Below are 437,864 nucleotides of genomic sequence, written 5' to 3' on the forward strand. Positions count from 1 at the left end.
TCTGGCTCTGACTGCAGCCCAGCTTGGTCATTGTAGGCATTTGGGTAGTGAACCTGCAGAGAAAATTTATCTCTCTTTCTCTCTGTCACTCTGCCTTTCAAATACATAAATAAGTAATTTAAAAAAATACAGATGGACCTAGTGTTGTAGTATAAAAGTTAAGCCACCACCTGCAGTGCCGGCATCCTATATGGGAGCCAATTTGTATCCCCACTGCTTCATTTCTGATCCAGCTCCTTGCTAATGACCGGAAAAGCAGCAGGAGATGGCTCGAGTGTTTGGGTCCCTGTCACCCATGTGGGAGACCTGGTGGCCATCTGGGGGAGTGAATCAGTTGATGAGAGATCCTACTATCAGTATCTGTTTTCCCTCTGTGTAATCCTGCCTTTTAGATAAGTCTCTTAAAATTGTACAGATTAGGTGCTTAGAAAGAGTTACTGGGTCTCAAATCAAACTTGTTAAAATTCTGGGGTAAGGCCCAGCGCCGTGGCCTAGCAGCTAAAGTTCTCACTTTGAAGGCATAGGGATCCCATATGGGTGCCAGTTCTAATCCTGGCAGCCCCACCTCCCATCCAGCTCCCTGCTTGTGGCCTGGGAAAGCAGTCGAGGATAGTTCAAAGTCTTGCGACCCTGCATTTGTGTGGGAGACCTGGAGGAAGTTCCTGGCTCCTGGCTTCGGATCGGCACAGCATCAGTCATTGCGGTCATTTGGGGAGTGGGTCATAGGACGGAAGATCTTCTGCTCTGTCTCTCCTCCTCTATATATATATCTGACTTTGCAATAAAAATAAATAAATATTTTTAAAAATTTTGGGGTAGGCACTAGATAAAGAGAAGCCTATGGTCCCTTCTGCCTCTGAGCATGGGACTCCCTGTAGGTGATCCCTGAGGCAAAGGGTTGTCCCTGACACTGACCCTGTGCCTAGCTCTCCCCACCCTTGGGCCTGGAGCCACAAGGCAGAGCCTTTGGCTCTCTTCAGGCCACACAAGTATGGAAAGTTCCCTATACTCCTTGGGTTCTCGAGGGGAACAACCCTTGTTTCTCTCCAACAGAGTCATCAGCAGGATGTGTGTGTGTGTGTGTGTGTGTGTGCACATACGCATCTACACCTGCACACGGTGGGTTTATACTCACTTATCCTGAAGGCACACAAGATAGAATAGCGACATGCTTCCTGTGAATCAGTTCACAGTAACTAACAGGTACCTGGGACCCCTCACCCTAGACCTCACCCTAAAGATGATGTGATGAAGGCCAAGTGGAGAAAGTCTCACATGGTAGAACACAATGAGTATGTTCCTTTTATACACAGGACACAGGCAGTCACCCGCCTCCCCACTTTCAAATGAAAAGGAAAGGAAAAAAACAACTTTGCTTCTTTGAAAACTAACAGCAGTAACTTTGACTTCTTATCCTAATACTCTGCAATGTAACTACCCAGGGAGACCACTCTATAGCCTCCTGGCACCATGGGGGCTCTTCTCCTAGGTTTTTAGTCCTGGCTGTATCCCTTTGGTCCTCTAAGGGATAAAAGAAAGCTTTTTCTTTTAAATCTTTTCTTGGTGTTGCTTTTAAATTGCAGTAATACATACACAACACGCAACTTGCTATCCTACCTACTGTAAGTGTACAGCTCAGTTGTCTTAAACACACACACACACTGTTGTACAATCGTCACCCATCATCCAACTCCAAAGTCCTTTCTTTCTTGCAAAACTGAAACTCAGGGGCCATTAAGCGGCAACTGCCCATTCCTCCTTGCAACACCCAGCCCTGGGCCAGCACCACCCAGCCCTGGGCCAGCACCGCTCCATCTTCCAGTCTTATGAACTTGTGTTATCCGTGCCTCATTGTGAGTGGAACCAGACACCATTTGCCATGATGTGCCCTGCTGATATCACTCAGCATAATGTCTCCAAGGCTCATTGACATGGTAGCACTCTGGGATTCCCTTCCTTTTCAGGGCTGAATCACATTTTGTTGAATGGCTGGTAATTTTGAGCATTCCATCTGCCCATCACTGGACATTTGGGTCCCACCTTTTGGCTACTCTGACAGTGCTGCTATGAACATGGATTCCTCTGAGGCTACAAGAATGTCCTGGAGTGGAACTGCTGGGCATGTTGCATTATCCTTTGGGAACAGACCATGACCAACAGCTATACCTCCAATGCACATGGGTGTGAAGGGTGAAACTGCCTTTAGGGGAAGTGAAGGCAAATCTCCCATCTCTATGTCATATGCATTTCCATGTCTCATGGTCTCAGGAGGTTTGACTGCTTACAGGAGCATGAGAAATCCAAGGAGGCTATATTCTGCATGGTACACACTTGCTCAAGAAGCGTGTTGGCTGCAAGCTGCTAACAGTGGCTGGCTATCAGTGAGCACCACTGGCCCCATTGCAGGTAGCCCCCTCCAAAGAAGCAGAGTCTCCTCCTCTCTGCCTGCCTGTGACACCAGCAGCCCCTCTGATCATGTACTCTTCATCAGTCAAGGGTTTTTCCAAGTCCAGCAAGTCAACTCAAGCTCCATCACCCATCTGACAGATGACACGAAGTCAATGCTTCCTTGCTTCAGCTCCAAACCCTGCTCACAACTCAAAAGCCTCTCACCATGGTCACCTCTGGCCTCACTTCCTAACTCAACCTCCGCAGATGGACTGGGGAGGGTTCTGAAATCCCAGTAGTTGGATCCCTGTTTGCAGAGGGAGTCCAGAATTGTTATCAGAGTCTCAGAAACACTGAGGCCCTAGTGGAGGTTAAATCATGCTCATAAAAGGGTGATGACTGAAAAAAAAAAAAAGAAAGAGAGAGAGAGAGAGAGCGAGAGAGAGAGAGAGAACCTTACTAATTAGGTATGAGAAACTTCTGGAAGACAAATAGTGAACTCTCTGGATACAGCTCGTGGATCCCCCACTTTATCCAGCATTTAACCAGGTACCCCAGCACACAGCAATTACCCAAAAACAAATGCATCACTCAATGCTTGAAGAATAATCTGTCAGAAACAAAGGGACAGATATTTGATCCAGTGCTTAACAGGGGTAGGGATGCCACAACACATCAGGGTGCCTGGTTCTAGTCCTGGCTCCACTCCCAACTCCAGCTTCCTGCTAATGCACACCCAGGTAGGCAGTGGCACAGGCTTAAGTGTTTGGGTCCCTGTTCCCCTTGTGGGAAACCTGGAGTGAGTTCTGTACCTCTGGCCTCAGACTGGCTCCATGCTGGCTATTGTGAACCTTTGAGAAATGAACTAATAGATGGAAACTGTCTGTCTTTCTCTTTCTGACTCTCCAATTAAAACAAAAAACAGACAAGAAATGCATCCCCATTGATTTAAGTCAGTGAGAAAGAAGAATCTAATTTATAGACTTCAATTTGTCTCTTAGTTGCATAAGCACAAAGCAATTATGTCCAAGGGTAAGCTTGATATCTGATTGTCATTAATTTATTCTCCACTCATTTGTCCATCTGGTAAATATTATTTAATTCTGCCAGACCAACTCTATAGAAAGAGCTCCCAACCCAGTGGGAAGGACAGATCTGTAAGTGAATTATCACAAAACTGGATGATACAAGGTGATGACAAAGACCTTATGCAGTGCTGGGGGACCCAGGACAGGAACCTTAAAGTTAGCCCAGTTTGGAGGAGGAAGATGGAAGGCTCCACTGAGAAAAGACTTATGAGCCTGTGTGGGGTTGAAAACTGAGAAGCAGGCTGAGAGACGCTGAGAGGAACTGAGAGGACCATGTCCAGCAGTACAGCCTTTGGGAAGCGCTGCCTTTAGCTTCCATTGCCCATTGTTGGGCCACAGCTACTTTCTAAACAGATGGAAGAGGCCAGCAGGGGCAGAATCCATGTAGGGACTCCCTAGCTGGGAATCCTGGAGCAGAAGGATTCTCACGTCCTAGTGAGATTCAGGAGCACATTTACTGTACATGGGAGGTCTTATCCCAGCTTGCCCACCTTGATACTTCCCCAACCAAGCAATCTTTACCTTTTTTACCTGAATATTGGGCCTGCCCTTATAACCACATTTCCCTGGGGCTCCAGTCGCCTACCTCTCCAAACCCAGTGAATTTTTCTTTTTTTGGGGGGTGGGTGGAGGGAAGGATGGATGTTCATTAAATGTATCCTTACCTCATTTCCCCAGATCCAGCCTGATGTGGTTTCCAGCCTCATCCAGTGTACCTCACTTTGCCTGGCCTCCTGTGGATAGAACAACACTTCATAGGGTTACAGAGGGACCCAAGAGGCACGTAGCAGGTGCCCATGATTGACCATTACTGTCCGCCTCACTTAAAGACCAGAGCACCCCTTGGTTGAGCCAGGGAGGTGCTTTCCTCCAATTAAGGCAGTAAGTAGCACCATCCACCCACTCCTTCCAGCCAAGGCCTGATCTTTGGGCCCAACAAAGGGCTGATCTCTGGGCCCAAAGAGGGGCTAAACTGAGCTCCCCAGCTCTGATGAGACAATGGGATTCCTCTCTCTGAGTCACTGACCTGGCTCTTTCTAACCAAACCCAGACCTTGTCCTGTGGTTAAATAAGGATTCGCCCAAGGACACACAGGACAGGGATAAAACAGTATTGAATACATTCACCTATTTGAATTTTTAATAGAGTTTGGCTAAAAATAGGTCTGACTTCAGATGAGGCATGGTCTCCCTAGAGCAGGTGCACACCAGGTGGGGGCCACAAGTCTGTCTCCACAGCTCCAGTTGCTCAGCCCCACTCTCCCACCCTTCAAGAGTTTACTTGTTCCAGTGAAAAGCTCTTTACCTGACCAAGCCCCAAGGGAGAGATTTGCCACCCTTCTGGTACACAGACTCATGGTGTTAGTGCATTTACATGTTGCATCATTCACACACCACGTTTTCACCAGGGAAAGAGTGAATGAGGCATTTCCAGCTGTTGTAAGAACAACAATCACAAATTAGGTGGCTTGGAACCAGATGCTAGCAGTTCCAGGGGCTGATCCATCTCTGAGAGAAGGATCTCAGAGATGCTATCTTCTCCCTGTACCCACATGGAGTGTCCTGGACCCCCACATAGAAAATGGCAGACAACCTTCTCCAAGGACCTCTTCTCCAAGGCTCTAAGTCTATTCCTGAGGCTCGACCCCCAGGACCTAATCATCTCCCTAAATCAAACCTTCCTAATGCCGTTCCTCCCTCTGCTGCCACTGAGGGATTAAGATTGTGAGAAGACATAAACATTCAGTCCATTGCAATCAGGAAGTCAGCCGTTTATGCCACATCCAGGAACAAGCTCAGCCAGCCCAGTCTATACAGGAGCACAGGCTCGCTCTCCCAGCCACTGCTACCACCCCAGTCCCCTATCCCATGTAAACCCCATCTGTTCCTCAGACAGATGACCCCAGTGGAAGCTGGTCTCCACCACCTGCTTTGCTGGGTGGCCTTGGACAACCAAGTGTTCCCCTCTGACTTCCTCCCACTGTGGAACAACGGTTGCAATGCTTGTCTTGAAAAGAGTCGGTGCCCAAGCCAGACGACATCATGGCTCTGGGAATGGGTTGGAGCTCTGTCAGTTGCTTCAGAATCAGTGAACATCTTGGGTTTACAGGCAAGAAGCTATTCGCACAGTGGGAAAGCCCAACTATAGTGCCGACTGTATGCCTCATACACAAATCTGCAAGGGAGGGATCAGTCCTATCCCACAGCAGAGGCTCAGGAAGGCTGACTTGTTCTAGGTCATGAAGTCAGTAAAGGATTAATCCAGGATTCTGAACTGCCCAAGTAGAAAAGATACGGGTCCAGGTAGGCTCTTAGGAACCTTGGGGAAGAGATGGGGGGGGGGAGTAGGAAGGCAGGTGAGTGAGCAGTGCCTCACCTGGCCTCACTCCAGCTCCTCTATACTCAGAGAGCTGATCCTGACAAAAGCACAATCAAGGGCCATTATCAACAGAAGGACCCCTTTTGCCATGACCACTGACATAGGCAGTCAGCCAAACAGATATACAATCACTAACACCTGACCTAAAACAGAACTTGGAAGCATTTTTATGTCCTTACTATGTGTCAGCCCTTTCTTGTCCCCACATCTGGAGCCATATTCACCCTGCTCTTTTAAGAATGAGAATCCAGGGGAATCAAGATGGCAGAATAGGCTAAAGACAGGTTTAAACAGACAGAGAAACATTAGCCAGTGTGAACCAGAGAAGGCACATTCCAGAAAATAGGAGAGTACAGAACAACAGCAGAGGGGTACCTGGAGACTGACAGACACAAGAAAGCAACAGACGCAATGTTGTGTTGTTGCAGTGACTGATACCATAGCGGCATTCAGCTAGTGGTGATCTGATTGCAGTGGCAGCCAGAACTCCACCAACAACAAGGTGGGAAGGGATGTTCACCAGGAACTCAGGAGGTGAACCCAAAGAACTGCTTGTCCTGCTGGTCTGTTTGATTTGACCAGCAGCAGAGACAGTGCAGGTCCCAGAGGGGCATTGTGGGAACAGGGTGAATTTTACAGCCCAGTCCACCCTTTAGAGCCACATCAGGTGCCATTTTGTTTAAGGAGGCAAAGGTTAAGGGACAGGACAGCACATGCACTGATCTGAGAGTAAAAACATTTCATACTCAGTAAACTGCAACAACTTGGCATCCCTCACATCTGATGGCCAGCAAATCAAGAACTTTAATAGTGGCACATCAGGTGCCACTTTGTACAGTGTAGCAAAGGTGTTAAGACAGCAGGGACAACAGTGAGCTGTGCATGCACTGAGCTGGGAATAAACTCACTGAGCTCAGTGCATAGCACTGGTTCTACAGGGAAAATAATGCAGACTTTGGCATCACACAGGTACAAATAGATCTGTGTAGCCCTCAGACCATCAGGTTACAGTACCAGGTTATGGTATCAGGTTACGGCCATCAGGTTAAGACAAGATCAGCACTACCAACATCCTAGCTCTATAGGACACCTGGTGTCTCTCTAATCCTGGGACCTGCTCCAACCGGAAGTGGGAGAAAGGTTGTACAGACAATGGTGCAGCCTTAGCATGGTATCACAGGAGGTGGACACTGGTGAGCCAGGAGCTGGGGCTACAAAGACCATGGTAGAAATCTAACATAAGAACCCAGACCTGGGACTCACTGGAGTAAGTGACACATGTGACTGAAAACCGAAAACCACAATAAGTAAAATCGAACTGTAGACATGCAAGTGACAGAGCTTAGAAACCTGCCCCAAGGAGAAGAATCCAATAACCAGAAGTACAATGATCAAAAGCAAAAGAAGAGACAAAGGCACAATGAATATTACCGAAGACTCCCCGGCATAAAAGCAAAACCCTTTGCCAATCAGAGTTAACTGAGGAAGACATCGAGAAAATGGGGGATACAGAATTCAAAACACTTCTTGTAAAACTTCTTATCAACAATGAGAAGCACATAAAGCAGGAGTTCAAGAAATTTAAGGAATATGTCACATAAGAAATGAGTCAAATGAAAGCTGATATATCAGAAATGAAGAATACAGTGGAGCAAATCATAAGTACAGTGGAGAGTCTCCAAAATAGAATGAAGGAGGCAGAAGAAAGAATCTCAGGATTGGAAGATATTTTCTGTCACCAGGAAGAAACAAACAAAAAGCTGGATGCAGAGCTGGGTCAAGCTAAAAAAGATGTCCCAGAATTGAAAGACACTATTAAAAAACCAAATATAAAAGTTATGGGAGTCCCAGAAGATGCAGAAAGAGAAGCTTGGTTTACAACTGTATTTAATGAAATAATAAGGGAAAATTTCCCTAATCTAGAGAAAGAATTGGGAAACAAGTTCCAGGAGGGGCACAGAACTCCCAACAGGGTTGACCAAAAGCAATCTTCACCAAGACACATGATCATCAAGCTCTCTTCAATTGAACATAAGGAAAAGATCCTTAAATGTGAACATGAAAAAAATCAACTGACATATAAAGGAATCCCAATTAAACTCTCAGGAGATCTTTCACAGGAAACTCTACAGGCCGGAAGTGAATGGAACTACATATTCCAGATTCTAAAAGAAAAAAAGTTGCTGGCCCAGGATAGTACACCTAACAAAGTTTTCCTTTTTATTTGTAAAGGAAATAAAAATTTTCCACAGTAAAGAATAGTTCAGAGAATATGCCTCTTCCAAATCTGCCCTACAAATGTTACTTAAAGATGTTCTCTTGACAGAGAAGAGGAATAGCATCCACCAAAACCAAATGCACTTGTGAAGAACATCCCAGTAAAATAGCAACAGAAGACTAAATCAATGAACAACCCATTCCTAAAATGACAGGACCAAATTACCACCCATTCATATTAACCCTGAATGTAAATGGCTTCAACTCATCAATCAAATGTCAGATTAGTAGACTGGGTTTAAAAAAAAAAACATTATTTGTTGCCTGCAGAAGACATATTTCACCAACAAAGAATAGTAAAAACTATAACTCGTGGATTTCGATTTTTTTGTTAGTTTCATATCTTCAAAACACTTTCTTCTGATCAAATTCTTCAATGACTCATAGATTGTAGAGTACCATTATTTTCTTCAAGAATGTTCTTGATTTTCTTATTCATTTCTTCAGCAACACATTAGTCATTCAGTAGCATGTTATTTAACTTCATGGTCTTATTAATTTCTTTTTTCTTCATCTTCTTGATTTTGTTTTGTGTCTTTTCATTTAACTGGATGTATAGTAACTGTGTAATAGAAACTATCATATCTAGTAGCATAATATTTAACTTCGTGACATTATAAATTTCTCTTTTTCTTCCTGTTGTTGATTTTGTCTTGTGGCTTTTCATTTAAGGTGATGTGTAGTAACTGTGTAATGCAGACTATCATATCCAGATGTGAGGATACAATGTAGTATTCATTTCTACTTCCAGACAAAGATGGACTTACAATGAAACTGTTTACTATATCTTGACAATAGGATGCTTGACTCTTTGCCATTGTCCATGCCCGCTATGTTGGACCTATGACTGTGTATGAAGAACTATACTATAGTAATAATATAGGGGAACTCAGCGAGAGGGGAAGGGACTGGGGAGTGGGTAAGTGAAATCGCAGGGCCTATGTAATTGTATCATAAATTGATAATGATAATAACAATACCAATAATAATAATAAGAAGAAGAAATAAAAATTTTTTTAAAAAGGGAATGAGAATCCAGTTCTCTAAATCCAGTCCAGGATTTATATTTTGCAAGGAGAAGGACGAAGAATTCTCCAAGGGAGGGAGGGTTCCACTTTGTTATAGCAGGCTTCATATAGTGTGTGGGCTTCTTCCAGCCTCTTTTGCAAGGGAAGCAGAAGACATCCTGGAGCGGGGAAGCCCCCCAGAGACCCAGTGCTTACCCAGAGTCTCAGGTATCCCAGCCTTGAGCTGTTTCCTATACTACCGGCTGTCCCCACCCCGCCCCCACAGTATCCTGTTGTATGGACAGGTCACTGCTTTGTTTGAGCTTTGTTTGTTTTCCCTAAGGCCCATACAGATGAGCACTTGATCTTGAGATTACAACCCAGGCTGTAGACAAGGTCATTTCTGATCTCCATGTGCACCTGACTCTACGCTGGTTTTTTTCAGAGTAGCTCTCGGACCGTGAGGCTGTGGGCAGTGGTGCATCATTCCCTCACTGTAGGATGCAGGGCAGGTGGAATTTTCCCACAACCGCACAGCAGGCTTGTGCCTTGTTCGGCAATCACAGGCCCGAAGACAACAGACCTAGCACTCTCTTTGGCTGAGGTGACATGTCCTCCTTTATGCTTAAGTCCAGCTCAAACTGGTCCATATCTTTGTTTATATTAAGTGTCCCAGGAAGGGCAGGTGTGTAATCTAGCTGTTCAGATCACCCACACTGAAGTGCTTGGGTTCGGTTTCCAGCTCCACTCCTGACCCCAGCTTCCCACTAAGGAAAGGTAGTGGTGATGGCTAGAGCAGTCTGGTTCCTGCCACTCACGAGGAAGGGGAGACCTGCAATGCACCTGGGCTCTGGCTGAGCTCCAGCTGCTGCAGGCATCTGGGAAATGAGCCAATGAATAGAAACTCCCACACACTCTATTTACCTCTCAGAAGAAGTTGTGTCAGGTCCTGTGCGATGAAAGAACCCTCTTGACTGGTGGCCTACTGCGTGCACCCATGCAGGGGACAAAGTGCCATGGACCACCTCCCTAGCTTACAAGGCACAGGGACAGCCATGACATCACTGTAGTCCATGTTGTCATTTTTGCATGGATGAAACAAGGAGACAGAAGTACAGACTGATGAGTTGTCCAAAATGACACAATGGGCAGTGGAGGACCAGAATGAGGCCTGCTATTCTTGATAAACAAACCCAGCATGACAGCCACGTATCACTTCCTGGCAAGAAAGCGTCCTGAGGGACGTGCTATCACTGTGTGAGCACCATCGGAGAGACTGATAAAAACTGTGATGGCTGTTCCATCACCAGAAGGCACAGCCCTACAGGCCAGCACCAGATCTGTGGGCCATCAGTGGCCAGATGTTCTTGTCTACGATGCTACTACCAAGACAGCACAGAGGAAAATGTGAAAATATAACTTGTCACCACAAAAACAAATGTCATCACAGAAGGCATGAGAAAACTTAGAAAAACTTAGAAAAACAAAAATCTTGTTAGGTGACCATGGGCACAGTATCAAATCTCTGAATCTTGGTAATCTATTTAAAATATATGCATTTTTATTTGAACGGCAGAATTACAGATAGAGAAGGAGAGACACAAACAGAGAAAGAGATTTTCCATCTGTTGGTTCACTCCCCAAATGGCCACAACAGCCAGAGCTAGGCCAGTCTGAAGCCAGGAGCCAAGAGCTTCTTCTGAGTCTCCCACACAGGTGCAGGGGGCCAAGGACTTGGACCATCTTCTGCTGCTTTCCCAGACCATTAGCAGAGTGGGATCAGAAGTGGAGCAGCCAGGACTTGAAACAACACCCACATAGGATACCAGTGCCACAAGGTGCAGCTTAACCTGTTATGCCAAGACATCAGCCCCAGTTATCTAATTTTTCTTTATTATTTTTAAAATTAATTTTATTTTTAATAATGATGACATGGTTGATCAGGGTGGGATGAATAGACGTTTAGGGAAAATTGGGTTAAGTCATTGTTTCCAAATTTGCTATTTCTTCTTGTTGTTTCTGAAGGAAGAGGAGAGACAAAGGGGGAAACCACTCCTGACTTTCTGCGCATCCAGTACCCAGTACCTGGGGATGAGGTACCACTGCCTCATATCAACCAGAGTCTCAATGTGGACATATTCCGAGAGTTCTGTCCCAGTGGTTTGGATGGTTCTGGAATGCTGCCGATTTCACCGATCGTAGGATGATGTCACCCTCTCATTGTCCGTTGGCTCCATTCACTGAGATTTTCTGCTGTCATCGTTTTTTTTTGTATGGCACCAAATGAGCTGCCATATTCTCCTTTTACAACGGGGCCTGTGTCCACTGCTCCACCTTTTCCATTAAGTGGGACATGTTCTTGCAGCCGAGTCCAAGAACCTGGGCCAAGCGTCCCAAGCATCGCAGGACCCCCCAACCCTGGAGCTCACAAACCTGGCACTCACCTAGTATGCAGGCCCTGAGATCTGAATCAGGTGACCCAAGCCCTGCTGGATTTTCCCTGCAAGCCATTCACACTTGTTTTGGACCACAGTCTCATAGGAATTGCTCAAGGTGGTATTGCTAGGCATAATAATATCACCCTTGGAACTTCTCTGTAGCCTCAACCCTTGACACGGTCAGTATTCCAGCCCCTAATTTCTGGTAGATCCCTTTCTACAGTGCCTCTTTTTCCAGAGCTCAGAGTTGGCACCCTCTTGCCTGCTAACCCTCTTGCCTGCCAATGGCTGGACAGGGGCAATGTCCAGAAGCAGGAAAGAAGATGGAGCGGCTGGGAGGAGCTTGGACTCAAGCTTATACTGCTTGCCCCACCAGCCGGCAGTGAGACCTTGGGGCAGTCATGTTACCTGCCTGAACTCGGCTTTCCTCACCAGGTAAAAAACAAAAACAAAATACCTTTTAAAAAACAAAACAAAACTGTACTTGGCAGGAGTGCTTCGAAATTCCGGATGTAAAAGGATACTTTGGATACTTTGTCACGCACTTAGGAGCCCACTGCCGCCTGGGACTGCTTTTGAGAATTTCCAACCCCGGTCCTCCGTGTCACCTAAATTTTTCACCACTTTTCTCATCCATCTGTAGTAGAGACTTGCGGGACCCGGAAACCCCACGACATCAAGCATGCCATGCTCCGGCGAGTTCACACTTGTACCTCAAACCTACACTCTCAGGGTCCCTGCGCACTCTCCTCTGGTCAACGGCCACTTCCCCACCCTCCCACCAGACCCAGCATCCCGGTCCCAGTCCTACGTCTGTCACCAGCGCACGCGCGCAGCGGGGCACTCCCGAAGAGACCCCCGCACATCTGCACGCGCGGGCGGCCGCTGGAACGCGGGTCGGGCCCTGCGGGGCTGGTCCGGCTCCGCGCCGCCCCCTGGGCCCCGCAGGTGGCGGGCCGGCGCGGGGAGGGTGCCGGCGGGCGGGGCCCGCGGCGGGGGCGGGGGCCTGGCGGCCGACTCGGGCAGCGGAGCTGCGAGGGACAGCGGCGCGCGAGGCGCACGGAACCAGCCGCAGCCCAGCCCGCCGCCATGCCCCTGGCCTTCTGCGGCAGCGAGAATCATTCCGCTGCCTATCGGGTGGACCAGGGCGTCCTCAACAACGGCTGCTTCGTGGACGCTCTCAACGTGGTGCCGCACGTCTTCCTGCTCTTCATCACCTTCCCCATCCTCTTCATCGGTGGGTGAGCGCGCCGCGGGCTGCCGGCCAGGGAGGGCAGCTGCGAGCCGGGCGGGGGAGGAGGCGGTGCGTGCCGCACCGCTCCGCGGCCCTTCCGGCCCGCCACCGCAACACACCGCCCTACCGGGTCCCCTTGCCTCCAGTCTGCATGTCGGGCCCCCGCACTACCATGCCGGATCATCCTTGCGCTCCCTGTGGTGCCCCTGGAGTGGTTTGGCAACCACAACGGACCTTCCTGACCTAAGTAAGCCATCTCCAAGTTTTGCCTCCACACGACCGTGACCAGGATGGACAAAAGGGAGAGCAAGGTCCCCACACGCGCCAGAGGGTCGGAGGTGGTCGCGCCACACCCTCAGTGGTGGAGCGAGGTCACCCCTCCCCTAGGATACCCTCTCCACCACCCGGGACAGGCTGCGCTCCCGGGCCGGGATGGAGGCCACGCGAATCCTTGCGCTTCCTCTGTATTGGACCGTCCTTCCTCCCCACCCCCTCCCGGCACACCCTGGAGCAAAGGAGGTGGGAGCTGGAGACCTGGAGCCGGTCCATTGTTACCCATCCCGGCGCTCATCTCCCTAGCACACGCAACTTCGCTGCTCTGCCGCGGAGCAACCCTGACTTGTAAACACAGCGCCCCTGGCAGGTCCTCCAGCACCCCTCTTTGAAGCATTCTGCAAAGTTGGGCGACCTTGTGGAGACAATTATGTGGGCTTCTTTGTTCGGGGCTCTTTGGGAAATGCAAGGGGGCTTCCCCAAAACGTGCTCATTCGCTTTAGCAAAGAAAGCAAATTCAGGTGCGGAACTTTGGCATAGCTATTGAGGCGCAGTTTGGGAAGCCCACTTCCATCAATGGAATGCTTGGGTTCAAATTCCTCTTGCAGCTTCCAACTCACGTGCACCTTGGGACACAGTGGTGAGTGACTCAAGTAGTTGGGTCGCTGCCCTGCATGTGGGAAACTTGATTTCATTACTTGCTCCTGGTTGATGCCTGGCCCAGCCCTGGCTGTTGCAAGGTTTTTTTTTTTGTTTTTTTTTTTTTGTTTGTTTTGTTTTGTTTTGTTTTTTTAGGGGAGGGGGCAGTATTCCAATGAATGGGAGCACTCTTCTTCACCTCTAAAAATAAAATAAATAAAAATGTAGAAAAGCAAATCATAAATTTCATGTCAGGCTTTGAGGAGGAAAGATGGTGATCCAAATAAATTTGCAAGAGGCCACTGTAGAATTAGAGTTACTAGTTATTGCCAAGGACGAAAGCAATCTCAATGAAGTTCATATATGTATTAGCAATAGGAGAAAAAAAGGCTAACATTTACCCTATTTTCAGACATTTACTGGATGACTTGTTATATAAGAGGTCAGCACACGGAAGGCCAGCCAACTGTGTCAGCCTTGGGGGTTCTCCAGGACAGGTGTGCACAGGCACAGGCCCCTTGCCTGCTTGGGCACCACCCTCCAGGTGGGCTGTGCATCCCACCTCTTCCACTCCTTCCCGCCACAGGATGGGGCAGTCAGAGCTCTAAGGTGCACATCCACCACAGCACATGGCTTCATTTCCCTGGGCACAACCTGCGCTGGATCCTGACCTTCATGCTGCTTTTCGTCCTGGTGTGTGAGATCGCGGAGGGCATCCTGTCTGATGGGTAAGTCACTCTCTGAGGGTGCCAGAGTGTGTGTCTGCCCTGAGCAACCTCCTGGCAGGTCCAGGACACCTCATCTCATGTGCATTCCAGAAGTCATATCATTTGCTAACAAATCCAGCCATTGCTCAGTGTCTTCTGTGGGGTCAGGCTCTCTGAACTGGGCACTGCCCACAGGGATATCCAGACCCAACTCTGGGACCATGCTGGAGAAGGGGACATGGATTTGCATGTCAAACTGTGTGACAGGATGTGATGAAGCAAAGCTGGTGTATGTTAGTACACCTCTGCCACAAGCTGCTAGCATTTACCTTCTTGAAAAAACCTAACAGATCACTGTTGCCTAAGACCTTTGTTTGGCTCTCCTTTGCTGACCAGGTGCAGTCCCTGGGTCCCTGGGCACCTGCTGATTGCCTGTTTCTCAAAGCTTGTTTCTATCTGCTTGCCTTTCCCCTGGGCCACTCAACACATTCCCTTCCACACCCCTACAGCCACTACCACTCTCATGCACACAAATACACACAGATCTCTGTTATAGCATAGATCTCACTGTGTGTTACCTTCATTTGCAAAACTGTCTCCTGAGTCAGCAAAGCCCATGGGTTAGAATGCAGAAATTGTTCACAGTATAAGGCACATGCCAAAGCTTTGGGAGTACAACTGGAGTCCCTAGAAGAATAGAGGACATGCTGGGAGGAGAGGGAGAAGCTGCCGGGGCCAGCTCTCTGGCTGAGTGAGCCAGGCCTGCAAGTCTGAGGGGGGGTTCTATTGGGCAGAGGAGCTCACACGATGAAAGGTTGGGGGGTAGAAGAATTAAGGTGCCAGACAAGCCGCAGGGACAGCTGGGGAGCAACACAGCCAGGTCAGAACATTAACCATACCAGGGGAGGTCCAGGGACAGAGGCTTGGGAGCCAGGCCATGGCATCTCGTGGAGGGCTTCATACTGCAGACTGAATGTGTATTGAGTCCTGCCATTAGTTTGGAACAGATAACATGACAGTGGTGCAGCCTTGTTAGGTAAGAACATGACAGGTTTCCAGGTGGCTGGAGGCTGGGAAGGCTGAAGGTGGATGCAGTACTTGGAGGGGAATGCAGTCAGATGTGAGCCATGGTGGCTGGGAATGACGTGTCAGCAGAGGGGCAGAGGGGAGAAGGGGTAGCCATCTCCTGCAGGAACAGCAACAAGGCTTAGGTTGGAGTGTCTGAGGTGTGGTCCCTCTGATCTGGAATCTGATTGAGCCCAGATTCTCCTTCTGCTAGCACAGCCAGGTTCCTCCCACTGGCATGCGGGGGGTGGTATCCTTGCACTCCCTCACCCTGCCATCCCACAGTGTCCCCACATCCTGGCTGCAGCGGTGACCCCTGTGATACCCACTGGCTCTGAGGCAGTGGCTCCCTCCAGAGGATCAGGGGCCGGCCCTTGGGCCAGCAGGAAGGCCGTAGGGTATGGACCATCTCTCCAGCTAACGGTGACAAATTGGCCTCCCACCCTATCCTCCAGCACCCTTTCCAAAGCAGCAGAAGTTCAGGGAAGGTGTGTGGTGAATCCTCTGACCAGCAACACTCACAGCCTGTCCTGTGCCCCTATGCTCTCCAGCTCAGCACAGTAGGTCATCAGCCAGGGTGTGGGCATTTGTCACCAGGTCGTCATGAACCCAGACCCAGGCACATGTGGGAGATGAGTGTGGGGAAGAGACAGGCTTTGCCTTGAGGTACTCCAGTGCATCCCATCCTGGGTTTTTTGTCCAGAGAGCCAAGAGAGCAAGTGGGAGTGGGACTGGCTTTGGCAGTGGCCTGCAATTTTGTGTGTGGTGTGGATAAACCTTTGTAGGTGGCTAATTGAGGCATCTTGAACCCATAGGACTTCCTCTTTTTCTTGGAGTGCTATTTTTGTGTGAGATGCTTTGGACTCAGTACAATTAAAAATGTATAGGTTAGTGAGGTAGGTTTAAATGTCACATGTACATGAACAAAAAATGTGCTAGCTTACTTCCTGAACGCCTCCAACAGCCAGGACTAGGACAGGCCAAAGCCAGTTACCCAGAACTAAATCCGGGTCTTCTGCATGTGCGGTAGATCTCCGAGTGCTTGAGTCATTGTCTGCTGCCTCTCGGGGTGCACATTAACAGACAGCTGGACTGGAGGAGGAATACCTGGGCTTCAAACCAGGCACCACAATATAGGTACAGGCATCCCAAGCAAAGACCTATAACAAACACCTACCCCTAATTTCTTACATAATTCAGTGTCTAATATCCAGTAAAGTAGCTAAAACCTATTTTAATAATTCGTACCATGAAATATTTATTCCAGTTATGGTTAATCCTCATATTATAAAATTTTTAACATTTGTACTTCCTTTTGCAAAAAAAGATTTTACTTTAATGTATAATGTAACATTTTAGATGTCATCTTAAAAATATGTGAGAGAGGGACCAACACAGTGGCACAGCAGGGTATCCTCTGGCCTGTGGCACTGGCATCCAAGATGGCTGCTCCGTTCTGATCCAGCTTCCTGCCCATGGCCTAGGAAAACAGTGGAGGATGGCCCAAGTCATTGGGACCCTGCACCGATGTGGGAGACCAGAAGAAGCTCCTGGCTCCCAGCTTCAGGTCAGCATCAGCTCCTGTGATCGCAATAGAGGGAAAATGTTCTCTCCCTACCTCTCCTCTCTCTCTGTAAAATATGCCTTTCAAGTAAGAAAAATAATGAATCTTAAAAAAATGTGAGAGAGGTCACCGTGCTGTGGTGGGTTAAGCCTCTGCCTACAGCACCAGCATTCCATATAGGTGTGGGTTTGAGTCCCACTTCGAAAAGCTTCTCCATTTCAATCCAACTTCCCACAAATGCACCATGGGCCCTAGTGCTTGGGCCCATGTACCCATGTGAAAGACCTCAGTCCCCACCTCCCTTGTTGAAGCCCAACAAGCCTCAAGATCTAGGCTAGCACCACCTCTTCTGTGAAGCTTTCCTGGGTTGCCAAACCAGACTTTGTGTCCACTTTGTATCCTTCCGCTTCCTGTCCACTTCTAGCACCACTTCCCTGGGCTACTGAATTAGACAGTTAGCTCGGGCATCTCTTCCCAGCTGTCAGCTTCCCAAGGACAAGGATCTTGTGTTACGCAAGGTGTAGTACCAGCAAGAGCATCACCAGGATAGAATGCTCTCACAGGGTCCCAACATGGCTAGAACAGTAAGGGCATGTAGGAGAGGATTGCAAGAGTGCCTTGGAGGCTACATGGCCCAGGTTCGAGTGCCAGCCAGGCTGAGCAGTGTGGAGCTTGCAATTTGCAGAGGGAGCTGGGATAGGGCACTGTGGAGCCCATGAGGTCACCGTCCTCTTCAGCCCTGGAGTGTGGAGAACCATAACTCCACTCAGCTCTGCACCCATGCCCAAGTGCTCTCAGCACAAAGGCGTCTATGAGTGAGCATCAGGGTGGGGATGGGCTGTCCATGAACCTCATCCCAAGAGAGAAGATAGAGTGGTGACCTTGGCCATGTTTCTTAGAGTCAATTTGCCTTTGCTTCTTCAGCTGTAAGATGGAGAGATGGAGAGAACCTTGTGGAGTTTATGGAGATCTGAATGAGTTAATGTCCACTGAGTACCTAGGGCAAGGTCTGGCACACGGCAAATGATCCATAAATATTGACTCTAGTCACTGTGTTATTACAACATCTGGGGAGATGTGCTGATGCTGATGGATGCTGTGATTGTTAAATGGGGCTATCGCTGAGTGACATGTGGTGTGCAAGCCCTTGTTCAGGCAGGGATGGGGCCCAGCTGTGTTCTCTTGCCCCAAGAGTAGGTTCCAGTTTTGCAACTACCACCACCAAAGCTTACTCCCCTGTGCTGGGTTCTGCTAGCCAGCGCCAAGAGAGGAAATGGCAGGGTTGAACTGAGTTCTGGAAGCCTTGTCAGCTGGACTCTTGGGCCACTTGGCTAACAGGTGCACTCAGGCTAGGCATAGCTGTTGATTTCTGGCAGGGAGCTGTGGATTTGTTCTTGAAGCCCTGCTATGTGCTGGGCTCTCAGGTCAAGGCATGTGCTGCTATGTTGGGGTACTTAACATATCCACATTCTCTCTTTTTCTCTCACTGCCTTCCCCAAATCAGGGTGACTGAATCCCGCCATCTCCACCTATACATGCCAGCTGGGATGGCGTTCATGGCTGCTGTCACCTCTGTGATCTACTATCACAACATCGAGACCTCCAACTTCCCCAAGCTGCTGATCGGTAAGCCAGGGGGAGGAGGAGGAGGGAGGAAGGAGACGCCTTCATTGACTCTTTGAGACAGTGCCTACTGGGCGCTGCCTGTGTGCCGACACTGTCCTAGGTGCTAGAGATTCAGAAGCAAAGGAGAGAGATCTCTGTGGAGCTTGCTGTTGGGTGATGCAGACAGGCAAGCAGACATGTGAGTGTAGTGGTGGTGATGGTGGTGCTGTGAAGAGAATCAAGCTGAGAAAGGATGAACGAGAGTGAAGGTGATGCTGCTACACAGGGAAGGAAGGAGAGGTCTTTGATAAAAGCGAGTCACAAAGATTGGGTTAATGAGTCTTTTATTTAAGAAGGATTGACTAGCAAAGGCCTCATTTTAGGAGAACACTGGTGAGAGAAGCAAGTGGGCAAAGCCAAGTCAGCAAGGGTAAGTGGTAGGGGCTGAAGTCAGAGGCCAAGGGAAAGGCAAGGGAGACTGCCAGACTTTGATCTGAGCACCTGGGTGAATGGTGGTACTAGCACCTGGCATGGCAGAGGAACAGGAGTTGGTGTGGAAGTGGGTGTTTGGGTCCTGTTGAGTTCGAAATGGCACCAAGATGGCCACCTCAAGTGCTAAAGGGACAGTTAGATGAGGGAATTGGGCACTCATGAAGAGGTTAGGGCAGGGGATAAACATTTGAGCAGCCGTGGACATACAGATGAAACAGAGTCCATGGAAGCTGCATATGATGAAATAATTGAGCATCCTGTATTTTTCCATGAAATGGTTTTTTAAAGATTCATTTACTTGAAAGTCTGAATGATGGAGGACAGAGAGAGCGAGAAACTGAGATTCTGTCTAACAGTTCACACCCATCGCAAATGGCCACAATGACCAAGGTAGGCCAAGCTGAAGTCAGAAGCCTGGAATTCTATCCAGGTCTCTCACATGGGTGGCAGGAACTTAAGTCCTTAAGCTGTCTTCTTTGCTTTCCCAGGCCCTTTAGCAGGGAGCCGAACTAGAAATAGAGCAGCTGGAACTTGAACCAGTGCTCACCAGGTGATGCCAGCATTGCCACAGTGCCGGCCCCTCCTTGAGCTGTTTAAAGTCCACTGATAATGCTAGAGCTTGGGCATGGTCCCCTGGAGGGAGAAGAGCAAGCTTCCAGAATCAGAGCCCAAGGTTTCCCTGTTGACCTTGACTGGCTCAGCACACAGGTCTTCACATGTTAACCTCACTTAATTCTCACAACTACACAACTAATACTATGTATCCTCCCTCCCCATGTGCAATGCAGGATTCAAGGAAGTTGAAACCCACAGACACTCAAGAGTGTTTGTCACAGGCCAGGTTTTGTCCAGAGCACTGGGCATGTATCAACTTACCTGAGCCTTTTCAACCTCGCTCTAACTATACCTGTTAGTTTGGCTTTACAAATCAGTCAGAAAACTAAGGCTCAGGACTCAATGACTTACAATTGGCTTCTGAGTTCAACTGGCCCAGGGACAGAGTCTAGAGTCTCCTGATTGCTTCCAAGGCTGCATGTCTATGGGGGAGGGATATTCTTGGACCCTGTCCTTGGGGCAGAGGTGTCCATCTTTGGGTGGTACTTATGTTTGGGCTCTGTGCGCATGGGAAGGCCGGGCTGTACCTCTGACAGGTAACCATGTGGTCAGACTGAGAGTGGGAGGCACAGCAGATAATAGGCACCCAGGATTTGGAAGGCTCTGTGTTGAGCCAGTGCCACTGCGGCCGCTCCTGAACTTCATACAGACCTGCCTTCCGTTGTGAGGTATGGTCTATGCTCCATCTGGATTATCCAGCGGGCCTCAATGTGAGTGGGTTTGGGCCCCAGGGGCAGCAGATGCACAGGACAGCTGCTAATTACAGCCTCATTTCCATCCACCCCCACACAGGAAACATGGCACTGGCATCTGACTTCATTTCCTCTTCTAGAGAGTGAATTACCACCCACGGAGACATTGGTTGGAGTTGTGTTCCCCAGAGAGAAGGCTCCCTCCACACAGCCAGAAAGTCTGGGACAGGGATAAGTAGAGGGACTGTACCCTAGGGGCTAAAGGCATGAAGGGCATTAGGGAGGTGGTCAGTGCCCTCCGGAGCCTGATGGCACAGGTCTGGTGCCCACAGAAAGGCAAACTGCAATGCAGAGTGCATGGCCCACAAAAGACCCACAATCCTAGGGCCCTGGGCAGAGTCCCAGAAAAGTTCTATCAGAAATGCATGCTGCAACTGAGAACTGCAGGTGGGGACTGACTGAGAGGAGGGAGAGGAATGCTTCAGGCAAGGGGAGCGTGGTGTTCAAAGGCTTGGGGACAAAGCACACTGAGCAATCCTGAAGCAAGGGATGACTGGAGTGTCGAGAGCAGAAGGGAAGCTAGACTTCGAAGGCTGAGCTTCAGGGAGGCCTATACTGGGCAGGGTCTCAAGGGCCACATCACGGACATTGGTCTTTAAAATCACAGGTAATGGGAGCCCATGAGGAATTGACTTGGCAACTTTGTATGGACTCTGTGTTTGTATGTGTGGTAGCATGTACATAACACACAATTTACCATTTGACCATTCTTTTTTTTTCCAAGATTTTATTTATTTGTTAGAAAGGCAGAGAGTGAGCGAGCAAGAGAGAGAGATCCATCTTCTATCCACTGGTTCCCTCTGCAAATAACCACAAAAGTCAGGACTAGGCTACTCTGAAACTGAACGAGGAATTTCTTCTGGATCTTCCATGTGGATGCAAGGACCCAAGAATTTGGACCATCCTCCACTACTTTCTTAGATGCATTAGCAGGGAGCTGGTTCAGAAATGGAGCAGCTGGGACTTGAACCACCACCCACATGGGATGCCAGTGTTATAGGTGGCGGCTTTACTTGCTACACCACAGTGCTGGCCCCACAGCTTCTTTACCCATGTGTCAGCAGTGGACATTTGAGCTACTCCCACTTTGGGGTGGTTGTGTCTAGTACTGCTGGGAACACAATGCATTGAGAGGTTATAAACATGATCGTGAGGTCAGACTGGAGCAAGGCAAGAGGGGGCACGGGGAACCCCTGATCAGGCTCTGGAGTGCAGCAGTGCAGGCATCCTGGCCAGGGCTCTGGTGTGTGGCCACACTGGAGGGACGCTGGTGGGCTCTAGGGTGGGAAAGAACTGGGAATACTGCAGGGGGAGAAGACAGCATCTTCTCTCTGTGAATTCTGACCCCAGCACTCCCTCCCAGCAGCCCTGTGATTGCCGACTCCTTGTTTGTTTCTGTGCAAGACAGCAAGTTTCTGTGGGTTTCCACTTCTCCAGACAGGCAGCCATTACAACCCCTGCCCAAGTCATGAGGTTGTAGTGAAGATATACTTAGGGCCACCCTTGGGGGTGGCAAGGGCATGGCCAGAATGAGATGTATTGTTGTGTTGCAGCCCTGCAAGGCTGCCCTCCCCAAGGTTGCAGAGATTCTAGTGCCTGGGCTAGTCTCCCCGGGAGAGTGTATACATGGGGATTCAGGGGTTGGGGGAGTGGTCCCTGGCTGCTCCATGAGGCCAGATACAGCTGGGGCCGTCACCCCAATCTTGACAACTGGGGCCAAAAAGTAGACCCTCTATCCCTCAGTCATGGTGACCTCCTCGGACTAGGGCTGGATGGCACCGACTCCCCCACCCCTGTCCCCAGCAAAGTGTGCTCCTCCCTGAGCATATGATGGGGCCCAACCTCTCCATCTGCTTTCCAGCCCTGAGCTAGACCAATGGACCCCAGCTTTTGTTCCCCAGGAGGCAGCCTGGCATCGTGACCTGGTCCACCTTGGAGTGGAGGGAAGGATGAAGGGCTCCTTCTCTTACTGTGGCCCTCCAAGGAGGTGCTGTGGGAGGTGGGGAATATGAGGCCCATCGCAGCTGCCCACAGCTCTCAGAATGAGGAGGCATCAGGCAGACTGCGCCCCAAGGGAGTGGCTTCACTTGCCACTACTGGTTTGCTGGGGCACACTGATGGGGCTTATCATGGAAGGCGGGGTGTGGGAGAAGGTGGGACTTCCAGATAGAATCTACTTTGAGTTTCTGATGTTTATGCTCAGTCTGCCGTCTAGACATGAAAATGATATCAGATATCCAAAGGGCATCTGCTGGGTGTCTGACCCACTGGACCAAAGCTTTCTGTGCATTGTTCACAACATTTGAGCCTGTGTTTTCATGATGCCCATTTAATGCATGAGGAAGCTAAGGTCTAGCTGGCTCAGGTGCTGTGTTATAGGAGCTGAGCCTGGACGTATCTGGCTACAGTTCCCTCCCTAACCACCATCCAACACTGCCTCACAGGGCAGTGACTCACTTTTTCCATACCGCACTCCCCGCTAAATCTCTTAGGCCTCTGGAAACACCATCCTGCTGGGGTGGGACAGGGCTCTGCATCCTCTTGCTTGTCAGGAGCTGGCAGAGAGCCTGGGCAGGTCACACCCTCTCTCTGAGCCAGAGTTGTCTATGTGTAAAACGAATGGCTGGATAGGTAGGCATTTAAGATCTCTCCGGTTGGAGACCAATTTGGAGACAAGGATGTCAGTATAAGTGGCATTTATCCATAGGCTCTGGCCTTGGCTCACCCAGCTCTGCCATTCACAGCTTCTTCAGTTGGATCAGTTACATCACCTCAGCCTTTGTCTGATGGCAGCAATACCTCCCTCGTGAGACTATTGTAAGGAACCCATAAGATAATGTGTTTAAAGTACTTACTGGCACGGTGCTCAATCCAAGAGATATTTGTCCTATGTTTCTCATTACAATGAAGGGACATTTCTCTGGCCAGTCTGAGGCATTGACTGCATGTTCTGGAACTTGCCTGTCAAGAACATGGGCCCTGGGGCTTATTCCTGTTAAATTCTGTTTACAAAATAGATATTGAGTAGCATTTGGCTCAGGTCCATGATCTTCCCACCCTTGATTAGTCTGCACTGCAGATCTTTCTAGAACCCTCTAGAAAGGAGAAATTGTTGCCAAGTCACCTGCAGTTTAGGTGGGATGTTTTAGTGTATGTGCATCAGTAAACAGGGATGAGCTCTGATAGAGCCACCCATGAATGGCCCCTTACACAGAAATGTCCCTCCACGCCACCACCACATCCCTGCCTCCCTGCCACAGTTCTCTCTCCTCTCCCATGCACCTGTATCCACTGCGCATACCCGCATGAGCATGCACACACACCTCCCTCCTGTCTCTTCTCTGCAGCCCTGCTTATTTACTGGACCTTGGCCTTCATCACCAAGACCATCAAGTTTGTCAAGTTCTATGAACACGCCATCAGCTTCTCGCAGCTGCGTTTCTGCCTCACCGGGCTGCTGGTGATCCTCTATGGCATGCTGCTTCTCGTGGAGATCAACGTCATCAGGGTGAGGGTAAGCAAATGTCTGGCTACACACGTGTCAGGGCAGGCCTGGGGGTGGGAGGTCCGATCCCCCGATAGACCCATGTGTGCAGGCCTCCCCACCCAGCTGTCCAACTAGGCCCAGGCAGGTGCCAGCTCGTCCTGCCTTCCCCCAAAGGGAAGTTGAGGCTGGTGGTTAAAGTCTCAGCAGAGAGGTTCCATCAGGGCCTGTTGCCTTGTGCTCCTCCTCCTGGAGGGGCTGGAGAGGATGCAAGGTGCCAGCGGAGCGGGGCAGGGGTCACTCACAGAGAGAGAACAAATTCCTTGAGGGACTGGCTTCTCCTGGTCTCACTATGGAGGTTAGAGGAACTTACGGCTGTTGAATGCACGCATGTGATCCCATACCACACAAATGAGTAAACGTAACTAAATACGTCTTCCACTGTTTCATTTCCCCCCCCCCCTTTTTTGGGAAAAGGATTTATTCTATTAACTTCAAAGGCAGAGTTACTCAATGGGATAGGGAGAGAGAGAAAGAGAGAGAGCTTTCATTTGCTGGCTCACTCCTCAAAAGATTGCAAAGACCAGAGCTAGACCAAGACAAAGCCAGGAGCCTGAAACTCCATCTAAGTCTCCCATGTAGGTGCAGGTGCTCAAGCACTTGAGTCATCTTCTGCTGCTCCCCCAAGCCATTAGCAGAGAGCTGGATCAGAAGTGGAGCAGTCAGGAATTGATTTGGTACCCACAAGGGATGCTAGTGTTACAGGAAACAGCTTTACCTACTATACCGTGATGCCAGCCCCTGCTTTCCTTTTCCCTGGCTCCCTTCCCTTTCTCTTCTCCTCCCTAGTCTGAGTCTTCCCTTCTCCTGCCCTTGTTCCTACCTCCCCAGATAACCAGATGAACAACCTTATTAGTCACTCCCTGCTTTGCTTTTATGAACATAACACACCTCCCTATTTAAACACGTGACTCCACGGATACTTTTTATTTTCTCAACACATGTAACCGAATAGATTTCCTCCCCTCCACCTAGCATCTGTTTCACTGTCACTGAAATGGGATCCTACTATGCTCTGTGTACAGTTGCACAATCAGGAGACCTTAGCATGGGTGACTAGGGGAGCTGGGGATCCTTTTCTAGGGAATCCTTACAGGCAAGAAATGGCTCATATACTAGAGGTCAAGGATCTGTCTCAGCCCCAGATCCTGCTGGGATGGCATGACCGTGGCGACGAGTCACAGGTCCCCATGCTATGGCCCCTGTGCCCCACAGAGATACATCTTCTTCAAGACGCCACGGGAGGTGAAGCCCCCTGAGGACCTGCAGGACCTGGGGGTGCGCTTCCTACAGCCCTTCGTGAATCTGCTGTCCAAAGGCACCTACTGGTGGATGAACGCCTTCATCAAGACTGCCCACAAGAAGCCCATCGACCTGCGGGCCATCGGGAAGCTACCCATTGCCATGCGGGCCCTCACCAACTACCGGAGACTCTGTGAGGCGTTTGATGCGCAGGCGGTCAGTTGGGGCAAAACCACACCCGGCCCATCCCCTTATTTGCAGTGCAGGAGGGGTCACAGACAGGAACCTCAAAAGGTGTCAGGTCAAATCCCTTAGGGGGGAATATATTGGGAAACTGAGGCCCACTGATGGACATAAGTCACATAGGTGAACTAGGGACAATTCCAGGACTCAGGTCACAAAGCAGTCATGGTTAGAGTGGGCATTACCACTTAGGACATTTGGTTTACCATCCAGATGGGGCACCTGCAGACTTAATGTGAAGGTCCTAAGTCTGTGAGTTGGGCCAGGCAGGGCTTACTCCATAGCACTACACACTGTGGAGTCAACTGAGGCTCTAAGAGAAGCTGTGCGTGCTCAGTGCTGACCCATAACAGCCAGTGTTGAGAGCTGTGAGTGAGCCCAGTGCATGCTCCTGCCCTGTGTCTGCCTTAGAACCCCAGGAGACACCAAGGCAGACCTGGTGGCAAGTGGTCGTGACTCAGTGTGACACGCATTCCCTTGAGTGTGCACAGTCACTTCCCAGCCAAGTCACCTGGATCAGTCACAAGCCTCAGTTCCCTCCCCCACTATAGCCCATGTCAGTGTTGATCTGGTTGTTACACGACTTCTTCCTGGAGTCCACATGCTTATAGAGGACATACATGACCACGGGGTTTCCCCAGGCAGAAGGCGCCAGGAGCATCCCGGGAGGCCAGGACCTGTCTGTCGTGAATGAGCCCTCTGATCTGGCCCTCGGTCTCTCTGGGCAGCGGAAGGATATCCAGAGTCCACAGGGTGCCCGAGCTATCTGGCAAGCTCTGTGCCACGCCTTTGGGAAACGCTTGGTCCTCAGCAGCACCTTCCGCATCCTGGCAGACCTGCTGGGCTTTGCCGGGCCACTGTGCATCTTTGGGATCGTGGACCACCTCGGGAAGGAGAACCACGTCTTCCAGCCCAAGGTAGGCCTCCCTTACCCTCGGGAAGATTCTCAACCATGGTGTGAGAGTGATCAAGGCCAGGGTGTGCGAGCTGTGGCCATGCTGTGGTGGCCCTCCTGCATGGACAGACCCTTGCAGAAATGCCACCCACCACACCCCAACCCCTGGCACTACCTCCACCGGTGGTTAAGTCATTTGAAATGTGGCAGGAAGTTCGTTTGTTGCCCCAGCGTCTGGAGTTTCTATGATGGCTGCTTTTGTTGGCTTTCAGCTGATGTTATCTGCGTAGACTCTGAGCAGCTTTCCAGGGCTCTGTCGCCCTCAACTCTGTTGCTCTCAAAATTCTGCAAGGGCTAGCTTGGGCTGCCTGGACAGGAGAAAGAGACCCCTTCACCGATGGCTTTTCCTCCCACTCTGACGCTCCTTCACAGCTGTCCCAGGACAATGAATGTGTTGAGCTTTCTCATTAAGATTTCTTCTTTAAAATAGGGTCCCATGGCTGAAAATGACTGGATACCTGCTAAGCCAGGTGTTGTAGTCCAGGGGTCTTTTCACCTGTTGAGATGGTATGAACTGCACTGAACATCCAGCACACTTGCTCCTACTCATGGCCATCATGGCCACCCTAGGCCCAGGGAGTCTTTTATGCTTTTGTCTGTCCCCTGGCAGGCTCTTGGGATGATGTCGCCACACAATGGAAAACACTTCATCTCTAATGAGGCTTGTAGTTTTATTTGCCTGATGAGGATGCCATTGTAACATCTCCACCACAGACAGCCTGAAACAATGTGGAGGAGTCGTCATCAGGGCTCTTAATAATTTACAGTGCCTCTCGCATAATGTGAACTTATCTTGCAGTTCTGGAGTCGCAAGCAGCAGCTAACCTTCAGAAGGTTTATGTGAGTTCTGGAAATGAAATGTGTCAGCCGAGTGGCCTGGACATGTAAGGGATATGAGATTGGCCACATCTGTCTGTGTGTGTAATTTTGTGCAGCCAGTGTTTATTGAGCCCTACCTACTGTGTGCCAGACCTGGATTAGTTTGTGGGAAAATGTAGGCCCTGGCTACAGTGACAGTCAGTTAGCAACAGCTTGATACATATGTGACTATGTACATAAGTCATCCACCTGCCACTGAATCCCAAAGGTGATCTTTGGCAGTGTTTTTTTGTTTTTGTTTCTGGTTTTTGTTTTTTGGGGCTTTTGTTTGTTTGTTTTGACAATTCGTGAGATGTAAATGCTTGTCCCCATTTACTAGATGAGAAACATAAGACTCAAAGAAATGGACCCACTTTTGCCAGGGTCTTCCGGTTAGTAACAGTCAGGTTACACAGTCCAAACCTTTTTCACTCTGTGGTCTAAGCTGTAACAACCATGATGCTAAATGGACTGTTGCAATCAAGCCCTCGCTTCTAGCTGCAAGAATTACAAAATCCAATGGGGGAAATGTTACCTGTAACTGTTAGGAGAGAGTGACCAATCAACCAGAGGTCATGAACATCTTCTTAGATGAGGGAGTTTTTGAAAGTTAATTTTATTTAGTTGAAAAGCAGAATTACAGAGAGAACTCTTCTATCCTCTGGGTCATTCCCTAAGTGACCACAACAGTCAGGACTGGGCTAAACCAAGAGCTGGAGCTTCATCCAGGTCTCCCACGTGTGCACAGATGCTCAAGCTTTTGGGCCATCCTCCATTGTTCTCCCAGGTGCATTAACAGGGAGCTGGATCAGAAGTGGAGCAGCAGTGAACAGGTGCCTGTAAGGGATGCCAGTACTGCAAGTAGCAGCTTAACACACTACAGCACCACGCTGTCTCTAAGGAGGGAGTATTTGAATGGGGCCTTGATGGATAAGTGGGAGTTAGCCGTGCTGAGATGTACAGATTTCTTTTTCAATCAAGCGAAGGTGTTTTTTGCTTATTTAGATGTTCCCTGGCTTTTTGAGCTCTGAACAAGGCCCACACAGCAGAGAGGGTGATTGCCTCAGTTGTCCACAGGAGTGTCACGGACTGCCGGTGATGCTGAAGTGCTTGGCATCTACAATCCGCAGCATGGTGGAACGTGATGTCAGTACTGGGGGAAATGACATCGGCCAGTGCTTTTAATGGCTTCTCCACGCCATCCTCTTCTCGTCATGTTTTCCAACCCGTCAGGCCATTCTGCTATGCAGAGAGCTCTGTGGCAGTCAGTGGCAAAGATTCGGGGCAAGCATCACTTTAGAACTTCAGTTGCCTGCCCGTCACCTCATCGCCTGGGCGTGCTGTTCCTCGTTTCTTATACACAGACCCTGAGGTTTATTGCTGTCTCATTGGAATGTTCTTGTCCCAGTTACTTATCAGCACACAAATCCCAGAGACAGATGGTCCTGCCTCAGTGGCAATGGCCCTTATCAGATTTAATATTTGTTCCCTGCTGCCCAGATATAATCAGCAAATTTCAAACATAGAAACAAGAGGTGGAAGTAAATAAAGCCTCCGGCTTCCACAGCAAAGCCCCGGAGAGTGGTTGCCCGGGATGGGGCTCCATCCTCACTTGGACTTCTGAACCCAGAAAATGTGGAGAAAGAGGAGTTCACTGATGGGGGTCATTTCATACATGCTCCTGCCTCCCAGCAGTTCTAACCTTGAGAGTGGGGTGATATGCCAGTCGCCAGTACAAGTCGTGGAGGTTAACCCCAGCAGGACGACAGAGCCCTTCCTTCTGCTGGCCTGGATTCGTCCAGCTGCAGCCTGGCAGCTGGGCATCCAGCACTTTCTCGCTGTCTCTGAGTCTGCTGCACACCCTTCAGGGCTGGCAGCAACCACATCACCCTTTGGCATCCTCCAGGGTCAACGCTGTTGATGACATCTTGAGTTACTGAGAGGGTCTGTGTCCCACCTGTGCTGCCCCTGTCTGTCCTACCACTCACCAGGGGAACCTGGACACCAGGCTTGGCTCCATTCGCCCGCAAGCTCTTTGCAGCCCCCTCTCCTGCCCAACCCCCATCCCAATATGTCGCCTGCCTGCCAGCCATGGAAGCTACTGATCTGGGTGCAGGGTGAGGGAATTGGATTCCTCCTCAGAGGCCTGCCAGCACTGCTCCAGGCCATTGGTCAGGCCAAAGAAAGGAAGAACTGGGTTGGATCTCAAGCCTCTGATGTTCAATGGGAAAGTGTGTGTGTGTGTGTGTGGGCGCACATGCATAAATGTGTGAGCACTTGTTTTTGAATGGCTTCTGCTATGGACTGCATACAGTTCTATCGCTCTCTACCTCTCTTCCTCTGTGTGTATGTGTACCCTACTTGGCCGGCCATGTTTGGTGGCTTAATGAAGTTACATGCATTTGTGTTTCTGTGACTTTGTGGATTGGCCTCTTTATAATACTTTATGACAAGCTGCCCTGGCACGCTTGTTGTACTTCACCCACCCATTTTTAGCCACCAAGACTCTGCTCAAATGTTGCCACCTAGGGGCCCGGCACAGTAGCCTAGTGGTTAAACTCAGCTCAGTGACTCCACAGGTTAATCCTCTGCCAGCGCCGGCATCCCCTGTGGGCACCCATTTGTGTTCCAGCTGCTCCACTTCTGATCCAACTTCTTGCTTATGGCCTGGGAAAGCAGCAGAGAATGGCCCAAAGTCTTGGTGCCCTGTACCCACATGGAAGGTCAGCTCCCAGCTTCAGATTAGCTCAGCTCTGGCCTCTGTGGCCATTTGGGGAGTGAACCAGTGGATGGAAAGTCTCTCCTTCCTCTATAAATCTGCCTTCCAAATTAAATGAATAAATCTCAAAGATTCGAGCCAGCTTCCATATGGAAGCTGTGCCACAGCACTGGCTCCCTGGTACTTACTTCTCCATCAAAAGCCAGCTATAAATTTATGTTTGAAGAGAGATCTGGTGATGACTTCATAATTTTACTTGCTAGAAGGTTTTCGTTTTGACAGGAGCACAGAATTCTTGAGCCACAGGGATGTGGCTTTGTGACCCAGGGTACATATGGGTTGTGGAAGGGGTTGGGGAGTGCAGGGGTTAAGTTGCTGCCTTTGGAGCTGCAAAAAGATACTGTACTGCTTTGTCTAAAATGTACAGATAGTTAGCAAATACGCCCCGTGGTCTGTCTATGAGCACATGTAATCAGCTGACTTTGTAGCCCTTAATGCCTAGCGTCGTGTTTGGTGTCACTGCGATGCAGTACACGTGCAGTGCTCCACACTGTTGGAGACGTGTGTTCATCAGTGTTCTTGGGTACACAGTGTTCTCACATGCACCGTAACCAACCTGGCCTTTCCCTTCAGCAGAACACTTCCATGGTTTTTGTAGTCTCCTCTGCTCCACCCCAGAAATAATGTGGCCTTGCAGCCCACCCAACTCCTACCTCTACCTTGTTCTTCCTCCTTCTGCCTCCCTTGGCACAGAGCACCAGGGGCTCCAGGGCTCGGAGGGCCCTTCTTTCCTGTATCCCTTGATTATCTCCCTATGTTGTCCCTAACAGGGAAAGATTATTGTAACCAGGAGCAGGGTGCGTGAGGAGTGCTTGGAGGACCTCTACTAAACCAGGAGGTGAAGGAATCCCTGCAGCCAAGATGCAGGAATTTCTAACCAAGGCAAAGACCCCCTCACTCTTATGCCTGGTGCAGGTGGAGGACACGCCCTTAAGCTCCTTCTTGGCACATGGTTCCCATTGCAACCTGCCCCACAGCAACTCCCTTGCCAGTGGCACAAAAGCATTCAGGGCAGAGACAGGGTAACGCTCCGCGTTCCCAGAAGCAGCAGCTCCACGGGCTTGGCAGTATCACGGAGGCCGAATTTGGAAACAGGGACACTGCCATTCCCCTGGGGCATCTTCAGCAACAAAGTCCAAGTGTATGTTTTCTTTCACAAGTTATCGCCTGAGATCATGCTGAATGTGCAGCAGGGGGGCCTGGAATCCCACAAGAGAGACTGGGGGCACGGGGGCTGGGAGCCGGAAATCTGCACAGTCCCCACCACTCCCTGGGGAGCACTGCATGGCCATGGTTGCCATTGGTGCCGGCTGCCATGAGCACAATCTCAGGTCTCAGCTGCCTGTGCTTGCATGATGAGAACACACAGCAGACGTGTGACTCCAACGGTTGTGCATGGGCCTGCTCTTTGGTTTGCTCTGTTGATACTTGTGCCATTCAAAAACCACTCGCTGGGACTTGAGGACCACAGTGCTGAGAGCCCCCAGGTGGAAAAAGGAAGGGAATACAGGCATGCCCCTGTAGTTAGAGGAGTACTGTGTTGGCGCTGTCAGCCCCGTTGTTCACAGGTGAACTGTTGCACAGGCTGTGTTTGTCATGGCCCCAGGGTCCAGGGAGGCTTACTGAGGAAAGGTGAGTGGCTACTGGTGACCGCTGCCCTCGAATTTCTGTTTGCGACAGACGCAGTTTCTCGGAGTTTACTTTGTCTCCTCCCAAGAGTTCCTGGCTAATGCCTATGTCTTAGCCGTGCTCCTATTCCTCGCCCTGCTGCTACAAAGGACCTTCCTGCAAGCATCCTACTACGTCGCCATTGAAACTGGAATCAACTTGCGAGGTGCCATACAGGTACTCGGATAAGCTGTTCACTTCACAGGAAGGCTAACACTATTCCTCTTCATGGACACTCAAGAATAATTCTGCTTCAAGTTTTGCTGTTGTTGTTGTTGTCCTTTAATGGTGTTTTGGCACAACAACTGTAGACAAAGCAGGGTGGATGGTGGCAGGAGTCTTGGGCTGAACTGGGGGACATGCACAAGTTCTAGTTCTGATTCTGCTGTGGACCAAGGATGTCTTCTGCTCGGCCCTTGGGTCTCTCCATCCTTGGACATGGCAGACATCACCAATCCATCACAGCACTCCTTTCTGTGAATGCAGATGCCAACTCAGAATCCATCTGCAGTTATTGTTCCAAAATTCTGCTACCAGCCAGTCTTTCTTTGAAGCCAGAGGGATTTGCAGACATCCCAGGTCTGCCTAATCTGAGCATCTGTTGGAGCACTTAAACCTGAGGTCCACCCGGATAGAGTCCTCAGGACTTCTCCCTTATAGAATCATAATATAGAAGTTATACATTCCCCCTCTCATCCCATGGGTGAGAAATTGACCAAATGGCCATCCTCAGAGAGACTAGAAAGTGTGATTTCTGTTACCGATAATCATGTGTATCATACAAGAAATTATCTTTGTACAAAAGAGAGAATGGGCATTGAAGAGAATAGCTAGGGAATGCTGCTGTATCCAAAAATTGCCATAAAATTGTAGCAAGAGCCCCAAACTACCTCATTCTTAAAAATATTCCTCCCAACTGTTAACACTGGTCCTATGGGAGCCAAGATCAGAGGCTTCACAGAAAGGGGACTTGCAGGAGAAGGAGATAGCTGGCCTAGAGACAGTGCCAGGAGCCCACTCGGGCCATCTTGGTATGTAGTCCACGTAAATGGTGCTTCCTGCAGTTGTTCAGTGTCCAACCTGTTCTACTCTACTTGACCATATTGCCTGCCACCAGTGACTTTTCACTGGAAAAACAGAGCTTTTCCTTGGAGAATGTCATCCTGTGAGGATAGAAAGAGCCCAGCAAAATCTGTGACATTGTAAGACCCATGGGTGCTCGTAGGCAGTAGGAACACAACTGTTTCTCAATTCAGAAATACTCCCTAAAAATTCTAGCCTCTACTCAGACCTCTCCAGCAAGGGCTGGCTCACACAGCGCAAGTATCAGCCAAGTTGGTAGTTGGGCAGTTTTATGATTAAACCTACTTCCTACTTGTAGATCATCAGTCATGCACCAACCCAAGTATTTTCCAATTACATTGAGAGAGCCAAAAATGGCTTTTTAATGCGTTAGCATATAATTGCTTTTATCAAACTGTTTAAATCTTTTGCATTAATAAGAGAGACTAATTCATATGCCACAAAAAGGAAATACCAGCATTAATTACAAAAACAAATTAGATGAGAAAACAACCTTCTTCCTGATTTCAGAGATTTACAGAAAGTTAATTTTTTTTGAAAGATTTTATTATTATTGGAAAGCCGGATATACAGAGAGGAGAAGAGACAGAGAGGAAGATCTTCCATCCAATGTTTCACTCCCCAAGTGAGCCGCAACGGGCCGGTGCGTGCCGATCCGATGCCGGGAACCAGGAACCTCTTCCGGGTCTCCCACGTGGGTGCAGGGTCCCAAAGCTTTGGGCCGTCCTCAACTGCTTTCCCAGGCCACAAGCAGGGAGCTGGATGGGAAGTGGAGCTGCCGGGATTAGAACCGGCGCCCATATGGGATCCCGGGGCGTTTAAGGCGAGGACTTTAGCCGCTAGGCCGCGCCGCCGGGCCCCTACAAAAAGTTATTTACAGAAATCCTACCTCAATCAAGGAGAATTTGCTTCTTCATGAGTTGGAGAATCATCATGGTTTTTGCATTTAAAGCAATTAAGCAAAATTACTGAATTATAGATAATAGTTTTTGAAAAACATACCAGCTACCATTTGGGTGTGCAGATCTGTGTAGCCTTTTCTGGACTTCGTAGGGCTCCATTGGATGCATGTCTCCATGCCTACTTCGCTGAATAAGGTGACAAGCTTTGGAAGCCTGATCTCACATGACCTAGGAAGAACATAGATTTGTCAAAAAAAAAAAAAATCATTGCCATTATCTGAAAACTCGCCCCTGTTGCATCTCAACTCATATAAATGTAGACTAGCTTAATGCCTTAAGGAAATCTGCTGCACACAAAAGCCCAGGCTCACACAAAAGATGAATCCAGCACAATCCATTTTACAACAGAATGCACAGGAGAATTTCTCTCCAAGCAGGCACTGCTCAGACATTGAAGACAGGAATGCATTTGCCCTTGTTCCTGTGCATACAGCCTGGCAATCTCTCTGGGAGGTACAGTCGGTCTGCGCAGTAAGCTTTGAGGTTCCATACTCAGGCCAAGCCACTACTGTGGTTGCTTCCCAGTCTGCCCCCATGGTGGCCTTGGGTGTGCTGGGACACTGGGATGGCATTGAGGCTGATCCACACTCATGGTCACATCTCACATCAGCCAGGCGCAGGCCTTGCTTTGCTGCAAGGTCTGACTATGACAGGAGCTTGGCCCAGAAATGGACCCCTTCCCCGGCGGGGAGGTGATGGACATAGTAAGTCAAACAGCCGTACCACTTCATCATTTTTATGGCTTTGAAGTGTGTGCTCCACGGCCCCTCGTAAATCAAGACGGCAACTAGATGTGAAGATCTGCTATGAAGATTTAAGGGCAAATTAAATCCTCTCCCCGTGAGGAGAGACCTCACTGGCTGAGGAAGTAGCTCGCCCTACCAGCATTGATCTTCACCCAGATGCTGCCTCCAGGGCCTCCTGGATCTCTACCAAAGCCTCCTTGAGCCTGTCTGCCTTTCTTCCTTCTGTAGCATAGCAATGCAGTGCCCATCCCCTCATCGCCCCTAGAGCATCTGAGAAACCCCAACAGATAGTCTTGGGGGCACCCAGGAGGGTGGTGATGCTGACAAATAAGAAATTCTCTGCTGTTATTTCTAGACCAAGATTTACAATAAAATTATGCACCTGTCTACCTCCAACCTGTCCATGGGGGAGATGACCGCCAGCCAGATCTGTAACCTGGTTGCCATCGACACCAACCAACTCATGTGGTTTTTCTTCTTGTGCCCAAACCTCTGGGCCATGCCAGTACAGGTACCAGATGTGGGATTGTGGCTGGGGGAGGGAGAGGAGTGGGGGGACAGGTGGGCAGCCAGTACAGCTATGCCTCCTCCATTCCTTCTTTGCCTGTACCTTCCATACCCTGGGAATCTCTGTGGGGTGCACTCCCAGGGGGTCCTTATATGATGCCTTGCTCTGCAGGCAGAGTATATTGTCTTTCTTGGTGGTCAGAGAAGACCATCTTATTAAGACTTATAAAATGCAACCAATCTTAACTGAATCATAAAGTAACCACACGTGGTATACTTCCTCAGACATTAAAAGCAAGATTAAAGCACAAGAGAGCTTGTGCAATGTGCATCCTCCTGAATTGGAGTTCGCATTTGCATACTTTGCACAGCTTCATGCAGCAAAAAGAGCTAGAAGGCTGTCTGGCGGAGGTGCAGATCATTTTTTTCCTCTGTGTCTTTCCAAAGTCTTCAGCGAACGTGGAATATCTGGGGGGATGCAGATGTGACAAGCTTTGGGAATGGCTCAGAAGGAGGCGCATTCTCTGCTGAGGGGAATCCTCTGGACTTGCCCCAGCCTCACCTGCTGTCCCCTTGCCATTCTTAGTTCTTCCACACTGGAGTTGGATGATGTACCAGGCCTGAGAATGAGTCTTCCCTTTGGTGCTTGGGTGGCAGCATGCAGGTGTAATAGAGAGTGGCAGGACCCGGATGGCACAGGCAGCTTCCCATATGTCACCTCCCTGAGCCTCAGTTTTCTCAGTTTTGAAATGGGGCTGGTTCCTGCACCCTGGCCTTTGTTACGCTGACTCAGTTAGACAGTGTTAGTAAAGCATCAGGTGGAGTGCCTAGCAGAGTGGCCCCCTAGGAAACCCACTTGCCTCTCACTTGCACGTGTCTGATCTGAGTGAAGCTATGCTAACCCATTGCTTCTTGGTTCTTGTGGCTTGTATTAGTCATCTTTACTTGTAAAGCTTAAAAGTAGACAATATTAAATCAAAGTAGGTGAGGCTTGTACAGGCAGAAAACTAGGCAAGATGGGGAGGAAAGCTGATGTCTTTTTTTTTCTTTTTCACAAGATCGGAGTCAATCAGACATCCATGTTAGCACTTACCCATGCCCAACCTGACCCTTCCCAAGCTGCCATTTAGACAGAGATGCCCAAAGCTGTCCAAAGGCTGAAAGCTCATCTGATAGTCACAACCTTTCATCCCCAAGACTCTCGAGTATGCCTCTGAATAACCTGTCTCATCTAATCTCATCCACTAAGCCTGCAGCTCTGTGATCATGGCCCTTGTTTGTTGTACGTGCATCACTGCTGGTAGGACTGACACATGGCCCCTGCCCTGTGCTGGCCCTGGCCCAGCCCTTCTCACCTGTGTCACCTCACCTCCCAACCAGGCACTGGGGTATGAGGGGAGGTTTTGACCTTGCTTATTCATCATGAAGTATCAGTTGCTTTTTGGCATTTTTCATTCATCAACGACTATACCTTTGGGACTTAGAAATTTAACCAGCATGGAAGAGCTGGTTGCTACTGTGAACTGACACATCTCAGTCCAAATGCAGAGACTGCATCTGGCTAGAATTCTGCCCGCAGGCTGGCCGGCCACAGGCACACACAGCTCTTCCTCACTGCAGTTAGTTCCAGAGCCCTATTCCAAGGCAAACCCCAAACTCTACCTGAGGCCTTGTTTTTTTTTTTTTTTCTCTTGTCATATACACTTAAAACAACAATAGCCATACTGAGATAGAATGCATTCATTTGGACAATTCAGTGGTTTCACAATATTCACAGAGTTTTGCTGCCATCACCACACTTCTAGAACATTTTCATTCTCCACACTTTCAGCAGCCACCGCTCCTCTTCACCCCCAGTTCCTAGCAACCAATTATCTACAGACACTTTTGAAGATCTTAGCCACTTTCTCAGAAAAGGAAGTTCACACACTAGCCTACAATTTCAGGAACTTCATGGGCCCTTCTGAAGTTGATCAAGGACACCAGGTTAAGGCACTTGGCCATGGTTGACACCTCTGTGTTTCCTTGTTCCCGGGGCATCTGGGGCCCAGGAAGGGCAGGAATCTTACCTGGGCCACACAGTGACCCAACAGCAGCACCACACCCAGGTGGCTTCAGTCTGTGGATGCCCCCCCGAGAAGGATTGGTTTTTCCTTTTAACTGGGGTCAGCTGCCTTGTGTTTCTCCAGCTATCTGGCAGGCACTGCTCTGGGCACTCAGCACAGACCTTTATTTAACCTTCACTGTAAGTGGGCCTTATTATCACTGCTTTAAAGATGAAGAAGCTGAGATTCCTGTGAGATAGTACAGCTTGCCCAAGATGATGCTGCTAAGTACTGAGGCCACAGTCAAGGGCTGCAGACTTGAGGAACACCAAGCTCTTCCTGACCCATGACTAAGCAACAGAACAGCTCCCTAGCCTTCATCCCTGCTTTGCACATAAAGAACCTCTGATTTCTGGCATTCACCCTGTTACAGGTGTTCAGACCCCTGCAGAAGGGACCCAAGAGTCTGGGGAGCAGGAAGGCAATCTCCTGTCCCAGCTGTGCCAGACCCTTGGAGGTGACATGGGCACGAGCACTGACCCCTTCCTGCAGGTGGCCCTGTGTTGCTCTGGGAGCCTCCTTTTTGTCTGGCACAGCCCCAGCTGGCTGAAGCACCCCATTGTTGCCTCCACATGAACAAAGCTAGTGACAGGATTGCATGCCAGGGAGAACTTTCCAGAAGGAAGGTGGGGCTGGCCAGCAGGACTAGGAGATTCCTTTGTCTCCTAGCTTGCTTTGCCTATCCAGGCTAGTATTTAATGTTGGAGGCAGGTGGCGAAGGAGTCTCTTCCCAGCCTCCCAGATACCTGTCAGGCAAGATTCAGTCATGAATGGCAAGCCCAGAGCCTCATACCCACACCACCACCATTTGAAATGGTGCAAGGAGAGCAATGTGCAGCTGGTGCAGGTCCCAGAGCAGCAGTGCCAAGCCCAGTGGCATTTCCCCCTTCATCTTCTACCCTAGAAGCTCAGCTCAGCTTGTGTATCCTAGGAGAAGCCCCATCTTTAGAGGCATGTGTCTTTGAAGGCAGCATGAGACTTCATCATCTTAGTGCCGTGGGCACTCGTGCGAGTCACTTGCACTTCCCATAAATATTCCAAAGTAGGCAGTCATTTACATAGAGCTAGAAGCAGAAAGAGTTTGCTTTTCAGAGAATACTAGTAGATGCACCAAAAAATGAGACACCAAAAAAATGAGAGACACCAGTACCATGACAGGGAAGAGCAGTCTCCCCAACAGCTGTCTCTCTACTGGGGTCTGGCCTGGGCGCTGAGATTTCGTCCCTTTGTGTGTCATGTGTGTCCCAGGGAGAGTTGATATGTCAGCTTTGCCAGCTGTCACACTCATCATGTAGACTTCTGTCTTTGTTTTAAACTAGGAGAGGGTGAGCGCTGATCCAGCATCACAGAAAGAGGAGGTCACCAGGCTTGCATGAGATGCAATGTGGTACCAGCCCAGAAACTTGACTGCGGCCAGTGCCCATCACGACAATCCCTCCTTCTGGAGACAGTTGGGAAAACCTGGGCTCCCAGGCACATCCTAATCTAGGGAGCTGGGGATGTGGGGGTTGGTGCTAGCCAAAACCCACCCTCTACTGAAGGAGACGCTCCCTATGGCCCCTTTTGTAGATCATTGTGGGTGTGATCCTCCTCTATTACATCCTCGGAGTCAGTGCCCTGATTGGAGCAGCGGTCATCATCCTGTTGGCCCCTGTCCAGTACTTCGTGGCCACCAAGCTCTCCCAAGCCCAGCGGAGCACCCTGGTAAGTGTGCTAGGGGGTGCATGGGTCCTTTTGCCCCAACCACCCACCCCCGTGTCTGCCTGTTCCCCTGCCACTCACAACAGCAGGTCTACTCAGACACTCATGCCATTGGATCTGTAGTAAGTCACTTTCTGAGAGAAGAGGCCTCAGCTGTTTTGTCTGGGAAATGGGGCTCTTGGAGGTGGCAGGGTGCATCCCTGCAGGGCTGAGAGTGGGACAGGGCGGTGAGGGTGCTGACAGGGGGCCTTGCTCTCAGGTGGGGTGGGAGCAGAGGATGCTCCCCTCAGACTCAACAATGCCCACAGGAGTATTCCAATGAGAGGTTGAAGCAGACCAACGAGATGCTTCGCGGCATCAAGCTGCTCAAGCTGTACGCGTGGGAGAACATCTTCTGCGCACGTGTGGAGATGACCCGTAGGAAGGAGATGACTAGCCTCAAGGCCTTTGCTGTCTACACTTCCATCTCCAGTGAGTCACAACCCAGCAGCACTGGCTGCTGCTGCTGCTGCCCATACGCTGGGTAGGAGAGTCAGGGTTTGGGGGAACAGCATTAGAATGGCTTTGGAGACCCAACCCTAGGAGGTAGCTGAAGCCCCTCACTCATTTATCCAGCAAACAGGTACTGTAATAAACTGGGTACTGTGCACTGTGCTGGCCATCAGGATACAGTGGTGAGGGGAGCACACAAGATCCCATTGCTCCAGGGGTTTATATGCTCTAACCAGGCAGCAGGCAGCAACCAAATAAGCAGTTTTTGAATTCTAAGAGTGAGAGACTTCTCAATAAGTCAAATAGAGCTACCCCTGTCCTAAGTAGCTACAAGGAAGCTTTACAAGGAAGCTTTCATTTCCTTGGACCCTGTGAAAAAAGAAATTCGTTATCCTTGAAGATCAGAAGCCAAGCTTGGTGTCTCATTAGTGTAGGCTTTGAATTTATATTAGCCCGGTGGTTTGGAAGCCCTAAGACAAGAGAAACACTGGGAAAATTCCTAAGGTCCTAGCAGACACATTAAAACCATGTGACAAACGCAATGGGACTCCCCTAGCAATGTCTCCTGTTGAGCATTAAGCTAATAATAAAGTCAAAAGCCATGAGAAAAAAAAGTGCTCCCCAGAGAAATAGTCCCTGAATACCTGCAGACAATAGCGTTGTCTAAAAGAGATGTGAAATAGTGTATTTAAAGAAAACAGGGCCTGGTACGGTGGCCTAGTGGTTAAAGTCTTTGCCTTGAATGCGCTGGGATCCCATATGGGCGCCGGTTCTAGTCCCAGCGGCTCCACTTCCCATCCAGCTCCCTGCTTGTGGCCTGGGAAGGCAATCAAGGACAGCCCGAAGCCTTAAGCCTTAGGACCCTGCACCCATGTAGGAGACCTGGAGGAAGTTCCTGGCTCCTGGCTTTGGATTGGCACAGCACCGGCTGTTGAGCTCACTTGGGGAGTGAATCATCGAACGAAAGATCTTCCTCTCTGTCTCTCCTCCTCTCTGTATATCTGACTCTGTAATAAAAATAAATGAATCTTTAAAAAAAAGAGTGAAAACAAAGCAAAAAATACTTAAGATCACAGAGGAAAGCATGGGGGTTAAAGAACCAGAAGAGCTTCCGGAAGTTAAAACCTCAGTGACTGAAATCCATTAAGGAAATAATGCTCCCTTGGCCAGAGGGAGAGCTTACAGTGGTCGGACAATTGGCAGTCATCACAGTTGGACCTGAGGCCCGTCCTATTGTGGCTACCTCTTCAGTGCAGAGGTTTAGCTGCTGAAAGAGCCCCTGCTTGTTCCTTCACTGTCCAGTTGATGGTCAGGAAGCCCAGTGGAAGCTCCCAAAGAGAGGAAATTAAACCAAGAAAGTGTGCAGATGAAGTGAGAAAAACATCACTAAAGAGTTTTTTTATTTGCAAGACAGGTCTGTGGAAATTATACAGACTGTGGTGAGAAGGGAAAGTGGAAAAGGCTTTCTGTCATTCCGGAGGACAATTTACCCCATGGGAAATCAGGGCCATAGAGGAGTGTGCCCCTGAGGTCAGCAGCCTGGCTCAGGCTGGATCCTCTGACACTTGCTGGTTCCCAGCTTAGTGCACTGTTTCCACAGAAAGCTGGACACCCATGTGCAGTAAAGAAGACTCGTCGCACATTGGGGATGCTGCTGTCTCTTAGCCTGGGCTCTGGCAAAACGAAAAATAGGGTAGAAGATTAAGAAAGACTGCTGGTCAAAAAAGCTGTTCTGGGAAAGAGGCTTACCTGTGAGGTGGCAAGGGGAAGGGCAGCAGTTGAGCCAGTGCAGGCTTGAAGCCTCATGAACAAGATAGTGCCTCAGGTCATCTATGTGTTCTGGAGTCTGTGCTTCCTGGATGGGTCCAGGAGCCACCCTCCAACATAGGGCTTCATAGCCTAGTCATTCCAGCCAGATCACAGTGTGCCATGATTCAGGCAAGGACCCAGTCCAGCCATTGTCAGTGGTGAGGCCATCTACCAGTCATAGCTCAAGCCATGGAGTCTTTCTGCAGAAAGTCTTGCCACAGTTGATTTTCTGAGACTGGAGCTGTGGGCATGGCCAGCAGCCATGGCTCCCCAAGCTCCTCTCCACCAAGAGCCTCCGAGTTCTGGATCTCTCTTCTGACGCTGTGCTGCAGTGAACGCCATCAGCCTGAGTACTCTCTAAGTTGAGAAATGCATTAAGAACATAGGCAGAGCTCATAAAAGCCAGTGTCCTCAGCCCCAGACCCACCAGGGGGTGGTGCTGCTAGCTGTCACCCCATTATTTATCACCTCTCCCTTCCCTTACCCCCGAGATTCAGACACGTGACTTGTGGGCAGCCCCCCCCCCCCAGCAGTGAGAATAACTGTGGAAGTGAGGGAAGGCTTCTCCAGGTAGTCAAGGCACTTCCTGTCTAGACGCCAGCATAACAGGCTGAGGACGGCAGGCTCACTGCTGTTGAACTGTAGAGAGGGAAGGGACGCAGCAAGAAAATGAGAAGGGCTCTGGCTCCCCAAGATTCCTGGGGACAGGTGGAGTTCAGCACTCACTTCCTGCCTTCCCACCAGCAAACTGGGGCAAGCTTTCCCACATAAACAGGAACTTAGTATGCCTTGGTGCCCAGGCTGACTCCCTGGAGCCTATGTTCTAGGTGCTGTTTGTCCCACAGGGCCCTTAGCACTCAGGCCATGGCTCTGTGACTGGCCTGGGGCCAGCAGGACTTGGGGACAGGAAGCTTCATGTTATTCAGAGCTGGGTGATTCTGGAAGAGGCAAGGGGTTTCTGAAAGCAAGCAGGCAACACCCCGTGCCTGTCACCTATGCAGGAGCTCTGGTGGTTCCAGCTTGGCCCCTGAAAGAGGGGAGAAGGGAAGGCAAGGGGTGGGGCAAGGACTGTCCGGGGGATCTGTGCAGCCCAGTGCTATTTGCTCAGTGTATTTGCTCTTTCTGGGATGTGTTCCTTTCCGCTAGCTGGCAGTGGAAAGTTAGAGGGCTGGGCTCTGGGACACCTCCCAGCCATGTCTGCTATAAATGTGTTTTCTTTCCCCTCCTTCGGGACTTCCGTTCTTGTGCTACCAGGGCTCAGGACCCAGGTAGTTAGACTAAAGTAATGATTATCTCTTGTCTCCCACTGGCGCCAGGTTCAGGATGTAAACTGCAGAGGAGCTGCGGGGTTACATTTCCTGATAGGCTCATCGCGGGGGAGTATGTGGGGCTCTCCATCTGCTTGTCTGTGCACCTTGCAGGCAGACTGGCAGGCCAGCTTGCCTCTGGCCTTCTCCTGCCCTCAGTAGGCCCAAGAGCTCCTGGGTATGGAGCTCTGAGCCTCATTGGGCAGGACAAGGGGGGCAGAGTGTCTCCCAGAATGAGCCCATCAGGATGCCCTGCTCTATTCCAAGCTCCAGGAAGAATGCAGAGGATAATAAGGCATGCCCCACCACCCTCAGGAACTAGCATGCAGTGAGCACTGAACTTTACAGCCAGTTGCCTAGCAAGTTTGATAGCCTGTGATCCTCCCTCATCACAATGCCGTGAGATGTGATGCTCGGTTGTCCCATTTTACAGCAGACAGGAGTGAGGCTCAGTCAGGTGAAATGCCTCACCAAGGTCTCAGCCAATAAATGGCAGAGCACTGAGAGAGAAGCCCACGTGGGCTCGGAGTTCACACAGAGACTCCATAGTTGACCATCAGACTGCACCTGGCACAGAGGAAATTGGTGAGTGCAAGGTAACGTGGGGGAACAAGCTGGAGATGAGGGCTGTGGCCCTTTGCTCTAGGAGTCTGTTTAACCCTGAATCCTGCAGAAGCAGTGACTCTAAGTGCTTCTTCTGTGAGGACAAAAAGCTCCTGGATCTACCAGTCAACCAGCTGAGATGCTGTCAGTTCGTTCTGTCTGTGTGTAGCTCATGCCCCAGAGCCAGGCTTTGCAGAGGGTGGGGCCACTAAAGAGCAAGTGAGCGTGGCCATGATCCCAGAGCTCACAGTCTTACAGGTGACCAATCATGCCTGGGAACAGTGGCTGTGCCTGTGGTCAGAGCCATGGGGTCTGTTGTAAATACCTCTGTCCTGTGTGTTACTTGCCAGGCCCCGAGTCTCTTACTTCTTCCCATCTGCCACTTACTTAACTGAACACTACTGTGTGCGGCCTTGGGGATGTGGTAGTGAGAAGAAATAGTGGTCCCAGCCTGCAGGTTGCTTAGTCTACTTTACTCGGGAAGGTTGGAGCAGACATGCAGAAGTGTTGTGAAGACACAAGCCAAAAGGGGTTCCCTGGGCAGCCATAGGGTTATGAGCTGTTAGGGACAGGAGTCTCAGGAAAGGCTCATCAGATGTGACATCCATGACAGGGTGCCAAAGGATAACCAGGTGAGGCCAGCCAGGTGAGAGGAGTGCCCCAGCCACAAAGGCTGCAGGTGTGGAAAAGCCCAGCATATTCAAGACTCCAGCACAATCCAGGGAGGAGTGGAGACCCAGACCACCTCAGACAGCACCTTGTGTGCTGGGCTCAGCTCTCAGGTTTTCTGTTGTGGTAAGCAGCAGTCATGTGAGGAGGAGAGAACAGGCCAGAGAAATGTGTGCTGGCTACCATCTTCAGTGCTCTGGGCTCAGGGGTCTGTACCACTCAACAGGACCTCCAGGGATGATTGTAACTGGCCTGATTGTGTGTCCTAAAACACAAGCAAATAATCCAGAACCAAATAAAGCTCCCCAGCTCAGCCACCCTTCAGGGTGGCGAGGCAGGGGCCCGAGGTGGTAGTAGGAAGTGGGCAGGATGGTGCTAGCGAACCCATAACCAAGACAGCCAACATGGTCCCTGTCCACAAACACCAGGGACCTTACCTGTCTGCACACCCTTGCTCTCCTCTGTCCTGCTCAACTAGGGTCCGTGACACTGAAGAGCCAGTGTACAGAGTATAGGTGCTTCCCAAGCTCCTTCAACACCTGCTCTTCCTTCTGCTTGCTAGTGTGGCTGCTGTGGGTTGCTGATGCATCTCCTGGCCTGGTTGGAGCCAAGGGACTCTTCAGTCAGTCAGAGAAAAAGGTAGAAATTAATGTGACTGTAGGGCCGCTGGCTGCACTGCCTCTACTGCTGGCAGCCAACACACTGACACACACTGGGAACCTGCCTTCCTTCCTCCCCCCTGCTGACGTCCCTGGTTGTCAGATTGAATGGGAAAAGATGGTGTGCCCCTCAAAATCCACTCCCCCTCACTCCTTGTAGAGAGGTAAGTTACCGTCAGGGCCAAGTTGGGAGCCCACAGCCTCTCCCTACTCGCTCCTTGGGGACAAAGCTGGCAGGGCCTCCTGGACACACAACTTCTGAAATATTTATCCGTGCTTTGTCAAGGAGAAGTGCCAGGAGCTGCTGGTGCCAAGTCGGACAGTATTCTCTGGACACAGCCGGGAGAGTGGGTGGTCTGAGCCCTGCTTGAGTTGGGGTTGCAATTCTGCTTAATTGGTAGAGGGAGACAAGGAAAACATACAGGCTTACTCCTGTGCTCTGAGATCAGGAAGAGGAGACATTTGGGAAATAACCTATGAATGAATAGCTCTGAAAGAACATTACTGGAGGAGATGACACACAAGGGCCTGCTTCTCTGCATGGTGGCAGAAGTGCTTTGTGGCTGGTGTCTTCTGGGCCCACCTACCTGCCATCAAACCTCTCCATATCACCACCTCCCCCACACACCATTTTTGTAACCTCTGTTTAACTTCACACAGCTTAACCTGTGATTCTTGCTCCCTCACATTCACAATTTGAGTGCTATCATGCCTGCCATTTTGTGCATTCTGTTTTTGTTTTTCTAAATCAGATCAAGGTGTGTCACCTGCCCTGTGGCTAGGCTCCAACTCCTGCCACCACCTGCAAATCTTGGAGAGTTTTGTGGGGGGATCAGGAAAATGGGGGCAAGGCCTCAGATCTGCAAGCAACCACAACTAGAAGCCAGCTCCCTGGCTCCATCACCCTCCACATGAGTACAGGGCTGGCTGCTGTACCCAGAGAGGAGTCAGAGCCCCCATGGTCCCAAGCCCCCAACACCCCCATCCCCAGCTGTACCCACCCTGATAGGCAACTAGGATCCCACTCCTCGCTTGCCCACCTGCAGGGAACCCCCATTCACCGTCACAGAGCAACCAGAATAGGGTAGAAAGCAATTATCTCATAAGCCTGCTCTGTGTTGCTGCCTCCGCTTTGAAATGTTCATTTTTAAATGTGTTTAAAGCTTGACTCATTCCTCAAAGGAATCCAGGCAGCTCCAAGAAACAAGACAATAAAATAAAAAACATAAAGAAAGCCATGCTGGGGAGAAGGTGCCGTGCGATGTCAATTATTGCACATTTTCCAGGCCTCCCAGAGCAAGGAGGTGCGGTCATTTGCGAGAACGTCCTCTCCTTCCCACTCCCGTTGGACTCTCAGTTTATTTCATTCGGGGCTGATTTGTTGCCGTGGTTGCGGTTTCGTGCGGCTGTAACAGACCGCGTGGAACAAACACCATCTTGCTGCTCGTTTTGTGCTCCCCTGGAATGATTATTTATGAGAAGTTCCCAGGAGATGGAGCGCGGGATCAGAAGGTTTGAACTTCTGTGGCATGCTAGCTACCAGGCACCAGATTGCTTTCCATGCGGGTTGTGCAATGGGACGAGCCAACTCCCAGCCCACTCTTCAGCTGGAAGATGGGCCTGAGAGTGGGGCAGAGGGCCAAGGGTGGTGCATGAGGCATCTCCTCAGTTGGGATCTGTGGTGTTGGGCAGGGGAGGAGTGGAAAAGAGGCTCCTGCCCCCATGGGCCCCTTTGGAACAGTTGCTGGTGGTGGTGGTGGTCAGATGTGGGCATGGACAGGGCTGTTTGTGCTGAGAGCTCCGTATTACTTACGAGCAAGGGCCCAAGCCTGATAGCCATGATCCTCCCCCTTCTCCCCGTGCAGTGATGGCCACACCATGTCTTGTGTCCAAGACTGGGTTCCTGAACTGTGGGCAGAACCCACAGCTGGGGACTGGAACGGGGGCTGTGGCACTGCAGGTGGGCACCTCGTGGGGCAGGGCAGTGTGAACACAGAGGTGAATGACCTGTGCTCCTATTAAGAAGCTTAGTGGTCTGAGAAATTAGCTATACCTCCAGGGCTCCAACCTCCATCCCTTTACCACAGTAGGAACTCTCCAATGACAGGGGCCTCACCTCTGCTTTCAGATTAGGGCTTCCCCAAAGGTAGTATCCATGTCCTTTCTGTCTGCTTGGGAACTTCCTTGGGCAGCGTCTTGTGTCTCCCCCATCCCATCAGGATCTTCTGGGAGCACAGCTCTTGCCTCTTTCCTCAGCGTGGGAAATCCCCTGAGGTAGGGCCATGGTCTGTCGTCTTAGGGTGCCTTGAAAGTTGGGGGCCGCATTCCCAGTGTGTACTTTTGCACAGTGCAGGATTCTTGGGGTAAGTGGACAGTCAGCCTCTCAGAACTGGGCTGGCTGGACTTCACCCATTTGACAGCAGCCATATGGGCAGGCTGTCCTTGACCTTGGTCTTTGGGTTCTCACTCCTGCTCCTGCTGCTTTAACTTGGCTCATAACAGTACCACACTTTTATGTGGGCTGGCCTGGAAGATACTGGAAGCAGGGAGATAAGATAGGCAGGCAGCAGCTTAGATGGTCAGCTGTCACTCCAGGCAGCTTCTCTCTCTTCTCTCTCGCTCTGAAAACTCAAGCCTGGGCTTAGGGCTGCCTGGGCACCTCTCCTTAGATCAGAGCAAGGAGATCTAGGGAGCAGGGCTAAGCTAGGAGCCCCTGCTGTGTGACTGATAGGCAGCACTTAGGGCTCACAGATCCCATTACCTATGTGATGTCCCTGAGCCTCAGAAACGGGGGGCATATGTAATTAGGTGTAAGGTTATAAATAGTAAGTGGGGAAACTGAGGTACAAGGAGGGTAAATGGCAAGCCCAGGGTTACATAGCTTGTGAACAACAGGGACTGCACCCATTGCTGCCAGCCCTCTTCACTCTGCATTTCATAAAGGACCTCAGCGTCTCCTGAGCATGGATGTAGAGCCTTAGCTCTCAGGAAGGCATGTTCTCGCCAGCTGAGGTCCTTGTGTACCTGTGCAGCGTGAAGCAGCATAAACTGTCCCCAGACCAGGGGGACATCAGCAAGTCCCAAAGCTTCAAAGAAAGCCTGGCTTTGCAGGCACTGGGGCAGAGAAAGGAGAAAGGAGAAAGGAGTAGCACCCTGGAGCCCTCCGAAACACCTGCAGTTCTCCAGCCCTACCCCTTCCCAGGTTCCCCAGGCACTTTCACCCCCATCCCCACAGAGCTGAGTTCCAGTATTTTCTCCTTTACTGTTGGGGGGAATTGGGGATTGGGGTATGGCATGTGCAACAGGAGTCCCTGAGGAACAGGGGAAGGAGCCGGAAATGCCCACCCTGCGCCTTGGGGCCACTGCTCCTGGGCCGTGCTGGGCATCTGCCTCCTGCCTCCTGCCTCCCACTGAACAGGCCCATATGCTTCCTCTGCAGTTTTCATGAACACGGCCATTCCCATCGCAGCTGTCCTCATCGTGAGTACACACATCCCCACCTCTCCCAGCGATGATGGGCGGGAGGTGGAGTGGGGGAGGCTTAAAGAGGTTGGACAGGTCGCCTCTCTGCTTTGGGAGGCAGGCCCAACAGCAGGACTGAAACAGGGAGGAAACAGCAAAGTCCCTCCTTTCCCGTGGACACACAGGGGCCTCGGGCTCCAGCCTGGGAGACTCGAGACTGAGAACCCAGACATGAAGCTCCTTGTACCAGAGTAGCTATCCAGTGTGTTCATGATGATAATTTGTACTGATTATGATAAAAACCATGGGAGACCAAGAGAGCTGAAATCGCCCACAAGGCTGTGGCAGCACCTTCAGTGTGTTTCTCCCCAGTCTTTTTTTAAGGCACAGGATATGTTATCCTGACTGAAATAGGGCTGTGCCACACGTACCGTTTTGTAACCAGTTCTGTTTTTTATTCATTTAAAGTTGAGCCCATGCCATGCCCATTTCTCCAAGTCATGAACTATCAAGATATGTTTTTTTACTAAGTGATTTTGACCCAAAACTGTGGGTGAGCTCAGGAGTGGGGCTGGCCACAGATCCCCTCCAGAAAAGCCAAGCCTCCCCCCACCCCAGCCGCCTCCTCCCCGCTTCTGACTCTGATGCAGTTCTTTAAAAAGAAGCATTCTTTTTCCCGCCGGGGCTCGGTATCCCTGAACTGTGGCAGGTTCACAGCCTGTCAAAGCACTCCTGGGAATTCTCTTTTGACCTGATTTATTGGGCTGTTTGGCGGCCTGGCACTGTGGGGCATTGTGGGTAACTGGGGCCTCCGGGACTGCCAGGTAGCCGGGTCAGGCATGGCAGGGAGCTGACCTTGCATCTCCTGTGTCTACTCTGGTTCCCACTGGTGCTAAGCTGCTGTGGGAAGAGGGGGCAGCACTGGCCCGGGAGGGGCTGTATCATCCTGCTCTGCAGTTTGCTGTCCTGTACTTGCTGGAGATAATTCAACAGGAGGACTATGAGAAGGATGAGGGTGTCTAACAGGGGCGGAGGGGCTGAATGTTTCCCAGATGGAAGGGGCCCACATGCTGAGCCATGCTTCTCTTCCCAGACCTTCGTGGGCCATGTCAGTTTCTTCAAAGGGGCTGACTTCTCACCATCAGTGGCCTTCGCCTCTCTGTCCCTCTTCCACATCCTGGTCACTCCACTGTTTCTGCTCTCCAGTGTGGTCCGCTCAACAGTCAAAGCTCTGGTGAGGTGAGAGGAGGGGCTAGGCTGGGGCCCTGTGCGGATAGCTCACACACCAGCCCCAGAACTTGCCCTAACGACTCCTGGAGTCATGGCCGCTTGTTCCCAGGACCCCCACCCCCACCCCACCCCGCTGATCCAGGTCTCCAGAAAGCTGGCTTTGGCTGGGCAGACGACACCAGCCTTGGGGGCTTCCTGGCACACCGTCCTGGCAGAGAACCTGTTGTGGTCCACCCCTTGTCACTACCAAGACAACTCTGAAAAATTCTGTGTTGTGCCAGCTTGGCATCTTCATAAATTCTACTGACTGATCTTAGTTTTGCTTCCAGAATGAGTGCCCTTATGTGGCAGCCCGTTGGATGGCAGAAGGCACCCCCTGAATGCCTCTCTTCACCAGCTAGCATCCTCTGGGGTTTCCAGGCTCCCAGAGCCTTGTCAGCCCTTGTCAGGGAAGCAGTGTCCCCAAGTACCTGCTGGTCATGGTGTGTTGGCCTGCAACCCTGAGAGGCTCCTACTCCCAGGGCCCGTGGTGATGCAGCCACTCTCCCGGAGGCATCATCCTCTGGGAGTGAGATCTGGAGGTGGAGGGCTGTGTCACTGGCTGTGGAATACCACGCCTGGTTCGTGCAGACCTCCTCGGTCCTCTGAAATAGCTCCTGTCAGCCAGGGCCTAACACGCCTCGGGGGGAGCTGGCTGTCCTTATCCTGTGCTAGTGGGGGCAGTTGATAACAAATGTGCCTTCTTCAGCCTAGATGCAAGTGGCACCCTTGAATCATGGCAGTGGCGGGGCAGGGGGAGGGGTGTTTTGGGGCAGCTGGTAGCAAAGGAGTAGCTGTTAAAATGGAGTAGCTGGTGGAGGAGTAACTTGCATGAGGAAGCTCTGCCAGGGGCCCCAAGATGGAAGGGAGCACATCTCAGTGAGATGATGGGGGGATCTGACCTGAACAACTGGCCTGACAGTGTGATTAGCTCAGCTTTCTTCACTCTATTTATAGACCAAGGCATTATGACTTCGGGTTATTGCCCCGCTCCCTGCCACTTCTGCTCCAGCCCTGTGGTTCTGTGTAGAAAACAAAGATTCCAGGATCTTACACTTGCTAAAACTCTGCTGGGCCTGTCCCAATGTTCTCTTGTTTCAATCTGTGACTTCTAAGAACAGAGCACCAGGGGAGCCAAGGCCTTTTTAAGGAGGAAGTTCAGGCTCCAAGCTTAGAGTGGAGGTGAGACACAGTCTGACCTTCCACTTCAAGAGCTGAAGATCAGCTCCGCACTTCCCACTCACCAAAACTGCAGGGAGAGTTCCAGAGAGGGAGGATGGAGGTGAGCAGGCAGGGGCCTGGTGCCTGCTCCTCCCAGGGTCAGGTGCACTGAACCACAGCCTGGTTGCAGCCCGGGCTGTTTTTCCCTTAGGATTGGAACGGTCTTGTTCCAAGCTGTCATAAGTTTAGGGAAAGGGAGAAAATGGGGACACAGACTAGTTTCAAGCCTCCCCAGATGGTTCCCAGCTCCGCGGGATGAGAGAGAAGCAACTGAAAGAGAAAAGTCCAGGGCCTCAGCAGAATCCACAGGGCAATTGGGCAGAAGGGAGGGGGGGGGAAGGGTCCTAGGAGGCGGGGGAAGGGTCCCACCCACCCCCACAGCAGGTTGCAAAGGGACTTAGATTTTTTCCTACTTATAAAGCAATTAACATGGTGGTGTGTGGGAGCTGCCTATACGTTTTTTACTGTGGTTTAATAACCAATGCTAAGCTAACGACTCTTCCCACAGGTCAACTTTAGCTCTGACAGTAACTAATAAAGCCCAGTACTGATCATCTTTCAGTTTAGTCATCCCAGCTAACCCATCCCACCTCCAACTCTAAAACAAACCAACCCCACCTTTCATCCAGACCCTGATCTGCTCCAGCCCCAGGCTAACACACCTTGACCATGCCCATGACCTGTCTCTTAGAGGTGCCCGCTGGTCCAGCCCCTGCAGCATGGGCATTGCAAGAGCCACACCTCAGGACAGGAATCTTCTGGGAGCTGAGCTCTTGGGCCATGCATGTCCTGCTCCCTGCCCCTCCCCTCTGTCCCTGGCAGGGGTGAGGGGCATCTCTGTGCTTCCTCTGCAGTGTACAGAAGCTGAGCGAGTTCCTGTCCAGCGCAGAGATCCGCGAGGAACAGTGTGCCCCCCGGGAGCCAACCCCTCAGAGCCAAGCCAGCAAGTACCAGGCGGTGGTGAGTGCCCAGGCTCCCTGGCTGCTCCCAGGCTTATTCTGTACAGTCTGCCAATCGTGCCTGGCTACATCCAACCTCAACCTTTCCTCCCATGGACCCTCATCTCTTGACCATCCCCAGCCCCTCAAGGTGGTGAACCGCAAGCGTCCGGCCCGAGAGGATTGTCGGGAACTCATGGGTCCCCTGCAGAGGCTGGCCCCCAGCGCAGAAGGGGACACCGACAACTGTTGTGTCCAGGTGAGCCCTGGACTCAACCTGTACAGGCCCAGTGGTCAGAGACCAAGCTGCTGGGTCTACCTTCCAGAGGCCTCCCTGCCTGCCTCCCTGGAGGGTCCCTTTGAGTCCTGAAACCAGAGACTCCACAGAGTTATCTTCTTGGGAGGGTGCCCTGGGCAGGGATCAGCAAGACAGGGCAAGTTCCCTCACCTGGCTCAGAAGTAAGTTGGGAGCTGGAATCAATCAGTCAGTGTCTTTTGACTTTCATGGGAGTGAGGAAGCAAGAGACACCTGAGACCTCCAGCTGCCTGTCTGTTTTCTTCCACGCGATGGGGTGTGGCCTACAAAGATCATCGGAGGCTTCTTTACCTGGACCCCTGATGGACTCCCCACACTGTCCAACATCACCATCCGTATCCCCCGAGGTACAGCTTGACTCTCCCCTAACAGGCCTGTCACCGCATCTCTCTGACATGTAGAGAAGGAGACAAATCCATAGATAGGGAGTGGCTGCTCCCTACTCACTCTTGGGGGGGCACAGAAGAGGACAAGGGCTACATTCTTGTGTGTCCACGTGCCACGGACAAGTTCAGCTGCACAGACAGGGCAGGCCAGATTGGGGGCGGGGGCAGAGACTTCAGTTCTCAAAGGAGCCCAGGGAAGTAGCCAAGAGAGGCATGGGGAGGAAGGGGGTTTCTGAGAATGAGTGAGGTCCCTGCCAGCATGTCCCATCATGAGCAGTGTCATGATCCCACTGCAGGGCTGAGAACCAGGATGGTCCTGGGGGGAACACAAGGGGCTGGGCTCATACTGGGAAGCATTAGAAGGGAGAAGGGTATGCGGAGGAAGGAAGGGAGCAGGCAGCAGATTGGAGGGGACCCCGTGCAGCCAGAGGAGGGCATGGATGTGGGGGAGGAAAGGCTCAGAGTGGAGGGATGATGTCACAGGGATTTGGGGGAGGAGGGTCGAGGGTGTCTGCCTGGTTGTCTTTCTGGATGATGGTTGTGCACACGCTTCTGTCTCTCCCTGCAGGCCAATTGACCATGATTGTGGGGCAGGTGGGCTGTGGCAAGTCCTCGCTGCTGCTTGCCACACTGGGGGAGATGCAGAAGGTCTCAGGGGTCGTCTTCTGGAACAGGTAAGGAATGCATCCTCTTTGGCAGGCGGTCCTCTTTCCTGCTCACCATGCATGTATCATGCACCCTCTGTCTACTCAATAAATGCTGCTCATTGTTCTTCTCTATCCAAACCTCACTATGTGCTGGGTTCTTTGCTAGATCTTCAACTTGCCTTACTTCATTTAATCCCTCTGATAATCAGCAATGCGAAGGTTATCATCAATTCTCACCTTATGGATAAGGAGCAGACCCTTTGGCCTAATTCCTGCAGCTAACAGGTGGCAGAGCCAGAATTAGAACTCAGTTCTGGGTGACTCCAATTCCCATGTATGCTCAGCAACTGTGCCTCCCAAGGTAGAAAGTTGCAGTGCCGCCATGAGCCACAGCAGAAATGACACTGACCATTCAGCGGGTGCCTGAAGGAGCGTGAGACAGCCCAGACAAATGTTGGTTTCTGGAAAAAGATTGTAATCTTAATTAAAGAGCCAGAAGCTTGAGCTGAATCGATCATAAATCAATTATTTATGCTCATCTATGTCCAAAAAGCACTTGAATCTCTTTGATAAAGGATGCAAATAAAATAGAACCTTTCAAAAAAAGGCAAGAATAGAGCTGAGGTATGAGGAGGGTTTCAGGGTGTTTGGAAAGCTGGGCAGAGGATAGCACCAAGCCTGGCACTGGAGCTAAGGAAAAAGAGCATCCGGTAGGGGCTGGCAGCTGTTCCAGAATAAAGATCATGGCTAATTCTGCAGAAGGATAGGTCTTCCCTCTAATCATTTCCGGGAAAGATGATCATTTGGAATCCCATGTTTTCATAAGCATGATGCAGAATGGAACATCCTGAGCCCCACTTCTGGATACCAGCAGGATCCCCCATTTCCTGTCTCTATAATGTCCTGAGTGTTGCCCCTGACCAACAGAAAGCAAGGGTCCCTCCTTGGCAGGGCTGGCAGGTGAGCCCCTGGGGTTTCCTGCAGTCTCGGTGCGTCTGCGTCTCTTGACCTTAATCACATTGTGGACTGTGGTATCTTATAGGACAACAGTGTCCCTACCCCCATTCTCCATCTTATGGGGAGAATTTCAGCACAGCCTGACAGGAAGACTCAGGTGTTGGCTTTATGGCCACTTTTCCAGTCCCTCCACCAAGCACACTATAAGCATGAGCCCCCTAGCCCTGGAGGTGTGTGTTCTCAGGGACTATGGCTTAGATAGGTTGGGTGCCCGGCAGGCCATTGTGTGGAACAGGGACCCTACACTTAGGTTCTTTCCCTCAATCCTGGCCACTGCCTTGAGCTGGAGTCCTGGGAACCCCAGACCCAGGAGTTAATCTCAGAGAGCAGACTGGATCTGTGCCCTCCTCCCAGGATGCATTTTCATTTTATCTTTTCTCTCCTTTTTTTAAAAATGTATTTGAAAGGTAGAGTTACAAAGAGAGAAAGGGAGAGCTAGAGAGTGATTTGCACCTTCACTCCCCAGGTGGCTGCAACAGTCAGGGCCCCAACAAAGCTAGGCACCAGGCGCTTCTTCCAAGTCTCACATGTGGGTACAGGGCCTCATACACGTGGACCATTTTTCACGCCTTTCCCACGCACAGTAGCAGGGAGCTGGAAATGAAGTGGAGCAGCCGGGACTTGAACCGGCACCTATATGGGAGCTGTCATTGCAAGTGGTGGCTTAACTCACTACACCACAATGTCAGCCATGGGGGCAGTCTTTTTTCTAGATGGGAATACAGAGTTCAGAGATTGTAGCTGCCTCTGGGCTCCCCTGCCAGTGTCCAGCTCAGCACGAAAATTAAAACTGCTTCCCCTGGTCCCTTTACCCTCTTTCTTCTCTTATGTTAATTTTTGTTTATTTGTCTTCACTTTAGTTGCAACTCAGAGAGACAGAAATTTCCAATCCAGTGGTTCACGCCCAGATACCCACAGCAGCCAGGACTGGGTCAGACTGAAGCCAGCATGTTGGAACTCAATCTGGGCCTCCCACGTGGGTGGCAAAGACCCAAGTCTTGAGCTATCACTGGCTCCCTCGGAGTGCACATTAGCAGGGAGTTGGATGTGCAGCAGAGGAACCAGGGTTCAAACCAGCACTCCGGTATGAGATGTTGGCATCCCAAGAAACAACACTGCCCTAAATACCAGCCCCATCCATTGCCTTCTTTCTTTGCCCCCTCCTCCACTCCTGGCCCACCTCTGGAGCCCTTACACCTGCATCAGCACCTCTCCTTATGCTCTGCCGATGTGGCAGTCATATGTGACTGGGGCTCAGCCAGGCCTCTACCTCTTCTACAAGCTGTACCAGCCCTCAAGTTCCCACTCAGAGACACAAGGAACTCCTCCAGGGCAGCACACACTGAGCCCCTCAGGGTGTGCCAGGTACTGTGCCAGGTACTTCCTTGCCTTAGTCTTCACTAAACGCTGTAAGACAGCTGTGATTATGAGCCCCTTTTGCAGATGCAGAAGCTGAGGTGGAACAAGTCATCCAAGGCTGCCCAGTGCTTTTGGTAGCAAAAGTAGAATCTGGTACCCGAACACAGGGGCTTTCCCCTAGTGCCCCAAGAGCAGGGGCACAGAGCATCACTAACCCTGTAACACACACACACACCTGCCTCCTCAGCAGAGCCGTATGCTCAGGTCTCTCAGCTCTGTCCTCATCGTCAACACCTGTTGTCCTCCACGGTGTCCCAGGCCCCAGCCCCTGGCTCTGTCCGATCCTTGGGAAGGGGAGGTGGTAAGAAAATTCTTCTTTATGCAGGATCCACTGTACTCTCCCCGAGCTAGGGAGGGGCATCAGGTTAGTTCACAGCCAGCCCCAGGAAGCTGAGTGTGTGTTCCTGCTCTAGTTTCTCCCCGTGCGTTTATTGAGCACCTGCTGTGCCCCAGACCCTGTGTCCAGCATCAGGAATGCAGGGACAGTTAAGATACAGCTCCTGCTTAAAGGGACAAGCAAGCAGCACTGTGCTAGCAGCCTGGAGCAGCAGTGTGAGCCCTGCGGTAGGGGAAAGAGGCTGCCTGCAGACCCGGCCTGTGAACTTGGAAGAGGCCCGTGCGGTGTTGGGAGACGAAGGCATCACAGGCAGAGGTGGCAGTGTGAGCAGTGGATTGCTGGTAGTAACGATTCTACTAGCCAGAACGCAAGATGTATGGTGTGTGGGGGTGGGAGATGGAACTGAGATGGTAAGCTTGACAAAGATCAGACTTTTCAGACCCAGGAAATAAGATTCTACTGAAAGGCTATAGAAGAAGTGTGCTGGTGATGCAGGAAGAAGAGAAGGAGAGAATGAGGGGAGGGAGAGAAGGGACACACAGTTAAGAATGCATCCCAGTAGCTAAGAGGAGGGAGACTCTAGGTAGACACGATCTAGTTGGATTCATCAGCTGTTTGCCCCCTCCCCCAACCCTGGCTCTGCTAGGCCACTTGTCTTGAACAGTGAACAAAGCACAGGGGAATTGCACATGGGGGTTTCCCCTTGGTGACCACCTAGAACTGTCACTGAGCCGGGTCCACAGAGAGCTGATAACGCTGGCTAAGGGGACCAACCTGGCCACTGTTCCCAAGCTCCACCTTCTGCAGCCAGAGGCAAGGGGCTGCTCCCATGGTTTTCACCCACAGCAGGGCCAAGTCCAGGGAGCCAGGCAGCCAGAAAGAGTTCCGAGAGGCAGCAGGCAGATGTGGAGGGGCTTGGAAATCCAGCACAGAGAAGGTGCTTGGTTGATTGGCACAAGGCATCATTTATTCCAGCACTGACCAAGGGAGCAGTGGCTGGGCAGGGAGCATCTGGGGCCTTAGAGCCAGGCTGTCGAGCTCAGATCTGGGCTGTCTGCTTTAGAACAGACAATGACCTCCATGTCAGCCCCAGCTTCCCCCTCTGTGACCCACAAGGTTGATGGGAGGATGCACCAAGCAGGGAAGGAATACCCTGCAAATATCATTACTCGGCAGCATCCTTCTTTGCCAGAAACAAATCCCACTGAGGCTCTAATTGTACTCCAGGCTGTCTCCCGGGAGAGATGGCAGTGAGCTCCCTGGAGACGTGGATCACGTCCTATCTCTCTGTAGCCCTGGTGCCTTGCTAACTGAGTCATTCGCAGAAAGGTTGAACCAGGAACAGCTTACAGCCTTCAAGGTGCTGTCTGACATTATAAAGACCTCTTGAGCTCTCTCCCTCCCACAGGGCTTCCCTAACCCAGAAATCCCTCTGCCTGGCTCACGTTGTGATGCTGTGCTGGTACATCATCTTCCTCCTCCCGGGATCCTGGGGGTTGAGTCCACATGCAGCTGCCTTATGAAGGCTACAGAGGCAGAGAGCTGATCACTGCCCTTGCTCACAAGACTTAGAGGGAGAGGGACGTAGAGACAGTCCCAGGGGGAGCATGCAGGATCCATGGGCTGTGATCCTGCTGGTCTGGAGCCTGAATCCAGGGCCTCAGGGCCACGGGGCTCACAAACATTTCCTTTAAGAGTCCCCTGTCCCTGTTTGGCTCTGTGTGAACTGTCAGCTTGGGAATTTGCAAACACCCCACCATCACCACCACCCTGAATCCCTAAAGGAGAACATTTGTTTTGTTTATATTTATTTGGAAGGCAGCCTGACAGAGAGAGGTTTTCACCCATTGGTTCACTCCGTAAATGTAACTGGGCCAGGTCCAAGTCAAGAGCCCAGAACTCCATCTGGGTTTCCTACATGTGTGTCAGGGGCCCCAGCACTTGGGCCAGCTTAAGAGGAAAACATTTTAATGGAAAGTCAATATTAGTGCATACATTCAGGTGAAATTCTTTTACTAGGAATAAAGACCAAGGCCATTACTCTGCACGGTGGAGTGCCCTTTAATGCTGCTACAGAGCCAACAGGAAGCAGAGCCCTGAGGAACTGGCTCAAGATCGCTGCCCGAAGTGGGGCTGCAACTGCTGTGTCAGGGCGCTCCCTAATGAAACCTCCCATGTGGACTGTTTGTCCCATCTCTCTGTGCCCACTCTTGAGGCCCAGGGTCTGTTGCCTGCTGAGACCCTGGTTGGTCTGATCTGCCCATGAGGTTCCTGGAGCCTTGGAGGAGCTGGTGCCAGATGCTCAGATGCACCTGTGTTTCCTGGCAGGTGCAGCAAGTGAGTGAGTTGGTGGACAGGAGGAGGGATGTGTGCAGAAGCAACGCCTGGAGGCAGGCCTGCCTGGGGACCAGAGGGTGTCAGATGCAGTCCTGATTCTGCCTCTGCCAGTTTTGTAGCCGTAGGCAGGTCATGTCACCTCTCTCGGATGCTGTCTCCTCCTCCAGACATGAGGAAGACCCTGGATTTCTTCCCCAGGAGATTTGGCCTTGGGACCCAGTGACAGCTGTGTCATTGTGAGGTTTTACCTTCACTGCCATTTTACAGATAAGTTCCTCTAAGTACAGGAGCTTCGGATTTCACAGTGAGCAGAGCAGCCTGAAGCACACATGCTTGGAACCCATACTCCTCCCCGGCCTCCCCGTTACCTGTCTCCCCATACTGTCCCCTTTCCCCCTTCCACCTCCACCATCCCACTCTTTCCCATCCATTAGAGTTCTTCCTAGCTGTCAATTTCTTTATATACTTCCCCTATTTTCTTAGACTTCCTTGTCCTCCAAACTGCTTTGTTAAAATCATGTTTTTCTCAGATTGCCCACCCTTAAAAAATGTCCATTCAATTAGGGGAAAAAAAGGCATAGAGAGGATAAAAGCCACCCAATACCGCATCACCCAGAAGCCTTTGGTCTTTTCTCTGAGCATCCGTGTGTGCCTCAGAAAGTTCTCCAGTACTCTGCCGTTCCTGCTCATCTCCCAGTTCTTACAACTTTCTGACTTCTTTATCTGTCCAATCTGCCCTGCCAGGTTGTAAGTCCTGGCAGGACAGGCTCTATGCCCTGGTTCAGGTTGGTGCAACACCTACCTAGCTTCCAGTTGACTCACCTACCTAGCTTCCAGTTGACTGGAAGGAAGGTCGTGAGGTTAGAGAACTGAGAGAAACATCCCTTCAATCCAGGGCTTGGTCCCCAAAGTGTAGACAGAGGGCGAGTAGAATATTCTCCCCCTCATTGAGAGATCTCAGCACTCACTAGAAGGAAGTGTCTGACAGTTGGTTACTCCATGCCATGCTTCCCTGCTCAAGTAGGTACACCACAGCTTTACAGAAACTCATGCTAGGAGACTGGGGGACGTGCTGAGAAGAGAATCTGACCCTGGCCTCACGCCCCAGCTTCCCTTCCTGCTGGTACTGCATCAGTTTGGGCAGGTGTGCCAGCTTTGAGCCTCCATTTCCCCACCTGTAAAGTGAGGATGAAGAGATAGGGTTGCCAGAAGCTGCTGAGTGTGGTCAGCCTTGCACAGTGTTCATCCGTTCCTTTCCTTCCTTCTAGTGATCACTGTGAGAGTCAGCCGCCTCTGTTTGTTACAGATTTGAATGCTATGGGGGCTGACAGGCCCTGCCAGCTCTGATATGCACTCGGGGTGACAGGCCCACCCCGGAGCTGATCAGGGAACAAGGTTGTCCATTAGGAGGGTAATTGATCCAGACCATGATACCCACCGAGTTAGGGCTGGAGCCTGGTCTTATGAGAGCCACTGCCACAAAGGCTTGAATAAGAACTCTGGGACCCAGAAGCAGTCAAGCAGGGAGGACTCCAGGGATCTGTTCATGGGGGCTGTGGCTGCAGAGCTGGAATTCATCAGCTTAATGGCTTTATCTGTCTCACATTACCAACTTATCTGTAAATTGTAAATTACAGCAATCTGGTGAGATGGATGCAAGCTTAAGAGAGTGAAATGAGACTGCAGAGATCAAGAACAGGATGGAGAGGCCTGGCGACCACATAACCCTGGGGTCTCTGCCTCCGGTCCTGTGCCCTCAGCCTAACAGGGATTGGCTCCTCCCTCTCCCTGGTGTTGGCCATCCTAGAGTTCCTGCAGGGAGGAACATCTTAGAGCTATGGTGCGGGAAAGCATGGGGAAATCATGTGCCGTGGACAACAGGACTAGAAAGCGTTGGAGTCAGACCTGCTGGCTCTGCTACTTGCTGGCAGTGGGGCTGGGCAAATGACTTGGCTCTGTGCCTTGACTGCTTTGTCTGTAAAGTTAGAAACCTTTATCTAAACATCTAAAGAGATCAACCGATTGCAGTCTTGCCCCAGGGCTTAGGAAGTTCAGTATCTGCTGGCTGTTTTCGCTGTAATGAGAGTGAAATCTGCATGGCCCTGAGCGGATTGTCACCCCTGTGCATAACAGGAGCACGCACTTCTCTGGTTCCTAGAAGGCCGTGGCCTAGAGCAGGAGAAGGAGCATTGGCCAAATTGGCTCACAATTCAGGTCACCCCACCTGGTGTTTTCCAAAAATGTCCCCTGGGTTGACCCATGATGCTGAATGCAGTTTATAGCATGGTCCTCTCAGGTCATGCATGGGTTGGTAAGAAGGAAGATTTGATCCACATAAGAAAGAAGATCTTACCCACATGAGTACACATGGGTGTTTGCCCCACCTCTGGTTCAGAGCTGCAGTAGTCTACCTACCTGGGTTCCTTTGCACAGTTTGAGAAGCACTATGAGAAATGATTGTGACCTTGGGAGAATCCCCTTGCCTCTCTGAGCCTTAGTTTTTCCAACAATCTTGGCACCTCAGAAGCCTCATGGCCCCTCTGTGTCAATGCCAAGTACACTGATGTCGTGTGCAGGCTGCTTGGAAGGTGCCTGTCCAGGGGCTATTGGGAGGGTTGGGGGTTGGGAAGAGCAGTTCCTGACCCCCAAAAGTTATTTGGTATGCAAATGTGGGTGAGAGGGTAGGAGGGTGGAGGGTGGAGATTGCTTCTTTCTGAAGATCAGATTTCATGCAAAGGCAACAACATACCAAATGAGTTGTGACCTCTCTCTTCTGTGTCTCAACAGCCTTCCTGACAGTGAGACGGGTGACGACCACAGGTACAGCCACGGAACTGGGTGAGAAGCGGGTCCCAGTGAAGGGAAGGGACCAGGTGGTGATGGGAGGCTTGTGGGAGGGGTTAGCAGTCTGCTTTCAGAGCTGGAGAACTAAGGCGATGCATCTCAGTAAGGGCATGGTGGGGGACGGGAACGTGGGCATTGCAATGCTTTGTGCCCATGTAAAGGGCCCCATAATATGTGAGCAAAGGTCAGCATATCTGTGGGGTTAGTATTTCACAGTGGATACCACCAGAAAGTAGATTATTAGTTGTCAGGCACTGGAGAGAGAGAAAGAGAGGAAGGGGTTGCTAATGCTTGTGGAGATTTTTGGGGGTGACTGGTTGATGACTGTGATGGATGAAACTAGCTAGTGGTGATGGCCACACAGCCTTGTGAATATGTTAAAAACAAACAAACAAACAAACAAACAAACAAACAACAACAAAACTGCTGAGCTATAGAGAGAGTGCTTCCGGGAAGAGATAGTTAGGAAATACATGACAATACCACTGGGAAGAAGCTGAAATACCGTCAAGAGGAGCTAGACAGAGTGGCCTAGCTGATTTGTTCGGTGCAAAAGCCTCAAGGCACAGAGCAAGACTGCTGAGGCTCCAAACACCCTCCTGCCCCTGCATGTCATAAGTTCAGTGGAGAGAAACAGGGCAGCAAGCAGGCACACCGCCCTTGTCAATAAGACCAAGCCTGCCACCTTCCTCCCCAGTATCACATGGGCCCCACTTCCTGATGTGGCCTCCACCCTTTCTCCCACTTTGTTCCAAAGTGCCGGGGCGTGATGACAGCCCTGCCCATCCAGCCAAAGGTCAGGTGTGGCACGTGACAAGTATAAGCCTGCATGACAAGAACACAGTAACACCACCATTGACACTGGGGGCAGCTTGGGCTGTGCTGCAGCTATGGGCCCTGTGACTCACGAGGCTTCCCTGGCAGAGTCCCTATATGCCATGGTTGTCTTCTACAGGGCCACATGTGACTACTACCTTACCCAGTGCCCTTATCAGCTCTGTCAGCTTTGGGTTCCCGGCCACAAAGTGCAGATGCCACTGTCAGCCGGCCCAGCTCCCTACCCTTGCCATGGTGCAGCTGTCTGCCCGAGACCTCAGCCTGCTCATCTGAACCCAGTACAGAGGCTGGGCCTGATGGGACCACGCAGAGGGCCGCATCCTCCTCTGACCCAGCAGGATCACGTGTCCCATTCTTCCTCTGTCCTTCTTAACCAGGACCCTGGGCCTCCTTCCACACCCAAGTCCACAGTCAGGCTGGGAGGCTCTCCCAGGATGGCCACACGCACTTACCCACCCCACCCCACCCCTGCTACACCTCTTTGTGCAACCCTTGGGGCTGTGGACTTGGCTTCAGGGGTGATGGCTCAGGTGGGGACGGAGGGAGTTCCAGATTGTATCGCAGAACAAACCCAGAGGGGTTTGTTGACATGGAGGGAGGATTCTGACAGGTGTCTTTCCTCCCTACTGCAGCCCAGAGCAGGAGACAGCAGCCGACTCAGACATCAGGTACCAGGTGCTGGGAGCACTGTCCACAGAGGGAGAAACGTGGCCCTGGAGAGTGGCCTCAAGACCCATCTCCTGCTGCTGGGGTACCGGGGTTGGTCTGGAGGAGCTGTGTCCTGCAACTAGTGGCTTGAGAGCTACCACTACGTCCATCTTGCTGTTTACTCCCTGCCACTGTTGGGAACCGGGGGCCCTAAAAGCACATCACACTGATAGCCTTGGCTCCACTTTGTAAAAGCACATGTGGGATGGAGTGGTTCCAGGCAACTCTGCTGGGAGGAAATCAGAGGTCAAATGAGTCCCTGGCTGGCTGGGAATTGAGCAGGAACAGATGAGGTCTCCCCCAGTCAGCTGGAACTCAGGACTCCCAAAGCTGGTCAGGCCTTGGAGGTGGTACGGGAGAGACCACTTAGAAGCCAACAGCAGATTCCAGCCAACAGGCCAAGAGTACCTTCCATGTGGGCGCTACCCCCTTACGCTGGTCTAAGCCCTTTGCTAGATTCGCCCCTCTGAGGATGAGCGCCCAGGGAGGTCCCAATTCCAACCCTACCCTGTTGCTTCCAGGAAAAGAGGCCCCGTGGCTTATGCTTCTCAGAAGCCGTGGCTGCTGAACGCCACTGTGGAAGAGAACATCACCTTTGAGAGCCCCTTCAACAAGCAGCGGTAAAACCTGCAGAAGACACGCGGGCAGCGGGGAGGGGAGGCTCTGAGCCCCAGCACAGAGCCCTGCCCCTCTCCCATCACCCACACCCTGCTCTCCAGGCTGCTGCCCTGGAGCCCGGCCAGCTCCATATGGTCCATCTGGAAGGGCCACAGCGCTGGGGGAGGGGAGGGAGAGTGCTGCTGACCTCACTTGAGGCTGGCATGCAGGCAGATCCTCTCTCCCCAGGGTTGCCTGCTTTTGCGATTCCCACCCCAGCTCTGAGACTGGGGTCCTGCTTCCCTCCAATGATCACAAGAGCCAGCATCAACTGAGCTCTTAGCAGGTGCCAGACACCAGGCTCAGCTCTATGGACACACAATTTCCTCTAAGGTTCACAACCACCTCAGTGGACCGGTACTGTTGTTATCTCCATTTTATAGGTGAGGAAGCCAAGGCTCAGAAAGCTTAGATAAGGATGGGCGTTTGGTACAATGGTTAAGATGCTACTTGGACCACCTTGCAATTCTTATTGGGATACCTGGGTTTGCATCCCAGCTGTACTCCCATTCCAGCCTCCTACACTCTGAGAGACAGCAGGTGATGGCTCAAATAGTTAAATTCTTGCCACCCACATGAGACCCCTAGACTGAGTTCTCAGCTGTTGCAGAGATCTGGGGAGATGGGAGATCTGTATCAGTCTCTATGCGACTTAGGCTAATTAAATATGTAAGTTTTTTTTTAAAAAGGTTATGTTCTTGCCCAAGCCAACTGAGCCAGGAAGTGACTGCAATGGGTCTCATATCCAAAAATGAGCAACAGACACCTAGGTGCAAGCTTGTCGCCAAGTCACTCTGAGGCTTTCATGGCCCCGAGCTGGCACCTACCCAGGTGACAGGCTGACCGGGAGGAGGCTGAAAGGAGTAGGCTGGGCAAATATTTGCCCAGCCATCATCATTACTGTCAAAACCAGCCAGCAGTGATTTTCCCAGGCGGCAGCCCAAGCACGGGCTCTAGCTATGGCTTTTCAAACTTCCCCACGGCCGCGTGCCTGCTTTGGACACTTACTTAGCATATTTGCTCCCATCCAATTTCGCCCTTCAAATATTTAATCTTCCCCATGCCTGTGTGGGGTGCTGACCTCAGCTCTTTCTGAGCTCACGTATTGTTTGCTTGCACCCACACGGGAGGCCCATTGAAGACAACATGCACCAGGTTGCAGCTCCCCAGGCACTCACCCGTGAAAGCACAGGCCAAGCTGATGGGCTGCACCCCCACCCCTGCCCGCTCCAGGTACAAGGCGGTCATCGAAGCCTGCTCCCTGCAGCCGGACATCGACATCTTGCCCCACGGAGACCAGACCCAGATTGGGGAGCGGGTTAGTACAGCCATCTAGGCAGTCTCTCGGAGCCAGGCCTGGTCTCATCTCCTGCACACCCACATCCTACCAGGTTTTAAGGTCCTTCACAGAGAGACTGGGTAACTGGAAACCAGGAATGAGGGGAAAACTTGCAGTGGAGTCAACCATCATTTATTGAGGCTGAATTCCCTAGATGGGTTTTCAGGCTTGTTTAGGGGGTAAGGTCATCATCCTAGGCCAGAGGGTGGATGACAAGGTCGCCTTCCTCCATGTGCTCTGAGGGCCAACTCTACTCTGCCCTGGGTCGGAGGTTGTGTTGTTCCTATTTATTCTCCTTTCCATAAACATAGACAAATAATATTTTCCCGTGGCTTCCCCCCTTCATGTATAAGTTCAAGCCCACTTCCTCTGCCTTGTTGGACAGTGGACAGTTGGTTCCTGCCATCTGCATATTGAGTCTTCATGACTCAGGAGTCATGCTGTCCCCTTCTCAACGAAATAAGGAGACAGGTTCAAGTTCCTTCTGTATGCACATTGAGAAGCTGGGCCATGTGGTGGTGAGAACTGGGCTTCTGTCCCATGGATTCACCCTCTGGAGGAGCCAGTCTCCCCTGAGTGGCCAAGGGCATGACCATTTCCTCCTCCTTGATGACAGGGCATCAACCTGTCTGGTGGTCAGCGCCAGCGGATCAGCGTGGCCCGTGCACTCTACCAGCACACCCACATTGTCTTCTTGGTGAGTCTACCAGCAGGCACACACCTGAGGGCCCTTGTGTGTGGTACTGGTCCCCCTTGTGCAGAGGGATCCAAGAGGGACCACCTCGCCAACCTAACACACACCCACACCCACATGGCATCATGTAACAACTGCCTCCAGGAGCAAACCACTCCCACCAGAGACATTCACTGCCCTTTCGATAGGAAAAGAACAGACAGACAAGAACACTACTGCCGACTTCTCTCTCAGCTCTACAGTAGCCAGCAAGGAAGACAAGTAGCTCAGGCTGCCTCTGTATGGGCAGCTCCAGGCTGTCAACACTTAACCGCCTGGAGAGCAAATACTTGGAACACACGCTGTTGCTGCTGCTTCCCACTGTGTGCCCAAAGCAAACATCACTAATTGATCACTGTATTATTTCCCATGAAACTCAGAACCCTTCTCTAGAGAACCAACAGCTATCAATCATGAGATGAAACTTACTAGCTATCCCTGCCCTATTTGACACCACGTTCTGCATCAGCATCTTGGCTAAGATGCATCTTGGCTAATGCTAAGCCCCACCTAGCCTTTGATCTCAAACAGTAAGAGTTTTGTTAGAGAGACAACACTCACCCACATTCAAGATGTACAACCAACTTGTAGCACAGATTATGAGGGCCCTTGTCCAGAAAGATGACTGTGAGGGCTGAAACCACCGAAGGCTTCCTGAGGACGGCCTTGAAGAATCAGTTGGACAGGAGGGGAGAGGGAGGCGATTTGGACAGGGAGTTGGGAGAAAGAACCTCAGGTTTCTGACCTCAGCTTCGTTCTCTCCTCCCTCCCCACAACATGTGCTCCCAAATGCGCGCGCGCGCGCACACACACACACACACACACACACACACAAGCAATTCTTGCCTACAACACTATCTAATGTAAAAATTCACAGTCTCAGTTACCATCTGGCACACCCACAACACTGTGCAAAGTGATGGCTTGTGCATGCTTGCACTTGAGATTTAAGCAATCCTGTTAACGTAATGTGAGTGGTGGCATTTCCACAAACTTCTAAGCCCCTGCTCTTTGCCACGTGTAGGCACAAGGGGGTGTCTGTGCTCAGGGACCACATGGTTAGGACAGCCAACTCTGATCTAGCTTTGTGCAGGGTACCTCTGTCACAGAGAGGGAGGGGATGGGAGGCTGAGGGCCAGGACAGGACACAGGCAGCAGTGGTGCTTGTAAAGTAAAGGATGAGAGATCACTGGGCAGACCAAAGGCAGACAGCACTGCAGGCAGAAGGAGCTGTTAGGGCAGAGGCCTGAGGAGGCAGTTCCTCTAAAACCTATCCTCTGTCGGGAGCCTGGGGAAGATGGATGAGAAGCAAGGCAAGACAGGAAGAGTGAGCTTGTGAAGGATTGAGTACTATGGACTTTATAGATGATGAGAAGCCATTGATGGTGTAGGAGTCAGGGACCAAATGATCACATCAGTTTGAGAGTGATAACTCTGGCTCAGAGAGGTTAAGTGAGGCACCCGAGGCCACACAGCTAGCTAGGATCAGTCCCCAGCCCAAGAAAAACTGCTAGAACTCTTGACAGGTTTTACACTACTGTTAGCTCCTTCCTCACACCTGCCCTCATCCTCTCCCCTCCATGTAGGATGACCCGTTCTCAGCTCTGGACGTCCATCTGAGTGACCACTTGATGCAGGTGGGGATCCTGGAGATGCTTCGGGACGACAAGAGGACCGTGGTTCTAGTGACCCACAAGCTGCAGTACCTGCCCCATGCAGACTGGGTGAGGGGCCAGAAGGGGGCCAGGCTAAGGAGGGGCTGAGACATGCAGCTGGGCAGCTTTGAGGGAGTCAGTCAGGGGTCTCTGCTGTAATGATTTCCTGCAGCCTGTGAGGTTCAGAGACATCCAAGGAAGGCCAGGGGATGGCGACACCCAGATGTGCTGTCTGGGCCCCTGGCTGCACAGCATCCCAGGCTGGCAGCCCGAGGTTTCCGCAAGAAGCAGACTCGCAAATCCCACCTGCTGATTCTTTCCCAGAGCAAAGCCTCCAGCCAGGGTAGGGAAGGAGGTACCCACTTGAATGCAGGCTCTATTTTCCCACCTGCTGGCCTTTCCCAGAAGCAAGGGCAGATTCAAGTTGGGGTCAGAGGGTAAATACAGGGCATGGGCATAGAGGGGTCAGTGTAATGTGAGCCACACACCGTCTCAGTTCCCATGCTCTGCAGAAGCTAGAAAAATGTTTCTTTTTTCTTTTAAATATTCATGTATTTTTATTGGAAAGGCAGATTTACAGAGAGATAAAGAAATATTTTTCATCATTTGGCTCACTGCCCAAATGGCTACAACGGCAGCAGCTGAACCCATCTGAAGTTAGGAGCGTCTTTGGTTCTCCATGCAGGTGCAGGGTCCCAAGGCTTTGGGCCTTCCTCCACTGCTTTCCCAAGCCATAAGCAGGGAGCTGGACAAGAAGTAGGGCAGCCAAGATATGAACTGGTGTCTTTATGGGATGCTGCACTTGCAGGCAGAGAATTAGCCAATTGAACCATCTTGCCAGCCCCCTGAAAATCATCATTTTTTGGTTAATCATGCCATTTCCATTCATTTTTAAGATAGGTGATTGTGTGACTTTCCAAATGTAGGTGCTTCCCTTTCCTGTACGAGTTTTGCTGAAAGCAGCAGCCAGAGTTGAGGCCCTCTCTGAGCTGCAGGCCCACCCCCCAATAAGTCTTCCTTCCATGTGTGATGAATGAGACCTTCCTCTACTGTGAAAGCAAATAAATTCTCAGATTTGTTTCCCCAAAGCTCCTGGAGAAGGTGCAGAATGTGTTTCTGTTCTGCAGCAACCTCAGCAAGGTTGTTCAGTGTAGTCCCAGGTCCCGAGAAGGCAAACACAGAGGATCTGTGAAGTGTCAGGGAGCAGGATTCCCTAGCATTCTCCTGAAACCCCAGTGTGGGGTGGGTGGGGTGAGGGGAGCTGGGGTAGGTGTCCGCCCCTGTTGATTCTACTGTGTGGTGTCCCTGCATGTTTCCAGTGGAAAGTTTTGCTGGGTTTAAAGAGGCATGGTCACATGGACAGACCAACCAATGTCTTGCCAAGCACTGGCAGGACCTTAGAAAGTCATCGTAGGAGGAACCAGGATTAGCTTGCTGGCAACCCTGGGGATGTGCACACACACAGCACACAGGTAGCCTGCTGGTGGCCACAGCAGTGTGTGCACACACAGCACACAGGGTAGCCTGCTGGTGGCCATGGGGGGTGTGCACACACAGCACACAGGGTAGCCTGCTGTGTGACTGGTGGCTCCAGGGTTGTGTGTATATAGCAGCTGCTGCTGGCGTCCTGATGAGTGAACTTTGGGCTTGCCCAAGATGCACCAAATTACTGTGCAACTCGACTGTTGAAGTGTGCCCAGCTCCAAGTCCTGGAAGTATGAAGGGGTAGGGTGGATATCCTGATGGTCCCACTATCCTAAATAAGCCAAAGGCCACTCCTGGTTGCGATGGGGCTGTGTGCCTCCCTCTCACACTGTGGCATGCTTCTGCCCCTCTAGATCATTGCTATGAAGGACGGCACCATCCAGAGGGAGGGAACCCTCAAGGACTTCCAGAGATGTGAGAGCCAGCTCTTTGAGCACTGGAAGACCCTCATGAACCGGCAGGACCAAGAGCTGGAGAAGGTGAGATTGCCCCAGGGGTCTAGGTGGCCAGCTCTGACAGGGACGGCTCTGCTAGCAGATATATTCAGGCAGGCCTTCCTGGCCTCACTACTCCCAAGGACAGACTGGCAGCTGGGCAGGCATGAACATGCTCCTGCCGCAGGGGAGCCAAGATCTGTGCCAAGCATCCAGGGCAAAAGAACCTGGGCACCTTTCCCTCATTCTCACACCAGGAGATATCATTTCATTGCAAAGTTCCAGAAAACAAATTCAACTGGTGGGGAAAAAATGGTGGGAAGTTAAGGATGGTTATCTCCTAAAACTAAGGAGAGAGGAGCAGCAACAGTAATGGGCTCACATTCCTCCCAGCTCAAGACATGGCCAGAGAGAGGATGCCTCTGTCACAGTGGCTCAGCCAGAGCCCCAGGACAGGTTCTCCTGGAAACAGGGCCTGTGCCCCTTGCTGGGTGCATCCTGGTAGCCAGGGCTGCAGAATGTGAGGACTGGCCAGTCCTGGGTTATGTGCCCCACCCCTGGGGAGGGGAACCAGCCCCACCTGTCACAGAGACTACAGGCAGGGAGGGATAGTTCCCCACAGGGTCACTGGGGTGCTTTCACACCATCAGGGCATGGGGTAAACTTTGGCTGTCTGGAACCTCTCCCAGGCAGGAGCCAACTGGCTGCTCGACTCAGGGAAGCATCAAGGGTGGTTGCCCCGCTAGCCTCCCTTCTCTCCTCTGCACAGCCGGGGAACATGGGCCTGGCCCCATCTGTCTTTCAGGAGACTGTTGTGGAGAGAAAAGCCACAGAGCCCTCCCAGGGCCTGCCCCGGGCCATGTCCTCCAGAGATGGCCTCCTGCAGGATGAAGAAGAGGAGGAAGGTACAAATAGCAGGGACTCAGGCAAGGGGTTCCAGCTGAGCTTGGGTGCCTCTGATGAAAGCCCGTGCTATGGTGTGCCTCAGTTTCCCCATCTGTAAGTTTGGTGTAAAATGCCCCATGGGGCGGGTTTTGGGGCTTGCAGAGGAGGTGGCTGAGAGCGAGGAGGACGACAGCCTGTCTTCAGTGCTACACCAGCGTGCCAAGATCCCATGGCGAGCCTGCGCCAAGTACCTGTCCTCAGCCGGTGTCCTACTTCTGTCACTGCTTGTCTTCTCCCAGCTACTCAAGCACATGGTCTTGGTGGCCATCGACTACTGGCTGGCCAAGTGGACTGACAGTGCTCTGACCCTGAACCCCACTGCCAGGAACTGCTCCCTTAGCCAGGTGTGGATGGTTGCCCCATGGAGGGGAAACTGGGGTCGTGATGGAAGAGGGAGCTGAGCCACACCTACACCTGGGACCCTCTCCCCACCTAGGAGTGCACCCTGGACCAGACAGTCTACGCCACGGTGTTCACGGTCCTCTGCAGCCTAGGCATCGTGCTGTGCCTTGTCACCTCTGTCACTGTGGAGTGGACGGGGCTGAAGGTGGCCAAGAGGCTGCACCGCAGTCTGCTCAACCAGATCATCCTGGCGCCCATGAGGTACCCCCAGCCCCTGGCCTTGGCTCCTGCTTGCCTCCTCAGCTCTCACTGCTCTAAAATAGCCAGTGAGACTAGACTTTGACCTAGCTTTGTGGGAGTGAGGCAGTGGGACAGTGTGTGTAAACCTGTGTCGCTTTCCTGCAAGAAGCAAGGAGAAGCTGGCATTTACTCAGCCAGACACCGGGCTAGGCACTTGACATAGTTAGTGCATGGAGTTGCCACAACAGTCCTTCCAAGTAAGCACTGCAGATCTGGGGAAAAACTACTTCCCTTCCTGAGGCACTGCCCCCCTGCCTGTCCTCCCATTTACAAATTCAGCTCTCATTTCCCCCTCCCTCCTCCCTCAGCCAGCTTGCAGGAGCTGATCTAATCCCCAATAATGGGGTGGATGAAAATCCTACAGGCCATGGGGTGTGGAAGGGGTGTCACGTTGCCACTGCCCAACTGGTTCCAACTCAGTGTAAAATCTCAACAGGCGCACAGGTTAACTGACCCCTCATCCATGGCTACACTCTGCAGCTTCATGAGCTCTCCTGTGGCCTCCAAGCTTCCTTTCCTTTCTGTTGCCCCCAGTCTGTGGTTCTGAACTGCTCTGCCTGCGTTTGGACTGACTTCAGGTCCCAGCTGGAGCACTGACAGCCAGAGTAGCCTGCCAGGCTTGATCAGCTGATGGGCTGTCTGTCTGGAGGGCAGCTGCTGAGTGAGTCAAGCCCAGCCAACAGCCAGGAAGGTGACAGTGGCCACATATGGACTTGATTCACCGAGCCAGAGAGAGGCCAGCCCCGCTTTGGACAGGCACAGGAATGCTCAGGGACACGAGCCAGATGTCTGCTGGCCCACAAAGCCAACAGCTCCCAGGAAGCTATCCCTGTGGGTGGCCTCAAAGACACTGCAGTGAAAGGTGACTCACTCCATTCAATAGGAGTAGATCAATGAATGGCTAAGGAACTGTTCTTCTGATTACATCTTAGGTTTTTTGAGACCACACCCCTTGGGAGCATCCTGAACAGATTTTCATCTGACTGTAACACCATCGACCAGGTATGGAACGCTGTGCCACATCTACACGGGGTTGGGGAGATCAGACCAGGGGGCTTCTCCTTGTGGAGGGTGGGTTCCCCGTGTTAGAGGAGCTGGGGGGTTCCCCATCAGTTTCTAATGCTGTCTAAAGGTCTGGGGCCACCCTAAGACCTTCATATTAAAGTCAAGACAAGCAAGATCCATGACCCCGCTGGCTCATTCTGCACCTACCTGGCTGACTGTGTGGTGGAGGAGGTTCTTCCAGGTGCAGTCTGTGGTCTTGCCACTGTACTAGATGATGCAAAAGCAGAGGCCTGAGTCCTGCCTGCCCTGAGCTAATGGCCGAGTGAGCCAGATGAGACGAGGGCTGCAGTGAGAAGGGAGAGAGAAGTGTGCAGAGCAGGTGACCTCCAACAGCAGCCTCACCAGGCTCTCTGCCCCCTGACTTCCTGCAGCACATCCCCTCCACACTGGAGTGCCTGAGCCGCTCCACCCTGCTCTGTGTCTCAGCCTTGGCTGTCATCTCCTACGTCACACCTGTGTTCCTCGTGGCCCTCCTGCCCCTGGCCATCGTGTGCTACTTCATCCAGAAGTACTTCCGGGTGGCATCCAGGTGACATTTGACAGCCTCAGGAGTGGGGGGAGGGGTGCTCGGCAGTGGACAGCTTGGTTCATCTCCTAGAATTGTGATCGTAACTGCAGTGGAGTCCTGCTCCCCAGTGCCTGTGTTTCATTGTCCCGAGGGAAGCACATGTCAGCATGCATGCCACACCATCATGTCTGAATCAGCTGCTTTGGAGTGTGGTCAAGTCTGTGCCCATCATTCGTGTTTTCTAGGAAGGCTGTATGGCTTCACTGGCCAGGCTGCTGGGTAATATGTGACACCAGGGGCCCCTGAGGTATGGAGTGTTACAGAAAGCCCAGTGCGCAGCTCCTGTGCCTGCACCGCAGCAAGCCCCTCCCAGCCATCTATCTGCTCTGGGTACATTTGCCCTCATGAGCCCTGGGACCATGCACACATGCACCCTGCTTTCCCACTCTGAGTTTCCTCCTGAGAACTTTGTCTGCCACATCCTCTGGGCAGTGACTCTGTTAAGCTAATAGCTTTGAAAATCAGAGGGAAAGTTTGGGGCCAGTATTTCTCAAACACCCAACAACTGCCCATCAGTGAGTTGTGAAATAAATATTATGAATCACAACCAGCATCTTGTTTATTTAAAAGGCAGGGCAACAGAAAGAAATAATCCTTCCATTTGCTGGCTCGCTCCCTAAATGACTGCAATGGTCAGGGCAGGATGGAAGCCAGGATCCTAGAACTCCAGCCTGGTCTCCCACATGGGTGGCAGGGGTCTGGGCACTTGGGCCATCTTCCACTGCTTTTCCAGGAACATTGGCAAAGGGCTGATCAGAAGCGGGGCAGCTAGGAAATGATCCTGCAGTCTGATAACGGATGTTGGAATCGCAAGCAGTAGCTTAACCTACTATGCCTCAATGCTAGCCCCACAGCCAGGTTTTTAGAAAATAAATAGGACAGAAAATATCAGACTGTACTCAGGGAGTGCTCATAAGCTTTGCTTCATGAAACCTTTATTCGGGTCATGGAAGTTATGTGTGCACTGAGTTTGTGAGGTAAAACACACTTCTTACTGTAGGCTGTCATCAGGAAGGCTAACTACCTTTCCCTGGTACACAGAATTGGCAAGGAACCAGTCCCAGTACTGATTAGCAATAATGATGATTCAATTTAGATGCTTTTTGGCCACAATTACTTGCCCCCTGGGATCTAGCTTTGTCTACACAGAGGTTGGCCTGGATTGGCCCTAATCACTCCGCCTGTGCTCGGAGCAGAAAGCATTGCTGTCAGCACAGCACAGGCGCCTCCTGAACATGGCACAAGCTGTTGCCCACAGTTCATGCCTTCTGCCAGAGATGTTCTCCCTGCTCCTCAGGTCCTGAGATGGTTTGCACAAAAAACCACTACCTGCATCCTAGCTCTACCCCCCAGGTCCACCTGACAGCATGGACCTATAGGGAAAGTGGGGAGTGGGTCTGTTACCATGGAAATCTCTGGTCATTCCTCCCTCTTTAGGTTCTGCCCTATGAGGTGCCAAAACCTGCTGTGGTTACTGGGGAGGGAGTCTTTAGCAGGCCTGAGTGTCAGGTTCAAGCTGTTCTCCTGTAGGGTGGGACTGTCACTGTCGGCCCAGCCTCACTGGGTCAGGAGGCTGTGCAGCAGATGCGCATGCAGAGGTCCACATATGCCCCCAGTCATGCGCAGGATGGCAGGCCCTGCACCTATGGGCAATGTTAAAACTGTTTGCAGACAAAATCTGGCCCAGTGTCCCCAACAGCCTGACAGGTGATCTCTCTGAGGCCCAGACAGTAGCCATGGGTCAAGCTGAGTTTGGACCCAGGCTGGGCTCTGTGCCTACACCTTTAACCACTGCTCTCTGTCCCCGGCACAGGGACTTGCAACAGCTGGATGACACCACCCAACTCCCACTGCTGTCTCACTTTGCTGAGACTGTGGAAGGCCTCACCACCATCCGGGCGTTCAGGTATGAGTCAAATTCCCCCCAGGGTAGCAGTGGCATGGGGGTGGGACCAGGTCTCAGATCATGAGATTTGATTCTCAGGGTCCCTCCTTAGGCCCCAAGACCTGGGTATGTGTAGCAGCTGGGAAATGCCAGGTGCGCATCAGCTATTTGATCCAGAGAGGAAAACTCGAGCCTTGCAGACAGGCCCTGGATGCCTGTGAACCCTGGCACATGGAAAGAAACAGGCTGTGGTAAAGCCTTGAGTACCAATGCTAGAAAAGTTCTAGACTGTGTTGACCAGGCTTGAGGCCTTCTTTAGTCAACTGTGTCATGCCAAGCACTCTGTGTGCTATTCTTCATGCACGATTGTTCCATTGCACAAACAAGGAGACGCCTACAGAGAGATTGTAGAACTTTCTACAAAAGACCCCACGAAGCTCGAACATGAACCTACCAGCTCATTCACTAGTTATTTGCTGAGTGCTCACTGTGTGTTCCATGTCAGGCACTAAAAACGGAGTCAGGTGAACCTGCAGGCATTTATAGGCTAAGCTCTGAGCAGGCCAAGTCATACCCTATTGTGACAGACACTCTGAAAGACGAGGGCTGTGGGGGAACACAGAAGGGAGGCAGTCACAGAAGGCTTCATGTAGGAGGTGTCATCAGACCCAGGACTCAAAGGATGGATAGAAGTTCACCAGGTTGGAAGACTTTCCCAAAAAAGTAGGTGTCCTGCCCTCTACTCGCCACCCTGCAGAGTGACGCTTGGCTGGATGGGAGTGTTGAGGCTGCCGGGGAGTGAGGAAGCAATAGCTGCCCCAGGGTCGGGTCTTTTGGGCGCCACTCCTCCAGCTGGACAGGTCAGAGACCCCAGAGAATTGAGCCCCGGGCTCTGAGTCTCAGCCAGTGAGTGATAGTGGGCTATTTTTAGGATGGCACAGCTGCTGTGGATGTGACAATTACATGTGATACAAAGCCCTGTGGCCAGGAGTAACCTTAGGGTTGTTCTCAGTACATAACCTAGGGCTACACCAGTGGGGCTGGTGTCTCCTCCCTAACCCATGAAGTCCAGCACCAGTGTCAGGGGGTGTCCAGGCCCCTGGGGCAGCACTGTGTTCAGCATGCAAGCCCAGGTTCCACAGGGTGATGTCCTCTTATGGGTCGTGTGTGAGTGAAGCTAAATGAAATAGGCCGTGCTCGCCCTGGCTGTGGCCTAGCCCCTTGGACTTCCCCTGACCCCAAGTAAGCCCATTATTATTCTCCCAGCCTACACTTCTCCGGCCTGCACTTCCCCAGTGCCTTTAGCCTGCCGGTCCTGGACCCTCTGCTGGACCTCACTTCTCCTCTAGGTCTTGCTCATGTTCCCTCTCACCACTGACGTCCCAGGGGCCTCCGGGCTGACACAGGGGGAGGACACTAGACACCTCTCATAAGTAGTGACTTCCAGCATCCTGTCCCCAGCGCCAGGAAAGCCTGTGGTTGGCCCGAGGAGGTGTTGCCCAACAAAGCCTCACATGCTACACTATACTGGCATGGTAAACGACTCTTAAATTTGACAAAAGGCTTTTTAACCATCCATGAATGTGTTTCGCTTCCTGGCTTTAGCCCAGCAGGTGGCCCTATTGAGAGCTAAGTGGCATTTCCTGCCTGCACACACATCACGCATCAGGAACCCTGCTAAGTGCTGTGTGTGCATCATTGCAGTTAGTGTCCCAAGAGCCCCATGGCACAGGTACAGCTCTGCAGCTGCAAAATCGAGACCCTCACAGACTGGCTGGGCACCCAGGCGAGGTCACACAGGCGCTGAGTTCCAGGACTTGTCTGACCTCCTGAACTTTCCTTACTGCTTCCCCCAAAGAGCTCCAGGAGAACCCAGCACTGGGCTCAGAAGTCATCTCCTGTTGGGCTAGTAATAGTTCAACTTTGCTGATGAGGAAACCGGAGGCTTGGTCCTAACACACAGGTTTTGATGGTCGGCATGCAATCTGACTGTGCACTGTTCCACAGCTGGGACCCTCTCCACACCTGTGCATGCAGACACACACACACACACACATACACACACACACCTCTTCAGCACACACTGTTCAAACACTTCAAGCTCACACTTCCCTCTGACACATCACACACCTGCCCCAACCACCCTGCAGCTGTGCAATCACACACTCTCTCACTGCCCAGAGATTCACTCCTGTCTCCCCAGACACACATCATCCACCCAGCAACAAGCAAATGCCAACAAGCACTTCCTGGGAGGGAGTGGCCAATGTAAGGTACTTTCTGGGGCCCCTCTGTGTCCCTGGAGTTTGGTCCTCTCCAGAAACTGCTTTTCATTTGTCCCTTCAGCCATCAACCAGTATCCATTCTGTGAATTCAGACTTCAGCAAGCACTCCCTCCACTTCCTGCCACCTTCTCCCAGCAAACACCAGCAAGCCCTGAGGGGGGTGGCTGAGGAGCCCAGACCTGTCTGAGAGAGGAGGCAGGTCCGAGCACAGTCATGCAGGGGAACACATTGAGGACATGGGGGTGGGATAGAACCCTTTAGAGTTCTCTGTATAAAGAGATCTCATCTGCCTTAGATGGTCAGGGAGCTTCTGTTTGCTTATTCAACAAATAGTTACAGATAGTGCCAGGTGCTAGGATACAGCAATGTCCAATCAGGCCTGTCCTCCATTCTCATGGATTTTCCAGGGGAAGAAATGAAGCCAAAGCAGCTAGAGAAATGAACACACAAGGTTGCAAAGAGAGGATGATGAGGGAGTCCAGCACAGCAAATGATTCTTAAATTTGACAAAAGGCTTTGGATAAGTTAGTGGCTGGGAAAGGCCTTTCTCAGAAGGTACCGCTCCAGAGCTGAAGGTGGAGAAGGAGCCTTGGGAAGAGCAGAGAAAGAAAATGGCACAGGGGCCAGCATGTGCAAAGGTCCTGGGATGCAGAAGAGCTCAGTGTTGTCACAAAGTTTCTAAAAGGCTGGGACAGCTGCAGCATAGTGAGCAAGGGCATTTACGGCAAGGAATAAGGTTGCAGGAGCGACTCACCCAGGCCCCTGCCAAGGGGACAGTTCTTTATCCCAAAAGCAATGGGAGGCTGTTTGTTCTCTGAGCAGCACAGAAATGGTACATGGTTTGTGATGTAGAAAGATGATGCTAGGTGGAGTACACCTTAGGGAGTCAGCAGGTGCACCCCTTAGGGAGCTGAGGTGGCAGTCCAGTGGGGGGAGTTTGTGCTGGGTAGGAAGCAGCAGGGAGGTGGGCAGAGGCAAGGACTATTTGGAGCAGACATTAGGGAACTTTCTGAGAAGGCTAGAGTGAGGCAGGTGACGCCTTGGTTTCTGGCCTAAGCAGCTGGGTAGAGGGATGGAAGTGTCCTTTATTCTAACAGGAAAGACATGGGGAAAAGAACAGGTCCTGGAGGGAAGGCAGGAATGTAAAGCAGACAGGATCCTCATCAGGCTTGGATCAGTCAAGACGAGCCAGGGGTCTCCAGAGGGGAATGGCACAGGTGGGATAGAGATGGCACATCTGGGGTCTGTGGATGCTCAGGTGGCCCCTCCATAGGGATGGAGAGTCCACATGCTCCTTGGACCTTCTTGGACCCTTATTTCCCTCCCAGGTATGAGGCCCGGTTCCAGCAGAAGCTCCTTGAATACACAGACTCCAACAACATCGCCTCCCTCTTCCTCACAGCTGCCAACAGGTGGCTAGAAGTTCGCATGGCAAGTGCCACTCCAGGCTGCAGGTCCAGGGTTCTGATAGGGCTGTGGAGCCAAACATGGACCAGAGGGTGGGGAGCTGGATTGCGAGGCCACTGAGCCACTGCCCAGCTCAGGCCTGGTGTCCTCCCAGCAACTTCACCCCCAGTTACTACCTGAAGGCTTGGCTCTCTCGGAACTGTGCCAGGAGTCAGGACAACTGTGTGTGTAACTGTGATGAGCTTGCAGCTGCTGGGGGACACATGAGGCATGTGTATTGTGTGCATGACAGGCCAACTAATGAGGCTTAGCTGGGCGGGAACACCTGTTCAGGTGTGTGCAGGTAGCTGGGATGTGGGCAAAGTCTGGGACCCCAGGCTTCAAGCCTCCTGCAGCTGATGCCGTGTGCATGTGTGGCAAAGCTGGGGCCAGGCTCAGTAGGGCTGCTGTCCATCCTGGAGGAGGGCGAGGCAGATGGGAGCCTGTGGCTCCAGCCCCCAAGGGCCCAGGCGGCTGTTCTCTCTGCAGGAGTACATTGGTGCGTGTGTAGTGCTCATCGCAGCAGCAACCTCCATTTCCAACTCCCTGCACAGAGAGCTCTCTGCTGGCCTGGTGGGCCTGGGCCTCACCTATGCCCTTATGGTGAGTGAGCTTGGATTGGGAGGGGTGGGGTCACATTCCAGCCCCAGGGCTGTGCCTTCCCCAGCTGACACATGAGTCACCCCAGTTGAAGATAAGCAGAGTCTCATCCCAGAGGGACCAGCGCACTGAACAGGGAGGCAGCCTGCAGGAGCCAGGGCCCAGGTCCCAGACAGGTGGTAGGTGAGAAGCCACCTTGGTTGTGACCCTCCAACATGGGCCACTGGTGGCAGCTGTTAGGCAGCAAGGACATCAGGGGATAGGGGGCTGTGAGCCTCTTCCACCATCCTGACAGCTGGGGACAGAGCTGTGACGGCTGAGCACCAGTGACAGCCATGATCCCCACAGGTCTCCAACTACCTCAACTGGATGGTGAGAAACCTGGCAGACATGGAGCTGCAGCTAGGGGCTGTGAAACGGATCCACGGGCTCCTGAATACGGAAGCAGAGAGCTACGAGGGGCTGCTGGGTGAGGGATGCAGCAATAGCAGGGATGGGTGGGAGTCTAGGTCCTGGCTGTGACCTACGCCTGCTGGCTGACCCCGAGTCCGGCCCCCAGCTCCTTCACTGATCCCTAAGAACTGGCCAGACCAAGGCAAGATCCAGATCCAGAACCTGAGTGTGCGCTACGACAGCTCCCTGAAGCCCGTGCTGAAGCACGTCAACGCTCTCATCTCCCCGGGGCAGAAGGTCAGATCTCCATCCCCAGCTGCCAGCCGGGCTCAGGCCGCCTTCCCTGTCCTCGCTTCTCCTGCTGCTGCTCCCCGCGCGCACACACACACACACACACACACACACACACACACACCTGTCTCCTGACTTGTCCACAAAGGAGGCGTTGACCCGATTCCTCCTGATGGGAGGGGGGCAGTGCGGTCAGGATTTTCTTCCTTGCAAATGGTCTAGGGATTTCCCTACAGCACAACCCCGTGAGCCCCAGGGCCACAGGGTAAGGCTGCCCTTGTCAGGGAGCCAGCTTGGCCGGCATTCCCACCCAACCATCCTCCTGACGTCCCCTGCTCCAGTTCTCTAACACTGCTTCTCCTTCCCTCTCTGTCTCTGTCTCTCTGTCGTTGTCTGTGACTGACCTCCTCACTGTGGCCTTTAAATACAATCTCCATCCCCGTCCCATCCCCTCCCGTCCATCCATGTCTCTGGCCTGGCCTCTTATTGAGTATAATTGATTCTGGTTTTTATGGCTTGTTTTCATTGATTAGGAAGGTAGACAGTCATCTGCTGTTTGCTAGTACACTCCCCAGATGCCCCCAACAGCCCATAACTGGACCAGGCCAAAGTCAGGAGCAGAAACTCCAGCAGCGTCTCCTGCAGGGATGACAGGGACCCAGTTACTTGAGCTCTCACTGCTGCTTCCCAGGGTGCATATGAGCAGCAAGCTGGAATTGAAAGCAGAGCCAAGATCCAAAGCCAGGCTCTCTCATTCAGCATACAGGTGTCCCAAGCAGCATGTGCACCGCCATGCCCAAGACCCAGCCCCTCACTAATTTCTGCCACTAACCGAGAACCAGGAGGCAGTACAGAGATGGCTGCAGTTTAAGCTGGGCATGCAGGCACATCCCTGCATGCTTTAGTCAGCCACTCTCACGAGTTCGTGCACATAGAGACACAACATGGCACATGCAGCAGCCTCACACGGAGCACCTGCAGACCCACACGAGCGCCCCGGCCAGGGGACATCTGCACCCTGTGCTTCGCTCTCGGGCTCCTCCATGGGCCCCTGCTGCACTCGGTGCAAGAAACAAACCCCATCCTGAACCCACCCCTGGCCCAAAGAAAGCTGGCTAGGCACAAGACCTGAACAGCAGGGGACCCTGTTACCTCCCTCCTGTGCATGGCATCCACAGTGCAGAGCCGTTTCCCAGCAACCCCAAGGCCTCCGATGCCCACCTGCTTCTCTCATTCTAGATTGGCATCTGTGGCCGCACAGGCAGTGGAAAGTCTTCTTTCTCTCTTGCCTTCTTCCGCATGGTGGACATGTTCGAAGGTGAGCAGCGGTGGGTCACACACATCCCTACTACGCACACACATTCCCATTAACCAGCCTCAGTACAATCAGGTGTTGCTACCTTCCTGGACATTCTTACCAGGTGGCCCCATCCCAGGCTAACCCTGGCCCAGGCCCAGGCCGTACCTATGCCTTCGTCTCTGTACAGGGCGCATCATCATAGATGGCATTGACATTGCCAAGCTGCCACTGCACACCCTGCGCTCACGCCTCTCCATCATCCTGCAGGACCCCGTCCTCTTCAGCGGCACCATCCGGTGAGTACCCATTACTGCCCTGCCAGGCCCCCCTATCCTAAGGGCGAGGGCTCCCACAGAGGGAGTGGATATGAGGCAGACAGCTCACAGGAGGGCCTGTCTGTGGTGATCACCACCCAGGCAGGTGCTGGTAACAACTCCCACAGCCACTGCCACACCACCTTCAGTGCTCCCTCAGGGCCATCAGTTCTCACTCTGCTCCCTCCTGCCCTCTCCACGGGGGCTTTGTGTGCCCCTCCAGATTTAACCTGGACCCCGAGAAGAAGTGTTCCGACAGCACACTGTGGGAGGCCCTGGAGATTGCCCAACTGAAGCTGGTGGTGAAGGCACTGCCGGGAGGCCTCGGTAACCACTCCTGGCCACGCCCCTGGGGTGCTGGGCACTAAAGGAACCATCAGGGACAGAGAGGGAAGCCATGTGCCCATGGCTTAGGTGTGCCCTGATTGGCAGCATGGGATCTGGCAGGACTCCCTCGTCCCTGCCACCATGAGACCATTTAGTTCTTTCTCTCCCCGTGCTGGTGATCAGAGAGCTCAGGGGACTTGCCCCAGTCACACAACCTGTCAGTCCCGGGTGTGGTTCTTCTTGCAGGACACAGGGGGACTTTGGGAGTGGGTCCCATGAGACAGAGATGGCAGGTTCCCCAGTGCCGCGGCAGTGTCCTTGGCCCTGCCCTGCCCCATCTACCTGCCTGCCCAGGAGAGGAGAGGACAGCCTCACTCATGGCCCTGTCCCCATCCCAAAGCCCACACAGAAGCACCCAGGACAGTTCAGGGTCATGTTAGTGTACTCAGTGCCCTTCTTACCACTGCCTGTGTTGCTGGATCAGCTGCAGCCACACTGCACACACCTGAGCTCATGGACCCACATCACCTATTTGTACCCAATCTACATTTCCCCTAAGCCGCCCCGTCTGGCTCATGTGTGGCGTGGGGTTAATGTGATCCTACTCCCTGTCTGGGGGCTCTTTGCAGATGCCATTATCACAGAAGGTGGGGAGAACTTCAGCCAGGGCCAAAGGCAGCTGTTCTGCCTGGCTCGGGCCTTTGTGCGGAAGACAAGCATCTTCATCATGGATGAGGCCACAGCTTCTATCGACATGGCCACGGTCGGTGCTGCGAGGCAAACCTTCGAGAGGGTTGTGGAGGAGTGTTAGAGAGAAGTGTGCACACACTGGTGCTGAGGTTAAAGGCTGTGTATAATCCAAAAGGCAAAGAATTTGCGGGCCTGACTCCCTCTAGTCTTAGGGACATTTTATACACACACAAAAAAAAACCACACATGTGCAAAACTGCAGACACACACACATACATGCACAACCACAATTACACACACCCGCAGATAGTACACAACCACACACACATACATAACCACAAGCAGCCACACAGAATTACACACATGCCACACACACACAAACACACACACACAGCCACACAGAACTACACACATGCCACACACACACAAACACACACATACAACCACACACATACAAAACAAATCACACACATAAAATCACACACTAACCACACATATAGTCACGCACATACCGCCACATACAACCACATATGTACTACCACACACATGAGATCACACATAAAACCACCATACATATCACACACATAGACTTTACACCTGTCATCCACCTCCAGCCCATGCAGACACTGACTGTCTGAGCCTAACTCTCAAATTCTTGACTTACAGGGATTAGGGTCAGATAAGAGGCGGCTGAGGCAGGGCTGGGGTCAAATGGGACCTGGGTACTACATCCATGGGACATGTGAGCCAACAGCTGCTGCCTCCACCCGGCAGGAGAACATCCTCCAAAAGGTGGTGATGACAGCCTTCGCAGACCGCACTGTGGTCACCATCGCGGTAAGTGGCCCTTCAAAGGGGTGTAGGGGGACCCCCGAGAAAGGACTGACCTCCTGAGGGACTGTCATCTATGGGCAGCCCCAGGGCTGGTGTGGTCCTTGTAATCAAGAAAGGACCCTGGAGCAGTTCAGGGCCAGCAGTCTGGAGGACTGGCAGGGAGCCTGGGTTGCAGGGTAGGGAGCTGGAGGTGTGTGCACCTGCTTCCCTCAGCCCTCCCCTCTCTTTTTCCAGGTTCCAAGGTTAATTCCATCCCAAGGCCCTGTGAGCTAGGCCGGGGTTACTAATCCATAGAAAGTAAGCGTCGGGTGGGGGGAGCTATGGGGACCTCTGGGTGCTGCAGTCAGGTCAGGTGAGGGGAGAACAGAGAAGTGGTGAGGGGAGAGGGCAATATTTAAGGATGGCAGGCTTGGATCAGAGCCAAACAGGACGAAGCAGTTACCACAGATGAGACATTCCAACCCCCCCCCCCCGCCCGGCCTGCCACCCTGACCAGTCCCTCCTGCCTTCCCAGCATCGTGTACATACCATCCTGAGTGCAGACCTGGTGATTGTCCTGAAGCGAGGTGCCATCTTGGAGTTTGACAAACCTGAGAAGCTGCTCAGCCGCAAGGACAGCGTCTTCGCCTCCTTCGTGCGTGCAGACAAGTGACCTGCCAGAGCTGGGCTTGTGCGTGCCCTGTCCCCTGGCCACCCGGCCTGGGTTTTCTACCTGCCAATCACTTGTAAATAAAGAAATTCTGTCTTTGCTACCGGAAGCCATATGTCTAATGGGCAGGGGTGGTCAGTGGACTGTGGGTGTCAGGAGTCAGCCTGTCTTTGGCATGGGCAGAACTGAAGGATCCACGTGGGCATGGGCAAAAGCAGGTTTCCTGTCTGTGAACCAAGGACTGTATTTGTCAGGCTGTCGTGACAAAATACCGCACACTGGGGGACCTTAGCAAGAGAAACTCACGTCACCATTGCAGAGGCTCATATCCAAGATCAAGGTGTTGGCAGGTTTGCTTTCTCCTGAGGCCTCGGTCCTTGGCTTCCAGACAGACCCTGCATCCTCACGTGGCCCTTCCTCTGTGCACCTGCCTCTGGGCTGTGTGTGTGTGTGTGTATCCTTATAAGGACATCAGTCATACTGGATTGGGGACCCACCCCTCTGGCCTCCCTGAAACTGATAACCACACTTCACAGTTCCACTGTCACTTAAGGCTGAGAGCTATGAGCTAGGGGACAGCGGCTGCCTTCTGGTCCATTGTAAAGGTGACTGATGGCATTGCTGTGGTTCACTTAAGGTATCTCCATCCAGCTTGATCCCCTTCCTTGCCCTTGTCATTCTTGGGTTGAAATCACATGAGCTGGATATCCTGAATTGTTAACGTCTCCACTGTGAATAACAGGAACCCACCTCAAATGAAAACATGAGGTTGTTATAGAGTATGGCTGGCTGTACCACTTTGAGGACCTTCTGACATTGGTCTCCATGTTTGAGCTCCATTTTCCTCTCCCTTGCAGTTGATGGATGGCCACACCATTTACACCTTGTCCCCTGGGTAACTCAAGAAGAAAGAGCTATGTTCCTCCCCCAAACTCACGACAAAGGCCTCAATGTACCAACTTGAAACTCCTCCCTACCGTGCCCAATACCTGGAGTCAGAGAGTTGGAATACACCCTGGATCAGATGTCTCCATCTCTCTGCCCCAATCCCCATCCCTGTCTGATTCTACAGACAGAACACATAGTGCCTGTAGCACAAGTCAGCCAGGGGGTGGTTGGGAGAGGTTAGAGACCAGATACCAGGGAGGCCAAAACAAAAGCTGTCCTGACTCCCTCTCCATCACCCCACAGAAGTGCTTATCTGAACTTGGCCAGGAAATGGCAGGTGCTTGTTTGCACATCATTTTGCTTTAACTTACATGTTGACTACAATTCTGGCTTATCAGAATGGGGGCACAAGCCTAGGGATCTTGGGCTTGCATCCAGGGGATCAGACTCCACAACATAAGGGACTCCATCCCTCCCCAGTCACTGGAGGGAGGCTCAGGGCAGACCCTCCTGGAGGTTCCAGAAGCCAGAGGGACTCAGAAAGGGAGAGTCTGCCTGGGAAAGGCAGGATTTATTATTATTTATATTTTTTCATGATACAGTTTTATAGGCTCAGAGATTTCCCCTTACACACTTCCTATTCCCCCAACCCCCTACTATTTTCCTCTATATTATTATAATAGTATAGTCCTTTAGCAACAGTTATAAGTCCATATTTAAGTGTATCATGACATTGAAGGTATAGAAAATGGTTGACAATGCAGTATCTATTGTCAAGATATATTTAACAGTTTCATTGGGAGTCCATCTTTTATCCAGGAATAGAGATGCATGTTGCATTGTATCTTCACTTCTCGGTATGCTAGTGTTCATTACACAGCTCCTCTAGATGAATACATGTATATACATGTTTACCTATATATCTGTTGATGGTATGTTTTGCATGAAGAACAGGAAAGGAGTTTGCATTGGGTGGACAACAGGTTAGAAGAGACCATGAGGGCAAAAGGGGAAGCAGGAGCCAGGGCCTAGGGTGAGTTAGGAGTGCTGGTTGACCAGGGAGGCGAGGCAGCAAGGGAGGGAGCAGAGCAGAGCGCCTTGGATGTCAGCGCGGAGTGTGAGGTGACACGGAGTGCAAATGGAGGCACAAAGGACTGGAACAAGAAAGGGCCCCAGCAGCACAGTGGGAGGGAGGGAGGGAGCAGCTGGAGGAAACAGAGAGGAACTTCCACCTTCTTGGATGGCACAGCAGGAAACAGGGAAGGCTCCAGGCTGAGCCCTTCTGAGATGTCTCCATCCTGGGACTCTGCGCTCCCCTGCACCGTGGGATCTCTCAGGAACAGAGCAGAGGGAAGCAGGCCTTCAGGACTTCAGCCACCCACCAAAGCCCCAGGGCCTGGAGGGAAGCAGTGGGACACATAAGGACCCGCGTTGAAGCCTTGCTGCACACCCAAGGCCCAAATCCCCATCCAGTCCCAAATCCCCAATAAAGCACCAGAGTGTTCACCAGCCTTGGCTCACACACCCTCCAGCCAGGGACATCCCCTCTAAGAGAAACCACTTTAATCCAACCAGTGTCCTCAGCCCAGCCCCAGCCTTCCCACGGCGCAGACCCACCCTCCTTCTGCCCCCACTCCCATGGCGGGAGGGAGCAGGTGGTCCAACACCCTTCCCCCACAACCAGCTGGGGTGGGGACTCACCCAGGCCCCTCTTCACGAGGCTTAGCGACAGAAGCAACCTCAGAAGTTCCTCCCTGCGAGCCAGTCCTCTGGGACTTTCATCCTGTCGGCCCCTCCCCACTTTCCAGGTTAAAACGAGGGAATTTCAGAAAGGTGATGGAAAATGGGATTAAAGGGAGTCATCAAAGCATTCATGAAACACTTGTGCAGGGCATGGGTGGTCCAGGGCACCTCTGCTACCCTGTACTAGGTCGGAGGCAAACTGCCTAGGAAGGCTTTTTTTTTTTTCTTTTCTTTCTTTCTTTTTTCTTTTCTTTTCTTTTTTTTTTTTTTTTTAAGCGGGGAGGGAGTCCGAGTTTTCCTAGTCTTCTCAGAAGGTCCAGGATGGAGAGATCAGGAGCACATCCAAAAGGACTGCAAGTAGTCCTCGGGTCACCTAACCCCGAGAACTACTCCTCGCCCTGGGAGCCCAAGAGTTGGGCGAGAGGCCGACGCCGACCCGACTGCGGATGGGAGAGATGAAGAGGGGAAGCCAGTGCCACCGGGGCAGCCATCCCAGGCCGGGAGGGCGGGCACCAAGACCCTCTTTGCCAGCTGGTAGTGCAGTCCCAGGCGCCAGGAGGTGTTGGGGGGCGGTGAGATCGGCGATGGGCGGAGCGTGCGCCCGGTGCCCGCCCCACTCCTTCTCCGGCACAGGTCGGACTCCTTCTCCGGCACAGGTCGGGCTCCCCCTGGCGGGCCCCGCGGCCCCTCTGGGCTCCCCGGACGCCCCCCTCTCGCGCGGGCTTCCACCCCAGCCTAGCACGGGTCGTCCAGCCCGGACGGACAGACCCACTGCGACAGGAAATCTGCCGGCCGCGCGCAGCAGGGCGACGGGAGGGGGAGCGGCGGCCGCGGCTTGAGCAGCAGGAGCAGGTGCCGCGGCGACGCGCGGGCGGGGCGGGCACCGGGCGCCGGGCGGGGGCCGCGGCGCGGACGGGCGTGCGGGCAGGCGTGCGACTGGACCAGCCCGGGAGGCCGCGACCGGGACAAAGCGAGATCGGCGGGGTCGCGCGTGGGGCGCAAGCTGGGAAGGGTGGTGACTCCGAAGGGCGCGGGATCCCAAGGAGACAGAGAGGGCGAGAGCTGGAGGGGGATCCAAAGGGCGAGCCGCAGAATGGGTGGGGTAGGAGGCTGGGGCTTACGTGGAGCGGATGAGGTGGCCCGGACGTGAAGCTGGATCCCGGAGGGGAAGAGGACTGAGATGGGTGAGGCGGGAGACTCGTGGGGGAGGTGTGCAACCTAGTTAGTTGGTAAGATCTGAAGTGCCAAGTTCAGAGGTGGTGAGAAGGCTGGCTGGGTGGGGCCTAGGAGTCTGGGGAGCGTGGCAGGCTCAGGGTAGCCAGCAGGTAGGAGAGTTGGGCGGGAATCTGGGCCAGGTGGGGCATCCGCAGGGCCAGGGAGCTGAGTAGGCAATGGGCAAGTGAGCCGAAGTGTGAGGCAGAGAGGAAAAAAGGGAAGCCGGATCCAGGTGGAGGTGGGGCTTCCTTTAGAACCAGTCAGTGCAGGGAACCCCATAGGGAAGATCCCAGGCCTCTGGTGAGCCTCATGGGAGAAGCCCCTGCCTGGGGTCGCCGGAACCATGCTGTCCCGCAAGGGCATCATCCCGGAGGAGTACGTGCTGACCCGTCTGGCCGAAGACCCTGCCGAGCCCAGGTACCGGGCCCGGGAGCGCAGGGCCCGCTTTGTATCCAAAAAAGGCAACTGCAATGTGGCCCACAAGAACATCCGTGAGCAGGGCCGCTTCCTGCAGGACGTGTTTACCACATTGGTGGACCTCAAGTGGCCGCACACGCTGCTCATCTTCACCATGTCCTTCCTGTGCAGCTGGCTACTCTTTGCCATGGTCTGGTGGCTCATCGCCTTCGCCCATGGTGACCTGGCGCCCTCCGGCGAGGACACCACCGTACCTTGCGTCACCAGCATCCAGTCCTTTTCGTCGGCCTTCCTCTTCTCCATCGAGGTCCAGGTGACCATCGGTTTCGGCGGGCGCATGGTGACCGAGGAGTGCCCCCTGGCCATCCTGATCCTCATCCTGCAGAACATCGTGGGACTCATGATCAACGCCATCATGCTGGGCTGCATCTTCATGAAGACCGCCCAGGCCCACCGGCGGGCGGAGACACTTATCTTCAGCAAGCACGCGGTCATCGCCCTGCGCCACGGGCGCCTCTGCTTCATGCTGCGCGTGGGTGACCTACGCAAGAGCATGATCATCAGCGCGACCATACACATGCAGGTGGTGCGCAAGACCACCAGCCCTGAGGGCGAGGTGGTGCCCCTGCACCAGGTGGACATCCCCATGGAGAACGGTGTGGGCGGTAACAGCATCTTCCTGGTGGCTCCGCTCATCATCTACCATGTCATTGACGCCAATAGCCCGCTCTATGACCTGGCACCCAGCGACCTGCACCACCACCAGGACCTGGAGGTCATCGTCATCCTGGAGGGTGTGGTGGAAACTACGGGTATTACCACCCAGGCCCGCACCTCCTACCTGGCTGACGAGATCCTGTGGGGCCAGCGCTTTGTCCCCATCGTGGCTGAGGAAGACGGCCGCTACTCTGTAGACTACTCCAAGTTTGGCAACACCGTCAAGGTGCCCACCCCGCTCTGCACCGCCCGCCAGCTTGATGAGGACCGCAGCTTGCTGGACGCCCTGACCCTTGCCTCCACCCGCGGGCCCCTGCGCAAGCGCAGTGTGGCTGTTGCCAAAGCTAAGCCCAGGTTTAGCATCTCCCCGGAGTCCCTATCCTGAGTCGTGGTCCCTCCAGGGTCCCCTCACACGTGGGAGTGCGCATGCGGATGGTGTGACATGGTATGTAGGAGTAGATTCATGGTGCCAGCCTCTTGGCCAGGCCAAGACCGGGCGTGAGGCTGGAACCCTTTAGGTAGCCTTACTCGGCTCGCTGCGTACCCAGGGTGTTACAAGGCACTAGTCACCATACTATTTCTGGCTTCAGAGGAGCCTGTGCTGGGATATTTTTATCCCTGTTCCTCCCAGTTGTGGCTCAGGACTGGCTCACCCCCACAGCCCTTTACCCAAGGCTGGGGCGTCTATGGGAGGTGCTGGGCCCTGAAGCTGGGTTTCAGGCCAGCCTAGACCCTGACAATCACCCTTCCTGAAGCTGCACAGTTGGCTGGGTAAACACAGACACGGCGTGGTGTCTCTGTGACCCCAGAAATGGACTCTGGTTCGTCTCCAGCACCATTGGTTCTTGGAAGAAAGGATGAGGAGTGGGGCCAGCCGCTGCAGGAGGTTAGTGGATGAGAGGTCACATATCTGCTGGAGAATTGGCCCTGTGCAGCTTGCACAGGCTGACAAGGCTCCTGTCTGTGGGACAGGCTCACGGTGGGGAGAGTGACGCGGGGCTGCTCGGCTTGGCTGGGCCCTGTTCAGGCACAGAGAGCAGGGGATGGGCCTGGCACCCTTTCCCTGTGCCCGCTCCCTTCACCCTTAACATGCCAGCCTTCTGCTGAGAAAGTCCCTTGGAGGGAAGCTGCTGCATCTGTCTGCTCCCCCATTTCGTCCCCATCCTGTGAGTCTGGAGTGGGTAGGGCAGACAACTGGCATGTGAGGCAGAGACAGGCCTTTCCCGTACAATGAACTCCCACCCCAACTGTTGCTGGCTTCCCCATGATGACTGTGACTTGTGTTATCTGAAGGGTGACCAAGGGTGGGGTGTGTGTGTCTGGGTTGCTGGAAAAGTTGTTGGAAAGTGCAGAAGGGTGTTGGTGAGTGGGGGCCGTAAGGTGCACCAAGTTTTGATCCTGATTGGCTAGGCTGGAAGCTGGACTCGCAGGGCCAGTGCTGCCCAGAATTCTGCCTTCTCCATGGTCAATAAAGCTTCCCCTTCCGGATCTGCACACTGGACTTTTCTTGCCAGGGTGGCAGCAAGCATGCTGATAGAAAGGGAGGGCAGGGGCTGGCAGGAGGAGCTGTGGGCCCCAGCAGCGAGCCAGGAAAGGGATCCGGTGGCTCAGCCAGCCTGCCTAGCCAGCTCAGCCTTTGGGCCCTGACTAGGTTTTGTAGCTGTGAGCCCTGCTTCCATTCTGGGGAATCTGTTGTTGGGAGGGGATGGGGACAGTGATGGCCACTACAAGCAAGCAGTGATTGTAGCAGGAGCATTGCCTGGGGCCAGGACTGGGCTGGAGCTGCTCAGCTTTCGCTGGGGACTTACCCTCTGACTCAGTTGTTTTAACCTACTGATAGTGGCTGAATCACCTGCTATTGTGACAGCAGGTGCCAAAAATGGAAATACCTAAATGTGCACTGTGTAATCAGTACGCAATGAGTGCTAGCACTTATCATGGATGCTGAGCTGAGAAAACAGACCAAGCAAGGGTTCAGGAAAAGAGCATATTTCTCTGTCTCTGCAGTGATGTAGACGTTTGCTGGGTCTTATTTTCCACCAGTGCCCCCTCCCAACCCAGTCTGTGATAACAGGTGCCACGTCAATGGCCATCATCTGGTCAACCTTGTCTTGGTCTGTCCTACAGCTGGTACATGTTGTCTCCCGGAGACAATGATCACCCCCTCCTATGTGAGGCACCCTCACTGGTGTCCCCAAAGCATGCTGGGCCACAGCTAGCACTTGTGGGCTCTGACTGCCTCTCCAACTTTAGAGCTTGCTGCCGTATTGCCAGGACCCTGGGCACCCAGTCTTCACTTCTGTGGCTTCCTGTCCATCCCCTCCATGCTCACAGCTTCCAGTTTCCAGCTCCAGGCCTCTGAGCCTATGCCTATGTTATTCCATTTGTGTGGGTTATTCAGACCTCATCTACTGTCAACAAAAATCCATGAAAGTTCAGAACAAATGATGTCACCTGAACCCTACCCAGCTTTCTCTGAAAAGAGATGGCTGCCTCTCTCTCCTCTGGGCCCTTGGCACTCTCCTTTGTCCTGTGTTTGTGGACCTGTCCCTAGTCCGCAAGTTTGTGGATCCCTGAGGTCAGCGACTTTGTCTGACTTAGCACTGAGCCTGGAACCGAATAGGTGCTGAGTAAAGGAAGGAATAAGTGATGCCCAAGATAAGGAACCATGTTGGCTCATGTTGTGGTACAGCTGGTAAATCCACTGCCTGCAACACCAGCATCCCATAAGCAGGTGGATTCGAGATCCAGTTGCTCTGCTACCTGTCTGGCTCCTTGATAATCACCTGTAGAAGCAGCAGAGGATGGTCCAAGTACCCTGGCCCTTGCCAGCCATGTGGAATACCTGGAAGAAGCTCTGGTTCCCAGCACTGGATGTTTTGTCTAATTGGGAAGGTCCTTCCTAAAATGCCCAGAGGCAGGGTCCTAGGGACCAGGAAGTTGCTGCTGGTTGACCTGAGCTCCAAGCTGCTCTCTTGCACAGGCCCTCTCAGGCAGGGCTGAACCATTAATGGCTTGGAGCCACACTGTCAGCTCGGGGCTGTGGCATCTGGCTCTCAGGACTCAGCTTGGCTGTCCTGAAGGATGATGGGAGGCACCAGGGTCACAAATGAGGAACCCTGGGCAACAACAGCATCCTGGAATACCAGCCCAGATTACCTTCCAGCAAACCAGCCGAGATCTGAAACTGCTGCCAGAGCCCACAGCTGCAGACTTGAGGGCCTAGCACCACCTGCTGGCTACAGGGTAGACCTGCTTGATCCCAGAAAAGTTGGGGTCACTGTTTCCAGGCTTTTTTATCTACCTCCAAAGGAAATCCCAGGCTTAAGCATTAGCAAGGAAAATTCTAGGCATGAGAAGGTTGGATAGCTGCACAAAGCCCAAGAACAATAAGCCAAATGTACTTAGAACCCCCTGGGTTGCGGGGCGTGGGTGTGGAGGGAGGCCCGAACCCATCAGCTTGCCAGCTGCTCAGAGCCAGACCAACCGGCTAGCCCTGGCTCTGAGCTCCCAGGACTTTGGCACCTGGGCCACCCAGTGGTGGGATCTTGAGGGGGGAATACATGGACCTTTAAGCTTCAGAGCAACACAGCAGCCCTAGAGAGATAGCAGAACTGGGGTAGTCAGTAATAACCAATGCTGAATACCACTCACCGGGGCACACTGAAGCTAGGGCAGGGGGTGGATCACAGTACTCACCAAGGAGAGTTGAAACAAGGGGTGGGAAATGCTAGGCTGCACCATGTGACTAACCAGCATGCAAGAGAACTCGGTCTGGAGGCAGATTCTATAGGGAATGTGTAGGCCCACCTCTTAGATCTGCAATTTCAACTGGTTTGCTTGGAGTTGGGAGTGGTGGTAGACTGACCATGGAACTACTGACACTCATGGGTACTGGGGTTGGGTACAGACTAGGTTGGTCCAAGCTGCAGCACCCGCAGACACACCTAAGAATATGGTGTGGGGTGGGCCGGCCACAACATCCACTGCTCATACATATGTAGGTCGAAGGGGTAACCTATGACTGCTAAGAGCCTAGCACCACTGGCACAGTTGGACTATGGGTCTGGGAGTGGGTCTGGTGGGGGTCAACTCCCTGATGGGCCATTACACCTGCTAGTGAACATACGACTCAAGCCTGGGTGTTGGTCAGACCAGACATGGTAGCTCCTACAGTCAACATGCATGAGGGGTGGTTTTAGGAGGGGGTAGACTGGGCAGTGCTGGACCACCACTCATGCTGGCAAGTGTGAGAGCTGGAACTGGGGACAGACCAGCCTGGGCAAGGCTACAACACCTGCTGACCTACATGTGAAGCTGCTTATGAGGAGAGCCAGGCTGGGGAAGCCAATTGTATCCACTGGTACAGGCATGAGCCAGAATAAGGGCAAGCAGGTTAGGCTTTGACATAGCATCAGCTGGCAAGTACTAGGACAGAGGACAGATCCTATCTAGCTAGACCACAGAACCACCTGGAGAGTGCAAGATCTGGGGCAAAGAGTGGGTCCAGTGCAGGGGTTGTAGCCTCCTCTCTGATGGGCTGCAATTCCCACTGGTGAGCATGAGAACCAGGACTGGGGCTGGCCTGGCTGGACAGGTGTTGGCACCCACTGGCATGAGCGTGTGCTGGAGGGTGAAGTTGGTTGTGTTGAGTTAGGCTTTTATGTCCAATGATGCATTCAAGATCTCAGTGGCATGTGAGGCAGACCAGACCAGTCCACTGCACATGTTGGCAGGCACAGGAACCAGAGCTGGGGGAGTCGAACCAGTGGAGGTTATTGGGCTGCAGCTCCCCCTGCAGTAGGTGAGGATCAAGCATGTGTTGGGCAGGGACCACAGCACTCATTGTTATGCTGAGGATGGATCAACTACCCCAGTGAAGTTTGACAGCAAATTTCTGGGCCAAAGGAGACTCAGAGGCAGACTATGACAGCCAATCGACCTCAGAAAGATTCCCTCATCCATGGAGCAGTGATATCAGCTGCATCTCAGAGCTATCGAGAACACATGAACAAACCCCCCAGAAAATGCTCTACAAAAGAAAACTTGGGTTGACGTCAAGTGGCAGTTGCTCAATCCCCAGGATAATGAGGCAGTTGGGAAGCTCAGTGGACTTAATTCAAAAGTAGTAAATTATGTGTTGCTCTTCTGAAATAACATTTTACCTTATATCCAAAATTTCTTGTACCTCTTCTCCCCTATATATGGGAAGAAGAAGAAAATGTATAAACAAGGATCTCACTACCCCAGATCCTCGACCCTTCCCACACTGATCAACTAGACAAACACTATTGCCAATAAAATTAACAAAAACAAAAACAACAGCAACTAACATGAATCCCCTGGGTTGCCCTGTGAGCCCTGCCTTGGGATGGAACTTTGGTTCAGCATATTGTGACAGTCCCAATGTCAGGTCTAGAACCTGAAGAGTTAGAGCACCTCTGGAACTCTGGCTCTGGTCTAGGGCCTGGGGAAGTCTTACAGGAGGACTGTGCCCCGCCTACTAGGGCACTGTTCCCCAGCCAGTCCCAGGGGCGGGGCAGCCTGAGGAGACACCTGCTATACCTGGTCACAGCTCACCTGAATGCTGGAATGCAGGTTCTGGGCTTCAGTCTGCAGCTCTGCAACGGAGGGAAGCCAGGTCACTCTCCTCCGGCAATGGAACTGCTGGTCTGCAAAAACAACCAGTGGGCTCACTGCAAAACTGCCAATACCTAATACCTGCCTGAGGATTCAGATCTGCCTTCAATTTCACCTTGAGGCCCACATGGAGTCCACCACATGCACCCCTCACTTGTCTGAGCATGACTCACCCAACTTCTCCTAGGCCCACTCTCTCTCTTTCTCTACATTGCCATTCTGCCAGCTCAGGCTTCCAAACTGACATACAGATGCCAATCATCCATGTCCACCTGGCATGGCTGGATCAACAGACAACTTGGCATGCATATTTCAGGAGATGCCCAATCTCCCCCATGAACACCATCTGGGACACTATCTATCTTCACAGAGAGGGAAGCAGGTGCTCCCTACACACCCCCTAGTGCCACTCTAGCCATGCCCAGTGACCACTTACGTGCAGGGTTGTGAGCAACTGCACTTCCCTTTGCCACAAATCTCTCCCTTGTGGGAACTGATGCCAATAGGACAAGGAGAGAGCACCTGCAGTGCTCTGGTCTGTCCCACCAGTGTTTGAGGCACCGCATACATCAGTGCAACCATCAGCTTCCATCAGCTACAGGTCCTGATGAGCCTGTATCCAGCAGTCACCTGCCTCCTAACCAGGAAATGTGGTTCTCTGCTGCACAAAGTGGCCCCAGGTTCCTCCCCCCAGACCACCGGCTCCCCACCAAGGACACCAGACTTGATTCAAAATTAGTATGTTCTTTATTGCTGGTCTAAAATAACATTGCACCTTACACTCTAAGTTTTATTGGATCTACAAATGACAGAGTTCAGTAACTTAAATAAGTTAGTCCAGCAAGATAAAAGGTCAATGGAATAAATAATAATTGAGAGTAGACTGGTTCATCTTCAATCACTGACAGCTTAAAATATTCACAGTATCATTAAAACTACAACCCTACAGCACTATGTCATTCTCTCAATCTGGCAAGCAAGGCGTGGAGATTAGGTCCACCTCTCTTGATACTTCATTTCATTTCATCAATTCCAATTGTTCTTCAACAGTTATTGAAGTGACTTAAAAGGCAGATTAACAGATGAAGAATGGCAGAAAGAGAGAATTCTGCCATCTGTTGGTTTAATCCCCAAATAGCAACTAAGGCCAGAGATGATCTGAGCTGAAACCAGGAACCAGGAATTTCTTCCATGGCTCCCTATGGGTACAGCAGCCCAAGCATTGGGCCACCATCTGCTACTTTCTCAAACATTTATAAGGCAACTGGTTCAGAAAAGGATCAGGAAGGACTTAAACAGACACCATTAAGTGATGCCACAGTTAACCTGCAGCATTTCCAGCTAAGCAACAATGAAGATTCCAACATTGTTCTTTTTTTATTATTATTCATCAATTACATTGTGTTGTAATTACATAGAATCTGGGATTCTTCCCCCCACCTTCCCCCCATGGTGGGTTCCTCCACCTTGTTGCATAACCATAGTTCAAGTTCAGTTGAAATTCCCTCTTTGCAAGTATATGCCAAGCATAGAGTCCAACATCTTATAGTCCAGTCAAGTCCAACTACTTATTGGGTAGACCCTCTCTGGTCTGAAGACAGAGCCAGCAGAGTATCATCCCGGTCAAATAAAAGCACTAACATACCATCTGCAACAATTAACATCGTTATGGAATTAACTGACATGGTATTGAGCAGTCAACATGTTAAAAATAAATGCGATTTCTTAACCACTTTCTGTGACCCCCCCATTCACAGTTCAATTTTAGTTTATATACGACATATGACATAACATCCATAACATAACATGTTATGCTTAACATCATTTCATCTTAAATTAAGGCAAAAATGTGGAATCTAACCTTTTGGGATTGGCTCATTTCCCTTAGCATTATGGTTTCCAGTTTGGCCCATTTGGCCACAAAGAACTGCATTTTGTTTTTTTTAATAGCTGAGTAGTATTCCATGGAGTAGATGAACCATAGCTTTCTTATCCGATCCTATGCTGATGGGCATTTTGGTTGTTTCCATGTTTTTGCAATTGCTGATTGTGCTGCTATGAACATAGGAGTGCATGTTGGTTTCTTGTAAAACAAGTTTTTTGGATATATTCCTAGGAGTGTTATAGCTGGGTCATACGGTATGTCGATTTTGAGTTGTTTGAATAGTTTCCATACTGATTTCCATAGAGGCTGTACCAATATGCAGCCCCACCAGCAGTGGAGTAGAGTTCCCTTTTCCCCGCAACCTTACCAGCAAGTGTTGTTGGTGTTTTTCATGTGGGCCACTCTTACTGGCATTAGGTGGTATCTCATTGATGTTTTAATTTGAATTTCCCTTATTGCCAGGGAGCTTGAGCCATTGTTCTTAATTATAACACTATCATTATAAAACCACATAATTCAGAGAAATGCAATACAGTACTGACATTCTCAGGGTATTTTCTTCAATTCCTACTGCGTCTTTGTTTCCTCATCCATCTTGGAGGTAGTTGAAGGAAATCATTCCGTAATTCTGTTTCATAGCAAGCAGCACATGCAGCCTTGCAGGGGCAGGCTGTCTGGGGACTGGAAGCAGCCATTTGTGTTAAATGCATTCTCTCAAATCTTGCGGTCTCTGGTAGTGAAGGAGAAGTAGGAGGAGGTAGAGAGGACTGAGCAGGCAGCAGCTCAGGCACCAGAACAAATCAGGGAAGGCCAGGGCCGCACCAACAGGGAGTTCCTGCCTTGCTCAGTCACTGGCTGGTGCAGTCCATGTAGAAGGTGGCTCTGGCTCAGGTCCTGAAGCAGATCTCGAGGGGCTGCACCTGGGGCAGGTGGCCTGACTATAATCCTCAGTGCTAGATCGCTCTGAAATGAGGCCTCAGCCACCCAGCTCCCTGTCTGCCAACCTTCTTTGGTCACTTGGTGCTTCCAGAGGAGCTCTGTTAGTTCTGCTGCCTAACAAACAAAGTGTTAACATTGGCTTTTTGAGATAAATATTCCTGCTGCAGTGGAGAGAAGTGGCTCTGTAGGCCACTCAGACCTCAACTAGGTTGTTCAGGTGCTGTTACAGAGCTTCCAGTGATCCAGGCTGATGTCCCTGAGAGCAAGTAGGATGATGTGACTCTGCTTCTCCTCTCTCCCTTTTCCACCACAGTCAGGCATGGACAAGGCACTTGCTCAAGGTCAGAAGCACCATGGAAGTCAAAGGATGAATGCACATGGCCTCCGGAGGCCTAGGCTTGGACTGACACACATCCACTACTGTTTCATTGCATAGGCTGAAGCAGGTCATGGGACTGAGCCCACAGTCAAGGCTGCAGTCCATGATGGAAGGCACCATGAGGTGACACAGCTAGAGTCAGAGGTCTGGTCTGAATCAAAGCCCCGATGTAGGAACTCCATCCAGATTGATTGGATAAGTGACAGGGACCCAGGCATTAGTCATCATTCACTGCTTTCTCTGGGGCATGAGTAGGAAGCTGGATAGAGAACACAGCAAACGGAATTTGAAGGAGAAGCACACAGATGTGGATGGCTGGCTTTCCAAGCAACAAACCCCCGTGCCTCAGATCTGGTTCACGGCTTCATAAACTTCTGTCATCCTGGTGGATGTCTGCTTTTTCTGTTTGTACCTGGATATCAGGACCAGGGAAAGACAGAAATATGTATCAATTATAAATATCACAAGAGATATGTGAAAACAACTTTACATCCTGCTGTCTCATTGACTTCGTTCCAACCAGGAGGACTAGTCCCTGGAATCAGTCTACTGACTTTAGATAAGCAGCTTTATCCCTGTAGAAACACATCATTCCACTTTCCCTGAAGCATTTCCAATGAGCTGGTCAGCTCCTGTTCACATTTCAGCATGAGAGAACCATGCATTGTTGGGAGCAATTTCACTATCTAGAACCATTTCATCAACACTTGGAATCATGTAGCATCAGTCAAACAAAGGTGAAAGATTGCGGGTCAGTGAAAGACTACAATAAGTAGGCCAACTGAGACATTGACGTAATACAAGCAATTGTAGGAAGGAAAACCTCTCTCCAATTAAGGTACCCAGTGTGTGACAACAGCAGACACAGGTCTACACATATTGGTCTACACATACAGGTACAAGGTCTGGCTGGAAAAGGCCTGCTCAGACTCAATTCACAGGAAGCCTGTGCACCACACAGAGGGCAGCTCCCACTGCGTCCTCCCAGAGCCCCAACCATCACTTGGAATCACATGGGAAACTTCTTCCCCAGCACAAGAAAAACAACCCACAGGTATAACAGCCTCGTATCAATTCTGAGGACTCGTCAACAGCAGTCAAGACTGGGACCCTGATCTCCTGGTGCAAATTCAAGACTGGACTAAACTCTGCTCAGCAGTCCCTTACCGTTTCCAAATGCAGCAAACCAGCATAATAATTACACCTGAAATCAGCACTGAAATAATAACATGTAAAAAAATCATGTAGGTATTGTCATTCACAGAGTCTGCAAAAGAAAGAGAATAATGTTAAGAAGAAGCTACTTGCAAAGGCCAAAAAGATGACACAACCACTGCCAGGTCCCACATGGTTTGTATTCCCTTTCCCCTACCAGGTGTCTCAGCTATTCCATTCCTATCACCTACAACTTGACATGTCAGTGTGTCCAACCCTTGTCAGAAATGCACAACAAGATGCAACACCACATACGCAGGCTACACAGAGCTTCAAAGCTTCTACAGCCTGTGTCAGCACACATGCCTAGTCATGCAGACATACACACACAGGACATTTCCACTCCATGTGCCTCCCCGACACACTGCATCCACTTCCTTGCAACAACCCACCACAAATACCCGTAGGCCCAAGAACAATTCCTTCTACCCTCTGGGAACGTCCAAGGTGTCATCTGGCACAACCAGACCACATCCCCCTGGAACTCTGCCTTCCTTACTCCTCTGGAACCAGGAAGATGCATTTCAGCACCAGAGTCATTCCCAACAACACCACAGTCATGACCAGGACAATCACGATGAGCTCAATGTCTACCCTCCCACTACCAACAACAGCTGCAGGGATTCTGCAGAAGCTGAACTGTGTTGCACTAAGCATCTGACCTGCCTGGCACAGGCTCTGGACAGAACATAGGACTACTATTTTGGCCTCTACCAGGAAACCATTTACAATAGATCTAGTCCTGCTGGGAGGGATGTGGCAAGGCTGCTTCTTGACCCAGACCCGCCCCTTCTCTCCAGGGCATTGGGATACAATCCTGTCCCTATCCCCACATAGGCAGGCAAGCTTACCACTCCAAGCCACAAAGACCATTGAGAACCAACTTCCAGGAGAAATAAGCTGATGAGTAGCCCTGTTTCCACTGGACCACTCTCTCTACTCGAGCTGACCATACCTTCTGACCTTGTGCAGGGACTTAGTCTAGGCTGCTGACTCTGGTTTAGCTGGGCCTTGCTCCAGCTTGCTCCCTCCAGCCCGTGTTTTACCTCCTTCCCCATCAATTCCCAGTGCAGCACCTGGCATGCCTGCGAGCCAAAGTGTAAGTTGCACTGCCTCAAGTCATGGAGTAGGGAACACGTCCAGAAAGAGGCTTACCTGTCCCACTCAGCGTGAGGTTGAGTCTCTGGGTGGTGCATAGGGAAACGTGACTCACCACACACTGGTACATGGCCCCAGCATCTTCCAGAGGAGACTTCAGTGTCAGATAGCTAGTGACATTAAAGGTCCCATCCCCATTCTGGACATGAGGACCAGTGAAGATGCCTTCAGATATTGGCAGAGGCTGGGCTGCCTTCTGGAGACAAATCTCCCATGTTATGTTCACAGAGTCTGGGTAAAAACCACTGCACTTGCACACAATGCGTGCACATTGCCTTGAGTTCTCCGGGGCTTGGTCCAGAAATATTTTGCTGGTTGGAGTAGCTGCCAGAGAGAGGATACACACAGAGTTGGTATGAGCCCTCAACTCTCTCTTTCTGCCCTCACTCACTGACTCCTACCACACATACACATATGGATCTCACTGCTACTGCAGAAAGACAAGACCCAGTCCCTGATAGCCACACTCACTGTACAGATGGACTTTGGGGCGTAGGTAGCTCAGCAGCCATGCCCAGCTTACCTGACTGAGAAACACCCACTAGCCACAGCAGACTCTAGGGAAGGGAGGACAAGTTTATTACCCATCTGATATCTGACACAGAGGAACACCTCAGGAAGAGCAAGTGAACTGAATCAGACTCTGCTTTGACTAAATGTCAAACCAATGCCAGAAGCATGCCACCATGCTAGAGCCAATGCTCATAGTATGTGTGCAGCTGAGCCTCCTCAGACACCTTGCTTCCTACACATCTGGGAGAATCTGCAGAAAGTCTTGGAGCACTGTTGTGGGACACAATACTCATTGATTCCTCATTTCTGCTACATAGTTTTAGTTAGACACAACACATCCAGATGAAGCCTATATCATCCAACCTTCATGGGAGGTTGGTCTGGCCATGTGAACTGAGGGTCTGGTCATTCCAGATTCACTGAAATGTGGTGAGAGCAACTCCCTGGAAGCCACGTCCATCAAAGTGTGTCCTGAGGATGACAAGTGTGCCCTGCCCTTGCAGAATGGCTGGACTCCCCTGTGATGGCTGGAGATACAAAGGCCACTTCCAATGGTCAGGTGGCAGCTCCACTTAGAGATGGCAGAATCACTGTTTGGCAGGAGCAATATCCATCCATATGACAAAAACAAAACAAAACAAAGAACAATGAGGAATAGCAGAGAAATTCCTCAAGCTGATAAAGAACTTTTACCTAAAATCTATAGCCAACATCCTGAGGAAGAAAGTAAAAAATTCAGGAGTAAGCAGGGTGCTCCCTCTAAACTCCATTCCTAGTCCATTGCAATGAAGTCCAGACCAGCAAAATAGGATAGGAACATAAAAGTACACAGGCTTGAAAACATAATGAAACTATATTAGTTCACAGATAATGTGATTTACAGATAACAATCGCAAAGATTCAACCAAAAAACAAAAACAAAAAGGCTTTGAGAACTAGTAAGGATAGCAGCAACCTCAATGATACGAAGCCCATGTACAAAAATCAATCACTTGTCTACAGAACAACAGTGATCAACTGAACTTTGAAATTAAAATAATGATGTACATTACCTGTACACACGGCCCAAGGGGACATTCTGCCTCCTGGTTCAGATGCAAGTTAAGATGCCTGTGCCCCACACGGGGGTACTCAGGCTCAGTCCCTGCATCAGGCCCTGATTCCAGTTATCTGCTTTTGCAGGCTCCTGGGAGCAGTGGTGATGGTTCAAGTGCGGGATCCATTCAACACAATAGGGGTTGAGGATTGAGTCAACTCCCAGCTTGGCCTGCTGCCTGCAGCATACATTTCAAAGTCAACTAATAAGTAGGATATCATTCTCTCTCTTTTTCTCTCTGCCTCACAAATAAATGAATGAAAATTTAAACACACGTGCAAATATAAATATAGAGAGAAATGTATAGACACACATATAGCTATGTAGGCTTATACAAACACACACAAACACATGCATATATATATTAGACACACACAGACTCTATAAAAGAAACACACCATAGTCTGCTAAGAAGACACAGAGAGAAGAAGGCCAGAGGAAAGAGGATTCAAAAGAACCAACAACACACCAACACACCATGCCTCAGAGGCAGTCTTCAAATGGGAGGAAACCACCTGTGCTCTTCAAGCCAAATGGTCCTCGTACACCTCACGCTGCCCCAGCCACTTACCACTAAGTGCCGCCAGGGAGCATCAGGTCTGTTTTCCAAGTGCAGAGCTTTTAACTTCACATATGAGAGAAACAAGCAGGAAGTCTGAGTGGATGGCTCATTTTACTTACCATCACTTCTTAGTCTCTCCATATTAACGCTTATGAAAGTAATTCATTCTACATGTCTAAAGATTTATGTATATATGCATATGAAAGGTGAGGCAAAAGAAGAGAGAGAGAGAATGCATGCTTCCACACATTGCTCTGTCCCCAGATTAACACACAAACCAGGGCTAAGCCAGGCTGAAGCTGCAAGCCAGGACCTCCATCCTGGTTCTCTCACACAGATGGCAGGAGCCCCAGCACTCGGCCCATACCAGGCTGCTTTACCAGGAACAAGAGCAGGGAACTACTTTGAGAGAGGTACGTCTGCACTAAGGCAGGAACCTTATGGGATGTCAGGGGCACAACACACCATGACACAACATGGACCCCACATGCAGCACCTTCACTGCTCGGCCCAACCCTGGCCTCCTATTTCAGTTGATCTGAAGACGTTTCCTACTGTTCCCCACAAGGGCTCAAACACTTTTCATGTCACTGTCTGCAAGAGTTTCCTTTTCTCCCCTCTCACCAGCATCTATTTACCAGACTGCTGGGTAACAGAGCACGTAAGAACTCAAGAGGGAATTTGGGGATGTGTCTGTCTTGTAAGTCTACACCATACTTCACTCCACTGCACATCTTGCATAACATCTTCCTAAGAATCCCTTTTTGGACATGGGAAATCCAGGTGCAAGGATGCTAAATGTTTATCTCACTCACTTGGGAGCACAAAAATTGGAAGGGGACCGCAGTCCAGCAACCCTCTCCTTCCCCGGCTGCCTCCCTGAGGAACCTGCTCAGTTAAAATGACAGCCCACACCCAGTGGGAATAATGCAACAACTGCTATGGCTGTCTTCCACTGACTGTGTGTCATGGACAGGGGCACATCCAACATTTCACCTGCATCTTCCCAACACGCCATCTCCCCCCACTCCTCTGGGCAGATGCCATCACATTTGTTTCCAGCAAGGGCACCGAGATTCAAAGGATTCACACCTTGCCCAGAGTCATCTCACCACCCCCCAAAGCCCAGCTCTCTAGCCCACGGTGGGTCCCCAGCCAGCCTCTAACATCCACCCCACTCTGCACCTGCAGCCCCAGGGGATCACAGGCATTGCCCTCAGGCACTCACCCACAACTTCCAGCTGGACACTCTTCTCATCCTTCTCAGGGGTGACCACCACCTTACAGAAGTACTCTCCAGCATCACTCAGCTGAACGGCTGGCAGGTAGAGTGAGGCATCCCCATTCTTCAGCTTCTCTTGAGAGATGTTGGCTCCAGGTCGGTATGCCTTCTTGTGATCTCCATAATATTCAAACAGAAGAACTTTCTCTTCTGATCCTTTTCTCTTCACAGACCAAACAACGCCCACAGTGCTGATGTCCAGAGCAGGAGAACCAGGGATCTTGCAGATGATGGTGGTGTTGTCATTGAGAAACACGGTCTGAGTCCTATCTGCCATCTCCACCCGAAATCCTGTGGAAACAGGAGAACTCAGTTACACAGAGACCCTTGACACAAACATGCCTGCAACTCCAAATAGGACCATGTAATCATAAACACGCACCTTCATGAAGTGGACAGGGAAGAAATCAAGACACAGGTTCTTTGTCCATGGCCCTGTCACAGCTCAAATGTGGAGAACTTCAAATCCAGGCCCATGCAACCTATAGGATCCCGGAATCTTTAGCTGCACACTGTGAAGCATGAGGCCGATCAACACAGCAAGAGGGCAGTTTCTAGCACAGAGGCGTATGGGGAAGAGCAGAGGATGACAGGCGAAAGGGAAAGCTCCCAGGACAGCAGCCAGGCAGGGCTCCTTCAGCAGGAAACAGCCCCTGCAGAGCAGGGAGCTGGGAGGGTGACGTGGGCACAATTGGTGGCTATGTCTCATGAGAAGTTTTAACGAGGGAATTTGAAAACATTGTCTTGGGTTGTGGGGTGAACACATGCTGCATTCTTGGCCTCCTCTCGTCCACTGGGTGCAATTATTATGAAAATGAGAAGCTTCTTTGTGTGTGTGTGTGAAGGGAAGAGATGATATTTGTCTTGAGAGTACTCCCAAGAGTGGGCACAGACAACTCCAGCCACCTGGTCTCTCTGTGGCCTTGCAACACAGCCTGCTTTTCCTCTGAGGAATCAACACGTTTTGGTTTTTATTGCTTTTTGAGCAGCAAGCATGCTAGCAGCAAAGGTTAATCTACAGATCTAAAAGATTATCTACACCTGACAACCCTGTAGGTGTCAGTCAAGAACTCCATGCAATGCCTTCTGTCTCTTTCCTTACCACTCTTGCTTTCTAGCTCAGCACAACTTCTCAGCTGGGCTAAGCAAGAGCTGTGCATCACAGGAGGGCCCCCTTGTTCTCTCTGCCTCCTGGCCACTCCTGCTCTGACACCTTCTGCTACTCCCTAACACACAGGAAAGCCTCTGCAGCTTTGTCCTTCTCTTGCAAGGTGGTCTGCTTGGCTTTGTCTGAATTCTTTGGGTTCTGGAATCAGCCCAGCAATGTCTCTAAAGAAGGCAGCTGAGATCCTTTTTCTATTACAGAAAATGTGAAACACAAACAACCTCATTTTCATTCTCTTGTTTCGACAGCTTGTGCTTTTCAAAACCCATTGATTCCCTCTCCAAAAGGAATTGGGACAAACTAGGCAGCACTACTCTGTCATCGAATAGCAGCCCAATCTTGTGAGATACACATGATAGTTATGCTGCTACAAACCTTTAGGCCCTAGGACATTGTGCCACTCATTTTAGCCAGGTCAGGCTGCACCGTAATGTCACAGAGGCAATATCCATATGTGATTACTTCTCATATTGCAAAAGTGATGAATTCCAAGACTTTTGTACACCTTAGTTCCCGTACACCTGCGGTCTTACCCATCTCAGCCAACACCCTAACACAGGACAGACTAAGATTAAAACGTGTCCAACAAACCCCTTCAGGTAGATTTGTCGAGCCTGTGTGGAAAGTCATTTGATGAAGACACAGAAGGGATTAAAAGCAAATTTTTTTGTCATTTGTTTTATTTTTTATTGGAAAGGCATACATACAGAGAGAAGGAGAGACAGTGAGAAAGCTCTTCCATGTGCTAGGTCATTCCTTAAGTGCTCACAACAGTTGAGCCAATCCAAAGGCAGGAACCAGGAGTCTCCTCTGGGTCACCCATGCAGGTGCACAGTCCTAAGTTCTTGGGCCATCCTTTACTGTTTTCCCAGGCCACACTAGGGAGCCAGATGGGAAGTGAATCAGTCGGGACATGAACCATTTACCAAATGGGATACAGGCAAATGCTAGGTGAAGATTTAGCCAATGGGCTATCACGCCGAGACCAAAATCAAATTTTAATAGTAACTTTTTCCTTCTGACTTGTTTTCTGCCTTCCCATTCAATGCCCAGTGTCTGGCTTTTGATCTCAGAACTTCTCTGCCATAGACTCATCCCAGCATAAGGAGATGATAAGCAGCCCACACATCCCATATGGCAGCTATCAGTGCTAGCACACACAGCTTCATGGGAGCATAGATAAAAGTGTTCAGCAGCAAAACCAGTGCCAAACAGTGTCAGGGTACCACGGGTGCTCAGAAGAAGCCAGGAAACCCATGAAAGCAAAGGTGCATCACTGGTACACAGTTCTTGCCAACTGAACCCACTCTCAAACCATCCTGGGGGATTGTATCTCAGCTGGCATAAGGAACATGAAGGGCTAATATGGAAAAGTTATCAGATCTGTGTTGCTTCATTTTGAATGGAAACCCTCTATTTTGGTGCTGAGTTATCATGCTAAACTTATGCAGCATCAAGTACAGGTGTGCACAGGTGTTTGTAAAATTATTTAACATTGTACAACATTTCAGAACAACAAAGTAGCAAAGAGTACCTTTCTCTACAAAGCAAATTTAAAACATTAAGCCAACAAACTCTCCTGAAAATGTGTCTTTATCAATTGTTACTGGAAGAGGGATATTTTTTTAAATACAACAATTATATCCATACTATATTTAACTGAAAACAGTATCATAAATTTCACAACATCGCATCTTTCACAATATTTTTATTTTTTCTGCGTAAGTATGACTTCCAGATCAGGGAAAATCACATTTCTGTGCAAGCCATCCAATCTGTGCCATCTGTTACGCTGACTTCATCAGTCTAAGATGGGCAGGCAATTCCAGTTCATTTTCTAGGACATTCTGAAGTTTCTGCTGACAACGCCTTCCCAATTTCTGGATGCAAGCATGGATCTCTGAAGAAAAGGGGGCTACATTCTGACAACTGGTTGTTGTGCATTTAATCACTTGGGCAACAACATGGAGCACACTTGCACAGACCTACCCGGTCTAAGACAGCCGCCCAATGTGGCCGTTGGTGTCCTCAAGAGACAGCGCTAAACATGAGATGCATGAGGGTGGCATATAAAGCCACAGAAAACATTTCTGAAAAGCAAGCAGAGGGAGCAGCGCTGTGACCTACCGAGTAAACCCATACAGACACCAGTTCATGTCCTGGCTGCACCAAGCCTGATTCAGCTCCCTGTGGATGTGCCTGTGAAGGCAGCAGAAAATGACCCCTGTGTTTGACCCAGGCACCCACATGGAACTCCTAGAGGAAGCCACAGGCTCCTGGCTTCACACTGGCCTAGCTCTGGCCATTGCGGCTTTTGTGGACTGAACCACTGGATAGGAGATCTCTCTGTTTCTCCCTGTCTCTGCAACTCTACTTTCAAATCAGAAATCTTAGAAAGAAACAAAAAGAAAAGAGCACAGTTCCATCTTTAACAACTAAACAGACATTTTGAATAACATATCCTTGGCACGGATCTGGACAACATTTATCAAACATGGAAGAGAACAATCTCACTCCCCATTCCAAAGAGGACAGTCAGATATCAACAGTTACAGAAATGAAGTCAGATGCACAATTAAAGCAAACTCTTTATGTTCTTGTCTTACAAGATTAAGTTTATTTATTTATTTATTGGAAGTAGAGTTCCGGGCCCCAACGAGATAGCATAGAGGTTAAAGTCCTAACCTTGTGCGCGCTGGGATCCCATAGGGGTACCATTTCTAATCCCGGCAGCCTGCTTCCATCCAGCTCCCTCCTGTGGCCTAGGAGAGCAGTTGGGAGAGGCCAAACTTTGGGACTTGCACCCACGTGGGAGACCCAAAAGAACTCCTGGTCCTGGCTTTGGATTGGCTCAGCTCCAGCCCTTGCGGCCACTTGGGAGTGAACCATCGCAGGGAAGATCTTCTCTGTCTCTCCTCCTCTGTATATCTGCCTTTCCAATAAAAATAAATCTTTAAAAAAAAAAGAAAGAAAGAACATAGAGATCCACATAGAGAAGGACAAAGACAGAGAGAGGTCTTCCACTTGCTGGTTCACTCCCCCTGGGTCAGACTTGAGTCAGGAGGAAGCCAGCAGCTAGGAACTTTCAGGGTCTCCTATGTGGATGCAGGGGCCCAAGGCTTTGGGCCATTCTCTGCTGCTTTCCCAGGCAGGACATGAACCAGGGCCTAAGCCTGCCACAGCACCACACTGGTCCCTACACTGTTTTCTTACAGAGCTTCCCTCCACCCCCAGGGCAGATTCTTCCCATTGTTGAGGAACTTGGCCTCCATTTTCTGGCATTCTGGGTTTAATGCCTGGTAATCATGGGGGTCCTTTGTGTGCCTCCGGATTGTTGTTTTGTTTTAAGGATTCTTTATGTTTTTGTCTCTCCTATTGTGGCGTGAGTTTGTGCTCTTTTAGGAGGTTTATCTCTTTTTTTTTTTTTTTAGATTTGTTTATTATTATTATTGGAAAGCCGGATATACAGAGAGGAGGAGAGACAGACAGGAAGATCTTCCATCCGATGTTTCACTCCCCAAGGGAGCCGCAACGGGCCGATGCGCGCCGATCCAAAGCCAGGAACCAGGAACCTCTTCCGGGTCTCCCACGCAGGTGCAGGGTCCCAAAGCTCTGGGCCGTCCTCAACTGCCTTCCCAGGCCACAAGCAGGGAGCTGGATGGGAAGTGGAGCAGCCGGGATTAGAACCGGCGCTCATATGGGATCCCGGGGCTTTCAAGGCGAGGACTTTAGCTGCTAGGCCACGCCGCCGGGCCCAGGAGGTTTATCTCTTACAGATTTCTTCACTGAAGCTTTTGTTCCCTCCTCATCTTCCTCGCGGTTATGGTCTTCCTCACCATCAGCAGCACCAAGTTTCACCTTCCTCGGTCCTAACCTGCTTTTTCACATTAGGGGCCCGCGGCTTGGCACACCCCACGTCTCCCGCTGGAGGCGCTGTTGCCCAAGACGAACGCTGCGTGCAGTCTGAACAATTCATTCATGTCTCCGCTTGGTCCGGATCGCTCACCGGGGCCGTAATTCACCAGCCCCGGGCCCCACTCGCGTCCTTGTTCACAATACCGCGATTATCTGTCTGCTTAATACGCGACCACGATCAGAAAGTGCTGAAGCCCATGGGCAGCCCGTGGCCGCCTTAAAGAAGATGGTCCCTACAGATAAACTCTTCCGACAGTCCCGCACTCCCCGTTTGGAGAAGTGCCGCCCTGAATACAGTAGGCCTTCGGGAATTCCCTCGGTCGCCCTGCGACCGCTGCCCCACACTGCACCCCCGCCCCGTACCCCACCGCGCCACCGGGCCCCCCACAGTTCCCTCCGCGCGCACCGCCCTACCTGCGGCCTCCAGTACACCCCACAGCACCAGGAGAAGACACCAGAACCGCCAGGGCGCCAAGCCCCCACTCCTCCTGGCCATTTCGTTTTCCCTCAAGTTCATCTCCGAGGCGTGGAGCCGGCGAGGAGGGAATCTTGTGACGGCGGGGAGGAGCAAAGGAATGCGGCGATATCAAAGTTGGCAAATCGCTGGAGCAGCACCCCTGGGGCGGGCGGAGCTACAGGGTCGTCAAGGCGGCGAGGCCACAATAGATGGCATGATCAGCTGCTCACTAACTGATGATTTAGGGCTGGCTTAGTTAAAAATAGTTCCTGCACTCTGTGTAAAAGACAAACTCAGAACTGAGTTGCTCTCTGCTGATTTTGCTGCTGTAGGTGTCCCCAAATCACTGGGAACCCTCAGAGCAGGGAGTTGAGATGCAAAGCTGTGGTGAGACCACAACCGGATGTGGGAGTATTTGGAGGAAACACCAGCCTCTCCTGAGTGGTTCTAAGACCCTGAAGGCGGGCCCGGCGGCGTGGCCTAGCAGCTAAAGTCCTCGCCTTGAAAACCCCGGGATCCCATATGGGCACCGGTTCTAATCCCAGCGGCTCCACTTCCCATCCAGCTCCCTGCTTGTGGCCTGGGAAGGCAGTTGAGGACGGCCCAATGCATTGGGACCCTGCACCCGCGTGGGAGACCCGGAAGAGGTTCCTGGTTCCTGGCTTTGGATCGGCTCGCATCGGCCAGTTGTGGCTCACTTGGGGAGTGAAACATCGGATGGAAGATCTTCCTCTCTGTCTCTCTTCCTCCTCTGTGTATATCTGACTGTAATAAGATGAATAAATCTTTAAAAAAAAAAAAAAAAGACCCTGAAGGCTCCCCAGAAGTCAGAGAGTGGCCCAGGTTGGGTCACCTACAGCTAGGCAGCAGTGCTGGCCTGTTGTGTAAGGGCCAGGTCTGTGGCAGGCTGGAATGGGCTAGGCTAGACCACAACACCAGCAGGTTTGCATTGGACATGGGGCTTGGGATGGAACTGACCAGGCAGCTACAATCACCAGTGTGAGCATGAGCTGATGCAAGTGACCAACTGAACCGCACCCTGGACTGGCTGGCACATGTAAGCATTGGGTCTGGGGACATCCCACAGGAGGTTTCTTGGTTCTTGGAGGACTAACTAGTTAACTAGATCATTGCACTCAACACTCCCACCACAGGGAGGATCATATCATTTGTGGTCCCACCTTGGTGTGCGTGTGCTGGTGGGACTGGGCCTCCAAGATGGCTCATGCCTGTGCAGTGGACAGCATGCCCAGGTGCATGTGGGCAACAAGATGGCCAGTTCATTTGATCCTGACAAGCAAAGCATCCAGACACGAGTCCCACCTGCCCTGAGAATAACCTATTCTTGTCACCTGTCACATGCCTTTTCATCCACAAAAATCACAATATTAGTAATTCTTCCAGATTCTCCGTTTATTAGCACTGAAAAAATAAATTCATTCAAGTAATAACTCAAATGATATTTCTCAACAAATATTGCACTGGGAAGATTTATACAAATATCTTCATATAACCAACTCAAATATGACATAGTGGCTGAACGTCTGCCTTGCTGCTTCTCTATCAAATGAAAATCCAATTTCGTAAAGATTTTATTTCTATTGAAAAGGCAGATTTACAGAGAAAGGGACAGACAGATAGACAGGATGATCTTCCGTCTGCTGTTTCACTCTCCAAGCAGTCACAATGGCCTGAGCTGAGCAGATCCAAAACCTGAAGTCAGGAGCTTCTTCCAGTTCTCCCATACAGGGTGCAGGGTCCCAAGCCTTTGGGCCATCCTCCGCTACAGGAAGCAGGGAGTTACAAGAGAAGTGGAGCAACCAGGATATGAACTGGACCATATGGGATCCTGGCACAGGCAAGCCAAGGACTTTAACTGCTAGGCTGCCACAGTGAATCCTAAAATTCAATTGTTTATATGTAGGTTGAACAGAGCCTGCAGTGGGTTGTCGTGCAGGCTCAATGAGCTAATCCTCCACCTGTGGCATCAGCATTCCATATGGGCACCAGTTCTAGTCCTCGCTTCTCCACCAACAATCCAGCTCCCTGCTATTGGTCTGGGAAAGCAACCAAGGATGGCCTGAATCCCAGAGTGCTGGCAACCAAGACTTGGAACTGCTGGAGACAGAGTCCACCACCTGCAGACTTCAGGGCCTAGTGCAACCTGCTGTATGCAGAAAAGATCGACTTGATCCCCAAAAAAACTATACCGCTGCTTCTAGATTTTTCCTGGCTCACAAGAGGTCTTCATGTTTAAGGCTTAGTACAAGGCTGAACCAGGGAAGTTTCAGACACAGAAAGAGAGGGTAGCTGGGACGACCATCACCAAAGCTGACACCATTGACAAATTCTTTGCTGAGAGCTCACCTGGGTGCTATCTAGCTTCAGAGAAAGGCAAGTAAGTGCTCCTATGCCCCTTCTAGGTGTGCATCAGCCAGGACACAGCTGAAGTGTTGGGCTGTGTAGTACTGCATTATCTTTATCCCAGACCTCACTCCATTCTGGGCACTGATACCAAGGCAGCAAGAACCACAGTGCTCCTCAGGCAGCCTCCCTGGCTTGTGCAAAACCAGCATGTCACAAGGCACTTGTCACTAAGTTTCTTATTTTGGTCTCAGGAGCAGCAGGAGTCTCCAATTGAGGGTTGTTTTTTTTTAATCCCTGCCCCTCCCATATCACAGGCCCATACCCACATCATCCTGCTTAAGGCTGTGAAGTCTGTGGGAAGTACCTGAGCCCTGAAAATAGGTCACAGGCCGGCTCCCCAAAGCTGCACAGTTGGCTGGGAAAACACAGTCCATTCAATGAAGCCTGTTGCTCTGTCTCTACAGTCCCAGAAATGGTGTATGTTGGTTCTTACTTTGCACCAATGGCCTCTACCACCTCAGTCTGCACCAAATCATCCTTGTCTCTACAAGAAAAATAGGGACAGTGTACTTAGAACCACCTGGGTTGCTCTGAAATCCCTGCCTGAGACTTAACATTGAATCAGGCATGTTGTGACAGTCCCAATGTGAGGCCTAGAAATTGCAGAGTCAGAGGGCCTCCCGGGACCAACCAGCCCTGTCCGCGTGCATGGGGAATCTTACAGGAGGCCTGGACCACACCTCCTAAGGTACTGTTCACCCAGCTAGCCCTAGGGGCAGTGAGTCTGAGGAGGGACCTGTTATACTGTGCCACAAATCACCTGAATGCTGGGATGCAGGTTCTGGGCCTCAATCTGGAGCTCTGCAGGCAAGGGAAGTCAGGTCACTCTCCTGCCGCAGTGAAATTGTTTGCAAAAACAACCAGCATGCTCTCTGCAAAACTGCCAGTGACTAACGCCTGTGAATTTGGATCAGCATTTGGTCTCACCTCGAGTCCCACATGGGGTGCACCACATGCACCACTGAAACTCTGGAGATGACATGTCCAGCTTCTCCTAAAACCACTCTCTCTACATTGCCATTCTGCCAGCTCAGGGTCCCAGACTGGGACACAGCTGCAGAATGGCTCTGCTCTACCGGGACAGTTGAATCAGCAGACATGTGGCCACACCAGATTTCAGGAGATTCCCAACTTCTCCCACAAGACCACCACCTAGGGTGCTATCTACCTTTCACAGAAAGGGAAGCAGCTGCACCCTACTCAACCCTAGTGCCATTCAGCTTACCACCCTGAGTGTAGGGCTGGGAGCCGCTGCCCTTCCTTTGCCACAAATCACTACCTCATGGACACTGATGCCAACATCACAAAGAGGAAGCAACTGCAGCCACCAGGGTGGCACATTCAGCAGGGGAAGCACCAGGGCTTGGGGCACGGCACATGTCAGTGTCATCGGCACCTGCCTTCAGCTACAGGCCCTGGTGAGCCCGTGTCCTGCAGTCACCTGCCTCCTCGCCAGGAAATGTCTTTCTCTGTTCTACCAAAAGGCCTCAGGGTCCTCCTGCCAGACCACCAGCTCCCCCGCCAAGACAGACAAGATATAGAAAGATTCACACTTAGTATTTTCTGTATTGCTGTTCTGAAATAACATTCTACCTTGCAGACAAAGTGTTATTTGCTCTACAAAGGACAGCGTTCAGTAACTTAAATAAGTTAGTACAGCAAGAAAAAAGCTCAATGGAATAAATAGTAATTGAAAGAAGACTGGCTCATCTTCAATCACTGAGAGTTTAAAATAGTCACAGTATCATTAAAACTAAAGCGCTTTGTCATTCTCTTGATCTGGCAAGCAAGGCGTGGAGATTAGGTCCACCTCCCTTGATACTTTACTTCATTTCATAAATTTCAGAGTCTCTTCTTTAACACCTATTGAAGTGACTGGAAAGGCAGAGTAACGAATAAGGAATGGTGGAAAGAGAGAACTCTGCCATCTGTTGGTTCAATCCCCAAATAGCAACTAAGGCCAGAGATGATCTGAGCTGAAATCAGGAACCAGGAATTTCTTCCATGGCTCCCCTTTGGGTACAGGAGCCCAAGCATTGGGCCATCTTCTGCTGCTTTCCCAGACATTAACTAGGGAGCTGGTTCAGAAGTGGGGACTGGACAAGGTACCCATATGGGATACCAGACTCAACCTGCAGCATTTCCTGCTGTTTCACAATTTAAACCCTTAATGTGTTCTTACTTATAATACCATCATTATTGAGGTAGAGGACTAGCTGACAAATAACCCTATGAAATGCAATAGAGTACTGAGATTCAGTGTATCTCTTCCATTTGTGCTGTGTCTTTCATTCCTCCTCCAGCAACGAGGCAGAAGGAAAGCATTCTAGAACTCTGTTCTGTGGCATGCAGCACATGTAGTCTCCCCAGGGGCAGGCTGTCTGGGATTGGAAGCAGCCATTTTCATTATACATGCATTTTCTCAAGCCTTGTACTCTCTGCCACCTGCCTCTTTGTGACCTGCCAGCAGCCTCCAGGTGGTTCCTCCCAAAGAGTAGGTGCACATCATTTCCCTCAGGGTGGTCGTCAGACCACACTTTCTCATTTTGGAATATCTTGGAAATAGTTTTCAAGACACAAGAGAATAATTGGGGTATTCCAGAGAAAGACCCAGCATAGGGGGAGCAGCAGAACAAAGCCTTGAGAGTACCATGGCAGTGAAGGAGAGGCAAGAGGGGAGAAAGAGGGCTTAGCAGGCAGGGACTCAGGCACCAGAACAAGTCAGGGAAGGCCTGGACCACACCAACATGGAATTCCTGCTTGCCAGGTCACTGGCTGGTACTGTCCATGTAGAAGGTGGCTCTAACTCAGGTCCTGCACAGACCTGGAGGGGCTGCACCTAGATCTTGTGGTCTGACTATAATCCTCGGTGCTGACTTGCTCTGAAATGGAGCCTCAGCAGCCCACCTTCCTGGCTGCCAACCTTCTTGGGCACTTGGTGCTTCTGGAGGAGCTGTATCAGTGAGTTCTGCTGCCTAACAAACAAACTGTAAACATTGGCTTTTTGAGATAAATATTCCTGCTGCAGTGGAGAGAAGTGGCTCTGAGGCTCCTCTGACCTCAGCTAGGTTGTTCAGGTGCTGTTACAGAGCTTCCAGTGATCCAGGCTGGTGTCCCTGAGAGCAAGTAGGATGATGTGACTCTGCTTCTCTTCTCTCCCTTTTCCACCACAGTCAGGCATGGACAAGGCACTTGCTCAAGGTCAGAAGCATCACAGAAGTCAAAGGATGAATGCATATGGCCTCCAGAGGCCTAGGCTGGGACTGACACACATCCACTACTGTTTCATTGCATAGGCTGAAGCAGGTCATGGGACTGAGCACACAGTCAAGGCTGCAGTCCATGATGGAAGGCACTATGAGGTGACACAGCTAGAGTCAGAGGTCTGGATCGAATCAAAGCCCTGATGTAGCAAGTCCATCCAGATTGGTTGAAATGCATTGGTCGTCATTCACTGCTTTCTCTGGGGCATGAGTAGGTAGCTGGATGGAGACAGAAAAAAATGAAATTTGAAGCAGCACACAGATGTGGTTGGCTTGCTTTCCAAGCAACAAACTCGCTTGTCTCCGTTGTGGTCCACGACTTTCTAAACTGATGTCATATCAGTTGATACATGCTTTTTCCAATTCTAGCTGGATATCAGGACTGGAAAAAGACAGAAATACATATCAATTACAAATATTTGAAAACAGCTTTACATCCTGCTGTCTTATTGGCTTCGTTCCAACCAGGAGAACTTGTCCCTGGAATCAGTCCACTGACTAGATAAACAGCTTTATCCCTGTAGGAACACATCATTCCCCTTTCCCTGAAGCATTTTCAATGAGCTGGTCAGCTTCTGTTCACATTCTACCTTGCCAGAACCATGCATGTTTGGTTTTTGTTATCTAGAACCATTTTCACCAACACTTGGAATCATGTAGGCATCAGTCTAATAAAGGTGAAAGATTGTAGGCCAGCGAAAGACTGTAGTAAGTTGGCCAATGAAGGTATTAATGTAATACAACCAATTGTAGGAAGGAAAACCTCTCTCCAAGCCAAGGTCCCCAATGTGTGACAACAGCAGTCACAGGTCTACATGTAGGTACAAGGGTCTGGCCAGAACAGGCCCGCTCAGGTTCAATGCACAAGGAGCCTGTGCAGCACACAGACAGGGGGGCAGTTGCCACTGCATCCTCCCAGAGCACCATACCCTACCTGGGGATCACAGGGAACGCTTTTTGACCAGCACAAGGAGAACCACCCACATGTACAAAATCCCAGCAGCCATCCTGAGGACTTGTGAACATCACTCAATGCCTGGGACCCAGATTTCCTGATGTGACTCCAAGATACAGGGCTAAACTTTGCATAGAGGTTCCTTACCATTTGCAAATCAGCAAGCCAGCACAGAAACTAGAGCAAGCTGCACTGTAATAATAGGCAAAACAATCCTGTAGTTATTGTTCTTCACAGAATCTGCAGAGAGAAAGAGAAAAATCCTGAGCAGAAACTACTTGCAAGGGCCAAAAAGACTAAACAACCTTGCAGACATACACACAGCGTATTTCCACCCCATGTGCTTCCTCCACACATTGCATGCACACCCTTGAAACAACCCACCGTAAACACCCATATGCCAAAGAACGATTCTTTCTTCCCTCTGGGAACACCCAAGGAGGTCTCATCTGGAACTCCCAGAACGCATCCTCCTGGAACTCTGCCTTCCTTACTCTCCTGGATCCAGGAAAATGCATTTCAGCAGCAGAGTCATTCCCAACAACACCACGGCCATGACCAGGGCAATCAGGATGAGTTCAGTGGCCACCCTCTCACCAACATCAACAGCCGGAGCACTTCTGCAGGAGCTGTGTTGCACTAAGCATCTGACCTGCCTGGCACAGGCTCTGGGCATAAAGATAAGATTACTATTTGGCCTCTACCAGCCAACAGTTTATGGCAGATCTCGTCCTGCTGGAAGGGATATAACAAGGCTGCTTCCTGACCCAGGCCAGCCCATTCTCTTCAGGTATTTGGACACAATCCTGTCCCCATTCCTCCATAGGCACACAAGTTTACCACTCCAACCCTCAAAGGCCATTGAGAACCAACCCCACAGAGACACGAGCTGATGAGTAGCCATGTTTCCACAGGACCACTCTCACTAGTTGAGCTGACTACACCTGCTGCCCTTGGGGAGAGGGACTTAGTCTTGGTTGCTGACTCTGGGGTGAGCTGGGCCTTACCCAGCTTGCTTCCTCCACCCATGCTTTACCTCCTTCCCCATCAAACCCCAGCACAATACCTGGCATGCCTGGGAGCCAAAGGTGTAAGTAAGTTGCACTGCCTCAAGTTAAGCAATAGGCGACATGTATAGAAGAGGCTTACCTGTCCCACTCAGTGTGAGGTTGAGTCTCTGGGTGCTGTTCATAGACAGGTGACTCACCACACATGGGTAGGTAGCCCCTTCATCTTCCAGAGGAGACTTTAGTGACAGGTAGCTAGTGACATTAAAGGTCCCATCCTCATTCTGGACATGAGGACCAGTGAAAATGCCTTTGGATATCGCCTGGTGCTGGGCTGCTTTCTGGAGACACATCTCCCACATTATGTTCATGGAGTCTGGATAGAAGCCACATGACATGCACACAATTCGTGTATATTGCCTTAAGTTCTCTGAGGCCTGGTACAGAAATATTTTTCTGGTTACAATAGCTGCCAAGGGGAAGGATTTACACAGTGTTGACCCAAGTCCTCAACTCTCTCTTCCTCCCCTCAATGACTGATTCCTACCACATATACACAGCTGCACCTCACTGCTTCTGTAGAAAGACAAGACCCAGTACCTGACAGCCGCACTCACTGTACAGATGGAGGTTGTGGCATATGTAATTCAGCAGACATGCCCAACTTATCATTCTGAGAAACACGCACTTACTAAAGCAGGCAAAAGAGGCAAAGACTGGGCCCAGCGCCGTGGCCTAGCGGCTAAAGTCCTCGCCTTGAAAGCGCATGGATCCCATATAGGCACCGGTTCTAATCCTGGCAGCCCTGCTTTCCATCCAGCTCCCTGCTTGTGGCCTGGGAAAGCAGTGAGGACTGCCCAAAGCCTAGGGACTCTGCCCCCGCATGGGAGACCGGGAAGAGGGTTTGGGCTCTGGGCTTTGGATCAGAGCAGCAATGGCCGTTGTGGTCACTAGGGGAGTGAATCGTCGGAAGAAAGATATTTCTCTCTGTCTCTTCCCCTCTCTGTATATATATATAACTTTGCAATAAAAATAAATAAATCTTAAAGAAAGAAAGAAAGAAAGAAAGAAAGAAAGAAAGAAAGAAAGAAAGAAAGAAAGAAAGAAAGAAAGAAAGAAAAACCAGCAACTGGTCATGTTTAACCAGAAGGCAGAGCTGCTCCTCTCCTCTGGCCTGAAAAATTAAAAAAAAAAAAAAAAAAGAAGAGGCAAGAACAAGTTTATTACCCATCTGATATCTGACACAGAGGAACACCTCAGGAAGAGCAAGTGAACTGAATCAGACTCTGCTTTGACTAAATGTCAAACCAATGCCAGAAGCATGCCACCATGCTAGAGCCAATGCTCATAGTATGTGTGCAGCTGAGCCTCCTCAGACACCTTGCTTCCTACACATCTGGGAGAATCTGCAGAAAGTCTTGGAGCACTGTTGTGGGACACAATGCTCACTGATTCCTCATTTCTGCTACATAGTTTTAATTAGACACAACACATCCAGATGAAACCTATATCATCCGCATTCATGGAAGATTGGTCTGGCCATGTGAACTGAGGGTCTGGTCATTCCAGATTCACTGAAATGTGGTGAGAGCAACTCCCTGGAAGCACACGTCCATCAAAGTGTGTCCTGAGGATGACAAGTGTGCCCTGCCCTTGCAGAATGGCTGGACTCCCCTGTGATGGCTGGAGATACAAAGGCCACTTCCAATGATCAGGTGGCAGCTCCACTTAGAGATGGCAGAATCACTGTTTGGCAGGAGCAATATCCATCCATATGACAAAAACAAAACAAAACAAAGAACAATGAGGAATAGCAGAGAAATTCCTCAAGCTGATAAAGAACTTTTACCTAAAATCTATAGCCAACATCCTGAGGAAGAAAGTAAAAAAATCAGGAGTAAGCAGGGTGCTCCCTCTAATTCCTAGTCCATTCCCAGTTCCTCCATTCCTAGTCCATTGCAATGAAGTCCAGACCAGCAAAATAGGACAGGGACATCAAAGACTTGGAAGGTGTAATGAAGCTATATTAATTCACAGATAATGTGATTTATAGATAACAATCGCAAAGATTCAACCAAAAAAACAAAACAAAACAAAAACAAAAAGGCTTTGAGAACTAGTAAGGATAGCAGCAACCTCAATGATTCGAAGCCCATGTACAAAAATCAATCACTTTTCTACAGAACAACAGTGATCAACTGAACTTTGAAATTAAAATAATGACGTACATTGCTTTTACATATGTCCAAGGTGGGCATTTTGCCTAGTGGCTCAAATGCAAGTTAGGATGCCTGTGCCCCACACGGGGGTACTCAGGCTCAGTCCCTGCACCAGGCCCTGATTCCAGTTATCTGCTTTTGCTGCCCTAGGAGGCAGTGGTGATGGCTCAAATAGTTGGGATCCTTTAAACTCAAAAGGGGATGAGGACTGAGTTATCTCCCAATTTGGTCTACTGCCTGCAGCATGCATTTCAGAATGAACCAGAAAGTAGGATATCTTTCTCTTACTTTATCTCTCTGCCTCACAAATTAATGTATGAAAACGTGAATATATAGGAATATAAATATATATAGAGAGACACATATAAATAGTCATACATACATATATACACAGACAGAGAGAGAGACACACACAGGATCTATGTGAGGAACACTGCAAATTGTCAAACAAAAACACTAAGAACTAAATAAATGAAGAGATACTCTGGCAGGAATGAGGGACCTCAGGGCTGACCCTCATGCAGCATTGGACAACACACACAGATGACACACATAAAAAGGGAAACCATCTGTGTGAAGTCAACACGAGCCTCTGAGGACCTCACAAAAAGAAGGAAGGGGTACAGCTTGAGCACCAAGCAGGCCAGGTTCTACAATAGGCAGTTAGGCCTGTGAACACTGTGAGGCAGACAGGGACAGCCAATAGTCCCAGGAAAGATTTGGCACCTCTGGTGTAGCAAAGCCCCACAACCTCTCAGAGCCATCAAGACCACTCAAATAACAGCCTTGGAACACTCCTCACCACATCAGGGCCTCAAAGGACCCGCTCAGGAAGACACGGAGAGGAGAAGGCCAAAGCAAGAGAACTCAAAAGAAAGCAACACCATTGACACATTTCCTCAAATACAGCTTCCTAAGTGTGAGAAAACCATCTGTGCTATTCAAAAATCCAGTCCTAGTACTCCCTTACGCAGCCCCAGCAACCTACCACTAAGTGCAGCCAGGCAGCATTAGGGAACTAATGAGGAGGAAGTCAACAAACTGGAAGTCTTCAGTGGCTGCTTCACTTTAGTTACCATCACTTCTTAGTCTCTCATTTTAATGCTTCTAGAAGTATTACAATGCACATTTCTAAAGATTTATGTATATATGCATATGAAAGGCGAGGCAAAAGAAGAGAGAGAGAGAATGCATGCTTCCACACATTGCTCCGTCCCCAGATAAACACACAAACCAGGGCTAAGCCAGGCTGAAGCTGCAAGCCAGGACCTCCATCCTGGTTCTCTCACACAGATGGCAGGAGCCCCAGCACTCGGCCCATACCAGGCTGCTTTACCAGGAACAAGAGCAGGGAACTACTTTGAGAGAGGTACGTCTGCACTAAGGCAGGAACCTTATGGGATGTCAGGGGCACAACACACCATGACACAACATGGACCCCACATGCAGCACCTTCACTGCTCGGCCCAACCCTGGCCTCCTATTTCAGTTGATCTGAAGACGTTTCCTACTGTTCCCCACAAGGGCTCAAACACTTTTCATGTCACTGTCTGCAAGAGTTTCCTTTTCTCCCCTCTCACCAGCATCTATTTACCAGACTGCTGGGTAACAGAGCACGTAAGAACTCAAGAGGGAATTTGGGGATGTGTCTGTCTTGTGAGTCTACACCATACTTCACTCCACTGCACATCTTGCATAACATCTTCCTAAGAATCCCTTTTTGGACATGGGAAATCCAGGTGCAAGGATGCTAAATGTTTATCTCACTCACTTGGGAGCACAAAAATTGGAAGGGGACCGCAGTCCAGCAACCCTCTCCTTCCCCGGCTGCCTCCCTGAGGAACCTGCTCAGTTAAAATGACAGCCCACACCCAGTGGGAATAATGCAACAACTGCTATGGCTGTCTTCCACTGACTGTGTGTCATGGACAGGGGCACATCCAACATTTCACCTGCATCTTCCCAACACGCCATCTCCCCCCACTCCTCTGGGCAGATGCCATCACATTTGTTTCCAGCAAGGGCACCGAGATTCAGAGGATTCACACCTTGCCCAGAGTCATCTCACCACCCCCCAAAGCCCAGCTCTCTAGCCCACGGTGGGTCCCCAGCCAGCCTCTAACATCCACCCCACGCTGCACCTGCAGCCCCAGGGGATCACAGGCATTGCCCTCAGGCACTCACCCACAACTTCCAGCTGGACACTCTTCTCATCCTTCTCAGGGATGACCACCACCTTACAGAAGTACTCTCCAGCATCACTGAGCTGAATGGCTAGCAGGTAGAGTGAGGCCTCTCCCCTCATCATTCCCTGAGATAGTAACCCCAGTTCGGTATGCCTTCTTGTGATCTCAAAAATACTGAAATGGAGAAAGTTTCTCCTCTGATCCTTTTCTCTTCACAGACCAAACAACGCCCACAGTGCTGATGTCCAGAGTGGGAGAACCAGGGATCTTGCAAGGGATGATATTGTTGCCGTTGAGCAACATGGACTGAGTCCTCCCTGCCATCTCTACCTGTAACCCTGTGAAACAATAAAACTTTTATGTGTACACTTGACACAAACATGCCTGGAACTCCAAACAGAACCACATAACTACAAACGCACAACTTCATGGGGTGGACAGGGAAGGATTCAGGACACAGGTTCTTTGTCCATTGCCCTGTTATAACTCAAAAGCAGAGGGCTTCAATTCCGGGCCCATACAGCGGGGTCTTTGCACGCAATGAAGCATGAGGTTGATGAACACACCAGGAGGGTGAGTCCTAACCAAACGGTGTATGAGGAAGAGCAGGGGATGACAAGTGAAAGTGAAATGTCCCTGAACATCAGCCAGGTGAGGCTTCTTCAGCAGGAAATAGCCCCATAGGAAATTTGAATAAAGGATTTTTAGAAAGATGTTTTGGGGTGTGGAGTGAGCACATGCTGATTCCTGGACCTTTTATGCTCCCATTAAGTTGCGACTGTTACAGGAATGAGAAGTTCTAGTGCCTGTCTATCTGTCTCTCTCTCTCTCTCTCTCTCTCTCTCTCTCTCTCTCTCTGTGTGTGAAGGGAAAGAGATGATATTTGTCTTGAGAGTACTCCCAGGAGTGGGCACAGACAACTCCAGCCACCTGGTCTCTCTGTGGCCTTGCAACACAGCCTGCTTTTCCTCTGAGGAATCAACATGTTTTGGTTGGTTACTTTTTGCTTTTTGAGCAGTAAGCATGCTAGCTAGGAAAAATTAATGAAAAGATTATCTACACCTGACAACCCTGTAGGTATCTCAGTCAAGAACTCTATGCAATGCTTTCTGTCTCTTTCCTTACCACTCTTGCTTTCTAGCTCAGCACAACTTCTCAGCTGGGCTAAGCAAGAGCTATGCATCACAGGAGGGCCCCCTTGTTCTCTCTGCCTCCTGGCCATTCCTGCTCTGACACCTTCAGCCCCTCCCTAACACACAGGAAAGCCTCTGCAGCTTTGTCCTTCTCTTGCAAGGTGGTCTGCTTGGCTTTGTCTGAATTCCTTGGGTTGTGGAATCAGCCCAGCAATGTCTCTAAAGAAGGCAGCTGAGATCCTTTTTCTATTACAGAAAATGTGAAACACAAACAACCTCATTTTCATTCTCTTGTTTCGACAGCTTGTGCTTTTCAAAACCCATTGATTCCCTCTCCAAAAGGAATTGAGGCAAACTAGGCAGCACTACTCTGTCATCGAATAGCAGCCCAATCTTGTGAGATACACATGATAGTTTATATTCAACTCACATGTGACATCATCCTGTACAAACATGAAGGCCATTCATTTTAGCCAGGTCAGGGGGCTCTGAAATGTAACCAAGCACTACGCAAGTGTGTTTGCTCTAAATCTTGCTAAGGGATGAATCTCATCATTTTTTGGAGACTATTAAAAATGTACACATCCAGTCTTGCCCATCTCAGCTTAACACAGGGCAGGCTAAGGTTAAAACATGAGCAACAAACCCCTTTACATAGATTTGTTGATCAAGTGTGCAAGGTCATTTTGGGAAGAGACAGAAGAAATTAAAAGCAAATTTTTATAGTAGCTTTTTTTTTTTGACTTCTTATCAGTTTCAGAGTGCAAGCATGCATCAATGAACTTGGGGGCTACATTCTGCCAAATGATTATTTGACAAATTAATCACCTGAGCAACAACATGGAGCACACTTGCACAAACCTACCAGGTCTAAGACAGTCGCTCAATGTGGCCTCTTGGTGTTCTCAAAAGACAGTGCTAAACATGAGATGTATGAGGGTGGCATACAAAGCTGCAGAAAACCTTTTTGAAAAATAAGCAGAGGTGCCAATGCTATCCTGTAGTGAGTAAAAAGCACCATGGGTATCCCATATTGATGCCTATTCATGTCCTGGCTGCACCAATTGTAATTCAGCTCCCTGTGGATGTGCCTGTGAAGGCAGCAGAAGATTGCCCCTCCCTGTGTTTGGGCCTGGCACCCATGTAGAACTCCTAGAGGAAGCCACAGGCTCCTGGCTTCACAATAGCCCGGCTCTGGCCATTGTGGCTTGTTGTAGACTGAACCAGTGGATGGGAGATACTTCTGTTTCTCCTTCTCTCTATAACTCTGCTTTTCAAATCAAAAATCTTAGAAACAAACAAGCCAAAAGCCAGAGTTCCACCTTTAACAACTAAACAGACATTTTGAATAACATATCCTTGGCACGGATCTGGACAACATTTATCAAACATGCAGGGAACGGTCTCACCCCCCATTCCAAAGAGGACAGTCAGATATCAACAGTTACAGAAATGAAGTCAGATGCACAGTTTTAACAAACTCTTTCTGCTCTTTTCTTACAACATCCATTTTATTTGTATTTGAAAGCTAGAATTCCACACAGAGGAGACACAGAGAGAGGTCTTCCATTTGCTGATTCACTCCCCACACAGTCCCCTGGGCCAGGCTTGAGTCAGGAGGAAGCCAGCAGCTAGGAGCTTTCAGGGTCTCCTATTTGGGTGCAGGGGCCCAAGGCTTTGGGTCATCCTCTGCTGCTTACCCAGGCCTTACCCAGGCGGGACATGAGCCTGGCCCCAAGCCTGCCACAGCACCACACTGGTCCCTACACTATTGTCTTACAGAGCTTCCCTCCACCCTCAGGGTCGATTCTTCCCATAACTGAGGAATTGGCCTCTACTTTCTGGCCTCTAGGCTTTAATACCTGCTACAGTTGGGGGTCCTTTCGGTGCTTCCATAAAGCTTTTCTGATTTGTGAAGGGTTCTTTATGGTTTTGTCTCTGGTGTTGTGCTCTGACTTGTGTGCTCTTTGGTCTGGGGTGTCTCTTACTAATTTCTTCACTGAAAGCTTCAATTTCTCCTCCTCTTGTGGTTTTCTTCACAGTCAACAGGGGAAGTTTCACCCTCCTCTGTCCTATCCTGCTTCCACATTCGGGGCCCACGGTTTGGCACACCCAAGTCTCCCATCATCAGCTTCAACACCCTGCTTAGTCCAGGAACAGGACTGAAGCTCCCAGGCCCTAATGGGCGCTTCATTCCAACCTCGCGCTGGCACTGTGGCACTGTGGCCTCCAAAATAATGCTGCAAAGTTTTCTAAATGGCTCCAGTGACTTTCCTGACACTGTCTCCACAATTCATTCATCGCCTCTGTTTCATCCTGAGCACCGAAGGGGTCATTATTCACGACCCCTGGTGCCCACTCGCGTTGTCGTCCACAATACCGCGATCATCTCTGATTACAATCAGAAAGTTGTTATGTCTACGTTAGGTAATGGCCACAGGAAACAAGCCCGGCCCTAACACAAAAATTCTTACAGTCTTGTACACACGGTTTGTGGGAGTGCTGCCCTCAACACAGGAGGTCTTCAGGACATCTACCTGTTGTTCTATCCACAAGTCTCAAGTTCGCCTGGTGACCGCTGCGCCTCGACCTGCCCTACCGCAAACCACTGGCACCCCACCGTGTCTCCCGTGCGCCGCATCTTACCTGCCGCCTCCAGTGCACCCCGCAGCCGCAGGAGCAGACACCAGACCCTCCAGGGAGCCTGGCCCCCGCTATTCCTGGCCTGTCCGGTTTTCCCCAATTCCATTTCGTAACTGCTCTTCCAATGTGCCGGGCTGGCCAGGAGGGTATTTCCGCGGAAGGAACTGATGCAGGTCGGTGTTTATCTAAATGCAATTGGTCTTTTGTGTCAGCGAGCAGTGCGCACTGCGAGTCGCCTGTGAAGGAAGTGGCTGGGGTTGCCGGCTGTAAAGGGAAGTGGACGCCCAGATTGGCGGGCGGGCAGAAAGCCAGCAGCCCGGCACTCCCCTGGCACTACGGTGAAAACACCTACCGAGACCCCCAATGCTCTCCCTAGTGAATTCGAAGGCTCCGTAGTCTGCCCATCAATGGGAACCCTCAGCTGGAGGGGCACAGCGGGCACCGACGCTGGAGCTGGGGGGTGGGGGGACTCCACCCCGGTGTATTTACAGTTATAGGAGAGCACTCGCCTTTTTTTTTTTTACAATCTTATTTAGTTGATTACGGTACAAAGGGTCAAGGGCTACAGGAAAGTGAGTAATACCATTGTTTCCACACTAATACCACCATTTCCCCCCCTGTATCTGGGGTTAGGGGAGAAACAAAGAGGTAAGCCCCACCCAGCTTAGAGATGATAGGGTGAGGGAATTTCCAAGGTGCCTTACACAGGTGCCTCGACCGCCACGTGCAGAGTCGGATCACGTGGGAGGCGCCACGACTCCGAGCCAGGGACCCTGACGGGATTCCCACCTCTCCAGAGAATAATCCATTTTTGTCACCCTGTCACATGCTTTTTTTGTCCAGAAAAATCACATTAACTATTCCGGATTCCATGTTTACTACAATTAAAAAATGAATTCATGCAAGAAATAACTCAAATGACATTTTTCAGCAAATATTGCACTGGAGATTTTATATAAATATAATCATAGAAGCAATTCCAGTATGACCTACTTACATAAAGTCTCTCTATCAAATGTAAATCCAATTATTTATATGTAATATAAAAATAGTCTCAAATGGGGCTGTCACTAAGTCTCAAAAGGTTAATCCTCCCTTAGCGGTGCTGGCATTCCATGTAGATGCTGGCTCTGGTCTTGGTTGCTCCACAAACAATCCAGCAACCTGCTTATGACCTGTGAAGGCAGCAGATGGAGAACAGCTCAGCCATTGCAGTCAATTTGGGAATGAATCAGGATAGGGAAGATCTCTTTATGTCTCTCCTCTCTGCAAAACTGTCTTACAATTAAAAGTAAATAAATCTTTTTGTAAAATAGATTAAAATCTAAATAAGGAAAAAAAGCCTGCATGAGCCTGCAGCTGGATATATATGGATATGTTGATGGAAGTGCTAGGAGCCACCAGAACCTGCTCATTCAGAATTAAATCGCTGGCCAGGCCATTAACTGGCTTCACAGGGCCCAAAGCCTTTATTTTATCCTCAAGACCAAGTACAAGAGTGATGATTCTAGCTCTTTAAATTGTTTTCCGGGAAGGATCAAAGCTTCAAAATAAGTTATCATTTATTCAATCCTACACTTTGAAGTGAAGACATTCGTCTTCTGTTCTCCAGGGAAGGAATTTACCAAATTGACAGATTAATCCCATTGACCAATCTCTGTTTCTGCCTTTTACAAATTTGTGCTTCCTCAGCTCTACTGGAGTTTCTCATCCCTCTCCTACTATGTCATTTTCACTTTAAAATACACAGTGACTTCTCTCCAAGTCTTTTCACATTGGCCCTGCTTTCATGTTGCAATAATTATTACTGAATAAATTTATCATTTTTGCTTCAAAAAAATCTATTGGTAGGCAGATAAACAATACCATTGTTAAAACACAAATCTTTGAAATATTAAGCAGATTAAAATAGGTTACATTGTATGTCTATTCTCCTTAGTGGTTTGAAGGTGTTTGCATGTCTTTTCAACACTCCTTAGAATGAGAGTAGAAGGAATACTTTGTCATGTAGGTATGTATGTCATTTATACTTAATTTTAAAGCATTGCTTTCTAAATATTTATTGTAAAAAATGAGAATTGCTGGGAAAAAATCCTTCATTTTTTATTTCAGAGACAACTATTTATATTGAATAAACTATAGTAATATATCCTCAAAAAATCTTTTTTTCAAAAACATTTTATTTTCTGATGAATTTTGACCATATACAGATTTAGTAAAGAATCAAACACGATAAAAGCTCTATTTGTTCAAAGAGCACAGTAAACTAGCTGACAAGATTTTATTTTAAAGAAAAAGTGTTGAGACTGCCAAGGTAAGATCGTGTGTCCACTGTATAAAGGCAATGCCTGGTATAGTCTAAATGTTAGTCAAGGAGTCGTCATGAACACTTAGGATCTTCAAAACTTGGCCATCTCTAGACCAAAGGAAATACAAAGCCACCTGATACTCAGGAACTCTACAAACCCCCATGTGTATTCCCCTTCTGCTGCATTCGTCCTGGAGTACATCGGCCAGAGCACTGCACTGGGGCGGCAGACAAAAGCCCCCTAGGTACAATATTTTCAGATTCTCAAAGGTTTGTATTTTTTGTTTTGGGCATTACACAAGAAAGTACTAAGGTTTAACACCACACCAGGTCCTGAAGTAATATTTGCAACTATAACACAGACCACTGTAATGTGAAATAGATGTTTGCTATGTTCTCCCTTGAGGTTCCGCTTCTCCATCCTCCGCCCCAACACCAACAAGTCAAGCAGATTCACGTGATGATTCTACCTCACTCAGAACTGGGAAGTGCTCTGGAGGAAGAACAGATTTCAGCTTCTGCCAGCATGCTGGAGGCCATAGGATATGTGTAGCATGGGCATGCGGAAGTCCCAGGAAAACCATTTAATATATCAGAGGTCAGGATTCACTGCTCTTGGTTTGTCAAGGCTGAAGTTACAGTGCATGCTAGCTGGGCTCTGGAGAGAATTCATTTCCAAGTTCATTCAGATTGCTGGACGACCTCCTCCGTTCCATCAAACTGTAGGATTGAGGTCTCATTCCCTCCATGCCTGGAGCCAGAGGTTGTTTTTGTGTCCTGGTAGTTTTGCTCTTTAAAATCAGCAGTAGCTGTTGAGTTCTTCTCAGCCTCCTCTTCCAAAAAGAACCCTGATCTAACAAAGTCACCTGAGTGTAATGAGCAGGACACTGACCCTCACAGAGCAAAAAGGAATGTTTGGCATTGTGAGGGAAGTTAAGAGCTAATCTGTAAAGCCTACAGAAATCTCATGATGTTGTGTCTATGAAACTTCAAGGATGAAGATGGCGCTACAACATCCCACACCACTCATAGCTTTCCTCGATGATTAAAGACACAGGTTAAAAAGCAGCACAAAAGTCAGTACAGGGGCCCAGTGTGATGGCTCAGTAGGTAAATCCTCCCCTTTCACATACCGGGATCCTATACAGATGCTGGTCATGTTCCAGCTGCACCACTTCCCATCCAGCTCCCTGCTTATGGCTTGGGAAAGCAGTAGAGAATGACTCAAAGCCTTGGGACCCTGCACCTGCACAGGAGACCCGGAAGTAACTCCTAGTTCCTGGCTTCAGATCGACCCAGCTCCAGCTATTGTGGCCACTTGGAGAGTGAACCAGTGAACAGAAGCTCATTCTGTCTCTCTTTCTCTATAAATCTGCCTTTCTGATAAAAATAAAAATAAATCTTAAAAAAAGTACAAAAGTGAAATAAGGCCCCAACAGTGTACCTAGGCAAGTGTTACATTGCTGGGAGAAAGGCAGTCAATAGCTGGCAGGCATTCTGGGGCCTGAGTGATGCCAAATTTGTGTTGATTATGCCAGTATGCCAGCATGGTTGCTTATTCTTTTTTTTTCTAAGATAAGTGAAGGCAGGGGCCTCCAGGCCAGGACATGATGGACACGATGCCCCAAACCCCAGGTGACAGTGGATCTGGGGGAGTGGTAAGGGTTGTAGAGTGCCTGTGGAAGGGGTCTAGGAATGTATTCGAGTGGGAGCAGCTGAGGGCATATTTAACAGGGAAGAAATGATTTCTGGGGTCTTCCACAAACCAGGCCATTGCCCTTGCAGGTAAGATGAAGTAGTTTACAGGGTGAAAACAGAAGGCATGTCTGGGTCAGGCCGACACCTGCTCACATGGAAGACCTGGGCTGGGCTAAATAACATCACCAGCCACTCACCGGTGCTTGCAAAAGCTGACTGGAGGGGCACACCTGGCTGAGCTAAGCTGTAGTACCTGTCTGCGAGTGGTCAGTGCAGAAGGTAGGCCGTCATTCTAGGCCGCAACATTTACCAGAATGTGAACTGGATCTGGGGAGCAGATTTGTTGAGGAATTGTGGGTTCACCTCTGTGGGATTGGAGCACCCACCGGTTTACGCAGAGAGCTGGGGGCTGTGTTGGACTGAGCCAGGGTACACCTGACAGGAATCTACCTCACAGGACCTAGGGGTGGGAGAATGCCAGGTGGGGCAGGCTGCAGCATCCACTGGTGCATGCAAGAGTCAGGACTGAGGGCAGACTGTGCCAAGCAGGGCCACTGACCCTACTGGCACATGTGAGATCTGACTGAGACTAGGAGTAGGCCTGGTAAGGGAACTTGGGGAACTTCCCTCCTATTCCACAGCTCACTCTGGGGAGCACAGGAGCCCGAGCTGGTGGTAGGTCAGGCCAGGCCAGGCTGCAGCACTTATTAGCTTTTGTGTGGGCTGGTCTTGGGATAGACCAGGCTGGTCCAGGCCACACTCCTGGCATGCATGAGAACCAGGACAGAGTATGGGCCACAACAGACTGTGGGCTATGCTGGAATAGGTCAAAGCATCTGCCAGTATGTGCAAGACCCAGAGCTAGGAACTCTGGGGACTCCTCTGCTGGGCTACACCTCCCACTGATACGTGTGAGAACTGGGGCTATGGGTGGAACAGGCTGGGCAAGGCTGCAGTATCTATTGGCATGCTTATGGGCTGTGTATGGGGGCAGGCCAAACTGGACTGGGCTCCAGCACCTTCTGGTGCTTGTGAGAGCCAGGATAGGTGTGGGACAGGCCAGGCTAGGTCGCAGCACTCACCAGTTCACATGAGGGCTGGGAGTGAGCCAGGCTGTGCTAGGCTGTTTCACTTGCCAGCAAGAGCTGGGACTGAAGGTGGGCTAGGCTGAGCCAGGCTGTAGCACCTGATGATGAATCCTGAGACTGAAGGTGGGCCATCTCAGACAAGGCCACAACACCTGCTAGCACATGTATGACTTGGGGCTGGAAGTGGGCGTGATAGGGGAACTTTAGGGATTACTGGGCTGCTACCAGCACCAGTGAGCATGAGAGCTGGGACAAGGGACGAGCTGCTCTGGAGGCAGGTTGGGCTGGGGTAGGCTGCTGTATCCACAGGCATGCATGAGAGCTAGAATGGGTGCACAGCAGACGAGCTAGGAAGTGCCAGCTGGGAAGTGCTGGGACTGGGTGCGAATCATGACAGGTTGGACCACAGTACCCCCTGGCAGGTGCAAGATCCAAGGCTGGAGGAAAGCATGGTAGGGCAACTGTGGGCCTGCCCTTGCTAGGCTGTGCCTATTGCTGGTAAGCACAAGAACCAGGGCTGGGGGCAGGCCAGGCTGAACAAGGCTGAAACACCTATCAGCATACATGAGGCCTGGGTCTGGGGGTGGTTCAAGCTGAGCTAAATCACAGTATCCATGGGCATGCATGCGACCCAGGTGGGATGTGAGCTGGGTCAGATTAGCCGCAGCAAACACTGGTATGCACAAAAACCGGGTTGGGGGCAGACCTTGTGGGAGTTACTGGGGTTTCCCCAGCTGGGTCACAGCACCCTCTGATAGGCGTGAGAACCAAGTCTGCGGTGGACTGGCTGGGCTGGGCCACAGCATCCATGGAATCATGTCAGATGTGTGGCTGAGGCAGAACTGATCAAGCTGCATCCAGCGATACATGTGTTGGCAGGTGCAAACAGACAACCTGACCCTGCACTGGCTGGTTTGTGTAGGAGTCAAGGCTAAGGTCACCCCATGCAAGATTTCTTGGGGGACTCCCTGACAGGACTGCTGGACTCAGACACTGGCCACAGGGAAAATCACAAGATGTGTGGTCCAACTTTGGAGTGCATTGTATCAGGATTGGGCCTCCTCAGTTGCTGATGCCTGGGCAGTGGACAGCATGCCCAGATGCACATGCTGGACATGATGGCCAGCTCTTTTAGGCCAGCAGGGGACTTTAACTGCCTTGTTGGGGAATAGAAAGCAGAACAAGTTGGATAATTCTCCTGGCCAACCTTTGTAGCATGTTCCTAGGTCTGCAGATGCATTAGGGTGGATTTTGTCAACCAATACACCTTGGAAAGATTTTCTCAACTCTGGAGCAATAAAACCAATAGCACTTCAGGGCTATTGAAACCACTCAAGTCACTCTCTCAGAACACTCTTCCCCACATCAGGGTCTCCAGGGTATCCTCAAAGGACCTTCCCCCATTCCTGGGTGCTGATGTAGTTTGACAGTAAAGAGTAACCCCTCTCTCTCCTCCCCTGTGGACATATGAGGAAAAAAAAAGACTGTAACATGTGTCTCACCTACCTTCCTCTAAATTTGATCCTCCCACCCTAATCAGAGGACTCATGGCCATGCATCCCTCTCAGCCATGTAAACAATATTAAAAATAAAAGGAATAAGAAAAGAAGTAAGACAATGGGAAAGGAGAGGAAAGGACTCGATTAAAATTCAGAACATCTAGATGTAACTGATCAAGAATATTTGATGCTGCTTCTTAGCAAATTCACATCCTGGTCTTTCTCTACTGAATAACACTGTCTCCTTATTATTGATAAAATGGGAAATGTCTGCTGGATTGTACAGAGGACAACAGATGGGCCAGAGAACCGAACTAGGAATGTTTCCCAGTGTCTGACTGCTGTGCATCTGACCCCATGTTAGTGCTCTCATTCAGAGGAAAGGGGTCCCGACTTAGTGACTCACCCCAGAAATACATCCTCCAAGATAGATGTTTTCTTTGAAATGTCCAGACATTGTCGGAGGAATGAAAACCCACTTAGGGGCCTGGCGTGGTAGCCTAGTGGCTGAAGTCCTCGTCTTAAGTGTGCCAGGCACATGGGCATGCGCACACAGAGACACTCACATCAAGAGAAATGTATAGATGATTAAAAGTGAGATTTAGGGAAAAAACTGGAGACACTGTTTCCACAGAGTATTACTCGATGTTACCGAACAAGAAGGAATTTCAGGGGGGACAGTGCGATGGCTCAACTGGTCCTCCAGCTGCAATGGCTGGTTCATGTCCTAGCTGCTCCACTTCCCATTTAGCTCCCTGCTTGTTACCTAGTTAAGCAGAGAAGGATCGCCCAAGTCAGTCCTTGGGACCCTGAGCCCACGTGTGAAACCCAGAAGAAGCTCCTAGCTGAAGATCAGCTCAGCTCTGGCCATTGAGGCCATTTGGGAAAGAGATCAAAGATCTTTATCTCTCCTTCTCTCGGTAAATCTGCCTTCCCAATTAAAAAAAAAAAAAAAGAAAAGAAAGAAAAAGAAAGAAAACTTTAAAAAAAAGAATGACTATCTTCCAAGTTGTCATCTTTTCATCCTGACAACCTCTTAACAGGAGGTCATGTGCGTGGAGCAGGGGGGCACTCCAGAGTGGAGCAGGTGGTAAGGAGGAAGCTTGGATCCCAACCATGAAGACTCCCAGACCTTCACCACAAACTATTAATACGAGCAACAAGGACTATATCCCAACTGCCAAGGAGGCCACAGGGAATTGGATGCCCTCGGAGGCCGAGTACTCTGAGGTCACCCACCCCCAAACGGAGCTTCCACAGGGGATGGAAGAAGTCCAAACACTACCGTGCAGAAACCAACGTCATCGGAAAGACAACCAGAAGCCCTGAGCGGTCTGCAGAAACAGAAGAACAATAAATGTCCTTTGGGACCAGGGAGGAGAGCTTTCTCTGGTCCGAGCCTGGCTCCACCTCTGGACCCCCCACTCTCCCTCGCAATGACCATCGGGATCGCTTCGAAAACCCCTCACAGCAAACAATCATACAAACTAAAAAAAAAAAAAAAAAAAAAAACCCTAAAATAAATTAACAACAGAAAGTAGAACTTGAAATCTGACAGGAAAGAGCTGGCATGGATTGGCTCATGCCTCGCTGGGTGGGACACAAAGATTAGTTACTCCTCACCATGGTGTTGAGGATTTTCCTGCACCCCCCCAAAAAAAAAAATGTTCTGCACCTTAAATGTCGACAAATATCTTGTTAGAGTTACAAGCCAGTCTAGATTATCCTAAAATCTTCCAAGATCAGCAAAATTTTACTTTAACACAACAACTGGCTAAATACTATAATGAAATAGACACGAAACAGCTGAATGGTACCTTATAGCCATTTTAAGGTATATAGCAGCCGGTCCTGTATATGAACTAAAATTGAAATGTCAATGAGCTAATCATAGGTTGTGGTTAGGACTTGTTTTTTTTTTTTTTTTAACATACTGGTTACTCAAAACCATGTCAATTCCATAACGTTGCAAATTGCTGTTGATGTTATATTGGGACTCTTAATTTACTGGGATGATATTCTACCAGCTCTAACTTCAGACCAGAAAAGGTCTGCCCAAGAAACTGTTCAACCCATCTGGACAATAAGTAGCTGGATTCTATGCTTGGTATATGTTTGCAAGGAAAGAATCTTGATTGAATTTGAACTGTAATACTGCATCAAGGTGGAGGAATCCACCAGGGGGGAGGGGAGGGGGAGGGATGGGGGGTTTCCCAGAGCCTATGAAACTGTCACATAATGCAAAATGACTAATAAAAAAAAAGAAAAAAAAATGAATGACAACACAAAAATGATCGAGGTTTTAAATTGTGTCATGGAAGGGTGGGGATAGGGGACGCCTCCCCCAACCCAGGTCGGAGGCTGCTCAGGTGGCCCCCAGCCACAGGGCCGCCCACAGGTGTCCTCTGGGGACTTGGGGTTGTGGATTTGCAGGGAGATTGGGGGATCACAGAGGTGAGGGTGAGCGATGACCTGTGGATTCCTGTCCAGAAGAGGAATTGCTGCTGAGGGATATCCTTGGGACATGGCCACTGCATGCATAGGTGAGGAATGATTTCAGAAGGACTCCCAACAAGTCTGCTGTAGTTGTGGGTAAGCAAGAGGACTGAGACCTGGTGGTTGAAGGGGAGAGACCAGAAGACCTTTATGAGTCAGACCCACACACCAGCCCACATGGAAGTTTTGAGATGGGCTTGTTAGGACGGGGCAATGTTAAACACCACATTCCAGCTCACACGAAAGCTAGGGCTGGAGGCCTGCCTGGCAGGGCCAGACCCCAGTACCTGACAGTAAGTGTTAGAACAGTGGACAGGTCACATTAGGCTGGGCATGATACCAACCAACACATATGAGAACCAAGTCCAGGGGTAGATTCTGTGGGGGATAGGTGGGCCCAACCCAGGAATTACAAGTCCTGCTGGATAGCTTAAGAGTTGCAATGGTGATGGGCTGAGGTAGGCACGACCATGGAACCCACCAACACTTTCCAGTCCTGGGGCTGGGAACAAGTGAGCAGGTCCAGGCTGCAGCACCTGCATGAGCACCCTAAAACAGGGTATGAGGTGGGCCAAGCCACGACATCCACAAGCTTGCTCAAAAGCCGGGCTGGATGGGGCAGACCATGCTAAGGGCCTAGCACCCAGTGGCATGCATGGGATCAGGGTCTGGGAGTGGTCTGAGCAGAGGCACTGGGAAACTCCCCTGGTGGGTCATGGCTCCTGCTGGTGAGCACGTGGTCCAGGCCTGGGTGTTGAGTAGGCTGGGCAGGGTAACTCCATCTGTCAGCAAGTGTGTGAGTTGGTTTTGGAAGGGCGCAGACAGGGCGGGGCTGAACAAGCCATACCCCACTGGCAAGTGCAGAAACCAGGATGGATTGCAGGTCATGCCAGGCTTGGCTGTCATGCCTACCAGTTTGCATGAGCCAGAGATGGGAGCAGGCTGAGCAGGGGCTGGTTGCAGCACCTGCCAGCAAGAGTTGGGGCTGGGAGCCAGCCGGGCCAGGACAGGCTGCAGCATCTCAAGGCAAACGCCAAGACAGGTGAGTGTCTATGCCAAGCTGTGTCAGAGCAACCACTGGCAGGCACGAGATCTGTGGCTGGGAATGGACCTGGTTGGGGAGCTAACGGGATACCCTGACTGGGTTGTGGTTCCCATTAGTGAGCGCAGGGGCTGCAGTCTGGTCTGAACATTTCCACGTGTCCCTTGACACAGGTGTGGACTGGGTCTGGGGTATGCAGGACTGGACTAGACTCCAGCACCCACTGGTACGTGTTAGAAACAGGGTGGATGCAGGATGGGCTGGGCCAGGTCTCTGCCCCTGTGGAGCCATGCAAGAGCTGTGGATGGATGTGGACTAGGTTTGGCTGGGCTGTAGCATCCAACAGTAAGAAACAGAAAGGGTGAGGGCCAGTCAGGAAAAGCCTCGGATCCTTCTAGGACAGGAGGTGGACTGAGTAGGGCTGGCCCATGGACTCCCAGTGTGCCCAAGATCTGGTATTGGGAGAGGATCTAATGGAGGAGCTTGGCACTCTGTTGAGACACAGTCTCTGCAGGTGAGCACATGCACCAAGAAAGGGAGCAGTCAGACCAGGTTATGACATCCATGGACCTTTGGTTCAGGTCTGGGGTGAGCCAGGCTGGGCCAGTTCATATCACCCACTGGTAAATCCAAGAGTCAGAATGCTGTGTGGGTCATGCCAGGTCTGACCACAATACCAGCAAGTTCATATGAGGGCCAGGACTGGGGGGCTGCCTAGGCTGACTAGGGTATAGTCCCCACCAGCATGATTTGGGGTTTGGGGCGGTCCAGGTTGGGGCAGGCTACAGCACCCACTGGCAAATGCCGAGGTAAGATGGGTTGGCTGCTATGACCCAGACTGGGTCATAGCAGCCAACCGGCACACATAAGACCCAGGGGAGAGTGGGTGAACCCTGTAGGGGAGCTACAGGGGTTTCCCTGCTGGACCACTATTCCCACCAGTGAGCATGAGAGCTGGGACTGGGGGCAGACCTGGCCAGGGAGGGCTACAACATCTGTTGGCCTGCATGTAAGCTGGATTGGGGGAAAACCAGGCTGGGTAGACTGTACCTACTGGTACATGCATAAGCCAGAGTGGGTGTGAGTTGGTTGGGCTTTGCCGCAGCATCAGCTCGCAGATGGTGCCTCGGGGGACAAACTCTGTCAAGCCAAACCACAGAACCACCTGAAGAATGCAAGACCCATGAGTGGGCGTGAGCCCATGAAGGAAGTAGTGGGCACCTCTCTGCTGGGCTGCAATTATCACTGGTAAACATGGAAACCAAGACTAGGGGCAGACATGGCCTTATGGAGAGTGGCACCCGCTGGCACCAGTGTGGACTGAAAAGTGAGACTGGTTGGGTGATCTAAGCTTCAATGCCCATTGACATGTACAAGAACAGAAACCAGGTGGGGCTTCTCCCTCAATATCCCCCTTTACCTCAGATACATGATGGAAACAATATGGACATAATAGCATTGCCCACCTCCCTATCTCCCTGAACCTTTTTTTTCTTTTTCTTGTTTTTCCCTCAACTATAGTTAACTATGTAAAGATTGTCAACAATGATACAATAAAATGGATTAAAAAAAAAAAAAAAGAACAGAATGAGATGTGAGACTGACTGGATCATTCTGCCATACATGCTGGCAAACACAGAAACCAGGGCAGGGTACAGGCCTGGTGGGGGTCATCACAGGTCACTGCAACTAGGCTAGAACTCCAACCGGTTTGCGTGAGGGTCAAATGTACAGTGGGCAGGATTGGGTTGGATTGCAACACCCATTGGTTTGCATAGAAGGCAGGGCTGGAAACGGAACTGACCCAGCAATTGCAACTACCAGTGCACACATAGGCAGACTTGGGCAACGGAATGGGCTGGACCATATATTGACATGCACACACAAGAACCAGGTCTGGGATCAGCTCAGATGAGGTGTCTTTGGGAATCCCCCCAGCTGAACCGCCGGACCCAGAACTCCAACCATGGAAAGAATTGCAGCTTCCACGGTCTGACTGCAGAATGCATGTGTCAGAGCTGGGCCTCCTCAGTGGCTTAGGTGGAGCAGTGCAACAGCACATCCAGATGCACATGGAGGATATGGCAGTGCCCAGGAGCCTGCAGAGGACACCTGTACCATAAGAGAGGATGGAGGACAGAACAAAACAATCAACAACCCTAGCCAAGATTTGGCAGTGAATAGCTGGGCAAATGGAGACTAAGGTGAACTGTGTCAGCCAGTGGATTCTGGAGAGATTTCAACATGATAGGAGTGGCAAAATCAAAACCACTTGAGCAGGACCCTCTAATCACGCCCCACATCAGCAACCCAGGGTTGGTTGGGAGACTGGATGTGGCTTTTCCCCTTAACTCTCCCCTCCTCCCAGACACAGGAAGGAAAAAAAGAGAATGTCCAAACAATGACCTTTTTTTTTTAAAGATTTATTTATTTTATTACAAAGTCAGATATACAGAGAGGAGGAGAGACAGAGAGGAAGATCTTCCATCTGATGTTTCACTCCCCAAGTGAGCCGCAACGGGCCGGTGCTGTGCCGATCCAAAGCCAGGAACCTGGAACCTCTTCCGGGTCTCCCACGCGGGTGCAGTGTCCCAATGCATTGAGTCGTTCTCCACTGCTTTCCCGGGCCACAAGCAGGGAGCTGGATGGGAAGTGGAGCTGCTGGGATTAGAACCGGCGCCCACAAGGGATCCCGGGGCGTTCAAGGCGAGGACTTTAGCCGCTAGGCCACGGCGCCGGGCCCCAAACAATGATCTTAAGCACACTTTCCTCTAGCACTTAACCCTTTGCACCCTAATCAAATATCTAAAAATTATCAAAAATAAAATTTTTAAAAAGTTGTATCAGTACTGCTGCAAATAGTTTTGTAAAACTTTTATACCTTTGTCAGATCAGTAAGTTTCCATAATCTGTGATAATTTTAAAATTTATTGTATATGAGTGCAATGGTCATTTTACCATTCAATTGTTTACAGCTATTGTCTATTTCTGCCAAAGGTGTTTCTGCTTTTGACTTCTTAAACTTTCTATTCAGTGAAAATAGTAAGCATGTTTACTGTGATGTAAATTTGAAGTATGTTGTCTCAAAGACTATAAAAAGAAAAAAGAAAAGAAGGAAGCCGAGTGGGAGAAGGGAAGGAAAGGAGGAATGTTCTTAGAATTATATCTGTAAATCACATTGAATCTATTAAAAATTAATAAAAATTAAAGTAGAATACAAAAAAATTAAAAGAGAGAATGCACAAAGGGGACCAGTGCTGACGTGTGGAGGGCAAAATTTGCCAGCTCTGACACCAGCATCCCATATGGGTGATGGTTCACATCCTGTTTGCTCTGCTTCTACCCAGCTTCCAGCTAAATGGCCTGGGAAAGCAGTCAAAGATGGCCTAAGTAAGGCCTGAGTCCCTGAACCCATTTGGGAGATCTGGAAGAAGCCCCAGGTTCCTGGTTTCAGATTGGCCCAGCTCAGGCCATTGAGGCCATCTGTGAGTCAATCAGTGGATGAAAAATCTCTGTCTCTCTGTGTCTCTCCCTCACTGTTTTTTTTTTTTTAAGTTTTATTTATTTATTACAAAGTCAGATATACAGAGAGGAGGAGAGACAGAGAGGAAGATCTTCCATCCGATGATTCACTCCCCAAGGGAGCCGCAACGGGCCGGTGCGCGCCGATCCAAAGCTGGGAACCTGGAACCTCTTCCGGGCCTCCCACGCGGGTGCAGTGTCCCAATGCATTGGGCCGTCCTCCACTGCTTTCCCAGGCCACAAGCAGGGAGCTGGATGGGAAGTGGAGCTGCCGGGGTTAGAACCGGCGCCCATATGGGATCCCGGGGTGTTCAAGGCGAGGACTTTAGCCATTAGGCCACGGCGCCGGGCCCATCCCTCACTGTTTCTTAATCCTGTCTTTCAATTAAATTAATTAATCTTTGAAAAAGGATGCAAATAAAAAAATGGACTAGTATGATTTTGGAAAATAAAATTAAAGGACAGGGTAAAAGTGATCTTAAAAGGAAGAATTCTATAAATCACTACTCAGATTAGGGAACATCTAGAAAGTAGCAATTCCTAGAACAGAAAGGATAAAATGCTAAAGCAAAGCAAATCCCCATCACTTTACCAGCTGACGGGTCACAGCTCATGAAGTAGACAGCATGGTCTAAGGCAAGGCCTGGCTCCACTCGGCTTCACATTCCACCCTTGGGGAGCTGACAGGGAGTTAATTATGTGATCATACGCTGATGTCACTGAAAACGGACATTTAAAATGGACTAAACTTGAACCAAAAAATAACATGTTAGATACACTCATTCATGGGAGAAGGCTAAGAGAATAAGACTGAATTTTTTTCTTTCACTCTTAAATCAGTCTCAAATGTCATAACTTTAAAATCATTTGGAAATTAAATCGGGCCCAGCACGGTGGCCTAGTGGTGAAAGTCCTTGCCTTGAACATGCCAGGATCCCATATGGGCGCCGGTTCTAATCCCGGCAGCTCCTCTTCCCATCCAGCTCTCTGCTTGTGGCCTGGGAAAGCAGTGGAGGACAGCCCAAACCCTTTGGACCCTGCACCCGTGTGGGAGACCTGGAGGAAGTTCCTGGCTCCTGGCTCCGGATCAGCACAGCACTGGCCATTGCGCTCACCTGGGGAGTGAATCATCAGACGGGAGATCTTCCTCTCTGTCTCTCCTCCTCTCTGTATATATCCGACTTTGTAATAAACATTAATAAATCTTTAACTTAAAAAAATAAACAAACAAAAGAAATAAATCATTCACAGCTGTTGACAATGTTATGCGTGTGTGCGTTCAAAGCAAGGAACAGACTTCTCTACAAATTTCACAAAAGCAGGATTGACCATCTTGCCATCACTCACAAGGAAAAAGAATAAACTTTGTACTTTATTGAATACATTTTAATCTCTCAATGTCAACGAAAAGAAGTGAATTTTAAGTATCTGATTTTGAGGCACCAGTGGTTAAGGTTGAGGTGGTTTCTCTAGAAGGTTCTCCAAGGGATACCACTTCTGCACAAAAATGATGGATGCCATCCTCATTCTGGCTCCTTTCCAACGTTTTCTTGATTTATCACACAGCTATAGAACAGAAATGAAAATTAATAATACTACCCAGAAGCAAGTTTGTCAAAATTTTACTCCAAGGAAAATAAATTTCTTACTCTCTGTATTACTAGCTGGGCTATGTTAAAAATCATATTATCACCAAAAGAAAATTTTTCTTTGTCTTTTTTTTATGAGAAAAACATTTGCATTTAGGCTTACATAGTATTACAAACCTTTCCAGTTAACCCCTTTCTACCCCCCCCCAAAAAAAGAAAAGAGAAAAATCTTCATTAAAAAAGTACAAAGGGTTGGCATTGTGGCATAGCAGATAAGCTGCCAACTGAAACACTAGTGATCCCGCATGAGCGCCAGTTTGTGTCCTGGTTGTTCCACTTCCTGTCCAACGGCCTAGGAAGGCATTGGGAAAGTGCAGATGTTTAGGCCTCTGCAACACACATGGGAAACCAGCAAAAATTGCTCACTCCTGGCTTTGGTCTGGCTCCACCCTGGTCATTGTAGCTATCTGTGACCCAGCAAACAAAAGGTCTCTCTCATTCTCTTGTCTCTCCCTCTCTATCTGTATCTCCTTCAAATAAAGTAAAACCAGTACTTCAGATCTGGTTTTCTTCAATGAGAGCTTAATAGTCTAGAGAACCAGTATGTTCTAAAAATCTAACTCCAATTACATATACCTAAGAATACTCTGAAATTCATAGGTTTCATGAAAATTCTTGCAAAAAAGGCCTCCGAATTAATAATTTATGTACATATCACTGAGTCAACTAAACCAAAGACAAATAGCCAAAGGAATAAAAAAAAAGATATAAACTAAACATAGCACCAATGCTACTTGCAACTTTCTCTGAAATTAACATTCACTCATCAATGCCCAGTACTCACAAGAACGGGAATTCCTTAAGTCTAGAAAAACTTTCAGGCTAACTAATTCTCTTTTGAATAATATAAATTATAATGATGTGCTGGAAACTCTGACATATATGTTTAACATTCATGCATTATTTATTCATACCAACAAACGCTTGAAGAAACTGCACTAAGTTTGTCTCCAGCCAGTTTCTGATTCACCCCCAGCTCACCACATGAAAATGCCTGTCCTGTCAGTTTTTTGATCATGGACATAAGACACCAACATTTTTCTACATCATCTGTAATTTAAATAAAAGAAAAAGATATTCTCCATCTCTAAAGAGACATAGCATTATCATTATGTTGAGAGGGTTTTGAGTGTGTGTTTTTAAAACTGTATAAGAATCCTACCCAGGGTGTTTCATTTAATTTTGAAATGCATGATTAAACAAAATTATGATCTACATTTGAAGCTATATATAGTAATGATTTTAAAATGTGTAATATAAGGGTTGAGAATTAAAAAAATTATAATGATAAAGAGAAATGTGGGGCAGGTGCCTTGGTTCAAGCAGCTAATCTCCCAACTTCAAGAGCCAGCATCTCATATGAGCACCATTCATGTTCTAATCCCAGTCAGGCCCACTTCCCATCCAGCTCCCTGCTTGCAGCCTGGGAAAACAGTTGAGGATGGCCCAAAGCCTTGGGATCCTGCATGGGAGACCTGGAAGAAGCTCCTGGCTTTGGATTGGCTCAGCTCTGGCTGTTATAGCCATTTGAGGAGTGAAACAATGAATGGAAGATCTTTCTCTCTCTATCATTCTCTCTGTAAATCTGCCTCTCAAATAAAAATATATCTTTTTTAAAAAAGAGAAACTTAATGTTGCACAATGAGGTATTACGGTAGATTGGTTTAACTCCATAGCCTTTATTATGTATTCCTGTATCAGAGAGGTGGGAAAGTTAAACTCTATAAAGTATTTCCCTCCCTTGTAGCTGGGGATCCTGACGGAACTGGTCTAATCAATCAGGCACACTCACTTGAGACTTCCACTCAGAGCCGAGCTGCATCAGGAAAGGGACAGGACATGATGTATCCATCTTGAGCTGACAAGCGTGGCAGAGGCGCTGCAGTTCCGGAGCTGGCAACTGTTGGTGGCTTCCTCAGCCAGCAGGTGGCTCTCCGAGCTGGTAGGCAGCTTCTTGGTCGATTCAGAAACAGCACTTCCTCAGGCAGTTCACTCTTGCAATGCAGCTCCTAGAAGCTCAGCCTGTGTCTGTTTTTCCCCATCCTACCTAGATTCCTTAACCAACCTCATTCTGTTTAAGGAAACATAAGGATCTTCTTTAAGAAGATTCCGTTACCTCCAACCAAGAATCTTGACTTGTACAAAATTAGATAAATAGAAGAAAGGTACAGGAAGTGCTACAGGACTTAAAATGGTGTGGTTCACTTAACTGAGGTAACTGGTGTTTGGGCAATGAGACTGAGGACAAGGTGTCAGAGAAAGTGGTGAGAGAATACGCTAGCTGCTTCTTGTCACTTTCAGCAAAGTCTTACAAGAGAAATGTGACTCAAGCCAATGTTAATTCTACCAAGATGGAAGGCAGTATAGCTTTGCCAAGGGATTTGCTCTCTGCTGACAACAAAAACTGACAAAAATCCCAAATCATGAGCCTTGAATAATTTAAAATCAAGGCTGTGCTACTCCAGCCTGAGACAGTTGTGAGGCTCTGGGGAAGCTGTTGAATCCTTTTCACACTTTCTCAAGAACCTTCGCTTAACAATTTTTGGTCAAGTAACAGAAGCCATCCTGGAGCAAAGACCAGTCCAGACCATCCCCATTCAAGCCAAATCTAGAGTCTGAAAGCTCTCGGGTAGGTACTCTGTGTGTCCATTCAGGACACAGGGGAGAGGACACAGAGGTCAGCAGAGGGTTGACAGGGTTCTTTGTTTAAAATGATGTGATTTAAACTACATTAAAAAGATGTCTTTGGGGGCTACCATTGTGGCATATAGCACATTAAGCTGCCACCTGCAGTGCCAGCACCCATCATGGAATATTCCATTTTTGATCCAGCCTTCTACTAATGTGCCTGGGAAAGCAGTGCAAGATAACCCACATTCTTGGGTCATATTACAGACCCAGGGGAAACCCAGGGATCCTGGCTTTGGCCTGGACCACCCCACTGGAGCCATTTCAGAGATAGAAAATCTCTCTTTTCTCTCTCTCTGCCTCTCCCTCTCTATAGCTTCACCTTTCAAATAAATACATCTTTTTAAAAATTAAAAATGTTTAAAACTGTGGTTATTTGCAAAAATGATTGAAGAAGACAGTTTGGAAGCTTACTAAATTTTAAGAAATCATTTGGCCAAAAAACAAAACAATAACACAGATCCAAAAATGGCTTGTAACAGCCTGTAGCTGCTAACTACTTAAAACTACCCCTGAGTCCCAAGACCACAATAATAGAAAGTGAACTTCTGGGCCCGGCACCGTGGCCTAGCGGCTAAAGTCCTCGCCTTGAAAGCCCCGGGATCCCATATGGGCGCCGGTTCTAACCCCGGCAGCTCCACTTCCCATCCAGCTCCCTGCTTGTGGCCTGGGAAAGCAGTCGAGGTCGGCCCAAAGCTTTGGGACACTGCACCCGCGTGGGAGACCCGGAAGAGGTTCCAGGTTCCTGGCTTCGGATCGGCACAGCACCGGCCCGTTGCGGCTCCCTCGGGGAGTGAATCATCGGATGGAAGATCTTCCTCTCTGTCTCTCCTCCTCTGTGTATATCTGGCTGTAATAAAATGAATCAATCTTTAAAAAAAAAAAAAAAGAAAGAAAGTGAACTTCTAAGACTGTCCAGCTTGTAAGAAGGGCCTATTTTAACACATGAGTCAGATGGCAAGAAAAGATTTTTATAGGACACTACGTGACAGAGTTCCTTTCAGAAAGTATCATAGCAAAGAGATGATTAGTAGCAAGCAGTACATTTAGATTATGATGAAACAGTAATCACTATTTTTGAATTTTCCCCAAAGGTCAATTTGAATGCAGTTGTCCTACACCTATACATGATTCATGTGGTGCTCTTGGGACAGAGAAGTTGTTTTTAGACTGTAGGAGACCACCCTTAACATGCTGGACAGGATGACACCTAGATAGTATGAACTTCGTGCTCATGTGTGGTGATGGAGTAGACTTTGGATGGCTCCTCTTTGGGATGGGACGAGTGAGTGCTGAGTGTCAGAAGCATTTCCATAAACAGTCAAGCAGCCAATGGCTGACTGCAGTGAAAACACTGAAGTCTGTCTACCCATATTCCCCCTTCTCTCCTTAGTAAAGCCACCCTAGATCTTAGGTGGACACACAGAATTCTCTCTCAGGTTCAGGCTTGGAGATGAAATTCAGTATTGCTGCTGCTTCTGAAAAGTTACCTCAAGAAAGCAGCTGAGTCACCTAGGTTTAGTCCTTCCCCACCACCTCCAGAAACAAGCCTGGACCATGACAGTGAAGCAAACTTGAAAACCAAGTCATGCGCCATGGCTCACACAACCCAGACAGCCCTACTTCCAGATCTCTGTTATGCAGAAGGAAACAACTCCCCTGGAGTTTAAATCCCTTTTATCTTTGGTTTTTCTGTTAGCTGTAGCATAACCTAACCTTATATAACAAAGTATAGAAAAAAACTGTAAAGGAAAGATGACCCGAAGTGGTAACGAAAGTTTTTCAGAATCCGTAGCTCAGAAGGCTGCTACAACTAAGGGACATTTCCCAGGGAGCTCTAGAGAATAAACATTTTTTTTTTTCAGAATTGTCAATACCAGAAAGACATTATTGAGAGAGATGATAAGCACCCATGAAAGAATATTTATCTTTGTGAGTGAGCACTATTTATTTTAAAAGCAACCGGCAGAGCTTTCTCACTTACTGCTGTTTCCCCTCAACACGGCATAAAGCCACTTAATCAAATCACTAAAGGAAAACAAAGAAAAAAAAAAAAAAGAAGGTATAAACATGACTTTGTTTTCTTCTTGATCTAGTAAAATTCAAATCTTAAATATCTATGTCCAAAGAAATATGTGCTTGTTTTAAAGGCACTTTCCTTTATTCAAAAAATGCTTTAAAATATTTCTTTAGCAAAGAAAAAGAACAGGGCATGAAAAGATGAATCAGATGTTAATAGTTTTCTTCCAAGTTCTGACTGACTTTGGACTTCAAATGTCTGTTCAAAAAAATAGTCTCAGGCCCGGCACAGTAGCCTAATGGCTGAAGTCTTCACCTTGCATGTGCTGGGATCCCATACAGGCGCTGATTCTAATCCTGGCGGCCCTGCTTCCCATCCAGCTCCCTGCTTGTGGCCTGGGAAAGCAGTAGAGGACGGCCCAAAGCCTTGGGACCCTGTACCCACATGGGAGACCTGGAAGAGGCTCCTGGCTCCTGGCTTCGAATCTGCTCAGCTCCAGCCATTGTGGCCACTTGGGGAATGAATCAGCAGACAGAAGATCTTCCTCTCTGTCTCTCCTCTCTGTATATCTGACTTTCTAATAAAAATAAATATTTTAATATATATATAGTCTCATTTTAAAGGTATTTTCCTTTACTCTGAGTCATTTTTACATATACATTTAGTATCCAATTTAAAAATTATACTTAGCTAGTCACATATAATCAGTTTAAAAGATATTCTCTGCTATGATGAATATAATTGACTACAAAGAATTATGAGTAATGCTGAAATAACTCCTTTCACCATAAACATGGTTATCACATTATGTAGTATTAGAAATGGTTGATACATAAAAATTTTGGAAGGCTCTTTTGATTTTTCTATATTGCAAATTTTTCTGTTTTTTTGAGTATATACAAAATAATACAAACCTTAATGATTTGAAATTGAATTACATTTATAAAAATAGGAAGTTAGATTTACAATAGTTTATTTTCTCAAACTTATATACAAGAAAACAAAGTTACATACGTGGCTCAAACTTCAGTTCTCCGTTTGGTCCTGATGGAGGAGTTCCTTGTTGCAATTTCTTTTGTTGCATCTGTTGTACAACCTGGTGAATGGAAAAAGACTTAAAATGAAATTTCACTTTTTCTTCCATTTTTTTTGAAAGGCAGAGTTACAGAGAGAAGGAGAGACACAGAAATGTTTAACCTGTTGATTTTCTTTCTAAATGGCCACAATGGCTGCAGCTGAGCCAATCCCAGGCCAGGAGCCAGGAGCTTCTTCTGGATAATCCACATGGGTGCAGGAACCCAAGGACTTAGCCATCCTCCACTGCTTCCCCAGGCCTTAATCAGGGAGTTGGATCAGAAGTGGAGCAGCCAGGACTTGAACTAGCACCCATATGGGATGATGGCATTGTAGGCAGAAGCTAAGCCTACCGTATCATGGTACCAGCCTGCCTCCTATCTTAATAATGACCTTGGATAACGTGTGGTAAACTATATGAAATTATTTTCTAAAGTGAATATATTCAAACTCTTAAAAATTGAAATTAGTAGTGAACAAAGCATTTTTCCAAATACCACAATTTAAAACAGCAGAGGCACTTACTCTGGAGATTACGACATAGCTAGGGATGCCGGAATCCCATACTGGACTGCTTGGATTGTCACAGCTATGTCCAATTCCAACCTCCTGCAAATATGTGTCCGAAGAGGTAACCGGTGGGAACCCAAGTAACTGGGTTGCTGCCACCCGCCGAGGACACCTGACTGTTTCTAGCTCCTGGCTTCCTTCTGGTCCAGTCCTGACCATTGCAAGTGAATTGGCTGATGAGAGCTCTGACTCTTGCTCTTTCTGTCTCTCTCAAACTCTTTCTCCGCTTGTCAAATAAAGTAATTAAATAAAATGCTATTAGCTCATAGTAACTTTAATACTACATTGCAAAGCACAGGTCTTCAGCAAAGCATCCAGTATCCGGCTAATGCCAGGATCCCTTTGCCAGAAATGACCTGATGGTACTCCTGCTTCTGCGCCTGAAGCTGGTCATGCTGACGTTGGAGCTCTTCTTTTTGCTTCTGAAGCTCATCTGCTTTCTTCTTCAGTTCATTTTCTTGTAAAGAGATCATGTTTTCATACTCTTTTAGTTCTTCTTCTGTGAAGAATTGTTGCTGATCCAATGTCTAAAAATAAATAAATAAATAAGGATTAAAAAGAAGTTAGGAAGAAAGAAAAAAACTAATGAAGTCCGAGTCAGCTTCCAAATCCTGTGCTTAGTCAGGAGCCAGGCATATCACCTGGGTCTCCCACATGAGTGGCATCTTTTGCTGCTTTCCCAGGTACAGTATCAGGAACCCGGACACAAGGTGAAAAGCTGAACTCAAATCATTGAGGTCTGATTCAGCTTCAAAATTCCATGATTAATTCTATAACATTAAACCTTTGTGTAAGATGTATACTCATGTATTTATTTAAAAGAAAGGACCAGGAAGGACAATGTAGAGACTATTGAGATTAGGGTGAAGGCAGCATTGTGGCACAATGCTTTAAACTGTTGCTTTTGACACTGGCATTACGTTTTGGAATAGTGGTTCAAGCTGTAGCTGCTCCACTTCAGGTGAGTTGCCTGCTAACAGGCCTGTGAAAGCCATGGAGCATGGCCCAGGACTTGGGCCCTGCCATGGACCCGGGAGACCCAGATGGCGTTCCCGGCCCACGGCTACAACCTAACTTAGCTTTGGCTGCTGTAATCATTTGGGGAGTAGATCAACAAACTGAATAAAATCTATCATTCTCTGTGTCACTATGGCTTTGACATAAGTGTGAAAATAAATTAAACAAAAGCTAACAGTAAAAACTGAGTGGGAAGAGAATAAAATTCCTCTGCATCTTTCTTGGTACAGACTGACTTTTTGGAAACTGATTATTGCTTCACACACTAACAAAATCAAATAAGATCCACAAGGAAAGGAAAACCTCAATATTTGAACGTAAAAATAGAAGCAAACAAATAATACCTTTATTTCAAATGAATAAGATAACTCACAGAAGAGGATGGGGAAAAGGAACCAACTCAAGGCACTTTTGCTCGTAGTATTTGGACTATATACCCTCAGATTAAAAATTTTTTAAAAACTTACACAAATAGTAATTCTTACTTTTGTATCATAAGTTTTGCAACTCTTTGTAAATCTAGGATGGAGGAAATATGCAAATTTTTTGTGGATAATAGGATTTAAGTTTTACATGAAATATGGAAAGAGTAAAAGAATGTTATGTTACAATCTGAGGTGTCAAACTGAAATGAGGGATATCGGTTATTGCACTCGTTAATTACGATAAATGTTGATAAAAGTTGCAGGGTATACACAAGGTATATATTAGTAAATATGTTTAAGTGTGCATTATAAATGTATATGCATGTATAATGAAGACATTAGCATGACAGATACTACTTACACAGCAAATATTATGTATTTTTATTATTTATGCATTATTCATATTATATATTTTTTCATTCCCTATTTCTGTCATCTGAAAGGCCTTGGAAGCTATGGCAATCCAGTAGCAAGGGACACACTGAGGGCTCAGATTTGGATCTGTAAAATCAGTCCCACAGGTGGGACAAATAAAGAATAAGATGAACTTTGAACTTATTTTATTAAAAGTAAGGACATCCTCAAAGAATGACAGAGATATAAAAGTGCATAAAAGTCAGTTCAGAAAAACTCACACTGGCCAAATCTGGGGCCATCTGAGCATGGGGATAAATGTTAGTAAAGAATTAGAGTTCGCTGACTAAAATAGACACGTGGCAAAGACTAGCTTTTCCTTGCAGTGGAAAACCAACGGACTGTGACAGAAGCAAGATGAGATCATCATGTCATCACAGAGACAACCGACTCTGGCCAGCACCATCAGCGCGGGCTGTTCTCAAAGCACAATCCCACAATGTGCCTTTTTTTTTTTTAAACAAAAGTACACTCATTTTCTATTGAATGGTACAATGCTTCGGAAAAGCACTTCTGTAAAAAAAATGTCCTTACACAGCCTTAAAAATTGTCCCTTAGTTCAAATAATGTCATGTTGAGAATCTAACCTATAAAACAACTCTACACTCACAAAAAGTTTTGCTCATAAAAATGTATTTATAATGACATGATGTCTTTTAAAAACCATTAAACTGGGAATAACCTATACATCTAACCCCAAGAAAATAGTTATGTATTCACATAGCTAGAAAAACAATGCTTCAGAAATATTATGTGAAAATGCTTTTTATTATGCTGAGTGGATTTTTTTTAAAAGCTGATTTGGAGTTCTGGTTTTAAGATGGGCTAAAACACATATTTTTTAAATCACAATAGGCAAAATAGTATGTACTGCATAAATATGGACAATTATTAGGTCAATTTAAAAATATAGATTTTTAAGAGATTTATTTATTTTTTAAAAGATTCATTTATTTTTGGAAAGTCAGATTTACAGAGAGAAGGAGAGACAGACAGGAAGATCTTCCACTGCTGGTTCACTCTCAAAATGGCCACAACAGCCAGAGCTGAGCCGATCTGAAGCCAGGAGCTAGGAGCCTCTTTCAGGTCTCCAACACAGGTACAGGATCCTAAGGCTTTGGGTCATCTTCTACTGCTTTCCCAGGCTACAAGCAGGGAGCTGGATGGAAAGTGAAGCAGCTGGGACACAAACAGGCACCCATATGGGATCCCAGCGCAAGCAAAGCACGGACATCAGCCATTAGGCTACCATGCTCAGCCTGAGGTTTATTTATGGTTATTGGAAAGGTAGATTTACAAAGAGAGACAGAGAGAAAGACCTTCCATGCACTGGTTCTTTCTCCAAATGGCCTCAATGGCTGGAGTTGAGCCAATCTGAATCAGCAGCCAGGAGCGTCCTTTGGGTTTTCCAGTTGGGTACAAGGACCCAAAGCTTTGGGTCATTTGCTTTCCTAGGCTATAAACAGGGAGTTAGATAGCAAGTGCAGCTGCTGGACATGAACTGGTGCCCATTTTGGATGACAGTGCTTGCAGGAGAATTAATCATCACTGAGCCATCATGCTGGCCTCTACATAATATTTTAAAAGGCAAAACAGTAAGTTTACAATAGGAATATCTGGTAGATGCTGCCTTAACCACACGATCAGACTTAACAGTGTTAGCTATAGGTCTCATCAAAGCACATGCCTGCAGACATCATCCACCAAGTGTCTCTTCTGTAGTGTCCAGGGGATATTCTGCCACACGATTGGCCTGATCTCTTTAAAACATCAATGCCAGGAAAAATACACCAAGACTTAGGAACTGCTTCGGATTAAAGGATACTAAAAAGACACTACAACTCAATTCAATACTGATGTTGTCTTTCTTTTGTTACAAAGGATGTCCCTCAGGAGATTGACAAAAATCAATGAAGTCAATGGGAGAGGAGTATGCTGTGTGTATTGGACATTTTACTATGATTAGGAAGACAAATCCTTATTGGCAAGAAACATACACTCTAGCATTAGGGTGAGAACAGCATCATGTGCAATTTACTTTTAAGCAGCTCAAAAAATTATATACACATCTATGACATCAACATACACTTAGACATATATAATTTCATGATAATACACACAAAGAAAGAGATTAACAAGAAATAGAAAGAAAAAAGAAAGACAAAGCAAATGTAGTAAAATGGGCAATCTAGGTGAACAGTTATTTATGAATTCCTAGCCTATTCTTTTAACTCCGAAATTATGCCAAAATTTAAAAGTACACAATTATTTATTGACCTTCTAGTTTACCAGATACACTAAAGAGAAGGCAGACTCAGATAATCTTAGCATTCTTCACCAACATCCAGAAATATTCCAAACATTAAACAAAAACTCAAATGAGGCGGTGGGAGGAAGAGGGGAGCTGGTGTTGTGGCATAGCAGCTTAAAGTGTCACCTTCAACTCTGACAATGACACATCGGTGCTAGTGCAGGTCCCAGCTGCTCCAGTTACAATCGAGTTCCCTGCCAGAGCCTGGGAAAAGCAAATGGCCTCCATTGCTCAAGCAAATGGCCTCCTGCTACTCACTTGGGAGACCTGGACTGAGTTCCACACGCCTAGCTTCAGCCAAGCTCAGCCCCAGCAGCTGCAGGCATTTGGGGAGTGAACAGTGAATGGCAGTTCTCTCTCCCTCTCAAATAAATAAATGTAAACAAGTTAAATAAAATACTCCACTATTAGGAAAACTAAACTAAAGCAGCCAACTGTTCTCAATTTGCCCAGAACTTTTCAGTTTTAGAAGAGACCATTTCCAGAGTTGGTGCGGTGGCATGCACACTAAGCCCCCACCCTATGATGCCAGCATTCCATATGGTCACCGGTTCATGTCCTGGCTGTTCTGCTTCCCATCCAGCTCTCTACTTATGACCTGGAAAAGCAGTGAGGGCTGAGGCAAGTATTTGGGCTCCTGCTCCCACATGGAAGATCCGGAAGAGGTGCCAGGCTCCTGGCTTTGAATCAGCTCAGTCCGGGCCATTGTGGCCATTTAGGGAGTGAACCAGAAGGAAGATCACTCTCTGTCTCTCCTCTCTGTAAATGCCTTTCCAATTAAAGTAAATACATTTTTTTTAAAAAAATAAAACATTTCCACATCCTAGGGATCCCTAAGTTCTAGGTAAACCAGCAAAGTTGGTCTCTCTATCTCACACTTCTTTTTGCACAACTGAAAACCTAATTTAAATACACTCTATTCACTTTTATGTAGAAGACAATATTCTTCCTTTAATTTATTTTGGTGAGTACCTCCCAATTATTCTTTTAAAGTTGTGAATGCATTTATTTATAACTGACTATGATATAAACTGCATAATCCTCTGGAGCAATTTATACGATATATTGATATATAATGAAATATTATATATAATCACATAAAATACATATAGTGAAAGATCATAGTTATAACTAAGATATAATGAAAAACATTTAAAAATATGTCCAGTTTTGACAATGGCTTTATTCCCGAGATTTAACCACAGGAATCACAAGGGCCCGGCGCCATGGCCTAGCAGCTAAAGTCCTTGCCTTGAACTCACCGGGATCCCATATGGGTGCCGGTTCTAATCCTGGCAGCTCCACTTCCCATCCAGCTCCTTGCTTGTGGCCTGGGAAAGCAGTGGAGGACAGCCCAAAGTTTTGGGACCCTGCACCCGCGTGGGAGACCCAGAAGAACTCCTGGCTCCTGACTTGGAATTGGCTCGCTTGGGGAGTGAACCAGACGGAAGACCTTCCTCTCTATCTTTCCTCCTCTCTGTATATCTGCTTTCCAATAAAAAAAAAAATCTTTTTTTAAAAAAAGGACTCACATATATTGCCCACAGATGTGTACAAATAAGTGGGTGGTCATCACAGAGTTATCTACTACAGTAAAATAGTGGAATTTACCTAGAGCATCTAAAGGAATGAAGATATAAATTATGCCATACCTATACAACTACATGTGTAGTATCTCTTAAATACTTTTGAAGAATGAAACTGGAAAATGTTTACAAAAGAATATTAAATTTTAAAAAAGCATTTCGTGAACATGCAGAATCATTTATATAGTGTGGAGCCATTTTTAAAAGCATAAATATGAATATACATGTGTATTTTTTAAACGTGGGATAACACACTGCTCACTTAAGGTGTGTCATACATACATGCACATAATATAAATGCAAAGTGAATTTGAATCCAAATTGGCATAATATAATGCATAAAATATATAGTTTCCCTCTGAGGAGTAGAATTAACTTCTAATTTATCTTTGATAGTACTTATACTTGTAATTTTCAACAATAAAAACTATTTTATAGTTGGAAAATATAATAGCTTTTAAAAGTTTCCCAGTTACATACAGTTGATTACAAATAAGCTATCAACTATTACAATCTTTCCAAGAAATTAAGTTCATTTTTATACAGGTTGAGTAGCACTTATCTGCAATGATTGGGATTGAAGTGTTTCAGATTTCAGGTCTTTTCTGATTTTGAAATCTCTGCACATACAAAATAAAATATCTTGGGGATAGGATCCAAGTATAAAGACAAAATTGATTTATATTTCATCACCTTATACATAGAGCCTGAAGATGATTTTATTCAATGTTTTTAGTCTACCTGCATTTTGATAGGAGGTCAAGAATGGAATTATCCACGTCTGCTATCATGCTCAAATGGTTTTGGAACATTTCAGATTTTCGGTTAGGGATGCTCAACTACAGTGACATTTCCATTTCATTTAGAAAGCCAAAACAGACATACAACATAATTGGGAACAACAAAACTTAAAACAAAAACTTAAAAGTCTGATGTAGAATTTCTTGAACCATCCAACCCTTTTGAAGTAGGTTCTATTACCTCCCAGCTGTCTGGTTCCAAGAATTCTTTTTTCTCTGTAGCCTTCAAAAACTCTTCCAGAGTCACTAATCGGTCTTTGTTAGTGTCAACCTGATTGAGGGAAAACACAAATGTCAGACAGAATAAATCTTTCTTCCATTCCTTTCACACTAGTACCTGTCTTCTAACAGATGTTACTACACGAACACATAGCCATTAGGACTCACCTAATACCCACAGAAACTAGAGGAAAAAACATACAACGCTCAACACCTTAACAGAATCAGAAAAGATATCTTTCTCTTCTATACAACTCAATTTGGAAGATAGAAAGATACCTATAAATTTGATCATCACATTTGAGTCAGCTGATCAAATTGGCTATGCCAACATTGTTTTTTTTCCCTCACTATAATAAGTATAATTCTTCAAAAGCAGATGCTTGGGCATGAAAAACAACTACTCCAAAAGAGAAACTGCTTTTGTCAAGTTTGAAGAAATTAAAATGCTGCCAACATTTTTCCTAAAAACCAACTAAATAAGTAACACTAAAGCTGATGACCCCTCCAAATCCTCTTCAATGGTTCTTATACACTGTGGCAAATTGAGTTACAAAGATAAAGCCTACAAAGGCCAAAGAAATTTGCCTGATTCTGGGAGTGACATCAGTGAACAGGGATCCCAGCTCAGCATAAACAGCAGACATTCAGGTGAAAGGCACTGAAGCAAACCCGTGAGCTTCAATTACCCTGCACACGATGTCTGTATTAGAAGTTTCTGGGTCCGTTGCGGTGTTCTAGCGGCTAAAGTCCTTGCCTTGAACGTGCTGGGATCCCATACGGGCGCCAGTTCTAATCCCGGCAGCTCCACTTCCCATCCAGCTCCCTGCTTGTGGCCTGGGAGAGCAGTCAAGGACGGCCCAAAGCCTTGGGACACTGCACCCACACAGGAGACTTGGAAGAAGATCCGGGCTCCTGGCTTCGGATTGGCACAGCACTGGTGTTGCAGCCACTTGGGGAGTGAATCATTGGATGGAAGATCTTCCTCTCTGTCTCTCGTCCTATCTGTAAATCTGACTTTCCAATGAAAATAAATAAAATCTTAAAAGAAGAAGAAGAGATTTCTGCCTAGAGGAGGAGCAAAAGGTCAAGGACTGTAGAGAAAGACCAATTTTTAAAATTAGGGCAGTCATGGAGTTTTCTCTGGAGAATGGACATCTGAACACAGACCTGAAAGAAGCAACGCCATGACCTGCAGGAAGAGTGCACCAGAAGGAAGAAATGCTAAAGCAATTGCAGGAACAAGCTTGATGAGAGGTAGACACCAAGCAGGCCAGTGTGGCCAGAGTTGAGTGAGACTAAGTCACAAGACATGGGATCAGACAGCAAGGCCAGGGTGAAATCTAGCATGCTCTCTAGCACACAGGAGGGATTGGGGGTCATATTCTAAGTGAGATGGCAGGCCACTGAAACATTCCAAGCAAAACAATACCAAGAGTTGATACGTGCTTCTAAGAGAAGACTCTGGCTACTGTCTACAGACGTGACTGCACCCAGCATGGAGTAGAAGCAGAGACAGAAGTTTCAACATTTGCTTGGCCTGGGCTGGGAGTGGAAGACGAGAGGAGTGATCAGATTTTGGATCCATGTGAAAGGTAGATCAAGGAAGATTGGTAGATCAGAGGAAGGATGTGACCAAAGCAACAACAACAACAACAAAAAGAGGCAAAGGATGCTAGTCCGAGTGGTGTCACTGGGTGAAATGAAGGCGGAGAGAGAAGTGTAAGGAGAAGTATGGATCATACATGCAAGAGCAAATGCCAGATAGAAGTGTGGAACTTAGGGAAAGCAGAGAGCTGGAGACAAACATCTTTTTTTTTTTAGTTTACCAGCATGTAAGACATTAAGACCCAGGAAACAGTCAGCGTGGACTCACACATACCTTACTAGTAGGACACAAAGATTAGTTACTCCTCACTAAGGTATTGAAGATTTCTCTGCACATTCCTCCTAAAACTGTTCTGAACCTCAACTGTTGACATATGCCTTGTTAAAGCTATAAGCCAGTCTATCCTAAAATCTGCCAAGTTCAGCAAAATTATGCTTCAACACTACAAACTGCTAAATACTAAAATGAAAATAGACAAGAGACAGCTGAATAGTACCCTATAGCCATTTTAAGGTGTATAGAAGCCAGTTGTATATACACTAAAATTGAAATGTCAATGAACCAGTCACAGGATGTGGTTAAGAACTTGCATTTTTTAACATATTGGTTACTCAATACCATGTCAAATAATTCCATAATGTTGGAAACTGTTGTTGATGTTATGTTGTGGCTTTTAATTGATCGGGATGATATTCTGGCAACTCTGCCTTCAGACCAGAGATGGTCTCCCCAAGAAACCGTTGAATTTATCTGGACAATAAGATGCTGGACTCTATGCCTGATATATGCTTGCAATGAAAGAATCTTGACTGAATTTGAACTGTAATACAGCAACAAGGTGGAGGAATCCACATGGGGGGAGGGTACGGGGAGGGGCTGGAGGAATCCCAGAGCCTATGAAACTGTGTCACATAATGCAATGTAATTAATAATAAAAAAAAAAAAGACCCAGGAAACTACAATGTCACCTAGGGAAAGAATTAAGGAAGTGAGAAGGCCAAGCCAAGAGCACCGTGACACTGAGAACTTAGGAAGAGGAGGGACAGCCAGCAAAAGAGAACTGGGAAGATAGGGTGTGTGACGCATGAGGAAACCAAGGAGCTGTGGTGTTCCAAAAGTCAGGTGAAGGATGCACTTCAAGAACAAGGGAAGCAGTCACTGTGTCCAACACAGGTTAAGAAGTCAAGGAAGACGAGTCCATTGAACATGACAAGATGGAGGATCCTTGGCAGGTGAAGTTTCAAAGGAATGGTGGAGGCAAAGCTACATTCAGTACAGACCAGGGAGAAAACGAAAGGTGAGGAATAACAGGGAGAGGAAGACTAGGCAACTTGATACAAAGTTTGAAAGGGAACAGAGGAATGCAGAGTAACTAGAGATTTTGCAAGGTGGAAGACATTAGAGCATGTTTTCTGCTTAACGAGAATGATTCTAAAGAGTGAAAATGCTGATGCAATGGGGTTAAGGGGAGGACAACAGCTGGGAAAGTTCTTGAACAGAAGATTTAGAATGGGATCTAATGCACAAGTGCAGGAAAGGGCCTCCAATAGGAACAGCAATAGTGTATCCACTGGGAATAGAAGGCAAGGCAAAACAAAGGCATTGACAGAAGCAGATTGGTGGGCAGATTTAGTAGTAGGAGGATGAAGTAATTCTTGACTGAATCTATTTTCACAGTAGAATCAGAATCAAGGACAGAGGAGCAGAGGAAAAGGAAGTGTCATAAGGTGAAAAGAGAAGTGAAAGTCAGACTGAGACTAAGAAGTGAAGAAGTGAGCAGAGGGTGAGCTGACAACAAGCTCCTGTGACTCAAGTGGAGTCCAGAGCCCAGTTAGCATATTTCCCAGGTTCATCTCTAGGATACATTCCACTGCTTCTAACAGAACAGGGCGATGCACTCGGGAGTCAACACAATGTGCTTAGGTCATCATCACTTCTTTTTGCAAAGGGCACCGCTTATGGCCTGTTGAACAAGTAGCACGCATCATTGTTTGGAGATCCAAGTTAGAAGTAGCAGAAAAAATTGAGCTGGATAAGCCAAATTGCAAAAATGATCAGTTGCTTTGATAAGGGCAGGCACTAAAATGCTAGGACTCTGTGACACTTCAGATTATTATTTCCAAGTTATTGCTCCCTTCTGCAATAGGATCATGTAATTAGCTGGGACACCCTGTGGGAGGTACACATCCTTCTGCTTTAGCCACAGGAATTTAAGGGGATGTAAGTCAGCTGACCATAGTTGGGCCTGTCTTAAATACTATGGCATGATTTGGCTTGAGTCAATCACATCTCTGATGGTACCCTTAGGAATTGCTTCTAGAAATTCCAAGGTCAGTAACAATAGTACCTGGCAAAGCCAGCCTACCTCTACAACACTTAAATGCTGTCAATTCCTAAAGCTCATGAGACACCAACAAGAAGTAAGTATTTGTTACCACAGTCTAGTAAGGCATTGGGATTTGGGATTTATTTTAAAAACTAACAAGTTTTTAAAGTACCAAATACAGAACTTTAGTATTTCTCACTGTCAAAAAAAATTTTTTGTCTGATAGACAGGCACATCTTAAGCTCTTTAAATATTTTTAAATTAATGATAACATTTTTATACTAAGGGACTTTAGAATAACATTCTGGATCAAAAATGCAAAATTCAGTTAAGTATCTGGAGTATGCATTTATTTTCCATCCTATTGTAAGATTCATGGCAAAAACTTGAATAATCACTAGAAAGAACATAAAATTTTAAAACATACCTCATTCATTACATGTTCCCTCATCCTAAGCCTTTCTTCTTCCATTTCTATCATATCATCCTCTTCGTTTTTAGGGTCATACACTTTCTCCAACTAAAATGAAAATTTTAAAACCAACATGAAAGAAAAGAATGCAACAGAAAGAGACTACTGAGTACCTGATAAACACATTACCTCTTTAGTAAACAGGGCTTCTAATTCTTGTTCATCCAGGTAGCCATCATTATTGACATCTAAAATTTAAGCATTACAAATGCAAAAATGGATTTTAAGGCCTTAAAAATAAATAACTGAAATACAATCATTCATAAACAGTTTGTAAAACTGACACTGACATGAAAGGCCAATGCACATGGTACAGAAAAAAATTTTCTATGAATGGATCCCTATTTTAAATTTATTTATGTCTGAATTATCTTTCTCCAAATATGTAAAACAAATATTCTACCTATAAAATAAATCTTAATATTGTGTAATAAATCCTGCTAAATACAACCTAGCTAGTTTCAGAATGACTTTATATTGACACAGAAGCTTGTAGTGAAACATGTAATGACTCAAGAGGAAAAGAAATACCAAACCACAGCTATCGACCTGAACTATTTTATCCTGGATAAGCAATGGACTATCAATACTCTACAGACAGGCTCTACACATTTACTATCAGGAGGATTCAATAGGAAATCTTGTCAGAAATCAGTTGATTCAAGCAAACAATTTTTCAAGCACTAGAAATGAATGTTAATATTTGTATCAAATCTGTTACCATGTAATTTGAAAAATGTCTTGGGGTCAAAGTCATTAGGATCCAGTCCATCCGTCTCTTCCCACACTTCTTTCAGTTGATCTTTGCTTCCCTGTAAACCAATTTTGGAAAACTGCTCAAAACAAAATACAGTCTACGTATATATATATATAGACTCAAAATCAAATCTGAATTTGAGAAACTTTACAGAATTCAGAACCAAGACTCAAGTACTAATTACTTATGAAAAAAGTCCGCTGTTGATACAAAGCAGCATCTTTAAGAAGTCACAATCCTTACTGGATGATTGACTTTGGGATGATTTTCATGCTTTTTCTTCATTTCTTCAAATTTTGATTCTTCTTCTTTTCTCTTTTCTTCATCCAGTGTTTTTAAATATTCTCTCCTTTCATGTTCCTTCATCATTTCATACTTTTTAAATTCTTCATGTCGAGTCTTATCATAGTGCTCCAAATCAGCTGTTGCCTAGAATGTAATCATTCACTTAAGCTACATACAGACAAGTATTTCAAAACATAAATACAAATAATGCAGTTCTCAAATACAGCATGTTCTTTAAAGGAAGGAGATCAAAAACAAAACAAAAAACACTGGAATGGGACAGCAGAAATGTAAGTCCACAATTGTCTTTTGGTCATTATTACTACCAGGGATGTAGACACTGAAAGAAATCAAAAGTTAAAAGCTAGCTTCAACTTTAGGAATCTCCGTATAAGCAAATAATACAAAAGTTGATTTTAGAAAGTAGAAGGAAGGGGCTGTATCGATCTGTACTATATAAAAAAATGAGAATGGTTGCTAACCTCGTAACTGTAGTTGCCAAGGTAGAAGATCTAGTTTGGTAACTCTATTCTTAGATGAGAGAGGTACACAAACTCTTATCCAGGATCCCTGAAACCAGCAGCCTGACCTAATCCCAGCTCTTGAGGGCATTTGGAGAGTGAACACATCAGTGGAAGATAGCTTGCTTTCTCTCACTCTCGATCTCCCCTACATTCAGATAAATTTCATTAAATATAAAATCTCTGAATCCTGATGTGTTTCAGAATTTTCTATTTTATTTATACTTATTTTATTTGAAAGACAGTGAGAGAAAGAGATTCCCCGTTCATTGATTCACTCTTCAAACACCCAACAGCCAGGCCTGGGCCAGGCCAAAGCCAGGAGCCAAAAGCCCAGTCAGGGTCTCCTGTCTGGGAGCAGGAATCCAACCACTCAAGGCATCACCTGCTGCCTCCCAGGATGACAATAGCAGGAAGATGGCATCTGAAGCAGAACTGGGACTTGAACTCAGGCACTCTGACATGGGATCCAGGCATCCCAAGTACCATCTTAACTGCTTACCAAATGTCTGCCTCAGAATTTTCTAGATTTTTAGAAATATGGCACATATGCCATTTATTGGAATATCCTTGTGGTATCTGTAATAAAACAGATTAGTACTCTTTTAACCAAAAAAATGTATAAATACACTAAGTGGTCTAATTAAAAACTACAAATAGCATCACTATAATTTTGGTTAAATCAGGTTAAGTTTTGACTTAGAGGTTTGGGAATTGTTGATAAGCAATTATAAACCTATTTGTCTTTATTAATTTCTATGCTAACAAGGATTAAGTTATCTCCCTTTAAAAACACTGGGAAGATCATTCAAAAATTGCACTTCTACAAGTTTAGCCACCATATTGTAAAACCTCAAAAATAAAAGAAACACAATATCATTTGGCAATATTCTCACCGCTTTGATTAACATATCTAAATCTGTGGATTCAAACTTCTCAGGATTCAGATGATTTAGGTGCTCAAATTGTTTTAAAAGAGCTTGGTGGTCCATGCCTGCACCTGAAATGAAATTAAAAAAAAATTGTAAATGATCAATTATGAGACACCAAAAATATTAATCAAAATGACACATGAGTAAAAGTATTCATATTTATTCCCATAGGACTACACAAGAAAATGTAAAGTTTCAGAATAAGGGCTCATGTTTCCTTTTTTGAAAATCATTTAAATTTATATTGTTATTCTAGGCAAAATTAATGTTCTTGAATCTAGAATGGAATATAATTAGCATATTTTAATTCATCACTTCTTGGCCTTTTGGCTAAGACTAGGTGTAGCATATTTTAATTCTATATCTAAAAAGAATACTTAACTATGCTTTATATATGTTCTGCCTCAATGAATTCTTTTTCTTATAAGATTTATTTATTTATTTTTATTGGAAAGTCAGATATACAGAGAGCAGGAGAGATAGACAGGAAGATCTTCCATCCACTGGTTCACTCTTCAAGTGACCAAATTGGCCAGAACTAAGCCAATCCGAAGCCAGGAGCCAGGAGCTTCTTTCAGATCTTTCACGTGAGTGCAGGGTGCCAAGACTTTGGGCCGTCCTCAACTCTTTCCCAGGCCATAAACAGGAAGCTGGACGGGAAGTGGAGCTGCCGGGATTGGAACCAGCATCCATATGGGATCCCAGCAGACACAAAGAAAGGACTTTAGCCACTAGACTACAGTGCAGGGCTCTCAATGAATTCTTACTGTAACAACAAAATAAACTCAAATAAATTGGTTTGAAGTAAGACTTATATGTAAAGAAACATCAATTATTTGTCTTTGGAAACATCTCTCTCTCTCTTTTTTTTAACATGCTACATTAGCACATGATCAAGGTGAGCATTTTACCTAGTGGCCAGGAGCAGGTTAGAATGCCTGTGCCCCATACCAGGATACTCAGGCTCAGTACCTGCTCCAACCCCCATTCCAGTTTCCTGCTATTGCAGGCCCTGGGAGGCAGCAGTGATGGATGAGGTAGTTGTGGTCCTGCCATCCGGACAGAGATAAGGATTAAGTTCCCAGCTCCCAGCCAGGCCCAGTGGCTGTTGCAGGCAGGATACCTCTCTTTCTCAATCCCTCCTTCTCTCACTCTGTAAATCTCTCCAATGCTCTGCCTTGCGAATAGAAACTAAATTCCAAATGTATTTAACTCTATTTCTGGCATTTCTATTCTGATCCACCCATCTTTCTACTTATAACGCCAAACCACACAGTTCTAATGGTCGAGACTTGATGACCTATTTTAATATTTCATATCCAAAATCTAGTCTTTCTTCATTGTTCTTTTTTTATAGATTTCCAACATTTTCTTGTTTCTTGTTAGCTGAACTTTTCCAACATTTTATTACTTGTTTCATTGTTAAATGAACTTTAAAACAGCGAATACAAAACAAAGATATATATTTTCATTTGGATCAAGTTAAATTTATAAATTAATCCTGGGGGCATTGGCATATTTATTGCATTGAGTCATATTTCAAAGATGTCATGTTTTCCCATTTCCTTGGGTCTACTTTAGACTCTATGTTTTCCATATTTCTTCACGGGTTGATTGTATTTTATACTAGTGTAGACTTTTCTATTGTATCTTCCAACTGGCTACTGTGTGTGCATATGAGAAATATTGATTTCTGTGGATTAAATTTACCTTGCTAAATTTTTCTCCTGTTTCTAGTAAATTTTTCAGTTGATTATTTTGGGAGTTACAAGTACACATAGTCTACAAATACAGATGGATTTCATCTCCTTTTCAATTATGATATCTGATTTTTTTTTCATTTGTATAACTTTTGGCAAGTCTTTGCAAAACAAGGTTAACTAGCAGGGCTTACTGAAGGCATTACTATCTCATTCCTGGTTTTAGTCAGAAGACATATTGGATACTTTAAAACATCCATAGAAAAATTGAACTGAAAAGCAAATTTAGGAGTTGCCATAATGGCTAATCAACTGGCTAGTCCTCCACTACAAGCACAGGCATCTAATATGGGCACCATTTCCTGTCCTGGTTGCTCTGCTTCCTATCCAGCTCCTTGCCTAAGGCTTGGCAAAGTAATGGAGGATGGCCTGTTAGCCTTAGGCCCCTGCACCCATGTGGGAGACCCAGAGGAAGCTCCTGGATCCTGGCTCCTGGCTTTGAATTGACTCAGCTCTGGCCATTGCAGCCATTTGGGGAGTAAACCAACAAATAGAAAATCTCTCTGTCTTCCAATAAATAGAAGATCTTTTTCTCTCTGGCTCTCCTGCTCTCTGTAAATTTGCCTTCCCAATAAAAATAAATAAATCTTTTTTTAAAAAAAGGTAAATTTACGTAAATGTGAAGCAATGCATAATTTTTTCCAATAAATTCTTCACAGTATTCTTGTACTAGAATTACCCTATGAAATATGAAGCCACTGGGCAGGAGATAACTAATTGTATTACAGCAATATCTACTAATTACTTATTATCTTACCTTTTCAAAAATTAAGAATATTAAATGTTGGTAGATGCATTGTCTATACATATGAAGATGATCATATTGATGGCTTATGAGATCATTTTTCAAAGATCCATATATTTCAAAATATCTACTTTAAAGGTTTTTTTTAAGATTTATTTATTTTTATTGCAAAGGCAGATATATATAGAGAGGAAGAGAGACAGAGAAGATCTTCCGCCCAATGATTCACTCCCCAAGTGGCTGCAATGGCCGGAGCTGAGCCAATCCCAAGCCAGGAGCCAGGAGTTTTTTCCAGGTCTCCCAAATGGGTAGAGAGTCCCAAGACTTTGGGCCATCCTTAACTGCCTTCCCAGGCCAAAACCAAGGAGCTGGATGGGAAGGGGCTGCCGGGATAAGAACCAGTGCCCATATGGGATCCTGGGGCATTCAAGGCAAGGACTTTAACCATTAGGATACTGCGCAGGGCTCTAAAGGCTTTTTTTGGTTTTTTAAGATTTATTTTTATTTGAAAGATTTTACATAGAGAGAAGGAGACCTAGAGAAGGTCTTCCATCTGTTGGTTCACTTCCCAATGGCTACATCAGCTAGAGCTGAGTCAATGTGAAGCCAAAAGCCAGGAGATTCTTCTGGGTCTACCATGTGTGTGCAAGGACCCAAGGCCTCTGGCCATCCTCCACTGCTTTCCCAGGCCAAAAACAGAGAGCTGAATAGGAAGTGGAGCAGCCAGGACATGAACTGGCACCTATAAGGGATGCCGGCACCACAGGGAAGAGGACTAGCCAGATGAGCTACCACACCAGCCCCCAAATTATATACTTTAAAGCTATTAAATTTTCTCATAGAACACAGGATTTCAGAGCAATTGCTTTGGTACAGTGGGTTCAGCTGCTCCTTGTGACACCAGCCTCCCATAACTTTAGAGTGTTGGTTTGAATCCTTACTGCTTCATTTACAATCTAGTTCTATATGAAAAAGCCTGGGAAGGCAGCAGGAGATGACCCAGGTATTTGGGACACTGCCACACAACTGAGGGACCAGGATGGAGTTCCTGAATCCTGCCTTCAGCCCAGGCTCCCCCTGGTCATGGTGGCCATTTGGGGAGTAAACCAACACACAGAAAACTGATTGCTTTCTCTCTTCTCTTTCCCCTCTCCTCTTTTTTATAAAAAACAAAACAGGATTCAAATATTTATTTCAATTTATCATCTGTCCTTTGACTTTGTGACTTTTCAATTTGCTGTATCAAAATTTTAAAGTTATTTCCCTCTTTAGGCTTCTTATTTGATAATCTGTATCATTGTATTTCCTAATATTAAATCAATATTGCTTTGCTGAAACTAACCAACTCTTTTTAAACGCAATAACTTGGCTTTGGCAACAATATATAACAGTAATGTGAATGCACTCATTATTTTTCAATGCTCTGAAATAGTTTAAATAGTAATGTTAATGTGATTTTTTAATGATTTGATTAATTTCCTCATAGAACTCTCCGGTTCTCTCTGACCATTTTTCTATGTATGCAAATTATCCCAACTAGCTTTTCAACCTCTGCTTTCCCTTGATTTCCTGACGTGTTATTTTCCTATTATAACTTAGTTGCGCACATCCCATAATGAAGCACCTGAATGTGGGTCTCTGCTTCCAATTCCAGCTTCTTGCTAATGTGAACCCTAAGAGGCAGCAGGTGACTGTCTGTCACCCAGAGCAGGACTGAGTTCTGGGCTCTTGGCTTTGACCTGGCCCAGCCCCCATTGCTGCAGGCATTTAGAGGGTAAACCAGGAGCTGAGGGATCTTCCTCTGTCTCTCCCCATCCACTGTCTCTCTGCCCTTCAAATACATAATATAAGCAATTAATTTCAAAAATGAAATGGCTTATTTCACTACTTTTCATTCATGTCCTTATTTAAGACTCATAATTTTTATTTTAAATATTGTAAAAATGTTACCTACTCCAAAATTAATTCAATTTTACAAACTAAGAACCATTAAATAATTACTAACATAAATTTCTGACAAGAGGCCCCAATGCTGTAGCCTAGCGGCTAAAGTTCTTGCCTTGGACGTTCTAGGATCCCATATGGGAGCCAATTCTAATTCAAGCTGCTCCACTTTCCATCCAGCTCCTGCTTGTGGCCTGAGAAAGTCATCAAGGACAACCCAAAGCCTTGGGACCCTGTGCCCACCTGGGAGACCTGGAGGAAGCTCCTAGCTTCAGATTGGCTCAGCTCTGGCTGTTGTGGCCACTTGGGGAATAAACCAGTGCATAGATCTTTCTCTCTGTATCTACTTCTCTCTGTAAATATGCCTTTCCAATAAAAATAAATAAATCTTTAAAAAATATATTCTGACAACAGCATGTCATGTGCAAATGCTGACTTTGGGCCCAGTACAACAGCCTTGTAGCTAAATTCTTGCCTTGCAGGTGCTGGGATCCCATATGGGCACCAGTTCGTGTCCTGGCAGCTCCACTTCCCATCCAGCTCCCTGCTTGTAGCCTGGGAAAACAGTTGAGGATGGTCTAAAGCCTTGGGACCCTGCACTATGTGGGAGACCTGGAAGAAGCTCCTGGCTCCTGGCTCCTGGCTCAGCTCCAGCCATTGCAGCCACTTGGAGAGTGAATCAGTGGATGGAAGATCTTTCTCTCTGTCTCTTTCTCAATATAAATCTGACTTTCCAATGAAAATAAAATAAATCTTAAAAAAATGTTAACTGAGTTCAGCCAACAACTATTGACATTTTCTCACCTTTTCTTCAGCACTCACCTTGAGTGGAATCCATCTTAGCTCTGATCAGCATCCGTAACCTTCCCACTTCTTGTCTTTTCAGTTCATCCAGCTTTGTCCTTACATGGTGACTTACTAAGTCCAGTTCTTTGCTTAATCTCCCACTCTATTCATAAAAAAAGTTAACTTTATCAGTAACATTCCATTTAAATGAAATGCAACACATTACAGATAAGGTTATAACAAAAAAGTATACCAAATAAAATACATTGGAGTAATTTAGGTAAATTTGTCATTATGCAAAAAGACAGCAATAGCATTTCTGGGGGCCTGCATCCTAACACACTGTGTTCAGCAGCTGCTTGAGATACCAGATTCTGACATAAGAGTGTCATTTTTAGTATAGGCTGTTCCATTTCCAATCCAAGTCCATGCTAACAAGCCCGGGAAGGCAGTATAAGATGGTCCAATAGTTGGACCCCTGCTACTCATAGCGAGAAGCGCAGCTGGAATTTCAGGCGCCTGGTTTTGCCTTGGCTCAGCCTTGGCAGCTGCTGCCAGGGAACTGAACTAACAGATGGATGATATTACACACTCTCTCCCAGCCTCTGACACTCCTTCAAATAAAATACATAAATCTTTTAAAAAGTGTATCTCTTTTCTTTTATACTTCTTTATATGTGCTCTTTTTGGAGCTGCTATATGGTGTAGCACATTAGCTTCTTCCTGCAATGCAGATATCCTACATAGGCACCAGTTCAAGTCCTGGCTGAAATACCAACACACATGGGAGAACAGCTGGAGATGGCCCAAGTGCTTGGGTCCCTGAACCCTCATGGGAAATTCACGAGAAACTCCTTGTCCCTGGCTTTCGCCTGCCCCATTTGACTGACTCAGCCATTTAGGGAGGGTATCAGTGGATGGAACATCTCTCCTTCTGTCTATGTAACTTTGATTTCAAATAAATAAAAATTTTTAAATCCTTTTAAAATAAATAAATAAATAAACAATAAAAAATAAAAATTTTAAAATCCTTTTTTTTTTTTTTAAGATTTTTATTATTATTGGAAAGCCGGATATAGAGAGAGGAGGAGAGACAGAGAGCCACAACGGGCCGGTGCGCCCCGATCCGATGCCAGGAACCTGGAACCTCTTCTAGGTCTCCCACGCGGGTGCAGGGTCCCAAAGCTTTGGGCCGTCCTCTCCTGCTTTCCCAGGCCACAAGCAGGGAGCTAGATGGGAAGTGGAGCTACCGGGATTAGAACCGGCGCCCATATGGGATTCCGGGGCTTTCAAGGCGAGGACTTTAGCCGCTAGGCCACGCCGCCGGGCCCTAAAATCCTTTTAAAAATTTTATTGAAAATTCCGATTTACAGAGCGGATATGCAGAGAAAGATACTCTGTCTGCTGGTTCATTCCCTAAGCGGCCACTATGGCTGGAGCTGAGCCAATCCAAAGCCAGGAGCCAGCAGCTTCTTCCAGGTCTCCCATGCAGGCGCAGGGTCCCAAGGCTTTGGGTTGTCCTCTATTGCTTTCCCAGGCTACAAGCAAGGAGCTGGATGGGAAGTGGAGCTGCCAGGATTAGAATCAGCTCCCATATGGGATCCTGGTGCACGCAAGGTGAGCATTTAGCCACTAGGTTCTTGTGCCAGACCCATAAATATATATTTAAAAACAATGATAAAAACATAATATACAATCCTTCTACAGAGCAATATTATTCAGTCACAAAAAATAATGGAATGCTGACACACACACAGCATGAAAATGTTACACCAAGGCAAAGACCTCAGACAGAAGAGATCATGTGGTATATTTTTACTTTTATAGGAAATGTCCAGAACAAGCAAATCCCTCTTCTCAGTTACACCTTAAATGTTGGCATAATCTCTACCAGGGAGGTTGACTTTCCTCCCTCACCCACTGCTCCACCCTGAGCCCTGTGTCTGTCCTCTATATCCATCTAATATATTTTACACTCACCACATAGCCATCCTAATCATGTCTTTCTGGGTATGACTTTCTCGTGCACACTCCTTAACGACTGGGATGAGTCTCATCTTATATCCCAAGGGCTCAGTTCAGTAGCTAGCTTGCTCAGATATTGTTAATTTCTTAATTACAGTTACCTTTATTTCTTCTATATCTGCTTTTTGGAGCTTTTCTCTAAAATGGTTATCTGTTTCCAGCACATCAATCACTTGCTTGAGATATTCATCATAATAAAGTCCAGTGTCCTTCAAAGCAAGAAGCAAACAATGACATTTCTGAAAGTTGTGTGTATGTGAATCTAAAGATTCCAATCTGAAAAACATTTTCTACCAAAATGGCATTGAGACATTGAGACATTTCTACCTCCCCGTACCCTCCCCCCATGGTGGATTCCTCCACCTTGTTGCTGTATTACATTTCAGATTCACTCAAGATTCTTTCACTGCAAGCATATACCAGGCATAGAGTCCAGCATCTTATTGTCCAGATAAATTCAATGGTTTCTTGGGGAGACCATCTTACTTTGATGATTTCAACCATTATAGTGAAAAATGTATATTTTTCAAAGAGTTTTGTATACAAAACAAGTATCTTGTTTTATTTTTACATAAAGGTAGGTTTTCTATATAGTTTACACCTTGAGGATTTAAGTCATGATGTTAACTGATTTTTCCCTGGTGTCCATCTGTCTCCTTTGAATAAGACCCACTGCTCTCTGAGCTGATCAGCTCTACACATACTTTCGAAAAAAAATATTGTATTAATTCTTCTACATGCTAACAACTGTAAATAATATGAAACAGCATATGCTTGTCTAATACTTTTCTCAGTGCTATTTCAGGAATGGTTCCTAAATGTCCAATTTTGTAATAAATAATAGCACTATTTCAATGATAAATGTCCCATTCTATTTCACTTAGTTATATCTTCATTTTGCTTCGTCTCATTCATTGTAATTACGATTCTCTTAGTTGCGTCTCCTCCCATCTTACTTACTGGTGGTTCTATCTTGGCGCTTTCCACAGGTTGGCTGTTTTGCACTTTTGTCTTGTCTATGTCTATAGGCACAGCTTCAAAGGCAGTAAGCAGACATGTAACCACGAGAACACAGTGCTGTGGTACAATGGTCCTCCACCTCATCTGAAATAAAGGGGAATTACATAACATACTGTAAATATATACGTGCATTCCCCATGTCACAATATATTCAATTTCAAGAGGCTTAATCCAACAAAAAAAAACTAGAAAAAGAGTAAAAATATATAACATACCAAAGACAATATTTAAAGGAGAAATTTGTCAGCCAAAATTAAATCTGCTTTTGTGGTATGAGACTGCATTTAGATAATAACAAAAGTTTCAAATAAAGAGAATAAGGAACCCCAAACTGTACCCAAGAAGGCTTAAAAAGTTCATGGAAAATGGGATCAAACAATGCTCATTTTCAAAACCAGATTTGTAGCATATTTATTGAGATCCATTTTGCATGTCATAAAATTCACCACGTAAGGTCAGCATTAGAGCACGGCACGTGCGATGCCAGGCCCTGTGTTGGCGTGCTAGTTCAAGCCCCAGATGCTCTCTTCCCACGCAGTTTCCGTTAATACACCTAGGATAGCACCTGATGATGACCCAAGTACTTGGGACATCACCACCAATCCGGGAGATCAGAATGGAATTCAAGATTCTGGCTTTTGGCTGGCATCTCAGATTTGGCTATTGTGACCATCTGTGAAATGAACCATGAGATGGAAGAACTGTCTCCCAGCTCCTCACCTTCACCCTCAACTTTTCCCTCTCCTTCCTTCTCCCTCTGCTGTTATGAATTTCAAATAGATTTTTTTTTTAAATTCACCCATTTGGGCCCCACATGGTAGCCTATTGCCTAAATCTCTGCCTTGTATGCGCTGGGACCCCATGTGAGTGCTGGTTCATATCCCAGGTACTCCACTTTCCATCCAGCTCCCTGCCTTTAGCTGGGAAAGCAGTTGAGGATGGTCCAGAGCCTCAGGACCCTGCACCCATGTGGGACACCCATAAGAAGCTCCTGGCTCCTGACTTCCGATTGGCTCAGCTCTGGTTGTTGTGGTTATTTGGGGAGTGTGGGGAACGGAGTGCTGAAGCCGCTCCCTGGGATAGGAAAGCCGGAATAGGAAAGGCCGTCACAGAGTGGCGGCTGGCCCAGGGCCAGGAGGAGGGGTTGGTCTCACCAGCAGGTAAACAGGAACTCACAGAGATAGGCTGATGCCCTCGCTGAGATTATGTCATTGCTACTGGCCTATCAGGTATCGCCAAGTGGACACATAGGGAGAAGTGATTGGTGGAGAATGGTATAAAAGCAGCCGGTAAAAGTTAAGGAGGGGGGATGACGAGGAGAAAGACCGGGAGGAGAACGAGGGACGGGATGGGAAGAACGGGGCAGCAGAGAGGGGAAGAGGGGCTAAGATCTTCGGGTGGAAAAGCTATGGCACACGGGGAGGAAAAGTGGCAGAGAGGGGTACAAAAGCAGGACAGAAGCAGTAAGACTGACGGAGAGAAAAGTACGGGGACAAGAACGGGGGAAAGCGGCAGAGAGAGGGCTAGAGAAGCAGGGGGAAAAGCGAAGACCAACAGGGATAAAGGCGGCGGAGAGAAAGGGATAAATGCAGCCGCTTTTGGCAATAAGGGGTCCGGTTGTGGTTCCGGTTTTTCCCAGACCCTCCAGAATGTGCCTCGTCGTTAAAGTGTTGCTGCTGGGCGGCGACAGGGGAGTGAATCAGCGGGCAGAAGATCTTCCTCTCTGTCTCATTTCCTCTCCGTAAATCTGACTTTCCAGCTAAATAAATATCTTCTAAAAATTGATGCTACTGAAAATATTGTTCTCAGACTTCTCAGACTACCTGCAAATTTGTCAGAAATGAACTTTCTCAGGCTATACCCAAGAGCTCTGGGATGAGGCTCAGGGATTTGTTTTGGTTAAACTTTCCAGCTGGTTCCTACATGAACTCAACCCTGACCACCACTATTTTCCATGACACCAACATTGTGAGTAAATGTCTTTCATGATGAAATGTTCTAAGACATTGGCTCAATTATGCTAACTTTGGGAGTTTGTGATGGAATTCTATGCATCATGAAATATCTGATAGGATAATTTATGTCTCTATAAAATATCATCCCACTATAAATAACCTCCTCTTCCCCCACAGCTGTTTTTTTCTGAGAAATAAGGTTTATTTCTCATTCATGTATCATGCCCACCATACACACAGGTGTGTTTTATTTTTGCCTTGAAATATAATGAATGTCTTTTTTAAAAAGATGTATTTATTTTTATTTGAGAGGCAAATTTATAGGGAGAAGGAGAGACAGAGAGGAAAAGATCTTCCATCTGATGGTTTATTCCCCCAAATTGCCGCAATGGCCAGGCCTGAGCCAATGTGAAGCTAGAAGCTTGTTTTGGGTCTCCCACGTGGGTGCAGGGTCCCAGGTACTTGGACCTGCTTGGCTTTCCCAGGCCAGAAACAGAGAGCTGGATGAGAAGTGGCACAACCACTTTTTAAAATTGCATACTTTGGGCCCGGCGGCGTGGTCTAGCAGCTAAAGTCCTCGCCTTGAAAGCCCCGGGATCCCATATGGGCGCCGGTTCTGATCCCGGCAGCTCCACTTCCCATCCAGCTCCCTGCTTGTGGCCTGGGAAAGCAGTCGAGGACAGCCCAATGCTTTGGGACACTGCACCCGCGTGGGAGACCTGAAGGAGGTTCCAGGTTCCCGGCATCGGATTGGCGCGCACCGGCCCGTTGCGGCTCACTTGGGGAGTGAATCATCGGACGGAAGATCTTCCTCTCTGTCTCTCCTCCTCTGTGTATATCTGGCTGTAATAAAATGAATAAATCTTTTTTAAAAAAAATTGCATACTTCGATGTTTTTAGTATGTTCTCAGGGCTATATAACCATCACTATTTCATTTTAGAACATTTTAACCATCCCAACAAGAAACATCCTACCCATCTATGGTTACCTCCCTTTGTCTCCCTGCTCGCCACCTTTCTCCCTTACGTTCCATCTGTAGAATCTACCCACTTAGGACATTTCATACAGATAGGACCGCACAATGTATGGGCTCTCGTATATATCTTTTTCCACTTAGCACTTGTCTTCATGACTCAATAATTTATAACGTGCACCAGGACTTCATTCCTCTTCACCACTTTAAGACATTCCATTGTTGGGATACATCACGTCTTTTACCCATTCATCAACTGACAGAGTGGTGCTCTTTCTACTTAGGTCCATTTTGAACAATGCTGCAGTGAGCATTTGTGTTAAAACTATTATGTTAGGTCCCAGCACAATAGCATAGCAGCTCAAGTCCTTGTCTTGAACGTGCTGGGATCCCATATGGGCACCAGTTTAATCCCGGCAGCCCTGCTTCCCATTCAGCTCCCTGCTTTGGCCTGGAAAAGCAGTTGAGGACAGCCCAAAGCCTTGGGACCCTGCACTATGTGGGAGACCTGGAAGAAGCTCCTGGCTCCTGGCTTTGGATTGGCTCAGCTCAAGCTGTTGCGACCACTTGGGGAATGAACCATTGAATGTTAAATCTTCCTCTGTCTCTCCTCCTCTCTGCGTATCTGCCTTTCCAATAAAAAGATAAATAAATCTTTTTTAAAAAACTATTATGTTAGTATGATTTTAGTTCTTTGAGCTATATATCTAGGAATAGAAGTGTCGAGTCTATTTGGTAGCTCTATGTTTAACATTTTAAGGAGCTGCCAAGCTGTTTTCCAAGGCAACTGCACCACTTTACTTTCCCATCAACAATAAATACGGATCTGATTTCTTTGCTTTCCTAATGTCTTACTGTCATTTCTGCAGCTCTTTTTTTTTTAAGATTTATTCATTTTATTATAGCCAGATATACACAGAGGAGGAGAGACAGAGAGGAAGATCTTCCGTCCGATGATTCATTCCCCAAGTGAGCCGCAACGGGCCGGTGCTGTGCCGATCCGAAGCCGGGAACCTGGAACCTCCTCCTGGTCTCCCACGCGGGTGCAGGGTCCCAAAGCTTTGGGCCGTCCTCGACTGCTTTCCCAGGCCACAAGCAGGGAGCTGGGGAAGTGGAGCTGCCGGGACTAGAACCGGCGCCCATATGGGATCCCGGGGCTTTCAAGGCGAGGACTTTAGCTGCTAGGCCACGCCGCCGGGCCCTGCAGCTCTTTTAATCCTCTACCAAGTCTATCATGAATGAGAAAGCAAGCCAAGAGAGGAATGTGTTTGTGTTCATGAATGTGTATGTGTGCAATCATGCATGTGTGTGGATGTGCCCCCTGGCACCATCTCAAAGCGGCAAAGTCACAAAATGATTACAAAACCTACTCTAAAATACCTTTAAAGAAAGATTCGGGCTCGGCAGTGTGGCCTAGTGGCTAAGGTCCTCGCCTTGATCCCATATGGCTGCTGGTTCTAATCCCGGCAGCTCCACTTCCTCTCTATCTCTCCTCCTCTCAGTATATCTGACTTTGTAATAAAAATGAAATAAATCTTTAAAAAAAAAAAAGAAAGAAAGATTCAGGGGAGTCACCCCAACTAGGCTGCAGCTCCCACTGGTTTGAGTGAGGGCCAAGTATGAAGTGGACAGGATCAGGCTGGACTGCAACACCCATCGGTTCACGTGGAAGACAGGGCTGGAAACAGAACTGACCCAGTAACTGAAACAACCAGCATGTGCATTAGCTGATTGGGACGACAGACTGTGCCGGACCCTGTACTCACAAGCACACACAAGAATCAGGTCTAGGATCACCTCAGACGAAGTTTCTTTGCAGATCCCTCCAACTGAACTGCTGATCTCAGAAGCCCAACCATGAAGGGACTATGTGAGCCAGTGGATTCTGAAGAGATTTCATCGTGATTGAAACAGCGAGACTGACAGCAATCCAGAACTTTGGAACTATCAAAACTGCTTAAGCAGGACCCTCGGAGCATGCCCCACATCGGGGACCTGGGATGGGAGGGAGGCTGGGTGGGACTTCTCCCTTTGTTTCTCCCCTGACCCCAGACACAGGGAAAAAAGAATGATGATATTAGTGTGAAAACAATGGTATTACCCACTTTCCTGTAGCCCTTGACCTGTACCCTAAGTAAGTAAGATTATCAAAAGAATAAATAAATAAAGTAAAAAAGAAAAGATTCATCTTATTTGTAAAGCTGCGTTACAGAGAGAATGGCAGCAATCCGAGTTTAGGAACGAGGAACTTCCTCTGGGTCTCCCACACGGATGCAGGGATGGAAGGACTTGAACCATCCCTTGTTGCTTTCCCAGGCAGGATTGCAAGTGGAGCTGCCAGAACACAAACCAACACCCAAATGGAATGCCAGCACCATCCGTGGTGGCTTAGTCTACTTGCCATAGTGCCAGTTCCTCTAAAACATGTTCTGACTTTATGGTTCACACACATTTAACTGAATCCCAAGCTTATTATGAATAACAATAGAAAACATCTATCGAGTATTTGCTATGTAACAAGCAGTATGCTAAACATTTTTATGTTAATTCAGTTAAATCTAAACAGTAAACTTCTAAACTAAATGCTCTCTTCAATTTCAAGTACAGAGAACTCATACCTTTGCTTTAAGAAGCAGTATCTACTTAGAAATAAGTCATATGAGATATCTAAGAACTCTAATGAGAAAATTAGAACATGTTATTGTGAGATACCTTACAAGACACCAACAGTAGGAAGAACGTAGTGGGTTCAAAGATGACAAGTCATTGTTGTGAGGCTATCATTTCTAAAACTGCATCTAAATTCCAACGGGATTCCTAAGGAACTCAAGAATATGGAAGGGAAGAGCCCAAGGACAGTTATAACATTCTTGATACCAAATAGCAAGGCTTATTTTAAGCCCTTGAGATGGTGTGGTACCAGTACAGGGGTAGACAGACCAATGGAGCATAATCTGAGTTTAGAAACAGATGCACATATTTATAGATACGCCTTGTTTGTGTCATAGTAGCTCTCCTGAGCAGTGCTACTTGATCAATATCCATCTGAAACAGTGAAATTTGACCTCTCCCTCATATACCAAGAAAGGTTAACTTTAGAGGAATATCAGTTGTATAAACAGGAAATAATAAGACTTCTAGGACACAAGAGACTTGGGTTAGAGATAGGCTTCTTAAGCCAAACCCCCAAACCAGTAACTGTGCAGAAAAAGACTGATCAACTACATTTAGATTCAGATCTTCTGCTCATCCATGGAGAAATATTAGCAGTGTATATAAAGAACAAATAGATATGGAACAAGTAGAACTCCCTTATGCTATTGTGGTCTACTTCTAACTGGAACAGATAGCGTATTTATGAGTCATGTGTCTAGGTAAACAATAGAATATATTCTTTTGTGTCTGGCCTGTCTTGCATTTAAAATTTGTCCGTTGTTGTGACTGGCAGTGGTTCAGTCAGTTTCGTTGCTGTATAGTACTCCATTATGCAAAGAGACCACAATCTATTTATCCCTTCTATTTGTTAAAAGATGTTCAGATTGTTTCCATTTTGGACCTGTTATGGACAGTGCTACTCTGTGTGACCATTCCTCTGGGTTCCTATGGCAGTTGTAGGCCTAGTTCATCACTCAGCAGAATAAACATAGGGTATCTGTATTTCAGCTTTAAGTGATAACACCAGATTGTTTTCCACAAAAATTGCTTTGTTTTAGTTAGACACACACACAGACCACCTGAATCTAGTCATAGCAGTAAGTCAGAGAGCCAGATTTTACACCTGGGAGCGACTGCTCTAAGACCCAACTACATTTTTTTTTTAATTTTAGAAAACTTTTAATTAATTTACTTGAAAGGCAAAGTAACAGGGAGAAACAAAGATCTTTCATCTGTTGGTTCACTCCCTAAATGGCCACAATAGCTAGAGTTTACAGGGCCCGAACTTCATCCACATTTCTCTCACTCAGCATGTGGAACAGAAACCTGAAACTGCAGGTGATAATGGGAGGCCTCAACCAGCCACTAGGCCTTTTAAACCCAATCAGATGCACAAAGAATCTGCTCCTCACCATTTTTCTAAGTCGGGTCTCAAAGTAGGGTTCCTAGGTCAGCAGAATTGGCCTTTTCTGGAAATCCATCATAAACAAAAATTCTCCAAAGCTGCTCCAGATGTTCTAAACCAGAGACTAGGGAAGTACTTGATCAAGGCCCTGGGTGATTCTCACACACACTGATGTTTGAAAACTACTGCCCTTTAGAAACCATACTGTCCCTTTGCTCTATTATTTACTAAAACCAGAGATAAAGAGAATGCTTATCTCAACTCTGGCTCTATGTGGGAAAGAAAACAAGTTTCACGCCTAATAGTGAAGCAGAATTAAATCCAGATCTATATTTAACTCCAGCTGCATCAATCACTAACTATGGATTGCAGAGCAGTCAACTTTCTTAACTTCCGTTTTCTCACTAGTAAAAATAGAAGAATTTCTAAAGGAAATTTAACTAGACCTTAATATTCTTTCAATGCTTAATATTCTATTATCTACTTATTATTTTGAATGAAGTATAGCTTTTTTGTTGTTGTTGTTACTTGATCAGAAATATTAATAGAATTGTGGTCGCTGGTAGGCTAAGCCTCTGCCAGCGGTGCCAACATCTCATATGGGTGCTGGTTTGTGTCCCACCTGCTCCACTTCTGACCCAGCTTCCTGCTTATGGCCTGGGAAAGCAGTGGTGATGGAACTCGATCCTACATGGGAGACCCAGAAGAAGCTTCTGATTCCTGGCTTCAGACCAGTCCAGCTCTGGTCACTGCAGCCATTTGGGGAGTGAACCAATAGATGAAAGATCTGTCTTTCCCCTTCTCTTTGTGTAACTCTGAATTTCAAGTAAAATAAATACATCTTTAAAAAAAGATTTTAAGAAAATTGATTACATTCGTACCATTGTATTAAATGATTGAAGCATATGATTTTTTTTTCAAAGATTTATCTGTAAGAGAGAGGGTGAGAGACAGAGAATCTCCCATCCAATGGTTCAGTCCTCAGACAGCCACAAAAGCCAGGGCTGGCAGCCTCTTCTGGGTCTCCCATGTGAGTACAAGGGCCCAAGCACTTGAACTATCTTCCACTACCTTCCCCAGGTGTAATAGCAGGGAGCCAGATCAGAAGCAGGGCAGCCAGGACTTGAATGTTGCAGGTGAAGACCTAACCTGCTATACCATATTACAGGTCTCAAGGTATATGATTTATAAATGCCTTGCAACATCTGATTCTGCCAGTTTAAAAATAGACTGCCAGTTGGATCCATCATTGTAACTAGGCAAGTTATGTTGCCACCTGTATCAACATCCTGTGAGTGCCAGGTCAAGCCCCAGCTGCTCTGTTTTCAATGCAGCACCTGTTAATGTACCTGGAAGAGCAGTAGATGATGGTCCACCCCAGTGCTTGGGCCCCTGTAATACACATGGAAGATCTAGATGGAGTTCCAGGTTCCTGGCTTTGGCTTGGCCCAGCCCCAGCACTGCAACCAACTGGGAAGTGAATTAGCGATTAAAAGATCTCTCTCATTCTCTGTGTGCATTCTGCCTTTCAAATGAATGACTAAAATAATTTTTTTCTAAAAAAATATTATATTGATAGAGCAAGCAGGTATAACCCAAACTGGGCCAGGTTACAGCACCCACCAGCATAAATGTTGGTCAAGTCTGGGGGCAGGCCAGGCTACGCTAGTTCATAACACCCACTGCCAGACAGGAGAACTAGGATGGGCTGCAACACCAGCTAGTTCACATTAGGGCTGGGATTGGAGTTTGGCTGGGTGCTGCAGCACCCACCAGCATGAGCTAGAACTAGGGTCAGGCCAGGCTGGGCTACAATACCCGCTGAAAAATCCCTGAGGTGTTAAGGTTGAGGGGCGGCAAGCCTGCTAGAAAGGCAGTGAAGACTCCCCTGCTGAGCTACTGCTCTCATGAGAACTGGGACTATGCTAGGCAGGGCTACAACTCCTATTGGCCTGCATGTGAACTAGTTTGGGGAAAAAGCCAGGCTGGGCTAAGTATTGTATCTACTGGAGCATGCATGAGCCAGAGTAAGTGCAGGCTGGTCAGGCACTGTTGCAGCATCAGCTGACAAGTGCTGGGAATGGGGGAAAGTCCTGTCAGGCTAGACTGCAGAACCATCAGAAAAGTGCAAGATCTGGGGCTGGGAGTAAGCCTATTAGGGAAACTGCGGGTACCTCTCTGATGTGATGCAACTCCCACCGGTGAACAAGAGAACCGAGGCTGGGAGTAGACCTGGCAGGACAGGCAGTATCTCCCAGCAACCTAAGTGTGGGCTGGACAGGCAGCATCTCCTAGCAACCTAAGTGTGGGCTGGATAGTGGGGTAGCTTAAGCTGAACTGGCTACAGTCTGACCTAGCCCCAGCTTTTACAGACGTTTGGGAAGTGACCCAGAAGATGGAAGACCTCTCTCTCTTCTCTCTATCCCTTTACCCAGACCGTCCCTCTCTTTATTTCAAATAAACAGATTGATCTTTTAAAAAAAATACCATAAATAGTGAATTTTAGAATGTGTGAATCATACTTCAATTTTTTAAGGAATAAAAATAGAGCAAAAATCCAAGCTCATAAAATAAAATGTGAAGAAAAAAGCATAAGTTGAAAATCACTACCTTTTAAATCAAGCTTTATAATATTTCATAATTATTCATATTTTTCTATTGTTAATTCTATCTGCTTGTTCTACCATTGCTGGAAAAATATAGGAAAAGCTTACACTATGATTTCTGACAGATCTGAGATTTTCTAGCATTCTGGTAGATTTAACCTTTTATGACATTTGAGTGACCTTTATATCCCAACGTGCTCTACCCCTATTTTATTTGATATCATTTGGCTAATCCAGTTTTCCTTTTGTTAGCATGCTAGTATACAAACTTATGTATATCAAAACTTATCCATGCACATCCTCACCACATATATTGCTTTTTTATCATTTCTGATCATCTCTGCCTTCTCTCTGGAGTACATTCTCTGTTTCTATATAATAATTACCTTAAGTGATATTATGCTGAATTATAAGACAGATAATTCCTCAGTTTAACATCTCAGAAACCAGGGGTGTCTTTCAATAAGTGGAATATTAAAATTGTGTTTGGACAAGTAGCAACAGCAGAATCTCTTCTACCTGCACATATCTGGACCTTATCATAATCATTCCTATTGCCATAACTGTAGGATTCTTTGCAATTAACACTTTAAATGGCTTTAAAAAGATTAAGGTATGAATTAACATTAAAATGAAGATTTTTTTTATAAGCCTAGAATTTAACCATCAGATATTAGTGAGACAAATATTTGGTATTACAAATAACTGTTTTACTTTTTCTTATAAAGAAACAAGTGAGACTTCACCAAGTGAGTAGACATAGTTCTCTATCCAGTCTAACTAACATGCTGCATGGGAAGACACAGGTCACACAACTCAAGAAGTCATTTCAAAGTAGTCAAATCGGGACCAGTGCTGTGGTAGAGCAAGTAAAGCCACTGCCTGCAGTGCCGCCATCCCAAATGAGCATTAGCTGAAGTCCCAGCTGCTCTACTTCTGATCCAGCTCCCTGCTGCTGTGCCTGGGAAAGCAGCAGAGGATGTCCTGGTGCTTGGGCCTCTGAGCCTGAGACCCAGAAATTCTGGGCTCTTGGCTTCGGACTGGCCTAGCTCCAGTCCTTGCAGCCATTTGGAGAGTGAACCAGCAGATGGAAGATCTCTCCTTCTCCCATAACTCTCTATCTCTGTGTGTGTAACTCTGCCTTTTAAATACATAAATTATTTTAAAAACTTTTAAAATATTTAAAGAAAAATTCAGCATAAGAAAAAAAGGAATCAAACCATAAATAATCATCTAGGAATGCTTTAACCAATTTATTTCACTTTAATTTCTGTTTATGTGCATAAAAATAATGTTGGAAGAATCTATGGTATGTCTAAATTAACCTTGAAAGAAGTATTTCAGTAAATACAAAATGTAATCGTATAAGCTCAGTGTCTTAGCTGTCTCTTCTCTGCATTGCATACAAGGCTGTGTTGATGCTAAGGTTTTTAAGTCAATGAAAGAACACATCTTGACTTTGAAATCTACCAACTTCTTAAAACTTTCCATTAATCCTGACTTTCGAAAAAAAATTTACATTTATTTTGTTATTAGAAAGTCAGATTTACAGAGAGAAGGAGATACAGACAGGAAGAACTTCCATCTGCTGGTTCCCCAAATGGCCAAAATGGCCAGAACTGAGCCAATCCAAAACTAGGAGCCAGGAGTCTCTTGTGGGTCTCCCATGCAGGTGCAAGGTCCCAGGACCTTGAGCCATCCTCGACGGCTTTCCCAGGCTACAAGCACGGACCTGGAAGGGAAGCAGAGCAGCTGGGACTAGAACCAACACCCATATGGGATCCTGACACATGCAAAGTAAGGGCTTTAGCCACTAGGCTAATGCACTTGGCCCTATCCTGACTCTTTAGTACATATTTTCACTTCATCTTTGCTTTTTTATTAATTGCTGGAAAATTTTTGAATATGCTTTTTCTCCTCCACTAATTTCTAATCTTTTTAATGCTTATTCTAGACATAATCTGGGCAAATTAACTGAAGCATTTACTATACTGCTTAGTAAGTCCTCAGTAAATGCCAACTGTTACATAACACAACAAAAAATGGAACTAGGTAGAAAATTGATAATAAGTGTCAAAGATAAGCTTACACATTTTTCATAAACTGAAAAGCACAAAAGCAGGAGAAATGGGTGGTAAGAAGAAGCAAAAAAAAAAAAAAATGATGAAGCTGACCTACTTTGCCTCCATTCTTGGGTAAGACCAACCTCTTCTTTCCCTTACTCTCTTCTTCCGTAAGAAAGACAGAGACCTGAGGCTAGCAACATGGTATTACCAGGCTAATCCTCTGCATTCAGTGTCAGAATCCCTGATGGGTGCTAGTTCGACGCCTGGCTGCCCCACTTCCAACCCAGCTCCCTGCTTATGACCTAGGAAAGCAGTGGAGGATGGCTCAAGTCCTTAAAGATCCTGGCTCCTGGCTTCACACCTGGCTCCTCCTGCTGCAGCCACTTTGGGAGTGAACCATTAGATGGAAAACCCCCATCTCTCTCCTTTTCCCTGTAAAATCTGCCTTTCCAAGAAATTTTTAAATTTTTTAATTAATTAATTTTAAAAAGAGATTAAAGAGGAGATGACATGAACTGGGCTGAACCAGTAGACTGAGTTGAGCCAGGACAGGCTGACCATTTACGCTCTAAACTAGACGCATATGAAATCCCAAGTCCAGACTGGCATTGTAGGTCAGCAGCAAAAGTCATCACTTTCAATGCTGGCATCCCATCCACACATAGAGTGCCAATTCAAGTTCCAGCTGTTCCACTTCCAATGCAATCTCCTGCTGACGTAGCTGGAAAAGCAATGGAAAATGGCCCAAGAATTTAGGCTCCTTCCACTCCCATGGAAGACCAAGATGGAGTTCCTGGCTCCTGGTTTGGGTCCAGACCTGACTTGTGGCCATTTGGGAGTGATCAGTAGCTACAGGATTCTGTGTGCGCGTGCATGCGTGTGTGTGTATCTGCCCATCTTCGTCTGTCTCTCCCCCGCCCAACCTGTTGTTCTGCTCTGTCTCTCAAATACATAAACAAACCTTTAAAAAGAGAGAGAAGTCCTAAATCATGCGATCTGGACACATGGAAAACACTGATGCAAAAGCATCACAGTCTCAGGGAAAGCGGCAAACTAAACAGGGCTCCCAAGCTGCTCTCAGTAGGCAGCAGCTACAAAATAATTTCCCTTAATTTCCAAGTCCTTAAAGGAAGCACATTTCTTTTTCTCTGTCTTCCCAAGTCAAAATTCCCATTCGTCCACAGCAGCAGATTTCCAAGTTGCCGATTCACAAGAATAGGTTCCAGATTAAGTTTACTTGTTGTTAGTGGTGTATGTAGGTTTAGGGGTGTGTGTGCATGCATGTGCGTGTGACCCTGCACACACTTGGGAGATCTAATTTCCTGGTTGTTGATTGTGGGGTAAGAGATCCCAAAACTTTTAAAAGAATGTTCAAGAGCAGGTGTTTAACAAGGTAGTGAAGAGGCCAGTTCAATGACCATGCTGTGCCTTAGTGGGGTCCATGCCTGCAGTGCCAGCATCCCCCATGGGTTCAAGTCCCAGCTCCTCTATTTCCAATCCAGCTCTCTGCTAATGTGCCTGGGAAAGCAGTGGAAACGGGCCCAAATCCTTGGGCCCTGCATCCATGCAGGAGATCCAGGAGAAGCTCCTAACTCCTGGCTTCAGCATGGGCCAAATATAATTGTAGACACTGAGGAGAGAACCAGCAGAAGAAAGATCTGTTTGTCACTTCCATCTCTGTTTTTCCCTCCCTTTCTCTCTCTCTCTGTAACTCTGCCTTTCAAACAAATTAAATAAATCCAAAAACAAAGGAAGGAAGGAAGGAAGGAAGGAAGGAAGGAAGGAAGGAAGGAAGGAAGGAAGGAAGGGAGGGAGGGAGGGAGGGAGGGAGGGAGGAAGGAAGGAAGGGAGGGAGGGGGAGAGAGAGAAAGATAGAAAGAAAAAGGAAGGAAGGAAAAAGGGGGGAGAGAGGGAGGGAGGGAGAAAGAAAGAGGACAGTTAAGACTCCCACCTCCCTTGTCCTACATCAGAACTCCTGGGTAGGATACCCAGCCCTACTCTCCACCACAGTTCCCTGTTTATGTAGACTCGGAAGGTAACGATAATTGCAAAAGCATTTGGGCTCCTGTCATTTATATAGAGGCATGGATTGAGTTGGGAGTGGGGAAGATATTATAAGCATTTGAGAAGCTCTCTCTCTAACTCAAATAAATTGTTTTTTTAAAATGGTCATAGATGGGACGCAGCGCAACAGCCTAGCAGCTAAAGTCCTTGCCTTGAATATGCCAATACCCCATACGGGCTCTGGTTCTAATCCCAGTAGCTCCACTTCGAATCCTGCTCCCTGCTTGTGGCCTGGGAAAGCAGTGAACGATGGCCCAAAGCAGTGGGACCTGCAACCACGTGGGAGACCTGGAAGAGGCTCAGGGCTCCTTGCTTCCGATCAGCGCAGCACTGGCCACTGTGGCCACTTGGGGAGTGAATCAACAGAGAGAAGATCTTCCTCTCTGTCTCTCCTTCTCTCTGTATATCTGACTTTGCAATAAAAACAATTAAACCTTCTTTTAAAAATGGTCATAGGCAAAAGCTTAAAACAAACACAAATACTCAGGGCCAACACTGTGGTACAATTAACCCACTGTTTTGTATGCTGCCATCCAATATCCAGTGAGGTTCAAGTCCAAACTGCTCTTTTTTTTTTGTAAGATTTATTTATTTTTATTGGAAAGCCAGATTTACAGAGAAGAAGATAAAGAGAAAGATCTTCCATCCACTGATTCATTCCCCAAATGGCTGCAACAGCTGCAGCTGAGCTGATCCAAAGCCAGGAGTCAGGAGCTTCCGGGTCTCCCACGTGGGTACAGGGTCCCAGGGCCTTGAGCTGTCCTTGACTGCTTTCTCAGGTCACAAGCAGAGAGCTGGATGGGAAGTATAGCAGCTTGAATACAAACCAGTGCCCATATGGGACCCCGGTGCATGCAAGGTGAGGACTTTAGCCACTACGCTATCGCGCCGGGCCCCCAACTGCTTTGCTTCTGATCCAGCTTACTACTAACGTGCCTGGGAAGGCAGTGGAGGATCACCAAGTACGTGAGCTCCTGCCATCCTTGTAGGACAGCCTGGTGGAGTTCTTGGCTCCTGGTGTTTGGTCTGGCCCAGCCATGGCTGTTGTAGCATCTGGCGAATGAACCAGTGGTCAAAGATTTCTCTTTCCATATGTGTATGTGTGTTCTTCTCTTTCTCTGTCACTCTGCCTGTCAAGCAAATAATCTTTCTTAAAACTAGTCTGTCCTCTGTTCCTCTCACAGTCTTTTTCTCTTTCCCTCAACCCTTCCTCTTGCTCTTTCCCTCTAGTATAATGTTGAACAGAAGCACACATTCTCTAATCTCCCATACGTTAATAATTGGACATTCATTTATGCATAGAGACCTATGTTGTACCTAGTAATAGACTAGAAGACAGAGTGAAGTGAGAGACACATGTTCCCTACCCTCAAAGGGTTTCAATCTAGTGTGATGTAGGTTATTCAATCAGCAAATGCAATTTGTTTACAAAGCTAATACACAGCATGAACTTATCTCTGTCCATCGAAAAAAATTAAGTTATTTAAATGGTATTCAGGTGATTTAGAATGCTAACTGCCTCCTGGAAACAAAATTAGGCTGTTTTTGTAGCCAACAGGCTCCTGATAATTTTTTATCATGGTTCCAGATTGGGGTAAAAATGAAATAGAGGGCCCGGCGCCATGGGCCTAGCAGCTAAAGTCCTCGCCTTGAATGCACCGGGATCCCATGTGGGCGCCGGTTCTAATCCTGGAAGCTCCACCTCCCATCCAACTCCCTACCTGTGGCCTGGGAAAGCAGTCGAGGACGGCCCAAGGCTTGGGACCCTGCACCCACGTGGGAGACCCGGAAGAGGTTCCTGGTTCCCGGCATCGGATCGGCGTGCACCGGCCGTTGCGGCTCACTTGGGGAGTGAATCATCGGACGGAAGATCTTCCTCTCTGTCTCTCCTCCTCTTTGTATATCTGACTTTGTAATAAAAGTAAATAAATCTTTAAAAAAAATGAAAGAGACATAGAAATAAATCAATTACAATATTTTGTCTCTACATGGTAACAGAAAAAACATGCACAATCTTGGAACAATCCAAATATACTTTGTAGAAATAAAATCATCCCTAACTGTAGGCAACTGCCTAGGTTAGCTTGTATTTAAATGAATGTTACACTGCTGGGAGAAAAGCAGCCAGTAGCTGGGAGGCATTCTGGGCTGGGTTAATGCTAAATTTGTGTTACCATACCAGTGTGCCAGAATACTTGCTTATCTTCTTTTTTTAAGCTAAGTGGGTTATGCAGGGAACTCCGGGTAGGGACATGCCACCCGGGCCCCCAGATTGTAGGGGGAAGGGCAAGTGCTGCAGATTGCCCAGGGAAGGGGGTCTGGGAACATACTGGAGTGTGAATAGCTGAGGGCAAGTGTGACACAGAAGAAATGATTTCTGGGGTCTTCCACTGACAAGGCCACAGCACTCACAGGTAAGCCAGGGAGCTAAGATGGAGAGTTTACACAGGACGAGGTGGGCAGGGAGAAATGGAGGGTATGTCTGTCTGGTCAGGCCAAAGTACCCACCCACATGAAACACCTGGGCTGGGCTAAATAGCATGACCTGCCACCTGATGAGGGATGTAAAAGCTGGGACTGAGGGGCACAGTACCCATCTGCAAGTGTTAGAGTGGAGAGTAAGCCACATCAGTGGGGCCGCAGCACCTACAAGCACATGAGGAAACAGGATCTGGAGGTAGAATCTACAGGGGACTTGTGGGTTCACCTCTATGTTATTACAGAGTCAAGTCTGAGGTCACCCTAGGCAAGATTTCTTGGGAGACTCCCTGACTCAGACTGCTGACTCAGACCCTGGTCAGGGAAAATCAGAGGATGTGTGGTCCAACCTTGGAGTGCATGAATTGGGACTGGACCTCCTCAGTTGCTGATGTCTGTGCGGTGGCCAGCATGCCCAGATGCATATGGGGGAGTGGGGCGCGGGGTACGATAGCCAGCTCGTCTAGGCCAGCAGGGGACACTGAGTGCCTCACCACAAGATGGAAAGTTCTCCCGGTCAAGCTTTGCAGCATGTTCCTGGGTCTGTGGATGCACTAACGTGGATTTTGTCAACCAACAGACCTTGTAAAGATTTTCTCAAACCTGGATCAACGAAACCAACAACTACTGAAACCACTGAAGTCACACTCTCAGAACACTCTTCCCACATCAGAGTCTCTTGGGCGTCATCAAATGACCATCCCCCGGGGTGCTGATGTAGTTTGTCAGCAAGCACCAGCCCTCCTCCCTTTCCTCCCCTGCAGACACAGGAAGGGAAACAAAATTTAAAACATTTGGCCCCCACTTTCCTCCACACATGATCCTCACCATCCTAATCAGATGCCTACATGAGCACGCATCCCTCTCAACTATGTCAACATTTTAAAAAGAAGATTTAAAAATTATTAAGAAGAAATAAAATTTTAAGTCACTCTTAATCTCCCTTTTGAACACATTCTAAAGGGATAACTAAATCTTAAATTTCCTCCATTTCAAGTTCCAGTCCCTGATTTTCAGTTTGCTTTTCTCAGAACTACTTATTTCAGTTTTTTATTTTTTTCTTTTTTTTGATAAGTCTAGTGACAACTGAGCAATTTTACATGAGAAATGCAATAGTTACCAAAAAAAATCTACGAGGAAATAAAATATTGGTGTGCTTAAATAAGATAACCAAGGGTTGGTAATAAGAGAAACTCTCAAGACACTAAATAATTAAGTAGTTAAAAATACTTTTAAGTAGCTAAAAAGGTAAAAGGGCATCTGTAACCATACTAAAGTTAAGTAAACTTCGAGATGATTCACATTTTTCAACATAATTTTATTTCCTAAGAAATACATATGTGATGCCTTTAAGATAACCTGTTTCTGTCATTTTAGGGCTTAGCTTATAGCATATGTCTCAATAAACGTTAGCTCTTGTTAACATAACCATAAATTGTACCAAAAAACGTCTATCGTGCAATTATGAATAGCTTTCTGAAACAACCACAACAGATCCCCAAACAAGAAACAAAGACTTCTCTAGTGAATTATGGGATACAAATTAAGACAGATACATAATATATTAGAGAAAGGTTATTTTCTCTTGCAAGTAATGATCAGACTTCAAGTTCTGCCATGACAAATTATTGAAGGTTCTATAAATGGTTGTCATAGCCTACAAATCTCAGAAAAAATTCCACGTTTTGTGAGAGACGTGTGTGTTCCTGCCAATATCTAACCCTTCTTTTCCTCCTCAGTAACAGAAGCCCACTTTTTTTTTAGGGTAACCATGCATACAGCCACATTCCCGTTTCCTTGTAGCCAGGGATTTGAAGTCTTCTTAATAAGAGAGGTTATGGCTTTTTATTTGCTTTTGCTTTGCTGCCTGGAACTTGCCCGTGATAGTTGGAGCTCTGGTAGACATCTTGTACTGTGAGAACCAGGATTGTACCTTTAGGAATAGCAGATCAAAGAACAGCAAGAAGCTTATGAAGCCACTACACCTGTCCTTGACAGCCTCCTTCAAGAACTCTCTTACATGAAAAAAATAAGTAAGTGTGTAAATAACCATTGAGTCTGTTTTTGCTTTTTTCCTTCCTGTGCCTTGTTACTGGTGATGGAAGTTTGTTAGTTTGTTTCCCCCTAAACAAATGCGATTCTTAACTGAGTTCTTACCTTCAGACAGGCACAGAATTGTTATCTCCTTTTCACAGATGAGGCAACTGAGATCCAGAGAGGTAAGATGACTTGCACAAGATGAAATCAGCAAAGAGGAGAATCTTGGCTCCTAGTCCAGTGTCTGTTCCTTAGAAACTGACGCTTAATAAGTTCTGATAGGAAAAAAAAAGATAAATATAAAAATAAATGTAGCCTTAGAAGAATGGTAATGTGATACGACAGCGTAAACATTTATCACAAAGTATGTCAAGAAACAGTACCAAAGTTTTATGATGTGCAATAGACCAAAGTAGATTAGATTCCAGTGGGAAGGAGAAATTTAGAAAATAGAGAGTCTTAGATGAGAATTAACAGACTGATTTACTATAACCAAGTTTTACCATACTCTAACTCTTAAATAATCAAGAATAATTAAAGGCTTATTTTTATCAGCAATAAGACTTCAGAATTTAGGATCATCTTTCCTGTTAAATCTATAACTAGATCTTTCTTCATTCTCATCACCACTTAAAAAATTAATCTTGGTCCCAGTTTGACACAAAAATCAATAAGACAAAATGTAAGTTCTTTTATTAACTCCACCACCTAACTGTAAAAAAGACAACTAGCCTACATGCAAACTTATCAGTAAGCATAATCAACTACTTCTAAGCAGTTTGTAAATTAAAATTAATGTTCTCTGGGATGGATGTTCGGCACAGCAGTGAAGCTGCCATTTGAGGAGCCTCCATCCCATGTTGGAGTCCCAAGCCTTCATTACATTTCCAATCTACCTTACTGTGAATTCACACCGAGAGGCAGCACATGAAGGCTCAAGTGCTTGGGTCCCTGCACCCATGAAACAGACCCAGATGGAGATTCAGACTCCTAACTTCGGTCTGTTCTAGCCCAAGCTATTAAAATCACTTGGGGAGGGGCCTGTGTAGTGAGATAATTCTCCACTCAGAGGCACTGGGATCCCATATGGGTACCTGTTCAACTCCCAGCTGCTCCACTTCCCGTCCAGCTCCCTACTTGTGGCCTGGGAAAGCAGTCGAGGACAGCCCAAAGCCTTGGGACCCTGCACCTGTGTGGGAAACCTGAAAGAGGCTCTTGGCTACTGGCTTCAGATCAGCACAGCTCCAGTCATTGTGGCCACTTCGGGAGTGAATCAACAGATGAAAGATCTTCCTCTCTGTCTCTCCTCTCCTGTATATCTGACTTTGCAATGAAAATAAATAAATCTTTAAATAAATAAATGGATAAATAAAATCACTTGGGAAATGGACCAGCAGATGGGAACTCCTCTCCCCACCATTTTTCAAATAAGTTAACAATGTAGTATTTTCAAATTTTAAAAACTTACATGTTAATTTTTAGATATTATATTTAACAAGATCATGTATGCAGAAGAAATGATCATATATACAATTGATTTTGGAAAGTATATGACTTGTGGGCCCGGCGGCGTGGCCTAGCGGCTAAAGTCCTCGCCTTGAACGCCCCGGGATCTCATATGGGCGCCGGTTCTAATCCCGGCAGGTCCACTTCCCATCCAGCTCCCTGCTTGTGGCCTGGGAAAGCAGTCGAGGACAGCCCAAAGCTTTGCGACCCTGCACCCGCGTGGGAGACCTGGAGGAGGTTCCAGGTCCCGGCATCGGATTGGCGCGTACCGGCCCATTGCGGCTCACTTGGGGAGTGAATCATCGGATGGAAGATCTTCCTCTCTGTCTCTCCTCCTCTCTGTATATCCGGCTTTCCAATAATAAAATCTTTAAAAAAAAAAAAAAAAGGAAAGTATATGACTTGTAAACACAGTATGATTGAAAAGAACAGCTGCAAATTTTCCCTTTTACTTACAAACTGCTTAGCTCTCCAGGTCTTGAGTCTCCTACCCATAAGATCTATATTATTAGTTCTTCACAGGTCAGAAATAAAGAGGCGCAAAAAATCAACTTGTACAATGCAAGACAATAATAAAAAGTCAGAAACAGCAATGTCCTTATTTTGAACATGAAATACACACACATACATATAAAAATCTGTTCTAGAAATAAAGTTATAGAACTTGAAAAGCAAGACTAATTTTGAAAGTCTTCATGGTAGTTCTCCTGTGATCACCTCGGGCAAGGCCTTGAGGAAGCCAGAGGCCAATGACGGGAGCACTTCTAACAAGACAGGAACACATCTTCCCCTCAGCCATCAAAGCTGAGCTGCAGCAAGAGATCTGGGTTTCCTTCCCTAAGGCATTGCCCTAAACCAGAGAATTGGGTGGCTTTTCCTTATTGCCAGTATCATAATTCTGATGGCAAAAAGAAAAATACATGGCTTCTGAATTTCTCAAAGATAGCACTATAGAAGCAACAGGTAACCTGGTGCCCATCTCCATGTTTCCCTTTGCAAATAAAAGTCAATGGGGATGTGAGGTTCAAAATAAAACATCAGGTATACAACCAACTGATCTTGGCTCCAACCTGTCCAGTGGAAGCCTGAGTATTGTACTTAGCATCTCTGATGTCCACATCACTAAAAAAGGACACAAATCAAGGAAACTATTTTATCTTTTTTTCCAGTATGAATAATAGGTTGCAGGTGTTGTGGCAGAGAACATTAAACTGCCACTCCAGAGCCTCGTTTGAAACAGATTGCAATATGATTGATAACAGGCTTATAAAGAATAGAAAGTTTCTCATCATTTAATAAACATTTAACAAAGTTGCATGTCTCCATTACTTACATTTACTATATTTCAGATAAGTTAAATACAATACATTAAAAAGCTCTGGCAAAAAAAAAAAAAAAAGCGTGGAACTACTTTCTCAGTTTCTATTAGGCTGCTTTAGAATTTTTAGAATCAGGGAGTTCTTAGACCAGCAACAGTCTCAGAGGTAATCTAATTCAGCCTTTACATTTATACAACATTTTGAAAAAATACAAAGAAGTTCACTAACTTAGCCAGATCCCTGGCCAAGATCATTAGATCTTGGAATTAGAATTAGAACTGGCAACCGAACTTGAACTGTGGCTATGCAACAAGGTGGAGGAATCCACCATGGGGTGAGGGTTTTGGGAGGGGAGAATCCCAGTACCTATGAAACTATGTCACATAATACAATGTAATTAATAAAAAAATAATTTAAAAAAAGAATTAGAATTGGAATCTACTTGTAAAATTCTAATGCACCATACTGTCAATTTTTTTAATTTTTTTTAATTTCAGACTAAAACTCATTAAGGTGAATGAAGTTTTTTTTTTTTAAGATATTATTATTTTTATTGGAAAGCTGGATATACAGAGAGGAGGAGAGACAGAGAGGAAGATCTTCCATCCGATGTTTCACTCCCCAAGTGAGCTGCAACGGGCTGGTACGCCGATCCGAAGCCGGGAACCAGAAACCTCTTCCGGGTCTCCCACGCGGGTGCAGGGTCCCAAAGCTTTGGGCCGTCCTCAACTGCTTTCCCAGGCCACAAGCAGGGAGCTGGATGGGAAGTGGACCTGCCAGGATTAGAACTGGTGCCCATATGGGATCCGGGCGCATTCAAGGCGAGGACTTTAGCCTCTGGGCCAAGGCGCCGGGCCCAAAATAAATAAATCTTAAAAAGAAAAACAGGTTTCTAATAATTTCAGATAATTTATGCAAGGATAAACTTCATTCACCTTGGGCCCGGCGGCATGGCCTAGCGCCTTGAAAGCCCCGGGATCCCATATGGACGCCAGTTCTAATCCCGGCAGCTCCACTTCCCATCCAGCTCCCTGCTTGTGGCCTGGGAAAGCAGTTGAGGACGGCCCAATGCCTTGGGATCCTGCACCCGCGTTGGAGACCTAGAGGAGATTCCTGGCTCCTGGCTTCGGATTGGCACAGCACCGGCCGTTATGCTCCCTTGGGGAGTGAATCATCGGACGGAAGATCTTCCTGTCTCTCCTCCTCTCTCTGTATATCTGACTTTGTAATAAAAATAAATACATCTTTTTTAAAAAAACTGCTTATTTATTTATGTATTTAAAAAAGATTTATTTATTCGTTTGTATTTGAAAGGCAGATTTTATAGAGAGAGAAGAAGATAAACAGTGAGCAAAAGATCCCATCTGGCAGTTCACTCCCCAAATGTCCACAAATGGAGCTTCCTCTGGGTCTCCACATGGGTGCAGGGACCCAAGAATCTGAGCCATCCTTCTCTGCTTTTCCCAGGCCACAAACAGTGAGCTGCATTGGAAATGGAGCAGCCAGGACACCAACCAGGGGCCATATGGGATGCTGGCTCTGGCAGGTAGAGAATCAGCCTGTTGAGTCACTGTGCCAGCCCCATTAGGGCTGACAACTAATTTAACACATTATTAAATACAAAAGTAGTGAATTTCCCCTTTCAAGTCTTGTTAGGAAAAGCTAATCATGTACTACATCAAGTAACATCAACTCAATGTTTCACAATATCTGCCTTAAAGATAATTTTCAACACACTGTAAAAATTTTTTTAAAGATGTATTTATTTTTATTACAAAGTCAGATATACAAAGAGGAGGAGAGACAGAGGAAGATCTTCCATCCGATGATTCACTCCCCAAGGGAGCGCAACGGCCTGTGCTCTGCTTATCTGAAACCAGGAGCCAGGAACTTCTTCCAGGTCTCCCACACGGGTGCAGGATCCCAAAGCTCAACTGCTTTCCCAGGCCACAAGCAGGGAGCTGGATGAGAAGTGGAGCTGTCAGGATTAGAACCAGCGCCCATATGGGATCCGGGCGCATTCAAGGCCAGGACTTAAGCCACTAGGCCACGCCACCGGGCCCTCACACTGTAAAATTTTACTTTTGATTATTTCTATTAAATTATCCTCAGAGGCATATTTTACACATCCCAGTCAAGAGGGTCCTTACAAGGTGGGAAGCAATTTTAAAACAAATTATTCTAAATAACATAAAACTAGGTTGGTGTATCCATTGAGATACAAAACACACATCCCTCCACACCACCCACCCACCCCAAAAAAACACTGGAATTGATCATATTATTGAGACTCTGTATTACTGCCCAGAATTAATGAGTATTTTGCAAAGCACCCTAATTTCCCTAAATGTTCACTTTCACTGAAGTACACCTTGGCTAAAAGCATGCAGAAAAGGTATATACAAAGTGTAGAATATGCACAATAAGCAAAGAAAGGCAAACACAATAGAAATCAGACTGTTAGAAGATAAAGGTGAAATTACAATAGCGAATGCAGAGTAACCACATGGAGGCAAAAACGAATTTCTGGGAAAGTAAGACCACAGAGTTGGGAGATTAAACTGAGCAAAACACCCTCCTATTTACCCCAGTAACAAATGATACTATTTTAGATTTGATCTCTACAGCTTTTAATTCCCTTGATTTTATTTTAGTTTCCGGCCATATTAATTGAAGAACATGTGTGGAAATATCTGTTTGCTCAACATTTGGAACTTGTTCAAGTTTCATTAGACACTCAGCTGACATCAGGATGAATCCGTAGGCCATTCCTATGAAGACCAAGACGGAGGCAGCTGGTATCAGTAGAATCCCACCATTTGAGAGGATTCACAGGCAAAGACTAAAGAAACAAACGAGTCAGAAAATAGGGCACAGGTTATCTGGTCCAAATCTATACTTCCCAGTAACACTAGCCCATCACTCCCTTAAACTTCCCTTTAAGAAAAGGCCACAGTCTCCAACAAAACTAGCTGAAACATCTTCATTTCTGACCTTTTTAAATCAAGATAATATATCGCCTAAATTTCCGATTCATCCAGGGATTTAGTAGAGACTTGGAGGGTCGCGTTCACTGATTCCGTCGCGTTAAGGGCTCACTACTGAACTTCAGGGTACAGTGGAACCTGAGAATTTCAAAAGATTCTGTCTCCCCAAAGTCAAGCTCATTCTCTACTTTCCCCCAAATGTTGTCTTTCCTCTTCTCCCTACCCTTCTCTGATTCTGCAAAATAACTACCTTCTGAAACGGTTACCACCATCAACCACATTAACCACATTTGCTCAGTAATATTTAGCAGGTGCAACGAGGAAGTAAAATGTTTCTCATCTGCAGAAACTGAAAGAGCTCATCTTGCGCCTAATTTGCCACTTAGGGAAAAGCCTACTCCGACGGCGCGAACTTTCTCTTAAGTGTCAGGGCTCCACAGCAGCGGCAGAAAGGCCTAGCTGTGTCTCGCGGCACCGGGGTCCTGAGCATCAACCCGGCATGGGTGCGTGCACCCTCCTCACCAGGGGACGCCTCCCTCGCCCATCGCTCTGCCAGGACCAAGCTGGACCCCGCCCGGGTCTCGGTCCTGCGCCTACCTAGTCTGAAACCCGCCAAGAGCGCCCTTCCCTTAGCAACCCTGAAGAAAGCCAGGGCGCCCTGCAGTTGGTGAGGCGGAGGAGGGGACCCCGCGCCTCATCCCGGAGCTGAGAGACCCCTCCCCAGTGCCAGCACACTGTGCTGCCCCCGGCCATCCTCACTGCCCTGGCAGGCCAGGGTAGACCTGAACCTCATCTCTGGAGCCGCCCGGGACCGCAGCCTCGCCGCTGGGCACGCACCGCGAGACCCCGGCCTTACCTTGCGGGGTGTCGGCTCCCCAGGCTCCGCCCGCTGAAAACCTCCAGCACACAGACCTGTCTCTCCAGCCCCCAGTCCCGGCCCTGCCGCGCGCCCGCCCCCTCGCTGCCATGGCGACAGTCCCCGCCCCCAGGCCGCCGCGGATTGGTCGCGCTCGGGATCGCGGAGGGCGCCGATTGGCAGGAGGAAAGAAGTTGCCCCTCTAGAGAGCCGAGAGGTGGGCGGCGCACGGCGCGAGCCGGAGGAAGCCTCAGGGAGGCTCAGCCAAGAGGGACGTGGCGCTCGGCGACGCGGGTTGTCAGGCCGCGCCTCTTCCTTCCCTGGCTTTGCTGGAGAATCCTGTGGAGCAAGATTTGGGCGGGCGAGGTGCTCCTGGAATGCCTCCTCCCAGCCCGCTCCTGTGGTCAGAGGGGCTGGCAGGCCCTCTCACTCACAGGCCTCGCCCAGGTCCTGCTGCTGGACCTGCTCTTTGTCCGGAATCACACGCGTTTGCGACTGCACTCCAACCCCATTTCCCTAGTGGAGTTTACCCCACCTCTGGCACCCATCTTCGTGCTACTTCCTCCCCCAGTACCACGGTGACATCTCCAAACTCCTCACGTTGAAGACAGAGAAACTGAGGCACGAAGATGCGTGTACCTTGAGGCTTCCAGAACCTTTTGGAGCCTCAAAGTAGGTTTCTTTTGCTTTTTGTTTTGTTTTTTTTGTTTGTTTGACAGAGCTTTCCTCTGCCGGCTGCATCCGTCATAACTGGGCTGGCCTGATGATGGGTGTCCCACATGGGTGCAGGGGCTCAAGGACTTGAGCTGTCCTTTGCATCTTTTCCAGGGGGTGGAACTGTGGAGGCTTATCCTGCTGCCCCATGGCACGACCCAAGGCAGGTTTCAAAGCTGAACAGGTTAATTAATAAATTTATTTTGCCCGAAAAATGGCATTTTCTCTACCTTTAATGTTGGTTAAGACTAGATAAATTACACTATTTTTTAAAAAAAGAAAAACAGTGTAGAATCTGCCACACTAGATGTTGGTTCAGTCAAAAGTTTGGTACCCATTGGGGGTCGGGGAGAGTTGGTTCTCTTATCAACATCTAGAGATACTCTAATCTCTTCCATAAAATGACCTGGAGTTGCATATAACCTACACATATCCCTCCTGGATACTTCTAGTATACTTTATATCACCTCTGGATTGCTTTATGGTGCTGAATACACTGCAACTATTTGTTTCATTGCATTAGATCTTACTATGTGGATATTTGTTACCTTGTTTATACAAAACAATCCCAAGGGGGAAGTTTATCCATGCACAGTACAGATAACAACTTTCAAGTATCCTCAATCCACAGCTGGTTCAACCACAATACTTCTACTCATGCATACTGAAGTGGGCTGGAACGGAAGGTTCCTGACAGCAGGAAGTGATATGTGCCAGTGGTGAAGTGAACCCATGTGGGCTCAGACTGCCTGTCTTGAAAAACTGGACTTCCCTAGCCCTTGACTGTTTGACTTGTGCTATGGGGTGCACCATATAAAAGACCACTGAAGCCAATCTAGATTCTGGGGAGTCTTTATCAGCCAGCTGGTGACTGTTCCCACTCAGAACAGGTCTAAAGGAGACAGCCCCAAGCTGTCAGGGCACTGAGCTTTGAAAGGAAAACAAACAAACAAAAACCACATCCTAGTGACCTTTATGCTGGCAAGCAAGCAAGCAAGGATACAAAAGCTACAGTAAGCAGGTTAGAGCCAAGAAGAGTAATTCTACAGTTATAGTTGCAGTTTAACTTCTTGGAAATTGGTTCCACGTTTCATGGGCCTTGGTTCCCAGGACCTACTTCTTCTTAGAGGAGGAGGGCCATTCTAACCCAACCGGTTACCGTTGGAGGCAGTCACTCTGTAATTTTTCACCCTGTCACAACTTGTGGTGAGTGACTGAAATACTCTGTGCTTCTGTTTATTTGCCTGAAATTAGAAATACTATAATACCCTTCTACATATAGCAGAATAAATTAATAGAAAAGGGATTGGCACATTGTAAGTGTCTTATACATGCTAACCATGCTCAGGTTAGTGGATGAACTAGAACTGCAACTCTCAAGTTTCTAGATTTCAAGAAGAGTTATCATCATTCATAAATACAGACTTAGACCAGCACCTCAAACTGAAGTGCCCTTTTGAGGTTCAGAAGAGGATACTTGTCCATGTACTTTAAGTCCAAATCTCTACCCAGCTACCGTATCAACATCAGAAAAGCTGTTTGACTCTGCCTCCACTAAAGGTTTAATGGCAGAAGGAACTATCAGTAAAATAACCAGCTCTGATGGAAAGATGAAATAGTAAAGGCACTTGAAATCCTGAAGATTATGGTATAGGAAAGGGACCAGTGCTGTGGTATAGTGTGTAAAGCCACCATGTACCATGCCACTATTCCATACACGTGCCAGTTCAAGTCACAGATGCTCTACTTCCAATCCAGTTCCCTGCTAATGGTCTGGGAAAAACAATGGAAGATGGCCCCAAGTGTTTGTGATCCTGCCACCTATGTGGGAGACCTGAATGATGCTCCTTGCTTTAGTCTGTTCCAGCACTGGCCATTGTAACCATCTGGGAAGTAAGCCAGCAGATGGAAAATTTCTCTGTAACTCTTTTAAGATAAATAAATCTTAAAAAAAAAAAGAAAAAGAAAATGTTAGTGGCATAACCCTTGTTCATATCAAATCATAAGATATCACATCCCAACACTATAGAAAGTACTAGTGGGGCCTGGCGGCATGGCCCAAAGGCTAAAGTCCTCGCCTTGAACGCGCCAGGATCCCATACGAGCACCAGTTCTAATCCCGACAGCCCTGCTTCCCATCCAGCTCCCTGCTTGTGGCCTGGGAAAGCAGTTGAGGACGGCCCAAAGCCTTGGGACCCTGCACCCATGTGAGAGACCCGGAATAAGCTCCTGGCTCCTGGCTCCTAGCTTCGGATCGACGCAGCACCGGCCATTGTGCTCACTTGGGGAGAGAATCACTGGATGGAAGATCCTCCTCTCTGTATCTTTTCCTCTCTGTATATCTGCCTTTCCAATAAAAATAAATAAATCTTAAACAAAAAAGAAAAAAAGAAAGAACTAGTGTAAACACTGCATGTAGCAGCTATCTTGCACAGTAAAAAATATTTTATCTATTTGAAATTATGTGACAGAAGGAGAGAAATAGATGTTCCATCTGCTATTGGTTCACTTCCCAAACGGCCACAATGGCCAGGGTTGGGCCAGGCTAAATCCATCTGGGTCTCCCACATGAGTGCAGGGGCCCAAGGACTTTAGCCACTCTCCACTGCTTTCTTAGGCCACAAGTAGGAAACTGGAGCAGAAGTAGAGTAGCTGGGACATGAACTGGTGCCTGTAGAGGATGCTGGCACCACAGGCAGCCCCTGCTGTTCTGTTTTATATGCATGATTTCCTGAAATAATTCCCTCAATTTTGTCCTAATCCTGGATCTTGCTATTTCATTACCCTTGGTTCTTCCCCATCCTCTTTTAGATATTGCTGGGAATACATCATATCAGTCACCAATGAAGTATTCATCATTCTTTTCATTTTATTGTATTGTTGGACTAGTTCAATCTTTTCCTTTTTTCAGGTCTTACTCATCTCTGTTGGGTTACTAGGAATAATCCAGATAGAATATTAGCAGGCGTTTGAAGTTCTGCCCTTTAGGGACTATCCCAAATATTAATGCTGAAATCAGGCAATTTGTGTTGGCCCCTGTGCCAGATTACAGGTAATAAAAAAATGCAAGAGGGGCTGGCATTGTGCACAAGGGCTTAAACCGCTGCCTGTGATGCCAGCATCCCATATCGGACTGGTTCACGTCCTGGCTGCTCTACAACAGATCTAGATCTCTGTTGATATACCTGGGAAGTTACCTGAAGATGACTCAAGTATGTGGGCCCCTGAACCCCCATGTGGGAGACCCAGCAGAAGCTCCTGGTTCCTGGCTTCAGATCAGCCCAACTATGACTGCTGCGGTCATTTGGGGAGTGAACCAGAAGAGGAAAGGCCTCTCTTTCTCTCTCTCTAACTCTGCCTTTCAAATAAAAACAAAATAAATCTTTAGGAAAAAAAAAAAACAGCAGCTAGTAAAATAGTAAAATAATAAAGTCTGTTTAATGATACAGAGAAAGAAATGTTGATAATGAGATCTAGAAATATCCTGTATTCCTAGAGACTCATTAAGAAATATCACCTCGGGCCTGGTGGCGTGGCCCAGCAGCTAAGGTCCTCGCCTTGAACACCCCAGGATCCTGTATGGCCACCGGTTCTAATCCCGGCAGCTCCACTTCCCATCAGCTCCCTGATTAAGGCCTGGAAAAGCAGTCGAGGACAGCCCAATGCATTGGGATTCTGCCCCCTTGTGGGAAACCTGGAAGACGTTCCTGGATCCTGGCTTCGGATCGGCGTAGCATCAGCCGTTGCGCTCACTTGGGGAGTGAATCATTGGACAGAAGATCTTTCTCTCTGTCTCTCCTCCTCTCCGTATATCTACCTTTCCAATAAAAATAAATAAATCTTTAAAAAAAAAAAAGAAAAAAAGAAATTCACCTCACCTAAGTAAAGCCCAAAACTTACAATGTTAGTACTAATAGAGAGCATACTTGCAGTCACCTCATTGCCCAGGGAAAGAACACTGGGTTTTGAACCAGATAAATCTCCCAACTGGACATTTATCACTTATGACTGTGTCTGGCCTTGAGTTAGTTAGATCTAACTCTAGGCCAGCTGCATTTTCTGGCAGAGTCAATGTTTGATAAGTGCCAAATGAGGGAACCTTTCTGAGAGATGACATCCTGTGCTTAAGAACATGTACAAGGAAGCTGTTCTGCCTGGATTAAGAACACAGTTCCACCCCTATTAGGCAATGTCCTCCAATCAGCAACTTAACCTCTTTCCACAACAACTTCCTCATCTGCAGAATGGAGGTAGTCATAGGTCAATCTCAGAGAGTTATTGAAAACTAAATGAATATCTATTTATAAGGTATTAGAGGATGCCTGGTTCATTAACTTTCTTTTCTTTTGTTTTTCTTTTGTTTTGTTTTGAAGAGAGGCAGGTGGAGAAGGAGCTCCCACATACTGCTTCATTCACCAAATGCCTGCAAGAACCAGAGCTGGGATTATCTAGCTTCCCCATGTAGGTGGTAAGAATCCAACTACTTGTGCATCATCTGCTGCCTCCCATGACTACCTTGCCAGCAAGCTGGTCTCAGGAGCAGGCCCGGGAAATGCACTCAGATCATCCAAAATTCAGGCATCTTAACCTGAATTTTGACTGCAAAGCCCAATGTCTGCCCTTAATGTTTACTACAGTATCAAGGGCAGAGGGTGTGTCTCAGTTCTCTATTAGTAACTTGAGCTCAGAAGAATGAAGTTAATGTAAGGGTTCAGCTGGGTGTAAGGTGCTAGAGCAAGGATGCTCAATAGATTTCACGCATCCCATCACCTGCACCCCTAAGGCCACCCTGTACTCATGGACACCCTGTCTGATTATTGCTGCCACTGCCTTCAAGAGGATATTGCTCAACCTGATTTAGACAATTCTTTGGCTTCCTTCATCCCAAGAAAATACTGATTTTGTTGTTGTTGTTCAGCTGAGAAACTTTTTCTGGAGGCTACGATTAAATAAAAGAAGCACAATACTGGAGTGCTAGCTAATTTCAGCTCTGTCCCATATTATATCTCTTGGTACTCAAGAGAGGGGAATGGTGTCAAGGAAATTTTCTTCAATTTCCTTTTTATTTTATTTTATTTTTAATATTGTTTATATAGTTGGGAGGGATGTATGCCTATGTGGACTCAATCAGCGTGGGGAAATTCTAACTTTTTAATGCTTCAGTTTGTATCCTCTTCACTTCTTCTTCTAGGATCCTACAGAACATCAACTGGCTTGTTATGAAATAATGTCTGTGATGGGAAATGCAGCAGAAACAGAAGTGTCCAGGGGCAGTCCTCAGACAGTGAGACAAACTTAACAAACTTCTGACCCAATGGGGTCGAGAGCAAACATTGCCAGTTAGAGGAGGTCTCTGCAGGACCAGATCCAAAAGAATCACCTGACTCAAGGTGAATATGGTTTAAGTAGACCACCCTCAAGGAAGAGGGTGTCTTTAACTTTAAAACCAAAGTGGACCCAAGGCAGGTGACAGCTGGAAGCTGTCAGCTAACCATACTCCTCACAGGTAGGCGGTCACTTCCACTTCTTGAAGTGGAAACTGAACATATTTCCATGTTTCCCACAGAGAGCAATAGGCAAAAAAGATTAAGAATTCAGTTTTAGACAAGAGGGGTCTGATAACTAAATCATTTATTCATTAAAGAAGCACTCAGCTTTCACAGTAGGCCATCCAAATGGAAATGTAGATGGTTAGAGGCAGTCTAAATTTCATAAGAGATATTTGGGCCAGAGAGGTTTGAACATTAGCATATATATGGCATTTAAGGTCCCGGACTGTCAGGCAATATGAAATGAGACATAAGGTGGTCCTAAACCTGGAGAAACACTTATCTAGAGATTGTCTGGGGCAATTTAAATTGTCCCATTTACTGGTGGGAGTAGGGGATATTACTGGCATTTAATGGGTAGGGCCAAGGAATGTAAAACATTCTGTAATGCACAGGAAATCATGCCCAATGAAGAAATGTTTTTACATAAAATATGAATGGTACCCCTGTGAAAAACTGGCTGGAGACAGAGAAGTGGTTTCACAACCAACTCTTGAGATATTTATCTTTTATGAGTTGGGTAATGGACAAGAAGCTGGCAAAGAAAATGGGAAAGGATTACTCTAGGAAAATAAATAGAAAGCTAAAAGAGGGTGATGTCAGGTGTCCAGGAATGTATTTCAAGGAGATAGAAGTCAGCAGCAGGGCCAACACGATAGTTCAGTTGGCTAATCCTCAACCTGAAAGCACCAGCATCACATATGGGTGTAGGTCCGTGTCCAAGTTGCTCTACTTCCCATTCAGCTCCCTGCTTGTGGCCTGGGAAAGCAGTTGAGGACGGCTCAAAGCCTTGGAACCCTGCACCTGTGTGGGAGACCCAGAAATGGCTCCTGGCTTTGGATCAGCTCAGCTCTGGTAGCTGCAGCCATTTGGGGGGTGAACCAGAAATGCAAATTTTTTCTCCTTTTTCTCTATGAATCACCTTTCTAATAAAAATAAATAAATCTTCTTAAAAAGTGTTTTAAGCATGACCCAGCACAATGTGGCCAGCATGGCTGTATTTATAGGGAGGTTTGTGAGAGCTTCTCCCTTACTGACAAAAAACATGGGGTAAGGGAGACAGAATTTATTTTATTTGAAAGGTAGACAGACACAGACATGTACAACTGTATAACCTAGGAGGGTGTCAGAGACCCAAATACTTAAACCAACATCCACTGCCTTTGCAGGCACATTAGTAGGGAACTGAATCAGAAGTGCAGTGGCTGAGACTTGAACTGGTTCTCCCATTTCGGATGCAGGTGTCCCAAGTGGCAAAACTTAACACTGTACCACACAATGCTTATGGCTCCTCCTTTGTCCTTCCTTTATAAAGGGACTAGGAATTGCACTCTGCCTGCTGAAATAACAGTAACAAAAGGAAATACTAGTAAACGGGTTGCTTGTTGCCCTTGTGGTAGGCCTTTAAGACCCCCTGCTAGGCTTTTCAATCATAGCCCAGGTACTAACAGCTGAGTCCACTGCCTCCCTTGGAAGAGGGAGGCTCAGTGGGCCTCCAGGACCACCCCATCCTGGAGGTTAGGTTTTTTTGACCCATACACGTGCCTTTAGCTGGGTGGCCCAGACACCAAAGGTGCTAGTCAAAGCCCCTCAGGCTGCCCAGCGGCACACCTTCATGGTTAGAGGGTCTTGATTTACAAGGGAATGAGATCATAAAGGTGGCGGTGGGAGATGACCTGTGGTTTTTATGCCCAGGTTAGGAATTACAGCTTAGGGACTTCCATTGGTAAGTCCATGACATGTGTATGTAAGAAGGGGACTGACACCAAAGTGGTTTGGAGAGGAGAACAAGAGTGAGAGAAGTGGGTCTGATAGCAGAATCTAGGGGCAATGTGGGCTCACCCTTGTGGAACTGTAATCTCTGCTGGCTCACCCAAGAACTGCAGATGGGGTCAGGCCTTGCTGGGGAGCTAAAGGGAAACCCCAGCTGGACTGGGTTTCTACTGGTGAAAACAAGAGTAAAATTGAGTGCAGCAGGCATGGCTGAACATGGTTACATACTGCACCAGCGCAGGTGTGCGCTGGGACGGTGGAGTGACAGACTGGGCTTAACTCCAGCCCCCATTGATACTCATGAAAGCCAGTTTGTATGCAGAACAGGCCATACTAGGGCTTAACTCCCTCTGAACTACGTGAAAGCTGTGTCTGGGCACAGACCAGGTAGCACTGGGCTATAACAACCAACAAGAACCAGAATGGGTGTGGCTGATTGAGCAAGGCCACTGTTCTCATCAGGACAGGAGGTGGACAAAATGAACTTGGGCCAATGACCCACTTGTTTGAGTGAGAACTGCCACTGGGAAGAGACTCGATGGAGGAGCTTGGGAAACTCCTTCATTAGGACAGAGACCCTGCAGGTAAGTGCATGAAGCAAGGCAAGGAGCAGCCCAGACTATGCCAGGTTACAGTACCTGCCAGCATCCATGTGGGTCAGGTCCACAGACAGACCAGTCTGGGCCAGCACATAACACCCACTGGCAGATCTGAGAACCAGGGCAGTGGGCAGGAGGAGCCAGATCAGGTCGCAACACCAACCAGTTCACATTAGGACCGAGACAGTAATCATGCTAGGCTGGGATAGGCTGCAGTACCCACCAACAGGAGCTGGAACAGGGGGCAAATTAGACTAGCCAGGCAGTGCAATAGAACTGCGGATGCTAAGGTGATAATTTGGGAAGAATAAAGTTCAGACATGCTGCAAAAAAGGGACCCTACCAAATAAAAACGTGCGACATTCATAATTTTTGTTTCTCTCCAAGAAAAGATCTGAAAGAATGTGTGCGGTGATCAGTTATACAAATTTTATTTCCTAATCTGTGGATTTTCATTCCTTAAGGTTAAAAAAAAAAAAGATAACTTGGGATAGGTACTATAGCATAGTGTGCTAAGCTTCTATCTGTAGCTTTATGTCCTGGCTGTTCTACTTGAATCTACCTCCCAGTTTACAACCTGGAAAAGCAGTGCAGGATGGCTCAAGTGGGCCCCTATATCCATCCACATGGTAGCTTTCAAAGTAGCTCCTGGTTCCTGGCTTTAGATCGGCTCAGCTCAGGCTATTGTGGCCATTTTAGGGAGAGAACCTGTGGATGTCTCTCTTTTTCTGTGTCTCTCCTTCTCTCTGTAACTCTGCCTTTCAAAAAAAAAAAAAAGCCCCTGTCACCACTACACTGGAATCTAGAGTATATCTAGTGAATATCATCCAAGAACACTTAGAATTCTTCATCATAAGCTGAATTGAAATATTTGGAAAATTGAGTTTATACCTTTTACCTACTCAAAAGTTATTTAACTCGGGTATTTAAAACATCATTTTCTAATTTGTATGATATTTTAAAATTTCTGGTCTGTTTTTAAATGCTTACTGACTTGTTTGTATTTACTTGATAGGCAGAGAGGGAGAGCCATCTGTCTGTTGATTCACTCTAAATGTCTGCAGCCGTTAAGACTGCACCAGGTGAAGCCAGGAGCCAGGACTGCCATCCTGAAAGCCCTGGGTGGCAGGGATTCAAGTACTCTAGTTGTTACCAGCTGCTTCCCTGGCACGTTAACAGGAAGCTGCATTGTAAACAGGTGGGACTCAAACCCAGGCACTCCAATATAGTAGGCAGGCGTCCCACGCAGCAACTTTAATTCACTGCAACACAACACCTGCTCCTGCCCAACCATTTTTTTTAAATATCTTTTTTTAAATTTTATTTTTAATGATGTTTAAATAGCTGATCAGGGTAGGAAGGGTCGAGGATCAGGGGATAGTGGGCGAGACCACTACATATTTTCTTTTTCTTCTTCTTGTATATGGAAGAGAGGAGGATACAAGAGGAAAAATCACGCCCAGCCTCCCAACCGCCGCGTTACCTGGGGGATGGGGAACTGCCAGCCGATGTCATCCCAGGGTCCCCACTGTGAAGCATTTTCTGAGGGTTCTGCTCATGTGGTTTCAATCATTCTGAGATGCTGCTGATATCACCACTTCACAGATGAGGAAATCCTTCCAAGGTCGATTGATTGTCATAGTCAACTCCAAGTTTTCATTAGCCCAGCTATTTACTGTCAAGCTTCACTGGAGTAGCTGGTCAGTTCATTCTGCCCTCCCTCCTCAGCAATCCAATGGGTACTGTGGCCCAGCCATACCCAACACACACTCAGCCCAGACATACCACACAGGGAGTTGCATCCCAGTCAGAGCAACCCCCAAGAACTCCCACTGGACTGGCCCCCCAACTCTGGTTCCTGTGCTTGCCCGCATATCCTGCCCATACCCTTTTAAAATTAAACCCTGCTCATGTCTTTTTTTTTTTTGTAACAACACAAGTTTGCCCAAACCACTTTATTCTTTGTCTCTTGGGCCCAGCAAGATGACTTGATGGCTAAATCCTCACAGTGTAAGCATCAGGATATCATATGGTGCTGGTTCTTATCTCACCTGCTCCACTTCCCTCCCAGCTTCCTGCTTGTGTCCTGGGAAAGCAGCTGAGGAAGGTCAAAGCCTTGGGACCCTGCATCCACGTGAGAGACCGGAAGAATCTCCTGGCTTTGGATCAGCTAATGTCCGGCCCTTGCAGCCATTTGGTGAATAAACGAGAGGATGGAAGATCTTTCTTTCTGTAAATCTGCCTTTCCAATAAAAACAAATACATCTTTTTAAAAAATACATTGTATCTTCCCACCCCCACCCTAGCTTGCAGCCATAGCCTAGAATGAGGATATCATAGGGGAATGATACAAAAGGATTTGCAAAGAATTTCAGTAGAACAAAGGAATGAGTTGTCATTCCAATGTATTAGGGCAAGTCATGCTGTCATAAAAGGTGTGCCTGGTAACCTTCAAGGGTGGAAAAAGATTGTTACTATGTGGTTCATGATGCCAAGGAGAAAGTTGACATCTTTAAAAAGAAATATTTTTTTGCTATTGTATTTGTTGTAGAGAGATCTTCCATCCATTGGTTCATTACCCACACTGGGCCAGGCTGAAGCTGAGAGCAATAAACTCAATCATGGGAAAACTCACCAACCTAAAAAGATGGACAAACTCTGGAATCACCAGTAGATGGTGCACAACAGACAGAGGGCTGGGTTCATGTTTGCAAAGTCAGTAATCAGTGATGTTGCAAGGAGGTGCAACAGTCATCTGTTCCTTGAAGTATGATAACATAGAGAAGTATGAGAGCTGTGGAACAGAGCTCAGACTCTGCCCAGGGTAGGATCTGGCCCATAAACAGGTTTTGTTGGCCTGCATACTGGTGTTGTGTTTCTTCCCCCTAATTATTTGTCAAATTTGGGATTTCCGTAAGAAAAACCAGGATTTCTGTCTTGCAGAAAAACTGGAGTTCTAACCACTGTTGGCCTACCTTCATACATATGACACCACCAGCCTGAAGCAAATAGCTTACTTCTCTGGAAAAGACAGGTACCCTTAGCTCACCACAGTCCTCATTTTATCACCTCTATTCATCATGCCCACATGTCAGTTGTAGGTATTTATGATACTGGCTTGGAGAATTCTGTGTAGCAGAGGTGAGGCAGTATTGGGAAATATGTCTCAGGAGGAAAAGGTCAGCTATGAAAAAAGGAATACAGGCCTTTGAAGATCCACTGTGACAAAAAGAAAAGCACCTGCTCTTTATATCTTGCCATTTTAACCCCAAGAATATTCTGATCCTGTCCCTCTGACCTCTGAGGGCATTTTGCCTCCATTATGTTGAAAGAGGCAACATATGCCAGCCCAAAATATGTTGCTATGATGGCATATACCTATTTTTAAGTATTTTTAATGCCCAGTAGATTCAAAAAGGTCACTCTGACCTTGATTATTGTTCATTTTTTTTAAGGTTTATTTATTGGGCCTGGCATGATGGCTCAGTGGCTAAATCCTTGCCCTGCAAACACCGGGATACCATATAGGCGCCAGTTTGTGTCCTGACTGTTCAACTTCCCATCCAGCTCCCTGCTTGTGACCTGGGAAGGCAGTGGATGATGGCCTAAAGTGTTTGAACCCTGCTCCTGCATGTGAGACCAAGAAGAAGCTCCTGGCTCCTGGCTGCTGGTTTCGGATCAACTTAGCTCTGGCTGATATGGCCACGTGGGGAGTGAAGCAGCAGATTAAAGATCTTTCTGCCTCTCCTCCTCTTGGTAAATACACCTTTCAAATAAAATTAAATCTCTAAAACTAAATAAATATTTATTTACTTATTATCTTGGAAAGCCAGACTTACAGAGAGAAGGAAAGGTAGAACGGTCTCCCATCCAGAAGAAATAGAAAGTTTGGAAACAATGATCACACCCACTTCTCCCTAATCCTAGATCATTCCCATGCTGATCAACTATGTAAACATAATCTAAAATAATAATAATAAAAAAGGAAAGATCTTCCATCTATCAGCTGCTTCACTCCCCAAATGGCAACAATGACTGGAGCTCAGCCGATCTTAAGTCAGGAGCTTCTTCTGGGTCTCCCAGGTGAGTGCAGAGTCCCAAGGCCTTGTGTCATTCACTGTTGCTTTCCCAGGCCACAGGCGGGGAGCTGGATGGGAAGCAGAGCAGCCAGGATACAAACCAGAACCCATACGGGATTCTAGAGGTTGGAGGGGGAGGATTAGCCAATACAGCCATTGAGCCAGGCCTAATTCTTGTTCTTAAAAGCAGAAAACGGGCCCGGCGCCATGGCCTAGCGGCTAAAGTCCTCGCCTTGAATGCACTGGGACTCCACATGGGTGCCGGTTCTAGTCCCAGCAGGTCCACTTCCTATCCAGCTCCCTGCTTGTGGCCTGGAAAAGCAGTTGAGGACGGCCCAAAGTCTTGGGACCCTGCACCTGCATGGGAGACCTGGAAGAGGTTCCTGGTTCCCGGCTTCGGATTGGCGCAGCACTGGCTGTTGCAGTCACTTGGGGAGTGAGTCATTGGATGGAAAATCTTCCTCTTTGTCTCTCCTCTCTGTATATCTGACTTTGTAATAACAAAATAAATAAATCTTTGGAAAAAAAAGCAGAAAACAAGATTCCTGTGAGAAATGGCTTCACTATAGAGCAACATTCATATCATCAAGGACAAGAATAACAAACCTTGTTAACCTAAACTTTATCTTCCTAGTCATTTATCCACTCAATTAACTAACCCCAGTTCAACCTTCTTTTCCTCACCACACTTTCCCAGTTTACTGCTCTTTGTTCAACTCAACTGTATCAGACCTCTGTCTATCTTTCAAGTGATCCTAACTGGGTCTTCATTCTCTTAGGAGGGCTCCCACGCCACATAAAACTTATATTAAATCTATATCTGTATACTTTCTTCCTATCAATCTCTCCTATGTCAATTTAATTCTCTGGAGTAGCAAGGGCCCCAAGAAGATGCAGGTAGAGTTTTGCTGCTTATACAATATATTTGAGAGATTTGCATTCTGTGCATTAACTAAAGAATTAAACTAGATGGATAGCATTTCATTCATAAGATATTTTCCAAGAAAATTAATCAAAATGGGCATAATTTTCTTTATGTGTTGTATTTGGTGTTCAATATCCTTGGGTCAGCTTTAGAACAAATTTAATCACTCACAAGTTGTAGAAGCTATAATGTCCCCAAAGGATCCGCAGCATCACCAAGTCTGGGCATTTGTTCTTGGCACACCCTATTCCCCTTATTACCCATATGCCTGGGTTCAGACTACAGTTTTTAGAATGTCTGTCTTTTCAGTAGACTCCTGGTTAATCTTCAGACAGTGGTGAAATCATCGCCTGCACCCACACCTTCCTAGCATTTAAAAGCAACTCCACAGGGCTCTTACAACTTTGAAAATAACTTTATTATAAAATATCTCACACTGTAGTTGATTTTTAAAAATTTATCCATTTCTTCTGTTAGAATTAAAGATTATGACTTATTTAAAGATAATATTTTCACCTCTCCAAATCCAGAAAATCTAGACATTAATACCCATTTCTTGGGTAAATACTCATAAACATGTATAGAAATCTCCTGGGTTTTGACCCAGTGGTTAAGTTACCACTTCAGATGCCTGCATCCCAAGTCCTGGCTCCCCTGCTTCCAATACAGCTTTCTGTTGGAGCATACCCTGGGAGGCAGCAGAAGTCAGGACTAGGATCCCTGTCACCCACATGAGAGATCCTATTGGTGTTCCTTACTCCTAGTTTCAACCTGGCCTAGTTGTACCTGATGCTGGCATTTGGGCAGTGAACCAGCAGATGGAAAACCTTTCTCACTCTCTCTCTCTGCTTTCCAAATAAAATAATAATACATTGTTTTTTGCTTTTAAAAAAGATTTATGTATTTTACTTGAAAGCAAAGATACAGAGAGAGAAGGAGAAACAACTCTTCCTTCTACTTGTTCACTCCCCCAGATGGCTACCATGATGGGGAACAGGATTATGTACAATGTGATTATGTAATAAAATTTGCCCTAAGGAGCTGAAGCAGAATATGATGTCACGAGGAAAATCTATGAACACTTATCTGATGACACTAATGTAGAGTATTAATTACAGCATGAATTACAACAGGAGGATCTGGGCCCTGCAGTAAGACACTGTGTGGTGCCAGCTCCTAGCAAATCATCTCACATCCAGCTAAGCCTTAGTACCTACCTCAGTGTGTGGAACACAATAGCCCTACACTAAATTCCTTGTATATTTGATCCTGTATTGATATCTACTTTAACACCATCCATCCATCCACCTACCCACCAACTGATCTAAGAGCAGAGTTCAAAAAATAAATGGAAAACTGTGATTAAAAGGTAAGTTAATTTTGTCGCCAAAAATTTGACAGCCATTTTTTTCATAATATGCATCTTCATGAACTTTTTGAAGGCCCCATACTTATATAAAACTGTGAGTTCATATTCATTACTCTAATTCCAATTCAAATATCAATAGGACAGAAAGAATGGGTAAGGAGTCACAGAAGGCTGGGAGAACTGGAACACTGCAATGCATACCTTACTACATGAAGGAGAGAAGGAAGAAAGACGGACTGGATGGGGGCTTAGCATGGGAGGCTATTTCTTTTTTTTTAGGGGGGGAAGACATGGTGAAATGGAACTTTATTTTTTTTTATTTTTTTTTATAATCTATTTTATTGTGTTGTGGTTGACAATCTTTACATAGTTAATTACAGTTAAAGAAAGAAAAAGAAAGAAAAAAAAAGGTTCAGGGGGATAGGGAAGTGGGTAATACTATTATGTCCATATTGTTTCCATCTTGTATCTGAGGTAAAGGGGGATATTGAGGGAGAAGCCCCACCCGATTTCCCGCCCACCCCGAGTCCCGGATGTGGGGCATGCTCTGAGATATGTGCTCGAGTGGTGTTAATAGTTCTCCAGTTATGAATTGCTGCCAGTTTCGCTCGATGAGGTCGTCCACTGATTGATATGGTCCATCATAAAGTCTCCGTTTGCCCCATTTTTCGCTGCCAACATATAGCTAAGATGAATGATTGATCTGCTCTGTCTTCTGTCTTTTCTTGATTAGAGTTCTGAGTCCAGCAGTTCGATTGGGGAGATCTCCAAAGAAACTTTGAGGTATTCCCAGACTAGTTTCTTGTATGTTCTAGCAAGCACAGGGCCCGGCACAGTCCATCACCCCAATCAGCTGGTGGTTGCAATTGCTGGGTTGGTTCTGTTTTCAGTCCCGAGTTGCACTGGAACCAATGGGTGTTGCAGTCCAGTCTGGTTCTGCCCAGCACGTACTCGGCCCTCACACTAACCAGTGGGAGCTGCAGCCTAGTCGGGGCGACCCACAATAACCCACACCCGGCCCGCCCCCTACCCTGGTTTGCCAGTATGTGTAGCAGAAGACCAGTCTGTCCCCGATCCCATTTGGCTCTGGCACTTGTCAATGGGTATTAAAGCTTAGTTCTATCTAACCAACTCAACCATCCAGCCCTCACGGGTGTTGTTGAGTGCCTCTCTATCTAGCCATCCCAGCCCCCGTCCTAGTTTTCATGCCCTCCCACGGTACTAGTGACCCAAGAAGGGGGAACCCACTTTTTCCCTCCCAGGTCTCTCTGTCCCGGTTTATGCACTCTTTAGGTGGTTCTGTGGTTTGACTTGACAGAATTAGTCCCCAGTGCCAGCTTCTGCGGCTATGCCCAAACATCCCTCACCCACTCTAATTTATGCTTGCACCAGCAGGAATAATCAGCCCAGCCTGGCTTTTCCCTGATCTATTCCACATGCAGCGCACAGGTGTTGTAGCCTTACGTAGTCTAGTCTGTCTCTATCCCAGCCCCCGCTCTCCGGTGGGAGTAGCTGTCCGGTGAGGGAACCAGCCCCTTAATCTCCCCGCCAGTTCTGCCCCTCCCTTCCTTCCTGGATCTCACGTGTGCTGGTTGGGTGCTGCATTCATTTCCAGTACAGGCAACCACGCCCTGGCATTCCATAATGTGTACTGGTTTTGTCGCGACCAAACCCGATGGGAGGCTATTTCTAAAGGTAGTGTGTCAGACCATCAGGTAGTCCTACAAGTGATGAAGACTCCAAAGTAGCCCTGCATCTCTCAGCTTTAGGAGCCCTGCTCTGCTTGGTCACTACCTGGAAGAAGCCTTGGGCAGCATGACCTTGGCACAAATGTAAACATGAACTTCTGAGCACAGTGGCAGGTCAAATTTCTTCTACAGCAAGACTATGGGCATGATGTTCATCACACCTACATCACAAAGATGTTTGGCAATGGCATTAATCTGGCCATCCCTCCCCTAGAATAGAATTTTCTACCTTGAAAATATAACCGGGCCCAGCGGTGTGGCCTAGCGGCTAAAGTCCTCGCCTTGAACACCCCGGGATCCCATATGGGCGCCGGTTCTAATCCCGGCAGCTCCACTTCCCATCCAGCTCCCTGCTTGTGGCCTGGGAAAGCAGTCGAGGACGGCCCAAATCTTTGGGACCCTGCACCCGCGTAGGAGACCTGGAAGAGGTTCCTGGTTCCCGGCTTTGGATCGGCACAGCACCGGCTGTTGCAGCTCACTTGAGGAGTGACTCATCGGACGGAAGTTCTCCCTCTCTATCTCTCCTCCTCTCTGTACATCTGACTTTGTAATAAAAATAAATAAATCTTTAAAAAAAAAAAAAAAGAAAATATGGGGAGTGAATCATCGGACGGAAGATCTTCCTCTCTGTCTCTCCTCTCTGTATATCTGGCTTTCAAATAACAATAAAAATCTTTAAAAAAAAAAAAGAAAAAAGAAAATATAACCTTCTGTGGACAGCAAGAGTAGCAACAGGCATTTTAATTAAAATATACAGTTTCTCAAGTATCTGCGTTAATTTCATATTATATTTTCATATTTATACACTTAGGTAAAATGATATAGGTGTGAGCATAAGTAGTAAATAAATAGATATGTGGAGATGGATGATAAGATCGGTAGATAGATAGATACATAGATAATGAGTTTATCTGAGCAGACAGCATTTCATAAATCTGGCAGAACCAATCATATGCAAGCTGGGTTCCTCCAAAGAGTTAAGAGAGGGCCCGGCGCCGTGGCCTAGTGGCTAAAGTCCTCGCCTTCAGCACCCGGATCCCATATGGGCGCCAGTTCTAATCCCGGCAGCTCCACTTCCCATCCAGCTCCCTGCTTGTGGCCTGGGAAAGCAGTCGAGGACGGCCCAAAGCCTTGGGACCCTGCACCCTTGTTGGAGACCTGGAAGAGGTTCCAGGCTCCTGGCTTCAGACTGGCTCAGCTCCAACCATTGTGGCCACTTGGGGAATGAAACAGTGGACAGAAGCTCTTCCTCTCTATCTCTCCTCCTCTCTGTACATCTGACTTTGTAATAAAAATAAATAAGTCTTAAAAAAAAGAGAGAGAAACTTATATCAGGTGGCCATGGAAGCAAGGTATCTGGAAAAGCATGATAGACAAGGCCTGGTTTTCCACTGGAGACAAGAGCAATCTTTTGAGTCCATTTTAGACCTTTGTGACTTTTTCCCCCTGTATACTACATATGAGTGTTCCTTTAAAATTACAGCCTATTGAACTTAAGTGACAGAAAACATCCCCTTCTTGGGATGCCTGGTTTGATTTATTTTGAACCTACATGCCTTAATTATGCTGTCACGAGTTGTTTCATTTCTGGAATTGGAACACAAATGGACTCTATAGTGACTTCAAAATACCCGCACACCAGGACAAACTCTGAGAGCCAGAACAACCTCCTGCTAGCTCTGCCTCCCTTCCAGTCTCAGCAAGTCCACCACATTATCTGAAGTACTTTCCTCTGCAGTAAAGTCTTATATGTGAGAGCCAAGTTTGCCCAGCTTCCCTTCTTTCCCCCTAAACTTATCCCTTTACCTAAGAAGCATTCACTGTTCTCTATAATGGTCCTTATTCTTTCAATTCTCAAGGCTGAATTCATACTCAGTTCTCTGAAAGAAGTCTCCCTTGACTCATCTCTCCCAAAGCCTCCTCTCTTCCTCTGGGTAACTTGACAAACACTTGTGCAATCTTACCCTTCCTGGCCTTTGGCAGCCTTCCCATGGTGCCCACTGCTCCCTGGGCTTTGCTAAAAGAGTTTTCTGAATTTTTTCCTTCCTCCTTGAACTTTTCTCTTGTCTGCTCCCACATTTCCTACCACCTAAACAGAGGGAGTCTCCAATGATCTCCTTGGGTTGAGTGCTATGATGCCTAGAAACCATATTTGCACTATTTCTAGTGATGATGTCATTCATCTGGCAAGGGAAGAGGCAAGCTAAAAATAAATGTAGATTTTTATAAGGTATCTGAAGCCCTTAGACATTTAAGCCTGCCTTGGAGAATGCCCTAGTTTACCCTGGTCAATGTCACAGGATGGGTATATTGATGTCCTTGAAGTGGTGTCCTTGAAGTGGTGTCCTTGAAGCTATCTCAGAGTTTCAGTAATTCTGATGTCTGATGTCTCAAGAGCAGTCACTCTGCTGGAGAATTTGGATTTTCGCAATTCTGGGTACCCAGTCTCAGAAGTTATCCCTGGAATCAAGAAGAATGGAGGGCAGTACCACTGTGTGGCTAGGAGATTTAATTTCATAAGATTATGAAAGTTCTATCATGCCCCTTTCTCTTGTGTTGGTAAGACAATACATAAATTTTTGGCTAATTTGAGCTGCTATTATCAAGAAAGGCAACAGTTAAGGCACAGACCTATGTCCCTAGAGTATTCCTTTAACTCAAGAGCAGGGAACCCAGCTACATCTGCCAGCCTGGGACATTCCCATTTGCAGGGTGAGTGGCTGCTGGAGTTCCCAGCAAGAGCTGAGGAAATCCTGAATGTGCAGACACCAGCCAAGAATGCGAAAGAGAATCTGGGCTGAGATTCAAAGGCAGGGTATCCGTAAGGACTAGATAAGGATGCTAGTCAAAAATTTAAAGATGATAGGAGCACTTCTTGTGTGTAACACATACATTGTGTACATGTGAGAGAAAAGTCAGTTAAAACCTTACCAATGGGCCTGGCATAATAGCCTAGAGGCTAGTTTCTTACCTTGCATGCCCCAGGATTCTTTATGGGTGCCAGTTTGTGTCCTGCCTGCTACTGCCTTTCAGCTCCCCGCTTGTGGTCTGGAAAAGCAGCAGTGAACAGCTAGAAGCCTTGGGACCCTGTACCCATGTGGGAAACCCGAAAGCCGGTCCTTGCTCCTGGCTTTGGGTTGGCTCAGCACTGGTGATTGTGGCCACTTGGAGAGTGAACCTGCAGACAGAAGATCTTTTTCTCTGTCTCTCCTTCTCTCTGTAAAAATCTGACTTTCAAATAAAAATAGAACCTCTACCAAACAAAACAAAACAAAACAAAACAAAACAAAACAAAAACTTACTAATAAGCTCTGCTCACCCCTGGGCCTCCACTTCCTCCCAGGGGATGAGCATGCATATGCTCTGCAGCTGATAAAAAGTATTTGACAATTCTGATGTGCAACTGCAATTGTATCTCCAAGGTGAATTGCTAAAAGAGAAAAGAAAGAAGCAAAAAAGTATGTAAGTCACGTTCCTATTTGTGAACACCTGCCCATCTTCCCCCTCAGCCACTGTGGATGACTCAGCCAACTCTTTAGTTTCTCAGTTCCTTAATGTCTTGAATTACAATTATCTTATATAAATATGTCTAGAGAAAAAAATATATGAGCACGCTAACTGGTCTCATTTTAAATATGTGACCACAATCCTCAAGTGGGCCCTCAGCCACCTAATTTCACTGGTTAAATACACCACTCACCACCCCCTAGAAACCACTTCACCCCAATATCTAACTTTCCCTTCCACCCCAACTCTAAGCTGATGAATCCTTTCTATTTCACTATGAATATGAAAGGAACCCATCAGACTTACCACATCCTCACTAATTTAATCTACTGACTTACCTCTCCCTCCCCCTCCCCTCTCTCTCCCTATACTCTGTCTTCCCATTTACAGTAGATACTTAATTTAAGTTCTTGCTGAGGTCTTTGGGGTGGTGGCTCTCACCACTTTCTACTAAATGGCTGGATTTTAGATCCATTAAATTGATTTTGAGAGCCCATAAACTCAAGAAATAGAGAATCATAGCAAAGGACATACAAATGCAGAAGTTGGTTAACAGAAGTTGACCATCAAGGGGACAACAGGCAGGCATAGTGGTCTCAAAGTTTTTCACAAGGAGATCAGGTGGGTTAATAAACAAGATGAGGAGTGCTGGAGATCTTGATAATGGTCATGCCACTAGCTCAACCTGAGCAAGTTCCCTGGAGTCATGAACTTGGTAGGGGTAAGGGGAAGCCTCAGACATGGCCAGAAAAAAAATTATCCACTGTTGGATGCCATCTATAACATATTCCATGAATTAATCAGTGCTTTTACAAGGAACAGAACTCAACTGAGGTAAGCAGAAAAGAATTTGATTAACATACTGGTAGCATCAAGAGGGCTTGAAAATCACTTCTGTATCCAAGAACCTAGCTTCAAATCAAATACACCCCAGAGATGATCACACAACAGGACTTCTTCACAACCCTAGCTCCATACTGTACACTGTCCTTTCCTGAAGAAGTTGCCTTGTCCACAGCCCTTTGTTAAAGGAAGGTGTGGGAGCCAAGGCTATGGCACAAACAGCAGTGGCTCCAGCTGGGCAAGCCAGAGGGCCTGAACCAAGAACTGTAAACCAGGGCAGCTACTGTGGCACTGTGGGTTAAGCTACTGTTTGGGATACTTTCATCCCACACTGGAGTGCCTGTAATCAAGTCCCACATCCACTTCCAATCCAGCAGATAATGGCTCAAATGCTTGGGTCTTTCCCACTCAAGTGAGAGACCTGGCTGGAGTTCTAGGCTCCTGCCTTCAGCCTGGCTCAGCACTGGCTCTTTGTAGGCATTTGAGGAGTGAGCCAGTGAATGTAAGATGTTTTTTCTCTCTACTCTTTCCTTCTCTTTCTCTTCAAACAAAACTAAAATGAACAATAGAAAATAATTACATCATAAGTTGTGTTTTAAAACACATACATGTACACATACATAGAATGAAAGATAGATTGACCGGGCCCGGCGGCGTGGCCTAGCGGCTAAAGTCCTCGCCTTGAAAGCCCCGGGATCCCATATGGGCGCCGGTTCTAATCCCAGCAGCTCCACTTCCCATCCAGCTCCCTGCTTGTGGCCTGGGAAAGCAGTTGAGGACGGCCCAATGCATTGGGACACTGCACCCGTGTGGGAGACCCGGAAGAGGTTCCAGGTTCCCGGCTTCGGATTGGCGCGCATCGGCCCGTTGCGGCTCACTTGGGGAGTGAATCATCGGACAGAAGATCTTCCTCTCTGTCTCTCCTCTGTATATATCTGGCTGTAATAAAATGAATAAATCTTTAAAAAAAAAAAAAGATAGATTGACCTATAACCTCTGAGTAGTGGGCATAATAAAAATTATTTAAAACCATCTGGCTTTCTGTATCTGAAATCTTAAGTGTGAGAAAATATTGAAAAATGCACCTGTTGATAGGAGAAGATATGAAAAGATACATATTTGGAACAAAGAAGCAAAATCCTACTAGCAAGGCAAAAATAACAAGGAGCAATAACTTGTGTTCTGTAGGAAGGCAGCTCTTACATGTCTATGACACTCTCTCTTTAAAATTTATTTATTTGTTTGTTTTGCCTGTTTATTTATTTACTTACCATTTGAAAGAGTTACAAAGAGAGTCTTAAAGACATTGGGAATTTTTCCATACACTGGCTCACTCCCAAAATAACAGCAATGGCTTAGCCTGGCCAGTCTGAAGTCGGGGGCTGGGAGCCAGGAGCTGCATCTTCCTCTGTCCCCCAAGGCTACAAATAGGGAGATGGATCAGAAATGGAGTATGAGCCTGGCGCAATAGCCTAGCAACTAAAGTCCTCACCTTACATATGCCAGGATCCCATATGGGTGCTGGTTCTAATCCTGACGGCCCGTTTCCCATCCAGCTCCCTGCTTGTGGCCTGAGAAAGCAGCTGAGAATTGTCCAAAGCCATAGAAACCTGCACCTGCATGGGAGACCTGAAAGAAGCTCCAGGCTCCTGGTGTTGGACCAGCTCAACTCCAGCCATTGTGGCCACTTGGGGAGTGAATCAACAGATCAAATATCTCCACTCTGTCTCTCCTCCTGTCTGCATATCTGACTTTTCAACAAAAATAAAGTAAACCTTTAAGCAAAACACAAATGGAGCATCTGGGATTTCATCAGTACCCATACGGGATGCTGGCACTGTAGACAACTGGTAAACTTGCTACCCCACGGCACTAGCCCCCAAATTCTCCCCCTCTTCACCGCTGCATACACCCCATCTGGGTGATGTCTATGAAAATTATTAAAATTTTAGTTCAAAACTTTCCCCTGGGCCCTGCGGCGTGGCCTAGCGGCTAAAGTCCTCGCCTTGAAAGCCCCGGGATCCCATATGGGCGCCGGTTCTAATCCCGGCAGCTCCACTTCCCATCCAGCTCCCTGCTTGTGGCCTGGGAAAGCAGTTGAGGACGGCCCAATGCATTGGGACTCTGCACCCGCGTGGGAGACCCGGAAGAAGTTCCAGGTTCCCGGCTTCGGATTGGCGCGCATCGGCCCGTTGCGGCTCACTTGGGGAGTGAATCATCGGATGGAAGATCTTCCTCTCTATCTCTCCTCCTCTCTGTATATCTGGCTGTAATAAAATGAATAAATCTTTAAAAAAAAAAAAAAAACTTTCCCCTTCCCCCATCCTCTATTTAGAGTTCAATTTTTTTTTAGGTTGGTTCCTAGGTTTTTGTTTGCAGAGTACAGCTGGATGAAGGATGAGGAATCAGCATCTACAAGACTGAAATTTTCTTGCTGTAAAGAATATTGAAAAAAGACCAAAGGAAATGTTAAATGTAGAAGACCTTTCAGCTATTCGAACTAGATTTCCATTGTTTCATGTTCAAAGTTGAGGATCAGAGCCCGGCGCGTTAGCCTAGTGGGTAAAGTCCTCACCTTGCAGGCGTTGGGATCCCATATGGGCAGCAGTTCCCCTCCAGCTTCCTGCTTGTGGCCTGGGAAAGCAGTTCCAGACGACCCAAAGACTTGGGATCCTGCATCCATGTGGGATACCCGGAAGAAGTTCCTGGCTCCTGACTTCAGATCAACTCGGCTCCAGCTTTCACGGCCACTTGATTAGTGAACCAGTGGCCAGAAATCTTCCTGTCTATCTCTTCTCTCTGTATTTTTGACTTTCCAATAAAAATAAAATACATCTTTAAAAAATTGAGGATCAGGCAAAATCCAATAACAGCTTCATAATGGTGAAGTATATGTGTGAAGAGTGGCAAGATTTTTCATCTGCTTTCTTTCCAGTATTCAACACATTTGGATTGCTAGCTGGTTCTTATACTGTGACAGAGACCAATCTAACTCAATCTAACTTGATCATCTGAATGCATGATCAGTGGGCACTAGGCATAAGGGGATGGCAGAGGCAGTACCCACCTCAAATGCACTGCTGTGGGACTGCAGGCTCCAAGGGACTCCCAGCAGCTGTCTGCCTGGGGGACACCCATCAAGGGAACACTCCATAACCAGGCTGGCATGACAAAGTATTTTTCCAGAAGCAGGAAGAGGGCAGGACATGAACAGGATGGGAGGTGGCAGGTGCCCACAGTAGACAAGACTGGGACCAAACCACAGCAGCTAGGGTCCCTCTTCAGGGGGTGACACCCTGACTTCTGCTTTTCCAAGTTTCCAAAGAGACCCCAGAGCTAAAGCCCAGACATCCATCCTATTAAGGTTGGTCTTCTAAAAAGGTAAAATAGCCAATGGCATAAAAAGAAAGATTCCCACCCTGTCTCTTTCCCTTGTCTTCGAAAAGATCCAGACAAAAAAAACAATCTTAATGCTTCAAATGCTGGTTTTCTAGGCTAGGAGAAGAGCGATGCTACATGAAGGCTGAGAGCCCAGAGGGGGAACACACTGGGGTGGGGCAGCAGTGCAGGGGTAGTCCAGGGGCAGGAAGGCTGTGGGGAATGGGGATGTGGCCTTAGCATCATGGGGTTGGGGAGCAGAGTGTGCATGACCTACGCCCTACCCCAGCACCCCTGCCTTTAACTGGCTCTGGGGTGCAAAGGGCAGGTTATGTGCAGGTGTCAAGTCCACATACCATGCTGGGCTAAGTTCCCCTCCAGCTGTAAACAGCATATTTCTCAGGTAAGCATTTTAATGCCTTCCCTTGGGAAGGTAGCCATGGGACATGGAGGGAGAGGGGGTTAACAGGTTGGGATGGGAAGACAGAATACTCTTGTCCCAATGCCTCAGGGGATGAGAAGAGACTAAAGCCCGCAGACTTTAGCCCTGAGACCTAGAAGATGACCAGATGGAGCCAGTCAGGGACAGACAGCTGGTGGAGTCCTCCTGGATGAAGGGAAGAGGCTGAGAGTGCACCTGTCTGCAGCACAGCTCTTCCTGTCCTGGGCTATAGCCAATCATGACTGCCCGGGTAGTGGGTAGGAAGACGCATATCTGGTTCCAGCCCTCAGGAGGAGGGCATCCTTCCCCTGTGGCTGCCTGTGAGTGGGAAGGTAAAGAGTACAAGTAACAGGTGAACACAGAAAGGGACAGGGAGCTGGAGGGCAGTCTGGAGAGGACAATGGGATAAGACACTATGATGGGTCCTGCTTGCTCCTTGCCAACAAGGACATCACACTCAGACCCATTATGGCTGAGCCAAGACTCTCCCTCCTATGGCCCACCCTTGCACAAATTCAAGGGAACGAATGATTTCTGTCTAAGGTGTGGAAACTCCTAGAACCTGGACAGTTCTAAAAAACTTACTGGCACTGAGATGCTGCCCTGTAGAGCCACTGACAGTGCATGAGTTAACAGGGAGGTGGATTCTGAGGCAGAGGTGGACAATGGCTCGAGACCATTGGGCCCCTCACAAGGAATCTGCTTACCATAGTCAGAGCTTGCATTTGTGTAGGCCCAACTTCCACCTGCCTGTCTGAGTGCCTGGGTGGACAGAGGGCAAATATTGGGGTTGGGGAGAAGAGAAAAGAGGAAGGGAGAGACAGGCACTTGGAGCTGGGAAAGGAGGCCCTGCCATCAAACCAGAAGGAGCTGCAGGAAACCAGAAAACAGGAGGGCTTCTGTGGTCTGCTGGGAACACGGTGATACCAAAAGAAACATGAGTGGAAGCACTACAGCCCCACTGAGAGCTGGGGACAGCAAGAGAAAAGGACAGGTGGAGGTGAGATGTCAGGGCCCTCCCACAGAGTCAAGCCTGACTGTGGCCACGGGTGCCAGGGCATGGAGTTTGGGGACTTTTTCTTCACTTGCTTGTGTGCAGGGAAGCAGCTGCCCCAACGGGAAGGCAAGGCACTGGGCATGGGAGGAAGATGCTAGAAAGGTTAATGGGAACGCAGTCTGTGAGGAGGCCAGAGAGAGAAGGGCCCAGCCCTCACTGGCAGTCCTACAGGGCCTCTGCTAACAGCAGCCCCAGTCAGCCCAAGAGAGAAGACAATGCGGCCCAGGGCCCAGGAGAGAAGGCCAGGAGCAGACAGGGTTAAGATGGGCTCCATGTCCTGCTGCTCAATGTCTGATGCCCAGGGCCAAGGGATTGCTGCTTTTCGTGGGACGGGACAGCCCCCTTGGTCACACAACAACTAACTCCCCTATCAATCCTATGCTGGCTTAGGTAAAACAAGCAACAAAAATAAACACAGAACAAGCCCTCTCCCCTTCTCAAGAGGCCAGAGCAGGGAGAAGTGGTACGGTCGGGTATTGGGGAGTTCCTTCTCCCCAGGACTGGAGGACGAGAGGAGCCCAGGAAAAGGGGTCTCTTGGGTACCACTGCTTCAGGAATAAGGGCAGTGGCAAGGAACACAGGGGGTGATTCTGAGAGCCGTCGTAGTTGGAACGCTCCTAGGGGACTACGCCCCTCTGTGTGCACCCCACACCTCCCTGCTCAGGACACGTATGTTCTCCTCTGTAAGACATGTTGACACAGGGCCCAGCGGCGTGGCCTAGCGGCTAAAGTCCTCACCTTGAAAGCCCCGGGATCCCATATGGGCGCCGGTTCTAATCCCAGCAGCTCCACTTCCCATCCAGCTCCCTGCTTGTGGCCTGGGAAAGCAGTTGAGGACGGCCCAATGCATTGGGACCCTGCACCCGTGTGGGAGACCCGGAAGAGGTTCCTGGTTCCCAGCATCGGGTCAGCGTGCACCGGCCTGTTGCGGCTCACTTGGGGAGTGAATCATTGGATGGAAGATCTTCCTCTCTGTCTTTCCTCCTCTGTGTATATCTGGCTGTAATAAAATGAATAAATCTTTAAAAAAAAAAAAAGACATGTTGACACTGAGGGTGGGCACTGAAGGGTGAGTCCCCAAGAATGAGAGATAACTCATCACAGGGGCAGCCAGTTCAGGACACCCTGTCATTGTAACAATGGTCCAGATCAAAGCATAGGGACTTAAGCAGTGTGGGGGACATACCCACACTTGATGGTACATTGTGGGAGATGGTCCAGCAGGCAGAAGGCAAGGTGTGCTGACCTCCCAGGCACTTAGATACCCTTGAAAAACCCAGTCATGGCCAAGACAGAGGTTTGGCCTGACAGCTTCTCCCTAATAGAGCTTTGGGCTGGGGTGACTATCCAACCATGTCAGCGTGCAGGAGGAGGCAGTCAACCTCCTATTCCTCCCCGTGAGTGCTGGTCAGTCACAAATGGTAGCATAATGAGCTGCTCCCCAGAGCTATGAGTCCTGGTGTGGCCTGGGGCTCCCAGTAGCTCCATGAGAATAACCCACAGCGAGTCTTCTCTGGAGTTCTGGGCAAACCGTGGTGTCTTCCAGGTGGTCTGAGGCCATAGCCAGCACCCCAAGGATACTGGCAGTTTCCCTTTTTCAGAGGAAACCCCGCCCACCACCCCCCATATTCTCCTTGGGGAGGCAGGTCTTCTCTAACTTGAATTAAGGAAGTCTAACTTGAATGACTGAATGTTCAAAGCCTTTGATAGCTGGCCCATCCACTAACATTAGACACTGTAAACACCTGCCAGAGTGAACACAGCTTGGATGATGAAGTAATTCATTGCTAAGTTACTTGATTTGTAACTACTTAAACTCCCAAACTTTTTAAAAGTTAAATTTATTTTATTTTATTTGAAAGGCAGAAAACAAACAGAAAGAGTGAGAGACTGACAGAGGAGATCTCCCACCTGCTAGTTCACTCCCCAAATGCACACAACCACCAGGCTGAACCAGAATCGAGCCTGGATCCTGGAACTCTCGAGGACTCTTCCTGCCAGCAGGTACCCAAGACTACTGAGGGGGCACCCTAGACTATTTAGGCTGCAAGAACCACCAGAGACAGCCTGATCAAGCATGTCTGTTTATTGTTAAAACAAACACAACTTACATAGACTAGGAAAGAAGGCAGAAGGACAGTCCTTCCACCCAACAATGACACTATAACTGGCTAGAAGGCATGTTTATCTCTCTGAACCCTCCAGCCAAGTCATAGGTCACCTTCTGCACACACGGCTGGAAGCTGTGCCTCAGATCACATTCATCACATGTGGCTGGCAAATAGGCTGTGGGTGGCATCTGACTTTTTAATCAGAGCAGAGGGCCCTAAGCAGTGTGGGGGACACACCCACACCCCAGACACTTGATTATGTCAGGTTGAGGTCTCGGTTAGCTAAAACCATTGTCAGGGAGTTCCGCAGGGGACACCATGTGCCTCCATAGGCTAAATCCCATAGATTAAACAGGCAGAGATCCAGGGGAGATTTCACACAGAACTCCATCTAGGTCTCCCAAGTAGATGACAGAGACCCACGCATCTGAGCCATCACCTACTTGCCTCCCAGGGCATACACTGGCAGGAAGCTAAATCATAAATGAAGTAGTCAGGACATAAACATGGGATGTGGGTGTCCCAAGGGCTGACTTAATTGCTGCTCCCAACACACCATCACAACACAACCCATTCCATTGAGGATCCTGGATGTTTCTACACACCAGTGCCAACTCCCTCATTCTGTAGAAATCTGTCGCTGTCCCAGTTTCCCTCTCTGGGCATCTCTTTCCTTATCTGTAACACAAGAATAAAACCTCTCAGATTTTTGTGTGAGCTTTCCAGTGAAGCAGAGGTAAAACAGCACCAAGCACAAAGGTGCCTGTGGCTGTGATCTCCTTAATGCGATCTCAATGTGATCTCCTAAATGTGATCATTCTATATAGGAGAAATCCCAAGGACACAGGGTGAGGCATCCTGTTCCAGGGTGAGAGGCAGGATGCAAAACCAGGTCTCCAGTTCCAAAATCCACCTCTTTTCACATTTTTTTATGCTTATTTCTTTTCACCTGCTTGAAAGGCATATTTAACTGAAAGAGGGAGAGAAGGAATAAGGAAAGAAAAGGGAGGTAGGATGATTGATCGATGGATTGATTGATCTTTCAGCCAATGGTTTCCTCCCCAAATGCCTTCAACAGCTGTTGTTTCCGGGTGAAACCAGCACCCAGGAGACTCCATCCAGGCTTGCCCCATAGCAGGGACCCAAGCACTTGAGCCATAATCTGCTGCCTCCCAGAATGGGCCAGGCTCTGAAGGAACACTTGGGTATAGGGTGTGCGCATTCCAACTAGCAACGTAACCTGCTGTGCCGCGTCTGCCCACAGAGCACCTTCTGCATCACTGCATTTACTTTGCAGTGCTTAACCCGATCCGAGCACCATGGCTACCACTGCCTCCAGAGAGGAGTTCCAGAGCTCTCTGGTTACCATTAGTTCTAGATTCAAACTCTTTTGTGCATCCGAATAGCTAACCCTGGGTATGTGCTGGAAACAGGACCATCTGCTCTTTTATGCTTTTAGAGTGAAAAGCGATTTCACTTCATTCAATTCTCACCACATTTCCCCTAACAAGTAAATGTGGAAGCTGAGCAGCCAAAAGAAGGACAAATGTCCTACTGGGTGTTTTTTTCTCAAGGAGGAAGTGAGCTTGGTGGCTGGGGGCAGTGTGGATTCAGGAGCACAGAGCCTGGGCCTCTGCCACTTACTGGCTACATGCCCGTAGGCAAAGTACGTATCTCTCCATGCTCTGCTTCCCTCATTTGTTTTTTTTTTTTTTTAAGATTTATCTATTTTATTACAAAGTCAGATATACAGAGAGGAGGAGAGACAGAGAAGAAGATCTTCCGTCCGATGATTCACTCCCCAAGTGAGCCGCAACGGCCGGTGCGCGCCGATCCGAAGCCAGGAACCAGGAACCTCTTCCGGGTCTCCCACGCGGGTGCAGGGTCCCAAAGCATTGGGCCGTCCTCAACTGCCCTCCCAGGCCACAAACAGGGAGCTGGATGGGAAGTGGAGCTGCTGGGATTAGAACCGGCGCCCATATGGGATCCTGGCGCGTTCAAGGCGAGGACTTTTAGCCGCTAGGCCATGCCGCCGGGCCTATGCTTCCCTCATTTCTAAAATGGAGATAACCATAGCTCCCTCCTCACTGAGTTGTCATGAGGATTAAAAAACTTAATAATATTTATTTGAAAGGACTTATAACTGCCTGGTCATACTAACTGTTATACAAATAGTACATAAATGTATATGCCATGGCAATTTTTAAAACATTTTCATTTTTGCTGATGTACAACAATTTTACATATTTATAGGGTACAGTGTGGAATTTCAATGCATATAAGTAACAAATGAGAATCAGATCAGAGTAAGTGGCATAGTCATCTAAAGATCTTCTGTCTAATGATTCACTCCCCCAAGCGGCTATAATGGCTGGAACTGCACCTATCTGAAGCTAGGAGCCAGGAGCTTCCTCCAGGTCTCCCATGCAGGTGCAGAGTGCCAAGGCTTTGGGCCGTCTTCTGCTGCTTTCCCAGGCCACAGGCAGGGAGCTGGATAGGAAATGGAACATCTGCAATATGAACTGGCACCCATATGGGACCCCAGCACATGCAACATGAGGACTTTAAGCTACCACGCTGAGCCCAAAATCCTGAAATTTTTAAACGTGAATAACTTCACCATCTAGTTTGTGTTCAAGTAATATGTTCAGTTACATTAATATAAACTATATATAACAACTTTAAAACTTTCTCCAAGGTAGAAGGGTGGGGAGTGGAAGGTGTATTTATAAACACAAGTGTGACGTAGTTTTCAATACCACCCCTTCTATACACCCTGGTCATGCAGAACTTCCTCTTGAGGATACTGGATGTCTCTACTCAGGAACCTGTGTGGAGGTCTGACTCATGTTCGGTGCCCTTCTAATGTTGCCTTCCATGGTCTGCCTTGTCCTGAGATGTCCTTCCTTTCAGCCCCCCACCAAACACTGGGTGTTCAGAGTCCATCCTGTGCCTGGGCCCTAGACAGTCAGAGGATCTCACAGGTGCAAGTGGCCTGCCTTGCTACCCACACCAATGAACCAGGCATGACCTCTGCTTTGAACTCACTCCCACATCTGGAGATCTTTGCCAGCTGATCATGATACCAGCTGTTTTTGTGATATATGACAATAGTTTTGCTTTCATGTGGTTCTCTAGCATAATCACCCACATCTCTGACCACAACATTCAGTTATGACTTATATTGTGCCAAATAGAAAAAGAACCATTTCCATACAGTAAGTTATGTTAGCCCAATATCCTATGTGATTTATTTGAGTACATTTTCCTACTTAGAGCCAAGAAGTTTGTTTCTAGAAATATTTTAAGCTGCATGACATTGTGGAGAGTATCCCTAACCAGAAGTCAGATGTTTTAGAATTTGATCCTGGTTCTGCTCCTGTGACAGTGAGGATGAATTGCTTCATCCCTCTGGGTCCCCACCTACTCTTTGATGCTTTTGTTGGGGGTAGCTAGTTTTGATGTTCTCCAGATGAAAAGCGGGTTTCTGCTGAATCATTGCAGCATCAGCAATCGACACCAACTAGCCCAATCCCTCACTTTACAGAGCAGAGCAATGAGGGTAGCAGCGATAAAGTGGCTCACCAAAGTCAGACATCCAGCTGAGTTCAAAGTCAAGACTATGGATTAGAGAATTAGGTTCCTTGTTTGCTAGAGTCCAAACCATTGTGTGCTTGTTGGTTATTAAGTAAGAGCAAACAATATCATGCTTCACCTAATACACAGCTTTTTCATTTAGACTGTTCCCTTTGAAGAAAATAAAGTCTTTATATTTCCTGTGATTTGCTTTGAGGTAATACAGCTATTATATTAAGTTGTTTGTAATAACTAAAAACTGTGAAAAGCTTTCAAATTATTTGATGCAGAAAAATTGAGAAAAACTTCCTGAAAGATAAAACTTTCATAATTTTATAATTCAATAATAAGCTTAGCATGCAGAAAAAAGGATATAGAATATGAATAGAATATCCTATTCATAACAGGATTTCCCTTGTGAGAGAGAACCACAGGAGAAATTTTTCAGGATTTAAAAGAACTTTTTTTTTTCCTTTTTTAAGAATTAAGAGATGTTTTATTAATATAGTGTAATTAAGGTTCCTCTACCACATACTTTTTCCTGCATAAATATCCTTCATCTAAAGATTGTACAGAAACTTTAATCTTGTCTACAATTGGGTTTCACCTGAACCATCCAATTTATTTTTATTTTATTTATGTTCAGAAATAAGATAGTCTTGGTGTCATGTGTTGTGGTGCAGCTAGTCAAGCTGCTGCTTGATGTCCATATCCCACAGTGGCGACCTGGCTGTTTCACGCTTCCACTCCAGTTTCCTGATAATGCATTCAGGTTCTTGGCTTCAGGCCACCCACACAGGCGAACTGGATGGCATTTCTGGTTCTTAGTTTCAATTTAGACTAGTCCTAGCTGCAATGACCATTTGAAGAAGGAGCCAGTGGGCAAAAGATGAAAGTCTCTGTCTCTTTTCCCCTCTCCCTACCTGTCACTTTACCTGTCAAATAAATAACTAAAAGAACAGTCTCAAAGCTCTGCATGACCCATCCTTTATTTCAGGCAACCCACATCTGAATACTACCTGCAAAGGCTTCTAATTCAAATTCAGTCTCTTCTGTAGGGGAGTGATGATGCTATCATGTTAGCTGCTGGTAACAGTCTACTAGACCTGTCTTTCCAAACCAAACCATAAAAGCTGTGGTCTCCAAGCTCCAGAGCAAGTTCTCACCATCCTCTCAGGCCTTCTCCCTGGTCCCCCAGCTGAATAGTGTGAGTCCACCATTCAGTCCCAAGTCAGATTCCCTTTGCTTTGCCTTTGGGTCTCCTGTAAGACCTGTGTTCAACCACTCCTCTCTCTCTAGACTCACTCCAGCTCAGGCAGAATATCTTGCTTCAGTAGTCATTCCCCAGGGCCCCCCTACTGGACCTGCCATGAACTAGAGATAAGGAGATTGTTACATCCATAACTGCCTATTTTGACCCCTGCCTAGGTATAAAGACAGGGGAAGCAAATCAAATACTTCAAGTCCCTAGACACAGCACTTAGAGAGCAAGCTTTAGGTTCTAAATTGGAAAGCTATGCCCATAAAAGACAGAGGGTGTGACAAATACGGTTGGCCTATAATCGAAATTGGAGTGTTACTACAGGGGGTGCAGGTTGTCTGTAGCTGTGCTGCTCCAAGACTGATCTAGGGCCCAGCAGTACCAGGGACCTAGTTAGAAATTTACAACTTCAAGCCTCACCTCAGGCCTATTCATCTGAATCTACATTTGAGGAAGAACCATCGCACAGGCAACCCTTGTGAGCTTTCTGAGATGGTCATAACCAAAAACCACAAACCAGGTGGCCTGAACATGTATTTTTCACAGTTCTAAGAGCTGGAAGTCCACGATCAAGGTGTCAGAGTGTCTTTGGAAGACCCAGCGAGATAGCCTAGTGGCTAAAATCCTCGCCTAGTATCCACTGGGATCCCATATGGTCACCAGTTCATGTCATGGCAGCTCCACTTCCCACCCAGCTCCCTGCATGTGGCCTGGGAAAGCAGTCGATAACAGCACAAAGCCTTGGGACCCTGCACCCTCATGGGAGACCCAGAAGAAGCTCCTGATCATCTCAGCTCCAGCTGTTGTGGCTGCTTGGAAAGTAAAACCAGCAGATGGGAGATCTTTGTCTCTCGCTTTGTAAATCTGACTTTCCAACAAAAATAAATACATTAAAAAAAAAAGTTCCTTTGGAGGCCTCTCTGCTTGCCTTGCCTATGTTTTCAGTGGCCCTTTTTCTATAAGCACACATCCCTGGTATCTCTCTGTGGGTCCCAATCTCCTCTTCTTGTAACATCAATCAGATTGGCTTGTGGTCCTAGTAACTTCCTTTTAACCTAATCACCTCTTTAAAGACCCTATCTCTACAAATAGTCAATGTTCTACGGTCAACTGGGTCAGGCTTGAACATATTAATTTGAGAGGGAGGGTATTATAATTCTGCCCAAAATCCTAAGGTAGGGATGATCTGAAATTTCCTTTCCTTGAAAGTACCCCAGAGCGGCCAGAGTTTGTAAGACAGATTTTGGCCACCAAAAATGCATAGAAGCCAAATACCAATTCACTTATTGACATGGAAACACACAAAAGGGTGGATGCCCTTGTTTTTCCTCTGTTGGCTTACCTGGAAAGCCAGTGCCAGCCCAGATCATCAGGGAATGCTTACCCAACTCTCTAATAGCCACCATTTCTCTAGAGACCTTAATGCACCCTGCAGTTTCTACAGTGCTACCAGCCTGGGCCCCCTTCTATCCTCTGCTTCTACTTCCAAAAAGCCGTTGTGTTTCTCTCATTTTGAGTTGTTTGGGGAGATGTTTCCTGAAACACACACCATCCCCAACACACACATACATACACACACACACACACACACACTCCATATTGTGTTATAGCCACAGAAATGATCTTATTCAATCTGCACAGTAACACTATGTCCATTTGATATATCAGGGCGCTGAGGTTCTGGGATGGTAACTTGTTTATCGCCACACATTTGGTAGTCAGAAGTCCCAAGTTGAGCCTGCTCCACAGCCCTGTGGCTTTAGATGCTGTGATACAAAAACCAGCCCTGGGCCCTTTCCTCAGGCAAGCTCCAAAGCTGCCTTTGCAGCCTGTTATTGGCAAATGTTGTGGCTCAGTGTTTTCCTGTTTCTGAGTGTGGTTCATACGCCATGTGTCAACCTCATCCTTGTGATTTCTATCTTTTTCATCATCACCAATTAAGAGTTGTTTAAAAGCTTTCATGGTCTTAGGCATTTCAATTTTTTTTAAAGATTTTTTATTATTATTGGAAAGCCGGATATACAGAGAGGAGGAGAGACAGAGAGGAAGATCTTCCATCCGATGCTTCACTCCCCAAGTGAGCTGCAACGGGCCAGTGCGCGCCAATCCGATGCCGGGAACCAGGAACCTCTTCCGAGGCTCCCACGCAGGTGCAGGGTCACAAAGCTTTGGGCTGTCCTCGACTGCCTTCCCAGGCCACAAGCAGGGAGCTGGATGGGAAGTGGAGCTGCCGGGATTAGAACCGGCGCCCATATGGGATCCTGGCGCGTTCAAGGAGAGGAGTTTAGCCGCTAGGCCACTGCGCCGGGCCCAGGCATTTCAATTTTAATTCTCCACGTGCAGTCTCTGTCTGAATATCCTTCCTTAAATTACCACATTTCTAAGTCACACACAGGTGCTGAGGCATTTGTTTTAGTGCTGGAAGCCAAGGGGTGGAGATCCATTTTGCTCAGTTATTTACCAAGCACAAAATCTGAACAATCCATGCCCTGCTTTCACGCTTCACAGATCAAGATAAAACTTTTCATCTAGAATAAAAATAAATCAGAGGGAATTTAATCTGTGTGTATATACTGCTCAGTGTTGAATGCCTACAGTGTTACTCTATTCTGATGTCTTTGTAAATTTTAAAATGCTAAGATTTGAGAATTTTTGCTACTTAAATTTCAAATCATGGACATGTATATCAGTTAATAAATGGCAATAGAAAAGAAATTTAAAAGTCTTGCATTCCAATTTTAGTTCAACAATTGACCAGCTAGGTCATTTTAGGAATGCTACCTAAATTTACTTAGCCTTGGGATTGATGTGTATGTCTCTGGCATCCCATATAAGGTACCAGTTTATGTACTGGCTGTTCTACTTCCAATCCAGCTCCCTGCTTATGAGCTGGGAAAACAGCAGAGGATGTACCAAGTCCATGGGCCCCAGCAAGGAGTTCCTGGTTCCTGGCTTTAGACTGGCTCAGCTCCGGCCATTATGGCCATTTGGGAAGTGAACCAGCACATGGAAGACCTCTGTCTGTCTCTGCTTTTCTCTCTGTAAAATCTGTCTTTCAAATAAAAATAAATAACTATTAAAAAGTTTATTCACCCTTAGTTCATTTTCCTAGTTAAAAACAAAACGAGTTAAGGAGAGGTTGTTTTGGTGCAGTGGATAAGCTGCAGTTTGGCCCTTCCATCAGTCCTGCCTCTGTTTCCAAGCAGCCTTCTGCACCTGGGAGGCAACTGATGATGCCACCCATGTGGAAGGCCTGGATGAAGTTCCTGGTTGGCTTCAGCCTATCCAACCCCTCGCCCTCTTTGCAGGCATTTTATAAGTAAACCAGAGGATATAAGATCTCTGTCCTTGGGCCCGGCAGCGTGGCCTAGTGGCTAAAGTCCTCACCTTGAAAGCCCCGGGATCCCATACGGGCGCCGGTTCTAATCCCGGCAGCTCCACTTCCCATCCAGCTCCCTGCTTGTGGCCTGGGAAAGCAGTTGAGGACGGCCCAATGTGTTGGGACACTGCACCCGTGTGGGAGACCCGGAAGAGGTTCCAGGTTCCCGGCTTCGGATTGGCGCGCACCGGCCATTGCGGCTCACTTGGGGAGTGAATCATTGGACGGAAGATCTTCCTCTCTGTCTCTCCTCCTCTGTGTATATCTGGCTGTAATAAAATGAATAAATCTTTAAAAAAAAAAACAAAAAAACAAACAAAAGAAAGATCTCTGTCCTTCCTTCTCTGTCGCCATGCCTTTCAAAGAAATAAACAATCTAAAGAAATTTTTAATGAGGTAATAAACTGTCAGAGGAGTATTTATCTTTCAGAGATTCATATTGGATAAAATCAAGCAATGTCTAGGATTTGCTCCAAACTTATTCAAAGCGGCTGGGCATACAGCTGAAACAAGGCAATATACTGATAATTGTTGAAACTAGGAGGTAGGCATATGGAGATTCAATGTATTCTATTTTTCTTTATGCTTCAAATTTCCAAGTAAAATAATTTTTTTAAAGATTTATTTTATTTTTATTACAAAGTCAGATATACAGAGAGGAGGAGAGACAGAGAGGAAGATCTTCCGTCCAACGGTTCACTCCCCAAGTGAGCGCAACGGTTGGTGCAATGCCAATCCGAAGCCAGGAGCCAGGAACCTCTTTCAGGTCTTCCACATGGGTGCAGGATCCCAAGGCTTTGGGCTGTCCTCGACTGCTTGCCCAGGCCAAAAGCAGGGAGCTGGATGGGAAGTGGGGCTGCTGGGATTAGAACCAGCGTCCATATGGGATCCCACCATGTTCAAGGAGAAAACCTTAGCCGCTAGGCCATGCCACTGGGCCCAGTTAAAGGAATTTTTAAAATGCCTCCTAGATGTTTGTATTTTATGTATTGAAACTCATACATACGTGAGTTTTAAGCATTCATTATGCACTGTGGCTTGAAAATGATTTTGCCCCCAAACTCATACAAACAGTTTAAATCTCAAAGTCCTAAATTAATGGTCGTAATAGGGGGAAAACCTAATCCAATTACGGTGTTTAGGAGGTGAGTCTAGGAGGGGACCCTTAGGTCACTGGGGGCATGCCCTAGGAAGGAGTGAGAGATGTGGTTACTTTCTCTGTCTCTCTCTCTCTGTCTCCTTCTCTCTCTCTCTCTTTCTTTCTCTTTAAGATTTAGTTATTAGAACAGCAGATTTGCACAGAGAATAGGAGACAGAGAGAAAGATCTTCTATCTACTGGTTCACTCCCCAAATGACTACAATGGCCAGAGGTGGGCAGATCTGAAACCAGGAGCCAGGAAGTAATACCAGTCTCCCACATGGGCACAGGGTCCCATGGTTTGGGACCATTCTCCATTGCTTCCCCAGGCCACAAGCAGGGAGTTGAAATAGAAGTAGAGTAGTCAGGACCTGAACTAGCATCCATATGGGATCCCGGCTCTTGCAGGGAGAAGATTGGCCAGTACAGCCATGGTGAGAGACTTGGTTATTGACCCCTGAGTTACCCTTCCTCCCACCCCCATGCTCTCTGCTTCCTGGCTCCCCACGTGATTCTCTGCATGTGTTCTGCCAAGCCATATACTGCCAAATCAATGAAGCCATCCAAATTTGGACTTGAAGTTGTGAAACTGTGATCTAAATATATCTTTTCTATTTGCAAAGTTAGCAGCTACCTATATTTTGTTGTAGTGACAAAAAGCTGGCTAATATACTATGTGTATGACAGATGGCCATTCAGAAGAGTGTAGTTAAACTACCTAATTGTGTTCTCAATCATTTTGAAGATAAGGAAAATGACAGAGAATACAAGCAACTCACCCAGAGTCACACAGATAGTAAATACCAAAGCTAGTGTTCAAACCCTCATGACTTCCAGAACCCGAGCTATGTTACCTCTCACTTGGTAAGCATCTGAGGCATTGACCACAAATGCTTTTATGTTCTAAGTGCACCAGCCATCTTCCTAAGTGTCTTCTGTATACTATCTATAGCTTGTTCATTTTTTCCTTTTATTCCTTATGTCCACCATTTTAAAATATCTATCCTAAAAGTTACAGAACCAAATTAACAACCCTGAAGCATAAAAGAGCACTGGAACAAAACCAAGTCAGACAGAGGAAAAGATCAGTAAGGCTGGAAGAGGCTAGAAGAATCCTTTTGGATGAGGTGCTTCCGTATCAGCCTTGAGAAGCTGATCAAATGTCTGGACTGTCAGACCAAAGAAAGCTCATCCACCAGAGCACTGTGAAACCCCAGTCAGTGACCAGAGGCCAATTAGAAAGTAGGATAATATTCTGCTGTGTGGTCTACTCTGTGTAGGGAAGGAAGCCAAAATCAGGAAGGTAAGGGAAAGGCACAGGGCTGTCTAGGGAAGACACTAATGACCACACTGCTCTTATTCTGTGATCCAACCTGGGCATTTATTTTTTTTTTAATTTTTAGTCACTTTTAATTATTATTTTTTATCATTTTAATTATATGGTACAATTGCATAGGGTCTGGGATTTCCCTACCCTGACCCCAAATTCCCCACCCGACTGATTTTCCCCCATATTATTACAATAGTATAGTCCTTCATAAGCAGTCATAAATCCATCAGTCTGTTATTTAAGTGTGTCCTGACATTGCTGGTATAGACAATGCTAGATAGTTCAGCATCCTATTATCAAGATGTATCCAACAGTTTGTTTGGGAATCCATTATTGATTTGGAAGTGGCGATGCATACTGCATTGTATCTTCACATCTGGATATGATAGTCTCCATGATGCCATCACCATAATTTCCCTCAAACAAGAAGACATGAAAGAAATTCAACAACAGGAATGAAGTAAAAAGAAAAAATTTACAGCACCATGGAGTTAAATAACATGCTACTGAATAACCAACATATCAGTGAAGAAATCAAAAACACAAAACCTTCCTGAACAAAATGATGCTACTGTGTGATCTATGAGTCAGTGAAAAATTTGATAAGAGAAAAGAAACTATTTGGAAGAAATGAAAATAAAAACAAAAGCATCAAAAAACATGGAATGCAGCAAAAACAGTATGGAAAGGGTTACTGATCTTACAATTTGCAATGAAGGCTGCCTTATATCAGAGAAAATAAATGGTATTTGTTCTTTGGGGATTGACATTTCACTGAGCATAATGATCTCTAGTTGGGATCATCTTCTTACAAATGGTATAATTTCATTCTTTTTAAAAGCTGAGTAGAATTCCATGGAATAGATGTACCACAATTTCTTTAACCACTTCTCTTTGGATGGGCCTCTGGGTTGTTTCCATGTCTTTGCTATTGTAGACTGTGCTGCTATAAATATGGGATTACAGATCCCCTTCTCATATGCAGTTTTCATTTGCTTTGGATATTTTCCTAGAAACGGGATTGCTGGGTCATATGGCAGGTTTATTTGGAGTTCTTTAAGCACTCTCCATACTGATTTCCACAGAGGTTGTACTAGCTTACCTTCCTACCAGCAGGGAAGGAGGGTACTCTTCTCCCCACATCCACTCCAGCAGGTGTTGCTAGTAGAGTTCTGAATATAGGCCAACCTCACTGGAGTTAGGTTGAATGGGAATTCATCTTAAGGCAAAATTCTTACCATCATTATTGGCAACACTAAAATATCTACCTAAGAGAAGTGTACTTGGCACAACAGTTAGCTGTATTCTTGGGATGCCCATATCAAATGGTCTAGGTTCAAATACAATTCCTACTTCCTCATAGTGTGAACACTGAGAAACAATGGTCAAGGCCCAAGTAAACTAGATCCTCGATGCCCAAGTGGGAGACCTGGATGGAATTCTAGGTCCCTGGCTTTACCCTGGCCCAACCTCAGCTTTTGTAGGTTTTGGGCAAATGAACCAGTTAGTGGACATGAACCAACACCCATATAGGATCCTGGCACTTGCAAAGAGAGGATTAATCAGTTGAGCTATAATGTTAGTCCCGTAGGGTTAGATTTCTAAGTAGCGCTCTTACTTTTCAGTTCAGTCACATGTTTGGCCTGCTCTGCAGGCAACACATCAGCCAAGCCTGCAAGGCTGGTTAATGGCTAGCAAATGGCCTTTAAGGAGTAGAAGAGGGAAGCCTAGATCTGCAGAATTTGCAGGTGTAAATATTTTTCTCATTGCCAATTTTAGCCTGTCCCTGAGAGCAGAACTGGGTGAAGAAGTGCAGCTACTGCACACTATTATATAGGATTGCCTCCCTAGATAAAATAGAATTAAATAACCCCAAAATATAGATAATAGTAAAATGCTACAAAATAACTAGAAAGTGGTGAGATGTTATTTATTTTTTTTTAACTTGAGAATACAGAAGTCATTAGACAGACGTCCCATGTACTGGCTCACCAGCTCAAATGCCTCTACCTACTGGGGCTGTGTCAGATCACAGCTGTGTCCCAATCCCAGAGCTGGGAACTCAAAGTTACATCTCCCAAATAGGTGGCAGGATTCCAAGTGCTTGAGCCATCACCTGTTGCTCTGATGACACCCATCAGTAGGAAGGTGGAATTAGGAGCAGAGCTGAGATTCAAACCCAGGCACTTCAACTTCAGATACAGTCATGCCAAACAGCATGTTAACTGATAAACCGAATTTCTGACCTGGAGATCATCAGTTTGGCTCACTTTTTGGCTTTTGTTTTCAACATAAGTTATTTAACTTTGTGTTTGCCTAAGTTTATATTTAATATTGTTACTAGCTCAAAAAATTCCTGAAAGGTCATCAGTCAGCTCTTGGGAGACATTATGAACCAGCTCTGAGATAGACTAGAAGCTGAAGTTCTGTATACTCTACTATTTTAGTAATAGTGACAGTTAAGTGGTTATACCAGCAAATATTACCAGACTTAGCTTAGGAATTTGTAGCAGTTTTATCATTACAGTCCATTTCACTCAGATTTAGCTTCCTATATATCATAAAGACCAAAACGGGTTGAATTGACACGTAAATTGGGGAGATTTGTGAGTGCAACATACATAACCTTAGAAAAATTGAGAAGAAGAAATTCTTCTCAATTATAAAAGCAGTAGCTCGAAAGTGATCTGAATATCAGGTTAATCCTCTGTCTCCAACTTCCAATATCCCCTATAGGCTCTGGTTCATGTCCTGGCTACTCTATTTCCCATCTAGCTCCCTTCTTACAGCCTGGGAAAGTAACAGAGAATGGCTCAAGCCCTTAGGCCCCTATATTTATGTGACAGAAGCACCTGGATCTTTTTTTTAAAAGATTTATTATTTTTTTTATTGGAAAATCAGATACACATAGAGGAGGAGAGAGAGAAAGGAAAATCTTCTGTCCAACGGTTCACTCCCCAAGTGACTGCAAAGGACAGTGCTGTGCCGATCCAAAGCCAGGAACCAGGAACCCCCTCTAGGTCTCCCACATGGGTGCAGGGTCCCAAGGCTTTGGGCTGTTCTCGACTGCTTTCCCAGGCCACAAGCAGGGAGCTGGATGGGAAGTGGAGCTGCCGGGATTAGAATTGGTTCCCACATGGGATCCTGGCGAGTTCAGGGCGAGGACTTTAGCCGCTAGGCCATGGTGCCAAGCCCAGCTCCTGGATCTTGGCTTCAGATCAGCTTGGCTCTGGCCATTGTAGCCATTTGGGGAGCAAACCAGCAAATAAAAGACCTCCTTTTTTTTTAAGGATTTATTTATTTTTATTACAAAGTCAGATATACAGAGAGGAGGAGACACAGAGGAAGATCTTCCATCCGATGATTCACTCCCCAAGTGAGCCACAATGGCCGGTGCTGTGCCGATCCGAAGCCAGGAACCAGGAACTTCTTCCAGGTCTTCCACACGGCTGCAGGATCCCAAAGCATTGGGCAGTCCTCAACTGCTTTCCCAGGCCACAAGCAGGGAGCTGGATGGGAAGTGGAGCTGCCGGGACTAGAACCAGCGCCCATATGGGATCCAGGCGCGACCAAGGCTATGACCCCAGCCACTAGGCCACGGCACCGGGCTCTTCTCTCTGACTCTCCTTTCTGTAAATCTGCCTTTCAACGGAAAACAAATAAATCTGGGCCCGGTACAGAAGCCTAGAGGCTAAAGTCCTCATCTTGAACAAGCTGAAATCATATATTGGTGCCGGTTCGTGTTCTGAAGGTCCCACTTCCCTTCCAGCTCCCTGCTTGTGCCCTGGGAAAGCAATATAGGACAGCCCAAAGCCTTGGGATCCTGTACCAGTGTGGGAGACCTAGAAGAAGCTCCAGGCTACTGGCTTCGCATCAGCTCAGCTCTAGTCATTGTGGCCACTTGGGGAGTGAATCATTGGATGGAAGATCTTTCTGTCTTTCCTCCTCTCTGTATATCTGACTTTCTAATACAAATAAATAAATCTTTGAAAAAATTAATCTTTTTAAAATATATTTTAAAACCTCATAGGAGAAAACTAAGAATATTTCTATCACATGCAAAAATGATTCATTTTTAAATTTTTCAAAAATGTATTTGAAAGGCAGAAAAAGAATGAAAAAGCTCTTATCATTTGGTTCACTCCCAAAATGACTGCAAAGCCAGCCAGGCTGATCCAGGGCATAAATCAGGGATTAAAATTTAATCAAGATATTCTACATGTGTGGCAGGAACCCAATTATTTAAGCAACAACCACTATCTCCTAATAAAAATGTGGAATCAAGTGCTGGAGTCCAGGAACCAAGGCCAGGCCCTCCCAGGTGATACCTGGGCATCTTAATTATCTAGCTATCTGTGCTAAGACTCATCTTTAAGAAAGTCAGATATATGTGATAAAGGACCATTGTCCAAAATATTAAACAAAAACTCTTTTTTTTTTTAAGATTTATTTATTTTAAGCGGGGCCATATGGGCACTGGTTCTAATCCTGGCAGCTCCACTTCCCATCCAGCTCTCTGTGGCCTGGGAAAGCAGTCGAGAACAGCCCAAAGCCTTGGGACCCTGCAGGAGGAATTTTTTTTTTTTTTATTATTTAACTTCAGTAATTACATTGTATTATGTGACACAGTTACATAGATACTTGGGTTCTCCCACCCCTCCCCAAACCCTCCCACCATGGTGGATTCCTCCACCTTGTTGCATAACCACAGCTCAAGTTCAGTTGAGATTCCCCCATTGCAAGCATACACCAAACATAGAGTCCAGCATCTTATTGTCCAGTCAAGTTCAGCGTCTTCTTAGGTATACCCTCTCTGGTCTGAAGACAGAGCTAGCAGAGTATTATCCCAGTCAATTGAAAGCTCCATCAAACCATCAGCAAAAATTTACATCATTATGGAATTAATTGACATAGTAATGAGTAACCAACATGTTGAAAGTAAATACGAGTTCCCAGCCACCTTCTGTGACCACCTCACCTATACTTCAATTTAGTTTATACACAACATAAAACATTCAAAACACAACATCTTATACATAACATCATATCATCTTAAATTAAGGCAAACATGTGGTATTTAACCTTTTGTGATTGGCTCATTTCCCTTAGCATTATGGTTTCCAGTTTGGCCCATTTGGCCACAAAGAACTGCATTTTGTTTTTTTTAATAGCTGAGTAGTATTCCATGGAGTAGATGAACCATAGCTTTCTTATCCAATCCTCTGTTGATGGACATTTTGGTTGCTTCCATGTTTTTGCAATTACTGATTGTGCTGCTATGAGCATAGAAGTGCATGTTGGTTTCTCATAAAACAATTGTTCTGGATATATTCCTAGGAGTGCTATTGCTGGATCATACGGTATGTTGAATTTGAGTTGTTTGAATATTCTCCATACTGATTTCCATAGAGGCTGTACCAGCCTGCAGCCCCACCAGCAGTGGAGTAGGGATCCCTTTTCCCCGCAACCTCGCCAACAAGTGTTGTTGGTGCTTTTATTCATGTGGGCCAGTCTTACTGGCGTTAGGTGGTACCTCATTGATGTTTTAATTTGGATTTCCCTTATTGCCAGGGAACTTGAGCATTTTTTCATATGTTTATTTGCCATTTGGGTTTGTTCCTTTGTGAAGTGTTTGCCCATTTCCCGTGCCCATTTCTTGAGTGGCTTGTTTGTTTTGACATTTTGGTTGTTTTGTAGCTCTTTGTATATTCTGGAGATCAGCCCTCTATCACCTATGTCGTGTGCAAAGATCTTCTCCCATTCTGTGGGTTGCCTTTTTACTTTGTTGATTGTTTCTCTAGCTGTACAGAAGCTTCTTAGTTTGATGAGGTCCCAATTGTTTATTTTGGTCTCGATTTCTACTGCATTTGGAGTCTTTTTTAGGAAGTGAGGGCCTACCCCTAAGTGTTCCAGTGTGTTTCCAACATTTTCTTCCAAAAGTTTGAAGGTTTCTGGATGTAGGTTTAGATCTGTTATCCATTTAGATCTGATCTTAGTGTATGGTGAGAGATGTGGATCTATTTTTTTGTTTCTGCAGGCTATTAACCAGTTGTCCCAACAGCATTTATTGAACAGACCTTCCCATTTGCCTGGATTGTCGTTTGTCTTTTTGTCAAAGATTATTTGGCTGTATCTGTGTGGGTTTCCTTCTGGTGTTTCTATTCTGCTCCATTAATCTTCCTCTCTATCTTTGTGCCAGTACCACGCTGTTTTGATAACCACTGCCCTATAGTATGTCCAGAGGTCCGGAACTGTGATTCCCCCCTGCAGGAGGAATTTTACTCATTGCTAATGAGTATGCAAAATAGTACAGCCACTTTAGAAGACTGTGGTACTACAGGGTTAAGCCGCCTCCTACAATCTCAATTGAGTTTCAGCTGCTCAACTTCCAATCCAGCTTCCTGTTAATGCGCCTTGGAAAGCAGCAGAAGAGAGCCCTAATGCTTTGGCTCTGACACCCAATGGGAGATCTGGGACTCCTGGCATCAGAGACTGAAGCCATTTGGGATATGAACCAGGGGATGGGAGATCTTTCACTCTGTCTCTCTCTGTAATTCTGCCTTTCAAATAAATAAATCTTGGGCTGAATGATAACGCAAGTCCATGAGATCCTGGACCCACATGGGAGAGCCAAAAGAAGCTCCTGACTCCCAGCTTCTGATCAGCTCTGCTCTGACCATTGTGGTCATCCAGTGAACCAGTAGATGGAAGATCTCTTTCTCTCTCCTTCTCTCTGTCTCTGTATTTCTGACTTTCAAATAAGCTGTCAAGCTATTAGAAGACATGAAGGAACCTTAGATGCATATTACTGTGTGAAAGGGGCTGATCTGAAGGACTACATAATGTAGTCATCCTTCAGTTTCCAAGGGATATTGGTCACTAGTCATAGCACACATGAATACCAAACATTGGGGTCACTCAGAGTTTTACATAAAATCATGCAACATCTGCATGAAATCTATGCAATCTCCTCACATACTCTAAATCACCTCTACATTAATTACATCACCTAATAAAATGTGAAGTATACTGCATTCTTTAGAAATGTAATGAAAAGAAAAAGGTATGGGTCCGGCACGGTAGCCTAGTGGCTTAAAGTCCTCACCTTGCACATGTGGGGATCCCATATGGGCACCAGTTCTAATCCCAGTGGCTTCACTTCCCATCCAGCTCCCTGCTTGTGGCCTGGGAAAGCTGTAGAGGATGGCCCAAAGCCCTGGGACCCTGCACCCGCATGGGGGACCCAGAAGAAGCCCCTGGCTTCTGGCTTTGGATCGGCTCAGCTCCAGTCGTTGCAGCCACTAGGGGAGTGAACCATTGCACGGAAGATCTTCCTCTCTGTCTCTCCTCCTCTCTGTATATTTGATTTTCCAATAAAAGATTAGTTAATTAATTAAAAAATAAAAGTCTGTACAAGTTCGATACAGTTCAGTACAGACGTTGGGTTTTTTCTTAATATCTCTACTGTAACTGACATTCTGGAAAGGGGTAAAACAAAGAAAACAGTAAAAGTATTAGTGATTTGCGGGCAAAGTAAGGTGGAGGAGGAATGAATAAGTGGAGCACATGGCATTTTCAGGCAGTGAAGATTCACTGCATGATACCAATGGTGGACACATGTCATAATCCATTTGTCCAAACCCACAGAAGGTACAACATGAAAAAGTAAACTACAGTGTAAATCATGGGTTTTGAATGACAATAATTTATCTGTGTAGGCTTACCAACTATAACAAACATCTCAATCAGGTACAGGGTATTCCCAGTGGGGCAGCATAAGCAGGTGTCAGGACAAAAAAATGTATAGGAATTCTGTACCTTTTGGTCATGTTTGCTGTGAACCAGAAACCTTCCTTAAAAAACAGTCATTTTGAAAAAAATATGCACCATGATGTATAATGATTGACAAGCAAATTAAAAAGCCATAAAAATCATCTCCTAGTATGTAATTATCAAATAATCGAAAGTACGACAACACAGTGTTAGTGAGACTGCGGGAAAACAGACAGTTGCTTATCCTGCTGGTAGGATTCTAAATTTCTATAGCTGCACTGGTAGATACTTCAGCTATATCTCTCAAAATTACAAATAAGTGCACTTTTGACATAACAATTTCATTTAAAGGTATTTATCCTGGAAACAGGCTCTTCTGTACATTAAATAATGCATGTACAAAGCACCCACAGCAATGGTTTTTGCAGTAGCAAAAGACAGGAAACAGAAATCTATGCCTTTAAATCATAGTACAAATAAAATAATCCTTAGAATAAGAAAACTTTGTTAATTGATGAAAAGGATCTCCCAAATGCCCTTAGCAGAGAAGATGTGGCATTGTGTTTATCTGTTCTTTCAAACTTTAAAAAAGCAACCATGAGAATATATTCACGCCCCTATGTCTGAGTGTTATCTATGTAAAAAATAACTCTGGAAAGTTACATAAGGGATTAATAGTGACAGTTATCTGTCAGGGGAGTATATGAATTGAATAGAGCAAGGACAGGAATAGAAAAAAATATATTACCCTGTACATTTTTAAAAATATATTTCTAAAACATGTAGATTTGTTATGTAGTCAATAAGGTACCTATGACTATAAACACACACAGCAAAACACGAACATAACCTATTCTCAAGTAAGTATGTGCCATTCCTATTCAATAGAAAATTCCAAATAGGTTTACTTTTCTCATAATCTTAGAACTGAAAATTCAAGTGATCTTAAGAGATATACATTTATACAGATGCACAAATGTGCCCACATACATACATGTATACATGGGACTTCAGAAAGAGGAATAGACCCCGACATCTGGGAACTGGCCTGGTTGTCATCAGCTGGGGGATCTTGGTGTCACTTTTTTTTTTTTAAGATTTATTTTATTTTTATTACAAAGTCAGATATACTGAGAGGAGGAGAGACAGAGAGCAAGTGGAGCTGCCAGGATTAGAACCAGCGACCATATGGGATCAAGGCGAGGACCTTAGCCACCAGGCCACGCTGCCGAGCCCGATCTTGGTGTCACTTTGAACTGGCCTGACAATCATAGCTCCTACTGACCATGAACTCACACAGAGCATCAACACCAGACAAGGCCATTCTCTGTGACCATGGTGGAAGCACAAGATCAAGTCTGAACATAGATGAAACATGAACTGTCTCAGTACAAAATACCAAATACATTCTTTTCTTGCCTAATGAATGGTGGAAGCTGCTCTGACAATTGCAGTTCTAACCTCACTGTAGTCTGCCTTCCTGGTAGGTAGGATTCATTGAGATACGCCAACAGAATCACTCCTGCTTTCAGACAGCACCCAATCCAAAAGGGACCTCCTCTTCTCTGCATCCTTTTCCCAAATCTCAAGTCCTCACTGAGTCCTTTAGTAAGCGAGTTATTCTTAGTGAAAGACCCAACAATTCTCCATGGTGTGTGTTCTCTTCTACTACAGTGAGTCATAAACCAAACTTGGCCAATTACAGGAATGTTCTTGATGGCTTGTGGCTGGAGGGCATGCCAAAAAGTTCCTGGGATTTGTATATTTTTATAAATATATCTGGGATTGATATACTTTTTAAAGATTTATTTCTTTTTATTGGAAAGGCAGATATACAGAGAGGAGAGACAGAGAGGAAGATCTTCCGTCCACTGTTTCATTCCCCAAGTGGCCGCAATGGTTGGAGCTGAGCCAGTCTGAAGCCAGGAGCCTGGAACCTCTTCCAGGTCTCCAATAAGGGTGCAGGGTCCCAAGGCTTTGGGCCATCCTCAACTGCTTTTCCAGGCCACAAGCAGGGAGCTGGATGGGACGCAGGGCTGCCGGGATTAGAACCAGCTCCCATATGGGATCCCGGCATGTTCAAGGCAAGGACTTTAGCCACTAGGCTATATAGCGCCAGGCCCTGATCTGGGATTTAAACATTTGGCTCAAATGCAGATTCAAATCTGTCCTAGCTCAATCAGCCTATAACCATCAGGGACAAGCTACCATAGGTAGGTGAATTCTCTCTTACTGTGAGAGCCATGAGGCATCTCATAAAGGGTTTGGGAAGAGGGTAGAATTTGGGCATAACTGAGGGAAGTAGAGCTTTGTACAGGTTCAAAGCCAGATAGGGCTACTTACAAAATGGTAAAGTGGGTGTGAACTGCTGATAGACCAAGCATGCACTCCTTGGATACTGTGAAGATAAGACACAGAATGCCGTGCCCAGATTTTATTCAAAGCTTTGCACCCAGGTTGGAAATCAAGGCAGCTTCCCTATGTATAAAAGATCAGAACCTCTAGGAAGAAGCAGGATGTTTCCCTTTTACCGACACAATTTCAAGCAAACTGTTATGTTGTGATTTTGGAAAATAAGGTCTCACAGTGGTAAGAAAGCATAACTACTCAAAGTAGTATGATTATGATACTGCCACAGCAGTGGATCTCTGACGTCCTTGAGAGAACGCTAGTTCCTGCCACATTTGCAGCTAGCTTTATCTGGGCTGTCCTCCCAGCTTCATGAATGGCAGGACTGATTTACTGCCTCAAGATTCCATCCATGTCTCTCTCTGTGTATTTTTACACCTTTCCTACCTCAACCATAAACTGGAAATAATAACAATACCTATGATATAGAATTATGGTAAGAATTAAACGCTTGTATAATTCATCAAGAGGCTAAAACAGTACATGGGCAAAATGCATGCTCAAAAAATGCCATGGAGGAGGTAGGGAGAGAGAATAAAATCAGGTCCAGAGAAAGGCTGGGCTTTTTTGTGATGTTTCAGAAGGTAGATCATATCCAAGTTGTTAATGCTGATAAACACTTATTTGATCCTTCCTGTGGTGTCTGAGTCATTTCATTCTGAGCATTTTCTAAGGCTTTTCACAGACTTTCCCCTCCTGTTGGGCTATGAGTAATTGAATCTGAATGATTAGCAATCTAATCCTCATTTACTGTCATAGGTTAAAGCTGCATTCAAATGGAGCCAGTTAAGTAAACTATCTATTACGATCATTTAGGTAGAAGAGTTTCAGTCTCTGATTATGCATCCTTGAAGAAAAATTATATTTCAGCCTTAACAGTATTCATATCCTTTGACCACAAATTTCTATTGAGGGAAAGGCTCCCATTAATGTTTACACTATCTACCAAAACATTATTTGTAATGGTGGAAAACTGGCATCAACTTAAAATATGATGTAAGATGATCCTGTTAATTATGGTATTCAAACTGAATGGGCTATAACTGAATGGGAATATTTTTTGCTTGTTCCTTTTCATTTTTTTATCTTCATGTAGCCATTTTAAAAATATTTCCAGAGATGAGTTTTTGACCCAGAAGTTTAAGTCTTTTCCATTTAAGATACCTGAACCCCATATCAAAGTACCTGGTTGGAGTCCTGGCTACTCTACTTCCCATACAGCGTCCTGCCATTGTGGGAGGCAGCAGATGATGGCTGATGTGCCTGGCTCCATGCCATCCCTTTGGGAGATCCAGATGGAGTTTAAAGTTTCTGCTTCAGCTTTGTGCAGTTCTGGCTGTTGCTAGCATTTGAGAGATGACCAATAGGTAAAAGATTTCTGTCTGTGCCTCTTTGTCTATCTCTTTTTTAAGTAACATGAAAACCAATAAAAAATATTCAACATAAAATAAAAAGATTTGAATTTATAAGCTCCTAGAAAAACACTTATATAACACTTTCATTTTTAAAATCCAAGCCATAAAATTAGACCTATAACATGATCACAACAAAATCTAGGTATGAAGCATAACAAGAATAGACAAAAACATTAATGGGCTGGGGTAGGGAGGCTGCTGTTTGTCACAAACAGTTAAGAATCATTTCTTGAGGGCTAGTGTGATGGCTCAATTGGCTAATCCTATGATTGTAAGCGCTGGCATCCCATATGGGCACTGGTTCATGTCCTAGCTTCTCTACTTCTCTGCTTGTGGCCTGGGAAAGCAGTGAAGGATATCCTAAAGCCTTGGGACCCTGCACCCATGTAGGAGCCCTAGAAGATACTCTTGGCTTCAGCTCCAGGTATTGTGGCCACTTGGGGAGTGAACCAGTGGATGGAAGCTCTTTTTGTCTCTCCTCTCTGCATATCTGGTTTCCCAATAAAAGTAAATACACCTTACAAAAAATCACCTCGGACTGCCTGCATTCCATATCAAAGTGCCAGGGTTCAAGTTCCGATTCCACTTCCATTCTAGCTTTCTGTTAAAGCACACTGAGAGGCAGCAGATGACAGCTCAAGCACTTAGGTCTCTGTCATCCACATTAAGTTCCAGTGTCTCCCAGCTTCAGCCTGGCCCAGCTTCAGCCCCTACAGGTATATTTGCAAAATGAACCAGCAGATGGAAGATTGATATTTCCTCCTGATCCTCTCTCTTCCAAATAAAATGAAACTAAGTATTTTTTTTTTCAAAATGTTAATAGGGCTGTCCTTGGTTGTGGTCTATGGAAGAGATGGAGTTATTTTCCTTTATTCTTTCCCCATTTTTGTATTTTCCAATTACCCTGTAATGAGCCGGCTGTGTTATCCTGTGTAACTCTTAGAACCCTGAGTAATAGTACCCTCATGAAGAGCAGCTGTGCTGTGCAGGAAGGAACAGAATATCAAAGGGATGGCAGCCACATCGTCCCAAGAACTCCAGTGGTACTCATCCAAAGCTAATTGATGTCAAACAATGTTTTTCCAATGAAATTATTCCCTTGCTTAGAATTTGGAAAAGTTACTGAAATTCTAAGTCCAGGAAAGTTGCAAAGCAGTCCATAGCAAGAAACTAAAAATCAAAGGATCTGCCAAGCTTTTAGCCTTCAGTTTGACAATATGCAGAAGTAAGTGGCTAACACCAGAGAAAATGCTGATTTCCACTTGGTTCATCTCCCCTCACCCACTTCCCAGTAGAACATCAAAGGTCAGAACCCTAACCTGTAGGGGTCAGGGGGCTTAGTTGTCTTATTGCCAAGGAAGTCCTGAACAACCGACTCTGGCACTTTAAGTACTCTGGGGATGGAGGAGGAGGGAAGGAAGTCAGAGCAGAAATGTACTTGAGAACCAAATGTTGAGTCAAAGTGGAGAAAGTATCTTCAAGTTTCTCTTCATTTCCCTTTTCTGGCTCCATAGAGGCCACTAGAAAAGGCCATAAAGACTTCTCAGGGCCTAGCGTTATGGCTCAATAGCTCAATCCTCACTTTCCAAGTGTCAGGATTCCATATGGGTGACGGTTTGTGTCCTAGCTGCTCCACTTCTAATCCACTTCCCAGTTTATAGCCTGGGAAAGCAGTGGAGGATGGCCAAAGCCTTGGGACCCTGCACCCTCTTGGGAGACCCAAGAATTTCAAAAATTTTTTCACTAAAATAAATTAAACATTTCATTTTGTTTTTTCATGAAATTCTCAAAGTCTGCTTGAATGTCAATTCTATCTCCAGGAAACAGTTTGATGGGATTCAAGGATAAGCCACACTTCACATCTCAGAGTACTTGATTTTGACACCTGGTTCTGGCTTATGACTCCAATATCTCAGACCAGCTTCCAATTAATTCAGACTTTTGGAAGCAACATTGATGATTTAAGTAGTAGGGATTTTGCCAAATAGTGACCTGGGTTGTTGTGTTCCTATCTCCTGGCTCCAGCCACAGTTCAGCCCTCAATGTTGCAGGCATTTTGAGAGTGAACCAGTAAATAAGCTCTCTCTTCTCTCTCCTCTTTCTTCTTCTTCTCTCTCTCTTTTCTCTTTGCCTTTCAAATAAAATAAATCTTAAAGAAAAACATCAGCACTGGTGTGATGCCTTCTCTCCTCTCTAACTCTCAAATAGACTTCTTAAACTATCAATTCAAATACACTTCACCTGCACATACATCTGGGAACTAGTGCAGCAGATAGGCTCATAAGCATGGGAAACAACATACACACTAGAGTCTTTATTCATTGCTATTCCATGTAACAGCAAACAAAAAATTAGAAACCACTTTAAAAGGACAAACTAAACAAAGTATGGGGAGTAGGCATCACGGTGCAGTGAATTACAACACAATGTAGGATGTCTAAATCCCACAGGGAGTTCTGACTACTCTTCACTTCCAATTGTAGTCCCTTGCTTATGTGCACCTGGAGAGGCAATAGATGATGACTCAAGTGCTTGAGTTTCTGCCACCATGTAGAAGTCCTAAATGGAGTTCTTAGTTCCTGGCTTCACTTTGGCCTGGCTATGACTGTTGCAGACATTTGGGGAGTGAACCAGCAAAATTTGTATGCCACTTGGCCTTTTCATTAAATAAAATTTAAAAAGAAGTTTGACATAAACACCCATATACAAATACTATGCAGCCATTCAGAAGACATGTTAATAAAGATTTTTTAATAGAATTTTTTTTCCTTTTAAATGTGAGAGATAAGGAAGTTCTCATCCCCTGGTTTGTTCCCCAGATGTCTACAGTCGCTGAGGCTGGGCTAAGGCTAAAACTGAGAGCTGAACTCAATCCTTCCACGTGAGTGGCAGGAGCACAGGTGAGTCAACGAACACTGCTGCCTCCCAGATTCTGTACAGCAGAAAGCTGGAATCAGAAGCCAGAGCTGCGTTATGTACCCAGACACACTGATACAGGATGCCACTGTCTGAGCCTGCATCTTTACCCGTAGGGCAAATACATCTCCTTATTGTCAGATTTTAAAAACAAAAGTACAATAGTCAAGTTTACTCTACTGTGATAGTAAGAGAGAATGACATATATCTGTTTTTGTTGAATAATAAAAGGATACTGGGTGTCTGTTAATAGAGTTTTTTCTCTATAAATGTTTTGAGATCGTTTGAATTTTGAACTAGTTTGAATGTGTTGTGGAAGTGTTTTTAAAAACAAACAAACAAACAAACAAACAAAAATAGACAAACCAACATGGGCTCTGGTACCGGACTGGCTGAGTTTAAAGCCTTCTGCATCACTTGTTACTTGTGTGGTCTTAGGGAAATGATACTATCTTACGTTTCTTTCCTAATAAATATAAATCAGTGGAGAGTGATGGTACTGATTTCAGAGAATTAAAGGAAACCATGCAGATCAAACGCTTCAATCAGCAGCTGAGATTCCGAGCCAGACTTCAGGGCTCAAATCCTGACTCTACTTTTCTCAAGTTCTGTGACCTTAGGGAATTTATTCAGTCTCACTTCCTTCATTTTGAAAATGGGGATAAAAGAGTACATGAGAATTAAATTAGTAAATACTTGTCCCATACCAATAATGGCACTTGGGACACCGTAAATGTTATTTGTTAGACATTGTATCTTGATTTAGCACAAATATTAATTGTTACTACTACAATATCAACATTTTGAAATAAACCCCACTTTCTCACTACCTTCCAGAATTGCCTTACCTACTCTATTTTCTTTCTTTTTTTTAAGATTTATTTATTTTTATTGGAAAGTCAGATATACAGAGAGGAGGAGAGACAGAGAGGAAGATCTTGCGTCCGACGATTCACTCCCCAAGTGAACGCAACAACCGGTGCTGTGCTGATCCGGAGCCAAAAGCCAGCAGCCAGGGACTTCCTCCAGGTCTCCAACAAGGGTACAGAGTCCCAAAGCATTGGGCCGTCCTCAACTGCTTGCCCAGGCCACAAGCAGGGAGCTGGATGGGAAGTGGAGCTGCCAGGATTAGAACCAGCGCCTATTTGGGATCCCAGCATGTTCAAGGCGAGGACTTTAGCTGCTAGGTCACCGCGCCGGGCCCATTACCTACTCTGTTTTCAGCCATGCTCGTATACTATCTATAATCCTACTAATATACTGCATCTGTCGCTTGCCTTGTTATATCAATGGTCTGGAATGCCAATTCCAATCACGGCTGACTGGAGAATGCTAATTGTCCTTTGAGATCTTACTTAAAGCCTTCCTCCCAGAAGGTGGCTGTACTCTCCTCTTGGCTACTCCACCTCCTTATTCCATTCTGGCTCCTCCCCACTGTGGCTGTTCCTGCTCCTGTGGCTGCCAACAGACAAGGACGGTAGTAAGAAATGCTTGCTACATGGATAAACGAGTAAATAGAACACCAGCATTTTGTGCCTGTGAAGAGTTTCCAAAACATAGGCATTTTCTGTTGTGATCTTTTTCAATTAAACTCTCAAGAAAGCTCAGATCAGGGATGCTAAAGGAAGTTAGAAAAGCAATATATGGATAGTTAGAAGGCACTTTCTTTGAAAAAGCAATCTGCTTTCTCTTTTTAAAGTTCTGGAATGTTAAGCTTTTTTTTGGCTTTTGTTCTGCCTTCTACCAACATGGACCTAGCTCCCCCTGCTGGATCTAAAGTCATACAATTTTTTTGTCTTTTTATTTATTTATTTATTATTTTTAATTCATTAATTACATTGTATTATGTGACACAGTTTCATAGGTACTTGGATTCTCCCCACCCCTCCCCAAACCCTCCCACCATGGTGGATTCCTCCACCTTGTTGCATAACCACAGCTCAAGTTCAGTTGAGATTCCCCCATTGCAAGCATATACCAAACATAGAGTCCAGCATCTTATTGTCCAGTCAAGTTCAACGGCTTCTTAGGTATACCCTCTCTGGTACAATTTTTTTTAAAAAAGACTACTTTCTTTGGAAAGTAAAAAGAGATACACAGAAAAAAAAATCTTCCATCTGCTGATTTACTCCCCCAAGTGGCCACAACAGCCGGAGCCAAACCGATCTGAAGCCAGGGGCCAAGAGCCTCTTCTGGGTCTCCCACACAGATGCAGGGTCCCAAGGCTTTGGGCCATCCTCTACTGCTTTCCCAGGCAACAAGCAGGGAGATGGGAAGGGAAGAGAAGCAGCTGGGACATGAACTAGAGCCCATATACGATCCCAGCGCATTCAAAGTGAGGACTTTAACAACTAGGCTACTGCGCCAGGCCCAAAGTAATTTGATGCTTTAAACATCACTGTAAAGGCAGGAAAACAAATTTTTTTGACATATTTAAAATGCTATCTAGAGGTAAGTATCTGATTCAGTAGTTAAGATGCATCTTAACACATGAGCACCCACCTCAGATTATGAGGGTTTGATATCTGGATAACTCCTGAATCCAGCTTCAGACCAATGCAGACCCTTGGAGACAGGGGTCATGGGTCAAGTGTTTGGATTCCAGGAATGGGGAGGGGTTGGGGATTCCCATAGCCTATGAAACTATGTCACATAATGCAATGTAATAAACATATATAAAAACAAAGTGTTTGGATTCCTCCTGCCCCCTTTGAGAAAGACCTGGATTGAGTTTCCAGCACTAGTTTCCAACCCTAACTGGGGGTTTTGTTTGGAGAAGTGAATCAGCAGATGGAAGCTTGCTTGCTCGCTGGCTCACATTCTCTCTCTCCTCTCAAATAAATAAAATAATCAAAATTCTATGTAGAGTTTTCATCAATGTTCTTACTACACATGCCATAGCTGTGGCTAAGATGATCCAACATTGCCATAATGACTAGCTGCACAACAATTACAGTTACCTCATATATGTGGAGGAAGAGGTGTGGCTTCGAAATCCAACTTCAGAACTAAGGGCCAGAAAGTCCAATTTGATGACAGTTGTAAACCTGGCTCTGGAAATAAAATAGTTTTTGTTTGATTGTTTTACCGTCTGTGGTAGGAGTGTGAGAATACTACCAGTTTCCAATTATCACTGAATTGTTTATCAGTGAGCAGTTAAGGACTGAATGTCTCCTAGTGTATGGCAATATTCCAGGCTCTGGGAAAACCAAAAACATTACAGTGTTCCTCCTTCAGGAGTCTGAAGTTCTAAAGAGAAAATGGAGGTTATACACAGTGTTTACATTGCACCTGACATACAGCAAGGGAGCAACAAGCGTTTATCCATGTTTTCATCCATAAGCTGAGCTTTGGCATAGAGCTAGACTCTGTGATTCCAGACCCTATAGAATATTTTTTACAATGGATTCTTCACTAATCTACCCACACCATGAGAAAAAGGATCAAATTTTATCTATGTTCCATTCCTAGTTCTTAGGATTAGCGTATCTGAGACAGGAAATGTGCCCAGCACATTTTGTTAGGTAAATAGTGTTGCTGTCTCTCATTCTTTTTTTTTTTAAGCTTTGTTTTTATTGGAAAGTCAGATTTACAGAGAGAAGGAGTGACTGCAACTGCCAGATCTGAGCTGATCTGAAGCTAGGAGTGTCTTCGGGTCTCCCACACAGGTGCAGGGTCCCATGGCTTTAGGCCATCTTCTACTGCTTTCCCAGGCCACAAACTGGACACTAGATGGAAAGTAGAGTATTTGGGACACAAACCAGCACCCATACAGGATCCCAGGGGAGAAAAGTGAAGACATTAGCCACTAGAGTACCACGCCAGGCCTCCTCTCTCATTGTTAAAAAAACGTACTTGTATATACCTCCTCAGGTCTGGCACAGTAGCCTAGTGGCTAACATCCTCGCCTTAAGGAACTGATGGCTCTGGGCATTCTGGTGTCAGCAAGGACACTGTCCAGTTGCAGCTACCTGACATGCCACCAGCGGTGTCCTCTTTTACATTTCAACCAAGTAAGAGCTTAAATCTTAGAAGGCTCCAGTACTAGGCATATGACACTTGAAATACAACCAGGCACTAAATGGTTCTGAAAAGCTATATAAGCGAGGGCCTAGTAGCTAAATCCTTGCTTTGCATGCACCAGGATCCCTTATAGACAACAGATTGTATTCTAGATGTTCCATTCCCCTTCCGGCTCTCTGCTTGTGATCTGGGAAAGCAATGGAGGATGGCCCAAAGTCTTGGGATTCCACCTGCATGGGAGACCCAGAAGAAGCTCCTGGTTCCTGATCGGCACAGCTCCAGCCAGTATGGCCACCTGGAGAGTGAATCAACAAACAGAATATCTTTCTCTCTGTCTCTTGTTCTCTCTGTAATTCTGTTTACAATAAAAATACATAAATCTTTATTTATATATATGTATTTATATATATCCTTGAGACTTGCATTCACTGATTTGCGTAATCTAAGTAGGCTCCCTCTCTACCTCCTCTTCTCACCTTTCTGTGACCATTGCTCTTGCAGGGCAGAAAAGTTCTTCCTACACCCTTTTGTGTTTAGTTGCTGGAAATACGCAAATCAAACCAACAAATGATACATTAGTAAGACTAAGACAAAAGCAACATTCATACATTCTGGAAAGCCCAAAGACAAGGAACTCAAAGTTGTGGTTTGAATGTGGGGTTTACATAGCTAATTCACTAGAGGCATAGGAGGAGGAAGAAAACTCTTAGGAGAAGGGGAAACTTTTGGGGTGGGGTATGGTCGTAAAGGAGAGGCAAATGGGTTTTAGAAGTACAATGGGAGGTAACAAAGTTTGTTAGTGTTCATGCTCACTGCTATGAATGACCTTCCTGTTTTCTTCAGGACCCTAGCATTGCCCCAAAGATTCCTTGTTCTCAGAACTTCTGCTTTCAGTCCAGTAAGGAAGGCTCTGAGAAGGCTTCTTTCTGTGTCTACTAGATCTCAAATGTCTCCAACATAAATATCTCACCCTCATGAATATCGTAAGAGACTCTAAATTCTTTGCTTAAATCCAGATTTTTACTTCAGTGTTACTCTAATCAATAAGCTAAATACGTAAAGGCGTAACAATAAAATTGAGGAAATCCATCCCAAAACATGAAACAGAGGAGTGAAAGGGCCCGGCACTGTGGCCTAGCGGCTACAGTCCTCACCTTGAACGCGCCAGAATCCCATATGGGCGCTGGCTCTAATCTCGGCAGCTCTACTTCCCATCCAGCTCCCTGCCTGTGGCCTGGGAAAGCAGTCGAGGACGGCCCAAAGATTTGGGACCCTGCACCCGCGTGGGAGACCTGGAAGAGCTTCCTGGTTCCCAGCTTCGGATCAGCACAGCATCGGCCGTTGTAGCCACCTGGGGAGTGAATCATCAGACAGAAGATCTTCCTCTCTGTCTCTCCTCCTCTCTGTATATCTGACTTTGTAATAAAAATAAATAAATATTAAAAAAAAGAGGAGTGAAAGCTTTTAAACGTGCTGAGTCACTGTGGTCAATGGGAGTATATTCAGGAATTCAGCAAAGAGAATTAATGTTATGTAGGAGAATCAGAAGAATTTTATGCAGTTTTTGAGTAGAGTCATTTACTCAGGCATCCTAGAAGGTGGGAAAAAAATCCAGTAACACAGTGCTTGCCTTCATAGAGTTCATATTTTTTAGGGGGAGATGGACAACTAGCAGGTGAAGCATTAAAAAAAATGCAAAATATTGGGCTATGAAGAAAATAAAGAGGGTGCAGTGAGAAAGAATGAGTTAGGGTGGGCAGGGACCAGTATCAACTTGGGGAGGATGGGAAATAGGGTTAGGATGTCTCTGGGGAGCCATCGAGAAGAAGCCAATGAGAACACACCTATCAAAGAAGAGCAAGTGCAAAAGCCCTGGAGAAAACTTGGCAGTAGTAACAGGAAGCAGTGGGGAACAGCTTAAGAAAGTGCAAGGGTGGGGCAGGTTTGCAGCACGGTTTGGAGGACAAATGTTAGAAGCAGTCGAGCATAAAAGAAATAAACATGAATTCCAAAGCGAATCTTGTTTTTGTAAAAAAAGTCAACAATAGTACTTACATAAACATCTGTATCAACACATTTTGTCTTTTATGTTAAAAAATGAGTACCACTTTATATATCAATACATGCATGCAAACATGTGATCAAGTTTACAAGTTTCCAGAAGACTCATCTATTTATAGAAATATATAATGTAATAAGTTAGGGAGTTAAGTATTTGGGTAGAGTTGAGGAATAAAGAAGCAAAAGAAAAGTAAAATAAGCTAAAGCCAATTCTTCTGAAGACATACCAAAGAACACACTATACTAACATAGATTAAAACATTGACAGGGAGATGAAATTAAACGATGATCTTATTTAGGCACAAGATATTGTTGAAATCCATGCATAGCTTTTTCATAAATTACATTTTGTGAAAATTATATTTTTATAAAGATTCCTTGTATGCATGAATTTCAAACTATTTTTGCATCAAAGAAACTTATCTTTTAATTCAATTTTCATCAATTTTTTTGAAGTACCCTCATACAATCTTAAACACATTCATAGCTGTATATTTGATTCTGAACTCCCAGGGATAAAGTTGTAAGGGAGTGTGGACAATGTTAAGATTCAATCTCTCTGATAAAAATGAAGTTCTCCTTCCTTTTTTTTTTTTAAATAGGAAAGTCAGATTTACAGAAAGAAGAGACAGAGAGGAAAGATCTTTCATCTGCTGATTCACTCCCCAAGTGGCCGCAATGGTCAGAGCTGAACCAATCTGAAGCCAGGAGCCAGGAGCTCCTTTTAGTTCTCTCACATGAGTACAGGGTTCCAAGGCCTTGGGCTGTCCTCATCTGCTTCCCCAGTAGGGAGCTGGAAGGATAAGTAGACCAGCTGGATGAGAACTGGTGCCCATATGGAATCCTGGCAGATGCAAGGTGAGGAGTTTAATAGGTCACTGCGTCAGACCCAAAATTATGTTATTCTTAAGAGAAGTATAGTCCCTTGGTAATGAGTTCCAAAAGAAATTTCCTCTGTCACTCTATGATACAGTGGTTAAAGCCTTCAACACTACCCCTATAATAAAGACAATAGTAAGATTCCTAAGGCCATCTCCTATAACTAGTTTCACTGCATAAAGCCAAAACACAAGTCAGTAAAAACCAATTCTTTTTTTTCTTTTTTTGTAATTGTTTTGTTTGTTTCTTTTAATGGGAAAGGCAGATTTCTCTCCTGCAGGGAGGACAGAAATATCTTTAGTCTGCTGGTTCACTCCCAAAAGGCTACTACAGCCAGAGCTGAGCTGATCTGATGCTAGGAGCCAGGAGCTTCTTCTGGGTCTTCCATGAAGGCACAGAGTCCCAAGGCTCTGGGCCATCCTTCACTGCTATCCCAGGCCTGTTGCAAGCAGCTGGATGGGAAGTGGAACAACCAGGACACAAACCAGTGCCCACATGCGATGCTGGGCCATTGCATCGGCCCCAAAAGTAAGTCTGCAAAGGACCAGAGACAATGCTTGTTCTAATAGGTGTAAATCACGGATATTTCAATTATTTAGAGAAATAGATGATTTAGTTATTCTTCATGCAATTCTCAATGCATATTATTTCTTTCACTTGAGTTTTTGGAGAATAAAGAACAGCAGATAATTAAATTTTATTTGTCTGGTAAGAAACTAGAATGGAATAGAACAGGCTTTGACAACCAGTGGACTGCTACCTTTTCAGAGAGGTGAAGAATCCAACAACACAATAGCTCAAAAGAAAGTCCTGGGTCCGGCGGCGTGGCCTGGCGGCTGAAGTCCTCGCCTTGAATGCCCTGGGATCCCATATGGGCGCCGGTTCTAATCCCGGCAGCTCCACTTCTCATCCAGCTCCCTGCTTGTGGCCTGGGAAAGCAGTTGAGGATGGCCCAAGGTATTGGGACCCTGCACCCGCGTGGGAGACCCGGAAGAGGTTCCTGGTTCCCGGCATCAGATCGGCACAGCACCAGCCCATCGCGGCTCACTTGGGGAATGTAACATTGGATGGAAGATCTTCCTCTCTGTCTCTCCTCCTCTCTCTATATCCGGCTTTCCAATAATAATAATAAAATCTTCAAAAAAAAAAGAAAGTTCTTCTATTGTCCTTGGGAAATGAGCCTACGTTTATACATGCGAAGAAAAGATTTTCCTTGAAATATAGACCAGAACACATTTGAACACAGGGCAAAATGATGATTCAGGCCCCAAAGTTCTTTACAAGTGTCGTCAGGTCATTCTAGCACCAAGTAGTTAAAAGACTACCTTAGGGGAAGGTCTTTGAAATTAAGATGGCATTTGGGAAATCTACGTTCCTTATTAGGGATGCCTGGAATCAAGGCCTACCTCTGATTCCAATTCCAACTTCCTACTAATGAACATTGTAACAGACAGCATATGATGACCCAGGGATTTGCATTTCTGCCACCCCTGCAGAAGACTCAGATGGAGTTCTGGACTCCTGGTTTTAGCCTGGCTGCATGAGCTGTGGTATTTGGAGAGTGAGCCAGCGGATGAAAGATGTTTTTCTCTAGCTCACTTGAGCTTTCTCCCTCTGTAATTCTAACTACAAATAAACATTTAGAAAAGAAAAAAAAATTGACTTTCTGGATAATACATGCTATACAATTTTTTTGACAATCTGTCAGTTAAATATTGGAGGACAGTTACCAAATGCAACATTGGAATGCAATAATTGATTTCAAGCCATGCTTTCTGCTAATAATTACATGGTGCCTGCTGAGTGGTGATCCACAACATCAAGGCAAATAATCAAGACAAATAGTCTTCCAAACAAAAGACCACTAAGGAAGTTCATCCACAGGTGATTTCAGTTCATGAACAGTGCATTTTGAAAAAAGAGGAAGCTTCCTGCATGAATCAATAGTTATCTGATTGGTTGACAAAATAAGGACTGACTGACTGGTTAACCAAATTCACTGTGGGTTCAATCAACTGCATTTCCTGGCCTAGGTAAGGACAAGTGTGTGCAATTATTCGTGTTTCATCTTTAGGTCTGGTGCAAGGAACCTTAGAGTCATCTTGACTGTATTGAGAATGACAGATCTCTGTCAGAGTCCTGCAACACCCAGCCTCTTATTATGTGTGAGGGGAAATAATCCACTGGTTAAGCCATTGGAATGTCCAAGTTCATGGTCACAGCAGGCTGCATACAATCAAAACAACCTTTAACTAATGCAGTCAAAAATATATTTGTACTTCTCTGTGATTGAGGTTTTTTATTTGTAAGATAAAGCTGCCATGAGCACTTACTTAAAATTGGCTCTAACAATTAAATATGTTAATACATGTAAAGTGCTTCCAGCCATGTCTGGCACAGTAAACTCAATCCATGTTATTTACCTTTCTTAGTGCAAGCCTTCCTACGCAACAAAAAGCACGCCCCATGCAGGTAAGTCAAACTTCTTTTCACCATTCCAACTGTAGTTAAAAATGATGCCACATTTGCATGACAATCAGCACTGTGCTGACACGCCCCCATTATTGTAGTTTCAGTATGTTCATGAGCCACTTGGGTGGTCCTACACATACTCTAAAATTGTTCTCATTCTCTAACCTCCTCCTCCGTAGCGTTGTTTGGTAAACACTTTTGAAGCTACTAGAGAATGGAGTGGAAGCGGTGTAGCAGGGTGAAGAGGGCTTGCCACCATGCATGTGCTAATCCTATCCAGGGGTCCTTGTTCTCATTTGTCATCCTAAAGGTAGACTCTATTCACTTGTAATTGGGTTTTTCCAAGTTTGGTTTCACTTTTAAATTTTTTTTTACAATAATCTAGTGCATCTGGGGAGATGTTAGAAACATATTTGAAGAGTCATTCCTAGAAAGCAGAAAGACAGGAGAGCCAATGTCATGGCATAGTGGGTTAAGCTGCCACCTGTGATACCAGCATCCCTTCTGGTCACCAATTTGACCCCTAACTGCTCCTCTTCTGATCCAGCTCCCTACTAATGTGCCTGGGAAGATCAGCAAAACATAACTCAAGTGTTTAGACCGTTGCTGCCCACAAAGAAGCTGTGGAAGAAGCTCCAGGCTCCTGGCTTCCACCTGACCCAGCCCTGACCAGTACAAACATTTTGAGAATTAAAACAACAGTTGGAAGATCTTCCTTTCAGTGTCTCCCTCTCTCTGTGTAACCATGACTCTTTTTTTTTTAAAGAGAGATTTATTTTATTTTTACTAGCAAGTTGGATATACAAAGAGGACGAGAGACAAAGAGGAAGATCTTCCATACGTTGATACACTCCCCAAGAGGCTGCAATGGCCGGAGCTGAGCCGATCCGAACCCAGGAGTCCAGAGCTTCCCCCAAGCCTCCCATGTGGGTGCATGATCCCAAGGCCTTGGGCTGTCCTCGACTGCTTTTCCAGGCCACAAGCAGAGAGATGGATGGGAAACAGGCCTCCAGGATTAGAACTGGCTCCCATATAGGATCCCAGGCGCGTTCAAGGTAAGGACTTTAGCCGATAGGCTACCATGCTGAGCCCCAACTATGACTTTCAAATAAAGAAATACCTATTTTTTCCTTTTTAGGTAAAAAAAAAAAAGCAGATAAACATTTCATTTCATCTATTTTTGCATTCTTCATCGGTCATCAGGTTAATGGGGGATGCTCAGTCCACATCACTGAATTCCACATCCCAGGAGATCTTGATCAGTTGCCTGGGTTTCCTCCTCCTCTGCTTATTGTCCATACATTGGGTAACTGCCCTTTCAGTCTGTCCGGAAACCGCTCCTAAGATGGGCCAATAGGAATTCCGAACCAGGACTCCACAGAGCTGTTCTTCCAAACCTGAAACCCTGAAGAATTCCTTGGAGAGGGGGGTTGGGTGTGTGGGGAGTGGAGGGAAATATCTTCAGTCTTATAACCCTCTACTTGAACTTTTTTTAAAAGATTTTTCTTTTAAAGGAAGATTTACAGAGAAGGAGAGGCACAGAGAGAAGGTCTACCATCCTCCAGTTCACTTCTCAAATCACTGTAAAAAAAAAAAAAAGTTAAGCCAACCCAAAGCTGGGAGTTAGAAGCTTCTATGCACAGGGTCCCAGAGACTTGGGCCATTTTTTGCTGCCTTCCCATGTGATAAGGCAGAGAGTTGAATCAAAAGTAGAGCAGCCTCTTGGGCCCTGCGCAGTGGCCTAGTGGCTAAAGTCCTCGCCTTGAACACGCCGGGATCCCACATGGGCGCCGGTTCTAATCCCGGCAGCTCCACTTCTCATCCAGCTCCCTGCTTGTGGCCTGGAAAAGCAGTCGAGGACGGCCCAAAGATTTGGGACCCTGCACCCACGTGGGAGACCTGAAAGAGGTTCCTGGTTCCCGGCATCGGATTGGCACGCACCGGCCCGTTGCGGCTCACTTGGGGAGTGAAACATCAGATGGAAGATCTTCCTCTCTGTGTCTCCTCCTCTCTGTATATCCGGCTTTCCAATAATAATAAAATCTTTTTAAAAAAAAAAAAAAAAGTAGAGCAGCCAGGACACAAACCAGCATCTATATGGGATGCTGGTGCCACAGAGTGGAGGATTAGCCTGTTGAGCCATGGCACTGGCCCTAATTTAGCCATTCTTACTCTTACAAATGTAGGAAACAAGTCATACTTGTATTAGCAATATCTGTAACTTTGTCAACAACAGGCATCTCAGATATTTCTGTGCTAAATTACAGTTAAGGGATGAGAACTGCAAGCTAAGCATCTGCCTGCAAAGCTAACATCCTACATGGGCACCAATTCAAGTTCTAGCTGCTCCACTTCCAATCCAGATCCCTGCTGTTGCAGAGAAAGCAGGAGAGGATGACCTAAGTCCGTGGAAACTTAGAACCATGTGGGACACTGAAATGAAGTTTACTGGATCCTGGCTTCAGCTTAAATCAGCCGTGGCAACTTCCAGTCACCTGGAAAGTGAATCAGTGGATAAGAAATGCTCTCTTTCTCCTTCTCTCTGTAACTCTTTCAAATAAACAAATCTTTACTCCCCTCTAAAAAAACTTAATATTTAACTCATGTTTATATTACTAGGAACCATGGTTGTCATACCTGCCATTTATATATATGTGTGTGTGTGTGTGCGTGTATATATATATATACATTTTTTTATTGGAAAGGCAGATTTAGAGAGTGAGAGAGAGACTGGAAGATCTTCTGTCTGCTGGTTCACTCATCAAATGGCTGCAATGACTAAAGCTGAACTGATCCGAAGCCAGGAGCCAGGAGCTTCTTCTGGGTCTCCTACATGGGTGCAGGGTCCCAAGGCTTTGGGCCATCCTCTATTGCTTTCCCAGGCCACAAGCAGGGAACTGGAAGGGAAGTGGAGCAGCCAGGACACAAACCAGTGCCCATATGAGATGCTGGCACTTGCAAGGGGAAGAGGTAGCCATTGAACCATTGTGCTGGGCCTGATCTTTATGATTTTATAATTTTTTTTAATTTAAATTTTAGTTTATTTGAAAGATGTGTCATCTAGACACAGAGAGATTTTCCTTCTTCCATGTCCTTTGGTTCATTTTACAAATTCCCACAGCAGCTTAGACTGAGCCAGGCTGAAGCCAGGAGCCCACACTTCCAAGCAGGGCTCCCACTTGCAACGCAGGGAACCCAACTGCTTGGAGCCATCATCATCTGCTGCCTCTCAGGATGCACATCAACAGGACGCTGGACCAGAAGCAGAGAGGTCACTCACACCAACCCATCTGATAAGGGATGCAGCAGTCTCAGTGATGATTTAACTACTGTCCCAAATGTCTACTGAAGATATTTTTACTTTTAACATATTAATAATGGGGACACCGCGTGGTGGCCTAGTGGCTAAGATCCTTGCCTTGCACATTCCAGGAGCCCCTGTGCGTACCGACTGTTGTCCCAGCAACCCCACTTCCCATCCAGCTCCCTGCTTGTGGCCTGGGAAAGCAGTAGAGGACGGCCCAGAGTCTTGGGACCCTGGACCTGCATGGGAGATCTGAAAGAAACTCCAGGCCCCCTGCTTCAGATCGACTTAGCTCCAGCCATTGCAGCCATTTGGTTAGTGAACCAACAGATGGAAGACCTTCCTCTCTGTCTATTCTCTCTGTAAATCTGACTTTCCAATAAAAATAAATAAATATTTTTAACTATTAAAAACACAAGTATATTCCACAAGCTGATTTAATATTTTAAGAACTATATTGCAATGTAATTAGTTTCCAGTTTTAGTTGAGCTTTGCATGTGAAAACAATCTACCTAGTGAATTTGTATACTTCATATACCTGCCAAGAGTCTAAGGTACAAAAAAAGAAAGCTTCCAGGTTAATAGTTTTGACTCTTGCCTCATACTATTCTTTTTTTCCTTATTCACCCTCATCTTTAATCCTGCAACAACTAAATTGGTTACAAACAATCAGACTCATTGAGATACCATTCCTTAGGACATGATGGTAGGATGATTAAAAGCTCAGGCAGTTGAATCAGCTTGCCCTGCTCTACCATTTAGTAACCTGTGACCTGGGCAGATTGCTTAACCTTTCTGTGCCTCCTATACGTAAAATGGGAATTAAAGTTATTCCTCATAAGGTGGTTATGAAGATTAGATGAATTGATATTTTAAATCTTAGTGCCTAACCTGCTGTAAAGCTCTGAACAAATGTTCTCTACCCTGCCAAGTATCTGTCACAGCTGTTTATGATATTTCTGTGGATTGAAGAGAGAACAGAATACACTAGCTATTCCTCTTGGGAGTCACAGCCTACACATATTACTTTTAAGATACATGAAATAGACATTTTAAGGCACATAAAAAAGATAATTGATAGTTCTCTCCTGAAACTTTTCCAGTTTAATTTTACATTTTTTAAAAGATTTATTTATTTTTATTACAAAGTCAGATATACAGAGAGGTGGAGAGACAGAGAGGAAAATCTTCCGTCCGATGTTTTGCTCCCCAAGTGAACACAACAGCCAGTGCTGTGCTGATCCGGAGCCCAAAGCCAGGAACCTCTTCCGGGTCTCCCACACAGGTGCAAGGTCCCAATGCATTGGGCCATCCTCCACTGCTTTCCCAGGCCACAAGCAGGGAGCTGGATGGGAAGTGGAGCTGCCGGGACTAGAACCGGCGCCCATATGGGATACCGGCACGTTCAAGGCGAGGACTTTAGCCACTAGGCCATGCCGTCGGGCCCTAACTTTACATTTTATGCAGTAACTTTCAACTGAACTTCAGGGGACCTGGCATAGTAGCCTAGTGGCTAAACTCCTTGTCTTGTACCAGGTTCCCGTATGGGCACTGGTTCATATCCTGGCTGCTCCACTTCCCTTTCAGCTCCCTGCTTGTGGTTTGGGAAAGCAGTAGAGAATGGCCCAGTGCCTTGGAACCCTGCACCTATATGGAAGACAGGAAGAAGTTCCTGGCTCCTGGCTTCTGATTGGCTCAGCTACAGCCATTGCAACCACTTAGGGAATGAACCAGGGGACAGATGATTTTTCTCTCTGTCTCTCCTTTCTGTAAATCTGACTTTCCAATAAAAATAAATAAATAAAATAAATCTTTTTGAAAATAGAAATATTTGAAAAATAAATAAATAAACACTCCAGGAGGCCAGAACTGTGGTGTAGTGGATAAAGCTGCAGCTTGTGCCTGCGACACTGGTATTGACACTGGTATTACAAATGTTTGCCAGCTTGTGTGCTGGCAGCTCCATTTCTAATCCACACCCTGCTAATATCCTTGGAAAAGCATGGACCTTTGGTACCCACCTATGAAACCCTGAGGAAGCTCCTAATTTTGGTCTAGCTCAGTCCTGGCTATTGTAGCTTCTTGGGGGTTGGGGTGAAATGTAAACCAACAGACGGAAGACTTTTCTCTCTGTGTGTCTCCTCTCTCTCTCTCTATAACTCTTTCAAATAAATGAACAAATCCTACATACACACACACACACACACACACACACACACACACAAAATAGCTTCAGCAGCAATACAACTGATCTTGCCACTGGTTTACAAAACAGGGTTGTCTTTCATAATTCATACTCATTTCTAAACCCTTTAAGAGGTGAATGTTGTGTCATTTTAATGGAAAAGGAAAAATATAAAATGTAAATGCAAGCCAAGCCATTTCACTCTTTCAGTCAACAATGATTAACTTCCTACTGTGCTCCAGGCACTAAATGCAGAAGAGTTAATGAACCAAAGTCTCTGCTGTCCTTAAACTTACAATCTATTGTTAGAAGGCAAACAACTAAAATAATAAGAAAAAGTATCAGGTCAATGGTCAATATTCACAGGGCATCAAAAACATTTCAATAGGGTAGGCATTTTTAAAATTTTTCTTCTTGGGCCCAGCGGTGTGGCCTAGCGGCTAAAGTCCTCACCTTGAACGCGCCCGGATCCCCTATGGGTGCCAGTTCTTATCCCTGCAGCTCCACTTCTCATCCAACTCCCTGCTTGTGGCCTGGGAAAGCAGTCAAGGACGGACCAAGGCTTTGGGATCCTGCACCCGTGTGGGAGTCCTGGAGGAGGTTCTTGGCTCCTGGCTTCTGATCAGCACAGCACCGGCCACTGCGCTCACTTGGGAAGTGAATCATTAGACGGAAGATCATCCTCTCTGTCTCTCCTCCTCTCTGTATATCTGACTTTGTAATAAAAATAAATAAATCTTTAAAAAAATAAATAAAATAAAATTTTACTTCTTTTATTATTATTATTATCATTTTATGATACAGTTCCACAGGCACTGGGATTTCCCTTACTCCTACCCCAAATTCCCTCCCATTCCACTAAGTTTCCCTATATGATTACTACAGTAGAGTTCTTCATAAACAGTCATATGTCCATCATTGTGGGCATGGACAATGGCAGAGAGTCCAGCATCCCATTGTCAACATATTGTGAACAGTTTCATTGGGAATCCATCTTTAGTCTGATAGTAGAGTTGCATACAGCATGGTATCCTCACATCTGGATATGATAGCCTCCATTACACAGTTACTATACAGTCCCCTTAAATGAAAAGCCACAATACAAAATCAACAACAGGAAGAAAAATAGAAGTTTACAACGCCAAGTATTTAAATAACATGCTACTGGATATGATAATCTCCATTACACATTTACTGTACATTCCCTTAAATGAAAAGACACAAAACAGAATCAACCACAGGAAGAAAAAAGAAATTAACACCATGAAGTTAAATAACATGACACTAATTGACAAACGTGTTGCTGAAGAAATGAAAAATAAAATCAAGAACTTTCTTGAAGAAAATGATGCTACTTATGATCTATAGGTAATTTATTTTAATGAGAAAGAAAGCGTTTTGAAGAGATGAAACTGAATTTAAAAAAAAATTAAAATCCATAAGCTATAGTTTCCACTGATCTTTGTTGGTAAGAAATGTCTCCTGTAGGCAATAAATAGATGGATTTTGTTTTTTGATCCAGTCTACTAATCTATGATGTTTGATTGATGAGTTTTAACCATTTACACTCAGGGTTAATATGCATGGGTGGTAATTTGGTCTTGTCATTTTAGCAATGGATTGTTCATTGATTTAGTCTTCTGTTGTTATTTTCCTGGGATGTTCTTCACATTTGCCTTTGGTTTTGGTTGGTGCTATTCCTCTTCTCTGTCAAGAGAACATCTTTAAGTATCATTTGTAGGGCAGGTTTGGAAGAGGCATATTCTTTTTTTATATATAGATTTATTTTTATTACAAAGTCAGATATACAGAGAGGAGGATAGACAGAGAGGAAGATCTTCCGTCTGATGATTCATTCCCCAAGTGAGCCACAACGGGCCGGTGCTGCGCCAATCCGAAGCCAGGAACCAGGAACCTCTTCCAGGTCTCCCACATGGGTGCAGGGTACCAATGCAGGGTCTCCACTGCTCTCCCAGGCCACAAGCAGGGAGCTGAATGGGAAGTGGAGCTGCTGGGATTAGAACCGGTGCCCATATGGGACCCCGGTGCATTCAAGGCGAGGACTTTAGCCACTAGGCCACGGTGCCGGGCCCAAGAGGCATATTCTTTTAACTTTATTGTGGAGGAATCTTATTTCATTTTCAAAGATAAAGGAAAGCTTTGTTGGATACATTATCCTGGGCCAACAATTTTCTTTTCTTTTAGAATTTGGAATATGTCACTCCATTCTCTTCTGACCTGTAGAATTTCCTATGAGAGGTCTCCTGTGAGTTTAATTGGCATTCCTTTATATGTCAGTTGGTTTTTTTCATGAGCATATTTAAGGATCTTTTCCTAATATTCGACTGAAGAGAGTTTGATTATCTTGTGTCATGGTGAAGATTGCTTTTGGTAAACCCAGCTGGGAGTTCTATTTCTATCCTAGATATTATTTCCCAATTCTTTCTCTAGATTAGCGAAATTTTCCCTTATTATTTCATTGAATACACCTTTTATCCCAGTTTCGCTTTCTGCACCTTCTAGGACTCCCATAACTCTTCTATTTGGACTTTTAATAGTGTCTTTCAATTCTTGAATCATTTTTGGCCTGATTCAGCTCTGCTTCCTGCTTCTTGTTTTCTTTGTGACGGGAAGTATCTTCCAATTCTGAGATTCCTTCTTCTGCTTCCTTCATTTCTATTTTGGAGACTCTCCACTGTACTTTAAATTTGCTCCACTGTGTTCTTCATTTCTAACGTATCAGCTTTCATTTGATTCATTTCCAGTGTGACATATTCCTTAAATTCCTTGAATGCCTGCTTTACATGCTTCTCATTGTTGATAAGAAGTTTTATAACAAGTATTTTGAATTCTGTATCCTTCGTTTTCTCGATGTCTTCCTCAGTTAACTCTGAGGTTGTCAAAGGCTTTTGCTCCCCTGCAGGGGAGTTTTCAGTAATATTCATTGTGCCTTTGTCTCTTCTTTTGCTCTTGGTCATTGTACTTCTGGTCAGCAGATTCTTCTCCTTTGGCACATGTTTCTAAGCTGTGTCACCCACAGGTCTACAGTTCGATTTTACTTATTGCAGTTGGTTCACAGCTCTTTGTTTGTGGTCACTTGTGCCACTCCCTCCAGCAAGTTCCAGGTCTGGGTTCTTATGTTAGATTTCCACCTTGGTCTCCGTAGCCCCAGGTCCTGCCTCACCAGTCTCCATCTCCTGTGATACCATGCTGATGCTGCACTGTTATCTGTATAACCTTTCTTCCACTTCCTGTTAGAGCAGTTCTCAGGATTAGGGAGATACCAGGAGTCTAGGTATACTAGGTTGTTGGTGGTGCTGATCTGGCCATCAGGTGTGAGGGTCACATGGACCTATTTTGACCTGTACGATGTCACAGTCAGTATTATTTTCCTGTGGGACCAGTGCAATGCACTGAGCTCATTATTTTGCTCCCAGATCAGCACATGTGCAGCTTACTGTTGTCCCTGTAGTCTTAAAGCCTTTGCCACACTGTACAACATGTTGTCTGATGTGCCACTACTAGAGTTCTTGATCTGCTGGCTCTCAGGTCTACCCAGACCTATTTTGGGTGGAACCTGAAGGATGCCACATTGTTGCAGTTCACTGAGCCAGGAATGAGTTCACTCCCAGCTCAGTGCATGCTCAGTCCTATCCCATAGCCTTTGCCTCTTATACAAAATGATGCCCGATTCAGCCTCTAGGGGGTGGACTGGGCTGTGAAATCCACCCTGTTCCTGCACCGCCCATCTGGGACTTGCTACATGAAGGGCAGCTCTTTGTCTGGGTTCACCTCCTGAGCTCCCAGAGAACACCCCTTCCCACCTTGTTGCTGGTGTAGTTTGGCTGCTGGTAGAGTTCAGATTGTCCGTTCACTGAATGCTGCTGGGGTATCAGTCACTACAGCACCACACCGTTGTGTCCGCTGTTTTCCTGTGTCTGTCAGTCTCCAGGTGCCCCTCTGCTGTCATTCTGTCCTCTCCTATTTCCTGGAGTGTGCCCTGTCTGTTTCACCCTAGCTAATGTTTCTCCCTCTGTTTAAACATGTCCTTACACTTTTCCACCATCTTGATTTTTCCTAGGATAGGCATTTGATGCAGAAGTTAAGCAAGTACACTCATTCCATATTAAAGTACATGGCTGGAGTCCTAGGTTACACCATTTCCAATTCAACTTCCTATCAACATAGTGCATGTTGAGAGGCAACAGATGATGGTGTGACTGTTTGGGTCCCTAACTCCCACATGAGGGACTGGGCCTGAGGTCTGGACTCCTGGCTTATGCCAGGTCTACCCCCACCTGTTTATAGCATTTAGAGAGTGAACCAAGGGATATTAGATCTCTATATATCTGTCTCTCTGCTTTATAAATTAAAAGGAAGAAATTAATTTTTAAAAATAATGTTGCTAATTTTAAAAGTAATATGAGAGGTTTTCAGAAAGTTCATGGAAATATGAAAATATGCATAAATTTCATTTTTAAAAATATATATTTTTTAAATTGGAAAATCAGATTTACAGAAAGAAGAACAGACCAAGAGAAAGACCTTCTATCCTCTGGTTCACTCTCCAAGTGGCCACAACAACTGATGCTGAGCCTATCATAAGCCAAGAGCCCGGAGCCTCTTCTTGGCCTTCCACATGGGTGCAGGGTTTCAAAGCTTTGGGCTGTCCTCAGCTGCCTTCCCAGGCTACAGGCAAGGAGCTGGAAGGGAAGTGGAACAGCCAGGATATGAACCGATGGTGACCATATGGGATCCCGGCGCATGCAAGGCAAGGACTTTAGTCACTATTCTCTCGTGCCAGGCCCAGATTTCCTTTTTTGACAACCAAATAATCTTTTAACTGTTTTTTTTTTCCTCACAAGCTTTATAAAGTAACTTCATACAGAGACACTAGTAGTGATGGATTAGTTCTCAGGAACTAATATCTAAGTAGAGTTCTGAAGGAAAAAAAGGAGCCAGATAGACAAAGGGCATTCCAAGCCAAGGAATAGAGAACAGAGGTCATCACAGCAGGACTGAGCTCCTGTGTCTCAGCTGTTTGGGACTAGCCAGAAGGCTGCTGTTTTCCAGAACACAGCAAGCAAGTGTCATGGTGATCCAGGAGAAATCAATAGGGTCAGATCTTACAGGGCTCTGTGAGCAGAGAAGGTTTATCTAGGAGCAAGGGCAAGTTCTTGGAGAACTTTAACCAGATAGTCAGGTGATATGAGTTTACACCCCAAATCACTCCATGTTCTGCATGGGTAACCAACTTAGGAGATCAAAATTAGATGCAAGAAGATCAATTAGATGAGGGTGTGGAATAAGGCCACAACAGGGAGATGACAAGAAGTGCCAGTTGAGGCTTTACGTTATATTTTGGAGGTAGAGCCAACAGGATTTTCTGATTGGAATGTGAAAGAATGAGAGGAATTGAGGATGACTCCTGACCAAAGTAACCAGGCTGACCAATGGTGATGATCACAAAGATGGGCAAATCTTTTGGGGATAAACGGAAGGAAGGGTATGGCACAGGTGTGCGGCAACACAAAGTTCACAATTTGTACACATCTAATTAGAGAGATTGAGTATCCAGTTCAGAGTTCAGAGAAGTCAGGAAGTGAAGATGTAAATTTGATCACCACAGGCCTAGGAAAGGTACCTAGGATAAGATCTCATGAACCCACCTAGTTAGTATAAACAAAGGAAAAAGTTGGATGAAAACAAACTAAAAACAAAGGAAAAAGGATGAATTCTCTCCTATCTCTACAGGTCTGATAAAAGGGAAGGAGCTACTGATAGGGAGTAGAAGCAAAACTAGGTAGACCTGGTGTCCTGGAAACCTAGAGAACCAAGCACTTCCAGGTGGAAGTGCTAGCTAAAGTTAAAACCTGCTGAATGCTGTTAGAATTATGATTCCTTATGAAGGACTACACTATTGTAACAAAATGAGAAAAATCTGACGGGGGTTGGAGTTTGCGGGGGAATCCCAGCCTATACAAAATTGTACCACATGATTCAAAATTCAAAATAAAAATATATTTAAAAAAACCCTGCTGAATGGTCCGAAATGATAAGGATACAGAGGGGCCCTGACTTTGGCAAATTCTGGGTCATTACTGACTTGATAGGAGACATTCAGTATATAAAGGAGATGAAGCCCTAATGAGGTGAGTAAGCACAGTCAGCAAGTACATGGGCAATTCTTGTGAATTTTGTTAAAATAAAAAGAGAAGCAGGCTGCCAGGCTCCATCTTGTTTGTCTTAGGCCTGAAAATTCCCCGTTCGGGCCACCAGTTGTCACTGCCCAGCAGCGATACTAAAATGACGAGGCATACTCTGAGGGTCTGGGAAAAGCCGGAACCCAACCGGACCCTTCACTGCCAAAAGCGGCTGTGTTTAAATCCTTCTCTCCACTGCCCCTTTTCTCATTGGCCTTAGCTTTCCTCCCCACTTCTCCAGCCCTCTTTCCGCCACCTTTCTTCCTGCCCGTCCTTCTTCTCCGTCTTTCTCCGTCGTAGTCTCCCTTTCTCGTCATAGTCGTCATCCGTCCGTCGTCCCTCTGCTAGCTTTTACCGGGTACTTTTATATCGTTCTCCACCAATCACTTCTCCCCGTGGGTCCACTTGGCGCTACTTGATAGGCCAGTGGCAATCACATAATCGCAGCAAGGGCATTAGCCTATCTCTGTGACTTCCTGTTTACCTGCTGGTGAGACCAACTCTGCCTCCTGGTCCTGGGCCAGCCGCCATCTTGCAACGGCCCTTACCAACCCCAGGAACGGCTTTAGCACCCCGCTCCCCATAGCAGGCAGAAGCCGGAGCAGGTACAAAGCCACGAAACAGTGGAAAGTTGTGTGGAGGGGAGATTAAGTGAGGACAGACAATATAGGGAAATTGTGAGGACAAAAACTTTGCTTTCCACCCTCAGGGAGGTCTCTCAGGGAGAAGCTAACCACACTAGTGGTAAAAAACAAAACAAACAAACAACAAAAAAAAAACACACTAGTAATGTTGAGCAATATGTTTGACATTGAGAAAGAGCTCAGTAGATAAAAGGAAACTGCAATTACAAAACAATTGGAAAATACTCTGAGAGGTACTTATGAATGAAACTTAGCAATCAGATGTTACAATTTCATAAAATGTAGAGATTATTGTTGACCACAGTAACTACTCTTTAACATTAAAAATCAAGACCCATGATAAAGACAAAGTTATAAACAAATCTGCTAATATATTGATGTGAAAGAATCAGCACAGCTCTACAAATTTAAATGACTTTCAGTTATTTATTTATTTATTTAAAAGATTCATTTATTTTTATTACAAAGTCAGATTTACAGAGAGGAGGAGAGACAGAGAGCTTCTGTCTGATGATTCACTCACTAAATGACCGCAACGGCTGGTGCTGCGCCGATCCAAAACTGGAAACCAGGAACCTCTTCCAGGTCTCCCACGCGGGTGCAGGAACCCAAAGCTTTGGTCTGTCCTCAAGTGCTTTTCCAGGCCACAGGCAGGGAAGCTGGATGGGAAGCAGGGTCGCCGCAATTAGAATCAGTGCCCATATGGGATCCTGGTGCGCTCAAGGCAAGGACTTTAGCCACTAGGCCACGCTGCCAGGCCCTCAGTTATGTATTTAATCTCTGCCATTACTACTAATATTTCAATTCCACTTCTTCCTAACCTGTATTCTTAACTTCTGCCTGAAGCACTGTTCACTTCCATCTTCATCCTTCAGGGCCACTCCAGGAAGTTGCCCTTGCCTTGTCCTCTGCTATGAGGGCAGTTGCTTCTCTTTTGCTGATACCAAGTGCACGTGTACTACAGCTTTCTGTCACAGTGTACTGATATCTTCTGTTTGTGCATCATTTGTATTTTCCACTCTGCATTTTCCATTCAGAGTCAAGATTCTATGCATTGGGCCTGGCACAATGGCCAAATGGCTAAGTTATCCCTTGCAAGGGCCAGCATCCCATACAGGCACCGGTTCATGTCCCAGCTGCTCCACCTCCCATCCAACCCCCTTCTTATGGCCTGGGAGAGTAGTGGAAGAAGGCCCAAAGCCTTGGGACCCTGCAACCGTGTGGAAGACTCAGAAGAAGCTCCTGGTTCCAGATTGGCTCAGCTCTAGCCATGTGGTCACTTGGGGAAGACGGATGATCTCTCTCAGTCTCTACTTCTATCTAATCTGCCTTTCCAATAAAAATAAATAAATCTTAGTTTAAAAAAATATTCAGGTTTGACACAGTAGCCTAGTAGTTAAAGTCCACGCTTCACATGTGCCAGGAACCCACATAGGTTCGCATCCTGGATATTCCACTTCCCTTCCAGCTCCCTGCTTGTGGCCGGGGAAACTAGTAGAGGACAGCCCACAGCCTTGGGACACTGCACCTGCATGGGAGACCTGGGGGAGGCACCTGGCTTCAAATTGGTTTGGCTGCGGCCATTGTAGCCATTTGGGGAGTGAACCAGTGGATAGAAGAGCATTCTCTCCGTCTCTTCTTGTCTCTAAATCTTTCCAATAAAAATAAATAAATCTTAAAAAAACAAAATGTTCCCAGTACCAACAAGAAGAAATAGCAAATTTGGAAGCAATGAATTCACCCAATTTTCCCTGAACCTCAATCCTTCTTACCCTGATCAACTATGTAATCATTATTTAAACAATAACAATAATAAAAAAATAAAATGCTGCACACACATCATGCTTCTGCTTAAAAAAAATAAAAAGGTTCTATTCATTGTTTCCTTTGTACCCAGCCCAGATCCTGGCGGATTTCAGTTGATGTTTATTGGACTTAACTGTCAGAATTGTGTTAAAGAATTCTGGACTCAAGTCCTTGAAGAACTGACAACTTAAACAACTACTACAGCTTTATAACAGGTCTGTGACATGAGCTGTACATCAGCACGCCAGCTTTCACCAACCCCTTGAGTCTGTAAACTCCATGTACTTCTTGAGTTGCTTCATATAATTTGCAAATGAAACTTTTTAATCTATCTTATTTTATAGGTACAGTGGGAGATAAGGAGAAATAGAGTTCAAGACAGAGAGCACTTCACTACCGTTTCAGTTTTTAAATGCCCACAATAGCTGGGACTGGGTCAGGCTGAAACCAGGTACCAGGAACACGACCATGAAAGTGGTAGAAACCCGAGTGTTTGAGCCATCGCTGCTGCTTCCAGTATTAGCAGGAAGCTGGAGCCAGCAACCAAAGCCAGGAAGCAAACTCATGAACTCTAATGCAGGAGGAGACAGGACAAACAAGGTTTGCTCTTCTCATCGCCCCAGCCCCCCCCTTTTTTTTAAATCATTCAGCTTTCTAATCAAAACATGCTAGCATTCAGTACACTATGCTTCATGTTGAAGTGACTGAATTCTCTTGTACTTCCTTGTTGTTCAGTTTGAAAGTAATGTGTGCTCATGGTAACAAAGCCAGCTGAAGGAAGGTTTGTATAGTAAAAAGAAAGGCTTCCTCCTACTTACAGGTCCTCTAGAGAAATGCCTCCTTTACCAATTTTGTGGTTATCCTTCTGGAGGTAACCTTTGCTATGACCACACCATTCTGGAAAAAAAAATGACTTATTACTCTCAGACCACAGATTTTTGGCAATTTGGTACTTTTTTCTTTCTTTCTTTCTTTTTTTTTTAACCATAATGCTAAGGGAAATGAGCCAATCACAAAAGGTTAAATACCACGTTTGCCTTAATTTAAGGTGATATGATGTTATGTATAACATGTTATGTTTTGAATGTTATATGTTGTGTATAAACTAAAATTGAAGTATAGGTGAGGTGGTCACAGAAGGTGACTGGGAACTCGCATTTACTTTTAACATATTGGTTACTCATTACTATGTCAATTAATTCCATAATGATGTAAATTTTTGCTGATGGTATGTTGGAGCTTTCAATTGACTGGGATGATACTCTGCTGGCTCTGTCTTCAGACCAGAGAGGGTATACCTAAGAAGCCGTTGAACTTGACTGGACAATAAGATGCTGGACTCTATGTTTGGTATATGCTTGCAATGGGGGAATCTCAACTGAACTTGAGCTGTGGTTATGCAACTAGGTGGAGGAATCCACCATGGTGGGAGGGTTTGGGGAGGGGTGGGGAGAACCCAAGTATCTATGTAATTGTGTCACATAATACAATGTAATTACTGAAGTTAAATAATAAATAATTAAAAAAAAAGATTTATTTATTTTGGGTCGGCCTCAGGTCAGGGCTTCTCATGCCTGGATCCCACACGCCAGCCACCATGTGCACATGGTGAGCTGTCCTCGGGACTGCCTGGGCTCCGGGGGCTGCTCCCTTCGGGGTGAGTACACCAACCAGGGAAGTCTCCATGACTGGGCAGGTCCGGGGCCCACCAGCCGCCCTCATTGGGTGGTGAATGGGACTGGGGAGGGGCGCAACCTTGGGCCTGGAGGTTTAAACTTCCAGCAGCCTCCCGGCGGCTGGTAGGCTTCAGGATGGGGTATTTCATGCCTGGATCCCTGATGCCAGTCACCACGTGCACTGGGAGCTCTGGGGTTTTGGTTCTCTGAATCGCTGCTTAGGTAGTTCCAAGTTGAACCCACAGTGCTTCTGGGGTATGAGTCAATCCTAAAGATTCCCAATGACAGTAACTCTTCCTTTGAAGAACTTGTAATCACTGAACAATGCTGAGCACCGAACACCAGTTCATGCAAAATCTAAGGCTCGGAGCTTGTCCAGCAGGATATCCTATTACTTGACATGATGATGGATCAGCAGAGGAGTAATATTAGGCAGGGCCATGACATTAACTAACACTCGAGAACCATATCCAGGGTAGATTCTGTGTGGGATGTGTGAGGCACAACCTGTGGAAATTCTAGCCCCACTGGTTAGCTCAAGAGTTTGGGTGGTGATGGACTAAGCTAGGTGTGACCAAGGAGCTTGCCATCAATCACAGGTAAAGGAACCCGCAACAGTCTGGACTGGTCAAGGCAGCAGCACCCGAATGTGCATCTTGAATAGGGTGTGGGGTGGGCCGGGCTGCAACATTCACCAGCTCATACACGGCGAAATGGAAGGCCAGACTGAGCCGGGCACTGGTAAAACCCATTGGCATGTATGAGAACTGGGTCTGGGAGTGGATTAAGTGGAGGAACTTGGGGAACGCCCCTGGCAAGTAATAGCCCCCACTGGTGAACATGTGGTCCAGACCTGGGGGTCGGACAAGCTGGGCAAAGTAGCTCCAACAGCTGGCTAATGTGAGAATTGGTAATGGAACGGGGTGTACCGAGCAGGACTGAGCAAACCTTAGCCCACAAGCAAAACTAGAAACCAGGATGGAGCACAGGTCATGCCGAGCTAGGCTCTTGCACCTACTGGTCTACATGAGCCAGGGACACTAAGCCGCAGTGTCTAAGCGAGAGGCTGGGACAGGTGAGAGGCTGAGCCAAGCTGAGTCAGAGCAACCACTGGCATGCGTGTGATCTATGGCTGGGAACAGGCCCGGTTGGGGAGTTAAGGGGACACCCTAACTGGGCTGAAGTTCCCACCAATGGTTGCGTGGGCTGGAATGGGGGCTGCGTTCAGATCAGGAAACGGTTGTAGTCTCCCTTGGCACAAGCGTGGACTGGGACTGGACGCACCAAGCCGGGTCAGACCCCAACACCATCTGGTGTCCTGGAGGACCAGGGGAGATGTGGGATGGCCTAGGTTAGGTCTCAACCCCTACTGAGCCATATGTGAGCCGTATGTGGGTATGGGCGAGCCATGGCTGGGCTGAAACATCCAACAGCAAGAACCAATTCGGGTTGAAGGCCAGTCAGGAAAAGCCACTGTTCCTGCTAGGACAGGAGGTGGACTGAGTAGGTCTGGCTCATGGACCCCCTGGTATGCGCAAAATCTGGCATTGGGAGGGGTTCTGATGGAGGAATCTGGGCAACTCCTCTGGCAGGACACAGTCCCTGCAGGTTAGCGCAAGAAGCATGATAGCAAACAGCCCAGAAAAGGGCATGGAAAGTTTCCCACTGGCATACATTTGGCATGGATGGGGGGCAGACCAGGCTCAAGCAGTTCACGTCATCCACTGGGAAATCTGAGCACCAGAACAGAGTGTGGGTCAAGCCAGGTTCGGTCGCAACAAAAACCAGTGCACAATATGGAATGCCGAGGTGAGGTTACCTGTACCAGATGTGACTGCAGTGCCCAACCAGCATGCATGAGAACCAGGAAGGAAGGGGACAGAGCCGGCAGGGGGAATAAGGGGAGAGTCCCCTTGCTGGACAGCTACTCCCACTGGAGAGCGTGGGCTGGGATGGGGGCAGACTAGACTAAGCAGGGCTACAATATCTGTGGGCCTCATGTGGACCAGATCAGGGAAAAGCCAGGCTGGGCTGATTGTTCCCACTGGTGCAAACAAAATTAGAGTGGGTGATGGTTGTTTGGGCTTAGCCGCAGCATCAGCTGGCAGAAGCTGGCACTGGGGGCTAATTCTGTCAAGTCAAACCACAGAACCACCTGGAGAGTGCATAATCCGGGAGTCAGAGCAACCTGGGAGGGAAATAGTGGGCTCCTCCCACGGGAGGGCACGAAAACTAGGACGGCGGTGGGGTGGGGTGGGGGATGGCTGGGGTGACTAGACAGAGAGGCACTCAACAACATCAGTGAGGGCTGGATAGCTGAGCTGGCTAGATACAACTAAGCTTCAATACCCATCGACATGTACCAGAGCCAAATGGGATGTGGGACAGACTGGACTAGTCTGCCACACATACTGGCAAACTAGGGTAGGGGGCGGGCCTGGTGGGGGTTATTGTAGGTCACTCTGACTAGGCTGCAGCTCTAACTGGCTTACGAGAAGGCCGAGTATGTGCTGGGCAGATCCAGGCTGGACTGCAATACCCATTGGTTCCAGTGGAAGTCAGGGCTGAAAACAGAACCAACCCAGCAATTGCAACCACCAGCTGATTGGGGTGATGGACTGTGCCGGGTCCTGTACTTGCTAGTACATACAAGAATCTGGTCTGAGAACACCTCAGACAAAGTTTCTTTGGAGATCTCCCCAACTGAACTGGTGGACTCAGAACCCTAACCAAGAAAAGACAGAAAACAGAGAAAGTCAATCAACCATGTCAGCTATAGGGTTGGCAGCGAAATACTGGGCAAATGGAGACTCTATAATGCACTATGTCAATCAGTGGATTCTTCGACGACCTCATCGTGTTTGGAGTGGTGAGACTGGCAGCGATTCATACCTGGTGAGCTATCAAAACCACTTGAGCAAGTATCTCAGAGCATGCCCCACAGCCAGGACTTGGGGTGGGTGGAAAATTGGGTGGGGCTTCTCCCTCAATGTCCCCCTTTACCTCAGATACAAGAAGGAAACAATGTGGAAATAATAGTTTTACCCCTTCCCTATAGCCCTTGAACCTTTTTTCCCTAATTAACTATGTAAAGATTGTCAAAAATATAATAAAAAATCAAATTAGAAAAAAAAGATCTATTTTTATTACAAAGTCAGATATACAGAGAGGAGAGACAGAGAGGAAGATCTTCTGTCCAATGATTCACTCCCCAAGTGAGCGCAACAGCCGATGCTATGCCGATCCGAAGCCGGGATCCAGGAACCTCTTCCAGGTCTCCCACAGGAGTGCAGGGTCCCAAGGCTTTGGGCCGTCCCTGACTGCTCTCCCAGACCACAAGCAGGGAGCTGGATGGGAAGCGGGGCTGCCGGGATCAGAACCGGCGCCCATATGGGATCCCGGCGTGTTCAAGGCTAGGACTTTAGCTGTTAGGCCACGCCGCTGGGCCCCGATAAAATAAATCTTTTAAAAAAAAAGTTTAAGTTATGGACCCAGCGCAGTAGCTTACAGGCTAAAATCCTGTCATTGCACGTGCCAGGATCCCGTATGGGTGCCAGTTCTAACCCTGGCAGCTCCACTTCCCATCCAGCTCCCTGCTTGTGGCCTGGAAAGCAGTAGAGGCTGGTCCAAAGCCTTGGGACCCTGCTCCCACGTGGGAGACCCAGAAGAAACTCCAGGCTCCTGGCTTCAGATTGGCTCAGCTCTGGCTGTTGTGGCAACTTGGGGAGTAATCAGTGGAAGGAAGATCTTCCTCTCTGTCTCTCTTCCTCTCTGTATATCTGACTTTGTAAAAAAAAGAAAAAAAAAACTTTAAAAAATTGGAATTGGGCCCAATACCGTGGCCTAGTGGCTAAAGTTCTCACATTCAATGCACCGGGATCCCATATGGGCGCCAGTTCTAATCCTGGCAGCCTCACTTTGCATCCAGCTCCCTGCTTGTGGCCTGGGAAAGCAGTGGAGGATGGCCCAAAGCCTTGGGTTTCTGCACCTGTGTGGGAGACTTGGAGGAGGTTCCTGGCTCCTGGCTTTGGATAGTTGCAGACCCAGTCATTGCGGTCACTTGGGGAGTGAATCACTGGACGGAAGATATTTCTCTCTGTCTCTCCTCCTCTCTGTATATATCTGACTTTGCAATAAAAATAATCTTTAACAACAACAACAACAAAATTGGCATTCACCAGGCCCAAAATACCCACCAGCTGCTGGCTGCTCTTCTCCCAGCAGTGTAAAACTTGCCTAGGAACAAGGTAACTTACACAGTTGCCTTCACTGTTGGGGAATATGCTTCATCTTTTTTTTTTTTTTTTTTAAGATTTACTTATTTATATTGGAAAGGCAGATTTACAGAGAGAAGAGAAACAGATCTTCCATCTGTTACTTCACTCCTCAAATGGCCACAACAGTTGGAGCTGGGCTGAAGCCAGAAGCAAGGGGCTGCTTTCAGGTCTCTCATGTGGGTACACGGTCCCAGGGCTTTGAGTATCCTCTGTTGCTTTCCCAGGTCTATGCTGGCAGCTGGATGGGAAGTGAAGGAGCCAGAACATTAACTGGCACCATACAGGATATCAGTGCTTAAAGATGGAGGATTATCAATTAGGCCATCGCATCCTGCCTTGAGCCTTATCTTTTATTTCTAGTTATCCAAGAATTTTCTGAAGTACTCTCATAGTTATGATGTCTTTTGCAAAGCTTCAGTTATCACTAAGCACTTCCCCAGAAAGCTGCAATAATCTCTAGACTGGGCTGTCTGAACCTGCTCTAACCCCTTTCTAATCCATTCTGCCCTCCGCCCCACAAAATGTTTCTAAAACACTACTCTAAGCATTTGAGAGCTTACAATCTTTCTCCTTAATTTTAAGACAAAGACCTAAACTCTTCCCACAGTCTCTCAGCCTGGGTCTGATCTGTAAGCCTCACTGTAGTGTCTCTGGCCACTTCCCTTTGTTCCCAGCACAACAACAACCAGGCCTTTCAGTTCCTCAGATGAACCCTGCTCCTCCCTCCCTTTCTGTCTGGGCAGACACTGTCCCCACTGCCTGGGGTGATTTCCCACCCTCCCTCCACTGCTTTTCCATATCTGCTCAATGTCATTGCCTCAAGGAAGGCTTTCCTGCCTTATCACAATTAGGTGTTTCTTCCCTGTGGGTCTCTAAGCTCTCCCTGGGGAAGAGACCTCTTGTCATACTCACCACACTGGCTGAACTAAGGTTTAGTGTGTTTCTTTTTTTTTTTTTTAAAGATTTATTCATTTTATTACAGCCAGATATACACAGAGGAGGAGAGACAGAGAGGAAGATCTTCCATCCAATGATTCACTCCCCAAGTGAGCCGCAACGGGTCGGTGCTGTGCCGATCCAAAGCCGGGAACCTGGAACCTCCTCTGGGTCTCCCACGCGGGTGCAGGGTCCCAATGCATTGGGCCGTCCTCAACTGCTTTCCCAGGCCACAAGCAGGGAGCTGGATGGGAAGTGGAGCTGCCGGGATTAGAACCGGCGCCGATATGGGATCCCGGTGCATTGAATGTGAGGACTTTAGCCGCTAGGCCACGCCGCCGGGCCCTGAACTAAGGTTTGCATTGGGACCCTGCACCTGCGTGGGAGACCCAGAGGAGGTTCCAGGTTCCCGGCTTTGGATCGGCACAGCACCGACCCGTTGCGGCTCACTTGGGGAGTGAATCATTGGATGGAAGATCTTCCTCTCTGTCTCTCCTCCTCTCTCTGTATATCTGACTTTGTAATAAAAATAAATCTTAAAAAAAAAAAAAGAAAGTAAGGTTCAGAGGCAGGCATTAGATGTAGCAATTAAGCTACCCAGGATGTCAGCATCTAACATGGGAGTGCCCAGGTTCAAGACCTAGTTGTGCTTTTCTTCCAGCTTCCTGCTGTGATGTATCAGGTAATGGCTCAGGTGGTTATGTGCTCTGGCTTTATTTGGCCCAACTGTTGTGGGCATTTGGAGAATAAACTAGTGGTTGGGAATTCTCTGTCAGTCAAAATAAAAAAGAAAAACTAAATACAGGAAGTAAGAGAAAGGATCAATACATTTTCTTTTTTTCTGAATCAACTGCAAGACAGACATTTCCTATACTTCACATCCTTTCATCATTTACACATTAAACTTTCTGAGTTGTCATCCCCTATGAGGGAGTTATCTGTCTTGGGTAGTAATCTCTGACTTCACAACTTTTAAATTGTGTAATGCAGTACTTTGCAGTGTGCCTCCAATGGTATTAATGCTGTGTTGGGGAAGGAAACAGCAGAACTACTTATCACCAACCTTAGGTAACTTTGGTATCATTAGCCTGTGGGGGGCAGTGTGAGGTTAAAAGAGCATGAGCTGTGCAGGCCGACCCAGATGTGCATCCCTGCTCTATTATTTCGTAGCTGCGTGGCTTTGCGCAAGTTCTTTCCTCTCCGCTCCTCAATTTTCTCAGCCTATAAAATGAAGATAGAGGAAAAATACTGTGGGCCCGGCGCAATGGCATAGTGGTTGAGGTTCTCGCCTTGAATGCGCCAGGATCCCATATGGGTGCCGGTTCTAATCCCAGCAGTCCGCTTCTCATCCAGCTCCCTGCTTGTGGCCTGGGAAAGCAGTCGAGGACGGCCCAGGGCTTTGGGACCCTGCACCTGCGTGGGAAACCTGGAAGAGGCTCCTGGCTCCGGATCGGCACAACTCCGGCCTGTTGTGGCCACTTGGGGAGTGAATCATTGGATGGAAGATCTTCCTCTCTGTCTCTCCTCCTCTCTGTATATTCACCTTCTCAATAAAAGTAAATACATCTTTATTATATATATATATATGTGTGTGTGTGTGTGTGTGTATATATATATATATATATAAAAGAACAATACTGTTGGGCTGTTGTTACACTGGCATGCAATATGGCTGCCAGTTTGAGTACTTACCGGCTGCCCTACTTTGGATCAAGCTTCCCTACTAATGTATCTGAGAAAGCACTGGAAGATTGGCCCAAGATCTTGCACGCAGCTTGATGAAGCTCCTGGCTTCAGATCAGCCCAATCCGGCCAGTTACAGCCAAATGGGCAGTGAACCAGCAGATAGAATATCTCCCTTTTCTTCTCTCTGTAACTATGCCTTTAAACAAATAGATACACCTTTTCAAAGAAGTGATATTTTATGAGTATTAGAGGGACTCAATGAGATAATGCTCATAAACACTAAGAACAGAGCTTGGCCTTAGCTATTACTGAGTAAATATCAGATGAATATCTAAAAATATCTGTTTAAACTGTGGTTAAAACTAATTTTTAAAGAAAAGTACTCCTTTTCTTGTGTGGTTCTTGAGAAAGTTTGCAAATATTTACAGTGAAGTTCTGTGTGGGAAGTCACAACTGAAACACTTAAAATCTAATGCTTCCTTTTCAATCCTTTTTTTCTACTTTAAAATGTTAAATTGAAGCCAGTAGGAGAAGAGGGGGAAGCAGTTGTCAGCTAAGTTCTGGTTGGTTCCAGTTTACACTCTGACACTAAGTACACTTGCATTTTCATATGCCATTACCAGGCAATTGAGACATTAAGGAGGGCCACCTGTTGTTTTTCTCCTGTTCCCCAAGAGCAACCCTTCTGCTTGATAAAAGTCTGTTAAACAATGGACAAGCAAAAGCTGTAATAAAATAACAAAGGCAGAACTGCCACAAGGAAGTTCACTCAGAACTAGGGCCCTCTGCTCCTGGGGCTCTGCGAAAATATTTCTCACACTGAAGTAGAGGAAAGAGCTCGCAAAAAATCCAACAGTTAATCTTCCCTGAAGACTCAGTGTTCTCTCCAGGCCCCTTCCCTCTTCCTTTTGTGAAGTCACATTCAGTTCTGGAACAGAAGCTAAAAAACCAGCCAGCAGATAAACTGCCTCCCCACCTCCCCCTCCTCCGCCTGCCTGCCTGCCTTTAACCGTGTAAAAGAGCTGCCAATTCTAGAAATTCCTCTTTTGATCAGAAGATAAAGCAGAACAATGCTGTGGAGCTAAGTGAATTCCTAAGGGACATTCTTCTAGGGTGTGTAAAGCTTGTGTGGAAGTGTGTGTGTACTGGAGGTGGGTGGGGGTCGGGGGAAACCTGGGAGGAGGAAGGGTGGATGGACCAGAGCTGGTAGCCCATAGCTACAAGGAACAACCACATAGTAGCTTAAAGACTCCTTTCCCATGTAACAGAAATTCCATGTAATCTCCCCATTTCCAGGGAGCTGTGGGCATATTTACAGTGGCTAGAGGGGACTCCCAAGAAAAAGGGGAAGAAACCAGGTGCTATCTTTCTCCTAATTGCTGGATTCTCCAAGAGCTTTCTCACTGTTAGTTATTTAAAAAGATTGCAGAGTTCTAGTCCATATGATATTACGATATTATTACGAGCAGCTAATTCCCACAACCTGGTTCTTTACCGTGAGCTGAAACACACCAGACGCAACGAGGTATCTTAGGAGGTTTATTCCAACGGGGCAGGAACGGGTAGAGGTGGTGAAAATCAGGAGGAGAAAAGAGGGGAGAGGAGAGAGAGCAGAGAGACAGAGACCAGAGAAGGAGGGATAAGAGAGAGGTAGGAGCAGGATAAGAGCGGGGTAAGAGCAGGGTAAGAGAGGGAGGGATAAGAGCGGGACCAGAGAGACAGACAGACCAAAGAAGGAGGGATAAGAGAGAGGGATCATAAGAGAGAGCGAGCCACACCTGGGGGAGCCTTTTTGTCGGCCAGGTGTAGGCGGTGGGGATTGGGAGGGATTGAGGGCAGGCCCTCAGGGGATTGGCGCCTGCAGGTGAATGCCTAGGGATGATTGGCAAGTGGGCGGAGTTGGGGAGGGGGCTGGAAGATTGGGAGGTGGGATTCAGGTGGAAAGCCAGGTTACATCCGATTGGTGGATAGCTAGGCCAACGCGAACTTCATGAGCTGTGAGGAAGAAGGAATGGCGCCGTCCAGGGAAGGGTATTGGAATAACTCCTTACACTCACTGTATACAGAAAAGCCAGCCAACACCTCTTCTATGGGGAAAGGGCTCATTGAGAACACACACACACACTTAACTAGAAATTGCTAGCTAAGTCAATCAACTGCAAACTGGATTGTTCAATTCTGAAAGGCAGCACAACCCCCTTCTTACTGTTTTAAGGGATAATTATAAAACCCGACAGAACTGGATTTGAATCCTATTTCTGTCCATAGGCTGTTTGTGTCTCAACTCCATCTGAAAAATGGGGACACTTTTCCTTTCTGCTTCCCAGGGTGTTAAGTTGTTCAAATCTACCATTTGAGGGCTAAATGCTTTACAAGCATTATCTCATTCAAAGCTCATGAGGAAGGTATTATTATAATGGAGATTTATGTGAAAGCGCTTGGTAATGTAAAATGAGCCGTCTGGCTGCTGAGTTATTATTGTTGGGCTATCTTCCTTACCTGGCTGTTTGGAGGATTAAGCGAGACTAACGTGAAAGAGCAGTACATACTATCAAGCACTTTGCTTGGCCCACGTGATGGGTTAATTACACACCCTACGGCACTAGGTCCACCGTGTGGAATCGGTAAAAGCAGGTTGGAGGCGAACAATTTTAAGTCTTGCCTTTTCCTTTCAGTCTTCCAATCACAGACTATCTCTGCACAGCCTGGAGCCAAGACCACAAACCTGGGATTTGCAGCCCGGATGGAGGCGGGAAGCTGGCCGGCGGGACTGCCTCGGGGCCTCGTCGCCCGGCTCGGGGCTGCAGGAAGGGACGCCCAGGGAACGTCGCGGGACTCCGGCCTCGCAGACACAGCTCCGGCCTCCGGCGCGCTCCCAGACCCCGCCCACCACCTCAGGTAGGCCATCCGCTGCAGCCAATCCTCCTGAAGCCTGGCGCGGAAGGCGGTGCTTGCGCCCGGAAGTGACGTGCGCTGCTTGGCTGGCCGCGGAGTCGGCCGAAGCTATCGGCGGCGACTGAGCCAGCTGAGGAGGGGAAGATGGCTCGGGCAGTTGCGGCGGCGACTCCGGCTGTGGTGGAGGTGGAGGCTCGGGCAGCGTGAGGTGAGGAGCTGTCTGTGCGCCTGAGGCCGGTACCCTGGACACTGCGAGGGTGGAGAGAGGTCTCAGGACGGGAGGGTCCCTGGTCGTGGCCCCCAGTCCCCCTGGGTGCTCGGCATTGACCCTCCATCCCGTCCAGGCGCTGCCCAGCCCGACTCACCTCCCTCCGGGTCTTGCTGCCGCTCGGGCCGTTGGCAACTGCCCCGTGGGAGGTACGGGGGGCCCGCGAGCCCACCAGGCCCCTGCTTGTAGGTGGCGGGACTTGATGGGGTTGGTCGTGCCCCCAAAGGGGAGAGGAGAGCACTGCTTCGTCCGCTCGGGACGGGGGTTCAGGCACTGGGACCTGTCGCATTCCCGGTGTGTAGTAGTTGTACTGCTCAGGGATGGCCCCTTCTCGTCACCTCCCGTCCGGTGTCCGGCTTTGGGGACTCGGGATCCACATTCTTCTCCCTGGACTTCCCACCTCCCTTCCCGTTTCCTTCCTCCACCCCACCCCCTATTTTTTGCCGCGAATCCACTTGCTTTGGTAAAAATGTAGTATTTCAGGGTGAATTTAATGCATCATATTTCTGGGGGGATGGTCAAATAAAAAACATTTGTTTAATTCTTCTGGGTTTTGGAAGAACAATAAATAATTGAAGGACAAAAACAAGCGAACAGACCCCAGATACTTATTTTCTTCGCTAAATTGTTTGGCTTTAGAAAGGAGGTTTTCCAGCTCTGGAATTTTTTCGAAGGGGGGGCGGTGGGTGGTGGTGTGGAAATAGGAACGGAGGAGGGAAATGAAGCAGGAGAAACGAAGCGAGGAGGGAAGTCTGGAGATAAAAGGTGGCAGAGAGCCAGAGATTTTTTTTTTCTTTTTTTCCCCCTATATTGGCCTGGGAGAAGTTGAGATTATGTTTTCCATTTGAACGGTAGGTGTTTGTAGAGAGTGAAAGAAAGGAGACTTCGCTTTGAAAAAGATTACATAGTAAAGAGATATCCTAATGTCCTTCCAGGGGAGTGGGGGCTTCTGGCAGAAAAGCTCTGTTGGGGGAAAAAGTGTTTAACTGGTTGGAGCATCAAAGGCCACAGGGTAGGGGAGAGGCCGGAGCGAGAAGGCTGGTCTTGGAGAAGTGGTGGAGGCGCAGGATCCCAGGGAAGCCGTCCAGGACAGACTTTGCACCTTTGCCGCCTTGGCTGGTGATTCAGTCTGCACAAGAGGCTGCCTTCGCTGCCGCCACCACTGGGCTCCTCGCTGGGGCAGCGCGTTAGACGGAAATGCCTTAGTTGTGGTAAACAGACTTGGAGAAAATTGGCTTGTTTAATATTAAAACAGTGCCTGACTACTAAGAAGAGATTTTATTATTTGTTACCTCAGACTTAGTTCAAAAGTGAATTTTGTGTTGGAACAGATGACATGACTTGACTAATAGATTTTGCTTAGGAAAATCTGTTGGTATTTGCGTTTTGTATGTATGTTGCTTGAAGTTTTCTTTGCGTGTATTTGATTCATACAAAAGTTGCACAGTTTTTTATACTTAATGGAATAAATGTTTGCATTTAGGAGTTGCAGAAACTACTGTCATTTTCTGTAGTTAACTGCAACTCACAGTGGCATTCTAAAATTTTGGATTAATTGAAGATTGCATCAGTTCCCATGTTCAGAAAGCTTTCTTCCATCTAGCAGAATGTCATACACCTTGTAAATAAGCACATTCCATAAGTGAGCTTACACCTACGGAGTGTCCTTTTTCCCAGGAGCTCAGACTCCGTATCAGAGCATCAGCCAGCCTTTCAGAGCAGCAGTAGTGTAAGACACATTAAACAGTCTTTTGTAACTTTTCTTGGATAACATATAAATAATCTATTTTATTACTTTCGCATAATCCAAAAAGAATTTAATGCTTTTAAATGAAAGTGTCTTAGTGCTGTATAGTCACATAGTGGGTGATTTGAATGGAGAGTTTTACCAAAGTAAAGCTAAAAATCAACCCTCTGAAAAATCTGTGAGTACGTGACAGTACTTGGCACAACAGGGATTCCAGGGATAGAAAAGGAATAAGGCAGTGCTTGTCCTCTGGAAGTTCTCTTAGTGGTCTGTGAAGACAAACATACACATTATATCAGCATGCTTAGAAAGGCTGTGGTAGATCCAGAATGCTGAAATGGTGCAGGCTGAAGAGGCAGCGGGTGTGATGAAAAGCATCATGATACTGAAATTCAGGCTGAACAAATCACTTTCTTCTGTTAGTGGGGGTGGACTGGAAAACAAGTGATCAGATTCTAGGTTTTGCTCTGATACTGAGTAGTGAGAGAATCTAGCAAGCTGCTTATTGCCTCTGTTATCCATTTTGTTACTTAAGATGTAACTATATTTAGTGCTCTGCTGTCCAGGTGACCCATTATGAGAACCTAATGGGAATTACATATGTAATGGACTTTGCAAATTCGTGCCCCCTGGGTCTTCAAAATTGAACATATATTTTAAATGCTTAGGATACATCTCAACTCAGGATAGCCACATTAGCTACATGTGCAATGTAAATTTAGAGTATGAGAATTCTGCCATTCTATTTTTTGGTTTCTTCTTGAAAAGGAAAAGCAACTTTTATGAGAAATATGTTACTGGTATAGTTTTTTGATTATATTCATATATGATATTTCTTTTGGGCATTGTGAACATACTTGGAAATATTAATGAGTATCTTTTAGGATATTTAGGCTAAAAGACTAATTAAGCCACATTTTTGCTTTGTTTTATGCATTTTAATGATTTAAATGATTTTTAAATCATTTCTTTTCACTGTAGTCTGCTGATTCTAGATTAATGGACTCAAAAGAACGCACAATTAGGCAGTTAAAAGGATAGCAAACCACCTCTTTTGGTTTTCACAAAATTTTAAATGCAGATATTTGATTGCAAAAGCAAATATGGTGGGGTGATTCCCAGTTCCAATGAAACTGTATCACATAATACAGTGTAATCAATGAATAAAAAAAAAGCAAATATGATTTTGAAACACTCTTATAAAGGATTAGAAGAAGGTGCTTGCTGATATAGCAGCATTTGTTTTTGAACTTTTTTTAAAAGTTTTTTTTTTTTAATGGAAAGTTATAATTACAGAGAGAAGCAGAGACAGATAAAAGAATCTCTGCCTACTGGTTCACTCACCAAGCAGCTGCAATAACCGTCCGAAGTCAGGAGCTTCTTCTGGGTCTTCCACATGAATGCGAAGTCCTAAGGCTTTGGGCCGCTCATGACTGTTTTCCCAGGCCTCAAGCAGGTAGCTGGATAAGAAGTGAAACAGCCAGGATACGAACTGGCACCCAATGGGATCCTAGCTAATGCAAGGCTAGGATTTAACCACTAGGCTACCGTGACAGGTCCTGTTTTTGTTGTTGTTTGGGTGGTTTTTTGTTTTTTTTTTTGGATTTATTTATTTTTATTGTAAAGTCAGGTATATATACAGAGGAGGAGAGACAGAGAGGAAGATTTTCCATCCGATGATTCACTCCCCAAGTGACTGCAACGACTGGAGCTACGCTGATCCAGGAACCAGGAACTTCTTCCAGGTCTCCCATGTGAGTGCAGGGTCCCAAGGCCTTGGGCCATCCTCGACTGCTTTCCCAGGCCACAAGCAGGGAGCTGGATGGGAAGCGGGGCTGCAGGGATTAGAACTGGCGCCCATATGGGATCCTGGTGCGTTCAAGGCGAGGACTTTAGCCACTAGGCCATGCCGCCGGGCTGTATCTGTCACCTTTCAAATAAACAAATGTTGTTTTTTTTTTTTTCTAAGTTCAGTAGTAAGAAGAAGATGATGATAAAGTGTTCAGGGCAGTGTTATTTCGTTGCACAGAAAGGAAAGACTTGGAAAACTTGATAAGGGAAAATAAAGTATAGGTTTAAGGAAGAATTTACAAGGCTTATATAAAATGATGGGGATAAACTAAAGGTGAAGTAAAAGATGAGAATGGACAAGAACTGCAATAGAGTTTGTAGGTCAGTGGTCAAAACTTCTATATGTGCATGATCAGGATATCTTATCTCTTTTTTTTAAAGATTTAATTATTTTTATTACAAAGTCAGATATATATATAGAGTAGGAGAGAGAGATAGAGAGGAAGATCTTCCATCCAATGATTCACTCCCCAGTTGAGCGCAACGGCCAGTGCTGTGCTGATCCGAAGCCAGGAGCCAGGAACTTCCTCCAGGCCTCCCACACAGGTGCAGGGTCCCAAGGTGAGAACTTTAGCCACTAGGCCACGGTACCGGGCCCAGGAAATCTTATCTCAGTCCATGGATTCCTTATGTAGTGCAGTAGATATGGAAAATCAAGAGAGCTGAAACAGATGTTGATGACTGAATGAGCAGCAATATAATACTAGCAGGCCCGGTGGCATGGCCTAGCGGCTAAAGTCCTCACCTTGAATGCCCCGGGATCCCATATGGGCACCGGTTCTAATCCCGGCAGCTCCACTTCCCATCCAGCTCCCTGCTTGTGGCCTGGGAAAGCAGTTGAGGATGGCCCAATGCATTGGGACACTGCACCCGCGTGGGAGACCCGGAAGAGGTTCCAGGTTCCCGGCTTCTGATCGGCGCGCATCGGCCTGTTGCGGCTCACTTGGGGAGTGAATCATCAGACGGAAGATCTTCCTCTCTGTCTCTCCTCCTCTGTGTATATCTGGCTGTAATAAAAAATGAATAAATCTTTAAAAAAATATATAATACTAGCGCCTGTTATGAAATAGGTAAGGAGTTCATTAGGAATTTGTGGGAAGAGAAAGCAGTAGGCAGTTTTAATAAGATAAATTTAAAAATTCTGTGTTGGTGCTGTGGCACAGCGAGCTAATCCGCTGTCCTGTGGCGTTAGCATTTCGTATAGGTGCTGGTTTGTGTTCTGGCTGTTCTGCTTCTGACCCAGCTCTCTGTTTATGGCCTGGTAAAGCAGCTGAGGATGGCTCAGGTCCTTGGGACCCTACACCTGTGTGGGACACCCAAAAGAAGCTTCTGGTTCCTGGCTTCGAGTCAGCTCAGCTCTGGCCACTGCAGCCATTTAGGGAGTGAACCATCAAATGGAAAACTTCTGTTTGCCCTTTCTCAAAATGTAAAAAACTTCCTTTGAAATAAAAATAAGTAAATCTTAAAAAACAAAAACAAAACTGGGAATCCTAATGGAAACATGCCATTTTTCAAAAAAAGTACTTCTCTGTAAAAACAGAAAAAAATAGTTTAAGAAACTAGCAGTGGAAGCAGAAGAAAACAAATATTATATAAAGATCTATTGCTCAAAGAGCAAGAAAAGTAAAGACAAAACGAAGGGTGGTTATTTGGCCTAATAGTTAATATGCTGATGAAGATACTGACATCCCTGGGACAAGTGTCTGTGTAGCTTGCTATGCTGGCGCTGCTGATTGGATTCCTGGCTGCTTTACCTCTGATCCAGCTCTTTGTTAATGCTCCTGGCAAAGCAATGGAAGATGGTCCAAGTGCTTGGGCTCCTGATATCACTAGTGTGATCTGGACAGAGTTCCCCGCTCCTGGCTTCAGCTGGACAGGCGGTTTTGACCATTTGGGGAGTGAACCAAGGGTTGAAAGGTGTCTTTCTGTCTTGGGAAATGAATGTGAAGAAACTGCAGAGGGAAATCAATGCAAATTCCTTTTCTGACAAGGTGGGAAAAGAACATACATACTTACTTTTTTTTTTTTTTTAAAGATTTATTTTATTTTTATTACAAAGTCAGATATACTGAGAGGAGGAGAGACAGAGAGGAAGTGGAGCTGCCGGGATTAGAACCAGCAGACATGTGGGATCAAGGCAAGGACCTTAGCCACTAGGCCACGCTGCTGAGCCCTATATACTTACTTTTGAAAATGTCAATCTAATTAGGGAACAGGAAAATACTTCTTTCAAATGTTTTATATATATTTATGATAGTTTTTCATCACTGTAACAAAATACTTGTGAGAAAATCCTTATGACACAAAAAAATTTATTCTGGTGAGGCTCACGAGATGGCTGCACTGGAGCTTGTATGAAGGGACCACTGCATGGTGAGCCAGGAAATAGGCAAGCTCAGTTCACCTTTTATAGTCAGCCGTCCACCCAGAGCTACCCTGTGAAGGCATGGAACCGGTTATCTTGGGACCTCCCACTGGGCCCATATCCTGAACATCATAATTAGGTTAAGTTTCTGCCCTCTGAGTACCATTAACATAGGACTTGGTATTTGAAGTCCTGATGAAGGGTGGATTTTTTTGGTATAATGGTTAAGATGCTTCTTGGGATGGCCGGGTCCCATAATAGAGTGCCGGGCTCTGTTCTGGGCTCTATTCCCGATTCCAGCTTCCTACTAATTGTACCATGGAGAATAGTAAGTTATGGCTCAAGTAGTTGAATGTCCACAAATGTTAAAAACCTAGAATGAGTTTCTGGCTGTTAGCTTTGGCCTGGTTCAGTCCCACCTGTAGGCATTTGAAACGTGAACCAGTTGATTTTTTTTTTTTGCCTTTCAAATGCATAACTGAAAATTTTTACAAAATCTGTGAGGTTGGGAGCCAAATCATATGTATTCATCATGTAATATGTAACTGCTGATACCTCTTTATGGTGTGGTTTAGTGTATCAAACTTTCTTCACCTCCAGTGCTGAGTTGAAAAAAGGTGCTGTTTGTTGCAAGGAAATGTGAAATACTCTAATTTCACCTGATTCTGCCATTTACCAGGCTAGAATTCTGCATGTATTATAAAGCATGACATGACATTGCAGTTGTTCAGTATTCCTTTTTAAAGTCATACTTAATATTAGTAAATTTGATCTGTGTTAGGTACATGATATGGTTTGTAAATTTTGGAAAACTAAAACAATTGTATAACTGCCACCAGCACAATTAAGATTTAGGACATTTCCATCACTCAGAAATTTGTTTCTGTCCCTCCGTAGTCAGTCCTTTCTGCTTACCCTACAGTCCTGGCAACAACTGATTAGTTATTTTACTTTTCCCTTTTCCCAGAATGTTGTATGAATTGGATCATCTAGCACATAACTGAGTCTGACTTCTTCACTTATCATATTTATGAAATTCAGTAAGATGCTTCTTTCTAGACTTGTTTTATTTATTTACTTTTTAAAGATTTATTTACTTTTATTGCAAAGTCAGATAAACAGAGAGGAGGGGAGACAGAGAGAAATATCTTCCGTCCAATGATTCATTCCCCAAGTGAGTGGAATGGCTGGCGCTGCACCAATCCGAAGCCAGGAGTCCGGATCCTCTCCTGGGTCTCCCACACGGGTGCAGGGTCCCAAGGCTTTGGGCCGTCCTCCACTGCTTTCCCAGGCTACAAGCAGGGAGCTGGATGGGCAGTGGAGCTGCAGGGATTAGAACCGGCGCCCATGTGGGAACCCCGGCGCGTTCAAGGTGAGGACTTTAGCCACTAGGCCACGGCACTGGGCCCTGTTTTATTTTATTTGAAATATTTATTTATTTTGAAAGAGAGAGACAGTGAGAGGGATCTTCCATCTGCTGATTTACTCCCTAGTTCCCTACAATGATCAGTACTATACCAGGTGAAGCTGAAAGTCAAGCGCTTCATCCAAGTCTCCCACATGAATGGCAGAGGCCCAGACACTTGGACCCTCTGCTGCTTTCTCAGGTGATTAGCAAGGAGCTACATTGGAAGTGGAACAGCCAGGGCATACAGTGCCTATGTTGCCTGCTGATATCTCAGATGGCAGCTTTACCCACTGTGCCACAAAGCTGTGCCCTTGTTTCCTGTTCCCCAAAATGTCCACATCTGCCTGGGCTAGGCTAAGCTAAAACCAGGAGCCAGGAAATCCATGCATGTTTCTCATGTGGGTGGCAGAGGTCCAGTTGCCTGGGCCATTTTCTGCTGCTTCCCCAAAATTCATAAACAGGAAGCTGGGTGGGAAGCTGAGGAGCTGTGGCTTAACCCATTGCTCCCCAGTAAATTACTTCCTAGAAAATTTAAAGAAAATCTGTGAAGCAAGTACAGAAAATTGTTGTGACTCTAGATCTGGTTATTTCTGTTATTTATGTAATTAGCTATTGTCAAAACCACAGGGTTCTAGAATTAAGTATGAAAGTTGGAAACTGAAAGGTTCCCGTAAGAATGATGAATTTATACTACTTTTACAGTGGTAGATTATATGTAACACAATGTATCATTGTATCACATTTAAGTGTACAATGTGAACCTATAACCACTGTGTGTTTCCAACATTTCCTTGACTCCATACAGAAACTCTATACCATGGAGGAGTGACTGTCAGTTCCTTCTTCCCTCCATCCTTTTTCTGCTTTCTCTTAATTCGTATATTCTTGATATTTATATGTAAGTGGAATTATACAATATTTGTTCTTTTATATATGACATATTTCATTTAACATGTTTTCAAGGTTTTTCCATGCTGTAACACCTGTCATAACTTTTTGTGACTGGAAAATGTTCTTTGTTACCACATTTTATATTCTTTTATTGATGGGCATGTCTACCATTTGCCTATTGGAGATAATTTTGCTATACATATTAGTATTTAAATATCTGAGTCCCTGTTTTTAGTTCTTTTGTGTTTATATTTAGGAGTAGAATATCTGAGCCATAGAGTAATTCTGCTTTTAATTATTTTGAGGCACACCAAAGTGCTTTTCAAAGTGGCTACCCCATTTTATATTCTCCTACCAGCGACGTATGAGGGTGTCAGTTTTCTGTATCTTATTTCTCCCTCTCTCTCCCTCTTTTTCTCTCACCCTCTTTTCTTCTTTCGTTTTTCTTTTTTTTTTCCTCTCCCCCACTCCTCCCTTTTTCTGTTACAGATTTTCAAGTAGAGTTGAAAGGGGTATTTTATTGTGGTTTTGATTTGTGTTTTCCTAATCCCTGATTTATTGATTTTTTTAAACATTTGTTGCAGTAAGCTGTTTTTTATATAATATATAAATTGAGTTTTTGAGTTTTTAATTTTTAAAAAATTTTTAAATTTTAAACCAAAATTGAGTTTTTAAATTTTTTTTAGAGATTTATTTATTTTTTTACAAAGTCAGATATACAGAGAGGAGGAGAGACAGAAAGATCTTCCGTCCGATGATTCACTCCCCAAGTGAGCCGCAACGGGCTGGTGCTGTGCCGATCCGAAGCCGGGAATCAGGAACCTCCTCCGGGTCTCCCACATGGGTGCAGTGTCCCAAGGCATTGGGCCGCCCTCAACTGCTTTCCCAGGCCACAAGCAGGAAGCTGGATGGGAAGTGGAGCTGCCGGGATTAGAACCGGCGCCCATATGGAATCCTGGTGCGTTCAAGACGAGGACTTTAGCCGCTAGGCCACGGCGCCGGGCCCAAGTTTTTGAATTTTTATTCAAGGATCAGAGAGAGAGAGAAAAGGAACAGAACTCCCATCTACTGTTTCACTCTACGGGTGCCCACAGTAACCCCTGGTACCAGAACTAATTACTGGGAGACATGATAAGTCTAGACCTCCCACATGGGTGACAGGGCCCAGTTGTGCTGTCACCTCTGCCTCCCAGGTGGACACTAGCAGGAAGCTGCAGTCAGGAGCCCAGTGTCGAATTCAGATACCCCAATGTGGGACATGGGCATCTTAACCACTAGGCTGATTGCCTGCACACATGCAGATTGTTTTAAAAGATGTATTTACTTATTTGAAAGGTAGAGTGGTGATGCTGGGGAAGATGGAGTCAGGTGGGAGATACCTTCCATCTGGTGTTCGTTCCTCCCCAATGACTTCAACAGACAAGTCTGCGCCAGATTAAATACAGTAGCCTGGAACTCCATTCTACTCCATAGGTGACAGCGGAGCAAATACTTGGGACCATTTTCTGCTACCTTCCCCACACATTAGTGGGAAGCTAGGTTATGAGTAGTTGGGACTTGGCACTGTAATAAGGCATGCTGTCGTTGCATGTGGCACCCAGCATGTGTTTTAAACTATCCATTATACATTAAGTACATATGTAAACTTTGAAAAAATATTTATTTTTACTGGAAAGGCAGATTTACAGAGAGAAGGGGAGACAAAGATTTCCCATCTACTGGTTCACTCCTCCAAATGGCCATGACAACTGAAGCTGAGCCAATCTGAAGCCAGGAGCCAGGAGCAAGAATTCTTCCTGGTCTCCGACGTGGGTGCAGAGTCCTAAGGATTGGGACCATCCTTCACTGCCTTCTTAGGCCTAGTAGGGAGCTGGATGGGAAGTGGAGCAGCTGGGACATGAACCAGCACCCGTATGGGAACTCAGCGCTTAGAGGTGAAAGATTAGCCAGTTGAGCTAACATGCCAGCCCCCGTATATATAATTTTATTCAACCTTGAAAATGCTGTGATATATCTACCTTTTTACAGATGAGAAAACTTGAAATAACAGTTAATGAGAGGGAAATCCAGTATTTGAGCTCATTTTGTTTTCTCCTGTACCTATCAATCTTTTGTAAAACTAACAATCTCATACAGTGTTGATGTAATACGGAAACAATATTGAATAGTTTTTTTTTTTTTAGCCATAGAACTTGATGGCATTTGAAGACCGATTTCAGAAATAGTCATGTCAGTTTTTCATTTTTATCATTACTGCAGCTAAGCTTAATTTTTTCCCTGACGTAATCTATTGAACATGTAAGCCTGTAGCATATCACTTAACACAGAAGCTTCACTGTTATTTGTCGTGTTGGAACTGGGATAATGTCAAAGTATGTTTAATGACTCATGTGAAATGAATGAAGAGTAAAGTAGTCCAAAGTTCAGTAACTGTCTTCACAGAGTGGTACTACTGTTAGGATTTTGAGTTAGATTGAAAACTGTTTGGTCAGCACATTGGCTTAAATACAGACCTTGTGATTGTGCTCTTCCCAGACACATGCAGTGGTACACATACTGCAGACACCAAAACTTGTTCTGATGGGATGCCCTGTGTGTGAACCTCGTAGGAAAAGAATGTTGCTTCTGAGGGATGAAGGTGGAGTAATAAGCACTACTTGTTAGACTTCTGTCTGGTCTTGCTTTTGGTTAACGAATGACAATTAGGTGCCAGCACAGTAAAGGGAGTAAAGCTGTTTGCAGCGCTGCCATCCCATCTGGTATTGGTTCTAGCCCTGGCTGCTCCACTTCTTTAAAATCCAGCTCCCTGCGAATGTGCATGGGAAAACAAATGGAAGATGGCCCAAGTGCTTGGGCCCTTCTACCTATATGGGATACTGGAAGAAACTCCTGGCTCCTGGCTTCAGACTGGCCCAGCTGTGCTGCAGCCATTTGGGCAGTGAATCAGTGGAGAGAAGATTTTCTCTGTTTCTCTCTGTCTTTGTAACTGCCTTTGAAATAAATAAATCTCTTAAAAAAAAAAAAAGACAATCAAGTTCTTATAGTATTTCGAGATAGTTTTTTAAAAAAAAGATTTATTTATATTTATTTATTTATTTCTCTATCTTTTTATTGCAAAGGCAGATTTACAGAGAGAGGGAGAAACAGAATTATCTTCCATCCACTGGTTCACTTCCCAAGTAGCCGCAACAGCTGGAGCTGAGCCAATCCGAAGCCAGGAGCCAGGAGCTTCTTCCAGGTCTCCCACATGGGTGCAGGGTCCCAAGGTTTTGGGCCATCCTCGACTGCTTTCCCCAGCCACAAGCAGAGAGCTGGATGGGAGGTGGAGCAGCTGGGAAACGAATTGGTGCCTTTTGGGGTCCAGGTGGATGGAAGGTGAGAATTTTGCCACTAGGCTGTCGCTCTGGGTGCTAGTAGGGATCTTTTTTTTTTAAGATTTATTCATTTTGGGCCCGGCGGCGTGGTCTAGCGGCTAAAGTCCTCGCCTTGAAAGCCCCGGGGTCCCATATGGGCGCCGGTTCTAATCCCGGCAGCTCCACTTCCCATCCAGCTCCCTGCTTGTGGCCTGGGAAAGCAGGAGAGGACGGCCCAATGCTTTGGGACCCTGCACCCGTGTGGGAGACCTGGAAGAGGTTCCTGGTCCCGGCATCGGTTTGGCGCGTACCGGCCCGTTGCGGTTCACTTGGGGAGTGAAACATCGGATGGAAGATCTTCCTCTCTGTCTCTCCTCCTCTCTGTATATCCGGCTTTTCAGTAATAATAAAAAATCTTTAAAAAAAAAAAAAAGATTTATTCATTTTATTACAGCCAGATATATACAGAGGAGAGACAGAGAGGAAGATCTTCCGTCCGATGATTCACTCCCCAAGTGAGCCGCAACGGGCCGATGCGCGCCAATGCGCGCCAATCCGAAGCCGGGAACCTGGAACCTCTTCCGGGTCTCCCACATGGGTGCAGTGTCCCAATGCATTGGGCCGTCCTCAACTGCTTTCCCAGGCCACAAGCAGGGAGCTGGATGGGAAGTGGAGCTGCCGGGATTAGAACCGGCGCCCATATGGGATCCCGGGGCTTTCAAGGCGAGGACTTTAGCCGCTAGGCCACGGCGCCGGGCCCTAGTAGGGATCTTTGAACACTGTAAATCAGATCATATGAATGTCTGAGCTTGAAATCAATCTTTGGCTTCTTAAAACATCTATTAATTAAATATGGTAGTATGTTCCCTTCTCCCCAAGTATATGAAGTTTAATTATAAAAGGTCTGCTTGGTGATGGAGAATTTTTCTTTTTTGGAGAGAAAAGCTTTGATTCTTTAGAATTTTAATTTAATTTGTTTAAAGGGCACAGAGAAGGGTATGGGGGAGAGAAAGAGATATCAATCTGCCATCAGATGCCTGCAACAACCAGGACCAGGGCCAGTTCAAAGCTGGGAGCCATGAACTCCATCCAGATCTCCCATTTAGATAGCAAGGACCCAACTTCTTGCGCCATTGCCTGCTGCCTCCCAGGATGCACATGAGCAGGAAGCTGGGATGAGGAACAGAGCCAAGGCTCCTTCCCTGATACATTGATATGGGCTGTGGGTTTTCAAACTGTTGTCTTTATTGCTGGACCAAACACTTACACGTCCGTGAGCTTTTTGAAGAACTTGTATAAACATGCTTAACCAAATGGGTAGTTTCATGCATTTTGCTAGGTCTGTTTGATTAACTTTGACCATTAATTGAATTTAATTCTTTAATGGGGATAAGCTCAGAGTTAGCTAGACTTCAAAGTTTGAGGGCATAGCCTGTCAAACCCCATTAGACTTCACTTCATTTGTGACACCAAGGACAAAATGGAATAGGAATTCACAAAACCACCTTCGTTTGACAACTTGCGAAAAGGACATGTAGAACTCATTAAGTCTGTTATATACTCATGGCTAGGGAGCTCATAGAGCATTATCCAGGAGGGCTCCAAACATGGAGCTTCTTGTACTATCTCGCTGTGGAGTCGGGATGCATTACTCTCTTGGTATCAGTTTGTAACAGAGTGTTTGCAGGATTGCCAGAAAAGATCAGCTGAGCTTAAATGTTTAGATCTTTTGAATTTGAACTTAATTGCAAAGGCACTGATTGGTGGGTTGCTTACATGGTTAAACTCAGTCTACAAATTGGATATGGACTGAGACTTCAGGACTCAAAGCCTGCACCCTGAATCACATTGTTGGCTTTTCTGATTGTTGGCTAGCCAAATCAGAAGCAAAGGCATACCTATCAGATATGACTTAGATTACCTCCCAGAGAATAAGGGTAAAAGCAAGACATTTTTGTTTGTTTTTAGATTTATTCATTTTCATTGAAACAACAGATTTACAGAGAGAAGGAGGGACAGAGAGAAAGATCACCCATCCACTGGTTCACTCCCTAAATGGCTGCAATGGCTAGAGGTGGGCAGATCTGAAGCCAGGAGCCTCTTCTGAGTCTCCCACAAGAGTGTGGAGTTCAAACACTTGGGCCATCGTCTATTGCTTTCCCAGGTCACTGGTACGGAGCTGGATGGGAAGTGGAGCAGCCAAGACATGAACCGATGCCATATGGGTTGCCAGCGCTTGCTTGAGGCACCAAGATCTTTGTTTACATAAGGTCATAAGGTTGTCAGCTGTGTTAGGTAATGCTGAAAGTTTTATCTAAAGCCAGATTGCTCTGCTGAACTCAAGGCCAGGATCTCTGATCCCCAAACTGACATGAACTAAGTGTTCAAAGTATTTCATGATAATAGTTGTTTTGGTCTGACAGTAAAGGACCATGTAGCTCTGAGAAGACCAAATCTCAGAATACATTTGTGTTTGATGACTTATTTGTCACATGTAAGATGCCTTTAATTTTTAAAATAAAATGAATGCAACAAGAGTGGATTAAAAATGTATTTGTATTATCTCCTAGAGTAAAACATTCATTTTGAATGTAGTATTTTTTTTTAATTACTGCAAAGGTTTACTATAGAAAAAAACATAATCTTAACAATGGACCCAGATTGAGGCTGAGGCTTCTTGAAGATAATTGGGGCTGTGGTTTTATAGGAGTTAGTCTAGCTGTAGGGCTCTTGGTGTGTGTGTTTTAAGATTTATTTATTTATTTGAAAGGCATATTTACAGAGCGAAAGAGAGAATCTTCCATCTGTTTGTTTACCCCAGCAGAGGGCTGCAACAGCTAGAACTGAATGCTGAACAGATCTGAAGCCAGGAGCCAAGAGACACTAATGGTCTCCCATGTAGGTACAGGTCCCAATCCTCTGCTTCTTTCCCAGGCCTTAAACAGGGAGCTGCATTGAAAGTATAGCACCTAGGACACTAACCTGTGTCAGTATGGGCATCTGAGATGCTGGTGCTGAGGTGGAAGCTTGACCTACTATACACACCAGCTCCCCTGGTGTGGTTCTGAAGTCACCTAGTTTATAAGCCTCTGGCTGTTATCATATCCATATGCAGTTTTTAAATGTAAAGTCCTTATTTATTTATTTATTTATTTTGAAAGGCGGATTTACAGAGAATGAGAGACAGAGAAGAAAAGATATTCTATCTGCTGATTCACTCCCCAATTGGCCACAATGGCCAGATCTGAGCTGGTTTAAAATCAGGAGCCTTTTCTGGGTCTCCCAATTGCTGCAGGGTCCCTAGGCTTTGGGACATCCTCTACTGCTTTCTCGGGCCACAGACAGGGAGCTGGATGGGAAGTGGAGCAGTTAGGACATTAGTTGGTGTCTATGGGAACCTGGTGCTTGCAAGGGGAGGATTTAGCCAATAGAACCATTATGCCAGGCCGTTAATGCAAAGTTCTTTTTAAGAATGTTTATTTATTTACTTTAAAGGCAGAGTTGCAAGGAGGGAGAGTAAAAGAAAGCTCTTGTATTTACTGATGCATTCCCTAAAATAGATGGGATTGTTGGGATTATTAGGCCAGGCCAAACCCTGGAGTCACGAACGTCCAGATCTCCCATGCAAGCTCTAGGGCCATCTTCCACTTTTTTCCCAGGTGCATTGGCAGAAAACTGTTTCAGAAGTTGAGCAGCAAATAGAAACAAGAAAAAAACCAAAAATAAATAAAAACAAAAAAAGCAGTGGAACAGCCAGGATTGGGATGTGAGTATTAGAGGACAGTGAAGGCAATCTCCATCTTGGCTCATGTCCAAGAAGAATTTCTTTGTGGATAGGGACAGGACAGTGGACAAAGCAAGGAGTTTTTTTTTTTTTTTTTTTTTTTTTTTTAAGAAACTTCCTGCTGCAGCAGCAGGAGGGGTCTCTAAGGGAAGAATGCACTTGAATGTGATATTTTTATGTACTGGGAAATATCTAATAATATTGAGGGAACTCTACAGTGAAGAATTGCTTCCTAAATTTGATCTATACTAGATTTATTTATTTAAGAAATACTTAAATGAAAGTTTTCTTCCAGGGCTACAGTACTGAGGATAGAACAATGAACCAAACAGCTAAGTCCCAGCTTCATGGAGTTTACAGGCTAGAAGGGAAAGACAGACAAGAAACAAAGTAATTAATATATGGTATACCATCCTATCAGAGGAGACAGAAGAGCAGAGGCCAAGTTAGGAGCCTGAATATTTGAGGAACAAGAAGGCCAGTATGACAAGAGCAGGAGAGAGAATGATTGGAGAGAGGTGACAGGGGTTTAGAAATTAGACAGTCTGGGTGGCCATTGTAAAGATTTTATCTTTGCTGCGAGATAGGTGCTGTCCAGAATTTTGAGAAGAATGGCATGAGCTGGGCTTTTCAAGATGGCTGCAGCTCCAGCTTGAGGAGAGTTTGAAGCGGGAGGGTGAAGGGGTGGCAGATGTAGCAGACAGACAGGTTAGGAGAGTCAGTAACCCAGGGCATAGCAAGAGATGATGGCTTGGTGGTCTAGGATGGAGACATCAAATGCTTTGCTTCATAAGTATTTTGAAGGTAGAGCCTATCTGGTTTTATGTACGTATCCATTACCATTTGATAGAGCCACCACCAAACATTGCTGCCTTCCTGACAAACTAACTAAATAGAATTAAGAAGTAAAATAAGTTTACCAGATATACATATAATGGTGAGAGTGTGCAATCACTTCTCACTGATTGGAATATTTACTATTTTTTAAAAATGGTTTACTTGTACTTTAAAATGTAGCAAATATTTTAATATAAATCGATTACTCCTGTTATGTGCTGTGTCTGTTGATTCACAGATGGTGAGAATTTAGGAAACCATATTTTGTAAAGTTCTGTTTATTTTACACTTTTTCTCTTTCCCTATATCTTCATGAAAAAGGGCAGTGTTCTTAGTTTAGCCTATACATTGGCAACTGAAAAAGGCACAGTATAGCTCTAAATTTTTTATGACCTTCAAGATTGAACTTCTTTATATATTCATGTAATTTGCCACATGTGGTTAAAAACAGCCCCCATATAGCATCTGTTCTTAGTTATTTTTCACTTACAGTGTATTATATAGTTATGGAAATAGGGTATTTGAAATATGTAGGGAGTGGATTCTTGTGAAATAATACAGAAAAGTACATAAAGCATGTATGATTATTTAATGGCTAGCTATCAAATAAACACTCATGTAACTCAAATTAGGTTAGGAAGGAGCACATGGCTGGTAGCTCAGAAATCTCCAGTGTATTTCTCCTTGATCACAACTCCCTTCCTCTCTAAAAAAAAAAACCAGAATGCTGGGCCCAATGCTGTAGCCTAGTGGCTTAAGTCCTTACCTTGTACTCGCTGGGATCACATATGGGTGCAGGTTTGTATCCCAGCTACTCTACTTCCCATCCAGCTCCCTGCTTGTGACCGGGGAAAGCAGTAGAGGACGGCCCAAAGCCCTGGAACCCTGCACCCATGTGGGAGATCCGGAAGAAGCTCCTGGCTCCTGGGTTTGAATTGGCTCAGCTCCCGCCATTTTGGCCACTTAGGGAGTGAACCAGGGAATAGATGATCTTTCCCTGTCTTTCCTTCTCTGTAAATCTGCCTTTCCAATAAAAAAAAATCTTGAAAAAAAAAAAAAACCTAAAAAACAAGCAAACAGAAAAAACCACCAGAATGATAAATTGATAATCATTTCCTTCACAGATTTATTCTCTTGTATGCATGTTGTCATTTTTCCATGTTTTGAAATGAATAGGAATTCATTGATTTGCTCAACATATTTTGGAATTTTAAGCAGGTTTTTTTTTTTTTTTTTTCTTTGTAGAGCTTTACTTTGTTTATTTACACTGCTTTATAGACTTACTGAAGGGTGGGTATTGGGTGCAGGAGTTAGTGTATCATTTATGATGCCCACATCCCCCACTTATTTTAACTTCCTGTTGATGTACAGCCTGGGAGACTGGAGATGATGGTTCAAGTTACTGGGTCTGCCACTTAGTTGGGAGACATGAGTTCCTGGTTTCTGTTTTCAACCTGGCCCCGCCCCAGCTGTTGAGGGCATTTGGAGAATAATCCAGCAGATGGAACAACTCTCTTCTCTGTGTCTCTGCTTTTCAAATAAGTAAATGAAAATCTGTCTTAAAAATAGAATTTACTGGGTTCAGTGGCTAAATCCTCTCCTTGCACATGCTGGATCCCATATGGGTCACGGTTCTTATCCCAGCTGCTCCACTTCCCTTTCAGCTGCCTGTGGCCTGGGAAAACAGTAGAGAATAGCCCAAAGCCTTGGACTCTGCACCAGTGTGGGAGACCCAGAAGAAGCTCCTGGCTTTGGATCAACTCAGCTTTGGCCATTGTGGCCTCTTGGAGAGTGGACCAGGGGATGTAAGATCTTTCTCTCTGTCTCTCCTCTGTAAATCTGCCTTTCCAATAAGGATAAATACATTTTTTAAATATAATCCATTGAGTAAAGTTGATGTACTTTTTAAAAGTTATCTAATTTTTTGAGTTTTATTTATTTTTATTTGAATGACAGAGTTGCAGAGAGAGAAGTAGAGACAGAGTGAAATTTTCTGCTGATTGATTTCCCAAATGACCCCAACAGCCAGAGCTGGACCAGTCCAAAGTCAGGAGCCAGATCTTCTCCTGGGTCTCCCACATGGGTGAGGGTCCCAAGTGCTGAGGCCCTCCTCAGCTGCTTTCCCAGGCTGCTAGCAAGAAGCTAGATTTGAAGTGGAGCTGCTGGGACTTGAGCCAGTTCCCATATGGTGTGCTGGCACCACAGGTGGAGGCTTAGTTTGCAACATCATGACACCAGCCCCAGTATTTCGTTTTTGTATCTGATTCCTACCACACAGTTTCAGTGTGTAAAAGTGATTTTTTGGTATGGTATTGAGATGTGTCTGGAGACTGGATGTTGTTAGGTAGCTTCAGGATGGACTCTGGTTGCCTGAGAGACGAAGGCAATGATTAGGGGTTTGTTGACAGGAGGGGTGCTAGAGGTAGAGTTAATTGTCAGTGGCCAATGATATAATCAGTCATGGTTCTGTAATGGAGCCTGCATGAAAACCGTTAAATGTTAGGGTTTAGAGAGCTTCTGAGTTGGTTACCACATCAAGGGCTTCGGCGGGTGGAGTTTGCAAGCTCTGTGCCTTACCTTAATGCATCTCTTCCATTTGTTCGTGACTTGTAGTCTTTACAAGAAACCATTAACAGCAAACTTAGCATGAGTTCTGTGAGCTGTTCCAGTAGATTACCTAACTGAAGAGGAGTTTGTGGGAACCTCAATTTGTAAGTAGGATGTATGCATTGATAACCAGGGAACCCAGGAATGATATGATGTTCTTCTGAAGTGGGAGCAGTCTTGGTCTGAGGCCTTGACCCTGTGGAGTCTGATACCGTTTCTGGTTAATGTTAGAAATCAATAGTATTGAACTTCCTACAGTGAAAAATGCCCACACATTTGGTGTTGGGAAATGTTAGGGAAAGACTCACCATGTTTGGATCAGTTAAGATTTGGGTTATTTCCTGTTTGGCCTGTAATGGACAGGCTATTGTGAATGTTCTTAAGCACATACTTGGTGCACAAAGTATGTTTCTCTAGTGTATGTATCCTCGGTGTAGTTACTAGGTTGTAGAGTTATGAGAATCTTCAGCTTTCCTCTATGACCTCTGTTTTCTGAAATCACTTTACCAATTATATTTATCCCAGGAGTGTGTATGTTTTCATTCTTTCATGTCTTTATCACTTGGTAATGTGTGCTTTTAATTTTTTTTCAATGCTATAGGAGTATGTGTATCCTGGTTTGGTTTTAATAAAAGTTTCCTTGTTTACTAATATTAAGTGGGGGGGGGTTGGCATTTATTGGCCATTTGGATTTGTGGGGTTCATGTCTTTTGCTTTCTTTTCTTTTAGATTGTTTTCCTATTTTAGAGGAATTATTTAAAATAGATTTCTTTCTGTATCTATTAAAGATCTCTCCTATGGTTTGTTTTTGTATCATTGTCTTTGGTATAGTTTTTCTTTTTTCTTTTTTTTTAAGACTTTTTTTTTTTTTACTTGAAAGTCAGATTTACAGAGAGATGGAGAGAGAGATAGAGAAATCTTCCGTTCATTGGTTCACTGCCCAGTGGTGCCCAAGCTTCTGGCTTCTGGGACTTTGAATCATCCCAGCTCCAGCTGTTGTAGCCATTTGAAAAGTGAACCAGAGAATGGAAGATCTTGCTTCTCTGATTCTTCTTCTTCTTCGTTCTCTCTGTAACTGCCTTTCAAATAAAAGTAAAATTCTCCCCCACAAGGGAATAGTATCTTACATTCTTTTCTCATTGATGTATTCATTCAGCAATTGTATTAAAAGTTTGAGAGTAAAGATGAGGAAAACAAGTGTTTTTATTTTGTTTTTTAAATATTTATTTTTGTTGGAGAGAGAGATTTACAGAGAGATGTGAGACAGAGAGAAAGATCTTCCATTTGTTGGTTCATTCCCCAAGTAGCCACAACTGCAGGATCTGAGCTGATCGGAAAGCTGGGAACTTTGGGTCTCCCACACAAGTGCAGGGTCCCAAAGCTCTGGGCCGTCCTCAAATGATTTCCCAGGACATAAACAGTAAGCTTGAAGGGAAGTGAAGCAGCTGGGATGTGAACCGGCACCCATATGGAATGCTGGCTCTTAAAGTTGGAGGATTAGCCAGTTGAGCCAATGCACTGGTCCCAAAACAGGTGTTTTTATCCTCAGTATAATTGTAAATTTTCTAGTCATCTGGAGATTCAAAATTAACTCATCAATTGATGTATGTTGTATCTAAATGTCAGTGTTAACAATCATGATAAAATCAAAGGAAACAATAATATATATCAACAGAGAAATAACTGTTTAAGAATAAGGAAAACAGAGCCTGGCTTAGTAGCCTAGTGGCCGAATTCCTCACCTTACACACACTAGGATCCCAAATGGGCTCTGGTTAGTATGCAGGCTTCTCTGTTTTCCCTTCCAGCTCCCTGCTTAAGGCTTGGGAAATCAGTAGAAGCTGGCCCAAAGCCTTGGGACCCTGCACCAGTGTGGGAGACCCAAAAGAGGCTCCTGGCTTCTTGCTTCGAATCACCTCAGCTCTGTTGGTTGTGGCCACTTGGAGAGTGAACCAGCAGATGGAAGATCTTTCTCTTTGTCTCTCCTATTCTCTATAAATCTGACTTTACAATAAAAATAAATAAACCTTTTTTAAAAAGATTAAGGAAAACAGTTTGTATTTATGATGAATAAATTATTAATTTAGACATGGTTTCGGTTTAACATAAATTTACTATGGTAAATTATCTAGATTTGAATTATGATTCCACTACTGTCTAGCTGCTCTGAGTTTATACAGATTACATAATTTGTGTGCTTAAGTTTCTTCACTTGTTAACTAGAGTTACTTCATGAAATTTGAGATTTAAGCTACTTAACACATTGTTGGAACACTGCCATATATTTATGCATGTGTATGCAGATAAGAATACGTAAATTTTTGTTGTAGTTTTGTCAAACATTTTTCAGGATTATTTCATTCTAAGAAATTTTTTAAATGATGGTGTACTAGTCAGTTCCATGGAGGTACTATAATTTGTTTTTCACTGAGATTCATTTTCGTTTTGGAGGAGGAGTTTCTGTAATAGTGAATTCAAATCATTGTTTCTTCATTTTCTTAAGTATCTTTGAATTTTTATTAGGACTGATTGGTTTTTTTTCCCCTCCCTGAGGTTTAAATTTAAATTGTAAATGAAAGGCTACCACAGATGAAGCCAAGAGCTTTTAAATTGATTCTTCTATTTTGAGGGTATGCTAATGATGTCCAGAAGTTTAGCTGAATAGTTAATTGCTCTCTTTTGAAGACTTTTAAAGTAGTTACATCCTATCCTCCTTCACTGGGTTTATGCTGGGAAGATTTTGGCAGATAATGTATAATTGTCTTTCAAAAACGAGTTACATTGTCCTTCTCAGCTTGAGGTAGGGGAACATTGGCATTGAAATTTTCATTTTGTACTAATATGGAGGAAATTTATTTCCTGTTAGATGGTTGCCATTTAATGAAGTTTCATTTAAAAAAAAATTAATGGAGTGTACCAGTGTAGCAGCCCCCAAAAAATAGCTGAAGCGCAAGGTTCCTCTTGGACTGGCTTTTGAATCCTTTATTATTCCGTGAGTGTACATGTATAATAACCTCTTAGAAAACTAAAATGTGGTCATCGAGGTGCAAATAGCTCGCTGACCTGGCTCAGTTGACTTTAGCAGCTGTGGCTTTGGATGTCGTGCCCTAGAGATAAAAGAAATATAAATTGTGATGTGAGAAGCAACACTATACTCAATGTTAAAATGTATTTCAAGCTGTTAGTCTTACGTCTTTGTCAGCAAATTAGAGTTAACAGTCATTTGAAATCTTTAGAACCAGTGCATTTGCCAGTGAATAGACTTTATTTTAAGTACATTTTATAAAATCCAGATGCAGGACAGGTATTAGGGTACAGTGAGTTAATATGCTGCTTGGGACGCCTGCAACCTGACAGGTTGGAGTCCTGGCTATTCAGACCCAACTGACTTTGGTGTGTCCCAGTCAGCGCCGTTGTGGACATTTGGGGAATGGACTAACAGAAGGAAAATGCTTCTGTTTGTCTCTGTCTTACAAATAAATAAAATTTTTAAATTACTGCTACCATTACTAATAATAAAACAAATAAATAAAAATAAGCAAATATTTTTAAAAATCCAAATACCTCTTTTGTATCAGTGCTGTATATAGTTTTTTTTAAAATATGCCATCTGGAATGCCTTCTTTTTTTTCTTTTTAAAGATTTTTTTTTTATTACAAAGTCAGATACACAGAGAGAAGGAGAGACAGAGAGGAAGAGCTTCCATCCGTTGATTCACTTCCCACGTAGCGCAATGGCCGAAGCTGAGCCAGGAGCCTGGAGCTTCTTCCAGGTCTCCCACATGTCCATCCTCGACTGCTTTCCCAGGCCACTTGCAGGGAGCTGGATGAGAAGCATATGGGGCTGCCGGGACACGAACTTGTGTCCTTGTAGGATCCTGGCGCATGCAAGACAAGAACTTTAGCCACTAGGCTGCTATGCTGGGCCCTATCTATTTATCTATTTATATTCTTTTCTCTTTTTTAAAGATTTATTTATTTTTATTACAAAGTCAGATATACAGAGAGGAGGAGAGACAGAGAGGAAGATCTTCCGTCCAATGATTCACTCCCCAAGTGGCTGCAACGGCCGGTGCTGCACCAATCCAAAGCCAGGAACCAGGAACTTCTTCCAGGTCTCCCACGTGGGTGCAGTGTCCCAATGCATTGGGCCGTCCTCGACTGCTTTCCCAGGCCACAAGCAGAGAGCTGGATGGGAAGTGGGGCTGCTGGGATTAGAACTGGTGCCCACATGGGATCCCACCATGTTCAAGATGAGGTCTTTAGCCGCTAAGCCATGCCGCCAGGCCCTATCTATTTGTATTCTTAAAGATTTATTTATTTTACTTGCAAGTCAGAATTAGACAGACAGACAGAGGGAGAGCTTCCATCTGCTAGTTCACTCCCCAAGTGGCTGCAACAGCTCAAGTTGAGCCGATCTGTGGGCAGCTTCCTCCTGGTCTCCCACATGGGTTCAGGTGCCCGAAGACTTGAGCCATCCTCTGCTCTCCCAAGCAATAAGCAGGGATCAGAGTGGAGCAGCTGGGGCTCAAATCAGCACTCATATGAGATGCTGGTACTATAGGTGGAAGTTAAGCTACTATGCCACCGTGCCAGCCCCTATGCAAGATTCCTTTAAATAAGTGAAGAGGTCTGTGTATTTAGGCAGTTTATTTTAGACTGTTGGATAGACACATAGATTCATATTCACTAATTCTGTATTAATCATGATTTGTTCATCATGGCAGAAATTTATTTTCAACTGGCTTATTTTTTTTTAAAGATTTATTTATGTTATTACAAAGTCAGATATACAAAGAGGAGGAGAGACAGAGAGGAAGATCTTCTGTCCAATGATTCACTCCCCAAGTGAGCCACAATGGCCGGTACGCGCCGATCCGAAGTCAGGAACCAGGAACCTCTTCCGGGTCTCCCACACGGGTGCAGGGTCCCAAGGCTTTGGGCCGTCCTCAACTGCTTTCCCAGGCCACAAGCAGGGAGCTGGATGGAAAGTGGAGCTGCCGGGATTAGAACCGGCACCCATATGGGATCCCGGTGCGTTCAAGACGAGGACTTTAGCCGCTAGGCCACTGCGCTGGGCCCTCAACTGGCTTATAAACAGGGATTTATGTATTTACAAAAATTCAAGACTGGCCGTGGGCCTGGTTGGATCAGATATTAATGGAATATCTGTAATCTGCCTGTCTGCATTCTCTGCATTTCCTGTCTTGGTTTGGTTCTTAGGCAGCATCTCTTCCAGAAGCAAGAGATGCACTGCCGGGCTCACACCTTCCCATTTAGCAACCCCAGGGACAAATGTACTTGCTAAATAGTTCCTACAGAAGTCCTGGGGTTAACTGACGAATCAGGCTTGGATCCTCTGGAGCTGCAGGGAACAGGAATTGTTCAGTCCTATTTTAACTGCAGAGGATACAGGGAGATAAGTAGTCTTCCTAGGAAGTGTTATGTTCTACCTCTAGAAGCAAGGCTGCTGAGCCTGCAAAAATAGCAACTTTATAAAATTCAAGAGAAAACGGTGATGAAAATTTTTGTTTATGTTGAAAGAGATGAATTCTGGTAAGAACTGCTTAGGAAAAACTTCAGAGAGGAGGTGTTATTTTAATTGCACTCTGAAGAACAAGTAATGCTCTTCTTTATTTTTAATTCTTTCATTTTGATTATCTTTTTTTTAAATTACATTTGCTTTTAATGACAGTTTCAGAGGCTCTGGGATTCCCTCAACCCCTCCCCCTACCCTCTGCCCAAGTAGTGTTTTTCCAAGACAGAATATAAAGACAGGCATTTCTGGGTCATTCAATTGAGGAGTTTGGCACTGAATGAAAAAAATTAAAATAGAAGCTACTGGAGTCTAAAGGGAAATTGCTGAAATTCCCCTCTCCCTCAACATAGTGAAAACTTAAGGGTTTTTTAGATTTTTTTTTTAATGCCAGAGGGCCAGGAGTAAAGGAGAAGTTGACAATACAAAGGAAGAGATCACTGATAAGGATGTTGATCAGGATTCAGTGGAGAAAAGGAGTATCAATGGAAGAGGCTTTGGAAGATTAAATTTTTTTTAAAGATTTATTTATTTTTATTACAAAGTCAGATACACAGAGAGGAGGGGAGACAGAGAGGAAGATCTTCTGTCCAGTGATTCACTCCCCAAGTGACCGCAACAGCCGGTCCTGCACCAATCCAAAGCCAGAAACCAGAAACTTCTTCCAAGTCTCCCACGTGGGTGCCTGGTCCCAAGGCCCTGGGCCGTCCTTGACTGCTTTCCCAGGCCACAAGCAGGGAGCTGGATGGGAAGTGGGGCTGCTGGGATTAGAACCAGCGCGTAAATGGGATCTGTGTGCATTCAAAGTGAATTATTTGAGGATAGGTGAAAGGTGGTGGTGGTGGTAGAAGTGAAAACTGAGAGATCTGTTATTTAGGAGTTTAGTGGTTTCCGTTTTCTGAAATTCAGAAGAAAAGATTCATCACTTTTCTGTTGGTGTGTAACCATTCCAAGTGATTCCTTGGCCTAGCGTTTAGTTTAGTTTCAGCTCATCTGAGTGATTTCTTTTGCTGCCTTTTGTTGGCAACGCCAGCCTCACTGTGTACCCTGAGCCCAGCGGAGGGACTAGGGTTACAAAAAAGGCAACAAGCGGTGGGTCATTCTTGTAAAGAGAATGCCATTTATTTGAAGTTGGCCTGCCTCTTTTATAGTCTGCCTAGTTCCTCCCATTATTTTCCCAATGCTCAAGCAACTCCTAAGCTCCCCTGGGGGCATCTTCCAAAGGGGTAAGAAGGGAAGAGGGAACTTGCGGTCAAGCCAGGGGCTAAATGTATCAAGCCAAGATTGCCCATCCTGTTACCCCTTGAGAAACAAGCTAAACTGTGGAGTTAACCCTTGGGAGACCCTTGCAGCCTTTCTCATCGTTGGTACTCATGTGACCATAGCTATCTGGAGTGTTTGTGGCCAGATGGTCTGAATGATCATTCAGGACTGGTGTTTGGTGTTTTGGCTTTTCTATTTGTTCTTTCAGGAAAGTTTCTTAATATCCATTCTTAGAATTCGAAAGGGTCACCTTTTCTACAAGTCCCAAAGCCTACTCAGATTAAGATTGTAGAGAACTAAGGCCCAGCACAATAGCATAGTGGTTTAAAGTCCTTGCTTTGCATGCGCCAGGAGCCTATATGGGCGCCAGTTCTAATGCTGGCAGCTCCACTTCCCATCCAGCTCCCTGCTTGTGGCTGGGGAAAGCAGTTGAGGACGGCCCAAAGCCTTGGGACCCTGCACCCGCGTGGGAGACCTGGAAGAGGCTCCTGGCTCCTGGTTTTGGATTCGCTCAACTCCAGCCGTTGCGGTCACTTGGGGAGTGAATCACTGGACAGAAGATCTTCCTCTCTGTCTCTCCTCCTCTCTGTATATCTGACTTTGCAATAAAAATAAATAAATCTTGCAAAAAAGAAAGCTAGAGCTTTTTTATTGGAAAGTCAGATTTACAGAAAGAAAGGTCTGAATCTGAGCCAATCAAAAGCCAGGTGCCAGGCGCTTCTTCTGGATCTCCCACATGGGTGCAAGGTCTCGAGACTTTGGGCTGTCCTTGACGGCTTTCCTAGGCCACAAGCAGGGAGCTTGATGGGAAGCAGAGCAACCAGGACAGAAACGTGTGCTGATATGGGATCCTCACATGCAATGTGAGGATTTTGCCACTAGACCATCACTCCAGGCCCCACTTCAGCTCTTTATGGGAAGAACAACAGTCACATCATTAAGGAATGTATATACTGGTATGGAAGCAAATTCTGTCCATTCTATTCCTCATAACAGTTTATCGTGAACATTTTCAGTTGTGGTAGCCAGGTGGGAAGAATTTCAAAGTGAATACCCATTTAGATACTGTTTAGAATCTACTGATTTTTTTTTGAAGATTTGATTATTGTTTGTTTGTTTTAAAGATTTATTTATTTTATTACAAAGTCAGATATACATAGTGGAGGAGAGACAGAGAGGAAGATCTTCTGTCCGATGATTCACTCCCCAAGTGACCGCAACGACCAGTGCACGCCAATCCGAAGCCGGGAACCAGGAACCTCTTCTGGGTCTCCCATGCGGGTGCAGGGTCCCAATGCATTGGTCCGTCCTCACCTGCTTGCCCAGGCCACAAGCAGGGAGCTGGATGGGAAGTGGAACTGCTGGGATTAGAACTGGCGCCCATATGGGTTCCTGGTGTGTTCAAGGCGAGGACTTTAGCCGCTAGGCCATGCCGCCGGGCCCGAAGATTTGATTATTTATTTGAAGAGATATAAACAGTTAGAGACAGAAATCTTTAGATGAACCATAGGTTCACTCTCCAAATGGCTACATTGGCTGGAGCTTTGCCAGGCCAAATCCAGAACCCCAAACTTCTTCTGGGTCTCCCACATTGAGGGGCAGGGGCCCAAACAATGGAACATCTTCCTCTGTTTTTCTCGGACCATTAGCCGAGAGCTGAATCAAAATTGGAGCATCCAAAACATGAACCAATACCTCCATGGAATGCCAGTATTGCAAGTGGCAGCTTTACTGCCGTGCCATAGTCCTAAAATCTACTTTTAACATTTTATTGTATTTGGGCCCAGAGCAATGGCTCAATGGTTAAAATCCTCACTTTGCATTTTCCAGGATCCCGTATGGGCACTGATTCATGTCCTCGCTGTTCCACTTCCCATCCAGCTCCCTGCTTGTGGCCTGGGAAAGCAGTAGGGGATGGCCCAAAGCCTTAGGACCCTGTACCTCCTAGGAGACTTGAAAAAAGTTCCGGGCTCCTGGGTTTGGATCAGCTTGTTCCTGGCCCTTGTCGTCACTTGGGGAGTGAATCAGCAGATGGAAGATCTTTCTATCTTTTTGCTCTGTAAATCTGCTGTTCTTATAAAAACAAATAAATCTTAAAAACAAAAAACCACATTTTGTTGCACTTGCCTATCACATTGTACCTGTCTTCTTCATTCTTTCCTGATGCTTTTGTCAGTTCATCTAATCTTTTGATGCATTTTGAAATAAATTATAGATATCTGTACTTCTTTAATATAAAGTTTATGTACAATGAAGCATATGGATTTGGAGTATACAAATGCCTGTTTTGTGTTCTACCATAAAAAGGAAAACCTTCGAATAGCTTTTTGGTGTAGTGCCACAATAATTGTAACTATGGAAAGAATTGCAAAGTCAATAATCTAAGGATATTTTAATGGCATTCCTCTAAAGATTTTATTTATTTGAAAGGCAGAGTTACAGAGAAAGGGAGAAACAGATTTTTTCTGTACATGGGTTTACTTCTCAAATGGTCCATGGTCTGGGCTGAGTCTCATGGAAGCTAGGAGCCAGGAACTCCACTGGATCATCTCCCATGTGGGTGCAGGGTCCCAAGGCCTTGGGCCATCCTCTCCTGCTTTCTCAGGCTACAAGCAAGAAGCTGGATGGGAAGCAGAGCAGCTAGAACACAAACTGGTCATCTTATGGGATCCTGGCATATACGAGGTGAAGATTGAGCCACTGAACCGTTTCACCAGGCCTGATAGTTTGATGTTATACCTTGGTTTAATTGCAGATAGTCATTAAAACAGTCACATGCCTTTTGCTATAGTTTAATCCTTGAGTGAAGTGTTCCAGTTTCTGATAACTCTAATAACTCACTTTTGTCTTATCTTACACTGTTACATTATACTTTTAAAATATTTCTAGAATAATTGCTTAATCAGTTTCATGTGATATCTTGATAAAATAATATTCCTTATTTTATTGATTAAATATTCGCTGCTCTTACTGATGATTGGCTTCTGAGCAATTTAAGAAATAAGACTGAAACCTTGTTGACTTGCTGTTTGCATAATATTAAACCCTTATGAACTCCCAAGAAATATGTGACGGCCACTTAAGTTGTTTCATGCCAGGAATTCTGCTAGAAGCACCACTGGTTAACAGAAGGCACTGTGACAGCTGATGCGAAAGCTTCTTCTTTTACTGGCCCAACTTTTCTGTTAAGTCAGGAAATAGGTTACAGTCATGTGTGAGGGCAACTCAAAAGATTCATGGAAAAGTAGACTTGAATTATGAGTTTATTTTCGTATGAAAGATTTGAAAATCTATTGAGTAACTTTTTTTTTTAATTGGAAAGGCAATTTTTTAGAAAGAGGAGATTCAGAGAAAAAGATCTTCTGTCCACTGATTCACTCCCCAAGTGGCCTCAATGGTAGGACTGAGTTGATCCAAAGTCAGGAGCAGGGGCTTACTCCAGGTCTCCCACGTGGGTGCAGGATCTCAAGGCTTTGGGCCTTCCTCTGCTGCTTTCCCATGCCACAGATGGGGAATTGGATGGGAAGTCAAGCAGCCAGGATACGAACTGGCGCCCATATGGGATCCTGGCTCATGCAAGTTGAGGATTTAGCCACTGAACTGTCACACCAGGTCTGCAGCTTTTCCATAGTACACACTTTTAATAACTTTTTAATACCTCTCATATCTATGGATTTCAGTTTTTTCTAAACAAAAAGCCTCTTAATTTCATGTGGAAAATATTTCTGTTTTTTTGTTTTTACTATTTGCTTATTTACTTCAGAGAGCTAGAGAAAGAGGCAAAGGGAAAGATCTCCCACCTGTTTTGCTCACCAGATGGTTGCAACCTCCAAGGCTGGGCCAGGCCAAAACCAGGAGCCAGTAGCCAGAAGCTTCTTCAGGTCTCCCATGTAGGTAGTGGGGGTCCAAGCACTTGAACCACCTTCCCTGCTTTTCCTGGGTGACAGAATGCTGTATTAGAATTGGAGCAGTTGGGACACTAGCCGGGGTCCAGGTGGAATGCCAATGTGACATGAAGAATCTTTACCAGCCAAGCTATAGTGCCAGCCTTGTATGAACTTTCTGAAGTACACTCTTCCCTCTAGACAGCTTCTTTAACTCTGTAGTGTACATGATATTAATTGTTCCTTTACCTACATTGCACCCATCTGTTCATTTCATTTATTTGGTAGTGAATTTTTAAAAAGATTTATTTGTTTTTATTGGAAAGTCAGATATACGGAGTGGAGAGACAGGATGATCTTCCATCTGCTGATTTCACTCCCCAAGTGACCATAATGGCTGGAACTGCACTGATCCGGAGCCAGTAGCCCAGAGCCACCTTCTGATCTCCCGGATCCTAAGGCCTTGGGCAGTCCTTTACTGCTTTCCCAGGACACTAGTAGGGAGCTGGATGGGAAGTGGAGCTGCTGGGATTAGAACCAGCACCCATATGGGATCCCAGGCATGCAAGGCGAGGACTTTAGCTGCTAGGCTACTGCGCCAGGGCCTGGTAATGTATTTATATAAGTAGTTTCAAATTCACGATCATATGGTGTAGGTCGTGAATAAAATGCATTTATTTGTGTTTTGAAGATCTGAATAAATGTTATATTTATTTTTGTACCTAGGTTTTCCTATTTTGGAAGCTGTGAGATAAAAAACATTAGGGGAAGATTCATGCTTCTTAGTGGACATGGCGCAGATATCCAGCAGCAATGGGTTTAAGCGGTGTTCATCTTCATCTTCATCTCTGGAACCAATAAGAATGAAAGATGTGGACAAAGAAGAAGCTTTACAGATGGAAGCAGAGGCTTTAGCAAAACTGCAAAAGGACAGACAAGTGACTGACAATCAAAGAAGCTTTGAGTTGTCAAGCAGCTCACGGGACAAGGCACAAGTTTATAACCAAGAAGATTATGATCTCATGGTGTTTCCTGAATCAGAGTCACAAAAAAGAGGAGTAGATATTGATGTAGAAAAGCTCACTCAAGCTGAACTTGAGAAACTGTTACTGGATGAGAACTTCGAGCCTAGAAAAACACCTGTGTCGCCAGTTACTCATGTTCTGAGCCCTTCGTTTTCAGCACAACTTTATGTTGGATCTACTATTCAAAGAGGACAGTGGCCACCTGGATTATCTGGGCCTTGCAGTTACACTTTACCTTCTGTTTACCCTTCAAGTTACAGTAAACAGGCTGCATTCCAGAATGGCTTCAATCCAGGAATGCCTACTTTGCCATCTACAAAACCCATATATTTAAGTGTTCCAGGACAGTCTCCATATTTTTCATATCCTTTGACACCTGCCACACCATTTCATCCCCAGGGAAGCTTACCTGTCTATCAGCCAAGAGTCAGTCCTGAAATGGCAAAGCTGTTTGATAAAATAGCTACCACATCAGAATTCTTAAAAAATGGGAAAGCAAGGACTGATTTGGAAATAACAAATTCTAAGGCTACGGTCAGCAATCTACAGGTATCTCCAAAGCCTGAGGGTATCAGTAAATTTGAATGGTTAGACTTGGATCCTCTGAGTAAACCGAAGGTGGATAATGTGGAAGTATTAGACCATGAAGAGGAAAAAAGTATACCAAATTTGCTTGCTGAGGATCCTTGGGAGGCTGTTCTTCTTGAAGAAAGATCACCAGCAAGCTGTCACTTTGAAAGAAAGGTGAATGGAAAGTCTCTTTCGGGGGCAACTGTAACAAGAAGCCAGTCCTTAAATATTCGAACAACTCAGCTTGCAAAAGTCCAGGGCCAAATTTCTCAGGTATTGCCTTTTCTTAATAAATTCTGAAACTTGGTACAATAACACAGAGTTCATATTTCTGTGCCTAACTTGTTAGGAAAAAGAAGTATTTTCCATTTTGAGCCTTGTTTTGTTTATTCCTAGTTGTGTTCTGATTCTTAGAATGTGTGGCAAATGATTAAATGTTATTAGGTCAATTAAATTGTTGGCTGGAAGGACATTTGGCCTATTGGTCAAGCCTTGTGGCTAAAGTCCTTGCCTTGCATGTGCAGGGATCCCATATGGGCTCCGATTCGTATCCTGGTTGCTCCACTTCCTATCTAGTTCCCTAGTTATGGCCTTGGAAAGCAGAGGACGGCCTGAAGCCTGGAGACCCAGCACCCGTGTGGGAGACCTGGAAGAAACTCTTGGCTCCTGGCTTTGTATTGGCTCAGTAGTGGCTGTTGAGACCAATTGGGGAGTGAACCAGTAAATGGAAGATCTTTTTGTCTCTCATTCTCTCTGTGAAAAAAATCTGAGTTTCCAATAAAAAAAATTTTTTTAAAGAAAGATGCAATTTGGGATACCTGTATTCCATGTTAGAGAACCTAGCTTCTGACTCTATTATCCTGCTAATGTAGACCCTGAGAGGCAGTGCACCCAAATACTTGGGTTATTATCACCCATGGGGAGATCTGTCATGTTCTGGACATTTGGGTAGTGAACCAGTATGTGGCGGGGAGGGGGGGGGAACAATACTCTCTCTGTGCTTCTGAAATAAAAACTTAAAAATTGATTGCTATTAATATCATTTTTTCTAAGATTATAAATAGAGTCTCAGTCAAGGATCTGGCTGTGATTGAGAAGCAATGAAGATAGTTGCCTCTCTCTACTCACTATGTATGAGCCCTTCTTTTTGTTCCTTAGCTCTTATTTTTTCAAGCAAAATAGATAAGATGAAGTATGCAGCAATAGCCTATATTGTGCAGTGGTTGAGTTTGTGTAGTTTTACTGTCTAAAAAAATTACCCAAGGGGAACTAGAGCAAGATGTTTTCCCTTGGAAGAGAGGCAGTAGGACTAATTGTTTTGCATTACAGTCCACAATTGCAGATTTGTGATTTGTTCTTTTTTTTTTTTTAATTATTTTTAAATAATCTTACTTAGTTGATTAGGTTACAGAGGGTCAAGGCCTACAGGGTGTAAGTGAATAATACCATTGTTTCCACACTAATATCATTTTTCCCTGTATCTGGGGTCAGGGGAGAAACAAAGGGAAAGGCCCCACCCAACCTCCCACCCACCCTAGATCCCCAATGGGAGGCGCGTTCTGAGGGTCCTGCTCAAATAGTTTTGATAGTGCATCAGTTCTGGATTGCTGCCAATCTCGCAGTTCCAATCGCAATGAAACCTATTCAGAGTCCACTGGCTGACAGTCTCTTCATTGTTGGGGTTGTAAGATCAACAGTTCAGTTGGAGGGATCTCCAAAGAAACTTCATCTGGGACGACTCCCCATAACCCCCACCAGTTCTGCCCCCTACCCTGGTTCCCACGCTTGCCAGTATGTAACGCAGGCTTGTCCAGTCTGTCCCACATCCCATTTAGCTCTCGCACATGTTAGTGGGCGTGATTTTCTGTTCTAATAACCTATGGATCCTACAAATGTTTAAACTTGACTCTAACCTTAGCATGAATTCCATCAATTAGCTGATTAGATCAGCGCTAAAGCTACATTTCAGGCAATAGTAGTAAAATAGCGTTTAATAAAGACAGTTTAGATGTCTGAGGGGATGAAGGTTTAGGGGAAAAAAAGTGTTTTGGATGCCATGATCAGAATCCAGAAAAAGTAGAATGTTTTCAAAATGTATTCTATTCAACTCCCACTAAGAAATACATCCAATTATGTTCTCTAATACTGTTCCATACAAACTTTATGAAATAATTTCTTAGTAACTTTATATTTGAAAACATAAGGTAATTTCATAAAGTTGAACTAATTAGAATCTGTGACATCATTTTTAATTATTTCCTGCATTGTCATTAGTAACTCAAAATAATCAAAATAACTCAAAATAATAACTCAAAAATAATAAATAATAAAAATAATTCAAAAAAATCAAAATAATAACTCAAAATAATCATCATCATTTCCTAAAGTATTTGAATGGAGAAGGGGAAGCTTGAATCCAAGGATCATTGATAAAAACAAAAGGAAATAATATTCCCAGAACTAGAATTGCTGGATTGTGTGGGAATTCTGTTTAACTATTTGAGGAACTACCAAACGGCTTTTCCAGAGGGGCTATCCTATTTTACCTTCCTGGCAACGGGAGGATATTAAGGTTCCAACTTCACCATAATCTCTTCAAAGCTTGCTATCATTGGTCATTTTTCGTGATAACCATACCGATGGATATAAAATGATGCCTTATTGTAGTTTTGACTTATATTTCCCTGACAAACGCTGAGTATTTTTTCATGTGCTTACTGACCATTTGTGTATCTTTTTTGGTGCAATGTCTGTTTAAATTCCTTACCAAATTGGATTGTTTGTAACAGCTTTATTCATAATAGCCAAGAAGTAGAAGCTTTCTAAATGTCTATTAAACTAAATGTGGTGTATGCATACAATGAAATACCTTTGACTCACAAAAGAAAGTCCTGCTAAAACATGGATACAACATTCAAAATGAAGGAAACCAGATCAAAAACACCTACTTCCATTTATATGAAATGTTCAGATAAGGCAAATTCACAGAGCAAGAACGCACAGTAGTGCTTGTTAGGGCCTTAGAACTAGGAGGAAATTTGGAAATATTGCTGCTTGTGTACAGGGTTTTTATTGGGAGAAAGAGGTAATGAAAAATTTCTAGAGTAAGTTAACATAGTTGTACAACTTTACGAATATGCTGAAAGCCACTGGATTGCACATTTTAAAATGGTGAATTTAATGTTCTGTAAGTTTTCTCTTTTTTTATTTTTTTCCTTTTTGTTCTTCTTCTTGTTCTTCTTTTCTTTTTCTTTCTCTTTTTTAAAGGAAACACTGATCCCTCTAATCTTCACAAGCTCTAGGGTCCAGGTCACTGCTAGATTCACATTTGGGTCAATGTTTGATCCCTCCTCAACCATAAATCTCTTCCTTTTTTAGAAAACAGTTTGTTTTATCTTATTTATTTGAAAGGCAGAAAGAAAGAGAAGCAGGCAGACAGAGATCTCCACTTCACAAAGCCTGCAATAGACTGAGCTCACCAGGCTGTAGCCAGGAGCCAGGAAGTCAATCCTGGAATTTCACATGGGAGGCAAGGAGTCAGGTGAGTTAGCACCTACATTAGCAGGAAACTAGGGTAGGGAATGAACTGGGACTTGAACCCAGGCCCTCTGACCTGGAATCTTGGTGTCCCAAATGGTGTTATTAAACTTCTATGCCAGATGTTTCTCCCTAGATCTGTTTTTATAGTAAGCTGTGAGAGGAAATAATTTATGTATGGTATCATGTAGTCTCTTTACAATTGTTTTGGAAGGAAAATTGCAGTTTGATATCAAAGAAAAGGAAGCTGCTGTTCATGTAGTGGGCTGAGCTTAGGGCCAAACCTTGAACTGCTAGAAAACAAAGCCCTTGATTATCTCGGCAACCCAGAATCTGTACCCAGTTCACCTTCAGACATTCCCGTGACTTAAATATCAGTTCTGTATGTATATGTAGTAGCCACAATATGTAGATTATCTTGAAGTTAACATAAAAGATCAATTTATTTCATTGTCTGTATTTTTTTTAAGATTTATTTACTTTTTTTTTTAAAGATTTATTTATTTTATTACAAAGTCAGATATACAGAGAGGGGGAGAGACAGAGAGGAAGATCTTCTGTCCGATGATTCACTCCCCAAGTGAGCCGCAACGGCCGGTGCTGCGCCGATCCGAAGCTGGGAACCAGGAACCTCTTCCAGGTCTCCCAAGCGGGTGCAGTGTCCCAATGCACTGGGCCGTCCTCAACTGCTTTCCCAGGCCACAAGCAGGGAGCTGGATAGGAAGTGGAGCTGCTGGGATTAGAACCGGCGCCCATATGGAATCCCGGGGCGTTCAAGGCGAGGACTTTAGCCGCTAGGCCATGGTGCCGCTGGGCCCCAAGATTTATTTACTTTTATTGGAAAGGCAAATTTATAGAGAGAAGCAGAGACAGAAGATCTTTGGTCACATGATTGGAACTGAGCCTATCGGAAACCAGGAGCTTCTTCTGGGTCTTCCACATGGGTGCAGGGTCCCCAGGCCTTGGGCCATCGCTCTAGTACTTTCTCAGGCCACAAGCAGGGAGCTGCATGGGAAGAGGAGGAGCCCGAACACGAACCCAGTTCCCATCTGGGACCCAGGTGCATGCAAAATGAAGATTCAACCACTAGGGCTATGGCACTGGACCCCACTATCTATATTTTAAATTCTTGCTTTGTTGAAAGGTCAGTTGCTAACTATGGAAAACATTATCACAGGTAGGTTATTGTAGTTAGCATCTTAAGCAAGTTGAGGTTTCTAGATAGATGGGTTATAAACTATTCATAGATTCAAAACCTAAGAACTTACAAGCTTTTTATCTATATTGTACATGTTTAGATTGAGCTTTCCCCCCCTTTTTTTCCTTTAATGCTTATCCAATTTTTTTGTATCCAAAAGGCAGAGCAATGGACTGAGAGAATCTTCTATCTACTGGCCCACTCCCCAGATGGCCATAGTGGCCAGACCTAAGCCAAATAAAATTCAAGAGCCTAGAGCTCCATGTGTGTGCTGTACAGGGATGACGTGGAGCCAAGCACATGAGTTGTCCTCTGCTACCTCCCAGGATACATAAACAGGAAGCTGGGTCAGGAGGAGAGTAGCTAGGGCTCCAGCCAGCACTCTGATTTGGGTGTGAACATGCCAAGCAGTGTCCTAACGTGCTGTGCTACCACACCTGCTCCCTGCCTGAAAAACAAGAAAGTCAGTGAGACAACTGATGCAGCAAGTTCAAAGGAATTCTGTGCAGTCACAGTAGTCTATTCCTGAGGAAACCGAACTGCAAAGAAGTTAATAAGCTATTACTACTTCAGTGTCATGATGATTGTACGTAGTTGAATTAAACTCGTATTTTAGAATTGTATACTGAAAAACTTATAAATGAAATATAATTGTTTTCTTTAGTAGAATTGAATGAAGTCTTGATGTCTAGGGTAATCATAGATGAAACAAGATTGTGCATGTTGGATGATAAGTGTTGAAGCTAGTAGTGGATACGTGTGTGTCCATTATGCTGCCTTGCTTTTTATTTCTGTTCGAAAAGTTCCAAAATAACAAGTTTGAGGTCAAGGAGACAACCACAGAACTATTTGTAAAAAGCAAAGCTCTGGTATTCTGGTATTAAAAGGCTTTCTCTTCTCTTCCCTTTTTTTTTTTTTGCGTTTTAACTTAATTGATAGTACATGTTGTTTGGAAATAATAGGTTCATACTAAATCCTGATTTAAAGGGTGGAGCTGCTGTGTGTGTGCATGCACGTGTGTGTAATTTGAGGAGAGTTTTTTTTTTTTTAAACATTCCTTAAATTATTCTGATATGCCTCATCTTCTGCCTTTCTGACCCTTGGCTCCTCTTGACTAGATGACTTCATACTTCAGGAGCTCATTAAGTTGTGAAGGTAACAAGACAGATAGCAAAGTATAAAAACGATAAATCCTAGGAACAGTTTCTTTTAAACTTCAAAAACCATAGCTTTACTAGGTTACTAATTCCCTTATTGCAAAACTCAACTTCCCATCCCCGATGCTTGTTTTATTTAGATTATTCACTTCTGGTTCAGCACGGCTGGCTCCTCCCTTTCCTTTGGTGGGGGCAGGCATGACACCATGCACTTCTTCCCATATTCCAGTATGATTGATTTCAAAATAAATATTCTTTTTTTAAAAAAAAAAAGATTTTTTTTTATTTTTGTTGGAAAGTCAGCTATACAGAGCGGAGGAGAGACAGAGAAAGATCTTTCGTCCGATGATCCAATGATTCGCTCTCCAAGTGAGCACAACGGCTGGCGCTACGCCGATCTGAAGCCAGGAGTTAGGAACCTCTTCCAGGTCTCCCACACAGGTGCAGAGTCCCAAGGCTTTGGGCCATCCTCGACTGCTTTCCCAGGCCACAAGCAGGGAGCTGAATGGGAAATGGGGCTGCCGGGATTAGAACCAGTGCCCATGTGGGATCCTGGCGCGTTTAAGGTGAGGACTTTAGCTGCTAGGCCATGCCGCCAGGCCCCAAAATAAACATTCTTAAATTCCATTTTTTCGTGGGCTTTTTGGGGTACACTTACACATCTTTTCCTGCCCATTTTAATGCTTGTCATAGTACCATCTTGATATTTTCCTTATTTACATGTGCCTTCAGAGAAGTATCTTGCAGGAATGTTAGGGATAGATAGTCTCCTAAAGACAGGAAGAAATTTGCCTAGCAAGATTTGGGTGTTCAGGTCGTATTGCAGAGAACTGTTACTTGCTCAGTTCTAGGAATTACTGAATTGGGTGGCTGAGCAGGATTCTTTTAATCAGAAACATGTTCCTAGACTTTAAATAAAGGATTTGTAGTAACAAGCAGATGGGTTGTTATAGACATGGACTAAAGCTGAGCAATCAGAGCTCCACAGCTGGATTTCCTCAGCGTAGTAGATCAGCAGCTTTACTATTCACATATTGTCTGGATTGAGGTGATTCGTTCTTGGTCTTTTTTTTTTTTTTAATTTATTTGTTTTTTTTATTGGAAACTCAGATTTTTTTTCACAGAGAGACAGAAAGATCTTCTGTTGATTCTCTCGTGAAGCCCGAAATGGCCACAATGGCCAGAACTGAGCCACCAAAGCCAGGAGCTTCTTCTGGGTCTCCCATGCGGTACAGGGTCCCATGGCTTTGAGTCATCTTCTACTGCTTTCCTTACGCCACAAGCAGAGAGCTGGGTGGGAAGTGAACTGGATATGAACTGGTGCCCACATGGGATCTTGGTGCATGCAAGGCAAGGATTTTGGCCATTAGGCTACTGCACCGAGCCCTTGTGCACAGTCTTAAATAACATTAACTATAGCCCAGCTAGAGAGATATGATTATTATTCATTTCATTATATTCTGCCCCATTAGACCCTCATCTAATAATCATTTTTGAGAATCACATTCTAAGAGAACCATTTTTTGTTTATATCTAAGAGAAAAGACTTGATTATTCAGGCTTTAGAAGTTATAGCATTTAAAAACTGTAGAAAAGTTTGGTGGTATTGGAGCAGGGATGGTAGCGTAGTGGCTATAAGTCCTTGCCCTGCATACATTAGGATCTTATGTGGGTGCCGGTTCATGTCTAGGCTGCTCCACTTCCCTTCCAGCTCCCTGCTTGTGGCCTGGGAAAGCAGTCAGGGACGGCCCAGTGCCTTGGGACCCACACTTGTGTGGGAGACCTGGAAAAAGCTCTTGGCTTCTGACTTCTGGCTTCTGGCTTTGGATGGGCTCAGTTCCAGGCATTGTGGCCACTTGGGTAGTGAACAAGAGGATGAAAGATCTTTGTCTTTCCTTCTCTCTGTGAAAAATGCCTGCCTTTATGAAAAAACCACATAAATCCTTTTTTTTAAAAAAAATATTTTTAAATTATTTATTTCTTTATTTTGCCTACCCCTTCTCCCCACTGAATTCCCCTATATTATTACTATAGCATAACTCTTCATAAACAGTCACATGTTCATCATTGTGGGTATGGACATAATATATAAATCTTAAAAATATCTTTAAAAATTAAAGCATGCATAAATCTTAAAAAGGGAGAGAGATTGGAGGTATGCTTGCCTAAAGAAGGCAGCAGTGATTGAATATAAATTACTCTGCAACTGATTTTCTCATAAGGGATCCAGTTAGATTGCATGATTTCTGAGGTTGCTTTCAAGTATAATATTTGAAAATGTAGAAAGTTATGTAAAAGAAGAAATAGAATTCTTACTTTTGTGGGTTTTTTGGCTTTGTGATTTTTTTTAAACTTTTATTTTGGACATAGATGTTGAAATACTAAAATTCAAGATATTAAATATAATTAAGAATATTACTTAGTGCTACATTAATGGTAGCAGTTTGTGCTAACTTTTAAGAGACATGTAGTAGTAGGTCCCGATGTGGAAGCCTAGTAGCTAAAATTCTCGCTTTGCACATGCTAGGATCCCATACCAGCACTGGTTCTAGTCTTGGCAGCTCCGCTTCCTATCCAGCTCCCTTCCTGTGGCTTGGAAAAGCAGTCGAGGACGACTCAAAACCTTGGGACCCTACACCCATGTAGGAGACCCCAGTGGAGTCTCCTGGCTTCTGCCTATGGATTGGCTGAGCTCCGACTGTTGTAGCTGCTTGGGGAGTCAATCAATAGACAGAAGATCATCCTCCCTGTATGTCTGACTTTCCAATAAAAAAATGAAATCTTAAAAGACAAGTAGTAACAGCTGCTAAAAGTTAAAATGCATTTCAGAGCTTTAAACATTTTTAAATCTCATTTATTTATATATTTTTTCTGTGAATTGAGGAACTAGTTTAGCATGAATTTTAAATCCTATGTCCCCAGAAATAGAGTGAGAAGTGAGAAGTCAATTCAGAGAGGCAACTTTTATGTTTCCATGTCCATAGAGAAACTTGTGAACAGCATTCTATTATGTTAGTAATGATTGTTCTCAGTTTGTAAACATAGTTATTAAAACCACTTTATTAGAGGTTTGGTTTAAACCTGTTATTAAAGAAAGAATTTTTATGTTCAAAAAAGTGTTCTAAGCTAATTTTTAATGCTTTCATCATTTTGTGAGTGTACAAGAAGATAAAATTTGGTTTTACCAAATGGGAGGAAGTAACAAAACAGCAGTAATAAGCCAAAATTGGCAAAGTTCGTTAGCATGGAATGTAGTTTTTCCCACTTGAGCAAGAACCTCAGAGTATGCCCTACATCCGGGACCTGGGGTGGGTGGGAAACTGGGTGGGCCTTCTGCCTTAATATCCCCCTTTAAACATGAAGGAAACAATATGGAAATAATAGTCTTACCCACTTTCCTGTAGCCCTTGAACCTTTACCCTAATTAACTATGTAAAGATTGTCAAATATATATGTATACAAAAAGCATGGAATGTAGTTTTTCACAAACCATTTGTTCCTATATACAGATATTTCCCTGAGACACATATTTCTCCTTGGGAAATAATGTTGCAATGCCTATTCTTTCTAATTGCATACTTAATGTTCATTTCCTGTAAAAAAAAAAAAAAAACACAAAACTGTGCTTTGTGGTAAAAACTCAAAAGGGTATTTTTATTCTCACTCAGCAAGCTCGCTTCCTGCTTCCTTTTAGTGTCTTATGTGTTTTTAATCACCTAAATAAAAGAGAAGCCACAGTACTTAAAGATATATGTTCTGACAATTTGTTTTTATCAGACTTTTATTTGCTATGAATTTAGATACTCAGAGAAGATTTCACAAATTTTAGTTGTGAATAAAGTGTTTTCTGAGAGGTTTTGCCAAGTTCCAGAGATACAGATGCTTTCTCAAAGGTCACAGTTTGGGCATTATCCTCATGGGTCGAATGTCTATCATTATTTTAAAGAAGAGGAATATTAAAGTACAGTTTTTATTATTAATCTGGGTGTATTTGTTTCATTTATTTAAGTATCTTTGTAAAGTAAAAAGCAAAAAAAAAAAAAGAGTTATTACCAACCGTTTTTCTGAATTTAAGTGCATTTAATGCTGGCAATACATTTCTTGAAAACTTATGTGTGTTTCATCTGTCTTGTGGGGAATATGCCAGGAGTCTTATCTTGAGTGGACACAGAGCTTTTCCATACTTTTGTGACTGCTTTATAGAGTAAGTACTGATATCTTTTTGTGAATTACATTAAACCTTCACCAATTTTCTTAAACCCCAAACCTACCTCTGCTGCCTTTTTTCATAGATAATCTCTGTACTTTCTTTCCCTTTGGTTTCTTTTCCCCTTCCTTCCTTCCTTCCTTCCTTCCTTCCTTCCTTCCTTCCTTCCTTCCTTCCTTCCTTCCCAACAAAAATCAGACAGGCAGATAGAACTTCCATTTGCTGTGTTGCTCCCAGTTTCCCAGTTGATGCTAGGCCAGACCGACATCAGGAGCCAGGGACTCAATCCCAGGTCTTGCATGTGGGTGGAAGGAGCCAGCTCCTTTATTTGTCGCCTCCTAGGATATGCATCAGCAGGGATGTAAATATTCCATCCCTACTTTTTTTTTTTTAATATTTATTTTATTGTTATTGGAAAGTCAGATCTATAGAGAGGAGGATAGACAGAAAGAGCTTCCATCTGATGATTCACTCCCCAAGTGGCCGCAAAGGCCAGAGCTGAGCTGTTCCAGCCACAGGAGCCAAAGCCTTAGGTCTTCCATGGAACCAGTGCCCATATGGGATCCTGGCGCGTGCAAGGTGAGGACTTGAGCTGCTGGGCTACTGTACCAGGCCTGTGAACAGATTTTATCTGCTGTAAAAACTTGCTTCTGGTAACATTAATACTAATTGCCAATTCATGTTCATTGTCCAGTTTTTTTTCTTGATTTTCAGGGATAGATTGCATCTTTTTCTTTCAGTTTGAGAACTGATTTTATTTATTTGAAAAGCAGAGTAAGAAATCTCCCATCCACTGGTTCATTCCCTAAATGCCAGCAGTGGATGGAATCGGCTGGGATTGGGCTAGATCTGGACTAAGACTGGGCCTGGCTGAAGTTGGGTAAAGGGAACTCAATCCAGGTGTCCAACTGTGGTGGCAGGAACCAAGCAACTTGCCTCTTCAGGTCCACATTAGCTGAAAGCTAGAATTGGAAGCAGGGCCCAGATGTTTAACCCAGGTACTCTAATATCTAATATGTGATGTGGGCATCTTAATTGCTAGACCAGTGCATACCCCCAGAATTTGTAAAATATAAGGATGATTTTTTTTTTATTCATCAATTACATTGTATTACATGACACAATTTCATAGGTACTGGGATTCACCCCCTTCACCCCAAACCCTTCCCCCATCATGAATTCCTTCACCATGATGCATAACCACAGCTCAGGTTCCGTTGGGATTCCCTAATTACAGGCTCACTCCATACAGAGTCCAGCATCCCACTGTCCAGTCAAGTTCAACGGCCTCTTAGGGAGGCCCTCTCAGGTTTGAAGGTAGAGCCAGCAGAGCGTCACCTCGATCAATTAGAAGCTCCAACATATCATCAGCAACAGTCCAGGTACGATGAGACTGGTGCAGAGTCCACTGATTGACAGTCTATCTTAGAGTTTCCCCTTGTCCAGTTTTCCGCTGGAAGCATATAGCTGAGGTGGTTGATTGATCTACTCCATCTTCCATCCTTTCTTGGTTAATGTTTTGATTCCTCCATTTTGTTCAGGGGAATCCCCAAAGAAACTGAGGCGTTCCCAGTCCAGGCTCCTACATGCACTACTAGTAAGCACAGTGCCCGCCACAGTCCATCACTCTGATCAGCTGGTGGTTGTAACCCCTGGGTTGGATCTATTCTGAGCCCCGACCTCCATTGGAACCAATGAGTATTGCAGCTCTCCCCAACTCTGCCCATCACACACTCGTCCCTCACCTAACCCAGTGGGAGGTGTGCTGGTTGGGTGCTGCATTCCCTACTGGCACAGGCCATTTCGCCTTGGCATTTTGTGTTTTTTACTTTTTTTTTTTTTTTTTATCGCAACCAAACCTGGCCAGTCCCCCACACAGTTCCAGCGCTCGGGCTTGCCAGTGGATAACGTGGACTGACTCAGCCTGGTCTGCCCCAACCCAAGCCAAGTGTGTGCCAGTGGGTCACTTTCCAAAGCCTCTGCTGGGTTGTTTACCTCCATGCTTCCTGCGTTTATTTGTAGGGTCAGTGTCCTGTCAGAGGAAGGATGATTGTTGAGTTATGCCAAACCAAAGGTTATTTGCAGCATTACTCCCGCAAAATTAACAGTGCTGTTTCTCTCATTGTTTTTTTCTTTTTTGTAAAGCTTTATTTAGAAGGTGGAGTTACAGAAAGGGAGAGAAATAGACATATCTATTTGCTGTTTCACTCAAATGGCCTCTATGTTTAGGGCTTTGCCCAAGTCACTAGCCTGGAACTCCATTCTTGTCTCCCACCTGTGTAGCAGAGGCCGAAGCTCTTAGGCCATCTTCCGATGTCTTCCCAGACACGTTACCAGGGCATCGAATCGGAAGTGGAGCAGCTGGGATTGGAGTCAGAATTCATGGGCTGCTGCTGTTGCCTGGGAGGGAGACTTAATTTGCTGTGCTGCAACACCAGCCACTCTCATTGTTTTTAAGTTTTTTTTTTCCGACTTGTATGGGAAAAAGGATGGCATAGTGATTTAAGCATGTAGTTGTGAGATCAGGTTTTCTGGGTTGAAATTCGAACTCCGCTGTGTGACTTATGTGAAATGATTAACTTATGTGCCCCATTTTTTTCATCTATAATGTGGTGGTGATCAGGCTGATCAAGGTTTTTGATAAATGACTGAATGAATGCCTGTAAATATTTAATATAGAGCTTGACACGTATTAAATGCTTAGTAATTGCTAGATATTTTTTAATAATCCTAATGTGAAAACATTTTTGATAATAAATATTAATGAATGGTTACTATTTTTAGAGGATTATTGAAACTGAAAGTGTCTTATCTAATGTTTTGTGATTTCTATGGCAAGTTCATTATATGTCAGTGAATTTTAACTTGTTTTTAAAGGGGAAAAATGTTAACCAAATTGAACTAAGGGTAGGGTTCTTAAACTGGATATAAAAATTTATTCTTATCCTCAAGTAGTTTTCTTCATATTGGGTACATAATGATATTATGCTCTAGCTAAGTACTTAAAGTACTGATGGAAAGAATCGCTTCATATTGAGTAATCAGGAAAGGATTATAGATGGAATGTATTTAGTTGGGCTTTAAAAAAGCAATAGGTTAGGCCCGGCACGGTAGCCTAGCAGCCAAAGTCCTTGCCTTCCATGCACTGGGATCCCATATGGGTGAAGCTTCTAATCCCAGCAGCCCCGCTTCCCATCCAGCTCCCTGCCGGTGGCCTGGAAAAGCAGTTGAGGACAGCCCATTGTTGAGTGAATCAACAATGGAAGATCTTCTTCTCTGTCTCCTCTTCTGTGTGTATCTGACTTTCCAATAAAATAAAACTTGAAAAAAAAAAGCAACAGGTTTTTCACTCATGTGGCAAGAATGGTTAAAAGGACAAAGCTTCAGACAAATGGTCAGAATCAAGACAGCATGATTTGTGTTTTATGGGAGCAGGAAATGATTCAAGCTAGCTGGAAAGTGTTTGGGAAGTTATAGGAAATAAGATTGTATTAGATTATGGAAGGCTTGACATATAAGATCAGAGGAGACTTTTAGCACTGCCTTTTTTAGTAACATAAATTAGTGACGCATGCCTGGAAACTATACGATTGATGTCAGTCTAATGGAGAGGTAGCATTAGTTCAAGCAATATTTTTCAACATTTTTAAGCAGTGTGAAACAAATGAAGGTATTAAGAAAAACAGTAAAAGCTCAGCAGAAGTATGATTTTCTTGATGAAAATAAGTGGTTTTAAGAGTTAGTCCATGGTGTTAAGCTTTTAGATGAAATAGTATAAAGAAGCTTTAGAGACATTTTGTTGAATTAAGAACTTTCTGCTTAATGAAGTCCACTTCTTGTAGGACGCACTTTCCATTCCATTTCAACTGATTGTTGCTGAAGAAGTTAAAATTCAGTGAGGAAGCAAGAACATCTAGTGTGGGCTTCAGATGTCTGAGGGCTGTGGAGCTGGGTGCAAATTCAAGTGGGCTTTCAACTGTTCTGGTATTTTTAGTTCTATTGTTTTAGTTAGTGCTTTAGTTACAGAGTTACATTGAAGAGTGGCCTGATTTAACTGGCTGTCCCCAAGGAGCCCTGTTATTTTGGGCTTCAATTTTGTAGAATTAAAGGTGATTTTCCTTCTAATCAATGTATATATCACATTTTAGTAAGAAGACTGTTACTTTTTGAAAGAAGGAAATTGGAGAAAGAAGCAGTGATTAAGAGGAATCAAGATGCCAAATAATAGTGCCTGTAAATTGTAATATCATTACAACCTCTAACAGCCTGTATCACATGCAGTAAGATATTGTTATGTAATCAATGTACCAGCAATCATTGAGAGTCAGACTGCTTATGATCTACATCAAAGGACTGAAAAGCCTGATATGCTTTTAATGCCCTGTGTTATTCCGTAATAGGTCAGGAGAGCAGAGAAATCTTCTACCTTCTTAGAGTGTGTGAGGAAGTTGTTAAGTATAACCTATCGAGATTGTGACAGGTAGCTTACAGACAGCAGACTCGAAACTGCATTAAACATTAGCAAAAATGATAAAGACATACAGTGGGATCCAAGAGTGATCCTGACAGTTTCTTAACAGGAGATCATATGCACAGAGCAGGTGTGGTGGGACCCCAGAGTGGAGCAGGAGGACAGGAAGAGGCTTGTATCCCAACCCAGGAGACTCCCTGATCCTCACCAAGGACTATAAGTATGGGCACCAAGGACTATATCCCAACTGCCAAGGAGGTCACAGGGAATTGGAGTACCCTCGTAGACAAGAACTCTGAGCTCATTCATTCCCTATCAGATCTCCCACATTGGATGGAAGAAGCCCAGATCCTTCCTCACAGGATCTAATGTCATTGGAACAACAGCCAGGAGCCCTGAGCAGTCCTCAGACAGAACAGTAAACTTCCTTCGGGACTCGGGAGAGGAGCTAAAGGTCCTTATTTAGCTCCAACTTTGGATCCCCTCCCTCTCTTGCAATGACCATCAGTGTCGCTCCAGAGCACCCCCCACCTCTGCCCAATTTAGATCAGATAGACAGAGATCAATAAGGAAAGCTTAGAAACAGACAGCCCCAGAGATGAACCCAGACAAACAATTGCCGTTCATGCTGTTCTGTGTGATTGGATCAAGAGCACAGACAGAGCAGCAAGTTGCAGATGGGTAGTGCAGGAACAGGGTGGATTTCACAGCCCAGTCCACCCCCTCGAGCTGAATCGGGCGCCATTTTGTTTAAGGAGGCAAAGGCAAGGGAAAGGAGTGAGCATACACTGAGCTGGGAGTGAACTCATTCCTGGCTCAGTGAACTGCAACAATGTGGCATCCTTCAGGTTCCACCCAAAATAGGTCTGGGTAGTCTTCAGACCTGGCAGCCTGCAGATCAAGAACTCTAGTAGTGGCACAACAGGTGCCATTTTGTATGGTGTGGCAAAAGTTTTAAGACTACAGGGACAACAGTGAGCTGCAACATGAATTCTCACCAAGCTCAGTGGATTGCACTGGTCCCACAGGAAAATAATACTGACTGTGGCATCATACGGGTCAAAATAGGTCCATGTGGCCCTCACACCTAATAGTCAAAATGTTCTGGAAAATTAGCACCATCAACAACCTAGCTTTATAGGACACCTGTTGTCTCCCAAATCCTGGGACCTGCTCCATCCGGAAGTGGGAGAAAGGTTGTACAAACAATGGTGCAACCTCAGCATGGTATCACAGGAGATGGAGACTGGTGAGGCAGGAGCTGGGGCTACGGAGACCAAGGTGGAAATCTAACATAAGAACCCAGACCTGGAACTTGCTGGAGGGAGTGGCACAAGTGACCACAAACAAAGAGCTGTGTACCAACTGCAATAAGTAAAATCGAACTGTAGACCTGTGGGTGACACAGCTTAGAAACATGTGCCAAAGGAGAAGAATCTGCTGACCAGAAGTACAATGACCAAGAGCAAAAGAAGAGACAAAGGCACAATGAATATTACTGGAAACTCCCCTGCAGGGAAGCAAAAGCCTTTGACAACCTCAGAGTTAACTGAGGAAGACATCGAGAAAACGAAGGATACAGAATTCAGAACACTTGTTATAAAACTTCTTATCAACAATGAGAAGCATGTATAGCAGGCATTCAAAGAATTTACAAAATATGTCACACTGGAAATGAATCAAATGAAAGCTGATACATTAGAAATGAAGAACACAGTGGAGCAAATTTAAAGTACAGTGGAGAGTCTCCAAAATTGAATGAATGATGCAGAAGAATCTCAGAATTGGAAGATACTTCCCGTCACAAAGAAAACAAACAAGAAGCAGGAAGTAGAGCTGAATCAGGCCAAAAATGATTCAAGAATTGAAAGACACTATTAAAAGTCCAAATAGAAGAGTTATGGGAGTCCTAGAAGGTGCAGAAAGCGAAACTGGGATAAAAGGTGTATTCAATGAAATAATAAGGGAAAATTTCGCTAATCTAGAGAAAGAATTGGGAAATAATATCTAGGATAGAAATAGAACTCCCAGCTGGGTTTACCAAAAGTAATCTTCACCACGACACAAGATAATCAAGCTCTCTTCACCTGAACATAAGGAAAAGATCCTTAACTGTGGTCATGAAAAAAATCAAGTGACAGGGCCCAGCGCAGTGGCCTAGTGGCTAAAGTCCTCGCCTTGAACGCCCCGGGATTCCATATGGGCGCCGGTTCTAATCCCGGCATCTCCACTTCCCATCCAGCTCCCTGCTTGTGGCCTGGGAAAGCAGTCGAGGACGGCCCAAAGCTTTGGGACCCTGCACCTGTGTGGGAGACCTGGAAGAGGTTCCTGCTTCCTGGCTTCAGATTGGCACAGCACCAGCCGTTGGGCTCACTTGGCTAGTGAATCATCGGATGGAAGATCTTCCTCTCTGTCTCTCCTCCTCTCTGTATATCCGCCTTTCCAATAAAAATGAATAAATCTTTAAAAAAAAAAATCAACTGACATATAAAGGAATGCCAGTTAAATTCATAGGAGACCTCTCACAGGAAACTCTACAGGCAAGAAGAGAATGGAATGACATATTCCAAATTCTAAAAGAAAAAAATTGTCGGCCTAGGCTAACATATCCAGCAAAGCTTTCTTTTGTCTTTGAAAATGAAATAAAATTCTTCCACAGTAAAGAGAAGTTAAAAGAAGTTGCCTGTTCCATACCTACCAATGATACTTCAAGATGTTCTCTTGACTGAGAAAAGGAATAGCACCGAACAAAACCAAAGGCAAATGTGAAGAGCATCCCAGTAAATTAATGACAACAGAAGACTAAATCAGTGAACAACTGATTGCTAAAATAACAAGACCAAATTACCACCCATTCATATTAACCCTGAATGTAAATGGCTTAAACTCAGTCAAGCATCATGGACAGAAGATCTTCTCTGTCTCTCCTTTCTGTATATCTGACTTTCCAATAAAAATAAAATCTTAAAAAAAAATTCCTGCTCTATTACAGGGGACCTACATGGGCTTGATCTCTTCATTTTCTTAAGACAGTGCATAAACCTTGAATTTCATTTGATATGTATTCACTTTCAAAAATGTAAACTTCAGGGAAATATTGAACAGAAAAGTCTTTAGCATTACTAATTAATAGAATCTGTTATTGTTACTAATACAGTCAACTTCTACACTTGAGCTAATGAAAGCAGTGAAACTAAAGCAAGATTTAGTTGGCATTACTTTTACAAAGACGGAAATTAATAATTTAAAGTTTTGTTGCTGATATGATTAAGCTTCCATAGCTCTGTATATCTTCATTAAAATTGTATTTGTTCAATGAAATGTAGTATTTTGGGGATCTTTCAGTTTTAAAATAAAAACACTTTTTTAATTACAGAAAGACCCAAATGGGACCAGTAGTTTGCCAACTGGAAGTTCTCTTCTACAAGAAATTGAAGTACAGAACGAGGAGGTGGCAGCTTTTTGTCAATCTATTACAAAGTAAGGAATTTTTCTTTGCAAATTATGAATTTTTAAAATGCTCATTTAAAAAGCAGCTTGAAAACTATAATAGTACTAATTCATAAATCTAAAATTTTGTTTTCCTTTGGTAAAATTTGAAGTCAACTGTAGTTGATTAGCACATTATCACAAACTACAGTTGAATATCTTTACTTGTTTTCTGAATAATTAGATGAAAAAAATTGAAGCCAGGCGGCCGATTTCAGATTGTTTTTTAACCAGGTTTTTTAATAATAAGATTTATATATAAATTCAATACATTTGGGAAATGCCTACTTGTAGTATTAGAATTTCTTAGCATTCAACATATTCTGCTTCATGAGGTGGTAACAGGAAAGATTAGGAGCACAAATATATTCTGAAGATTAGAAAAATACATTCTAAGATAATAAATATTTCAATCTTCAGTATGTCTAATATTCATTATAAGTGAGGAAACTGAGACCCAGAGAAGACACTTACAATGCTGCCTCAGCTGTTTAGCAGCAGTGCCAGATCTCCTCTGCCTCTTGTTAACTGTGTTTTCCTTTTTGCTCCATCACTGTCTTGTCAGGGCTTATGTTAAATATACTGGAAACCTATCTTGAAGTGAGTGAAACCAGGAAGAGCCATGTATTGGCTCACCAACCCATTTAGCAGAAAGAGGAAGGATGGGGCAGAGTTTATCAAGATCCTGGAATTCATATACTGTATATCATGTCTCCTCCCTTCAGACTTTTTTTCACTCTTTTCTTTCTTCCTCCATGCACATTAGCTTCATTTTCTTTTGTTGCAAATGGGGCTTCTGAAACCAGAACTAAAGCCATTGGTAGCTTAAACTTCATGCATATAATAATTGTTTTTTTAACAAAGAAATGCAGTCCTCTCAGCCAGCCAGATAGCAAATTCTATGGGAAGAACAGTGGAACAGTTAACATTGTGCCTGCAGGGATGAGATCTGTCACTCACCATTTGGAGATTTATTCTGAATCCAGAGTTTTCCTTGGTGTGGTCTGCTTTACGCATATCAGGGTTTGGAGTTCTCAAATCTTTTTGGGGTATATACATCATCTTAATGTTAAAGACCTTACTAATATTTAACTATAGTTTTTGGGTAAGTGTTAATGCTTCATTAAAATTCAACTTCCTTTATGTTACCTTTTAACTAACACTTATTTTCCCTAGAACACTTGGGAGGTGAATATAAATGGAGCAATTTTTCTTGGTCTATGTTATTCATAACTGGCTTGTTTCTCGCATTTTTCAGGAGGCATTTAAAATAGAAGGGACATTTATATGAGTTAATGTTCAAACTGCATGCGTTAGAAATTAGCTATACCATCATGCCATTGTGTCATGGTTTGGAAATAATTTGTATTTTTGTATCTTATTTCTTAAAAATTCTAAACAAGCCCTGCATTACTTTCTGTCAGACTGTGTTGAGTAACTACTACATTACAGTTTGAGAATTTGAAAATTTGACTTTCTGGATTCTCCTTTTCCTCCTACATTTGACTGTTTTTATTTTTTGTAACATATGAGGATTCCTTTTTTTAAAAATCTTAACATTTATTTATTTTTATTGAGAAGGCAGATTTACAGAGAGGAGGAGGAACAGAAAGAAAGCTCTCCTACCCGCTGGTTCCCCAATTGGCCACATTGCTTAGAGCTGTGCCAATGCAAAGCCATGAGCTTCTTCCAGGTCTCCTTGTTTCTGGCTTCAGATTGGTTCAGCTCTGGCCAGTGCAGCCAATTGGGGAGTGAACCAGTGGACGAAATATCTTCCTTTCTGTCCCTCCTACTCTGTAAATCTACCTTTCCAATAAAAACAAAGAAATTTTAAAAAAATAATAATAAAGAAGAAGAAACTGTCAGGATATTTTTGCTTGTAGTTAATATTAGTCTATGATTAAAACTTAGGAATAGGGCCCAGCTTGGTAGCCTAATGGCTAAAGTTCTCACCTTGCATGCACTGGGATCCCATATGGGTGCCAATTCATGTCCCTGCTGCTCCACTCCCCAAACAGCTTCCTGCTTGTGGTCTGGGAAAGCGATGGAGGATGGTCCAAAGCCTTGGGACCCTTCACCCACATGGGAGACCCGGAAGAAGCTCCTGGCTCCTGGGTCTGAATTGGCTCAGTTCTGGCCTTTGTGACTAGTTTAGAAGTGAACCAGTAAATGGGAAATCTTTCTGTCTCTCCTTCTCTCTGTAAATCTGACTTTCCAACAAAAATAAATAAATCTTTTTAAAAAATAAACTTAGGAATAGTTAGTTTTTTTGTTGTTTTTGTGAAATAATTAAATTAATCCTCTGAAGGAATTCTTTGTGACTCAACAATATTTTGATTTGGTACTAATTTATTACTACATCTTTTTATTTTTTATTTTTTGTTTTCTTTTGCTTCATGTTTATCATAGTTGATTAAACTCATTATATCTGCAAGTTATAGATTAAAATTAAGTTATTTTAAGTGTGCTAAATAGCAGCAAGCATTTTTTGCTGTTTTATGTATGAGCCTCAGGATGAGAAACTGCTCTGTACTTGGTCTTTTTTGAATAGCTTTCTAGTCTCTTTTCTTCATACATAATTCATATCTAATGTTTTAGCACTATAATAGTGTCGGGCTCTATATCTACACCTAATTAATTTTGTTTTAAACAATAGTGTACTCTGTTTTGAAATGTTGATCCAATTAAAATCTTTTAAAAAATTCATTTCTATCTTCCTCTGTCCTTCAGTGTTAGGTGATTTGGTTATCTATATAGAACTTTAGCTTGACTGAGCACATAGTAAGATTTTAGTGGATACACACAGATAATAAATTTCCTGAACTGTGGAACCCACTAAACAAACATGTATTCCATTAGTAAACCTGAAACAAATGGGAGGGCTGGAACCCATTTTTCAACCTACAAAAAAAAAAAGTCAGTGAAAGTAAATCCACAAGTTGACAACAGCATCAGTGCCCCCTTTGGGTTCTGATAACAGCAGTGCTGGCTGGAGATGAGCCATTCACCATGTTCATTATATTTACAATTTCACCACCTTGCTTTTGTGAATGCCATGAATAACTTCACATGTTCTGCCACTTCTCCAAGGTTTAGAAACCATTTTGGAGGGGGAAAAAAAAAAGCCTTTGTGGTGCTACAAAAACCTGTTTTCTTTGTTTTTTTGTTTTTGTTTTTGTTTTTCAGTACCCAGCAACCAAAACTAATGTTTGTAAGGAAAAAAAAATTGTTAGGGAAAAAAACTTTTTTAAAGGACACACTTACCTCTACCTTTTGCAATTTGGGAGCTAAATGTCCTATATTGGTAATTCATTAAATTAAAATCAATACCATTTTGGGTAATAATACTGTGTGGCAAAAGAGTCAGAAGCAGGAAACCTCATTTAATGCCGTTTCTCCAGTGTATGCTTGGGTAATATTGTTAGTGTTACCAACATATCCTGGCAGGAGTTCATCTCTTCCTTGTCCTTGCATACCTTTTATTTAAAAGATAGATGCTGGCATTTAGAATTTTGATAGACGGTCGGTCATTCGTTGTAGGTCTTCTAGAGTTGGGCAATCACAGAACTGGCTATATATAAGCATGTGAATCCTTGTTTAGGGCTCTCAAATGCAGCTTTCAAAAAAATTATTTGTTTGTTTGTTTGTGGACAGATTGAAGGCCAAATTTCCATATACCAGTCACTGCACAAATCCAGGCTATTTGTTAAGTCCAGTCACAGTGCAAAGAAACCTCTGTGGAGAAAATGCTAGTGTGAAGGTCTCCATTGAAATTGAAGGATTTCAACTACCAGTTACTTTTACCTGTGATGGTAGGTTTGGTGCTTTCCTTTGGCATTTTGCTTTGCTCTGTTTAGCAGGAAAGTGTTTAAAATTCAATGTTTATCATTCTTACTTGAAGATTTGTATTTAGTTGAGATGTATGAGAGAAAGTGAGTTCCTGTCTTCTGTTTCATTCATCACGTGCCTCAGTTATTGGGGCTGGGCCCAGGGACCAGAAATGTAATCCAGGTTTTCCACGTGAGTGGAAGAACTCATTTACGTGAGATGTCGCCAGTGCTTCCCAGGGTCTGCATTAACTGGAAATTAGAATTAGAATACAGAGCTTGGTACCAAATCCAGGCATTCTGATGTGAGATCCAGGTATAACCTAAATACTAGGCCAGATGCTCACTCCTTATTTTATTAATAAACCAACTTTGTTATCATCAGGTGTTCTTTCCAAAGAGTTAGTGTGCATATGATAGTTTTCTGGTTAGGATTAGTGGGAAAAAAGGTTATCTTTTAAATACATGTTCCCTGAAAAAATCAATGACTCTTGGCCTGAAAGTTATAATTATAACCTAATTCTTTCCCCTTCCCCATTTTATGTCAATTTATGAATGCTTATTTATAAACTACTGGATATTAAAATTCCAAATATCTTGCTAGGTCCTTTTAGAAAGATAATGAATTATTGGGTCCTGTACAGTGGCCTAGCAGCTAAAGTATTCGCCTTGAATGCACTGGGATCCTATATGGGTGCTGGCTCTCATCCTAGCAGCTCCACTTCCCATCCAGCTCCATGATTGTGGCCTGGGAAAGCAGTAGAGGCTGGCCCAAAGCCTTGGGACCCTGCACCTGCGTGGCAGACCCAGAAGAGGCTCCTGGCTCCTGGTTTTGGATTGGCTCAGTTCCAGCCATTGCTGCCACTTGGGGAATGAATCATCGGATGGAAGATCTTCCTCTCTGTCTCTCTTCCTCTCTGTGTATCTGAATTTGTAATAAAAATAAATAAATCTTTAAAAAAAAAAAAGCAAGAGCTTTTTTATTGGAAAGTCATATTTACAGAAAGCAAGCTCTTCCGTCCCCTGGTTCACTCCCAATGGCCAAAATGGCTGAATCTGAGTCGATCCTGGCTCCTGGCTTCAGATCAGCACAGTACCTGCCATGGCGGTCGCTTGGGGAGTGAATCATCGGGCCAAATATCCTTTTATCACCAAAGTCTGTAGGACATTTTTTTGTTATTTTTTTAATATTACTTCTTTCAGAGTTTTTGGCATTTTACAGTGGATGTTATTTTTTTTAAAAAAGATTTATTTTATTTTTTATTACAAAGTCAGATGTACAGAGAGGAGGAGAGACAGAGGGAATGATCTTCCGCCCGATGGTTCACTCCCCAAGTGAGCCGCAATGGCCAGTGCTGCGCCAGTCCGAAGCCGGGAGCCAGGAACCTCTTCCAGGTCTCCCTCACGGGTGCAGGGTCCCAAGGCTTTGGGCCATCCTTGACTGCTTTCCCAGGCCACAAGCAGGGAGCTAGATGGGAAGTGGAGCTGCCGAGATGAAAGCCAGTGCCCATATGGGATCCCGGTGTGTTCAAGGCGAGGACCTTAGCCACTAGGCCACTGTGCCAGGCCCTACAGTGTATGCTGTTTTAATGGAACTTTAACAATTTTGACCCAAGAATTATGCAATTTTTTTTTACTTTGGTGGTTATGACTATAAATATTTCCAATAACTTGGATACTTTCTTTCTGGTCCTCGTGCTTTTGGAGGCCTTATAAAAAATAGAAATCTGAAACAGAAATATTAGCCAACAATAGCAGTCTTATAGTTTTTGAAAGAAAAATTGTTTTTAAACGTATTTTAAATTTTAGATGGGCGATCTTAAACTAAAAAGATTTTTAGATGGGAGATCTTGTATGACTGGATATGCAGTAAACTAACATAGTACTAAAGTTGAAGAAAAAAGTAATTGATTATAAATGCATGTCTATTATGTATATCTAATGAGAAATATCAAAGTGTTAGTTTAAATGTAAAATATTACAAGTGTTTGTTGCAATGTAAAATATCAGTAATTTTTGAATACTTATAAAATAATTTGAATATATTATGTAAATATTATTAAAATTTTACCTCTCTTTTTTCAATGTAACCATTAGAAAATTTTAGCCTGCATTTGAGATGTTTTACTTCTGCTTTACAGTGTTGTCTTATAAGTAATACAGTATGGATAAGTATACCTGAGTGGTAAATAAGCAAAATGAAAATAATGGCTAACTGTTTTACAGTGAGTTCTACTGTAGAAATCATTATAATGCAAGCCCTTTGCTGGGTCCATGATGACTTGAATCAAGTAGATGTTGGCAGCTATATTCTGAAAGTTTGTGGTCAAGAGGAGGTTCTGCAGAAGTAAGTTTTTTCATTTTAATACTTACTAACAGCTTTGGAAATTTCATTTTTAATGGCTTAAATGACAAATGCTTCAAGTTAAATTTATATTCCAGAAATGCATTGAGTCTTATTGAATTGCTTCATTGGGTTTATAAGCTTATGTTGAAAAGTCCTATGTCTGAAATAATACAGTAATGAAATTTCAGAGATAAATATATTCTTCAAGAACCTTATAGTTTCATACAGGAAGATTTTTGTGCTGTTAAGTTGATAGTTACATCATTCCATACTCCATTTTCCTTTTGTACTATTCTCCATTGAGTATTTTTTTTTTTCACAGAAGGTCTTGTTTTATTAAAGTACAGGCTGAACTGATTTCTTTCTTTCTTTCTTTTTTTATTTTTATTATAAAGTCAGAGGTACTGAGAGGAGAGATAGAGAGGAAGTGGAGCTGCCAGGATTAGAACCAGCAGCCATATGGGATCAAGGCGAGGACCTTAACCACTAGGCCACGCTACTGAGCCCAATACAGGCTGAACTGAAAGAACCCCTACCAGGTACTACTTAAGCCCCTCCGCAGGCAGTTAAATTACAGGGTAGACAGAGCTGTTACATTTGTCAAGAGTAAAACTTCCACTTCTTCTTTTTTTTTTTTTTTTAAACATATTTTTATTGCATTTCATTTTTTTAAATTAATTACACTGCAGTATGTGATACATTTTTTATGCACTGGGATTCCCCCCGGCCCCTCCCCACACCCTCCCCCCACTGCGGATTGCTCCACCTTGTTGCATTTCCATAGTTCAAATTCAGTTGACATTCTTTCATTGGAGGTATTTACCAAGCATAAAGTCCAGCATCTTATTGTCCTGGTAAGTTCAATGGTTTCTTGGTGGGACCATCTCTGCTCTGAAGGTATCCATTGAGTATTGTTAACTCTACATACAGTACTCAGCTTGTTACTTCTTTTTACTTGCCAGAAACACCATTATTTGTTTTCTTAGTCAGGTAGCTTTTTTATGTCTAGCATTTAGTCTAATTGTTTTACAGATCTTATTTTCTTAGGCCATTGGAAATGTCCTTATTCTTCTTGTTTTCTTCTTTGATTTTTGTGTTGCTTCTTTTTTTGTCTTTCTTCATATAGAATAATTATTTTCAAATGTTTGTGCTTGGTTAGAAAATTCTCTTATTTTACCATTCTCTTCAGTATCTATTTTACTCCCTACCTCTATAATTTTTCATTTGACTTGAATAGTACTGTGAATAATTACTGTTTCTTAACAGTAATCATTGTCTTGGAAGTCACGAACATATTCAGAACTGCCGAAAATGGGACACAGAGATTAAACTACAACTATTGACGTGCAATGCAATGTGCCAAGATTTGGCTAGAACAGTAAGTGTATACCCGTTTAAACTGACTTGCGTTAGTTGAATTTGAGTAATTGTATTTTTTAGCCATTTTTAAGTTTCACATTTTCTAAGATTCCTGGATTAGTCTGTAGTGATCAACTTATCTTCAACAGAAGCCTTTAGCAGCTAATGGAAGGTAAGTTAGCACATATCAGAGCTAGAGGCATATTGAATATCGAAGTGAAGAATGAAAGTTTGGTATGTTATAAAATAGTTTCACAAGACTGAAAATGTCAGGATCAGTCAAGGAAGAATGAGGAAAAAGGAAAGATTTTAATACTATGAGTTGGGGAAAGAAAAAGTGAACGTGTACACCAAATGGAACAGTTATTTTTTTCACAAAATGAAAGCTGTTATTCTCTGTTTTAGAACATTTAGTACTTTCTTTGAGGTTAAGGCAAGTTTAGGCATTGGTTTACCGTATAATAAACTTTTCATGAATTTGAAAGTGAAGATTTGCTCTCTGAAGGAAATAATTCTTCATTTGTGAGTATTTTGGATGAAAACGTATCAGTCATTTCCACTTTTTCTTTTGTTTGATCTTTACTCTTTGGTGGAATTTATTTCAGTTGGGTGAAAACTGTTTTATGAAATTCAGTACATTTTGGTAATTAATGGTAACTTCTGTTTTCACTTTCTTAAGGGATGATGATTTTTCATAATATGGAATGGCAAGAGAGGCTGGTGCTTTGTTTTTTGGGAGATGAGAGGGAATGGGGAAAAAACTTGATGGTATTATTAGAAAAAAGAAAGCAACAATTCAGATGATCTCTTTCCCATCTGGTCCCCACCTTTATTTGATTGCCAACCATATTTAAAAGTGTACTCTATATTTAGAACTCAAGTAGTTTTTGCAGTAAGAGTTATTTATAGATCAGAAACTAGACTTAAAAAGTATTTTATGTTTTCCATTTCAAAACCAAACCAAACCTTTTTTTTTTCCAGAATATTAACTCACTTTTTTTCTGAGACATTTATAGATAATGACTAATTCTGATGGAATTTTATGTTTATTTTATTTATTTCTGAAAAAGCACATTAATTTCAAGATTTCATCATGTTTAATCATATTTAATTTAGAAACATAAAGGACCAAAATGTGTATCTCATCTTGACATGTACATTTGCGTGTTTAGGCAGAAGATGATGAAACACCTGTGGATTTAAACAAGTATGTGTATCAAATAGAAAAACCATATAAAGAAGTTATGACACGGTAATGTATCTGATGATTTTTAGACACATAAAAATTTTTTGGTGATTTAAACAATCATTTTTTTTAAGTTTAGTATTCTTTAGCCACAATGATGGTTCTTTGTTTCAGACATCCTGTTGAAGAACTGTTAGATTCTTATCACAGCCAAGTGAAACTTGCTCTTCAAACAGAAGTAAGTGTTGATTCACATTTTGCATAATGACTTAGTCATTCTTTCTATTTTAAATTCTGGTGATGACATTGGATTAAATCTTTTGAGACATTTTAAGTTACATTCTTGATATTTGCTGTCTTGTTTTCTGACCTACTGACTAACCAGAATTCTCGGTAATGCTGGAGTCCATATGTTTATTCCCCTTTGGTTTTATTACTAGAAGGAATCTTTCTTCTAGTTAAAACACATTTCTAGGATTCTTACTATATACTAGGTACTTGAAATTTGAAAACGAATGACCACATCCCTGCCTGTCAGGAACTTGAAAATTAATGATGGAGAATGTAAACAATATAGCAATGTGGTATAGTAAAGTTAACATACAGGGATTCATTCAGGTTTTTGGTAGGACAAGGAAGAGTACCTTACCCAGTTGAAATGTTCAAGGAAGGCTTCCTTGGAGGAATGGTTCTTGAGCCAACTCTTAACTGTGAGTTAGAAGAAAGGTGAGAACAGAAAACAAACAAGCACACAGATGTGATAATTGTATGGCAGTATGAACAGTTCTGTAATAGGATGCAATGTGTGAACAGAAAATTAAGAGTTATAGTAGAAACAACTAAACCAAAGTTATGTCAATTTAAGGAGTTTTACTGTATCTTCTAGGTCAGGGAGCCATATTGAGCCTCAGCCCACTTTCTGTTTCTGTGAAGACATGTTTTTGAGTTTAACCTAGTTTGTTTACATATTGTCTTTGTTGTTGATATTTGTATTCCAACTCTAGGAACTGAAACAGAGACCTTATAACCTAAAAAGCCTGCATTGTTTATTGCTGGCCTTTTCACAGGGAAAAAAAGCGAAGCCCTACACTAGCTAACTAAGGTGCTTTTAGGCAAGGATTAGAGGGTAAGAGGGGATGACTGACTTATTTAACTTAGACTCTGAAATCACTCTGACCAAATTGTAAAAGTTTGATTTAAGATGACAGATTTGGTTTCAGAGTTGTGTGTGTGTGTGCGTTCAAGATTTATTTATTTTTGTTGGAAAGGCAAATTTACAGAGAGAAGAAGAGACAGAAAAAAAATCTTCCATCTGCTGGTTCACTCCCCGAATGGCTGCATCGGTTGGAGCGGATGACCAAAGTCAGGAGCTTCCTCTGGGTCTCCCTTGTGGGCAGAGGGTCCCAAGGCTTTGGGCCATCCTTCTCTGCTTTCCCAGGTCATAAGCAGAGAACTTGAAGGAAGTGGCGCTCCCAGGACACAAACTAGCCCCGTGTGGTATGCGGGTGCTTGGAAGTAGAGGGTTATTCAGTTCAGAAAATGTGCCAGCCCCGTTTTTTTTTATTATTATTATTACTATTTATTTACTTATTTATTCAATTATTTATTGATTATTGGAAAGTCAGATTTATAGAGAGGAGAGAGAGAGAGAGAGAAAGATCTTCCATCCACTAGCTCTCTCTCCAAAGTGGCTCCAATGGCTGGAGCTGAGCCAATCTGAAGCCAGGAGCCAGATACTCTTTGGCGCCATATGGAATCCCAGCACATGCAAGACAAGGACTTTGCCACTAGGCTGTTGTGCTGGGCCCCCCACGTGTAGTCTCAGTGAAAGATAATGACTGTGTTGAAACTGAAAAGGGGGAAACTAATTAACAATATTTGGGATATAAAATTGCTATTTGGGGAATAAAATTGGTAAGATTTGGTTGGTGATTGAATATAAGAGGAAAGTGTAGGATGACTTCCAATTTTTTTAGTACATAAGCATATTCTTTTTCTTTTTTTTTAAGATTTATTCATTTTTATTAGAAAGCCAGATATACAGAGAGGAGGAGAGACAGAAAGGAAGATCTTCCATCCGATGATTCACTCCCCAAGTGAGCTGCAATGGCCAGTGCTGCGCCAATCCGAAGCCGGGAGCCAGGAACCTCTTCCGGGTCTCCCACACAGGTGCAGGGTCCCAAAGCATTGGGCCGTCCTCAACTGCTTTCCCAGGCCACAAGCAGGGAGCTGGATGGGAAGTGGAGCTGCTGGGATGAGAACTGGCGCCCATATGGGATCCCGGTGTGTTCAAGGCGAGGACTTTAGCTGCTAGGCCACTGCGCTGGGCCTTATATAAGCATATTCTTTTTTTTTTTTTTTTTAAAGATTTATTCATTTTATTACACCAGATATACACAGAGGAGGAGAGACAGAGAGGAAGATCTTCCGTCCGATGATTCACTCCCCAAGTGAGCCGCAATGGCCAGTGCTGCGCCAATCCGAAGCCGGGAGCCAGGAACCTCTTCCGGGTCTCCCACACGGGTGCAGGGTCCCAATGCGTTGGGCCGTCCTCAACTGCTTTCCCAGGCCAGAAGCAGGGAGCTGGATGGGTAGTGGAGCTGCCGGGATTAGAACCGGCGCCCATATGGGATCCTGGGGCTTTCAAGGCGAGGACTTTAGCCGCTAGGCCACGGTGCCGGGCCCATAAGCATATTCTTATATTGAATATCTTATTACTGAAAATCTTGTCTTATGTGGCAATGAAAGAAGGAGACCATACTCCTTGCCTCCAAATAATTTGCTTTGTAGTTGGTGCAGATAGGCTATCAAATAAACTAGGAATATGCACATATGCACATGTGCTTCAAAATGTTCATGGATAAATTGAATTAAAAGGTAAGTTTATTTTAGTGGATAAATTTAAAATCCATGATAGATTTTTGATAATTCACAGTCTTCATGAACTTTTTGAAGAGCCCTCATACACATGGGTTTCAGCATATCTTTGCAACAACAACAACAACAAAAAAATCTCTCATTTTTTCCTTAAGCTAGCCATTCTTTAAAATTTACTTTATATTTGAGAGGCAGGGACAGAGATAAAGAAAGAGGGTTCCATCTACGGGGCCAGGCCAAAGCTGGGATGCTGGAATTCCATCCAGATATGTCATGGGGGTGATAGCAACCCAAACACTTGAACCATCACTTGCTGCCTCCTAGAAGGCGCATTAGCATCAAAAGTGAAGTAGAAGTGGAACCAGGACTTGAAACTCAAGGCACTATGATAAGGGGACATGGGTGTCCTTAATTGGTGGGGTTTTTCTGCTGTTGTTGTTTTTTGTTTTTTGTTTTTTTTAAAGATTTTATTATTATTGGAAAGCTGGATATACAGAGAGGAGGAGAGACAGAGAGGAAGATCTTCCATCTGATGTTTCACTCCCCAAGTGAGCCGCAACGGCCGGTGCGCGCAGATCCGATGCCGGGAACCAGGAACCTCTTCCAGGTCTCCCACGTGGGTGCAGGGTCCTAATGCATTGGGCCGTCCTCAACTGCTTTCCCAGGCCACAAGCAGAGAGCTGGATGGGAAGTGGAGCTGCAGGGATTAGAACCGGCGCCCATATGGGATCCCAGGGCTTTCAAGGTGAGGACTTTAGCCACTAGGCCACACTGCCGGGCCCTGTTTTTTGTTTTTAAGATTTATTTATTGCTTTGAAAGGCTGAGTTACAGAGAGATAGATTTTCCACTGGTTCACTCCCCAAGTGACTTCAACAGCTGGAGCTGGGCTGGTCTGAAGCCAGGGGCTTCTTACTGGTCTTTGTGGGCTCAGGGACCCAAAACACTTGGGCCAGTAGCTGCTGCTTTCCCAGGCATATTAACACGTAGCTGGATTAGAAGTGGAGCAGCCAGGGCTCGAACCAGTATCCACTAAGCCAAATGCCCATTGCTAAATTTGTCTTTTAATTCCATTTTCTGTGAATGCTTTGAAGTGTCATTGTGTAAGTGTTGGGTGTGGTATGGATATGTGGGTGAGAAAGAGAGGTAAATAGTAAGTGCTAAGTGGTGGGGGAGGAGGAAGATAATATTGAAATTTTGAATACGGTGTTCAGAGAAGGCCTTGTTGAAAACATGAATGGTAGTGAAGAACTAAAGGAAGGAGAGGGAGAAGTATCATACCAGGAAGAAGTTTATGCGATCTGTTTAGGCCTTTGTAACTTCAGTAGAGTGAGGGAGACAGGCAAGAGTAAACCAATCTGCTGCTGCCAGGGCAGAATGCACGGGGTTTGAAGAAGGGATGACACTTAAGGAGAAAAGGAAAGACAGAAGTTTTTGAGGTTTTTTGTTATGGTGCTGTTTTTCTTTTTTGATTTATTTATATATATATTTATTTTATTACAAAGTCAGATATACAGAGAGGAGGAGAGACAGAGAGGAAGATCTTCCGTCCGATGATTCACTCCCCAAGTGACTGCAGTGGCCGGTGCTGCGCTGATCTGAAGCCAGGAGCCACAACCTCTTCCAGGTCTCCCACATGGGTGCAGAGCCCTAAGGCTTTGGGCCGTCCTCGACTGCTTTCCCAGGCCACAAGCAGGGAGCTGGACGGGAAGTGGGGTTGCCGGGATTAGAACCGGCGCCCGTATGGGATCCCGGGGCATTCAAGGCGAGGACTTTAGCTGCTTGGCCACGCCGCCGGGCCCGAGAAAGAAGTTTTTTGAAAGGAGAGGAAACAAAGGAATCCTGTCTCTGAGAGAATGGAGTCATTACAGTGCCTGTTCACATGACTATTATTGGTTTGTGGAACCCTACTTTATGTTAATTTCATTTATTTGTGGATCTACTGAATTAGCTCCATCCCAACCAGGAGGTCCTCAGGCGGATCATCGCATGCTGTGAGGGTGGAACAGAACAGAACATGGGTCCAGTCATCTTAGGAATGTGTGCTGCCTGGGCTCCGGCCTTGCCAAGCTTGGCCCCTGTCGATGCAGCTTTCATTCTCAGACATTGGCACTGTTCTCTGTCCTCCTCTGGCTGCTGCTGTCTCCTTCATGACCTCCAGCATCTGAATTTACTAGCTAAGAACGCCAACTGCCTCTGAGAGCTTCATCAGCTTTTGGCCACTGCTCGCGTGTGTGTGCAGTGTTCTAGCAGAGTTTGTTCTCAAAACAGTGTCTGCTTGCGTCACAAACCAACAAGGCATATGTTTTTCAGGCACTGGAGAGGAGATTGCTCGTACAAGTGGTGACGATGTAGGACTAAATTCTGTGGGGGAATTTGAAGGTAATGTTCAGAGAACTTATCTATAGATTGGATGTGGAACGTGAAAAGAGGAATTTATGGTAACTTTCAAAATGTTCTATCTGAGCAGCTGGAATTTTCAGTATGGAAACTGAGAAGTAGAGATTTGAGGAGGAAGATCAAGAATTCAGTTTTGGACATTATATTTGAAATGAATGTTATGCATCCAGAAAAAGATGCAGAATAGGCAATTTTTAGGGATTTTGCATTCTCTGTCGGTGTTCCAAGTTAGAGGGAATAACTTAGGAAATCAGAATATAAACCATATTTTGTAGCTGTGAGATTACATGAGATCAACAGGTTGATCAGTGCAAGTGGAAACGTTACTTAAATAAAGCAAAATAATGCACTTTCCCCTGCAGTGGCCATAGCATTTCTGTTTTCCTTGTGACACAACTACTTAAAGTTAATTGGTTTTGTAATATTCATTTCCTCCTTTCCCTTTTTCCCATGCTAATCAGGCTTTCAGTCTTTGCACTTGCCTGAACTGTACATGTTTAGATCAGCAAAGACATCTGTGATCCCAATTCCAGTAGTCAACTTAGTCTTTATTTTTCTCAACCTTTATGTAGTTTTGTATGTCTGTGCTTTTTTTTAATTTTTACTTTTAATTGACAAAAAATAGTGTTTGTTTTCAGTGTGCTGTGTTAAGTTTTGATATGTGCATGTATTTTTCAGTATCAAATAAAAGTTTAGCATGTCTATTTCCTGGAACACTTTTCACTTCTTTATGGTGAGAACATTTAAAATAACTTTTTTTTTTTTTTTAAAGATTTTATTGTTATTGGAAAGCCGATAGACAGAGAGGAAAATCTTCCATCCGATGTTTCACTCCCCAAGTGAGCCGCAACTGGCCGGTGCGCGCAGATCCGATGCCAGGAACCAGGAACCTCTTCCAGGTCTCCCACGCGGGTGCAGGGTCCCAAAGCTTTGGGCCATCCTCCACTGCTTTCCCAGGCCACAAGCAGGGAGCTGGATGGGAAGTGGAGCTGCAGGGATGAGAACCGGCGCCCATATGGGATCCCAGGGCTTTCAAGGCGAGGACTTTAGCTGCTAGGCCACTGTGCAGGGCCCTAAAATAAGTTTTTTTTAAATGATTTATTGGAACCGGTGTGTTAGCCTAGTGGTTAAACCCTCATCTTGCACACACCAGGATCCCATATGGGCACCAGTTCGTGTCCTGGCTACTCTGCTTCCCATCCAGGTCCCTGCTTGTGGCCTAGGAAAGCAGTAGAGGACTGTCCAAGGCCTTGAGACTCTGTTCCCATGTGGAAGACCAGGAAGAAACTCCTGTCTCCTAGTTTGGATTGCCTCAGCTCTGGCCATTGTGGCCACTTGGGGAGTGAGCCAGTGGACGGAAAATCTTTGTATCTCCTTCTTTCTGTAATCTCCCTTTCCAATAAAAAATATATATTTTTAAATCTTTATTTATTTTTATTGGAAAGTCAAATACTCAGAGAGGAGGAGAGACAGAGAGAAAGATCCTCCATCTGATGATTCACTCCTTAAGCAAGCGCAAAGGCCGGTGCTGTGCTGATCCTAAGGCAGGAGCCAGAAACGTCTTCCAGGTCTCCCACACGGGTGCAGGGTCCCAAAGCTTTGGGCCGTCCTCTCCTGCTTTCCCAGGCCACAAGCAGGGAGTTGGATGGGAAGTGGAGCTGCTGGGATCAGAACTGGCGCCCACATGGGATCCCGGGGCTCAAGGCGAGGACTTCAGCCACTAGGCCACTGCGCCGGGCCTGTAAAAAAAAATATATTTATATATATATATATATATTAAAAATAGGATTCATTTATTTGTTTGAAAATGAGAGTCACAGAGAGATAATCGTCCATCTTCTGGTTCAACCAAGGAGGCCACAATGTCCAGGGTTGATCCTGGACAAAGCCAGGAGTCACAACTTCAACTGGGCATCTCACCTGGGAGGCCAGCAGGTGCCCAAACATTGGGGTCATCCTCCACTGCTCTTCACAGGCCATTAACGGGAAGCTGGATCTGAAGTGGAGCAACTTGGACATAGCTGGCACCCTTATGAGATGCTAGAATCACAGACATCTACAACACTGCAAAATCCTTTCTGCTGGCTATTTTGAAATATATAGTACACAATTTCTAGCTTAATCACCCTACTGTGTAGTTTTATACTAAAACTTATTCCTCCTCTATCTATTATTTATTACAATAGATTCTTCCTTCTTAAACCATGTAATCGACCTCTGGGATATCATCTTTGTGTTCCCATTTGCTTTGGGTCCTCTGTCTCACTCTAACTTGTAGGCTTTTTTTTTCCCTGTAAGATCTCTATCTCTCTGACCACCTCCAACCCAAAATGTCATCAAGGCTCAGTTCTGTGGTCTCTTTCTCTAAGTTCACATGCTAGGACATCTTAACATATCTTTATGCTATTGACTAAAATGTGTATATGTGGCCTTGATATTTTCCCCCCAACTCCAAATAAGAATAGCCATTAATTAATATCTTTATATGAATGTCTAATTAACTGACATCTCAAATTTAAGATGTATAAGACTTATTTTTTTCTATTGTCCTTTGTATCTATTTATCCTTTAGTCTTCTTTTCTTTTTTAAAAGTTTTTGTTTGTTTTTGTTTAATGCAAGAGCAGTTTTAGAATCAGAACAAAACTGAGAGGAAGGTACAGAGATATCCTATGTAACTTCCGCTCCCAAAATACCTCTGTTACTTCCCTGTAATAATTGGCAACTCTGTCCTTCCATTTACTCGGGTCAAAACCTCAACATCATCTTTGACTTCTTAAGTAAAAGATCTTTGACATTCCATATTCAGTCTAATTCATGTCAGCTTTACCTTGAAAATAATTCATTGTGTGACTATTTTTCTTCAGCACCAGAACTCTAGTCCTAGTCATTCACAGTAGTTCCTTACTAATCTCTCATTGCCTATCCTGTTCTTCTATAATATCTAGTTCACAGGCAACCAAAGTAACCTCATTTTAGAAATAAAGTACTAGATCAGGCAGTAGCTTTCAGTTAAGATGCTGATTAATATGCCCACATCTGAGGGTCAGTATTGTGGCATGGCACATAGAGCAACTGTTGTGGCATCCCATGTGGGTGCTGGTTCATGTCCTGACTATTTCACTTCCAATGCAGCTCTGCTGATGGCCTGGGAAAGGCAGCACAAAATGGGCCAGGTGTTCGAGTTCTGGCCACCCATACAGAAGACTTCAACGAAGTTCTTGACTCCTCAATTTGGCAGCCAAGTGCTAACTACTGGGGCTATTTAAGGAGTGAACCAGCAAATAGAAATGACCTAAGCCTTTGGGCCCCTGCATCCATGTGGAAGACCCAGAAGAAGCTACTGGCTTCAAACGGGCTCAACTCTGGCTGTTGCAGCCATTTGGGGAGTGAACCAAGCTTTTTGCCTTTTTTTTTTTTTTTAAGGATGCTAAATGCAGTGTTCTAGATTGTATCCTGGAAAAGAAAAAAGTGCAAGTGGAAAAACTGGTAAAATCTGAGTATAGTCTGGAGTCAACTTAATGTATTGGTATTACATTTGTATTGACAAATGTAACATACTTATGCAAGATGTTGCTTTACCCAGGTTCGTTCTCTCTCTCTCTCTCCCTTTTTTTTTTTTCACTTTTGATGTTTACACAGTTGACCAGGGTGGGAAGAGTCGAGAATCAGGGGAAAGTGGATGGGATCATTGCTTGCAAATTTTCTTTCTTCTTCTGTATCTGGGGAAAGGGTGAGGTTAGGGGAGAAGCCACACCCAGCCTCCCATCTGTCTCAGTACCTGGGGATGGGGAGCAGCTACCTGATACCATCCCAGGATGGTGGAGCACGCGCTAACGGGTTCTGCTCAGGTGGTATTGATTGTTCTGAAATGCTGTCGATCTCATCGATCCAAGGATAAGAAAATCGTTGCAAGGTCCATTAGCTGACTTAGTGCACCTTAGAGTCTCCACTTGCCCAGAAACTAGATGTCAATGCTCGGGTAGGGTAGTTGACCAATTTGTTCTGCTCTCCTTCCTCTGTTGTGGCACTAGATGTCCTCTGCAGGTCCCAAGGAGCTGCCATATCCTCCATTTGCATCTGGGCATACTGTCCACTGCACCATCTTAGCCACTGAGGAGGCCAGTTCTGACACATGTACTCCACAGTCAGACCACGGATCCTGTAGTTCTTCCCGTGGCTGGAGTTCTGAGTCCAGTGGTTCAGTTTGTGGGGTCCCCAAAGAAACTTGACTCAGACTTGACTCTTTCGTGTGTTAGCCAGTACGAGTACAACTTACTAGTAATGTGTTAGTATTAAATCTTACATATGTTTTGACACGTAAGATGTTGCTTAACCCAGTTTCTTTTAATGTTATATTGGAATTCTGTGTACTATTTTTAAAAATATAAATCTAAGATTTTTCCAACTAAAGTTTATTTTTAAGGAAATAAGAGCAGAAAACACACGCACAATGAGATAAGCCCAGAGCCAAAGAGGGTCTTTTTGAAAGAAAGAAAATAAAAATTTATAAGTTCTTTGGGTGGGCATTTAGCCTCGCAGTTAAGATTCTCACATTCTTTTTTGTTTTGTTTTGTTTTACATGATTTGTATTTATTTCAAAGGCTAAATGACAGACAGAAGGTGAGGGATCTCTTCACTTCCACTGGATTCACTCCCCAAAATGTTTGCTACAGCCAAGGCTGAAGCAGGCGAAAGCCAGGGTCCAGTAAATCAGTCTGTCTCCTGTGTGGGTAGGAGGGGACTGAGTGCTCTGACCATCATCTGCTGCCTACCAGTTCACAGGAAAATGAGTTGCAAGTAAGGTGAGACTTAGTCCGAGGCACTTCAGCATGTGATGTCGGTGTCTGAAGTGTCTGGCTCTGCCACAATGCCCAGTCCTTTCCAGGGTGTTTAATCAGCATAGCAGTCCCATGTAACCCAAATCAAGATTCTCACATTCTAAACCAAAGTACCTGTGTAGTGCCTGTCTCTAGTTCCTGGCTCCAGTTTCCTCCTAATGCTGGTTTCTGGAGTTAGCAGTCAGGACTCAAACAACTGGATTCTGGCTACCCTAGAGTGGGAGCCCTGGAAGCATTCCTAGCTTCATGCTTTGGCTGGGCCCCGTGCCAGCAAATGCCCACGTTTGGAAAGTAAACCAAGTATTTGCTCCCACTAAAAGGCTCGAGTCTTTTTCTCCAAATCCTGCTTACTGTCTTACTACGTAGAATTCAAAGCCCTGCCCTGATTATGGCTTCAAGGCTTTGCGCAGACTGACCGCCACCTCCTTACCTGACTCCTGATTGCCTGCTTTCTTTTTCTGGATGGTTTTCTTTCAAATATTGTCGATGGGAGACCTTGAGCTTACTGTTCTCACCACTGCTCTTTCCCCAGAAATTTTTATTGCATTAAGTTTAGTGCCCATGTGTCATCAGAGAGCTCCTCACTAACCATCTTGTCTAGAATAGTGACTTGGCATCATTTGTTCAGTGTATGCATATAATTCATTGATTTTTACTTTTTAGTAAATGCAGAGTTGTGTGATTGTCACAATCCAATTTTAAAACATATCTGTTCTTTTTTCCTGCTTTATTGCTCAATTTTTCATTGTATGGCTATACAAGGATCAACATAGACATAAGTTGATTATATTTTGATTATCACAAATCATGCCGGTGTAAATATTTATGTATACATTTTTGTAGATTATGTTTGAATTTCTCACAAATAGATTCTAGGGAGAGGTCAGGAAGTTTTTATTGCTCCTGACCGTTAGTTTTCTAGGGATACGATATAATTCATTTGCTAAAATTTAGGATGGCAATAGGGTTTTTTGAGGTAAGGATTAATGATTTGGTTTACGTTTCCAAGGGGAATAGTGAAGATTGCTGGTCAAGGACAACTGAAGGAAATTTAAATGGTGTAGAGATTACCACTGGAATTGAGAAAGTTTTATCTTTGGAGTTCTGAGAATTTCTTAGATATTTTGAGCAGTTTGGTAAAAGTCTTGAGCTCAAAGGACAATTACTTCACAATGAGGGTGTTTGAGGCTGGAAGCAAACGAGGTTGTGGTTAGGGTATGGTTATGATAAGATTCTAATAGGGTATGGTTTGAGGTTGAAGATATTGCAGATTTTCTACATAGACATTTAGGAATGAAGCTTTTTTACAGGAAGTAGAGAATGAGATATATCTAAAGCAAAATTTGACATGCAGTGGGAAAAAATGACCACATGTTAATTAGTAATAGTGAGCTAATAGGAGCACTTTACAGCAGGAGTTGGCTTATTGTGGTTTGCACACCAACTCTGTCCTGCTGCCTGTTTTTGCAAGTAAAGATTTATTGTACATAGTCATGGTTATTTATGTATGTGTGATCTCTGTCTTCATGCGTCATTTGTAGAGCTGAAATGGATATTTGGTCCATAAACCTAAAATTTTTATTAGTTGGCCTTTTAAGAAAAAAGATGACCGATCCTTCTATGAGTCCAGAATTAGCAGGTGTATGAAGGCTACCATCAGCTCTAGGCTGGGAAAAAATGAACAGTGAAGCAACTCTATGGACTTGATAAGACTTTCCCCCAATCCCAGACTGAAATTCAGATTCTTTGGAGAGAAGGTATGGCTATCACAGGAACACATGGCTTACAGTTGGCAAAAAATACTTGAGAGAGAACTATTGGAAGAACTGTCAGAAAAAAAGGAGAATTTGGATTGAGGGCACAGCTAGAGTTAGTCTTTGATAACCTCAGGGTTCTTACACTGAATTTTTTTTTTTTTTTTTAAAAAGGAGGATTGGAACACTGCTTTCTGCTTGTTTTCAGTGGTCCTGTGGTGCCCTCTATTGAGAGACTTAAGATTGTGTCAACTGGCAAAGAAATGAAGGGTCTAGCCCTAACAACTGGAAGTAAAGCAGAATATGGAGTGAAAGAAAGCAGAAGTGTAAGCAAACTAGAGAACTAGAAGGCAGACCTAAGGTCCTGAGAACTGCGGGGTGGCTGGGTCTTGGAGAAAATGAGGTTGATTCACTTAATCTTGAAGGTGAAAGGAACATTCAGTTTGTTGTAGCTAAGCCTCAAGGGTGGAAAAATATAAATTTTTAAGGGTTAGTATAGTGCTGAGTTTCAGTCCAGTTTAATAGTACTTGTCATAAAAGTTTTATGAGTTGGGCCTGGCACAGTGGCCTAGCAGCTAAAGTCCTTGCCTTGAAAGCACCAGGATCCCATATGGGCGCCGGTTCTGATCCCGGCAGCTCCAATTCCCATCCAGCTCCCTGCTTGTGGCCTGGGAAAGCAGTTGAGGATGGCCCAACGCATTGGGACCCTGTACCCGTGTGGGAGACCTGGAGGAAGCTCCTGGTTCCCGGCTTTGGATCAGCATAGCACTGGCCATTGCGCACACTTGGGGAGTGAATCGTCGGACAGAAGATCTTCCTCTCTGTCTCTCCTCCTCTCTGTATATCTGACTTTGTAACAAAAATAAATAAATATTAAAAAAAAGTTTGATGGCCTGGTGGGGTGGCCTAGCGGCTAAAGTTCTCGCCTTGAACGCGCCGGGATCCCATACGGGCACTGATTCTGATCCCAGCAGCTCCACTTCCCATGCAGCTCCCTGCTTGTGGCCTGGGAAAAGTAGTGGAGGATGGCCCAAAGCTTTGATACCCTGAACCCATGTGGGAGACCTGGAAGAGGTTCCTGGTTCCTGGCTTTGGATCGACGCAGCGGTGGTCGTTGCAGTCACTTGGGGAGTGAATCATCGGATGGAAGATCTTCCTCTCTGTCTCTCTTCCTCTCTGTATATCTGACTTTATAATAAAAATAAAATAAATCTTTAAATAAAAAAGTTTTATGATATATGTTTTTATGTATAAGGGTGATACTTAATGAAAAAATTCTTAAATTTAAAACTCTTACCAGCTGTGTGGCTTTACAGTGTATTTATATATTACAGTTATATTACATGTGGATATGATAAAAGCAGTTGATCTTTATATATAGAAGCAAGTGATGAAGTTGACTCATTTCCCATCCTGGTCCTCAGTGCCAATATACAGCCCGCCTCTGAAGAGCTTAGTCAATATCAGATTTTTGTAGGAGGGATAGAAGGATTTCTTTCATTGTGGAAATTATTCCAAAATGAGAGTAAAAGTCTTTTTAATGATTTAGTAATTTGCTTATAATTTGTTTTATTTTATATTCTAATATGAAATGACATATGAATAATTGTGTCAATGAAAATTAGCCTTGTTTTTTCCTACTTTATTTGATGAAAAGCTGTGATACTTTATTACAAAAGAGCAAAAGTTATCTGTTCTTAGGCAGAAGTAAAATGTCTGATTTCCAACTTCATTGGTGAAATTAATCTTTTAAATTCTACATGCTTAGTTTTCTTTTTCTCCTCTTTCCTTAATTCACTTTTTATTTTTAAAGAACCAACACCGAGGAGTGGATCAAGTAATTAAAGCTGTGAGAAAAATCTGTAGTGCTTTAGATGGTGTGGAGACTCCTGCCATTACAGAGTCAGTGAAGAAACTAAAAAGAGCAGTTAATCTTCCAAGGAGCAGAGGTTCCGAAGTAAGTGTTTTTAGTAATTACCATTCTATTACGTGCAAGTATATGCTTAAGTGAACATCTGTCATTTACACTGGGAAATTTTGACTTTAACAATTTTTAGTCAGTTATTTATTTGAGAAACAGAATGAGCTCATGTTTGCTGATTCACTCCCAATAATAGCTACATTGGTAAACTCAATCAGGTCGCCTTCATAAGTGAGAGGAACCCAGTTACCACTACCTCCCAGATCTATATTAGCATGAAGCAATAGTCAGGAGTCCAAATTGAGTGTCACAGCCAGATGCTGTCATATGGGACAGTGGTCTCTTAACTGACATCGTATTAGGCCAGACACCAGCTTGGTGACTTTTACTTTTGAGTTGATCACTTGTTTAGTTAGGTCGATGATTTCTTAGTTTGGAGATGGACCATGTTGGAAGAGCTTTGTGAGCTTCTAGCTAAGTTGGTTTGAGGTTCAGAGATAGAAACTGAACTTGGAAGAGCTGGAGAGTCATAGCTGCCACTTATCCCTCTGGATGGAAACATCGATTGCCAGTGGGGAGGTTCTTTTTTTTCTTTCTTTTTTTTTTTTTTTTTTAAGATTTATTCTATTTTTATTACAAAGTCAGACATACTGAGAGGAGGCAGTGGGGAGGTTCTTCAGGCCATCCCGCTTTCCTGTGAAAGCACCAAGAAGCCTGTGCAGCAGGGGCTTTTCCCCTTGCAAGCGGCCACATAGCCCCTCTGCTTATTAGAAGCTGTTGCTTCTGATGAAAGCCCTACCTTCTGGTGTTTCCATGGAGATTTTATGGATGTTTACATCTGTAGCAGAAGGATGAAAGAAAAGGTAGATCTCATAAGTCATATTTAAAGGAAGGAAAAGTTATGTTGCTTAGACTATATTCATTTTTACAGAGATCCTATCTGTATATTATATAGCAATTTTTGTTGCTCTTCTTGTATGCCTCATTTTAGAAATTAAATATATTTGAAATTTTTCTGCTATTCTTTTCGTAATGTTATGTGAGGCATTTATTCATTCTACTCACTAGATAAAAGTAGCAGAGTAGGTGGGAGTGGAGTTCAACTTAAATAATTGGTAAGAGCCTTTTTGAGTCACTAATAAGAGTTCTGAATCTTTTTTAAAAATTTTTTTTCAAAGATTTATTTATTTTGTTATTACAAAGTCAGATATACAGAGAGGAGGAGAGACAGAGAGGAAGATCTTTCATCCGATGTCTCACTCCCCAAGTGAGCCGCAATGGCCAGTGTGTGCCGATCTGATGCTGGGATCCAGGAACCTCTTCTGGGTCTCCCACGCGGGTGCAGGGTCCCAAAGCTTTGGGCCATCCTCCACTACTTTTCCCAGGCCACAAGCAGGGAGCTGGGTGGGAAGTGGAGCCACCGGGATTAGAACCGGCGCCCATATGGGATCCCGAGGCTTTCAAGGTGAGGACTTTAGCTGCTAGGCCACGCCGCCGGGCTCGAGTTCTGAATTTTTTAAGGATATCCTTTTGCAACTGTAGAGCAACTAATGAGAAATAAAATATTAGCGTTTTTATCACTTCTGTGTTTCAAGTTAACAAGGCAGATATGTTGTAGCAGTTTTCAGTTCTAATTTTCTTGATGCTAAAAATCATGCTTACCTGGCTTTGGAATTTCTTTTTCTTTGCATTCTTCACTGTTATATTCATTCTTCCAGTACAACAGTGCAGTTTGCACTGAGAAGGGTTTCTGTGAGACAGCATTTAATTAACTGTATTGAAGATGAAGATAAACGTTTTATATTGTATGACTTATTTGACTGATGTTTCCATTTGTGCAGGTGACTTCATTGTCTGGCGGGGACAGTAACAAGAGTTCAGCTGGAGGTATGTCTTTAAATTTTTTAAATGTTTGCATTATTATTGCTTCTGCATAATATAACATAATTAACTTTTTCTTTATTTGTAGGCTCATTAAATCCTGAAAATCCCATTCAAGTGAACATGGACCAGTTAACTACAGCAGTGTATGATCTTCTCAGACTCCATACCAGTTCTGGCAGGAGACCTGCAGACCTTCCCCAAAATTCCAGGAGCACCAAGGAAGCATGGACAACAACAGAACAGCTCCAATTTACTGTTTTTGCTGCACACGGAATATCAAGTAACTGGGTATCAAAGTAAGTAACTGTTCGGAAGAAAATATGAAAGTGTAAGTGTCAGCAAGCACTGTTATCTTGGTGCTTAGATGGATATACAAGAATCCCTTTTTTTTTTAAGACATCCATTTTTATATGAAAGGCAAAATTACAGAAAGAGGATGGGTGACAGATTTTCTTTTTTCTTTTTTTTTTTTTTAATATTTATTTATTTTTATTGCAAAGTCAGATATACAGAGAGGAGGAGAGACAGAAAGGAAGATCTTCCGTCCGATGATTGACTCCCCAAGTGTGCGCAACGGCCAGTGCTATGCTGATCCAAAGCCGGGAACCAGGAGCTTCCTCCAGGTCTCCCACACGGGTGCAGGGTCCCAAGGTTTTGGGCCATCCTCCACTGGTTTCCCAGGCCACAGCCAGGGAGCTGGATGGGAATTGGAGCTGCTGGGATCAGAACCAGTTCCCATATGGGATCCTGGTGCTTTCAAGGCAAGGACTTTAGCTGCTAGGCCAGGCCCAGGGAAATTTTCTATCTACTGGTTCACTTCCCAACTGGTCGCAATGGCTGGAGCTGAGCTACTCTAAAGCCATCAGCCAGGAATTTCTTCCAGGTCTCCCTCATGCATGCAGGGGCTCAAGAACTTAAGTCTTCCTCCACTGCTTTCCCAGGCCACAAGCAACAAGCTGGATCAGAAGTGCAGCAACCAGGACTTGAACCCATGCCCACATGGGATGCCAGCACTGCAGGATGAGGCTTAGCCTACTACAGTACGGAAACAACCCAAGAATCACTTTTGTGGCGCAGACAGTCATGTTGCAGTGCCTGGTTGAACCCTGTCTTCCTGGTTCTGATCTAGTTTTCTGCTGATGAGCATACCGGATGAGCAGCTGATGGCACAAGTGCTTCAGCCCCTGACACTCACAGGGAGACTCAGGTTAAGTTCTGTACTTATTTCTTTGGCTTGGCTCAGAAGACTCAGACTGGCTTTTGTGGGTATTTGAGGATGGAAGTTTTTTATATCTCTAATTTTTTTTTTTTTTTTTTTTTAAGATTTTCCTTTGTGGGCCTAGAGCAATAGCCTAGTGGCTGGAATCCTCACCTTACATGTACTGGGATCCCACATGGACACTAACTCATGTCCCAATTGCTCTGCTTCCCATCCAGCTCCCTGCTTGTGGCCTGGGAAAGCAGTTGAGGACGGCCCAAAGCCTTGGGACCCAGCACCTGCATGGGAGACCCAGAATAAGATTTTTTGCTCCTGGGTTCAGATCAGCTCAGCTCGGGACACTTTGGCCACTTGGGGAATGAATCAGCAGATGGGAGATCTTTCTCTCTGTATCTGCTTCTCTGTATATCTGCCTTTCCAAGAAAAATAAATAAATCTTTAAAAAAGAAGTTTTCTTTGTGATTTTTACAAAAATTGCAGATATTTTAAGCTGTTCAAATAAAAGCTATCTGAATATACACAAAAGGTAGGAAACTTAAAAGCAGAAATTATGCTAATTAATAAATGAATTTTTTCTACTTTTCCTGTGTAACTGGGGAAATTTGAAAACAGAGCTGAATGGCACTAGACTTCTGGATGTTTTCCCCATTCATTTTTAGTTTAGCACTTTATAATTTATTTATTACTAAGCTTTTAGTTTTATTTATTTGAAAGACAGAGGAAGGGATAAAAGAGAATTCTTTAGTTTGCTAAATCCCTCCCAAATGCCTGCAGTAACAGTGGCTGAGCCAGGCTGAGGTCAGGAGCCTGGAATTCTGTCCAGGTTTCCCAAGTGCTTGTGCCATTGTACACTGCCTCCCAGATGTTAGCAAGAAGCTGGATTGGAAGTAGAGGCAGGATTTGATCCCACACTCTGATATGAGATGTAGAAATCACAAGTAATGACTTCATCTGTTGTACAAAAATGTCCCTTATGTTGAGTTTTTAATATGATCTTTCCATTATAAATTATTTTTTCTTTAATCAGTGGTATAAAAGCATGGCAATTGTGGGGATTTGTATCATGGTGCAGTGGGTAAAGCTGGGCTGGTATGAAGCCTGGAGTCAGGATCTCCTAGGCATCCCGTGTGGATGCAGAGGCTCAAGGGCTTGGGTCCTCCTGCATTAGTTTCCCAGGCCATTAGCAGGAACCTGGTCAGAAGTCTAGCTGCTGGGATTCCAACTGGCACCACAGGAGGAGGTTTACTATTATGCCACAGCACTGGCCCACAAAAAAATAAAAATGGTGACACTATTATTAAAGAACAGATATCCAAAAAACAGTCATAATGAATATGGAAATAAAACTAGTAAAATGAAATAAATAAGGGCAAATATAATAAAATTGAGGAAATTGCTAAGGATAGTTATTTTGTGATCCCAAAAGATTTAAAATATTAAGATTTTAAATATTAACATAGGGCCTGGCATGGTAACCTAGTGGCTAAATCTCCCCTGCATCTGCTAGGATCCCATATAGGACCTGGTTAATATCCTAGCTGCTCCACTTCCCATCCAGCTCCCGCTTGTGGCCTGGGAAAGCAGTCAAGGATACACCGATGTGGGAGACCTGGAAGAGCTCCTGGCTCCTGACTTTGGATAGGCTCATCCCCAACTGTTTTAGCTACTTTTGGAGTGAACCAGCAGATTGAAGATCTTTGTCTTTGTTTCTCCTTTTCTCTGTATAACAGCCTTTACAATAAAAAATCATTTAAAAAGTTTATTTAACATATATGAACAAAGTAATATGTAATCCCCATAGTAAAATTATTAGTAGGGTATAGTTATTTTTAACTTTTTTTTTTTGAGAGAGAGAGGTTCCATTTACTGTTTCACTGTTTAACTCCCCAACTGCCTACAACAGTTAGAGCGAGGAGGCCAAGCTGAAGCCATGAGCCAGAAACTCCATTCAGGTCTCCCATGTAGGTGGCAGGGATCCATTGATTTGAGTGACCACCTGCTTTCTACCAGGGTCTACATTTGCAGCCACTTGAACTTGAAAGTAGTGTCCCTGTAGACTAGAATCTGCTGCAAATGTCCCTCCTGTTATTCCTTTTAATGTATCTGTTCTCTGTTCTCATAGAATTTGAAATGATCAAAATTTACATGAATTTCTTTTTTGTTTAAGATTTATTTACTTTTATTACAAAGTCAGATGTACAGAGAGGAGGAGAGACAGGAATATCTTCCGTCCAGTGATTCACTCCCCAAGAAGCTGCAATGGCTGGAACTGAGCCAATCTGAAGCCAGGAGCCCTGAGGCTCTTCTAGGTCTCCCACACAGGTGCAGGGTCCCAAGCTTTGGGCCATCCTCGACTGCTTTCCCAGGCCACAAGCAGGGAGCTGGATGGGAAGTGGAGCTGCCAGGACACGAACCGGTGCCCATATGGGATCCCAGTGCATTCAGTGCGAGGACTTTAGCTGCTAGGCCATGGTGCCAGGTCCTAGATGAATTTCTAAAGATTGAATTGAATTAGAGGCCTGGCATGCTGGTACAATAGGGTAATCTTCAGCCTAGAAGTACTGACATCCAGTGGGGCGCCTGTTTCAGTCTTGACTGCTCCACTTCCAATTCAACTCTTTGCTTATGGCCTGGAAAAGCAGCAAAGGAGACCCAATTGCTTTGGCCCCTGCAGTCGCATAGGACACTTGGAGGAAGCTCCTGACTCCCAGCTTCGGTTCCACTCAGGCTCTGGTGATTGTAGCCATTTGGCGAGTGAACCAGGTATGAAAACCTCTCTTTCTCTGTAACTCTGACTGTCCAAGTAAAATGGACAGTGAATAGTGATCGAATTTTGTCAGATTTTAACCATTTTAGAATAATTAACATTGTATACTTGTATTCGTTAGCTTGCTTATATTATCAAGACAGAAATAAAATTAGAATCTTTTTTTTTTCTCAGTTATGAAAAATACTATTTGATGTGCTCTCTGTCTCACAATGGAAAGGATCTTTTTAAACCTATTCAATCAAAGAAGGTTGGCACTTATAAAAATTTCTTCTATCTTATTAAATGGGATGAACTGTAAGTGAACTTTTTGGCCTTTTAATTCTTTGGGTGCACCCTATTCTTTTTCCGTGGATTTTAGCACTGCTTACATTGAAATTCATTCTGTTGTCTAACTGATGTCTTCTGGATATGATTCTGTAAAACAGAAATTCTCATTAAAATGTCAGATAATGCTTTTAACTATATATTGGTACCTTTCAAAAATATGCCATTAATTCTTTCTAGGTTTTGTCAAGTGAAAGATGTAAATTTATTTGTAAAAAAATTCTAGCATGCTGATATAACATTGCTTAGTATTTTTTTCAGTAACACTGTATAAGAATGTTTATTCTTGATTAACATATAACCAAAAAAAATTAAAACCTAATGATCTTAAATTCGTGTAAAACATGATATATTATATACTCTGAATTATTGTATCCTTTTTTTCAACTAAGGGAACAGTGTCATTACTTATGCAGATAGACAGTTGTACAAATTTTCACTGTTCCACTTTTATTAATTACTACTCTGTTTTCCTTTATTATTTAAAATGACAAAAATACGTGTCTGAAATCAGTTAAATAATTTAAAATTTTTAACAGTTTAATATTTATTAGAGTAGGCACTATTGAGTTCATATTTTTTTTTTTTATTCATTGATTACATTGTATTATGTGATACAGTTTCGTTGGAACTGGGAATCACCCCACGAGTTCATATGTTCTTTCAAATCACTGCAATACATAAATATTTGTGTGTATATGTGTATGCTTATACCCCTAAACAGAATACTCATTATCATTCAACTAGTTGATTTTTTAAAGAAATAAAAGTGATCACTGTTATTTTGCCTGGTAATTGACACTACATGTCTTAGGTAAAGGTGCTTACAAAACATTATGTTTTGTAATTCTATATTGTTAACAAAATCTTTCTTAGTAATACAGGTTAATCAGACTTGATACCTAGTTTTAGGTTACCCATGATTAAAGATTATTAAGTCAAATAAAGTACTTAACATTGCTTTTACTTTAAAGGTTTAAGCTTCATTTTCTAATTTGGCTTTTCTTTCAATGCATTTTCTCTTCCTATAGAATCATTTTTCCCATCCAGCTATCACAATTGCCATTAGAATCACTTCTTCATCTTACCCTTTTTGGAATTTTAAATCAGAACAGTGGAAGTTCTCCTGATTCTAATAAGCAAAGAAAGGGTCCAGAAGTTTTGGGCAGAGTTTCTTTACCTCTTTTTGACTTTAAGAAGTAAGTAAACTGGTTGTTATGTTGGAGTACTATGGCCATATATTCACATCAGAACTAAATGGTAACATATAAGAGTTAAAAATCTTTGTCTATTTTTCCAGTCTGATAAGAGGAGGTGAGTTCAGAAACACACAACAAAGGAAGCCAAAGTAATATTCTGTAGGGTTGAATGGAAGATTGTCACTATTCAGATTAAAAGCAACAGGCAATGACTGTTTATTCAAGTAAAAGTACTGTGTTGACCTAACACATGGTCTTATAAATTTCCTTGATATTCACACAAACGTGCACAGAAAACTCCCAATTTTCTCTTTGCCTTCCAGTTTCCATGAGCCTGCACTACACATTATTTCCTGCCTTTTTTTCTTTCTTGACTACTATATTCTTTAATGTCATGGAACACTGCTCATTAATCTCCAAAATGCCCATGTATGTAAAAACCCTTTTTTTATTGAAGATTTTGTTTGAAAAAGAGAATTACAGAGAGAAAAAGAGAGATAGATCTTCCAACTGCTGGTTCACTCCCCCAAATGACCTCATCATTGAGGGGAGTGCCAGATCAAAGTCAAGAGTAGGAACTTCTGAGTCTCCACATGGATGCAGGCGCACAAGTACTTAGGCCGTGTTCTGCTGCTTTCTCAAGGACCTTAGTGGGAACTGTATTGGAAGTTAGAGAAGCTGGGACTACAACCAGCACTCATAGGGGATCCCAGCACTTCAAGTAGTTGCTTGTGCTGTACCACAGTGCTAGCTCTAGGATTTTTTTGCTTTGTGGGAAAAGAAATCCTTTTAAATGTTTTGTCTGTTGGTAGCTACTGGGATAGTGTAATCTGTTTGGCTGAACACTTTTGCTATATTTTTAGTTATAATATGTGCTATAAGACAATTTCCTAAAAAAAAAAATAAAGCTAGTTAAGTAAGAGAAATATGCAAAGCATTCTGGAATTTGATGATGCCCATTAGCATATTTAGTCATCAGTAATGTGCTGGAGTTAGTAAGCCTACTTAGAGGATACTGCTGTAGTATACTGGATAAAGCCACCTCTTGTAGAGATGGAATTCCATATGGGTGTCAGTTCATGTCCTGACTGCCCCACTTGCAATGCGGCTTTTGCTAATGGACAGAAAAGCAGCAGAGCACATGGCCCAAGTGCTGGGGCCCCTGCTACACTCATAGGAGACCTGAAAGAAACTCCTCGCTCCTGGCTTCAGCAACTGGTTGTTGCTGGTACTGGGAAATGAACCAACTTATGAAGCTCTCTTTCTCTGTCTCTGTAATTCCAACTTTCAAATAACTAAATAAGTCTTTAAAAAGAACAAGAAGCTTGTTTAACTTTTATAACACTAGATTTACTGTGATAACCAACACATAGCACTCACTGTGCAGGGCATTAGTCCTCTTGCCATACACATACACTTATCCTTCTTACAGCAATTCTGAGAAGAGTTGTTGTTATAAACCCCTCTTTATCCAGGAAATAGGTACCTCATTATAAAGTACAGAGGTTAATATTTTGCCACAGTGGAGTTAGCTTGTATAGGTGGAGTTGGATTTGAACAGGCAACCTGGCTCCAGGTCCGTTCTTAACTATTATTCCATGTTACTCAGACTTATTTGATATCATTACCTGTTGTTAATGTTGCTTTAACATATACTTTATATATTCAATGGATGGAATACTAACATTTTAAATTCATTACCATGTGAATCGAGAAGATTATAATTTATAAAACGAAAATCACAGTGTTCTTTCTTATATTCATGAAGATTTCTAACATGTGGAACTAAACTTCTGTATCTTTGGACTTCGTCACATATAAATACTCTTCCTGGAACAGCCCCCAGAAAAGGATGTGTCATGGAAAGAATAGTGCTACAGGTAATGGTGTTACTTGACATCTTAGGCTTCAATTTAGATTTCTGTCTGAATAGTATTTGTTATGATTTGGGTTGTTATTAAAGAAACCTAGCTTTTTTTAATCTCAGCTCTTCAACTTAAATATCAATATACTATTTCCTATTTCAGAAAAACAAGCAAGCATTCATTCTACCCAGGCCATAAATTATATGTGCATTGAGAATTACCAACAGTGACAGTAATTTTCAGCAAAAAACCACAAATCAACAATTTGACATTTAATCAAATCTATGATTGCTAAGAAAAATCATTAAATCACAGCAGATGTGTAGACAATAATCTCTTTTTTTTTTAGGTTGATTTTCCTTCTCCTACATTTGATATTATTTATACAGCTCCTCAAGTTGACAGAGGCATCATACAACAATACAACTTAGAAACACTGGAGAGTGATACAAAAGGGAGACTTCTTGACATTCTTCACAAAGACTCATCACTTGGGTAGGCTCCATTTATTCTGTTTTCCTTGAGTATCTCCTGCACAGCAAAGCTCAAGTTCAGGAGTTATATTAAATGCGCAGTTAAGTTCATGATTAGCAGTGCTTTTGGTGTGGTAAGTTTTCTATTTGAAGAAGTTTTGAGTTTTAAGAACTTTTCTATTTAAGACACTTCATAGTCTTCATAGACGATATGATTTCTAGAAGTTTGGAAATTTCCACTAGTGAACAGCTTATGTGATCAAAAGGCAAAACTGGCAGTATATTTTCAATTGATATTCATGGATTAATTTCCTTACTCTATGAAGAAGGTTTTCTTTTTTCTTTTTTATTATTTATGTATTTTTACTGGAAAGTGAGATATCAGAGAGGAGGAAAGACAGAAAGATCTTCTGTCTGCTGCTTCACTCTCCAAGTGACCATAGTGGCTGGAGCTAGGTCAGTCAGGAGCTAATAGCCTCTTCCAAGTTTCCCACATGGGTGCAGGGTCCAAGGCTTTGGCCTGTCCTCAACTGCTTTCATAGGCCACAAGCAGGGAGCTGGATGGGAAGTAGAGCAGCTGGGATACGAACCAGCACACGTAAGGGATCCCAGTGCAAACAAGGAGAGGACATTAACCACTAGGCTACCACGCTGGGCCAGGGGATGTTTTTAAAATAGGATATGGGGACAAATTTTTTTTTTTTAAAGATTTATTTGTTAGTAGTGAAATATTTCATCCATATAAACATTTGTTCTTAAACATAAAGCAATTAGAATCTCCAAAATAAGTCTTTTTCACTTTGACTATTCCTCAGTTCAGTAGCATTTGTTCTTTGTGTGGCATTTGATTTTACTTGTAAGAACTGGATGAAATCCTCGCTGTCACTTAGGGTAAGGTCTACTTATGCAAACTCTGATGCCTTACATCTAGTTTGTAGCTCAAAAAATCTTATATATCATATATATCTCATGTGATATAAATGTGTATATGTAAATATATATATTTATATATTTTTTAAGATTTACTTATTTTTATTAGAAAAGCAGACATACAGAGAGGAGGAGAGACAGAGAGGAAGATCTTCCGTCCAATGGTTCACTCCCCAAGTGACCACAATGGCTGGAGCTGAGTCAATCCAAAACCAGGAGCCAGGAGCCTCGAGCCTCTTCCGGGTCTGCTATGTAGGTGCAGGGTCACAAGGCTTTGGGTGGTCCTTGACTGCTTTCCCAGGCCACAAGCAGGGAGCTGGATGGGAATTAGGGCCACTGGAATTAGAACTGGTGCCCATATGGGATCCAGGCACGTGCAAGGCGAGGACTTTAACCACTACACTATCGCACCGGGGCCAGTATATTTTTACTGTACTAAGACTGTTTTATCAAGGCAGAGTGATTTATTTCCATCTCCAAATTAAGGTTAATTAGTGCTACTTGCTGTAAATTGCATTTTTCTATTCCAAATTAGTATTAATGGTTTTACTAAGTGGCTGTCCTAAATGAATGAATTTCTTTTATATATTTAATCATTGGGATTATAACTGTGTCATTATATCACTGATGAATAAATTGATTCTATTATGTGTGCAGACTTTCTAAAGAAGATAAAGCCTTTTTGTGGGAAAAACGTTATTACTGCTTCAAACACCCAAATTGTCTTCCTAAAATACTGGCAAGTGCCCCAAACTGGAAATGGGTTAATCTTGCCAAAACTTATTCATTACTTCACCAGTGGCCTCCTTTGTACCCTCTCACTGCATTGGAGCTTCTAGATTCAAAGTAAGTATATGGTATTTCCTGTATTCCGTTGTTGTCAATGTAAGGAGCATAGTTCCCTTTTTAACTTGAAAGCAATTCAATAAGGTGTAAATGTTTCAGTGTACAAGTATTTATACAATCAGCTTTTGCATTGAAATGATCGAAAAAAGCATTTCATGAACAAATTTTGAATAACTCATTACATTTTCATGTGAACCAAAATTAACTTTCACAAACTTAAGGCTTCTAGATAATTGTCAAACTAAATCTGTATAGTCTTAGAAGTCTCTTTTTTCCTAACCAGAGAAGAAACACACTGCTTTTGAATTTAGAGTTATTTGAGTATTCTTTGTGAGCTTGGAATGATATTGTTTTCAGAAAATATAACTTAATAAAGATCACTATTATAAGCCTTGATTTTGTGCTGTTCTAGATTTGCTGATCAGGAAGTGAGATCTCTGGCTGTGACCTGGATTGAAGCCATCAGTGATGATGAGCTGACAGATCTCCTTCCTCAGTTTGTGCAGGTGAGCTTTTGCTAGATTCACTCTCTCCTCATTCTCCTCCCAGTTTTTATGAGTAGTAAACTTGGGTGGAGGGACTCCCTTCTTTTTTGATTAAAAGTAAATGATGTCATAGTGTGGTTGTGTTGAGAAGTCATTGCTTGTAGATTTAATGGTTTTTTTCCACTGTTGTTATCTGTCCCTATTTAAATATTGCATATATGCCTATTTTATTCTCAGACTTTTTAATGTCTCAGAACAGATTTCAGCTTTTGACTTTTTTTTTTACTAGCCAGCAAACCATGACTCATTAATATGATTATTAAGTCTGTCTTTTGTACTTCATTTCCTTGATTGGCCCGCGTTAATTCAGTTTTCATTTTTGTGTCGTCTTTTAACATTGACTAAAACGTGGTTTATATAGTTTCTTTTGACCATTTTATGTAACAATTTATTTTGGATTTAACCACTAGTAAATATTTTTTTCCCCCCTAGGCTTTGAAATATGAAATTTACTTGAATAGTTCTTTACTGCATTTCCTTCTGTCCAGGGCATTAGGAAATATACAGATAGCACACAGTTTATATTGGTAAGATTTGAATTTTATTAAGTACTTTATTTCTGTTCTTGGAGATTCTGTGTCTATAAGCCTGAAAGGTAGGGCTGGTGTTTGGGGTGTAGCAATTGAAGCCACTGCTTAAACCATCACATATCAGAGCTCTGGTTTGAGGCCTTGGCTGCTCCATTTCCAGTCCAGCTCCCTCATAGTGTGCCTGAGAAAGTAGGAGTGGATGGCCCAAGTACTTGGACACGTTCCTCTCATGGGAGAGCCAGATGGCATTCCTGGCTCCTGGCTTTGAGTTGAGGCCTGGCCACAGCCATTGTGATTAGCTGGGGAGACTACCAGCAAATAGATCTCTATCTCTCCCCGCACTCCTCTCTCTGTTACTCTGCCCTTCAAATGAATAAATCTTAATGTCTAAAAGGTATGCCCAAAATACTTAGTATGGATATTGAATGTTTTGCTGACTGGTTTTATTTTATATCTTTAGAAATTACATCAAAAATAACAAACCATGTATTGTAAAATATGTGGCCTGTTATGTAGCTCTGCAAATAATTAATTTTAACTTGCTTATATACCTTAAAGTAACTTCCTACACATTAATAATTGAGTTTGTTAATTTTTGAGAGAAACTCATCTAGTTCACAACAGTGGCTAATATAAATATTTTGCTGTTAGGCTTCTCAAGGATGCTCTGCATGATGCACAGTTTGGGGCCCGCTATGAACATGTTTTGGGTACTCTCCTCTCAGTAGGAGGAAAAGGACTCAGAGAAGAACTTTATAAGCAGACCAAACTCGTTCAGCTTTTAGGAGGAGTAGCAGAAAAAGTAAGGCAAGCTAGTGGATCAACCAGACAGGTATGTACCCATAAAAGAGAATGTAAATGTTTTGACATGCTGACCAATTAAGTTGTTACTCTCTCTCAGTAGATTCTCAACAGACTCTAACAACGCTGGCACTTCTTTGGGCGGGTAGAATTTACAGCTTGTTTGAACAGTATAGGAAAAGATTCACAACCTGACTCAGAGTAAGATGAGCACTGTTTACTTATCATGCTTTTTAATCCATTTCTGACTAAAACTGTTCTCCAAATATTCTTTTGCAGTATCTTATTTATAAATTTTTTTTGTAATTATGAAAATATCTGTTGATACTTATTTATTTTAAACCCAGATAAAAAAGTTTGTGTAATAGAAAATGAGGACTTTAGTAGTTCTTTTTCCCTGTAGGCATCTGTGGTTAAATTCTTGCTGTGTGTTCTTCCTAGTGGTCATTTTATCATTTTTATTTGAAAGGCAGAGTTGCAGAAAGAGAATGAAGATACAGAAAAAAAGGGAGAAGGATCTTCCAATTTGATTCACTTCCCAAATGGTCAAAATGGCTAGAGCTGGGCCAATCTGAAGCTAGCAGCCAGGAGCTTCTTCTGGGGCTCCCACATGGGAGCAAGAGCCCCAGGACCTGGACCATATTCTGTCCTGCTGCTTTCCCAGGCCATTAGTAGGGAGCTGGATTGGAATTGGAAGAGCCAGAATATGAATCCCTGTGCATATGGGGTACCAGCACCACAGAGTCTTACCCTACTACATCAAGGTGGTGGCCCCAAATCCTTTTTTTTTTAAGTGGGAAAGGCAGATTACAGAGAGGAGATAGAGAAAGATATTCCATTCACTGGTTTACTCCCCAAGTGGCCGCAAAGGCCGGAACTGAGCAGATCCAAACACAGGAGCCAGGAGCTTCTTCCAGGTCTCCCAAATGGGCGTAGGGTCCCAAAGTTTTTGGCCATCCTCTGCTTTCCCAAGCCACAAGCAGGGTGCTGAATGGAAAGTGGAGCATCAGGGACATAAAAAGGCGCCCATATGGGATCCCAGCAGTTGTAAGGCAAGGACTTTAGCCACTAGGCCTCCACGCTGGGCCCAGCCCTCAATCTTGGAAATTTTCTTTTAATTCTATAGAAACAGAATTTCATTACACAGACATACCTAACCATACACATTTAGTTATTTTTGTTGAGGTACAATCTGAGAAATACTGTAATTTTAAAATATATAGGTATTTATTTGTTTGAAAGGCACAGTTAAGAGAGGGTGGGGAAGGTGTCTTCCAGCTGTTGATGCACTCTATAAGTGACTTCAGTTCTTGGAGCTGGGCTAGACCAAAGCCAGGAGCCTGTAACTCCACTTGGGTTTTCTGTGGGTGACAGGAGTCCAAGCACTTGGCCATATTCTACTGTCTTCCCAAGCATGTAGCAGGAAGCTGGGTTAGAAGTTGAGCATCCAGTGGTTGGACTGGTACTCATAAGGGATGTTGGCAACCCACTGTGCCAAATCTGCTCCCAGTGCTGCAGTTTTAGTAACACTAAATTTTCCTGTTCACAGATACAATGTGTATTTCCATGTATTTGAATATTTTTAAATTCCTATCAATAGTTATACATTTTTCCCCCAAATAGTGGTATAATGAACATTGGTATATAACCTTTTAGCTCTTCCTTAGTATTTTTTTAAACATGTTTCTATAGAATATCTGCTTCAAGAAGTCTGCACAATTTTCTGTCACTAGACCTAATAAATGAAATTCTACATTTTATTTTTGTTGAATTCCTCTTTCTGTTAGTGAGCATTAACATTTTCATTTATGTTTTAAATGTATTATGCTATGTTTATACCTTCACCTATTCAAATTTTATTTTTACAGTAAAGAGTATTTATCTTTAGTAAGAACTCTTTTTGGCCATTTGACAGACATATGATTTATGACTTGTATGCACAGCATAATTTTTCCTCTTAAAAATAAACATAAATACTTACAATATCAATCTCTTTCCATAGGTTGTCCTCCAAAGGAGTATGGAACGAGTACAGTCTTTTTTTCTGAGAAATAAATGCCGTCTCCCTCTCAAACCAAGTCTGGTGGCAAAGGGATTAAATATTAAGGTGACAAAATACTTACAAATTCATAGATTTTAAAATAAAACGTAGGAAAAAGACCACTGGGCAGGTATGCTTAAAGCAAACGAGGATACAGGCTACATGGGTTGATTACAAATACGTATATTTGTGAGTAGGTTCCCTATTTATCTCAACATGCTTTTACTTAACCATCATTCCTAAAAGAAAAACTGTAAAATTATGTTCTTTGTGTTTTGTTTATTTCATTAAATTAGTATCATTGTCTTGAATTAGCATTTTAGGCTTTTGTTTGTTTAGTCTGGGCCAGGCTGCAGCTAGGAGTCAGGCACTCCATTCTGGTCTCCCAAGCCAGTGGCAGGGTCTCTGCTCTTTCCCAGCCTTGTAGCAGGAAGCTGGATTGGCAGAGCAGTCAGGACTCCAGCTAGCACTCTGAAATGGGACGCTTAACCTCCTACGCCACATTGCAAGCTCCTGGTTGGTTTCATTGTAAAATAAGGTTTAATTGTGCTAATAATTATAATAGTGCTAAAAGTAAGAGAATGAAGATCTCATCCCAGATCATAATGAGTTAGGAGTATTACAAGACTTTGGGGTCTCTGAGGAATTAAAGGACTTAAAAGCTTAAACTGAAAATTTTTGTCCCAAGTTTGAAGTTTTGCTTCTCTGTCTAGAAAGACGGTCTACTTTTTCTATTTAAGTTTCAAAAAATAGCTTATTTATATATGTATAAGCATATTTTTGTAAAAGTATATGTAAATAAATATTTGTATAATATGCCAAATAATCTAGAAATCAGTTCCTGTCTGATTTTATTTGCCATAAATCAGAGAAATAAAGGGAAAATGCCTATAAGCCCACTTTTATTCGTGTTATTTTTCTTACGCTTAACATGTTGCATTTGTAGTCATGCTCCTTCTTCAGTTCTAATGCTGTGCCCCTAAAAGTCACGATGGTGAATGCTGATCCTATGGGGGAAGAAATTAATGTCATGTTTAAGGTGAGCAAAATAAACTTTCCTTTGCTCAAATTCCTTTCCAAAATTATAATGTAATTCTACATATTTAATGTTTAATAAAATTGCATGATTATGACGAATCAGTGTGGTTGCACATGGCGCTGCTGGCTGAGCGTATTCATTACTGCAGACAGTACCTTCCACATAGACTTGAATGTGATTGGTGCCCCGAGCCTTGCAGTACAAAATGGCAAAATCATGAGCTGTGGCACTGCATTTTGGAAACATAAAATTATCTGTAGGGAGCAACAGGAATAGGTTACTACAAAGTAATTTATTGTCTGTTACGATTCTCTTTGTTCTGATCATAATTTGTATATTTTGCAGAAAGTATGGAATGGTTTTAGTTTAATTCAGTGAAGTTCATGAAGGTAATTTCTGTTGAATCACATATGTATGTGACATCACTATATAGCAAGTTCCCATACACTGAGATCTGGTTTTGGACTCTATATATTTTGTTTTACAATAGTACCACTTCTTTTGATTATAGAAATTTTATGTTCAATCCTCTTTATTCTTCATAATTTTCTTGGCTACTCCCAAAACATGTACATAATTATTTTACCCAGTGTTAAAAGGAGAATGAAAAGTTGTTGGGGATTCCAGTTATGGAGGGGTTTGATTTTGAGGTAATTGTAGTTTCATAGACAATTCTAACATATTATATAGAGAGCTGGTATACACTCTACCCCTATTTCTCCTCATGGTAACAGGTTACATAATTATTGTGTGATAATATAATCAGAATGCTGGTTCATGCATCAAGATACAGGGGATCTCAAAGATCTCCAGGTTGGTTGCTGTTTTGTTTTTTTTTTTCCAAACAAATAGAATTCATCCACCCTAAAATTCATCATTTTAAATTATACAGAAGAATTTCATTTTTTCTAGATAGGACAGTTTTATTCACGTTGTGCTTCATGCTTTTAATATTTCCTTCTCTCTGACCCTCAGCTTTTGTAGTATAATCTATTGTCTTTAGGAAAGGTACAGCTTTCATATCTTGTTTCCTTGATTCCAAGGTTGGTGAGGATCTTCGTCAAGATATGTTAGCTTTACAGATGATAAAGATTATGGATAAAATCTGGCTTAAGGAAGGACTAGATCTGAGGATGGTGATTTTCAAGTGTCTCTCAACTGGCAGAGATCGAGGTAAGTCCATTACCTATCTTGATGTTTTCAGTTTTTGATTTTTTCCTGTTACTGTAGCTCACAAGATAGACTGCCCTAAGTATCCTGACACACAGCAGTCACAGTAGTTTCTTTTTAAATTTGGTGTTACTGTTGACTCACTTGTTCAAGATTAAATCTTTTTTTTTTAAGATTTATTTTATTTTTATTGCGAAGTCCGATATACAGAGAGGAGGAGAGACAGAGAGAAAGATCTTCCGTCCAATGATTCACTCCCCAAGTGTGTGCAGTGGCTGGTGCTGCGCCAATCCAAAGCCAGGAGCCAGGAACTCTTCTGGGTCTGCCACACGGGTGCAGGGTCCCAAGGCTTTGGGCCGTCCTCAACTGCTTTCCCAGGCCACAAGCAGAGAACTGGATGGGAAGTGGAGCTGCCGGGATTAGAACCAGCACCCATATGGGATCCCAGTGCATTCAAGGCAAGGACTTTAGCCACTAGGCCACGGCGCTGGGTCCGATTAAATTTCTTTTAAAAAGAGCTCTGTGGAGAGCCCAAGAAATGCTTTGCAGTATTCACGCATAGCCAGCTATTGATTGACCCAGATGAGCTTTTCAATTTACAAAGTCCCATCCACTGTTAAGCTCTTCATATGCCTGCAAGAGCTAGAGTTGGACTGTGGCCAAAATGGGTGCTACAGACTCAGTCCAGGTCTCTCATGCAGATGGCAGGAACCTAATTGTTTCGGCCATCACTTGCTACCTACCTACCCAGGTGTAGGAATTGAAGTAGGGCCTGGTGCAATGGCTCAATAGCTAAACCCTCACAGGGATCCCATATGGATGCTGGTTCGTGTCCCAGATGCTCCCCCTCCAGTCTACCTCGTGGTTTACAGCCTGATAAAACACGGCCCAAAGCCTTGGGACCCTGCATCTGTATGGGAGACCCAAAACAAGCTCCTGGCTCCTGGGTTTGGATCAGTTCAATTTCGGCCATTCCAACCATCTGTCTCTCCTTCTCTGTAAATCTGTTTGTATTTCCAACAGAACTAAATAAATCTTTAAGAAACAATAATAGGGCCCGGCACAATAGCGCAGCGGTTGAAGTCCTCACCTTGAACATGCCCCCGGGATCCCATATGGGTGTCGGTTCTAATCCTGGCAGCCCCACTTCCCATCCAGCTCCATGCTTGTGGCCTGGGAAAGCAGTTGAGGATGGACCAAAGCTTTGGTGTTCTGCATCTGGATGGGAGACCCAGAATAAGCTCCTGGCACCTGGCTTCGGATTGGCTCAGCTCTGGCTGTTGTAGCCACTTTGGGAGTAAACCATCGGATGGAAGATCTTCCTCCCTGTCTCTCCTCCTCTCTGTATATCTGCCTTTCCAGTAAAAATAAAATCTTTATAAAGGAAGAGGGAGGGAGGAAGGGGGGGGGGATGGAGGATGGATGGATGGAAGGATGGATAATGTAAAAGATCCAAATTAGTCCACTCTTCCCCCTTTCACCAGTCTGCTAGGCTTTGACTGTTTCCTCTAGTCCTTTGCCCAGACCAGATGTTTCTTATCTTTTATTTTGACATGACTGCATTATCTTATACAAAAAGATAATTTTGAAATTATGATAGCATATACATATATTAAGTATCTAGATAACATAGAATGAGTTGAAAAGTATATCTCAGTTTTCTTTCATATCTGTTCTCAATCTAAGGTATCCTTTTTCCAAAATAAAACCACTTTATACAGACATTGTGACACTGCAAGTTAAGCTGCTGCTTGTAATACTCACATCTCCATATTGAAATGAGAAATCAATCTAGTTTCTAGTTTAAACTTGTTTTTCTTTGGGGTTTAGCATATTCATGTACAGACTACAGTCTCGAGTAGTGCAAATCAAATCTTTACATATTGGGTAATTTTGAAAATAAAAAATAAGGTCGATGGCTTACATCTAGTATGACCTGCCAAACTTGTTTTTGAGAGTGATAATTGCTAGCTGGTATCTTATATTGGAGATTGGAAGCTATAATTTAAATTTTTTTCACATACATTGATATTTTTTGTTAAAGGCATGGTGGAGCTAGTTCCTGCCTCGGATACCCTCAGGAAAATCCAAGTGGAATATGGTGTGACAGGATCCTTTAAAGATAAACCACTTGCAGATTGGCTGAGGAAATACAATCCCTCAGAAGAAGAATATGAAAAGGTGATTAGCCTGTCTCCTTATTCTAAGTGTCAAAAATGTATTATGAAGGTTTTAAGTGCTTTCAGTTTCTAAATAGACATTTAGTCTAAGAAAAACAGTGTTGAAAAGCGTATAAAGCAGAATGCATTTAATAGCAAGAATATTACTGGAACCAATGCTGAATTACTCAGAAAAATATTCCATGCACTTAAAGGTCAGCAAAACAAGTGTTTTTATAATTCACAATATTGTAGTTCCCGAAGATTTTGGAAGAAGTTACGGAAATGAGTGAAAGTAGCTGCATCATGCGGTAGTTAAGATCAGGGTTTATGAGCCAAAATTTCTGGGCTTGAATTTATGCTCTAAATTCCCTTATAGGGTTTGGGCAACTTTTTAAACCCCTTACTGCCTTAGTGATTGCTACAGTAAAATATTATTGTATATATTGTGGTGTTATGGTACATACATGTCTATAATAGTATAAAATTTTTAAATGGACTAAATAGGTTATATATAAAGCACTGCATAGGGAATATTTTATAATTCATAGCTCTTATTTTAGGAAGCATCAATTATTGTTTTAGTCTTATTTTGAGTTATATTTGAGGAGTAGTCAATCTCAACATGGTAATGCCTTCCTAGTATCTTAATTTGGCTTAAGAAAGACTCAGGAACACTTAAAATAATGGTGTAAGCTAACCCCAATTTAAGAGTTTACCTGCCTACTTTATGTATGTATCATTGACATCGTTCTTTAGAGACAATTATCTGCTGGCCTTTGTGGGTCTTTTAAACTGTAAGATCATGTCCTTTATGATCTGGGAAAGGCAGAGCACCAGACGCCAATATTTGTGTATTGTAATGTTGGTCCTTGTGTGATCCTTCATAAGTTTTTTATCACACTTTAGCTGTCAGTTAGCATGTGGAAAAAAACTTTTTTGCATTTTGCAGTAGTACCTCATTGATTTACTGTGAAATGTGAAGAGAAAGAGAAAGGTGTTATTTGCATTATTAACAAAATTATTACTGTTTCAGATAAAAACATTCACTTTTGTATCTTACTGTGTCCTTCTGTATGATATTTTATTACTAATTGTAGTAGTCCTCAAGACTGACAGGACTTCTTTACTGAGAGATCTCTGAGATAATCTATAGGTGGCAAATACAGAATCATCAAACAGGAAAGCAGAAGACATTAGTTTTTATAATTGAATGCTTTCAGATGCTTTCTTTATATGTGTCCTCCCTAACAGAAGAGTACAGGTTTTTCTCCTATCCAGATTAATTTTGTCCCAATGATATCATTTGTGGTAAGTAGTTGAAACTGCAGAACAGTGTTCTACGAATATACTTAAAAGCTGTTCCAGGACAGTGCCTGCCTGCTGTACGGCCTGGCAGGATCCCTGTCAGGTAGAGAGAACACTGGAGAAAAGGGCAGTGATGACCTGTAGAAGGGAGTTTTTGCTTTTGAAATGGGAATAGGCTGGCTTTTATTACTGTAACCCAGTTTGTATACTGTTGGTAGTAAACAGTGATGAATTACCCTTCTTTTAAAAATAATTCCTTTCTTAAATAATCTTATGTGTTTGTTACAGGCTTCAGAAAATTTTATCTATTCTTGTGCTGGATGCTGTGTTGCCACCTACGTTTTAGGCATCTGTGATCGACATAATGACAATATAATGCTTCGAAGCACAGGGCATATGTTTCACATCGACTTCGGAAAGTTTTTGGGCCATGCACAGATGTTTGGTAGCTTCAAAAGGTATTGCTATTGCTATTATGGGCTGTGACGGAGTTTTGCTTTTGCTGTCTCTGAGCAGACGGGTGGCAGAAAGGCCCAGAGAGATAACTTACAGTAAAGAATGCACAAGGAGTCTATGTAAACTTTGTGGAAATGAATTAAGGCATATTTTACTTGATGCAGGCTGTAGTTGGTTGCATCTATTAGAAACAATTTCATTTGTGTAATGGCAACCAGTACGGATTTTTTTCTCTATATGTATTTATAATTAGTGGTTGTGTTCTCTTTGGAATTGTGAGTTTATAAATAGCATATTGGGGGAATTTCAGTGTTAAGTTCTGTCTAAGTAATGAGATTATTATGTGATGACTTTTCTTGAAAATGTGATTTTTAAAGAAGCATATAAATTCAAAACTACCTAATATGAAGTTTCCTAGTTGGAAATTTGTAGAGTTCCAAGAGACGAGTTTAATATGCCCTGTAATAGTTACAGCACGGTTTGAATATCTTTTGTAACTAGTGCTTTGCTTGTACTTCACTTTACATAGGGATCGGGCTCCTTTTGTGCTGACTTCCGATATGGCTTACGTCATTAATGGCGGTGAAAAGCCCACCATCCGGTTCCAGTTGTTTGTGGACCTTTGCTGTCAGGCATACAACTTAATAAGAAAGCAAACAAATCTCTTTCTTAACCTCCTTTCACTGGTAACTATTCTTGACAAGCATTTAAATAATTTTGTATTAATGCATTTGTGTTTCTAAAAACATTAAATTTGTGATTTTAGAACAAATTTACTCTTGTCATAAATGTCACCTACCTAATTATACCTTTGTATATCCTTAGTTAGTAAAAAGTAAAAAAGACAAAAACCAGGGAAGCTCTGCTATGATTATTGTGACTAAAATTGATACAGTAATAAAAAATAGAGGCCTAAAAATGGGAAACCTGGATGTCACAGCTTTTATGCCATACCCTGGCTTTGATTGCCAAGACATAGCTTGAATTCCTTGGCCTTGACTTTGCCCATTTGTGAAATCATCTCTTAGGTCTCCAGAACACCAACAAACTCCTCACAACTGCAGTTATTTTCTTGGTTTTAACTGCTTGGCCAGCTTTCAGGGAGGTTGGGGAACAAAAATGTAACAATTTTTTTTTTTCTCTTCTGTAGATGATTCCTTCAGGGTTGCCAGAACTTACCAGTGTTCAAGATTTGAAATATGTTAGAGATGCGCTTCAACCCCAAACTACAGATGCAGAAGCAACAATTTTCTTTACTAGGTCAGGCATATTTAAATATATTGAGAAAACAGTTATAAGTTGGCCTTAATTTATTTTACTTTAGTTTGAATAAATGTCATATCAAGCAAAAATATTTTTACATATAAAATTATTTGCAGGGAAAAAGTTATGATTAATAGTAAGTTGTCAAAAGTTTACTGAGTAAATGCGAAAAATTTGTAGTAGTGCTTTTAAAAATAATTTCTTGGTCCCAGTACAGTAGCCTAATGGCCAAAGTCCTTGCCTTGTATGCCTGGGATCCCATATGGGCACTGTTTCATATTCTGGCTGCCTCACTTCTCATCCAGCTCCCTACTTGTGGCCTGGGAAAGCCATTGAGGACTGCCCAAAGCCTTGGGTCCCTGTATCCACATGGCAGATCTGAAAGAAGCTCTGGCTCCTGGCTTCTGATCAGCCCAGCTCCAGCTGTTGTGGCCACTTGAGGAATGAACCAGGGGATGGAAGATCTTCTCTGTCTCTTCTTCTCTCTGTAAAATCTAACTTTCCAGTAAAAATAAATGTATCTTAAAGAAATTTTCTCAAAATATCTCAAAGTTTAGTATATGATTTCAATTATAAGAAATTGTTTGTGAACTTTTTCTGAGAAACATGTTTTCTACAGTGCCATGTACTTCTTTAAAGCTTCTTTCTAAAATTATGTGTTCTAATCTGTTGTTCAGAATTCTGTCTTAATAGTTCGCATGGATATCCTCAGTGCTTAACAGCCAGCTCTGGGACAGTGTTGTAGTAAACTATTCCTTATATATGGCATAGTACTTGAAATATATGTACTAATGACTGGTAGTTGAGTTTGTCATTATATCCTTAAAAGTAATTTTTTGGGGAAATATATTCCAAAATTCTGATCACCAGGTTTCTGCTGCCACATCATCCTAATGCCACATGGGGAAGGCTGAGGACATGTGAGCTCATGTTCTTTTCTCTCCTTTTTCTCTTGCCTTCTTCCTCGTAGTGAAAAAGAGTTATAAAACACTGCACTGGATTTCTCTAGTCTCAGCTGTCTGGGCTGAAATGATTGGAAGGAAGCTGACTTTTATACAGCCTTCCATACTAACCCTGACAATTTAGGTGTTGATGAGTTCTGTTCGCCTTAAAGGGTCTTTGGTTTCCCTGGGCAAAATTACAAAGCAGGCATGTATTCATCTACTTGGACTGTAGACTTGCTATGGGCTTAATACACAGCAGTTTATTTCCTCATAGTTTTGTCCCAGATTAAGGTACCAGTGGTTCTTGGTGATGGCTCCTTTCTCCAATTGCACATGACTACCCTCTCCTTGTATCCTCACATGATAGTGCAAGTGCAGACTCTGCTTTTGTCTCTGCCTCTCAGGACACTTCTATGGGATCAAGGTTGTACCTTTATAACTTCATCTAACCATAATTACTTTTTGACCGGGTGTTTCTCCAAACATAGTAACATTAGGACATGGGGTCGAACATAAAAATTAGAGGGAAGGGCCCGGCGCCGTGGCCTAGCGGCTAAAGTCCTCGCCTTGAACGCCCCGGGATCCCATATGGGCGCCGGTTCTAATCCCGGCAGCTCCACTTCCCATCCAGCTCCCTGCTTGTGGCCTGGGAAAGCAGTTGAGGACGGCCCAATGCTTTGGGACACTGCACCCGTGTGGGAGACCTGGAAGAGGTTCCAGGTTCCCGGCTTCGGATTGGCGCACACCAGCTGTTGTGGCTCACTTGGGGAGTGAATCATCGGACGGAAGATCTTTCTCTCTGTCTCTCCTCCTCTCTGTATATCTGACTTTGTAATAAAATGAATAAATCTTTAAAAAAAAAAATTGGAGGGAATACAAATATTCATTTATTTTGTAGTGAGGCACAAACCTGTGTTTGAAATTCTCTTCTCATTTTGATTCTCCTCCTTTCTGCATTTCTATACTCTTTTTTCTAAGTCTTTGTTTCCTTTGTAAGACTAAAATGTTTTTGCCAGGCTTTACAAATTGTGTCCGTCAAACTTCCCACTCTGTCAAGACTTCTTTTCCCAGCTGAGTGAAAATTTGATTGTTTAAATGGGCCTGACACTAAAAATTCTATTTAATAGGAAATAAGTTTCCAGTAGTTGTCACCTTCTGCCTTTGTTATAAATGAATAGGATAAAAATCATCTTCTCAACAGTGTAAGAACCATTTTCTGTCTAATAGTTGTTCAACAAGGCTCAAGAAAACCAAGTATCATTTCTTGTGCTAAAGTTTTTTGTTGCGAAGAAATGTATTTTAACAAGCCTTTGGTCTGTAGAACAAAGGGAATTCCTGACAAAGAGAGTTGACTGCATGTTTTTAAAGAAATAGAAGTGTTCTTATGTTAAAATAAGTAAGCATGTCTTCATGAGTGCTTTTTGGTAACAAGCCCTCTGATTATTCCATAGGCTGATTGAATCAAGCTTGGGGAGCATCGCCACAAAGTTTAACTTCTTCATTCACAACCTTGCTCAGCTACGTTTTTCTGGTGTTCCTTCTAATGACGAGCCCATCCTTTCATTTTCACCAAAAACATACTCCTTCCGACAAGATGGTCGAATCAAGGAAGTCTCTGTTTTTACATATCATAAGAAATACAACCCAGATAAACATTACGTAAGTTTGATTTCAGTATTTGTAGACCATTGATGTAATTACATTATTGTTAGCCTTTGTGCTTGCCTCTGCCCAAAAGTTCTAAGCATTTGGTAAATGGGCATTTGGCTTAGTGGCTAAGACACCCACCCCTGCTTTTCACTTTGTCTTCCTACTAATGCAGACTGAGGGATTTAGCACTAATGATTTAAATGGTTGGGTCCCTGCTACCATGTGGCAGACCTGAATAACTTCATGGCAGCTGGTGAGTGAGTGAAACAGCTCACAGGAGCTTTCCCTGTCACTCTCTCCGTCTTCCTCTCAAATAAATAAATATATTCTTAAAGCTCCAAGCATTCTTTCTACTCATGCTTGTTTCTTAAAATGGGTGATTCAAAAGTATACAAATATAATTGAAACATCTCTAGTTTTTAAATATATGTGTTTGTTTGTAAACTTGCTTTGTACTGAGAACCAAATGATATTCTTCTCAGAGGTATGGTTGTACAAGTATTGCTACTCTCTTTTTCTCATTCTTTATAATTTTTTCTTAATTGAGAGATTAAAGCTTGCTTCTAACAAATTCAACCAATACAGAAGTATACTGAAGAAAGAAGTGTTTATCTTCTATTCTACTCTCTGATAAAGTACTATCCTCAGTTTTAGATCCTAATCGTGACTATACTTTCCTGTCCTTGAGAGTGGGACACCATCATTTTTGCTGTTGCTTTTCACCCTAGTGCTAATAGTTTTGTTGGGTAATACTTCATAGCACTGTCCATTTTAAAATTAGTTATCTTTCTGTATTTTATCTTAATGCCATTTTACTAAGTGGATCATTCTTTCCCTAATGACTTATAATGCTGCCTTCACATATATACTAAGTTTATACATATCTGAGTTTTCTGGATTTCTAAAGGTAATGTATGAATCTGTATATTGTATTTCAAGTAGTGTAACTTTATAATAGATTAAATTTTCAGTAAAATAAGTTTTCAGTACATTTTTGCCTTTGTCCTTTCTGAACTTAGTATTTTCATTAGAAATACACTGCAAATGGAAAGAGCATCTATTGTATGAACTTCCACTTTCAGGTTTTCTATCTCATCGATGATTATCATCATGCTTAGACTGTAGTTACATGAGGTATAAATATCATGACTTTTATATTTGCTATTTCCAATTGCTGACATGTTACCAAGTTAAAACATACTTGGAGAGGAAATTTCTTTTCTTTTAGGAAAGGGGAATTTATTATAAATGTAATGCATTTGGGGATGTGATTTCTTTTCAGATTTATGTAGTCCGAATTTTGAGGGAAGGACAACTTGAACCATCATTTGTCTTCCGGACTTTTGACGAATTTCAGGAACTACATAATAAGCTCAGTATTATTTTTCCACTTTGGAAGTTACCAGGGTATGTTCCCATCAATTGTTAATCTTTTTTGTAGGAAATGTTTAGAAATATGGGTGAAAACCTTGTATTAACACAAAGATACTATGAACCACATATATGAGATTTGCCAGACTTGTAGATTTATTTGACTTTACAATCTTCTGTACCAAAGTAAGTAACACAAGATAAATTATAATGTTTGTTTTTAAAGGTCAGATGCTAAATGGCTACAGAAATCATGAGAGCCCATCTGATCTCTGATATATAAAACTGAAGCAACCATTGTAACTGTTCATTAAAATCTTAGTGCTTACTTTTGTACTGGTATCCTTTGGGAACTCTCAATTTTAATGCAGCTCAGTGAACAATAAATTTCCTGGGTCAAATGACTCATGTTCTTTACAGTCTGGGTTTCAAAAGTCAGCTGAGGCAAAGCATGCGAGTATATTTCTGTATGTAGTCCTCATCTTTTTCATTGCCACTACGTAAGTGGAATTGAAGTTACTCCTCCAGGCCTCATGTTATCTTTTATTGGTAGGTTTTACTGGTATCTATGGATGAGTAAGTGATGATTTTTGTAGATAACAGATATGGTAAATATCTTCACAAATATTTTCACAAATATTGAAATTGAGAATAATAGAAAATAAGTAATAAACACAGGAAATGTACAACACTCATATTCTGGACTATAGCTCATAAAGGTTTAATTAGTAATTGAACAGCTTTATCATATGTACTTTGAAGAGAAATCACAGAATCTATTTATAATAGTTTAAGATTTTTCTAAGTATGTATAAGCAAAAGTGTATCCTAAGTATGCATTGTACTTGATTCTTTAAATGCTTCAAGATGAAGTGATTTAAATCCCATGTTTTTGTTTTGTAGTTTTCCTAACAGGATGGTTCTGGGAAGAACCCACATAAAAGATGTAGCAGCCAAAAGGAAGATTGAATTAAACAGTTATTTACAGAGTTTGATGAGTGCTTCAGCAGATGTGGCAGAGGTGAACTTCCTACATAAGAAGTAATAACATACTGTACTGCTTGTGCTACACAAGTTTTCATGAATCTTTTTTCTCTTCAATCCTAGTGTGACCTTGTTTGTACTTTTTTCCACCCTTTACTTCGTGATGAGAAAGCCGAAGGAATAGCTAGGTCGGCAGGTGAGCTTGTCTTTTTCTTTATTGATAATTCATGATGTGCAAATTGGTATCTTCTCAGTGAGAATGTAGTAGTGACAGTGGTCTTACTTTGCTGCAGTGAAAATAGGAACATATGACGGTGCTTCAAAAATTAATGAAAGATAATGAAAAGATAATATATGGTGCTCACTTCGGCAGCATATAAACATTGGAATGATAATATATGCATTTTCTATGAATTTTTTGAAGACCTCTCCAAGCCAATCAATCTCTAGATGAATTTAACTTCCCTATAGAAGTAAAAATCAGTTGCCTGTGAGGTTCTTTGCTTCCCCCCACCCTGCCTCATGCACTATTCCAGGAAGTAAATACTTTTTGTTACTGCTCAGACTGCTCTGAGTAAGATGGAATAAAGAAGAAAATACTTTTTTTTTTTTTTTCAGATGCTGGTCCCTTCAGTCCTACTCCAGGGCAAATAGGAGGAGCAGTGAAATTATCTGTCTCTTACCGAAATGGTACACTTTTCATCATGGTGATGCACATCAAAGATCTTGTGAGTGATCACAAACAGTGTTGATTGTAGAATAAGCCTATACTTACATAGGAGGCATTACTGTTAAGGGATTGCTTTTCTTTATAGGTTACTGAAGATGGGGCTGATCCAAATCCATATGTCAAAACATACCTACTTCCAGATACTCACAAAACTTCCAAACGTAAAACCAAAATTTCACGGAAAACAAGGAATCCAACATTCAATGAAATGGTATGTTGAAATCATTTCCAATAAGTTTTTTTGTTCTAATGTTTTTTTAGATTTGTTTATTTTTGTTGGAAAGTCAGATTTACAGAAAGATCTTCCATCCACTGGTTCACTCCCCAAGTGGCTGCAAGAGTTGAATCTGAGCCAATTCAAAGCCAGGAGCTTCTTCTGGGTCTCCTGTGCGGATGCAGGGTTCCAAGGCTTTGGGCTGTCCTCTAGTGCTTTCCCAGGCCATAGCCAGGGAGCTGGAACAGAAGTGGAGCAGCTGGGACATGGACTGGCACCCATATAGGATCCTGGCGCATGCACGGCAAGGACTTCAGCCACTAGGCTGCTGCACCAGACCTGAGATAAAATTTTATAATATTAAATTTAAAAATGTCTAGGTTGTTAGTTGCTAAGCTATTTGTTGCTTGAATCAAATCAATGGCAATTCAGTGGTATTTAAAAAATCATGTAGAATAGAATCCTCGATCATTGTAAGATTCTAAAATGTTTTTAAGACCCAAGATATAACTGGCTTTCCAGTACGTGAACCCCTCTAAAAAACTGGTTCTCAAAAAATGATTGTCTAGTGCTTAGGTACTTCCAGACCAGCCAGCTGGTCTTACAGTTCCTCCAACTCTTCAGTGAGTTTTCCTCCTGAACTTAAGGCTGGACTGCAGTCACCTGTGGGATGCTGGTTGTAACTCTGGAACTACTTTACATGCCAGTCCTTCACGTATGTGAAATTTAGATGCCTTTTTGCAGTTATTCTTTGAAAACACCTTTACTTTTAGTAGGTTACAGTTTCAAAATTATTCTTGTTTGAATATGTTTAGCCCTCTTAAAATGATGTGCTCAGGGGCTGGCTTTGTAATGATGTAGATTGAGTGCCAGTTTGAGTACTAGCTACTGCATTTCCAATGCAGTTCCCTGCTAATGTACCTGAGAAAGCAGCAGAAGATGGCCCAAGTCCTTGGGCTTCTCATGGGTATGAGGAAGAAGCAGAAGAAGCTCCAGGGACCTGACTCCAGCTCTGTCCATTGTAATCATTTGGAGAGTGAACGAACCAGCGGATGGACAAGTCTGTCATTCACCATCTTGTTGTAACTCTGCCTTTCAAAAAAAATTGTTTTAAATTTTGCTTTTAATGTTTGCATAGTTGAGAAAGATGCAGTCTTGTCAAGATATGGATGAAGGTGGGCAAGATGAATGTTTCAGGTCTTTTTCTTTCTTCTGTGTTGGTGGAGGAGGTAGGGAAAGGGGACCCACTCCTTATTGTCAAACTATATCAATGCCCTGGTGGGTAGAGATGATTGAAACCCCAGTTGGAGGGGGGGGCGACTTTTAAAAACTGGAGTACTCCAAATAATTACAGCAATTTTAAACATCACTTGAACACTGTGGAGCATAACTGTTCACAAGCACAACTTATAAACTAACTTAGTAATACCTGCTAAAGTTCCCCATTTTGAGCCATAGTCAGCATGTTTGGATTAATATTAACATTGCATCCATGCAAAAATGTCTGAAGGAAGATTGAAAGCAAAAAATTGTGGTTTTTATTCACGGTTATAAATTTAAACCAGGACAGATGTTTGACAGGGTGGTTATCATGGTTATCTTATATATCAGAGTGCCTGGGCTTGAGTCCCAGCTCCACCCTGGCTTCTCAACTTCCTGCTAATGCACATCTGGGAGGCAGCAGTGATGGCTCAGGTCACTGGGTGCCTGCCACCCGTGGGGAAGACCTGTATTAATGCTGCCTGTCGCAGGCACTGGGGAGTAAATAAGCAGAGAAGAGCTATGTCTTAATCTTTCCAAAAAAATGTTTTAAAGAATTTTGATTTATTGAACCCTATAAATGATCACTTCATCTCTTTAAACGCGTATATAATGCTTAGAAAAGATCAGTGGTAACCCTCAAGAAAGGTTTTTGTGTTTGCCGTCAAAGAAATAAAATATAGGCAAGTGTTTGTTTTCGTTACTTTAGCCATATATTGAAGAGAATTGCATTATTTTTGTCAGAACTTTATCAAGCTTTATGGAAAATTAAAATTTTAAGTTGGTAGTGGTGAGAGTTTGAAATAAAACAGCTTTTTTTTTTTTTAAAGATTTATTTATTTTATTACAAAGTCAGATATACAGAGAGGAGGAGAGACAGAAAGGAAGATCTTCCATCCGATGATTCACTCCCCAAGTGAGCCGCAACGGCCGGTACGCGCCGATCTGATGCCAGGAACCTGGAACCTCTTCCGGGTCTCCCACGCGGGTGCAGGGTCCCAATGCATTGGGCCGTCCTCGACTGCTTTCCCAGGCCACAAGCAGGGAGCTGGATGGGAAGTGGAGCTGCCGGGATTAGAACCGGCGCCCACATGGGATCCTGGTGCGTTCAAGGCAAGGACTTTAGCCGCTAGGCCATGGCGCCGGGCCCGATTGCATCTATTTTTGTGCATCTCTGTCAGACATTAAAAGGAACTGTAGAACCATCTAACACTATTTTTTTTTTAAAGATTTATTCATTTTATTACAGCCAGATATACAGAGAGGAGGAAAGACAGAGAGGAAGATCTTCTGTCCGATGATTCACTCCCCAAGTGAGCCGCAACGGGCCGATGCTGCACTGATCTGAAGCTGGGAACCTGGAACCTCCTCCGGGTCTCCCACGCGGGTGCAGGGTCCCAATTCGTTGGGCCATCCTCACCTGCCTTCCCAGGCCACAAGCAGGGAGCTGGATGGGAAGTGGAGCTGCCGGGATTAGAACTGGCACCCACATGGGATCCCGGCGCGTTCAAGGCGAGGACTTTAGCTACTAGGCCACGCCGGCGGGCCCCATCTAACACTCTTTTTTTTTTTTTAAAGATTTATTCATTTTATTACAGCCAGATATATACAGAGGAGAGACAGAGAGGAAGATCTTCCGTCCGATGATTCACTCCCCAAGTGAGCCGCAACGGGCCGATGCGCGCCGATCCGAAGCCGGGAACCTGGAACCTCTTCCGGGTCTCCCACGCGGGTGCAGTGTCCCAATGCATTGGGCCATCCTCAACTGCTTTCCCAGGCCACAAGCAGGGAGCTGGATGGGAAGTGGAGCTGCCGGGATTAGAACCGGCGCCCATATGGGATCCTGGGGCTTTCAAGGCGAGGACTTTAGCCGCTAGGCCACGCCGGCGGGCCCTTTTTTTTTAAATAAAGATTTATTTTATTTTTATTACAAAGTCAGATATACTGAGAGGAGGAGAGACAGAGAGGAAGTGGAGCTGCCGGGATTAGAACTGGCACCCACATGGGATCCCGGCGTGTTCAAGGCGAGGACTTTAGCTACTAGGCCACGCCGGCGGGCCCCATCTAACACTCTTATAATACAGAATGCACTTCAGAAGTATTGAGGCAAATTCCATCATCGTGACTGATGTCATTCATTATAGTCACTCTTTGGTTAATATTTTCACCTATGTTTCACTTAAAATATTCCAGGAAACCAACAAACTTTAATTTACAATTAATTATTTCTTTTTTCCTTTCTTGTAGCTTGTGTACAGTGGATACAGCAAAGAAACCCTCAGACAGAGGGAACTTCAACTAAGTGTACTCAGTGCAGAATCTCTACGGGAGAATTTTTTCTTAGGTGGAGTAACCCTGCCTCTGAAAGACTTCAACTTGAGCAAAGAGACAGTCAAGTGGTACCAGCTGACTGCAGCAACTTACTTATAAACTGATGAATTTCTGAGCTTTGGAAGCAAGAATAGTTATCAACTTGTGTGCCCATGCACACACACTGGTGAACTCTGTATAGTATTTTTATACTTTATACTTGAGCACAAATTATAATACTTGGTGAATTATAACACATTTGTTGGACCAACAGTCACATAACTAATTTTTATGAGTTTCTGAAAGCCATTGCTGTCTAAAAATGATTACATTGAATGCTGTAAGCCCTGTATGTAATATGTCATAGTGAGTCCGCAGAGAGACTTCCAGATCATACTGTGTCAGCTTCCCATTCAGACACAGCATGTTTGTTTTCCTGGATGCACCTTCTACAGCCTTTACCACTGTGTATGCTCACAGACACCAAAGACGCGGCTGCTAGTCACAGCGCTGAAACGCAAAGCACAAGCAGATCACTATCTTAAGAGCTACTCCGGAGTTTATAGACCTAGGGAAAAAATATATACTGTTTTTCTACTCATCGTTAAAGCCTTCTTCAGAATAAGTGCCAATCACTAAAGTTGTAAATAATGGTGCCTTACTTTATATGCTTCCCTGGCACTTCATTCTGATTTCTTTCCTGACTAAAGAAGTAGTTCTCACTCGTTTTCAGTGAAATTATGTACTAATGTTTTCCCCACAAAATGATCATTTCTCTACTTGTGATGTGTGATTTACTTTAGTCATTTTTGTTGCCCCGTGACTAAATGAGATTCATTGATACAATTGTGTACTAATTTCCATCATTCCATTATAATCCTACATTTATTCCCAGACATGTGAACTGCAATTTGGTCACACCACCTCTATATATCTACATACATCACTCCCTGTATAAACAAATGCAAGTTCTTCAGCCATATGCCCTTTCCCGTTTGCTACAAAAACTCCCGAAGTGGAGAAGACTTCATAGGAGGCTCAGGATAAGGATTCTAGACTCCAAACCTTTATAGTAGTTCATCTTTTAAACTGTCTTACATTTGTAAACATTGTCCATTCATGTGGATTGTTGTTTTCCATATGAGATGGAATCAGAAGGACAGGATTAAAATTATTCAATAGTAACCATTAAAAATAAGATTTGTTTTAATTTTTCAATGTCAGACACGATTTTGTTTAAATATAGGTGTATATATAGTAATTTTCACGGTTAGAATAAAAATTCAGACATTTTTTAAATGGTAATAGAGATTACAGCAATCTGGTTGCTATAAGAAAACCAACAAAATATGCATTGAAGGTTACCATGAGAGAAGGGACAATCTCCAATTCAACTGCCCAGAATAGATTTTTTTTTTTACAAACTGTGCAAGGGTTTGATGTTAATGGTGATACTTGCAAAGCCGAAATAAGAGTTAAGGATCTATCAGTGCAATGGTTTAAAGGCAAAAAAAAAAAAAAAAACTTGAATTTTTTTGGTGCCTAACACTAATGGTCCATTTGTAGGAAAACCTATGAGTAGGATATATTAATGTCTGTTTTTTTTTTTATGTTAAAATGTTTGTCTAATAAGTTAATTAAAATATACATCAAAGCTCCACTCTGCTTTTTCCACATACAGTTAACTCTTGTTAAAATGTCTGAGTAGCTTTGCAAATGTAATAATAGCACTAGAAATTTTTACTGAAGCTTTTGAAAAATTAACTCCATTCCATGATTGTCAGCCACTGTAAAAGAAAAAGAAATGTACTGTCTTCGTGTAAGGTGGTGATTAATTGGACTCAACATGGACTGCCTTTTCGCAGTCTGTTATAGCAGTGTCTTTTCATACAGTTAGAGCTAGACTATGTGAAATTGCTTTTTAGTTACAAGAAACCTGGAATCATATCTAAGAGTGTATATTAAGACTAATGCTGTATAGTTAATAAGAGGTCAGAACAAGTGGTAATATTTCTCTTTATTTAATTCATTTTGTGCCTTCTTTGGTCATTAAAATATCCATACATTTGTCTTACATGTACCTTAATATAAATTATTCCTTTGTGAAATGCTGGTCTGCAGCCCAAACCAAAAAAACAAAGGAGGGCAGCCTCTTTGCACTACCACTGCTACTCAAACAATTTTAAATGCCTGAATTTTCAAACATTTTTTTAAAGGCTTAAAGTTAAGCAAACTGAAAAAAAAAAAGTTTAATAAGCAAACTGGCCAAGACACTAATTTTCTGTGTATGATCATAATATTTTATTCTTTTTATTGAGTGAAAATAATTATGTTACATATAAATTCTCTACCAGAAGAATTCTTTCTCCTTGTCGGTGTTTAAGGGTTTGAAGATAATGGTTCACTCCCAAGGACCTATTGTTTTCTCTGCTGAGGAACCCAGTGTAGACCTGGCACTGGTGTCCCTCTCACTCCCTTTTTATGAATTTGTAGATAGCTAAAGGTTCACAGTCCGTTGGTTATGTACAATGAGGCTTCAAAACATTGGTGGGAAAATGGAATTAAAAAGTAATGCGCATTTTCCGTGAATGTTTTGAAGCCTCCTCACGTTCTTTCTTCAAATTAAAGATGTATAAAAGTTTCCTGTGTCTTGCCTTAAATGTGTTAACTATTATTTCTAGAATTCAAGTGTTGTGTTTTAAAAAAGAATATCCTCACTTCCGTTAGACTTCACATTCAGAAGGCTGACGCCCCACTACCCTAATCCATAGATGAAACTCACATGCTGTTTGATTAGCAGTGCAAATATGAACTAGTCTCATCTATAAGAACCAAATACTTTAATTATATTAAGATAGTGCATAAAGATGTATAGTATTTTTATTAATACTTTAAATATATTAAGTGGATTGAATGTGACTTTATAACTGTACTATGATTGTAATAAGATATTTCTGAAATAAAGAAACTTCTATCATTTCTTTCATTGTTGAAATAATTTTTGGCTCCAAACTTTAATGTGACTTTAATATTATTGTTCCTTGCATATCACTCAGGCATTTATTCAGTCTAATTATCCTGAATTTCAGAATTGGCCTGTCACTTAATCCTAAAAATGCCACATAGAGAGCCTGGTTTGTGAAGTTCAGGGAGCCTGGTTCTGTGAAGGTCTGGAATGCTGCCACTCTGCTACATTCCCATCAGTTTTTTAGATGTGAAATGTTTTTGTGAATATAGTCCCTGGCCTTGGGTATTTTACTTAAATAATCAGTACAAAAACAAACAGCCACATTACAAACCTGTGTAAAGAAATGTTTGGCGTAGCTGGTATCCCATGGGCACCAGTTCGTGTCCTGACTACTTATTTTCCAATCCAGCTCCCTACTTATGGCCTTGGAAAGCAACAGAGGATGGCCCAAAGCCTTGGGACCCTATACCTACATGGGAGACCTAGAAGCTCCTGGCTTTGGATCGGCTCAGCTCTGACCGTACCTTCACCCTAGAAAGTGAGCATGAGGTTGTGCTTCTCTGACCCTAGGATAACATGCAAAAGGATGCAAAAACCATGAAAGAGCAATTTACGGTCAGTTCTTGCAATGAAAAACTGAATTCCCATTAAACAGATTTTTAAAAAATCTTTATTTCATCCTTAGTCTTTAAAAACCTTATTCTGCAAATTTCAAACAGAAAAACAGACAATATAATGAACTCCATGAATGAACAAATCCATCACAAAGCTTCAATGATTATTAGCTAAGGCTGACCTCATTAGATCAGTTTTAAATAAAATACATTTTTAAATCTAGGATTCTTAAATCTGTGGGTCTAGAACCTTCTTTGGTTCTTAATATTTGGTAGTCTTTATTTTGTTTTTTTATTTGAAAGGCAGAGTTAGAGAAATCTGTACACTGGTTTACTCCCCATATAGCTGCAATGATCAGGACTGGGCTAGACTGAAATGAGGAGCTTCATCCTGGTATTCCACATGGAAACAGGAGCCCAAGGATCTTGTACCATTTTCTGCAGCTTCCCCAGGCACTGTAGCAGGGAATTGGATGGGGAATGGCACTCATACAGGACTCTGGCTCTATGGGCAGCAACTTTACCTCCTGTGTCACAGCACTGGTCCCTCCACTAGCTTCAAATGCTGTATTTGCTGCATTCTACTTTTGTTTTGGAACTCAACAAATGTAAATTAGGCCTTCCCAATTTTATCAGTATCTTTGGCTTCTCTCCACATTTGCTTATTTTCTTTTTCCACTCTCTACTACATTCTCAGTAATTTGCTGTGATAGCTTTTCCAATGTACTCCCTTTATTTAGCTTTTTAATTCATCAAATTTTAAATTTTAGCTATCTGATGTTGTAGCACAGCCAGTGATTCCACCATCTGCATGCCTGCATGCCATGTGGGGGATGGCTTCCCACACTGGAGACCCAGCTGAAGTGGCTCCTGTTTGCTGGCGTCAGCCTGGCTCAGCCTTGGCCCTTGAGACAGTCTGGGGAGTGAACCAGCAAGTGGAAAACCTGTCTTGCCCTCTCAGTAACTCTGCCTTTCCAATAAATTAAAAAGGTAAAGATTACACACAGAATGGAAGGCAAAGACATTTGAAAATAGTACATCTGATTAGGATCTAGTAATCAAAATATATAATGAACTCTTACAACTCAACAATAAGGCAACCCAATTTTAAAACAGAGGATTTTAAAACAACTTTCTCCAATATAAATATTCTCCAAATACATATATGTTCAACATTAATCCTTAAGGAAAAACAAAGCCATGACTTCACACTGGCTAAGTCGGCTAAGATGAAACAAGGAAGTGCTGGCGAGGACGTGAAGGAATTTGAACCCTCATACAAGGCAGGTAGGGATGTAAGATGTTGCAACTGTTGTGGAAAACAGCGCCTCACAAAATTCACCATGGACTTAGCTCAGGCTCTGGGAACTGAGAGCAGGTATCAAACCCTAAGCACAGGTGTTCACAGTGGCATTATACATAATAACCAGAAGAGTGTCAGCCCAAGTGTCCTTTACCTGAACAATTAAATTGCATACAATGGAATTTGAGCCCATCATAAAAAGGAAGTGCTGCTATATAATGCAACGTAGATGAACTCTGAGGACATTATGCTACAAAGCTAAACATGTTGTATGATTCAATTTGTAAGCAATAACCAGAGGGGCTGGTGTGGTGACCCGACAGGTTAATCCTATGCCTATAGCACCAGCATCCCACATGGGTGCTGGTTTTCATCCTTGCTGATCAACTACCCATCCAACGCTCTGCGGAATGAGAACAGTGGCAGATGGCTCAAGTCCTTGGGCCCTTGCACACATGGGAGGCTCGGAAGAAGTCTGGTTTTAGATTAGCCAAAATCTCGCCTTTGTGGTCATTAGGAAATGCATCAGTACACAGTCTCTTTAACAGTACCTTTCAAATAAAAATAAATCAATCTTAAACAAAAACACAGTGACACTGTTGAGCGAATCATCCCAGCACTGCCTGAGCAGGCACTGCGGCCATGGTAACTTTGTGGTACCTGATTTATTTCTGAACTGAAAATAACCTGGTTTGCAATTCCTAATGCTTTGCAAGGAGTTACTTTCTGGTTAGACTGCCTCAGTTACTTCACATTTGTCCATTGTGTACTGAGTTCTCTGACCTTCCTGCCTGGTTGGCTGATCCTCTTCTCTTTGTAGTTAGCTACTTCATTGCACCCATTCTTTCAAGGAATACAAATTCAATGTTAAAAGAGCATCCTTGGCCTGGTGCCATGGCCTAGCGACTAAAGTCTTCTCCCTGCACGCACCGGGATCCCATATGGCGCCAATTCTAATCCCAGCGGCTGTACTTCCCATATGAGTGCCAGTTCTAATCCCACCAGCTCCACTTCCCGTCCAGCTCCCTGCTTGTGGCCTGGGAAAGCAGTTGAGTACAGGCCAAAGCTTTGGGACCCTGCACCCACATGGGAGTCCCAAAAGAGGCTCTGGGCTCCTGGCTTCAGATTGGCTCAGCTCTGACAATTGCAGCCATTTGGGAAGTGAACCAACAAATGAAAGCTCTTTCTCTGTCTCTCCTTCTCTCTGTAAATCTGCCTTTCCAATAAAAATAAATAAATCTTAAAAAAAAATTTATATATAACTTCCTCAATAGGGCTTTCATTTTTCCAGCAAATGCAAGCACTGCCTTATTCTCACTTCACGGCCTTGGCAATCTTTTTCTTAAAAAAAAAAAAAAAAAATTATTTGTATTGCAAAGTCAGATATACAGGGAGGAGGAGAGACAGGAAGATCTTCCATCCGAGGATTCACTCCCCAAGCGGCCACAAGGGCCAAAGCTGTGCCAATCCGAAGCCAGAGGCCTGGAGTCTCTTCTGGGTCTCCCACACAGCTGCAGGGTCCCAAAGCTTTGGCCCATCCTCGACTTCTTTCCCAGGCCACAAGCAGGGAACTGGATTAGCACCGGCGCCCATACGGGATCCTGGCATGTGTGCAAGGCCGACTTCAGCCCCTAGGCTATCACGTCGGACCAGCCTTGGCAAGCTTGCTCCCAAAACCCTCTCTTGTCGGTCACGTACTGTTTGTGACCAGGGCACCAAGGTCTGGTTCAAACTCGCTGGCGGAGTCTTCACCATCAGAGACCTCTACTCTGAGAGATCAGGGCTTACAAACAAATGGAAGAGCTAGCGGGGCTGCAGCCACAACCATTACCTTCAGTTGTTGCACTAGTAGGACGATGGTGGTTGTGCGGACTCCATGCAGGGTGGGGAAAGCTGAGGGATCGACTGCTGAGGTAAAGCGTGGCACTGCCGAATGAATGAACACTCCTGTACCGCTGATTTGTAATTCCATCTGTTTACCGGAAGTCCACTCCGGGCCCAGGATTCGAACCTCTGTCCTAGTGGCAGTCCCGCCTCTGTGGAGGGAACTTTGATTGGATGCCGCAGTCACACCCGCTTTCCCGCTCTCGCCCGGGGCCTGATAGAACGCCGGGCAAGCGGAGAGCTACTGAGGAAATGCCGCCTCGCCGCAAGGCATTTCGGGATATGTAGTCTCTCAAGCGCAGTGGCCGGCTGCGCAGCGGAGCTCCACCTCCTGCGTGTGAGGTCACTTCCTGCGTGCCGGGTGGCTTCCAGCAGCGTTTCCTGTCTCGCTCTCTCTCTGCTGCCTGTCCGCCGCCATCATGGGTCGCATGCACGCTCCCGGGTGAGCTCGGGGCGCCGGGCCGGGTGCCGGGGCTGCTGCTGCGGGGGTCGGGACGGGAGGGAACCGGGTCGAGAGAGGAGGTGCTGAGCTGTGCGAGTCCGGGCCGCCATCTCACCCGCTGTGTCTGTTGTAGGAAGGGCCTGTCCCAGTCGGCTCTGCCCTATCGCCGCAGCGTCCCCACTGTAAGTAGCACGCGGGGGCCGGGCGGGGCCGGGGCTGCGGTGCTCGGGCGCCGTCCAGCTCTTCTCAACCCCCAGGACCCCTCTGCTCTTCTCCGTAGTGGCTGAAGCTGACGTCCGACGACGTGAAGGAGCAGATTTACAAACTGGCCAAGAAGGGCCTGACTCCCTCCCAGATCGGTGAGCGCGCGCGGGGGGCCGCGGTGGGAAACAGGTGGAATTCTTCAAAGATGGCAGTAAGTCCTGGCTGCTGGGCCTCCCACGTGCCGCACTGCGAGCACCTGACGAAATGCATGCAGTGTGTCCCACTTCTCTACCCCCGGTTTGCCCTGGAGGCCACAGGTGTCCCCCATGGCCCGGTGGCACAGCTGGTAAGTGTAGCTGTAGGGTTTGTTCCTACACGGCGTGAAGCACCCTCCGCCGCATATTACGTGAGTCTCAACTCCACGAGGAGCAGGAGCAGGTCTGCCTGCTGCGTGCTCTTGAGGATGCCTGGCGGTTCTGTTGTTGTTTCTTAAGGCACAAGATGCTTGTCTCTTTAAAGCTTGTAGTGTAATGGAGATGTGACAAAATAATTAAAAATAGTGGGAACTTACTTTGGGCTTAAAGGGAGGAACATGCTGAGTTTAAGAAGAGTGGTAGAAATTCCTCAGGCTTAGTTTTGCTAACAGAACCAGGATAAATGCAGGGCTCCGGTTGCTGAGGTCAGCTGTGTTGGGCATGCTCACTGTGATGATCGTCTTCCAACATTCGCAGTTTCCACCAGAAAAGTTCTCCTTAGTGTTGGGCAAACCTTCCTTGGATGTCTGAGTGAGCAGTCTCGTGCAGGTTTCTGATGCGTAGAAAGCCCTCCCATCCCCCGAACTTGGAAAAGGGGGGCCTTGGGGAGTCCTTTGATCCCGCAGTCGTGGCATGCTGTGCTCCAGTCTGTTCGGCGCTAGAAGGTCACACGACACCTCTCTCTTCAGGTGTGATCCTGAGGGACTCCCACGGCGTCGCTCAGGTGCGTTTCGTGACAGGCAACAAGATCTTGAGGATCCTGAAGTCCAAAGGCCTGGCTCCTGATCTCCCCGAGGATCTGTATCATTTAATTAAGAAAGCAGTTGCTGTGCGCAAGCACCTCGAGCGGAACAGAAAGGTGAGAAGCAGAAATAACTGCTCGGACCAACTGTGTAGTTGCTCAGACAAGTTCCTAACAGGAGTGGATCTTTGCTGTTAGTTTCCCCCCACCCGGTACAGGCTACCCAGTTGCTTAGACATGTGATCGCGTTTTAGGGGCCGTGGGAAGGGGGTGTTTCTTTTCCAACCCATTCCCGTCAAGTCTTTGCTGAGAAGCCTCACATTCCCCCCACATTCATCTAAGCCCTCATTCTGCTCCAGAATATTGGCTAATGTTTCGTTAGAATAAGTGCTCTATGGCCCTCCATTTCCTTCCTCAGTAACTGTTTGGTATTCTGTCTGGAATAGTTTTTCTTAAATTGTTTCACAATTGTGTTTAGGATAAGGATGCCAAATTCCGTCTGATTCTGATAGAGAGCCGCATTCACCGATTGGCTCGATACTACAAGACTAAGCGGGTCCTCCCCCCCAATTGGAAATAGTAAGTATACCTTTTTGTCAGTGGCTCCAGGAATTAGCCAAATAGTAGGTATTAGCACAAAGGACTTATCAGTAAATATTTTACACTCTAAGCTTGGCCGTAGCAGGGGGAAAGCAGCCATGAATGCATAATCAAATGGTCCAGCCTCTGACAAGGCTCTCACTTCCTTCTGGATCGAGATTGAAGGTTCACTTCTGACCTTTGCTTCCAGATGTTAGCTTGGTTTGAGTTTTTGCATGAATTGCTCTCTGGTGATTGATGCACAGTTAATCAGAAAGGTTTTTCCCAGCATTGGCCAGTTCTTGCTTGACTCGGTGTGCTGTACACAATGAAGCTGATTGAGCGACTCCACCACTTGATGTTCTGCCCATGTAGTTGGTTTACTTTAGCCATCTCTGAATAGCTTCGTTAGCAGGCAGGTTGTGTGAATGAATGGATACTGATGAACAGTATTAATCCCAATATCCTCCCCCCTTTTTTTTTTCCTTTTCAGTGAATCTTCCACAGCGTCTGCCCTGGTGGCATAAATTTGACTCTGTACTCAAGCAATAAAATCATTGTTTGAAAAAAATGTTGGTTTGTGGGATTTTTTTTCCTTGTTTAAAGAAAAAGTATGTTGGTGATGGATATGTGGTTTGGGTTTGTTTTGGTGGGGACTTGCTTCATGTGCTTTTATAAGAAGTGCTGAGATACAGTATTTTCAACTTTTTACTGCCTCTAAGCTAGTTGAAGCAACATAACCTGATTGATGGTTCCTGTGCACAGAGGTGTTTTAAAGATAAAATTTTATTAGATTTCACAGAAAACTTTGTAGGAAAAAGTGCACTCATTTATTTGGAAGGCAGCATTATAGAAAACTCACTTAGTTTGCTAACTTTCTCCAAGTGGCTACAGCTGCCTGGGCTGGTCCAGGCTAGCCCCTGGGCCATCTTCTACTGACTTCCCAGATCCAGGAAGCTGGAGCAGAAGTAGAATAGCCAGCCTCACACCTGTGCTCCAGTTTGGGTGGCCAGCATCAGCAGCTTAACATGCATGACCCTTCCATGAACTTGCGGAAGCAACCTTTAAGTACCTAGAGAACTTGTTGACCACAGTGAAGCCTCAGGAATGACATAGTGCCACTGAAAGGAGAATCTGGTATGGAGAAACCTTGGGTTCTGAGGAAGAGGTGACGACAGGGAACAGGAAACGGGCACGGTTCTGTCTTAGGCCCAGAGTTCTGGAGAAATATCAGGTTCCTGGACTTTGCAGCTTAGAAAAGGTTTATGTTTATTCCTTCAGATGGTGTAGAGTACCCTAGTGGTGAGTGGCTATGTGCAAGTAAGGGAAACTGATGTAAGTACATTACCCTAATCTTGAACATTAGATGAGAACTTGTCTTGAAATGGAGAATTCCTTAACTTTTGATCTCTTTGGGCTGGGATCAAGAACTGGGAGCTAGGTATCCATACATGAGTGACAGGGAGCCAGTTAATCACCCTTGCCTCCTGGGGTACCCATTAGCAAGAAGTATGTTAACTGAGCTGGAGATGGGAATATAGAGAATGCAGTTGTATAGTAAGCCTTGGTTAGTTTCAGATTTTTTTAGTACTTTGACTTAAGTAATTTTCTTAGCTTAAGCCTTATTGGAAAGTCAGATATACAGAGAGGAAGAGCTTCTGCCCAATGATTTATTTCCCAAGTGACTGCAACAGCCAGAGCTGAGCCAATCGAAAACCAGGAGCTTCTGGGTCTCCCACTCAGGTGCAGGTTCCCAAGGCTTTGGGCCATCCTTGATTGCTTTCCCAGGCCACAAGCGGGGAGCTGGATGGGAGGTGCGGCTGCTGGGATTAGAACCAGTGTCCATATGGGATCGCAGGATGCATAGGGCTAGTACTTTAGCTGCTGAGCTTGGCTTTGGGAGGGGGGGTTGGTTACAGAGAAGAGATATCTTCTATCCACTGGTTCATTCACCAAGTAGCCACAACTACCACAATTAGTATGAAGCCAGGAGCTTCCCACATAGTGTAGGGTCCCAAGACTTTGTACTATATTCTCTACTGTTCAGGCCACAAGCCAGGGACTTGGATGAGAAGAACATTTGGGACACAAACGTGCTTGTATGGGATACTGGTGCTTGTAGGATGTGGAGTTAGCCAGTTGAGCTATCATGCTGGGCCCTAAATCAGTATTCTGTGTTTCTGGCTCTATGACAGGTTGATGAAGTTCCATAGTTGCCATTCCTGTAAGATACATGTTAAAAGTTAGTGATTACCTCATTTTCCCATCTCTATCGTTCCTTATTAAAGCTGACTTACTATTATGCTTAGTGAGATCTGAGTTTAATCAGATCTTTCATTCTCTCCACAGGAGAGAATTATATCTGTGCTCATGCAAGTTTGAATCCTTGTCTGTTGTGCCTACCGTGGTGCACTGTAACTGAGTTAGGAGCTAAATGAGGACTGTCAACCTAGCTATTTCCATATGGGATTCAGGCCACTTAAATTGCTAGAGTAAATGTGACATAATATTTTTTATTGCTCATAAACTTTTCAGGTTATACTTGGAAGTAAATGCCATAAGCTTGTGTTTGATTTGTGTCCTTGATACATAGAATTATAGTATCTAGTACATACTGGTCCTTCATAAATATGTAAAAGCACATAAAGCGGCAGACCAAAGCAGAGAACCCAGAAGTTTGGGTCTTCCCCCATGGTTGGCAGGAGCCCAGTGCTTAAGCCATCTGCTGCCTCCCAGAGTGTCCATTAACCATAATGTGCTGTAAGGCCTGCCCCTGTTAAATTTTTTCCTCTAAAATGAAAGTTATTATCTACTGGTTTTCTCCCCAACAGTAGCCAGGGCTAGGCCAGTGAAATCCAGGAGCCAGGAACACTGTCCAGGCCTCTTACAGGAGTGACAGGAACCCAAACACTTGGGCCTTCGTGTGCTGTCTCCAGGTATGTTGCTAGGCAGCTGAATAGGAAGTGTGGAGCAGCTGGGACTCAAATCAGACACTGGTAGGAGTGTGGGTGTCCCAGCCATTTAGCCACATGAGCCACAATACCAGTTCCCATGTTTGTTATTAAGGACTTACTGAAAGGCTAAGCAGTATATAGGGAGAATTCTTGATCTGCCAGTTCCAGGATCCATCCAGGTCATCTAAATATGCAGGCCATATGCTGCTCCCCTGTGTGCATTAGCAGGGAAGTTAATCCAGCTACTATGCTCCAGTAGGGGAGTCTAGGGTTGCTGGCGGGAGCGTAACTTGCTGCAGCAACGACACCTAGCCTCCTACTTGTAATTGGTCTAAATAACATTTGGTAGCTTGTTTCTCTTGGTGCTATTCTCCATCCAGGACCTCTCACCCTGTGGCTCCTAGTGAGACAGGTTTCTCTGGAGAAGGATACTTGAGGGCTTTGCACTCACCAGCAGTGTGGGGTTCTTCCACCCCCATGGTCAGTGTCCCTCTTTCCTTTGGTGACACTCTAGTGTCTTCCCTTGAACCTCACTGCTTCTGTGTTTGTACCATTTATACATCTAGAACAAATCTTATCCCCAGAGCTAGGTGTGAACTGGTATCCACTTCCCTTCTTGGATCTCCATAATACCTGAATGTTATATTCCAGGCTCAGCTCTTGGCCTTGGTAGCCCAGTTCCCCTAGATGGCTCCATATTTGTGAAATGGCAGTTCATTCTCGAGCCAGAAGCCCTGTCCTACTTTTTTTCTAACATCACCTCTCTCCCTGACCACCAAGTCTTCTTGCACCACTTGCCACTGACACTCTTGCACAAGTCATCTTGCCCTCGCTATTATTAAGAGCCTCACTGCTGTCTTGTTCAACCCTACCCCGAGGTCTTCTCCATACCCAGTAACCCAGAGTGATCTTTTAAAAATGCAAGTCACCTTGACCTGCATTCGAAGGAACCCCCAGTGACTTCCCAACTCAGAAAATCTAAAAATCCTTATCGTGGGTGGGCATTGTGGTTCAGTGGTTAAACCATTGCTTGGGACTTCTGCATCCCAGATGAGTTATCAGTATAAATCAAAGCTGCTTCACTTTTTTTTAATTATTATTATTTTTAAGTTACTAATTTGAAAGGCAGATTTGCAGAGAGGAGACAGGGAGAGGTCTGCTATCTGCTGCTTCACTCCCCAAATGGTTGGAGTTGAGCTGCTTCAAAACCAGGAGCCTGGGGCTTGTTCTGGGTCCTCTGTACAGGGGTCCAATCACTTGGACCCTTTTGCTGCTTTCATATTAGGGAGCTGGATCAGGAGTGAAGCATCTGGGACAAATTGGCAACCTTGGATACTGGCACCACAGGCACTAGGCACAGGCAGAGACCTAGCCTATTTTGCCACAGCACTAATCTGCTATCTTTTTTTTTTATTTATTTAAAGATTTATTTATTTTTATTGCAGATAAAAGATATACAGAGGAGGAGAGACAGAGAGGAAGATCTTCCGTCCGATGATTCACTCCCCAAGTGACTGCAACGGCCAGTGCTGTGCCACTCCGAAGCTAGGAGCCAGGAACTTCCTCTGGGTCTCCCATGTGGGTGTACGGTCCCAAAGCTTTGGGCCATCCTCGGCTGCATTCCCAGGCTACAAGCAGGGAGTTGGATTGGAAGTGGAGCTGCTGGGATTAGAACTGGTACCCGTATGGGATTCTGGCACATTCAAGGTGAGGACTTCAGCCACTAGGCCACCGTGCCAGGCCCGCTTTTTTTTTTTCCTTAGATTTATTTTATATTGGAAAAGCAGACACACAGAAGGAGATAAAGAGAGAGAGATCTGTTTACTGATTGACTCCCAAAGTGGCTGCACTGCAGGAGCTGAGCCAGTCTGAAACCAGGACCCTCCCCCAGGCCTCCCACATGCAAATGCAGGGTCTCAAGACCCTGGGCCATCCTCTACCACCTTCCCAGGCAACAAGAGGGAGTTGGATGGGAAATGGAGCAGCTGGGACACAGACGTGTCCATTTATGATCCCTGAGGATACAAGGCAAGGATTCAGGCACTAGGCCATTGCACTGAGCCCACTATGTAACTCACTCAGCTTCTTGCTAATGTGTCCTGAAAGCAGCAGATGACGGCTCAAGGTCTTGGGTCCCTGACACTTGCGTGGGAGACTTGGAGCTCTGGGTTCCGGGCTTCAGTCTGCCCTAGTGCTAGCTGTTGCAGGATTTTGGAGAGTCAAACAATACATAGATTTTTCTCTTTGCCACTCTATTTTTCATAGATGAAAAAAATTGCAAAATAAATTTATCATGCTGTACAAGGAAGTACCAGGAAAATAGGTGGGAATACTCAAAGGAAGAAGTTGAAGAGTTCACCAGTGGGGCAGTTTTTGTATGAATTGTTGAGTATCACAGAACTTACTATGTGCAGGTCTTTGGGATCAACATGCATGGTGTGCCATGGAACAGTGCCATTGCTGGGCTGAGGAGTGCAGGGCTTAGTTCCCAGAGCTGCTGAGGGCCACCTGGCATGCTGAGGCCCTCATTTGAAGCTCCTCCTGGATTGTGCTATTTTGCCAGTGCCTTCCATTAGCCACATTTCAGAAAGAGGCAGACCCAGCACAGTAGCCTAAGTCCTCACCTTACACATATAGGGATCCCATAAGGGCACCAGTTCTAATCCCGGGGGTCCCACTTCCCATCCAACTCCCTGCTTGAGGCCTGGGAAAGCATTCAAGGACAGCCCAAGGCCTTGGGACTCTGCACCTGCGTGGGAGACCTGGAAGAGGCTCCGGGCTTCGGATTGGCTGAGCTCTGGCCATTGCTGCCGCTTGGAGTGTGAATCAATGGATGGAAGATCTTTCTGTCTCTCCTCCTCTCTGTATATCTGACTTTGCAAATAAAAATAAATAGATCAATAAGCTAGAGACCAAAGGACTTTGGTGCAATCCTTACGCACCTCTTGCAGCAAGGTGCTAAGTGGACATGGAGGGACACATAGGAGGTGCCCATAAACCCCTGTGCGCTGGCCTCCAGCAGCCCCTCTTCCTCTCCCACCCTTCCAAGTCACCTGCAGCTTTCCATACAAACTTGTTAGAGCCTTCTCCCTACCCGGAAGACTGTTGTCCCAGATGTCTGTGTAGCTGGCCCCTTCAGTTAGGTTCCCCACCAGAAAGGGGCTCCCAGCCAGGATTAGGTTCCTAATCTTGCTGTTTTCAGAGGACTTAGCACCTCCTGGTGCTTTGATTCCACCCCCCCCCCCCCCCATCTACTGGTTTACTCCCCCAGTTGCCTACTGTAGTGGCTGGCTGGGGCTCAGCCTTCAATTCGGGCCTTCCACCTATATGGCAGGGAAGAAAAACACTTGAGCCATCATTTGCTACCTGCCAGGTGCATCTGCAGGAAGCTGGATCAGATGTGGAGGGAGGACTTGGTCTCGGGCACGCCAGTGTGGGACAAGGCATCCAAAGCTATGGCTTTAATCCACTGTCACCCACCCCTACCCACTGCTTTAGTTTTTTATATTCTGCTGGGTGTTCACTGTCACCTTGTGGTTTTCTTGAATTTTTAAATTTATTCGCTCCTGTTTCCTGTGTTCTCTTTCTGCAGCTCATTCATTGTATATTAGGTTTTCTGAATTGAGCCTCTAAATTTCTCATGTTCCATTACCAGCTCTTCATTTCTTTCTGAGAAGTTTCAACTTTTTAATTTTTTTTTCTGAATATGTATTTCTTTTCATTAGAAAGGCAGTTTTACAGAGGGAAGGAGAAACAAAGATTTTCCATTCACTGGTTGTTCCCTCTCAAATGACCGCGATTGCCATAGCTGGACAGATCTGAAGGCAGGAGCCGGGAGTCTCTTCTGGGTCTGACACGGGTGCAGGGTCACAGTGCTTTGGACCATCCTCAACTGCTTTCGCAGGCCAAAAGCAGGGAGATGAATCCCAGCACTTGGAGGTAGAGGATTAGCCAATTGAACTATTACCAGGCCCTCAACTTTATCTTCTAATGTAGATATTTCATTTTTTTCAAGATTGATTTATTTTTATTGGTAAGTCAGATACACAGAAAGGAGAGACAGAAAGGAAGATCTTCCGTCCGATGATTCACTCCCCAGTGAGCGCAACAGCCAGTGCTCTGCCAATCCGAAGCTAGGAACTTCCTCCAGGTCTCCCACGCGGGTGCAGGGTCCCAAGGCTTTGGGCCGTGCTCTACTGCTTTTCCAGGCCCTAAGCAGGGAGCTGGATGGGCAGTGGAGCTGCTAGGATTAGTACCGGCATCCATATGAGATCCTGGTGCATGCAAGTCAAGGACTTTAGCTGCTAGGGTACCACACTGGACACAGGATATTTCATTTTTGCCTTCATACTTTTGATTTTTTAGTCAGTTGTCAATAAATGTTTCATATCTTGTCATCAGGGGAAAATAGCAGCAATAATGCTTGTAGTGTCTTATGTTTCATGGATGTAATATTTACCCATCTCTGAATGCACTGACATCTGCCTCCATATTCTGTGCTCTAAGTCTTTTTGTTTGTCTTTTCATTTAGAAGTTGTTCCTGGAACGGTTTAGTGACAGTTCCAGGAGGATATGATTGGAGATTTACTTGATTGTATACAGGTGCAATTCCTCTCTTCAGCTGCTAGGTGGCAGAGTTGCTATTGCTGATGGTGCTAACATTACTTTCTATCTAAAATTTCTTATAATTTAAAAATTATTCTCACATGTAAAAAAAGATATATATATACACACATACATATATATATTTTTTAAAGGTTTATTTTATTCTTATTACAAAGTCAGATATACAGAGAGGAGGAGAGACAGAGAGGAGGATATTCCGTCCGATGATTCACTCCCCAAGTGACCGCAACGGCCGGTGCTGTACTGATCCGAAGCCGGGAACCAGGAACTTCTTTCCAGGTCTCCCATGTGGGTGCAGAGTCCCAAAACTTTGGGCCGTCCTCGACTGCTTTCCGAGGTCACAAGCAGGGAGCTGGATGGGAAGTGGAGCTGCTGGGACTAGAACTGGCACCCACATAGGATCCTGGCATGTTCAAGGCAAGGACTTTGGCCACTAGACCACGCCGCTGGGCCCCCATCATTATTTGAAATGTGAGAGACAGCGAGCTCTTTCATGTGCTGGGTCATTCCTCAAATGCTGTAATAATCAAACAACCAAAGCTGAGCCACGCTAAAGCCAGAAGTCCTGACCTCCATCTGGTTTCGCACATTACACCATTAAAAAAAAAGATTTAGTTATTTTTATGCAAAGGTAGATTTACAGAAAAGAGAGGCAGAAAGATTTTCCATCTGCTGGTTCACTGCCCAAAAGGTATAATGGCCAGAATTGAGCTCATCCGAAGCCAAAGACCAGAGCTGCTTCTGGGCTGGGTTCCCATGTGGGTACACGGTCCCACCACTTTGGCCATCCTTGACTTCTTTCTCAGGCCAAACAGGGAACTGGATGGGAAGTGGAGCAGCAGGGACACAAACCAGCACCCATACGAGATCTTGGCACCTGGAGGTGGAGCTATCGTGCTAGGCCTACACTCACTCTGGGCTCAGCATTGTGGCACAGTAGGTAAAGCTGCTGCCTGTAACACTGATATCCCATATAAACACTGGTTTGTGTCCTGCATGGTTCGCTTCTGGTTCAGCTCCCTGCTAATGGCCAGGGAAAAGCAATATTTGCTGGTTCAAGTGTTTGGGCTCCTGCCACTCATGTAAGAGACCCAGATAAGGCACCTGGCTTTTTTTTTTTTAAAGATTTATTATTATTGGAAAGCTGAATATACAGAGAGGAGGAGAGACAGAGAGGAAGATCCTCCATCTGATGTTTCACTCCTCAAGTGAGCCGCAACGGGCTGATGTGCGCTGATCCAAAGCTGAAGCCGGGAACCAGGAACCTCTTCCCAGTCTCCCACATGGGTGCAGGGTCCCAAAGCTTTGGGTCGTCCTCGACTGCTTTCCCAGGCCACAAGCAGGGAGCTGGATGGGAAGTGGAGCTGCCGGGATTAGAACTGGCGCCCATATGGGATCCCAGGGCGCTCAAGGCGAGGACTTTTTAGCTGCTAGGCCACCGTGCCGGGCCTGGCACCTGGCTTTGACCTGGTCCACACCTGGCCATTGTGCCCATCTTGTAAGTGAACCACCAGATGTATGCATGATCTCTCTCTCTCTGTAACTCTGATTTTCAAATCTGTTTTTAAAAGTCATACCCATTTTAAATATGAAGGAGTTGTGGCTCAGAAATGGAAATTAACTTTCATATTCAAACTAAAGATATTAGGATTCCTGATGTTCCCATCATTATACCTTTTTTTTATTTTTAAGATTTATTCATTTTTATTACAAAGTCAGATATACAGAGAGGAGGAGAGACAGAGAGGAAGATCTTCCGTCCGATGATTCACTCCTCAAGTGACCGCAACGGCCAGTGCTTTGCTGATCCGAAGCTGGGAACCAGCTGCGCCGGTTCTAATCCCAGTGGCCCCACTTCCCATCCAGCTCCCTGCTTGTGGCCTGGGAAAGCAGTCGAGGATGGACCAAAGCCTTGGGACCCTGCTCCCACGTGGGAGACCCCTGGCTTTGGATCGACAAAGCACCGACTGTTACGGCCACTTGGGAAGTGAATCATCGGACGGAAGATCTTCCTCTCTGTCTCTCCTCTCTCTCTCTCTCTGACTTTGCAATAAAAATGAATCAGAAATCTTAAAAAACAAAGTTCATTCGATGTTTTCTGTGTACTTTGATGGAACCCTTCAATGTACAGCAACTTTAGAATTGGGATGCATCACTGATTCATTCCAGCACTGTCACTGAGTACCTGCTGTTGGCAAGGTGCAAAGTTAGGTGCTGCCACATCCTGCACTGCAACAGAGGGCCACACTTCTCACAAGGTGGCATGAGCTTCACAAGAAGGGGACATAAAATGTCAGGAAGCATCTTGAGCTGGGAAGACCGTATGGAGAAAGATGACAACAAAGCTATGGTTTTGGTTTTGTCTTATTTAAAAAGGAGAAGAGGTACATGTGGAATGTGTTTGGGTGTGGATTGGGTTAGGAGAGGGAAGTGTTTCCGCTTTCCAACTGTGTCCACTGGAAGAGAGAGATAGCCCCTCCACATTGCCAGTCTTCATATGATCTTGGGAAGGAGTGTGGCTTCGTGGTATCTCCAGAGATTCCTGGTGAGGGAATTTTGTCCTGGAGGAGGGGTCATTTGATTGATTGAAGGTAGGGCTGGCATTTACGAAGAGCAGGGGAAGGGTGGCTTCCAGCCTCTGGCCCTAAGCTAGCTACCTGTCCTATTTCATTCCCTAGCCCTTCAGATTTTTTTTTTATTCAATGTAAGTATTGCCGAGGGGTACAGATTCATTACATCTTCCATTGTTACTTCCTGCTGATTAAGGGCTTGGGGCTTGCCTATCTGGTATTGGAACTCTTTCTTTCCCATGTAATGGAGCAGCCTGGCTTTGGGAGGCCTGTATCTGCAGCTCTATCCGCATCAAAAGCTCCCAGTAGTCCCCACCCTGGCCCAAGGACCCTTGCAAGGGGATAGTGGCAGTCTACTTGCCTCCCACATTGAAGAGTTAACACTGAAGAATACGGAACTATGTATGCTGGCACATTGGTATAGTTAATATAGATTTGGCATGAACCAGGCTTTTCTGTATGCAGTGTAAACACTCACTTAGGTACAAGACAACCTAAGCAGTTGCCTATAGCTGGAGAATGTTTTCTTATTTTTAACTTAAGAGGAAGATAGAAAAAAGAACTCCCATCCATTGGCTCACTTTTGAAATGCCCACAGTGGCTGGGGATTGCCCATGGCTGAAGTCAGCAGCTAGGAATTCAATCCAGGCATCCCACATGGCATGGCAGAAATTCAGTCACTTGAACCATCACTGCTGCCTCTCAGAGTATGTATTAGCAGGTCCAGAGCCACAGCCAGGGGTCCAGCCAGGCTCTCCAGTGGGGGACATCAACATGTTAACCACTAAGTTAAACATCCATTCCCATAAGCTGAATCTTGGACAAATTGGGCAAAGGGGAGAGGATCTAGGAAGAATATCCTAGACCAAGGGAATGGCAGGAGTGAAGTGTGGCAAGAAATGGACGCAGTGTGACTGGCCAGCGAGGGTTTGAGTTTGCCTGGTAAGCCCCATTATGGTGATAAAAGCTTCTAAACGGAGGCAGCTCGGCTCGCAGAGGGCCCAACTGCAGTAACCTCCTGTCAGGGGCAGCAGGTGTAGGCGCCTTCTGCACCATGGAGCCACACACCAGAGCCGTGTGCCCTTAGTAAGGAGTGGAAGGGCAAGGGGAGGCACAAGCAGGACCTGGGCAAAGAAGTGGAGGGACAGGAGCATAGGAGGGTGACCGCAGGAATAGCGTGCTCAGGACCCAGCCACCGCCTGTGCCTGGGACAGGCTCACATCTCCCAGGTGCCCATAAAGCTACAGCTCCACCTGGGGCAGATGTTTGGCCCAGCAGTGAAGCCACCACTTGAGACGCCCCGCATCCCTGTTTCTGATCCAGCTTCATGAGAATGTGCACCCTGGCAGGTAGCAGAGCATCCCTCAAATACATGGGTCCCTGCTACCTGCACGGGAGATGCGTTCTTGGCTCGTGGCCTCAGACTGGCCCTGCCCTCACTGTCGTGGCATGTGGGGAGTGAATCAGTGGATACAAGATCTCTCTGCCTTTCAAAAAACCTGAAGATGTTTTTAAAATGATATATTTTACTTACTTGAAAGAGTTAGAAGCAGACAATAATCTTCCATTCCCTGGTTCACTCCCTAAATGGCTGCAATAACTGAAGCCAGGAGCCAGGGTTCTTGGTCTCCCACTTGGAGGAAGGGACGCACGCCATGTGGAGCATCTCCTGCTGCTTTGCCAAGACAAAGTAGCTGCGACTTGAACCAGTGCCCCTATAGGATGCTGGCATTGCTCTACCTGCTACATTACAGTGCCAGGTTCTAAGGGCTGAAAAAGGAGTATGTTTTTCACTTTTGGGTGATACTTGCTCCTCCTTAATGGGTCTAATATAAAGACTGTCATGGGGCTCCACATAGTGAGAGAACAGAGCCAGGAGCACAGGAACACCCAGGAAAGGCAGAAAGCAGCCCAAACACCACACCGAGGGGGAGCCGGGCCAGGGCCGCTGGGGGCTGTGTCCTTGTCCTCAGGCCTTGACCTGAAGACCTGGAGGTTGGCCACCTGGGTATGCCAGGGGTGTGTACTGCCATACGTAGTGGGGAGGACTTGGGGTGGGCAACTATTGAGGGCTGGGGTGCAGGGTGGTCCTGCCTCACCCTGCAGTAAGTTCTAGAAGCAGACAGACATGAGAACCCTGGGGCAGCGGGGACAAGCGTTTCAAATCCCAACTGCCTGGGTGCTGGCCTATGCTTGCCTGAAGGTGGGAAAATCAGGTGTGCTGTGAGTCATTTTCTGAATGCTGCCAGCCAGCCCATCTCTTGATTTAGTAACAATCTCTAAAGTGACATCAGCTCTGGCCCTTTGCCTCTCCTCTCTCATCTGTCCATTTATCATCAATCTGTCCATCCAACCAACTGATCTACAAGTATCTACTGAGTCACATGTCAGGTGCTAATCTAGGCTTTGGGATACAGCAGTGAGCAAACCAGATGTGGTGCCTCCCCTCACGCAGACTGCAGGGTTCTGGGGAGAGGAAGAGTCATCACGTAACCACCATGTAAATGTGCTGAGGGCTGAGGGGGTGGTGTGCCTGCTAATGCAGTAGCCTCGATGCTCGGTGGTACAGGCATGTCCAGTGCAGCAGAGAAGGCTTCCCAAAGGAAGTGGCTCCTGAGCTGCTACCTGAGAAAATAAGAGAAGCACCCGTGTGGGAGACCCGGAGAAGGTTCCTGGTTCCCAGCTTCGGGTTGGCGCAGCACCGGCCGTTGCGGCCACTTGGGGAGTGAATCATTAGACAGAAGACCTTCCTCTCTGTCTCTCCTCCTCTCTGTATATCTGACTTTGTAATAAAAATAAATAAATCTCTAAAAAAAGAGAGAAGAGAGGAGAAGGAGAGGGCAGGATGCAGTGGCAGGAGGGAGGCAGTGTCGAGGGCAGGTGTGGCTGAGGGGAGGATGGAGAGAGCCTGCAAGTGCCAAGCCTGCAGGGATTTGCAGCAGAGGAGACCCTCCTGCGGTACCTGCTTTTCACATCAGAGAGCCTGGGTTCAAGCCTTGGCTCTGGTTTTGATTCCAGCTTCCTGCTAACGTGCACCTGGCAAGGCAGCAAGTGATGGCTCAAGTACTTGGTCCTGCCAAGTGGGAGACTCAGATGGAGTTTTGGGATCCTGACTTTGGCCTGGCCAGGCCTGCATTATTTATATGGTAGACCTTCCTGTCTCTACCTTTCAAGTGAGAAGAGTGAAAGGAAACTGATAAAGGTTTTGAATCAGCCTCACAGTTACACATACTCTTTTGTTGGCTGTGTGAAGAATGGAGGAAGGCATGTGAAAGGGGAATTGGGCCCTTTTTTTGGGTAAGATTTATTTATTTTTATTAGAAAGATATACAGAGAGGAGGATCTTCCCTCCACTGATTCACTCCCCAAGTGACTGCAATGGCCAGGAACCAGGAACTTCTTCCCAGTCTCCCACACGGGTGCAGGGCCGTCCTCGACTGCTTTCCCAGGCCACAAGCAGGGAGCTAGATGAATTAGAACCGGTGCCCATATGGGATCCCGGCGTGTTCAAGGCGAGGACTTTAGCCGCTAAGCCACGCTGCCGGGCCCCAGGAATTGGGCCTTGTGAATTTGAGAGGTCAGGGATGAAGGCATGGCTAGAGTCCAAAAGAAGGGTAACTGTAGCTGGGACTAGAGAAATATCTGAAAACTGAGTCTGTCAAGATATGGGTGGGGTTGGTTATGGGGAGTGGGAAAGAGAGGAAAGGAGGCTACCAGTTCTGTCTTGGTCCACAGGACAAGGAAGGTATAGTCACTGAGGTCAGAGACAGTGGGAGAGGGCAGCCTGGGCAGCACACTGTGACGTGATTTGGGGGGATGTTAAGAGTAAAATGTTTGGGGCACAGTGGGTTAAGCTGTTTCTTGGGACACCAGCATCCCACATGGAGTCCTTGCTTCTCTACTTCCAATCCAGCTTCCTGCTAATGTAACTGGGAGGTGGCAAATAATGGACTCAAGTAATTGGATCCCTGCCACACCCATGGAGACCCAGGTGAAGTTTCTGCCTCCTGACTTCAGCCTGGTGAAGATCCAGCTGTTGTGGGTATTTCAGAGCAAGCCAGAGCATGGATGGTTGAGCTCTCTCTCTCAAATAAAATGGAAAACAAAGTAATCCTATCAAAATGGCAACCTGTGGCTTATATGCAACCAGTTGAGTCCCTCTGAAGGCCACGTGAGAATTCTGAGGCCAGGGCAGAAAAGGCTTTGTTGAGTGGAACACCACAAACAACAGGTCTTCCTGCTATGAGGAAGCCCCCGCCTGGTGCAGGGGCTCCAGAAAACAGCCTCTGTGCAGCTGCCGGACAACAGCTAGTCCTGGCACTGGACACACAAGTGAGGACATGCCATGGGCCTCCTTCCTCCAGTAGAGACCGCAGGCATTTGGGAGGAGAGACAAGCTGCCCTAGCTGTATTCTTGACCTATGCAATCCTTGAGCAGTCAAATAAGCATTCTAAACGACTGTGTCTTGAAGTCACTTGATTCCCAGCAAAAGCACCTGGAGCGTTTTGCCGAGGTGGGAGCAGCTGGAGGAGCTGCACAGTGGTGTTTGCCTGCTTCTCTCCACTCCCCCCAATGCCTAGTTCCCACCTCCCCCCTTCTGTAGCTAAGCTGTGTGTAGATGTAGCTGTCTCTCCAGGCCGCACTGGAAGCCCCTGGGAGGGAAGAAGGCAGAAACAGTCCTGCTTGCTAGGCATTCCCCGTGCCTAGCAGGCAGCTGGGCCCAGGAGACAGCAGCGCGTGCTGGACACATGCCATGCTGTTGGTCTGCTGTGTACCTCCCAGGCAGAACTGCCAGCGGTGGGAATCTCTGGCTTCTTCCCAGACACCAGGAGGGCTGGGAGGAAGTGCTGGTTGGCTCCCACGCACAGACATGTGATTGGACTGTCCTGACGAATCCATCATTTTGACATTTTTGACTGAAACAGTGATTGATTGAAAATGACTGTTTGCCAGTTGCCGGATTTCCCCCCTGGATTGTCGGCTGTCTACTTGATTCATAAGGCAGTTTCCAACTCAAAGGTTTCTGTTTTTAAAATCACTTTATCCATTTTCAGAACTTTCTAGTTAGAATTACTTTTAGCCTATTTTTTTTCCACAAATTTTCAATATTTCTAATTGTAGAAAGTTGGAACTGCCTCCAGGTATAATTGACTAGTGGATTGATTAAATGGATTAAGGCATGCAAAATATACAATGGTTCCATTTAAAAAAAAATAATTTTGGGGGCCTGTGTGGTGGCTTAGCAAGCTAATCCTCTACCTGCAAGCACTGGCATTCCATATGGGCACTGGTTTGTGCCCTGACTACTCCACTTCTGATCCAGCTCCCTGCTTATGGATTGAGAAGGCAGTGGAGGATGGCTCAGGTTCTTGGGCCCTTGTACTCATGTGGGAGAGACGGAGAAAACTCCTGGATCTTGGCTTCAAATCAGCTCAGCTCTGGCCATTGTGGCCATTTAGGGAGTGAACCAGTGATTGGAAGAAATGGAAGATTTCTCTCTCTCCTTCGCTCTATAAAACTACCTTTCAAATAAAAATAAGTAATTCTTTTTTTTAAGATTTATTTATTTTTATTGGAAAGACGGATATACAGAGAGGAGAGACAGAGAGGAAGATCTTCCGTCCAATGGTTCACTCCTCAAGTGACCGCAATGGCTGGAGCTGAGCCAGTCCGAGGCCAGGAGCCAGGAGCTCTTCTGGCTCTTCCACACAGGTGCAAGGTCCCAAGGTTTTGGGCCATCCTCGACTGTTTTTCCAGGCCACAAGCAGGGAGCTGGATGGGAAGCAGGGCTGCTAGGATTAGAACGGGCGACCATGTGGGATCCCAGTGCGTGCAAGGCGAAGACTTTAACCACTACACTATCGCACTAGGCCCAAAAAATAAGTAATTCTTGTTAAAAAAGAAAAATCATATACAGACATACAAATTATCTCAAAAGACATCACTAATGCTTCTCTAGTAGGAGCCAGATACTAAAATTCTCCCGGAAGGCTTTTTAAACTATTTCCAAACTCTACATGAATAAGGAGACAGCTGGGGTGGGGAGCAGGTATGGGTGGCTGCACATACGTATTTATCAAAGGCTTCCCTAGCATTCCCCTTGTGCAGCTGGAATTGGGGGCCACTGACTTGGAACCACAGAGAAATACAGTTAGGAGGGGAACTATAATGAGGAGTTCATTTTGTGTCCAGCTAAGGTGAGGCTCTGAGAAGGCACTCGCTTGGGATCCCACTGTGAGAGGGATGGTGAGGCCCTGAGCCCACAGCTGCGGGCTCCTGGCCCAGCTGCCTTTTTCTCTTTCCAAGTGAGAGAAGATATCGTCTCTCGCTGGGATTGCAGGATTTGTTTGACTTTCTCTTCCCACGTCTCTAGTTCCTGATGTTTCTGTAAAAGTATGAGTTGCTTTTGGCACAAGATGAAAGAATTCTGTGAAAGGCATTACAGCTGGTATCACACACACAGGGCAGTACTTCTCCTTGCCCCTACAAAGACAGGTTCTGTTAGGGACACTGGCTCTGACTAAGGATCATCTAATTCCTTTTTTTTTTAAGATGTATTTATTATTTTTTTTATTGGATATAAAGATACACAGAGAGGAGATACGGAAAGATCTTCTGTCTGCTGGTTCACTTCCCAAGCCTGGAGCCTTTACTGGGTCTCCCACACAGCTGCAGGGTCCCAAGGCTTTGGTCCCTCCTCGACTGCTTTCCCAGGCCACAAGCAGGGAGCTGATGGGACTAGAACCAGTGCCCATGTGGGATCCTGGTGCGTGCAAGGCAAGAACTTTAGCCACTAGGCTACCCATGTCAGGCCCGTGTCACCCAGTTCTTAGCACCAAACCCAGGGTTCGGATGCCCCAGGTCTGGCCCACTCAAGGGGAGCAGATGCCAGTGGGGGAGAGGCTGACTCAAGAGAAGAGGTACCCAGGGCACTGGCTCTTGAGCCACCAGGAAGCCCCACTAGGGACAATGGGAACCTGGCCAAGGCTCAGCTCAAACCCCTCTCCAGTGATTATCATGGAATTAATGAATGAAACAGCGCAGGGCTGTGCAGGAAGTGCAGAAGGACATAAGCCTCATGCAGGCAGGCACTGGGTCTGTTTGGTGCTTGCAGCTACACATTACAATAATGCTTCACACACAGAAGTATTAAGTTAATATTTATTAGTCAAATGCATGAATGAAGCCACTGATGGTGGGAGGAAAGGAAGGAGACAGCAAATGTTTCAGTGGGGAAAACTAATAACTTCTTTTAAGATTTATTTATTGTTATTGTTATTTATGGAGGGGAGGAGAAACAGAGAGATCATCCATCTGCTGGCTCACTCCCAAAGTGGGTGCAATGGCTGGAGCTGACCCAATCTGAGGCCAGGAGCCAGCATCCTCTTCTGGATCTCCCACACGGGTGCAGGATCCCAAGGCTTTGGGCCATCCTCGACTGCTTTCCCAGGCCACAAGCAGGGAGTTCCAAGGGAAGTGGGGCTGCTAGGATACAAAATAAATCTTTTAAAAAAGAGGTGGAGCAGCCAGAACTTGCATCAGTGCCCATATGGGATGCCAATGCCAGATGGGAGGATTAGCTTGTTTTACAAAAGAATCTTTTATTAAAATTATTTAAATTTTATTTTGAAGGCAGAGATATGGAGAGGCAAAGCAACACAGAAAAAAATACTTCTGGCAGTCACTCTCCAAGGGCAGCAATAGCCAGGGATGGGCTAGTCCAAAGCCAGGAACCCCAAACTCACATCTTGGTCTCCCAGGTGGGTTAGTTCTTGGGGAAACCTTCCAGAACACCCCGAGGCCACCGAGGGTGAGGGGACAGTATTCTTTGGCCACAGAACTACCAGAGACAAACTGGTGAGGGATGTCCATTTAGTGGGGAAACTTACAGGCTTAAGTAGTATTAGAAAAGGGGGAAGGTAGAAGGGCGGTCCACAGTATTCGCACCCAACAGCGACATTGTAAGTGACTAGTAAGCCTGCCTATCTGGACCCTCCAACAAGTCCCAGGTCACGTTTCTCATGCATGGCTGGACGCTGAGCCTCAGGTCACAGGCAGATAGGCTGAGTCACACATAGGCATAAGCTAGAAGCTGTGGCTGGCAAGCAGGATGTGGATGGCATTTGACTTTTTAAAGTTGCTTATCAGGGAAGTCCTAGCAGAGAGCTCATCCAAGGACAGAGAAGAGAGACTTGCTGCATGCCCAGTGAACAGGCCAGCTAAAGTCCAGGTGCTTTGAGTCATCACTTGATACCCCTCAGGATGCACATTAGCAGGAAGCTGGATTGCAAATGGAGGCAGAGAGAGTGTCCTCCAGTGTGCAGTGGGGGAGGGTCCCACTTGGCAGCTTAATCCACTGTGTTACAATGCCTTCCCTGAGTCTTTTTAAATTTTAAAAATTTACTTTTTTTTTTTTTTGCTTTAAACATGTATTACTCTTTGCATTAGAAAACTAATTTAAAAGATGAAAATAAAGAGCTAATTATTTGCACACTGGCCACAAATCCATGGCAATGTACTGCACATTTGACCCAATGGTTAAGGTGCTGTTTCAGTGCTTGTTTCAAATCCTGCCTTGTCTGCTTTGAGTGCATCTTCCTGCTAACATGCACCCGGGGAAACAGCAAATGATGCCTTGAGTACTTGTGTCCTTGCTACCTCTGTGGGAGACTCAGAGCAAGTTCAGGCTCTTGGCTCCAGCCTTGCCCAGTTGTGGCTGTTCTGAGAATTTGAGGGAGTGAGCCAGTGGATGGAAGATGTGTCTCTACTTCTGTCACTCTACCTTTCAAATAGAAATAAAGAAGGTTCATTCTCATGTCGATCCTCCAGCTCCTTCTCAGAGATGAACAATGGCTCTGGGTATCTTTTTTCCCCATAATTATATCCATGAATTTGGGGGTGAGGAGGAGGGCCATCTGCTCGAGCTGCTTCTGTCTGAACCTGCAGACTCCAGACAGTCTATTTCTCAAAGGCGGGTCTGGGATGGCTTCCAACAGACTCACCTGTTGGGGACTCACTTTAATGAATGCAGAATCTCAGGATTCACAGAGCGCACAGAATCTGCATTCTAACAAAATGCCCCCGTGAAATTCTGAGAGGTGTGGTCCTGACTCACCCGCCACAGCCTACAGGGAGGTCCAGAGTGCTCCGAGTCATCCCTCTCACCCCGCCCAGCTCCTGGGCAATCCTCCTAAGAAGAAATAAGCCCTCTGTGTGTGTTCCAGTCAGGTTTTATAAGCCTCAGTAAATGTTTAGGAGTTTCTTCATAGTAAACTTGCATGTTCCTCATTAGCTTATTACTAAACATTTTTTTAAAAAAGACTTATTTTATTTTTATTGCAAAGTCAGATATACAGAGAGGAAAATCTTCCATCTGGTGATTCATTCCAAAAGTGACCACAATGGCCAGTGCTGCACTGATCTGAAGCCAGGAGCCAGGAACTTCCTCCAGGTCTCCCATGTAGGTGCAGAGTCCCAAGGCTTTGGGCCATCCTCGACTGCTTTCCCAGGCCACAAGCAGGGAGCTGGATGGGAAGCAGGGCCACCGGGATTAGAACCTGTACCCATATGAAATCTTAGTGCGTGCAACGCGAGAACTTTAGCTGCTAGGCCACCATGCCGGGCCCTATTACTACACATTTTAAAGTATATTTTTAAAGTTAGACTTTTTTAAAAAGGATTTTTTTTTATTGGAAAGGCAGGTAAACAGAGAGAAGGAGATACAGAAAAATCTTTTGTCTATTGGTTTATTCCCCAGGTGGCTACAATGATGAGAGCTAAGCTGATCTCAAACCAGCAGCCAGGAACTTCTTCTGGGTCTCCCATGCAAGTGCAGGGTCCCATGGCCTTGGGCCATCCTCTACTACTTTCCCAAGTTATAAGCAGGGAACTGGATGGGATGGGAAGTGGAGCAGTGGGGACACAAATTGGCACTGATATGGGATCTGGGCAGATGCAAGGCAGAGGTTTACCTGCTAGGCTATTGCACCGGGCCCTTAATATTTGTTTTTTAATTTCCAATTTTTATTGTTTGAAGCCTACAGAAAAGTTACAAATACTACAATGAATATCCTCATACCTAGAGTCACCCATTGCTGACATTTTGCCACATGTACTATTTTTTTTAAACAATTTGTTTTCCTTTAAGGGCAGAGTAATAGAGATCTCTTTTTTTAAAGATTTATTTTATTTTCATTACAAAGTCAGATATACAGAGAAGAGGAGAGATAGAGAGGAAGATCTTCCGTTCGATGATTCACTCCCCAAGTAAGTGCAACGGCCGGTGCTGTGCCAATCCAGAGCCAGGAGCCAGGAGCCAGGAACTTCCTCCAGGTCTCCCACACGGGTGCAGGGTCCCAAAGCCTTGGGCTGTCTTCCACTGCTTTCCCAGGCCACAAGCAGGGAGCTGGATGCGAAGTGGAGCAGCCGGGATTAGAACCGGCGCCCACATGGGATCCCAGTGCGTTCAAGGCGAGGACTTTAGCTGCTAGGCTACGGTGCCGGGCCCGAGTAATAGAAATCTTACACACACACACCTGTCACACAGGGGTGCCTGCAACTGCTAGGGAAGGCCAGTCTGAAGCCAGGCACCCAGAATTTCATTCACATCTCCTACCCAACTCCTTGAGCCAGCACCTTTGAGGGTGTGCATTAGTAGAAATTCAGAGCGGAAGCAGAGGAGTTGATCTGAAACCAGGTTCTCACTGCGGGGCACAGACATCCAAAGTGGTGACTGAACCACTGCACCAAACCCTGGCTTTTCTCTCTTTACTTTAAAAATGTAAGTTTTTTTTTTTAACCATTTAAGAGTCCGGTGCAGAAGTTATGCCACTTCAGTTCTAAAGATCAGCATTATCTCCCAAGGATGGGGACATTCTCCTATATAACTGCAGTGTAATTCTCCTAGGAAATTGAACATTGGCACTTTAATATTAATACATAACTTATACTTGGACTTTTAAAATTGCAGACAAAGGGAAGACTTTATTGGCCAAGTGAACAAGTAAATGTGAAGAGTAAGAGGAATGTTATCGGCGAGGCTGAGTGGATTCTTTCCTCAGTATAGAAATTAAAATTTGGGAATCATGGGCCTGGCGCAGTGGCCTAGCGGCTAAAGTCCTCACCTTGAATGCGCCAGGATCCCATACGGGTGCTGGTTCTAATCCCAGCAGCCCTGCTTCCCATCCAGCTCCCTGCTTGTGGCCTGGGAAAGCAGTCGAGGATGGCCCAAAGCCTTGAGACCCTGCACCCGTGTGGGAGACCCGGAAGAGGCTCCTGACCTCTGTTTTCCAATCAGCTCAGCTCCGACCATAGCTGTCACTTGGGGAGTGAATCATAGGATGAAAGATCTTCCTCTCTGTCTCTCCTCCTCTCTGTATTTACCTGACTTTCTAATAAAAATAATCTTAAAAAAAAACACCCAGATTTTGAAATCTGAGAAGGTGTTCTAACTAAAACTAGAGACAAGACTGCTAAAAGAAATATTCTATTCTTCTTTAGACCCTGGATGAAGAAAATGGAAAAATAGCTATAAAAGGCATTACTGGGGTGAGCATTTTGGCACGGCAGGTTAGTTAAGTTGTTGCTTGGGACTTCGGCATCCCATATTTTGGGATTAAGTCCCCCCTCCCTGCTAATACATCCTGGGAAGCACCAGTTGATGACGCAAGTGCTTGGTCCCCTGCCATCCATGTAAGAGACCGATTGAGTTCTGAGCTCTCACCTGTTGTAAGCATTTGGGGAGTCGGCCAGGGGATGAAAGATCCCTGCTTGTGTTTTCCCAACTCAAAGACATCCCTTTTTTCACCTGTAAACGTGCATAATTTCTAAAAGAAGACAGCCAGTAAGACAAAGGGGGTGGCTATAACTGCCACAAGTGCTTATGGTTAGAGGTCAGAAGTTACAGATTCTAGGTCTGTCTGGGGCACAAACATCTCCTTGGAATCTCAGACAGTACTTCTGCCCCCTCATTTCATAGAAGAAGCAGAAGGCCAAAGGTCACCTCTAAGGCTCTAACTTTACAGTTTTCTGCATCTCTGATCTCTCTCTTCTAATTCAGGCACAACCTGAGCTGCAGGACCTTCAATGGCTACCCCGGCCAGGGGTGTGGTGGCACTTAGGAGCTGGCTAGAAAACGGGACACGGAGCTTCTAGGGGCCCAGACTGTCCTTACCCATGGGTCTCTCACACTGGTCCCTCAGCAACTTTCTCTCCATTCTCTCTTCACCCTTCCTTGGAGATGAACAATACAATCTAAGAACACCCTAGGTGCTCTAATGTTCATAAATGAATAGAAAAGGCCCAGTAGCTCTTAAGGGGCTGAGGTGGGTCCGTGCACACAGTCACATTACCTGATAGGTCTTAGTGGGGAAACAATGTATTCTCCTGGAATCCCTACAGTCATGCTCCATGATTAGCATCCCTGCTTTCACTTTACACATGTCTTGAAAACTGATGCAGTTAAGACTGGCAGCATATGCCATGTGGCTCCTAACTTCTCTGACCATACCTCATTATAATAAAAAATCAAGGAAAACCCTATGTAGAGTTCCATTTCAAGTAACTTGCTACAAGGTCCAAATTGCTTGCCATTCGAGACCTGTGGCTAAAGTACTGGCATGTTGCAGCTGGTAATGTGTGGCACAGCAGGTTCAATTGCCACCTGAGGCAAATTCCAAATTCCCGTATTGGAATGCTGGTTTGAGGGCCCAGAACGGTAGCCTAGTGGCTGAAGTCCTTGCCTTGCATGTACTGTGATGCCATATGACTGCCAGTTTGTATCCCAGCTGTTCCACTTGCCTTCTGACTCCCTACTTGTTGCCTGAGAAAGCAGTGGAAGACGGCCCAAAGCCTTGGGACCCTGCACCCGTGTGGGAGACTTGAAAGCAGTTCCTGGCTCCTGGCTTTGGATTGGCCAGAGGGCCGTTGCAGCCACTTTGGGAGTGAACCAGTGGATGGAAGATCTTTGTTTCTTCTTCTCTCTATGAGTCTGACTTTCCAATAAAAATAACTACATCTTAAAAAAAAAAAAAAGAAGAATGCTGTTTTGAGTCCTGGCTACTCCACTTCCCATCCGGCTCCCTGCTAATGCACCTGGAAAGCAATGGAAGCTGGGAAAAGTGCTTGGGCCCTTGCACCCTTGTGAGAGACCCAGATGGAATTCCAGGATCCAGTTTTCGGCTTAGCCTAGCCTGGCTGTTGAGACCATTTGCAAGGTGAACCAGCAAATACAAGATTCCCTTGCTCTCTCTGTCTCCCCCCTTTGTCACTTGTTCAAATAATTTTTTAAGTAAGGGCAAGTTTATGAGAAGAGGCATTTTCCCCCTTGAATTTAACTGTTGTGAGGTGTTTTTATGTACTGTACGGTATCCTGAAAATCAGTAGATGGTGGTTTGTAAGTGCTTTCGGATGTGGGTCTGCTGGAAAATCAAATAATCTGGTCCCTGCCATTGCCAGGTAGCACAACCAAGTGCATGCTGAGCAGGCAACAGTGTGTCCCAGGCTAAGCCTTCACTGCAAAGCATCAGATGTGTGGGTTTCCATTTCCCTGTGAGTCTGTGAAGCTGACTGAGGCTGTCTGGTGACAGAAGTAACAGTAGGGTCTAAGCAAGCCAGGAATGTGTTGGGGGTGTGTGTGTGTGTGTGTAGGGGTGCTTCTAGAAGGAAGGAGTACTCCCTTGGCCAACAGCAAGGTGTCAAAAAGCCATGGCAGTATGGAGAAGGTCCCCCTGACACAGGCATCCCAGTTGGGATCCAACTGGAATATGGTGCAAGTCTAATCAAAAAGGTAATCCCACACAGTGTAGGAAAGGGCATCCTTCTAGTGAATGTAATAAGCCAGACAGGGGCTGGGAGGAAGGGTGGAGTGAGGAAGGCTCCCATGTGGTGGTGGTGTTGGTGGTGAGAACAGCATGATGTCAGGGCCTGAGTGCGGGAGGAAGATAGGCATTCAGGTGTGAAGGAGCTGTGTTGGGAGGGTGGCTACCTGGGAAGGTTGGGCAAATGAATATATATATATATATGTACATATATGTATATATATATGTACATATATGTATATATGTATATATATACACACACACACACATTTATATGGCAAATATATATATGGCTCATAAGAACAACGTTTGTCACCCTGAGAAAGAGAGTGACCTCCAGGGCTGTACTAAGATCAGAGGTGTTGGTGTGAACTTGTGGTTTTCATATTCATCTTTAGGTAAACATGGAAAAGCTAGAGCTAGAAACAGGCATAGAGCTCTCTCCACTGAGAAGACCCGAGAACAGCGCCCACTGATAGCCAGAAGCACACCCTGTACTCAGGTGTGGTTTCTTTCTTCTTCTTTTTTTAATATTTAGTTATTTTTATTTGAAAGGCAGGTTTCCACAGATAGAAGGAAAGAGAGAGAGAGAAATCTTGCACCTGTTGGTTCACTCTCCAAATGGCTACAACGGCCAGAACTGAGCTGATCTAAGGCCAGCAGCCAGGAGCTAGGAGTCTCCTCTGGATCTTTCATGTGGTTGCAGGGTCCCAAGGCCCTGAGCCATCCTCTGCTACTTTTCCAAAAGTGGAGCAGCCAGGACACAAACTGGTGCTCATGTAGAATTCCGGCATTTGCAGGTGGAAGATTAGCCTGTTGAGAAACTGTGCTGGCCCCCAGGTAGTAGTTTCTAAATATAAGAACTGAGGCTTCTAGGAGATACTACTGCATCAGAAAAGTGTAACATGAGCCCTGAACACCTTACTGTAGCAGAAAGCAAGGAATGCCAGGAACCCTGTCGAATGAACACAGAAGCCAGCCCAAAGGGTATACCCTGCCTGAAGCCGGGACATTTGTGTAGCAAAAGAAAGAATGATGGTAACATTATGCACTTATACAGATAGGAAAAATAGATTGAATATTTGATGAGGAATGGGTTACTCACATAGTTTCCCTTGCATATTTTGTAAGGGAAAACAAGTACTGCATAGTAGAGAAGCCAGGCAGAAACCACACCAATGAAATGATCAAAGTGAACATGACACTGCATTGCACTGAGGGCTGTCATGGGCTTGCTACATGAGGCACTGACCCTGCAGCATCAGCCACATGATACTGCTGACAGTGGGGTGTACTCCAATCCAAAACAACAAAACACCACACAATCCAAACGTGGGACATGCTACAAAACAACTGGACCATACTATACAGAAGTCAACTATGAGGTCTTGACACAGTAGCCTAGAAGCTAAAGTCCTCGCTTTGCACATGCTGGGATCCCATATGGGCGCTGGGTTTAATCCCGGCAGCCCCACTTCCCGTCCAGCTCCCTGCTTGTGGCCTGGGAAAGCAGTCGAGGATGGCCCAAGGCCTTGAGACCCTGCACCCATGTGGGAGACCGGGAAGAGGCTCTGGGTTCCTGGCTCCAGATCGGCTCAGCTCCAGCCATTGTGGTCACTTGAGTGAACCATCGGACAGAAGATCTTTCTCTCTGTTTCTCCTCTTCTCTGTATATCTGACTTTCCAACAAAAATATAACAAATTTAAAAAAAATCAACTATGAACATGTTTCTCTCTCTCTTTCTCTCCCTCCCTCCATCCATCCATCCATCCATCCAATTCATTCTACTTCTCCAGAAAGCCCTGAGTAATACACTGCCCTTTCACTGCTCCAGGAATGTCTTCTATGGGGGCTGCTTGCTTCCTACCATTACTGCTGTGGGCACCAGGGGGTCTAGCATTTAGTAAGCACCTGGCCAAGGCCTGTGCTGAGTGTTCTGTCTCTCCTGCAGTGTCCCTGCCTCCAGAGGACCTGTTTATCTCAAATACCAACAACTCCTGAGTGGAGACCATTGATTGACACTCCAGGATTTTGCCAACAGGTGCTCATACATAAGTGCAAGGCCATGCCCAAGGTCACACAGCTTGGTTATGAGGCAGCACCTTGAGTCAGCTCCAGTTCTGAGTCCAAAGTCCATGCTCTTCTATCAGGCCACGCAGTCAGCTGGATGGTAAGGCAGACTTTTTATAGCAGAGTAATGAATGATGGCTTACTTGGAAGCCAAAAATTCTTGGGCACCTGTTTGATCAACTGACTTACATTCTAATTCAGTTTTGAACAATGACCATTTTGCATTTGAATTGATGTCTTTGTGCCATGCATATCAGCAGAAATAAAGTCCTTACCCAGGGCCAGTCAATGGAAAGAGTTTCTGGGCTGGTAGCTCGTTTGGTTGCAGGTGGTGGTGATTTGTCCTGAGATAATTAGGTTGGAAAGGACCTGGACAGGTGTCAAGAGAAGGGTTTGAGTCTGGCTATGTTAAGTAACTAGCACATGGACTTGGGCAACCCAGTGACCTTCTTTAAAGATGGAGATAGGCGGGCCTGGCGTGACAGCCTAATGGCTAAATCCTTGCATTGCATGCACTGGGATCCCATATGGACTCTGGTTTGTATCCCAGCTGCTCCACTTCCCTTCAAGCTCCCTACTTGTGGCCTGGGAAAGCAGTGGAGGATGGCCCAAAGCTTTGGGACCCTGCACCCGCATAGGAAACCTGGAAGAAACTCCTGGCTCCTGGCTTCAGATCAGCTCAGCTCCAGCTGTTGTGGCTACTTTGAGGAGTGAACCAGTGGAAGATACTCTCTGTAAATCTGACTTTCCAATAATAAATAAATTTTTAAAAATGAGGATAGGGTGCTCTTTCTGTCATCTTTCCGTGCTATTGCAATGGTGCACAGAAATGTCCTGGTTGGTGCCCCGAAGAGCATCAGCAATGCCAAGGAGAGAGGCAAACACCAGGTGCTCATCAGGTGTTCCAAAGCCAACATCTGCTTCCTCGCTGTGATGATGAGGTACGCTATACTGGCGAGTTTGAAATCATTGATGATCACAGAGTTGGGAAAATTGTTGTGAACTTCACAGGCAGGTTAAACAAGTGTGGAGTATCAGTCCCAGATTGGGTGTACAGCTGAAAGATCTAGAAAAATAATCTTCCATCATGCCGCTCTGTTTCAAAGAACTGACAACTCCAACTGGCATCGTGAACCATGAAAAAAGACCAAAAAACAGGAGGGAAAATCCCGGGATTCTTTTTCTAGGGATGTAACACATGCATATAAATAAAGGCTCAATGGACACACAGTAGGCAGAGTGCCATGGCCTAGCGTGTTAAGCTGCCACCCTTAATGCCAGCATCCCGTGTGGGCACTGGTTTGAGATTTGGCTGTTCCACTTTTTAAATAATCAATTGATTGATTGATTGGTTTTTACTGGAAAGCTAGGTTTTACAGAGAGAAGGAGAAACAGAGAAAAAGATCTTTCATCCACTGGTTTACTCCTCAAGTGGCTACAGCAGCCGGAGCTAAGTAATCTGAAGCCAGGAACCAGGAGTCTCTTCTGGATCTCCCACGCGGGTGCAGGGTCCCAAGACCTTGGGCCATCTTCTGCTGCATTCCCAGGCCACAAGCAGGGAGCTGGACGGAAACCAGTGCCTATGTGGGATTCCGGCACATGCAAGGCAAGGATTTAGCCACTAGGCTATCACGCCAGGCCCAGCTGTACTTCTAGTCCAGTGCCATGCTAATGAACCTGGGAAAGCAGCAGGAGATGGTCTAATGGCTTGGACATTTGCACCCATGTTGGAGACCTGGATGAAATTCCTGGCTCCTGGTTTCTGCCTGGCCCAGCACCAGCTGTTGCAGTCATTTGGATGGTAAACCAGCATATGGAGATTTCTCTCTCCCTCTTCCCCTGTAGCTTTGTCTTTCCAATAAAATAAATCTTTAAAAGTGGGGATAAGAGGCAAGCAGTTAAGATACCATTTGGGATGCCCGTATCCCATTTCAAGGAGACTGAATTTGAGTTCCACCTCTGTATCCAATTCAGCTTCCTGCAAATACACGTGTTGAGCAGAATGACTCAAGTACTTGAGCTGCCATCACATCTGTGGGAGACTCAGTCTGTGGCCTACAGCTTGGTTCTGGCCCAGCCCTGGCTACTGGTGAGCATCTGGGGAGTAACCAGCAAATGGACAATCTCCCTCTGCCTTTCAAATAAATAAAGATGAATGAATAAAAATGGGGATAAGCCCTGCCTGCCTGCTAGAGATGTTATAATCAAAAAGAAGGTGGAAACACACTTTCTGGGCCCGGCGCAATGGCCTAGCGGCTAAAGTCCTCGCCTTGAACGCACTGGGATCCCATATGGACGCCAGTTCTAATCCCAGCAGCTCCACTTCCCATCCAGCTCCCTGCTTGTGGCCTGGGAAAGCAGTTGAGGATGACCCAAAGACATGGGATCCTGCACCCGTGTGGGAGACCTGGAGGAAGTTCCTGGCTCCTGGCTTTGGATTGGCATAGCACCCAACCGTTGCGGTTACTTGGGGAGTGAATCATCGGATGAAAGATCTTCCTCTCTGTCTCTCCTCCTCTCTGTATATCTGACTTTGCAATAAAAACAAATAAATCTTTAAAATAAAAAAAACCAGTGCATCTAAGGCAGTTAATAAGATGATAGACAACACACTTGGTTCTTTAAAAAAAAAAAAAGCACACACACTTTCTATAAATCCCATCCCTTTAGAACCAGTTCCAGTATTGCTAATCGTACACAGTTGAGCATCATGTAAACTCCTCCCCTTCTCCCACCCAAAAAAGAACAAAGGAATTCATTACTTTGTTTTTATGAACTGGAAAATGTGCCATGACCAGGCAACGGCTTGGGAATAATTCATGTGTGTGTGTAGCCAGTCATAGGGTGTATCAGTCCCGAAAGGAACTGGCACAGAGTCTTTGAACTTAAATTTAAATGTTATTTTTTGTTTAGAGAATACCCTTCCTTAATTATATAGGACAAAAATGCGAAAAATAATTCTCTGAGGTATGCTAGCTTGGGGATGATAGCAGTGGTTATTAACTGAGAGTACGTTAGAATCACCTGGGGAGATTTAAATACCGCCAGTATCACCCAACACCAATTACACTGCTTGGGGTAGGGCCTGGGTTTTTTTTTTTTTTTTTTTTTTTTAAGCTCTTGGGTAATTCTAATGGGTCATAAAATCTATAGGTACACAAAAGGGAGATATGAAAAAGCTAGCCAGAAATACAGAAATACAATGTAAGCCACAAAGTGAGCCTATACACGTAACTTTACATTTGCATCACTATTTTAATAATATATTTTAATAACCTAATATAACATAACCAAAGTATCATTTTAACAGATAATCAGTGTAAATCATCATAAATGATATATATTACCCTTTGTTCCTACCAAGTCTTCAAAATTCAGTGTGTTTTTAATACTTAGAACACATTTCAGCTCCTACGGTTCAGACCATTTGTGATCCGTGTGGCTAACAGCTACTGTTTTAGGCCACTGCAGAGCCATAGTACACAATAATGACTTTTTTTTGAAGATGTACTTATTTTTATTGGAAACTCAGATTTGACAGAGAAAAAAACGATCTTCTGTCTGCTGGTTCCCTCCCCAGGTAGCTGCAATGGCCAGGGCTGAGCCAATACGAAACCAGGAGCCAGGAGCCTCTTCCAGGTCTCCCATGTGAGTGCAGGGACCCAAGGCTTTGGGCCTTCCTCTGCTGCTGTCTCAGGCCACAAGCAGGGAGCTGGGAAGTAGAGCAACCAGAATATGAACCGGCATATGAGATTCTGGCATGTGCAAGGTAAGGACTTTAGCCACTAGGCTACTGCACCAGGCACACAATATACACATTTTTCCATGTTTCCGTAGCTGCAAAAACTTGTAAATGTTACAAAAATAAAATGTATGCATTCTTTTTATTGTTGCTTTTACATCTGCATATTTAAACATAAAACAAAATGGTTTTATATAGTGTCAGTATAGTTTTTGTTTTAGATTTATTTTATTTTTTATTGTAAACTCATACAAAGAGGAGGAGAGACAGAGAGGAAGATCTTCTGTCCATTGACTCACTCCCCAAGTGGTCACAATGGCCAGAGCTGTGCTGATCCAAAGCCAGGAGCCAGGGACCTCTTCTGGGTCTCCCACACGGGTGCAGGGTCCCAAGGCTTTGGGCCGTCCTCGACTGCTTTCCTAGGCCACAAGCAGGAAGCTAGATGGGAAGCGGGACTGCTGGGATTAGAACGGGCGCTCATATGGGATCTGGGTGCATTCATGGTGAGGACTTTAGCCCCTAGGCTACCAGTATGATTTTGTCCATTTTGCCATGCAGAGTTACCTATATTAAAGGGGGAAAGAGTCTAATAACTGGCTACTGTGAAATATTGATTTTGTGATTTATCTTGATCACGAATTCTCTTTGAGTTTGGGAATGCTCTCTACTTTTTCTCTCAAAGTCTCATTTCCTCTTGAGAGTTAATTTATTTGTTTTAAGTCTTACTGTAAATAAGATAACCAGATATCTTAGTAACAGCATCAATAATAGGTGTGGTTGCTCTCCCTCCCCCTTTTTGGTGGGAACGTGCTTAATGTTTCATGGTTAAAGAATGGCTTTGGGCCTAGCGGCGTGGCCTAGCGGCTAAAGTCCTCGCCTTGAAAGCCCCGGGATCCCATATGGGCGCCGGTTCTAATCCCGGCAGCTCCACTTCCCATCCAGCTCCCTGCTTGCGGCCTGGGAAAGCAGTTGAGGACAGCCCAATGCATTGGGACCCTGCACCCGTGTGAGAGACCTGGAAGAAGCTCCTGGCTTTGGATTGGCTCAGTCCCAGCTGTTGCAGCCACTTGGGGAGTGAGCCAGCAGATTGAAGATCTTTCTGTATCTCCTTCTCTCCCTACATCTGATCTGCCTTTCCAATACAAATAAGTAAATGTAAAAAAAAAAAAAAGAAACGTTTCATTATTTCCTTTTTAAAATTTTTTTTTATTAATTATTTTGGATTATGTGACAGTTTCATAGGCTCTGGGAATCCCCCCACCCCTCTTCCTCCCCTCCCCCCTGGTGGATTCCTCCACCTTGATGCAGTATTACAGCTCAAATTCAATCAAGATTCTTTCCTTGCAAACATATACTAAGCATAGAGTCCAGCTACTTATTGTCCAGATGGGTTGAACAGTTTCTTCCTAAGCACAACCTATGATTAGCTCATTGACATTTCAATTTTAGTTTATATACAGGACCGGCTGCTATATACCTTAAAATGGCTATAAGGTACCATTCAGCTGTCTCGTGTCTATTTCATTTTAGTATTTAGCCATTTGTTGTATTGAAGTATAATTTTGCTGATCTTGGCAGATTTTAGGATAATCTAGACTGGCTTGTAACTCTAACAAGACATTTGTCGACATTTAAGGTGCAGAACATTTTTTTCAATTTTCTAACAGGTCAGAACTCTTTGTTCTCAGATAATGAAACAATTATAGCAAAAGGCCAAGGTAGCAGCCATTCCTTGTTTACCTCTCACCCAATTCCCCCCAATAACTACATCTGATATAAAGTAAGTATAATATCAAACTCAGAAAACTGACACACATACAATGTCATTTTGTGGTGACTGTCAGTTGTATAAGCATGACTGCCACCTAGCTGCTCTCTAGGAAGAATTTCCTGGTGCTTTTCCTTTATAGTGTGCCTTCCCACTCCCCGGCTCTGGTAAACATTGAGTAGTTCCCTGTCTCCTTTTGATTTTCAGAATGTCATGAAATGATATAATGTACAAACTTTTTTTTGTAGGAATAAATTTATTTTGGTACAGAGTATTTCAAAACTTTATACTTTTTTCACAATATACGTTTTCATAAGTCTTTTTTGTTGTTGTTTTATGCAGATATTTATTAAAAATAATGCCAGTTCACATCAACCGCTGGCGAATCCAAGTACTAGCATAGAGTGTGGGTCAGGCCAGTTTTGGTCACAACACATACCAGTGCACATTAAGGAATGCCAAGGTGAGGTGAGCCGTACCAGATGTGGTTGAGGTGCCCAAACAGCACATGTGAGAACCAGGGGGGAGGAGGCAAAGCTGGCCGGGGAATGTGGGCTCCCCTGCTGGACAACCAGTCCCATTGGACAGCATGAGTTGGGATGGGTGCAGACCAGACCAGGCAGGGCTACAATACCTGTGGGCCCCCTGTGAGCTAGACTGAAGAAGGGCCAGGTTGGGCTGACTGTTCCGGCCGGTGCAAGCAAAAATTAAAGTGGGTGAGGGTTGGTTGGGCTTTGCCACATCATCAGATGGCAGAGGCTGGCACTGGGGGCGAATTCTGTTAAGTTAAATGCCAGAACCACCTGGAGAGTGCACAATACAGAAGTTGAAGTGGCCTAGTAGGGATGTAGTGGGCACCTCCTTCATGGGTAACCACTATCACTGGAGAGCATGAAAACCAGGACAGGGGCAGGGGTGCCTAGACAGAAAGGCACCTGCAAGTACGTGTGTGGGCTGGATAGTAGGTTGTTTGGGTTGAACTAAGCTTCAATGCCCATTGACAAGTATGAGAGCTAAATGGTATGTGGGACAGGGACAGACTGAACAAGTCTGTGGTACATACTGGCATGCATGGGAACCAGGGTAGGGAACAGGCCTGGTGGGGGTTATGGGGAGTCGCTCCAATTAGGCTGCAGCTCCCACTGGTTTGCGTGAGGACTGAGTATGAAGTGGGTAGGATCGAGCTGGACTAAAACACCCATTGGTTCATGTGAAAGACAGGGCTGGACACAGAACTGACCCAGCAATTGCAACCACCAGCATGTGCATAAACTGATTGGGGCGATGGTCTGTGCCAGACCCAGTACTGGCAAATTCACACAAGAATCAGGTTTGGGATCATCTCAGACAAAGTTTCCTTGGAGATCCCTCCAACTGAACTGCTGATCTTAGAAGCCCAACCATGAAGAGACTATGTCAGCCAGTGGATTCTGAATAGGATTCATTGCGATTGGAACGGTGAGATTGGCAGCAATTCAGACCTGTTGAACTATCAAAACTGCTTGAGCAGGACACTTAGAGTGTGCCTCACATCAGGGACCTGGGATGCGTGGGAAGTTGGGTGGGACTTCTCCCTTTGTTTCTCCTCTGACGCCAGATACACAGAAAAGTAATGATATCAGTGTGGAAACAATGGTATTACCCACTTTCCTGTAGCCCTTGACCCTTTGTGCCCTAATCAACTGAGTAAGATGATTTCAAAAAATAAACAAAATCTCCACTACAAAAAAAAAAAAATGCTAATGTCTGCAATAGCCAAAGCTGAGCTGATCTGAAGCCAGGAGCTTCTCCTGGGTCTTTCATTCAGGTGCAGGGTCCCAAAGCTTTGGGCCATTCTCTACTGCTTTCCCAGGTCACAAGCAGGGAGCTGGATGGGAAGTAGAGCAGCCAGGACTTGAACTGGTGCCCATATGGGATCTCAGTGCTTCCCAGGTGAGAATTTAGCCATTGAGACATTGTGCAAGGCCTTCAGATAGACTTATTAAAAAGAAAAAGAAAAAGAAAAGAAAGAAGCTCAGCATAATGCCTCCAGATGCACCAAGGCTGTTGTGCATGTCCATGTTGCACAAGGCATGTGCATATGCCCAGTGCAGTCCATGGTAAAGATACACCATTCGTTTAATCATCCACTGGTAGGGCATTTCTTGGTTTGTTTGTTTTCAGTATTTGCCTATTACAAACAAAGTTGCTATGAAACATCATGTGCAAGCTTTTAGGAAGACAAATGGTATGCTTCTCTGGGATATACGCTATACATTAACTGCAGTTGCTGAGTCACATGGTAAATGCTTGTGACTTATTTTTAAGACTTATTTTACCCGGACATGCCTGGGTGCGAGGCCTGCTTCCTTCTGGGGTGAGTACGCCGAGGGGGGAGGCCTCCGTGACTGGGCATGTCCGGGACCCACCCACCACCCTCATTGGGTGGTGGGTGAACGGGATTGGGGAGGGGCGCAACCTTGGGCCTGCGGGATTTAACCTCCGGCTGCCAGAGGCGAGCCGAGGGCTGCGGGAGAGGACGTCTAGCTCGGATCCCGAACCCAGTCCGCCATGTGCCCATGGCTCATGGCGGGCTGGGCCCGGACATGCCTGGGTGCGAGGCCTGCTTCCTTCTGGGGTGAGTACGCTGAGGGGGGAGGCCTCCGTGACTGGGCATGTCCGGGACCCACCCACCACCCTCATTGGGTGGTGGGTGAACGGGATTGGGGAGGGGCGCAACCTTGGGCCTGCGGGATTTAACCTCCGGCTGCCAGAGGCGAGCCGAGGGCTGCGGGAGAGGACGTCTAGCTCGGATCCCGAACCCAGTCCACCTTGTGCCCATGGCTCATGGCGGGCTGGGCCCGGACATGCCTGGGTGCGAGGCCTGCTTCCTTCTGGGGTGAGTACGCTGAGGGGGGAGGCCTCCGTGACGGGGCATGTCCGGGACCCACCCACCACCCTCATTGGGTGGTGGGTGAACGGGATTGGGGAGGGGCGCAACCTTGGGCCTGCGGGATTTAACCTCCGGCTGCCAGAGGCGAGCCGAGGGCTGCAGGAGAGGACGTCTAGCTCGGATCCCGAACCCAGTCCGCCATGTGCCCATGGCTCATGGCGGGCTGGGCCCGGACATGCCTGGGTGCGAGGCCTGCTTCCTTCTGGGGTGAGTACGCCGAGGGGGGAGGCCTCCGTGACTGGGCATGTCCGGGACCCACCCACCACCCTCATTGGGTGGTGGGTGAATGGGATTGGGGAGGGGCGCAACCTTGGGCCTGCGGGATTTAACCTCCGGCTGCCAGAGGCGAGCCGAGGGCTGCGGGAGAGGACGTCTAGCTCGGATCCCGAACCCAGTCCACCATGTGCCCATGGCTCATGGCGGGCTGGGCCCGGACATGCCTGGGTGTGAGGCCTGCTTCCTTCTGGGGTGAGTACGCTGAGGGGAGAGGCCTCCGTGACTGGACATGTCCGGGACCCACCCACCACCCTCATTGGGTGGTGGGTGAACGGGATTGGGGAGGGGCGCAACCTTGGGCCTGCGGGATTTAACCTCCGGCTGCCAGAGGCGAGCCGAGGGCTGCGGGAGAGGACGTCTAGCTCGGATCCCGAACCCAGTCCGCCATGTGCCCATGGCTCATGGCGGGCTGGGCCCGGACATGCCTGGGTGCGAGGCCTGCTTCCTTCTGGGGTGAGTACGCTGAGGGGGGAGGCCTCCGTGACTGGGCATGTCCGGGACCCACCCACCACCCTCATTGGGTGGTGGGTGAATGGGATTGGGGAGGGGCGCAACCTTGGGCCTGCGGGATTTAACCTCCGGCTGCCAGAGGCGAGCCGAGGGCTGCGGGAGAGGACGTCTAGCTCGGATCCCGAACCCAGTCCGCCATGTGCCCATGGCTCATGGCGGGCTGGGCCCGGACATGCCTGGGTGCGAGGCCTGCTTCCTTCTGGGGTGAGTATGCTGAGGGGGGAGGCCTCCGTGACTGGGCATGTCCGGGACCCACCCACCACCCTCATTGGGTGGTGGGTGAATGGGATTGGGGAGGGGCGCAACCTTGGGCCTGCGGGATTTAACCTCCGGCTGCCAGAGGCGAGCCGAGGGCTGCGGGAGAGGACGTCTAGCTCGGATCCCGAACCCAGTCCGCCATGTGCCCATGGCTCATGGCAGGCTGGGCCCGGACATGCCTGGGTGCGAGGCCTGCTTCCTTCTGGGGTGAGTACGCCGAGGGGGGAGGCCTCCGTGACTGGGCATGTCCGGGACCCACCCACCACCCTCATTGGGTGGTGGGTGAACGGGATTGGGGAGGGGCGCAACCTTGGGCCTGCGGGATTTAACCTCCGGCTGCCAGAGGCGAGCCGAGGGCTGCGGGAGAGGACGTCTAGCTCGGATCCCGAACCCAGTCCACCATGTGCCCATGGCTCATGGCGGGCTGGGCCCGGACATGCCTGGGTGCGAGGCCTGCTTCCTTCTGGGGTGAGTACGCCGAGGGGGGAGGCCTCCGTGACTGGGCATGTCCGGGACCCACCCACCACCCTCATTGGGTGGTGGGTGAACGGGATTGGGGAGGGGCGCAACCTTGGGCCTGTGGGATTTAACCTCCGGCTGCCAGAGGCGAGCCGAGGGCTGCGGGAGAGGACGTCTAGCTCGGATCCCGAACCCAGTCCGCCATGTGCCCATGGCTCATGGCGGGCTGGGCCCAGACATGCCTGGGTGCGAGGCCTGCTTCCTTCTGGGGTGAGTACGCTGAGGGGGGAGGCCTCCGTGACTGGGCATGTCCGGGACCCACCCACCACCCTCATTGGGTGGTGGGTGAACGGGATTGGGGAGGGGCGCAACCTTGGGCCTGCGGGATTTAACCTCCGGCTGCCAGAGGCGAGCCGAGGGCTGCGGGAGAGGACGTCTAGCTCGGATCCCGAACCCAGTCCGCCATGTGCCCATGGCTCATGGCGGGCTGGGCCCGGACATGCCTGGGTGCGAGGCCTGCTTCCTTCTGGGGTGAGTACGCCGAGGGGGGAGGCCTCCGTGACTGGGCATGTCCGGGACCCACCCACCACCCTCATTGGGTGGTGGGTGAACGGGATTGGGGAGGGGCGCAACCTTGGGCCTGCGGGATTTAACCTCCGGCTGCCAGAGGCGAGCCGAGGGCTGCGGGAGAGGACGTCTAGCTCGGATCCCGAACCCAGTCCGCCATGTGCCCATGGCTCATGGCAGGCTGGGCCCGGACATGCCTGGGTGCGAGGCCTGCTTCCTTCTGGGGTGAGTACCCCGAGGGGGGAGGCCTCCGTGACTGGGCATGTCCGGGACCCACCCACCACCCTCATTGGGTGGTGGGTGAACGGGATTGGGGAGGGGCGCAACCTTGGGCCTGCGGGATTTAACCTCCGGCTGCCAGAGGCGAGCCGAGGGCTGCGGGAGAGGACGTCTAGCTCGGATCCCGAACCCAGTCCACCATGTGCCCATGGCTCATGGCGGGCTGGGCCCGGACATGCCTGGGTGCGAGGCCTGCTTCCTTCTGGGGTGAGTACGCCGAGGGGGGAGGCCTCCGTGACTGGGCATGTCCGGGACCCACCCACCACCCTCATTGGGTGGTGGGTGAACGGGATTGGGGAGGGGCGCAACCTTGGGCCTGCGGGATTTAACCTCCGGCTGCCAGAGGCGAGCCGAGGGCTGCGGGAGAGGACGTCTAGCTCGGATCCCGAACCCAGTCCACCATGTGCCCATGGCTCATGGCGGGCTGGGCCCGGACATGCCTGGGTGCGAGGCCTGCTTCCTTCTGGGGTGAGTACGCCGAGGGGGGAGGCCTCCGTGACTGGGCATGTCCGGGACCCACCCACCACCCTCATTGGGTGGTGGGTGAACGGGATTGGGGAGGGGCGCAACCTTGGGCCTGCGGGATTTAACCTCCGGCTGCCAGAGGCGAGCCGAGGGCTGCGGGAGAGGACGTCTAGCTCGGATCCCGAACCCAGTCCGCCATGTGCCCATGGCTCATGGCGGGCTGGGCCCGGGCGGCCAGCGTGCCATTTGGCGCCAGGCTGTGCCTGCTGGCCGCCCGGCCGGGGAGCTCTGGTGTATTGGACATCTGAATCGCTGCTGAGATAGCTCTAGAGTGACCCCACTGTTTCTGGGATCTGAGTCAATCCTAAAGATTCCCAATGCCAGTAACTCTTCCTTTGAAGAACTTCCAATCCCTTAATAATGCTGAGCTTTGAACACCTATCAAGTAAAAGATAAGCTCCGGCTTGTGTATCAGGCTGGCACCTAATGGTCCTCTGAGCAACCACGTGCAGGTGCGTGATTTACGGCTAGGAACGGTCCCATTTTGGGATGCCACAGCTGGGATGAGGTTCCCACCAAGGGGTGTATGTGCTGGAATGGGGGCTGCGTTCTATCTAGGAAACAGTTGCAGTCACCCGAGGCACTAGTGTGGGCTGGGATTGGATGCACCGGCCGGTTCAGATCCCAGCACCATCTGGTGTTATGGAGAAACAGGGTAGATGTGGGACTGACTAGGCTGGGTCTCAATCCCCTTCTGAGCCATGTGTGAGCTGTATGTGGGTATGGACGAGCCATGGCTGGGCTGAAACATCCAACAACAAGAGTCAGAATGGGGTGAAAGCCAGCCAGGAAAAGCCACTGTTCCTGCTAGGACAGGAGGTGAACTGAGTAGGGTTGGCTCAAGAACCCCCTGGCAAGCGCAAAATCTGGCATTGGGAGGGGTTCTGATGGAGGAGCCTGGGCAACTCCTCTGGCAGGACACAGTCCCTGCAGGTAAGCGCGAGAAGCATGATTGGAAACAGCCCAGAATAGGCCATGGAAAGTTTCCCACTGGCATGCATTCGGCATGGGTCAGGAGCAGACCAGGCTGAATCAGTTCATGTCATCCTCTGGCAAATCCGATCACCAGAACAGAGTGTGGAATGGGCCGGGTTTGGTTGCGACAAAACCAGTACACATTATGGAACGCCAGGGCGTGGTTGCCTGTACTGGATATGAATGCAGCACCCATCCAGCACACGTGAGATCCAGGAAGGGAGGGGCAGAGCTGGCGGGGGGGTTAAGGGGCTGGTCCCCTCGCTGGACAACCACTCCCACTGGAGAGTGTTGGCTGGGATAGAGACAGACACGACTAAGCAAGGCTACAACACCTGTGCGCTGCATGTGGACTAGTTCAGGGCCACAGCATCAGCTGGCAGAAGCTGGCACTGGGGACTAATTCTGTCGAGTCAAATCACAGGACCACCTAAAGAGTGCATAAACCGGGACAGAGAGACCTGGGAGGGAAAAAGTGGGTTCCCCCTTCTTGGGTCACTATTCCCGTGGGAGGGCATGAAAACTAGGACGGGGGCTGGGATGGCTAGATAGAGAGGTACTCAACAATATCTGTGAGGGCTGGATGGTTGAGTTGGTTAGATAAAACTAAGCTTCAATACCCATTGACAAGTACCAGAGCCAAATGGGATGGGGGACAGATTGGTCTTCTGCTACACATACTGGCAAACCAGGGTAGGGGGCGGTCTGGTGGGGGTTATTGTGGGTCGCCCCAACTAGGCTGCAGCTCCCACTGGTTGATGTAAGGGCCGAACCAGACTGGACTGCAACACCCATTGGTTCCAGTGCAACTCGGGACTGAAAACAGAACCAACACAGCAATTGCAACCACCAGCTGATTAGGGTGATGGACTGTGCCGGGCCCTGTGCTTGCTAGAACATACAAGCAACTAATCTGGGAATACCTCAAAGTATCTTTGGAGATCTCCCCACTTGAACTGCTGGACTCAGAATTCTAACCAAGAAAAGACAGAAGACAGAATAGGACAATCATTCATCTCAGCTACATGTTGGCAGCGAAATATGGGACAAATGGAGACTTCATGATGGACCATATCAATCAGTGGACCACCTCATCGAGCGAAACTGGCAGTGACTCATAACTGGAGAACTATTAACTCCACTTGAGCACATATCTCAGAGCATGCCCCACATCCGGGACTTGGGGTGGGCGGGAAACCGGGTGGGGCTTCTCCCTCAATATCCCCTTTTACCTCAGATACATGATGGAAACAATATGGACATAATAGCATTGCCCACCTCCCTATCCCCCTGAACCTTTTTTTTTTTTCTCTCTTTCTTGTTTTTCCTTCAACTATAGTTAACTATGTAAAGATTGTCAACAATACAATAAAATGGATTAAAAAAAAAAAAAAGACTTATTTTATTTTTATTTGAAAGTCAGAGATAAAGAGAGAGGCATTTACTCCCCAAATGGCTGCAATGGGCAGAGCTCGGCAGATCTGAAGCCAGGAGCCAAGAACTTTGTCTAGGTCTGCCACATGCAAGGGCCCAAGCACTTGAGGCATCCATTGCTGCTTTCCCAGGCCATAAGCAGGGAGGTGGATCAGAAATGGAAAAGCCAGGACTCTAGAACCAGAGTTCTAGCATGCTGAGGCTTAGCCCACTATGCCACAGTGCCAGCCTCACATTTAGTTCTTACCAAAACTACCACACAAAATGCTATACATTTTTACTAGCAGTGAATGATTATTTATGACTTTACTGCATACTCACCACATCTGCTCTTACTATTTTTTAAACTTCCCTTTTTTTGAGATTTATTGATTTTTTTATTGGAAAGTCAGATTTAAAGAGAAGAGACAGAGAGAAAGATCTTCTATTTGCTGGTTCCCTCCCCACAGCGCTGCAGTGGCCATGGCTGAGCCAATCTGAAGCCAGGAGCTAGGAGCTTCTTCTGGGTCTCCCACACAGGTGCAGGGTCCCAATGCTTTGGGCTGTCCTCCACTGCTTTCCCAGGTCACAAGCAGGGAGCTGGAAGGGAAGTGGAGTAACTGGGATATGAACCAGTACCCATATGGGATCCTGGCACATGCAAGGCGAGGACTTTAGTCACTAGGATGCCATGTTGGATCCTGCTCTTACTATTTTTAATTGTTGCTTCTATTACATACATTTTAAAATTAGTGATGGGCATTGTGTCTTTATTAAATGCCTTTTTGGCATTTGTTGAGATAATTTCATTGTATCCATCATTGGAGTTGCTGCTGGACTGTATTCTTTCTCTTTTAATATGCGTGTTTTGGTGTGATAGCACGATTGGCTAATCCTATTCTTGTAAGTGCCAACGTCCCATATGGGCACCAGTTCATGTCCAGGCTGCTCTGCTTCCCATCCAGCTCCTTGCTTATGGCCTCGGAAAACAGTGTAGGATGGTTCTAAGCTTTGGGACCCTGAACTCGTGGGAGACCCATATGCTGGCTCCTGGCTTAAGATGGGCTCAACTCTGGCCATTGTGGGTATTTGGGGAGTAAACCAGCAGATGAAAGATCTTGCTGTCTCTACTTCTCTATATAAATCTAGCTTTCCAATAAAAACCAATACTTTTTTTTAAAAGTACATGTAAATGTTTTGGGGCCAGTATTGTGGTACAGTGTTTATTTAATCTGCTGCCTGTGTTGTCCCATATAAGCACCAGTTTGAGTCCTGGCAGCTCCACTTCTGACCCAGTTCCTTACGAATACAGCTCCCTTAGGAAGGCAGAAGAAGATGGCCCAAGTCTTTGACCCTGCACCCACGAGGGAGGGTGAGATGAAGCTCCAAACTCCTGGCTTTGACCTGGTCCACCTCTGGCTGTTGTGGCCCTTTGGGGAGTAAACCAGTAGATGGAAGAAGCTGTCTGACTCTGCTTATCAAATACATAAAGAAAAAAACTTAAAAAATGGAATCTAATTTTCTCAAGTTAAAAATAAATAAATATACATGTTTTAATTTGCATCTGTTTATTTTTATTTGAAGAGCAGTGAGAGAGGAAAGAAGAGAAAGGGGAAAAGGAGGGAGAGAAAGAAATCAAATCTGCTGATTTATTCCCCAAAGTTGGGGCCGGAGTGGACTGCAGCCGGGAACCTGGAGCTGCAGCTGAGGCTTCCTTCCGCATGTATGTCAGGGACCGAAATGTTTCAGCCATCACCACTGCCTCCCAAGGTACGCCTCACTGGAAGCTGGGAGTGGCAGCAGAGCAGAACTCTGGGAGCCAGAAGAGATGCAGGAATCCCAAACAGCCTTTTAATTGCTGTGTCCACCATCCACTCCCATACGTATTAAATGGCACAAATATCAGTGTAAAAAGGAACAGTGGGACAAATAAACCTCTCACCATTACTGCCACAATTTTCCAGCCCAGAAACAACCATTATACAAGTTCCTTGATTTTTTTTGCCGGACTCAGAACCCTAACTATCAAAAGACAGAGGACAGAATAAGTCAAACAACCTCCTCAGCTATATGTTGGCAGCGAAACACTTTGCAAATGGAGACTTTATGATGGACTATGTCAATCAGTGTATTCTCCAACGACCTCATCGTGCTTGGAGTGGCGAGACTGGCAACGATTCACAACTGGTGAACTATCAAAACCACTTGAGCAAGACCCTCGGAGCATGCCCCACATCCAGGACCTGGGGTGGGTGGGAAACTGGGTGGGGCTTCTCCTTCAATATCCCCCTTCACCTCAGATACAAGAAGGAAACAATATGGAACTAATAGTCTTACCCACTTCCCTATAGCCCTTGAACCTTCTTACCCTAATGAACTATGCAAAGATTGTCATTAAAAAAATGAAAAAAATAATTTAAGCCTCACAAAATTTGTATTTATACCACATTGTTGTAATAAAGAGGATTTTTTTATCCTGACAATTAAAAGGAAAAAAATTTATTTTTATTGGAAAGGCAGACTTACAGAGAGGAGACAGAAAGATCACTCCCCAAATGGCCACATTGGTAAGAGCTAAGTCAATCCAAAACTAGGAGCCAGGAGCCTCTTCTGGACCTCCCAAGTAGATGCAGGGTCCCAAGGACTTGGGACATCCTCTACTCTTTTCCCAGGCCATCAGCAGGGAGAAGTGGAGCAGCTGGGACCAGTGTCCATAGGGAATGCTGGTGCTTGCAGGTGGAGGAATAGCCTATTAAGCCACTGTGCCAGTCCCCAGTTCCTTGCCCTTTAATCTAGGATAACTCACAGTGCTGGTGCCCCACTGCACACAAAGTCCTGCACCTTGCCTTTTCAGCAAACACCACGCATCAGCCACGTCAGCATGCCCAGGCAGAGCTCAACTTTCTGAACAGCAGCATCACATTCTATAACTTAATTAATCAGTTGTTTGGATAGTAAGTAGGTTCTTTCCAGACTTGGGGAATTATGGACGGTGCTGCAAAGACTGCTCTAGCACACAGGTCTTGAGATCCTGGGTGAACACCAGTGCAGGCGCCAGCTAGTGGAATGCCCAGGTCAAAGGTATCCGCATTTGCATTGTAACAGCTGCTGCCAGATTGCCCTCTAAGAGGCTGAAGCTTTGTGTGTGTTTCCCAGAAAAGTGAATGCATGAGTTTTATTACATGCCTAAGGCATGGGAGTCTTGACTCCAGAGGCTGAATCATTTTATAACCCTGGCAACAAGGACAAGAGTGTCTTTCTCCACCATGTGAGTCTTTGCCAACCTGACATCTAAAAAAAAAAAATACTATTTCATCTTAATTCCAATTTGCACTTTTCTATTATGAGCAGTCAGGTGTCTTTTCATTTGCCTGCAAGCCACCTGAATCACCTTTATAGTAGCTCTGTGTTCACAACTTCACCCATCTACCTATTTTCTTTCTTTTTTTTTTTTTTTAAAGATTTTATTATTATTGGAAAGCCGGATATACAGAGAGGAGGAGAGACAGAGAGGAAGATCCTCCATCCAATGTTTCACTCCCCAAGTGAGCTGCAACGGGCCGGTACGCGCCGATCCGAAGCCGGGACCAGGAACCTCTTCCAGGTCTCCCATATGGGTGCAGTGTCCCAAAGCATTGGGCTGTCCTCGACGGCTTTCCCAGGCCACAAGCAGGGAGCTGGATGGGAAGTGGAGCTGCCGGGATTAGAACCGGCGCCCATATGGGATCCCGGGGCTTTCAAGGCGAGGACTTTTAGCCGCTAGGCCACGCCGCCGGGCCCACATCTACCTATTTTCAATCAGTGGTAACAATTTACTCATTTGAAAGGTAGAGTTGCAGGGAGCAGAAGAGAAGAAAGGGTGAGAAATCTTCCGGCCATTATTCACGCCCCAAAAGGTCCAACGGCTGGGACTGAGCCGGGCAGAAGCCAGGAGGCCAGAGCTGCTCTTGTGGATGGTAGGGGCCCAGGCACCAGGACCATTAGCAGGAAGCTGGGTAGGAAGTAGAGCAGCCAGGACTGGAACACCCACTCACGGATGATGCCAGCATCAGGGGTATGGAAATAACCACTGATCCACACCGGCCCCAATCAGTGTGTAACAACATGAGCACCACCTGCCTGCTCTCATTGGGAGATGAGCCTCCTCAGGGGCAGCAGGCTTTCTCAGCCCTGTGTGGAGGCTTTCACTATCAGGCAACTCCTTCCTAATGCACAGGACTGCTTTCTACAGGAAGCCCTGTCTGCTCCATATCCCCATCCTTCCGGCAAGTCTGGCTTGCGGTGTG

The 437,864-nt window shown here is 45.4% G+C and overlaps 6 protein-coding genes, 1 non-coding gene and 1 pseudogene across 15 annotated transcripts; 6 read left to right on the top strand and 2 right to left on the bottom strand.

The window, feature by feature from the left end:
- The first annotated feature begins 12,573 nt into the window (after window positions 1-12,573).
- ABCC8 (ATP binding cassette subfamily C member 8) lies at window positions 12,574-82,832 on the top strand. 5 transcript variants are annotated; one of them, XM_058663288.1, is made up of 39 exons: window positions 12,578-12,814; window positions 14,310-14,451; window positions 18,564-18,685; window positions 23,871-24,037; window positions 25,283-25,525; window positions 26,281-26,469; window positions 31,825-31,989; window positions 34,959-35,114; window positions 38,785-38,919; window positions 39,225-39,387; window positions 47,895-47,935; window positions 49,011-49,156; window positions 51,262-51,367; window positions 51,488-51,604; window positions 51,933-52,008; window positions 52,616-52,721; window positions 60,592-60,642; window positions 62,118-62,153; window positions 62,715-62,813; window positions 64,084-64,168; window positions 64,806-64,886; window positions 66,509-66,646; window positions 68,416-68,541; window positions 69,302-69,401; window positions 69,544-69,785; window positions 69,878-70,044; window positions 71,016-71,085; window positions 71,520-71,677; window positions 73,530-73,622; window positions 77,215-77,317; window positions 77,822-77,935; window positions 78,281-78,401; window positions 78,492-78,622; window positions 79,856-79,934; window positions 80,104-80,212; window positions 80,454-80,557; window positions 81,187-81,320; window positions 82,022-82,084; window positions 82,596-82,832. In XM_058663288.1, the coding sequence occupies exons 1-39, from the start codon at window positions 12,667-12,669 to the stop codon at window positions 82,731-82,733; spliced, it is 4,764 nt and encodes a 1,587-aa protein (XP_058519271.1). In that variant the 5' UTR covers window positions 12,578-12,666; the 3' UTR covers window positions 82,734-82,832. The 5 variants fall into 5 exon arrangements, 2 of the variants coding, with proteins under 2 accessions (XP_058519270.1, XP_058519271.1); XR_009245310.1 differs by lacking the exons at window positions 78,492-78,622; window positions 79,856-79,934; window positions 80,104-80,212; ... (2 more) ...; window positions 82,022-82,084; window positions 82,596-82,832 and having other exon boundaries at window positions 12,575-12,814; window positions 77,215-77,298; window positions 78,281-78,400; XR_009245311.1 differs by lacking the exons at window positions 71,520-71,677; window positions 77,822-77,935; window positions 78,281-78,401; ... (5 more) ...; window positions 82,022-82,084; window positions 82,596-82,832 and having other exon boundaries at window positions 12,575-12,814; window positions 77,215-77,298.
- A 4,008-nt stretch (window positions 82,833-86,840) lies between these two features.
- On the top strand, window positions 86,841-88,163 carry KCNJ11 (potassium inwardly rectifying channel subfamily J member 11). The gene has a single exon (XM_004593747.2). It carries the CDS (start codon window positions 86,920-86,922, stop codon window positions 88,093-88,095), a length of 1,176 nt encoding a protein of 391 aa, XP_004593804.1. The 5' UTR covers window positions 86,841-86,919; the 3' UTR covers window positions 88,096-88,163.
- Window positions 88,164-98,753: 10,590 nt separating this feature from the next.
- On the bottom strand, window positions 98,754-107,985 carry NCR3LG1 (natural killer cell cytotoxicity receptor 3 ligand 1). Of its 3 annotated transcripts, none has more exons than XM_058663295.1 (3): window positions 107,874-107,985; window positions 102,326-102,670; window positions 98,754-99,122 (listed from the first exon to the last, which is right to left on the bottom strand). In XM_058663295.1, exons 1-3 carry the CDS (start codon window positions 107,974-107,976, stop codon window positions 99,094-99,096), a joined length of 477 nt encoding a protein of 158 aa, XP_058519278.1. In that variant the 5' UTR covers window positions 107,977-107,985; the 3' UTR covers window positions 98,754-99,093. The 3 variants fall into 3 exon arrangements, with proteins under 3 accessions (XP_058519278.1, XP_058519275.1, XP_058519277.1); XM_058663292.1 differs by having other exon boundaries at window positions 98,795-99,250; XM_058663294.1 differs by having other exon boundaries at window positions 98,805-99,157.
- A 35,677-nt stretch (window positions 107,986-143,662) lies between these two features.
- NUCB2 (nucleobindin 2) lies at window positions 143,663-280,349 on the bottom strand. Of its 3 annotated transcripts, XM_058663289.1 has the most exons (15): window positions 280,210-280,349; window positions 269,954-270,032; window positions 185,718-185,872; window positions 167,298-167,441; window positions 166,439-166,546; window positions 164,349-164,475; window positions 159,042-159,145; window positions 157,583-157,768; window positions 157,304-157,394; window positions 156,712-156,770; window positions 156,538-156,630; window positions 152,138-152,227; window positions 145,760-145,930; window positions 144,774-144,855; window positions 143,663-143,767 (listed from the first exon to the last, which is right to left on the bottom strand). In XM_058663289.1, the coding sequence occupies exons 4-15, from the start codon at window positions 167,439-167,441 to the stop codon at window positions 143,760-143,762; spliced, it is 1,263 nt and encodes a 420-aa protein (XP_058519272.1). In that variant the 5' UTR covers window positions 185,718-185,872; window positions 269,954-270,032; window positions 280,210-280,349; the 3' UTR covers window positions 143,663-143,759. The 3 variants fall into 3 exon arrangements, with proteins under 3 accessions (XP_058519272.1, XP_058519274.1, XP_058519273.1); XM_058663291.1 differs by lacking the exon at window positions 269,954-270,032; XM_058663290.1 differs by lacking the exons at window positions 269,954-270,032; window positions 280,210-280,349 and adding an exon at window positions 192,266-192,390.
- A 341-nt stretch (window positions 280,350-280,690) lies between these two features.
- On the top strand, window positions 280,691-385,248 carry PIK3C2A (phosphatidylinositol-4-phosphate 3-kinase catalytic subunit type 2 alpha). The gene is made up of 33 exons (XM_004593748.3): window positions 280,691-280,813; window positions 311,125-312,266; window positions 329,940-330,043; window positions 333,707-333,864; window positions 336,106-336,226; window positions 337,493-337,604; window positions 338,758-338,837; window positions 338,946-339,009; window positions 352,453-352,596; window positions 354,402-354,447; window positions 354,530-354,740; window positions 358,605-358,727; window positions 359,789-359,956; window positions 361,725-361,836; window positions 362,171-362,316; window positions 363,882-364,070; window positions 364,483-364,576; window positions 365,048-365,142; window positions 365,797-365,977; window positions 367,949-368,053; window positions 368,934-369,026; window positions 370,070-370,199; window positions 372,241-372,377; window positions 373,952-374,121; window positions 374,649-374,805; window positions 375,270-375,379; window positions 377,778-377,985; window positions 379,259-379,383; window positions 380,251-380,368; window positions 380,455-380,527; window positions 380,950-381,059; window positions 381,147-381,272; window positions 384,783-385,248. Exons 2-33 carry the CDS (start codon window positions 311,190-311,192, stop codon window positions 384,963-384,965), a joined length of 5,070 nt encoding a protein of 1,689 aa, XP_004593805.2. The 5' UTR covers window positions 280,691-280,813; window positions 311,125-311,189; the 3' UTR covers window positions 384,966-385,248.
- A 6,701-nt stretch (window positions 385,249-391,949) lies between these two features.
- On the top strand, window positions 391,950-394,406 carry RPS13 (ribosomal protein S13). Its single transcript, XM_004593749.4, has 6 exons — window positions 391,950-392,056; window positions 392,190-392,238; window positions 392,337-392,415; window positions 393,204-393,373; window positions 393,735-393,835; window positions 394,329-394,406. The coding sequence occupies exons 1-6, from the start codon at window positions 392,034-392,036 to the stop codon at window positions 394,360-394,362; spliced, it is 456 nt and encodes a 151-aa protein (XP_004593806.1). The 5' UTR covers window positions 391,950-392,033; the 3' UTR covers window positions 394,363-394,406.
- LOC118759542 (small nucleolar RNA SNORD14) lies at window positions 392,960-393,049 on the top strand. Its single transcript, XR_004996245.1, has one exon. It is a non-coding gene; the product is annotated as a small nucleolar RNA SNORD14 (small nucleolar RNA).
- A 26,284-nt stretch (window positions 394,407-420,690) lies between the features above and the next one.
- Window positions 420,691-421,061, top strand: LOC101519552 (small ribosomal subunit protein uS8-like; annotated as a pseudogene).
- The last annotated feature ends 16,803 nt before the right edge of the window (window positions 421,062-437,864 follow it).

This window comes from Ochotona princeps, chromosome 4, assembly GCF_030435755.1.
Source record: "Ochotona princeps isolate mOchPri1 chromosome 4, mOchPri1.hap1, whole genome shotgun sequence".
NCBI classification, from domain to species: Eukaryota; Metazoa; Chordata; class Mammalia; order Lagomorpha; family Ochotonidae; genus Ochotona; species Ochotona princeps.

Bases quoted from the DNA above. Each gene is read 5' to 3' on its own strand.
- ABCC8 (XM_058663288.1), top strand. From the start codon at position 12,667: ATGCCCCTGGCCTTCTGCGGCAGCGAGAATCATTCCGCTGCCTATCGG. The intron at 31,990-34,958 runs GTACTCGGATAA...TGTTATTTCTAG, and splicing joins ACTTGCGAGGTGCCATACAG to ACCAAGATTTACAATAAAAT. The intron at 77,936-78,280 runs GTGAGTGAGCTT...TGATCCCCACAG, and splicing joins GCCTCACCTATGCCCTTATG to GTCTCCAACTACCTCAACTG.
- KCNJ11 (XM_004593747.2), top strand. From the start codon at position 86,920: ATGCTGTCCCGCAAGGGCATCATCCCGGAGGAGTACGTGCTGACCCGT.
- NCR3LG1 (XM_058663292.1), bottom strand. From the start codon at position 107,976: ATGAACTTGAGGGAAAACGAAATGGCCAGGAGGAGTGGGGGCTTGGCG. The intron at 102,671-107,873 runs GTAGGGCGGTGC...CTGTTTCCACAG, and splicing joins GGGTGTACTGGAGGCCGCAG to GATTTCGGGTGGAGATGGCA. The intron at 99,251-102,325 runs GTGAGTGCCTGA...TCTCTCTGGCAG, and splicing joins TGTCCAGCTGGAAGTTGTGG to CTACTCCAACCAGCAAAATA.
- NUCB2 (XM_058663291.1), bottom strand. From the start codon at position 167,441: ATGAGGTGGAGGACCATTGTACCACAGCACTGTGTTCTCGTGGTTACA. The intron at 157,769-159,041 runs GTGAGAATATTG...ATTACATTCTAG, and splicing joins TAGATATGTTAATCAAAGCG to GCAACAGCTGATTTGGAGCA. The intron at 144,856-145,759 runs GTCATTTCTGGC...TCCATTCACCAG, and splicing joins AGAAGCAGGAGTACCATCAG to GTTGTACAACAGATGCAACA.
- PIK3C2A (XM_004593748.3), top strand. From the start codon at position 311,190: ATGGCGCAGATATCCAGCAGCAATGGGTTTAAGCGGTGTTCATCTTCA. The intron at 330,044-333,706 runs GTAAGGAATTTT...GTTTGTGGACAG, and splicing joins TTTTGTCAATCTATTACAAA to ATTGAAGGCCAAATTTCCAT. The intron at 377,986-379,258 runs GTAAGTTTGATT...ATTTCTTTTCAG, and splicing joins ACAACCCAGATAAACATTAC to ATTTATGTAGTCCGAATTTT.
- RPS13 (XM_004593749.4), top strand. From the start codon at position 392,034: ATGGGTCGCATGCACGCTCCCGG. The intron at 392,057-392,189 runs GTGAGCTCGGGG...TGTCTGTTGTAG, and splicing joins GGTCGCATGCACGCTCCCGG to GAAGGGCCTGTCCCAGTCGG. The intron at 393,374-393,734 runs GTGAGAAGCAGA...AATTGTGTTTAG, and splicing joins ACCTCGAGCGGAACAGAAAG to GATAAGGATGCCAAATTCCG.